Here is a 576,716-nt window from a genome sequence, read left to right as displayed (position 1 = left end):
AAAAACATTTAAAGAAAAAATAATTCCCTGTCTTCTTATGGGATTGCTATAAAAATCATTCCATTCCGATTTGCTTCTCAAGTGAATAGAATGACCAAATGTGAAAGCATCTTATAAACTTTAAAAAAACTTTTAGATATTTAAATTATAATTATCTGCCTTTATATTCTTACAGATTCAAAATAGTATTCATTTGTATTGTGTTTTAGTAGATACACACACACACACACACACACACACACACACACACACACACACGCATGCACATCCTTGGAAAGTTTCTCAAGAGATACATAATATTCTGTCTATGGTGGTTGCCACTGGGGAAGTAGATGTGCTGACCTGACAGGGACTTAACTTTTGTCAAATCCCTTTTAGCGAAATCAAGTAACTTGCAAAAAAAAAAAAAAAAAAAAAAAAAAGAGAGAGAGAGAAAGAAAAAAAAAATACAAAACACATTTTGACCAGAAGGTGGCAATAAAGCATTGATTTGATACTTTCCAAAAATTCCAGCTGTCAGAACTAACCTCTGGTAGGTACTGTATATCCAAGGAGCCAAAATATTCTCTACAGGTTCTGATCATCCACCTCCAATCTGTCCCTGTCCTGGAGGATCTCAGGTGCAGGCAAGAGGCGATGGGGACATAGTGTAACAAGTGCTACCATGGGAAAAGCACAGGCCTCCAGGGGCCTTTATCTGAGGGTCATTTATCTGAAAAATAGGTCCCTATCTTAGAATCTTCATTTAAGTTAACTTTATTGTATAAGTGAAATGTTTTCTGGGATATAATGGTCATTATTTTAACTCTTTAATGGAGTTTTTCCATGTATCAAATTTACTGCCTCTAAGAATGTGCTTTCAGAGTTCCCGCTGCGGCACAGTGGCTTAAGAATCTGACTGTAATGGCTTGGTTTGCTGCAGAAGCTTGAGTTCTACTCCCAGCCTGGTGCAGTGGGTTGAAGGACCCAGTTTTGCCCAAGTTGCAGCTGAGATTGAGTCCCTGGCCTGGCAAATTCCATATACAGCTGCTGAGGCCATTTTAAAAAAGAAAAAAGAAGAAGAAGAAAAGGAATGTGCTTTCTTCCGAGCGTTGGCAAAGATGTACGAGGAGAAATTGGATACCCGTTAATTTGGTCCTCTTATTGCTCACACCAGGCAATCAAGAAGACTGTAGCAAGGTTCCCTTAATTCTGAGAAGTGCACATTAGCGTTCTCTAGATTGAGCCTGGGGTTTGTTAAAGGAAAATTAAGGAAGATTATTCAGAACAATTGCCACACGTGTAGCTGCCAAGGCTATTGTAATAGAGGAAAGAGATTGGACTCAACTCCAAAGAGAAGATCAAGTAAGGATTTATAACCAAGGAATAGGTGTGGGGAGAGGGGAATTAGGGGGTAGATGGAAAACTGTTTCAGGAGCCAGATGAAAAGAGGCAGATGGGTGTGTGGTTTGCATATCAAAGACAACCTCACAGGCAAGTTGCTTGCTATCTTTAGGCATTGGATAACCCTGGAAGGAGCACTGCCTCGCTAGGTCTGCAAGGCCCTAGGATGTCAGAGCATTATAAAATACAGAAAAAAATTTGAAAAATGATTACTACAAAGTGCCTTGCTTCAAGCTTCGAAAATATTATGTCAACCAACCAATTACCTCATCAAATGAGAAAGCACTGAATCAGCAAGATCATCTAATCATCCAACTAATGATCATAAGATAACATTTATTTAGTTCATTCTATAGGCTACCTCTGGGCTAAACACTTTAAATTGTGTAAGTGTATTTAATCCACATATTTGCATCTTGATTATCAGATTATACAAATCTGTACATGTGATAAAACACCATAGAATTATACACAAAGCCCTAATAACAGCAACAAAAGAATGCATGCAAAAACTAGTGAAATTTGAATAAGAATGTCTAGTTAATTGTATTGTGCCAATAAGTCTCCTGGTTTGATAATGCGCTATTTATATACGATGTCACCATTGGGATAAGCTAGGTGATAGATACATGAGACTTCATAGTACTATGCCTGCAACTCCTTGTCAATCTACATTTTTTTTTTCTTTTTCATCCATGCCTGTGAAATATGAAAGTTCCTGGGCCAGGGATCAAATCTGAATCACAACTGTGACCTACGCCACAGCTGTGGCAACAAAAGATTTTTAACCCACTATGTTGGGCTGGGGATTGAAACTGGACTGCTGCAGAGACAACACCAGATCTTTAATCCACTGTGCCACAATGGGAACTCTTCAATCTACAAGTATTTCAATTAAGAAGTTCAAAGTCCCAGAGTTCCTGTTGAGGCTCAGTGGAAACAAACCCAATTAGTATTTATGAGGATATGGCCTTGATCCCTGGCCTTGCTCAGTGGGTTAAGGATCTGGCATTGCTGTGGCTGTAGTGTAGGCCAGCAGCTGCAGCTCCAATTCAACCCCTAGCCTGGGAACTTCCATATGCCACAGGGGCTGTCCTAAAAAAAAAAAAAAAAAAAATTCAGAGCCCTTTGAAGCCTATACTGTTATATACTATTCTTACCAGAATTTGAGGAAACGAGGCTTGGAGAGGTTAAGTAAACTCCCTAAGGTGACAGAGTATGTAATTCTGACCCAGAGCTGATGCACTATCAACCTCCCTTCAACAGAGGTAATCTTTCAGATAAAATAGTGGTTTCCTGCTACTCATAGAATGTTCTGGGTTCCAGTATGGTCTAAAAATATATAAATCAATTCAATTACACTACAGTGCTTGAGAGTTAAACTGTAGCACACTTAAAAGTTAGTATAGGAATTGGGATGGATCTGCACCAAGAAACAATAAAATTATGACATTCCATTTTATGAGCTTCTTTCAGCAAGGATTATAAAATGTCCACACTTTAAAAAAAAAAACAATTATAAAGTATCAAATACTAGATTAGTAGTTACATAAAGACTTTATTCATTTACCAAGAGAAATCTTAGATCTGAGTCATAAATAACAGATAACGCATTTATTTTATACAAATCAGTCCTCTCTAACAGCAAAGGAATTGGCAACATATTTCCAGAATTCTAAATCCATCGTTGGTAGATGAATCATAACATTTTCTATGACACACTTGTTAGAAGTCTTTTCACTTCATTTAGTCTTAATTACAGGGGCAGCACATAGCACTGGATCAATTGAGTGCTCATAGCTGATCTCAAGGTCTATAAAATGTCAGAAACACAAGGTAATCATAGGCTCAGTACTATTTTTTATTATCTGCCTATAGAATTAAATTCATAAAGCATGAGTCAGTGACCTCTACAGTTTCACTAAATGCTTTGTGTCATTTCCTAAATGTTCTCAATTGCATTTTACCTTTGGCGATTTTTTTTTTTAATGGTTTAGTGTCACCTGGTCTTATTGGACTCTAGATAATTGGATATCAAAATCTAGGAGGCCTGGGGCAAACCATGTTCCAGTGTGGTGGGAGGCTGTGCTCTGGGTTAATAGATGGGAAGAGTGGTGATGTTCCTCTCAGTACATGATTGCCTTCAACCCCAATTCCCGACACGAAACTCTCTCTATAGAGCAGGTTTTTCTGTCACAGGGAGGTGGCTGGTGACCGCCATGCATAAGGTCCTGTTGATGACAACCCTCACCAGCTCCTCCCTGGCCTGGCTGCCTACCTGCAGCAAAGAAAACCAGCAGAATTTAATGTTATGACCAACAAGGCGAAATAAGTTTTTTAGAATGTGCTTTCTGGCTTTCTATGTAAAAAGTGACACAGGTCAACTGAAGATCATGTTCAAAGAGGGAGGGAAAAAAGCAAGAAAAGCTGGTATGGAACCATTAACGTTTTTGAGCACTCTAAGGCACTCGCATGTAATAGGTGATCTTCATTTTTTGTCTTCCTCATTGGGACAAATTCCAATTTCATCGGTTTCTTTACCGTTTAGTGTTACTTTACAACTCACCTGGAGTTTGAAGGTACCAAGACACCGCTATAAACAATGAATTCTAGTCAAACATGAAGAGTTAGAGGATGTGCTTGGTCCTTTTAAAGTTTCAAACATATAATGAGATACATTTTCAGCTATACATCTGAAGAATGAAGCAGATTGAGTAAGTATAGTTTTCTTTATCGTATCCCACACAATGTTGTTAAGGATACAAAAAAAGGTTCCATACAATCAGCCACCAGCCAATTGTCCCAGGTCATCATGGAGTTAAGGGTTGCTGCAACAATATAAGACATCATGAGTCCCTTTCTGTGTGGGCCCCAAGCTAATAAGAGTCCAAGAAACAAGATCTTAGCTGGATTTGTGAAGACAAAGACTGGGAAGTTATGTAAATGGAGAACTACAAAGCACAGCCCCATCCTGAAATGCTCTGCAGCTATCAGATGGTCATATAGGGATATACTGATTATATTTAAGTACATGTCGTTTATATATTTTTATTAATTTATTTATTTAGTCTTTTTGCCATTTCTTGGGCCGATCCCACGGCATATGGAGGTTCCCAGGCTAGGGGTCTAATCGGAGCTGTAGCCGCCACCCTACACCAGAGCCACAGCAACGTGGGATCTGAGCCATGTCTGCAACCTACACCACAGCTCAGGGCAACGCCAGGGATCAAACCCACAACCTCATGGTTCCTAGTTGGATTCATTAACCACTGAGCCACGACGAGAACTCCAGTCTTTCTACTATTCACACAGATCATTGTTAATGCCCCAAGGGAGATTTAACTACATATAACTACATCTCTATTGTCAAAGACTTAATCTTAGTAATAGTAGTAGAGGAACACATATAAGCAACTGAAATTAACCCAGAGGCAGAATGAAAGACACAGGAAAAAACAAACAAGGTGCTGTAGAAAGAGAGAGGACACAGTCAATGACTGCTGACAAAACACTGACAACCACAAACTGGAGGACTCAAATGAGAAGGTGACCCATTCACCTGTTAAGAGATGCTTTGGAGGGGGGCCTTCAGCACCACACCTAAACCAAGCTGGGGGTCTCCAATGGCAGGGCTAAGTCCTATCTTCTACTTAAATCAACTGCTAACTTGATGCTCTGACTCCTCAAAAGTTTTGGGTGTAAATTTACCAAAACAAGCAAGAGTTCTTGTATTGGGTATGTCTGATATCATGTTTTCATCAGGAAATATATGCATATGTTGTCTTTTTTTTTTCCTGCAGCATATGGAAGTTCTCGGGCTAGGGATCAAATTGGGGCTGCAGCTGCAGGCCTATGCCACACCCACAGCAACACCAGATACAAACCCCATCTATGGTGCAACTTTCAGCAATGCTGGATCCTTAACTTACTGAGCTAGGCCAGGGATTGAATGTGTATCCTCATGGACACTATGTTGGGTTTTTAATCCACTGAGCCACAGCAGAAACTCCTATGTTGTCATTTAATGGGCCAAATACATTGCCCATCACTTGAACCAATATGCCTAGCAATATGCCCCACTCATGATAAACAGTGAGATGATGGCTAGCAAATGAGCTGGAAAGATGCATAGAAGACTTACACACAGACAAGATAGCCTAGCCACCAAGGCCAGGGGGAAGAAGGAGGATAAATTTTTGTATTTTGGGGACCCCATCTGTGATGAAGTGTTTAGGTGCCCAACAGACTAAGAGAAAGAGGGAGTGACAATGAAAGACCAGTGGCTGTTGATGAGCTATGGATCTTGCCACCAAATCACACTGCTGACATTCCACCAGTGGACTAGCTGTCACTTAGTGGTGAACCCCCTGCTTATCCAAATGTTTCATATGGAGATAAACCTTTTATGCTTAATTTCAGACCCTGCTGCAAATTATCCTCTGTCTTTGGAGCTCAATCGTATTGTTAAAAAGAAGATGCAAATGGAATAGATAATTACCAAAATTATCAGCGTCTAAAGGATTGTGATAATGTTCTCTTACCAATGAACGGCTATAGGGATTAGAAGATGAGTACATCAGAATAAGAACAATGTTATAAGAATATCCAACATCCTTGTCTCACCCCATGCTGGCTTCATCGCTTATTCTACTCTCAATAGAGTATTGAGAGTCTTGAGGCTCAATAACCCTCTTTATTATTTTGCCAGCGATAAACGTATACATATTTTGTGGCAAAACATCAGGACTGGGCTCATTTTCTGATATGCATCATGCTGAGTAGGATGGCAATCATAGCAATCTATTAAAGGTTGAATTTTCCTGTTCCAAGGAATGAAACTCAATGGAATGAAAGTGTGAACCCAAGAGTGGCTAAGAGTTGTGAATGCAGCACACCTAGGGTTTATTTCACAGTGTCGAGTCCTTTTCAATCACTAACAATAAACCTGTCCATTCTACTTAGCAAGTTGGCCAATCTCTTTCCCAAGCTGGTGAGAAAGAGTTATATTGCTATTCATCTGTAGTTAAGTATAACTCTTAAAACTGGAGATGGCTCATCCATTTCTATTACAGCTTAACTCACCACTAAGCTGTAAGATAGGCACAGCTATGTCTTTCTTTCTGGAAGGGTATTTTCTTGGGAAAAGTTACTTGAAAATTGGAATGTTTCCTCACTGAATTGCAGTATCATTTCATCAAAGAGCTTAATGATTATTTTTCAATTGACAATCATTTGGTTTTTAAAATTTTAACTCTGAAATTTTTCCAGCAAACTATTTATTAAGGGCCGATCATACAGGTATAGGGAGATTTTTCATTCCTTGGAAGGACACAAAAAATTTTCACATATGGTTGGAGTTCCCGTTGTGGCGCAGTGGTTAACGAATCCGACTAGGAACCATGAGGTTGCGAGTTCGGTCCCTGCCCTTTCTCAGTAGGTTAAGGATCTGGCGTTGCTGTGAGCTGTGGTGTAGGTTGCAGACGCGGCTCAGATCCCGAGTTGCTGTGGCTCTGGCGTAGGCTGGTGGCTGCAGCTCCGATTTGACCCCTAGCCTGGGAACCTCCATATGCCGTGGGAGCAGCCCAAGAAATGGCAAAAAGACAGGAAAAAAAAATTTCTTTCACATATGTTTCCTGTCCTTCAATAGTCTAAAATCTAATCACAAAAGACACTGAGACTTTCAACAGTTGATAAACCAGGTAGGAAATTAATGATTAAGTTAAGACAATACTTTAAGAGGAAGGGATCAGAATAATCTGAAAGGAATAAGTCTCTAGTTAGACCTGAATGATAGAGAATATTTAAATAAATGAAAGGGACCAGGGAGGGCGTTTTAGACAGTGGGATATCCTGGGAACATACTTGGAGTCACTATTGAACTTGACTTACACTGAATGGTAGGACTGTTTGGCAAATAGAACTACCTTGTAATGTATGCAGTGACTTACCCCATATATTAGGTTTCAATTGCTGTTGTAACAAATCCCAAATGTAACAGCTTAAAATAATACCAATGATATGATCTCACTTACCTGTGAAATCTTAAAAATAATAAAACTAAAAAGCCCAGGCCCATAGATACAGAAAACCTATTGGGTGCCAGAAGCAGAGGGGTGGGGAGAGGGTAGATGACGGTGGGTGAAATGAATGAAGAGAGTCAAATGTTACAAACTTCCAGTTATAAAATAAGTCACAGGGAGGGCTTGTACAGCATGGTGACTATGGTTAATAATACACGACTCCATATTTGAAAGTTGCTAAGAGAAATCTTAAAAGTTCTCATCACAAGAAAAAAAATTCTGTTACCATGTGTGGTGACGGATGTTAACTAGACTTACTGTGGTGATCATTTCACTGTCTATACAAATATCGAATCATTATGTTGTACACCTGAAATGAATATTCTGTATGTCAGTTAGACCTCAATTAAAAAAACGTAACTGTGCTCTCTTACGGTTCTGTAGGTTAGAGATCCAACATGGGTCTCAATGGACAAATCAAGGTATCAACAGGGTTGTGCCTTTCTGGAGATCCACAGGTACAGTCTATTTCCTCACCTTTTCCAGCATTTATTGATTGATTGATTTTTGCCTTTTGGGGGCCACTCCCATGGCACATGGAGGCTCCCAGGCTAAGGACTGAATTGGAGCTGTAGCTGCCAGCCTATGCCACAGCCACAGCAACTCAGGATCTGAGCCACGTCTGTGACCTACACCACAGCTGATGGCAACGCTGGATCCTTAACTCAGTGAGTGAGGCCAGGGATGGAACCTGCATCCTCGTGGATACTAGTCTGGTTCATTAACCTCTGAGCCATGACGGGAACTCCCTTTTTCCAGCTTTTAGACACCTTCTACCTGTCTTGGCTGGTAGCTCCCTTACTCCACCTTGAAAGCCTGCAAGATTTCCTCCACTTGCATCTCTCTGACCATTCTGCTATAGCTATGTCTTTCTCCATCCAGAGCCAAGAAAGCATCTATGTTTTTTTGGACGTGTTGATTACCCTGTGCTCACCTGGATGACCTAGGATACTCTTCCTGTCTCAAAGTGAACCTTAATCACAGCTGCAGAGTCTCTTTTGCCATGCAAAGCACCATTTTTTTTTTCCCTCTAATCTCTGTCTCCATTCCCATGGTTTTAGTCCAGGTTCTTAACCTTTGACTTAGGTTTATGCTCTCCTTATAGGAGTTTTCCCTCCACTTCAATCCATCCCATGTGTCAATTTCATACACATCACCTTAAAGCACTGTTAAAAAGCCAAATTTGATTGAGTAAATTTTAAAGATCCCATTGGATTTATTCAATGATTCATGAATCGGGAAGCATCCAATCTAACAACTAGAAAGGAGCTCCCAGGAGCTGTACAAAATGAAAGACTTTTATAAGCAGAAGGAAGCAGGAACAAGGAAGTTATACTAAGTAAAAAGATCAGGTTGGTTATTTCAAGGTTACTGTCTTAGGAGATGGCAGGGGTCTATCAAGCTCATTAGTGCTGATCAGGCAATTCCTGATTGACTGCTTAAATTTCCATTTCCGGGAGAGACAAGACTGTAATTTTCGAAGCTATTCATATATATTCTGAATACACATAAAACATTTCTGAAAGGATGCCCAAGAAACTGTTAATGGGCTGAGAAATGGATGCTGGAGGGGCGGGGGAGGGAGCACTGAATGACTAGTTGGGTGGGTGGAAGGCAAAATTTAACATTTTCCATTTTATGCTTTCTAATACTGATGGAGTACTGATATATCCATGCATATTGATGCATTCTTTTAAAGTTGAAATAAACTAGCACAATAACTTATTTAAAAGGATACGTATTTGTAGATGTGCAGGGAAAACATCACTATTTTCTCCACCCAAACACAACCACTATGCAGAGAGAGTAAAATTTTACTTGAAAAAAAAAAAAAATCACACTGCCACTCTCCAAAAAAGTCTCTGGAAGTGAAAATGGTTAGATACCCCTGTAACATTGACCTCTAAAGTGCTCTAAGCGCTGGACAAACAATTCCCATTGTGAAGCAGCCAGGAGATGAATACATTGGGGTAATCAATGAGAAAGTGAGCATATAACCCATTAGGTGCCCGTCCTGCCAGGTGCTGGCTAAGAAGCAGAAGCAAAGAGGAGCCAGTCTCTAACTCATGGAATTAACACACTGCTTATTCTTGAGATTAAGCGAATTTAATGATCGGGGGAGGAATGTGACATTGATAACCTAGCTGGCATTTAGAAGTTAAAGTCATAACAAACTAGGGCTTTCTTCTGGAAAAACCATGTGTAGATACAAATGGAGAAAAGTAATGGAAGATTTTAATTAACCTGAAATTAATTAAATCCTGGGATTTCACTCTGGAGTCAGAAAACCAGGATTTAAATCCCAGAGTTCCCATTGTAGCTCAGTGCTAACGAACCCGACTAGCAATCATGAGGATGAGGTTCGATCCCTGACCTCCCTCAGTGGGGTAAGGATCCGAGTTGCCGTGAGCTGTGGTGTAAGTCGCTGATGTGGTTCAGATCTCCCCTTGCTGTGGCTGTGGTGTAGGCCTGCAGCTACAGCTCTGATTTGACCCCTGGCCTGGGAACTTCCGTATGCCATGGGTGTGGCTAAAAAAACAAGTAAATAAAATAAATCCAAAGTTTGCCATCTTCTGGATGCATGGAAAGGTCATTTGACTTTTCTAAGCCTCAGTTTTCTCATTTGTAAAATGGAGACACAAAAAGTACCTGCCTCCTAAGGTGGTTGTGGGGACTGAAGGAGATCAATGAGTGTAAATGATAATGTGTTGAGTGGAGTATTTCAGGGACCCATTAATCTGGCTCCCCAGGAACACCCAGAACTGCGGCTGGCACATAGAGACTTCATGTTTGTTAGCAGATGAATGAGACGATGGATACAACCTGAAACCATTTTTAAAAAAATGTTTCAAGAAAGAACAGATAATTACAAGGGTTTGGAAACAACTCAAATGACCACTGTTACAGCCAAACAACCCATACAGATGGAATGCTCTATAGAAATAATGGGACAGTTGTCTAATTTCATATGGAAGGAGCCCTATGACATATTATTAAAACATAAAAAGGAGAAAACAAAAACATACACATATTTGTACCTTCATAAAAAAATTCTATAATACACTAGATATTAATAAAAGTACTTAGCGGAAGTTCCCTTCGTGGCTCAGTGGTTAATGATCCCTACTAGGATCCATGAGTATGCAGGTTCGATCCCTGGCCTTGCTTGATAGGTTAAGGATCTGGCATTGGTGTGAGCTGTGGTGTAGGTCACAGACGTGGCTTGGATCCCATATGGCTGTGGCTGTGGCTGTGGCCTAGGTTGGCAACTACAGCTCCGATTCAACCCCTAGCCTGGGAACCTCCATATGCTGTGGGTGTGGCCCTAAAAAGCAAAAATAAAAAAAAAATTTTTTTTAATAAAATAAAGTAGTTAGCCACAAGGATGAAGGATGAGAATTCAGTCAAAAGGGTGGCAAGAGTGGGAAGAATGCTTTTTTACTGTAAATGTTTTTATACATTTAAAAAATAGTGAACCAGGAGTTCCTGTCGTGGTGCAGTGGTTAATGAATATGACTAGGAACCATGAGGTTGCGGGTTCGGTCCCTGGCCTCGCTCAGTGGGTTAAGGATCCGGCATTGCCCTGAGCTGTGGTGTAGGTTGCAGACGCGGCTCAGCTCTGGCGTAGGCTGGTGGCTACAGCTCCTATTCGACCCCTAGCCTGGAAACCTCCATATGCTGAGGGAAGCGGCCCTAGAAAAGGCAAAAGACAAAAAAAAAAAAAAAAAAAAATTGAACCAGATGAATGTATTCCGGGTTCCAGAATAAAGAGAAAATGTAAAGAAAAACAAGAAGCTGGATTATTGTTGTTTATGCCTGTCAGTGCTACAGTGCAAGGTTAGAGGGAGATTTCTGTTTTGTTGTTTTTCGAGATGATTTTCTTAAGAGTACATTCATGTTCAGAATTCAAATGGTAAAAAAGTGTCCATGGTGAAAAATCCCCTCCCCACCTTAGCTCTAGAGTTCCCCTTCTCTCAGGCAACCAATGTTTCAAAGATTCTTGAACATAACGGGAGTTTTTAGATATTTAGAATTTTTAAATGCATTTGCTGCTGTAACTTCAGGCAGGATTGTGCAACCCTGGCTTTAGCAAGCCAGTAAAAGCCAACTCTTTCATTAAACCATCTTTTCTGCAAAAGCAGAATGCTTACTGGGAGCACCTGACAACCTCAGGCAACACACACATCATGATATTGGTAAGAGATGGCGAAGGGTGACACCCCCCACCCCCATCTAAAGGATATTCCCAGACAGAAAATGCTCAGACCCCAGCAGCTTTGTGCCATTTCTGCTGGCTTTGCTTGGTTCAAAAATCTTCAGGGGGGTAGCTGTAACAAGAGAGCCATGAAGTCCAGAAGTTGCAGCTGAGTGCATCTTCCAAATACAGTACAACTCCTGACCTCCTGGGCCACAAACAGTCCAACCCCAACCCCTGCAACCCCAGCCCCTTCCTGCCCAGACCTACCTACTGGAGCAGTAAAACGGTTTCCAATGCAAAGGACCCTCACAGAGAAACTGGGTTGTTTAAATCAGTGCTTTTCAAAATGTGGTCCCTGGATGAGCAGCATCAACATCACCTGGAAATTTGCTAGAAGTGCAGGTTCTCAGGCCTCACCTGGTCCTCCCAAATCAGAAACTCTGGAGGGAAGGGGTGTTTTAACAAGCCCTTTGGGGTCATTCTGGCACAGGCTACAGTTTGAGAACTGGTTTCAATCAACATTTTTCTCTTGGACCTACAAATCATTACACTAAGCGAAGTCAGTCAGACAAAGACAGACAAATGGCATATAATATCACTTATATGTGGAATCTAAAATATGATACAGATGAACTTAATCCATGAAACAGAAACAGACTCACATACATAGAGAGCAGACTTGTGGTTGCTAAGGGGGAGAGAGGGAAGGACTGGAGTTTGGAGCAGATTGGAGCAGATGCAAACTACTATATGTAGGACGGATAAACAACAAGGTCCTACTGAATAGCACAGGGAATTATATTCAATATCCCATAATAAACCATAATGGAAAAGAATAGGAAAAGGGACACGTATATGTATAACTGAATCACTTTGCTGCACAGCAACAGTTGATGCAACATTGTAAATCAACTATACTTCAATAAACAAACAAAAAACACTTTCTCTAGTTCTCAGGAGTGGGGGGGGGAAGTTGGTGAAAAATGCATGCTCTCAGATCCCACCACCTAAGCCTTACTGAGTCAAAATATTCCGTGGAGAAGCCTCAGAATCTGCTTCCAAGGACGATTGTGATAGTGGCTTAAATGATTCCTACGACCAGCTTCGTGATGTTAGAAACACAAGCCTGCCTTACTCCCTGAACGTATCAGATGTTGCTCTCAAAAGTAAACACGGAGGCTGGCCTTACAGCTCAATGAAGAGTCATTCAGACTCACTAATAAATAGCTACCTCTTCAGGGACATATTTGGCATCTTGGACCCACAGCTACACAATGGTCTACACCTCAGAAATCTAATTCAACAGTAATCAGAAGAAGGAAGGGCAGGTCCTGTGTTTGCTGGGCTGACACCCATTCCCGGGATAAACTCACAGGTGACCCACCTAATACCCACTCCTCCCTGTTGTCACATACTGGGGACTCTAAGGAATGAGACTCTGAGGCGATGAACTTACATAGAGGTAAAGGAGGGGTTTGAGAATAAGGGCTGCTTGTTGCCTTGGGTAACGGCCCACAGCTCCAAGGAGAGACGCATGGGAGGGACGTATCTCACTTTCCTCCACTGAGTCACTTCCTGCAGGTGGTTGGGCAGTTACATCATTCCTCAGTTGCTTTAAAAGGAAGAGAACGTTCCCATGCCCAACCCTCCAGCCCAAACTCCCTTGTCTCCTGCACTAAGGTCACGAAGGTGTGGGGACAGGCAAAGGAAGTGTTTCTGGGTGCATATTTTCTAGATCTTAGAGCTGGGTGAGCACCACACATTGAGGCTCTTTTCCAGCAAAGCCCAAAGGGCTCTTACTTGTCCAGGAAAACAGCAGGGAGAGGATGAAGCCCCTGAGGGAGTTAAACTCATCACAGTTGGTGGCTGCAGGGAGTCAGCTCCGCCACAAGCTCAGAGGCAGGGGCCAGCCCGTCCAGATGGTCGGGGGATGGCACATTCACAAAAATGGGCGACAGTGATCATTTAACTTAAAGAATAACTATACCTCCTATTCCCTCTGCATACTGCGAAATAAAGGCTTTGGTTTTCGTCCAAGTTCAGCTGTGCTTAAGAAATCAGCCCCCTGGAGTTCCCGTTGTGGCTCAGTGGTTAACAAATCTGACTAGTAACCTTGAGGTTGAGGGTTCGATCCCTGCCCTTGCTCAATGGGTCGAGGATCCAGCATTGCCGTGAGCTGTGGTATAGTTGCAGACGCGGCTCGGATCCCGCATTGCTGTAGATCTGGCGTAGGTTGGTGGCTACAGCTCTGATTAGACCCCTAGCCTGGGAACCTCCATATGCCTTAGGTATGGCCCTAGAAAAGACAAAAAGACAAAAAAAAAAAAAAAAAAAAAAAAAAAGTCGGCCCCCAGCTTGCTAGCCTGGAGTGTGTAACCAGAGAGGTCCCAAGGACAACACCGTAGTCCTTGACAAAGAGAAGCAGTTAAGAGCATCACTGTAGTAGGAGAAGGGTCCACAATGGTTCAAATCAGCCAGTGTTTCTGAACAGCAATTGCCATCTAGTGTTTCCTTTTCATTGCATCGCAGACCATCCCTCTGCAGTCGGGAAGTCTGGAGGGCTCTTTATTCTCTGCACATTCTATCATGGCCAACTCCATTCAGTGGCAGAAAGAGAAAAGACATGCAGTGGAAGACAGGACAGGTAATGGCCCTGAGGAGCCCTGACGGGGAGGGAGGAAGCTGATGTGTGATCACTCCAGAAGGAGAAAAACCAAGAGGAATCTCAGCCTCCATCTGCTGAGGGGAGCTGGTGTTTTGGACTTAAGATATCTTAGACCATTTCCTAAAAAAAAAATCTCATATCTCTTGGCCACTTTGTTTTTTGTGGTTTTGTTTTTGTTTTTTGTGTTTTGCTTTTTTAGGGCCACACCTGTGGCATATGGAGGTTCCCAGACTAGGGGTTAAATCGGAGCTACAGCTGCCGGCCTACACCACAGCCACAACAACGCCAGATCCAAGCCGTGTCTGCAACCTACACCACAGTTCATGGCAACTCCAGATCCTTAACCCACTGAGCGAGGCCAGGGATTGGACCTCAACCTCATGGCTCCCAGTCGGACTCATTTCCACTGCTTCATGACGGGAACTCCTAGGCCACTTTGTTGTAGGAGGAAGAAAGCTCCCAAGTTAAACATGGAGCCACACCACTGCAGAAGTTCACCCATGAGCTGTCTCAGGGCCTCACCTCGGGCCCACCCACCTCTGGTCTCTTCAGTGCTGCTAGATGGCCAGGGAAGTAAGATGACTTTTGGTAATACCTTCATTGCCTCATTCTGTGTGACTTCCCATATTTTACCCCCAAGAGAGAGGAAAATTAAAAAAAGCATCTGAACAAAAAGGACAAAGGGTAGCTCGTTCTAAAATGAATATAGGCAGCTCTCTGGTGGTCTAGTGGTTAGGACTCAGCACTTTCCTTGCTGTGGTCCAGGTTCAGTTTCTGGTCTGGGAACTGAGATCCCACATCAAGCCAATGCATGTTGTGCCCAAAAAAAAAAAAAAAGAAAGAAAAAAGAAAGAAAAAAAAATTAAAAAAAAAAAAAAAAAAAAGAGTTCGGAGTTCCCGTTGTGGAGCAGTGGAAATGAATCCAACTAGGAACCATGAGGTTGCTGGTTAGATCCCTGGCCTTGCTCAGTGGGTTAAGGATCTGGCATTGCTGTGAGCTGTGGTGTAGGTCCCAGACATGGCTCGTATCTGGCATTGCTGTGGCTGTGGCATAGGCTGGCAGCTGTGGCTCTGATTAGAGCCCTAGCCTGGGAACTCCCATATGCCACGGATGTATAGAGGACACAAAAGACAAAATAAATAAATAAATAAATATTTTAAAAAAGAGTCCCCTTGTGGTACAGCAGATTAAGGATCTAACATTGTCACTGCAGCAGCCTGGGTCATGGCTGTGGGGCAGGTTTGATTCCTGGCCCAGGAATTTCCACATGCCACTGGTGTCGCCAAAAGAAAAAAAAAAAGAATGTAAATAGAATGTGAACTGCATGAGGACAAGAATTTCAGTTTTGTTTATTACACTGGTACAGACTGAATATTTGTGTCCCTCCCCAATTCATATACTGAAGTCCTAACCACCAAGGTGACAGTAGTGGAAAGAAAGATCCGTGCCCTTAGGAAAGGGACTCAGAGAGCTAGCTCACCCCTTCCGCCCTGTGAGGTTATAATGACAAAAAGGCCATCTAGGAACCAAGAAGTAGGGCCTCACCAGTCATGGCATCTGCCAGTGTTTTGATTCTGGATATACAAGGATTTCTGTTCTTTATAAGACATTGACATATGTAAGTTTATGATCTTTTTGTTCTCTCAGCCTAAAAGGGCTAAGATATACACAATCTCCATTGCTAGAACAGTTCCTGACATAGTGCTCTACAGGTATTTATTGTGTAGAAAAGGTTGATGCCCTAGTAAAGAGTAGAGCCAGCACTCGTCAAGGTCATCAACAAAGGGCTACAGTGGGCTTTGTCCTATCATGGTTTTTTGGTTTTCCTTTTTTTTTTTTAACAGCCATGCCTGCAGCATGTGCAAGTTCCTGGGGTAAGGGTTGAATTGGAGGTGCAGCTGCACGCCTATGCCACGGCCACAGCAATGCTGGATCTGAGCCACGCCTGCGACCTATACCACCACTTTCAGCAACGCTGGATCCTTAACATACTGAGCGAGCCCAGGGATCAAATGTGTGTCTTCACAGACACTACGTCAGGTTCTTTACCTGCTGAGCCACAATGGGAACTCTGTCCAACATGTTGCTACTTATTTCATCTTTCCTACCAAGGAGGACTAAAAAATGCCTATATCATTCATCTATTTGCTTGGGTTTCATGAAATTTCTTTGCACTATTTTTCATCAATTGTGTCATGCTTTGTCAAAATATATATATGTGTGTATATATATACATATATTGGTTTTTTTTTTTTTTGCTTTATTGGCATTTTTGTCCTTCACACTTGCTTTAAGAGCTGCTCAGATTGCAGATGAATATCATGGAGCCCCGGGGAGTCCGGTGCACGCTCCATCCCCAGGAAACAGGGAAAAGCTGAGGTGGGTGGAATAGGTTTGGAAGGAACATTGCCTATCACAGAGTCCAAAATCCCTGTTACATCGACAGGACCACTGAGATCCAGAAAAGAGAAATCATCTGCCTGGGCACCCACAGAGCATCCTGCTTGTTCAGAAACACCTTGGCCCACGCTAACATCATGGTGATTTAGCATCACCCTTTGGCTTTCCAAAGTCTCAGCTAAACAAAGTGTATTATTTGGGAAAACTAATTGGTACTGGAATCCCTTAAACTCTTTGTTTCCCATGGTAGCTTTAGGGGGGTGTTTTTTGTTTGTTTTGTTTTGTTTTTCCTTTTCTAGGGACGCTTCCTGTGGCACATGGAGGTTCCCAGGCTAGGGGTCAAATCGGAGCTGTAGCCACCGTCCTAGACCAGAGCCACAGCAATGCAGGATCTGAGGCACCTCTGTGACCTACACCATAGCTCACGGCAACACCAGATCCTTAACCCACTGAGCAAGGCCAGGGATCGAACTCGCAACCTCATGGTTCCTAGTCGGATTCGTTAACCACTGCGCCAAGACGGGAACTCCTAGGGGGGTGTTTAATGATAGATTTTGTGAATAAATTTATCCACCGAAGTGGGAATGGGATGCTGGACAAATAAGTTCTAAGTAGGGGTGGGAAAGGTCTTAATTCATTGAATAAAAAAAAGGAAAAATTAACCATCATTTTGGAGAGGCAGCCTAGCACAGAGAGTAACCGTTCTGGAGCCCGAGGGCCTGATTTTCAATCCCTATCCTGCAGCTCACTAGCCTGGGAGAGCTACTCAGTGGTTTCTTGTCGAAGTTTCCTCATCTGTCTTTGTCTGTAAATGGGAGGCAATGATAGTGGAGCTTGTTGCTTATGAAGAATTCAGTACAGCACCTCATGCCTACAAGATCTCAGTAGAGAGAAACTATGGTTTTTTCTCTTCAGGTAAAACTTTGCTTACATTTGTCCCTTATTTCTGGACTAAAACACATCTAGATGTGTGGTACATGATCCACTCACCATATCCAAATTTAGGGTCTTTCTACTTTGACCGGAAGGGGAGGGATGGAGAAAATGGTGCTGGGATGTCATATACGGTGATCAGTCTAGGAGCAGACTTGGTAGGAGTGAAATTTACAGTTTGATAATGTCCCACTTAAATCTATTGGAGGACAGTTTAAAGCATCTGGATTCAGTTTAATGTTTACCATTATTGTTTTAGGTTTTTTGGGATGGTCTTCATCTGGAAACGTAAACATGGGGTCTCACCATACCTTTGAGAAATTCAATCAAACAAATATTTATGGAACTCACATCAAATGCGAGGCAATCATGGCACAAAATTCTGAGGGATGTAAAGTGTAACATAAAATTAATATTTTATGGCAAGAAAAATTTAAACATAAACATTCTCCTCTGCCTTTGGCCTCCCCTCTTCCTTCCCTGTGTACCATGTAACTGCATTATGCATTAACCAAACCTCTCCTATCAGCAGGAATAAATCACTTCAGAACAACATGCTTCTAGCACCAACAAGACAACTCCTTAAAAGATAACATTCCTTCTTGATCTTGTAACGGGTCCCATGACCCATCAGGATGATTTAGATCTGGATGATGTAAACTGTCAGTAATGCATCATTGGTTTGGTTTGGTTTGGTTTGGTTTTTTTTAGGGCCACACCTGCAGCATATGGAGGTTCCCAGGCTAGGGGTCAAATCAGAGCTGCACCTGCTGGTCTACACCACGGCCACAGCAACTTGGGATCCGAGTTGCACCTGCAACCTACACCACAGCTCAGGGCAATGCAGGATCTTTAACCCATTGAGCGAGGCCAGGGATTCATCCTGCAACCTCATGTTGGTGTCGTTACTGCTGAGCCACAATGGGAATTCCAGTAATGCATCATTTGATGTACAGCCCTCTGTCTCAAAAAACTTATGCAGCTGTGCTTTGATTTCTAAAAGGTAGAACAGTCCTCAGAGCTTTCTAGATGCTCTTCCCGGGTTATCATCATCAAACTTGGCTTGAATAAAATTTTCCAATTCTTTCTTAGATCAACTGATTAGTTTTTTGTCAACAAAAACAACCATAAAACAGTTCTCATTTTGGGGTTTAAACAATGAAGCCTATTTGACAGACAGCAGGATGCATCTAATGGCATCCCTATATAAAAACAGAGGAGGAAGCGATCATTTATAAAAGATTTTCACCTTGTCATTAACTCCTTCCAAATGCCTCTTATCCACTTCACCCTTAATGACACAACATTACCCTAAACGTCCATCTCCGAGGTTAGCTTTGCTACAAATATCCTCTGGTGAACTGAGAAGGAAATTACATGATCAGAGATTACTCTAGATGCCATCTAAAAGAAAGAGAGGTTTATTTTCTGATGTGGAAAATAAAGTGATGGTTCCATAAAAGAGAAAATGTTCTCCTTCTGAGCTCACAAGGAGATGTAAAAAGAAAAACTTCAGGAGTTCCTGTGGTGGCTCAGTGGTAATGAACTTGACTAGTATCCGTGAGGACACAGGTTCGATCCCTGGCCTCGTTCAGTGGGTCAAGGATCTGGTGTTGGCGTGAGCTGTGGTGTAGGTCACAGACATGACTCGGATCCTCTGCTGCTGAGGCTGTGGCGTAGGCTGGCAGCTACAGCTCTGATTCGACCCCTAGCCTGGAAACCTCTATATGCCACAGATGTGGCCCTAAAAAAGACTAAATAAATAAATGAATAAATAAATAAATAAAATAAGATAAAAATAAAATGGTTAGTTTATTAAAAAAAAAAAAACACTTCATGTTAGCTTGCTCTGATGAATACCCAGTAAGATTTTAAATTTTATTTCAAGAAATCCTTAACAGTCTGTATCGCCAATATTCACTTGAGAATCTTACTGTAAACATTAATTAGTTAACTCGAAACAAAAGGTAGCAACATATATAACTAGGGGAAAAACCTTTAAATGAAAAAGCTACATTACCTATCATTATACTTTTGTTTTCATGTTCATCCTGCAGAATTCGTATTACACAATGCTGAGTTCTAGACTCAAACCTCCAGTGGTAGGTGGTCAGCCAGTTGTCTAGAAACTTGGGGGTTTTGAGGGCAAATTCTAGTTTCATGTTAACTCACCATCAGTCCTTCCACCAACCTCTCAATCTTGTGTTTGCACATGTGCTAAATGGAGATACCCACATTCTCCTGATTCATAGAGTTGAGCCCTTATACATTGCAGGGCTTAAATAAGGCACATGAGAGTTCCTTATGAAGGGTTAGAAGGAATAAAGAGAGTGTAGTGATTCACTATACCTACTAGAGCATGTGTGCCAAGCAACCTGAATCATACGAATACAGCTTATAACAACATCATGCCACGATGAATAAAATATATCCAGAATATGGTTCTGCCTATATAACAGCACCCAAAGAAAGCCCCGTTGACTCAAACTAGATGACGCATATTATTTAACACATTTAACTGCCTTCAAAAATCAAATCCATAATTCAACATATATCACTGCAAATCTTTCCTGTGATAAGACAGCAAGTCCCTGTTCTTCCAGAGCCTACACCCTGGTGGACAATTCCCTATAGATTCCCTTTCTCAAGTTTGAATGTGCCTATAAATCACCTGAGAATTCAATTTATCTACATTTTTTTAATTATAGTTGATCTACAATGTTCTGTCAATTTGACAATTTGATTTAAATGCAGATTTTGATTCACTGGACTTGGGGTGGGGCCTGAGGGTCTACTGGACCAGAACCCCACTTTGGGTAATAAGGAATTAGCCAATGTATTGATCTTCCAAGCACCATGATGCCTGAGCTAAATGAAGAGCCCTGAAGGACTGACAACAATATTCAGAAGTTTCAGGCAGCTGGTGTTGGCAGTGGACAAGGAGACACGTATGAGCAAAGGGACTTTTTGTAACCTCTCAATCAGGGGGCTGGCTCAGAAGGCCAAGGTCACAGGCAAGGCTCTGCTTCAAGTTCTCCAGGAGGGAATCCCCACCCATGGGAAGCCTACTTTTCTCACAGGATGGATTATATACATCAGAGGTTTCCCATCCTGGTTGCAGTATCTTTGGAGCAATCTTTGGTGGGGGTAGGACCCAGGCATTAGTCCTTCTTTTTTCTTTTTTTTTTTTTTTTTTTCTTTTTAGGGCCACATCTGCGGTACATGGAGTTTCCCAGGCTAGGGTTCCAATCAAAGCTACAGCTGCCGGCCTACGCCAGAGCCACAGCAAGGCCAGATCCAAGCTGTGTCTGCAACCTACACCACAGCTCATGGCAATGCCAGATTCTTAACCCACGAGCGAGGCCTGGAATGGAACCTGCAACCTCATGGTTCCTAGTCGGATTCATTTCTGCTGCCCCAAAATGGGAACTCCTTTCTTTTTTCTTTTTCTTTTTTTGCACTAATAATTTTGAAAGTTCTCTGACTGAGTCTAATGTGCAGCCCAGGAATAAGAGACATTTACCTTATGGGTGGGAGTTTTCTGAAGAGTTCTTATTTTAGGAATTTTTATTACTTTCTTTAAAGACAAATTATTATAATAAACTATAATTTATTTTTATAGATTTTGGTAAATCTTTTCTTTTTTCTTTTTCTGCAGCACTCACAGCATATGGAAGTTCCTGGGCCAAGGACTGAATCTGAGCCAGAGCTTCAACCTATGCCACTGTCGCAGCAACACTGGAGCACCACAGTGGGAACTCCCAGTAAACTTTTTATACACATACATTTGTAAATCAAGTAAACATCCTTTTATATAGCATTTATGCTAATGTTTAGTTGGGAAAACACAACTACATAGAATAATATTTGCAATATAAATGCTGAACACTTAGTGTCCTTGTTATATAAAGAGTCCTTTAAAATCTTTAAGAAAAAGATAATCACTGCAATAGAAAAATGGGCAAAAGAAATTAACAGGCAATTCAAAAAGGAAAAAAAACACGTAACCAATAAGCAGCTTTTAAAGGCTTAACCTCATTAATAATGAAATAGATGCATATCAAAGTAGTGAGACTTAGAGAGCAAAAAGTTTGGAGGAAACAAACTATGGAAGGAGAAGAAAACTAAAAAGGAAAAAAAAAGTATTATTAAAATCCTTAGAGGAGTTCTCCTGTGGTGCAGTGGGTTAAGGATCGGCATTGTCATTGCAGCAGCTTGGGTCGCTGCTGTGGCATGGGTTTGATCCCTGGCCTAGGAACTTCCACTTACTATGGGTGCAGCCCCTCCCCAAGGGGGCCAAATCCTTAGAGAAGGAAGAGATTATATTCTTGGAACAAAATAAGCTAACTAATTAATGCTGTGGCTTATTCACTGGGCTCCTTGCTGTTACAGCCTTCAGCCACCATGGAATGGTCTCACTGCCCAAGCTATCAGGAGGCCCATGCAGAGACAACAATGGGAGAGGCCCTGGGACTACCTGTGACAAGATAGATGCCCAGCCAGCCCCCAGCTGCTCTATCCCCCTGGGGTTCTAGTTCCACCATCATCTAACTGCCACCATAGGAAGATGCCGAGCTGCAACCTGGCAGTTGAATCCCTCCAAAATCCCTTCCACACAGAAACTGCAGGAGATAATACAGTGATTAATGTTGTTTTGAGGTGATATTTAAGCCAGCGACAGACAGAGTATTCAGTGCCTGGAAATTGAATGCCGCCATAACAAAACCCTAAAGCAAGTGGCACTGGCTTTGGGACTGGGTGATAGGTGGAACCAGAAGGGCCTTGAGAAAATCTCTTGCAGAAGTCTAAAAGCAAGAACCAAGGCAGAACCACCCCACCAAGTGCTTCCCAAATGCCCAACCCACAGCCATGAGAGTTAATAATATGATTATTATTGTTTCAGGCTGATAAGCGTTGGGATGTTTTGTTACACAGCAGCAGGGAACAGGGACAGCCCACATCTGGTCCCAAATTCTGGACTAATTACTGTTCAGTAGAAGCAGCAGAACCACACAGAGATTAGACATTAGGCAATTGTGGGAAGAGCCTCCTCACTTTATGGCTGCAGCTTGGGCTTCTGGTATTGGGCTTGAAATTGGCAGACCCAGCACCTGGGAACGAAGGACGGACACAAAGCAGGGACACACTACAACCTGTGAGAAGAAACTGAAACGCAAGGATGAAAACCTGAACACCACATCTGTCTCTCCAGACCTCCAACCTTAATGATGCAGGTAAGCTGCAGGATAACCTCCTGCTCTCCAACACGGAGCTGCACACACAACTACCTCAGGATTCAGAGTCACCAAAGGAGCCAGGGTTGCTGAAGGCCATGTGCCACTCTATCCTAACAAGGGAACCAGCAGATTGGTGACTGTGTGGGAGCTGCAGCAGCGCCTGGCCCCAGATTGCCAAATGGCAGCAGGTACATTTCCACCGTTCGACAAAATATCCACTCACATAAATTTCTCCTGTGACTAATGCTAACCAAGTGCCATAAGGGGAAGGGAATTCTGGGAAATACAGTTCCAGCTCACTGGACACAGGACAGTGTACCATAAGGTCGACCACATCGACATGAAAGCAAATTTATTGACAAGGGAGATACTTACAAAACACAATTTAGGAAGAAAAACAGACTAGAAAACAAAACACAGTGTGATCCCATCTCTTTTTAAATTAAAAAAAAAAATTTTTTTTTTTTTTGCTTTTTCAGGACCCCACCTACAGCATATGGAGATTCACAAGCTAGGGGTTGAATCAGAGATACAGCTGCCAGCCTACATTACAGCCACAGTGACGTGGGATCTGAGCCACATCTTTGACCTACATCACAGGTCACGGCAATGCTGGATCCTTAACCCACTGAGCAAGGCCAGGGATCTAACCTGCATCCTTATGGACACCAGTCAGATTCATTTTTGCTGAGCCACGAGAAGAACTCACCCCTCCCAAATTTTTTTATTAAAGTATAGTTGATTTACAGTGTTGTGCCAATTTCTGTTGAACAGCAAAGTAATAGTCATACACACACACACATATACATATATTCTTTTTTTTTTTTTTTTTTTTTTTTTGTCTTTTCAGGGCTGTGTAGTAGCATGGGGAAGTTCCCAAGCTTGGGGTCGGAAATGTTTCTTTTTTCTTTTTTTTTTTTTTTTTTTTGTCTTTTTGCCATTTCTTTGAGCCGCTCCTGTGGCATATGGAGGCTCCCAGGCTAGGGGTCGAATCGGAGCTGTAGCCACCGGCCTACGCCAGAGCCACAGCAACGCCAGATCCGAGCCGTGTCTGCAACCTACATCACAGCTCACGGCAACGCCGGATCGTTAACCCACTGAGCAAGGGCAGGGACCGAACCCGCACCCTCATGGTTCCTCGTCGGATTCGTTAACCACTGCGCCACGACGGGAACTCCCGGAGCTGTTTCTTATCTATTATCAACCTGCAATATTTATGCTGATAAGGAAAAAGTTTTCAAAGTGGTTTAAGATTAGCACAGCAGAAAGACACACACTCAGGATTTTTTTTTTTTTGAGTCACTTTAATCAATTGAAAACTCTAAAATCTATCAGAATGAATTTTGAGCTCAAACAACATACACAAAAAAAAACCTGATTATAAATTAGGAGAATCAATCTTCCTTAACACCAATGGTAAGTCTTTCTTTCAAAAACTGCTCTTGTCCAAAGCCATTCATTTTTTTCTGAAGCAAGGAAACCCACCCAAGGTGTCAGAGTTCCAGAGAGTGAGCAATGAGGCGTTTGTTAGTGTTTACATGCAATTTCTGCAGCCCAGAGCTCAGGTGTCAACTATTTCTTTCCTTTCTACTCTTTTCTGTTTCTTTCAATGCCTTTGGTTTTCTCTTTTTTTCCCCTATGTTATGATCAGCCAAGATGGTTGCTGGCTTTATTCCTGGTGCCTGAATTCTCCTCTGTTGTGGCTGTTGCTTTGATTGCAAGAAAATGGAAATGTTACGGCTTTAAGAGACAGAGAATGGCCACAGGGATTTTCCGTCCCTTTTTTCCAGTGCCAAGCAATGTGTGGGGAGGAGCACATAGTTATCCTCTGTGTGAAGGTGAAAACTCCCCATTCTTTCCATCTGCACAGCAATAGGAATGTTCTATCATATGAAATTCTAAGCTCACTACAAATCGGGGTAGCTTTGCTAAATATGAAGCAGTTATAAAACTTTCTTTTCTCCTCTGGATTGTATTGTATCTGAGAATGGGTGTTTGTCCTAGGGAGGGGTGATCCCAGAGTTACCTGCTGAAGCCTTAAAAGAATGCAGGGGCAGGTCGGCAGCTTCCACAGGAAGGAGAGCTTGAAAGAGCTGCATGTACCACGGCACATGCTAGCAGTCCTAGTGGAAGCCCTTCCGTTGTAGCATGAGTCTAGGCTGGATAATTCAGAATGAAGAAAAAACAGTGAGGAGTTATGATCATAAATTGTGGGGGAAGGGAAATCAATCCTCAGTGAAACCAGTTCCTAAGGATAGAACAGGAGGTTTCCCAAGAGCCGAATGGGAGGTTTTTGTTTTTGTTTTTGTTTTTTAAGGGCCACACCCATGGCATTTGGAAGTTCCCAGGCGAGGGGTTGAATTGCAGCAGTAGCGGCCAGCCTACACCATGGCCACAGCAACTTGGGATCCAAGGCACGTTCTCATGATTACTAGTCAGGTTCATTACTGCTAAGCCAAGACGGGAACTCCTGAATGGGAGATTTTAACTGTGGTGATTTGGAGAAGATGCCCCCGTAGAAATCACTGACTTAAACCTTGAATAAGGTGGGGAAAAAGTGGTGTCCTACGAAGGGCTTAATTCTCAGATTATTTTACTTTAGACTGTAGAAATGATATCTCCCCACGGTTTTAAGTTCTTTCCAGCATACTTTCCAATTCCTTTAACTTCCCGCACTCATTGTATTAGTTGCCCGAGTGACCCTAACAAAGTACCTGGAACCGGGAGACTTCAAATAATACAAATTTATTCGCTCACAGTTCTGGAGGCTAGAACTCTGAGATCAAGACATTGGCAGGGCCATGCTTTCTCTGAAGGCTCTGGGGTAGAGGAGGCGGGGAGGAATCCTTCTTTCTTCTCCTGGCTTCTGATGGTTTCGAGCCATCTCGGGGATTCTTAGCGTTACAACTGCATCACTCCAATCTCTGCCTCCATCATCCCAGAGGCTTTTGTGCTGTGTGTCTCCTCCGTATCTTTGCTCTTATAAGGACAGGACAATGACTGGATTTAGGACTTGTCCTAACTCAGCGTGACCTTGTCTTCACTAATTACATCTACAAAGATTCTCTTTGCACGTAAGATCCCATTCTGAGGTTCCTGGTAGACATGCATTTGTGGGGGACGCGATCACACCACTACATGCAAGAAAATGTTCAGCTCAGTGTGGTGATGTCGCGAAAGGAAGTTGAAGGGAGAACAGGGAGGGGAAGTGAGAACTGCTCTGCCCTCCTAACACGAATCTCGACAGGTGTCAGATGGGACAGAAGCCCACAAGTCCCCAGGGCCACCACCACAAGTGAAGTGAGCAGGCGTGCGAGGAGGGGGGGGGTCAGGCAGCTGGGATCAAGAAGATGCCTCAGAGAGCCCTCAAGACAACCCTCCTCCCTTCTCCCACGCCCAGGCCTTACCCACAAGCCTAAAACCAGCTGCTAAAAGGGAAACTTGTGTGTCCTTCTTATTTTGCCATCTACAGTCAAAAGTCGCTGAAGCATAATAACGAGGCGTTTCAAACCGTTCAGAAGAGCTAAATGTAGACGCTTTTGTGTGTCACTGGGGTAGGGGCTGCTGTGGAGTAGAGACAACTGAGAAAGTGCCTCTCCCTCTCCGGGCAAGTCTATCAGATGTTTGGTTATAAATGGTCAGAAAGCATCCTTAACAAGACAGGGGTATTGATCAGGAAATAATTGTTTGCTGGTAGCAAGGCAGTCTTTCCCGTGAGTAATTAAGATGGTGTCACTTGATACCTACACCAAGGAGAATCGCTCTTCCTGCACGCAGTGTCATTAACCTGGTATCATGGCAACGGGCTGGTCATGGGTTCTCCCTCTGGAGCTTTCTTTTATTAATGTGTCTGCTGCTCACAAGTTACAGCTTGCTCCTTCTGTTGTGTTTCTCCAAACACCAGTGACAAGGTGGAAAAAGAGTGAGGTAGATTTTATGATTTAGCACAAGCCTTCAACAAAAGCTGGAACAAATATACCAACCACTGGCTGGCTACACTGGCAGGTAATCTTCTAGCAAAGCCAAAGCCAAGCAGAAACAAAGACAAATAAACCAACCATTGGCTAGCTACTTGAAAGGTAATCTCCTTCAAAAGCAAAAGCAAAGCAAAAACAAAAATAAACCAACATCCACTAGCTACATTGAAAGGTAAATCTCTTTTCCCCATACATACAGGTCCTTATACCCTCACGGGTCATGGACCAGTAGCATCAGCATCTCTCAGGGACTGTTAGATATGCAGAGTTTGCAGACCCCACCCCGGAATCAGAATTTGACCCGTGATTCCCAGGAGACTTGTATTCATATTATAGTTTAAGAAGCACTGCCAAATTCAATGTCCCTTTAAATGAGAACAGCGCCAGCAGCTGTGTACCTGGCGTTTCTCTTCTGAGGTAACATTTTTTTTTTCATTAGCCTGGATGGCCTGATAAGATTTCATGAAAAAAGAGGAAAATAGTCACTGTTTTCTGCAGTAAGAGGAAGGCTAGGCAATTGAGGCTAAGATTACCATAAGAAAATATCTCTAGGCTGTGCCAGGCATTTTGTCCCCAGGCTTCTCTTGGTGCCCTGTCTAGTTTAGAACACCCATGCCTCTGATGCTGAGCTCACCCAGTCAGAGCAGAGACCAGTCTGTCATTCAGCTCACCCAGTCAGCGCAGAGACCAGTCTGTCATTCAGATGCCATGTTCCAGCAGCACCAAAGGGAGGAGGCTTTTGGTCTAGAAATACCACCTGGAAACTGCCACAAGAAAAGCTCAAAAGCAAGCTTTGTCTCTTCTAGCCAGGGCACAGCGTCGTGCCGTTGCTTCCAATTCATCACAGCAGTGAATTAATTCCTTGTCTAAACCTTGACCCAAGGATCATTATGAAAATACATGGATAGCCAGAATACCAAGCTTGAAGTATGTTCCTTCATATCTAACAGATATGAAATACAAGCCAGATCTCATACATAGTGAAATGAAAAATGACCTAGTACTTCCATCGAAAGCAAATAATTACAGCAAACCCATTGAATCATCTATATGTCCTTTTTTTCCCAAAATTTGAATGTTTGTATTTGAGAGGGAAGGAGGATGGAACAGGATGGGTTGTAATGGACAAGGTGAGATGAGATTCTGAAAGAGATAGTATTAAAAAATGATTGATAATTAGGAGTAAGATGAGTCATTGCTGCCAGGAATTAATCCTCACCAAGGAATGTGAATTATTTTCCATCATGGTTGAGTAGCTGTATGACCATGGATGTCTTAACCTCTTTCTTCCCCAGTTCCTTAATTTGTAAAATAAAGATAATAATACTACCTTTCTCTTTTGATTGTTGTATCATTAAATAAGATAATAAATGTAAATCATTTTGCTTAGCTGTAGATAACAAACACTAAATAAATGTTAGATTTACTATTGTTGAAAGATGAGGTCACTTCTGAGACTAAAAGAATGTGTTAGCACCAAAACCTGAGTATCAATTAAATGAAAATCTACATGCACCAAGAAGTGAAATGATGAGTTGAGGTACTTTACCAGATTATTTAAGAAAAAACAAGATGAAATAAAATGACTGCAAGAGGAATTAGCAGTTGAATCAGGCCCAGGAGAGTGACTTAGTCTGTTTGGACTGCTATACCACAAATACCACAGACTAGGTGGTTTATAATCAGCAAATATTTATTTCTCACAGTTCTGTAGCCTGGGGAGTTCAGGATCATGGCACTGGTGGACTTGATATCCGGCAAGGTCCCACTTCTGAGATGGGCACAGTTTCTCTGTAACCTTGTGTGGCGGAAAGGGCAAGGGGCTTTCTTGGTCCTCTTTTATGAGAACACTAATCCCAGCAGCTCCCACAGGCCTTGCCTCAAAGTACCATCACACTGGGGATTCATATTTTAACACATGAATTTGGGGGAACACTAATACTCAGTAGCAGGGGGGTTGCCCTGCATTACTAATGTTGTTCACTAATTTCTTTTCAGAGACAGTTTGTATGTTCATTTAATTAACAGAAGTGGGCAGTTATTCATAGCATTTTTTATGGTATCATTCTCTGAAATAGTACTTTTTTCTTTCTAGGGCTGCACTTGCGGCACATGGAGGTTCCCAGGCTAGGGGATGAATTGGAGCTGTAGCCACCGGCCTACAGGGATCCGAGCCGTGTCTGCAACCTACAACACAGCTCATGGCAACGCTGGATCCTTAACCCACTGAGCAAGGCCAGGGATCAAACTTGCGTCCTCATGGATGATAGTCAGATTTGTTAACCACTGAACCACAAAGGGAATTCCTGAAGTAGTCATTTTCAAGAGAACTACTTTAAAAATCTGGAGCGAATCTGAGAATATTTATCTTCTGTAATGAGGAGAAACAAAATGCCTACGTACCCTCCAGGGGCCCTCTCAGAGTGGACATCTAAGCATCTCATTCTCTCCTTACACACTGCCTACTTTCTTTCAGAACTGATCTTCTCACCTTATCCAAGCTGGTGAACCCATCCATTGAGCTTTGTATTTTACTGACTCTTCATTTCTTTAATGTATTATGTTTTTAAAACTGAATCTTCTGAGCTTTGCTCCCCTCTAATGATCTGCTCTTGTCTTGTGACACAGCTACATTCCAGATGTTTCTGCGGCCCCGAATAGAGTGCATTTTATCAATGACTTGTGGAAACGCTTTGTTCATCCATCCCCAAGGGAGGGCTTTCCAATTAAAGACATGGCATCTTCCAAATTGGTTTCATTGAGAAAAAAATGCAGGCGGCTCAAAGCCTTTCACTTGAGATTACACAATAGCCAGACCACTTTTGTTCATCATGAATGTTAAGTGATAAGATTTCATTAGCAATGGTTATAAATAGAATATTGCTTGGAATGTAGGCACGATCTTAAGTTTCTGTGTAACTGTTGGCTGCTCTTTCTACAGCTCCCCCTAAACATGGGACAATGACATCTGAGAGCCATTTTTATTTTGGACTTCCTTTTCAGAGACAGTTTGCTGGGGTGAGAGCTAGGTTTTTTTCCTGGCACTTCTCACCTTCAACACCTGGTTCTCAGGTAAGTGGACCAAGGGGATATGGGGAAGCCTCCCACTCCTTTGCGCCTTTGTGTTCCTGTATCTCAAGTCACCGTGAGTGTGACCAGGAGGTCACACAGGACTATGCAGAGAGAGAAAGGACAAAAGCACCTCAGATCCCTCATTAGCAAACTAAGATTTAGCAACAGCTCTGCTTACAGTACATGGTGGCTGGATATGTGGGAAAGATTTTCAGGGAAAAAGAAAGTAGTATTTAGCATGTTAGTCAGGGTTCTCCAGAAAAACAGAATGAATAGGACGTTTCCTCTTCATCAGGGAACCTCCATCTTTTTCTAAGACCTTCAACTGATGGGATGCGGCTCATCCCTATTATAGATGGTAAGCTTTCCTCAAAGTTGACTGATTTAAATGTGACTTTCATCTCAAAAAATCCTTGGAGTTCCTGTTGTGGCTCAGCAGTAACGAACCTGACTAGTATCCATGAGGATGCAGGTTCAATCCCTGGGCCCTGCTCAGTGGGTTAAGGATCTGGGGTTCCCATGAGCTGTGGTGTAGGTCGCAGACGTGGTTTGGATCCTGTGTTGCTATGGCTGTGGTGTAGCCTGGCAGCTGCAGCTCCAATGAGATCCCTAGCCTGGAACTTCCAAATGCCTCAAGCGCAGCGTTAAAAAACCAAAAAAAAAAAAAAAAAAAATCCATTTAACTAAATCAGGGTACCATGGCCCAGCCAAGTTGACACAAAGAATTAGCTATCACATTCGGCCATTCTGAGAATTGGAATTGGGATCAATGTGTTATAATATCCTCAGATAAAAGCCCTAAAATTACTTTGAATGGTGTGTTTTGATAAAGGACCAAAAAGCTTTCATTGTCACTTCTATGCTCTCAGGACCTCACTGGAAAAGTAGTGGCTCATCCTTTATTCTAGGAACAGGGTGGTACAGTCATAACATGGGCAAGCTCTTATGTCAGATCACCAGAGACTATATTCTGGCTTTATTGCTTTCTGTGTGACTTGATGTACTCACTTTTATTTCTCTCTGCTTCAGTGTCTCCATCTACAAAATGGAGAAAGGTTTAAATGCTGTAAATCTTGGGAAGTCTGTAGAACAGTGCAAGGAACATATTAAATATTCAATAAATATTAGCTTGTATTATCATGTGAACTAAGAATAAAGCCAAGCTTTTTTTTTCTAAATATTTGCCCATCTTAGAGGGCGTTCTGTGGTGTTTTTCGTTTGTTTGTTTATCTGTTTTGTTTTTAAACTTGTAGCCTTATAGAAAGTTGCACCAGCCTCACCCCTTCCTACCTTTCCCTGGGGTTATCATTTCAGTGTCCCTGATGGGACACTCAGTCTAAGCAAGTTGTTTTTCACCAGCAGGGCCAGGAGAGGGAAGAACCGGAGAGGCTCTTGTTAATAAGCCGGCCCATGACACGTGGACGGCTGGCTTTCACTGAGCAGATGGCAGGGTGGTGTTACCATTTTATCAAACTTGCAAAAGGACCACTTCACTTCATTGAGTTGATGAGTAAATACTATAGCAGTAAAGCCATTCTAAGGAAAAAATATGTCACAAGTTTATAATGGCTGCACCTGTGCCATATGGAAGCTTCCAGGCCAGGGATCGAACCTGCACCTCTGCAGCGACTTGAGTCACTGCACTCAGATTCTTAACCCTCTGTGCCACTACAGACACTCCAGTATAGAGCAATTTGATGTTACAGAAACAACCAGCTATTTTCTTTTTACCAAGTCAATTTTCATCACTAAAAAGAGCCACCTCGGAGTGCCTGTCATGACTCAGTGGAAACAAATCTGACTAGTATCTATAAGGATGTAGGTTTGATCCCAGGCCTTGCTCAGTGAGTTAAAGATCCAGCGTTGCTGTGAGCTGGGATGTAGGTCACAGATGTGGCTGGGATCCAGCGTTGCTGTGGCTGTGGCATAGGCTGGCGGCTACAGTTCCCATTCAATCCCTAGCCTGGGAACCTCCCTATGCCGCAGGTATGGTTCTAAAAAGACAAAAAATAAACAAATCAATAAAAATAAAGAGCCACTTCTTAGTTCCTCCAAATAGTACTCTTCTTTATAACATTTAAGGTGAAATTATAGGACCAAAGCCTTGACTAATATGCAACTTTTCCAGGAAAAGGACACTCAGATTTACAGCATCTGCCATGTACCTAGAATGGTTGTTGGCACTTCATGGAAGCTACTAGATTAAAGAGGTAGGTGCTCTTGTTTATACTTTACAGGTGAGGAAGGTGACTGGCTCAAGGGCTCATAGGTGGTTTGTGGTTGAATCAGAACACGACCCCCTGTCTGGTTCCAAAGTCTGGCTTCCTCTCTCTCCATGGGATGCCTGTACTCGTAGGACTGCATCTTGAATCTAAAGCGTCATCTTTCGTCCCATTCATGTGATACAGGCCAGACTGCACCCTGAGCTAGTCTCGGGCAAAACAGAGGAAGCACACAAAAGTCTTTCTGACAACACCTCAGCTCCACACAGCAAGCTTTCTTTTTGCCTCCCCCTGCAAACTCTCAGCCATTGAGGGGTGTCATCAGTTCCTTGCTGGCTTTCCCAATAGCCTGAACGAGGGCATTCACCTGAGCCTGTCGTCTTCTCAACATCTCATACTCTTCATTTCACTCATCGCACTCTCTTTTACTCAAAGCTTACCTCCCAATTCTAGGTCCTGTTGTAATAAGCAGCAAAATCTTACATGGTCAAACTAATTACTGATTGCTAAGTCACTTCATTAACTCGCCTGTGTATAATGTGAATGTTTTAACACGATAAAGTACTCATGAATTACTTGCTTAATTAAAAACACATCTTAAAGGGAAAAAAAGAACAAAACTGAAAGAGTGCAGATTTTGAGGATATCTTTCAGTCAAGTAGGTCTTTCTCTGTCCCTCAAATCACACAGCATAGGCGGCCGTCTACTTTGCTTGGCTTCATCAACTTTATCTCCGAATCATGACTAGCACAGGTCACGCTTTTTATACTTCAGAAACCTGGAGAGGGGAGAGGTGTTGTGGGGGAGATGGTCCTTCTTCTTACTAGGAGACCCCAATATCTGACACCCCATCTAGTTACAAAGGTCATGGTTCTGTCTTACTCACCCAACTATATGTTCGAGGATTGACATTAAGTCTTCTCCTTAAAGCACAAAACACTTCTCATTTTCAACCTTTCAGATTGAAGGGATGGAGGACACTTGTTACCAAGAGCAAAACTCAGAGTCCAATTTGGAGACCTTGATTTTTGTAATGTTTTCAAACCCTCTAATCAAGCTTTTTTTCTCTTACCTATATTTTCTCCCACCTCTCTGATGCTTCTGTCTGGTTTGTCTTATTACATGAAGAAATAACTTTTTTTCCTGCACCTGTAGGCATATGGAAGCTCCTGGGCCAGGGGTAGAATCGGAGCTGCAGCTGAGGCCTGCACCACAGCAACACAGGATCTGAGCCCCGTCTGCAGTCTATGCCACAGCTTGCAGCAATGCCAGATCCGTAACCTACTGAGCAAGGACAGGGATTGAACTCACATCCTCTCAGAGACAACACTGGGTCCTTAACCTGCTGAGCCACAATGGGAACTCCAAGAAAAAACTTTTAAATGCAAAAAGAAAAATGGATGCTAATCATTACAAAGGACCCATTAGGACTGAGGCCATTTCTGCTTATTTGAACATACAAAAGTGTTTCTCTCTTCTGAAATACTCTACTGCAAAGAGAAGAGTGTGTTCAAATATAATATCATGTGATTACCCCATAATAGGAGCTCCAACTCTCTATCAGGGGTTATTAAGCACATAACCAAATTGCCTTCAAGTAAATCCTGTTCACCAGTTCTTTTTCTTTCATGAAGATCCTACTTTGAAGGCAAACTCTGGTAATCCTGCCTCCCTATTAAAATAGCAAGAAAGGAAAAGTTTGAAGTTGGGAGAGATCTGGAAGAATATTTGTCACCAAAATTTGTCCTGGGTCGAATATATTTCCTCCCTGGGGGACAAGGGGAGGACTACAGAGCAGGCCAGAACAACTTGTGTAGTAAAAGGCAAAATAAATAAATATAAAAGAGAAACATTAAGTTACTACTATAGACTTATTTTGCAGCCAAATGAAGCCATGAGTGCTTTAAACTAATACTGAAGAGATGGTAGCCCAGTTTCAGAAGAGCAGTATAAAACTTATTTTTACACATTATTTTCTCCTAGAGCAGGGATTCTTACTCTGAAACCCTGATGGGCTTCAGGGATTTGTGAATTCTCGGAAATTCAGGGATATTCTTGTGTATATGGCCTCCCCCTCCCCACCCCCCGGAGATGATCTGTAGTTACTGTCAGATTCTCAAAGGCATCTAATCTAAGAATCACTATTCTTAGATGATTCTTTAAGACAAATGGAAAAGTTGGACACAATGCTATCAGTAAAAACCTAGTGTTTATGAGATCAAAGATGTGTATCTAAGGTATGTTCTTCTGGAAGACAATCAGATCAGGCCTGTCTGGAGAGTGGCAGCAAAACCAGACAGGGATATTGAAGAATAGCCAGACTTGGATTTAGACAGGCCCATGGTATGAACTATGCTAGCACTCAAGGCTATGCCAAGAGCATCATCATTATCATCATTGTCATCCTCCATAGCTTAACCATAAAAATTTTTTAAAAAATTCACTTCTCACTCACATAAAATCCAATTCCTGGTCAATAGGAAGCCTTCCATGAGGTCATTCAAGGATCCAGGCTCCTTGCATCTTATGGCTCTGTTTTCCTGTATGGCCTTGGAGTCCTTGGTAAGAATATAAATATCTTTCCAGTAGACAGAGGAAGAAAAAGAAAGTATGGAGGATCACATGAGAAGTGGGCATCATTTCTACCCACACTCCTTGAGTCAAAATTCACTCCCAGAACTAAACCTAACTGTAAGTGAGGTTGGAAAAGGTAGTCTAGCTGCATGCTCAGGAGGTAGAGGTAACCTACATACTCAGGTAGGTAACTATATTAATCCAACTTGACAAATTAAAATATAACTTGTGGTAAACACAAAGCATTTCTGCCCTATTCTCTTAAGTGAAAGCATCAGTGCCAGGAAGAGGTTGGAAGTGAAGAAGTCATGACACTTTAGATACTGTGAGAAAGTCCAATATCATAGGCAGCCCAACATATTCATTCTGCACATGAGAGGCTAGAAGACAGAAGAGGCAGGCTTAGAGGAGGTAGAAAAAGGTCCAGAAGATGGGGTGGGCACAGTGACATAAAACCCATGAGCAAAAATACTCAGAATTTCAGGCACGGAGCCATCAGGAATAGGGAGATTCAGTGATGCCATCAGTAGCAGAGACCGAGGTACTCATTTGGTATTTAGGACCTGGGGGGTTCAGAGCAGAGGGTGAGATCAGGGCCGGGTAAGAGCTAGGAGGAAATAACCAAGAGCTCCTAAGATTACAGAGATGGGGCTGGGGCACAAGGGTAGAGTCGAGACAGACCATTTGTGAGATGACTCCTTCAGAACCACCATGGTGGACAAGAGAGATTCAAATCCCTCCTGTCCGAGGTCAGCATTGGTCCTGGAGTGGTTCAGAGCTACAGATTAAGTTTATCTGGAAGGAGAGGCACATGGGAATATGAAAAGACCTAACATGATCTACCCCCAATGTCACCAGTAACCTTACTCTGCTTCTGGTTCCCAGAAAACAACCCTACCTAACCCTAGCTTCTCACAAATGTCCTGGGATGAAAATGGACAATGGAATCCGTGCAAATCCTTCAGAGCACAAAGCAAATGCCCCACTCAGAGAATGGAGGACCTGGGGCAGCCTATGTACTTGGAAGTAAGAGATAATCATAAAAATGACAGCTCACATATACAAGACACAGTTCTTGGGCTTTAAATGCATCTAACCCTTTAATCCTAATAACAATCTTTATTTGAAGGAGGTAACTTTATTATTCCAACTTTACGAATTAAAAACTAAGCAATAGAGACATACAAATGACTTGCTCAAGTAAGTGGCAGATCTGGGATACAAAGAGGTCTGGCTCTAGAGTTGACAACCTTAGCCACTGTGCATACTGCCTTTTACAGAAAGTCAAATCTGGCCACAATTTCATATAACATTTTAATGCTTAACAGAGGTGCCAGTGAAGACACCCCCACCCCCAGAGATCTCATCTACTATTTTGTTTCTAGACACCCATCCCAACTATTTGGAATGAAGATGAAATCATAGATTTCCAAAGAATAAGTCATGGACAGTTCATGGAACTGGCCACCCTCTCAAAAAACATACACTAATATGCAACAACAAGCTCTGAAGTCCAATAGGTCACAGATAAGTCACTGCAGAATGACAAGATTAGAAGAAACCTTAAGAACTAGAGTTCCACCCATATGAGTGCAGAAAGGCTAAGTAGCTTGCAAAAGGTCCCTTAGGAACAAAAGCAAGTTGTCCTAAATTCCATGGTAAAAATATTTGCCTTCATACCTCAGACCACTTGTTTTCTCTTCTTAGCACAAGGGGATCATGAGGTTAAGAGCCAGAAACTTCTGATGGTGATATAAGTGACTGCAGTAATTCTTAGGTTGCTAGAGGGACCGTGAAGAAGATAAAAGGGTTCAACTTCATAGAATTTATTTTCCATGAAATAAGGAATCCAACAACTTATATAACTAATGGGGAATTATGTAGCCATCCACTCAGACATTTATTCATTCCTCCCAGCCTTTATCCCAGCCTTTATCCATCTATCCATTCAAGCATTTATTCATGCATTTGGCTCAAGTATTCACTCATTGCAGAATATCTAGTGAGCCAAAATTTGTGTGCAATCCTGGGTATTTTTAGCACTTTCAGTCACTATTTTTCTTCCTGCTTGGTTTTCAGGTTTTGTTAACAAGCTCAGGGTATGAGATTCTAGGACATTCCATTATGAAATTAGCTTTATATTAATTATGTTTGGGAATCACAATCAAGCCATTAATTATAGGGGAGCTTTCATCATCTAAACATTAACCCAAAATAAAGAGGAGTGTTCACCTAGGAGTATTTCCTCTTTTGTTCAGGACCTCATTTTTGACCCCAAGGTGTCTTTTGCAGACCACACGCTTGGTCTCAAGCCAATTATGGACAAGGCTCAGTCACTGTAAACTGCTTTCAGGACCAAAAATGTGCTCAGATTTCTGCAGATTGTTTCTATGAGAGTTTAAAGTCTTTGCTATCCTTGTTGAAAAGCACACCTACTGTGACAAAGACATGTGTTCTGTTTCCTTGGAGGACAGTGGAAAAGGGATCCCCGCACCCTGCTTCCCTATCAGGACCAATCAGCGCTATTTGTGCAAACACTGTAATTTAACATTCTGCCCTAAATAATTCTACTTCGATGGCCCAGAGTTCTCAGCGCACTAAGAAATCCAAAATTATGTAGGTGAGGGGAATTCACATTGAGGCACAGCAGAAACGAATCTAACTAGTATCCATGAGAATACAGGTTCAATCCCTGGCCTCGCTTAAGCACGGCTCGGATCTGGCGTTGCTGTGGCTGTGGAGTAGGCTGGCGGCTACAGCTCCAATTCGACCCCTAGCCTGGGAACCTCCATATGCCTCAGGTGTGGCCCTTAAAAAAAAAAAAAAAAAAAAAGGCAAAATGACGTAGGTCAGTATTTGGTGCTGTACCACCTGAGAACATTATTTTCTGAAGGTCGTTAGGGAGAGGACTACTCAGGAAAGCAACGCGCGCACTAAGTGGAGGTGCCAACATTCTCAATAGGTTTATTCATATTTGTATTTACCGATGCAACATGTTTTCCATGCCACAAAGTTTTCTTAAAAACAAGTTATTACAAACCAATACATAATACCCAGCTACAGCTACTCTCTCTATGGTAAATGAAGAACAAGCAGAACATAAACAGAGGCAACTTCTTTGGTCTACACTCTTGGTATATACACATGCGTTTTCTGTTATAAAACTGATAAGGACCATTTTTGTTTCTCTGTAGTATTTTTCATTGAGATACAATTTTTTACTGCCCATTTCTTTGTACTCGTCTTACCAGTTCAGGTTTGTAGCATACAAATTACAGAAAACTATTTTTCTACCAAAGGGAGGGGGCTATTTTCTGCCATGTGGTCATTTATATATTACAAATGAAAAAGAAGCAAGGTACAAAAATTAGTGTGTGTGTGTGTGTGTAGTGTGTGTGTGCTGTGTGCTCCAGGTTGGACATACTGACTGGTACGAGAGGCTCTTAACTAGCTGGTCATCACAAGCATATATAAGAGCCATTAAAAACTCCCTTAGCTGGCAGCACAGAATCCATTGACCTGATTATTCAAAGACTAGACAAACAGAATTCCTGGATACTGTTTCCATTTGGGTTTTCCAGTTCGTATGGTTCCAGCTGGCGGTACTCAAAAGTCACACGATTGATATGTTTTCCACTGGAGACCATTCGCACCACCGTGTTGTCACAGCCAATTTTCATTTGGGCTATAATGCATGGAAAAAGTCAAAGTTTCCCAGCAGGTTAGAAAACACACAAACCATTTCTGTCCATGAGATCGTATCAACCCAAAGAAAGGGAGGACATGTATCTTCCTCCCACATATTCAAGGCAAGCATCTAGCATCAGGTGAAATATTTTTGTTTTCATTTTCAGTATAATATACAGCTGACCCTAAATGACATGGGCGTTAGGAGCGAGGACTCTGTTGAAAATCTGCTTATAAGTTATAATCTGCCCTCCAGATCCAAGGTTCCACACCCTCGGGTTCAGCCAGCCCCGGATTGTGTAGTACGGTAATATTCACTATTGAAAAAAATCCACCTCTAAGTGAATCCCCGCAGTTCAAACCCCAGTTGTTCAAGGGTCAACTGTGTATTAACTGTAGAATAGTAAAACTGAACTCCGCCTTTCTCCTCATGTTCAAGAACACTGTCAGTCAAATAAAACTGGCTGCATAGAGGTAAGAAGATATCTCCTCGTGGGTTTTATGTTTTCTTACCTGCAAGGCTTGGGTGGTGAAGGCAAGCTTCTGTCCCTGGGGCACCTTTGCTCTAGTTGTGCTCACAGTGGGGGCAGTGCTGCCCTCTAGGGACAGGCTAGAAATCTGCAGGGGCAGTTATTGGCTACATCTGGGAGTAGCATTTAGCGGGCTGCGCTAACAGATGGATTATATTGCAGGACATTTATATAGACCCCCCCAAAAAATCACCTGTTTATTATTTTCTGAGCCTAGATAATAATTCTGTTTTATATAAAAGCAAAAAATCATTTGCATGGTATAAGCATACAGTAAATATACTCAGTTCTGTCCTACTGTTCACCTGTACCTGTATTTCTTCTATGGAATAGCTTTGATATCTTTATGGATCTTAAATCCAATCTTATTCACTATTTTTATAAGCATGTGGCAACATTTATGTATCTTCTAGTGCACATGTGCCTGTGCAGTTATGTATTGAAACTGTGTATGGTTTTTAGGCACACTTTTAAAAAAATTTCTCAGCTTTGTTGAGGTATCTTTGACAGAAGTGGTACATATTTAAGATGTACAACAGGGTGGTTTTATATAAATATACACTGTGAAATGATCACCCCAGTCAAGCTAATTATCATTCATTACCTCACATAGTTACCTTGCTTTTCTTTTGGTTCCCACGCCCTTCTCTTCTGGCAACCATCTGTTTGTTCTCTGTCCCCATAGGAGCCTGTTTCTGTTTTGTGAAACTCAGGATTTTTGTTAAAAGTTACTGTTATTTGATTTCTCCAGCCTCAGGATAGTTCCTAAGGCAAGATTTATCTGCCCCAAGATAATCCTTTCTGCTGTTTTAATTTTCTCAACCTTTTTTTCCTACTTTGTAAGGCCTTAATTCTGAGCAACACTATTATACTTGTATAGCAGGTACTTGACAAACATGCACCTGGGTTTAAATGAGGCAAAACTGCCAGCTACAGTTACTTAGGCAAAAGTGAATTTGGAGACATAATAAATATAAACCCTATAATTATTTTAATATAAGCACCAGGAAGTCTAGGCAAAGCTTCTGGGAGGAGATCCAAAGTTATTTTTCTCTAAACGATTTGGAAGGTCATTCTCTGAGCTCTATATAACATGCCTTATTTCCTTTAATGTGCATATCATTTATTTATTATTTGACATAATTCCTAATCAAATCCAGTGTAAAGGGCAGGATATCTAATAGCTCTTTATTGTCTAAATGATTTCGGAGGGGCTCATGGAAACATACCAAAGGAAAGAAAAAAAGTGAAGTATAAAATGAATCAATGAGTCAGATAATTCAAGCCTTCAAATTAGCTTAAGACTGGTGTCAATTATCTAGATAATATAGGGAAAAGTATTTTGGCCTTAGTCACACCCTTTTACCTAAATCAAGCATATAATTCATGCACCAAAATCACTATGGCTTCGATTGTCTAAATTTTAAGGCATGCGTGTGCTTCAGGTCTCAATCTTTTTATCCAGCTCAAATGCATCTCCTCATAGGGTGCCCTCCGTGGGCAGGAAAGGACCTCCGTGCCCCTGAGAACACACACAAAGGGAGAGAAGCCACGAGGTTTCAACCAGGGCTCAAGAGTAAATTAGCATAAATGAATCTCCACGTTTTTAGCAAAGTGGGTTTTTAGAAATCTTTTCCCTTTACCTGTACATATTAATTCTATTTCAGAGAGGTTTTGTTGATTACGTTTCCAGCAATAGCTCAGAGAGAGAAAATCCTGGTGGGCAGACTTGGTTTTACTTAAAACAGGTAACAGCTGATCAAAAGGATGTTTGATTTGCAGCTTCATTATTTAGTTGGTTAGTGATGTTGGTTAAAAGAAAGGAAGGGGATTATGGAAAGGGATGTAAGACTGTTCTTCTGTTTGATTTTTGTCTCTTACCAGATAATCTCTGAGTCCTGCATCTGAAGCATAGATAACAGGAGTGATCCTTATAGACATGTTTCCCCCTCCCTGCTTGGACTTCATTAATTAGTTTGGTCGTGAGTCAGTGATTCCCACCCCCCACCCCACCTGAGCAAAATCTAAAGAAAACCTAGGAGTTCCTGTCGTGGCACAGCAGAAACAAATCCGACTAGGAACTATGAGGTTTCGGGTTTGATCCCTGGCCTCGCTCAGTGGGTTAAGGATCCAGCATGGCCATGAGTTGTGGTGTAGGTCGCACACAGCTCTGATCTGGCACTGCTGTGGCTGTGATGTAGGCCTGCAGCTGTAGCTCCAATTAGACCCCTATCCTGAGAACCTCCATATGCCTCGAATGTGGCCCTAAAAAGACAAAAAAAAAAAAAAAAAAAAAAAGGAAAATCTTCGGTGATCCGTAACAAAGAAAATCTGGTTCTGATTGGTATGCCCTGTGCTAAACTGTTCTTTTATTGTTGGTGAACACTTTAGATTTCAGAATTTATCTCTGTTTTTGCAGTGGTCTTTCAGAGGCTGGTTTTATTTTGTTTGTTTTGTTTTTTTCCCTTGTCTTTTTGCCTTTTTTGGGGCAGCTCCTGTGGCATGTGGAGATTTCCAGGCCAGGGGTCTAATCGGAGCTGCAGCCACCGGCCTACGCCAGAGCCACAGCAACGCCAGATCTGAGCTGAGTCTGCAACCTACACCACAGCTCACAGCAACACTGGATCCCTAACCCACTGAGCAAGGTCAGGAATCGAACCCACAATCTCATGGTTCCTAGTCGGATTCGTTGACTACTGCATCATGACAGGAACTCTGAGAGATTGGTTTTGCTCCTAGAAGTTGGAGTCATTCAGAAGTTCTGAGAATTTCTAATAAAGCATATCACTCAATGTATTTCGTATGAGTAACACATACGTATGGTAAAATTAGCTATTTCATTATATTATTACTAAGTGATGATACATCTATTATTGAACTATTGTCTTACGTTAGTAAATAGATCCTTTAGACTCTAGAAAGTGAAAAGGGGGATCTTCGTGAAGATGGAAAGAGCACAGAGCCAACAAGCTTTGTCTTTTTCATAGTTTACCTAGGGCCAACCTGGAACATGCAACCTTGTTACTTTATAGGTGTCTCTCCCAATGTCAGATACTGCAGTCATGGACCCTTGATACCATACTTAGGCTGAAACGTAAAAATTCTCATCTGGCTCAAAACGTAAAATTGAAGTTTTTTGGGTAGAACTTGTCCTCCTGTGTATAAAAAAATCCGAGGTGTTTTATGTAAGGAAATGATCTTAATAGGCACATAAATAATAAGCAAAGAAACATCTCACCTGGGCCGTGAAAGGGATAGCAGAGGTCAGCTAAGGGCATCATCTTGGAAGGGTCCAATCCAGTTCCTCCCAGCAGCTCCACGAAGTCTCCTATTCCTCCACAACTTGCTGACGACTTCTAAGAAAACAAAGCAGCAGAGGAAGATGGATTTAAACCACCTGTGGAAGTCAAACCATTTGACCATTGGCAGACTGGGAAATTTTCTCCATTAGCCATAACCATGCTGGCAGTGCCATTTCATTTCACATCCAGGCCTCTGGAAATTAAGACCTTTTTTTTTTGTCTTTTTAGGGTGATACCTGTGGCATATGCAGGTTCCCAGGCTAGGGGTCAAATTGGAGCTGTACCTGCCAGCCTCCACCACAGCCACAGCAATGCCAGATCCAAGCCGTGTCTGTGACCTACACCACAGCTCATGGCAACATCGGATCCGTTAACCCCTGAGCAAGGCCAGAGATTGAACCTGCATCCTCATGGATACTAGTCAGATTCCTTTCTGCTGAGCCAGGACAGGAACTCTGAAATCAAGACTTTTTTAAAGGAAAAAACAGTCATAGAAGTTGCTCTTCTAAATTGGTTGAATAATCATTTTTCAAAATGTGTGTGCACTAAAAAGTTTTTTTTATAAGCTTAAGGGCTGGAATGATGAAATGGGGAACCTATAAACACCATACAAGATATATGGAAACTGAATCTGAAAATTCCTTGCTTTTTAAATCATTTAGACATACATAATGAATTACGTGAATTTCTTTCTTTCTTTTCTTTTTTTTTTTTTTTTTTTGTCTTTTTGCCTTTTCTAGAGCCGCTCCCATAGCATATGGAGGTTCCCAGGCTAGGGGTCGAATCGGAGCTGTAGACACCGGCCTATGCCAGAGCCACAGCAACTTGGGATCCAAGCTGTGTCTGCAACCTACACCACAGCTCATGGCAACGCTGGATCCTTAACCCACTGAGCAAGGCCAGGGGTCGAACCCTCAACTTCATGGTTCCTAGTCGGATTCGTTAACCACTGCACCACGACGGGAACTCCTATGTGAATTTCTTAATGCATGCAGTCAGAGTTTTTATAAATAGCGCTCTCGCATCAGCTTTCCTTTCAGCTTTCCTCTTTTTGTCTTCTTTATAAAGGACTTTTTCTGCTATTGAGATAATCCTTTTCATTTCTACTGATAAGGATTTAGACTAGTTATAAGAATGCTAAAGAAAGAAGAGAACTCTTTGGGGCTTAAATTAGCGTTACCATCCCCTTTCTCCTTCCAAGTAAAAGAATTTAATTCAAGTTGCTGAAAATAATTTAACCAAAGCCTTTGTGTGATCCACTGTAATCACTTTTTTTGCTTCCCTTCATCCTTCCCCCATTGTCTCGTCCACAGTAATTGCTGTGTTTCACTTTCTCATACAAACAAAGCAGCCTCTCTCAGGCCCAAGTGGTACACAGTAGGCCACCCATCTCCTGTGATCAGGGCTGGCCTGATGGGCCTGCCACTGGTACCCACAGGGCCCACACTTACAAGGCCCAGTGCTTGGCTTAATGCTCTGCTGTCACCATCTTTAAATTCTTAATAATTTTAAAATAAGGCCCCTAACTTTTCATATCGTACTGTTCCCCACAAATTATACAGCCAGTTTTGCCTGTGATCCTCTCCTTCATTGAGGCATACTCAGGAAGAGATCTAGTGGCATATGGCAAAGTGCTTACAAGTTACCAGATGCTGCCACCAAGGGACCAAAATCTCAAATAGAGAATGTTAAACACACACATACATCAACACACACAGTCCCACATTTCGGAAGATGCCGAAATACACCTGGGACTGAAAAACAAACAGAAAATAATATAACAGCAACTTTTTGGCTCGTGAAAGGAAGTGGGTGGGGATGTATACTCTGAAAGCTTCTACTCTGTGTGGGTTCTACGCTCAGGTGCTTTACACATAATTTTACCAAATGATGAAATAGAGGGTTAATGAGCCCCATGGTGCACAGGGCTCATGTTCTTGCATGAAGAGTTGAAGAAACCATTTAGAGGTAAAGGAAAAAAAATTCTAATTGCCTTTCCCTTGAGTAGAGGATGCCCAGGGAGAACATCTCTTAAGACAAGAATTTCCACCAGGTTCTAGAGGCTCCAAATTTCAGCAGAAAGAGATGAAGGGAGAAACTTGCTCTTGGAAGAGAGATATGGGAAATAAGAAAGCTGGGAAGAAGTAAAAGCAAAATGAAGGGAACTAAACAAAGAAACAACGAGGTCAGGTGCACGTACTCCTTGGCATTCAGTGACTTTCCTCTCCCCTTCCCCAAACTCTCAGCTGTTCTTATAAACAATAGCAGCAGTTGAGTTGCATAGGGACCTCTGGGTTCAACTCCGTAACAGTGATCCCCTAGATTCCTTCTGGAGAGTCTATCTTCCTGGACTAAGTGACTATCATCTCCTGCCTAGACTCTGACAATGGCCTTTTTTTTTTTTTTTTTTTTGTCTTTTTGCCTTTTCTAGGGCTGCTCCTGCAGCACATGGAAGTTCCCAGGCTAGGGGTTGAATCAGAGCTACAGCTGCCAGCCTACACCACAGCCACAGCAACGCGGGATCCGAGCCATGTCTGTCACCTACACCACAACTCATGGCAATGCCAGATCCTCAACCCACTGAGTAAGGCCAGGGATTGAACCCGAAACCTCATGGTTCCTAGTCAGATTCATTAATCATTGAGCCACGACGGGAACTCCAACAATGGCCTTTTAAGTTCATTCTTCTGCTGGTCGTGGCAACCCATTCACTGTCATTCATGGAAGCCCAAAGGACCTTTAGGTAATCCTCTCCGACCCGCCTTGGTCATGAGGCCAGCAATTCCCAGCCCTCCTCGCCCTACTCGTGCATAATCAAATGAGTTATGTCACTTTCCTGTCTGGACCCTTCAGTGGTTTCCTTCCCACTGCACTTAGAATAAATTCAAGCTCTTTTTTTTTTTTTTTTTTTTTTTTGTCTTTTTAGGGCCAGAGATAGAGCATATGGAGGTTCCCAGGCTAGGGGTTGAATCAGAGCTATAGCCGCCAGCCTACACCAGAGCCACACCAGATCCAAGCCAAGTCTGTGACCTACACCATAACTCACGGCAATGCTGGATCCTTAACCCACTGAGCAAGGCCAGGCTCAAACCTGCATCTTCATGGATGCTTGTCAGGCTCATTTCCACTGAGCCAGGACGGGAACTCCAAATTCCAACTCTTTAATAGGACCTACCAGGCTCTTCACACCCTGGCCCTGCCCACACCCTTGGTGCTATATTATAACACTTTCTCTTGACCATTCCTTCTTCTCATTTCTAGAACACAGCAAGGCCATTCCTGCCTCCAAGCCTCTGCACTACTGTTCCTCTGTTCCCAGCTCTTCCTGCGGCTGCTGGCTCCTTCTTACCTGTCACTCAAGTCTCACTTCAAATGCCTCCTTCCCAGAAGGTTTCTTTGCTAAGCATCTTCTCTCCAGCAGCTGCCCACCCCTGCTGCTACTCCCTGGAACCCCAGACTCCAGCCCAGGTCATCTTCTGTCGGGCACTCGCCTCTCTTTAAATACATTATACTCCTGCCTGTCTCATTCCCCTGGAATGTAGGTTCCATGTCAGCAGGACCTGTTTTGTTTGTTACTAATTCCCAGCATCTAGAAGAACACTTTGCCCATGGAAAGCACTCAAAAAAAAAAAAAGGTTTTTTTTTGTAAAGCAATAGATACGCAGAACACTGCAGACTTTACATTTTTTTAAACACGAAGCACCAAGATTAGTCCTCACGCCCAAGAATAACAAAAACGCAGCTCTCCCAATCTACCACACTTGCCATTTTCTACATTATACATCAGGAATGACATACAAACAATCTCAAGCCAATAAGGCTTTGCCAAAGACATCTACTTATCCTGGTCTTCATCAAAGGAGTACTTCGTCCACTAAGGTTCATCTGGGAAGAAGAAAAAAAAAAAAAGGCATTGACCTATGAATTTAGGGCTTACAGGAAATTGGATAGACTGCTTTTCTCTGTGCTGGTCCTATTTATTTGGTTTTCACTGAAATCTGTCTGATTAGGAACCATGACTATCTTTGATGCCAGCAAACATGCGAGCTATCTTAACCTAGGCAGATGAGAACGGGACAGGAAATGAGGATGACTCAGTGGAAACCAGCTACCCGTGCAAATAAATGCGGTCAAGCTCAGCATTCATTGTAAAGTCTATAGAGAAGTTCACGGTATGTCGGGGAGGGGGGGAAATGTTGATGAGGAGTCACAGTTAACATTCTGTTGCAAGTGTCCTGCATTAAACATAATGCCTGAAGAACGCTTCCAAACGTTACTGTATTTTGCAATATAAAAATCCAATTTTGTCTTTTATGCTACCCTTAGCATTCCTTCCTAACACAGTTCTGTCAATGAGACACTTCCCTTCGTGTCAAAAGAAAATTCCAATAATCAGAAAAACAGCTGTGTAGATGACTCACACGAGGTTCTGCTAGGCGAGAATTTCTGTAAAAGAGGCGAGTACAAGAGGGTTCAATTGTAATTACATGCCACAACTTTGCCAATTGAAAACGTTTCTTCCCTCCCAAGAAAAGTATGCAAGTAGTCAGACAGGGCACCTGAGTATGCAGCTTGCATCAGGACGGAAATAGAAGAAGAGGAGTTTACTGAAGCAGGCAGGGCAGCCTCTGGGGAGGGTTAACAGTCAAACAGAACATACTGCTCCAATTCGCTTCTGTCCGCCTTGGTCCTGCATGATGATGTGTCCTGTACGATGTGTGATGCATGATATTTGTCCTGTACGATGTGTGGCTCTGGTACAGCTGGGGCCTTGGGAAGTGATGGGGAATCAAGGAAGCAACTCACCTTTAGCTGCAGGCCATTCAAGTGCCCCAGGGTGAGATCAGATATTTTGATGACCACAGGGTAAATTATGGAGAAGCTGCAGTTGCGATGCTGATGGGGAACGACCAGAGTAAACCTTCCATTTGGGGTCTGGGAGATGACATTGCAGGCTTGGTAGAAACACAAAAACACATTTTCACTACGTGGTATGAGGTGCTTTTAGAGAAATGTATCTAATCCTTATTTCAAGCTAGGTCTGGGGGCTTGTGGCCCAGAAGAGGGGACATATCATGAGGGCAACGGAGTGACAGAAAGTAAATGGGGAATAAAAACCACCAGTGATGTATGGACATGGTCAGGAGGTGCTGGGCTGCAAAAGGGCTCCTAATCTGAATCTCAGGGGGTTACCGTCATAAAACTCACAAGGCGTAAATGAATAACCAACCAAACAATATTAGCCGGTACAAGTTTCAGAAGCATTTCATTACCTAGAGTCCAAATTCAAGCTGGAAGTCTGGGAGAATCCAGGCTTAAAGGGGAGGCCAGACCTCACACTCTGTCTGTATGAAAACTTTATTAACTGAACTTGGAGCCATCTATGACTTTTTAGATAATAAAGTAAAGAAATAATAAAAAACCAGTTACAAAACAGGCTGAGAAAAATAGAAGGCAGGCTTATGTCTGATAAATACTTACTGAGTGTGAAGGTGATAAGTTGACTAAAAGGTAAAATTTTGATGTGTGACTTACTCTCAAGACTTTCTGAAATTTTGTTTTGTATCTCAGGTCTAGACCCATAATAAATTTCTTCTTCTAGCCATGGACCTAGAAGCATTAGAGTTTGTACTTTTTTTGCCCGATTATGGGACAAAGGCTTCTGATTGATCAGAATACATCAGAACTCTCGCCTCTTTTCTGTGTTTTTAATTACACTTATTTTCAAAAAGAAATGAAATTCCTTGATGCTTCTAGGTTTTCTGATTTCTAACCAAACGGGATATAGGAAAAATAGCTGATGTTGTACTCTAGGCTTACTCTGCTCCAGGCCTCAAAAAGGGGCTTCTTTCAAAAGGTTTTTAAAAAAAAAAAAAAAAAATTGGATAATCTGTCAGTACATTATTTTTTGGCAGATTAGGCAGGCCTCCTTCTTCAACCACATGAAGTGTTAATATTTATAACACTATACGCAACCAGAAATGAGTAATATGTTTTATTTTCCTGATTTTTTATAAAAACTTTCCTCTTAATGGGGAAAAAATAATAAGCAGATGAATGAACTCATTTGATTAAGATAATATGTTCCAGGTGTAGGCTGTTCAGCTTTATAGTATTTATTAGTATATCCATCAGAAATGAACTAAATTAGAGTAGGGGGTTCAGACTTAAAAGGCAATGCTGAGGTTCATTCTCTGGTCCAACCCTCCGCTTAAGGCACAAAATCCATCTATACAATCCCAGATATGCAGTCTTTTGGTCCTTGCCTAGATATCTCTAAGACTGCAACTTTATAACTGATCCCTCAAGCTTATCCATATCAATGGAATGACTTGGAGGAATTAAAGCTTGTCAATGAATACATCATAGTATATTATTAGATCAAAATAACACTGGAGAAAACATAGAATTCCATCATAAATTAGTATCCTACTTAGCCTGGGAACTAAATTAAAAGCTGATTTGATTTTCATAATAATTAATAGGAAATAATCTCTACATCATTTCTTTTTTTCTTTTTTTCTTTTTTATTTAGGGAGCACCCATGGCATATGGAAGTTTCCAGGTTAGGGTTCGAATCAGAGCTATAGCTGCCAGCCTTATGCCACAACCACAGCAACATGGGATCCAAGCTGTGTCTGCAACCTACACCACAGCTCACAGCAACGCTGGATCCTTAACCCACTGAGAAAGGCCAGGGATTGAACCCACATCCTCATGGATGCTAGTCGGATTCGTTGTCACTGAACCACACATCATTTCTAATTACAAAAATGTTTCCATTCAAATCCTTCTTTACTTCAAACTTCTTAAGTCTGTGCATGGTACTACCTTTGAAAAGCAGATTTGACACTCTCCCCCACACATCCTGCCTTCTGACTGGGAAGACTGGAAGCCACTTACGGAAAAGGTTCGGATCTGTCTGTATGGTTAATGTGAATCCATTTCCTGGTTCATGGACCCGGAAGAAGATCATGGCCACATTCTGGGAGGATCTGATGCTCCTTCTGCTGAGACCACTCTCACAGAAATCTATGTACCGCTCACTCGTGGGGAGAGGATGATCCTGGGAGCTGGGGAACTTCTCTCCCTTGAGAATCCAACCATCAAATACCTTCCAACAAAAAATAGACACAGATGATCACTTCCCATCAACTCCTGAAATCACGGGTGTGTTGAAAAGGGGAAAGAGGTTAATTAGCAATGGGCCTTCAGTTATAAGTGAGGAACTGACAGCCTACAACCCCCTTCCAAAAACTGGCTTTCTACTTGTATAGGGTTGTTTGCAAGTCATATTTGAATTAACTATTGCTCCCCCTCCCCATAAACCCTAATGTTTCTAAAGCAAATAAACTTTCTTATGCTTAATCACTTTAGCAACCTTGGTAAATGAAACTACAGACAATATATATTTTTGCCCTGATTGTATTTTTCCACACATCCCACCTTCTGAAGAATTCCACAGGAGCATAATTTGGGTTTTACTTTCACTCTTTCCTCATTAAAATATGAACAAAATATCTCAAAAATAGACAGCAAGAGGAAAAACTAGAGCAGCAATTTTACCTACCTGCCAATGATTATACGCACCCATTTTCCTCATTTTTCACTCTTATCACATATTAAAATACCAAGAATGACTTCAACACTTAGATAGCAATAGGTGGATTGGAGTTCCCTGGTAGTCTAGTGGTTAAAGACTCGGGGTTGTCACTGATGTCACTGCTGTGGCTCTGGTTAGATCTCTGGCCCAGGAACTTCCATATGCTTCCACTGCCATGGCTAATAATATTGTCATTATCATTATCACTAATAGCTGGTTTGCCAGATACAACTTTTTTCCCTCACTTGTTACAGCTTGCAGTTGATTGGACAGAAGGTCAGAGTCTACTGACTTTACTCTTAAAATCTCCACAGGTCTTTAATCTAATGTGTGCTACCTGGTTCACATTAGTAAAATTACCAGCTACAAGTTACTCCACCAGATCAGTCCTCTTCTGTTGTGTTTGACAGATTCCAAAATAATCCACTTTGGGGTTTTAATCATGTTCACTTTAATGCGACTGGAGAAACTCCCCCAGCCATCCCAGGCGGAGAACTGGGAGTGGGGATGTTGTGAGGCTGAGGACTTATCTTCGCCTCCCACCTTCCTCAGACTAGATTCCTTCTCAGCATCCCTCCCAGCAGGTCACCCAGCTACTGAAGACAGCCTCTGGGAAGCTGGAACAGCTCCACAGAGAGAGGGACCAGCAGGAGCGAGGGGGGCTCGGATCTCAGATGTGTGGGGCCGGCCTTCTAACCCAGACCCGCTGGCTTGGTGGACCCGAGAGCTCGTGCTGGTTGGTTTGCATCACGTTTCATCTGCCCCAGATTGCAACACAGCGGTTCGCACCACAGCGGAGTCTTCGGAAGCGCCCGGAGACGGAGAGCGCAGGAGGGGACTAGAAACCCCTGCAACGTCCCAATCAACTGCCCTTCAGGGGGTGAGACGAGGTTCGCGCTGCATCGAGGTCCCAGAACTCACCTCTCCCACCCTGGCACCAGCAAAGCATCTAATTATGAGGGTCACCGGCTGCACACACTGGGGCACAGCGCCCCGGCCACTGCCCCTCCCTTGCCCCACGGCTGGGGCTACACCCTGTGGGGGCGCCTCACCTTCAGGAAGTCCCCGCTCTGACAGTCGATGGAGACTCGGTCGTAATGGATGGTGATGAACTCCTCGGGCTCTGCTATGAAGAAGGCTGCGCAGTGCAGCTGCGGCCGATCGGCAGTAAAGGTGAACTGGCCCTGGAGGCTCAGCATGTCCAGGCACCCTGAGGGAGGGCAGCGGGGCTGTGGGTCCCGGGCTGCAGCCACTGAAGTACCAGCCCAGGCAGCCCCTCACTGCGCGCCCTAACTCCCAGCCTCTGCTGCGCCTGGCTCCTGCGCCCCGGGGGCGCCACCCCATCTCGCCCCGGCGCACCTCCTGGGACGGACCCTCAGCGATGGGAATGCCCGTCCTGGACAGCGCTTCCTCTCTGGGAGCCGCTTGCCCTCTGCGCGGAGCCCCAGTCTCCCCACCTCCCCGCTGCCCCGCTGCCGGGACTTACGCAGAGCGCGGCGGTACAGCTGCTCCCCCGCCAGCTCCCGCTTCAGATTGGCGCTGAAGAGCAGGAAAGGGTCGTGGTCCACCGCTTCCCGAAGCTGGCCAGGAAAAGGGGTCAGTTTGGAAAAGTTCAAGGGGGGGGAAAGGGGACCAGAAGCAGGCGCCGTCCCTGCCCCGCGGCAAAGGAAATGAAGTGGAGGGGTCCAGAGAAGACGGATTTCCATCAGACCAGGGTATCCCCAGGGGCCAGAGGGAAGGAGGAAGAGGCAGGGGGGAACACCTAGGGGGAATCAGGGGAAAGAGGGGGCAGTGTAAATAGAGAAGAGCGAGCTCACCTCACCATAGTGAGGCAGCCAACGCACCCCCCAAGGCTGGGCACTCACGAAAGAGAGGCGTGATGGGTCAGTCCCGGGGATCGCTCACCTCCAGATACCGGCTCTCCCCTCTTAGAGCCATCAGGCAGATGAGAATGAAGTGACACTGAAGTTTGAAAGTGGGGGCCATGCCGGCCTTGCCTCTGCAGCTGGTCCTTTCTGCTCCGGAGGTCTCAGGCTTTGCTTCCCACACGCTCGCCCAGGCTGAGAGCTAGAAGCTGGTAGGGTCCCTTTGCTGGGTCTCTTTTATAGAGCGGTGAGGAGGGGAGGCTCTCTGCCCCTTAACTCATCTGAGCTCAGTAACCATGGGTTACCCTGTCTCAGTGACAAAGCTTGTGGTGATGACGAGGGTCCAGCTCTCAGCCACACATTTTCAAGAGTGGTCCAGCATTATTCACCAAGAATGATTTCAGACACTTACAACTTAGTGAACTAAAGTGTGGAAGAAAGAATGAGGCAGGGATGGAGAATAAGGGGGAGATTTTATTTGACCTGCCACATGCTGAATGATCCTCTCCCGTGGATATGCAGGGAATTTTTGGTTTTGAAAGCCAAGTGACAATGTTACATGCATGAAATACCCAAACACACACAACCTTATCATACAGGCTTGTCATGTATACCTTGAATGGAATCAGGTTGGAAATTGCCAGAGAATATACTATTCATGCAATTGCTCATGCCTCTCAGGAAGAAACTTGAGGCATTTTCAGCTCCAAAGAGAAACTGAACCAAAGCTGAAGTCTGATTTTGCAGAATATTGCAGACACATAATTCAAGCTTTCTTTCTGTCCCTTGGTCTTTGCTTTATCCTGGTTCAGTTTCCAGTAAGCATGTCCTTAATAGGAAGCTAATTCTGGAGTCCATGCACTTCTGGATTTTAGCTGAGCTCTTTCACATACAGGATAGACACACTCCTGGGCCACCTAACCTCGGCCTTGACCTTAGCATCCACCTGAACCACTGAGAGATGGGAGTCATTCCATTTCATGCCTTCAATACCTGGACTACTTTCATACTCTGATAGGAAGACCTGCTGAGAAGCTTTATTAAAACCACTCATCAGCAAATTTATAGGGCTAAACAAATGACGTAGAGATGCAGAAGTAAGTTAAGTATAAGCTTATCTTTGCTGATTAGATGTGAATAGCTTCTTTCTTATGTCCAAAATTGTAGGAAATATGAAGAGCCTCCCTCTTGGCTTTCTCACCCCTCTCCGATCTCTTTGCAGTGCAAGGCAACCACAAATCCTAAAAACCTCATGGTTTTGCCTTTGCCTAACAGAAAACATGGTTACTGCCCATAACTTTCTTTGCTATTAAAATTACTACAAATAATAAGACCATCATATGGTGTTTTAACTCAAGGAAATGGTTACATATTCAGTATATAAAAATACTCACTATGAGGCAGTAATTTGCCTGGGGGATGTCAGAACTTGCTATGTTCATGTTTAAGACAATTCTGAGCTCTGAAGGAACTGCCTCTTAATTGTGTAACCAGGAGGCTTTCCTATCATAGTCCAGCTTTGTAAATAGTCTTCAGATCACAGACAGGATAAGAGGGAAGGGCACCCAAAGGTCATAAATACTGGCTACCATGTCCTTCTCCCCCTGATGGTTTGAGTTTCAGAGAGGGTATAAAGAAAACGGAGAGGAATTTAAAATGGGGAAAACAAATGGTTTAACCCCAGCTTGCTTGGCCTCACACATGCCAGGGCTGTCTCCACCCTGCTTGTGCCCAGAGAGGGGCTCTAGCACACTCATTCCCCCATGCCATGGGCCCATTCTCCTTTCCCATCATCCAGCCGTAGCCTTGGCCTGCTCCCAGGATGCAGCCTGGCGCTCAGCCTGGAGACCTCTGTTTATCCCACTATGGGTGTCTGGCTTTCTTAGCATTGTCATGGAGATATTCTTCTCCAAACTGCTCCTTCACACACACACACACACACACACACACACACAGAGAAGCACATGGACAACAATGATGTTCCTCATATGCATTCGTGCTCCTCCCTCTTCAGGAAGTGAACACAGGAAGAGCAAGGATGATTGACAGCAAAGGTGATGACAGATGGGTACCATTCTATTTTACATAACAATCCACAAATTATAGTATAAGATGAATTTCATTCCTACCAAATCCCACGTGGGGAAGTGAATGTGTTATTTTCACCAGTTTGATAAATATCTCCTAAGTCAGTGGAAACCATGTTTTGTTTTGGTTTTGTTTAAATAATGAAGGGAGTTCCCGTGTGGCTCAGTGGGTTAAGGATCTGGTGTTGTCACTGCTGTGGCTCTGGTTACAGCTGTGGCTCAGGTTTGAACCCTGGACCAGGAACTTCTGCATGCTACAGGCAAGGCCAAAAAATGAAAAAAGAGTAAAAGGGATGAAAACTAGAATCTATTGGGCAATACCAAGAAGATGAAGCTAGAGGACAAAGAGAAGCCAGATAGCCATTCTCTATAAGCAAGAGTATTAAAAAAAAGGGGAGGGTGAGAGCAATGAAAGTGTCATTTGAATTAGACAATAACTAGGTCTATGTCTGAGGATTAAAGATGAATTAGTTTCATGGACCGATTTAGTCATTCAAACACTTAGCTTAATATTTGTTGAATCCAGTTAACTGGTACTTTTGAAATATGTTCTGGAGTTTCCGTCGTGGCGCAGTGGTTAACAAATCTGACTAGGAGCCATGAGGTTGCGGGTTCAATCCCTGGCCTTGCTCAGGGGGTTAAGGATCCGCAATTGCCGTGAGCTGTGGTGTGGGTTGAAGACGCAGCTCAGATCCCTTATTGTTGTGGCTGTGGCATAGGCCAGTGGCTACAGTTCCAATTAGACCCCTAACCTGGGAACCTCCATATGCCATGGGAGTGGCCCAAGAAATGGCAAAAAAGACAAAAAAAAAAAAAAAAAAAAAAAAAAAAAAAGAAAGAAATATGAGTTAAACTCAGAGTCTACAAGCATACTGGTTGGAAATTCTTTGTATATTCACCCCATTCTCTGTACACATTTTAGCTTCTCTCCATGTTTTTCCAGATAACTTCTCCCATGCTGATGTGAATACAATTTCTGACCAGTGTTTCTGGGATCTTAAACTGTGGTTAGGCAGGGTTAAGTCATCCTTTGTTTTAGGTAAGATTAAGACTTTTTTTTTTTTTTTTTTTGGTCTTTTTGCCTTTTCTAGGGCCACTCCTGCAGCATATGGAGGTTCCCAGGCTGGGGGTCCAATTGGAGCTGTAGCCACTGGCCTACGCCACAGACACAGCAATGCCAGATCCGAGCTGCATCTGCAACCTACACCACAGCTCACGGCAACACCGGATCAAGACACTTTTTTTCTTTCACAAAGCTCCAGAGCAGCCTGTTACTGTGTTAAGCTTGAAGAGCACGGTGGCCACACAGTATAGAGCCATAGTCAATCTATAAACATGGCAGGGGCGGGATTTTTACATTGTGCTAAGACTAAAGGGGTGCATTTAGCCAACTTCTAAGCAGCATGAAGGGGGACTTTGTTGTCACCCACATGGCCTATGATGTGACTGTGACAGCCAAGTGCAAGCTTGTAGAGTCTGCCAAGGCCTACGTGCTATGGTGTCAGAAGCAGCAAAGGGTACATGTAATTCCAAATCTCTTTCTATTCTAGGGTTGGCCCAAGACTCCCTTAAGTATCCCCTACATATAATAGTCAATTTTTTCTTTCGTTAATCGCTTGAACAGAGAACATCACCAATACATGCTCTAGAGGACCTTCCTTTTCTCCTGCCTGAGTAATAATGTAGAAATGTAGGACATTGGACAAAAGATTGAGTTTTTTGAGAAATAAAGATGCCTAGAGAAGTGCAAGTCAAAACTACAATGAAGTATCACTGCACACCAGTCAGAACGGCCATCACCAAAAAGTCTACAAATAATATATGCTAAAGAGGATGTGGAGAAAAGGGAGCCCTCCTACACTGTTGGTGGGAATGTAAATTGGTGCAGCCACTATGGAAAACAGTATGGAGGGTCCTTAAAAAACTAAAAAATAGAATTACCATACAATCCAGCAATCCTACTTCTGAGCATCTTACCAGAGAAAACCATAATTTGAAAAGATACATACACCCCAATGTTCATTGCAGGACAATTAACAAAAGCTAAGACATGGAAGCAACCTAAATGTCCACTGACAGCTGAATGGATAAAGAAGATGTGGTATATATACACAATGGAATACTACTCAGCCATTAAAAAGAACAAAATAATGCCACCTGCAGCAACGTGGAACTAGAGACTCTAATACTATATGAAGTAAGTCAGAGAAAGACAAATATCATATGATATTACTTATATGTGGAATCTAATAGAAACTAATACCAAAAAAACTTATTTATAAATAGAAACATAGTTTCAAAACCAATCTTATGGTTACCATAAGTAAAACCGTTGAGGGTAGGGAAGAATTAAGAGGGTAGAAATGATGCATACACACTACTGTATAAAATGGATGATTAACAAGAACCTACTGTACAACACAGGGAAATCTACTCAATGGTTTCTAATAACCTATATGGGAAAAAAAGAATATATTTAGGGAGTTCCTGTCGTGGTTCAGTGGTTAACGAATCTGACTAGGAACCATGAGGTTGCAGGTTCGATCCCTGGCCTCGCTCAGTGGGTTGAGGATTCGGCGTTGCTGTGAGCTGTGGTGTAGGCCGGTGGCTACAGCACCAATTAGACCCCTAGCCTAGGAACCTCCATACGTCACGGGTGTGGCCCTAGAAATGGCAAAAAGACAAAAAGACAAAAAAAAAAAAAAAGAATGTATTTATGTGTATGACCTGCACTTTGCAGCATACCTGAAACTAATACAACATTGTAAGTTGGAGTTCCTGCTGTGGCACAGTGGGTTAAGATCCAGTGTTGTTTCTGTGGCAGCACCAGTTCAATTCCCAGCCCGGAGCAGTGGGTCAAAGGATCCAGCGTTGCTGCAGCTGCATCATGGGTCACAGCCCTGGCTCAGATTCAATCCCTGGCCTTGGAACTTCCATATGCCACAGGTATGGCCATTAAAAAAAATCATGAGTCAACTATATTCTAATAAAATTAAATTTAAAAAATAAAGACAACTGAATATAGCTCATCGTAATTAGCCAACAACAAAAACCAGTTTTCAGTGTTTTTCAAGATGACTTGTTGTTTGAATGAATTTGGCTATTTTTAACATAGCTATTTTTAATAGATTAGTTTTCTTTTTCAGATGTGCTGGAGATCAGGAAGGAAGAAACTAAACAAATACCCTTGGGGAAGTAGTATAAATTGGCCTTTGAAGGAGACTCTCATATGTCAGTGATTTTTCACCCCAAATCCATTATCTTCCTTTGTGTGGTTAAGATGACCAGCAGTCAATACAGGTTAGGACTTTTGAGGGTTGCAACTGACTGATAGCAAACTGGAACTAAAGGACAGGGAAGTTATTACCAGGACACAGGGACAGCTTGCAGAATGCCCGAGCAAAAAACAGGAGGAAGAGGGCAAATGCTGTTTCCAGGTCTGTCTGTCTCAGGCTGCCTTCTTCCAACATCTGGAGTTTCTGTGGCAGTAAATCAGCCACCAACAATTTAAAAGCTGTACATATTACCATTAGACAAATTAAAATACTCTGAACCAATGGACTCATAATCTTCAGTCCACAAACTGTATAGGAAAAGTCTTAGAGGCCAGGGGATAGGATCTGGTCAAAACAGGACTGTTCTCCTGACAGTCGTCTGGATGGAGAGGGGAGAAGCAGTTTCCAGAAAAAAAGAGATGCTAGATTCACAAAATAATAGGTGTCTTCAAAAGAGAGAAACAAAACAAAAACAAAAATCCAGGTTCAATGACTTCTTTGATCATGAGTTTTCTCGCCTGTAAAATGGTGATCTACACTGGGAAGTATTACAGGCATATCTCGTTTTATTGCTCTTTGCAGATATTGCATTTTTTTTTTTTTTTTTTTACAAATCAAAGGTTTGTAGCAACCTTGTGTTGTCAGACAAGAATTAGAACTTTTGAGCAATAAAGTTTTTTTTTTTTTTTCTTTTTTAGCCACCCCATGGCATATGGTGTTCCTGGGCCAGGGATCAGATCTGAGGCATAGCTGTGGCAATGCTGAATCCTTAACCCACTGTGCTGGGTCAGGCATCGAACCTGTGTCCCAGAGCTCCAGGATGCCACTGATCCCATGGTGCCACATTGGGAACTCTACAATAATGGGGGTTTTTTTAATTAAAAATTTTTTTTTTCTTTTTAGGACTTTTTAGGACAAAGTACTTGCAGCATATGCAAGTTCCCGGGCTAGGATTCGAATCACAACTGCAGCTGCCAGCCTACACTACAGCCATGGCAATGTGGGATCCAAGCCACACCTGTGACCTAAGCTGCAGCTTGCAGCAATGCCAGATCCTTAACTCAATGAGCAAAGCCAGGGATTCAAATCTGCATCCTCATGGATACTAGTGGGATTCTTAACCCAGTGAGCCATGACGGGAACTCTCTAATTTAATTTTTTTTTAATTTTAACATTAAAAAAAATTTTTAAAGTATAGTTGATTTACAATGTTGTGCCAATTTCTGCTGTACCACAAAGTGACCCAGTCATATAAATGTACACAGTCCCTTTCTTATATTATCTTCCATATGGTCTATCCCAAGAGACCGGACGTGCTTGTCCACTCTAAATGTAATTGCTTGCATCTACTAACCCCAAACTCCAAGTCCATCCCACTCCCTCCCCTTCCCCCAGCCACAAGTCTATTTTCTATGTCTGTTTTAGTCTATTTCTGTTTTGAAGATAGATTCATGTGTGCCATATTTTAGATTTAATACAATTTAGTCTATATTGTTTTTTAGACATAGGGGCTATCACTATTATAGACTATAGTATAGTATAAATATGACTTTCATATTCACTGGGAAAAATTTTGTGTGACTCAATTTACCTCAATATTCACCTAATTGCAGTGGTCTGGAACCAAACCTGCAATAACTCCAAGGTATGCCTATATAAGAATTAAATATGGAGTTCCCGTTGTGGCGCAGTGGTTAACGAATCCGACTAGGAACCATGAGGTTGCGGGTTCGATCCCTGCCCTTGCTCAGTGGGTAAACGATCCGGCGTTGCCGTGAGCTGTGGTGTAGGTTGCAGACGCGGCTCGGATCCCGCGTTGCTGTGGCTCTGGTGTAGGCCGGTGGCTGTGGCTCCGATTCGACCCCTAGCCTGGGAACCTCCATATGCCGCAGGGGCGGCCCAAGAAATAGCAAAAAGACAAAAAAAAAAAAAAAAGAAAAAAAAAAGAATTAAATATTACAATGTATGCCCTACATAGAGAATAGCCTTAAATGATAGCTCTTATTAAATTATACCAATAACATTATATGTCTTTATCACTTGGGCTTTCCCTCTAATGATCCTTTTATAAGAGTGCATGTATAGGATATGTTTTTCATATTATTATTATTATACTAAAATGAATAACTTCATATTAGAACATTAACAGATTTTAAAAGCTATAGTTGGTAAAAGAGAGAAGTAAGTTGAAATATATTACAGAATTGCATTTCAAAAGACTAGCTAGGATGGGTCCCATTAAAGATGAGCAAAAATGAATCGTGGCTTAGTTACATGAGAGAGAAAAGTGGAAATATAGAGAGCAGTGAAATTGAGAAGACTGAGGAAAGGGGAAGGTTGACGTTACAAAGTAGAAACAGAAGAGAAGGTAATTAGAAACCACCCAAAGAGAATAATATTTTGATTCCGTATCAGCAATTATTGAATGGCATCATCTGTGAAGCCTTGGGGACACTGGGAATAAGAAAGCAATGATTTGGCAAGCAGGCTTCCAAACAAATAGTGATGATGGAAGAAAAGAAAAGAGATTAAATGATCTGCCCAGATTATCACAGTGAGTCAGAAACCAAGTGGAGGCTAAAAAGATCTCTCTCCATCCAGCCAGGTAATCAATCCTGCCTCAAAGACAAGAACCCTGGCTGTTCACTCCCTTAACTATATGTTCATTTTTTAAATGACTAGCAGCAAAAAGCGAGATGGCACAGGCCAAAGCAAGATGCTGGCAGAGCAACAACTGCAAAGGAGATGGGGGGCTGTTCGTGTTTGTGCAATGGCTTCCTTGACTTTGGAGTGTCATTGCTATCTCAACGCCCTTCGGGCTTACTCTGAAATATGCCATGACTAACATCTAGCCAGTAGATCATAATGAAATGCCATTTAATAATCCCTCACTGCCTGCCTCCAAGGGAAAAGCACAGCCAGGTCCAGAGCTGGCGTGTTTGTCATTAGGTAGTGGTGACGTGTACGGGTGCGTAACATCAGCCTCTTCTCTGACGGAAGAGAAATGAAGTGTAAAGATTATGGCTCATTTCTTAGTGCCTTAGAATAGATCTAAAGGAGAAAAGTCTGCCAGTTACGTGGAGTGACACCAGAGGTTCTAAATAAGGAAAGCAAGAGGGGAAAATGCAAGCTAGGCAGTGGTGAGCCATCCGCCCTGCCTTCTTAGCTCTTTTATCCGACCCCTGCCAGTGGCCAGCCTGCTCCTCTTCTCTGCCCATCCTTCCCTCTGCCTTTCTCCCGCCCTTCTTTTCCTTCCTCCCCTGAGTCCTTTCTTCTACAAACTCTGAGCAACAGATTTAGCTGCTCTAGACTCCTAGCATTTTATACATACGCCTGAAAACCTACATCATATTTTGTCATGACTGTTATTATGTCTGTCTTTGACCCTCAAGGTAAGACTCCTGGGAAGAAAGGTCTGCCTCTGCATCTTGTTCATCTCTATCCTCAGCATCTAGAACCCGCACATGTGCACACACACTCACATCTGGCACTTCCTGCTGGTACCCACAAGCAAATGGAAAAAGGGGCTTCTGCTCCTCCCACCTAGTTACAAATTGAAGAACCGTCACCACTCAAATGTTAGCTGACAGCCTCCAAGGATGTGACATCCGCCAGGTAATGAGAGACAAATGTAAAACCTGAGGAAAGGGAAGGGAGGAGGGGCTGAACAGTTCCTGGAGCCAATTCTAAAGACCAGAGCCAGCTGGATCCGGGGAGCTGGGCGCAGAGCCGGGACTCAAGCAGGGCAATGAGGTCATTTGTCTGGGGCACAAAAACTCCTATCATGGTAAATAGTATAATGCAATGTAACTTTTTTCTTTTTTTTTTTTTTTTTTTGGCTTTTTGCCTTTTTTTGAGCCACTCCTGTGGCATATGGAGCTTCCCAGGCTAGGGGTCCAATCGGAGCTGTAGCCACCGGCCTACGCCAGAGCCACAGCAACTTGGGATCCGAGCCGCGTCTGTGACCCACACCACAGCTCACGGCAACACCAGATCCGCAACCCACTGAGCAAGGGCAGGGATCGAACCTGCAACCTCATGGTTCCTAGTCGGATTCATTAACCACTGCGCCACGACGGGAACTCCAATGAAATGTAACTTAAAAGGAAAATCGATTCCAAAAAAATCCATAATGAACATAATATCAAAGCTTTAGACAAAGACACCAATGGTCTTAGTGATACTTCCTTTCTCCTTAGGCCCCGTTCCAGCTCGCCACAGCGCTATGGAAGCACGCATAAGCAGCACCCTGCGGGACGAATCAAGAACATCAAGGGTTTTATTCTGGCTTCCACGTGCACTGGCTATAGGGTAGAAACCAAAGGGCTCTGGATTAGGTGTCCCAAGCCCCGGATCACTGGCTGGGAGCTCAGACAAATCATTACCTCATCTCGAAGAGGGAGATGGATGTAACTGTCAACATCTCAGCAGGAAACACATGATGCTCTCAAGGGGTGATTTGCAGAGTTTAATAAATACAAGGATGATACAAAGATGTGGGCAGCGTACAGGGAAATCAAGAGGGTGCAGTGTCCCAGGACTAAGAGCAGGGAGACCTAGCTTCCTGGGTCACAGGACTGGAAGAAGAGCATGAGAAAGAACAAGGCGGGGGGGGGGAGTGGGGTGGTCAATGGAAGCGACTCAGCCCCCAGGGCGATCAGGTCGCTAAGGACCTGCACTGGCTTTAAAACGTGTCTGCAATTCTTTGACACTCTTCCCACAAAAAGGTGGCACCTAATCCCTTTGCCCTGGATTATGGTCCGATCTCAGGGACAAGCTTCCAATTAATTGGCAAAGTGACACTGTAATTTCTGAGGCTACCTTAGAAAAAGGCAGCACGCCTTCAGTATGGCACTCTCTCCCTCCCTGGGACATTTGCCTTTGGTGCCCCGAGCTACCATGAAGCTGCTCTGCTGGAGAAACCACACAGAGAGACCACACAGAGACAGAGGGAGGCACCAGGGAGCCCCAGATGTTTTGATCATCTCCGTAGGTCCCAGACATGAGACTGAAGAAGCCCTTGAGGCAACCCCCATTTCTAGCCTCCATCTGACTACAACATCATGAGATGTATTCCCAGAGACCCAACCCAGAGGAACCATGAGAGGTAATAAATGACTGTTGTTTTAGGTCACTAAGTTTGGGAGTGATGGATTGGACAGGAAAAATAACCAACACAGGCCTGTAGAATACAACTGACTGACTGGTTTATACATGACAGTTTATTTCTCCTAGTTCTGGAGGCTGGAAGTCCAAGATCAAGGTGCTGGCAGATACGTGTCTGGTGAGGACCTGTTTCCTGATTCAGACAGCTGTCTTCTCCCTGTGTCCTCTTAAGGCAGAAGGGACAAGGGAGCCAGCTCTCTGCAGTCTCTTTTCCGTAAGGGCACTAATCCCATTTATGAGGGTTCCACCCTTGTGACCTAATCACCTCCCCAAGCCCCCTGCCCCAAATACCATCACACTGAGGATTAGGCTTCAACAAATGAATTTTGGAGAGACCCTAACATTCAGTCTATAGCATGGCCCCATTCCATCTATAATCCACATTCTGTGAAGCTCTGACTTGTGATCCCCAGATGCCCCAGCTCTGTGACAGACTTGGTCTGTTAAGCCCTTGAGCTGAATCACCATCTTCAAGGCATGCCCTTGTGTCCAAACAGTTACTTCTAGACTGAGCCAACATCTGTCAAGTCAAGCTGGCTGGGGCCACGCTCAGCTTGTAGGGCATAGTTAGCGGTGAATACAGCAGAGGCTACTCGGCCCTGGAGAGACTGAACCCTGTGCCTCAGCCCTGAAACCAGCTTGCTCTTAGCAGCTGGCTGTTAGAATTATGTATGAGAGATCAATAAACACTGCTCCCTTTAAAAGGCTGACATTTGCCATTTTGAATCATCATCACTGTGCAAACAGAGCAAGACTCCTCTAAGGCACTTAAAGGGAAGGGGGCTTTTCTACTATTGAAGAAATCAGTTTTTGCCAATATCATCATTGTATTATCGGTCCCATTCCCGCTTTTATATCTCATGGTATACAAACTGAACCGCACACTAAACAGCTTTGGGTTAGAGAGTAAACATGCAGAGTCAAATGGAAGAACTTTTGATGGCTAAAACTGGAAAAATTTGAGTTGCAAAACAAATGAAGTAATATTGGATTATAACCCAGTGTATAAAATAAAGTTCTATGACTGAATTCACTAATAAAGGGGAAGAAGAGACAAATCTCTCATGCAAAAGAATGCCAAAGTTTATGTCAATATGCTGCCATCAGGGGGGGAAACATACTCCCCACTCCTCAAGTGTGGGCTGTGCTTAGTGGCTTCCTTTCACTGTGTAGGAAGGAGATGGATAGAGAGTAACTTTAAAATGGAGAAATCAGACTTCCCGTTGTAGCTCAGTGGTTAACAAACCCAATTAGTATCCATGGGGACAGGGGTTCGACTCCTGGCATCGCTCAGTGAGTTAAGGATCCGGCATTGCCCTGAGCTGTGGTGTAGGTCGCAGATGCGGCTCAAATCTGGCGTTGCTGTGACTGTGGTGTTGGCCAGCGGCTACAGCTCCAATGGAACCTCTAGCCTGGGGACTTCCATATGCTGAGGGTGCGGCTCTAAAAAAAAAAAAAAAAAAAAAAAAAAAAAAAGTAAATAAATAAAAATAAAATAAAACAGAGAAACCTGATAAATACTATCTCAACCAATTCAAGGTCAACATCAAGAATCATTTCATAAGTCACATTGCTAGCACGTACCCTCGATAGGATGGGATGACAATGGCACTCTGCCTCTGCGATCTTCCTCTCATAAACCCATAAACGCAGTCTAGTTGTGAGCAAAACATCAGACAACTTTCAATAGAAGAGCATCCTATGATATACCTGATCAGTACTCCTCACAACTGTCCAGATCATCAAAAACAAGGAAAGTCTGAGAAGCTGTCACAGCCAAGAGGAGCCTGAGGGGAGAGGACAACTACATCTAATGTGGTATTTTGGCTTGGATCCAGGAACTGAAAAAGGATGTTAGCCAAGAGCTAAGGAAATCTGAATAAACAGTGGACTTCAGTTAATAATACTATATCAAAATTGGTTCATTAATTGTAACAAAGGAACCATATTAGTATAAGATGTTAATAATATAAGAAATTAGGGAGTTCCCGTCGTGGCGCAGTGGTTAACGAATCCGACTAGGAACCATGAGGTTGCGGGTTCGGTCCCTGCCCTTGCTCAGTGGGTTAACGATCCGGCGTTGCCGTGAGCTGTTGTGTAGGTTGCAGATGTGGCTCGGATCCTGTGTTGCTGTGGCTCTGGCGTAGGCTGGTGGCTACAGCTCCGATTCAACCCCTAGCCTGGGAACCTCCATATGCCATGGGAGCGGCCCAAGAAATAGCAACAACAACAACAACAAAAGACAAAAAGACAAAAGACAAAAAAAAAAAAAAAAAAAAAAGAAAGAAATTACATGTGGGATATATGGGAACTCTGTACTACCTGCTCAATTTTTCTCTAAATCTAAAACATTTCTTAAAATATAGAACATTTTATTTTATTTATTTATTTTTGCCTTTTCTTTTTAGGACTGCTCCCATAGCATGTGGAGGTTCCTAGGCTCAAATCGGAGCTGCAACTGCCAGCCTACGCCACAGCCACAGCCACACTATCTGAGCCACATCTATGACCTACACTACAGCTCACAGCAACGCTGGATCCCCAGTCAACTGAGTGAGGCCAGGGATCAAACCCTTGTCCTCATGGATACTTAGGTGGGTTCGTTAACTGCTGAGCCATGATGGGATCTCACATTTTATTAATAACAAAATAAAATTTCTTTTAAAATGTAAGCATTCCTATAATGGCTTTCTAGCATCAGAGTGTATTTGATACTTGCCAGGCAAGACCCAAAGAAATTTCATCTCCAAAAGTGATTAGGCCTTCCCTTCTGTCTCTTAAAAAAAAAAAAAAAAGTCTTTTAATTCTATCCATCCTTGCTAAGTCTTGTTTTTTCCCTCAGACTCTCTTGCTTCTCTTGTTTCCACCTCTACCATGCTGCAGTAACGCCCCTCATCTAGGTCACTCCTAAGTTTACATCTAAAAATCACTTCCATTATTCCTTGACTTTGCTGTACTATTTGGCACATTCCCCTTTTCTTCTTTTTGGAATTCTTATTCTTTTGGTTTTAGGTAAACTTGATTTTTTAAGAGTCAGACATATACTGATTTTGAAAACATTGGGGAAAAATGATTTAAATGCCAATGTTATTTCACATTATTTTATCCTTCATATGATAGATATAAACCTGCAGCACCAAACTTAACAGTTGATTTTGTTATATCTTAACCATTGGAGAGGTGGGGTCGAAAAAAAAAACAAACCAAAACTTTTTTCCTTACAAATTCTTTTTTTTAAGTCTACAAAATATGACAACATTTAAAATTTTTTTTAATTTTTTTCTTCAGCTACACCTGCCACACCTGCAGCATATAGAAGCTCCCAGGCCAGAGATCAAATCCAAGCCGGAGCTGCCACCCATGCCACAGCCTCAGCAGTGCTGAATCCTCAACCTACTGCCCTGGGCCAGGGATTGAACTGGTGCCTCCACAGAGACAAGATGGATTTATTAACCCACTGCACCATAGCGAGAACTCCTGCAACATATGACCCTAAAAAAGCAAATCATTTGTAACTGTCTGGGGGATATACTAATTTGCACTTAAAGTTATTGGCTGTGTTTTAAGGTGGCAGCAGGATGTGAGAGACTTAGATGCATCATCCCAAGATTTCAGGTTTTGATTTAGAATGCTTTTTGTGTGGTGAGCAAACAAAGGGATAAGGCACATTCCGTCAGTTTAAAGATATGAGGTGCTGGAACAACTGGATATCTATGTGGGACAAAAAATTACCTTGATCCCTATCTCACACCATACACAAAAACTGACTAGAGATGGATTGCATATGTAGACATGAAAGCTAAAACTATAAAATATATAGAAGAAAACTTGGGGAAATATCCTGGCAACCTTGGGATGGGTAAATATTTCTTAGGGGACGGAAAGCACTAATAATAAAAGAAAAAGCTAACAAATGGAATTTTATTAAAGTTAAACATTTCTGCTCATCGAAAGATACTGTTAGGAAAATGCAAAGACAAGTCACGGAGTGGGATAAAGTATCATTAGCTCAGATATCTGATAAACCAATAATACAAAGAAAATAATTTTATTTTAAAAAATAGTCAGGAGTTCCTGTTGTCACTCAGTGGTAACGAATCAGACTAGTGTCCATGAGGATGTAGGTTTGATCCCTGGCCTTCCTCAGTGGGTTAAGGAGCCAGCATGCCGTGAGCTGTGGTGTAGGTCACAGATGCAGCTTGGATCCTACTCTGTTGTGGCTATGGTGTAGGCCAGCAGTTGCAGCTCTGATTGGACCCCTAGCCTGGGAACCTCCATACGCCATGGGTGTGGCCCTAAAAAAGACAAAAAAAAAAAAAAAAAAGTCAAATGACTTCAGTAGGCACCTCACAAAGGACGTTCTATGTGGCCAATAAATGCAGGGGAAGGTGTTCAACATCAGAGGTCATCAGGAAACACAAACTAAAACCACAATGAGGCACCATGTCACATCCTTTGAAGGGCCAACATTCTTTAAACCTGACAACAACATTTCTTAAAAATGCAAAGGTGAACTGTAGTGTATTTATATAATGGAAAAGTGCTCAGCAATAACAAGAAAAAAATGGATGATCAATGTATCAACATAGATGAATCTAAAAAACATGTGTGGGGGGAAGCCAGACATAATAAAAGTACATGCTATGAAGTTTAAGCAAAATTATTTTATGGTGATAGAAATCAGATTAGCATTTACTTCAAGGGGCAGGGGATTGACTTGGCACAAGGACATTTCTTGGAGAAAAGTCCTATATTTTAGTTGGGATGATGGTTACATGGTATACATAGTTCTCAAAACCCATCAAACTGTACAGTTAAGGTCTGTGTATTTGAACATACATAATTTATTCCTCAATTTAAAAAGTATTAGTAGACTGGAGAGACCCAGAGATTATCATCCTAAATAAAGAAAATCAGAAAGAGAAAGACATATATCATATGATATCACTTATATGCAGAATCTAAAATATGACACAAGTGGAGTTCCCGATGCGGCTCAGGGGTTAACAAATCTGACTAGGAACCATGAGGTTGAGGGTTCGATTTCTGACCTTGCTCAGTGGGTTAAGGATACGGCATTGCGGTGAGCTGTGGCGTAGGTTGCAGACGCAGCTCGGATCCCACGTTGCTGTGGCTGTGGCGTAGGCCGGCGGGTACAGCTCCAATTAGACCCCTAGCCTGGGAACCTCCAAATGCTGCAGGAGCGGCCCCAGAAAAGGCAAAAAATAAATAAATAAATAAACAAAATAAAATAAAATATGACACAAGTGAACATATCTCTGAAACAGGAACAGACTCACAGACCAAGAGAACAGACTTGTGGCTGCCAGGAGGGAGGAGGGGTGGTAGAGGGATGGTTGGGAGTTTGGGAACAGCAGATGCAAACTATTATATATACACTAGATAAACAGCAAGGCCCTACTGCAGAGCACAGGGAACTATACTCAATATCCTGTGATAAACCATAATGGAAAAGAATATGAAAAAGAATATGTGTGTGTGTGTGTGTGTGTGTGTGTCTGTAGATGAATCACTTTGTTGTACAGCAGGGATTAACACAACATTGTCTATCAATTAGGGGATAAAAATTTATGAAGAAAAAATGTGTGATATCTTTTAAATAAAAGTTTCATAAGAAATATCAAAAAAACCTTTGGTCTCCCAAGGAAGGCTGTTGGGGCGTGACTAAGAGATCTAAGGTAGAAGAAGAGGAAATTTAAAAAAGAAAGAGAGAATGAGATGGAACAAAGTAGAAATGAAAAGAAGAAAGGGGAAAATCATAGGTAAGCAAGAGGTTATAGGCTGATCCCTCTCTGTCTTCATCCTAGAACTATCCTCTGGGATAGCACCAACTTTCTGTGAATCGTAAAATATGTAATACATAGAGAAGAGTGTTTAAAATGGACATAGAGAGTCTACATAAGACTAATACCACGTATTACCAACCATATTCCTAGGTTTAAGAAATTGAAAGTACCAGGAGGCATCTCTCTGCCTCCCCATCACAGGGAGCAAGAGTGTTCATTCCTTTACTTCTCTTCTGGTGATATCACCTATATATGTATACCTAAGGGATATACTATTAATTAATTTTGAAATCTTGAGAAGCAAGCATAAATGTAGCCTGGGAAGAAGCCTTTTCCCATCTCTTATCTGGAAGGGTAGGAGTCTGGCTGCTGGTGTTCTGAAGCCTAGTAGAAATACCCAGGAGGGCTGTGGGCCCAGGATTCGGTGAGTATAAGATCACTTCCTGTTCTGTTTTTGGTGTGATGCTCAGACTTTCACCTGTGTTGGGTGCCCATGGTACAGAGACCCTCTCCAAGGAATAAACCCCCAAACGGCTGTGAGGCTGGTGGGTAACAGGCTTAAGGGCTAAGGGATGACAAATGACAGGAATCTGTATTTTGAGACGCAGCTGCTTCTCAAATGGCCTTTACCAGTGGTCTTTATTTTGGTCCCTCACCGCCTACTCCCTCTGCCATCCCCATTAAGCTCAGACCCAGCGGCAACTCCTGGGAGGATTCGGTGGCATAAGGCAGTTGGTCTGTAGCTTTTCCCACTGCTTGCCTTGATTAGGCCTTGTGTCCTTCATTGCTCTTTCTCACTCTCTCTGTCTCTTTTCCCCTCCTCCCCTCATCGAGACTGTGTGTGTGAGTGTGTGTGTGTGTGTATTTGTATGTTTTATAGGAACTTCCATGCAGTTTTGAAAGCCAGTGGAATTGGATGCTAAGTTCAATCTTTCACCTGCACTTTGTAATTATAAAAAACATTAATTTTTTTCTGTACTACACAAAAAATCCATGATCGGGTGTTCCCGTCATGGCTCAGTGGTTGACAAACCCCACTAGTATCCATGAGGATGCAGGTTCGATCCCTGGCCTTTCTTGGTGGGTTAAGGATCCAGCATTGCTGAGAGCTGTGGTATAGGACACAGACGCGGCTTGGATCCCACATTGCTGTGGCTGTGGCCGTGGCTAGCAGCTGTGGCTCCAATTCAACCCCTGGCCTGGGAACCTCCATATCCTGCAGGTACAGCCCTAAAAAGAAAAAAGAAAAAAAAAGACATATGATCATGGTAAAAAATATTTTTAAACATAGACAATAGAAAGGAAAGCCCATAAATCACTTTGAGTCCTACCAGGTAGATATAATCATGATTAACATTTTGGTATTTATCTTTCTAGAAAGATATATATGTAATTTTCCTTTCAAAAATAAAATTATAGGGCATATACTATTCTATGACATGATCTGTTCACGTCATATATCACAAACACATTTTTATCTTATTAAATATACTTTCCCACATCACTTGAATGGTTGTATGCATTCTATTGCCATGACATTTTATTAATCAATAATTTATTGGTCAACATTTCTACTGTTGCCAGAATTTGCTGTTGTGATCAAACCAACGTATAATTTTAAACCCCTTATTTTGGTTCTCTAGACTTAAAGTGAACGACCTAAATGGATCCTCACCACAGTTTCTCAAAGGTGACATCTTTTTAAGTCTGGGATCAAGGATAAATCAATGGATCAGGAAGAAGGCAGTATCATTTACAGTTCTGGAGGAAAACTCAATCAGTTACTTTTCATAGAGTCATGAACACTCAGAATCAGATGCCTTTTATAATATTCCCTCATTACCTTCTTTTCAGCTTAGGGAGTTTGAAAGAAAAGGTGTAGAAGCATGAGGCCAGACCGGGACAAGCGCCTGCTTTATCTCTGAAGCTGGGGTGGTGGATTTCAGGCTGCTCCATATGGCAGCTTATAGCATACCATTCTTGCCTGTAAAGACCTCTGGGTATTCCGAGAGCAAGATAGGTCAAATTAATCTCAATGATGTGTCAAATTGGTAATCATACTAATTCCATATTGTCACCTGCTCTTTGGCAGATTTGATAAACCACATGTTAAATTGATTATGCAAATTATCTTAGGTAAATTAAAACATCTGTTCCACACATCACCAGATTTCAAGGTGAAAGTCTTTCTGAAGGTGAATCTTTAGTCCCACAGTAAACATGATATCTCTTTTGGCGACATTGTGCATTGGTCTGCCAGCATCTCAGCTCACCATCAGTATCTTTCTTTTCTTACGCCACACATCAGATGCTACCTTTTCACATTTGTTTTTCATACATAATACACGTTGACATGATCCGTAGACATGGGAAAGAAAAATGTGGCGTAACTACATGAGACTTATCTTCTCATTTCATGAAAGGCTCAGTCATGAGGCCGTAAAGGAGATATGGGTAGACATACTGGAAATCATTCCGGGAGAGCCCAACAGAATATCCAGGCTTTAAGAACTCCTGGAGTCCTGGTCACGCATTTCTCCCTTTTAGTGAGATCACCTAACCCTGAGTTCATTATTATGCCTTCTTTCTCTCTGCCACCGTCATCTCTCAGTTCTCTTTTCTATAAAGAAGAGGAAGGACTTCTCCAACTTTAGTTTTGCATAAGAATCAACTAGGGAACTTGTTAAAAATACAAAGATGATCATTAGGTAGGACTAGAGGGGGGCCAGAAAGCTACATTTTTTAAGCATGCAAGGTGATGCTGAGAAACACTTGGGTCAAGGAAGGTTAAGAGTGTAGAACTCAGTGCAACACTGAATCTCAACTCTTCCTCTGCCACTTATTCTCCCTAAGGCCCTGGGCAAGTTATGTAATAACTTCCCAGTCTATGAAATGGGTGTACAGCTCAACCCATTGTATAACTTAAATTTATACAATGTTAGGTCAATGATAGCGCAATAAAAAAATAATAAGTTAAAAATAAAATAGGGCAACATGGATGGAACTAGAGAATCTCATACTGAGTGAAATGAGCCAGAAAGACAAAGACAAATACCATATGACATCACATAACTGGAATCTAATATCCAGCACAAATGAACATCTCCACAGAAAAGAAAATCATGGACTTGGAAAACAAACTTGTGGCTGCCTGATGGGAGAGGGAGGGAGTGGGAGGGATCGGGAGCTTGGGCTTATCAGACACAACTTAGAATAGATTTACAAGGAGATCCTGCTGAATAGCATTGAGAACTATGTCTAGATACTCATGTTGCAGCAGAACAAAGGGTGGGGGAAAAAAATGTAAATGTAATGTATACATGTAAGGATAACTTGATCCCCTTGCTGTACAATGGTAAAATAAAATAAAATAAATAAATAAATAAATAAAATAGGAATACTATGGCATAGATGAAACTCGAAAACACTAGACACAAAAAGACAAGTATTTCCTGACTCCCCTTATATGAGGTTCCTAGAAGAAGCATATGATAGAAACAGAAAGTAGAATGGTAGCTGCCAGTGGCTGGCATGGACAGGGGAGAAGTTTTGTTTCACAGAGACAAAGTTTCAGTTTGGGAAGATGAAAAAATTCTGCAAATGGATGGTGGTGATGGTGGCACAACAGTGTGTGAATGTATGTAATACAGCTAAATTGTACCTTTAAAAATGGTTAAAAGTGAAAAAAAAATTCACATTATGTGTATCTTACCACAATGAAGAGAAAGGGGTGGTCATAAGGGAATGAGAATAAATCGACAAGTTGTGTTATCAAAAGATGGGGTGAATCATTCCTGCTCCCTAAGGCTGTTGTGTATCTTGAGAGAGATAATGTGTAAATCATGCTTATTTCACACAGGGCCTGGGCTTGGTGCAAGGGGAGGGATAAATGAGGAGCTTGGATTAACATATATACACTATTATACATAAAATAGGTAAACAACAAGGCCCTACTCTATATCATAGGGAACTATACACAATATCTTATAATAATCCATAATGGAAAAGAATCCGAAAAAGAATATCTATATACACACATGCACGTATATACATAACTGAATCACCTTACTGGACACCAGAAACTAACACAACATTGTAAATCAACTATACTTCAATAAAATTTTATTCATTTATTTTGTCTTTTTAGGGCGGCACCCACAGCATATGGAAGCTCCCAGGCTAGGGGTCGAATGGGAGCTGCAGGCACAGCCTACGCCACAGCCACAGCAATGTGGGATTCGAGTCATGTCTGTGACCTACACCACAGCTCATGGCAACACTGGATCCTTAACCCCTCTGATCAAGGTCAGAGATCGACCCTATGTCCTTATGGATGCCAGTCAGATTCCTTTCCACTGGGCCATGATGAGAACGCCAATAAAAATTTAAAATAAATTTTAAAAATGTCCTCTCTGGTAAAACAAAAAAATAATTAAAAAAAAAATTAAAACCAGGGCCTGGGGAGTTCCCGTTGTGGCGCAACAGAAACAAACTGGACTAGTATCCATGAGGATGTGGGTTCGACCCCTGGCCTGGATCAAGGATCCTGCATTGTGGTGTGCTATAGTATAGGTCGCAGCAGCAGCTTGGATCCCATGTTGCTGTGGTGTAAGCAGGCAGCTACAGCTCCGATTCAACCCCTAGCCTGGGAATTTCTATATGCCTCGGGTGCGGCCCTAAAAAGACCAAAAAAAAAAAAAAAAAAAAAAGATTTAAACAAATAAATAACTACATACAGGGCCTGGCGTGTAGCAAAAGTTTGGCAGAGAGTAGTACCACGTGAATACTTCTTCCTGTACAGGGCAGCACGTCATGGGCGCTGAGCTGGGAGTCCTTATATACCGAGGCTGGTCACAGGCGGGCCAGACTCGATCAGCTCAGCAACGTCTAGGGCTCCAGGGTGCCTTCATCCAGGGGCCACCCCCAGTTCTACAACTGCTTCTACAAGAGGCTGTCTCACACTTCGTCCGATTCTCCCTGCTCCCTGCTCCTGCCAGAGGAAACCAGGGCATCCTTCTCCTCTCCAAGCTGTCCCTGGGGGGAGGTGAGAACGCCACCTTGCCTTGGGGACGCCGCTGACATGGGCTCCTCGCCTGGCTTCTCTGAGTCATCCCACCAGCCACGCAGGTCGTGAGGGGATGCTAGTCACCATATGGCTCCCTGGTTTGTTCTGAAGCCCTCTCTTCCCTCCCTCCCCTTTGAATCACCTCATTTCTATACAAAACTGAGTCAACTGTTGACTTTTTACAGAATACATGCTTAAACCTCCTTAAAAAAAAAACACCCACAGTTGCCAAGAGCACCAACTAAGATTCTTACATGAAATTAAATTTAATGACAAAAGCACCTTTTTGTTTCTCCTTGGATTTATTTTAACACAGACGAAGCAAACATAATTTTGATTTCTAATTAGTTCCCGCTCCCACTGACACTAAGCTGCTTTGTTTAAGTTTTAAATGTTACAAAGAATAATTAACGGCTTTTCTTTTCCTGTTTTTTCATCTTCCTTCCCAAACCCCACTGGCAAAATAAATCAATAAATAAATCTAGCTTCATTTTATTTTTAGGTTAAAACTTGGATGAAAAGTTCCCTGGTGGTCTAGTGATTAGGATTCGGCACTTTCACCACTCCGCCCAGGTTCTGTCCCCTGGTCTGGAAACTGAGATCCCATATCTAGATGCCATATGCCACAACCACTTAAAAAAAAAAAAAAAGCTGATGAATACATAAATGGCTTTTCTTTGAAAAAGGTCACAATGAAGTTATCTACCTGTGGGATGGGAATGAGAGGGAAGTATGGCAGGATTCGTTTTCCTAACTTTATGTTTTCCTTACTTTATATTTTCCTTTGCATAAATGGTCTTCACTTGTATTTTGTCACTACAAGGGCACAAAATTTCATGTTGTCAAATGCCTAGGGGAAAGGTCAGAAAAATACTTATTTTCTAACTTAACGAAATGATATCACTTAGGTTGTGCGTATAGGATGGATTGACACCTAGTCAGTCCTGTGTAAAAACCAAATCACCACCAACGCCAAATCACCTACCAATTGGGGGGGGGGACAAGAATTAACATGAAAGGCTTGAACTTACAACCTAGTATTTTGATCTACGCAGGTGCAGCACAGAGTGACCTTTGAAAAACAAGGGAGACTGTGAAAAGATACATTGGGAGGATGCGGGGTATAAATTACATATATACGCAAATAACAAGCAGGTCATTTTAGAAAAGTAAACACTACAAATAAATGAAAAAAGATGCCATAAGTCACAATTTCACCTTCCAGGATTAACTACTGTTACAGACTCTACTCCTTCTGTTTCCCTCTCCATTGATGTATGTGTGTGACTGTGAGTGTGTACACGCTGGCATCAAGTTTAAGTACTATGATGTAGGTGTCCAAGAAGAAAGGAAGAAGAGAGAGCTTCTTCCCTATAAGGGATCTCATCTTATTCTCAGGACGGTGCCTTGCCTCTGGGTACCAGGCTCTCCCAATCAGTAGCCTCGTAACAGGGACCCCAGTATTCTCAGATTCCCTACCCATCTGGTCCTTTCTGCAGCACTTCTCCAACCCCTGTCAGGGATTGTGAGGGGGCTGGAAGGGAGGACTTCGCCTATTACGGACTGATGTATCCCTGCCAAATGTACATGTTGAAGCCCTAAACCCCCAGTGCGTGGGTATTTGGAGGTGGAGCCTCTGGGAGGTAATCAGGTTCAGATGAGGTCATGAGGATGGGGCCCCGTGATGGGATTAGTGTCCTTATAAGAGGAGGAAGAGAGACCAGAACTCTTTCTCTCTCCCCCAGAAGGCAGCTCTCTAGAAACTGGGAAGTAAGCTCACACCAGGAACCCAATCTGCTGCCACCTTGATCTTGGACTTCCAGCCTCCAGAACTCTGAGCAATAAACGTCTGCTATTGAAGCCACCCAGCCTGTAGTATTTTGTTATAGCAGCCTGAGCTAAGACCCCTCCACATTCTACCTGTGCAACTCCAAGTGAGGCACTCACATCCCTGTGCCTGGGGATCATCTGTGAAGCAGTGACAATCCTACCTTAAGTTGAGCTGTTGAGAGGCTAATTGAGATCATATGCCAAAAACTTTATATCTCTACTAGGTACAAAACAGAATTCAAAAAATGCTAGCTCCTGCCTCCACTTTTTCTCTGCCTGGAAAACTAGACTCATTCTAGTTAAAAACGATGTGTTCCTTCTCCCAGGAGTTAACTGAATTGCCAAGGAGAGGCTCAGTGTTTAGCCATAAAGAGAATGAATCACTTTGTCTGGGTTTAAGGTATCAGTGTACGTTTGGAGGGCTTTTCAACTATCTTATAAATCACTCCTCGTGAAATGCCATTGTCCCGAGAGAAGCAAAAGTGCCATGTACACTGGATGTCTGACGGTCTCTATCACTTTACTCTTCATTGACTACTAGCAAGTCCATAGGTTTCAAACTCACATGTTTTAAAACTCTGACTTGAGGACAACCTTTTGACCCCACCTCAAATCCACAGATGACATGTATCTATGTACAACAATATGTTAACATCAACTGAGTTTTATAAGTTTGGGCATTCTTTTATGACTCTAGGATAAACGCAGAAACCATAGGTTTAAACAACAACAACAAGAAATGAATGTCTCTATCTCAAATTAATATCCTAAGCAGAAAATACATTAAATGAACTGAGTCTACAACTTTTTCTCCATCACAGATGGCAAATGATGCTGGAGTGGACCCAAAGGGGCCCCTTCAAGGCTGGATCAGACTTTCTTTGCTTTTCTGCAAAGATCTATGAGGGTGGAGACCTATTCACCATCCCACTGGCTCCACAACTTGAGTCAAGGAAGCACTTAACTTTGCAGGCCCCATTCTAGCTCTTCTGGGCTTCTCCTGAATTAGCTTATGTGTCAATTTCCACCAAAAGTCTGCGAAGCTGTATTTTTAAAATATCTTCTCCAGTGGACTCCTACACCATCCCCCAGATGGGTAATATACAAGGGAACTGCAGGAATGCAAACAATTTTCTTCTCCTTGGATCCCCCTTTACCTGAAGTGTACTTCAAACTTTATGGTCAATTGCTCAAAAATATCAGTGGTGAGTCAGACCCAGCGATCAATAGAACAGAAGCCTGAGGTCTCAGAGTGATGATCTAAAGGTAAAGTGTGAGTAGTCCCAGCTGACATGTCAAACAGGCATTTTCAGAGCCTGGTGATGGGATCTTTCCTAAAGTGTCAGGAGCTCAGTTAAAGAGCTTCCTACTGCACACTGACCAGGATGGTTGATCCAAATTGCCTCCTGGCCAAAACAACCACGTCTTCAACTCTGTGGCCCTAAAACCTACACTGTGAGAGGTGAGATGACACCACTCTGCCAAGAGTTTAGGCAACACTGGATTTGGAGCTCGCTGGGTCTTTTCTAGCTCTCAGGATTCTGATTCAAAGACATAAAACTACTCTGGGGAGGAATAGAAAGACATCTTTATCAGAAATCCCTTGCCACGTTACAGGAAGAGCTGGCCAGCAGCAGGAATCAGTAGCATCTTAGGATGCTGATGCCCAAGATGGCTTTATTTCCATGCGCCTCTTCACACAAAGGTCCACACACATCTCCATCCCTTTCACCAGTTCCTGGTAGCTCTCACTGATTGTACATCCTTCCTTCCGTGGGAGGGGGTGGGCATCCCTCTTCCTGAATTAATAACAAGGTTTCCAGGTGAGGAGGGCTCGCATACATACATGTCAAAGCCTCACTTGTGAATTTTTTCAGCAAAAAAAAAAAAAAAAAGATATTATGCACCTAGCTTCTCTCTGCCCTGTAAAAATCTGGGATGGATATATAACCCAAACACCAAACGTTGCCAGGTGTTTTTCCATGTATTGGGAACATTGATCAGCTAGAAGCTTTCATTCCACAGCCGATGCCCCATAATTTTCTCTCTGCAGCATCCATCAAAGTAAATTCGTTGTAAATCACCTCCTGTGGCTCAGACTCTAACGGGGAAGGAAACACAAGAGCCAGCCAAATTATGGAGCTCCATCTGGGTGAGAAAAGAACTCTTGTCTGTGACTGAGCCTGAGCTGCTTCCGCCTTCAAGTTATCTTCTATCACTTTGACGGGGAGGTAGAAGCTGTGTGTGGCTTTGACAGTTTGCTACTGTCTGCAGGGTAATTCTGAAAGAAAGCAGTGGATCTAAGTCGCTTCCCCCTCCTGGCTCGCCCTTTGCCCTGAAAGCCTCAGTTATTGCTATGCATAATGTGCCAGGAGGGACAAAAGATTCTCTCTCCCACCTTGAAGATGCATTATCTCATTTTCAAAATGGGCTCAGAAGGCACAAGCATGACAACACTTACATTTAATTCTGCCGAGCAGAAGATGACCTGGGAAACTATCAAGTTCTAAAATCTCAGGCATCTTTTTGCAGCTTATACGTCCACCTCCTCTGCACGGGGGAGATTATTGATGGCCCAGTTACAGGCCCTGGTGCCTTTGCAATTGGAGGGCCAACAAGCTATAATTTACAGAGGTCCCTATTGTGTAAAAATGACAGTAAATTAGACCCTTTGTTTCAAAATAGAGGAGGCAGTTCTGACTGGAGGTGCTTCTAAAGGGTATGTGAAATCAATATAGATGGTGAGCTCCTGGGAGGTATTCTTCAATCCAATTCCCCTGGATCTTCATCTATGTAATGTCACCCCAACCCCGTGTCCTCAGAGCAGAGAGGGCAGGGGTGTGGGTTGGGAAACACATGCACAGGGGCCTGGAGTCAGGCCGACCTAAGCCTGAACCTGGTTTCACCACCTATTAGCTAGATGATGCTAAGAAATTTGTTTGACCTTTTTTTCTGTTTTTAAAATTGAAGTACAAGTGATTCGTAAAGTTTCAGGTGTACAGCATAGTGATTCAGCTACATATACACATATATATTTGCAAATATATTCTTTTTCAGATTCTTTGCCACTATAAGTTATTTCAAGATACTGTGCTATCCAGTAGATCCTTGCTATTTATCGATTTTATACATAGAAGTGTGTGTAAAGGTTAATCCCAAACTTCTCATTTACCCCTCCCCCATTTCCCTTTGATAACCATAAGTTTGTTTTTTTAATGTCTGAATTTGTTTCTGTTTTGCAAATAAGTTCATTTATATCATTTTTTGGATTCCACATATAAGTGAGCTCATATGATATGTCTCTTTCTGTCTGACTTACTACTCTTAATATGATAATCTCCAGGTCCATCCATGGTGCTGCAAATGAGCTTTGCCATTTTGAGCCTTAGTTTCCTCATCTGTAAAATGGGGATACTAATGCTTTCTTCATAAACTTGTTGAGAAGATTCAATGTCACAACATGGGTAGGACGTGGGGACAAGGTCTGACCTCAATGGCGGTCCGTCTTCATTTCCCAATTCCCCTCTTTGTATGCCTCAACATAATTCAACATGTTATTACACATGTTGAAACTCAAATCCTTGTCAACTATTATGCTTTCTGGATTTTTCTTTCATAGTTTCCCAACAGTCTTCCTCAAGAACCTAAGCCACCATTGGGAGGCTGTTAACTTCCTGAGCCTCTGAGGTGACTGATTTTGCAGGCAGCCTGGCTGTGTGTGATAGACGTACCAAGAAGGATGAAAATATAAACAGAATGGTGGAGCAGCCTGACCTTCTGAAACTTGGAAATTTTCACCATTCACAATGGATTCAATTAATAATTTTTGAGTATTTCCTACATTCTGGGCATCAATCTAGACGCTAGAAAAATGGCAGTAAATAAGGTCTACTTAGGTTTGCTCTCCTGGAACTCATAAGCCTGGGAGGACAGACCCCTGTTGTCATTTGGGGCTATAACGAGTCCCAGAGACCGTGAGCTTACACAGCATTTATTTCTCATAGTTCTGGAGGCTGTAACTCTGAGGTCAGGGTGCCACCCTGGTTAGGTTCTGGTGAGGGCTCTCCTTCTGATTTACAGACATCTGCTTTCTTGCTATGGCCTCAGATGGCACAGAAATAGAGAGAGAGAGAGAGAGAGAGAGAGAGAGAGGGAGAGAGAGAGAGATCCATGGTCTGCATTTCTTCTTACAAGAGCACTAATCCCATTCATGAGGGCTCCAACTTCATGACCCCATTACCTCCCAAAGACCCCACCTCCACATACCATCACATGGTATGAGAGTAGGGCTTCAACAAATGAATTTTGAGGGGACACAAACATTTCATCCCTAGCAGACACTTAGTGATCAAACCATAAACCACATTACTTCCAAAACCAGAAGTGCAACAAAGGGGAAATGAGAGAGCCAAGAAGGACTGGGGAGGGTTCCTTTAGATAAGAGATCAGAAGCGCCTCCTTGAGGAGCTCACAACTGAACAGAGATGAGAAAGATGAGAAGGAGTCCACTGCAGGAGGATCTGGGGCAGAGGGAGAGAACAGCTTGGCACCCTTGACTGCATACTTGACTCCCAGAAAGGGGCCAGTGGGCGGGAGCTTGGGAGGATGCCGTGTGAGCTGAGGGGGGAGGGGTAGGGAGGAAGCCAGGTCCTGGATGCTCTGGAGGCCAGGATGAGACACTTGGGCTTTAGAACACATCCCACCCAGAACTTCAGAAAAGACTCGAGGGATTCAAACACCACCTGCTTTAGGGTTTCCTTGAACAAAGATATGGATTTGCACTTTTCATTCTTGTGGGTCGGCATCTTTGCTTTGGGTCTTGATGCCTTGCTCTTACTACGTTAAGAAGGAAGCAGCATGAAAGTCTTAGTGGATGTGCTGGTTGCACAGCCACGGAGTGGTAAAGACGCTGTCCCTACTTCCTAGACAACAATGTCAACAGTAAAACATTTGGAGGAACAACAACAGCAGGAAATTAAAGACAGGAAGCTGGGAGAGAGAAAATCTAATCCTTGTATTGACTATGGAAACGACTAAGGATAGGAAAAGCACAAGTCAGATAGCTTTGAAACTCGAGGGGAAATCTTCTCCTGTTTTGAAAAGCTGACTCTACTTCCTTGAAGGCAATAGTCTGATTTCATCAGCCTATTCTCTCTCCAGAACCCTCTCATCCAGCCCCTCTCTGCTTTCTCGTCTTTCTCTTGCCCTGGGACCTGCTTTGTCCTTTCTCCATCTCTGGCATTTAGTCTGTTTCTCACATCTGGGCATTAGTTTTCTCCAGGGCCTCTCTTCCCAGCTGCTGATCCCCCAACTAGGTCACACAGTGCTTTCTGGTGGGCGCTGCAGCAGCTGACCCATGGACAGTGTGATGGGGCTAAATTTTAGTCCCACTCATTCCTTCCCGGCTCCATTCCTGAACCGCCACTTTCACCTTTCCCCCCAAACCCATCACCTCAATGGTGGGGAAAACCGAGCTGCTTCTGTATTTCCTTATTATAGGCCTTTCCCCAGGACGACCTGGTTTTTGCAACAGAGCAGAAATCGAGAAAGGACTGCTGAGGATTAAAGGGGATTCAAGAGGTTTAACAACCAATTGTAATTCGTGGATCTTGTTTAGTTTCTAATTCAGACAAACCAAGTGCAAGGAGAGATACTTGGAGAGCATCAGGGTAATGGATTTTGAACTTTGCATTAGACGATGCCCGAAATTATCACGGTGATTAGCCCATCACGGTAGTTTTTAAAAGAAAATGTCCATATTTCCCCCCGGACAGTGGACTTTATTACTTTTGGAATAAGAAATGGGAAAAGATTTTTTTTTTCTTACTGTGGAAGTTGTGAGTTTCACCGTAAAATCAGAGACTCCATTCCACACAGCTCATCAGCCACAGCATAGGGGCCGACGCTGCTGGGAATGGGTCCCCACTGCTCTCGACGTGCTTATCAGTGTGAGCTGTTTGCCCCTGAGGCCAGGCGATGCTTGAGGCTGTCATAACTACTCCAGGCAGACCCCCTCCTGAAACTGACACTTTTTAAGGATGCTCTCCGCTTTCTTTAGCCCTAGATGAGCCCTCAGGAGCTTCCTGACATCACGGGCCCACCCCGTCACTGGAAATCCAGCCGATGGCTGTGGAGTGTGTTTCTGGCTGATGAGTATAATGTTTAAATTGGGCACATTTACTGAAAGTTTAGGTACCACCCCAGTTGTGCTCTACATTGAAGAGACTGAGTAGCCTTCCATTACACTCAGAGGCAGAGCCTTTCATGGGAGGTGGGCAGGCATGTTCCTTCTAAATCAGGCAAATTCCAGTGGAGGAAAGTGCTGTTACATCATTATACGGCATGAAGGCCAACATGGGAAGAAGTCTCAGCAGCAGATTCAGCTCCTAATGCCAACTGAAGTCAAAGGTCCATTTCGGAAAAAGAAGCACAAGGGGCCAGCAAGCACATACTCCAGAATATTCAAAAATCTTAAAATGCACATTTTAAACACTATTATATTGGCAAAGTAAATATCCAGTGTTAGTGAAGATGAGGAAAAGCAAGACTCACATAGAGATGCAGGGACTATAAATTTTTATAAGGTTTTGTGATGGTAATTTGATACCATAAATTAAAAATTTTTAACATACATACCTTTGATACAACAAGTCAATTCCCATTTTAGGAATTAATCCTACAGATCTACTTTGCTAGGGAGGACCTCTGTCCTCTCAAAATTCACATGGTGAAGCTCTGATCTCTGCTGTGACTATATTTGGACACTGAGACTTTAGGAGGTAATTAATATTAAGTAAGATCTTAAAACGTAGGGCCCTGATCTGATAAGACTGTGGCCTTTTGGGGCTCCCATCTTGGCGCAGCAGAAACCAATTTGACTAGGAACCATGAGGTTGCAGGTTTAATCCCTGGCCTCGCTCAGTGGGTTAAGGATCTGGTATTGCTGTGGGCTGTGGTGTAGGTCACAGACGTAGCTCAGATCTGGCATTGCTGTGGCTGTGGCCACCATCGGCTACAGCTCTGAAAGGACCCTTAGCCTGGGAAACTCCATATGCCTCAGTTGCAGCCCTAAAAAAAAAAAAAAAAAAAAAAAAAGACTGTGGCCTTTTAAAAAAGAGGAAGGGGGAGTGAAAAAAGAAAGGGAAGAGAAAGAGATGTGAGCTCACAGCAAGAAGGCAGCTGTCTGCAAGATGGGAAGAGAGTTATCACCAGAAATGGAATTGGCTGGCACCTTGATCTTGGACTTCTCAGCCTCTAGAACTGTGAGAAAATAAGTTCCTATTGTTTAAGCCATCCAGTCTATGATATTTTGTTATGGCAGCAAGGGCAGACTAATACACACTCCCTAAAGTTTACACAAATATATGTTGAAGAACTGTCATTGCAACTCTGTAACAGCAAAAAAAAAAAAAAAAAAAAAAGGAAAATCCTAAATGCTCACCAACAGGAAACCAGAACTTTGACACGATGGAAATACTGGGCACTGAGGTGCACTAAGTGTCAATTTTGACCTGATATTTTAGGCCTACGCTTCATACTCTAAATCCTTGATTGTCATTTCAATCACCTTCACAGCATCTTCACCAGGAATTGATTCCATCTCAATAAACCACTTTCTTTGCTCATCCATGAGAAACAACTACTTATCCATTAAATTTTTACCATGAGGTTGCAACAACTCAGTCACATCTTCAGGCTTCACATCTAATTCTAGTTCTCTTGCTATTTCTACCACATCTCCAGTGACTTTCTCCATTGAAGTTTTGAACCCCTCAGCGTCATCCATGAGGGTTGGAATCAACTTCTTCCAAACTGCTGTTAATGTGGATATTTTGACCTCTTTTCTTGAGTCATGAATCTACTGGCATCTAGAATGGTGAGTCCTTTCCAGAAGGTTTTCAGCTGCTATTGCCCAGATCCGTCAGAAGAATCACTATCTATAGCTACAGATGGATGTTGTGTTAGGAGGCATTAAAACAACATGAATCTCATCCTACGTCTCCATCAGAGCTTTTGGGTGACCAGGTGCATTGTCAATGAATAGTAATATTTTGAAAGGAATCTTTTTTTTCTGAGCAGTAGATCTCAACAATGGGCTTAAAATATCAGCAAATCATGATATAGGCAGATATGCGGTTATTCAGGCTTTGTTTCATTTCTAGAGAGCAGGCAAAATAGATTTAGACGAACCCTGGGATTTTAAAAATGGTAAATAAGCACTGGCTTCCATCTAAAGCCACCAGATGCATTGTGTGGTTCCCCAAAGTAATTACAGCAGTAACATTAAAGCTCACTGACCACAGATCATCAAAACAAATTTACTGAGAGAGTGTGAAATATTGTAAGAATTGGAATGGATTAGCAATGAGATCCTGCTGTGTAGCAATGGGAACTATGTCTACTCATTTATGATGGAGCATGACAATGTGCGAAAATAGAATGTGTACATGTATGTGTAACTGGGTCACCATGCTGAACAGTAGAAAAAAACAATTGTATTGGGGAAATAACTATTAAAAAATAATAATAATTTAAAAAATTAATAAAGGCAAAAAAGAAAAAGAAATACTGTAAGAATTACCAAATGTGACAGAGAGTCACAAAATGAGAAAATGTTGCTGGGGAAATGGTCCTGCTGATAGAAATTTTCAACATCGGAGTTCCCGTCGTGGCGCAGTGGTTAACGAATCCGACTAGGAACCATGAGATTGCGGGTTCGATCCCTGCCCTTGCTCAGTGGGTAAACGATCCGGCGTTGCCGTGAGCTGTGGTGTAGGTTGCAGACGCGGCTCGGATCCCGCGTTGCTGTGGCTCTGGCGTAGGCCGGTGGCTATAGCTCCGATTGGACCCCTAGCCTGGGAACCTCCATATGCCGCGGGAGTGGCCCAAGAAATAGCAAAAAGACAAAAAAAAAAAAAAAAAAAAAAAATTTTCAACATAGTTGTCACTAACCTTTAATTTGTCAAAAACATACTTGCGGAGTTCCCGTCATGGCACAGTGGTTAATGAATCCGACTAGGAACCATGAGGTTTCGGGTTCGATCCCTGGCCTCGCTCAGTGGGTTAAGGATCCAGTGTTGCCATGAGCTGTGGTGTAGGTTGCAGACATGGCTCAGATCCCACGTTGCTGTGGCTGTGGCATAGGCCTACAGCTATAGCTCCGATTAGGCCCCCAGCCTGGGAACCTCCGTATGCCGTGGGTGCAGCCCTAGAAAAGGCAAAAAGACAAACAAAAAAACCAAAACATATTTGCAAAGCACAATAAAGTGCAATAAACAAGGTATGACCGTAAGTATATATTTATGTGTATTTTTCATATAATTAACCTTATTTTGAGATAATTACAGATTTATACAAATTGTGAGAAATTGATTAATCTTTTTTTTTGCTTTTTAGGGCTGCACTAGCAGCATATGGATATTCCCAGGCTAGTGGTTGAATCAGAGCTAGAGCTGCCAGCCTACACCACAGCCACAGCAAGGGAGGATCTGAGCCGTGTCTGCGACCTATGCCACAACTCATGTCAACGCCAGATCCTTAACCCACTGAGCAAGGTCAGGGATCGAACCAGCAACCCCCTGGTTCCTAGTCAGATCGTTTCTGCTGTGCCACGATGGGAACTCCATGAGAGAGAGTTCTCTTTTATAATGTCAGGGTTTAGTGCTATAAATTTCTCTTTCAGGACTTCTTTAGCAGTGTCCTATAAATTTAGTATGTTGTGTTTTCATTTTGATTCAGCTCAATGTAGATTTTTAATTTTCTTTAAGCCTTCCTCTTTGACTCACAGATTATTTAGAAGTATATTGATTATTTTCCCAGTATTTGGAGTTTTATGTTATCTTTCTGTGATTGAGTTCTAGCTTGTTTCCATTGTGCTTAGAGAATGCCCTCCTGTGATTTCAGAGTGTTTAAGTTTCTTTAATGGCCCAGGACACAGTCTGTCTTGGTATATGTTCCATGGACACTTGAAAAGAATGCATAGTCTACTCTTTATGAGTAGGGTGTTCTCAAAATGTCAATTAGATCCAGTTGGTTGATGGTAGTATTGATTTCTTCTATATCTTTGCTAATTTTCTTTTTACTTGTTCTGATTGTTGAGAGAGGTGTGTTGAAGTCTTCGACCGTAACTGTGAATTTGTCTCTTTCTCCTTTTAGTTCTATCAGTTTTTACTTCACAGATTTTGTAAGTCTTTTGTTAGTGTGTGTGTGTGTGTGTGTGTGTGTGTGTATTTAGGATTGCTATATGCCCATGATTGCTTGACCTTTCGTCATTATGTAATCTGTCTCTGGTGATTTTGTTTGCCCTGAAGCCTGCTTTATTTAATATTAACATGGTCTATCTTACTTCCTTTTATTAATGTTTTATGATATAACATTTCTGTCCTTTCACTTTTTTTTTTTTTAAATGGGTGCATCCATAGCATATGAAGTTATCAGGCCAGGAATTGAATCTGAGCTGCAGCTGTGACCTACATCACAGCTGCAGCAATGCTGGATCCTTTAACCCACTACACCAGGCCAGGGATCAAACCCATGCCTCCAAAGAGACCCGAACTGCAGTCGAATTCATAAACCACTGTGCCACAACAGGAACTCTCTGTCCTTTTACTTTCAATCTATCTATACCATTACATTTGAAATAAGTTTCTTATAGACAAAACTTAGTAGAGCCATGTTTTTAATCTAGTCTACCAACCTCTATATTTTTGTTGTTGTGTTTAGACCACTTACCTATAATGTAATTATTAACATTAGGGCTTAAGTTTACCATTTTATTTTTTTGTTTTGTTTGGTCTCTGTGTTTTTTATTTCTCTGTTTTCTTCCTCTTACATTTTTTGTCAGTTAATTGAATTTTTTTAGATTTTCCAATTTGATCAATCTATAGTGTTCTGAGTATATCTTTTTGTATAGGTTTTTAATGACTGCTCTCTGTAGTATATTCACTATAGGAGCAAATCAAGCTATGCAGAAATTATTGTCCCTACAGTATAATATCCAATTTGTAAAATATGACTATCAAAACTTTTAATAATAAAAATGTGATAGTAATAATTACATTTTAAAATAAAAGCTTGAATTTTTTTCCTTTTATGCTGGAAGTTCTCTTTCTGTGGTGGTGATACTTAACTTCAGTCTCAGCTTTCACCAAATATTGAATTTAACAGTTGGCCATTTCACAACTCAAATATGAATTCAGTATACCTCTACAAGCTGCCATCAAAAAGAATAAGTGCTGGAGGGGTTGTGAAGAAAAGGGAACCCTCCTGCACTGTTGGTGGGAATGTAAGCTGGTACAGCCACTATGGAGAACAGTTTGGAGATACCTTAGAAATCTATACATAGAACTACCATATCACCCAGCAATCCCACTCTTGGGCATATATCCAGACAAAAGTTTCCTTAAAAAAGCACATGCACCTGCATGTTCATTGCAGCTCTATTCACAATGGCCAAGACATGGAAACAACCAAAATGTCCATCGACAGATGATTGGATTAGGAAGATGTGGTATATATACACAAAGGAATACTACTCAGCCATAAAAAAGAATTACATAATGCCATTTACAGCAACATGGATGGAACTAGAGACTCTCATACTGAGTGAAATAATCAGAAAGACAAAGACAAATACTGTATGATATCACTTATAACTGGAATCTAATATATGGCACAAATGAACATTTCCACAGAAAAGAAAATCATGGTCTTGGAGAATAGACTAGTGGCTACCTGGGGGGAGAAGGAGGGGGTGGTAGGGATCAGGAGCGTGGGGTTATCGGATGCAAACTATTGCTCTTGGAGTGGATTTACAATGTGATCCTTCTGTGTAGCATTGAGAACTATGTCTAGATACTTATATTGCAACAGAACAAAGGAAGGGAAAAAAATGTATACATGTAAGTGTAACTTGGTCCCCATGCTGTACAGTGGAAAAAATAAATTTAAAAAAAAAATAGACGAGCAGAAACAATTTTGAAAAAGAGGTATAAAATTATAAGCTTCAGACTATCTGATTTCAAGTCTTACTATAAAGCAATTTATCAAGACCATATGCTATTAGGGAAAAGATAAACAATAGAGCAACAGAAGAGAGTCCAGAAATAGACCCATGCATTTATAATCAAAGGTAATTCAGTGGCAAAGGATAGTCTTTTCAACAAATGTTATTGAAATAACCAGACATCCATGCCAAAAAATAAAACAGAACTTCAACTCATACCTTCCACCATATACAAAACTTAAGTCATAAACCTACATGCAGAATAGAAAATTGCGAAAATTTCTTAAAAATAAAAAAGAAGTAAAAGAACAAAATTTTGTGACCTTGAGTTAAGCCAAGGTTTCAGCCTTGGCACTGTTTTTGAATTGCTCTTTGTGTGAGGAGCCATGCTGTGCACTGCAGGGTGTTTAACAGCAGATCTGGTCCTACTAGATGCCAGCAGCACCCCCACCCCCAATCAGAACAATCAAAAATGACTTCAGACATGGCCGAATGTTCAAGATAGGTAGACTGTCTCCCATTTGAAAATCACCAGCTTAGGCAAAGCTTCTTTGATACACTAGCAAAAGCGTAATACATTTAAAAAAAAGGATAAATTAAAAATTTATGCTCTGCTAAAGACAATTACAAGAGTACAAAAAAGGAGAGAATATTTACAGAACACATATTTGACAAAGGTCTTGTATTGACAATATATAAATGAATTTTATAAATATATAAATGTTTGGTAAAGGGGGTCAAAAGGTTCAAACTTCCAATTATAAAAAAAAAGTAATGTGACTTTAGTTAATAATACTGTATTGTTTTCTATTAAAGGTACTAAGAGAATAGATCTTAAAAGTTTTCACAAGAAAAAAATTTTGTGTAATTATGTATGATAATGTATGTTAACTAGACTTACTGTGGTGATCATTTTGTAATATATACAACTGTCAAATCATTATGCTGTACTCCTAAAACTAACATGTTATATGTGAATTATACCTCAATTTTAAAAATTACAATAAAAGAGAACTTTTAAAACTTAAAAATAAAAATATAAGCAACCAATATTTTTAATGGCCCAAAGACTTGGAGACATTTCACCAGAGAAGACAGATGACAAATATACATATTAAAAAGTGTTCAACATCATTAGTTATTAGTGAAATGCAAACTAAAACCACATGAGGAACCATTTCACACCTATTAGAAAGGTTAACAGTTTACAATCTCATAATACCCTACTACCTAGCCATCCCATGCTTAGGTACAAGAGAAATGAAAATTTATGTCCATACAAAAGCTTGTTCACCACCCTTTATAGCAGATTTATACAGTCACTCAAAATTGGGAATAACCCAAATGTCCTTCCATTGGTGAATGAGTAAACAAATTACTTACTTACTATATGGATGTACAGTAAGATATTATTCAGCAATAAAAATGAACGAACAGAGTTCCCGTCGTGGCACAGTGGTTAACAAATCCGACTAGGAACCATGAGGTTGCAGGTTCGATACCCGGCCTTGCTCAGTGGGTTAAGGATCCTGCGTTGCTGTGAGCTGTGGCGTAGGCTGCAGACACGGCTCGGATCCCACATTGCTGTAGATCTGGCGTAGGCCGGTGGCTACAGCTCTAATTCGACCCCTAGCCGGGAACCTCCATGTGCTGCGGGAAGCGGCCCTAGAAAAGGCAAAAAGACAAAAAAAAAACAACAACAAAAAAAACGGACAAACTATTGATATATACAAAATCAGGTATGACTCTCAAATGTACTATGCTAAGTGAAAAAGACCAGACTCAAAGGCTGTATACTATAGGATTCTATTTATATGACATGCTGGAAGATGCAAAACTACACAAATAAAAAAACTATTCAGTGGTCTCCAGATGGGAGGGAATGGGGGGAGGGGGCGGTGGGTGTAAGAAGCGACCAGCCTTTTTTTTTTTTCTTCGTTACAGCAAAAACCAGGATTGTTGTTTGTTTTTAATTTTCTTCCCCTGCAAAAAAGTCTTCAATACAACCTAATGAATGAAATATCAGATGCATCCTGTGGCCAGTATCAGCACATTTACATGATTGGCAAAATGTAACATAAGTGTATGTCAATGGTGTATGGAAAAGTTTCCTCTAAAAGTGAAACTGCTTAGGAGGATTTCACGGGTTTGAAAATGGTCTTGGGCCTTAACTTTCAATTGTCCTTTGCTGATACTAGGTAATATTTTGAGGAACTGCTGATAAGGATGTTTGCCAATAACCCCTTTCTAAAAGATCATTTCTTAAAAACAAAAATAACTAAATGGGACCTAATCGAACTTACAAGCTTTTGCACAGCCAAGGAAACCATAAAAAACTGAAATGACAACCTATGGAATTGGGGAAAAGTTTTGCAAACAAGGCTACAAAGGCTTAATTTCCAAAATATACAAGCAGCTCTTACAACTCAACAACAAAAAACCAAACAACCCAACTGAAAAATGGGCAAAAGACCTAAACAGACATTTCTTGAAAGACATATAGTTGGCAGTAGGCACATGAAAACGTGCTCCACATCACTAATTATTAGAGCAATGCAAATCAAAACTACTAGGAGGTACCACCTCACACTGGTCAGAATGGCCATTGTTAAAAAGTCTACCAATAACAAATGCTGGACAGGGTGTGGAAAAAAGGAAACATTCCTACACTGTAGTTGGGAATGTAAGTTGGTGCAACCACTGTGGAGAGCAGTATGTAGGTTCCTTAAAAAACTAAATACAAAGCTACCGTATGATCCAGCAATCCCACTTCTGGGCATATATCTGGAGAAAACCATAATTCAAGAAGATATATGCACCCCAGTGTTCATTGCAGCACTACTAACAATAGCCAAGATATGGAAGCACCTAAATATCCATCAACAGAGAACTGGATAAAGAAGACGTGGTAGTATGTACAATGGAATATTACTCAGCCACAAAAAAGCATGAAATAATGCCATTTGTGGCAACATGGCTCGACCTAGACATTATCATACTAAGTGAAGTTAGAGAATGTCAAACATCATATGAGATCACTAATATGTGGAATCAAATAAAAATGATACAGTAAAACTTAACAAAATAGAAACAGATTCAAAGACTCTGAAATCAAATGGATACGTACCAAAGGGGTGTGGGGTGGGAGGTAAAGCAAGGGGTTGGGATTGATATATACATACTACTTTATATAAAATAGATGGGTAACAAGGACTTACAGCATAGCACAGGGAACTATACTCTGTATCCTGGGATAAACCATAACAGAAAAAGAATATTTTTTAAATGTATGCAGATGTGTATAACTGAGTCACTTTGCTGTACAGCAGAAATTAAGAATTGTAAGTCAACTATAGTTTAAAAATTAATTTAAAAAATAAAAAGATCATTTTTCGCTTATCCCCGTGGAACTGCAGTCTAGCACAGGGGAACTTGGTCTCTCAGTGAAGGGGCACATGGCTATTATTTGGTTGGTGCTCAAACTGTCCAGTGGAAAAGCTTTATAATGGTGATGATGGGAACAAAGGAAATCCTTGGCCTTTTCCAGATAGATTCCCTTTAAATAACAGGGGTTTACCTTCCCTGGGTTATCGATGAGGTGCTAGGTGCTCAGGTTGGCAAGACGAGTAAGACAATGCAAACGAGGACATAGTAAAAGGAAAGTGTGGCTGAGGAAATGGTCTTGGAGAAAAAGACATTTTAGCTGTTACGAGGGGGGTGAGGGAGGAATAAAGGCTTGTAAGGCCAGAGTAGTGGGAATTCTCTAATTAAAATAGATGACATAGGGAGTTCCCATTGTGGCTCAGTGGTTAATGAATCCAACTAGGAACTATTAGGTTGTGGATTCGATCCTTGGCCTCGCTCAGTGGGTTAAGGATCTGGTGTTGCCGTGAGTTGTGGTGTAGGTCGCAGACATGGCTTGGATCCCACATTGCTGTGGCTGTGGTGTAGGGTAGCAGCTGTAGCTCTGATTAGACCCCTAGCCCGGGAACTTCCATATGCCATGGGTGCGGCCCTAGAAAAGACAAAAAAAAAAAAAAAAAAAAAAATGACATAGACTTTCTTCTGGTTATTGTTCATTGCTGAAACATCAGAAATGAGATAAAAGCATAAAAATACAGGGAATATATATATATATATATATGTATATATATATATATATATATCTAACTGAGTCACTTTTCTATACAGCAGGAATTGGTACAACATTGTAAATCAACCGTACTTTAGGAAAAAAAATAAATATAAAGAAAACATTAAAGTCGCCTGTAATGCCACCATCCATGGTGAACATTTAGGTGGGTTTCCTTCCAGGCTCTTTTCTAGATACCTATACCCAGATGTTAGAATTCCAGCTGAGGCCCCAAGATAATAGACGCTATGCCCCAAAGGAAAGTTGGAGAAAACAATGTAAGACTTGCAAAAGGAGGTGGTAGAAACCCAGAGGTCCCTTAGCTGAGCTGACCACCCACGTGCAGTAGGTGAGCTGAAGCCGAGAAGGTGGGGGGATGGGAATCCTAGAAGGGGATTCCAGGGAGAGGTGGTTCAGATACTGAGGCCCCCACACCTCTTGGGACCACAAACCTCTCTCTTTCCTCCAAGAGCTCAGGGGAAATCCTTTCCTCAGGGGTGATTCCCTTTCCCTTGACCTATTCCTTGGAGGCTTCTCACACAATTAGCTTAATGGCTTTGCCTCTTGAAAACCAAAGCTAGAAAAGGAAGTGGTTTCCAGGCACCCTTGGAGTTCCACGCCATCATAGGCATTCCTTTTGAAAGGAAGTCTTTCTCTTCTTGATGGGGATAAAGAAAATGAAACCATGCGAGTAGAAACAAACTAGTATCTTAAAAACTCATGTTACAGCACTTTAAAAAAAACTGGGTCCATAGCAAACATCCTGTTGTTGAAAGTTAGTATTACACAGGAGACACTTTCCATTATAGTAAATGGTCTTTGCAAACGTGTGTAATGACCAGAGCCACTCACGCTGTCAGCATCACCCCCATCTTCACCTGCACACTTACCACTCACTGAGCACTTACTATGTTCCAGGCACTTGCTATTTTACTGTAACCATCAGAGTTCTAGATTTGCAGCTTAAGGTGCTTGATATTCATCTTGAGTGCCTGCCATCAGTGCACTTGCTCACCTACTCTCCTCCTCCTTTCTGGCTCATTTGGGTGGGGATGGGCCTGGGGAGCCCAATGATCAATAAGCCAGAAAAATGAGGCTTAGAGACATTAAATAACTTGTCCAAGACCTTTGATCTGAGGCAGTTCGGGAAGCCACACTGTTCCTTCCCCTTTCCACCCCCAGACCCTAGGGAATGTTCTTTGCTGGTTGTTCCCACTCTCTCTCCAACCCTGGCTGGGTCTAATGCCTTGTGTTGGCTTACATAATTCTTCCAAAAGCAGTATTCCCAGGAGTTCCCGTCGTGGCGCAGTGGTTAACGAATCCGACTAGGAACCATGAGATTGCGGGTTCGATCCCTGGCCTTGCTCAGTAGGTTAAGGATCCGGCGTTGCCGTGAGCTGTGGTGTAGGTTGCAGACGAGGCTCGGATCCTGAGTTGCTGCGGCTGTGGCGTAGGCTGGTGGCTACAGCTCTGATTAGACCTCTAGCCTGGGAACCTCCATATGCTGCAGGAGCAGCCCAAGAAATGGTAAAAAGACAAAAAAAAAAAGTCTACAAATAACAAATGCTGGAGAGAGTGTGTAGAAAATCCTACATTTGCTGGGAATATAAATTGGTTCAACCACTATGGAAAACATTATGAAAGTTCCTCAGAAAACTAAAAATAGGACTACCATATAATACAGCAAGAGTTCCCATCGTGGTACAGCAGAAACAAATCCGACTAAGAAACCATGAGGTTGTGAGTTCTATCCCTGGCCTCGCTCAGTGGGTTAAGGATCCAGCATTGCCGTGAGCTGTGGCGTAGGTTGCAGATGCGGCTCGGATCCAGTGTTGCTGTGGCTCTGGTGTAGGCTGGAGGCTACAGCTCTGATTAGACCCCTAGCCTGGGAACCTCCATATGCCACGGGCGTGGTCCTAAAAAGACAAAAGACAAAAATAGTAATAATAATAATAATACAGCAAATCCCACTCCTGGACATATATCTGCACAAAGCTCTAGTTCAAAAAGATACACGTAACACTGTAAGCCAGTTATAATGGAAAAAAATCATTATATATTAAAAAAAAGATACATACACTCACATGTTCAGAGCAGCACTATACACCATGGCCCAGACATGGAAGCAACCTAAATGTCAACTGACAGATGAATGGATAAAGAAGATGGGGTACCTATATGCCATGGAACACTACTGAGCCATAAAAAATGAATACTCACATTTGCAGCAACATGGATGCAACTAGAGATCATCATACTAAGCAAAGTTAGAAAGAGAAAGACAAATACCGTATACCATTTTTATGTGGAATCTAAAATATGGCACAAATGAACCTATTTACAAAACAGAAACAGACTCACAGACACAGAGAACAGACTTGTGGTTGCCAAGGGGGAAAGGGGGAGAGAGTGGGATGGACTGAGAGTTTGGTGTTAGTAGATACAAACTATTACATTTAGAATGGATAAGCAATGAGGTCCTACTATAGAGCACAGGGAACTATATCCAGTCTCTTGGGAGAGACTATGATGGAAGATAATATAAGAAAGGGAATATACTTATATGTATGTGGGTCCCTTTGCTGTACAGCAGAAATTGCCACACTGTAAATCGACTATACTTTAACTGAAAAAAAAATGTTTTTCTTTTTTTTAGCTTTTAGGGCTGCACCTGTGGCATAAGGTTCCCAGGCTAGGCATCAAATCGGAGCTACAGTTGCCAGCCTACACCACAGCCACAGTAACATGAAATATGAGCCGTGTCTGCGACCTATACCACAGCTCCCAGCAACGCTGGATCTTTAACCCTATGAGCGAGGCCAGGGATCCAACCCATAACCCCAAGGTCCCTAGTCAGATTCATTTCCACTGCGCCACAACGGGAACTCCTGAAAAATTTTTTAGGAGTTCCCCTCATGGCTCAGTGGAACGAATCTGACTAGCATCCATGAGGATGCTGTGTGCTGTGTCATAGTTCACAGACGCGGATCTGATTCCGTGTTGCTGTGGTGTAGGCGGCAGCTGTAGCTCCAAGTGGACCCCTAGCCTGGGAACCTCCATATCCCAGTGCAGCCCTAAAAAAGCAAAATAAATAAATAAAAATTTAAAAACTTAGGAGTTCCCGTCGTGGCTCAGTGGTTGCCGAATCCTACTAGGAACCATGAGGTTGCAGGTCCAATCCCTGGACTTGCTCAGTGGGTTAAGGATCCAGTGTTGTCGTGAGCTGTGGTGTAGGTCGCAGATTAGACCCCTAGCCTGGGAACCTTCATGTGCTGCTGGAGCGGTCCTAGAAAAGGCAAAAAGACAAAAAAACAAAAACAAAAAAATTTAAAGAGATACGGAACCTCAGGACTCTACCCAGACTACTGATGCAGAATCAGATCCCCAGGTGGTTTAAACACATACATAAAGTTGGAGCAGCTGCTGTCCTAGACACTTCTCAGTCAGATGTTGATCTGATTATTCAAGGAAGTCATCATAAAAAGGAGTGATTTTCAACCCTGTTTGCATTTAGAATCACATGATGCTCTTTTAAAAACTGCTGATTCCCGAGTCCTGGTTCTAGACCAAGGGAATCAGAATCTTTGAGAGGATGGATCTTGTGTTTACCTAAATTTTTATGCAATAGCTTGGGTGAGTGTAATGTGAAGTTAGGGTTCAAAACAACAGTTTTAAAGATTCAAATATTTTAGGGGGGATATTTAAAAACATGAAAACTAAGTAAAAAGAAAAAAAATGCATAAAATCCCACAATGGTTTCTCATAACATCAGGATAAATTTCAAATTTCTCACATTAGCACCCAAGGCCCTTTCTGACTCGGAGCCCTGTCTAGCTCTCCAGCTCCATCACCTCTCCCGCACCCCACAACCCAGGGTGCCCCAAAGCACTACATTTTCCCTGACACATCTTACTGCTTCACGCCTCCATGACTTTGCCCAAGTTCTCTCTTTAATACCCTTCACCAATTCTTTGCTTCTGGAAAGCCTTCCTTAACCCCATTATTCTTCGGGGAAAACAAAATCTGTCATTAAAAATTAAGAATTTTAAAGATTAAAAAAAAAATGGAGCTCCTGGTGGCGCAGCAGAAATGAATCTGACTAGGAACCACGAGGTTGCAGGTTCGATCTCTTGCCTCGGTCAGTGGGTTAAGGATCCAACATTGCCGTGAGCTGTGGTGTAGGTTGCAGATGTGGCTCAGATCCTGCATTGCTGAGGCTCTGGCGTAGGACGGCAGCTGTAGCTCCAATTAGACCCCTAGCCTGGGAACCTCCATATGCCACAGGTTTGGCCCTAAAAAGACAAAAGACAAAAAAAAAAAAAAAAATTAAGACTTTTGTTCAATGCTCTCTAGCTGTTTGTATTGTCAGTCAGGTCTCGAACCTAGGACCCCAAGCCTTCCATAAGCCTTGTCTTCCAATAAGCACATTGGAAAAACGCTAAACATCAGAATGTGCTAATTTAGAGATGACCCTGGAGTGTTGCTTAAAGTTGATTTAAGCTCCAGCAAATGCAAAGGCTAGTGCCTCTGGGCAGAAGAAATAATCAATTTTCGCCTCCTACAAACTCATTGCAAGTGCCTAACACATACACACAAAAGAAAACCTCTCCTTTACTAAAAAGAGCTTTTGGCACATCATGTAATTCTTACTCATTTGAAATCTAATTTGACACATAAATTGCTTTTCCTCACTTTTGATTGATTTTTAGAAACACCGTGAAATGAACATTGTTTTTCCATTTATTTCTCTTTGTTGAGAAGTCCTTCCTTGAATAGAACGTGAGGAAATTTTTGGATTTAATTCTCATGATTTAGTGGCCCGTTTCAGAATATATAAACTTTGAACTAAATTAAATGAAAACTTTAAAGGCCCCAGAGAAAGAGTCAGACCTTCTCCTGCATAAGTAATGGCTTTTTTGTAAGAAAATAGCCTAAACGACGGTGAAATCAGCATTCCATTTTTTTCTTCCCATTTTTTCTTCCAACCTTTTGAGAGACAGGAGTAAATAAATCCCCAAGGGCAGATATATTTTCTCGAGAATGCTCTGATCTCTAAATTCTGTCTTATCTGCTCAGAATTGGCTTAAGGGAAATAAAAAATGTTATTCTATTTAAAGAAAAAAAAAAAAAGGACAGGTCTTAGCACTTGAAAATCAACGATTGGCAGGTTCTCTTCATTGTTTATTAAGTATTTACTGAGCACCTATCAACCAGATTGGGAGACAGGCACCCCTATAAGTAAAATTACTCAGGTCAAGGTCATTGATGTTACTGGTGACCTCTATCTTGACAAACCTAAAGGTTGTTTTTCTGTTCTCGACTTATTCCTCCTCTCACTGGATTCTACCCTCTTTCCTTCTCCAAAGATTTTCTTCCCTGGGCTTCTGAAGCACCACACTCACCTGATTTTCCTTCTACTCCCTGACTCTACCCTTGCTATAACATTTGCTGTCACCTCTTTCTCCTAAAAGCCAGCTGTAGGACCTTTCTTCTTCTCTGTCCACATTCTCATCCTAAGTCATCTCCTCTAGTCTGGTGGCTTAATACCATCTAGATGCTAATGACCCCCAAACCTGTATCTCCAGTCCCCTCCTTACCCTGAGCTCAGGACTAGATCATACATCAAACCGTCCATGTGACAGCACCACCTGGATGTCCAATAGAGATTTCAAACAAAGCTATTGTCCCCACACAAAGCTGTTTTCATCCTTTTCTTTCCCATTTAGTAAACTGCATCATTTGCTTGACCAAAAATCTAAACATTAGGGGTTGCATTGGACTGCATGTAAGAGAATCCAACTTAACCAGAGAGCAAGGTTGTGTTTTTTTAAATTTGTTTGTTTTCACATCATGAGAGGAGCCAGAAGCAGGCAGACCAGGGCTGTGCGGTGGTTCCTCTAAGCCAACAAGGTCCTGGCTCCTTCTGTCTTTTTTCTTCACTGCCCTCATGGTTGCAAGATGGTAGTCCCACCTCCAGCCTCACAGCCACATGCCAATGGAAAGAAAAGGAAGGAATTAACAAGGGGGAGGGCATGGAGTCTACAGAGAAATAGCAAAACAGGGAGTTCCCTTCATAGCTGAGCAGTTAATGAACCTGACTAGGACCCAGGAGAATGCAGGTTCGATCCCTGGCAGTGCTCAGTGGATTAAGGATCCAGCATTGCCGTGAGTCGTAGTGTACGTAGCAGACGTGGCTCGGATCCTGGGTTGCTGTGGCTGTGGCTGGCAGCTGTAGCTCGCATTCAACCTCTCCCCTGGGAACTTCCATATGCTGAGGGTGCGGCCTTTTTACGGCAAAAAAACCAAAAATTTTTTAAAAAGAAAATAGCAAAACATTCCCAGAAATGCCTAGTAGACGTCTGCTTATCTCTCATCATCCAGAACTGAATTACCATCTCCACCCAAGATGCAAGAGAGCCTGGGAAATATGGCTTTTTAGCTGAGCACATTGCCACGCTGCCCAAACTAGGGCTCTGATAAATGGAGAAAAGATAGAATGAATACCACATGGACAATAGCAGTGTGGGCTCTATCGTCCTAGTCAGCCCTCTTTTCCTATGCTTCATAGCAATCCCTCTGCAAGTCTGTCACTCCCACCTCCAGAAGACCTGGCAAACTCCACTGCTTCTCTTCATCTCCATTGCTCAGATCCTGGCGGGAGATGCCATCATCTCACACTCAGACCACAGCACACAGCCCCCCACGGGTCACTCTTTTCCTTCTCTGCCCTCTCTCGACCCCCTCCTTTACGTGGTAGCTGGGATAAGCAATTAAAAGCATAAACATATCCACACCATTCTCTTTCTTTTGTCTCCAAAGGATCCACAGCAGACCCTAAAACAAACAGTTTATTTGAGAGGTGCAGGACACAAGGGCAGGACTACACAGGGAGTCCAGGAAGGGGAGTAGCCTGGAGAAGATCCGAAGACCAGGCCCTCCTCCACAGGGGTGATGGAAGCTCAGCCCAGGGGATGCCCTGGAAAATGGTGTAAGATACCTGTGGCACAATTACCTGACTCCAGGGGCCAGGAGGTATTTATACACCAGACCCCAAGGGTTGCTGGTCTCAGTCTCTTGGCTTGGGCACCTGGCCCTGTACCTAACCCTTCCCTGATCTAATTCACTGCAAAAGCCAGCACTTTCTTCTATTTATCAGCCTTTCTGCTTACAGACCCTCACAGGTTCTTCCATGTAAAGCAGAATCGCAAGACGATACAAGAGTCACTTTATTTCTTTTAAAGAGTAAGTTCAAAATGCAATTTAGGGATGATCAATGCCTGCCTGAGAAATTTGCTAAGCTCTAGTCCCATCTGAAAGTAGCTACATTTTTGCGATGCTCCTCTCTTTGACAGACAAAAAAAAAAGCATACAACATCTTTAACTGATATTAACAGATACACACTTCTACGTAGAAAATAAACAAGGACCCACTGCATAGCACAGGGAACTATATTCAATATCTTGTAATAACCTATGATAGAAAAACATCTGACAAATATATATAAAACTGAGTCACTTTGTTGTACACCTGAAACTGACACAACATTGTGAACCAACTATACTGCAAATACATTAGAGTTCTCAGTGGTAACCAACCTGACTAGTATCCATGAGGATGTGGGTTCAATCCCTGGTGTTGCCATGAGCTGTGGTGTAGGTCACAGACCTGGCTCAGATTCCGCATTGCTGTGGCTGTGGCGTAGGCCAGCTGCTGCAGCTCTGATTGGACTCCTAGACTGAGAAACTCCATATGCCATGGGTGTGGACCTAAAAAAAAAAAGATACAAATTTTTATATATATGAAAATTTTAAGTAGGGCATATAAGACTTAGAGTATTTATTTAAAGTCAATGTATTAAGGTATGCCTCATTTAATAATACTAGCAACTAATTATATATATATTACATCCATAAATGGCATTACTATCTATGACCATGGATCTGGAGGGTATAGATAAACAGTAAGTAAATAACTGTGGATTATTTCTGCCTTTAGCTTAGTTTACTACTTGTCTCTACTTTCCTTTCTTCTTCAATTGTTCTACAAAGTAATCGTTACAAGCCACCGTCAGAGCTGCCACCATGACCACGAACTCATTAAAATCCACTTCGTTGTCCTTATTGGCATCCAGGTCCTGCATTATCTTATCAACCAACTCAGGGTCCTTTTGGCACTAAAAGGAAAAAAGAAAATTTCTAACTCTAAGGCTTTGAGGTTCATCACGGCAACTGAAATCACATCTTCCTTTTATCTACATTAAAATGGGGTTTTTTTCCCCATTTTTAGCATCTCTGGCAATTTCCAAGAACCTATTTGCAGGTAGGTTTGAATGAGGCTCGCATTCTAAATGAGCCAAGGCCTCTGTCCCCACCCTGACCTGGCCGTATAGTCCTGACTCAGACCTGAACACGGAGAGGAGCAAACAGCAGCACATCAAAGTGAGCTGTTGATGCTGAAAATGCATTTACCCAACATCACAGGTAGAGGGCCAGGGTCGGGGGAGGCGGGGGGCGGGGTGCGTGAAAAGGAGGAAGCTTTGAAGGGGACAGTGAGTGGCTCTGCCATTTACCAACAGTAGGAAATTGGAGCGAATTACTTAACATTTTAATATGTCCTTATTTATCAAAAAAGGAGAGTGCTCTCACCCCACATATCTGGGGGGGATACAACACACTTTTGTAAGTGCTTAGCACCAGGTTGTCAGATGGAGTGAATAAAAATTTAGGACACCCAAGTGAATGTGGATTTCAGATGAACAAGCATATTTTTTAGTATCATTATGTCCCAAATCCTGCATGGGTCATATACTATTTGGGTCATATACTATTTTATCTGGCAATCTGTTGTGTGTGTCACAAAACAAGAGGAACCCAATAAAGGGTAGATCTTATAAGGATGTCTCCATTTAATGGGTAGAAAGGAAAGCAAGGAGCCCATTGAGGAGATCAGGATTCAGAAAGGGTAGGGGAAATTCCCATCGTGGCTCAGTGGAAATGAACCTGACTAGTATCCATGAGGATTTGGGTTTGATCCCTGGCCTCAACTCAGTGGGTTAAGGATCCGGTGTTGCCGTGAGCTGTGGTGTAGGTTGCAGACATGACTCGGATCTGGCGTGGCTGTGGCTGTGGTGTAGGCTGGTGTAGCTGTAGCTCTGATTGGACCCCTAGGCTGGGAACCTCCATATACTGCAGCGTGGCCCTAAAAAGCAAAATAAATAAATAAATAATAAAATAAAATTACTAAAAAGATATTGGAAAGAATTATGTTAAAATTTTTTACTTTTTTTTATAGAATAAATTTCCTATTTGTCTCAGCATATTTTCCATTCCACTCTCCAGAGGGAGTCACTTAATCTGTTTCTTAAGATCCGTGATATAATCATCTGTGTGAATGTAATTGTGTTTAAATATACGTATTTTATTCTGTAAAAAAAAAATAAAATTTCGAAAAAAAAAAGGAAAAAAAATGTTTTTTCCTTTTTTTCCCAAAGAGGTAGGGGGAAAAGTGTTATAAATTCAATTGCTATCATCTGAACACCAAGTTTGGCCACGATAACATCCTGCCAGTCTACTGCATATGCGAAAATCAATTCAAGGCATCTCGATAAACACCAGAGTAAGCATCTTCCTCAGAGCAGGCTCCAAATACTCCATTGCCAAGTTTCATGTGTGGACTTATTGAACTCCTGGCTGTTTTGAGAAGTAAATCAGCTCACTACCCAACTGGCCACTGGTCAGACCCGCCCTTCCAACTCTCTCCAGGTATTTGTCCTTCACTCGAAAATTTACTAGCACAGCGTAAAGTACCTGAGGTTTCATTTCTTCTCCCAAACATAATATTTATTCATTCTCAGACAGCTGGACAGAGCTCATGTCACTAGTTATAACTCCTGGTGTAACCAGCTGTATCTGTGTTGCACCAGGATGTTGAATGCTTGATGAAAGCCTCAAATACAATGTACAAAACCCAAAAGCCCTAACCCCAGGCTCTGCGGAGAAGGGCACAGAAAACACAGAGCTCTAGCGTTTGCTTCCCTCTATTCTGAATCTCGAAAGAAAGGAAACTGAGCAGGTGGCAGAACACAGGAGGCAGACCCAGAGGTGCCCTGGATGTCCATCTCACCTGGATGGGGAGAAAAGCCGACTCACCGAGAGGAAATCCGTGAGCTCTCGCTGTAGGAGCATTTTCAGTTCCCCCTTGTTGAGCTTGAACCTGTCCCCTTCCTTGCAGGAGTAGCGGGGGAAGGTTCTTATCATGATGTCCATGGCAATCTCCAGCTGGGTAGGCATGTCGGCAGCAAAACGGAGCTCTCCAGGGCAGGCCACCAAAGCCAGGGAGAAGACTTGCTCAGAAGAAGCAGGTGGGGAAACATCAGCATTCTCATTAAAGCGAAGTATCACTTCCCACGCCCCCAGCGATGGTGGTTAAACCACGATCACAATTCCACCAAGCTTTCCACCCACCCAGGGCCAGCCGCAGAGGGGAGCTTTGCAGGTGAGTTTTTCTCCTCCCCAATCCCCACTCCCCCACGATGGAGCCCTTTCAGCGTGTTTGGAAGTTAACAAGCAGACAGCAAATACAAAGTCATGAAAAAACATAGATCAAAAAAAAATTTTTAAGAGTTAAGGAAATACGTAACTTCATACCTGTTCAGCCAACGCAGGGCTCTGTCAACAGGTGTTTACAGTTAAACTGTAAGCGTTTATACCTGGGTCTTCCACCTGTTCCCAAGAAGGTGAAAACTGCCAGTGACGAGAGATTCAAGGAGAAGCGCCTCTGAGTCTATTCCTCATCGAGGAACAGCTGTGAGCTGCTGCCCCAAGGGCCATCAAGGAAGGGCTGGCACCACTGCGTGCCCTGGAGGAGAAGGCGAAGAGGGAAAGGGCAGCCTTCAGTTCCCCTTCATTATCGGGAGTGCAGGTACACCCGCAGTCAGTTGCTAGGAAATTGATGACGGCAGGGAGCACTCTAAAAACAGAGGCACAAAAAGAAACAGCGGTTCAGACCTAGAGTCTCCTCAGCACAGCCAAGAGCAAGGTCAAGGGAATATGCTCAGAGCAGACTCCTTGAACTAAACCAATGGACAGTGAGTTGTGCAGCTGTAAAAAATAAAACAGAGAGAGAATGAGGAGGCTCTCCATGTGCCAATTTAGAAGGGAACAAAGGGAGTTCCCGTTGTGGTTCAGTGGTAACGAACCCTACTAGGATCCATGAGGACGTGGGTTCCATCCCTGGCCCCACTCAGTGGGTTAACGGATCCGGCAGATCCGTGGTGTAGGTCGCAGATGTGGTTCAGATCTTGCATTGCTGTGGCAGTGGCGGTGCCGGTGGCCAGAGGCTGCAGCTCCGATTCAGCCCCTAGCCTGGGAACTTCATGTGCAGCAGGTGTGGCCCTAAAAAGCAAAAATAAATAAATAAATATTAAAAAAAGAAAGGAACAAAGCAGCAACCCTGGGTGGGTAGGAAAGAAATACATATAAGAACATATGTGTGTGTACATAAATTTGAATTTGCCTAAGGAATCACTGAAAGTGGTAGCTCTAAGGGACAACGTGGAAAGGGGATGGAAAGCAGTGGTTTGGGAGTAAGATTTCTCCTTTACTCCTTTTAAACTGATTTTAACTTTTTCAGTTATAGGAATGTATTGCCTAGTTGGAAAAAAAAAATTGAAATCCACAGAATGAAGCCCTAGAAGCCAAGTCTATAGGAATTCACAGCAGGGTTTCCAGCTGAGAGAAACTTAACAAAGAAAATGTCACTGGGAAAGCCAAAGCCAGAAAGTGGCCACTGTGCTTTTAAATGCCGCCTGTGCTCTCAGGGCTGAACTTCCATGGAGAACAAATTAGCGCCCCCTCCCCTGGCCCTCAAAAGAAAGAAAGAAAAACACAACAAAACAAAACACAAACCAACGCCCACACTCCTAAGCAAGGTCTGCCCTGCCTACAAACTGACCAAACGGTTTTCTCATTCTCCCCTTCCTTGGCTGTTTTGGGCCCACTGCCCGGAATGCTAATTCTGTCTGCTTCTTAAGGCTCAGTTCACAGATCTCTTGGAAGCTTTCCCCACATGCTTCCTAACTCACCAACCTCCACGTCCAACAGTTGCCCCCCTCTGTTCTCACTTGTTACCTGGAGTGTCCCTTTTTCTTTTTCTTTTCTTTTTGCTACACCAGAGCCATAGCAGTGGCAATGCCAGGTCCTTAGCCTGCTGAGCCACCAGGGAACTCCTCTTTTCCTTTTTTATCATTGCATTCATCACACATTCCTGTAACCACTTTCTTTTCTTTTTTTTTTTTTTGGTCTGTCCCCACTCTTCAGACTTTGAAAGAGTCCTTTGGTGGCAGAATCGATATCTGGCTCATCCTTGCATTCCACAACATTTAGTTCAAATCAAGCATATGATAGAAATGCTCAGAAATCTTTGCTGATGGATGGATTAACAAGCAAATACCTCAGAGGGGGACAGTAAGCTCTCCAAAAAGTTGTCTTATCTGGTTCTGCCTAAAGAATTATTTGATTGCCTTTTTTCTACATTAAAAATTTTGCTTTATCAAAGGAAGAGAGACAGAAAGACAACAGTCATTTCAAAGACTATAAAGAGTTTAAATCTGGAACTATTTTCAGGTTAAGCTGCTGAAGTTATAAATGGACTAAAATGGGTAAGTCTCCCAGAGTCTAAAATGGGTAAGTACTTCCAGACTGTGGGTCTTGGCAGCATTATATTTAAATCACATTCAACCACAAGTTTACTTGGAGAATTCAGTTAGCAGACAAAACTAGTAGCTATTTAAAATTGTAACGCCACAATTTGCTTTGAGAGATGAGAATGTGGCTGCTGTGAGCTTCGCTCTTGGGGTTTAAAAGCAAGGTGGTTTTTACTTGGATTTCTGCTCGACTTTAGCCGAGCGAGATGTTTCCTTTGGTACATGCTGCCCCTTAGTGTCAGGATGAGGAACTGCACCTGGAAGTCCTCTAATTCCCAGAGGGTACATTAAATTCTAAGTTTGAGGGGTACCCTTTTCCACACGTACTGGGGAGGGAAGCCAGCCCCGGACTGTGCCCTCCAGGAGCCTTTCAGAAACAAAGATAATCTTGAAAGGCTCAACAGGACTCTGTGAGGCTATGGACAGAAATTTCCAGGTGACATGAAATCCCAGGGTTGGCAGGGAGGGAAACAACTCTTTTTATAGCCCAGAGGGGTCCTCCAGTAACACGTTACTTGCTCTATGAATCACTACAGTTTTACTTTTCAGTTTCTGGTGTGAGTCATAACCCTTAGGGCGGAGCGGGACAACTTCACATCCAAGACAGTGCACAAGAATGGGAGCAATGGAAATTGATCAGATTTGGAAAAGTTTAAAAGTAAGAAGCACCTTATAGAAAAGGAGTGTAGATCCATAGGTGGGAAGCCAAAAGGGTAGAGCCGTTGGAAAGCGAGGCTTTGACCGTGGGGCCAGAAAAAAAGGAGATGTGCGAAAAATAAGCCCTCTTATTACTTGGGACATGACTGACATGCTGAGGGCGCCTGAGCCTGCCACAGATTGCGGGGAGGGTTTGCCTCCGGGGCCAGACCAGAATTAAACAGGAGACTAAGCTGCTTCCTTCCAAAGTTTCCGGTTTTGTCTTTTTAAGTAATGTGGTTCCAATGTTATGTCATTTTCATAACAATGAGATGGATGAGTCTAAACCAATTATGTAGGGGAGGTGGGCAGGGGGAGTTCCCTGGTGGCCTAGCAGGTTAAGGACCTGGTTTTGTCACTGCTGTGGCACAGGTCACTGCTGTGGTGCTAGTTCAACCCCTGGCTCACACTGTCCATCCACACTGTAGGCATGGCCAAACCCCCCCACAATTATGTGGGGTAGGAGAGAAGGATTACAAAAGGGCAGGAGAGGGAACTTTTGGGAGTGATGGATATATTCATTATCTTGACAGTGGTAATGGTCTTACAGGTGTACACATGTAAGAACTTAAAGTCTGCATTTTATTTTATTTTAGTATTTTTTTGGCCACACCCACAGCATGTGGAAGTTCCTGGGCCAGGAATCAAACCTGAGCCACAGCAATAACAATGCTGGATCCTTAATCACTAGGCCACCAGGGAACTCCTTAAAGCATGCATTTTAAATACATGCAGTTTATGGCGCATCAGTTATAACTCAATAAAGCTATTTGAAGTAAGAAAGAAAAAACTTCCCCAAAATCACATAACTAGATTATAGCAAGCTGAGACGCAAATCCATGTTTGTCTGACAAAAAAATTAAATCATGCAGCCATTAAGTAGAATTATAACGACTACAGAAATGCAAAAGAAAAAAGGACTACAGAAATGCACAAAATAATTTTTTTATCAAAACAAGTGAAAATTATAAGATACAATTTGTAACTAAGCTGCAATGGAAAATTTGTGTACATTTAGAAAAGAAGGAAAATACTAATAGTTTCAATAGAATTACGGATGATTTTAAAAATTCCTAATGCTACTGTTACTTTTTCAACTAAAACATCAATTGTGTTTTACACAGTGTTTAAAATTATAATCTATCTTCATATTAGGCAAGTCCTTTAAGATCGTGCTGAACTGTAAAACTTAGCATATAAAATTCTAGATTCATAATTATCATGTTATGATTTTATATATCCATAAGATAGAGGAAATATGCAAAAATGTTAATAGGTGGATTTTTAGGTGTGTTTTTTTTTTCTTTCTTCTTGTGTTATTCTTGGTTTCAGTTATTTTAAATCTTTAGTAGTGGCTGTGTTTTACTGTTACAACAAAAAAAAATGAAGTATTTTAAAAATCACAGAGGAGTTCCCATAGTGGCTCAGTGGAAATGAATCTGACTAGTATCCATGAGGACACAGGTTCAATCCCTGGCCCCGCTCATTGAGTTACAGATCCAGCATTGCCGTGAGCTGTCATGTAGATCACAGATGTGGCTTGGATCCTGAATTGCTGTGGCTGTGGCCTAGGCCAGCGGCTTCAGCTCCAATTCAACCTCTAGCCTGGGAACCTCCAAATGCCACCGGTATGGCCCTAGAAAGACAAATAAATAAATAAATAAAAATCACCGAGTTGACGAAGCATGTGAACCACCCAAATACTAACTTGGCTATAACAGTCACAGAGTTTCGTAAGGCACTTTCCAGATTATAAAGCCCCTTTCACCCTCACACTATTAAGCAGCAATTATTTGCCCAGTGCTGGGTAGATACATAATTCAGGACAAATACTCAGAACATTACTGAAAAATACATTACAGGTGATTAATCAATACTAAACTAAACCTAAGGTACATGACCTAAGCGGGCCTCCTTCTGCACAGGAGGGAAATGACAACTTTGGGCTAAATGCCTTTGAAGCTCCTTTTCCATTTATCTATCTATCTATCTATCTATCTATCTATCTATCTATCTACCTATCTATTTATTTAGGCTTTTTAGGGCCACACCTGCGGCATATGGGAGTTCCCAGGCTAGGGGTCAACCCAGAGTTATAGCTGCCGGCCTAGACCACAGCCACAGCAACTCAGCATCCCAGCCAAGTCTGAGACCTACAGCACAGCCCACAGCAATGCTGGATCCTTAACCCACTGAGTAAAGGCCAGGGATCGAACCGACATCCTCAAGGATAGTAGTCAGATTCAGTACTGCTGAGCCACGATGGGAACTCTGCTCCTTTTCCTTTTAAGACATTTTGTATTCCAAAATGACTTCAAGGATCAATGCGTGTGTTCCTGTGTGAGAAGGGAGGCCAGTGCAGGATTTCCATTCTTCAGGACACAACTGGGGAAATGGGGTGAGGGCAGGGGTCCTCAAGGCACCTCAGGGAGAGTCGTGCCACCTGCTTCCTCTCCTCAGCCTGGCCATCCAGAAAAAGAGGTTCAGAGGACTGGCCAGAAAAGTTAGACGTATCTGCTCCAGCCACTTCAGAAAGGAGATTTCCCTTCTCTCTGCTTTCAGGGCTGCCCCTGCATCCCTGCATTCCCAGGTGATGAAACTTATCTGGCCTCTCACCCACAGACTAAAGCTGAGCGTCAAAAAGAAGAGGGGTTCCAAAGGCAAGAATCTGAACGGTCACACCCTTTTCACAAGGCAAGTATCTATTTTCCTGGATGACATGAGATTTCTGCTATTTGCTTCAAAATAATCCAGTAAGTGGGAAACAGCTGCTGGTAGGAAGTGAGGAGAAAAGACATTAAACCAGATCGGCCATGAGTCAGGTCACTGTTGAAGACAAGTGCAAGGTCCATGGGCGCTCTTTAGACTATTATTCCACTTTTCTATTTTCTATATGTTTGAAATTTTGCTTAATAAAAAGTACACACACATACACACTCGCACTCACATCCCTCCTGTCAGCATGAGAAAAAGCTAACCAAATTGGAATTATCCATCTCTCCAGAGGCAGAGAAGTTAATGGCACTGAGTAAATGGAGGGTTTTTGACAGAGAAGCTGCCACTTGTTTTCTGGTCACTGATGCAATCAATTGAAGAAGAGGAACTTAAATGATATTTTTTTAAAAAAAACCAACATTGGAGTTCCCTTTGTGGCTCAGCAGAAACCAATCTGACTAGTATCCATGAGGACACAGGTTCGATCCCTGGCCTCACTCAGTAGGTTAAGGATCCAGTGTTGCCGAGAGCTGTGGTGTCGGTAGAAGACACAGCTTGGATCTGGCATTGCAGTGGCTACGGCGGAGGCTGGCAGCTACAGCTCGCATTCAACCCCTCCCCTGGGAACCTCCATATGTTGTGGGTACGGCACTAAAAAGACAAACAAAACAAAACAAAACAAAAATCCAACATTGGGGCTCAGATCTTCTGACCCCTGGCCTGGGACCTTCACATGCCGCAGGGTAGAAATACAAAAACAAAAACAAACAAAAAACCACCCAAACCCAACAACTCTAATCATGAAGACTGTTGAACATTAAAATAAATTATAGGAGAAGATAGCTGAGGAAATTCTTTCACTGTAACTAGAAAGTGAAAGTGAGTTATTTATGCTGATGGCTAAGAAGGAGAACATGAAAGCTTATTTGTTGCCAAAATTTATTCTTAGGCCCAACAGGGTGTGAGAATCTTGATCTGAACCTGAGGTAGTCACAGTGACAAGACAGAAAGCAAGCAGGTAGAATATATTTGGGCAACTGGCATGTAGCCACAGGCCTGAACCTTAGTGCCTGTGGACTGTCAGGACCAGCTATTAGCAAGTCCCACAATGACACTTCCGTTGTCAGCTAAAACCACACCCATTCCCTGCAAAGTTTCAGTGGCAGCCGATCTCAAAGTGGCCCCCAAGGGTCCTTGTCTTCTGGTCTTCACAGCTCTGTGTCGTCCAGGCCCACAATGAACGCAGCTGACCTGCGTCACCAATAGGATATTGTGTGTGACTGATGAGGGTAAGGCCTAAAAGACATCGTGGGGCCCGCCTGACTTCCTCTTGGATCACAGGCTCTGGGGGAAGCGAGCGGCCATGTTGTGAGGACACTCGAGAAGCCCTGTAGAGACACCTTGTGGCCAAGAAGGGAAGGGGACCCAGCTCTAACCTGTCGGAGAATGATGAGCCCTCTTGGAACTGGGCCCGCCAGCCAAAGGCAAGCCTTCAGAGGACCACAGCGTGACCATTTAGGAAACCTCGAGCCACAGCCACAGCTACATAGCTCCCAAATCCCTGTCCTCCAGAAACTATGCAAGATAATAAATGCTGTTTTAGGCTAAATTGGGGGTGAATTGTTAGGCAATGAGATAACCAGTATAGTTGGTTAGTTACAAGTTTAACCTTTTTTATATGACTTCAGAAACAGTGCAATGTAAATCAATCTGTTCCTTGTACTAGAATTTCTCAGCGGTAATGTGAACGATGGAAGTCCTTATTCGTAGTCTCAGAAAGGCTGCATACACCGTGCTCTCACAGGAGAGGGCACTGTTTCCGATTTTCTACAGCCCCTTTCTCCACTAGGCAGGGATGACAATTTCCGGGAAGGAAAAGGGACCTCTTTAACAATCGTAGCAGAATTAATATAGGACTTTTAAAAATCACAGCTTAGTAATTCCCATCATGGCTCAGCAGTAATGACTCTGACTAGCATACATGAGGATATGGGTTTGATCCCTGGCCCCACTCAGTGGGTCAAGGATCCAGCGTTGCCATGAGCTGTGGTGTAAGTTGAAGACTCAGCTCAGATCCCAATTTGCTGTGGCTGTGGTGTAGGCCAGCAGCTGCAGCTCTGATTTGACACCTAGCCTGGGAACCTCCATAGGCCTCAGGTACGGCCCTAAAAAGACCAAAAAGTCACAACTTAACTAAAAATCAGGTTTTGATTCTGAAAGCAGCACCTCGGTCACAAAGTAGCATTGCTTTGTCACTCAAGCATGATCTGTTTTATTAAAGCTTCTCGGATCATTTCCCTCCACCTCTCATGCAATTCACTGTCAGGTTTCACCTCCTGAGTCCCCCATTCCCTCCCCTCCAACCCTAGCACAGTGGCTCAAGCCCTTGCCATTTCTGGCCTGAATTGCTGTAAGAGACCACAATCACCTCCTGCACCCACCCTGCCTTTCTTCAAACTCAGCCACCACCATGTGCCGGGATCACACCTGAACCCCTCCCTACCTTTGCCTCATGGAGGGTCCCCACCATCTCCAGGTTGAATCTCAGCTCCGTGAAGTGTCCCTGCCCAACTCACCTGCCTCGTCAGCCTTGCATGTAACACCCTGCTTCTGGGGCGCTCAGTAACCCATTTCAGACAGTAGGCCTCCAAGGAAGGCTCCCCAACACCTCTCAGCTCCCCAGAATATTTGAGCCCTCCTAGTGCTCCCGTTTCGCCTCATGCTTTCCTCTGGCCCTGCATAGGAATTGGATGAAAGAAAAATAATAGTAGCTGCACTGTTCTAGGCAGTTCGGAAGTCTTCACTCATTTCACCCTCAAATTGTATGAAGGGGAGTTCCCGTTGTGGCGCAGTGGAAACGAATCCGACTAGGAACCATGAGGCTGCAGGTTCGATCCCTGGCCTCGCTCAGTGGGTTAAGGATTTGGCACTGCTGTGAGCTGTGGTGTAGGTCACAGATGCAGGTCGGATCGCGCATGGCTGTGGCTGTGATGTAGACTGGCAGCTGTAGCGCTGATTCGACCCCTAGCCTGGGAACCTCCACATGCTGCAGGTGTGGCCCTAAAAAGACAAAAAAAAAAAAAATTTGTATGAAGGATTACGAGCCCTATTTTACAGTTCACTAAGCTGAGTCACAGAGCCATTCATTAGTAGCTTTACCGAAGTCAGTGGTGGCAGTGAAATGGATTTGAACCCAGGGCATCTAGCTCCAGAGTACTTGCTCCTGACCACTAGGAGGCACTGCTGGTGACAGTGGGGTTGCGATAAGCAGTTTCTTGGGAGACTCAGAGCCTTCCCATTCTATTTACTCAGAGATTTATGGGCAATAAGTCATTAAGTTACAGCTCATCCTGCCTGCCCTCCTGATAACAAACATACCTGCTACGCCCTGAGTCTGGAGTCCACAGTCACAAAGTCTTCCTCAGAGGAAGCTGGTCATCTCCACCGGCTGAAATCAAGATAAGGGCATTCTCCTTACATCATCTCCCCAGAAGGCAGCTTTAAGGTTAAAATAAAATAAAATTTTAAAAAAGTGTGTGTGGGGGAAGATTCTGGTTTCTAATTCTAGAAGTTGAAGTTTGAGGAAAAAGAGCCTGGGGCCATGTGGTGGGGGCTGGGGACAACAGGCCAGGTCAGAGGGTGGGTGCCATGGGGCTTCCTTGTGCGAAAGGTGTCCTTACCTTGGCCACAAAGGAGAAAGAAAAAGAGGGAGGGAGAGAAGGAGAGGGACAGGGGAGAGAGAGGGAGAGGCTGATAGTAGCTCAGAGCCCTGGGCTTCTCACAGGCCCCTTGCCCAGCACAGTTAGTTTCCTTCTGACTCCTGTGACCATTCTCGCCTCCTGTGTCACTTCCACCTCACCTCGAGAAACTCAGATGTCATGTTCCTGTCCAAGCTGAGAAAGATCCAGAACCTTCAAGGTGTGGCTTGGCCTTCCTAGAGCTGCTGAGAAGATTTTACTTCATTTTGCCCACGTCTTCACAGATGCCAGTTGAAGACCAGGCCCAAGAAGATGAAGACGCCATTTATGCTCCTCCTCAGACCAGCCAGCGCAGGGCATCCTGGACCATTAGCCCTGAGCCTAAGATCACTTGTCGGCCTGGAGAACCGCCACTCAAAAGAGAGAGGGCGGAGTTCCCATCATGGCGCAGCGAAAACGAATCCGATTAGGAATCATGAGGTTGCAGGTTAGATCCCTGGCATTGCTCACTGACTTAAGGATGTGGCATTGCCATGAACTGTGGCGAAGGTCGCAGACGTGGCTCGGATCTGGCATTGCTGTGGTTGTGGTGTAGGCTGGCAGTTGTAGCTCCAATTCGACCCCTAGCCTGGGAACCTCTATATGTTGCAGGTACAGCCCTAAAAAGACAAAAGAAAAAAGAAAAAAACAAAGGGGGGGGGCAGACACGAGTCAGAAAGTGTCCAACACACACAATAGTATCTTGAAAGAAAAAAACTCCAGGATAAAAAAAACAAAAATGAATCCGACTAGGAATCATGAAGTTGTGGGTTTAATCCCTGGCCTTAGTGGGTTGAGGACCCGGCGTTGCCCTGAGCTGTGGTGTAGGTCGATGATGTGGCTCAGATCTGGCGTGACTGTGGCTGTGGCTGTGGCTGTGGTGTAGGCTGGCAGCTGTAGCTCTGATTCGACCCCTAGCCTGGGAATTTTTTCATATGCCACAGATGTGGCCCTAAAAAGCAAAGAAACAAACAAACAAACAAAAAACAAAACAAAACAAAACAAAAAACCTCCAAGATTCTGAAACATCTCTCTTTATAAAATTACTATTCTGGCCCACCTGAAAAAGAAAATGAAAGGAGCCAAACTGTAGATTTACAGAAGGATGGACATTGTGGGGAGACCTGAATGAATGTGTGGGAGCAGGAGGCACATGTGGAATGTCAGCCTGCCAGTTACTGCTGGATCCTGTCAGAGTGCAATGCCCCGTCAGCCAGATCCAGGCGGTGGCCAGGGGTCCTGTTCTTCCCTGTTCGTAGGAGTGTACTTAAGATCACCACACAGAAGAGCATGGTGATAAGGGCTGTCGTAGTCCTAGCTGCTTCCCATAAAGTGCAAAATGAACAGATGGATAATGAGAGTTCTTGAGTCAACAGGCCTTTTATCTCCCATGGCAGGCTTTTAAATTGCCAGGAGAGTGTGGTTAGCAAAATCCAGACCCTGGGAAAGTCTACAAACAAATACCTTGTTTCCTTTAACAAATAAATTACAAGAAGAAAAAAAAAAAAGATAAATTCAGAGGCTTTAAAGATATTAATCAATTGCAATGTATGAGCTTTATTTGGATTCTCTTTTTTAAACTAAAAAAAGAAACCAATATGACATTTGAGACAAGTGGAAATTTGAACACCGATGGGATAGTGGATATTAAAGAATTGCTTATTTTCAAGGTATGATGTAAACATTCCTTTTTGGAGTTCCTGTCGTGGCTCAATGGAAACAAATCTGACTAGCATCCATGAAAATGCAGGTTCAATCCCTGGGCTTGCTTAGTGGGTTAAGGATCAAGCATTGCCGTGAGCTGTGGTGCAGGTTGCAGACAAAGCTCAGATCCCATGTTGCCATGGCTGTGGCATAGGTTGGCAGCAACAGCTCCAATTTGAGCTCTAGCCTGGGAACCTCCATATGCCTCAGGTGCAGCCCTAAAAAGACCCCCAAAAAAAAAATTCCTTTTCTTTTAGAGTCAATGAAACATTTACAAGTAAAATAATATGATTTTTGAAATTTGTTTCAGAACAAATGCGATGGGGAGGTGAATGGGATAGAACTGAAGGATTGATGGTTGTTGGTAGTGAGTGATGGGTACGTGGACCTGGAGCTTCTTATGCAATTCTTTCAACTTCTGTGTGGGTACAAAATTCTCCATCATTATTATGCTTTTAAAAAGTAAAAAATATATATATAGTTTTAATTAACAGAAACTATCACTGGAATAAATACCATCATTTCCCTTTTTGCCTCTGCGATTTTTTTAAACCTTAAATTCTGATAAATCAGTTATAATTTAAACAAAAGAACCCATCTACAAAAATCTTTAGTTGGAGGGAAAATTGGTCTGTCACCGATAAGAACTAGATACAGTCCCAGGTGGCTTCTGAAAGAGCTCAGAACATAAGTTTAGTTTTGGCTAAAACTACTCTCTCGGGATTAGGTCATTAAGTCTAGCCAGTGGTACATAAAGGCGCTAATTAAACCCTTGTATGCACTGAAGTCATTCACCCGAGGCTACATGGTGAAGCTGGCTAAGGCACCCAGACCAAGAGCCAAGACCTGGTGATGCTGAGCATGAAGAACTCATCTGCAGGGGAACTGGCGGGGGCCCAGGGCTTGGACTCCCAGCTCTTAGGTACCCGCTGGAGGGCCTGCCCTCCTATTCTCTACCAAAGAAAGACAGAGGACTTTCTAGACCAGAGGTTTCAAATGGAACACAAGTGTTCTGCAACGCACTCAGAAAAGTAAGTTAGGTTTCCTCTCCGAAGAATACCACACAGAGAGATGGGACCAAATCGCCCAATGCCAGCACCTTTCAAACGGCACTGCTTTAATGGTAAAGAAAAGACTACAGCCAAAGGAACACAGGAAATAAAGGCAGAGAGACAGTTTCATTTCTCCCAAGGTCCTCATAGTTCTGACGATCATTACCCTCAAAATTTGTGACATTTAGACCGGTAAATATTTAAGACTGTGAGAACGCCGTGTTTACAACAGTGTGGCTCAAAGACACGCACACGCTGCTGACCATGTGTAAACGGGGACACCACCCAAGAGGGCAATTAATCATGATCCAAATTACACAAACCGTTTGACCCAGAAAGATCACTTCTACAAGAACAGGGAGTATATCCAATTCAGACTCTCCCACCCTCCCTCTCTCCCTGTCTCTGGGTCACTCCCATCGCCATTTTCCAGAGATAACAGAATCACGTTCACTGCCTCTCGCCCCACATTCCTTGGCTCCCTTTCACGAATCAACTTGCTTTGCCGGATTGTCTATCACTGCATTCCCTCCTTACTCCTCATTCTTCCTTGAACACACCCCATTCTGGCTTCTTTTCACCTTCACACCACGGAGACTCGTGGTCAAGGTCACCAGCGTTCTCCATGGGGTGTGATCCAAGATTCAGGTCTCTGTTCTTATCTGACTTGACCTCGTGATAATATTCCACACGATTGACCCCTCTCTCCTTTATGCCCTTGGCTTCCCTGACAACAGTCTCTGGACTTTGTTCCGGCTCCAGGGGCCCGAGTCTTTTACTGGCTTCCTTTCTGCTCAAAAAGTTTTAAGTGCCAAAGGCCTTTGTCCCAGCCCCCTTCTCTTCCTCTATTCACTTGCCCAGAACAGAGAATAGAACTTGGCTTTAACTAGTAAGGAGTTCCGTTGTGGCGCAGCGGAAACAAACCTGACTAGGAACCATGAGGTTGCAGGTACGATCCCTGGCCTCGTTCAGCGGGTTAAGGATCCAGGGTTGCTGTGGCTGTGGCTTAGGTTGGCAACTGTAGCTCCGATTAGACCCCTAGCCTGGGAATCTCTACATGCTGCATGTGCGGCCCTGAAAGGACAATAAATAAATAAATAAAAATTTAAAAAATTAAATGCTAGTGAGATGGCAAAGACTCAAACTTGTATCTCTGGCTCTGAAAACTCTAACAGAAAATCCAGACTCAGATATTCAAATGTACTACGTGGATGTCTGATAAGCATCTCAAATTCATGATGTCATAGCCAAAACAGAACTCTAGACTTTTTTTTTCTTTCTTGGCCACACCCACGGCATATGGAAGTTCCCCGGCCAGGGATCAAATCCAAGCCACTGCTGCAACCTACCACAGCTATGGCAAAACCAGACACTTAACCCACTGCACCACGGCGGGAACTCCTAGAACTCTATAGACTTTTAACCGCCAAACTTGCTCACTCCTAATTATTTCGCCAGATCCATGGAGAAACACCTAGGTATGCTCTTCAATTCCTGGATTTCTCTTCTCCTGACATCAGCTGACTTTAACTTCAACACACAGCTCACATTAGTTCCCTTCGCTCCATCTCTTATCATCACCCTACTTCAAGCTGACATCATCTCTTGCTTGCATTGTTGGCATTTCCTAACTGTTCTTGCTTCCCTCTTGCCCTTTTATAATCCATATTCTGGAGTAGCCAGTGACTCTTTATCAGTAAAACAACACTCTGGCATCCCACCTAGAATGAAGTTCAAGATCCTTACTCCACTACAGATTCCTTCAGTTACCCAGCACTTGCCTATCTCTCCAATGTACTTGCTCACACACTTCTTCCCCTCACCAGTTCCCATAAAGCCCTTGAGTGCGATCCTCCCATGGCTGGCTTTCTTGTCCTTTAGAGTACAACTTAAATTTCACCTTCTTAGAAACCTTCCCAGATACCCTAATACAAAATACTGTTAGTGTGTACTGTCTCTTAAAATTTACTATTAGATCTTATTTGGGGTCTTTGTCCAATGAGGAAATAAACTTGGAGTTCCCATCATTGCTCAGTGGAAACCATTCTGACTGGTATCCATGAGGACACAGGTTCAATCCCTGGCCTCGCTCAGTGGGTTAAGGATCTGGTGTCGCTGTGAGCTGTGGTGTAGGCCAGCAGCTACAGCTCCAATTTGACCCCTAGCCTAGGAATCTCCATATATTGTGGGTGTGGCCCTAAAAAGACAAAAAAAAAAAAAAAAAAAAGAAAGAAAGAAAAAGAAAAGAAACTCAGTGAGAACAGAGATCCTGTCTATTTTGTTCTCCACACTATTCCTCACTGCCCTAAACACGGCTTGGTCTATAGTACATGGTGGAAGAATATTGAGTGAACAAGTATGCAAAGATAGAGAAAGATACTCATCTGGAGATTGCTTGAATGCTTGAATAGCAATGCAAATATAGCAAAAAACCGGAAACCACCTAAAAGCTAGAGAACTCCTCAAAGTGTATAATGAATTCCCATACAATGGATACAACCATTTAAAATACTGAGGTTAATCTACAAGGCTGAAATGGAAATCACGTCCAAGCTGTTTACACAGTGTGGTAGCCAGCCTCCATCCTGGCCCCCAGAGACCCTCAACGACTGGTATTTATGCTCTATGTAGTCTCTTCCCCAAAGCAAACTGGAGCTGGTTTGTGTTTCCAACAGACTATGGGGGGGTGGCAGTGTGTGACTCCAGGCTAGGTTCCAAAGGATATTACAGGACCCCTTACTCTTGGGGAAACCAACCTTCGTGTTATGAGGTCACTGGAGCAGGCTTGTGGAGATGCCCTTGGGGAGAGACTTCCTGCCAACAGCCAGCACCAACCTGCCAGCCCTCAAAGGGAGCTTCACTCAAGTGGATTCTCCAGCCCCAGTCATGCCTTCAGATGACAGCAGCCTTCTCAGACCCCAAGCCAGAACAACCAAAAGCCTAACCTGCTCCTGAATTCATGACCCAAGGAAATTGTGCCCATTAGTACATGTGTATTGTTTTAAGCCACTAAGTTTTGAGGTAATTGATTATGTATAAGTACACAACATATACCATAACTTCTCTTTTATCTTTAAAAAGAAACATATAGGGTACCTGTACATAGATGCGCATAGAAAATACCTCAAAGAGGGGGTTCCCTGGTGGCTCAGGAGGTTAAGGATCCAGCATTGTCACTGCTGTGGCTTGGATCGCTGCTGTGGTGTGGGTTTGATCCCTGGCCCGGCAACGTCCACATGCTATGGGCACGGCCGAAAAGAAAAGAGAAGAAAGTATCTCAAAGGATACACAAAGGGATGACCGGGTTCTGGCTGGGTAGGGAGGGGATATGTCCACTTTTCATTATATGCTCTTATAATGTCCTCAGATATATTTGTAAGAACCACTTAGTTTTATAATTTTTAACTTTGTAAGATTTAAGCATAACAACATTAAGAAAGAGAAGCTACAATAATAGCCCTGCCTACGCCTCCTTCTCCTCCATGTTTTCCTTGACCTTCTCCCACTCTTGAGACGCAGCTTTAGAACAGGCTCTTCTTTAAAGGCTTTCTAATAGCCCAAATACTGAGGAATTCGTTGGGGTGTTTTGGGGGTTTTGTTTGTTTGTTTGCTTTTTTTAATGCCACACCTGCAGCATATGGAGGTTCCCAGACTAGGGGTCTAATTGGAGCTACAGCTGCCAGCCTGCACCACAGCAACACCAGATCCAAGCCACATCTGTGACTTATACCACAGCTCACAGCAATGCCAGATCCTTAACCCACTGAGCAAGGCCAGGGATCAAACCTGCAACCTTGTGGTTCCTAGTCGGATTCGTTCCCACTGCACTATGACAGGAACTCCTCGTCAGGTTTTTTTTTTTTTTTTAATATTAATTTCACTGAGAACATTAATCTAATAACTAGAATGCTGCTAAAGAGGAATCCTGATTTAATCATTTGTGCTTAATAAGACAAAAATGTGCAAGGCTGTGGGATGAGTGAATGAACCACCTACACTTGCTGGGCGCTGACGGCTTGACGCGAGTTCCTGGAGCCTCTGGGCTCAGGCTGTGGTTTCTGCAGGAGGAGGTGGCCCTAACTCTGGCTGTGCCTGATTTCTCACCAGTAAAGACACACACTGGGAAACAGCCCACAGATTGACTAACAGGTAGAGGCGAAGACAGCTCATACCCAAACCACAGAATGTGTCATATTCGCTCCCAATAAAGACACTTGCAAAATGTGGCCTGAGTGACTCCAATTATTTACATTTAAACAGAAAAACCATCTTGGTGACGTTCCAAGGCTTAGAGAAAATGGAGGACTGGATCTCTCAGGTTTGTTTGTTTGTTTTCAGAATTGGGGTGGGGAGTGGACGAGACACTGCCTCTGACTCATGTGAAAGCAGGAACTTCGCTTTTTAAGACAACATCCACACACTGCAGCACAGACTCATGTTTTTTTTTTTGCTTTTTTTTTTTTTTTTTTTTTTTGCTTTTTAGGGCCATACCTGAGGCACATGGAGGTTCCCAGGCTAGGGGTCAAATCGGAGCTGTAGCCGCTGGCCTACACCACAGCCACAGCAACGCCAGATCTGAGCCGCATCTGCGACCTACACCACAGCTCACGGCAACGTCAGATCCTTAACCCACTGAGTGAGGCCAAGTATTGAACCTGCATCCTTGTGGAAGGATGCTAGTGAGAGTCGCTTCTGATGAGCCACGACAAGAATTCCCAGACTCATGATTTTAATGAATGAGACGAGGGGAGGAGTATACAAATTGTACCTTTGATTGGATAATATATTCCAGTCCTCTCAAGGGCTGCAAAGGGTTAAAGCAACAGGAACAAAGTCGTAGTCACTAAACTATGCATACTGATGAGATGATAGCCTGAGGATTTGGGAAATCTCTATAACCGGGAAATTAATTACCTCTGAAACTCCCACTGCAAACAACAGAAATAACATACAGGGAAACGCCCAGTAAAACAAACTCCCATCAAGCCGGTTTAGGTTTAGCATGTGTCCCAAACCGGGGGGTGCCGATTCCCATTAGCTTTCAGATTAAGGGCGCCCTCGTTGAGTCAGTGGAGCAAGTGGAGTGAAACACATTCAAATTTTCAGATTGTTTTAGAAAAAAATCAGACACCAGGAAGACAGGGAACACAGAGCAAAGACACGCTCCTACAAGGCACGTCCACGCTCAGGGTACCTCCTACCTCCTCATGGGCCTGATTCAGGGAGAACAGGGACTTTGTGAAGAATTTGAAAAGCATTGGCTTCAGCAAACACACACTCTTTTGATTCTCTTTGTCAAGTCAGTCTTACTGTAGATTCACAGACTTGGTGAAAATGAACCAAGGAAAATGCTTCTTCAATAAGGTGATTAAATTATGATCATCCATGCATAGAATATTACCTAGGCACTGCAAATAATAAGCAAGGTCCCTATGAATTGATTTAGAAGTTGACATATACACGCACATATATGTATTTATATACACATACATATTTGTTTGTCCTATAAGAGTATAAAGTCCATCTATTTTCTACAAAGTATTGTAAAAATTAGTTCCCTCTGGGAGATAAGAATGGGCGTGGGTAGCACAGAAGTAAATTTTTTATTTAACATATTTTTATTGTTTTTTTTTGTTTGTTTGTTTGTTTTTTGGCTGTGTTCACAGCATGCAGAAATTCCTGGGCCAGCAGACTTCCCTTGTGGCTTACAACCTAACTACATGGTGTTACTTCTACACTGGCTGTGTCTCAACCCCTAGCTCAGGAATGTCCATATGCTGCAGGTGTGGCCACTTGTTAAAAAAAAAAAAAAGTTTCTGGGCCAGGGAGCGAACCTGTGCCACAGTAGTGACAACCACCGGCATGTATTATATGTATCATAAAAATGACTAATAGGAATTCCCGTCGTGGCACAGCAGAAACGATGTTGCTGTGAGCTGTGGTACAGGTTGCAGACTCGGCTTGGATCCCGTGTTGCTGTGGCCATGGCGTAGGCCAGCAGCTGTAGCTCCAATTTAACAACTAGCCTGGGAACCGCCATATGCCCTGGCTGCAGCCCTAAAAGTAAAATAAATTTAAAAAAATGACTAATAAAGCAATGGCAGGACTTCCCTGGTGGCCTAGAGGGTTAAGGATCCATCATCATTGCTGTGGCTCAGGTCACTATTGTGGCCTGGGGAGAATACTTTCCCTGGCCTGGTAACTTTTGCATGTGCAGGCATGGCAAATGAAATGAAATGAAATAGGAATGGCACAAACCAAAGAAAAATTTTTCCACTGCATCAGCCCATATACCACCTGTGGGACCCCCCTGAGCCATTTGTTTCTGCTGCCTTTTATCCCGTGTCCACCATTTTTCACTTTTCTACTTGTAAGATGGGACCAACCCCAGTAAGAAAGCCTGCTAGGATACCGAAAGCAGAGCCAGAAAGAGAGGCAGCGTGTATCTAGCATGAAGTGAAAGACAGCAGATCTGAAGTGAAATCTTGGAGTTCCCGTTGTGCAGCAGAAATGAATCCGACTAGTATCCGTGAGGATGCAGGTTCAACCCCTGGCCTCACTCAGTGAGTTGGGAATCTGGCATTGCCGTGAGCTATGGTGTAGATCACAGCGCAGCTCAGATCCCAAGTTGCTGTGGCTGTGGTGTAGGCCGGCAGCTGTAGCTCCAACTGGACCCCTAGCCTGGGAACTTCCACATGCAGCGGGTGCAGCCTTAAAAAATAAAAAAGAAAGAAATGAAATGAAATCTCATCAGTAGTCACAGACGAACAGTAATAATGCTACATAAAACTTACAAGCACATACATGTGCCAAACATTTAATCCCACTACTACTATAAGGAAGATACTATTATCCTCATTTTACAAATGAGGAGACTGAGGCACAGCAAAGCACCTTCCCTAAGGTAACCGAAACAAAGAAACGATGGAGTCAGAATTCAACTCTGCCCAACAGCTCAGGACCTGTACTCTTAGCCCCTGGGCTGTGCTGTTTCAGTACCAACTAAAACAACCATGAGATTTTTTTCCAATCAAAATGGTAACATTTCAAAAGACTGATGGATGAGCATTTCAGGAAATAGATGCAAACATACTCTTTTTTTTGTTAGAAGAAGGTAATTGGGCGAGTGTTACCAGAATTTAAAATGGACTTTTGACCTGTCCACTCTACTTTCAGGAATGCATCCTTCAGAAATACTCACAAAGATGTCTGCATACAGATGTTCAATGCAGCACGTCTGCACTGATGTGTGTGTGTGTGTGTGTGTGTGTGTGTGTGTGTGTACCGAACTTCCACATGCTGTGGACGTGATATAAATAAATACATACATACACACATACGGGGTTGGGGGGGGCATGTCCACAGCATGTGTAAGTTCCTGGGCCAGAGACTGAACCCATGCCACAGAAGCAACCCAAGCCCCTGTAGTGCCAAAGCTAGATCCTTAACCCACTGAGCCACAGGGAAACTCCAGCACTGTCTTAATAGGGGAACAAAAAAGGAACCATAGAGAGAAACGACTTCAGGAGCCATTGATAGGGAAATGGCTAAATATATCACAATATTTCTGAAATGTTAAAGAGTCTGTAGCTGTTAGAAATGGAAGTCAATCCTTAAATTGAAGTGGAAAGAATTCTAAAATGGGGATCAATGAAAAACAGTGATCCCAGAGCAATGGGTAGAATACAGCCCAATTCATGTAAAAAGTAAGCTGTGAGAATCACTTTCGTTTCTTCTTAAGAGTGATGTATTTGCTTCCCGTCTCTCCCATCCTCCCTCCACAACAAAAACAAAAGCCCAAACCACACAATTTAGAGATGAATTGTAAAAAATAAGTCATGTTATTTACAAATCAGTCATACAATAAAATAATTATTTTAAAGGTCACAAATACAACAACTGTATAAAGTCAGCCTGGCGTCAAGCAGCTCTTGATATACATTACACATCAGGAGTTCCCATTATGGCACAGCGGAAACAATCCGACTAGGAACCATGAGGTTGCCAGTTCAATCCCTGGCCTCACTCAGTGGGTTAAGGAACCGGGGTTGCCATGAACTGCGGTGTGGATCACAGATGCAGCTCGGATCTGGCGTTGCTGTGGCTGTGGTGTAGACCAGCAGCTCCATATGTTGTGGGTGTGGCCCTTAAAAGCCAAAAAGATCAAAAAAAAAAAAAAAAGTTACACTGCACATCACTTCTATTTTAGTGTTCTTTTCCAAACAGATGTTGTTCAAACCCAGTGATGGTTTTAGAATTTTATATTTGATAACAGGTCAAAAAAAGTGACCATAAATACCCCAATAACAATTTTTTTTAAATATTAAGTGGTAAGTGCTAGTCTTAGCTGTGAAACAGTCTATTGCTCAGACAACCTGAAATTTCACTGAAGTCAGTAAAAATTACACAAAATTTATTTTTCCACATTTAAAATCCTCACTATATTTTCCATGAAGTGACCATGATACATACAAAAACTCAAAGGATTAATGAAGAAATAACCGAAAGTCCTAATAAGACAACAGATTTCATTATTAGCTGATCATGAACGAGACACAAAGCATACCACTTGCTTCTCTTTTCAAAAATTACTATGGCCTCTTGCCAAGTGGAAACAGTACCCGGACCAGTGGTTCCCAAACTTTGCTGTGCATGAGGCGTGTTAAAATGTAGGTTCCCGGTCCATGTCCCCAGACTCTGAGCTCTGATTCCTGCGTCTGATGAATCTGCATTTTTGTTTCTTTTTCGGCCATGCCAGAGGCATGTGGAAGTTCCCGGGCCAGAATCCAAGCTACAGCTGCAACCTGCACCATAGTTGTGGCAGTGCTGGATCCTTAACCCACTGCGCCCCAGCAGGAATTCCTGAATCTGCATTTTTCAACAAGATCCACAATGATTCTGAGGAGATGGTACAAGAACCGCATTGACCATTCAAACTCTAATGTCCAGTACTGACTTGCTGCCATTGCTTGCAAACCTGATTCTGGGCGGCTTCCTCACTTTTGAGTTTTCTCATCTGTAAAGCCAATCCACTTGGACCCATCATCTCTGATCATCCTTACTTCCTAATGTGGCTCTGACTGACCCCAGATATAAGAGAAATGTAGTTTCAGCAAAGAACTTAGTCTTCACGCCAAGGCTAGTTTTTGCAAATCATTGGGGTTCTACCTTCTCTCCACCATCTAAAAATTCCATCAGTCCCATTTCTGGGAGCACCTGAGTAGAGGAATTCTGAAACTGACATCTACGTTAATTTGGGGGACTTTCCTCATGCAAACAGGGACACTTCCAGCAAGCCTAAGAGATGCTGCATATACACAGTAGGGGGTGAGACCGCTTGGTTAGGAAAACAACAGAAACATCCCCATAACGTTAAACAGGCTCCAAATCCTCGTGCATAACCTCCATCGGAAGAGCTGGAAAACTCAATAGGAAGTTTTAACGCTGGTTGAACTTGAAGAGTAAGAGCTGGATTTCCTCGAGAATTTAGTTGATGAGAGGGATACCTGCATCTGCTTCACAGTCCGGACACTCCGACAAAGAAGAGCGTTCTTTGCATGATCCCTGAAGTCTTTTGAAATGAAGTAATAGACAAAGGGGTCAATGCAGCTGTTGAGGGTGGAGAGGCAGAGGGCGACAATGTACAAGGCATAGACGTGGCTCTGGCCCCAGGTTTTAATCAGGAAGTAATGCACCACGAGCAGCAGGTTGCTAGGCGTGAAGCAGATCAGGTACATGGCCAGGACGGTGATGATGAGCTTAATGGCTCGCTGCCTCTTCTTTCCTGAGTTTTCGTCCATGGCAGAAGACCGCAGCGTCCTGATCATCAGCACGTAGGCAGCGGCCGTGAGGAAGGCGGGGAACAGGAAGACTCCGATGGCCAGAGAGAGGAAATAATTGAACATGTCCCCTACCAACACCTCCTCGGGCAAGACGTCATGACAGGTTGTGATGTGAAGGGCTGGGATGTAGAGAGTCTGCTTCACGACATACAGGGGGATGGTCACCAGCAGAATCAGCAGCCATATTCCCAGGGAGACGCCGATGGCAACGTTTGCCTTCTTCCTGGGGTGCACCATGGGATTCACAATGACCCAGTACCTCTGAACGCTGAGGCAGGTCATGAAGAGGATGGAGCAGTACATGTTGCCGTAGAAAAAGCCAATGAGCACCTTGCAAAGAGATTCCCCGTAAACCCAGTTGTTGCCATGTATGTGATAGGCGATCTTCAAAGGGAACCAGATAACAGAGAGGAGGTCCGCCAAGGCCAGATTGGCCATGTAAATCACAGCGGGATGCTTCTTCTTCGTTCGGAAAAGAAAGACCCACAGGGCCATGCCATTGCTTGGCAAACCAACCACAAACACGATCGTGTAGACAACCGGAAGAAAGACAGTAGTCAATTTCCCAGTGAGGACAGAAGCAGAAAATTCATCCACGGAAAAGCCTGGTTCCACGGTTGCTCCTTTCCCAGTGATAGGGGGTGTGTTATCAGCCTTACCAATGAGGCTTCTTCCTTTGGAGGGTCTGCTGGTTCCTGCACAAGAAAGGCAAGACGGACAAGGGTCATTGCAGACATCAATGTTGCCGCAGTAATGCTGGTTTGTTCAAACACACGCACTTTAGATAAAGACAGCAGAGTTGGAGCGAAGGTCACGAAAAAGATGGTGCCACATGCCAATGTTTCATAAAGACTCGAGGAGAAGAGCAAAGGAGACAGCGGCAGAGGAGGAAAAGAAGCAGGATGGACTAAAATGGACTGAGAGTGCACTGGGAGAAGCAGGAGGGGCCAGCATGTTAGCGGGCCTGCCTTTCTCTGGGGCAATGCTGACAAATAAAGCTTTCTGTGTTGTGTGAATGAAGAAAAATAGAAAAGACAGATGGGAGTTCCTGTCATGGCTCAGCAGTTAACAAACCCAACTAGCATCCATGAGGACACAGGTTTGATCCCTGGCCTCGCTCAGTGGGTTAAGGATCCGACGTTGCCGTGAGCTGTGGTGTAGGTCAAAGATGTGGCTTGGATCCCGCGTTGCTGTGGCTCTGGCATAGGCCGGCAGCTACAGCGCCGCCGATTCGACCCCTAGCCATATGGGAATTTCCTTATGCCGCAGGTGCAGCCCTAAAAAGCCAAAAAAAAAAAGACAGAATGAAGAGGACACAAATGCTTACAGGGGCTTTCTCTGAGTGATAGGATTACTGGGATTTCTCTTGTCTTGATTGTTTGCTGCTTTTTTCTTTTTTCTCTTTCTTTCTTTCTTCTTCTTCTTCTTTTTTTTTTTTTTTTTTTTTTTTTCAAATCTTTTCAGGGCCGCTCCCATGGCATATGGAGGTTCCCAGACTAGGGGTCGAATCAGACCTGTAGCCACCAGCCTACGCCAGAGCCACAGCAACAGCAGATCCAAGCTGTGACTGCAACCTACACCACAGCTCATGGCAATGCTGGATCTTTACCCCACCGAGCAAGGCCAGGGATCGAACCCGCAACCTCATGGTTCCTAGTCAAATTTGTTTCCGCTGCACCATGATGGGAACTCCCTTTTTTATTTCTTTCTTTCTTTTCTTTTTTTTAACAACGGTTATTTATTTATTTTTGCGGGGGACAGTTGTGAAGTATGCGTGAAACATAACATTGGTTTCTATGAATCTCAAAAAAACTGACAGTATTTCAATTTATTTTTACAAACTGTTTATACTCATTTGTTCCTAACTGTTCTTATCCATCTCACTCTGGCCTCAAGATAGGAGCCAGCCTGGCCTGTCACTTTCTTGCTCAAAGTCTGACACGGCAGGATTCCTAAGAACACAAGACCTAGTTCCTCTCCAGCCACAAGGACAGCCTCCGCTGTGGGCTGGGGACCCCTGCTTCTGTGTGAGCTTCCTGGAGGTCTTCCCATGGAGGCCAGCAAGCCAGCAAGCCTTCCAGCCTCCAGGTCATTGGGCGGGTGGGTGCATGATTTGTGTTCAGACGAATTTGTATTCTGACTTTTAGGCAGGTAACGCGGCAGGCTCTAACAACTTCTGCTCTAATCCCAATGCTAGGAACTCAACTTTAGAAACCTCAAACGAATGGCACAGCCAGCCGACCTTCTGCTCCAACCAAGGGTTCACGGACCCACAGAAGAGAGTGAGGGACATCAAAGGATCTTACTTTAACTTTGGGGAACAGAATGCCCTTCACCCTGGCACCATATTATGCCAAGGAAGATGTTACGCCTACTCATAAGTTCATCTGCTAACTTGTATGTTTAGGCATCATTTTTTCCTCTTCTACCTTTGCACCCGCGTTCAGCAAGATTATCCACTTCTCTTAAGGTTTTTCTACAAAGAATTAACAGGGGTTAGCATGGGTGGAGGATGAGAGAGTGTAGGGACCAATACTTCACTTTTCATTTAGTGGAGTGGCTAGCCCCCCTCCAAAACAGCATCCCAGTCCTAATGTCTAGAATCTCTAATCATGTACCTTATCTAGGAAAAAAAAAAAAAAAGGTATTTATATATGTAATTAGGACCTTCAGATGAGATCACCCCAGATTATCCAAGAGGCCGCAAATCCAACGATGACAAGTGAATGGCGGAGGGACACCTGAGAGAGAAGGAAGACAGAAAAGGGACAGCAATGCGAAAGTGGAGGCAGAGACTGGAGCATGGCCAAGGAACAAGTCGAGGAATGCCAAGAGCCTCCAGAAACTGGAGAAGGCAGGTTTCAGGTTCTCGCCTAGAGCCATCAGAGGTGCCCACATCTTGACTTCTGACCTCTGACCTCTAGGACTGAGAGAGGATAAATTCCTGCTGTTTGGAGACAACAGCTTGTGGTCATTTGTTATGGCAGCTGCAGAAATTCAGGGCACTTAGGACAGACTAGGTCCATCCCTTGTTCCAATTTATTTTATAATTTTTTTAAAAGCATCAATTCTTTTAAAATTAAAAAATAAAATAACATTCCTACATAGTACAGTATTCTTCAAAACTTGACCATAATCTAAAATAAGACATATATTCTAGGTAGTAACCCAGTTCCAATATACACATACCTATAACGGAATATGTTTCACAAAATGATAATTACCCTTATCACAAAGGGTACACTCTAATACCTCCTGTCGCATTCTATTCTTTGTCTTTTGCCATTTCTTGGGCTGCTGCTGCAGCATCTGGAGATTCCCAGGCTAGGGGTCCAATCGGAGCTGTAGCCGCCAGTCTATGCCAGAGCCACAGCAACACAGGATCCGAGCCACGTCTGCGACCTACACCACAGCTCACGGCAACACGGGATCCTTAACCCCCTGAGCAGGGCCAGGGATCGAACCCGCAACCTCATGGTTCCTAGTCGGATTCGTTAACCACTGAGCCACGGCGGGAACTCCCTATTCTATTCTTATAGAAAGCCAGTCACCACCTGCTACACCGACTTATATGTTTTTCCAAACCAGTTAGCTGAGTAACCCATTGTGAATAGCTCAAAAGAACTATAACATACTTATAGACAGGTAACATTAGTGGAACTCGCCCTGAGAGCCAAAATGGGGAGGTCCCTGTATGACATTATAGGTTTCTTGAGTTCCAGGGTTGTCACAATTCCTTTAGATTCCCCAACTGTCCCTGGCAAAGACAGCCCGGGCCTGGTGCTCAACACACCTGGGACGGCTGGAGCAGCCCAGCTGGCCACACTGACAAAGTAAACAAGGAAGAATCAAGAGGCCCAGCACTCCTTAGAGCTCAAAACATCCTGCCCCAGTTAGTGCCCAGACCACACGCACACACCAGCAGCACATTGGGGGATGACAACCCTAAATAAAACTCCGTTCATACCAACAAGCACTATCGCTTAGTAAGGGCTCATATTGTGTGTCCAGCACTGCATCCAACACTTCACATGTATTCACTCACTCACTCCACTTGCACAGCAACCTTATGAGTAGGTACTAGGATTAGAGCTTCATTTTCTAGATGCATAAATTGGAGGACCAAAAAAAAAAAAAAAATTTGAGTGCATTTCCCAAGGTTGCCCATTTGTTAGGTAGGAGAGCCAGGATTCAATGCCAGGAGGACCATTTCTAGAATCCCTGGTTCTAACTCCTGTCCCATGTGTGCTTCTGAGGCCCTGACCTGAGATTACACGCTGAAGTCCATGGAGATCCACCTAACCTGTGCGGATTCCACACATCTGTTCTCAAACAGAAAATTTTGTTTATTATTATTTTTTAATTTATTTATTTTGTCTTTTTGCCTTTTCTAGGGCCACTCCCGAGGCACACGGAGGTTCCCAGGCTAGGGGTCGAATCGGAGCCGTAGCCACTGGCCTACACCAGAGCCACAGCAACAAGGGGTCCAAGCCATGTCTGCGACCTACACCACAGCTTACGGCAACGCCAGATCCTTAACCCACTGAGCAAGGCCAGGGATCGAACCTGCAACCTCATGGTTCCTAGTCGGATTTGTTAACCACTACGCCATGATGGGAACTCCTCAAACAGAAAATTTTAAATGTAAAATGTTACCATTTGAAACTCCCTCTTTGCATTAATCCGTGCTCCAGTGATTTAATATTTGTATTAATATTAACAGTGTCTGGAGACCTTTCAGAGGTGTAAGAGAATCCTATAAATTCTCCATTGGTCTGAAAAGTATTCGCCAGCTCTCCAAAGAAACAGGAGTGGCAGGGATGGTGGCTGGACTGCAGACCCATGTTCTGAGGACTCGTCCATTCAAAGAGCTGGGACAGAAGTTCCCGCTGTGGCACAGGGGGTTAAGAATCCAACTGCAGTGGTTTGGGTCGCTGCAGAGGCGTTGGTTCAATTCTTGGCCCAGGAAAGCAGATGAAAGGATCCAGTGTTGCCACAGCTGTGGCATAGGTTGGATTCAATCCCTGGGCCATGAACATCCATGTGCTACAGATGTAGCCATAAAAATTAAAAAAGAAAAAAAAAAAGAGAGAGAGCTAGGACATATATCCCAGAGCCACCAAGATTTTCCTATTTATTTATTTATTTTGGGTCTATTTTTAGGGCCACACCCTTGGCATATGGAGGTTCCCAGGCTAGGGTCAAATCGGAGCTGTAGCCACCAGTCTACACCACAGCCATGGCAATGCAGGATATGAGCTGCATCTGTGAACTACACCACAACTCCTGGCAGCGCCAGATCCTTAACCCACTGAGCAAGGCCAGGGATCCAACCCCCGTCCTCATGGATGCTAGTCGGGGGGTTGTTAACCACTGAGGCATGACAGGAATGCCAAGGTTTTCTAATTACCACAAAGAAAACGCCATCGTTTCCCTCAGTACCAAAATAAACAAACAAAAAGCTTACATAATTTGCTCTACAAAAGGGAAGAAAATCTAAGTGTCGGATGTCCATAGCGATTCACATCACAGAATGACCAGACCTTATTTGCCTCCTAAGGAAAAAACCATCCGTGAAGTAACCTTGCGATAAATAAACCAACCAAACCAAATCTGAACAACAACTGGATCCAACAGCCCAAGGAATAGAAATAAAGGTGAAAATAGGACATGTCAAATAACACAAGAATGTAATCAGCAAAAACCAGACTGTGGAAGCTGCTGCAGTAAAAGGATAGTCTTCAAAAAATACAAGGCAAATGATAAAATAAGAAAGAGATGCAGAGGTAGCACTGCTGGACTCAGATTAGAAAATTTAAAGATGACATCAATCTTATGTAATGTGTAGACCCTATCTGGATCCTGACTGAAACCATTAAAGTAGTATTTATGATATTTCTGAGACAATTAAAAATGTGAACACTGGGAGTTCCCTCCAAGACTCAGTGGTTCACGAACCCGACTAGGAGCCATGAGGATGCGGGTTTGATCCCTGGCCTCGCTCAGTGGGTTAAGGATCTGGTGTTTCTGTGAGCTATGGTGTAGGTTGCAGATGCGGCTCAGATCTGGCATTGCTGTGGCTGTGGTATAGGCCGGCAGCTGTAGCTCTGATTTGACCCCTAGCCTGGGAACCTCCATATGCCGCAAGTGCAGCCCTAAAAAGAAAAAAGAAATTTGAACACTGAATAATGGCTATAGTACAGAATTTTTGTCACTGGGTATTACATGGTTATGCTTGAAAAAGAAATTCTCACCTTTTATGAATACATACTGATATATATATATATATATATATATATATATATATATATATATTAATGATTTTTATTTTTTCCATCATAGCTGGTTTACAGTGTTTGGTCAATTTACTAATGCACAGCAAGGTGACCCAGTCACACTTACATATATGCATTCTTTTTCTCACATTATCATGCTCCATCAAAAGTGACTAAATATAGTTCCCAGTGCTATACAGCAGGAATTCATTGCTGATCCATTCCAAAGGCAATCGTTTGCATCTATTAAATCCAAATTCCCAGTCCATCCCACTCCCTCCCCCCATACTGATATATTTTAAGATGAAGTTATATCTGGATTGATTTCAAAATAACACAAGGATTGGAACCCTCCAACACTGCTGGTAGGAATGTGAAGTGATGCAGTCACTGTGGAAAATAATCTGGCAGTTCTTCAAATGGCTCATCAACTTTAGAGTTGCCACCCGACTGGCAATTCTTATTCCTAAGGAAATACTCAGGACAAATGAAAACACATGTCTATACAAAAACTTGTATAGGAATGTTCTAACAGCATTATTCATAAGAGCCCCAAAGAAGAAATTACCAGCTGCTGAACGAGTAAACAAAATGTGGTCCATGCATACAATGGAACATTATTTTGCAATAAAAGGAAATGAAGTAGAAACATGCTACAACAGAGATGAACCTTGAAAAGATTACGCTTTTGAAAGAAGCCAGTCACAAAGGAACATGTACTGTACGATTCCATTTATAATAAATGTCCTGAATAGGCAAATCCATGGACAAAAAGTAATTACCAGTTGCCAGGAGCTGGGGAATGGGGCAACTAGGAGGTGACAGCTAAAGGGTGGGGTAGGTGGGGTGCCCTCCTGGGGTAATAAAAATATTCTAAAATTGATTGGGGTGATGGATAGACAACTCTGAATATTTTTTAAATTATTGAATTGTAGACTTTAAGTAGGTGAATTGCATGGTATGCAAATTATATCTTAATAAAGCTGTTAAAGAATAACATAGGAAGGGCAAGAAACAGGCTAGGGCATAATTATTAAAGCTGAGTGAGGGTACTTGGGAATTCACCATAATATTCTACCTTCAAAGGTCTAAAGTTTGCCATAAGCACAAATACATACCAGGTCAGGAAGGTCCATGTAAAGTGAGGTCAAAATCTGTTTTAAATAATAACACTAGGAGTTACCTTTGGCAGAGCGGGTTCAAGATCTGATGCTGGAGTTCCCGTCGTGGCGCAGTGGTTAATGAATCCGACTAGGAACCATGAGGTTGCGGGTTCGGTCCCTGGCCTTGCTCAGTGGGTTAACGATCCGGCGTTGCCGTGAGCTGTGGTGTAGGTTGCAGACGAGGCTCGGATCCTGCGTTGCTGTGCCTCTGGCGTAGGCCGGTGGCTACAGCTCCGATTCAACCCCTAGCCTGGGAACCTCCATATGCCGCGGGAGCGGCCCAAGAAATAGCAACAACAACAACAAAAGACAAAAAGACAAAAAAAAAAAAAAAAGATCTGATGCTGTTGCTGATGTGGTGTGGTGGGTTCGAACCCTGGCCCAGGAACTTCCTCATGCCACGGGAATGGAAAAAAAAAAAAAAAAACCTAAAATAAAAGATGGGGGGGAGAGCAAGAAACACTAAAAAAAAAAAAAAATAAAGGTAGGGAAGGATTCAAAGAGAAAGAAAAAGTCCTTGAAAATATTCCAATATACAACCTTGAATAGTCTCAATCTAGAACACCATTCATATTAGCCAGGTGCATTGTACCAGTCACAGAGCACCCAAGCAGCATGCTGCTTAGCATAACACGGCCAAGTTATAACACTGGCAAATGTCGAGATGCTGTTCAAAGGGGTCTGAAGCCCTTTCAGCACACTGCATGGACTTTCACCTCAGTGTCCTATCCGGGTCACCAAAACCTCAAAGAACTTGTCTAGAAGTGATCTATCCCAGCTCCCAACTCTATAAACCAGATAAAATCATTTCTGTTTTACAGGGTGAAGACGAAATAAACATACATATGAAATTTAAACACATATCAAGAATCTGGCTGCAAAAGCATCCCCATTTGGGGGCCCTAATCAATACTTGCTCCAGTATACAATACACACCCATGGAGGCTCAAGGCAGCCTCTCGCACCCCAATTACAAACACATCAGAAATAAGCAATGTTCATCAGCCCCCAATTCTAACTTATCATATTCTTAGCACAGTCCCCAGCATTTAGTAGGCAGAGGTCCTATAGGAGTTCTCGCTGTGACGCAATGGGATCCTCAGCATCTCTGTGACACTGGGATGCAGGTTTGATCCCCAGCTCAGCTCAGGGCGTTGAGGATATCACAACTGTACCTGGGATCTGGTCCCTGGCCTGGGAGCTCCATGTGCCACAGGGCAGCCAAAGAAGAAGAAAAAAAAAAGGTAGACACTACACTTCCCACTTTCAAAAGTAAATATTGAAATGTAAAGATAGCCACAATATACTGTCAGTTGAAAAAAGCAACTGGTGGAATAATATGCTTCCATCTATAGAACACAATTATAATTAGTTTACAAATCTGAAGTCTAGAAAAATACCCGCTAAACTATAAGCAACGGCCTGTGGAGTGAATCAGGCCGCGGTTGGGAGGAGAACTTACTTCCTGGGTTGCTTTTTCTCTATATTGTTTGAATTGCTTTCCCAAAGGAGTGTAAATTGGTACAATCTATTTGGAGGGCTATTTGGCAAAAATATATCAAAATTTTAAGAGTGCTTGCCCTATGACCTATACATTTATGGCTAGAAATTTGTCCTGCATGTATACTAGCTAAAAGTCATGAAAATATTGTGTGTCTAAAGATATTCACTAGAATACTGTTTATTGTGCTACAACAAAAGTATCAGTCTAAATGCTCATCAAAAAAAAAACAAAAAATATAAATTCAACAAATTAAGGCATTCATACAATGGATAACATTTCCCCATAAAAGTATGGACAGATATATATATATATATATATATATATATATATATATATATACACTGACCATGAATAGATCTACTAAATTTAAAAAAATTAATTGTAGGACAAAATACATAGTATGGTCCTGCTTTTTTTTTTTTTTTTTTTTTGCTTTGTAGGGCCACTCCTGGGCATATGGAGGTTCCCAGGCTAGAGGTCTAATCAGAGCTTCAGCTGTTGGCCTACACCAGAGCCACAGCAACACAGGATCCGAGCCACATTGGTAACCTACACCACAGCTCACAGCAACATCGGATTCTTAACCCACTGAGCGAGGCCAGGGATCGAACCTACAACCTCATGGTTCCTAGTCAGATTCGTTAACCACTGTACCAGGATGGGAACTCCAGGTCCTGCTATTTTTATATGTAAAACATACATATATTTGTGCATAGAGAAGTCTGTTGAGATTGGAGAGGGGAGAGAACAGGTGATTTTTCACTTTTTTTAACCATTCCCATGTGTACAGTTTGGGAGGAAAATGCATGTAAAACTTTAAAAACACTTTCTGTTCTTTGTTCTATTACACATCCTCCCAAGGCTCATCCTCTCTATCAAAGCAAGTACAGAGCAGCTATTTTGTGTTAACTCTCCTTTTGTGTTCCTTCTCCTATTACCCCCTCACCCCAAATCTTCTTTTGCTCCTGACCTTGGACAGCACGAATCAAAACATAAAAAGCTTTAATTACCAGGTACCCCTCCCTAGGCACCCTTTGGTTAATTTTCATGTGTTCTTTCAGGATGAACTCAACATTGCCCAGCTATTATAACCATAAGAAAGTCAAACACGGATGTCACTAAAACATCAGCCATCAAGGTTAATTAGTAACAACAAGGTCAGCAAGGGGACCAAACACAAACTTAAAGTCCTATCTTCATATTCATTATAGGGTTATCTCTTATTACGAAACACTAGGAGTTCCCCGGTGGCTCAGAGGGTTAAGTATCTGACGGTTGTGACTGCGGTAGCATGGATTCCACCCCTGGCCTGGGAATTTTCATATGCTAAGGGTGCAGCCAAAAATAAAAATTAAAAAAAATTAAAAATAAAAAAGCAAAACACAGGATCTATCCGCATGTGTCTATCAACAGAGGACCAACCGATCAAAAATTATGATACATCCTCCGGTAACATTGTAGAGTCATTAAAAATGTTTTATATTTACTGACACGACGTGATGTTTCTATAAACACATACTTGTACAGAAAGATTTTCCATATTTGCGAATACACACTTTATACATGGATGTATAAAGTATGGGAAAGGTTATAAACCCCAATGTTAGCAGTGGCTACTTTGAGTACTGAGGGTGACTTAATTACCTCCTCCCCTTTTTTGCTCATTTTTTTCCCCCTAGAGTAATCACATATGACTTAAACAATTAAAAACCAATTACAAAGAGAACACAAGTTTCAGTCTCCAAACGAAAAATGGAATATTACAACTGTCTTCTCAGGTTTGTGACACAATGGGAAGAAGTAAGTGCCTGAAAGAAGCTGTCGGAAGAGGCTGAATTGCTATCAACTGCCCTCTGGTCACTCGGGGCAAGTCCCATCACTTCATTCTGCATTCCCTATTTACTGAGGTTCTTTAGGGAATGAAACAGTGCTAGACAGTGACGATGGAGGTGCCACTAGGGATCCCTGGCCTCCTGGGGCATGTGATGCCATGGGGAGACAGATTAAAGATATTTACAAGAAAATAACTACCAATTACCGTGGTGATGGAAGAGAAAGCAGGGACCTGATAGACAGATTTCCTTGCCCGCCCTCCCATTCGCTGGCTCCCCCCATCTGTAAAATGAGAAGGTTGTACTGTTCACGGAGCTCCATTCCATGATGCAGTCTTTTTTTTTTTTTTTTGTCCTTTCTAGGGCCGCTCCTGCAGCATATGGAGGTTCCCAGGCTAGGGGTCTAATGTGAACTGTAGCTGCCGGCCTACGCCAGAGCCACAGCAACGCAGGATCCGAGCCATGTCTGCAACCTACACCACAGCTCACGGCAACGCCGGATCGTTAACCCACTGAGCAAGGCCAGGGACCGAACCCGCAACCACATGGTTCCCAGTCGGATTTGTTAACCACTGAGCCACGACAGGAACTCCCACGAGGCAGTCTTTTGCAGCAAGACATTTAGGGAGAAAAATCAAGCCTAGTATGTGTCCTGAGGGGCAGGTATGAAGGGTCAAACCAAAGGGGGTGAGCCAAAAAAAAGGCGGGTGCTGAGGAGCTGAGGGTCAGTCGTAGAAACACTGGTGATGCCCTATTTCTTAATCAAAGTCAATTTAGTTTCAAGGTGGGAAGAAAGTGTCATCTACAGGTCTCACTCGTACTTAACTGACCCTTTAGGCAAGTCACCCTGCCATGAAGTAAAAGCATGCATAGGGGAAGGGGAAAAAAACAAAGTGCAATATTAATTAGTTCTGGTTAACAAGTAACTTGATTTTGTTGTCGTTGTTGTTAAATCAAGTCTACCTTATACTCCAGGAATCCCCCCGGCCCCAGCTCACTCTGTAAAGGAGAACAATCCAAACACTCAAGCTTCCTATAGAAACCGGCTAAATCATTAAAGAGAGGAATCACCAAGATTGACATATTATTTCTTTAAATGATTGTACATATGAAGCTTTGCTCCCGGATTTAAGTTTATAACTTTAAAAGACAATGGTAAGTGGAGACGCTGTTCACAGTTTCAATACTTCCTGGAAAGAAATACATGTCTTTATTCTGATGCAGACAAAATGTCTACCTATGGTGCAGTTTTCACGTTGCCACCTTCACGCCCTCTCCCGAAACTCCAAACGGAAAGGAATCACATTCCAATCTAATTCCTAAATTCGCCGGGGTTTGCTCTTTTACAGTGTCTTAAAGAACGGGACAAATGTGCGAAACTGCCTTTTATAACAGGTTTGCGAATTTCGTAGGGCAATTAAAGCTTCCCTTTTAAGGCTACCCGGGCGGCCCGAAACAGTGGGGTGTCCGTTAGCATCTCAATAGTGTGACACCAGGCCAAACAGCGCCCACCACGCCCTCAGAAGCCTGCTCGGCCGAGGAGATCCCACCCCCAGCTGGACAAGTTCCAGCACAGCCGGGGCAGCACTCCGGTGGAACCGGGCTGCAGCGCAGTTGGCTCCCAAGCTGTTCCGTTCCCGGAGTGGGAAGCCCCGGGCCTACAGACCTGAGGGGCAGCCAGTGTGGCACCAAAGGGCCGGGAAACTCGGGGCCGGAAGGCCACTGGGTCGAAAATAAGGCAGGATCCAAGAAGTTCCATTCGTTAATCCTCCCAATTGGCTGAAAACTCGGGGTGAGCGCTCGTCACCCCAAGATACCAGCAAGGTTCGGCCCTGACGTCCATACCCTGGGCATCCACCTTGCCCAAGGAGCTGCGGGCCACGGGTGCATCCTGAACGCCATGGTCCAACCCCAAACAGGGGGTTCTAAAAGTTGAGGGAGGATGCAAAAAGCAAGGGAAAGTTCCCAGGCCCTGAGCTCCCGCCCACACCACACCTCTGTGCTGTCAACTAGCTAACTCCACGGGTCCCACAGGACCCGCCGCAAGGAGTCTCAAGGGTGTGCTAAATGCTTCTTAATGACTTTAGTGTTGGCAAAGAAACCCACCGGAGGCGCAAAGCCTAAGCCCTTTGGGTACTCTGTAGGAGCGAGCACTCCGTTCCCTCCCTTTCCCGTCCTCAGACTACAGCCTCTCCGGTTGTCCCAGCTCCCCCTTCAAAGCTGCCAAGAGGCGGCTACAGGATGCGGGCGGTGGTAATGGCTGCGGCGGCTGCAGAACGCCCTTCGCGCACCTGTCCCCGCTCCCAACATCTATGGTGCCCCGGATCCCCTCTCCTTAGCGGCACGAGCCCTCCCTTGGCCAAGTTTCTCACCTAGGACCGTGCGATTGCAGGAGACAGAGGCCGCCAGCAGGATGACGCCCCCCAGCAGCCACCCTGCGCTCAGGCTCCGCATCCTGCCAGCAGCCCCCACGCCGGGCGGGCAGGGAATTCGCTGCCACCAGTTGGAAACTCAGTCTCACTTGCCGCTCGGAGAGAAAGTCAGCCACCGTCTCACCGGCCCCCAGCTGGAGCCTCTGCGAGCGCCTCCCTGGAACTGGGTAAGTTTCAGTGAAACCCAAGCGGCTCGACATACCTGGGCGAGGCCACGCCCCGGGGCCGGAAAGTACAGCTCTGCCCGGCTGTTCGCTGGTTCCGCGCCGGGGCCCCGCCCCCGGCCACCTGGCTGCGCGCTGCGGCCCGGCCTCCGCCGCCCGAGGTTCTCCCGCCGCGCAGTGGTTGTATCGGAACGCACAACCGCGGAGTCCGAGTGGCTCAGCAGAAGCCTGACACTACCTTCAACCTTTAATTACTCCCGAGGAGCCGGCACTGTCCACCCCCCCACCCCCTGCCTTTCCTAAATAGCAAAAAACCAAGACCAGAGCTCGCTGTAGTTACCGTCGGTAATTGACAGACGCTTCCAAGAGTCGTGGGTGCTGTCGGGTGAGGGGTGAGTTCCCAATCTGTACTGGCAGGATGGCCCTGCGGACACCCACGAACGCGATGGGGAGCAGGAAGGGCTCCTGGCCTGCCGGAGGAGTCAGGGTTCTGGGTTTAGATTTCTGCGCTGCTGTTACCTAGCTATGACCGCTAATAAACCTCTCAGCCCCTTCGAGGCCCATTTCCCAGTCTGTGACGTAGAGGGGGAGAGAGCAGTTGAAACGCCTACTCTGAGTGCCGAGGGCAAGTGATTTGGGAACACTTAGATTAATCCTGAAACAACCTACACAATAAGTATGATTATTCCTGTTTTACAGACAAGGAAATACAGCTCAGAAAGGGTAGGTAAATTGTCCACAGTTGCACAGTTGGTAGACAGTTTGTAAATGTTCATCACATGTAAACTTTAGTCTGTGACTTCTGCCTTTTTCTATTAATCGCTGTACTACAGATACTTCCACCAGCGTCTTTTTCCACATTGGGATCCCACAGTCCAAAGAAATATATAAGCAGTATGTCTATACATATATGTGTGCAGAAATATTTTTGTTTTTTATCTGTATTTATCTATTTTTATAATGATTTTTATTTTTTCCATTAGAGCTCGTTTACAGTGTTCTGTCAATTTTCTACTGTACAGCAAGGTCACCCAGTCACACATATGTGTATACAGTCTTTTTTCTCATGTTATCATGCTCCATCCTAATGTAAGCAGAAATACGTAGGAGGCAGTGGGGAAGAAGAAGCATAAGGCTGGGGATGGGTGCACAGGGCCTTCATCATATTGGTAATGTTTCAACTTTTTATTTGCTTTAAAAAAGGTAAAATAGAAGTTCCCATCGTGGCGCAGTGGTTAATAAACCCGACTAGAAACCATGAGGTTGCAGGTTTGATCCCTGGCCTTGCTCAATGGGTTAAGGATCCGGCGTTGCCGTGAGCTGTGGTGTAGGTCAAAGACACGGCTTGGATCCCGCATTGCTGTGACTGTGGTGTAGGCTGGCAGCTACAGCTCCGATTTGACCCCTAGCCTGGGAACCTCCATATGCTGAGGGTGCGGCCCTGGAAAAGACAAAAAAAAAAAAGGTAAAATAAAGTTTACTATTATCCATTTAAAGTCTTGGGTAGCGGAGGAGCACAAAACAGAAACATGAGTGCTGTCTTGAGATATTTGAAGGATTCGCATGTAGGAGAGGATTAGGTGTGTTTTGAGTAGCTCCAGAGTATAGAAATAGGTAGAGGCCATATTGGGGGCTCATTTCGGCTCAGTGCAGAAAAAGATTTCAAACAGGTCTCACTGGTCCCAGTCCTGGGGGCCGCCTGGGAGGTGAGGGGCCCATCACTTAAGGGCTTGCCGCAGAGGACCAGGGTATGTGTCTTGGCCTGTTGGAGAGGGAGCTTCCCCGCCCCCGCCCCCACCAGGATCAGGGGCCAGACCAGGTGAGTCCAGGTTGCCTTTTGAAGGGTTCGAGCCCTGAGAGTCCATGATTCTTCCTAGAAAGTTTGGTGAGTCAGTTGCCAGGGACCATCATTCATTACTGAACAACCATGAACTAAATGGCCGACATCGTGGGCCTGTGAGTTTTGGGATGGAGCTTACATCTGACAAAGACCCTGTGTCCTGTGTGTGACTTCTCACATGGGGCCAGTTAACAGAACTAATGTGGCTTCCAGCTAATTCAGGCAGACAAAACTGTATCAAGTGTCATGTCTGCCGGTATTTCAACCATAGCCCCAATAAGACATTTCCCCAAATTTACATAAGTGGAGGGTTAGCATTCTGCCTCTTCCTTCTGCTCTGATGGAGGCAATAAATGGTTGAAAATGAAAAGAAGATGCCTCTGAACATGCCATGAGAATGGAATAAGTGCTCCCTGAGTAACAGAGACCGACTGCTTCCCAACACACACACACACACACACACACACACACACACACACACACACACACACACACACACACACACAAAGAGAGAGAGAGAGAAGGGACCAGGAAAAGCTGTGCAGTGAATGAGACAGTTCTTTCTAATGGGTGCCTTCCAGTAGCCCCATCTCTTGGGAATCTTTCATTGTGATGTCCGGGGTTCTCTGGGTTATGGGGAAAGAGCTTAGCCTTTGAAATCATATAACCCTGTGGGCAAATTCTGGCTTTTCCCCTTGCTGACCTCTGTGACGTGGGAGAAATGATTACTTCGTGTCTCTAAGCTTTAGGTTTCTTACCTATAAAATGAAGTTACTATTTGTTTAGCTGAAAGATGTCTGTGGATAAAATAAACTGTGACTGTGTTGGATACGTGATAGAAGCTCAACAAATATTCTTTTTGTTTCCTTCCTTTCTCTCAGGAGCGTTCTTTTTTGTTTTTTTGTTTTCTTTTTTGTCTTTTTCCCTGGGGCTGCTCCCGCGGCATATGGAGGTTCCAAGGCTAGGGGTCTTAGCGGAGCTGTAGCCACTAGCCTATGCCAAAGCCACAGCAACGCAGGATCTGAGCCACATCTGCAACCTACACCACAGCTCACGGCAACGCCGGATTCTTAACCCACTGAGCAAGGTCGGGGATCGAACCTGCAACCTCATGGTTCCTGGTCGGATTCGTTAACCACTGAGCCACGACAGGAACTCCCAGGAGCCTTCTTTACACCCCGCCCCACAACCTGTACCTCAGCTCTCAGGATGCTGCCTCCCCAGGTCTGTGTGCCCTCTTTTCCTCCCTGGAAAGGGTGACTTCTAGAAGCAGCACTAGGGCCTTCCTCATCCTGTCCAGGAGATAGTTCTCCTGATGGGGACTAGGTCACTCTCGAGGGCCCTTCACTAGGGAAGGGACTCAATCCTATGATGTCCCCCCAGTCTTTCCAAGCCTGTGGTCTATGAGTGTCATATTTTAACTACTTCATCACCTGTGATACATTACTCTTATATCTATAATCTGGGGATGATAACAGTACCTTTCTTGAAGGGTGGTTGTGAAGATTCAGTTTGCTAAAGGCCCATAAAGTGCTTCACAGCCCAGTTCCTGATAAAGACTAAATCCTGGAGAAATAGAAGCTACCATAGAATAACTGCCCCAAGATTCCCAACGGGGAATCTTCCTCTTGCCAGACAACAATGCCTCAAGGTCCAGATGTTTTCAACTTAACTTTTCATTAGTCTTTTAGGGAACCATGCCTTGAATCATCAAAATTTCCAAGAAAAAAAAAACTGTATTGAACAAGGCCCCGAGTTAATGATCTCAAGAATGTGGTCTCTCTGAGTGGCCTGACTACATTCATTTGAGTCAGTTGGCAGATACTTTCTTGGGACTTTGGGGCTAGGGTATTTGGTTTTTAGATTTTGATGACTCCTTTGCCCTGAAGGGCTTGGGGTGTTTTATGGCTCTGTGGAACAGTTCAGAGAAATAACCACAGGCAATTCCAGATAGCCTGGCTTGCAGAGATGAGGAATTCAATGCAGTTTCCTATCCTATCCTCTACAATTTTTTTTTTTTTTTTGTCTTTTTGCCATTTCTTGGGCCGCTCCCGCAGCATACAGAGGTTCCCAGGGTAGGGGTCTAGTCAGAGCTGTAGCCGCTGGCCTACACCAGAGCCACGGCAATGCGGGATCCGAGCCGCGTCTGCAACCTACACCACAGCTCACGGCAATGCCAGATCTTTAACATAACCCAGTGAGCAAGGGCAGGGACCGAACCTGCAACCTCATGGTTCCTAGTCGGATTCGTTAACCACTGCGCCACGACGGGAACTCCCCAATTTTTTTTTTTAATCCTCTACAATTCTAAGGAAAATCAAGCAGGAACTAGGTTAGGCCAGACCTTGAGGGAAAAGCCATTTTCTTCCATCATGTCTAAAATCATTTCTCAAACTCATCACACTCTTTCTGGACAAAGACTTGGTCCCTGCACTCTGAGGTCCTAGTCACGCAGATGGAGGAAGTGTCACATTTACTCATTTATTCATTGAGCAAACACTCTGGAAAAGGTTAGGCATGACCTTCACATAGTAAGTCCTTTGGTCCATTCTCAGTCTTCATGTTCTTCAACCTGACTCTAGAATTTGGCATAATTGGTCTCTCTCTCCTTGAACGCTACGTTCGCTTGATTTGCCTCCTATCTCACTGGCAACTCAGAAGAAATTGATTCTTTCCTGGTTCTCACTTACTTTCCTCAATTCTATACTCTGGAGTGCCCCTAGGTTTGCGCTTGGACTTCTTTTCCATATCCACTCATTTCCCTTAGTGATCTAACCCAGCCCTGTGGTTTTTAAACACCATCTTTATGCTGGCAACTCCTGCATCTGTATTTTTATCTCAGATTTCTCCACTCCAGGTACAAAACATATCCCTGCAGCTACTCAACATCTCTACATGGATGTGACTGTAGGCACATCAAGCACAAGTTCAATACTAAATTCCTGACCCACCCTGCCCCTCTCATAGCCTTCTCATCTCCTTCAATGGCAACTCTATCCTCCCAGTTGCTCAGATCCAAAATCTTGGCGTGCTCTGTGACTTCTCTTATACTCCTCATCTGATCCGTCAGCAAATCCTACCTTGAAAATACATCCCAAATACCACCCTGGTTCAAAGTACCATGATCTTTTGCCTAGATTATCATAGTAGGCTTGTGACTTGTCTCCCTCCTTTTACCCATAATCCTCTCCACAGCCTTCTCGCAATGTAGTGGTCAGAGCGAACCTGTTAAACTATACATCAGTTAAGATCACTTCCTTATTTTAAATACTGAAATAGCTCCCCACTTCCCTCTGAGTACAAACCAAAGTCCATCAAAGGCTCACACGTCCCACCCCTCCCCCACCCTCCCCATCACCACACACACACACACAACCTCCTTGACTTCATCTCCTCTGTTCCCCTCATTTATTCTGTTCCAGCCACGAATACCCCCTTGCCCTACCTTTGCCTGGAATGCTTTACCCTCAAACACCGACACAGCTTTCGTCGTCACCTCCTTCAGGTATTTGCTAAAATGCTATCCTCTCAGTGGGGCCATCTAAGAACACCTTTAAAATTACACTCCCATCCTATCTTCCCATCCCCCCACCATGCTCTGTTTTCCTCCACGGTGTGGATCGCCAGCATTGATGTTCTACCTGCATTTATTATCTAGTTCCCTCATTGTGATGTAAGCTCCATGAGTACAGAGTTTTGGGTTTTGTTTCTGTTTTTCAGTTTGTGGCATTTTTAAAAGGACTTACAAAGTGTTATCATCCAAAGCTGGCGACCACTCTTACACACTCATCTCTATAATGTCAAGTTATTAAGTCCCAATTGAAGTCATTTTTCTTATAATGCAGCAAGGCAAATGTCTAAAACACTGCGAAAGCCAAACTTTAAAATGTAGAGGACAGAAATATTATCTGTTTCGTCCACTGCTGTATTCCTGGTGCTAGAACAATGCCTAGTACATATAATGAGCTCAACAAATACTTGCGAATGAATGATTTTTTTTTAATAGTATATGGAAGTTCCTAGGCCAGGGACTGAATCCGAGCTGCAGCTGCAACCTACACCTCAGCTGTGGCAATGCTGGATCCTTTAACACACTGCCTTGGGCTGGGGATTGAACCTGTGCCTCTGCAGCGACCTGAGCGGCTGCAGTCAGATTCTTAACCCACTGCGCCACAGCAGGAACTCGTGAATGAATTTTTATAAATTGTATGCCTACCATCTTTCACTCACTCTACTGGAAGCTAGGACTGCAAAAATCTATATCTGTACCTCCATTGCATTGATGGTCAAATGTGACAAGAGATGCACGGGTAAGTCAACACTTGCGGGGAAGGGGTCGGTAGTGATGCCTCTTTGAAGGTCGATGGACAAAAATGGAGAAAGAATGACTCTTGCTTGGGGGAATCAGAAAAGGCTTCCTGAAGGAGGGGGCATCTGCAGAGTGTCTTCAAGGATGAAAAGTTCAGCAGGTGAATTATTTAAGGTGAAGCTAGCTACTCTAACAGATAAAACTCCAAATTTCAGTGGTTCCCTGAAACAGACGTTTCTTTCTTACTCACTTACAGCCAAATTCATGTCTTTGTTTGGTGGAAGGTTCTCCTTCAAGTGGGGATAAATAAGCCAGGCTTCTCCCAGCTTGGGGCTCTGCCATCTTCAACTCATGGCTTCCAAAGGCTTGACAGAGGGAAAAGAGCATAAATATTCCGCATGTACAGTATCCATGGCTCTGGAGTGAAAATGGCACGCAATTATTTCTATAATCCACTGACCAGAACTCAGGCACATGGCCACAGCTCACTGCAAAGGAGGCCAGGTGCCCAGAAGGATGGGGAAAGGAGTTCAGTGGACAGCTAGCCAGTCTGTTATTCCAGCTGTAATGGGGTAGAGACAGGTTCCCCAAGGGGAAGAAGAGAATGAAGGGGTGGTGTGTTTGGGGAACGCTGTGGTGGGATCCCAGAGAGTGTGAGGGAAAGTAGCCAGTGAGAGGTCTAGAAAGGCTGGCAGGACTAGCCTGTGAGAGGCTTGTGTTTACTGTGAAAAAGACCTTGGACTTTAATCATAAGCATGGGGAAGGCTGAACCCCTGTCTTCACATCACTGAGACTGACAGGGTGGCCTTTCTGGGCCCCAAAGAAATGACTAAATCTGGTAGGAGTTGTAGGTGGAAGAAAATGGATGGAGAAGAGTTCTCATCGTGGCTCAGTGGTTAACGAATCCAACTAGGAACCAGGAGGTTTCGGGTTCGATTCCTGGCCTTGCTCAGTGGGTTAAGGATCCAGGGTTGCCAAGAGCTGTGGTGTGGGTCGCAGACGCAGCTCGGATCTGGTGTTGCTGTGGCTCTGGTGCAGGCCGGTGGCTACAGCTTCAATTCGACCCCTAGCCTAGGAACCTCCATATGACACGGGAGTGGCCCTAGAAAAGGCAAAAAGACAAAAAAAAAAAAAAAAAAAGAAAGAAAGAAAATGGATGGAGAAGGATTCACTCCTACCATAAATCCTGCCTACATGAGCATTTCGGCCCCGCTAATCAACTGTACCCATCTTTCTAATCACTATGTGGCATAATCACAGCTCACATGCCTCTCCCACCCCCACGTCATGTGCTTGTTTCATTGCATAATCACTGGCACCGATGCCATCACCTGGCTCTTCATCAGATGCAGGTGGCAGTTCTGCTTCCCCCAGGTTCCCCCTGCATTTCTCTGGGATGTGTTGCCCAAACACACCTCCAGCCTCATCTGAAAGCCTTGTAACCTTTTTCCTTAAAAGTGTATTCCCTAATTGTATGAATGGCAGAAACAAAAAAATTGGAAAGAGTTTTTTAAAAACCCAAACGTAAAAAAAAAAAAAACCGAAACAGATGGAGTTCCCATCGTGGCGCAGTGGTTAACGAATCCGACTAGGAACCATGAGGTTGCGGGTTTGATCCCTGGCCTCGCTCAGAGGGTTAAGGATTTGGCGTTGCTGTGAGCTGTGGTGTAGGTCCCAGACACGGCTCGGATCCTGCGTTGCTGTGGCTCTGGCGTAGGCCGGTGGCTACAGCTCCGATTGGACCCCTAGCCTGGGAATCTCCATATGCAGCGGATGCTCCACTAGAAAAAGGAAAAAAAAAAAAAGTCATAAGCCTAAGTGGTAGTTAGCTGCTAATGCCTGAAATTATTATTTGAAGTTCTTTGAGTCTGGCAGGCCTTCAAGTAGCTGAGGGACCTCCTCCATTACCTTTGCTTCCTATCCAGACCCCTTGGCTCCCCTGCCTAGGAGCTGAGAGATGCTGGATGAGTGGGGCACCCCGAGGGGCCTCCCTTCAGCATGCTGCAGGGCTTCTAAGGGCCCTTCCAGCTCTAATTGATGAGGTGAAATAAAGTAATGCTTCCAAGAGATGGGCAGAGAGTGTGGGGAGCAAGGGAGTCCAGTGTGGGGTGGCTCCAGGCTGACTGTGGGGCCAGGGGGTGGTGTCAAGGACAGACCTGCCACCTTACTCTTCTCCTGAGCTCTCAGTGTCAGAAGGAGCCAGAGCTCCCAGAATCTAACCACCAGGAGTGAAAACTACCAGCTCAATTAAAGTAACTAATTTTAGGGCCACACCTGTAGCATATGGATATTCCCAGGCTAGGGGTCAAATCAGAGCTGCACCTGCTGGTCTACACCACAGCCACAGCAATGGCAGATGCCAGTCACGTCTGCAACCCATGCCACAGTTCATGGCAACGCCAGATCCTTAACCCATTGAGCAAGGCCGGGGATTGAAACTGCATCCGCACCAACACCATGTTGGGTTCTTAACCTGCGGAACCACAAGGGTAACTGCCACCAGCCCACTTTTAAAGGAGACCAACTGCTCATGTCTCTTGTAAAATTTGTCACGACATCCTCTTTAGAAAAATGCCCCTCCCCAAAGAAAAGAGACATTTCAATCCCGGAATAATAGTTGTTCTCCAATTTGGTTGCTCATAGACTAGTTGTTCCCACTGCTATGCTTCCAGTCTCCACCACAAGCTCCACCCACCACTTGCAGTGGCTCCTTCTTACAGTTTCATCTAAAAAGGAAATGTTTCTCTCCTTTAATTACACAGGCAACATGTACTTATTAAGTTTATTGTGAAAAAGATGGGAAAATACAGAAAGAAGGAAGGGAAAGGAGGGAGGAAGGAAGGAAGAGGAAGGAAAGAAGGATAACCGCCTTTTTTTTTTTTTTTTTTGTCTTTTTGTCCTTTTAGGGCATAAAAGGGCTCTTGAGGCATATGGAGGTTCCCAGGCTAGGGGTCCAATTGGAGCTGTAACCACCGGCCTACGCCAGAGCCACAGCAACGTGGGATCCCAGCCTCGTCTTCGACCTACCCCACAGCTCACGGCAACGCCGGATCCTTAACCCACTGAGTGAGGCAAGGGATCAAACCCACAACCTCATGGTTCCTAGTCAGATTATTTCCACTGCACCACAACGGGAACTCCCCGAGATAACTGCTTTTACTAGCAGGACCTACATCTTTCTAAAACCCAGATGGAGGTTACACTCCCTAAACTATTTTGTTACTTCATTTTCCCCACCCACTGAACAACATAGGAACATGTCTTCCCAAAGCCTTAACTTTTCCCCACCCACTGAACAACATAGGAACATGTCTTCCCAAAGCCTTAACTAGTCTTCTGTAGCACAATTTTTAGTCACTGCAGAATATGTCATCTTTTCAGTTGATCTTTAGTTAACCTAACGCAGAATATTCAGAGTACTTCAGGTTTTTGTGGAGGTGTTTTAGATAGCATAGAAATAAACATATCCTGATACATACGTTTTTTTTTCCTGTAGTCTCAGACTATTCCTTCAGGATAAAATAATTTAGAGATGGGAAGATAGGCTACATCCGGAAAAAAAAAAATCTGTTTATTTTCAAAGCTTTTAATGATTATTATCAAATTACCCTTCAGGAACAATATACCAATTTCTGGTCCCATCAGCCTCTCATCTTCACCAGCACTGGGTGTTATTGCTTTTAAGTCTCTAATGGAGTTCCCACTGTGGCACAATGGGATCTGTGGTGTCTCTGCAACACCAGGACACAGGTTCCATCCCCACCCCGGCACAGTGGGTTAAAGGACCCTGCACTGCCACAGCAGGTCGCAACTGCAGCTCACATCTGATCCCTGGCCTGGGAACTCCATATGCCACGGGGTGGCCAAAAAGAAGAAAACATTCCCGACTAGTCTGATCATTCTGTCCTGCTTTTAGTATTTACTTTCTCCAGGAGCAGAGTAGGGGAAAGGATTTTTCATGGAGGTGAGAAGAACCTAAGAGATGGGGGAGCTGTGATTCTAAAGTATAATCTAAGCACATAGCCAGTGAATATCTGTATAAGTTCTATGTAGATCTTTTTTAGCAGTTACTTTAGTATGGTGGGAATATTGCTAGAGTAGGAGACCTGCCTCAGGGTCCTTTGGGTTTATGGGCCACAGGACAGAAAGTAACCAAGTAGTGAGATCTCTAAATCTCAGATGTCTCTCACAGGAAATAGCTATTCAACCCACAGGATGGTTGTGATAATGAGGTCAGAAAACGTACATAAAAGTTCTTTGGAAACCCCGAAAGCACTATACACATGTCAGAGATTCTAGCTGTTGCTATCACTCACCACAGTGAATGATCATATTCTAGCTGATCTTTTTTTTTTTTCTTTTTTTCTTTTTAGGGCCACACCCTCAGCATATGGATGTTCCCAGACTAGGGGTCGAATCAGAGGTACAGCTGCCAGCCTACGCCACTGCCATAGCAACTCAGGATCCAAGCCGCATCTGTGACCTACACCACAGCTCACAGCAATGCTGAATCCCCAGCCCACTGGGCGAGGCCAGGGATCAAACCCGCAACCTCATGGTTCCTAGTCAGATTCATTTCTGCTGCGCCACAATGGGAACTCCTAGCTGATCTTAAATAAATCGTAACCACTAGCCAACTAAAGGTCTTCCCTCTGCAACCTGGCAGGATTTAGACCTTTGTCTTGGGTGTATGTGAGACTCTCTGGGTGAGAGGGAGAGACTTCAGAATTACTTTCTAACAGCCCAGGATCTCACAGCTTCACAAAGTAATCAGGTGCATGAGACAAGTTGCATCAACAAAAACCAGTCGGAGATGTTGGAGAAGGAACTGAGTGGGGCAGGAGCTGCTCTCACTCTGGGGCTATAGAAGTTGCTCATGGTGGTGCCAGGGGCCGAACCCGGCCAAAGACTAAGGGCTAAGGAGCAGCGGCAGCCCTCAACGGGGCCAAGACTGGGGGGTCTCTACACTTGGCAGGGGTTGGCAGGAAGCTGCTGTTTGCCTGGAATCTTTGGCAAAACCGCAGAGATCCGAAAGCCTGTGGGCAGCAGGTAAGGAGAGGAAGGACTGGGAGAGCCGGGGGTGTTTGGATTTGCTGTGAAGGATAACTGGGGGGCACACAGGCCCAGAGAGAAGAGTTATTTCCTGGCAGATGAAGCACAGCTGGTGGGAATGGAGTGGAAGGAGGGCCTGGGAAATCTCCACGGAGGAGGGCAATAATTCTCAGCTGCTCGGGGCAGCAGAAACTCTTTTGGTCCTGCTGCTTAGCCTTTGTGAGCTTCTCATTAGCATTTGAAGGAAGTGCCAGCAGAACACCCGCAGAGCCTTTAGAGCAGAGCCGCTCTGACGCTGACGTCAGCCTGACTTGAGAATCCAGTTATCCACTGGACCCTAAGAAGCGACTGGGTCCGTTTCTATTCCAGCCGAAGCCACAAGTCATTCTACTTATAATACTTCCCAAGTTCTCAGCTACTTTTGTCACTGGTCCAGTATAGAAAGCACAGTCACTTTGGAAAGAAGAAAAAATTACTGTAATAGGAACAAGAAACTCTTTCTCTAATAATGAGTGATGTTGAACATCTTTTCATGTGTTTTTGGCCATCTGTATGTCTTCTTTGGAGAGCTGTCTGTTTAGATCTGCCCATTTTTTGATGGGGTGGTCTGTTGTTTTTGGTATTGAGCTGCAGGAATTGTTCATATATTGGAGCTTAATCCCTTGTCAGTCGCTTCATTTGCAAGTATTTTCTCCCATTCTGTGGGCTCATTTCGTTTTGTTTAGGGTTTCCTTTGCTGCGCAAAAACTTTTCAGTTGAATTAGGTCCCGTTTGTTTATTTTTGTTTTTATTGTCATTACTCTAGGAGGTGAATCTGAGAAGATACTGCTGTGGTAGGAAACTATTTATGAACTCACTTAACCTTCACTCTATCTTATGAAACAGAGACTAGTGTTGTCTTCTTGTTTGAAATAGCATGTTTCAGAAGTGGTTTCAGAAACATACCAAACTCATAACCGGGTAGTGGAGGCGTCCCTAGTAACTCCAAATGTTTGTGTTACCAGAAGTTTCCCTGAACTTTTTGTGCTCCAACTAGACATTAAGTGTTTAATTATTGGGGGGTGGGTATCAGGCCAGTTTTTGGCTTTGGAACCCAAAGATGGCCAGTAAGTGTGTCCAGGCATTCAGGTTTTGGTTCTCTAAGAATCACAACCTGTCACTGCCTGTGTAACTGTTTTGTCCGGCTCCTCTGAGAAGGAGAAAAATGAAGTAAGGAGTTTAAAGCACGAAGAATCCCAGCTCCACCTTGCCAGCTCCACCTCCCCGCTTATTTTGAAATGAAACTCACTTTAGAAATGCCAGTATCTCCCCAAGGAGTTTAGGGTTTTAGCGTCTGACAAGCTCACTGTGGCTTTGAAGACCTTTTGGGAGCTGGCTGTGTGGGGCCAGGAATACCTCCCAGGGTTGCTGATGGAGCCAAAGGAGATCAGGACAGTAAAAGGGCTTTTGGTAAAGTGTGAAGGAACATCCAGTTTCATAGTGAGAGTGTTGAGTCCTGAATACCGCGCCGCCCACTGAACTGGCCGATGGTAGAAGACAAGAGTTTGCAAGGACTCTCTTGCATCAGCCAGGGTAGACAAAGTCTGGGTCTAGAGCTGCTTCTAGTCTTAAAATCTGCTTTCCCGGAGTTCCCGTCGTGGCACAGTGGTTAACGAATCCGACTAGGAAGCATGAGGTTGTGGGTTTGGTCCCTGCCCTTGCTCAGTGGGTTAACAATCCGGGTTGCCGTGAGCTGTGGTGCAGGTTGCAGACGCAGCTCGGATCCTGTGTTGCTGGCTCGTAGATTCTTTAAAGTTTTGTTGTGTTGTGTTTTTTGTTTTTGGCCATGCCCACAGGCTGTGGAAGTTCTGGGGCCAGGGATAGAGCCCGTGCCACAGCAGAGATGATGCCAGGTCCTTAACCCACTGAGCCACCAGGGAACTCCAAAAGTTTTAAAAATAGATGTTATTTTATTAATGCATCTCCCTGATCAGATATACATTCTGAGAGCGAGGGCCAGTGGATTATGTTCACTGTTTAGCAGCGCAGACAGCAAGCACTCAACTCTTTGTTGGGATAAAAAGAAGCCCTCAAACCCTTCCTGACTCCCCAGTACAGAGAAGGTGGTCTGCTGCTCTGGCTCCACCCATGCAGGCAATAAAAGGCAAGCCAGAGTGACCCCAAGAGCTATGCTGTGACACAGTTCCCTGTTCTCAGACCCCCAGACTTCTCCTTATCTTTACCGCACAGGATGTGGGCCCCAGATCTCATTTGCCTGAGGGAAGCACTTGGTCTCTGAGTCAGGAGTGTCTGCCCAGTTTCAGGTGTGGGTCAAGTGTCCTCCGTTTCCCACACTCCCCTGAGGGCGAAGAGTCAGCAGCCCAGACAGCTCTTGTAGGCAGAGGGCCAGCCTCCTTCCCCTCATCCCCAGGCACCTGGGTCCTTCTGGAGAGGCATGGGCTGGATGCATGTGTAACAGACAGCTCCAGCCCAAACTTTCTTGCTGAAAATGTTGACATCTCCCTTTCAGCTCACCAGGCAGACAGCATTTGCAGGAACCTGCACGGCCCTCTTCACTGGAGGACTCTAGTTGGCACCAAAGCAAAATGATGGGTTACTGAATCCAAGTCATCTTCGACACAGTCTTCTCTATTGTATGCAGTGCCAATGAAAGAATAAACACCAAGAGTGAAATACTCCTCTGACTTTAAGATCTACTCTCATTTCATAACACTAAAATATGAAAAACAAAGGCACCTTAGAATTGATGAAAACCCCATGCCATTACTACATACAAACAGCAGGAAGAAAAGAAAAGCGATCAGAAGAGAATGTTCACATGTTTACAGATGAGTCCAACCTGCCAGGCACGCTGCCCTCTCTCTTTAGACAACAAGGGAACTGCCTGTGCCCCCCGCCCACGCCATTCCCTGCACATGCGCAGCAGGTCCCATCCAGCTCGACACCTTGGCCATCCCCACTCATATCCTCTGCCTGATTAAATTTTCCTCTAGGGAGTTCCCAATGTGGCACAGTGGAAACAAATCCGACTAGTATCCATGAGGATGGGGATTCGATCCCTGACCTCGCTCAGTGAGTTGAGGATGCAGTGTTGCCCTGAGGTGTGGTGTAGGTCACAGACGTGGCTCAGATCCCAAGTTGCTGTGGCTGTGGTGTAGGCTGGTAGCTATAGCTCTGATTTAACCCCTAGCCTGGGACCTTCCATATGCCTCAGGTGCTGCCCTAAAAAGAAAAAATTTTTTTTTTCCTCTAGTCATTTTTTTCCATGGTCTGAAACTATGAAATAGTGTCCTTCTTGCCTTTTTTTTTTTTGGCTGCTCCATTGCATGTGGAGTTTCTGGGCCAGGGATTTGATCTGAGCTGCAGCTGTGGCAATGCCGAGTTCTTAACCCACCATGCCAGGCCAGGGGTCGAATCTGCATCCCAGGGCTCCAGAGACACCACTCATCCCATTGGGCCACATCAGGAACTTCAACGTCTGCTTCCTTGATCTCTCTCCAATTCTATTCTTGGCTGCACTTTACACAAAATGCCTTAAAAGAGATGTTTACTCTTGGTACCTTTTCATCCTCTGCTCCCATTTTTCATTGAACCCTGATGGCAACACCAGCCTTCCGTTCCCTGTGCTCCATCTAAACAGGTTTCTGTGAAGGTCCCCAAAGACCTTCCATTGCTAAACCCAAGGGCTATCCCTCATCCTTAGCTTCCTCCCCTCTCAGCAGCAACTGGTTTCTAAGATACTATTCTCTCCTGGTCCCCCTCCCCGCTCCCCAGTCCTCTGTCACCAGCAGGCCCTGAGGACCACACCTGCCCTCGCTGCCCTGGTGATCTCACCCAGTCCTGTGGTTTTAATTACCATTCTCACTTTAATAACTACTGTCCCCAGCTCTGGCCCCTCCCCTGAACTCAGGGCTTCTGTATCCTGATAGGCATCTCGACCAAACTTTTGTATTTCAAAAATATAAATCAAACCAAACTTTTGAATTTTCTCTTTTGTTTTTTTGACTTTTTAGGGTCACACCCATGGCATATGGAAGTTCCCAGGCTGGGGTCAAATCAGAGCTGTAGCTGCCGACCTATGCCAGAGCACCTTGGGATTCGAGCCACATCTGCAGTCTACACCACAGCCACAGCAATGCCAGATCCAAGCTGAGTCTGCCACCTACACCACAGCTCATGGCAACACTGGATCCTTAACCCACTGAGCGAGACCAGGGACTGAACCCACGTCCTCATGGATACTAGTCCGGATCATTACTGCTGAGCCACAACAGGAACTCCCAAACTTTTGAATTGTAACCTCAAGAAGTCTTCTCCCTCTTAAGAACTTTCCCAGTTACTCTGGCCCCAAACCTTAGAACTCCAATCATCCTTAACTACTCATTTTCTCTCACATCCAATTCATCAATAGGTCCCGTGGGATTTCAAAATCTCCACAACTTCCACTTGCTGCCACCCCAGCCCAAAGCCCTGTCCTCTTTTACCTGGGCTATCGCCACAGTCCCCTACTGGTATCCACTCTGTCCCCACAGTCTAACCCTCATGCACAGGTCAGAGTAGTCCTTGAAAAAGACACCAGACCCTGACACATCTCTGCTCGAACTCTCCAAGGCTCCCATCTCAGGCAGAGGAGATGCCCATGACTTTCCACAGGATCCCAGGATTGAGCGCCTGGTCCCTCTGGGCTTTCCCTTCTTTGGTAGGGGGCGGGAGGCTCCAGCCACATGGGCCTCCTTGCTATTTCTAGAATATGCTCAACACTCCCCACTTCAGCTTCTTCTTCCCTGACCCTGAGTGAGTCATACTCACGGCCTCGCCCCCCCTGCAGGTCTTCGCTCCACGGTCACTCCATCAGCGCGGTCGCCCCTGACTGGCCACACACAAGGGCCCTTCCCCAACATCATCCAACCCCTTACCCGGCTTTCTTTTCCTTTCCATGTCGCTCCCTCAAGTACCATACACCTACGTGTTGTTTTCGGCTGTGGCTTTGGCCTCCACTTGCACGGAAGCTCTGTGAAGTCATGGATCTTGGCATTGCTGTATCCTCCGCATCTCAGATGCCACCTGGCACATGGAGGCACTCCAAGAAGGTTTATGGAAGGACCGCTGCTCTTGAAGAAAGTGGTCCTGATGCAAAAGTGCCTGGGGCATGACCATCTGTCCTACTCCTCTCTACACCTACATCACTGGAAGTTGGTATGAGAGTTTCCCGGCAGTTGCCTGACAACACAGGCCTCAGCTTCCTCACCGACGTTACAAAAGGATCGTGTCTGAAGGCATCTGTTCTTGGTCTGCGTGTGCTTGTGCAACTGAGGAGTCTGGCCAGGGTCACTGAAATGACCCAGCAGGTCTCTGTGGCCAAACATCATCTCACCTTCCCTTCCCAGCCCCCCTCTCCTTGCCTTCCTCGTCTCACTGCCCATTAGGGGCCTGACTCCCCCTGCTCAACATCCCTCTCCCTTTGCCTACCAAGTCTCGATCTGTGTACCCTTGGCTCTTTCTCTAGACCCTTCTTAAGCTGTTTTAAGCTCACGTGGCCCTATCTGGGCCTGTCTGTCCCCTCCCGCACAAGCCCTCTCCTCCAACCAAGACCATGAGGCATATGAAGGCAGGGGTTGTGTCCTGCTCATCTTTGTATTCCTAACCCCTACCACAGGGCCTGGTACATCATAGGTGCTCAGGAACTGTTTGCTGATTGACTGAATGCACTCTCCATTGGGGACATGCTGGCTCTTTCACAATCTCCCCGAGACAGGCTGAGCTTATTCTTGGCAAAGCTTTGCTCATGCTATGTCCAGCCAGGATTCCCTACCCACTCATTTCTACACACACACACACACACACGGCTACGCTGGCTTAGCTAACTCTTAGTTAAGCAAAATATTTCAGCTCAAAAAGCATTTACTGTTGGTGTTCCAATCGTGGCCCAGCGGAACTGAATCTGGCTGGCATCCATGAGGATGCAGGTTCCATCCCTGGCCTTGCTTGGTGGGTCAAGGATCCAGCGTTGCCATGAGATGTGGTGTGGGTAACAGACGTGGCTTGGATCCCACGTGGCTGTGGCTGTGGCTGTGGCCAGCAGCTGTAGCTGAGATTTGGCCCCTAGCCTGGGAACTTCCATATGCTGAGGGTGCAGCCGTAAAAAGACCAAAAAATAAAAGCACTTATTGTCTATTTACAACGTTCTAGTACTGTGCTCAGTGGTTGATAAAAGTGAGTTGGTGGTTGAATTATTGATACATTTTATCAAACACTGTTTTCCTCAGGAGGCCTTGCTTTATAATGCTAAGCAATGCACTGCTTGGAGGGCTGGTTTCCGAGAGGGCCTGTAAAGCTCTGCCTGTGGTTGTGATGAGGTATATGAGGGCTGGGGTGAGACTTCCTGATTCAAATCCAGGTTTCCTATTTACTAGCTGCCTGGCCTTGACCCAGTTACTCTCTGTCTGAGCACCTGTTTTCTCATCTATAAAAGAGGAACAATAATGCCCTATTTCCAAGGGCTGTTGGGAAGATTAAAAAGAAGCACACAGACCATGTTCAATAAACAACAGCTGTTATTACTATCGCCCAGCTGAGGCCTTTGACGTGATGAGGTATTGTATTCTTTTTTTCTAATTCTGTCAAATAGGTACATTCCTAAAAAAAAAAAAAAAAGTAAATTCTTTCTTCAAGGACAGTTCAAGTTCCTGGAAGGCCTGGATCATGAACAAATAGGAGGCCTGGAATGATCAGAGAGGAATGAAGTTGTTCCATTGACATGAGTTAATTCCCAAGGTAGTATCTTTTTCACTGCTCTGCAGGTCACTTTCTCAGCCTAGGGTTAGAGAAGAGACCCTGTGGCTGATGGGAGGGGGGGGGAGAGAGAGAGAGAGAGAGAGAGTGTGTGTGTGTGTGTGTGTGTGGCGAGGGACGACTGCGAGGGACTCACTGTGCGCAGAGCTGCCTTCCTTTTCCTAACCAGCTGGAGTGATTCACTGCAAGCATCCCTACACGAGGCAGAAACCTGCGCAAAGCCTGGTTTTCCATGTTGGCGCTGCCTCTGTGCCGCGGTGTTACTTTGGGTAAACTCTTTAACCTCCGTTTCCTCCTTTGCAGAGTGAGGGCGATGACAATAGCCCTACTGCACAAGGTTATGGTAAGAATTAAATGCTACGTGCCAGGCACACGGTTGAGGGCTCACTAAATACATGGTTATTACTTTTATGACAACTTCTTTATTATTCATTTGCTCCACTTCTGGGGCAGGTCTTAGAGTCAGACCACCAGTGCATGTGTATGAACACTGCAGGCCACAGAGTGTCACACAGGTGACAGAAGCTTGTTCCTGCCTTGTGCCAGGAGCCTCCTCTGCCCCGAGGGAGTGTCCAGACACCCCTAACTCCTCCTCCATCAGGGGGTGGCTGAGGTACCAGGAAAAACCAAACTTCTTACTCCTATTATTATATTTGCGTTTCTCAAGCTAACTTGGCATGGGGATCAGAATTTTAGAGCAGCAAGAGCTCGTGAGGCAGGATCTCCGAGAGGTGATAAAGGCACAGGCACTGGGGTCAGTCAGAAGGGGGCCTGGGAACCCAGCACTGACCCTCCCCAGCAGGGTGACCTGGATCAATGGCCCAAGCTCTCTGGCTCCGGGTGCTCGTAGTCAGAGCATGTTAGACAGGCAGATTCTCAGACCTACTGATTCAGGACCTGAGTTTCATTTTAATTTAATTTAATTTGGGGGGCCACACCCAGGGCACACAGAAGTTCCCAGGCCAGGGATCAAACCTGAGCCACTGCAGTGATAACACCAGATCCTTAACCCAGGGAGCCACTAGGGATCTCCAGGACCTGAACTTTACCAAGATCTCCAGGCAGTTCACAGAACTGCACCTGTGGCATATGGAGGTGTCCAGGCTGGGGGGGGGGGGGAGGAAGGGAAGTTTCGGGGGGGGGGGGAGGGAAGTTTCAGGCCGAGGGAAGCAGGAAGCAGGTAGCAAAGAGGAAGAAGACAGGTGAGAATGAAGAAGATGGATCTGAAAGACCAAGTGGGGGAAAATACAGGGAATCGGCGATGAATGCCAAGATATAAAAAGGTATAAAATTATTTGTATACAGTTATTCAACCATGTACAGCATGCATAAAAATTCCATAAGCAGGGAATGCACCTGTAAGATAACCGTGGTTGTGGCAGATTGTCACTCTTGCCTGCTGTGAAATACAGCGCTCCGGGGCAGAGCGGGCAAGATGCCATTCGCTACCCCACCCGTGTCTGCTCAGCCACATGACTTTGTCCAGTGGAATGGGAGTGGTGGTTCCACTGCACTAGTGGCAAGTGAAAACCTCAAGAGGCATCATGTTTTTCTGCTCACCCTCTTGCCTTCATGTGACCTTCCAGCGGGGAAAAAAACCACCAAGTAGGTGCTGGTCTGAGGAAGATGAGCAGACACGTGTAGGTGAGCAGACAAAAACCAACTCAGCCAGAACCCAAGCCCAGGCCAGCCCAGCCCAGCCCCCAGAGCCCAGCAGACCCAGCAAAGGGAAAATCAATGTTTGTTGTTGTTGGCTGCCGAGCTTGTGAAGCTGGATGCTGTGCAGCAAAAATGGATTTGTTGTGATCATCTCTGAACGCTCAAAGAGCTGATGGTTATTTTCTTTCATTTTTTTTCCCCAAGTATATCAGAGTGAGCTTGCTTTCGTTTTAGAGGAAAAGAAAACGTAAAGCCTGAGGGAACAAGCATTTCCTACTAAGTCCCTTACTGTCTGGATACAAGAGCAAACTCATCTGAAATGTACTCACAAAGAACGTAAATTACAAGACTGTTAAGGCAACTTAAAAAGCGCCAGTATCCTCATTCACACGCATTTTCTCCCACACTCCTCTCCCTGCACAGCCAACAATGAGGCTCACATTTCTGTTGCCTTAGCATGGATTCCTAGAGTTTTGAAAGAGCAGCTATTTTGGAGGTTGATCTGATTACATCACACACAAAGGCAAGCTCAGGGGTCTGGGAGATCTTATCCCAGGCTGAGAGAATTAACACAAAGCTAATTCTCTGACAAGAGTTGATTCTCTAGGACCAATCCCTTCCTTTCCATTCAGAATAATTTTTTTTTGGCTTTTTTTTTTTTTTTGCTTTTTAGGGCCACATCCATGGCATATGGATGTTCTCAGGCTAGGGGTCAAGTCGGAGTTACACCACAGCAATGTAGCATCCAAGCCACGTCTGTGACCTATACCACAGCTCACGGCAATACCAAATCCTTAACCCACTGAGGCCAGGGATCAAACCCGCAACCTCAAGGTTACTGGTTGGATTTGTTTCTGCTGCGCCACAATGGGAACTCCTTTTTTGGTTTATTGACTTCTTTTTCTCAATCATTATGGGACAGAGGGAGGTAAGAATAAAATAAAAGAGGCAGGAAAGGAACCTCAAAGCATGCATGGATGGGAAAGAGGAAGGAGACTGATGGGGAATGAAGAAAGTGAATCGGAAAGAGGAAACTGGAGTTTCCTGGTGGCTCAGAGGGTTAAGGATCTGGTGTTGTCACCGCTATGGCCCGGGTCCCTGCTGTGGCTCAGGTTCCATCCCCAGTCTGGGAACTTCTGAATGCTGTGGGCATGGCCAAAATAAATAAATAAATAAATAAGGAAAGAGGAAACTGATGAGGAGAGAAGTGGAGAAATGAGGCAATGGGAACTGGGAGGGGCTGGGGCTGCCAGAGGAGGGGAGGAATAGTCAAAGCGGCTTGAGATACAATGTGGCTTGGGTCCTCACTGTCCCACGCCCTCGCTGTCCCCACCTGCCCTGACTGCCCACACCTATACTCCCTATCTGCATCTGCGCTAAGCCGGGGCCATAAGCCAAAGTCTCCCTGACCTTCCAGCCCTCTGCAGCCTGACCCACCTTTCTTTCCTCCACTAACCCACCTCTCCCACTTCTGCCTCCCCCATCCTGACTCAGTCACTCTGTGTCCTGCCTTCCTGTGTTCTCAGTCACACTGTTCTCCCCACTTCCTCTTGGTCCTTCCAAATTCTGACCAGACCTCAAGGCCCCATGCAAGCCTCTCCTGCTCCCTGAAGCATTCCCAGCTCACACTGAGGTCGCCCTTCTCTGAACTCTGGCCCAGGTCTCTCCCCAAGCTCCAGCCTCGTAATCTCATCTCCCCCTCGGTGTCTAGTCATATCTTAAATGTGCCTGGCTTTTCCAAACCCCGCATTAGAATATAAGCTCTACAAAATGCAAATCAAAACTACTGTGAGGTACCACCTCACACTGGGCAGAATGGCCATCGTTAACAAGTCCACAAATAACAAATGTTGGAAAAGGTATAGAGAAAAGGGTACCCCCTTCACTGTTGGTGGGAATGTGAATTGGTACAACCACTATGGAAAACAGTATGGAAGTACCTCAGAAAACTATACATAGAACTACCATATGACCCAGCAATCCCATTCTTGGGCATATATCCAGATAAAACTTTGCTTGAAAAAGATACATGCACCCATATGTTCATTGCAGCAGTATTCACAATTAACAAGATGTGGAAGCAACCTAAATGTCCACTGACAGATGAATGGATAAAGAAGATGTGGTATATATACACAATGGAATACTGCTTAGCCATAAAAAGAACAAAATAATGCCCATCTGCAGCAACATGGATGGAACTAGAGACTCTCATACCAAGTGAAGTAAGTCAGAAAGAGAAAGCCAAATACCATAGGATATCACTTATATCAGGAATCTAATATATGGCACAAATGAACCTTTCCACAGAAAAGAAAATCATGGACTTGGAGAACAGATTTGTGGTTGTCAAGGGGGAGAGAGAAGGAATGGGATGGACTGGGAGTCTAGGGTTAATAGATGCCAACTATTGCCTTTGGAATGGATAAGCAATGAGATCCTGCTGTATAGCATAGGGAACTATATCTAGTCACTTATTTTTGTTTTTTGGGGTTTTTTCTGTCTTTTTGTCTTTTCTAGGGGCGGCATATGGAGGTTCCCAGGCTAGGGGTCTAATCGGAGCTGTACCCACCAGCCTACACCACAGCCACAGCAATGTGGGATCCGAGCTGAGTCTGTGACCTACACCACAGCTCATAGCAACACCGGATCCTTAACCCACTGAGGGAGGCCAGAGATCAAACCCACAACCTCATGGTTTCTAATCGGATTCATTAACCACTGGGCCACAACAGGAACTCCATATCTAGTCACTTATGATGGAACATGATGGAGGATAATGTGAGAAAAAGAATGTATGTATATATATGTGTGACTGGGTCACTTTGCTGGACAGTAGAAAACTGACAGAACACTGTAAACAAACTACAATGGAAAAATAAAAATCACTAAAATTAAAAAAAAAAGAATATAAGCTCTATGAAGCAGGGATTTGGTTTGGTTTGTTCACTGCTGTGCTGTATCCCATTGCCCAGAAGAGTGCTTGGCATGAAACAGGCACTCAGTAACTACTAGGTGAATGTACCCCAGTGTTCACAGCAGCACTATTTACAACAGCTGAGGTATGGAAGCAACCTAAATGTCCATCGACAGATGAACAGGTAAAGAAAGTGTGGTATGTATACACAATGGAATAATACTCAGCCATAAAAAAGAATGAAATTTTGCCATTTGCAACATGGATTGACTTGGAGGCACGATTATGCTAAGTGAAATAAGTCAGACAGAGAAAGACAAATACAGTATGCTTTTACTTACATGTGGAATCTAAAAAATACAACAAACTAGTGAATAGAACAAAAAAGAAGCCAACTTAGAGATACAGAGAAAAAATGAGTGGTTACCAGCAGGGAGAGAGACATCCTAGGGGTGGGAAATGGGAGGTTCAAACTACTGGATGTAAGATAGCCTCCAGAATGTACTGTACAACATGGAAATACAGCCAATATTTCAGAGTCCCCTTGTGGTGCAGCAGAGTAAGGATCCAGCATTGTCAATGTAGTAGCTTGGATTGCTGCTGCGGGTGGGTTCAACCCCCAGCCCAGGAACCTCCACATGCTGTGGGAATGGCCCAAAAAAGAAAAAAATAGGAGCTCCCACTGTGGCACAATGGGTTTAAGGATTCGGCTACAGCAAAGCCTACAGCTGTGGCTCAAATTCAATCTCTGGCCCGAGAACTTCCATGTGCCACAGGTGCCGTCATTAAATATATATGTATGCGTGCGTGTGTGTGTGTGTGTGTGTGTATGGGCTACATATAGGCTAAATAAATAGCTAATATTTCGTAATAACTATATTATAAATGGGAAATAACCTTTAAAATGTGTATAAAGGGAGATCCCATTGTGGCTCAGTGGATTAAGAACCCAACTGGTATCCATGTGTATGCGGGTTTGATCCCTGGCCTCACTCAATGGGTTAAGGATCTGGTGTTGCTGAGAGCTGCGGTGAGGACACGACTTGCTTCTGTCACATTGCATACCGATGTTGCTGGTTTTCTAATGTTCCCAGCTGGCCTGCAAAAACCCTTTAGGATGAGGGATCCTATGGGTTTGTCTTCCTCTGGGCTTTTAGCCCAAGGCCATGCACATGGGTGATTTATTCACCCATTAAACAGCCGAGTCCCACAGAAGAACAAGGCACTGACTACCACCACCTTTCTCAAAGTCTAGGAACCACATGCTAATTCATGCAAAGAAAATACCGATGCCTACCCATGGATCATTAAGCACGTCGGCTTGAGCCTTGCAGCAGGTCAGTACCACGCTTATTCGTGTGTTTCATTCTCATCATCCTTTCATTGGGTATGTTTTAGCTACAGATCCTGATGGTGAGCAGACACTGAGTATTTACCTACTCCTTCCCCCACTGCAGTGGTCCCCCCGTACCACCTGAGCACACAGAAGGCAAGCAGCCCAGGCTTCTAATCAGGGCAGGCTTCTGACCTTGATTAGAGACAAAGGCCTTGAAGTGCTGGAGCTTTGGCCCTGCAAGACCCTGCAAGCTGGAAGCCGGGGTTCTGATTGGCTGCTAGTGACGTCACGCTTCTGGCAGCCCTTCTACCCAGAGGTAGGTCTGCTCTGTTTATCTTCGTGCCCCATTTCACAACAGCACCAAGACACAACAGGAAGCAAATGTCTAGAGCGCTCCCATTCACACCCACTTCAGGGTTTCTCATTCTCTGACACAAAAGCGGCTCCGCGTCAATGCTGTGGGCTTCATGGGGAACGTTTTCCCACCAGAGTTATTTCTGTGGGTGGAGCAGACTTTCTGTCCCAGCTTATTTGCTCTCTATATGGAATTGCTATCGGAATGACTAACGGTCGCATCATGGCTACATTAGGAAGCAATTATCTGAGAACAAATTCATTTCTTGAGTCATCTAGTTTATTTGTCCTGCTTATCTTCCCCACCCTCTCTCTCTCTCTCTCTCCCTTTTAAATACCTCAGCAGGAAAGAAATCCAAACGTCCTATAGGACCTCCTGCTGTATTTGTCAGGAGATTATATAACCTGTTTTGATGGATTAACAGAGTTATTACTTTTGCCGGTGTTATTCAGTCTGTCCTACTCTAATCCTGGATTTATGTTCAAAAGACAAAGGATTAATTTCTTTGCCTTTCACTCTTTTGTGTGATAGATGACTAATATTGCATTCATCAGCTCACCTGACTTGTTTTTATTCTTCTTTGCTTCCTTCCTTTCTTTTCTCTCTCCTTTCATTTTCTTTTAAAAACAGAAATCTTTGTTTTAGAGATACGAATATTTTCATATCGTCTTTAAATTCTGTATGAGTTTCCTGCGGCTGCTGTCGCAAATTACCACAACCTCGGAGGCTTAAAACAACAGAAACATACATTCTCCCATAGTTCTGGAGGGCAGACGTCTGAAATCAGTACCCCTTGCTGGAAATCAACATGCTGAGGAGCTTCTAGGAGAGACTCTGTTGCTTGCCTCTTCCAGCTTCTGGTGGCTGCTAGCATTCCTTGATCTGTGCCCTTATTAGTCCAATTTCCGCCTCTGTGGTCACATTGCAGCCGCCTTTTCTGTATGAATCTAATCTCTCCTCTCTCTCTGCCTCTCTTGTGTAAGGACACCTGTGCTGGCATTTAGAGCCCACCTGAATCATTCAGGATACCTTCTCCATGGCAAGATCCTTAATCACATCTGCAGAGACTCCTTTTCCTTAGAAGGTAACATGTACAGGCTTCAGAGGTTAGGATCTGCTATCTTGGGGGTCATTACTCAGCCCTCCACACTTTCCATTCCCTGCTCCCCAGAGTGCATGGAATATTTTGTTATATACATGAAAAGGTTGATGGAGGAAGATAAGGGAAGAGAGAGCAAATTTAAGGAAGGAGAAGATGGTTTGGTCTTCTGGTAATTTGATACACGCCTTCCCCCTCGCCCCCTGCCGCCCCTGTGCCATTCCTGCTTCCTAAGGAAACATGAGGCAGTGGGAGATACTGCACTCTGCAACCTGGGAGGGAGGGAAATGGTTTGACCCTCCCACCCCTCTCCCCCGCCTTCCTTGGCAGCCAGTGCACTGAACACGGGACACAGGATCATCCTACCAGATATTCTCACTCAGGGGTTTTGACTTTTGAGCATATGATGCGTGGATGTCCGGAGAATTAGAGATTAATTCCAGGGCAGCAGAGTTAAGGGTCAGGAGCAGCACCTGCCAGGCCAGTGTTCCGTGGCTGCAGGCTCCCTCCTGCAGGAGGCTGGCTGAGTTCTGCCTCTCCTTTTCATGTCCCGAGGTTCTTGCTCACTTCTCCGTCCCGGTTCTCCAACATTCCTATCCATTTTGTGAGCTACTCCTGAATCCTCTGCATTCCTTTTCTGTTGAAGTTAGTCTGAGTTGGTTTCGGTTATTTGTAACCATGCACCTGCCCTGACTTAGAGACTGCCAGCTGCAAAGCTCCCTTTTTACAAAGTGTAGCAGCCCCTTCACTCAAGGGGAGGATCCTCCGTGAGGACAATGTAGGCAACGGAGTAAGGGCCTGTGATGTCCATGGCAGGACCGCTGGGAAACACCCAAATGTTTGTGTGATTAAAAAAAAAAAAAAAAAAAAAAAAAAAAAAAAAAAAAAAAAAAAAAAGTGGCTTCAATATGATCCAGCAATCTCATTCTGGGGCATATATCTGGACGAACTACAATTCTAAAAGATACATGCAGCCCTATGTTCATTGCAGCACAATTCACAAAAGCCAAGACATGGAAACAACCTAAATGCCCATCTAGAGATGAATGGATTAACAAGACGTGGTATCTACACACAATGGACTACTACTCAGCCATGAACTAATGCCACCTGCAGCAACATGGATGCAACTAGAGATTCTCATACTAAGTGAAGTAAGTCAGAAAGAGAAAGACAGGAGTTCCCATCATGGCGCAGTGGTTAACGAATCCTACTAGGAACCATGAGGTTGTGGGTTCGATCCCTGGCCTTGCTCAGTGGGTTAAGGATCTGGCATTGCCGTGAGCTGTGGTGTGGGTTGCAGATGTGGCTCGGATCCCGCGTTGCTGTGGCTCTGGTGTAGGCCGGTGGCTGTAGCTCCAATTAGACCCCTAGCCTGGGAACCTCCATGTGCCGCGGGAGCGGCTCAAGAAAGGGCGAAAAGACAAAAAAAAAAAAGAAAGAAAGAAAGAGAAAGACAAATACAGTATGATTCACTCACATGTGGAGTCTAAAATATGGCACAGGGAATTCCCATTGTGGCTCAGAGGAAATGAATCTGACTACCATCCATGAGGACGCAGGTTTGATCCCTGGCCTCGCTCTGTGGGTTAAGGATCCGGCATTGCCGTGAGCTGTGATATAGGTTGCAGATGTGGCTTGGATCCCATGTTGCTGTGGCTGTGGTATAGGCTGACAGCTGCAGCTCTGATTTCATCCCTAGACTGGGAACCTCCATATGCTGCAGGTGCAGCCCTAAAAAGACAGAAATTTATATATATATATATATATATATATATATATATATATATATATACATATGGCACAAATCAACTTATCTGTGAAACAGAAACAGACTCACAGAGAACAGACTTGTGGCTGCCAAGAGGAGAGAAGGATTGAGAGTTTGGGATTAGCAGATGCCAACTATTATATATAGAATGGATAAACAACAAAGGTCCTACTGTAGAGCACAGGGAAGGATACTTAATATCCCGTGATAAACCATAATGGAGAAGAATATAGATGTATATATATATATGTATAACAGAGCCACTTTGCTATATAGCAGAAATTAACACATTGTAAAACAACCATACTTCAATTAAAAAAAAAAAGTGGCTACAGGTTATGAATCACTGAAGAATTTGAAAAGAAGGGAACTGTACAATTTTCAGCTATGGGAATATGCATCCTTTTTTTTTTGGTCTTTTTTTGCCTTTTCTAGGGCTGCTCCCATGGCATGTGGAGGTTCCCAGGCTAGGGATCTGATCGGAGTTGTAGCTGCCAGCCCACACCACAGCTCACAGCAACGCCAGATCCTTAACCCACTGAGCAAGGCCAGGGATCAAACTCACAATCTCGGATTTGTTAACCACTGGGCCACGATGGGAACTCCTGGGAATATGCATCCTTTAAAAAAAAACTATAATGCTTTTTATTATCTTGAAATGAAATTCATCAATAACTTACCTATTTGTATAATTTTAAAAGGACAAAAGGAAAAAATTTTGTGTATAATTGCGTATAAAAATAATCTAAATCATTAAAGTAAATAATGTGTATATATAAATGTGTACTTTAACACGTAAGAACAGACCTGTAACTACATCAGAGGACCCTGCAAATTTACAACACTGAGAATGACATTCCATTGAATGAAAAATGCGGACGGCAGAGCCAGGCACAGAGCACAGTGAAATGTCTTCCAAAAACAAAAGCAATGGATTCATAACTACCTATGTGTCGATATGTACACAGCAAGGGAACCAAGAAGGACAAACTGCTAGGGGAATGGAGAGGAGGGAAAAGAGGCTTTCACCTTTTGTCCTTTTTGTCCTCTTTCTCCTCTTTTCTTTTTCTTTTAATCCATGCCCATAGCATGTGGAAATTCCCAGGCCAGGGACTGAACCTGTGCCACAGCAGTACCAATGCTAGATCCTTAACTGCTAAGCCACCAGGGAGCTCCATGTCCTCTTTCTGTATCCTTTGTATCTTTAATAAAATTAATGTAACTTTTGTCATTAAAAAGAAATAAAAAGGAAAGAAAGTGACCTGAGTGGCACTGTGGGCCACAAACAGTGTAGGAAAGAGCCAGATTAGAACAAGGGGAGAGGGGAAGGGCTGGGCTGATTTGTGATGAAGACTGCATGCAGTTCCAGGGAGGAGAACACCTTGATTGCTTTCTGTCCAGGTCATTAAAATGAGCTTGACAATTAGTGGCCACGTGATCTTGGGCAAGGTCGCCTGCCAGGTGTCCTATCCTGAAGTCATGGCGCTTCCTTATTTACAGCATCACAGTGTTGTTTGTGTTGCCGTTACTGTACATCTGGGTGGAAACGCCTCACCTGTGTAGCTGGCAGCTGATGCCAAACAGCCAAGCAACCAGGTGGTCCCGCCCCCATCACCCAGCATGCTCTGACTGGAACTCACTTGCGCGGTGGCAATCCTCCAGCCACAAACTTGGAGCTATTTGTTTTTATTCTTTGGTGTCTTCACTGGACACTAAGGGGCTGCAGAGCTACAGAAAACACTTCTTTGTCTGCCAAAATTGCAATGCTTTGGAAACAGCATTGGGTTTAAATTCCTACAACTTAATAGTCTCTGCGCTTTCCATTCCTTGTTGGTGAAATGAGGATAACAGATTTACGTCCTGAGGTTTGCAAGGAGTACCGAATAAGATGGCGTAGGTCCTGCGCAAATTTTAAAAACTGAACAAGAACTGCTGGCCACCATGAGGAAGAGAGAATCTGGAAGCTGCGTTCAGTCAAGTTCACTGCCCACTGAATCAAGTCAGGAATCTTCAGAGGAAAAATAATAGGGATGACAATCTTTGCAATTCACAGTCGTATTGGTCTGGGTTCTCCAGAGATACAGAACCCACAGCATATGTACTAAGGGGATGGCTCCCATGGTTAAGGAGGCTGAGAGGGCCTAAATCTGCAGACAACGAACTGGAGACCCAAGTCCACTGATAGTGCCATTCCAGTCTGAGTCTGAAAGCCTGGAGAATCAGGAGAGCCAATGGTGAAGTTCCAGTCTGACTCGGAGGCCAGAGGAGAAGACTGATGTACCAGCTCTGAGACAATCAGAGAGTGAATTCCACCTTACACTGCCATTTGCTGTATTCACGTGGACAAGGAACTGGATGAGGGGAGGGCAAGCTGCTGGATTCAGTCTAGCAATTTAGACACCCTCACACCCTTAGTAACGTTTAACCAAGTATCTGGCACCCTGTGGCCCAATCAAGCTGACACTATTACCACAAAGTCCAGAAGAAAATCCAGAATCTTACAGCAGATGGGGGAGGTTGGGGGTGGGGGGTCTTACAATAAAGATTCTTGGGCTTCACCTGTGACCTAGTGAATCCAAATCACTGCTCATAGAAATCTGTGTTTTTTTGTTTTGTTTTGTTTTAGGGCCGTACCGCACACGGAGGTTCCCAGGCTAGGGGTCGAATCAGAGCTACAGCTGCCAGTCTACGCCACAGCCACAGCAATGCATCTGTGACCTACACCACAGCTCATGGCAATGCTGGATCCTTAACCCACTGAGCGAGGCCAGATTAAACCCGGAACCTCATGGTTCCTAATCAGATTCGTTTCCACTGCTCCACAAAGGGAATTCCAAGAAATGTGTGTTTTTAAGAAGGTCCTCCGAAAGCTTCTTATTCTTATTCAGAGTCAAAGTCCAGTTGCTGTAGATTCTGACAAGATTTGACAACCTGGACCGGGCACCCAATCTGAAGCATGTTCAAATCACAATAATAATTGGAAATGGTATATGGTCCATTTTCAAGTGTGAAGGGAGAAGTTTATGTGGGATAAAGGGTTGCTCTACCACAGGGCAGAAACCAGTCTGAGTGAGTAATGCTCCAGGGCACACCCCTCACCCACTTCAGAATAATTTCACAGACTTTCGTTCAGAGTCCAGACGACAAAGGACAGTGCTGGCTTGTCAGTGTTCTTAGGTCACTCATACTTTATTGCTTACTAACTCCTCTTCCTCCTCAAACCTGCTTCCTTCCACTCTCCTGAGGGTTGAGGTTTTTTTTTTTTTTTTTTTTTTTTTTAAATCATAAATCACACTCATATTCCACGAATGGGAATCTTTTAATCTATTTTACTACCAAGAGTTCCCTCTCTCCACCCACTAATGTGTACGTGTTTCTGAACTTTGGAAAGCTTTTATAAAGGTCCATACAATGTAATGACCTTTTTTATTTCCCATGGTGAATCCTGCCTTTAAATATATATATACATATATCCATATCTACATATACTTGATTTTTTAGGTGTATGTAAGTTTGTTGAAGTGCTCTTTACCTATAGAAAACACACGTATCATAAGTGTGCAGCATCATGAACTTTAACAAAGTGAGATTACACACATAACCAGAGCCCAAATCAAGAGAACACTAGGGAACCTTGGAATACTCACCAGGCTCTCTTCCAGTCATTGGTCCCCACAAGGATAACAACTATTCTAACTTCTAGGAGGATAGATTCATTTTGTCTGGTTTGGTTTTTCTTTTTTTGGCCCGTGGCATGCAGAAGTTCCTGGGCCAGAGATTGACCCCACGCCACAGGGTGACCCAAGCTGCAGGGTCAATGCCGGGTCCTTAACCTATTGGGCCACCAGGGAACTCCTGTTTTGTCTGTTTTTAACTTCTGGATTTTGTACAATGGGATTCTTCTGGCTTCTTCTGCTCCTGTTTGGTTGGAAGACTCCCCCATGTGGTCGCCTGCACTTACAACTTCCTCCTTCTCACTCCTGCATACCATTCCATTCTGTGGATATACCACCAGTTATTTACCCATCCTTTTTTTTTTTTTTTTGTCTTTTTAGGGCTGTACCTAGAGCATATGGAAGTCCCAGGTAGGGTCTAATCAGAGCTCTAGCCACCAGCCTATACCACAGCCATAGCAATGCGAGATCTGAGCTGTGTCTACAACCTACACAGCTCACAGCAACCCCGGATCCTCTGACCCACTGAGCAAGCCAGGGATCGAACCTACATCCTCATGGATACTAATCAGGTTCCTTACCACTGAGCTACAATGGCAACTCCCTACCTATCCTATTTTTAGTGGGCATTTGAGTTTCCAGTTTTGGTTACTGTAAATGGTGGGAAGCAGAGCTTTAATAACTGAATCCTGGTTTTAAGAGAGACCATTAGACACTCAGTTTAAAAAACAAAGTCTGCTTGTGGCAAATAATAGAAACAATGGAAAATTCCACAGATTCTTCTGCTCACCCTGAAAACTGCTCCCTAGGTTGGAAGTCATGAAGGAAGGGAGGGACAAAGAAAAAGTCCAGTGGAGAAAATGATTTAAGTTCTGCCTGTCACCCCTATTTGCTTCTCCAAGGCAACTCCCTGCCCATCCTGCTAATTTGGCTGAAAGCAGTAGCTTTTCAAACTACCTGCTGGGCATCCAAATTGACCCATCTGGGGGCTCTGTGATGCATTCACTGTTATCTGGCCAAGAGACGGAGAGAGCAGTGGGTCGTCAGCCAGGCTAGTCGAAACCCTACAATGCGCTACTCAACATACTAAACATTCCTCCATAGGTCAGAAAAGATCCATTTCCATAGGATCAGGGAAGGTTTGAGCTGGGAGGGACCTAAGTCCAGCTCATCATTTACAGAGGAGAAGACTGAATCCCAAACAGCTGGAGTGCTCAAGGTCACACGTGGAGTTGGGTGATGATGATTTAGAATCACATCTTCAGCTTCAAGTTTTTATTTGCTTAGGTTGTCAGGCCATATCGTGGCGTTGTTTTCTTTTTTTAATTTTTTTTTTTTTTTTGTCTTTTGTCTTTTGTCTTTTGAGGGCTGCACCAGCGGCATATGGAGTTTCCCAGGCTAAGGGTTGAATCGGAGCTGTAGCTGCCATAGCCACAGCCACAGCAACACCAGATATAAGCCACGTCTGCGACACCATAGCTCATGGCAATGCTGTATCTTTAACTCACTGAGCAAGGCCAGGGGTTGAACCCGCAGCCTCATGGATCCTAGTTGGATTCATTTTCACTGCACCACAATGGAAACTCCGACTTAGGGTACTTCTGACTTTCACTCCCACCAGTAATGATGCACAAATATTCCTGTGTCCTCATGGTTCTGTACGATCAGTTCTCTAGGATATGTACTCAGAAGTGGGTCTCTGGGTCACGGGGCATGTATATACCTAACTCCACGAAGCACAACCAGATTGCTTTACAGAATGTGGTACTGATTTGCACTAATAACAGGGCATCCGGTCTGCAGAGAAGGGAGAGTGTGTCAAGTGCACACCAGCTTCTTAAAGTCCTTGCCACGGGAGTGGCACTGAAATTTCATTGGTGAGAAGACCTTGCTATGGGAGTGGCACCAAATTTCATTGTTCTCATTTAAGTGCAAGGAGTCTGAGAAGTCTAGTCCTGGGCTGAACAGCTACTTTCCAACTACAAATCAATCATTATGAAAGCTAAGAATGAATTTCAGAGGGAAAATGACCTTGTAGGGCTTTGGCTTTAACTGTGAATGCAAGGAAAAGCCATTTGAGAATTGGTTGCAGTCTTATATCTTTTACCCCTAAATACTTAGCACCTATCTCCTAAAATAAGAATACTCTACATAACCACAGTATCATTATTAGAACATTAACAATAATATTCAAATATCATTTAGCATCCAGTCCACATTCAAATTTCCCCCAATTGTTATGTAAATAATTTTGGAAATCACATTTGTAGATTAAAACATGTAAACAAATACACATGGTGATCCAAGTGGAGTCCCATTTCTCCAGCTACAGCCTTCATATAGAGCCTTTAAAAAAAAAAAATTTACTCTGGAGAGTGGCCCAGGAAGATGCAGTTTGCCAGCAGGACAGTAGGGGACCCCACATGCCCATTCTGCTATTTGCCAACTCTGGTGATTTCCCTAGCTGGGACTGGGTGCCCAGGAGTCTGGGTAATCCCCACTGTATCACATGTGCATGGGTGACTTCAGGGTACACTCAGGACCCCACAGTGTCACCAGTTTCATTATGGGAAGTTATAAAGACTTCAAAGCAAAAAAAAAAAATTCTCCATTAAGAAACCAGCACAAGTTATGCATCATTTTTTCTGGGTGATTTTCATAACTGTATTATAAAATCAAATAGGCAGAAAGCTATAATTCATTAAGCCAAACACTTAAAGGCAATGACCATAATAATTTCAAAGACAGATGAACAAGTCAAATTCCCAGTAGTTAGCCATAATTCAACCATTATATACACATTTTTAAAATATCAAAGTAGGGACTGGTATGGCCAAGATGGTGGAGGAGGAAGATGTGAGCTCACCCCTTCCTGGGAGCACACCAAAATCACAACTACTTATAGATCCACCATCTACGAGAATGACCTAAAGATTAGTAGAAATGATTTCCCACAACTAAAGAGATAAGGAAGGAACCACACAAGATGGGTAGGAAGGGTAGAGGCACAGTGTACTCAAGGCCCATACCCCCAGGGTAGTGATCACAAGTAGGAGGAAAATCACAATTGCAGAGGTTCTCCCTGAGAAGCAAGGCATTCAATCCCCACACAGGGCTCCCCAGCCTAGGGATCCTGCACTGAAAAGATGAACCTGTAGAATGCCTAGATTTAAAGCCAGAGGGGGTTATATACACCAGAGTCAGTGGCTATATGAAGCAGAAACTCTGCTCTTAAAGGGCAGTGCAAAATCTCATACGTTCTAAGTTCCAGGGCACAGGCAGTGGTCTGAAAGTATTCTAGGCAAATGCAACAAAAAGAAAGCTGGGGGGTTCCCATTGTGGTGCAGCAGAAATGAATCTGACTAGGAACCATGAAGTTGTAGCCTTGATCCCTGGCCTCGCTCAGTGGGTTAAGGATTCGGTGTTGCCATGAGCTGTGGTGTAGGTCGCAGACATGGCTTGGATCTTGCATTCCTGCGGCTGTGGCATAGGCCAGCAACAACAGCTCCAATTAGACCCCTAGCCTGGGAACCTCCATATGCCATGGATGAAGCCCTCAAAAAGACAAAAAAGAAAAAAAAAGAAACCTGGGGTAGCAATAATTACATTAGACGAAATAGACTGATATAAAACAAAGACTGAAATAAGAGACAAAGGACATTACATAAAGACAAAGGAAAAAAAAAAAGGAGTTCCCATCATAGCTCAGCAGAAATGAATCTGACTAGTATCCATGAGGACACAGGTTCAATTCCTGGCCTTGTTCAGTGGGTTAAGGATCTGGCATTGCCATGAGATGTGGTGTAGGTCACAGATATGGCTCAGATCCTGTGTTCCTGTGGCTGTGGAATAGGCCAGCAGCTACAGCTCCGATCTGACTTCTAGCCTAGGAACCTCCATATGCCATGGGTGCAGCCCTTTAAAAAAACAAAAAAAAAGTTATGACAATGTAAATATCTATGCACCCAACATAGGAACACCTAAACACAAAAAGCAAATACTAACAAACATAAACGGAGAAAATGAGAGTAAGACAATAGAGTAGGGGAATTTAACATGCCATTTATATCAATAGATCATTCAGACAGAAAATCAATCAACTCTGGCTTTAAATGACAAATTAGACCAGATAGACCTTGTGTATGTGTGTTTATACACACACACACACACACACACACACACACACACACACAGAACATTCCATCCCAAAGCAGCAGAATACACATTCATTTCATATGCACATGGGCATTCACCAGGATAGATCATACAATAGGCCACAAAACAAGTCAATAAATTTAAGATTGAAAACATATTAAGCATCTTTTTCAACAATAATATGAGACTAAAAATCAACTATAGTTGATCCTTGAACAATGCAGGTTTGAACTAAACAATCCACATATATGTAGTTATTTTCCAATAGTAAATAGCATAATGTTACACAATTTATAGGTGGTTGAATCTGCAGATGCAGCAAAATTGCAGATATATATATGGGGGACAAACTATAAGTTGCACACAATTTAACCCCTGCATTGTTTAAGGGTCTACTATACAAGAAAAGCACAAAATCCACAAAATAATGGAAGCTAAAATTCTACTAAACTGTTACGAGACATGTTTCTACAATTTTTTCTTAGCCTCTTTGCTAAAAACTCCATCTTGTCCTGCTTTACTTTATCCCATCTTCCTGCTTTACATTATCCCATCTTCCTGCTTTACTTTATCCCATCTTCTTGCTTGAAAAACAGTTGCAGTGCTGGTAAATGACTTAAGCTTAAGAACAAAGACCTAAAGGCATAAGCTATTCATAGGGTCAGCTGAATGGGGACATAATGCATTGGTCTAGGCATGCTGGACCTGTACAGACTGGCACACTATTTGCACAAGCATATGTCCTCTAAGGGATAAGAGAAAGAGGAAACTAATGGCCCAGTGGTTTATGAGCGGTTGTTAGCAGAATGCACATTAGCAGAGAGAACCAAAGTGCAAACCTAGGCACGCCAGGTTGGCAAATAGTCATGCCTTTTGTGGAAGCACTGTGAGGATTCTCTGGAATGCTATGCATGTATAGTTAACTCAAATGCTAATGATTGTTATGTGCCTAAAGGTCAGAGTAAAAGCTTAACCTTCTACCAGCTAAGTGACTTTTAAAATAATGAAAGAACTTATAAAATAATAAACAAACCCTATATCCTCCACCCATAGCCCCCTCCTCACTTGATGTCATCCTAAAGAGCACAATAAAAGCAGTGTGGTTTCTTGAGGCAGTGCTCTTGGTCCCTGAGACCTTGAGTCCCTTGGTTCCCACCTTTATTTAAGATAAATGTCTCTGTGTCTTGTTTTATGCTTTTTTCCTTAAGTTTCATAGCACCCATTCTTCAGCCCCATCCTGCTGAACTGGTCTCGGCACTAAATCAACAATGAGTCAGTCACTGAAGAAATCAGAGAAAATCATATGATAACTGAAGACAAACTGAAATGGAAAAATAATGATCAAAAATCTTTGAGACATAGCAAAGGCAGTTCTAAAAGGGAAGTTTGGGAGTTCCCCTCGTGACACAGTTGTTAACGAATCCGACTAGGAACCATGAGGTTGTGGGTACGATCCCTGCCCTTGCTCAGTGGGTTAAGGATCCGGCGTTGCCGTGAGCTGTGGTGTGGGTTGCAAACGTGGCTCGGATCCCGTATTGCTGTGGCTCTGGCGTAGGCCGGCGGCTACAGCTCCAATTAGACCCCTAGCCTGGGAACCTCCATATGCCGTGGGAGCGGCCCAAGAAATGGCAAAAAGGCAAAAAGGCAAAAAAAAAAAAAAAAAGTAGAGACTTAAAAAAACCACAGTAGAAAAGAACAATGAAACTAAGACCTGATTCTTTTAAAAGATAAACAAAATTGATAAACCTTTAGCTAGATTCATCAAGAAAAAAAGAGAGAGGGCCCAAAGAAATAAAATCAGAAATGAAAGAGAAAGATTTCCCTGGTGGCTTAATGGGTTAAAGATCTGGCAATGTCACTGCCGTGGTGTCAGTAAACTTTATGGCACAGGTCACTGCTATGGACACAAGTTCAATCCCTAGCCTGAGAACTTCAACATGCCACAGATGCAGCCAAAAAAAAAGGGGGGGGAGAAATGAAGAGGAGAAATTACCATGACAGTACAGAAATACAAATGATCACAAGATACACAATTGAACACCAATAAAATGGACAACCCAAAAGAAATGAATAAATTCCCAGAATGATACAATCTCCCAAGATTGAATTAGGAAGAAATAAAAAAATAAACAGACTGAGTACAAGTAATGAAACGGTATTAGTAACAGACAAAAGCCCAGGACCAGATAGCTTCACAAATGAATTCTACCAAACATTTAGAGAATATTTAACACCTATCCTTCTCAAACTCCTCCACAAAATTGCAGAGAAAGGAATGCTTCTGAACTTATTCTACAAAGCCAGCATCACCCTGATACCAAAACCAGACAAAGATATCACACACACACACACACATATAGATTACAGGCCAATATCACTGATGAATATAGATGCAAAAATATTCATCAAAATATTAGCCAACCAAATTCAACAATACACTAAAAGAATCATATGTCATAATCAAGTGAGATTTATACCACAGATGCAAGAATGGTTCAGTATCTGTAAATCAACCAATGTGATACACCACATTAACAAATTGAAGAATAAAAATCACATGATCATCTCAATAGATACAGGAAAAGCTTTTGATAACTCAGCATCCACTTAGGATAAAAATTCTCAATAATGGGGGTATACACTGATCACACCTCAATATAATAAAGGCCATATATGACAAACCTACAGCAAACATCATACTCAATGGTGAAAAGCGGAAAGGCATTTCCCCTAAGATCAGGAATAAGACAAGGATGCTTACTCTTGCCACTTTTATTCATCAGAGTAATGGAAGTCCTAGACATATCAGTCAGATAAGACAAAGAAATAAAAGGAATCCAAATGAAAAAGGAAGAAGTAAAACTGTCACCCTTTCAGATGACATGATACAATATGCAGAAAATTCTAAAGGCCCTACACAAAAACTACTAAAACTAATACATGAATTCAGTAAAGTTGCAAGGTACAAAGTTAATATACGGAAATCTCTTATGTTGCTGTCCAGTAATAATGAACCATCAGAAAGAGAAATTAACAAAACAATCTCATTTATAATTGCACCAAAAAGAATGAAATACCTAGGAATAAATCTAACAAAGGGAAGTAAAAGACTTGTGCTCAGAAAACTATAAGACACTGATGGAAGAAACTGAAGATGACATAAACAAATGGAAAGATATTCTATGCTCATGATTTGGAAGAAATAATATTGTTAAAATAACCATACTCCTCAAGGCAATGAACAGAATCAGTGTAATCACTACCAAAATTCCAATGGTATTTTTCATAGAACAAAAATAAATAATATTAAAATCTGTAGAGAAATATGAAAAACCCTCAATAACCAAACAATCCTGATAAAGAATAAAGCTGGAGATATCATACGCTCTGATTTCAAACTATAATACAAAGCTACAGTCATTAAAACAGTATGGTACTGAAGAACATACTGGCACACACAGACACATTGATCAGAATAGAGAGCACAGAAATAAAATCCACACTTATATGGTCACTTAATCTATGACAAAGGAGGTAAGACTATACAATGGGGAAAAGACAGCATCTTCAATAAATAGTATTTGGAGAACTGGACAACTACATGCCAAAGAATCAAACTGGACTACTTTCTCACACCATATGTAAAAATGAACTCAAAATAGATTAAAGACTTAAATGTAAAATCTAAAACTATAAAACTCCCAGAATAAAACATAGGCAGTATGCTCTTTGACATCAGTCCTAGCAAAAATAAACAAATGGAAATTTATCCAACCAAAAGGCAGCCAACTGATGGGAGCAGATATTTGCAAATGATATATTTGATAAGGGGTTAATATCCAAAACGTACAAAGAATACATACAATTCAACACCAAAAAACAAACAACCTGAGTAAAAAATGGGCAGAGGACTGAATAGACATTTTCCCAAAAGACGTACAGATGGCCCATGGACACAGGAAAAGATATCTAACATCATTAACCATCAGGGAAATGCAAATCAAAACCCACAATGAAATACCACCTCATACCGGTCAGACTGTCTATTATCAAAAAGACTGCAAATAACACATCTTAAGAGAGATGTGAAGAAAAGGGAACCCTTGCGCATTGTTGATAAAATGTAAATTGGTGCAACCGCTATGGAAACAATATGGAGGTTCTTAGAAAAAATAAAAATTGTACTACCATACAATCCACCAATTCCACTTCGAGTTATTTTTCTGAAGAAAACAAAAACACTAATTCAAAAAGATACACTCACTGCTATGTGTGTTCCAGTATTATTTACAGTAGCCAAGGTATGAACATAACCTGAGTATCCATCCATAGGTGAATGGATGAAGAAGTGATACATATACAATGGAATATAAGCCAATAAAAAAGAAGGAAATCTTGCCATTTGCCACAACACAAATGAACCTAGAGGGTGCTATGCTAAGTGAAATAAATCAGACACAGAAAGACAAACACTGGATGATTTCACTTAAACATGTGGAATCTAAAAAACACAATAAAAGTGAAACAGACTCATATATACAGAGAACAAACGGGTGGTTTCCAGATGGGAAGTGGGTGGAGGGATGAGTGAAATAGGTGAGGAGATTATGAAGCACAAATTTCCAGTTATAAAATAAGTCATGAGCATATAATGTACAGCACAGGGAAAATAGTCAATCACATTATGAGAAATCTGTATGGTGACAGAAGGTAACCAGACTTATCATGGTGACCATTTTGAAATGTATAAAAATACCAAATCGTTATGTCTTACACTTGAAACTAATTTAATTTAATCTTAATAGGTCAATTTTACTTCAAAGAAAATCAAAGTATACATGGACATCATTAAAAGGGAAAAAAAACCCAGATACTAGTTAGAAATTTTTTTTTTTTTTTTTTTTTTTTTGTCTTTTTGCCATTTCTTTGACCGCTCCCACAGCATATGGAGGTTCCCAGGCTAGGGGTCGAATTGGAGCTGTAGCCACCGGCCTACGCCAGAGCCACAGCAACACGGGATCCGAGCCGCGTCTGCAGCCTACACCACAGCTCATGGCAATGCCAGATTCTTAACCCACTGAGCAGGCCAGGGATCGAACCCGCAACCTCATGGTTCTTAGATTTGTTAACCACTGAGTCATGACGGGAACTCCAGAAAATGTTTTAAGAAAAAGCAATTATTTTCCCTCTTCCATATCTTTCTTCCTACGTGACAGAGACAATCACTTCTAAACGATATCTGGTCAGCTCTTGGTGTTTCTGGATGCTACCACCAAAAGCTTCTACTTCTATTTCCTGATACTTTTTTTTTTTCTTTTTTCTTTTTAGGGCCACACTTGCAGCATATGGAAGTTCCTAGACTAGGGGTCAAATCAGAGCTACAGCTGCCAGCCTACACCACAACCACAGCAATGCAGGATCCAAGCCACATCTTTGACCTACACGACAGCTCACAGCCATGCCTGATCCTTAACCCAATGAGCGAGGCCAGGGATTGAACCCGCACCCTCACGGATACTAGTCAAATTGGTTTCCGCTGTGCCACAATGGGAACACCTATTTTTTGATTCGTAACTTTAAAAAGTCTCTACTGATTTCTAACAATGAGAGACCATAATTTCATTCACTTAGTCTAATTTCATTCATTTTTCCTCTCCCCATTCTCATAATTCAGTTGATAAGTCACATTATTGTTTCAAGTTATTTTAACTAGTTCTTTTCATGATTCTTAATAGTATACTTCGACTTCTATTTCTCACTCCACCCTTATTTATTTATTTATTTATTTATTTATTTATTTATTTATTTTGCTTTTTAGGGCCACACTCACAGCATATGGAGGTTCCCAGGCTAGGGGTCTCATCGGAGCCACAGCTGCCAGCCTATACCACAGCCACAGCAACACAGGATCCTTAATTCACTGAGTGAGACCAGGGATCAAACCCGCAACCTCATGGTTCCTAGTCGGATTTGTTTCCCCTGCACCGTGACGGGAACCTCCCCCTGCCCATTTTAGATTCAAACCCTGGGCCCTCTACAATGTAAAATGAGAACCTTAGCATCTCACTCTTTCCTTCATTCTTCTACCTCCCCACCTCTACCAGACATACAGGATCAAAGCTGGCAACATTTTCATTCTGTTCTACAGTCATCAAGTTCTCCCTATTGGGTAGCGTTTAAAAATTGAGAATCACTAAAGCAACTATATTATTATGACCATATAAAGGCTGTTCAGAGAAAAGCCAAGTTTCTTTGATTTGAGCAATGATTATTTCCTTCTTCCTAGATGCAAGGTCATATTCTCTATGCCACTCAGAGAATATATCTAGCATTAAGGCATAATGATTCCCATTTTTCCTAATCCATCTATTGCTCAAGATCATGCTATAATTTAATTTGCTTCATATCAGGATTATTAATTTTTTTTTGGCCACACCTGCAAAATGTGGAAATTCCTGGGCTAGGGATCAAACTTGTGTCTCAACTGCGGCCTGTGCCACTGCTTTGGCAACTTGGGACCTTTAAACCACTGTGCCACAAGGGAACTTCCAGGATTATTACTTTCTTGCACAGATATTTTTTTCTTGGAGTTGCTAACTGCATTTCTAAATGAAAGAAAAAAAACATGCTTTTGCTACCATTTCCCCCCCCCTCCACCCAGGTTCTTATTTTATATATTGCCTGGAGTCCAAGTCTTTTCTTCTTGATAGTATCCTTGCAGCCCAAAGACTATCTTTAAGAAATTGCATAGCTCTAATCCTGGCTTTGTTCCTCCACTGCTTACATCTCATATCTATTTTTCCCTTGTGTTTCTCCTCTTTTTACTGGAGAACATCCTCAAGTAACCTCTTAGGAAAGGTTATGTAGCAAGTAAACATTACCTACCTTCTAAAAATGTGTTTATTTGCCTTAATTTTTTTTTTTTTTTTTGCTTTTAAGGGCCTCATCTGCAGCATATGGGAGTTCCCAGGCTAGGGGTCTCATCGGAGCTGCAGCTGCTGCCCTATACCACAGCCATAGCAACTGTGGGATCCGAGCTGTGTCTGCAACCTATACCATAGCTCACAACACCACCACATCCTTAATCCACTGAGTGAGGCCAGGGATGGAACCCACGTCCTCACGGGTACTAGTTGGGTTCCTTACCACTGAGCCACAAAAGGAACTCTCAGCACTGTATTTAACTCTGTTTTGCTAAAGACATAGAAACTAATGATGCCACGTTTATACACCAGCCACTTTTGCAAACTTAACTAGGTCCTTTGGATATTTGGTAATTACTGAAGCATTAACTGATTAGGGCTGAAAAGGAAGCATATAAGGATGGTGTGCCTCCCACAAGCCAGAGGATACAGCCCTAATTATCTCTCAGAACAAGCATTTATTAAGCCACAAGCTTCCTGGAAGGGTACTCTATGGAAAAGCCATTGTTCCCATTCCTGATAAGCTCATAATTTCCAAGAAGAAAACAGATACAAGCATTTACATTCTCCATCAAGTAAAGCACAAAACCAGTGAGGAATAAATAATGCCAATTAGCAAAGTCTTTATGATTCATGGGACCCTTTCATAATCATTTCAAATAATTTGTTCATTTGAACAAAAATCTTTCTTAATAAAGTAATCATGACTGGAAAAGAATGGCAATGTTTAGTCTCCCACAGAGTATTTTATGGACTTACCTTTCTTGCAAGGACTGAAAAATCATTAGCATTTTCATACTATTTAGGCATGGAATCTTACTTGAGATCAATGATAGTTGGCCACCAGGTACACCTACAAATAACTGTAAGAACTACAGATGTCACAAAAGGTACAGAATACTACTACTCTGATCTCTGTGATATTAGCAAGGTCCACAGATGAATTAGCAGGGGTTTGCCAGTTTCCTGTAAGAATACCTGAATAGCAATGTTTTCCCATTGATCATAATCTTTAAAAAATAATACCATATATGCATGTTGTGGATGGCTGGAATGATCACATTTTAACTGAGTTCTGTCCAGAGATGCTGGGCACACATTTCTGTGTTTTGATTTGGGGCTCCAAACTGTTTTTGGAGTCAATGAGAGAGAAGCCAACTAACTATGTAAATGATGCGATTATGCCAAATGATGCCAGGGCAAGCTGCATGAATGAAGGCTTGGACACAGGTCCAATAGAGGGAAAAGGGTGAGAGAACAGAGTCAACACATGGCCCCTGGTGATATGAAGTGCTGAGCTCCACCAAGAACCTGCACCATGGCAGCCAGTACCCAGAACACTATAGTTGGTCAACAGTAGAGGCCCTGGGTCAGGCTCCTTGGGTTTGAGGCTTCACTCTGCCCCCTCCTAGATGAACCTCCTCAGGACATTTATTTTTTAGTCTTTTCTACGACATGTATTTAATCTCTCTGGGCCCATTATCTTTCTCAATAATATGGGAATAACAGTAGTATTTACTGATGGAGCTATTGTGGGGTTAAATGAGTCAAGTCATTTCAAGTACTTTGGCCAGGAACTTACTGAGAATTATCAGCAATTTTTTTTTTTTATATTTTCCCACAGCAATTTTTATAATTACTACTCAAAGTGGAAATTTAGTTTCAGTTAAAGTCTACATCATCTGACAAGTTATATCAATATTGTTAAATTGAATTTGGCTGGGTTTTTGTTTGTTTGTTTAGTTTTGTGTTTAATTTGTGCTTTTGTAGTTAGATAAGCATAGGATATATTTATACTTACTTTTGTGAAAGTCTCATTATAATAAAAATCATTGCAGCCAATATTTTAGGTGCATGCTTTCCTCAAGATTTTCTAGGAACTGGTCTATTTCTATAACATGGGCTTTATAGAAGAGATCTTGTTACTTTTTTCGCACGTGTGTGTTTGTGTGTGTGTGTGTGTGTGTGTGTGTGTGTGTGTGTGTGTATTAGCAGGGCGTTAGTCCTTGTTGGGTAGTTATTCGAGAGAGTGGACTATGAGTTTGCTGAGCGGATGGGGATGTGGAGGGTGGTCCCAGACATTGTGGGCAGCTGATACTTGATGGTGCCCTGATCCTGCCCTTGGGTGCACATAGCTGGGCTGGGGGCAGGGGGGGCAGTGCCCTGGGGAGAAAAACCTTGACCATAACGATTTCCTCCCCAGATCCCTCTCCTGGGCCGGTCCAGGAGGTCCAGGTCCAGGAGTTCCTTCACACTGAGTGGGCACCCCTGAGAATCCTGGACCTATCCAGGAGAAGAATCTGGGGAAGAAAGAGACTTTCTCACTCCAAGTAGGGAGGGGCCATCAGATCATATAAACTTAAGTATTAATACAGTGAAGTTGGACATATACATTTCGCATCCACTTAGTTTTCTGTTGATGACTTCTTTCCTTAGAAAGGTGAGTCGGAGGAGTTTTTGTCATGGCGCAGTGGTAAATGAATCCGACTAGGAACCATGAGGTTGTGGGTTTAATCCCTGGCCTTGCTCAGTGGGTTAAGGATCTGGGGCTGCTGTGAGCTGTGGTATAGGTTGCAGATGCAGTTCGACCCCTAGCCTGGGAACCTCCATATGCCGCGGGAGCAGCCCAAGAAATGGCAAAAAGACAAAAAGACAAAAAAATAAATAAATAAATAAAGGTGAATGAAGTGGAGTTGCCTGGGAGGCTTAGCTGGGCGATCACTCCAACGGCCAGCACCCCTTCTGCACATGATGCTGCCTCGTGGTGATGGAGTGACACGCGTCCTGCCAGTAAGTTCAGAGGTAGTAGTGCAGCCTCAGCCCTGTCCTGATCTGGCTCGGAATCCCACCCTCGGTGACCCTGCTGAGTCAGATCCTTGCAACCCTTAGAAATGTCGCCGTAAGTGAATTGGGACTGACACCCATAAAGAAATTAGGATCAACACCCACAGAGGTTCAGGCGAAACGGTAAAGCTTGTTTAGGACCGTGCACATCACATTGTCAAGGGGGGGGGAGATCGGGCTGAGTGAAGAAGAAATTCTTTGGACTGTCACAGGGAAAGACTCCTCTTTATCAGTGGAAGATACAAGCCCTGTGAGACGCGGGTCAAGGAAGACAGCTGACAGCAGCTTTGCTACACCCTGCAAGGCTCCGTGTGAAAAAAACTGAAAAACTGAAAATGGCCTGTGGTGCCCAGGCTGTAACACCTCTAGGACACATGCGTATCTTTGTCCCTTTGGAGAATTCGACTCTGCTCTGTGAGCAGCAAGCTGATTCTTGAACAGTCAGTCACTCCTGCATTTTGGTCACTTATGTGGCATCTTGGGTACTGCTCAGGTCTCCGTATAAGAATGAGTGGAAATGTTTACAGCCTGGGTTCACTAGGGCAGTCCTCAAGCAGGAACCACCCCTCGGTGCACACTCAGTGTGGCTCCAGACCAACTCTAGAAAGGTCCTTTGGATGAGGAAAGAAAAACAAGGAGGTGACCATCACCCTCGACCCGCAAAACGAACAAACGCAGATCCTGGGTATTTGCCAACCGCGGCAAATTCCATAGTTGGGCTTCTTTTGCGAAGAATTTTGTCTCCTGCCATTTCAAATGTGGGGTGGGGATGCAAGGTACTTGCACACGGGTAGCTTTCCATAGCGGGGTGTGCAGGGAGACAGAGGGCCACCCAGGACTCGGCACCCCTCCCGATAACCCCCTAAGTCCATGTCAGACAGACTGGAGGCCAAGGTCAAACCACCACTGGCCCTCCGGGGAAGCTAGCTCATTCAAATGCTAAGTGAATGTTCCCTAAAAGAAACTGACCCCAGGCATGAGATTCTTTCCTAATACAGGGTATTAGTCAAGTGGTTTAGAGAAAGCCAAGTGGTCTTGAACGTGAACAGATGCCCTTTTGAGTAACTTGCAGTTTGCGGGAAAGGAACTCATGGCTTTAAAAACGAATCTTGGCAGAGCTTATTGTATTAGCACTATCTCCCCTTAGCCTGAGTCTGTCAGATGTGCAACTTGAAACACTGTGTCCTTTTCCCGTCACAAATCAGGTAGAGAGTGACTAAGAGCCCAGGCGATCAGTTTCAACAAAAGCTGCACAATAGCAGGATGCAGAGCTGTTTGTGAATGTCACAAAGTAGAATGGATCTTGGCTCTTTTGAAGCACTGTCATTTGTCTCCCAGAGGAACAGACACCTTGAGAGTTTACCAAGTGCAAAGCGTGTGAAGTATTATATATACAACAAACCCTCCAGACCTAGGCCTCGTCTGCCAGCTTAGTCTCCTCTCCCAAAGGTTACTATCTTCTACTCCTTCTGTCCTTCTTTCTTTCCTGCCCCTCTTCCTTCCTTCCAGGTGTTTTACTGAGTCTCACTGGAAGCAAGATGGACGATGAAATAAATCACATCCTCGAGTGGGTAGTTCTTGATCTGACCCGAAACTCTGCCTCTGAACTGTAGCAATATGCAGCTGACTCCTAGGTCATTCTGAAACCAGATACCTCAATGGCCATAATCGTGGGCCTTTACAGAAATCCTCAAATGGACAGCTAGCTAATTCAGCATACACACACACACACACACACGCACGCACGCACATATGTGGTCCTCTGGTTCTATAGGCAAAGGATTGGTCTACTTAATGGGGTATTAAAAAAAAAAATCAAACTACTCAGCATATCGGAAAACACAAAAACCGTAAGCCCAGGATACTCCATTTGCTGAAATTTTACAGTTTATTTTTTTTCATGTTGAAAGTGTAGTTTTAAAATGTCCCCCCTTTTTTTGGCTTTGTCTGTGACATGTGGAAGTTCCCAGGCCAGGGATTGAACCCGCACCATAGCAGTGGCCCAAACCACTGCAGGGACAAGACCAGATCCTTAACCCACTGTGCCACCAGAGAACTCCTTGAATGCCATTTTAAAAAAGGTTTTGAAGGAGTTCCTGTTGTGGCTCAGCAGCAATGAATCTTGCTAGCTTCCATGAGCATGCAGGTTTGATCCCTGGCTTCGCTCCGTGGGTTAAGGATCCGGCACTGCCATGAGCTATGGTGTAGGTGGCAGACATGGCTCAGATCTGGCATTGTTGTGGCTGTGGCATAGATCAGCAGCTACAGCTCTGATTTGACTCCTAGCCTGAGAACCTGTATATGCTGTGGGTATAGCCCTAAAAAGACAAAAAAAAAAGGGGGGGGGTTGAAAAAGCAATTCTGAAGGAGTTCCTGCTGTCAATGGGAAAGTGGGTTAGCTTCCCTGAACAAGGGCCATGTTTTGTTTAGAGGAGACGCATGGAAAAGAATGAATAATCCTCAACCAAGAGTCCGAGAGCCAACAGAACTCTCACACTGCCATTCTGTCACTGATTGGTAATAGGTGGTTGTGAATTGTTACAACTCCCTGCCAGAAGACCTAAATAGACATTTCTCCAAAGAAGACATAAGGATGGCCAATAGGCACATGAAAAAATGCTCAACATCACTAATTATTAGAGAAATGCAAATCAAAACTACAATAAGGTACCACCTTACTCCGGTAAGAATGGCCATCATCAATAAGTCTACAAATAACAAATGCTGGAGAGGGTGTGGAGAAAAGGGAACCCTCCTCTACTGTTAGTGGTAATGTGAGATGGTAAAACCACTACGGAAAACAGTATGCAGGTGCCTCAGAAAACTAAATATAGAACCACCATATGATCTAGCAATCCCACTCCTGGTCATATAGCTGGACAAAACAATAAATTTAAAAAGATACATGCACCAGCATCTTCATAACAGAATTATTCACACTAGCCAAGACAAGGAAGCAATCTAAATGTCCGTCAATAGAGGAACAGATTAAGAAGATGTGGCACACATATATACAATGGAATACTACTCAGCCATAAAAAAGAATGACATAATGCCATCTGCAACAACATGGATGCAACTACAGCTTCTCATACTAAATGAAATAAGTCAGAAAGAGAAAGACAAATACCATATGATATCACCTATATATGTAATCTAGAATATGGCACAAGTGAAACTATAAAATAGAAACAGACTCACAGACATGGAGAACAGATTTGTGGTTGCCTAGGGGGAGGGAGTGGGATGGACTGGGAGTTTGGGGTTAGTAAATGCAAACGATTACCCTCAGAATGGATAAGCAATGAGGACCTACTGTATAGCACAGGGAACTATATCCAGTCTCTTGGGAGAGACTATGATGGAAGATAATGTAAGAAAGGGAATGTGTATTTATGTATGACTGGGTCATTTTGCTGTGCAGCAGAAATTGGCACCACATTGTAAACTAACTATACCCCAATAAAAATTTTTAAAAAGCCAACACTTTTTGAAAAGGGACTCTGCCCTAGCTAATGTCTAAGGTCAGTCCTCTCTTACTGCAGTGTACACAGCAGGATTCTGGTAGAGGCTGACCACCTGTCACTTGGTGCACACTTGTTAATACTGCAGCTGTGCTCAGTTGCTGCTGGGGAGGGAAGCCCAGGAGCTGCAGAGGAGAAGGAAGAGGGCAGGGGTGGGCGATACTGCTCACCTCCACTCACCCACAAAACTGAATCCACGTCCAACCCTGGCCCTCACCCTGTCCTTTGCTTTTGTTGGAAATGAATGGAAATGCCTGCTTGTGTTATCATTCAACAGAGTTCCTGTCTCTATCCTTGGGTCTGTGGGGCAGCAGAAAATCCTTGGCCTCTTTTTGTGCTTCTTTGAAGCTCTGAGGCTTGAATACAATCATGAGTGGTCAGTCTTGCTTTTTCTTTCTTTCTTTCTTTCTTTTTTTTTTTTTTTTAAGGGCTGCACTCATGGCATATGGAGGTTTCCAGGCTAGGGGTGGAATCGGAGCTGTAGCCGCTGGCCTACACCACAGTCACCATAATGCACGATCCAAGCTGCATCTGCAACCTACACCACAGCTCATGGCAACACTGGATCTTTAACCCACTGAGCGAGGTCAGGGATGGAACCTACATCCTCATGGATGCTAGTCAGACTCGTTAATGGCTGAGCCACCACGGGAACTCCCAGATTCAGTCTTTCGAAGATGAAACTGGAGGAAAACTACCAAAGGACCACCTTTACATGCACTCAATGCAACATCTGGAGGAAGAGAGGAAGTTTCTGGCCTTTTCAAGTCCAGGAAACTTCTTTCCCAGAAGTTTTTAGACTACCTCCCCTGGTGTGTCATTGGCCCCCGTCAAGGCACATGCGCATTCTTGAATAACCCCCAGATTTAGGAATTGGATGGTTTTTAGACTTACCAGGCCCCCTCCAAGGTCTGCAGGTGGGGTCAGCCTTCCTTGAAACACAAGGCTGCAGTGAGCGGATCGAGCTTGATTAAACGTGATAAAAATCAGAGAACTGTTAGGAAGAGAAAAAACAAGAATGCATGTTGGGCTGGTGACCAAAAACATCCACTGTCATCTTTGTATATATCCTTGCAGAAAATTTTACCTGCTGCTTCTTATTCTATTGGACACCACCAGTCCTAACAGCAATATTTACTGTACCTTAGTGCCTGCCTGGGGTTGAGTTGACATCTATCCTCTCATTTCACTCCTTAAGACAGTGTGGTGAGGGTCAGCATTATGTACCCCGTTTTATAAATTAGGATGCCAACGCTCAGTGAACTACAGTGACTTGCCTAAAAACACAGGGGTAGCCAAGATGGAGATGGAACATCAAGATGTGGCTCCTGGGGGTGTGAATGTCTATCCACTGCACGAACTCTCTCCCACATGCATCTGCCACCTGCCCAGCCTCCCAGCATCTTGATTCTTCCCTGCTGTTGGCCTTTGCTTCAATTCCCCTTCCACAACCCCCTCCCGTGGCTACAGTGCCATCCTGCCACATCCCCAAGCAGCTCCACCTCTGGAACTGGGGACTCTTTGTCTTGCTTTCTGTGTTCACACCCTCAGCGCAGGTGTTTGGCTTTTCCTTGCCTGCTCCCCCATCCATCCAGACTCCTCTCTGACCCTGTGTTCCCACCCAAATCCCTTGTCTCCTGCCCATCTTCCCAGCCTGACAGCCCCTCCTGCTTCTTTCCTTCTTCTGACTTGCTTGGACTCTATGGCAACCAGTTCACTTACATGTTTATCAACCCTCCATCTCCTCACACCCAGTCCACTGGGGGCCCCGGGCTCGCTAACCCACACCAGGAGTCCATCCTACCCCAAACTCCCATGCTGGAATTTCTGTCTTTCTTTTGTCTTTTTAGGGCCACACCTGCGGCATATGGAGGTTCCCAGGCTAGGGGTCTAATCAGAGCTGTAGCTGTCAGCCTACGCCAGAGCCACAGCAACGCCAGATCCGGGCCTCATCTGCAAGCTACACCACAGCTCACGGCAATGCCAGATCCTTAACCCACTGAGCGAGGCCAAGGATGGAACCTGCATCCTCATGGTTCCTAGTTGGATTTGTTTCCTTGGAGCCACGACGGGAACACCTCAAGTTTCTTCCATAATGTATTGGGAGAAAAGTCACAATTACTGTTTCCAGCCCCAGCTGGAGGCTTAGGGCTCTTTGTCAACGAAGCCTGGTCCCCAGGCTTCCGCCAGCCCCTCCCCTGCCACTATCCCTCCCACAGATAGGTGACTGCTGAAGGGTCCTCCTGCCTTACTGATGAAGGGGCCCTCATGGGAAAGACACCACCGAGCCACTGTCCTCCAGCCCCACATGCTCGCCAGGTAGGAGCTGGGGGGCAGGCTTGACTGAGGAAAGGCCAGAGGCGGGGATGATGGGGTGCTGCCCACTTAGGAAACTGGCAAGTGGATTCTGCGGTGCCCTGAGGGGTGAGTTTCCAGGAGAGATGATAAAAATAGAAAGCAGGAAAGGAGTTCCCGTCATGCCACAGCGGAAACAAATCCAACTAGAAACCATGAGGTTGCAGGTTCGATCCCTGGCCAAGGATGAAGAGTCCTGGCAGGGGAGTGGGGTGCTAGAGGCCCAGGAATTTCTGGAAGTAGAGCGGGAATACCCTTGGCATCTTGCTGGGCCGTGCCTGTGTGGGCAAGTCCAGACAGACAGCCCTCCCTCCCGTCCCTGCTGTACCTCCCCAGGGTCTATCTTGCCTCCAGCAGTCCTTCTGATTTCCTCAGGCCTTCGTTCCTTTCCTTTTCACACACTTCTTTGGAACTTTTTCATCCTAAAACACATGATAAACTAAATTCAACTCGGCGGCTTTTTCCAGCACCTCCGGTCCTTCCTTTGGGGCAGCCACCTCGTTCTCTCCACCATCGCCTCCCACGCCAACATCACTGCTCTCGCAGGTCCTGGAGACATCTTACTCCATGTCCTTTGGCCCATTTCAGTGACTCTTCCTAGACGGCATCCTGTCTGGGCCCTTGGAGCATGTGATATCCTCTTGGAAATTTGTCTCCCTTAGTTTTTGTGGGGTGTTTTTTGCTTTTTTAGGGCTGTCCTGGCAGCATATGGAGGTTTCCAGGCTAGGGGTCACATCGGAGTTACAGCTGCTGGCCACAGCCACAGCCACGTAACACGAGCCATGAGCCACATCTGCAACCTACTCCACAGCTCATGGCAGCACCAGATCCTTAACCCACTGAGTGAGGCCAGGGATCAAACCCACAACCTCATGGTTCCTAGGTGTATTCATGCACCACATCTGAAACTCCCGTCTCCCTTAGTCTTTATCACATCACCGTCTCATGGTTTGCCAACCTCCTCAATGGCTATTGGTCTCCTTTATGGAGTCTCCTTTTTTTCTTCTGGCCCTTAAGTGCAAATGTTCCCCAACCCCCAGTTCTGGCCCTGATGGTCTCTTTTTGCTCTCCATTCTCCCCCAGGGCCATCTCTTTCACATCCACAGTTTTAACTTGCCTGTATGCTAATGCCTCCTTAAATGTATTACCTTTGGTTGGGATCAGTATGCAAAACTTAAGAGAGCTGACTAATCATGATAAATACTGCATCAGTATAATATTATAAAAACGAAAAAGTTAGGCAGAAAAATTCATGATGAATATCAGAATTTAAATACAGACAAGATCAGTAGTAGCAGTGCTGTATGGAGCCATCGTGGAGCCTGAGACAAAAGGCAAAATCCAAACTACTGATCTCCAAACATGCTAGTCATCCCCTAGATTAGTGGGTCTCGATTATGGTTGTGTGTTAAGATCCCCGCTTTTGTTTTATTTTATTCTATTCTATTTTATTTTTGTCTTTTTTGGCTGCCCTTGAGCATATGGAGTTCCAGGGCCAGGGATCAGACCTGAACTGCAGTCGTGACCTGCACCACAGATCTGTAACCCACTGTGGCAGGCCGGGGATTGAACCTATGTCCCAGTGCTCCAGGAACACCGCCAATCCCACTGCACCATGATGGGAACCCCTGCTTTTTTTTTTTTTTTCCAATTTTCTTTCTATTGAGATAAAATTTACCATTTTCAGGTGTACAAATCAGTGGGTTTCAGTATATACTTAATGCTGTGCCAGCAGCACCACCAATTCCAGTACCAATATTTCCATCATTCCAAAAAGAAATGTCACACCTATCAGCAGTCATTCCCCAGTACTCTCTCCCCCCACAACTAATTTACTTTCTGTCTCTATGGATTTACAGGAAATGCTATTTTGGGCATTTCATGTAAGTGGAATCATAAAATATGTCACTTAGCATAACATGTTCAAGGTTCATCCACGTTGCAGCATGAATCAGCACTTCATTTCTTTTTCTTTTTTGGCAGCACCCATGGCATGCTGAAGTTCCAGGGCCAGGGATGGAACTCATGCCACAGCAGTGACCCAAGCCACTGCAGTGACAATGCCGGGTCCTTAACCTGCTATGCCTCCTGGGGATTCCAGCACTGCATTTCGTTTTATGGCTGAATGAGAGTCTAGTACATGGATATGTTGGGGGAGGTTTTCAAAAATAGCGATGCCTGAGCTCTATACTCAGTGATTTTGATTGCGTTCATCCATGGTAGGAAAATCCACTCCTTCCCCAGGTAGTGGAAATGGGCAGCCAGCAGTGAGGACCCACTGTCCTCAGAACTGCTATGGAAATTGTCACATACCTCTTGACAGTGGCATTTGTCATCTATTGGAAGATGATGTCTGGGTTTTTCTTTCCCCTTAGAAACTGAGCTTTCAAGGGCAGCAGAGATCATGTCTTATCCTTTTCTGTATCTCTCCGAGGCCTTGCTCTGGGCCTGGTCCACAGTTCAGTTTGATGAACAAATAAACTCACTAAATCAAAAGAGCGAATGAATATTGAACTATGTACATCACCACCTGATTAAATGGTACACTGGGCTTTTAAATTTTGTGTATGACTAAGAATCTTTTTTTTTTTTTTTTGGTCTTTTTCTTTTTTTTTAGTGCCACACTTGAGGCATACGGAAATTCCCAGGCTACGGGTCAAATTGGAGCTGCAGTTGCCAGCCTACACAACAGCCACAGCAATGCCAGATCCAAGCTGCATCTGCAACCTACAACACAGCTCAGGGCAATGCCAGATCCTTAACTCACTGAGTGAGGGCAGGGATCGAACCTGTTTCCTCACGGATGCTCATCAGGTTCATTTCCTCTGAGCCACGACGGGAATTCCTGTGATTAAGAATCTTCACAACATATACTGTTGTGTGGGACTGTGACGTGCTAATGCCCCTAAACATCATCAAGGTTAAGGGCACTATCAACTGTCTTCTGCCACCATTATAATCTGCTGGTGGCATCAACTAGGAAGAAGTGAAGGCTTCCAAATAAATGAGATTGAAAAACTTAATCATATGCAATGAACTCTAAGTGAATAGATTGGTCTAAAGACAATTTCTACCTTTCTTCTCAAGTAAACAGCTCTGTAAGAGCTACGGAAGTGATTTGGGTTTGATGGATGGCAGCATTTTTGGGGTACTTTTCTTAGGTTTCATTTTAGAAATCTGATTAGGGAGTAATCCAACTGCCAATCTTTTGATCTTGTACATGTGCCACCACTTCAAAGATGGTGTGACAATGAGGGCTGTGTAGGAAGCTGTGGGTGACAAGATGCATGCTTGCCCATGACTAACCAGGCCTTCCATTCTGTCCTCAGCGCGTGCTAACACTGGGTTGGTGGCTCAGCTGCAGTTTGCAACTATGACTCTTCATCTTCAATCTGACTGATGATTTTGCTCCAAAACAGAAAGACTCCCTGCATTCTGCAGAAGAGCACTGAGTACCCTTATGTCATTATTACGAAACTAAATTCTGCTCTACTCTGTTTCAATGTCTTCTAATAAAATTTGAGCTCATCAGATTTGCTCTTCCTTTGTAAGTTTATCTCATGATATTTTGCAGCCTAAACTTGAACATTTCAAGTCTTCCTAATTAACTGCTAAACCAAAAAAAAAGGGGGGGGGGAGTCTCAGAAAGATAACAATGAGGGAGTTCCCGTTGTGGCGCAGTGGTTAATGAATCCAACTAGGAACCATGAGGATGCGGGTTCGATCCCTGGCCTTGCTCAGTGGGTTAATGATCCGGCGTTGCCGTGAGCTGTGGTGTAGGTTGCAGACGCGGCTCAGATCCTGCGCTGCTATGGCTCTGGTGTAGGCCGGTGGCTACAGCTCCGATTCGATCCCTAGCCTGGGAACCTCCATATGCCGCGGGAGCGGCCCAAGAAATAGCAAAAAGACAAAAAAAGAAAGATAACAATGAGATGATACTGCCTCTACTTCACAGCAATGGAAGAGATACCAATTTGTTATCTTCAAATGAATTCTAAGAACATTATCCAAAATATCTCAATTTGATGACGTTCACAGAAAATCAGTCTTGCTCTCCTGTTCCATGTAGAGAGCAGTGACTATCTGTAACTATTGCCGATTTGAGTTTGGATGCATTATTTGAGCAAGAGAATCTTATGCGATCTCTGACTTGAGAAATGTTTGCCATGGCTTATCAGAGCAATCACTGATCTCTAGAGCTGCCCTGGGAAAAACGATGTAGTTTTTTAAATTAAAGCATAGTTGATTTACAATTTTTTTTTCTTTTTTGGTCATTTTTAGGGCCACTCCTGTGGCATATGGAAGTTTCCAGGCTAGGGGTCAAATCACAGCTGTAGCTGCCAGCCTACGCCACAGCCACAACCACAGCCGTGCCAGATCCAGGCCACATCTGTGACTTTCACCACAGCTCACGGCAACGCCAGATCCTTAACCCACTAAGCGAGGCCAGAGATCAGACCCGAAACCTAACAGTAACTAGTTGGATTCATTTCCACTGAGCCATGATGGGTACTCCGGAAGTATAGTTGATTTACAATGTTATGTTAGTTTCAGGATCACAGCAAAGTGATTTAGTTATGCATACTGAATTTCAGATTCGTCTCCATTATAGGTTATTACAAGATATTGACTACAGTTCCCATTATAGGTTATTACGTCTCCATTATAGGTTATTACAGATATTGACTATGCAGTAGGTTGGGGTTAGCAAGCGTAAGCTATTACACATAGAGGCATCAACAACAAGCTCCTAGGGTGGAGCACAGAGAACTATATTCAATGTCCTATGATAAACCATAATGGAAAAGAATGTCTTTATTTTATTTTATTTTTTCGTATTTTTAGGGCCACACCTGCGGCATATGGAGGTTCCCGAGCTAGGGCTCTAATCGGAGCTGTAGCCACCGGCCTACGCCAGAGCCACAGCAACTTGGGATCCGAGCCGCATCTGCAACCTACACCACAGCTCACAGCAATGCCAGATCCTTAACCCACTGAGCAAGGCCAGGGACTGTACCCGCAACCTTATGGTTCCTAGTCAGATTCGCCTCTGCTGCACCACAACAGAAACTCTGTGGGAAAAAAAATCTTTAAAAAGAATATATATATAAACTGAATCACTTTGCTCTGCACCAGAAATTAACAGATTGTAAATTAACTATACTTCAATAAAAAAGAAATTTTAAAAATTAAAAAAAAAAAAAAAGACCGTTTACTCATCCCAAAGTCACCGGTCCCACAGCACAATGACCAGCCAAGTTACAAAGAAAAAGCAGAAATGGCTTCTGAGGAGCCAGATGACATAAAACCTTTTCAGAAGTCTTACAGGACATCTCCTGGCTGTAGTGCCATCTCTTTCCTTTCTGATCAAAATTCCAACAAGCTTGATTATCCAGCTACTTTCCAGCTCCCAGAAAACTAGAGGCAGCTGTTGGGAAGGAATGCTGCTGCACCCTACCATGCCCTCAGATCAAACGGAAGAGACAGCAGAACTACAAAAAAGGCATGCAAGAGCTCAGAAGTTCCAAGGCTTTGTTGACCCTCATTTTTGTTTTGTTTTGTTTTGTTCTGCTTTTTTAGGGCTGCAGCCCAGACCTATGAAAGTTCCCAGGCTAGGGGTCAAATTAGAGCTACAGCTGCCCACCTTCACTACAGCCACAGCCACATGGGATCTGAGCCACATCTGCGACCTACACCACAGCTCTTGGCAATACCAGATCCTTAACCCACTGAGCAAGGCCAGGGATTGAACCCACATCCTCATGGATCCTAGTCAGGTTCGTTAACCATAGCTAAGCCACAAAGGGAACTCGTACTGACCTTGTTGTTGAAAGCAAATCATTCTATCACCTCACTAACAGCTGTCACAGAGAAGGTTAAAATAACTGATGCTCTTATGATGTCCCTTCATCATGAAGACAGGATGAATTTATGCTGTACATACTGTGCTAAATATTTCGGATGGGGGAGTTCCCGTCGTGGCTCAGTGGTTAACGAATCCAACTAGGAACCATGAGGTTGCAGGTTTGATCCCTAGCCTTGCTCAGTGGGTTAAGGATCCGGCGTTGCCCTGAGCTGTGGTGTAGGTTGCAGACTCAGCTCAGATACCGAGTTGCTGTGGATCTGGCGTAGGCTGGAGGCTATAGCCCCGATTAGACCCCTAGCCTGGGAACCTCCATATGCTGCGGGAACAGCCCAAGAAATGGCAAAAAGACAAAAAAAAATTTTTGGATGGGGTGGATAAATTAGGAGTTTGGGATTAACAGATACAAACTACTACATATAAAATAGGTAAAAAACAAGGACCAATTGCGAAGCACAGGGACTGAACTCAGTATCTTGTAATAATCTATAATGGCAACGAATCTGAAAAAGAATATATATATATAACTGGGTCACTTTTCTGTACACCTGAAACTAACCCAACATTGTAAATCAACTATACTTCCAAAAAATATTGAGGAAAGCTAAAGTGAGTTGTGGGATTAATAAAATGCAGCTGATGCTGTCAGGGCCCCGCTTGCGGTCGCTGAAACCCTCTGACTCATTATTCTCTGATCGACTTTCAACTGTTGACACCTGCACTGAGGATTTTTTTTTTCCCCCGAAACGAGAAGGCCACTTTCCTGAATGTGCTCCTGACCAGAAGTCGAAAGAGTGACAGAGAATGAATAACCACCCCCACCCCAAGAACAGTGCTCAACCAATAACCCTCAGCTGCTGGTGTCTAAGCATGTCAGCTCCCTTGCCCTCCAGTGGGCTCAGTGACACGGTCTCCCCGAGTTTCCCTGCTCCAGGCACCGTGTGTGGGAACCAGGGCTCACAGGCCCACCCTTGGACGGCTGCTGTCTCATCCTCATCATTTCCCTACTTCCCTAGAGGTGTTCCCTGGACTTGCCAAATACACTATTTGTACTCGTGCTCCATCTCAGGATCTGCCTTTGGAAAAATCTACACTAACACTGAAAGGTTAAGCTTTACTTACATGAACATTCATGCGTTTGAAACAAGACTTTTCCTCCCATGATGCTCAAAAATGAGATTTACATTTTAAAAACCCCCACATTTTCCCTGGGTGTTCACATTTTTTTCTCTCCACACGCCCTCCAACACACACATATTTCTTCCTCTTCCCTTCCCGCTTTCTTCCAGAAATTCAGCTCACAGATTACTTAACAATCAGGCATTTCCTTTGAATTCTCTCAGGCCCCAAATCAAACAATATTTAAAAACAAAACAAAAAACAGGAGTTCCCGTTGTGGCACATCAGAAATGAATCTGCCTAGGATCCCTGAGGATGCGGTTCAATCCCTGGCCTTACTCGGGGGATTAAGGCTCGGGCATAAATCGCAGACGTGGCTTGGATCCCGCGTTGCTGCGGCTGTGGTGTAGCCTGGCAGCTGCAGATCTGTTTCGACCCCTAGCCTGGGAACTTCCATATGCTGCGAGTGAGGCCCTAAAAAAGAAAAAGAAAAAAAAAAAAAAAAAGCAGCCAGGTCCACAACATTCAGGTGTCCCTAAGGTTTAGCAAAATGGCCCCAAACCCTCAACCCTCAAGCTCCCTTTTCAGAAAAAAATAAAGCTGAGCAAACCTGCCCTGGCCGAGTATTCTTTCAGCTGTGAAGATCTTGCTTGCAGGGGCTGGCTGGCTGGAGCTCAGAGCCCAGTGGCTCCCGGGCCGAGGTGTGGGTCTCCCAGCCCCCCGGGGAAGCTGGGCAGCAGGAGGCCTGGTGGGGGTGTGAGCGCCCTCTGGGCTGTCTGCGCTACGGAAGCCTGGGTGGGCCGGCTTGTCGCGGCTGGGGGATGCACAGTGGAGTGAATACCGGTGTCACCATCCTGGAACGAGGCCCGGGCATCTGCTGCCGCGAACCTCTCCTTCCTCTCAGGGCGGCAGCGGTGGTTGCCAGCGGAGCGCAGAGTCTGCGCGGCCTTCCCCAGACTTTCCTGGTCCTGAGAATCACCTGAACACTTGCTAAGCGGGCAGCTTCCAGGTGCCTCCTCTGATTCCTAGTTCCGCATCACCGGAGAGAGACCCTGGACTCTCTGCCTTTCACAGCCCCCACCCCCAGACCCCAGGTGATTCTTATGGGCGGGAACACTGGCAAACAGCTTCAAAGCAGACAGAACTTAGCTGGTCAGGAATATTCCATCCGGAATGAGTGGAAGGGCAATCATGACTAGCACCAGGGGCTTGCCAGAGCCTGAGAGGGTTCTGAGAGCCCAAGGAAACTTTAGTACAAACAGCACTTGTCTAAAGTGACCCTCATGGCCCAGGGAAACTTCTAAGTGGCATTTCCTCTTAGGTTTGCCATAGCACAATGATGTCCAGTGGAGTCCAGACTAGGAGTGGACAGGCAGAGAGGGATGGTCTGTCAGAGACTGGAAGGGGCAGGGTTGAATTCTTCATTAGGAATTGCTTTGATTTATTTTTCCTCAAAGAGAATTTATTTTGAAACCTCTGGGATGTTCACAGGGTGTGAGATGTCATGTTTCTCACACTGGCATACAAGTGTAACGTGGTTGCAATTGCCTGGGATAAACCAAGATTCATCCCAGATCAGACTGGCCGAGGTGGCTCTGGAGGAGCAGGACCTCCTGATGCTCAGCTTTCCCGGCCCCTGCTCCTGCTTTGCCCTCTCCAGCCCAGCCCCCCTGTATCATCTTTCTAAACTCAGGTCACTGAAGTCAACATTCTGCTCAGAGTCACTGAAAGGCTCACTGCTGCCCCTTAGAGTTGCAAACAACTCTAAGTATGAGCCTCAGATCCCTCTTTGTCTGGCCCCAGCCTAACAGTCCAACTTTACCTGCTTACTGCTCACCAGGTGCCCTTTGTTCTTGCATCGTCGGACTCCTGGGGTTCTTGGGGCACAGTAGATATGATCCCACCTCTGAACATTTTGCTCCTGCTCTGTCTTTCCTCCGGAGAGCCTCTTCTCACCCTTTAGGTGCCTCTCCATCAAGTCCCTGTCATCTGTCTGGCAGATCACATTGTTTCCAAAATGAGATCCAGCTTGTTGAGTGAGAATTCAGTGCTTGGTCTTGGGGAGAGGGGTCTGAGAGTCAGCTGTAGTTTGGCCCAGTTCTGCCCATGATGGGCACTGTTGGTTGGGCATCTTTATTTTTTTCCTCCCTCCCTATTGAGGTAAAATAAAGAAAACATGGAACTTATCATTTTAAATATAGGGTGCGATTGGCACAAAATACATTCAGATTGTTGTGCCACCATTGCCACCATCCATCCACAGAACTTCCTCATCTTGCAAAACTGAAACTCAATATCCATGAAACAATAACTCCTCAACCCTCCTTCTCCCAAGCCCTGGACAACCCACTGCTCTGCTTTTGTCTCTATGAATTTGACTCTTCTAGGTACCTCATATAAATGGAATCATATGATACTTGTCCTTTATGTTTGGCTTCTTTCTTTTATAATAATGTTTTCAAGATTCATCCATGTTGGAACATGCATCAGAATTTCATTCCTCCTGCATACTTCAAAAAAATATTTAGAGCAGCACAAAACCTTCCCTGAGAGATGACCCACCTGCTGAAATGGAAGAATAGTGTCAAACAATGGATACATTTTAAAAATAACAACTGCGGGAGTTCCCGTTGTGGTGAAGTGGAAACCAATCTGACTAGGAACCTAGGAACCACGAGGTTTCGGGTTCAATCCCTGGCCTCGCTCAGTGGGTTAAGGATCTGGCGTTGCCGTGAGCTGTGGTGTAGGTCATAGACACAGCTTGGGTCTGGTGTTGCTGTGGCTCTGGTGTAGGCTGGCAGCAACAGCTCCGATCAGACCCCTAACCTGGGAACCTCCATATGCCACTAGTGTGGCCCTAAAAGGACAAAAGACAAAAAAATAAAAAATAAATAAAAATAACAATTGTGAAGTGGCAGTCTATTAATTTTAACATAATTGCCTTTAGAAACCAGGAAGTATCTCCTTATTTTTAAAAGGGTACAGCAATAACAGTTGTGATTTGTTTTTAAGGCAAGTTTTAATATCCAACTGAGATTTTATTTAATGTCACACGTGCTCACTGCTTACTACAAGGAAACATGTGAAGCCCTAGGTATGTTTAAGTGTGACGAAATACAGGACCAGAAGAAGTTGGTAGGTATTCATACACGTGTGAAAAAAAGACTACAACTTATGCCTGCTGGATCATATGGTAATTCTATGTTTGATTTTTTGAGGAACCACCATGCTCTTTTCTATAGCCGCTATACCTTCCTACCAACAATGCAGTAGCGTTTCGATATCTCTACATCCTTGCATTTTAATTTTATTTTGTTATTTTAGATAACAATTATTTTCTCTTTTTCAATTATAGCTCTTCTAATGGGTGTGAAATGGTATCTCACTGGGGTTGTGAGTTGAATTTTCCTAGTGACTAGTGATGTCAGGTTTTTCTTTTTGAAATATCCATTTTACTGAGGTATAATTTATGTACAATAGGCAGCACCCATATTAAGTGTACCGTTCAATGGATTTGGACAAAGGTTGCACCCATGTAACCACCACCACCATCAAAATACGTAACATTTCCATCACCCTCTCTTGACCCTTTACAGTCAATCCCCCCCACCCACTTCCAACTTCAGGCCACCTCTGATCTGCTTTCTGCCACTAGAGATTAATTTCATTTTCTAGAGTTCCATATACGTGGAATCATACAATATATGCACTTTCGTATCTGGCTTCTTTTACTCAGCATAGTATGTTTGAGATTCGTCCATACTGGTGAGTACATCCCTAGTCTATTCCCTCTTCTTGCCAAGTAGTATTCCATTGTATGGCTGGCTACATCACAACTTGTTATTCATTCATCTGTGGATAGCCATTTGGGTTGTTTCCAGTTTTAAGGGTGTTATGAAGGAAGCTATTATACACATTCCTTTGTATAGAATATGTTTTCATTTTTCTTGAACAAATGCCTAGGAGCAGGATATATGGTAGGTATATGTTTCACTTTTTAAGAACATACCAAACGTTCCTCCAGAGATGGTGCTGTTTTATATCCATGTGCCACCAGTGATGGAGGAGAATTTCAGCAGCTGCACAGCCCTGTGAGGGCATCTTTCCTTCCATCTGGGAAGCTCTGCGACTCCCTCTGGCTGAGCTCAGGGATGGGTCCTAAACTATGCCTATGGGCACCAGTGACTGACAAATATAAAGGCAAAAGGCAAAGCATCCCTTGTAGCGCAGTGGGTTAAGGATCTGGCATTGTCACTGCAGCAGCCTGCACCACCGCTGGGGCACGGGTTTTATCCCTGACCCGGGAATGTCAACATTTCGCGGGTGTGGCAAATAAATAAACAAATGGAAAGGACAAAGTGGAGAAGAAAAATGGCTATGGCATTATCTGAGTAAGTTTGTATGTCTCCCAGAATCTGGAGAATGATGGGAGCTCCAGCCTGATGTCAGTGGGCAGCAATTTACAAGGAAAAGACCTGTTTCATCAAGTCCTAGTATGTGGCCAAATCTTATCTCCAAATCTATAAAACAGGTTTTAACCTGTTAAGTGCATGTCTAGACTCTGTGAACTATGGCCTGGTCACTAAGTGTCACCATGTCCTACCTCTCACTTCCTATCAAAGAGAAATACTCCATTCTTCTGGTTACTGCCTGCTCATCAATGGGACCATATGCAGTTGGGCCAAAAAATGGTAAATGTCTAAATAATTTCACATGCATGTTAAAGTATTTAAAAATTCTAGCTGAGGCTCTCTGGTCCCCAGGATGGGCTGGGCGAGTACCTCTTCAAAAGGCTCACACTCAAGCACAATTAGGAACCTCTGGAGCCCAGTGGCCTTTGAGGAGCTCCTCTGATGCCTGGGATTCTGCTGGAAGCCCCTTTCTGCAGCCACGAGGCAACATTTTTAACCACCCTGGAGCCCTCTCCCAAGTCTTGGACCAAATGGAAACAATAAAGCTTTTTGCAGCAGCAAAAAAAAAAAAAAAATTCTAGCTGAAATGTTACATGTATTTTCACATCTGGATGAGGCTACTGATAGCATCTGAGGCAGTGTTATCGTAAGGAAAAAAAGTTTATTTATTAAAACAAGCAAAAGAGCAGTTGAAATTAAGTTCAATGAGAAGCAGAAACTAGTATCACCCCTGACATTTGTTTCAACAAACTTTCTCAAGGGTCACTTTGCAAGCGTGACTCTTCTGATTTTAAAAACCCAAAGATTAGAATCAGTACTGAAACACTAAAAATAATCTCGAAAAACATGTTGATACGGAAGGATGAAAACCATACTTACCCTCACTGCTTTGGCCAAAGTAGCTTGTGGAGGAAGTCAGTTATCTAAGAGCAAATCTTTGATGGAAATGCTCTACTTTAGTAGGACCTGAAGTGTTGCATTTCAGGTTTCCTTCAATATTTCCCTGGGGTCGGTACCTACCTTTCCCATATTTGACATCTGACAGAGTAAGGCACAGGCCGACGGAGCTGAGTCTAGGACCCGGGCCTTTGAAATGATTTTATTATCCTTCTGTTGACATTAAAAAGACATTTAAACAGGAGTTCCCAATGTGGTGCAATGGGATTGGTGGTGTCTCCGCAGAGTCAGGACACAGGTTCGATCCCTGGCCTGGCACAGCGGGTTAAAGGATTTGGCATTGCTGCAGCAGCATAGGTTGCACCTGTGGTTCAGATCTGATCCCTAGCCCAGGGACTCCCTATGCCGTGGGGTGGCCAGAAAAAAAAAAAAAAGGAAAAAAAATACATTTAAACAACTGAAAGATCTTCTGAAATCGTGGCTTTGCTGTTACAAAAGTACAACCCTTGGATGCCACACCATTTCCTTGAGATTATGATTATAATGACCATTTGGACACTCAGGGCCATGGATTTCAGTGATGGCTTCTATTTTTCATCACTCCCTGTAGCCATGCTTTGGCCATGGGATGCTGAAATTCCTCTAGGATGGCTTGAGTCTTGTGTCTTGCTTTGAATATGACTCTTGTGTGGATGTGTCAGTTCCAAGCCTCAGCCTCAGGACGTCCTGTGTGTTTCCTCTGCTCTTGCTCCTCGGCCATTGCCACGCGAACGTGCCAGGACCACCATGCTCAAAGGTCAGAGACCAGTGGGGCCCATTAAACCAGAGACCTCCTAGCTGAGGCCTTTCTAAATCCGCTAAGAGATGTCCAGATATGTCAGCAGCACTGCCCGAGGACCCCAGAGCAGGAGCAATGATGCTTATTATTATGTGCCTCTGGGGTTTTATGTGCTTTGTTACACACCCATACCTGACCGATAGCTCCACATCAGTATAGGACTTCATAATTGTTTATTTATTTTTGGCTGTACCCACAGTTCCCAGGACTGGGATGGAACTCAAGCCATAGCCATGACGCCACCAAATCCTCTAACCACTAGGCCTCCTCAACAGGACTTTTTATTTATTTATTTGTTTGTTTGTTTTTTGCCATTTATTGGGCTGCTTGTGGCATATGGAGGTTCACAGGCTAGGGGTCAAATTGGAGCCCTAGCCGCCAGCCTACACCAGAGCCACAGCAACGCCGGATCTGAGCCGCGTCTGCAACCTACACCACAGCTCACGGCAACTCGGGATCCTTAACCCACTGAGCAAGGCCAGGGATTGAACCTGCAACCTCATGGTTCCTAGTCGGATTCGTTAACCACTGCGCCACGACAGTACCTCCTCAACAGGAGTTTTTAAAACTCAAGCACAAGTTTTAAAATAAATGGCCTACTGTCTACTTTCCTTTTGTCCCCTCGAAACAGAGAATGGGTTTCCAGATTGTTTTGTAAACATATCCAACATCATACTTAAGAAGCTGTTCACTGTGGTTACCTCTGAGGAGATAACAGGGGTTCGAGGGGAATTTTCACTGTACTTCCTCTTGTTCTTTGGTAATTTGAACCACACGAGTGTTACCAATTCCCAAAAAATGCATTAAAAGTCCCACATGAATACAAAGCACTGAGTTTTATCTCTAAAGGAGGAGGCACCCATTTCTGTACATGCGAGGCAAAGTCAAAGACAGAGAAAATTTTTGTAAGGCTAAGCCTTTCAATGAAATTTAGAGCTAATGTGTAAGGGGAAAGAGCCAGAGAATCTTGAAACTCCAATAACTTTGCAGATGGACATGCTAATCTACAGTATAATTCTGAAGAACTAGCTTTTTAACAGTTAAATTGTGGTTTCCTGCCTGCTGACCACAAAATACAGGAGGTCAGAGATTTCCTTTAAACATGAGTTCCATGGTTCTCAAAGTTTGAATTACCTCTGCCCCTTGTTTAAAATACAAATGGTCCAGGAGTTCCCATCGTGGCTTAATGGGTTAAGAATCAGGCTAGTTATCCATGAGGAGGCTGGTTCAATCCCTGGCCTTGCTCAGTGGGTTAAGGATCCAGTATTGCCAAAAGCTGCGGCATAGGTCACAGATGCAGCTCAGATCTGGTGTTGCTGTGGCTGTGGCTATGGCTGGTGTAGGCTGGCAGCTGCATCTCAGATTTGACACCTAGCCTGAGGACTTCCATGTGCTATAGGTGTTGCCCTAAAAATAAAAATAAAATTAAAATTAAAAAAAATACAGGTGGTCCAGATCCCATCACAGAGATTCTGATTGTAGGTGGGGGATAGGGCCCCAAATTTGCTTTCTAACCAGCAGTCAAATAATCTGGGGAGACTTCATTTTTAGAAATACTCAGTCTAGTCACTACTGCATGGTTCTCATGCTTTTTTGTTAGAGAAGTCATACAACTGAGTTCTGGGAATCTATCTTTAAGAAATAATTATAGGTGTTCACTTGGTGACTATGCAGTTAACCAACCCGACTAGGATCCATGGGGATGCAGGTTCGATCCCTGGCCTTGCTCAGTGGGTTAAGGATCCGGTGTTGCCATGCGCTGTGGTGTAGGTCACAGACTTGGCTTGGATCTGGCGTTGCTGTGATATAGGCTGGCAGCTGTAGCTCTGATTCTACCCCTACCCTGGGAACCTCCATTTGCCATGAGTGTGGCCCTAAAAAGCAAACAAAAATTTTAAAAAAATAAAATAAAATGATATGCATTGTGTATATAATGGTACTAAGAAGTGCTTATAAATACTTTTTTTTTTTTTGAATGACACTTTTTTTTGGTCTTTTTGACTTCTCAGTGCTGCACTCGCAGCATATGAAAGTTCCCAGGCTGGGGGTCAAATCGGCACTACAATTGCCAGCCTACACCACAGCCACAGCAACACAGGAGCTTTAACCCACTGAGCAAGACTAGGGCTCAAACCCATGTCCTCATGGATCCTAGTCAGGTTCGTTGATCACTGAGCTACAAAAGGAACTCCTATAAATAGTTTTTTTTTTTTTTAAAGTAAGATGCGGAGGAGTTCCCATCATGGTGCAGAGGTTAACGAATCCGACTAGGAACCACGAGGTTGCGGGTTCGATCCCGCCCTTGCTCAGTGGGTTAACAATCCTGCATTGCGGCTAGCTGTGGTGTAGGTTGCAGATGCGGCTCGGATCCCACGTTGCTGTGGCTCTGGTGTAGGTCAGCGGCTACAGCTCCAATCAGACCCCTAGCCTGGGAACCTCCATATGCCACGAGAGTAGCCCAAGAAATGGCAAAAAGACAAAAAAAAAAAAAAAAAAAAAAAAAAGGAAGATGCGGAGTTCCAGTTGTGGATCAGTGGCTAACGAATCTGACTAGGAACCATGATGTTGCAGGTTTGATCCCTGGCCTTGCTCAGTGGGTTAAGGATCCGGCATTGCTGTGAGCTGTGGTGTAGGTTGCAGATTTGGCTCGGATCCTGCGTTGCTGTGGCTGTGGCGTAGGCCGGTGGCTACAGCTCCGATTCAGCCCCTAGCCTGGGAACCTCCATATGCCATGGGAGCGGCCCAAGAAATGGCAAAAAGACAAAAAAAAATTTTAAATTTTTAAAAATAAAAATAAAAAGATGCCATGATGTACATGCAGTATGAAACCAGCCATGTGGGAGGGGAAGAAAACAGATTCACATGGGATCTATTAGCAAAGGCTAATGAGGAGAAAACCAATCAAATCAAATGCCAGCAAGGGTAAGAGAATTCTGGTGGATGTGCTTTGGGAGAGCAATTTGACAAAATGTCATCACCCTTAAAATGCATACAACCTTGGACTTGGTGGTATTTGTATTTTTCCTCTTTCCATCCTTCCTTATATGGCTGTTTATAGCCATTGTAGAAAAAAAAAATTCACTGCTAATTAGATAGGGGCCTGGGCTGTCTTGTTTTAAACCATAGGTATTTGTGGAGTTCCCATCATGGCTCAGAGGGTTAAGAACTTGACAGTATCTCTGAGGATGCAGGTTCAATCCTTGGCCTCACTCAGTGAGTTAAGGACCCATTTGTGGCTGCCGCTGTGGTATAGCCTGGCAGCTGCCACTCCATTTCAACCCCTAGCCCAGGAACTTACATATGCTGCAGGTGCAACCATAGCAATTTTAAAAATAAATAAATAAACTGTAGCTATTTGATTATTGCTGAGATGCAACACTCTCCCCATCCAAATTATAGTTTCTCTTTCACCACTTGTTCAAGTTTTTTTTTTTTTTTTTTTTTTTTTTCTTTTTGCTATTTCTTTGGGCCGCTCCTGCGGCATATGGAGGTTCCCAGGCTAGGGGTCGAATCAGAGCTGTAGCCACTGGCCTACACCAGAGCCACAGCAACGCAGGATCCGAGCCGAGTCTGCAACCTACACCACAGCTCACGGCAACGTCGGATCGTTAACCCACTGAGCAAGGGCAGGGACCGAACCCGCAACCTCATGGTTCCTAGTCGGATTCGTTAACCACTGCGCCATGACGGGAACTCCAAGTTTTTTTTTTTTTAATCAACTTGTGAGAGGGTTTCTGTAATGAAGAATTTATCTCAGGTTTATTGTACGTGTTGCAAATACACATCCTCAGAGTTGACTTCCTAAATCTTGTTTTCTCCCAGTCACGAGCAATCATGACTCCCTCCAGATGACGCATGAGCTGACTCATTTGCCCGAGGATTCCCAAAGCTGCTCATTCCAGCACCATCAAGATTGAAGCTCCCGATGCTGACATGCACCCCCAGCATGTCCCTGAGGTCACCATTTTTCAGCCAGACCTGGAGACAAGAAACATATCCACATCTGCTTGCTGGTAGCCAGGCGCTGCTCCTATAGGCTGGGCACTATCTTTACAAAGGAGAGTCAGGAGTCGCCACTCTAAAGCCCTGGCCCCTTGTGAGACGGTTTTATGTATGAGATTAGACCCTTTTAAGCTATCTTTCCCCTTAGGAAAAAAACCCATGAGGGGCGAAAATATACAGCAAGATAGATACTGCCTAAACCAATTCTGATTAAGCACTTATGCTACTGCTACTTTAAAAAAATTGCCCCAGAAAGTGATTTTAGGGATATGAAAATTGAATTTTCTTTCTTTCTTTCTTTTTTATTTTTAGGGCTGCATGTGTGGCATATGAAAGTTCCCAGGCTCGGGAGTGAATTAGAGTTGCACCTGTCAGCCTACACCACAGCCACAGCAACTCTGGGTCCGAGCCTCATCTGCAACCTGTACCACAGCTCATGGCAATGCTGGATCCTTTAACCCACTGAGTGAGGCCAGGGATTGAACCTGCATCCTCATGGATACTAGTTGGGTTCTTAACCTGCTAAGCCACAACCGGAATGCCAAGAATTGACTTCCCTGAGAGTTTGGACTTCTGAGCTGGCCAAGTTTTGTCTCAGGTCCATCACTTAGGGCTGGCTATTCAAAGTGTGGTGCCAAGACCCGCATTGTCAACATGGCTGGGAACTTAGACTCACAGCCCCACCCCAGACCCACTGCATCAGAGTCTGGAGTCCATCCAGACCCCCAGATAATCTGAATGCATGTTAAATTTGAGAAGAATTCTTAAAGACATGGTGTCAACTCTGGCGTATACCTGAGAATCTCCTGAGAAGCTTGAATACAACAGATGTCCAGGCCCTGCCCCAGACATTCTGATTCAAAGAGCAAGGACTGGGCATTAGAATTGTGTAGAAGCTCTCCAGTGAGTCTGTGTGCAGCCAGAGTTGAAAACGCACCTGAGGTTTCTAAAACTTCCCTTCTAACAGGGTAGAATTGATAAAACTCTAAAACTTGAGGTCTTCAAATTCCTTGCTTTTGGGGGGCACAGGTGGCAGTGGTACCATCAGCATGCAAAACTTCCCAGGCCAGGCATTGAACCAGCACCACAGCAATGACCAGAGCCTCGGCAGGGACAGCATCAGATTCTTAACCTGCTGAGCGACTAGAGAACTGCAAACTCTATGCTTCTTAACAAGTATTCCATATTATGATTAACCCCCCAGATCAGCTCCTGGAGGACAAGGAAACACTGAAAAAAAATTAGGGGTTGTTGCGGGGGACCTTGTATTGGCCAGTTTCGAGAGCAGCTGGGTATCTCGGGATAAGAAACGAAACATCAAGAGTTCCTGTCATGGCTCAGTGGTTAACGAATCCGACTAGGAACCATGAGGCTGCGGGTTTGATCCCAGGCCTTGCTCAGTGGGTTAAGGATCTATCGTTGTCGTGAGCTGTGGTATAGGTTGCAGACACAGCTTGGATCCCACCTTGCTGTGGCTATGGTGTAGGCCGGCGGCTAGCTCCGAATAGACCCCTAGCCCGGGAACCTCCATATGCCGCAGGAGCAGCCCTAGAAAAGGCAAAAAAGACAAAAAGAAAAAGAAAGAAAAAATGAAGCATCAAAATCACACAGAGCAATTGAGGGCTTGCTGTTACATGCATCTCAGTATGGGCAGTCCCCACCTCGGCCATGCTCTCACTCTCTGGCGTGTATCACACGGCAACACACTAACAGGGCCCAACTTTGTGGTTATGAAGATGGCAAAGCAGCCCAACTGGGCTTGCCACTGCTTGATGTCTTCAGGCTACTAAAAATGTGGCTTTCAGCACTAACCTCTCCAGTGTTCATGAGTCATTTCCTGAACTGACAACCAGCCAGCTGGGTAGAAACACACTGGGTTATCTGTATTCCAAGATGCTGCTGAATCTGTCCTCTGGTTTTCAGTTTCCAGGAGACCAGTGTATAGTCCCTGCAATAAGAAGCATGGTGTTTGCTGTTCTCTTTACAGAAATGCCGCCAAAGGCGGGTCACAGCAGTGGGCTGAAAACCAGGCCTCATACGTAACTTTCTAACCGCCAGGCCACACCAGGTCTGCTGCCTTAAATCAGCTTCTACTGCTCCAAGATTCTGATCCCCTCAGCTGCGAGGAAGCCAGAAACCCAATGCGATAGCCTGTAGTCATGAACCAACCATTTACCCCTTTGTGCTTTATAATTATGACCAGTTTCCAAGTCTTCTTGAAGGTGACAAAGCTGGAAAATCTTGCGTAAGAGCTGGGGTCTCAAATTTTCCTCGAGACCAGAATACACTTAAAAGTTATGAGGCTGAGACCTGAATACACTCAAAAACCCCAAAGAGTTTTTGTTTATGTAGGTTATAACCAGTGGTGTGCTGGAGTCAGCTTATACCAGCTCATGAGAATTCAATATTCAGGAACTTTTTAGGCCAGCTGTTAAACCATCAGAGGTTTGAAAGTGGCAACAGACGGAATATTTACACCATGGAACTGGCAGATGTTATATATCAGAGTGTTTTTCTTTTCCTGGAGATTGAGTTTAGCAGCAAAATACTGATTCTGTTTACCATGTTATGCATCAAAACGGAGACCTTTTGAAAATGGTTCTTTCCCTTAAAGATAATAACAAAACCATTACTCTGCCATTAAAAAGAATGAAAGCATGCCATTTGCAGCAACGAGTTCGCAACTAGAGATGATCCCTCTAAATGAAGTCTGACAGAGAAAGACAAACATTATGCGATATCACTTACATGTGGAATCTAAGAAAATGACACAGATAACTTATTTATGAATCAAAAACAAATTCACAGACATAGAAAACAAACTTATGGTTACCAAAAGGGAAAGAGGGTGCAGGAGGGATAAATTAGAAAGGTGGACTTGGCAGATACAAACCATTATAAGTAAAAACAGATAAACAACAAGGACCTACTCTATAGCACAGTGAACTAACTATATGCAGTATCTTGTGATAACCTATAGTGGAAAAGAATCTGAAAAAGAATAAATATATATTCAGTGATTTTATATATAGAGAGGGAGAATATATATATATATTCAGTGACAAATATATGTATATATAACTAGATCACTTTGCCATAGACAGAAACTGACACAAACTGTAAATCAGCTCTACTTCAATAAAAAATAATTTAAAAATAACAAATTCATTACACGATAACATACTGTATTTTTCACACAAAATTTTTTTCTCCCAAAACAATGATTTAATGAGGAGACTAGCCATGGTTTTTTGTTTTTTCAAATCTCTTTAATGACTGGCTTAGTAGGAGAGTCAGCTTTTTGTATCTGCTCCTGCATTCAATCCATGGTGCTATCACCTTCTAGAAAACGCCACTGAATCAGACCAAAAAAGGGCAAACGGTCTTAGTGTTTTAAGATAGTACTGATCTCATACATCTCCTGAAGGCGTCTCAAGGACTCTGAGTATCACTGAATTGCAGCATTTCTCCTTTCTGCTCAGATTGCAGCTTCCTTAACTGAACCTCTGGGCTTATCCTGCGGTTAATTATTCTCCATGCACTGGTGGTTAGTAATTTTAGAAGGCAGCTATGCTTACCACCACACCACCAATGCTGCTGGTTAGTAATTTTGAAAGGAACAGCCACCCAACTATGCCAGTTCTGCCAGCAAACGACTGTTGGTGATTGTTTTCCTGGTTAATTTCATTATGGCACCTAGGGGATGATAAGCTCCTAGTGGAAGGTCGGGGACTCAGAAAAAAAGCTTGTCATAAACACAGCTTAACTTTTCCCATTTGTTCTCAGAGCTCAAGACTTCCTGAAGGATGTGCCAATGTTTCTCTGCATTTCTTCAATTTAGGGGTAGAACCTAAAATTTTCCATGTGTATATTTAACAGTCATGTATTCCATTTCCTCTAAAATCCTATTTTTGACTTGGTGGAAAATCATACATCTTGGGGTTAAGAAAATTCAAAATTTTTTTAAAAATTTCAAACGTATTTTGAAAAATAACAATGGAAGAGCTTCAAGGTCACTTTCTGGTTAGAGTGGGGATAGTGTTTCTGCTGGCCAAGAGCCGGGCTGACCTCATTCAGTGTATTTATTTCTGCAATACCGTGAAGAGTCCAAGCCTCAGAAGCTTAAACTTGTATGTTAAAAATTGTGTGCTAACAGAATTCTTGTTTAGTTGAAATAACTTTTCTGTCCACTCTGATTTAGAAATACATTATCAGAATTTTGGGTTGATTTTCAGCTCTCAGAGGTACTTGCAATTTTGCTTTTATTTATTTATTTATTTTGCTTTTTAGGGCCCCAGCTGTGGCATATGGAGGTTCCCAGGCGAGGGGTCGAACTGGAGCTACAGTTGCCAGCCTACATCACAGCCACAGCGATGCCAGATCTGAGCAATGTCTGCCACCTACACCACAGCCCACAGCAACACCGGATCCCCCCCTGAGCGAGGCCAGGAGTTGAACCCGCAACCTCATGGTTCCCAGTCAGATTCATTTCCGCTGTGCCACGTTGGGAACGCCACAATTTTGCTTTTAATTCCCCCTCCTCCCTCTGCCCCAGGGAGTGTTAGATGGCAAAGGACTGTCACTCAAGGGGAGCCCTGCCTTAAGTGTCAACCTATGTGTCCTCTGATGTTTAAGTGGTTTCCTTCCTCACTAGGAAAGAACTGCAGATTCTATCCCCCATGCATATAACCCAGGAATTGAAACACCTTCTTTTTTTTACTGAAGTATCCTTGATTTACAATGTTGTGTTAGTTTCAAGTGTACACCCAAAGTGATTCAGATACATATATATTCTTTTCCATTATAGGTTATTATAAAATACTGATTATAGTTCTGTTATACAGCAGGTCTTTATTGGTTATCTATTTTATATATACTGGTATGACTATATTCTCAGTGATAGAAGCTTGAATATTCCTAAGAAGGTATTTTTTTAAAAAAAGGCACAGAAAGCTAATCACCCAGTGCCTTTGGCAGAAAGTGTGCATTTTTCTTCCAGTTCCATTCTCCAAGTCCCAAGAAGTTGAGCTTCACGGGCTACCTCACCCAGGTTCCCTTGACCTCTGGGCAAGGGTTAAAATCAGGAGCACCCGCAAGAGATCAGAGAGCGGGGGAGAGGAGTCTGTGTATTCCTTCCTCCCCTGGCTTTGGGCCTGGAGTGGTAACAGCTTCACCCAATTGCTAGTCCCTAGGGTGCTTCACCAGCTCTTGTTGGTTCCCTTGACCCTGGCCATGCCTCTGCAAAGCGCCTCTTCATTAACTGCTGCTCAGCTAATCCTTAGACTGGCCTTCCTGCCAGCTTCTAGAGACACAATAAAATTCTATTCCAAACAGATACAGAGCAAACTTTCAAGTTTATTAATATAGGTTACATACAGCATTTAAAAAGAACATAAAAACAGTGACATAGTATCTTATAAGCATATATTGATAACACAGTAATGATAGTTTTTATTAAGTCAGAGGTATTGTAACACAAACAGAATGAATAAACAATGACAGTGTATCTCCACTAAATTGGATAAAATGAATATAGCAACTAACTTAATAAAAACAATGTTAGCCTCTACTTATCATACATACTTTTTTTTTTCCTTTTTCAGCTGCACTCATGGCATGTGCAAGTTCCCCAGGCCAGGGGTTGTATCTGAGCTGCAGCTGCAGAACGCCAGATCCATAACCCACTGCACTGGGCCAAGGATCAAACCTTCACTGGAGACAACACTGGATCCTTAACCCACTGTACTGCAACAGGAACCCCAAAACATACTTTTACGTAAATTATTCCATGGCATTTGGAGACAGTTTGCTCTTTTAAATAGATAAACACTTGCCTCACAACTTTCTACTCTTTTTGTTTAAAATGCCAACATTTTCTCATAAGGAAAAAAAAAGATACATTTCAACCTAATTTTCAAATTATTTTATCAAATACATGAGGATATTCTGTACTTGGTACTCATCACAGGGTTAAAACATGCTTTTTGGGGGGGAGGCGGCTACACCTGGCATGTGGAAGTTCCCAGGCCAGAGACTGAACCCCTTGCCAAAGCAGTGACCCAAGCCACAGCAATGACAATGTTGGATCCTTAACCACGAGGCTACCAGGGAACTCCAAAAAATGCTTTGAAAATCATCTCATTAACTCCTAAGAAGAGTGAATGGAAAATAGAGACTAATTTCCCAAGATTTCAAAGTCAATTCCATTTTCTTCTGTCATGTCTAATCCAACCGATATAATGATTCTTTTTTAAAAAATCTAATTTGAGGAATTTACTGAACAAAACTTTTGTAAATAAATAAATAGTGGCCAATTAAGACATACCACAGAACTTATTTTCAAAAATGCACTTCCTGTACTGTATATTGTATTCATCTCAAGTTATAACCACAAGAAGCAGTAACCCAAATGTTCAACGTTCTTCACCTGTCAGGCTTGATTATGTGGCACTTACTTGGTGACATCCGGCCAAAAACACTTCTTCACATAATGATGTGTTTCTTTTGCACATATCACACCCTATGTCTCTGTCTCTTTTTTCTTTAGAGCAGGTTTCAGTCTTACTCAACTGTATTCACCCTGCACCCATCAGGGCACCCAGAGTACATGGTGAGTGTCTGAGAATGGTACTGGCAGCAAAACTGCTGGAGGTGAACGTGCCTTCTCTCTCCATTCTAAAAATGGGCAGAGAGGTCTATTCATCATCTCTTCTTCTTCTTCTTTTTTTTTTTTTTAGGGCTGCACCCATGGCATATGGAGGTTCCCAGGTACAGGGCTGAATCAGAGCTATGGTCTCCAGCCTACAGCACAGCCAAAGCAACACAGGATCCTTAACCCACTGATAGAGGCCAGAGATCAAATCTGCGTCCTCATGGATGCGTCAGATTCATTTCCATTCATTGACGAAACTCCTCATCTTCTCTTCTGAGAGCACATGCTACTGGGCCAACTTCTAATGAACACGCTAAGTTCAAAGCCAACCCTTGAGGGGATCCCAGCAGGAGACGGCAAACATGGCGATCCTGATCCCTCTGCTCTGTGGCCAATCCATGTCTGAACCGGCCCTGTCATGTAGTTACTGTTTGGAGTCCACCCTCCAGGGGCAAGTTGCTGTGAAAGCCCACCTGACATCACTGGTGGGCCCTCTGTTTGTTCTTCGCTTACACATCAGGGGTGTCAAAGAGCAAAAATGCTACCTGTGTCATCTTTCATCTGTTTTAATAATTTTAAGAATTCAACCTTTGCTATGGTTAAAATGAAAAACTGCAGGACTCTTTCGACACACAGATAGTACAAAATCTCATCCTTTAATAATTTAAATATTGCTCTCGAACAACTCAAAATACACTTATTTGCAAAAGCCATACAAGTCCAAACAGTAGAATTCTTCACTGCGGATGAACTTCTTTAGATGCTCAGGGCTAACCTCCACCAACCTAAGCTTTACATATTAAATCAGAGAAGCAGAGTAGATTTCCATTATCTCTGGTTAAAAAAAAAAAAAAAAAGAGGGCTTCAAAGCGCCTATTCTATACAGCACTAGAAATGATGCAAGTGTGTTGTATGTGCCTGTGTATGTACACTCATCTATAATAAGTCACCGAGCAATATTCTCTTGGAATAAAATTGTTTTCTATTCCTATTATTTTTTCTCCTGTAACCCACAAATATCTATGCTTCACAGCTCTCATAAGAAGACATGCAAATCGTACTTCTGTTGTTTTAGATGGGAAATACTTTTTTGGCAGGGACTTCATAGAATCCTCAGGTTATTTGCTTTTTGAACCTTTTCTTGTTAGCTCACTGTCAGGCCCTTTCCCTAAGTTAACAGCTTTTTGTATATGCTGCTGTTCAGGTTACTAGAGCAAGTGTCCATTTTACTTGCCATCAACTGACCACTGCTATTATAACTGCTGGGATCCGAACTTTCTTTGCAGCATAAGATACTGTAGAGGTACCTCTGGCACTCAGAGGAGGCATAATAGTAAATCAGGGGGTCAATGCAACAGCTTATGCTGCTGACACAGACACACAGGAGGTAGGCAAAGTAGGCAGCCTCTGTCATCGAATTGTGGGAAAGGAACGCATAATGGAGAATCAGAAGGACGTTTGTAGGTCCAAAGCAGAGGATGAAGATGCAGAAAACTGCAGCCGACAAGAACAAGGCCCGGGATTTCTTGCTCTGGTTGGCCACCGTGGAAGAGCTTAGACATCGGATGATGGACACGTAACAGACGGTGGAAATGATCAAGGGCACAAAAAAGAAGACGGCAGAGAAGGCGGAGAAGTAATATGCGTAGTAGCCTTCGAGCAGCGTTTGGTTGAGCACATCATGGCAGGTGGTGACGTTGAGCCCGGGGACGAGGGTGGTCTGCTCCTTGAGGAGCAGAGGCACCACCCCCGCGATGGCCATGGCCCAGATGGCCAGACAGGTGAAGGAAGCCCTCCCCAGCGTACGCCAGGAGAGCGACTGGATGGGGTACACCACGGCCAGAAACCGGTCAATGCTGATGACCGTCATGAGCATGATGGAGGCATACATGTTACCGTAGAAGGCGGCAGTGACGAAGCGACACATGGCAGACCCGAAGGTCCAGTCGCTTCCGGAAAAATAGTAGCTGATCTTGAATGGAAGCACGGACACAAAGAGCACGTCGGCCGTGGCCAGGTGCAGCATGTACACCACGGCTGGCTTCTTGATCTTCATCTTCAGGACAAACACGATGATGGCCATGACGTTTAGAGGAAGGCTTACGAGAAACACACCAGTGTAGACGGAGGGGATGAAGACAGTCAACCAGGTGCTGGTCAGATATCCCGAGGCTGCCTGTGAGATGAACACAGGAGGTGATCTGGGAAGACCGCTTCTATTGTTGGCACTTAATCGCACATCCACGTCCGGAAATGCACTTTCATCGTTTTGGTCCTCAACGTCCTTCAGGGGGATCGGTTCAAAGTCATCGGTGTATTTCCGGAGAAAAAATGACCGGAGCTCCACAGTAGCATTGATTGTTTCGGACTCTGAAAAATGAAATTAAAACAAAAAAGAATGAAAAAGGTGAACGAGACAGGGTAAGAGTACACTTTACTTTCACTTGTTGTTGTCTTACCAGGAGCAGGGGTGGCAAAGAGAAGGTGCCACACAGGTGGATTACAGACTTTATCAGGGAATTGAACAACTCAAGGTGGCATGTGACATGCTGTTCTGGCTCAAGTGAATGCTCTTCAAACTCTGCTCCTCCAAGAGACGAGGTGAATGACACACTTTCAGAGACCCGCCCTGCAGACGTCAGGAAAAGCTGAATACGTGATAGGAGGGCAAAAAGCTGTGACTTCTCCTCCACTGGCCACTGTCTATATCAACAAATCACTCACAGGCCATGTGACCTCTTTTTCATCCATATGCTTCCATGTATACGTTTTCTCCATTTAGTCTGTGGCCATCCTCTTGAAACCCATCCTTCCAGTGGAAAAATTCAGGTAGAAAGTTGAGGGGACTTCTTAAAGGGAATGGAGCGAGAGGTAAATTCCGTAGGACCCAGGGCACCCATTTCCACGACCATTATCTGTGTGACATTAGCTTTGCTTTTCCAACTTGAGTTTGTTTACACAGCAGAGCTGCAGGTTCCAACCACAGCCTATGTGGGTTCAAACTACAGTCCCTCGGGCTATCTTCTAATATAACCACAAGGTACCTGCTGCTTCAGTCATCTTCCTGTCTCCATCCTTAGCAGGTCAGTGGGGCAGATGTCTGAGGCCGGTGGCCTTTCTCAGCCCAGTTGCAAATTGCTATGTGAACTGAGGCAGATGCCGGGCCAACCAGGCTCTTTTGAGTAGCAACCAGAAGTTAAAATAAAGGCTCCGGGAGTTCCCATCGTAGGCTCAGTGGAAATGAATCTAACTAGTATCCCTGAGGACACAGGTTCAATCCCTGGCCTCGCTCAGTGGGTTAAAGAACTGGTGTTACCATGGGCTATGTTGTAGGGTGCAGATGTTGCCATGAGCTGTGGTGTAGGTCACAGATGCAGCTCAGGTTTGGGGTTGCTGTGGCTCTTGCGCAGGCCGGCAGCTATAGCTCCGATTCGACCCCTAGCCTGGGAACCTACATATGCTGCAGGTGTGGCCCCAAAAGACAAAAAATTAAAATAAAATAAAATAAAATAATAAAATAAAGGCTCAGTAGTTGCAAACTTCATTCTTTTTTTTTTTTTTTTTTTTCTTTTTAGGGCTGCACCTGTGGCATATGGAAGTTCCCAGACTAGGGGGTCAAATCAGACCTGCAGCTGCCGGCCCTCCCCACAGCCACAGCAACACTGGATCTGAGCTACATCTGCAACCTATACTGCAGCTTGCAGCAATGCCAGATCCTTAACCCACTGAGCGAGGCCAGGGATCAAACCTGCACCCCCACTATGTTCTTCACCTGCTGAGCCACAATGGGAACTGCAAACTTCCTTCATTTATCAACCTCCTCCACCCAAAACATCCATTTGAAATGTTCATCACGGAAGCACAACACTTAGCTACTGGAATTCAACCAGCTTTTCCTTTCTAGGAGGCCTGCTAATGTTCTGTCATTGAGGAGTCTAGGACGAAGAGCCTTGGTTGGATGCTGGGAAGCTGAGGAGTGGGGACAGAAACCACAGGGGGAAAAGGCTGAGATTTCTATCACTAGGGGTGTTTATCACAAAAGCTGGACACACAGGTCCCTCCAAAGGGATGGTAGAGGAATGAAAACTGGCTGGAAATTGGGAAAATATAGTGGATTTTCAAGCTTTTGATTTTATTGTTCAGTAGTGGAAACTTCCTGCAAACAAAAACTTACCCTGAGCGGCATCAGGCACTAAAAGGGATAGTTCTGCTCCTAAAAGGTCCTACCCGTCCCAGCCCTCCCCTAGACAAAAATGACAAACTCTAGGTCGCTTTTGTCTCCCAAACCAATGACCTGAAGGCAGTTAGGTTCACAGGGTGGTGTTGGGAAGGGGAGGGAAGGATCTGGAAAGAAAGGATGGCAACCAATGAGTTTCTTGTCTTCAGTGGCTTTTAGCTTGAGGGAAGGCCAAAGTCAGTGCCGCAGAAGATGGCTGGAACTCAGGTAGAAAACCCACAGTCTCTGTGACCTGAAGGACTAGAAGGCAGAGTTCAGGGCAACCACAGTCACTGGAAAGTGAGGAGAGAATCCCAGAAAAGAAAAAGTCAGAGAGGGAGAGAGAGCACTGAATTCCAGCACTCTGTCTGCCCCAGGCTCTGGCGGACTCTGGAACCTGCGCACTTAGTGAAGATGCAAAATAATGCTGTTGCAGTTAAAAGGACGGAAGTGATATCTGAGCTTCTTGCTCAAGAGGGAGAGTTTGCAGTTTGAGTCCATTCAAATTAACTGCTTGCTACAGCAAAAACACCAAAATTCTTTGGAGAAATAAAACAAGATTTGGGGTCTTTACAGTAGGATAATGTCCAGCATACCATTCAAAATCATTCCATGGGAGTTCCCATCATGGCTTAGCAGTTAACGAACCTGACTAGCATCCATGAGGATGCAGGTTCGATCCTCACTCAGTGGGTTAAGGATCAGGCGTTGCCCGTGAGCTGTGGTGGCTCGGATCCCAGATGGCTGTGGCTGTGGTGTAGTCTGGCAGCTACAGCTCTGATTCAGTCCCTAGCCTGGGAACCTCCCTATGCCATGGGTGCGGCCCTAAAAAGACAAAAAAAAATTTTTTTTTAAATTATTCCATATAAAAAGAATCAGGAAAGTGTGACCCAGTCTCAAGAAAAAAGGACAATTAATGGAAACCCGGCCCAAGATGACCTAGATGTTGGAATTAGCAGATCAAGATTTTAAACGATGTGCTGCAACTTGCTCAGTGCAGTGAAGAAAAATATTTCAATGAAATGGGGTGAAAAAAATAGACAATAGCAGTGAAACCAACCAACGGAAATTCTACAACTAGGAAATAAATATAACAAATTGGCATTTATTTGCACAATGAAGAGCAAAGCTAGAGTAACACCAACTGAGAGATGGTAGGACAGGGCCTGCTGGTGAAAAGCTTGAGGTCATGTGACCTCGGCAAGGGCACAAGTCAGTCCCCCAGGGTGAAGGGGTGGCCTGGCAGCTCTGTCACAGGGTAAGAACCAACATCTGCAGGGATGAGCCTCTGAGCACATGCAAATGTCTAGACTGTTCCCCCAGGATAAGAAACTCTTCCTATTTCATATTTGAGTCTCTAGTACCGTACCCTGCATCTGGTAGGTGGTCCTTAAGTTTTTTTTTTTTTTTTTTTTTTGGCCACACCTGTGGCATGGGGAAGTTCCCAGGCCAGAGACTGAACCCTTGTCACAGTAGTGACAATGCCAGATCCTTAGCCTGCTGAGCCTTCAGGGAACTCCTACTCAGTGCCATCTTGATCCAGTCACATCTTGCCATCTTGATCCATCAACACTATAGGCTAAAGAGAAATAGAGAAGAGAGTAATGGACCCTGGTACAAGGTCATGGTGAATGTGTGTGGGAGCCGGAAGAAAAGAATGAATGGGTTCTGGCATTTTAAGACCACAGAGATATGTGCCCTCCAAAATGCTGACCCACAGGAAACTTAAAATAACAAGACTCTCCACTGCAGCTTTGGGAATCTGGCCAGATTCAGAACTCCTGACACACATGGAGGGGAGAAAGGTGGGTGTGACGCCCGTGTGTGCACACACACGTGAGCATTAGGATGCGATCGGGGCAGTGACACTACTTGAATTTGCAGATAACTGAATACTCACAACGAAGCTCTTAGATGCTTTCACGTGGTCTGAAAACAAAACATTAGGCTTGGCTCTGTATCAAGTACTTTGGGATTAAGTATTTGTTTTCAAAAATTTCTTCCTTGGGCCGCATGGTATTTGTGACAGAAACACTATGCCCACTGGAACATGACATTTTTATGGGCTGGAGACCAGGAAGAATGCATAATCCCTTAATGAAACATCACTGCCTAAGGTGTCACCTTTTCTTGCCACCACAGGTTTGATTTTGGCTCTTATGGAATTAAAGAATGTCAGCACATTTTGCTTGATCGATTAAATATATACAAAGAAAAAACAAAACCAATTCCAGGTGACTAGATATATCCAACTAGCTCAGGCCCCTTAGGCTGAAATTTGAGTTTGGGCATCGTGGTTTTCCTTCAGTTCTGGCACAACTCATAGGTCAAGGAGAAAGTGCCTGTCAGCATATGAAAAGCCGTGGTAACCCATCTATGTTTTTTTGTTAAGTTACGGTTAAGAAACCAAAAGGAAAACTAGCTCAAGTCCTAAAACTGGTTCTCATACTTCTTGCTAAGTTTCACTTAATACAGGTTTCTCTCAAAGGCTCTAGAAGTAGTTTCGTTATTGAATACAGCATATTGCTAATGAGCTGAAAGGTGGACTCACCATCTCTGGAGATTTTTAAAAAATTACTAATTCAGGAGCTCCTGCTGCGGAGCAATAGGACCAGCTGCGTCTCTGTAGCACCTGGATGCAGGTTCAATCTCCTGCCCAGCACAGGGGGTTAAAGGATGTGTCATTGCCACAGCTGCAGTGGAGGTTTACAAATGCGGCTTAGATCCGATCCCTGGCCTGGGAACTCCTTATGCTGAGGGGTGGCCACAATTAATCAATCATCAATCAATCAGACAAGTACTTTTTCTTTCTTTTTTTAAAAAAATTTATTTATTGGCCACATCAGTGACATATGGAAGTTCCTGGGCCAGAGATCCTACCTGAGCCACAGCAGCAATCCAGGCCACTGCAGGGACAACACGGGGTCCTTAACCCTCTGTACCATAAGAGACCCCCACACCGTACTTTTTCTGACTTTGATGAGATCTGTCCTGGAAGCAGAGAGGTGACCAGATATTCCTTCAAGGTCCCACTGCAATCCTGGGATTTACCCCATGTCAACCTCCCACAGCTTGTCAGTCCAGGTTCTGACTCAGAGCTCTGGCCACAGGGCTCACGCTTTTTAGGAATTAACACACCAGAAGTCTCAGGACCTTGCCTCTATCCACATACTGAGCAGGATGGCTGCGCCCTGCACGTCTCCACAAATGAATCAACACCATCGAAACGTGATGATCATTGTACAACTATAACTGTAATTGAGTAATTAAAAAATGCTATATATTAAAAAAAAAAAAAAACCCACCATCAACACTATAGGCTAAAGAGAAATAGAGAAGAGAGTAATGGAAAAATAATGGAAACATTTTAGGTCCAACAAGTGGAAAACAGCGACATTCCTGAGATACTCGAAGGCCGAAATGCAAATGCACATCATGAAAAGAACTGCTCCCCGGAGTTCCCATGGTGACTCAGAGGAAACGAATCTGACTAGCATCCAGGAGGACGCAGGTTCGATCCCTGGGCTCGCTCAGTGGGTTAAGGATCCGGCATTGCAGTGTAGGCGGCAGATGCGGCTTGGATCTGGCCTTGCTGTGGCTTGGTGTAGGCTGGCAGCTGTAGCTCTGATTTGACCCCGAGCCTGGGAACCTCCATATGCCGCGAGTGCGGCCCTGAAAAGCACAAAAAAGAGCTGCTCCTTAAAGACATGGTGGAGTTCAGAACTGGAGGAAACACACAAACATAAGCCCTAAATGTCTTCAAAGAACATTAGGGTCAGGTCAGAAAGACTCTGAGTCAATCCAAAGGGGCTCACCATTGGCCAAAGATCATTAAAAGAAGAATGAAGGAAATAAATGGAAGAAATACTGGCAACATATCATATATGTCAGGGTCCACATATTCATAATGATGTTCCAAGGAAAATAAAACCTTTTTTTTGTCAGCTTTGGAAGAAATGAGAGGATCCCGTCTGAAAACTTGTAAAGAAAGGCAAGACTTGAGCATTTATCTTGCCTTTTCTCTATATATAATATTTCAGGGAAACCAGTCAATAATGGCAAGTTTTCCTTTATAAAAGGATTCCGGTTCTCAAATACAGAAACAATAACTGATTTAGAAATGCATCTTCAAAAATTTTTTCTTTTTCTCTTTTGACGGCCACACCTCCCAGTGGCATATGGAAGCATATGGAAGCTAGGGGGTGGCATATGGAAGCTCCTGGGCTAGGGGGGAATTGAAGCAGCAGCTGCAAGCCTACACCACAGCCACAGCCATGCCAGATCCTTAACCCACAGAGCAAGGCCAGGGATCCAACCCACATCCTCACAGAGACAATGTCAGATTCTTAACCCCCTGAGTCACAACAGAAAAGCCCTAAGAAACACATCTTGCAGCTCTTCATGAAATAATGGATTTGGTCCAATGATCATCAGTGGTCACTAAAACCATCAGGTGAAAGGGCAGGTGATGGGAAACTTTCCAAGGGCTGGATCAAGCTGACACCTGAGTCCACTGAGTAACCTGAAGACCTCCAAAAGAGAGACAATTTTGAAGTTCTTGCTGTGGCGCAATGAGTTAAGGATCCAGCACTGGCACAGCTGTGGTGTACGTCGATTCCTGGTGGGAACTTCACGCCACGGGTTCAGCAGAAAAAGAAAAAAAGAGAGAGACGCAATGCCAGATCCTTAATCCACTGAGCGAGGCCAGGGATGGAAGTTGCGTCCTCACGGATGCTAGTCAGATTCATTTCTGCTGAGCCATGATGGGAACTCTAATAGAATTCATTTGAATATCAACCTCTCCAGGGCTTTTCTGGAATACGGAGGTGTTAGTGTATCAAGAAACAACATTTCTTAAGCACCTACTATGTGCCAGGTACTTCACTTACCTCATGAAACTCTAAACATTTTTTTTTTTTGTCTTTTTGCCATTTCTGCGGCCGCTCCCGCAGCATATGGAGGTTCCCAGGCTAGGGGTCTAATTGGAGCTGTTGCCGGCCTACACCACAGCCACAGCAACTCTGGATCTGAGCTGCATCTGCTACCTGCACCACAGCTCACAGCAACGCTGGATCCTTAACCCACTGAGCAAGGCCAGGGATCGAACCTCATGGTTCCTAGTCAGATTCATTAACCACTGAGCCAAGACAGGAACTCCAAAACATTTTTATGATAAGCATGATAACCCCCATTTTACGGACAACATGAAGACACAGAGAGGCTAAGTAACTGATCTTTTTTTTTTTTTTTTTTTGATCTTTGTCTTTTTAGGGTCACATCGTGGCATATGGAGTTTCCCAGGTTAGGGGTCACATTGGAGCTACAGCTGCTGGCCTACGTCAGAGCCACAGCAACACTCCATCCGAGCCCCGTCTGTGACCTACACCACAGCTCATGGCAACGCTGGATCCTTAACCCACTGAGCAAGGCCAGGGATCGAACCCGAAACCTCATGGTTCCTAGTTGGATTTGTTTCCTCTGTGCCACGATGGGAACTCCTAAGGAACCAGTCTAAAGCCACGCAGCTAGAAAGTGGAGGAGCCAGGCTCTGAACCCAGATCAGCCTGGCTCTAAAGCTCATTCCCTTTGAACCATATCACATGATCCCATCTCTAAAAGTAGTGGATTCAGGACCTAAAAGAGTACTGTTTTTGTCCTCTTGGCATTTCACCAGAGGACTCTGTTCCCCCTTTTAAATCAGCAGGTAGTACACGGCCATGGGAATGTCTAACTTCTGTTGATGACTTGCATAGCTGTGGCTTGGGAATCAAGAGTCCTACTGACCCCGGTGACACACCAGCCACATGCCAACAACCCAGTCATCGCAAACAGGACAGACAGATACAGTAGAGAGACATTCAAGGACCAAACAGAGAAACTGGTTTTTAAAATATTTTTCTAGTTGAGGCAGATGCAAGAGCAAGTGAGTGAACAAAAACCTCTGCTGAGGAAAAGCCAGACTTAAAAGTAGAATAAGGTCAATGGTGACTACAGACCTAAGTCGCCTGTATCTGATGCTGTTCCTTCTCCGATCCCACTTCCTGGAGAAGGGACTAGCAGGGAGCAGAGGAAAGCAAATCCGTTGTAGCTCAGCATGTTAAGAACCCGACATGGTGTCTGTGGGTTTTTTGATCCCTGGTCTCACTCAGTGGGTTAAAGATCCGGCCTTGCCATGAGCTGGGGTGTAGGTCGCAGATGCAGTTCAGATCCCAAGTGGCTGTGGCTGTGGCTGGCAGCTGTGACTCTGTTTCGACCCCTAGCCTGGGAACTTCCATATGCTGCAGGTACAGCCATAAAAAGAAAAAAGGAAAAATAGAGCAAATCTTGGGGGGAGCTGAAAGGGGGGCAGTTAACAGAAGTAAAGACCACCAGAAAATGTAAACGAGCTGGCACTAAGAAGAGTGTGGGGCCGCTCCTGAAGGTCAGATCTGACATGTGGAGTCAGGACCCTGGCAGGCCTCGCTGGGCAGGACTCCAATGCCCCGACCTTCCCCATTCTTCCAGGCCCATTCTCCACCCAAAGGGATGGGCCCTGAGCCCAGTGTCCCGGGAACACTGTTCTCGACTCCCCCAGACGACAAGCTGAAAGGAAACTAATTTGCAGAAAAGGATGTTTATAATCAGCAATTCCTCCTGGAACCAAGCTGTCTCCAATCCCAAGCCTGCCCACGTCCTACAGCAGTTTGGAAGCCTGAACTTAAACAAATGAGGTTGCAGACAGAAACCATCATAGACAGTGCTTTCTGGAAAGCAGAATTCTTCTCGTAAAGCCAAATAAGGTCTTCAGTTCTGCTGACGAGGGAACAATGCATTGCACCTGCTGCACTAGGTTTTACAGGACGGTGGAGACACGACAGTGGTTATGAAATCAAGTTACAGGACTGTAGCAAGCATCTAAAAAGACAGAATAGAGTAGAAAATGTTGGGGGGCATAGCATGTGGTAAAGGAGGGTCCTGGTTGGAAAAGCTTTGGTTTACATACACTATACACGGGGACTGTCCAGGAAAATTTACTGCACACACACGCAGCTACAGTGTCATCATGTAAAGTGGATTTCTTACAGTTTTTACTGCTGGTTAGCAAAAAAGAAAATACTGGAAAACACTTATTTGCAATCCCACAATGCCTGACTTCTAATCCACCGTAGGCTTGAACATACAAACACATGACATCTTTTCCTAAAGTTAAACAAATGTGTTTTGAAGTGCAAATGACAGATTAGTCCTCGGATTTCCAGCAGTGGATTCTTTCAACCTTTTGAAGAGCAAAACATCACTGGATACCCAGGGGTGGAGTAAAAGGAGGCATAACTTCATGGGTTTTTCCAGGTACCCTCACAAGGTCAATGAGGGAGAAGGGTTTGGGGGAACTTTAGCCCTGAGAGAGAGGTGGGGCTATATATCTTGGCACTTTTAAGCATCTGCATGAGAGGGTGCCAGGCAGAATGTGGTCAAGTGCCAGTTCCACTTCTAATTGCACCTGTGACTTAACTATTCTGGGCCTCAGTTTCCTGTAGTACAGGGGTGACATCTACCCAAAGGGTGGTTACTAGGAATAAATAAGCTAGTGTAAGAATCATACCTAGGCAGAGTGTTGGCTGTTGCAGGTTCTTCATATAAGGTGGCCAGAGGGAGTGGTGGGGGGACAAAAGTCAGAGGAAGCCTAGCTCCTTGGAGGTAGAACTAGAGGGTGGGGGCTGGATGACATATAGGTAATGTAATAGGGGATGTGACAAGGGAGGTTGGACAAGGCTGGGGACCCATCCTGCAAGGGAAGCGGCACCTCCGTCTATGCCGAGGAATTGGGCTTGACGCTATCAGGAGGAAGGCAGTATATGGCATCTCCCATCCAAGCCACCATCAGCTGTTCTGGTGCCTTTTCAACTGCCAGATCCTTAAAGAATTGATGAATATCAACCTCAGGATGCTGGTGCTCTTTGATGAAGGCAAGTCTTCTCACTTGAATTGCCTGGACAAAAGAATGTCAACTGACTAATAAACTTACAAATTTCTCAAGTAGCCGCCGAAGGAACATCTGTTCTAGACTCTACAGGGATAAATGGACGTTTATAACCTTAGCCTGGAAGACAACATACCCACAAAGTGACAATGCAGGAAATGCCCAAACGAGTGGGGACAAAAAATCCAAGAGGGTTTTGGGAAAGCTGAAACTGGTGGGCAGGGCCACTTCTGGAAGTGCTTCCTAAAGCTGGGGTTGCCCAGCTCCTCCCATCACATAGACCCAGTTACGCCAGATGTTGTTTAGAATTGCTGGTGCACAGTGACAATAAAGAAGACAGCTATCTGTGGTTGACTTTACTAGTGATTTAAAACTCTCCAAGAAAAGGCCCTATCTCTTTTTTGCACCCAGAGCCCCCTTCTCCATTTGAAATTTGGGTACCTCATCTCTGAGACTTAGTTTCTGAATAGGCAAAAGGAGAGAAACATTTGAGAGGGTGAAATGAGAGAATGTGAAGTGAAAATGCCTCCGGGCCCAGAGTTTGACACAGAATATGACACTTAACACACACACATGTTCCTTTTCTTCTCTGTTCCTCCCAAAGTGGTCCCAGAATCTAGCAAAGACAAAGCAGCCAGTGTTACTCAGCTATCTTTTGGTCAATACCAACCCTGTGTATCTTAGCATGCCCCGTCAATGGTGATGAGAAAGTAAGACGTGGTATCGACATCAGCTTGGGAATTCCTGTCGTGGCTCAGTACGAACGAAACTGACTAGCACCCATGAGGACACAGGTTCAATCCCTGGCCTTGCTCAGTGGATTAAGGATCCAGCATTGCTGTGAGCTATGGTGTAGGCTGCAGACGCCACTTGGATCTGGCATTGCTGTGACTGGGGTGTAGGCCAGTGGCTGCAGCTCTGATTGAACCCCTAGCCTGGGAACGTCCATGTGCCGCAGGTGTGGCACTAAAAAGCAAAAAACAAAACAAAAAACCAAGAGTTCCCGTCGTGGCGCAGCGGAAACAAATCCGACTAGGTTTGATCCCTGGCCTTGCTCAGTGGGTTAAGGATCCGGCATTGCTGTGAGCTGTAGTGTAGTTCACAGGTGCAGCTCGGATCCCAAGTTGCTGTGGCTGTGGTGTAGGCCAGCAGCTGTAGCTCCGATTCGACCCCAGCCTGGGAACCTCCATATGCCATGGGTGCGGCCCTAAAAAGACAAAAAAAAACCAAAAAAACACCCCCCCCCAAAATCTATCAGCTTTACTTCACTAACTGAGGCCAAAAATCTTTGGAGGGGGGACTGTAAGGAAAGGTACCCCAGTGGATGCAGCATGGGTGTAAACCTCTTTTCTACCTCACCATCCAAATCTCAAACAAAAACATATGTTCTTAAGAGCTTGTCCCACAATAAAACCACAAAGTGATCTCTGACATCGGTGTCGCCATACAGTTTTTTAGAAGTTCCCTATTAACCCAAACACCCCAAGAGGTAATGCCATAAGCAGCTCAGAAGCTGCTGCAAAATTTCCGGCTCTTATGTGGGGAATCTTAATTTTCCCCAAAGCATCACCTCCAAATTCACCCTGAGCAAAAGTGGAGAGCAGAGAAAATGCTGTCTCATGTCACCTCCACCACCACGTGCCTATATTCCTTCCAGTGTAAAGTCAATACAGAGTACACAATCTTCCAGAGGTAATAAGAAAAACAGCTAAAATTTGTTTCTATGTGACAAAAAGGGGTGGGGGCCTGATGGCTTACAAAGTATGACGGCTCTAAAGAAATAAATATTTACTCTCACTTTCTAAGGTCTTTACAAGCTAAAAACAACTCATTTGCCCTGCTTTTTCAGAGGAAAGAGGTTGGACAATACCTTTATTTTTCAAATAGTCTAATACTTTTAAAAAAATACTACACTATTAGTAATAAATGTATTCTGGGTGAGCAACCTCCTTCTGGCAGCAGATCAGAAACGGAAATGCTATAATCCCACAGTGTCTGAAGGAGCTGAGTTCTGAGGAGGGGGATCTTTTTCTACAACTCACTTGGAAAACTGGGTTCTAGGTATCAAACTCTCCCAACCACCATCACCATCCCCGTGGCTATCCTGTTATCACCCAATATCCCCACCCCATTAGCACCTCCTGCACACAAAGCCATGGCCAGGATCAGCTGGTACTGATATTCTACTCAATGGGCCAAGGAACTAAGCTCTCCTCTACACCGCTTTGCTCGCCACCCCTTTGCTCGCCGCTACTTTCCTCGCCGGCAAAATGTGCCAGAAGAACAATTCCAACAGAACAAAACTTCAGCGGGATTGGTTCTCTACCTCATCTTGAAAACTCCCAAACCTTGATTGGTAGAGCAAACTGCAATCCCTTCTTTTTGGGGTGGTTCGGAGAGAAACATGCCACACGGTGACAACAAATGCAATGAAGGGCCTCAGGCTTCGCCAACAAAATTCGACCCGCTCCTCGTCCATATTCAATACCCTGTCGCAGGCCGGCCGCATCCTCCAAGACCCAACAAAAAAGGGGTATCCGCTGAGACTGCTGGGGGTGGGGGAGTGGGGTGGGACAGGCACTCCACCTGGGCTGTGAGTGGGGGAGATCTGATCTCAGTCCAAAGGTCTGTCCGGCTCCTGGAGGACGCTGTGACCGAAGGTATGGTCTGGGGCGCCCGCTGAGTCCGAACAGCATCCCACCTCCTCCCGCCCGCCCCATTCCCGCGGAGGCCCGGGCTGCGGGACCCGGGGTGGCCAAGGACGGAATGCCGGGGGCAGTGCTCACCTGGCTTGAGGCCTCGGGTGCGGGCCGACAGCAGGGGGCCGCACAGACTGAGCCCCGCGGCGACGAGCAGCAGCCACCGCGGCCCCATTGTCCCGAGGCTCGGCGCGCTCCGCGCGGTGCTGCTCCCAAAGACTGGCCCCGCCGCCCGAAGGCTCGGGCTGCACGCTCTGTCCCTCCTGGCGCGGGGTCCGGCGGGCGACCCGGCGGGCAGGCAGAGCTCTCGCCGCCGCTGGGCTGGAGGAGGTGTCTCGGTGACACCCGGCTGCTTCGTGCGTCTGGCGGCGCGGGGCAGAACAACTGGCGCCGGGCAAGGGCGGGGGCGGGGCGCGCGGGCCGCGGGCCGGAAAGGGCGCCCCCCGGCGCTGACTGTGCGCCTCGACGCGGCCACCGCCCGCCTGTCCCTTTGCATTCGCTGGGCCACCCCCAGGTCTCTGCGATCCAGCCGCCACTCTAACGAGGTGGGCCGCCTGCCCCGCGCCGCGGCTGCGGCTACCGCCTCACGACGGAATCCAAACGAGACGCCGTTTCTTTGGCCTTCGCCTTAGACCTGCGAAACTATCAGAAACTCAGAGTGGTGGGGACTTTGAGTCCCTCTCCTCACCTTTCCTGGGAACAAGGACCTTAGCTGGGAACCTCGGACGGGGAATGCGCCCCAGGGCGCCAGCCCCCTCCCTAGGCGGGAAGGAAATTTCCCTGTCCTCCGGCCAAGGACCGCACTTGAGGTTGAGCACTGCGGTGCATTTGGAAATTCGAGGTTCCACTGCAAGTTTGAACGTGACTTGGTTTTTGTCATTTGGGGATAGTGGCTTAACAAGTTAGTGGATTAAAAAATGTAGAGACAAGAGTTGCCCGCTGATGAAAATGGGCTCTTAGCTATGAACAGAATTCTTGACGTTTCTCATTCACTTTATTTCGCCACTTTGATATTTCATCGGCACGCTGACGACGAGTGAAAATGACCATCCGGTAGCTTTTCCTCCCTCGCGCTCCGTCCGGCAGGGCTGCAACTTGTCCCCTTTAATAAGAGCTCCAAGGCGAGCTGCGCGCTGAAACCACCTGTTCAGCCTTTTCCAAGGGGCTTCTGGAAGGCTGGGCATTCCCCGAGGAGCCCAGGCAGTACTCGGACGCCTCCTGCGAAAGGGATACCCGCAGGGTGTTCACGCTTTCCTAGATGCTGTGACCTGAATTTAATAGAGTTTGGCCAAATTCAAGTCACACGGCCGGGGATAGTCGAGCCTCCTGGCTAAGGGCCCCTGGAGGACTGCGCGGCTGAAGCTCCGCGGCGAAAAGCACGCAGAATTATTTTGTTTAGAGAGCGTATCTGGAGAGCGCGTCTTTGAGACCGCAAAGGGAAATGGGTCCCCTCAAGTGACCATTTCTGGGAAAGTTTACCCTCAGCGCCTTCTTCAGATGTCGGAGTGTGTCTACACTCTAGGGCTGATAAACTGCTATTTAGAGTCCCTGGTCAGGTTTCTAAGCCTTTTCAAAAGGGAATTTTGCATGGACAGTGTCATTGGCCAGAGAGAGCCCTGACACTTAAAACCAGTGGAGAAAATACAGCGGTTACCTTCTGCTGCCTTCCTGCATCCTCCCTCCCTATCCGCCTCAGAGCAGAGCCTTGATGTACATATAAGTTGCTCAATAAATGACTGAATAATGCAATTAAATATGCTATTTTAAAAAATCTCCCTATTCAATTCTCCGAGGAAAACATACCCAAGAGGAGATGTGATCATTAAAGCCATGTGTTTCGGAGTTCCCCTCGTGGCTCAGTGGACTAGTGAGTTCCACGAGTACCAGGTTCCATCCCTGGCCTTGTTCAGTGGGTTAAAGGACCTGGTGTTGCAGATGTGGCTCAGATCTGACATCGCCATGGCTGTGGTGTGGGCCAGCGACTACAGCTCCGAGTTGTAGTAATTTCCAATGTGGTGGTCTGTTGGTGACGTGCTGTTTTCTCTACAGCAGTTCCTATAGTATCTGTGCACTCTTTAGAGCGTCTTGAAAAAGAGATCAATCTATTTCAGTCCATGACACCCATACCTTTTTGTGGCCAGTTTTAGAGCAAATAGGTGCAGGTTCCCCAGAGGAGGAAATCTACCTAGCCAGAAATGGCTACCTAACATGTTAATATTCCTTAGAAATAAAATGTCATCATCACGGTGATACTTGAAAGATGATACCGGATCTGGGTTCTTGTTCGCGGCAGTCGGCAGTCGAAGAATGAACTCCACGAACACACAGGCAGCAAGCAAGCAAAGTCTTTCTTAAAGGAAAGCCAGTAGCTCCTAGGGTTACTGGGAGGGCGGGTAAAGAGCCCCCTTTCTCTATTGTCCTATAGGGGCTTTTATTCCTTAAAGGTGGGGAGGGCACCAACATGGGGTCCAGAGGGGTTTTTTTCCTCCCATTGACCTTGCTCAGTTACCCAAATCAGTCCTTGTCCAGTAGGGCCTTAGGGGTGGAAATGTCCCATAAGTCTCATAGTTTCTTTGTCCTTCTCTTCCCGTAAACTGAGTCACAGGGGGTTAGGGATTCATGTCCTTCAGGGCATAGGTACCCTCCCTACAGTAAACAAGGCCTGTGGGGATGTTACTCCCTGGAGCCCTTAAGCCACAAATGTTAATCAGTGGCCATATCAAAAGAATGTATTGGAGCCCAAGTTCCTACACTGACAACCTGAGTCAATATTCAGTCTCAAGAGCATCCTTCATACTGCAGTCACTTGACACTGGTTCCCAGTTTTCATTTTCTCTGTTTGAATTTGTCTGGCACCAATAATGTGAATCATCGCTATCTTCTCATAGTGTTTCTGGTAGATGTTTTAAAACAAATGTGCTATCCGAATGGTGAAAGTTTTAATCCCAAGATCCTAGGAAAATGGGTTAAACCCATGAGATGATCTGCCTGCTTTAGGTATTCCTGTTACCACTCCTCTATGGGAAAGCCTCCAAGGACAACACTTTATCTCAAGAGACTGCCTTGGCAATTTCCTTTTGGAAGCTAAGAGTGGTGATATCAGGCTTCTATGAAATGAATTCAAGTTGAATTCAAATTACATTTGAATGTGATTCTCCAGATTTGGGGCAGACATCTTCACATTTGTTTTCCAGGGATTTTTTTGGCCACTCCTGGTGTGTGTGGAAATTCCAGGGGCCAGGGATAGAACCTGAGCCACTGCAGTGGCAATGCTGTCTCTTTAACCCTCTGCACCACATGGAACCCTTCCACATCTGTTTTTGAAGCCAACAGTAAGTCTGTAATAAGTTAGGCTAACCAACAGGAGTCTTGTTTCCACCTTTCGCTGATATAAACCGGCATTGGTATTTTGGGTTTAAAAGTAATCTTTTATAATGGGTCAACAATGCATTTCCACTCATTATACCATGGACAGAATGGGAGACTATTGTGGTTGGGGTGCTAAGAAAAGGTCAAATTCAGTCATCAGTTAAAAAGAAAACAGCAAAAACCTGTTCAAGTTATATATGGTAAGTCACTATCTGTCACTTCTCATATCTGTTCATTGCCTTTCTGTATAAGCGAGAGTTCTCTGGAGAAACTGAACCAATAGGACATATAGAGACATATGTAAAGAGAGATCTATTATTGGAATTGGCTCATATGGTTATGGAGGCCAAGAAGTCCCATGATCTTGTCTGCAAACTGGTGACCAGGAAAGCAGTGGTGTCATTCACTGAGTCCAAAGGCCTGAGAACCAGGGGACCTGGCAGTGTAGCTCCCAGTGCAAGATGGAAGACCTGAAAACCAGGGCGCTGCTGGTGTAAATCTCAGAGTGTGAGGGCTTGAGAACCAGGAGCTCTGATGTCCCAGGGCAGGAGAAGACAGATGTTCCAGCTCAGGAAGAGAGAGGGAAGGGTTCTGGCTGTGGTACAGTGGGTTGAAGATCTGGTTTTGCCGAAGCTGCTGCTCAGATTCAATCCATGGCTTGGGAACGTCCACATGTCACAGGTGCAGCCAAAACTGGGTCCTCAGTGGATCGAACAATGCTTATCCACACTGGTAAGGGTGAACTTCTATACTCATTGAGCAGATTCAAAACACTTATCCATTCAAGAAATATGCTCGGATATACACAGAAATATCTGTGAGCTGTATAGGCATCCCTTAGCCAGGTCAAACTGACACCCATAATTAATCATAACACTTTCCAAAATATTTCACCTAAGAAATTCTGTATCTATATCTATAAGGAAACAACGGTGAGGCAATCTAGAACATGTGTATGAGCTATTTTATTTGGCAAGAGCTAACTAAACTGAGATAATCGGTAACAGGCCCATTCATGCAAGGGCCAACCTAAAGACATACTGGAACTCCTGAGAGATAGTGGGGTTCTGTCTCCTTCTCTCCCACTGCAGAACACACTGCTGGGATTCCATCTCCTCACCATTTACAAAGCACTGCCTGGCTTTGGACATACAGTAGTGATTGTAATAATCTCTGTCCTTTGGCGCTCACAGGATGACTTAGAGGGCTCCATCTTATCCGGCTCCATCTTATCCTAAGTTCTGATTTCAGTAACAGAGGAAATAGATTTTTTTTTCTTTCAAAAAGCCGATCAGCTACCCAACACTCACCAGACTCTCTGGAAAAAAAAAAAAGACAATTTGACCATAGGCAGTTCTGAGGTTTGCCTCTTGGCATGTTTGAGGAGTACCACAAATCCCTACTTAACCACAGCCCATGTTATAAAAATTACATCATGAGCAGCACCTCTAATTAGTGTCCAACCACACACACATTCACCAACATACACATCATGGTTCTGGTCTTTCAGTGACAAAAGGGAGATGTATGTTAAAAATCAAAATTCAGCAGAGTCAATTTGAAGATCTAATTGGTTTTATTCAAAGATACAGGCATAGGCAGCATCCCATGGAACAACCAGAAGGGTACCCAGATATAGGGGTTTTTATAAGTAGAAGGGTGTCGCAAGAAGATATTAGCAAAAGAAAAGAAAGGATTGTTTCAAGCCAGGTCCTGGTTTTTTGGGGAAAGGAAATTGCAAGATTCTTTATCATGCAGATTAGCTCTGGAGTGCAGATCCGGAAATTTAAGATTGACTGTTTCAAAGGTCACATTTCTGGGAGGGGTTATAGCTGCAATCAAGTCTTGGTTGGTTGTAGGGGGCAGGGAGTGAAAATGAGTCCATTTTGGGCTTGTAATTAAAATTTTTTTTAACATACGTCATGTCAGAGGATGATCTCACTGAGTCGGTCTCTTTTTTCATCACAAACTTGCAGAATATTAAAGGATGCATAGGCTTTCCCTTTCTTGGAGATCACTTTGAGAGTAACTAACTGAGGTCCTTTATTGCCTTATTTTTTTTCTTCTTACAGCTGCACCTGTGGCATATGGAAGTTCCCAGTCCAGGGACTGAATCGGAACTGCAGCTGAGGCCTGTGCCACCGCAACACCACATCAGTTGCATCTGTGACCTACACTGGAGCTGCAGTGCTGGATCCTTAACCCACTGAGCAAGGCCAGGGATCAAACCCACATCCTCACAGAGACTTAACCTCAGGTTCTCAACTGGCTGAGTCACAACAGGAGGTCCCCTTTTTGGCCTTTCCAAGCTCCAGGTGCTAAAACGTGGCATTCGGGGCAACACAGACTCTCTCAACTTTCCAGACTCAAGTCCATGTTTCTAACAGTGGGAACATGATCAAACATACATCAAAATACAGGAGTCAGCTAGGTAAAAATGAAGTTAACATTTCCATTGCTAAGTATTTTAAAAGCAAAACCATTTATGTTTCTTCTTCCGATAAGTACGAAAAGCGATGAGCCCTGGGGAGGAAGCTGCTGAGGGGGAGCAGATAGGCCACCCTCAGGTCTAGCTCTTTGGCGTTGTCTTATACTGAGAAACTGCAGGCACAGGAGAAGCTCAGGGAAGGGAATCGGAAGTTACCCTTGGTAAGGGGTGATCATGTTAGAAAGAGGGCTTGCCAGTGTTGGGGACATGGCTCAGATCGTCAGTGTCGAAAAATGAAAAATGAGACACATGAACACGGGGAGATCTCGACAAGGCTCTTTACTTCTGCAGAAGGGCTTGGGTGCTCCAAAAGTGCATGCGCTCAACAAAGGACCCTCCCCTATTTATCCCTAACACAGGGGATGTACCTGTCCCCTTCCCATGGGTCAGGTCAGGGTGCACATTCTTCCCGGTTGGCTAATGTGAAACAAACTGTTACCGGGAGAAGAGGGAAAGAGGAGCGGGGGTCGAAGGAAGGCGGAAACTGGAGCAAAATGGAGTAACCATGATTTCCTTTGATGGAAAAGACATTATGTTCCTTCCCACACCAGGAAGAGCGCTATTGCCAGAGATCACTTTTTCCAGGGCGTCTTATCTACATGGCCTTTGTTTCCTCTTCTCATCTTCCTGCGAATTGCTTCACCCCCAACCCCCTCCACATCTTTATCTTTCACTGAAGATCGTATTTAAGGGGGTGACTTGGGCCATTGGGGGCAGTTTTACTCCGTTTTCCTGGGTATCTCTCATGTATACACAAGGCATACATGCTAATCGATTTTTTTTTTTTTTTCCTGCTGTTGATCGTGTATTACAGGGGCTCCCTGCATTTTCCCTCCCCTACACTGATCAAGAGTTCTGGTGGCTCAGGGTGATAAGGAAGTGTCCCCTGGCTTGGGAGATGGTTCAGCCCTCCTGGGGGTGGTGTGGTCCTTGGCTCCAACAATCTCTACACACATGCCTCTGTGGGCTCCCAGTCCTCCTTGCTCCTTGGGCTCCTTACATACTTCCCTCTCTGGGTCACTCATTCATTGTTTCCCTTAAAGATTCACACAAATAGGATTGGTAGTATTTGCAAGAACCACCTTATCTTGTGGGCCAACAGAGAGAAAACAATCGCAGCTTTCCTTGAGGGTGTTGGCAGAATATAAAGATCTTTATCCAGACAAATAACACTCAGGTGTGTCACAAGTTAAGCCAGCTCCCTTCAGAACCTCTGTGAAAGGCTGGCTTTTACTTGCATACATGATTCCCTGATTTGACTCCTCCTGTCCATTTCTTTCCTGGAGCATAAAGAAGGAAGCTAACCTACCTCCTATTGGTTTCTGTTCCTCACCTAATGCTACCTGTAGGGGAGAGGGAGGTTTATTCTCAAGGAGAGGCTTAACCCTATGTATTTATTATAGAAGTCTGTAGTAAGGATAACACATTAAAATAAATACATACAAACTGTTGAGATAATATTGTTCTGTCAGAAATATGTATAGCCTGAAATAATCATCAAAATAACAGATCCTACTTTTCAAAATTTGGATTTTTCCAAATTCCATCGTTCTTACCTTAAAGTTCCTTTGTGCCCAGTGAGCACAAGTTAACCCAGTTTCTCAATATGTGGTAATTCCTGTGGAAAATAAAGCCTGTTGAATGAATGAACAGATAACAAAGTGTTAAGGAGGTTCTAGCCTCAGAGTCTAGGTTACTGCTGTGGTAGACAGCCGATCAGTCCCCAGGAATCACTGCTCCTGCTCTATCCCAGGTTTTAACTGGGCACATGACTGCCTAGTCAGGGACCTTACTTCCCAGACTCTCTTCAAACTAGTGTGGCCACGTGACTAAGTTTTGGCCAATGGCATATAAGCAGAAATGACATATGGAACTTGAAACTAAACAACATGCCCTGGACTTTTCTTTCCCTCTTCCTATTGGCCAGGAATTAGTGATCAGGACAGAGCCAACTGGCCGGTCTGGATCCCTCGATCCTCATGGGAACGTTCACTTACCTTTGAGAAAACAACCTTCTACCTTGTTTCAGCCACAGGGTTTTGGATCTCTGGGTTTTAGCAGCTCACTCTAGAACGGGGTCAGAATTTGTCACCCCTACAACATGCCTCTCTGGTAGAAGGGTTACTTTGAGCTGGTTATTTTTGAAGAACAGCAGATGTAGGAGAAGCTCTGAAAACCAAGTAAAGTTACACTCTTGTAAAAGACATTGACATTTACAAAGGAAAGCTCTGTTTGTTAAGGGTGTTTCCCTCAGTTCCTGGAAGAGAAGGATAACTACCTCTCTAGAAACTCTTATCAATGGAGAAGGCTGAGGTGTAAATCTGCATAACCATACCCTCCTTTGCTGTGTTTTGCCCAATTACCTCCCATAACCATTCTCTTCCCACCCTACCATCCATTGCCATTAGCAGGAGATGGTAGTTAAGGGGGTGGCTTGGGCCGCTTGGGGGAGTTACCCAGTTTTTCCTGTGTCTCCCATATATATAGGAAGTACACATGTTATTAAACCTGTTTTTCTGCTGTTCATCTTTTATTATGGGGGGGGGGGTTCAGCCAAGAACCTAGAAGGGTAGAAGAGAAAATTATTTCTCTTCCCCATAAACGCTATAGTCTAACAAGTACAGCTATAGGTGTATTACAGTTGACCTTGGAACAATTTGGGGTGAGAAGCACCATCGCCGCACCCCCACATAGTCAAAAGTCTGAGTATAACTTCTGACTTTCCTAAAACTTAACAGCCTACTAATATCTACTGTTGATCTAAAGTTTTACCAATAACATAAACACTTGATTAACACACGTTTTGTACATCGTATCCTTACAATAAAGTAAGCTAGAGAAAAGGTTATTAAGAAAATCCTAAGGGGAGTTCCCGTTGTGGCTCAGCCGTTGACAAACCTGACTTCTATCCATGAGGATGTGGCTTCACTCAGTGGGTTAGGGATCCAGCCATGAGCTGCGGGGTAGACTGCAGATGCGACTGGGATCCTGAGTGGCTGTGGCTCTGGTGTAGGCCGATGGTTGCAGCTCCAATTGGACCCCTAGGCTGGGAAACTTCTCTATGCCTCGGGTTCGGCCCTAAAAACAAAGACAAAGAAAATCCTAAGAAAAATACATTTACAATACTGCACTATTGATCAATACTGTAAGTTTATATTGTCTGTTTACCAAATAAATCATCTGTCCATATATCAATATTGTCTTCTATGATACAAGACACTGTAGATATCATATATATTACTAACACTAGATATCAAAAATGAAAAGATTTGAGAAAAATATATATATATTTTACAGTTATTGAAAAAAAATTCATGTGTAAATGGACCCACACAGATCCAACCCCTGTTGTTCAAGGGTCAACTGTCCCTCTTTTCCTCAAAAGCCCCACCAAGAACCCTCTTCTAGCCACTTAATGATGTGGATTTATTCAGACAAAAGTCAAATGAATGTAATTCAGCAACATTTATTTTACATAAAACAATTTTTTCAAAGAATACATTTAAAAACCATCCAGATACTGATTTTATTGCATTACAAAAAATTGAGAGGCACAATTGAAATATTCAAATAAATTGTGAGGGGTGGAGATCCAGGCCTATGATCACTGCTTATGTTGTTCCCTAGTCACTTAAAGGCTCTGGGTCCGAGAGTCTTTACCACGAGGCAGTAGTGCACTTCATTTAGGAGGAATAAATCACATAAAATATATACTTTTATACAGAAAGTGTTCCTGTATTGTCACTTTCAATTACTTATAAAAACTTCATTTTGAATTGCACAAAAGTTCTCTTTTAAAATTGCTAACGCTCAGAAGGCAGGGCTGAGAACTGTCTAAATAATTCATTACAAATAACTCAGTTTCCATTTCTCCACAGATTAAAAAATCTATGAAGAGGTACATTATTCAAATGGGACATTAAAAAATTATTTTTCATAGGAAAATAGGTTTACCCCTTTGTCCCTAGTCAGCTAAAGTTATTTCCCCCCTCCTTTAAAACAAATCACAGAATGTCCAGAGTTGGAAATCAGAGTACCTATACCACAGTACAATGTGGCAGTGTTTGCATTAATTCATTTTGTGTATCATTCTACTGCAGTTTCAGATGATCAAAAAGGCACATGGGTACATTCTTCGGAACAGTTTTGGTCTTTAAAAAAAAAAAAAAAGAATCACGCGTGTATAAGTAGTGATTTCAATCATGTTTAAAAACAAAAATACTAAACAGATTCATTTCCCAATCCAGGTGATAGAGATCCAGGAGGTTTCTGCAGGCACTTCACTTCCCATAGAATTTCTTGTTGAGCAGGTATATGAGAAGGTTTACGTTCACTTTAACCTTATCAAACATTTTCATTACAGCTACTCCTTCATACTGCATCTGAAGTAAATCCTGAAATTGTAAGGAACATCCATCAAATCTCCAGTCAGACATTTCCCACATTTAAAACACATTCTGGAAGAATTTGCTGACAGAAGTAAGATTCAATTAACCCAATGATCTAGGTGGGGTTCTTAAACTGCAAGGTGCACCAGAAACAATTTGGTTTAAAAACACAGGCAAGGATGGAATTCCTGTCGTGGTGCAGCGGAAACTAATCCAACTAGGAACCATGAGATTATGGGTTCGATCCCTGCCCTCCATCAGTGGGTTAAGGATCCGACGTTGCCATGAGCTGTGGTGTAGGTAACAGATGTGGCTTGGATCTGGTGTTGCTGTGGCTCTGGCATAGGCCGGCAGTAACAGCTCTGATTCGACCCTTAGCCTGGGAACCTCCATATGCCACGGGTGCATCCCTAAAAGGACAAAAGACAAAAAAGAGAGACAAAAAAAAGAAAGTGGTTTACACAATGAGATTGATCAGAAGGAGTAGGGGAGTTTGGGGTGAACACACTTAGATGGGGGGAAAAAAAAAACTACAGGCGAGGAGTTCTCTTAGGCAGAATAGGTTAAGGATCTGGCATTGCCACTGCAGTGGCTCAGGTTTGATCCCTGGCCCAGGAGTTTTCATATGCTGTGGGTGTGGCCCAAAAACCCCACAAACAAACAAACAAACAAAAACAAAACAAAACAAAACAAAACAAAAAAGAAAGAAAGAAAAAAAACCCCACAAAAAACAGACTAGTTAAAACAGACTGCTGGGCCCCAACCCCAGGAATCTCAGATTTTATGTTGCAGGGTAGGGCCCAATGATTTGCATTTTATTAACTATTATTATTTCTTTTGTGACCTGAGCCACTGCAGTGAAAACACCAGATCCCTAACTCACTGAGCCACAAAAGAACTCCAAGAATTTGCATTTTAACAAGTTCCTAAGGATGTTGGTTGGTCTGGATGCCATACTTCAAGAATCACTTACCTCGATGAAAGATAATAGATTTATTTATTCATTTTTCTTTTTTTTACAATCCACATCTGTGGCATATCGACATTCTCAGGCTAGGGATCAGATCAGAGCTGCAGCTGAGGGCCTATGCCACAGCCACAGTGACACCGGATCAGAGCCACATCTGTGACCTACACTGCAGTTTGTGACAACAATGGATCCTTAACCCACTGAGTAAGGCCAGGGATCGAACCTGCCTGCTCTCAGAAACAAGGGTGCATCCTTAACCTGCTGAGCCACAAGGGGGACTGCAGAAAACAGATTTTTAGAATTCATAGGGACTGCGTGGAAGAAAACCATTACCATCAAGTTAATATTAGATATATATGTTTAATTTTGAATTGAAACACTCAAAATACAAACCTTACAGCAAGATAGGGTCTATCCTTTAGAAGAGTCAGTGTTTTCTAAAGTGGAGCACAATTCCATCCAGGAGCAAAAAGAGCATTAGAACTCCTATTTCTTTTCTTTTTTTTTTTTTAGAACTACTATTTACTTTTATTTTTGTCCTCATTCCTTAAACATTTCCATCTGGATTGATTTCATAAAGTGCTTTTTGAGGAAAGTGCTAAGAACATGTATGCTTTATAAATAGGTATGTATGAATAGAGAGAAAGATCTGTTTACTAATGAAATTGTGAGATCAGAATTTGGAGACCACTGTACAAAGCAACTCCTTCGGATCTAGACTATTTCTGTTTCTGCTGAGAAAAGCCCTCAATCTCAAGTAAGTTTATCCTTCTGTTTCATGGCCACTGTATAAATGAAGCAAATAAACTTTCTTGTTAAAAGTAATTATTGGGTCGCACTAGCCACATGCATGAGACGAAGCAGTGACACTTTACAGTAACACAGGACAGAAAGTCCTTCCCAAACAGAGAATTTCATTCCTGCACTGCCCTAGACTCACACCCAGGTCTCACTTTCCTGTTTCAAGCTCTGGAAACTTCTTAATGCAGCTTCTTAATGCCTTGTGTCTATAATAGACAAAGGCACCTATAGAAGTTGGTGTTGGAGTTCCCTTCATGGCACAGTGATTAATGAACACGCCTAGGATCCATGAGGATTCGGGCTTGATCCCTGGCCTTGCTCAGTGGGTTGAGAACCCAGCATTGCCATGGGCTGTGGTGTAGGTCGCAGACGAAGCTCAGATCCCTCGTGCTGTGGCTGTGGTGTAGGCCGGCAGCTACAGCTCCGATTTGACCCCTAGCCTAGGAACCTCCACGGGCTGCGAGTGCAGCCCTAAAATAGAAAAAAAACAAAAAACACAAAAGTTGGTGTCATCCTTGAGGGAACTTTGGCAGGTTGTTTGGGAAATGAACATAAATTTCTTGAAACTGGTTTTGGGCAGTATGGATGGATGGATAGTTGAAGGTCTTCCAAAGAACAGGGGAGGAGCTGGCGCCTGGCTGGGTAGGAGGGGTGCCTGACCTCAGATCCCATCCCGGCTTCCTCCTCCACTTCCTCATTAATCTCCAACTGCACTCAACTAAACTCTTCCATTATTTAGACATACTTCTGGGATGGAAATTCCATAGGGAATTTTAAAGTTCCTTCATCAAGAATGCTTTTGCCTATTGAAGTGTAATGGAGACTCCCTTTTCTTTTGGAAACGGGAGCATCTTTTAAAGTCTCTTGGAAAAGAATGAAATCAATATGGCTAAGCTGAGAAGGGATGGTGTATGGAGGAATTAACTGGGGCCCCCAAAGTGGTTAAGTGAGGATCTATGATTGCACTTCTGGTTGAAAGACCAGATTTCAGTCCTTCCCTCACCATTTGCTATCTTATGACCTTGCAAATAGAAACTGAAGTTCTGTTTTCTTATGTGCAAATTGGAGCTAACACTGCCAACGCCATAGGCATGTTATAGGGCATGTGACATCAAGGGATCTGCAAACCCTTTGTAAGCCTTTCTTTTTTTTTTTTGGTCTTTTCTAGGGCCGCACCCACGGCACATGGAGGTTCCCAGGCTAGGGGTCTAATCGGAGCTGTAGCCACCGGCCTACACCAGAGCCACAGCAATGCCAGATCCTTAACCCACTGAGTGAGGTCAGGGATCGGGAGTTGCCATCGTGGCGCAGTGGTTAACGAATCCGACTAGGAACCATGAGGTTGCAGGTTCGGTCCCTGCCCTTGCTCAGTGGGTTAACGATCCGGCGTTGCCGTGAGCTGTGGTGTAGGTTGCAGACGAGGCTCGGATCCTGCGTTGCTGTGGCTCTGGCGTAGGCCGGTGGCTACAGCTCTGATTCAACCCCTAGCCTGGGAACCTCCATATGCCGTGGGAGCGGCCCAAGAAATAGCAACAACAACAACAACAACAACAAAAAAAAAAAGACAAAAGGGATCGATCCTGCAACCTCATGGTTCCTAGTGGGATTCGCTAACCACTGCACCATGATGGGAACTCCAAGCCACTCTTGTTTCGTCATGATCAACAGGAATCCTTTGAGAGGCAGTGGTATAGAGTAATGAAGGGTCTGGACTCTGGCAGCCCCTTCCATAACGTGCTCTCTGAATCCTAGCTCTTTATCTGGGAAAGGAAGAATGCTACCCTGCAAGCCTTCCATAGACACTGGCCCTTATGTATACAGGCAGAATATCTTCATGGAAGTCACATGTCCCTGTTATGTTTATGGCTACAGGGTATAATTTGGATGTTATCTTTAGGAACTGAGGAAAGAGAGGGCTGGAGAAAATAGAAACTTGAAAGTTAGATGGACTCTCCCTTTGTCCTCTTGGAAACAAAATCCTTGACTCTCACTAAACACGTTTCTGGCCATTCATGTTTCTCATTGGTAATTCACCTCATATTAGAATTGCCTGGGGGAGTTCCCATCGTAGCTCACCGATTAACAAATCCTACTAGTATCCGTGAGGACGTGGGTTCGATCCCTGGCCCCACTCAGTGGGTTGAGGATCTGGTGTTGCTGTGGCTGTGGTATAGGCCGGCAGCTACAGCTCCAATTCAATCCCTGGCCTGGGAACTTCCATATGCCATGGGTGTGGCCCTAAAACAAAGACCAAAAAGAAAAAAAAAAAAAAAAAAAAGAATTGCCTGGAAGCCATCTGTAAAAAGAGAAGTCTGACAGCTATTATATGCGCGCCCAGCTCTGTGGGCATTTGACCTGTGCAGGGTCCCTTGATCAGAAGAAAGGCCCTGCACTTGGTATAACGCACTGCTGTCATCACCTTAAAAGTCTCACCCATTTCTGCATTTTCATTTTGCATGGAGTCCTACAAATTATGTGGCTGGTCCTGAAGATATGTTAATGACTTCAAAAATCTGGAGCTTACTAGCTACCTGCATACAGCTAAGGAACAGCCTTTCACAATTGGGTCTCAGTGAATGGTGTGAATAGCTAATCCTACCGTGAATCTTTAACAAAGGAGTAAGTGAAGCTTGGTATTTGCCCCAGTGTTAAAAGGAAGTCCAGCGGAATTCCTGAGGTCTCTCTAAAAAGGTATCTCCTGGTCTCTAGTGATTCATCCGTTCAGCTGTTCAGTTGACTCTGACTGGCCCTGGGTCACGTCCTTCTTGGCAATCACGTGACACATCTTGTCTTTGTGTGAGAACAATCACTAACCAAGGCAGAGCCACCACAGGCACATTCTTTTCTCTTCTTTTCTTTTCCCATATTTACCTAGGCATTACAGAGAGGAACTTGAGACTTTTAAGTTTTTTTTTTTTTTTTTTTTTTCTTTTTAGGGCCACACCTGGAAGTTCCCAGGTTAAGGGTGGAATTGAAGCGGGTGGCTGCTGGCCTACACCACAGCCACACACAGCAACTTAGGATCTGAGACAAGTCTGCCACCTACACCACAGATCATGGCAACTCTGGATCCTTAACCCACTGAGCAAGGCCAGGGACTGAACTCACATTCTCATGGATACTAGTTGGGTTCGTTACCACTGAGCCACAATGGGAAGTTCCTTTTTTTTTTCCCTTCAGGATTTTTTTTTTTTTTTTTAGATGGATACATTTACAGACATTTAAAATAGATCAGAAAACAATTCTGTTTACTTAAGTATATTTTTCGTAATTATATATCTTCAATTTTCTCTCTGAACTCTAATTTACTCCATTATCTCAATGTCTTGATCAAACCCATTTAGCACTCCCTTTGCTTTAGGCTTACAAGGAATGCGAGACAGGAAAGAGCCCTGGTATTTTATATCCCATGGGTTGGGTGGGGTTGGGGGTGTAACTTCATTCATCTCAATCAAAGGCTAGGCAGGCAGTGAGTGTAGAACATACACTGCTCCCAGTGGCTTCTTATGATGATTCACGTAGATACATGCAGAATACCTGGGAACCGTTTCACAAGCAGTTTAGGGCCCAAGTAAATCAATGTTATTTTCATTTAAAAACTCTTATACCAAAACAAAAAACTCAATTTCTTCTCTCAATTGATTCTTTGCTAAGGATTAAGAAGTTGGGAAGACATTGAGAACTATGTCTAGATACTCAAATTGCAACAGAACAAGGGTGGGGGGGGGAAATGTATACATGTAAAGATAACTTGATCCCCTTGCTGTACAGTGGGAAAACAAAACAAAAAATAAATAAATAAATAAATAAAAGCAGTTCCATCTGGGCCCATGTGATATGAAAAAAATAAATAAATAAAATAAAAGACATATACTGTTACCTTCAAAAAAATAAATTAAAAAAATAAAATAAAATAAATTAAAAAAAAAAAGTTGGGAAGAGATAAGCATTTGCTTGACCCTCCTCTCCAAATATATATATATTTTTCGGTGACACATCAACTGTTTTTTCAGTTTCTGTTCAAGTATATTTTTCAGTTTCTGTAAATGTGGTTCTTATGAGAAAAGAGCAAGAATTCAAATGGAAAACACCGTTGTTCTATGTATAGATATCTGTTCTGTACGATGTCTTTCTTGTGATACCAAATATTTAACATATACATTTAAGAAACTGATGTAAAAATAATTCTAGGAAGGGCAAAGGAAAGAAGGAGAAATGAGATGAGGGAAGATCCTGGTCATACGCTATCTTAGAAAGAAAGGCAATTTCCTAATGAAAGGAAACTTTCCAGGCCTTTACTTTGCAAAACTTTATTTTATATTAGAGTATAGCTGATTTACAATGTTATATTAATTTCAGGTGTACAGCAAAGCAATTCAGTTATACATATACATATATCCATCCTTTTTCAGATATTTTTCCCATGCGGGTTATTATGAACAGATTAAAGTTTCCTGTGCTATACAGTAGGTCCTTGTGGATTACTACTATATTTTATATGTAGTGGTGTGTTTATGAAGTTTGTTTTCTGAGTCTGTTTCTGTTCTGTAAATAAGTTCATTTGTACCATTTTTAGATTCCACATATTATATTTGTGATGTGTTACATCTGTGATATCATATTATATTTGTTTTGGTCTGATTTATTTCACTTCTCTATCTACGTCAATCAATATTGCTGCAAATATTTCTAGCCTTAATAGATGTGAATATTTTTACCTAGAGTACTTTTTTCTTTAAGCTTCAAAATGAAAACAAGTTTTAGAAAAACTGACCGCTCTGGTCTTCCACCTGAAAGCAGTTTAAGTTCCAATAATTCAAAAAATCATAGCTTTTAAAAAACTATCAACACTTAAAGTAATATTGACAAGTAAGGCGTGCATTGGTCTTCTGTTAAACTTCATTGTTGTCATGAAAAATGCACGCCAGGGAAGCCAAGAATGACGCCCACTATAAAACTCACCCCAATTTGCAGGAATCCCGGCTTACCTGAATATTGAGCTGCACCTTTTCCATATCAACACCCAGGAATTTCGATCTGACATCGAAGATGCCCACATCTTCAGTAGATGAGATATCAAATGTAACATTTTTAAACCTAATGAAGAAAGGACCATTCACACATGTGGAATTGCAAATATATGCCTAAAGCTGAAACAAAGTAATGGAATCCTAAATTACCACTCTTAGTGAACAGCCTGCTGGGAAAATCCTAGGGAAGTTACCCCAAATCTCCCATCATCTTTCCCATATTTGGCTCACCGGAGCTAGGTATGATGGATGGCTCCTGCTGAGATCTGCAGCCCACAGAGCACTGAAGTGGGTGCTTTATTTCAAAAGAAATGCAAAATATGGCCCTTGCTCTTAAAGGAACATAATATACAGTTGAACATTTATATGAGATTCACAGAATATAAGAATGAAATGTTGACTTATACTGCTGACTGCCCAGCTGAATATTTTAGAGTAACTTCAAAGAGGAAGAAGCGTTTCCTCTGAGGTGGCATAAGTCAAGGGAGGGTTCACAGGATACATGGAAGAGAAGCCAGGCCTCGGAGGAAGCAGGAGTTAAAGCATGGTGAGTCTGGATTTCCCCAAGGCCAAGGGGATGATGAGGCACAGGGTTATGATCTTTTTAAAACCCATTAGTGCCTGGTGTGGGGCACTGGAGGAGGGTTTCTCCTCCAGCTCAAATGCACACAGTAATAGCCCAGCGCTAGAGGGGCACACAGTCTGCGGCTTTCAAATTAGAAAACTACTGTTTTGCCACTGTAAATTACTCTCATCTTGCAAGACCAAAAGCCTTTTCATGCTCACTGCTGTAACTCAGTTCTTTGGGAGGGAGAGGCCAGCCTGGCAAATCCAAACACTCTGGATAAGCTACGGGGAAATGCAATTACGTGATCAGCACTTCACAGGACCAGGAGCACCAGATGCCAGAGGCCCGATGGGAAGATGAGAGATTACAATACGTGTGTTCTCCCTGTCACCTATAATCAAGAGGCAGCCCTGACAGATCAAATGAAGCTTTCTTCAAAGGCCACAGGAAACTGAAGAAGTGTGAGTCAGATTTGATGTGAGCGATTAGAGGGTGTGTCTGTGTGGGTGTGTGTTTAGGCTGCACCCACAACATGCAGAAGTTCCCAGGTCAGGGATTGAACCGGCGCCACAGCAGTGACTTGAGTCACAGCAGTGACAAACCAGATTCTTAACCCACTGAGCCACCGGGAAACTCTGAGCACATATGCTTTGTGCAGATTCCGAGTTCCACTCACTGGTTTGTCTGAAGATCGTCTATGTCCAGAAGGACACCCTTCTCATGCAGCTTTGCGGCCGTGTACCGCACCGGCTTTGCTCGCCTTGCCCCTTTGGGTTCTCCTTTTCCATCGAGTTTAATTGATCTCCGAGAATTTCTGACAAAATAAGAACACACCATCCATGCTAAAGATGGCAAACTCAGATGTGCCTGGCAGGGCAATAACCATACCCAGAGGGCACGCCGCTGTCCACATCTGCCCCCCCCCCCCCGATCCCCGCACAGAGGAGTATAATTTTTATTGTGTGACAGTCGGTGACAACTTCCCCTAGCAGGGAAACATCACTACTGAACTGTTAGTGGTTGCAAAAAATATGTAAAGAAAACCCCTAATGAACCTTATTCCTCCTAAGTATTAGCCTGATCAACTTTTTTCCTTCCAGGAATAGCATAAAAGTAATTTACAGGCTGCAAGCAAATGAATTAAAATTCAGAACTAATGTGGCCCAGATAAATGAAGTTTAAACTTGGTTATATTCCTATATCAAATTTTCTATAATTAATGCAATTGATTTTCCCATACAGTACCATTTCCCAAAGTCAATTTAACTACAAGGATTACATGAAATTGAATTACATATTTAAGTGGGTAATTAAAATTTGATAAGTATTGACCTTAGTCTAGTGATAAGAATAATTACGAGCAAAGGATACTCATTAAAAGTGGCTCTGTTGAATATAAAAAAAATCTATAATGTGTACGCTAATGGGTAATAGAGAACAAATTTTGTCTTTTGTGTCAATAATGATTTTTAAAAACTGCTATGCAATTTAAAATCATTAAGCTGTGCTGTGCAATAGAAAATATCTGGTGTTACCTAGCATTATCAAGTATATAAAATACTGTTTATTGTAAACATCTCCAAGGGTAGCTTAAACATTTTTTTTTTAATAATAGTGTTTAAAAGAAACCTTTGCCAAAAAAAGACAGAAGGAATAATGAAAGTCCTTCCCACAGAGTTCCCGTCGTGGCGCAGTGATTAACGAATCCAACTGGGAACCATGAGGTTGTGGGTTCGATTCCTGGCCTCGCTCAGTGGGTCAAGGATCCAGCGTTGCCAGTGAGCTGTGGTGTAGGTTGCAGACGTGGCTCAGATCCCGTGTTGCTGTGGCTCTGGTGTAGGCCGCTGGCTACAGCTCTGATTGGACCCCTAGCCTGGGAATCTCCATATGCCATGGGAGCAGCCCTAGAAAAGGCAAAAAGACCAAAAAAAAAAAAAAAAAAAAAAAAAAAGGTCCTTCCCCAAATGTTAAAGTTACTTGCTTGAAATCCAACAGGGAAAGCTACTTTATATATATATATATACTATACTATATATACTATACTATACTACACACACACACACACACACATTTTTAATGGCAGGACCTGCGGCATGTGGAAGTTCTAAGACCAGGGAATGAATCCAAGCCGAAGCTGCAAACTATGCCTCAATGCCAGATCCTTTTTAGCCCACTGCACTGGGCCAAGGATTGAACCTGCACCTCCAAAGTGACCTGAGTTGTTGCAGTTGGACTCTTATTAATCCACTGGGCCAAGTATTGAACCTGCACCTCCAAAGTGACCTGAGCTGCTGCAGTTGGATTCTTAATCCACTGGGCCACCGGGGGAACTCCAGGGGTAAACTACTTTAATTCCAATGTAAATAGGAAATTAAAACGTTTCTAAATTCACTCCTTACTTCTTAGGACACAGTAGCAAGTCATAACATTGAGATTCTAATTTTTGGTTATATAATAAAGCAAAAAGTGTGCTATACAATCCAACTTGACAGCCTAGGATTGTGTAAGAATTGATACCCCACATAAACTTTGACATTTCAAAAGAATATATGATTTCAACTTACTTTCTTTTTAAGTTGTCTAAACAAGTCTTTATGTAGGTATCATAATAATTAATTTGCTCTTCAAAGAATGCTGCCTTCTTATTAAGTGCATTCAGGGTCTGCTGAAGTTTTGCCAATTCAGCTTTTCGAAGCTTACGATGGATTCTTTGATTTCGAATATCCTAAAAAAAACAAAACAAAACAAAACAAAACAAAACAAAACAAGGAAAAGCCATGGTGTGAAATTTAAGCAGGAGTTTGCTTTATGATATTGCCCATTTGGGACAAGAAGACTATCTGGCACTAAATCACTATTTATGAGGGTTAATTTAGAGTTTATTTTAGTCACCTTATTTTTATCTCTCAGCCCAAGTGCTCCCTTCCTTTTTCTTCAGTACTGGCAGTATTCATATTTCACTTTAAAAGCAGTGCTAAGGGGAGTTCCTGTCGTGGCGCAGTGGTTAATGAATCCGACTAGGAACCATGAGGTTTTGGGTTTGATCCCTGCCCTTGCTCAGTGGGTGAACGATCTGGCGTTGCTGTGAGCTGTGGTATGGGTCGCAGACCCGGCTCGGATCCCACGTTGCTGTGGATCTGGCGTAGGCCAGCGGCTACAGCTCCAATTTGACCCCTAGCCTGGGAACCTATGACACGAGAGTGGCCCAAGAAATGGCAAAAAGACAAAAAAAAAAAAAGCAGTGCTAAGGTTTTTTGTTTTCTTGATGGAAAAGTGAAGAAGCAATTTTAGAGTAAGCATACAGTTAAATTCAAGGAGAAATAGTGTTTAAATTCTTAAATTTTATTTATTCAATTATTTATTTTTTTGCTTTTAGGGGCTGCACCCACAGCCTATGGAGGTGCCCAGGCTAGGGGTTGAATCAGAGCTGCAGCTGCCAGCCTACACCACAGCCACAGCAATGCCAGATCCAAGCCACATTTGCAACGGACATCATAGCTCACAACACCGGATCCTTAACCCACTGAGTGAGGCCAGGATTCGAACCTGCATCCTCATGGATACTAGTTGGGTTTGTTACCACTGAGCCACAGTGGGAACTCTAGAAAGAGTGTTTTTAAAAGGGCCCAAGGAAAACTATAGCAGGAAACAATTTCTTCAGAATATTTTGAATATCCTACTTTAAGGAATACTTTACTTCCAAAGGTTTACATTTTATCCCTGCATTCATTTTAGAAATAAATAAAAAATAACACAGTTTTTAATCTGAAAAACATTTCTTAAGATTTGCAAAAATAATAACGAGGTCTCAAGACTGAAAAATTCAACACTGATAACTATTACTTGGATTTAAATGGAATTCCGAGAACATAAAGTTGACCAAGCTGCTTACAGCTTAAGAATGATACGCTATATTTAAACTTACAGACATAAAATTTTTTTTTTTGTAATTCTAATTGGTAAATTATGGAAATGTTTCATTTAAGAAAATGATGCCTGTTTAATTTTACTTTTTCTTTGTGGACAAATTTAAAACCATTCTTCTAGCAATCCAAAGACAGACAGACACACCCTTCTTAAGGAAAAGTTCTTCATTAAGTAGAATCTTTTGGGGGATGCCTTCATGATAGTTTTTTTCTTTTTCTAAGACAAAAGCATCCATTTCTCTACTACATATTCCCAAAGAGAAGTATGTTCCACTCTAGAGCTATAGAAAGAACTGTTACTTTCCTGAGTCACTCAGGCTGGGAGGAAGAAGCCTACTGCCTGAACTGACCACAACTTTCCACGGAAGAATGAAGCTGACTGCATTTCCCTCCCAGAAGGTAAGAACATTTTTTTTTCTTTTTTTTTCAGATCATGTAAGTGTCCTTCACCTCCAAACCCATTTTAGTTTGCATGTTTGGAGAAAAAATACAAAATGTTTTTTTTAACCCCAAATATATACTTCCTTATCCTTGACAAACAGATCTAGCCTTTTCCTGTGATGTTTCCTTGCACTAATTTGATATCCTTTTCTCAGGAAGTTTCCCAGCTGTTACAAAAAATAAATAAATAAATAATGGGATGAAAAAACAGAAACTAACTTTTAAGTCTGAACTGCATTAAACTGCTTAGAGGCAAATTCTCAGGGACGCAGAGCAGACCTCAGCAGCAGGTCCTATGGCCACTGGGTTATACGACAACTCACAACTCAAGAGGGAACTCTAAAAGCATCATTTTAAAAACACGTAGGTATTATTTAAAGCAGGAGATGAAACTTGTCTATTACATTTTCTAAGCCTTTATGTCTGGTGTGTTTCGATTCTCCTAATGACTTGGGGGAGTTAGGATTATTTTCTATTAAAAGTCATCAACCTCTTTGAAACCTTAACAAAATCTACACTATTGAGGCTGGGCAGGAACCACACATATAAAACTATGGACCGTCGTGTCATGTCACAGAGTTCCAGGGTGTGACCAACGATTAGCATCGATCTGGTAAGCAAAAGAAGAAAGAATATTCTTTCCTACAACCTTGGCCATTGCATTGAGAATGTCCTGGTATTTGTTTTTGGATGACACATGTCCTGTCTGTTCCAATGTCCGAAGATTCCTCTGGATTTTCCTCTTCTTCTGCTCAAGAGGCAGCTGTGCATCTTCCACCACAGACTGGCTATGCTTCAAGTCCTCAGGGGTCCTGGAATCTAAAATCGCACGGCTCACCATGTCTGCGGCATGATCGGCCTCCTGGAAAGGGAACATCAAGACGTTGGTTTGCCTCTGATGCCCGAACCTCAGAGACTTAGAAGCTGCACGAGGCAAGTTCATGTCAAAAGATGAAAGAAGTCCTGGAGCCAAAGTCCAGAGACCAGAATTACAGTATGTTCTTCATGGGTTTTGAAATAGGTCTTTGGGAAGAAATTATTTTATTGTTCTGAGAAACACAGCAGTGGTGGCAGGCTTATTTTGAGCAGGGTTCCAAATAGCTTATTTTATTGTTAGGCTGTCAAGTCACTTTAGTAACAGACATATTAGAATGGTTAACTGGTATTTTATAATTCCTTGGATGGAAGGATTTCAACTTTTTTTTTTTGCTTTTTTAGGGCCACTTCCTCGGCCTATGGAGGATTCCAGGCTAGTGTCGAATCAGGGCTACAGCTGCCGGTCTACACCACAGCCACAGCAACTCAGGATTTGAACCTCGTCTGTGACCTACACCACAGCTCATGGCAATGCCAGATCCTTAGCCCACTGAGCAAGGCCAGGGATCGAACCCACAACCTCATGGTTCCTAGTTGGATTCATTTCCACCGTGCCATGATGGGAACTCTGGATTCAATTTTGGAAAGGACACTCCAGTTGAGGAAACTAAAACTAGATTATCCATTAAAATATTGCCATGAAAACCCTGAACATCCAGAACCCAATGAAACTCTCACACATTAGCCATATTCATGGAGATTCATAAACCATGAAGCCAATTAGGGACCTTTGTTCTGGTAAGGGAGTCATTCTCAAACTACCAACTCTGAAAAACCTGCAAGGTTTCTTTAAACAAAATGAATAAAGAGTATTCTAGCATGTAATAAGTTTACAAATAAATGATGAGTAAATGAATGAATCAAAAAAAAAAAAAAAAAAAGGAGTTCCCACTGTTGCTCAGTGGTAACAAACCCGACTGGTATCCATGAGGATGCGGGGTCGATCCCTGGCCTCGCTCAGTGGGTTAAGGATCTGGTGGTACTAGAGATTGATGATCTTCCCATTTCACTGTACCAGATAACTGACTGACACAATAGGCAGAGTCTAAGAATACAAACGTCATTAGACATGGTAACAGTTTACCAGGTCAGTAGTAAACAATGAGAGGAATAGTCAATGCTGTTGAGAACTTACTATATATCAGATATTTTTCTACCCACTTACCATGTTTTAACTCAGTTTTAACTCCTGAATTGGGTACTATTATTATTATTCCTATTTTACAGTTGAGGAAACTGAGGTATAGAAATATTGCAAGTGCCTAGAGCTATACGGCTAGGAGGGGCAGAGCTGTACTTTATTCTTGAAGTCTGCTCGCTGAGGGACTATGCTACATTTGGAGGAAAATAAAAAATTCAATAAGGGAGCTCCCATGGTAGCTCAGTGGACGTGAATCTGACTAGCATCCATGAGGATGCAGGTATGATCCCTGGCCTCTCTCAGTGGGTTAAGGATCCGGTGTTGCCATAAATTGTGGTGTACGTCATAGACGAGGCTCAGATCCTGTGCTGCTATAGGTGTGGTGTAGGCCAGCGGCTACAGCTCTGATTGGACCCCTAGCTTGGGAACCTCCATGTGCCTTGGGTGTGGCCCTAAAAGAAAAAAAAAAGTTCAATAAGAACTAAAGTTCTGGAGTTCCCGTCGTGGCGCAGTGGTTAACAAATCCGACTAGGAACCATGAGGTTGAGGGTTCGGTCCCTGCCCTTGCTCAGTGGGTTAATGATCTGGCGTTGCCGTGAGCTGTGGTGTAGGTTGCAGACGAGGCTCGGATCCTGCGTTGCTGTGGCTCTGACGTAGGCCGGTGGCTACAGCTCCGATTGGACCCCTAGCCTGGGAACCTCCATATGCCGCGGGAGCGGCCCAAGAAATAGCAAAAATTCAAAAAAAAAAAAAAAAAAGAACTAAAGTTCTCATACTCAGTACCATATTCTACCCATGCTGTCTAAAAAACATTCACACATATGATTCAACTTGCCATCACATATCTATTTTTTAAAATTAAAACCCATGACAGAATGATTTCTTGGCAACCAATTAAACTAAGAAGGATTCAGGAAAATTATGCGTAGCCCTGTAACCTAACTTAATTAGATACTTTTGTTAGTGTTTCTTTAGGGAGTGGCAGTTATTGAAACTTCAGCAATAACACCGAAATTAATTCAGAACAAACGAAACAGTGATGTATTTTAAAGGATGCTGATAAAAAGGTTCATGCAAGACTGTTATGAAATTTCAGTTCCTTACACTAGGATAAAGGCGTTCTGACTTAATGGATTCGAAATGTTTGCTTCCGAAGCATTTGGAAAACAGTCTTAATGCATGAGATGCTTCTTTGATTCTTCAAGTTAGCAAATACATCAAATATGAAAGGTATTTTTCTACATCCTGTCTACCAGAAGGATCTCTGAAGTGGCTGCCCATCCACTGCAATGCAGACAGTCTTCATCTTTAAGTAGTTCATTCTTTCTTACCTTTGTTTTCTACACTCCCTGCTCAGAGCTCATGATGAATATTCAGAGGCTTCGAAAGACCCAGCACTACCTCCCTAGACTTGGATAAAATTATTCAGCATAAATTCAGTGCTGCATTTTTCTATTTCATTCTCATTGATATGTGATGGACTTTATACATAAAATAGAAAAATATTTTTGTATTTTATATATGTATTCCATGATTTGATATAACTCAGTTGAATTCCTTACTTCCAAATTATGTCGGTTATAGATTCTCTGAGATAAAGGTAAACATCTGTTACAATGTCTTAACAAGATCAACTCCCATCTATTTCATGCTCTAAGGCCGATTACCTGTTTTGTAGTAGCTGGTGTCTCTAAGATCTCTGTCAGTGTGCTCCCTGGTTGGTTCCGAATCACATCAATGATCAGTTTTTTGGTCCTAACAAAACAAAGGAGAGACAGGTTTTCAACAGCAGTCCGGATGCTCAAATATCTGCTTCTCCCAAGGGAGTGTATCAACACATACAAAAATGAAGCTTCAGGAGTTCCCGTCATGGCTCAGTGGTTCACGAATCCGACTAGGAACCATGAAGTTGTGGGTTCGCTCCCTGGCCTCGCTCAGTGGGCTAAGGATCCGGCATTGCTGTGAGCTGTGGCATAGGCTGGCAGCTATAGCTCCGACTGGAACCCTAGCCTGGGAACCTCCATATGCTGTGGGTGCGGCCCTAGAAAAAAAAAAAAAAGAGAGACCAAAAAAAAAAAAAAAAAAAAAAAAAAAAAAAGAAGAAGCTTCAAAGAGAATCCCTTCAAAGAAAACTGTCTTGCAGAACTTCACTATGTCTGCTTTAAGGCTCCTGAAAGTTTGTGAACGCTTAATCATCCAAGTCTGGGTTTTATGCACTTAATGTTCTCGGATTCCATGCTAACATGGGCATGAGTATCTCATCACATTCCTTATCTAAGGACCTTTTCTTCTTTTTAGACGGAGACCACTGTTTTTTTGGTTTTTTTTGTTTTTTTTTTTTTGGTGAAAAATAGAACTTTTCATTTTTTAAAGTTTTATTGTGGTACGGTTGATTGACAATGTCGTGGTAATTTCTGCTGTAAGACTGAGACCTCTCTTTGACGAACAGGAGGAACCATCTGGCCTGTGACTGTGGAGGGCACAGGAAAGACCACATCATGTCTCCCTTTCCTGACTTTAAAATCATTTCAACTCTGAGCCTGTCGAAGACATCATAAGCCTTTAGGAGCCAGACCAGCTGTTACCTCCCCTGCTCTGAGGAAGTTATGATACACTGTGAAGGCAGTGGGAGTACAAGGCCTGTGTGGGTTGTAGAGGCTTGGGCCGTGGCTGACACAGTCGCCAGGGGAATGGGTGTTCCAGAGCCTCATGTCTGCTGGCAGGACTAAGCCATCGGCGTGGGTCCTTGTCCTCAGGTGGGAGAAGGAAAGAGCTCCTTGGGAACAGGAGCTGGAAAACCCCACCGCTAGTGCTAAAACCATCTCTTTGTTTCTTTCTTTCTTTTTTTTATTGGCTGCGGCGTGAAGCAGCGTGATGTGGGATCTCAATTCTCAGACCAGGGACTGAGCCTAGGCTGCAGCGGTGAAAGTGCCAAATCCTAACCACTAGACCACCAGGGAGCTCGTTTTTTTTTTTTTTTTTTTTTTCATATGTGTTCTTTAGGGTAATCAGCCATCATTTCCTAATTAAAGATCAGGTTATGTAACTAGGTAAAAAGATTTTAACACAAAAGGCATAGAGTCAAGCATGCTCACTTTGATAGAAGAGGGAACATGGTTGGACATTGAGTCTCTTCTAGAAAAAGGGAACATAAACAGAGGTTGCCTTAAATTACACACAGGTCTAACCAAGGTCTGAAGTTTCACTCTCGTTGTGTTTAACCTCCATTCTCCCCAAGGTATTACGTGACATCCCCTGGCAATGAATTTCTTCCTTCACTACAGCAGGAAATGTTCACCCAGCATGAAAATTGGAAAATGAAAACAAAACATCATTCATGTTTTGAAACATCAGGGCAACCGCTCCCTGATGACAAGAGGAAACTCTCAAAAATGAACTCCAGATACATTATTTTTGAAAAGAGGATAAAATCCAACAAACCATCTGCAGCCATTCTTTTTTTCTCCTCTCTTATTTATTTCCAGTCTGTCTGAGAAGAATGATGGCAATCATTTCCTCTGGCCCATGACCCTTCACTGCTGGGGATTTACGGGCTGTCTGGGAATGCGCAGAGAAACCGTCCCCTGAGAGTCAAAGGTGGGTGTGCAGCTCATGACAGACAAAGGTGGGAGGTGGCGCTGTCCTGAGGCTCAGGCAGCCAACTAGCATTTCCTCCCCACACAACTCCCTCCTCCAATCACCATTATAAGCGGATTAAATGGGAACATGGAGTTAAAAATAAAAGCTTTGGGCAATTAAAACAAAATGTCAGGAGGAGTTCCTGTTGTGGCGCAGTGGAAACGAATCCGACTAGGAACCAAGAGTTTGTGGGTTCGATCCCTTGCCTCGGTGGGTTTGATCCCTGGCCTTGATCAGTGGGTTAAGGATCTGGTGTTTCCGTGAGCGGTGGTAGAGGTCACAGACACGGCTTGGATCTGGCATTTCTGTGGCTGTGGTGTAGGCTGGTAGCTGTAGCTCCGATTCGACCCCTAGCCTGAGAACCTCCATATGCCATGGGTACAGCCCTAAAAAGACCAAAAAAAAAAAAAAAAAGTCAGAGTTTCCCTTGTGGCTCAGCAATAACAGCCTGACTAGTATCCATGAGGATGCAGGTGAGCCCTGGCCTCACTCAGTGGGTTAAGGATCTGGTGTAGCTGTGGGCTGTGGTGTAGGCCAGCAGCTGCAGCTCCGATTAGACCCCTAGCCTGGGAACTTGCATAGGCCGCAAGCACGGCCCTAAACAAAATAAAAAAATAAATTAAAAAAATGTCAACACAGTGACTGTTTCTTATTTGAAATCATATTCTAGGAATAACTTATTATGCAAGCTTCTAGGAAACTCCCAGCGTGACTCTTTTTTTTATTTTTTATTTTTTTCATTTTTTTTAATTACTCAAATAAATTTATCACATCTGTAGTTGTATAATGATCATAACAATCTAATTTCACAGGACCAGCTTGACTCTTTAGAGAAGCTATCTGATGACCAAAATGACCAGGGTCAAAAGTATGTGCCCTGCCAGCAACCGAGAATGTTCAGGAGCGGCTAGAAGACAAACTGCTCCCACAGCCATTCTCAGGAAACTCTCTGTCAGGCCTCCACCGGAATCCAATGCCAAAGTTCTGCATCATCTTGCACATAAGTAAGATGGGGAACTCACTACCTCGTCCTGCAGTAATTCTAATGGCTAAGGACACTGGGTAAGACAGATCTAAGGTCGAATCAGGGCTTCAGGGGCTTACTAGGCTTACTTGGTGTGTGGACTTGTGCAAATTATGTAGTGCCTATAGGTGTTTTGTTTTTTTCTAAGTATATAATGGGAATCTCTCATAGGAATGAATGAAAGATGTATGTGGAAGCCTCTCACTAGGATCTGACACATGGTCAGCGCTCACCCAGTCACCATACCTGTGCTGCCCAAGATGGCAGCCACTGGGCACAGGTGGCCAGTGGGCACTCAAGACATGGCTGGCTCAAGCTGAGACATGTGCTAAGTGCAAGACACACTGTGTATTTTGAAGGCTTACCCTACATCATCAATAACTTTTTACACTGATTACATATTGAAATGACAAAATTTTGGAGTGAATTTCATCTGTTTCTCTCTCTCTCTCTTTTTTTTTTTTTTGCTTTTTAGGACCGCATTTTCAGCATATGGAGGTTCCCAGGCTAGGGGTCGAATAGGAGCCGTAGCTGCCGGCCTACACCACAGCCACAGTAACACAAGATCCGAGCTGCATCTGCGACCTACATCACAGCTCATGGCAACCCCAGATCCTTAACCCACTGAGCAAGGCCAGGGATCGAACCCACGACCTAATGGCTACTAACTGGATTCGTTTCTACTGCGCCTGTTTCTTTTTAAAAATGTGGAAATTTCTAGAAAACTTACACGGGCTTGCATGGCTCACATTAAATCTCTTTTGGCAAGTGTAGCATTGGAGCAGCCCATTCTTTTTTTTTTTTTATTTAAAGCATAATTGATTTATAATGTTGTACCAATTTCTGCTGTGCAGTAAAGTAACCCAGTCATACTTACATATACATTCTTTTTCTCCTATTATCTTCCATTGTGGTCTATCCCAAGAGACGGGATATAGTCCCCAGTGCTACACAATAGGACCTCATTGCTTATCCATTCTAAATGCAACCGTTTGCATCTACTAACCCCAAACTCCCAGTCCATCCCACTCCCTCCCTCCTCCCCCTTGGCAACCACAAGCCTGTTCTCCATGTCTGTGAGTCAGTTTCTCGAAACAGCCCCTTCTTAAATGGGACGCTCACTCTGAAAGGCCTGCCCTCCAGGCCCATCCACTCACTGGACCTGAGTCACAGGCCCTCCGTACTTTGGGGAACCTTTGGGCAACCGTCCAATCCCTGATTTTACAAATGAGTCAGCTAAGACCTCAGAGGTTCAGTGGTTATACAAGGCCACACTCTATTTTCTAGAGCTGCAGAAAACGAGTTGAATTCCCTTTCCACACCACCAGCCTCTCACATCAACCTGGCCAGAGGGGCCAGAATGATGCCTCTAATCCCCTCTCTCTACCACCTTTCTTTTATTTTCCAAGTGAAACCTCTCAGTTCCTTAAAACTCTTCAGAACAGGATTAAAACAGAGTTTCTAGTTCTGCTCACATTTCAGTTTGCCAACAACTTTAAGACACGTCCCCTCCCCACATCAATACAAACACAGTATTTTATTTTATTTTATTTGTCTTTTTGCCTTTTCTAAGGCCTCTCCTGCAGCATATGGAGGTTCCCAGGCTAGAAGTCTAATCGGAGCCGTAGCCACTGGTCTACGCCACAGCTACAGCAACGCCAGATCCAAGCCGCGTCTGTAACCTACACCACAGCTCATGGCAATGCCAGATCCTTATCCCACTGAGCAAGGCCAGGGATGGAACCCGAAATCTCCTGTTCCCAGTCGGATTCGTTAACCACTGAGCCATGACGGGAACTCCAAACGCAGTATTCTAGATATGGTCTGACCAGCATTAATCGACTGGTTAGAGTTTTGACCCCATGGCTATTTAAACAAAATGTAAAGACAGGCTGATCAAACCAAGGGCTCTGCCAGTCTCCCTGAATGAGGAGAGTTAAGAAAAGAGAAGTCCGCCAGGGAGTTTATTTTATTCAGCATAGCTGTGCTCAAATCCCACGGTCAATAAATGAGACCATACGCTGCTTGTAAATTAGTGCGGCTCCTTAGGTTTGGCCATTTCATTCAAAGGATGTCTGTTACTACACTCTGACCAGGACCGTTCTGAGTCCCCCCGCCCCGTCCTATCATCTCCCTTAAAATGTGCCCAAGGCTGAAATGGAATGAGTGTCTGTGAAAGCTGAAAAAGATCTCCAATTGTTTAGAATTCTAATAACATGATTATACATTTCTATCAACAGACCTCAAATATCCCCTTAGCCGTCTGACGGTCAGGCCAGTCTGGATCCAAAGCAAGGCAATTTTTCAGTTGGGATGATGGATGCCGGAACTGAATTATGTGATAGGAATGACATTCTTTAGGAATGACAACCTAGGCACTCGGGCAGCTAAGTGTGATTAGAAACCACAATTGATGTCTTCTCCTCACACACATGTATTTTTGTAGAAAAAGCTTAATAAAGGCCATAAGAATCACAGACTTTAAGTCAGATCATAAGTCATAATGAGATGTACATCTGTACAGTTCTTTATACCATATAGGGTGTCGTTGTGTCCCTTCTACTCATCGTCATCCTTCCTCTCCTTCATCTGATGGTTGAGCAACTTATGGTGAAGTGATTTACTCAGAGTCCAGTGGCTAATGTGTGAGATGAGGGCTGTTATTCCAGGTGCTTCTAGGACTCTTCAACCAGGCTTTCTGTTTATTCTTGTAATACCATGCTTGGTAGTACTGGCAAAATGGTAAGAGCCCAAACTGAAGCTCCCTATTCCATAAACATATGGCAGGGAAACAGAAATAAGTTTCTTCCTATTCCAGTATGTGCCTTTATTTCCTTACTCTGTTGTTTCTTCTCTGTGGTCTGGGAAGATGCCCCAGCATCCGTTAAACAATAACTGCTCTGCTATCCTTCTCATTGTTCATCCTAAGATCCCTAAGGGGACAAAGAGCAGTTACTTTGCCTTCAAGTTGCAAAACCCTGCGATGAAGAGTGTAGGCCTGGAAAGATTTAAGATTGTCTGGGTTAGAATCTCTGCTCCACTTATTAGCTTTACGACCAGGAAAGGATTTTTGTCTGTTCGGTGCCTAGTTTCCTTATATGTAAAAGAGAGGTAATAACCTCTACTTCTTGGAGCTGCTGAACTTATCACATGACACATCCGTGTTATTATATATGTTGTTATCTATGTTCTTATCTATATCCATAACTAGATCAGACAATCCCTGGTACATAGTAAAATGGTATCATTACCATTTTCTTCTAGTTATTAAGAATTATAATATCAGTGTGGAATCGAATTTACAAGCATAAGGTGCTTCAAATTCTGCTACTTCAGGGACCCTCCTAAAGATGAATTATTCATTATTGGATAAATGGAGTGTGGTACTAGCATAAGGAAAGATACATAGATCAAAGGAATAGAATTTAGAGTCTAGAAAACCATATGTGTATGGTAGACTGGCTTTCAGCAAGAGTGTCTAGACCATTTATTGGAGAAAGAATAGTCTCTGTAAGAAATGGTGATAGAATTGCTCTTCCCTGAAGCCCATTTTGAATGTCCACCCACCCTCACCCCACTCCTGTACTCATCTCAATTACTAAGAGGACATGAGGCGGGCAGGGATGTGCCAACCTAAGACTGGAGTGCACAACTTTTAGGGCTACTTCTGATCTTTTAGGTAGCTTCATGCAATTGGTAATTTGTTTCTCGGTTCTTTATTTTAAAAATTATACAGTGAGAGACAAACATCATATGACAGCACTTATATGTAGAATCTCAAAAAAGGATACAAACGAACTTTTTTGCAGAACAGAAACAGAAAGACTTTGAAAAACTTATGGTTACCAAAGGGGACAGGTGGCGGCGGGGGGGAGCTGGGGAGCTGGGATAGAAATGTTTTAAAATTAAGTTGTGATGATGGTTGTACAACTATAAATATAATAAAATTCACTGAATTATAAAGATAAATGATGATGGAAAACTGGACATCACTGTGCAAAAAAATGACACTGAGCTCCAACCTAATACCATACACAAAAATTAGCTCAAAAGGGATCATAGACCTAAATATAAAAGCTGAAGCTATAGAATACTTAGAAAAAAAAAAAAAAAACCAAAAACAAAATACAGAAGTAAATCCTCATGGTCTTGGTTTGGGCAATGAATTCCTTTTTTTATTTTTTAATTTTATGGCCAAACCCTTGGCATATGGAAGTTCCCAGGCCAGGGATTGACCTACACTGCAGCTGTGGCGACACTGGATCCTTCGCCTCATGTCTCTGGGCCAGGGATTGAAGCTATGTCTCCACAGGGACCCAAGACGCTATAGTCGGATTCTTAACCCACTCTGCCACAGCGGGAACTCCTGGGTAATGAATTCTTACATATGATCTCGAAAGCACAAGAAAATAACAAAAGATAAATTGAACTTCATTAAGTCAAAATTTATCTGCAGAGAAGGATATTATCAAGAGAATAAAAAGACAAACCATAGAAGGGGTGAAAATATTTGTGAATCATATATCTGCTAAGGGTTTATTATCCAGAACATATAAAGAACTCATACAACTCTGCACAAAAAGGCAAACCACCCAAATAAAAAATGGCCAAAAGACTTGAATAGACATTTCTCCGAAGAAGATATACAAATTGCTAACAAGCACAGGGAAAGATGCTCATCATTATTAATCACCAAGGGAATGCAAATCAAACCCACAATGAGATACTACTTCATACCTTCTAGGATGGCTATAACCAAAAAATCCCCAAAAAACAGAAAAAAAATTCTGGAAAAATTGTTGATAGAAATATAAATGGTGTAGCCACTGTGGGAAAATGTTTGGCAGGTCCTCAAAAAGCTAAACATAGAATTACAATACAACCAAGCAATTCTACCCTTAGGTAGAACAGAACCCAAGAGAACAGAAAACAAGGGTTCAATTAAAAAGGTGTATACAGGAGTTCCCGTCATGGCGCAGTGGTTAACGAATCCGACTAGGAACCACAAGGTTGCAGGTTCCATCCCTGTCCTAGCTCAGTGGGCCGAGGATCCAATGTTGCCGTGAGCTGTGGTGTAGGTTGCAGACGCGGCTTGGATCTGGCCTTGCTGTGGCTCTGGCGTAGGCCGGGGGCTACACCTCTGATTCGACCCCTGGCCTGGGAACCTCCATATGCCGTGGGAGCGGCTCAAGAAAAGGCAAAAAGACCAAAAAAAAAAAAAAAAAAAAAAAGGTGTATAGAGAGACAAATGTTTGTAGTAGTACTATTCACTATAGCTAAAAGGGAGCAGCGACCCAAATGTCCATAATAAATGTTGTAGATTCATACAAAGGAATGTTATTCAGGCACAAATTTGCTGAATAAAAGAAGCCAGACACACAAAGCCACATGCTGTCTGATTCCAATGATATGAACCTTCCACAACTGGCAAGTTCAGAGACAGAAAGTAGATTAGTGATGGCCAGGAGTGGGCAGCAGGGCCTGAAAAGATGCCCCAGGGGCACTGGGAAATGACTGCCTCCTGGATGTGGGGTTACTTCTGGAATGGTGAAAATGGTCTGGAGCTTGACAGTAGTGATGGCTGCACAAGATTCTGGATATACTAAAAGCCACTGAATCATACATTTTAAAAGGTTAGAATGTTAAATTTTGTGCTGTGTATATTTTATCACAAAATATAGCAGTAAATAAATAAAACCACTGGCTGGCTCTACTTGGTAGAGCTCATCGTGGCTCAGTGGGTTAAGAACCCGACACAGCGTCTGTGAAGATTCAGGTTTGATCCCTGGCCCTGCTCAGTGGGTTAAGTTAGGATCTGGGATTGCAGCAAACTGCAATATAGGTCGCAGAGGTGGCTTGGATCCGGTGTTGCTGTGGCTGTGGTGTAGGCCGGCAGCTGCAGCTCTGATTCAACCCCTGGCCTGGGAACTTCCATAGACAGCAGGTGCAGCTTTCATAAAAAGGAAAAAAAAAAAAAAAAAAAAAAAAAAGCAGACGGCACTTGTTTTCAGCACACAGTGGGCAAGAAGGGAGAGAGCCACACGAGGGCGGAGGCAAGGAGGACGATGTACCAGGTTGCCCTGGCTGAGATACTCCACTGTCCAACACTCCTGACTTGCATGGTGCTGCTTTTAAATTGTGACTTCCAAAAATTCACAGAACCAAGGAGACGCATATTCAGAAGTCAGTATAAATATGCGTGATGTTCAGACTATTTGATATTTTAGACTACTCGAATCATGACCTTCATTCGTTTATGCTGACATTTGAGTTGAGTACATTTAGAAAATAGCCTTCAAGCAAAAGACAAAACTGTGAAAAGATTTCTGTTACTTCTAAAGGATAAAGCTGGAGTTCCCATCGTGATGCAGTGGAAACGAATCTGACTAAGAACCATGAGGTCGTGGGTTCGATCCCTGGCCTCGCTCAGTGGGTTAAGGATCCAGCAATGCTGTGAGCTGTGGTGTAGGTCGAAGATGCAGCTTGGATCCCGTGTGGCTGTGGCTGTGGCTGTGGTGTGGGCCAGCAGCTACAGCTCCGACTAGACAGACCCCTAGCCTGGGAACATCCATATGCCATGGGTGTGGCCCTAAAAGGACAAAAATAAATAAATAAATAAATAAATAAATAAATAAATAATAAAGCATAAAGTTCAGAGGTCATAGGCTACTCAGCCTAATTTAATTTGCACGGTGGGACCACACAATCTGTTACTTCCCGTTACCTTTGTAACTGGCACATGGTCAGCCAGTGGGGAGTAGCTTCCACAGTTTCCCCCCCTTTTTTCTATGGCCCTTCCAGAGTTGTCTCTCTCCAAGTTCAATCTGACTTGGTCATCAGTAGTCTAAAGAAACTGTCCTCAACTCTTATGAGGCCAAGGTTGTGTAGTGGTCTTTTTTTTTTTTTTTTTTTTTGGTCTTTTTGCCTTTTCTAGAGCCGCTCCTGCAACATATAGAGGTTCCCAGGCTAGGGGTCTAATTGGAGCTGTAGCTGCCCACCTACGCCAGAGCCACAGCAATGCGGGATCCAAGCCTCGTCTGCAACCTACACCACAGCTCACAGCAGTGCCAGATCCTTGACCTCACGAGCAAGGCCAGGGATCGAACCCGCAACCTCATGGTTCCTAGTTAGGTTCATTAACCACTGAGCCACGATGGGAACTCCTGCCTAGCAGTCTTGCAGGGTGTCCTGGGTCCCACAGGTGAGCCGGGTTCTCCATCAGACTCCAGACATCCAGAAGGCAGGGACCCTTAACGGCTCGCTCCCCTTGCTGGAACCCCAGCCTCAAGCCCAGTGCCATGGACACAGAGTAGGTAACTCAAGTATTTGGCTACATGAACAAATGGCGCCTTAGAGATAATGACAGCACACAATAAACAAGTCTAGGAGAAGATGCACATATTGCAACACAGCACACTGAGTAGCTTCTTTCTTTCTCTCTCTCTCCCTCTCTCCTTCCCTCCCTCCCTCTTCCTCTCTCTTTCTCTCTCCCCCTGCCATTTTCATGGGTGATTGAATATCTGGAAAAAAAGCCAACCAGAAACAAGTGCTGTCTCAAGCATGTCAGTGGCAGAACAGAAAGATCCTGTCACAGATGAAAACCTCAGAACTTAGTACATGTACCTTGGAAGTCATGTGTGAGGATTATTTATATACTTATTTCTTTGTGTCCCCATTTCCCACTTCCATTCTCTACCTCATCCCAATATACAACTGTTTTAATGAGCTAATACAAATCCGTCTGTTTATGCTAGTTTTTAAAAACTATATTGCTGGGTGAGCACCTGGTTTTGCTTCTGGTGTTTCGATTGATGGTGATGGATTATACTTTCTTACTCTGTGTAAAGGACGGATGTGGAACGCCCATGAGGCCTTGATGGGAAAAACAGTATTAACTGAAAATGTGAATGCTTTGTTTGAAATCTCTGAGGGCGGGAAGGAGGGTATAAATAAAATCAGTTAGTCAAGATATCCAGGCTTAGTTGAAGAGGAAAGGTGTCTAATAAATCAGATAACAGCATCATGTCTTATCACATGTGCTGTTTATATTGACATTTTGTACCAAAAAATAAATCTGGCTCAAGGTATTTGCCCCATTGTTCTCTGACCAGTCTGAAACTACCGAAGGACTTTCACAGGCTGAGTTAATCACTTCATTTTTTAAAGGAAAGGAATCAAATTACACTAAGGAAAACTAAAAAACAAGACAAACTTTAGGCAGTTTTTATAATATTCAGTTCCCTCTTAAATGATAGCCTGTCTGTTATCCTTTGGTTAGATGTTTGATGGATAAACAGAATGTATTTCGATGTTTAGATATTTTAAAATGAATTATTTGAGGATTTAGCCTTATTTGAATTTGCATGGTTTAAGATACATAATTGGAGACACATGTTCTTGAGGCCCCACACTTACTTGATCATGAGGCTTTGGCCGTCAATAGCTTCACCATCCCCTATGTCGTACTTGCTTGTCAAGGAAAGGGAAATTTCAGTCTTGGAGAGTTGATTCAGTGTGTTTACCCTGTCAGGATCATTGGGGTCAACAGCTCCTTCCCCTGTAGAAGAAAACTGTTATTTTTCCAATTCACTGACTGTGAAGACAGCATTAACAATGCAAGGAAAAGATTCTGCAATCCCACTCCTGGACATCTGACAAAACTTTCATTGACAAAGATACATACACCCCTATGTTAATTTCAGCACTATTTACAATAGCCAAGACATGGAAACAAGTCATTTATCCATCAACAGGTTGATGGATCAAGAAGATGTGGTACATCTATACAATGGAATACTATTCAACCATAAAAAGGGACAAAATAATACCATGTACAACAACATGGATGGAATTAGAAATTCTTATATTAAGTGAAATAAATCAGAAAGACAAATACCATGTGATATCACTTACATCTGGAATCATGTACATATGTGATCTATCTACAAAGCAGAAACAGATCACAGATATGGAGGGCAGACTTATGTTTATCAGTGGAAAGGGGGATGGATGGGGAGTTTGGGGATAGACAGATACATATAGAACAGATAGGTGATGGGGCCCTGCTGTACAGCACAGGGAACTGTGTTTGGTCTCTTGGGTTAGAACATGATAGAAAATGAAAAAAAAAAAAAGAATGTTGTGTATGGGTGGCTGGGTCACTTTGCTGTCACTTTGCAGAAATTGAAGGAACACTGTAAATCAACTATATGTTAATAAAAATTTTTTTCTTTAAAAGAAAAAGGTTCTGTAGGAAACATGGGCTTGGTAGCTGAACAGGAGATCACGGTCTTCAGAAGAAACCACATTCCAATATACTTAAGGTGGCTTAAAAAAAATCTTTGAATTAAACATTAAAATAGCATGAGACAAAGATATTCAAATTTTCAAAAACATCACTAGAAGGGAGAATTGTTAATAAATGACATTATTGGAGAATTCAGTAAGGAACATCTAATACATTTTTTTCTTTTCTTTCTTTATGATTGACAAGTCCTTTTCGGGGTACCTGGAGTTTTAAGAATAGCAAACTCTTTTACAATGTAGGGCACTAAAAATTATAGAATCCTTCAGGTAGAAAGGACTGAGTGTAGCTACTATCCTTTAAATAAACTTAAGTACTGGAGTTCTTGTCATGGCGCAATGGTTAACAAATCCGACTAGGAACCAGGAGGTTTTGGGTTTGATCTCTGGCCTTGCTCAGTGGGTTGAGGATCTGGCATTGCCATGAGATGTGGTGTAGGTCACAGACGTGGCTCGGATCCCATGTTGCTGTGGCTCTGGTGTAGGCCGGTGACTACAGCTCCGATTAGACCCCTAGCCTGGGAACCTCCATATGCCGCAGGAGCAGCCCTAGAAAAGACAAAAAGACAAAATAAATAAATAAACTTAAATATTAAATTAAAAATTAAATCACACCTAAATTAAAATTAATTTGATCTAGGATAGGAAATCCAACCGACCAACCAACCAAATACAAACCAACAACAATATGTAGAAGGAAGATACTCTTACCAAGAAAAGATTCCACATTAGGCACCTCTCCAAGCAATTCTAATAGTTCATTCAGTAAGTCAGTTTTTTCTGGTGCAATTGCATCCTGGTGTTCCAACAGGAGCTTTATATAGAAAACACACACACAAAGACAAAAGTAAATTCTCAACAGCTACCATATTTACATAGTTTCCGTCCACATTTTTCATAATAACTTCCTTCTGATATTGTTTGACTCTTAAATACCAGCCTGACATTAAGATTAGAGACCAAAGAGAGACACAGCTTTTATGTTGTCTTAGAAGGAAGTGCCTGCCCTTCACCAATAAATTATAGTTTGAAAGGCACTCATAAGCCCTCTTTCAGCAAGATTAGCCAAGAGGTAGCCTTTTGCCCTGAGCTCCTTCCACTTTTACAGAGAAAGTGAAAGTTGAGGGATCAATTAGGAGTTTGGGATTAACATATGCACATGACTACCTATAAAACAGATAACCCACAAGGACCTACTATATAGCACATGGAACTATATTCAATATTTTGTAATAACATACATGGGAAAAGAAGCTGAAAGAGAATGTGTGTGTGTTTGTATAACTGAATCAATTTGCTGTACACCTGAAACTAACACAACATTGTAAATCGACTGTACTTCAATTAAAAGAAAAAGTCAAAATTGGGGGGAGTCTAAACCACTGCCTAAGTCTCTTGATTAATATGGTAGCAAATTGCAAAGGCGTTTCCATATCTCTTCAGAGAAAAATTAGGCAGTAATCAAACACTAGAGTTATTTATTTATTTTTTAAATCACCACTATTAGTTATTTTATTCTGTCTGGCATTGATGATCACTCATGGGCAGGGTTGTCAGAAATGCCCATATGATTCCCTGGCCTGAGACCTAGATGGAGCAGCTGGTTGTCCTTTTCAGAATTTCCATGAAAAAGGATTAATGGTAACACTGCTGGGGTGTTTGCCAGGTTTTAGAGGAAACAGCTCTGAGCAGCAGTACTGGAGGACAACACATCTGCCTTTCTTTTCATTTGAAGTAAATTAATACAATGTTTCCAAAGTATGGGGCTGGTACTCCTGGGGATAGGAAATATAATTTTAGTTGTTTTGAGTAACTATCTTACAAAATGCTGAATCATATGATAAAACCAGTCTTTTCCATTACATTCTTTTTTTTTTTTTAAACGTTTGCACCTGTGGCATATGGAAATTCCCAGGCCAGGGATTGTATCTGAGTTGCACCCGTAGCAATGCCGGACCCTTATCCCACTGCACCAGCAGAGGGACTGAACTTGCACCTCTGCAGCAACCCACTGAGTCACCTGGTTCTTAACCCATTGAGCCATAGTAGGAACTCCTGTTTTCAATTTTCTGGAGTCCATACCCAGGAGTAGAATTGCTGCATCACCTGGTAACTCTTACGTTTTAGGGACATTTAGGAATTGCCAAATTGATTTCCAAAGAGGCTGTACCATTTTATATTTCCACCAGCAGCGCATAAGAGTTTCAATTTTTCTACATCCTTGCCAACATTGATTTTTTTATTCTAGCCATCCTAGTGGGCGTGAAGTTGTTATCTCATTGTTGTTTTGATTTACTGTCCCTGATGACTAGTGATGTCTGATTTACTCTGCTTGGCATAACATCATCAAGGTTCATCCATGTTGCAGCTTGAGTCAAAATTTCCTGCCTGTTTAAGGCTGAATAATATTCCCTGGTAGGAGCACTACATTTTGTCTATCCATTCGTCTGCTGATGGACACTCAGTTGCTTCCACCTTTTGGCTACTGTACAATGCTGCAGTGAGCATGAGGGTACAAATGTCTAACTCTGCTTTTTCTTTTCCTCTCTCTCTCTCTCTCTTTTTTTTTTGGTCTTTTTAGGGCCATACCCACAGGATACAGAAATTCCCAGGCTAGGGGTCAAATTGGAGCTGTAGCTGCTGGCTTACATCACAGCCACAGCAATGCAGGATCTGAGCTGAGTTTGCGACCTACACCACAGCTCATGGCAATGCCGGATCCTTAACCCACTGAGCGAGGCCAAGGATTGAACCTGCGTCCTCATGGATGCTAGTCAGATTTGTTTCCCCTGAAGCATGATGGGAACTCCAATTCTGCTTTTGAGTATAAACACAGATTCAGATGTTTTGAATTTTTTTGTGAAACTATCATATTTTTTCCATAGCAGCTATACCAGTTAACATATCCACTAATAATAATATAAGAGCCTTCTGATTTCTCTATATCTTTGCCAGAACTTATTTTCTGGTTTTTCTTTTAATAGTAGTCACCATAAGGTGTGTGAGGTAGTATCACATGGTGTTTTTTTTTTTCCCCTAAATTAAATGGTAGATTTATTGGCTGACTCTGTTATACATTAAGGGAAAACTGTGGTCGGTTTTGACATGGATTTCCCTAGCCATTAGTGATGCTGAGCATCTTGTCATATACTTGTCAGCATTTCTGTACCTTCTTTGAAGAAACGCCTATGTGAGTAACCAGCTCATTTTAAAATTGTTTTTTTTCGTTGTTGTTGAGTTGTTGGGAGTTCTTTACATATTTTGGATATTAACCTCTCATCAGAAATGCGATTTGCAAATATTTCTCCCATTCTGTAGCTTGCCATTTCGCTATGTTGATTATGTCCTTTGATGTACAGTTGCTCATTTTATTTGTTTTGTCTTTTTTTTGTCTTTTTCTACGGCTGCACCCGCGGCATAGGAGGTTCCCAGGCTAGGGGTCTAATCGGAGCTGTAGCCGCTGGCCCACGCCAGAGACACAGCAACGCCAGATCCGAGCCATGTCTGTTGACCTATACCACAGCTCACAGCAATGCTGGATCCTTAACCCACTGAGCAAGGCTAGGGATCGAACCCACAACCTCATGGTTCCTAGTCAGATTCATTAACCACTGGGCCACGACGGGAACTCCCAGTTGCTCATTTAAAATCAGATTACTTATCATTGAGTTGTAGATTTTACTTAAATATTCTGGATACAAGTCCTTTAGCAGATATATTATTTGTGATTATTTTCTCTCATTACCTTGGTTGTCTTTTGAATTTCTTTTTCTTTTTTTTTTTTTTTTTGGCTGCACCTGTGGCATATGTAAGTTCCCAGGCTAGGGTTCGAATTCGAGCTGTAGCTGCCGGCCACCACCACAGCCATAGCAAGGCCAGATTCAAGCTACGTCTGCAAACTACACTACAGCTCACAGTAATGCTGGATCCTTAACCCACTGAGCGAGACCAGGGATCAAACCTGCATCCTCGTGGATATAGCTGGGTTCATTTCTGCTGAGCCACATCAGGAACTCCTTCAATTTCTTTCTTTCTTTTCTTTTTTTTTTTTGGTCTTTTTGCCATTTTTTTGGGCCACTCCCGAGGCATATGGAGGTTCCCAGGCTAGGGGTCGAATCAGAGCTGTAGCTTCTGGCCTATGCCAGAGCCACAGGAAAGCGGGATCTGAGCCGGGTCTGCGACCTACACCACAGCTCATGGCAATGCTGGATCCTCAACCCACTGCGCAAGGCCAGGGATCAAACCTGAAACCTCATTGTTCCTAGTTAGATTCGTTAACCACTGAGCCATGATGGGAACTCCAACTCCTTCGATTTCTTGATGGCAATATTTATCACAAAAGTATTTAATTCTGATGAGGTCCAATTTATCTGTTTCTTTTGCTGCTTGCACATTTGGCACCATATCTAAGAAACTATTGCTTAATCTAAGGACGCAAATATTTACTCCTATGTTTTCTTCTAAGATTTTTTTTACAGTTTTAGCTCTTACATTTAGGTTTCTTTTTTTTTTTTTTGTCTTTTTGCTATTTCTTGGGCCGCTCCCGCGGCATATGGAGGTTCCCAGGCTAGGGGTCGAATCAGAGCTGTAGCCACCGGCCTACACCAGAGCCACAGCAATGCGGGATCCGAGCCGCGTCTGCGACCTAAACCACAGCTCACGGCAACGCCGGACCCTTAACCCACTGAGCAAGGGCAGGGACCGAATCCGCAACCTCATGGTTCCTAGTCGGACTCGTTAACCACTGCACCACGATGGGAACTCCTATTATATTTCTTCACTCTTAAAGTCTCTGTCTATTGCAAGGCATGCTAGTTTTTCCCACCATGGTTAGAGGTATTTTGTTTTAAAGCAAAGATTGTATATTATATATATGTGCGTATGTGTGTGGTTTTTTTGTTTCGGTTTTTGTTTTTGCTTTTTAAGGCGTGCTGTACCTGTGGCATATGGAGGTTCCCAGGCTAGGAGTCGAATCAGAGCTACGCTGCCAGCCTACATCACAGCCACAGCGATGTGGGATCTGAGTCACGTCTGTGACCTACATCACAGCTCTGGGCAACACCGGGTCCTTAACCCACTGAGCAAGGCCAGGGATCGAACCTGCAACCTCACAGTTACGAGTTGGATTTGTTTCCACTGCACCACAACAGGAACTCTTTTGTTTTTAAAGGGAAGTTGATTTAAAGAAAGACATTATATACCTAATAGAGATGCTATTTGGCTGCTATCCCTGGAATGGCTTATATAGGCAGCCAGCTTCTACTCTTTATTCTGATAATTACAGAACATGAAAATTTCCTGAAAATGTCTCCTTAAAGAGCTCATGTGGCCACACGCTTGGTAAGTCATGCTCCTGCCGTGCCATGTCTGCCTGTGGACAGCTCCTCGCTTGAGACAGACAGTAAACAGGACAGTCTTTTCCTGTAATTCCACTTCTCCCACGTTATTACATCTGCTTCCAACATAACACATAAAGGAATTCCAAACTGGCTCATTTTTCCCAGGATTGGAATCTGTTTTCAATTCTTGTTAACAAAAGAAACAGATTATTTCTTTGGAAAGAATAAGGGTCCAAATTAATATAGTAACGCTGTCTGTCTGCTTTCCTTGGGAAAGAATCTCTCACTTTTCCTGCATGAGTTATTCCTCTCAGCACATGTGTGGTCAACATGTGGACATTTTCTTGAGATGGATAATTTACCATAAAAAAATAGATAAATGGGTCATTGCTCAAATCTGAGTAAGTCGACTTGTTCATCAGAAACATATATTTGTAACATTATTGGACATATCTGCTTGGTGATTTGGTCTGTTTATATAGACAGAAAACAAGTACAGCCTCTTTATTTAATCAACCCACTCACTCCCCCCTCAGCTGCCTATGTTTAGGGTCACTGAAAATACTGATGGCAATTTGCTTGTTGCAAATGTCAAGGAGGCTCCCTGCCCCAACTCTGAAGGAGGGAAATCAAAAGTAGAGCCAATCTTTCTGCTAAACTCATATTCAAGCTTTAGTTACTTAACCAAGCTTAATAATGAAGACTGGGGGCAAGGACAGAGCCTTTCAAAGATGTGCATTTGTTATGTTTGCCCCCATTTGTGTGGATAATCGGAAGGTGGGTGTATCCTTATCCAGGGCTTCTAGACCTTGCGTATCTGAGTCGCCTGGGATCTTGTTAGAATGCAGGTTCTGATTTCAGAGCTCTGGAGTAGATTTCTAACAAGTCCTCAGGACTTGGCTTGGGGTAGCCTGGTCTACAACTATTCTTGAAAAGGTTACATTTTAAGAATCTAGATGCTCGAGGAAATAAGCTCCAACTTGTCTTTAACAAAGAATCTCTCAATGCCAAGAAAACTGCCATACCCCCAAAATGCACCCAATACAGGCTAATGGTCGATGGTGCTGATGTTTGCACCTGGACCAGGGCGAGAGATGACGATGTAGCACAGACTGAAATCACCTGCTGCTAAGAAATGGGGCTTTCCAGAACAACAGAAGGGGAGGCTTAGCAGGCAGCTATTGTTGGGTGAGGTGTCTTCTTTTCACTCACCTGGAGCAGCCTGTTTATTCCCTCGCTATGTCCAAACACTAGAACAGAGGAATTACTTGCATTTTCCCAGAAACTTACTGGAAATGCAAAGAGAATTCCTGAAAGGGGGAGAAACAGACTGTGGGGGTGCAGGCGGTGTGGCCTTGGTGGGTGAGGAAAACCCCAGGCTGCTCTTGCTGGGCAGTGAACACACACTCACCATCTGACTGTAAAGGGAACACAGAAGAAGGAAACTTGGCTTGTCTGAGAGAAAGAGTTTTACCAACGCTTAAGAGTCAGGGAATAAACCTACCAGGTAAAAAGCATATTTCTTGGTAGATGCAAACTATTGCATTTGGAGTAGATAAGCAATGAGGTCCTGCTGCATAGCACAGGGAACTATATCCAATCGCTTGTGATGGAACATGATGGAGGATAATATGAGAAAAAGAATGTATATATATATGTGTGTATATATATGTATGTACATAAATGAAACTGGGTCACTTTGCTATACAGCAGAAATTGACAGAACACTGTAAATCACCTATAATAAAAAATTAAAAAATTGTTTTTCTTATATTAAAAAAAGGTGAACTTCTTATTTGGGAAAAGAAGGAGTTATTAATTTATAAGGGTCAGGGAATAAATAACAAAAGGTTTTTTTTTTTAGGATTAAGAATATGAAAAGAGGGAGTTCCCGTCATGGCTTAGTGGTTAACGAATCCAACTAGGAACCTTGAGGTTGCAGGTTCGATCCCTGGCCTTGCTCAGTGGGTTGAGGATCTGGCGTTGCCATGAGCTGTGGTGTAGGTCACAGATGTGGCTCGGATCCCGCGTTGCTGTGGCTCTGGCGTAGGGCGGCGGCTACAGCTCCGCTGATTCGACCCCTAGCTTGGGAACCTCCATATGCCGCAGGAGCGGCCCTGGAAAAGGCAAAAAGACAAAAAAAAAAAAAAAAGAATATGAAAAGAGCACATGCTTGCAGCAACCCCTCCAGAAGCTACACATTTTCCAGGGCAGCCATCTGAGCCCCGGGCCCTGCTGAGACCCTGGCCAACCGCACTTACCGAATGTGTACTAATGATCTCTTCAATTGAAATGTAAATGACTGGTTTGCTGACGGTCACCACATCGGTGTATTTATCCATATTAAACTTTTCTTCGGGTTCAGGGACATTGCATGCTTCTTTGAAATATTTCCTAAAGGGGGAAAAATCAAGTCTTAAGACGGAGTCAAACTGATAAGTTAAACAGCTGTATTACAATAGTGAGGAAGCTCTGTCTCTCTCTCTCTGTGTCCCCCACACCTAAGGCTGCCAGTGCTTTCCCCAAACCGTTCTTCTCTCCTTCCTCGCTTAATAAACACTTTATTCCTCGACAAACAAACAAATAACGACCCCCCCACAAAAAAAACCAAAAAAAAAAAAGAGAGAGAGAGAGTGAATAAATCTTTAAGGATGGCTAGTGCTTTGTTTTCTACCCCACATCTTGGGGGACTTATTCCAGCATCCTCCAGGCTGGTTCCTGACTGCGGAAGCCAAGTCCCTGTTTCCGGATGTTGGACGCAGCTCCTCAGCCAGGAACAGACAGAGCAGGAAGGGCCTCAGATCCCATGACTGACTCAATGGGATAAAATTATGGGCAGGTCGTTAAAAAAAATGTGACTTGAGGAGTTCCCATCGTGGCTCAGTGGTTAATGAACCCGACTAGTAACCATGAGATTGTGGGTTCGATCCCTGGCCTCGCTCAATGAGTTAAGGTTCTGGCGTTGCCATGAGCTGTGGTGTAGGTCGCAGACACGGCTTGGATCGTCTGTGACCCCTAGCCTGGGAACCTCCATACGCCACGAGTGCAGCCCTAAAAAGACAAAAGACCAAAATAAATAAATAAATAAATAAAAATGGTCCCTGAGGAGCTCCCATCGTGGCTCAGTGGAAATGGATCTGACTAGCATCCATGAGGAGACAGGTTCCATCCCTGGCCTTGTTCTGTGGGTTAAGGATCTGGCGTTGCCCTGGGCTGTGGTGTAGGCTGCAGATGCGGCTTAGATCCTGCATTGGTGTGGCTGTGGTGTAGGCTGATGGCTATAGCTCTGATTTGACTCCTATCCTGGGAAGCTCCATGTGCTGTGGATACAGCCCAAAAAAGAAAAAAGAGGTCCCTGAAATTTAAACAAAAACGTCAAGGCTGACATCTAAGAATCAAGTCTTTTTCAAAGAAAACAATCCTAAACGCAATTAATCAAATCTGCAACTTTAACTGGCACCAATTCCTGGGCCTTCCATACCCCTTCAGTGTTTCTGTTACCAATATGACAAACATTCCCACTTAAGCCTACTCTATAGTTGATCCAGACAACACTTGCTGGCTGGAAAGGCTGTTAAGACCAAACGCACAAATACATACAATGCCACCTTCCTCCAGTGCTCAGACTCTTAAAAGTCTGCTATTTTAAGCTACAGTAAATTTCACCAGAGAGATGAAGAAAAGCCAGGTGCTTTACAGTCATGGTTTGGGAGGGATCCCTTGCACAGATAGAACAGATATTTCACTCTCTAAGTCTGTAAACGTTTCATATGCCTGTAATTGTCCTCAGCATATCTCCTAAGGGCACCCAAGGCTTATGCCCAAGACCTCTGCCTTCCCACCCCAAGGTGGGCGGAGAGTAAATGGCAGGCAGCCATGTGCCCATGTGACAGACGGGTCTTACTGCACTTTTTGGGCTACAATTTTTCATGAGTTGCTGAGGAATGTAAAGGATAAATATGAGTGGAAGAGAAAAAAAAAAGAGGAATTTAAGAGAGGAAGGGAGGCTTTTGGTTTTGTTTCTTTTTAAAGGAAGAAGAATTGAAAACATCGGTGTTTGGTAGGAATCATCTGAGGGAGAAGGAAGTAAAAAGAGGTTCTAATAGCACATCAGGACTTTCAAGAAATGGATGTGACTTTTTTTAGTCAGTGAGAAGACCTCAAATGAGCAGCTTGAGAAAATCAAGACTTCCCACAGTAAGAGGATTTGGGAGAAATTTCTCACAAAAGGCTCCAAACTCCAAACAGAGATGAATGATCATGAGCTACCTTGGTCAGGAGATAAATCACTGGTGCAGAGGAAAACGGAGAAAAGGGGAAATTGATCATTTTCCAAGCGGGGCATGAAAGGAGCTACCCTGATGTCATACTTGGATGACTTCCTGACTGAAGGGCAGAAAAAGGACCAGGAACAAGGTGAAAGCGGTCCCTCCAAGAGTCTCACAGGATCATGTCTTCCTGCTACACTCCCCGCTCTCAGGTCCCCATGCAATGATTAGTGAGACAGCGTGGAAAGCTTGCAGCGTCAACAGACTTAAGTCTGACATGGGCATTTAAGAGATGCTCCAGATTAGCACGGAACATATTCACACACCATCCTCAACAAGCACAGAAGCGGGATTTTCCCAACCTTCCACAATCAAAGCCTCAGTTTCCTGCTATTGTTTGATGCAGATAAGGCAAGTTTTCCCTAAATGGACAAAACAAAACCCTCTCTGTAAGTTCAAAAAAAGCACAAGTCAGCTATTTTGATTTTTTTTTTTTTTTTTTGTCTTCTGTCTTTCTAGGGCCGCACCTGCAGCAAATGGAAGTTCCCAGGCTGGGGATCTAATCGGAGCTGATGCTGCCAGCCACACCACAGCCACAGCACCACAGTATCTGAGCCCTGTCTGCGACCTACACCACAGCTCATGGCAACGCCAGATCCTTAACTCACTGAGTGAGGCCAGGGATCGAACCCTCAACCTCATGGTTCCTAGTCGGATTCGTTTCCCCTGAGCCACAATGGGAACTGCTGTTTTGATTTTGTTAATTCTAAGTACTACAAGCCTATAGCATACGAAGAATAAATATTTCGTTTATTTTCTTCTTTTCCTTTTTTTTTTGGCCATGCCCACTATACAGAAGTTCCGGGGACAGGGGTCACACTTGCACCACAGGAGCAACCCAAGCCACAGCAGTGACAACACCGGGTCTTCAACCCTCTGAGCCACTGGGGAACTCCAATACATATTTCATTTTGTCAACAACAGAATCATCCCTATAGGGAGGACTCAATGTAGCGGGGAAACTGGGGCCATGTGTGGGATGGGGAACAGGAGACAGAAGTAACCTGGCCTGCTTGCTCCTCCCTCCACAGAAGAAGAAATGCATGCAGCCCACTGTCCCCCCAGGTTCCCCCCCCCCAATTCCTGCTCTGGGCACAAAACACACATTATTCTTTCCGCAAAGGCAATGACCGCTCTCACCTGAACTCCTGATATGTCTCTGACAAATAATTGTTCATAGATGCGAGATGCTCATTTTCTCCTTCAAAGAGCTTGTTGGAGGCTGCATGCTGAAGAACTTTGGCCACTGATCCCAAGTTTCTCCTCTGGTCGGAATTTATCTGCCCTCCCGCTGTCATGTCGATGATATCAAAGCCGTCTGGAGCTACGATGGCTGGGTTCATGTACCGATAGTACAGGAGGTTCCCAACAATCTGGAGTAATGCAGAAGAAAAGACTAATTTTGAGAGAGAAAAATCATGAGTTTAGAGGGTTTTTAATTTTTCAATTTTTATTTTCTTTGTCTTGTTAGGGCTGCACCCACGGCACATGGAGGTTCCCAAGGCCAGGGGTCAAGGCGGAGCTGTAGACACCAGCCTACACCACAGCCACAGTAATGAAGTATCTGAGCCGTGTCTGTGACCTACACCACAGCTCACGGCAATGCCGGATCCTTAACCTACTGAGCGAGGCCAGGGATCGAACCTGAGTCCTCATAGATGCCAGTCAGGTTCGTTAACCGCTGAGCCATGATGGGAACTCCAACAGTTTGGAGGGGTTTTTTTAAAGTTAATATCAATTGACATTTCCCAAGGAAGTGAATCGTTTTTTGATCTGAATTATAACAGAGTTAAGGTCGTGAACGTCATCACACGTTACTAACAGAGCTGACAAAATTCTTTTTGGTGAAAATAGGCTTTTGCCCCCAAATTCTTTAATATAAAGAATCTCAATAATGTGTAAGAGTTCCAAATGAACCACAGAATAAGCAGTAATTTGTTTTTTTTAGGGCCGCACATGCAGCATATGGAAGTTCCCAGGCGAGGGGTCGAATCGGAGCTGCATATGCAACCTATGTTGTGGCTCACGGCAATACCAAATCCTTAACCCACTGAGCTGGGCCAGGGATCGAACCCACATCCTCATGGATACTAGTTGGTTTCGTAACCCACTAAACCACAACAGGAACTCTGCAGTAATCTTGATCGCCATTAGACATAGAAGAGTTGCTATTTATTATAAATAGTCATATAAGGGGAAAATTTTGACAAAATGGTGTGTTGGTCATTTTGGCTCATACCCCCAAGAGAAGCTACAGTGAGAGGACCCTTGAAAATCTACCTTTAAGAGCTCATCCTCTGTTGCATCAGGAAATTTCTCATGGATCGAATTCTTCAGTACTTTGGCTATATACCTCAATCCATAACTACATGGAAAACAGATGACAAAAGAAAATAATGGAAAAAGGCTAAGTGAGGAAGAAACACAGAGCAGTTGTTCCAGTCCACTAAAGCCCAGCAGTTTTCCTAAAAATTCAACAGAAAATGAGATGGTAACAGAATCACAGGACTGCCAAGGAAGACGGCAACTGAGTACAGTTTTGTATGTCTCCTCTTCGGAGAACAGTTATGATGCAAAAATGCAAATGTTGGCAAACTTTTCAACCAGTAAACACAACATGAGGGCTACCTCCTGTCTTCACGACTGGGGTTTATCTCACAGAGTATTGCAGGAGCCCTCAGCCAAGAGTGTTAAAGTCACTGCATCTACAACTTACGGCAGTAGATCAAGCGAGGAAATGATGGAATTTAGGACTTTGTCGGTGACCCTTCTCAGGTTCTCAATGGAAGCCTCCAGTTTGTTTTTCACCTCGGGGTAGGTCAGAGCTTGTTCTGTGGTCACATCATAAGGCAGGTTGCTGAAAACACAACAAGGGCTTCTGATCACTGGGAGAATTAGTTCCACACATTTGTATCCTTACCAAGCTGGTTCTACGGTCAAGTTTTCTGCCATGTGAACCGGAGTTTGCCCAATGACCCCAGGGATAAAACATTGTTGGGGGGTGGGGAGGGGAACTCCACATGTCTTCATGGAACCCTCTGCCACCAGTGCAGCGGGGTGACTCTAGGCTCTCCATGTGGGCTTTTCCAGCAAAGTAACAGGCAGACCCAGGTAATGTGGACCCAGCTAACTTTCTCTCTCTCTTATTATAAAAAGCAGTATGGAATTCCCTTCATGGCTCAGCAGTTAGCAAACCTGACTAGGATCCATGAGGACGCAGGTTTGATCCCTGGCCTCGCTCAGTGGATTAAGGATCTAGGGTTGCCATGATCTGTGGTGTAGTTTGAAGACACAGCTCAGATCTAGCATGCTGTGACTGTAGTGTAGGCTGGCAGCTGCAGCTTCGATTCGACCCCTAGCCTGGGAACTTCCATATGCCATGGGTGTGGCCATAAAAAGCAAAAAAAAAAAAAAAAAAGGCAGTATGTTCTGGAGTTCCTGCTGTGGCACAGTGGGATGAGAATCTAACTGCAGCAGCTTGGGTTGCTACGGAGGTACGGGCTCCATCCTCAGCCCAGCACAGTGGGTTAAAGGATCAAGCATTGCCACAGCTGCAGTGCAGGTGGCAGCTGCGGCTCGGATTCAATTCCTAGAACTTACATGTGCCACAGGTATGGTCATAAAAAAATAAAAAGAAACATGTTCTTTATAGAAAAAAATTGCATAAAAGCAAACAAGAAAACAATACTGACCCAAAGACAATCACTTTTCATATTTACTGCTTAACTTTCTAGGTCCTTCTCTACACCTGTCTGTATAGGCCTCAGACATTCCTGGATATCAGAAAGTTCACGTATATACACGTCTATACAGATCCTATGTGTGTTTGTATATACATGCCTAATTCTTTTTCAATAGACAATGAGTTAATGGCAGGTCCCACTGTGGCGCAGCAGAAATGAACCCATGAGGACATGGGTTCAATCCCTGGCCTCGTTCAGTGGATTAGAGGTCCAGTGTTGCTGTGGCTATGGTGTAGACTGACAGCTGCTGTTCCAATTAGACCCCTAGCCTCCTAGCCTTGGAACTTCCACATGCTGCAGGTGCGGCCCTAAAAAGAAAAAAAAAAAAAAAAAGAAAGAAAGCAAAATGAGTTACTGTACCAAACATGAACATTTTTCTCAGGCCAACAAACTTATTTCTATGCCACTGTTCCAAACAGTTATTTACTCTTCCATTTTGTACTATACAAACATTTATTTAACAGATTCCCAAAACTAAATATTTTGACTTCCCCCATCTTTTTCTATTGCAAGCAGTGCTGCAATAACCACCCATGTAATTCTCTGTGCATATCTCAATTATTTCACAAGGCATCCTTTTGCAGGAAATAAAAAGCTGAGGTTACTTAGATGTACCCAGAGTAAGCCAATCCCATTGACGTGCTTATGCTCACACACCCACGTTACTTGGTGACTATAAAAAAGTACATATTATCATGGAGTTCCCATCGCGGCGCAGTGGTTAACAAATCCGACTAGGAACCATGAGGTTGTGGGTTCGATCCCTGGCCTTGCTCAGTGGGTTAAGGATCTGGCGTTGCTGTGAGCTGTGGTGTAGGTTGCAGACGAGGCTGTGGCCGTGGTGTAGGCTGGCGGCTACAGCTCCGATTAGACTCCTAGCTGGGGAACCTCCATATGCCACGGGTGCGGCCCTAGAAAAAGGCAAAAAGACCAAAAAAAGAAAAAAAAAAAAGTAGGTATTGTCAGGTGAAGAGAAAGCTTGTGTGCCATTTCTATGCCCAGGTTTAGAAACACATACACAAAAAAAGCCAAGGGAGAGAACTATAGAAGTTGTGGCTTTAAGAATCAATTGGTACTTTCCACTCCTGGGCATCTATCCAGAGAAAACCATGACATGAAAAGAGACATGTACTCTAATGTTCACTGCAGCACTATATGCAATAGCCAAGACATGGAAACAACATAAATGTCCATCGACAGAGGAGTGGATAAAGAAGATGTGGTACATACACACAATGGAATATTACTCAGCTGTTAAAAGGAAAGAAATAACGGCATTTCCAGCAAAATGGATGGACTTAGAAAGAAATTATTATGCTAAGTGAAGTCAGTCAGACCATGAGACACCAACATCAAATGCTATCACTTACATGTGAAATCTAAAAAAAGGACACAATTGGAGTTCCCATCATGGCTCAGTAGTTAACAAATCCTACTAAGAACCATGAGGTTGTGGGTTCGATCCCTGGCCTTGCTTAGTGGGTAAAGGGTCTGGCATTGCCATGAGCTGTGGTATAGGTCACAGACACGGCTCGGATCCCTCGTTGCTGTGGCTGTGGTATAGGCTGGAGGCTACAGCTCCAATTAGACCCCTAGCCTGAGAACCTCTATATGCCACAAGTGCAGGCCTAGAGAAGAAAATAAAAATAAATAAAAATAAATTTAAAAAGGACACAGTGAGCTTCTTTGCAGAACAGATACTGACTCACAGACTTTGAAAAACTTATGGTTTCCAAATGAGACAGGTTCAGGGGTGGGGGAATACACTGAGGGTTTGGGATGGAAATGCTGTAAAATTTGGTTGTGATGATTGTTGTCCACCTATAAATGTAATAAAATTCATTAAGTAATTTAAAAAAAAATCAACGGGTAGGAGAATTTGAAAATACCATGTATTCTCAAGAGGAGCAGGAGTCCCAGAATGTGGCCTGCACAATCCAAGGGAGGTCCTGACCTCTTGGATTGAAAATTGATTTATACTGTACATTTTGTTCGTTAACCGACTGGAAGGGTATGTAGAAATACACATGTTGAAATGATCATGATACACGCTTGAGCAGCAGCAGCGTCCTGGCTTCACTACCTGGCTTCTCCAGTCTGCGTTTCAAGCTGGTTGACCCAGGCCTTGTAGACCTCGACGGGGCTCGTGTTGATCATCAGGGACTTGTCATCAATGATCTCTTTCACCACCGGAGCCAGGAGCTGGCGCAGCGTGTTCTGCCCACGGGCACCTCTGTTGAAGCTGACGACCATCTTGATGACTGTGGGGTTCCCGGTAACTATATCCTGGACCTGGTCCACCTTTGATCTGAAAAAAGCCCAAACCGGACAAAATGGTTTGTCTCTATGGATAGAGGTTTTTAAGCAGAGTATATTCACTTTGGCAGCCAGGGACTTCATGGTAAAAGAGTGTGCAATTTAAAAGGCAACTATCGGGGGTTCTCATTGTGGCTCAGAGGTTAATGATCCTGACTCGTATCCATGAGGATGCAGGTTTGATCCCTGGCCTCGCTCAGTGGGTTATGGATCTGGCATTGCTGTGAGCTATGGTGTGGGTCACAGATGAGGCTTGGATCTGGCATGGCTGTGGCTGTGGCTGGTGGCTACGGCTCTAATTTGACCCCTAGCCTGGGAACTTTGTATGCTGTGGATGCAGCCCTAAAAAGATTAAAATAATAATAATAATGATAATAATGTGACACTGTACAAGCATCATGCTGCCTATCTCCTTCCTGGAGTTAGTCTTGAATTTCCTTTTTTTTTTTTTTTTTTTTTTTTTTTTGCTAGATAGTTTCACCCATATGTTCTGCATGTAAAACTCAAACTCAGGGTGTGGAAAATCTTAAGCTGTACCTTTTTCTTTGCACTCCCCTGTTTACTTGAACTGTGTAGCTCCCATTCATCCTGAGCATACACAGCCAGTAGATCAATCTTCTAGAAACTTAAAGTGGTCATGTCCCTGTGCCCCCCTCTCAAACACCGTACACAGCTTCCCAGAAAGTAAGGGGTCTCAGCACTCAGGCCAGTATTCAGCATCCTTCACGATCTGGCCCAACTGGTATTTCCAGCTTCATTTCCTGGTGGTCACTAATTAACTCAACTCTTGCCTAGACTCATCTGCTTTCTTGCCCCTTGACCCACGCTGTTTCGAATCACCATTGTGCCTTATTTCCCTTTTCCATTGCTTCTTATAAAAACTGTAGATATTCCTCAAGGTTTGGGGTCACTTTCTCCCTCTTGCATAAAACCTTTACCTATTGACCTAATTGGGATTTTTCTTTCTGTCCCTTTGATCTGTTACCCTAAGCATATCATTCATTGAGTAACCTACCTAGTTATACGGTGCAGCATGGATTTCTCATAAATCCTATCTCCTGTGCTGCCTTGAGGACACCCTGAAGGCAGATGTATGTGGTAACAGCTTCAGGGACCCAAAGGATTAGCATCACTTATAGGATCCAGAATTCAGGAAGGCGATTAAGATCCATCTAGTTAGCTAAGGGCATTCCTCATGTTTTTTTTTTCCCCCTCATTAATTATAGGTACCTATACTTTTTTTTTTTTTACATTAACTGAGTCAGAAAATAAATTAGCAAAAAAGTAGCTTAAGTTACAATAAGAAGCAGAGATCATTATCCTCATCTGTTTATGGCTTTATAATTCATGAAGTTTTAATTTAAGATAAATTTTCTCATTGACATTCGAAAAGCTTTGTATATTTGCAAAATCAAAAGTGAAGAATTTAGGAGTTCCCATTGTGGCTCTTTGGTAATGAACCTGACTATTATCCATGAGGACACAGGTTCGATCACTGGCCTTGCTCAGTGGGTTAAGGATCCGGTGTTGCTGTGAGCTGTGGTGTAGGTCAAAGACGAGGCTCAGATCTGGCGTTGCTGTGGCTGTGGTGCAGGCCAGCAGCTGCAGCTCTGATTCCACCCCTAGCCTGGGAACCTCCATATGCCTTGAGTGCGGCTCTAAAAAGACAAAAAAAAAAAAGTGAATTTCGCACCGGAAAAGGTAAAACTGATGGGGAAGGTTGTTCTTTCATCTTTTGGCCATTTCTTGGGCCACTTCTGCAGCATCTGGAGGTTCCCAGGCCAGGGGTCAAATTGGAGCTGTAGCCGCCGGCCTACACCACAGCCACAGCAACGCCAGATCCAAGCTGAGTCTGCAACCTACACCACAGCTCACGGCAATGCTGGATCCTTAACCCACTGAGCAAGGCCAGGGATCGAACCCACAATCCCATGGTTCCTGGTTGGATTCGTTAACCACTGAGCCACGACGGGAACTCCGAGAGAAGGCTGTTCTTGAATATAATTATGATGATGTAGAAATGTCTCCAAAAATTAGGGATATTTGAATATGTATAAGTAACTTAAAAGAATAATGTTTAAATTATTTTCGTAAATCCAAGATAGCTACCATTAACAAAAGGTATTGATATTTTTACATATACGCTTATATACATACTTTATTTCTTCTTCCAGAGCAGTTTTAAAAAGCTTGAGGAGTAGATACTCTTCTCGCTGATTGGAAGCATAGTTGTATAATGTGAAAATAACAGTATCCATAAACTTAGTTGACTTGTTCTGCGGCATCTGGAAAATCAGCTTAGCCAGGTATAAAGGATTGGTCTAAAGAAAAGAGGAAAGAAGAAACCCCCCAACAAAAATTATACATTAAAATATTATTAAAGCAAAGAAGAGCATCCAATTCCTCATTCCTTAAAGGTTGTTCTTCTAGACGTAAAAAGCATACAGAAGTGTATCTGGGAGTTCCCATTGTGGCATAGCGGAAACGAATCCGATGAGGAACCATGATTGTGGGTTTGATCCCTGGCCTCACTCAGCGGGTTAAGGATCTGGCATTGCCGTGAGCTGTGGTATAGGTCACAGATGCAGCTCGGATCCTGCATTGCTGTGGCTGTGGTGCAGGCCATCAGCTGTATCTCTGATTGGGTCCCTAGCCTGGGAACCTCCATATGCCGTGGGTGTGACCCTAAAAAGCAAAAAAAAAAAAAAAAAAAAAAAAAAAAAAAAAAAAAAGTGTATCCTGGCACATATTATTAAGACTTTAGAAGGTAGCAGCTAACAATAATACCATACCAGAGGAAGTTATATAGAAAGCTATGCTAGGATTTATTTTTTTGGCTATACCCACAGCATGCGCAAGTTCCTGGACCAGGGATTGAACCCATGCCACAGCAGGGACAACACCAGATCCTTAACCCACTGGGCCACCAGGGAACTCCAGAAAGTTATGGTAGGATTTAAGTTTTATATACTATGTCATGACATATTTAATAGAATATAATTGTAGTAAGTATGCTTTACACTGTTCACCTTTTGGAGCCACATAGGAATATTTATGGTAGAAACAGAGAAGGGGGGCTAACAGATCTAGTTTCCAAAGAAACTGGCAAGGGCCCAGCTATACAGACTGTTGTAGGAGGATTGATGAGTGAATGGAAGGAAACACATCCCATAATCTGAAACTAGAAAGAAAAAGATAAGGAAAACATGTGGAGACAGTGCCACGGACAAAGAGTGAGAAGGCAGGAAAGAGGTAGGGAGGCTAAGAGAAGGGTGAAAGTCAGGAGAGTTGATGGGGAAATGACAAGGGGAAAAAAAAGACAATTTACAAGAGTGACAAGAATTTTAAAACATTGACAAGGAGCCTTGAAAGCTCAGCTGAGGAGAGCGTTCAAGGCTTGGAGCACGAGTCCTCATGCTAACGTGGTTTTTCTCCAGGAGCTACACCAACCAGACGGAGGAAAAAAATAATACCAACCAGAAGAGAAAAAAAATAATACTTAGGTTTCAGAGAAATTTAAGAGTCCTTCTCTTCATCTTCCTTCCAAAGAAAAAAAAACCTTTTCCTTACGTGGAAACCAGTATTTAATATCCTCAAGCAGTTTGGCTTTAAGGGTTTTTTAAGAAAATCCAAATTCTAGTTTAGTTCACCACTTAGACTTCCTTTCAAGCTTGTAAAGATTGAAATTTTATGAAAAAGCAGCTCAAGACAACTTTTTTTCCTTAGAGTTCTGGGGTGATTCCTCTCCCAAAGCATATGGGATTATAAGGAAGGCTAATGACTCCAAAGCTGAAGAGGCCCACCCCTTATTCCTCTCAGATGACCTCAAAACTTTAAATGCATGCTTATACTGAAGAGACAAGCCCAGAGCAAAACCTGTACCACCTGACCTGCTGCTTTGGCTAAGAAATTCCAAAGGCCAGAATCCCTATCGCTGGTTTGTCTATAGTTTCCTCATTGGTCTTAGGAGAGAGAAGAAAAGGTGGAGAAACACACCTTATATTTTTTTTCTTTTTCTTTTTTTGGGGGGCTCTTTAGGGCTGTACCCTCAGCATATGGAGGTTCCCAGGCTAAGGGTCGAATTGGAGCTGGAGCTGCTGGCCTATATGCCAGAGCCATGGCAATGCCGGATCCTCAACCCAAAGAGCGAGGCCAGGGATCAAACCTGTGTCTTCATGGATACTAGTTATTCGTTTCTGCTGAGCCATGACAGGAACTCCATTATCTTATTTCTTGACACTCCACTCAGAACAACTAAATGGTAGTGTCCTGGTTGCATCAGTTATGAATTGTCCAGGGAATAAAACTTGGTGGAATTATTCTAAACACACTCCGGTGATTTTTCTCCTTTCCACTCAAGAGTTCCCACTAACAGAAGAGGGTAAATAACACAAACCTTAGGCCAATGAAGACATTTTCAATTTTCTAAATGACACAAATTCTATCAATATTCAACAATAGGGGGAGTTCCCATTGTGGCTCAGCGGGTTAAGGACTTGACCTAGTCTCCACGAGGATAGGAGTTTGATCCCTGGCTTTGCTCAGTGGGTTAAGGATATGGCATAGCCACAAGCAGTGGCACAGGTCACAGATGCGGCTTGGATCTGGTGTTGCTGTGGCTGTGGTGTAGGCCTCCAGCTGTAGCTCTGATTTGACTCCTGGTCTGGGAACTTCCATAAGCCACAGGTGTGGCCATAAAAAGGAAAAAAAAAAAAAAAAAAAATCCAACACCTGGAAACTAAATCCTAAAGAAGCTTTATGCACTTTGAAGTTCATGGATGCCAAAAATGATAAATGCCTAAGATTAAATTTCGTACTGGTGGATGGCTATAACCCTAATTTCAGCAATCTAGCATGAGCATAATTTCACCTGTCTAGCATTGAGGGAGTTCCCCTTCTTTCTGGAAAGGTAGTTGTCAAGCCCTGGATTCCTCAGGACAATCCTCTTTTAACATTTTTCCTTCTATGCTGCCACACTGTGGACATTTGGGGCACTACACCTGTTTGCCCATCTAGTCTAAGTAGAGGATTCTCAACTTTACCAAAATGAACCAAACTCAACATTTCTTCTCTCAATGAGTCTAGCCACACCTGGTTTGTGGTTTGGGTAATGTGTTCTCTGTGCACCTAATGCCAACGATGTCCTCAAGTAAAGATTCAATCATCTCCAGACTTTACATAATCACTGCCACCAGCAGTGGCCCCAGGTACACCTGACTTTTAAGGTAGAACTGCTGATTCACCTCTTTTAGCAAAGTTTTTCTGCCTTAGTGCAGGCTTCCTTTTTTCTCTATCATTTATTGTTTCCTTTGGGACTCATCGTATGTGTTGGTCAGGTGGATAGGGTGAATCAGTGTTCAAACAAAACAGAAACTGGTCCACCTAAGTCTAGCTGTAACCAGTTCAACTTAGTTCTCACATTCTGGAAGCAGTGGAAAATTACTGTTCATTTGGATCACAGAGAGGCCATGGAAATAATGCAAACAAGGGCAGGTTAGTTCTAGTACATATCCGGTCTTCATCGTTCCTAAGTTCTTCATGATTGACAGCTTTTGCTTATATAATTAGACTTACACAATTTCTGCAGAGAATTGTAGTATAATGTAGCATGGCTGAAGTCTGAAGTCAAACTGCCTGGGTCGGAGTTCCCGTCGTGGCGCAGTGGTTAACGAATCCGAGTAGGAACCATGAGATTGCGGGTTCGGTCCCTGGCCTTGCTCAGTGGGTTAACGATCTGGCGTTGCCATGAGCTGTGGTGTAGGTTGCAGACGCAGCCCGGATCCCACATTGCTGTGGCTCTGGCGTAGGCCGGTGGCTACAGCTCCGATTTGACCCCTAGCCTGGGAACTTCCATATGCTGCAGGAGCGGTCCAAGAAACAGCAAAAAAAAAAAAGACCAAAAAAAAAAAAAAACAAAAAAAAAAACTGCCTGGGTCTCCATACCATTGCTTTACCGTTTACTGGCTGCATCTCAGTTTTCTTATATGTAACGTGGGAATAACAGTAACAATTATTTTCTGAGGGTTCTCAGGCTTTTACTAAGAAATAAATGAGATAATGTGTGTAAAGTACCTAGAATGGCACTTGGTACTTAGCAGGGGCTCAGCACATGTAAATTCTGACAGCTTTAGCCTGAGAGAGGGTCCGCTGTAAACCACCACCATGGAACAAAGCATTTAACCCAAACTCACAGAGAAAGACATTGTTCTCACCTGTAAAAGATAAAAAAGCTGCTGATATGTTTCCAGTGTTTTCCTCCGCTCTTTACTCAAACTTTTAATTCCCTGGTTGTCAGTGCTATTCAGTATTTCCATTTCTCCGCCTTTTTTCTTATTCAGTTTTGTTCTGTGTGAAATTACATCCTGGGGAAAAAAGTTATAAAATTACTACATTTGCTTCTGGTACTCTTTATCTCTTCCCTTCAGATACACCTGGAGAAGATCAATTTCCCACATTTCTCCCATGAAAAACAAAGGAACAGGGAATGTTAAATTAAGGAAATCTATTTTTCAGGTGAATTTGGCTTTTGTGATATTTTTCTCCAAAGTTGTATGTATTTGCTCTTCAGATGTGATGTTGACTCCCAAGAAATTCAATAGGGAATGAATAGTCTTTTCAACAAATGATGCTGGGACAAACAGATATCCAGTTTCCAGGGGAAGAAAAAAAAAAAGACCCCTAACGCACCCCACAAAAATTAACTCAAAAGAGATCAGAGAACTAAGTGTAAAAGCTAAAACTATGAACTCTTGAAAGAATACCTAGGTATAAATAAATACTTGTCACCCTGGATTAGGCAATGGTTTCTTATTTGTGTTTGTGTGTGTGTGTCAACTTATTTAATGATTTTCCTCTTGATGGACAGTTAGTTTCTTGTACGTGCATCTTTGCGCATGTAGGAAATGGTTTCTTAGCTATGACACCAAATACACTAGTGAAAAAAAAAGATAAATGAGACTTCATGAAAATTAAAAGCTTTGCACTTCAAAGGATGCCCTGTTGATAAAACGAAAGACAATCCATAGAATGGGATAAAATATTTGCAAGTCTTGTCTTGGATAAGGGACTTGTATCTATATTATAAAGAACCTTTACATCTCAAAAATAAAAAGACAGGAGTCGGTGAGAATGTGGAGAAATAGGAAACTTCGTACCCTGCTGGTAGGAATGTAAAATGGTACAGCCATTTAAACTATCTAGGCAGGGAGTTCCCTTTGTGGCTCAGCAGTTAACAAACCCAACTAGGATCCATGAGGATGCGGGTTCGATCCCTGGGCTCACTCAGTGGGCTAAGGATCCGGCATTGCTATGAGCTACGGTGGCTCTGATTCTCTCTAGGCTGGGAACTTCCATATGCCACAGGTGTGGCCCTAAAAAGCAAAAATAATCCAGGCCGTTTCTCCAAAGTTAAACACAGAGTTACCACATGACCCAGCAATTCCACTCTTGGGCATACACCCAAAAGAACCGAAAAACATATGTCCCTACAAAAATGTGTACATGAATGGCCAGAGCAGAATTATTCATAATAGCTGCAGAGGAAACAGCTCAAATGGCCATCAATAGATGAATGGCCAAACAAAATGGGGTATGTCCATTCAACATAATGTTACTTTTTAATAAAGAGGAATATAGTACAAAGTCATGCTACAACATGGGGAACCATAAAAACACTATGCGAAGTAAAAGAAGCTGTTCACAACAGACCACATATTGTGTGATACCAGAATCATGTGAAATAATCCAGAACAGGCAAATCTATTAAGCTGGAAAGGAGATTAAAGGTTGCTCTGGCTGGTGGTTGGAAGGAATAAGTAGTGACGGCTAATGAATATGGGTGTTTTTTTCTTCTGTTTCTTTTTGGAACTGAAATACTATTCACATACTATAAAGTTTATCCCTTTAAAGAGTACAGTTCAGTGCTATTTAGTATTATTCACAAGATTGTGCAACCATCGCCACTAATTCCAGAACATTTGCTTTGGGGTTTCTTTTGGGGGTGATGAGAATGTTCTAGAGTCAGACAGATGTGATGGTTGCACAATTTTGGGAATATATGAAACACCACTAAATTGTAACCTTTAAATGAATGAATTCTATCTTTTCAATACGTAAAAAGCACTGGCCAAAAATAAGCAGCGTAGAAATTAATTAGAGATGGAAGGGAAAAGAAGTCTGTAAATGCCTAACAAAGTTAAGTTTCTCCCCCACCCCCAATCATGCTCTTTTAACCATTTACAGGGATTGTTGGAAAGTGTCACTAAAATCATGTCAAGTGGTTGCCTCAGGCGACTGTGTCCCCTTCAGGGGCTTAAAGGGTAATGAACCAGAGTAGGTTCTTTAGATAAGGGTCTATCAAACATTTTTATGGAGACCCATAGTCAAAAATGCATTTTATATCTTTTATTTGTAAACACACCCATACACACTATATGAAACAATACTTACTCCTACTACTGGGATATACTCTGATATTTTCCATTTGTTTTTGTTCTATTCCATTTGTTAGACAGCAGATATGACCCATTAAATTGATTTCATGGGAGTTCCCACCGTGGCTCAGCGGAAATGAATCTAACTAGTATACATGATGATGGCCTCGCTCCATGGGTCAGGGATCCAGCATTGCCTTGAGCTGTGGTGTAGGTCCAAATTTGGCTCCGATCCTGCGTTGCTGTGGCTGAGATGCAGGCCAGCAGCTGTAGCTCCTTTTTGACCCCTAGCCTGGGAACCTCCATATGCTGTGGGTACAGTGCTAAAAAAAAAAAAAGCAAGGAAAAAAAAGTTGATTTCATGACCCATTAATGACACATGACTTACGTGAAAGCCACAGCTCTAGAATGCCTTCTTGGCCACTTAACATTGGGTCACTGTCCCACAGAGGAGGTGGCAAGGAAGTGGTTTTCCCTAAGACTTCTTCCATCTGTTTCCCTGAGCTCTTAGCCCAACCTCCACATGAGGGGTCTTTTTGCAGCCAGTATGGGGATGGGCCAGCACTGTCCCTTTGTGGTGGCCCTCCAGGGACTTCAGGCACCACAGTGCTTTGCTGTGCATGCACTGCTGGCCATCTAGGATCCCTAGCCCCCGTCTGCTACATGCAGGTAGGGATTCCAAGGCATTTTGACAACAAAAACATGTGCCTGTCCCCACTTGCAATTATCCCAGGCAGGAGAACCACTGTATAGGACAAGCTCTAAATCTGCTTACCTCCTACCTTCCTCTTCTCCCATAGCTGGAGTCAGTTTACAGGGAGACAAAAAAATCTGCCCCCCCCCAACACAACAACAACAAAAACAACATCCTCGGAGCCTTGAGATTAGATAGTTTTACATGGTTCTAATTCGTTGTCTTCCAGGTCATAACGTCATACTTTCTCATTCTCAGAGAGGGGCAACCCTGACCGAGTCCTATATGTCTGTTCCCCCTATGGGGGAAGAGGGGACTAGAGTTGCATTTCTATAAAAATTTTTAAAACCAGTCATAATGGAAAAAAATAAAAATCATTATATAAAAAAATAGTAGAGTTAAAAAAAAAGGTGACAATCCCTTCACTTATTTCACAAATATATAAATTACCTTTGAGATGAAGAAAGGAAGCATAGTTACCACCGGATGGAAGTTAAAGAGGCAGCAGCAGCTTGATAGCCTTAGACATCACTAGGCTAACTGGCTTAGAGCTCCATTTACCCCAGGTTTCCCCTCTTCAAATAACTTGAAATGTGTAGGTCATTCAATTCCCTCAAATATATGCAATAAATTAATTACAGAACCATTATTACTTTGCTTTCTAGGGTTGCACTAGCGGGATATGAAGGTTCCCAGGCTAGGGGTCAAATCAGAGCTGCAGCTGCCGGCCTACCCCCCAGCCACAGCAACGCGGGATCCTAGCAGTGTCTGTGACCTACACCACAGCTCACAGCAACGCTGGATCCTTAACCCACTGAGCAAGGCCAGGGATCGAACCTGCATCCTCATGGACTCTAGTTGGGTTCATTTCTGCTGCACCACAACAGGGACTCCTAAATTGATTATCTTGACTTCTAATATATGGAGGGAAAAAAAATTTTGATACTTATAACCTCTGCACTCTTCCCCCCAATTTCAATGGAGATAGCTCCGGCAACTGGACACTTTTCTTGTGTTTTGTTACAGACCTCATCTTTAGGGTGGCCTTTCCTGACACATAGAGAAGAGAAGAGAGGATGGGGTGGTAAGCCAGCTCTGGGGCAGAACGAAATTCCTTTGCATTATTAATAGACTTGGTGAAGAGAGGACAGGAAGAGCCACGGAAGAAGGGAAATAGCAAAGTCAAATGCTGAGCCCGGGAGGGGAAGTGGCGGGGGCGGGGGTGGCGAGAGCCAGCAGCTGTGCAGAGGGAACGTCTGTGTGCTGGAGACCCAAGGACAGGGCTGCGCACTTGAACGTGATAAGCCCTTCCTCCTTCCTCCCTGTGAAATCACACTTGGCTCCCAGGAGCTCTGGTGTGAATGGAGGTTGGCTTTGGGAAGCCTGAAGGTGGACCAAAGCCAAGCCAGGCAGGGCTTCCAAAGAAATGCACGTCCTTCTTCTTTTTTTTTTGCTTTTCAGGGCTGCATCTGCGGCATATGGAGGTTCCTAGGTTAGGGGTCGAATCAGAGCTACAGCTGCCAGCCCACATCATAGCCACAGTAATGCCAGATCTGAGCCGCGTCTGTGACCTACACCACAGCTCACAGCAACACTGGATCCTTAACCCACTGAGCAAGGCCAGGGATCGAACCTGCAACCTCATGGTTCCTAGTAGGATTGCTTCCGCTGCGCCACGATGGGAACTCTGCATGCTTATTAACAGAAAATTTCATGTCCTCTATTCTTATCGATAAATATCAAACATTTGAGGAATACTGAATTGAAGGAACAAGAGTATTGAACGTGTTCATAACATTCCCACATCTCTGTGTCGCCTCAATTGCCACCATCTTTTCCCTCCCCCTGATAACAGAGTATCTGCCTGCAGGTATGATGTCATAGCGTACGAACTTCTGTAGAAAGTGTGGACTTAGGAGCCATAAACATATGGTATCTGGATATTATAATGAGCTTTGGGATCTTGCTCAGGATAACCGCTCTAAGACTCAGTTTCCTTACATCTATAAAATGGACTCAATGATAGCAATCTTACTGAGTTGCTGTAAAGATGAAAAACAATCCATGTGGGAGTTGTCTGATGGCCAAGTGGTGCAAGGATCTGGTGTTGTCCCTGCTGTGGCGTGGATTTAACTCCTGGTCTAGGAACTTCTGCATGCCCTGGGGTGCAGCCACCCCCCCCCCACAAAAAAAACCCCACACTCAATCCAGATAAAGCATTTAGCACATTTTCCAGTGACAAAAACAAGGCTCAGAGAGGTGAAGGAACATGCCCAAGGAAACGTGCTAATATAAGCAGCCAAGAGGTGTACTTAAGCAATAAAAGAAATTTCAATTCTGGGTTTCAGGTAGCCCTGGCCTGTTAAATCTGCATTCAGGTGATACATCCATGGGCATGTTAGTGATTTGAAATTACTTTCTGTTTCCATGTAGGATTTTTTCCCTTCAAGCTAATTTGAGTCTAGACCTTTCCTCCTCCCTATTCCTGCCAGAAACGTCTACGTTAGTTCTTTTTTCCATTCCCAAACGTTTTCGTCTGCCTAAAACCAGTATTACGCATTTCGCTCGCCCACTGACTTTCTGAGGTTCCTAGAAAAAATGCCAATTTTAAAAGAATTGTAAAATACATGGTGACTAGAGAGAATGGGAGTTGCTCTGTAAGAACTAAGCCACTTCTCTTGAATATCTTTTTTTTCCCTCAAGGCATGGTTCATTATTAAAGGAAAAAAAAAAAGTAAAAAGAAGGTTAATTCTACCAATGCAAAGAAAAATCGTTTAATTTTTTTCTTAAGTGTACATATTTTTTACAATGAATGAAATCATATTGTTTCAGTTACTATTTGCTTCTCCATTATATTGTGACCTTTGCTCCTGTCCTTAAATATTCTTCCGAAACATTTATTTTTAGTGGTTGTGTAACATACCTGTTAGACTGGTTCTATTGTCCTCTGTTGTTTTAGGGTTTGGGTTGTTTCCAATTATTTCACTACTATGAATAAAGCAAAAGCACTATTCTTATCATCTAACCAAAAATGCCACTATCAATACGATGAAAACGTAGAGATTTGATAATCACTAGTTTAACTTCCAGGCAATGTGTGTTAAATATTCATTTGACAACCTAAACTGAGAACTTAGTTTCACAATGCTATCCATTACTAATGCTTTAAGGACAGTTTAAACATTCATAAAGACCCGAAAACCGGCCACATTTGTATTTCCACAAGCTAGATATTTCTACTACTTAGTCTTTTGCAATGAAGCCTTTATTTTAAAAGGCAAGGCATTTCCTGTTTACAACTTTATGGGACTAGGGTAAAACAAGAGTTGAAGGCTATAAAAGGTCCTTCTGGAATATATTATACTTTAAAAGTTTTCATGTGTGTCAAACAATACAAACACATTATTCTTTTTTAAAAGGCCAAAGTACTCTTGTTTTTCCTGGATGAAAAAACAGAGAGTTAAATGCAGAACATTTATTTTTTATTTTTTGGTCTTTTTGTCTTTTAGGGCCGCACCCACAGCATATGGAGGTTCCCAGGCTACAGGTCCAATCAGAGCTACAGTTACTGGCCTGCACCCACAGCCACGGCAACGCAGGATCCGAGCCATGTCTGCGACCCACACCACAGCTCATGGGAACACCGCATCCTTAACCCACTGAGCGAGGCCAGGGATTGAACCTGCATCCTCATGGATGCTAGTCGGCTCCGTTAACCGCTGAGCCACGACGGGAACTCCAATGCAGAACATGTAAATTGCAGTGTTATTCCTTAATCTTTAGAAAAGACAATCGTTTCCTATCTTATACTTGCTCTAGTATTTTCTCAGTGCTATTTCGCTGGTGTCTCTGTGAGGGCTGGAAACCAGAGCAGGGCATTCTCTTCTCCACTTAGCTGGGGGCCTCCTGGGCCTGCTCATCTCGTCTTCCAGACCCACACTGGAAGCTGGCTTTCCACCTCTGAGCCACTGCAGCCTTCTCAGAGCATCCAGAAGGTCAACCTCCTGACCTGTCTGTTTTCCCAAAATTGATGTGGGGCAAGAATAGGGACATGGAGAGAGGTCTTACCCTAGAAAGCTCCTTTCCTTGAATAAAAATGAAACTTCCAGAGTTCCCGTCAGTGGCTCAGTGGTTAACAAATCCGACTAGGAACCATGAGGTTGCGGGTTCGGTCCCTGGCCTTGCTCAGTGGGTTAAGGATCTGATGAGCTGTGGTGTAGATCGCAGACGTGGCTTGGATCCTGAGTTGCTGTGGCTCTGGCGCAGGCCAGCGGCTACAGCTCTGATTTGACCCCTAGCCTGGAACCTTCCATATGCTGCAGAAGCGGCCCTAGAAAAGGCAAAAAGACCAAAAAAAAAAAAAAAAAGAAACTTTTCACATGGGTTTAGGGTGCTCTGACTTTGGCAGGTTTCTCAGACATAAAACCACAGCACTATTTAGCTAGAGGCTATTTTTAGGGAAATGCCTCCTGTAGGGGTCATGTTGGAAATAGGTGTTGGGGGGGTTAACATCCACTGGAGGGCACCACTAGCTCCCAGGGGGTGGGGGCTGGGGAAGGCACATGCCCTCCTGTCCTAGAGTGTGTAGGGTGGTGCTGTGTGAATGACTGCCCACATCTCACGGGCCTGGATTTTTTAATGTCTCACTGGTCAGTCATGCAGGTCACAATTCAGTGTGTAATTGCTTGAGCCTCAAATCTAATTGTTTTATATATATGCACAATATATATCCCCATAATTTGAGAATAAATTTCATTTTCTAAGACTGCAATTGTGGGTCAACTGGGGTTGGGGGAAGACTACATTTTGTATCTTCTAAACTCTCCCAAGAGTTGTTCTCCCTTTTGGAAAACGAACTCATAGACAGAGTCCTTAGCTGACCTGACCAGGCTCATCTGGAGCTCTCAGAATCTGTGGCTATTCTGTGAAGAGGCCCAAGTCTGGAAAGTTTTATCAGATCTCTAATGACATCAGGCTCATGTATTTTCACAGTGAAATACATGCTTTTTAAGAATAAATCCATTTCTTTATTTCTTTTTCTTTTTCTTTTTAGGGCTGTACCTGCAACACATGGAAATTCCCAGGCCAGGAGTTGAATTGAAGCTGCAGCCTATGTCACAGCCATGGCAACACCAAATCTGGGCCTCATCTATGACCTAAGCCACAGCCTGCAGCAAGGTGGGATCCTGAACCCACTGAGCGAGGCCAGGGATCAAACCCGAATCCTCACAGAGACTGTGTGAAGCCCTTAACCCGCTGAGCCACAGTGGGAACTCCAAATCCGTTTCTTTCTATTTTTCTTTTATATTCATAGAAAGGCCTGTAGTTCCTGTTGTGGCTTAGTAGATTAAAAACCCAACTAGCATTCATGAGGGTGTGGGTTCGATCCCTGGCCTCGCTCAGTGAGTTACGGATCTGGCATTTCCACCAGCTGCAGTGTAGGTGGAAGATGCAGCTTGGATCTGGCATTGCTGTGGCTGTGGCAGTTCAGATTTGACCCCTAGTCTGGGAACTTTCGTATGCTGCAAGTGTGGCCCTGAAAAGATGATAAATAAATAATTAAGTAAATAAACAAATTAAATTAAATTAAATTAAATTAAAAATTCATAGACAGGCCCTAGTCTTGTTATGAAGGTATATCTACAAGTAGGTTTATTTCCCATCAACTTCCTTTCAGAATGGTAAAGAAGGAGTTCCCGGCATGGCACAGTGGAAACGAATCTGACTAGGAATCATGAGGTTGTGGGTTCGATCCCTGGCCTCACTCAGTGGATTAAGGATCTGGTGTTGCCGTGAGCTGTGGTGTAGGTCACAGACATGGCTCGGATCTGGCTGTGGTGTAGGCTGGCAGCTGTAGCTCTGATTCAGTCCCTAGCCTGGGAACCTCCATATGCCATGGGTGCAGCCCTAAAAAGACAAAAGACCAAAAAAAAGAAAGAAGAATGGTAAAGAAGCCTTAGCAAATGTTACCAAAGGGAGGCACAGAATTTGGCAGGACTGAGCACCATGAAGTGGTCATAAAAATGGTAAATAAACTTTGGACCACTCCTTCTGGACTCCGAAGGAGCTTCGCTGGATCAAAGGTGTTGTGGGCAAAAACACCAGCGCCTCCTCTCCTCGGGGAGGCAAAAGTCCCACAGACCCCACTGACCTCCAGCGTGATCCTGTTCTTCACCAGGAGCCCAATCTTAATGTCCATCAGGTTCAGGTCTTTCTCGAGCTGTTGATTGCCCCGGATCTTGGTCACCACTTCTTCCCTTAATCGCGCCACCTCCAGCTCCTCCTGGAAATCCAAGTCGCTTTGATCCAACAGGTGTACGAACTTGCGGATGACGGTTAAGGGTGGGTTTTCGGAGCCAACTGCAAGGAAAGGGAAGGCGTGCTTTACCTGGGCATGCTTGATGGGCTCATCAGGAGGAAAGACATCAGGTCGTTTCATAAGGAACTCCCAGAAACAATGGAGCAATGGACGTGCTTGGTCTCTGGGGTCCATTGCTCTGCTTCATGTAACATCTGGACAAGGCAACTGATCAAATAAAGAAACACACACCACTGACAGTGTCTGACCTCACTCTTTCCTTGTTATCTGTACTCATTTATCAGCACTCTCTCAGGCTGCTTCCAGGACTCACACACTGAGGAGATAGCTCTATCTCTGTGTCTTATTGATGGAGAATCAGGGAAAGAATGCCCATGAGAGCTTGGCTCTGAGAACCTGTGGCTGAGCCAGATAAGAGACTTCTGTTTTTGCTGCAGGAAGCAGAAAGCATTCTTTCTCCATCCGAAAGCGCTGGGGGACGGAGCAGGAACTAGGTGAAAGGGGCATCAGGAAAGGTCAGTGAGGGGAGAGCTGGAAGGCCCCCTAGAAGCCAAAAGAATGAAAATGGGAACCCGTGCACTATGTGGCAGAAATGAAAACAATATTAGAAAGTGAAATTGGGGGAGTTCCCACTGTGGTGCAGTGGGTTAAGGATCCGTCATTGTCTCTATAGCAGCTCAGGTTGCTGCTGAGGTTCAGGTCTGATCCCTGGCCTGGGAACTTTACACACACACATGCTGTGGATATGGCCAAAAAAAAAAAAAAAAAGATAGAAAAGAAAAGAAATTGAAATTGGGTCTTTATCCTTTAAGCATGGATCAGGGCGGGCCCTTAGCACCTAGGACACCAGGCTCAGCCGTTGAGAGGGGAATCTGTATAAATTCTACAAAGGCTTTTCTTTGGTGCCTTGACCTTTAATTATGCTTTAATTCCCTGGCAATCTGACTTTTGGGGAAAAAAAATACTTTTTTAAGGTGTTTAGTGAGATCTACTCAGGGTAAACTGTAAGAATACACTACTTGGACCTTCAGTGATGAATGGTTAGACACAGCAAAACAATGACAGCTTGAGAGAACCTAGACCAGTAGGCAGCCTCTAATACCCATCCTCTTGGAGTTCCCATCGTGGCTCAGTGGTTAACGAATCCGACTAGGAACCATGAGGTTGCGGGTTCGATCCCTGGGTTAAGGATCCGGCGTTGCTGTGACCTGTGGTGTAGGTCGCAGACGTGGCTCGGATCCAGCGTTGCTGTGGCTGTGGTGTAGGCCGGTGGCTATGGCTCCAATTTGACCCCTAGCCTGGAAACCTCCATATGCCGAGGGAGCGGCCCTAGAAATGGCAAAAAGACCAAAACAAAAAACAAAAAACAAAAAAAAAAAAACCCACCCTCTCTCCTTCTCATCCAAGGCCCTGCTTGAGTGTCCTTATACTTCCAGCTTGGTTCTGTGGTGCTCTGATACTCAAGGAATAAAGAATGCAACCAACCACGCAAACAATTAACATGAACCCAGCATGAAAAGCCTAAGCTAGAGCCACCTGCATTGTTACTGTACCCCTTCTGGGGGTCTCTATTGGTATTTGTCAAGGAAAAGCCTTAGGAAGCTTGAGGGGTCTGGTTCTGCTTCCAGGCTCAGAATCTACTGGAAAAAAAAAAACAAACAACAACAGCTTATATTCCATTGGATTCCAAGTTGCCTGGGATCATGGACCAGCCACTTCCTGATCATTGAAGCAGATGTGAATTTATTTTCCTTGTATTTCAACAAAGATATTGTTGGTGTCATGGCCATTTCAGAGACAGCCTGAGCCGTGCCCCAGAGCTCACTCATGTAGCTGAGTTGAGAGGACATAAGCCATCTCACTCCCACTGCTCCTAAGGATTGTATGTCTTTTTAGGTGCTCATAGTCCCGAAAGAAACAAATCAATATTTTGGCTTTACTAACTATTATGGCTCAAAATTAATAGCTCTTCTATCAGTAGTTGGCTTTTTGGCATCTTCACACCATTTTGTGGTCTTTTCATTTCAGGAAATCACACAACTATACAGTCAGCACTTAAAAGTGGCCACTTGAGGAGTTCCAGTTATGGCTAGCGGAAATGAAGCCGACTAGCATCCATGAGGACACAAGCTGGATCCATCCCTGGCTTCACTCAGTGGGCTGGGGATCCAGCATTGCTGTGAGCTGAGGTATAGGTCATAGATACAGCTGGGATCTGGCATTGCTGTGACTCTGGCATAGGCCAGCAGCTACAGCTCCAATTGGGCCCCTAGCCTGAGAACCTCCATATGCCGTGGGTGTGGCTCTTAAAAAGATTAAAAAAAAAAAAAAAAAAAAAAAAGAAAGTGGTCACTTTACAATTTCAGTAACTTCCAAACTTGAGTGCATTCAATGCCCTTCTAGTGGGAATGGGTAAAAAAATGTTGATGACAGACTAAGAAAAGTGATCCAGTTCTCAGCTTAGAAAAACAATGCCTTCATTTTATGAAGATGCTGAATAGAGGAAGGAATGAAAATTTGTAGTTCAGTTATCATAAAGCCATGCTATCTGCCAAAGCCCAGAGCAGCTTTGATTGAACTTATTCACCGACATAGTTTCTATCTGCCTTCTATGCTTTTAACAGGAAATTACCTAGATGTTTTAACTGGAATTTCTTTTATCTTTGTATCCAAAAAAAAAAAAAAAAGAAAGAAAAAAAAAGAAAGAAAAAAAGAAAAAAAAGTAAGCAAGTGACAGGCATCACCTTAGCCACCCAAAAAACATGTTCCTTCAAAGGAAATGAAAAGCAACCTGTGTCCATTTGGAAAATTCATCCTTAAATTACCTATTTTAATGTGCTAGAACTCAGGAAAAAAACTCCCTATGCAGTCTTCTTATAAAAATTAAAGATATCTAGAAACAAGGATATACATCTCTTCAATTCCAAAGTGGAAGAATGTGGCCTTGAAAAGACTGGGGATCTTTTCTCATCCAGGTTGCACATTGGATGCTGGAATCTAGTGGGATGAGGGACTATCCAGAAGATTCCACAGGCTTGAGGCAGAACCTGGCTTCTGAGGCTTCCTGAGACTCTTTCCCTTAGCAAGTACCAGGAAAGATCTTTCTTAGGCCACTTTACCCGGTAATTCAGACAGGCTTTTGATAACAAAGGGTATTGGCAACACTTGGCCCCCTCTTGCACTAGGGACATTATGGAAGAATTTTTTTTATTTCTTCCAAAAAATAAAATAAAATAAAAATAAGAAACAAGGCAGTTAGGGAGAATATAACGGCCATTTGCATGCCTAAAATACACAAAGATTTTTTTTCCCCCTCTCAAAACTAAACTTGAATGATCTAAATAGTTGAAGAATTTGGACAGTACAAAGAAACTTATCGCAAGCTCTTCTAGACTTAGTCTAGGATATGCTCTCGGTCTTATGATAATTAGAATGTTGAAAGTTCAACATGTAGAGAATGAGCTTCACTATGAAAAAATAGAATAATAAACATTTTGCAGAGCTGGGACTGAAAAAGAGCATGAAATGTGGATGAGATTTCTAGGTGATGCTTATTTTATTTTGCTGTTTTCAAACATTCCATAAATGGCATACACTAGTATTATACAAAAGACAATATAAAAAACCATAGGTACTGGAGTTCCCGTCGTGGCGCAGTGGTTAACGAATCCGACTAGGAACCATGAGGTTGCGGGTTCGGTCCCTGCCCTTGCTCAGTGGGTTAACGATCCGGCGTTGCCGTGAGCTGTGGTGTAGGTTGCAGACGCGGCTCGGATCCCGAGTTGCTGTGGCTCTGGCGTAGGCCGGTGGCTACAGCTCCGATTCGACCCCTAGCCTGGGAACCTCCATATGCCGCGGGTGCGGCCCAAGAAATAGGAACAACAACAACAACAACAAAAAGACAAAAAGACAAAAAAAAAAAAAACAACAAAAAAAAAACATAGGTACTGCGAGAAGTCTAGAATAAAATTATAGGAAGATGTTTGTAGTTATCTTTGGAAGATGAAACTACGCACTTTCCCCTTCTTATTCATATATCCAAATTTCTTATGTGACTATGTTTTATTCTTTTTGTTTGTTTTTTAGGGCCACACCTGCAATATATGGAGGTTCCCAGGCTAAGGGTCGAATCCGAGCTACAGCTGCAGGCCTACACAACAACGCAGGATCTGGGCCGTGTCTGCAACCTACACCACGGCTCAGGGCAACGTTGGGTCCTTAACCCACTGAATAAGCCAGGGATCGAACCCAAAACCTCACAGGTTACTAGTCAGATTCTTTCCTCTGCGCCACAATGGGAACTCCTGTGTTTTATTCTTAAAATGAGAGAAAAAAAAAATCATAGGCCAGCTAATAAAAGTATTCAAATGTAAGTTAATCTTCTGGCTCTTCTGCATTCCTGCCTCTTGCTCAAATATAAAAGCATTAGCATTTATACTAACTCCATTTTTATTGATTTTTCTTTTTATGGCCACATCTGTGGTATGTGGAAGTTCCTGGGCTAGGGGTCAAATTGGAGCTGCAGCTTCGGCCTACACCACAGCCATGGCAACACCAGATGCAAGCTGAATGTGTGTGCAACCTATGCTGCAGCTTGTGGCAACATTAGATCCTTAAGCCCCTGAACAAGGCCAGGGATGGAACCCGAATCCTTGCAGACAACTACTGAGTCCTTAACCTGCTGAACTACAATGGAAACTCCTCCTTTAATTTTTTAATTTAATTTAATTTTTTGTCTTTTTGCCTTTTCTAGGGCTGCACCCGTGGCATATGGAGGTTCCCAGGCTAGGGGTCTAATCGGAGCTGTTGCGGCCTACGCCAGAGCCACGGCAATGTGGGATACGAGCCGCGCCTGTGACCTACACCACAGCTGACAGCAACACTGGATTCTTAATCCACTGAGTGGGGCCAGGGATCGAACCCACAACCTCATGGTTCCTCATCAGGTTCATTAACCACTGAGCCACGACGGGAACTCCAGAAATTCCTCCTTTAAAAATACATTTTTAAGTTTCGTTGATTTACAATGTTGAGTTAGTTTCAGGTGTACATCAAAGAGATTCAGAGCCTTTCCCATTATAGGTTGTTTACAAGATACTGAGTAGTTTCCTGTGCTATATGTTGTTTATCTACGAATATATAGTAAGTGTGTATCTGTTAATCCCAAACTCCTGATTTATCCCTTCCCCCGCCCAAGCCCATTCTTTCTGAAGAAGAAATCATACCTACTGCACTCACCCCACTCCACTTAGATAGAAAGGCTCTTCTCTTGTCATCACATGTCCCTCTGTGCCCTGGTGCAGAACCTGGGGTTTTGAGATGGGCAAAATCTACTCGAAAATATGGGCATTCTCTATGCCTGGAGAAACCACTGCAGTGACTCAGATGGAAATACCTTGTCCGTGTCTGGTTTATAAGGGATGCTTTGTTTCAGAGAGCTCCCACTTACCCAGGGTTTTGTAGTCATCTCTGGCTTTGTTTGCTCTCAAGAGAGACTGTATTTTCACAATTTCATTGTTCTGCAAAAGAATAAGACCAGTCACGACCTTCCAGAATCCCACCGACTCTACTCTTTTAGAATTTAGAATGATTTAAGAACTAAGAGTATTTTCAAAATGGACACTGCTTAGAACTGAGAGTACCCAGATGTGGCATATCCGACGTTTATTTTTGCATTCTCTTTGAAGGAAGGGTCAGATAACTTAGCTGAAAGTATAAACAAGATTGCAAAGGGACTGTGTAAATAAAGAGATCTAAAAAGGGAAAAGAATTTTACCACCAAACTTAGATGGTCCAATCTACGTTCACATGTCTGTTCTTCAAAGATGCTGAAAAAAATTCTTCCTGTGGGCTTCTATTTTAATGAAGCCATCAGCGGTAAAATTTTTACATGCAGTGTTGGAAAAGCCTTCATTACAAGCTTTTCTCTTTGGCGTTACGAGCCCCGTATCAGTTTTCCCCTCACCCATTTTCTATCCAGTTCTGAATGGTAAAATCTCTCTCTGAATGGGAGTTCTGAATAAAAAGAAACAGAAGAAGCCTCCAAATAGGACCACAGTGAGTTCTAAAATCTGTTTTTTCCTCCTAGTGTTCATTTCCAGCATTTAATAAAAATCATTTGATGCTAACATTCAACCAAGTATTTGTTTTGTTCATTTTCAGCCAGGATAAAAACCCACACACGTCTCTTACATGGTCTTTGAAATACTGCAGTCGTGAAAGGTAATTCTTTCGTGCTCTTCTCATCCGGAACCAGGACTGAATCTAAACACAAGTTACATAAAGAAATCCAGGCAATTACTACACAACCTTTTATATCTTTTTATGCAGTCTTTCAAAAAAGAAATTGAAATTTCATTTGATAAATAAAAAGTAGCAGCCCACCAAATAATAAATATTTCAGGCCTCATCTTCATCTCCTACTCCTTTCATTGCATTTTCTCCTAGGGATTCAGAACATTTTACGCATTTTGCACATTCTACAAGATGGAGCTTTCTGTATTCTTTTGCTTTCTCAATAGACAAAAGCCAAGAGGGCAAGCGATTTTGCTGAGTGTTGCACTGAGCCAGGGGATCCAACTAAACTAGGTTCAGGGTTTCTTCCAAGATCCCTTGAATGCAGCCAATATTCTTTGTCTTTACAGGAAAACATTTCAAGAGGTCTCATGAGGGACCAACTATGACGGTTTTTGCAGCAAATAGCCTTGTGTTTCATGGTGAGCACAGGCCAGTATTTCATTTAAGAGCTAATTATGCACAAGGAGTCGAGAACATACCATTCTCTATCCTCACAGTTTAAAAAGTCTTTTTTAATTTATTTTTTATTGTTATTTCTCCTAACACTTTTTTTTTCCTCCACTGTACAGCATGGGGACCCAGTTACACATACAGGTATACATAATTTTTTCTCCCATTGTCATGCTCTGTTGTAAGTATCTAGACATAGTTCTTAATGTTACAGGATCTCATGACAGCAGGATCTCATTGTTAATCCATTCCAAGAGCAATAGTTTGCATCCGTTAACCCCAAGCTCCCGATCCCTCCTACTCCCTCCCCACTAATCATTTAAAATAGAAGGGGAAATAAAAAATTTCTCCAACAAACAAAAGCCAACGGAGTACAGCAATACAAAACCCATTCTAAAAGAAATACTGAAAGGGCTTCTTTAAATTGAAAAAAAAAAAAAAAGAGTAAAAACTAGGATGGAGGAAACACAATCAGAGAGCAGTCACTGAAATAAGCCAGCATACAGATTTAATCATGAAGATGTTTAAAAAAAAAAAAAAAAAAGACATCTTTTTTCTTTTAGGGCCATACCTGCTGCATATGGAAGTTTCCAGGCTAGGGGTCAAATCCTATGGCACAGCAATGCCAGGTCCAAGCCACATCCGCGACCTACACCACAGCTTGTAGCAATAGCTGGGTCTTTAACCCACTGAGGGAGGCCAGGGATTGAACCTGCATCCTCATGGATACTAGTTGGATACAAAGGGAATTCCTAAAATGTCTTAACTTATTTCCCATCACTCCAGTTCCACTCTTTTGGCTCTTATCTGGATTTATAAGTTCCTACAAGCTCAGGGCCATACATCCCTTTGGTTTTCAGCTCCAGGAGAGTGGGCATCCCACAGCCCTCCGAACAACCAGCCTTGGTGGGAAGCTGGGTTAGACAGGCTCACCACCCAAAGACAGGTCCTAACTTAGCTCTTTCTCCTCTCATCGCTGGTTTTGCATTTGTCTTACAACTAAGGTTCGTACTGCTACCTTTGAGCATTCTAAATACCACTGGCGAAGACAAGAATAAGAACATAAAATAAAGCTGGGTTTCCTCTAGACTTTGAGGATTTGGAACTCAAAGTAACTGATTTGGACTTTTGAGAGGAATAGCGTTTTTTAGAAAGGACCAGAGAGAATATAGCGCTTTGAAGGACCTGCTTGAAGATGATGAGCTACGTGAGTAGCAGAGGTTGGACTCAAACCCACTCCTTGGTTCTGTCATCAAGGCTCATACACAGCCTGTCTTGCAGAAGCAAAACATAAATTAAGGGGAAAGTTTGAGTCCAGCACTACCTAAGGTAGGAAAGGGCGTTTACCTTCACAATTGCTGAAATATTATCAATGAACATTTGTCGCCGCTTCATATATGATGCCCGTTGCTGATGTCCCTTCCAAAAAGCCTGTGGAAAATAATGAGTTACAGAATTACATACATGCAGCAGTTTATTTGAGAAAGTGCAAGGACGGAGTGCATCTGAGCAGACACGGGTTTGGCACAATGTCAAGGACCCTTCCTTCCACATCTCATCTGGACACCCTCTCTGGGGGTGGACATTAATTAAACTGGGCACGAGGTCACAGCTGAAGCTTGTCCCAAGTTCGGGAAAGGAATGATCACGTGAGGACCTACTTTTACCAAGGCCCTGAGGGATAGGAAGTAGTAATGAAATGGAATTGCTCTGAAACACACAAACGGACCAAGTGGGGGCAGGTATTATTTTGTAACCATATGAGATGCTACAAAATAACAACGTGTAAGTATCTTTTCTCCAACACCTTGGACCACCATGATACAGACTGAAAATGAAGATGTCCACCAACTAGGGACACTGGGTCCCTGAGAAGAGAGTGCTCCAGTTGATCTTTTATTTCACTCTTTTTTTTTTTTTTTTCTTTTTAGGGCCACACCCACGGAATATGGAAGTTCTGCTCCTCCACCACCACCACAGCAACATGGGATCCAAGCCGCACCTGCAACCTACACTGCAGCTCATGGCAACACTGGATCGTTGAACCCACTGAGCAAGGTCAGGGATTGAACCCACATCCTCATGGATACTAGTCCGGTTTGTTAACCGCTGAGCCACGAAGGGAACTCCAATTTCATCTAATTTTACATAAAGTTTAGTGAGTTTTTACTTAGTTATCACTGATAAAGAGAACTTTTATAGGAAACACTGGCAAAAAGTGGACACAAACTGCTATCTTTAGAATGGTCAAATTCATAGACATTATAAGTTGATTCCAATTCATTTTTGAGAATCTTTTTATTGAAACATACCAATGAATCTCTAATGCTCTGGTTTTGTTTTTCTCATTAGAAATGAAATGCAAGTTCTGGGTTTTTAAAAAGACAAAAAAAAATCAAGTTATTTCTAAAAATTTCTTTTCACATCTGCCTATATCAATCCACCTCATCCCTTCTTTTTTTTTTTTTTTTTTTTTTTTTTTTTTTTGCTATTTCTTTGGGGCCGCTCCCACGGCATATGGAGGTTCCCAGGCTAGGGGTCTAATCGGAGCTGTAGCCACCGGCCTACGCCAGAGCCACAGCAACTCGGGATCCGAGCCGCGTCTGCAACCTACACCACAGTTCACAGCAATGCCGGATTGTTAACCCACTGAGCAAGGGCAGGGATCGAACCCGCAACTTCATGGTTCCTAGTCAGATTCGTTAACCACTGCGCCACAACGGGAACTCCCATCCCTTCTTTTTAAAAAGGCATATGAGGAGTTCCCGTCATGGCACAATGTGGCATATGGAGGTTCCCTGGCTAGGGGTCTAATCGGAGCTGTAGCCGATGGCCTACGCCAGAACCACAGCAACAGGGGATCTAAACAGTGTCTGCAACCTATACCACAGCTCACGGCAATGCCGGATCGTTAACCCACTGAGCAAGGCCAGGGATTGAACCCGCAACCTCATGGTTCTTAGTTGGATTTGTTAACCACTGAGCCATGATGGGAACTCCGTGGTAACACTGTTTTAAAGTACAGACGTGCAAATCCTATTATACATTCCATTCCTTGGCTCAAACCTAAAGGCAAGCAAGCTATTGGGATTAGCTCAAGTTCTTATCCTGCTTTTTTTGAATTATCTAAACTCCAGAAACATTATCATTATTATTTTGTCTTTTTAGGTCCACACCAAGAGCATATAGAGATTCCCACAGTAGGGGTCAAATCAGAGCTGTAGCTGCCAGCCTACATCACAGCCACAGCCACGCCAGATCTGAGCCACATCTGTGACCTCTACCACAGTTCATGGCAATGCCAGATCCCCAAGCCACTGAGCGAGGCCAGGGATTGAACCTGAGTCCTCATGGATACTAGCGGGTTCGTTAACCACTGAGCCATGATGGGAACTCCTCCAGAAACATTATTAATCTCTATTAGTTCAAATCCACAAAGATTCTAAAAAAGTAATCTAGTGTAGGAACAGAGGTTTAACACTGAAGCATTTCTGCACTGGTTGAATGCAACTATCAGTCCATTTTGTGCTGTTTTTAATGTCCTTAGGTTTCCGTCTTCACCAACAGTACTCTTCTGAAGATTTCATTTTATATTTCATCTCTTTTATCAATTACGTAGATGTTCTGGAATCTGCATTTTAATTTTATTGTTACCTTTCCAAACCAAGGTAACTTGGCTAGGCTTAGAGTTTTTAATCTACAGAAGGAGAATACTATATGCTTCCTATTTTATTTGTCAAAACATAATGTTCTTTTTATAGTTTCAGCTCCAGCAGGAATGGCTTTTCTTATTCTGTGCTAACAGTGGAACTCCTGTGCAAGGCCCAGAGATAACAGGTGCTTCCAACTAGAGGCTCTTTATTAAAAGTAATTATAGGTATAAAGTTAGAAGAAGTTGTTGGTAAAAATGCAAAGGGAAACAAAAATTCTAAAAAAAAAAAAGCCACTCAGAAACAGCTTTTTAGAGACAATTACAGACAGAAGGCATTTATAAAAATATCAGTCTCTCTTAACTGGTATGAGAACTTGTGGGAAAATTTACAATAGCCATCTTTTTGTTTTTATTTTTGTTACCATAAATATACTTTCTAGAGTTCCCACTGCGGCTCAGGGGATGAAGAACCTGACATAGTATCCATGAGGATGTGGGTTTGATCCCTGGCCTTGCTCAGTGGGTTAAGATACAGCATTGCCATAAGTTGAGGCATAGATCGCGGATGTGGCTCGGATCTGGCATTGCTGTGGCTATGGTGTAGGCTGGCAGCTTGCAGCTCAGATTTGACCCTGGTCCAGGAACTTCCATTTGCTGCAATGCAGCCGTAAAAAGAAAAAAAAAAATATATATATATATATATATATATATATTTTTTTTTTTTCTGTGTAATGTAGCTGTAACAAAGGATCTTTCAAGCTCCCTAGACCTCAACTAGGGTGTGGCTGCCCTCAGCTAGGGACCTTCTCTCTGAACTTGTTAAGACTACTGTGTCTGGGGCCAATGCAGTTTGAACTGTTCCACGGAGGGAAATCTTCAGATTTCGCATCATTCCCTTAATTCAGAGTGAATCAGCCACTTTGGCAAAAAAACGAGATCAGCATGACTCCCTTTAGTTTGTGGTCTTTTGTTTTATAGCTTCTGACTGTCCACCTCTAGACGATCTGGCTGGCTAAACTGGTTGCCTTGCTTGATAACTGGGCACCCAGGACAGTAGTAGTTAAATTACCAACTTTTTTTTTTCCCCGCACCCATGGCATGTGGAAGTTCCCCAGCTATGGATCAAACTTGCGGCACAGCAGCGATTCAAGCCACAGCAATGACAATGCAGGATCCGTAACCGGATAGTTCCTCAAATTACCAACTTTGGAAGCACACATTCTCCTGTGCTCTGTGAGCCAAGAAAACCTTAAACGTTTATCTTTTTCTCTTTCTGCTAAAAGACACAATCCTACAAGAGCAGTCAGGACATTTAAACAATGGGATGAAGGCCTGTCCCATCAGGTCACCCCCTTCCTCTGGGCCCCAGACTCCACGCAGATCGTGGCAACCTGCACTGGTATCAAAGAAGCTTATTTTTTCCCCTTTGCCCAGGTATCCTGGCCTAAAGGTCAGTAATGCAGTAACTCCCAGGGCTAAGTTTTGGTGTTTATTATACTATATATTTTTCCCAAGTGGCATTTCAGTTTTCTTCAGTTTAAGAAAAAAAAAAAAAATATATATATATATATATATAGTAGCTAACACTTTTTTCCTGAAATATTTCTGATTTCTTTGCCACACCTACTGCCTCAATGTTGGCTCCCTACTACCTGTCCTCTGTCACTATCTCTGTCACCTGAGCATTTCAAACACTTTGTTTTTGTAGGGCCGCTCCTGCAGCATGTGGAGGTTCCCAGGCTAGGGGTCGAATCGGAACCGTAGTCACTGGCCTACACCACAGCCACAGCCATGCAGGATCCAAGCCTGTCTGTGACCTACACCACAGCTCACGGCAATGCTGGCCCCTTAACCCACTGAGTGAGGCCAGGGATCAAATCTGCATCCTCGTGAATACTAGTCAGATTTGTTCCTGCCATGACGGGAACTCCATTGTTTTTTTTGTTTTTTTTGTTTTTTTTTTAATTTCAAACACTTGTTGAGCACTTTATAGGCACACACCAGGCAAAGTCTCTTCTGTGAATTATCCCATTAAGTCCCCACAGCCCTGCATTAAAATAGGTATTATCATTTTCAAATGAGAAAGTGTATTTTATTTATTTTTTTGGGGGGGCTGCAACCAAGGCACATGTAGGTTCCCAGGCTAGGATTGAATCCGAGCTGCAGCTGCAATCTATGCTGCAGTAACGCCGGATCCTTAACTCACTGAGGCCAGGGAAGGAACTGGCACCTCCACAGTGACCAGCTGGATCATTAACCAACTGTACCACAGTGGGAACTCCCATATGACAAAATGTATTTTATTTATTTATTTTTATTTTATTTTTTGTCTTTTCTAGGGCTGCACCCATGGCATATGGAGGTTCCCAGGCTAGGGGTCTAATTGGAGCTACAGCTGCTAGCCTACACCACAGCCACAGCAATGCAGGATCCGAGCCGTACTGAGAGAGGCCAGGGATTGAACCCGCAACCTCATAATTACTAGTCAGATTTGTTAACCACTGAGCCATGATGGGAACTCCGACAAAATGTATTTTAAATCATCTATTCTTTCCCTAAGCTGTTTTTTGTTTTTGTTTTTGTTTTTTAATCTTTTTAGGGCCACACCCACAGCACATGGAGGTGCCCAGGCTCCTGGTCCACGAAGGGAAATCTTCAGATTTCACATCATTCCCCTACTTCAGAGTGAATGAGCCACTTTGGCAAAAAAGTGAGATTAGCCTGATTCCCTTCGGTTCATGGTCTTCTGTTTTCTGGGTCAGCTCATAGTCATCTCCAGGCTCTAGCCTGCCTGTGCACCTCATGCCTTCCTTATTAGAAAACTATCAGCAGAGGCAGAAAAAAATCATCATGGGGTGACTTCATAGTGTGATGGCTTCTTCAATCCTGCTGCCCCCACTTAAGGAGTCGGGGGGAGGGCTCCAGGTGGCTGTCCTTCCCCCAGCTCTCTCATGACCTTGGCCCCGAGTCCTAATATCAGACGGATTTTATACAGGTGAGCTCTTCAGAATGGCTTCCAACTGCAACACTGCTCCGGGCACACGGGAGAGCCTGAAGCTGGTCCAAGCTGTGTCACAATGGCTGACACTTTTGGGATTTCATGCCAAAGCAGAGCCATAGCATTGTTAGACGATTCTATTTTTAGGACTGTCTTTACTTCCTGGGTGTTTCTCCTGCCATTTGTTTCAAGAAAGAATACACTAGAAAACTTACTGGTTCACCTAAAAAATCCTTTGAATATCAGGTCTGTGGAAGAAATTTCCATTAAAAAATTAACCACTCCTGCCTCCTAATATCTTAAGCTCTGAGCAATTTCAGACGTTTGAGCACCTATCGTATGCAAGACACAGGAATACCAAAGCTTTATTTTATTTTATTTTATTTTATTTTGCTTTTTACAGCTGCACCTGAAGCATATGAGGTTCTCAGGCTAGGGGTCTAATCAGAGCTGTGGCCACCAGCCTAGACCATAGCCGCAGCAACATCAGATCCAAGCCATGTCTTTGACCTACACCACAGCTCACGGCAATGCCAGATCCTTAACCCACTGAGTGAGGCCAGGGATTGAACCCCCAACCTCATGGTTCCTAGTCAGATTCGTTTCCGCTGCACTATGATGGGAACTCCCACGAATACAAAAGCTTTAAAGACGTATTTTCCACCCTGCACAATATCACAGTTATAGGTGGGGAAGCACGTAAGTACACCGATGAGCATAAAAGAGAGGCTCTTCAACTTAAAAACTTTCAATTTAAGACATTTTTAGAGTGACTGGCCAAAGCAAAACCCCACCAAACTCTGCCCATCAACAACAATATCACTTTGGACGCACAAAAAATGGGCACACGCAAGGCCTTTTGGAAACCAGCATGGTGGCTGGTAGAAGGTGTTGGGGAACACAGAGGACAAACAAGTTCCTCTCCTGCCAATCAGAACGTTCGGACAAGTCATGCAAGCTTAAGAACTGCTCACAGCCAAAAAGGCTGGGAATCAGGATGCCCCTTGCAGGCTGGAATGACGAATGAGAGGTCATGTAAGAGAGAAGACCCTCTCAGAGATGCTACATCTATTTCATTAGTTCTTCTGTTCTTTGCATTAGAAGAGCAAAGAAACTCAGATGCCACACAACATCCACGAACTACTAAATATCCAATTCTAAAGCACCCAAGATCAACAGTAGCTGACACAAGGATATCCATCTTTTTAGAGAAACAGGATTTCAACTCTGATCTCACGTATACCACTGACTCCAATGATTCACAGTACCGTGAATATTTTCCAAAAAGACCACAGGTATAAAGTCATTCAACATCCTTCTTATCGCAGAGTCTTTCATCAAAAAGACTCAGGTGCACTGGTTAAGGTCAAAATCTGCAGGCAGATTTGTTTATTCGAATGCTGGTTGCTGACGGTCCTATTATCAAACAAAACATTTCCAGGGAACATGACAGTTTTCTGTAACAAGTGGTAGGTGATTCACATACCTGTATTTTGACCACATGCTCTTCTTGATCGTACAAAAATGCTTTCCTAGCTTCAAACTCTTTCCTAAGACGGGGTCCTGAGCTTGTGGCTTGAAAGCGAAGAAGCATATCTTCAGGAGCAGACCACATCTTCTCACGGATGTAGTCTGCTGTGATTTCCTCAATAATGTCCTGGCAAGAGACATTTCTTATGGTTACACCTCACACATCAGGTGAAAGGAGCATACAGAACAGCTTCTGGAAATGGTATTTTTCAGAAAATGACCTGGAGAGCTCTGTCTGGCTTGGTGTGAAAAGAGATTTGACCAGAGCCAAGGGATGACCTGGCTTAGCTTCTTCCTTAGCGATTCCTGGTTTGGGCATCCTTTAAACTGTTTGTTGAGCTGGTATGAGAATGCAGTTGAAAGGTTTCAGGACGTGGAGGCGGAAATGTATGAATGATGCTGGCAGGGACCAGGTGTGAGGCCTGGGCTCCACGGAAGGCAAAGGGGACCAGGAAGATGACAGTAAGAAGATGCATCGCCTCCTCTGTCTCCTGAGGGAAAGACTGAAGTGCCCAGGTCAGAGGAGGCAGATCCCTGCAATGAGCAGGGGAGAACTCCTAATAACTTTGGTAGAAAATATAAGACTTGGAGCAGAAGAAAAGGGGGTGGGAGAGGGAAAACAAGCACTACTGTGTGCAGACGGAGAAGCTAAGATGGAAGAGAAAAAAAGAAGGGGGCCTGTGAGAAGTCTTCATGTGGGTGATGAACTGGGTTTACTTTGATCTTTAAGAGACATAAGCAAAGCATGGCATGGACTTACATCTATGAAGGATGCCTCTTATCCAGTTGGACTAGTCTCAATGGACTGTTAAATTTAAACAATTAAACGTGAAATCATATAAAAGATGCATAAATACCTTTAAGAGAAGACACGTATGCATTCTTTTTTTAAAAAATTAATTTATTTTGTTTGTTTTTTTGTCTTTTCTAGGGCCACACCCACGGCATATGGAGGTTCCCAGGCTAGGGGTCTAATCGGAGCTGTAGCCACCGGCCTACGGCAGAGGCACAGCAACACGGGATCCGAGCCGCATCTTTGACCTACACCACAGCTCACGGCAACGCCGGATCGTTAACCCACTGAGCAAGGCTAGGGATTGAACCGGCAACCTCATAGTTCCTAGTCGGATTCGTTAACCACTGAGCCACGACGGGAACTCCAGGTATGCATTCTTGAGTCAAATCAGTAATTTTAGATTATCCAGAATATAAATGTTTTTAAGAGCATAGACCCTCCACTTTTTTATTAATCCTGATGCTCCATTTCACAAAGTGGTACCCAGGGCATCTTTGGATGCCACCCGAGCAGTTTTTGGATTTTAATCCTTCAAATGCTGCTTCTTCACAGCTTGATACATCTTTTCGGTCACAGAGTTTGGTCTTTAAATACTGGCCGGGATATCATTTTTCAACAAAGTAGCACTACTAGTTCATGGCCACAATACCATTTTCCTGTAAAGTGTGGGATCTTTAAACACTGGAAGTGAGTTAATAAATAACACTATCTTCACTCTCTTCTTGTCATCCAGGATTTCTGTGGCATTGTCAGCCCCAAGCCCCCAGTTTTTTTCTCTGAGTTTTAGTGAATAATGCACTGGTGATTTTGTCCCCAATTTTTCTATACTGCACTATTTCTGATGCTGGTGACTTGCAACAGTTCTCTAAGATCTAGGTTTGTGGTTTTGTTTTTTATTTTGTCCCCAAACAGAACTCAATTAGTAGAAGTATTTTCTCTTTCAAAATACTCCTATGCCTGGCTCAAATAGCAACGTTCACATCCTCTGGGTCCAACGTTTGGTCTCAAGTCCAAAGCAATCCTGGTGAACATTCCTTCAAGAGTATTTCTCCCTGAGAAGCATTACTCACTTGTAGAGGATCTACTCATCTTTGCTGTAGGCTGAGGTAGGGAGTGGGGGTGGGGAGGCAGGTGGGGAGAAAGAACACATTCTGAATATGGACAACCGAGGAATTAAATAATTGAGGTCTGGTATCAAAGAAAACCTGGAGATTGATTTCTTATGATAATCTGCCATCCTAAATAAGCTGCAAGAGCTTTCTGCCCCCCTGCTCTGTTTGGTGTTGCTACGCATAGGGAGAACATTCTAAAAGCCAATAACCATGCAGCCAAATCCACCTGCAGCTCATGAAGATTTTACTCCAAATCCCGTCTTCAAAGAATTTCGTTCTTCCCATCAATTCCGTGATTCCAAAATAGAAAAGCAGTCACACTTCTCTTTATACAGTACATTTTTGCTTCCTACCTTAATTTCTTTTCCTGTGAGCCATGATTCTTTAGGTAGGAAGGATTCAGGTGGGACCCAGGAACTCTCTTGTGAATCGATGTTGTAGTAGTAATCGTATTTGTCCTGCAGGGTGAGTTTGAGCCATGAACCTTCAGCAGACACTAAAGAGAAAAGGTTTGTTAAAGATCAAAGAGGAACCACGGACCTTTCAACATGAATGTAGTTTCTTCAACAAGGAAAATAATTGAATGATTATGTTTTCCACCAGGCATTCAGAGAGTCTAAGTTAATAGCATCGGACATGACTCATTAGAAAGAAATGAATTCTGTGTATTCAATGGCAGCTCCCTGCCAAGCCAAAGAAAAAAAGGAGGAAAGACTGATGCCTAATGCTAGCTTCGGATCCCAAATTTTTCATGAGGATGATAGGAGTTACAAATGGCCAACAAGGAAGAAAAGCCAATAAGGCATGGACATCCTAGGTAGATGTGAACAGCACCACAAGTAGAGAGGGGAGCCCAATCAGGAAGAATTCTCTTTGTTTAATAAGAGTCTTGGCAGCAACTTCTTTGAAAAGGAATGATCTTCAAGGGCTGTAACATTATTTAAGGCGGGGGGGGGGGGTCAATGATCTGTGCTAAACCAAAGTAGAAGGTCTTTATCAGACAACTTTATCAAAAGCACAAAGTGGCATATGCAACCACCAAGGTCACCAAGGAGGGAGGAGGAAAATTCCTGGTTCCTGACTCATCTTGCTCACCACAACCACAAAATGAGAAAAAAAAAAAATGTAAGAATTCAATTTGTGTGTGTGCATGTGTGTGTGTGGTAAGCAGGGACATACTAAGAAAAATTATGGCAATCATGGCTTAAGTTGGTCAAGAAGGATATCTCCTCCTCACAAATTCACAGGCTACACTTCCTACTTAACAATCCATTAGTTATGTTGACTGGTCGATTCTTTTCCCAGGCCAAAGAGCCAAAAACAACAGTAAAAATCAAAATAAAAACTTCTGACCCAGACCAAGATAAGCTGCCAAGAAGGAGCATTAGACTGATTGCCTTTATAGGCAAATCAAAGGTCAAAGAATATTTCAATGGATTCAAATAACTAAGCAGAGATAACATGAAGGCCTTTTAATGTGTGTTGATCTCTATTTGGTTTTATTTATTTATTTATTTATTTATTTGTCTTTGGTCTTTTTAGGGCCACACCCACAGCATATGGAAGTTCCCAGGCTAGGGGTCAAATTGGACCTGTGGCCGCCAGCCTAAACCACAGCCACAGCACCATCAGATCCGAGCCTAATCTGCGACTTATACCACAGCTCCTGGCATCCTTAACCCACTGAATTCAGGCCAGGGATCAAACCTGCAACCTCATGGTTCCTAGTTGGATTCATTTCTGCTATGCCACAACGGGAACTCCCCTTTACTTGGTTTTAAATGTCCCTCAACTGTTCTGTCAAGGTCCTGGAAGAGAGGTATATCTCTTCGAATGAGCAGTCACACAGCTGTTAGCTGCTGAGAAATACTGGTCTACTAGAAAATATATTGTACAATCAAATCAGGATGACCTCAAGTAATCATTATATTTTCAATCACCAATAGTAGTCAGATTTACAAATACTTTCAGAAGAATGAACACACTTTTTAAAAAATCATAGTTGATTTATAATGTTGTATCAATTTCTGCTGTACAGCCAAGTGGCCCAGTTGTGCGTATATATATATATGTGTGTGTGTATACTCTTTTTCTCACATTATCCTCCATCATGCTTCATCGTAAGTGACTAGATATAGTTCTCTGTGCTATCATTGCTCATCCACTCCAAATCAATAGTTTGCATCTACTTCGACACCCTTTTTGAGGCAACTCTGTCAGTGGGACCAAAAGAAGACAAATAAAGATGGTGAAAATGGTTAGCTTCTTTTATTTTCATAAGAACTGAGAAGTAAAAAAGTTCTTAATTGGTTAAAAGCCAACTGCATTATAAGGCTTTATTTGGGTAGGGATGGCACTGGAAAATAGAAAATAGAAAAAGAGAATTCTATCATTTTCACATTAAGTCTGAGTTTTTAGTCAGATTAGAGGCTGAGGAGGACATCTACAGAATAGGGTCCAAGTATTTTTCCTGAGAATGTAGTTGGGGAGTTTTTGTTGTAGCTCAGTGGTAACAAATCTGACTAGTATCCACGAGGATGTGGGTTCAATCCCTGGCCTCGCTCAGTGGGTTAAGGATCTAGCATTGCCAAGAGCTGTGGTGTAGGTCAGAGATGAGGCTCAGACCTGGCTGTTGGGTAGGCTGGCAGTTGCAGCTCCAATTTGACCCCTAGCTTGGGAACTTCCAATTGCTGCAGGTATGGCCCTATAAAGAAAAAAACAAAAAAGAAAAAAAAAATGTAGCTGCTTTACTACTTAAGGATAAGACTAATTATGGGCCTTTGAGGAGCCATAAAAGCAAAAGATTCCAGCTAGTTAGGAGGTGGTGAGCATCCTATAAGAAGACAGTCTTTCTAGATGCTTTCCAGACAAAACTATCACCATATAAGACCTAAACTGAGTTATGAGGTTGAGTGATCTACTTAAGAGTGAATACTTGTGTTTGGGGGAAAAAAAGCCATCTTAGAATAAGAGATGAAAGAGGCAAGAATAAAGCATTCTGTCGCTGTTCACTCCGCCAAACAACGTGCACAGCTCTATTAGCAATGAAAGCCTTCAACTGCCTAGAAAGCTTCTCTGCCTTCCTTCCAGAACAAGACCTATAGCACACAAGACGGAAAATATTTACAGAGAGGAAAGATTTTTAGTCTTGTGTGCTGTAGGTCTCTCACTCAATACTTGACTGCCACTGTAGCAGGAAAGCAGCCCGAGACAATATATAAGTTAATCAGTGTAGCAGGATTACAATAAAAAAATTATTTATAAAAACAGGTGACAGCCCAAGGAATCCACTAAAAAACTACTAGAATAGATGAGTCCAGCAAGGCTGCAGGATACAAAATCAATATATAAACATCAATATGTCCATACAAAACTTGTACACAAATGTTCACAGAAGTGACAGGCAGGGTAGCCAAAACTGGAGGGAAAAAAATCCAAAATTTACCAACTGATGAATGGATAAACAAAATGTGGCATATTCACACAATGGAATATTATCAGCCATAAAAAGAAAGGAAGAACAGATATCTATTACAACATAGATGAACTGTGAAATGTCCAGAATAGGCAAAACCATAGAGACAGAAAAACATATTAGGAGTTCTCTGGGGCTGAGGGTTGAGAGTAATGGCTAATAGGTAAGGGGCTTTGTTTGGTATAATAAAAATGTTCTGAAATTAACTAGTGGTTCTGCCTATACAAGTTTGTGAGTATTTTTTTTTTTTTTTGGTCTTTTGTCTTTTCTAGTGCCGTACCCGCAGCATATGGAGGTTCCCAGGCGAGGGGTCAAATCAGAGCTACAGCCGCCAGCCTACACCACAGCCACAGCAATGCCAGATCCGAGCAACTCTTGATAAAGGGATGTGAAGGGGCTCAAGGGTAATTAGATGCCAAGCAGAAGAGAATCCCAGTTCACTAACAGAAAATTTGGAGGATGAAATACTGAAGTTAGAAATACATCAGATTAATTTATAAGGGAGGACATAGGGTACTTCTGGACATACCTCCAACTGAGCTAAAAAATTTTTTTTAAATTTCCCTTAAGTTTTGCTTCCAACTACTGTCACAGCAGTTGCCTAAAGACGAAAAGTACAATGAACATGACCCATGAAGTGACAAAGAAACACTAGCCTAGGAATCAGGAGATACCTTGACCTTTGACACTGGGACACAGCAAGGGCTCAATAAAAATCTATTAGAGAGATGATGGATTGTCTCCACCAAAAATTAATGTCTTTGAGCCAGGTATTTTCTCCCTCTGTCCAAAGCTTCATAACTGTGATTCTTCTAAACCTAAAAAATAAGTCTTAAACTCATGACCTAAAAGATACTTTCCAGAGCGAATACTTTATGATCTGCCATTGGATTGAAGAGGCATAAACATTTGCCAAGATTAGAGGAGACCAGTTCATTGCACTTTATCTTGTACTGTCAAGATCACGCTTATACTTCTACTTCCTATTGTACAATTAGGTATCATTTGTTTCAAAAAGGATGGACAGAAATATTAGTAAAAATCAGTTGGTATCACTGGAGCAATGGCTCAAAAGCAAGACCTAGAGAAAGCGAAGTCTCCTTTAATATTCTACTTTCTCAAGTATATGGCGCCCACACAAAGGTACCAAGTTAATCGCAGCTTTCCAAAAGACAACCAAAGAGAAGAATCACCTGAAAAATGTCCTTTGCCAGAGATGACAAACATTTTAGAAAGGGTCATTTGAAAGTGATTACTCGTCTTAAAATTAAGATAACACAGAAACCATTATATTCAAAATGATATTTAGTTTGGGCTAAACAAAGCAGCAGCTTACCACCGTTAGATTTTTGGTCTTTTGCCTTCACCAGGGCATCATAGTACCTGTCGGCACATTCAGGGATGATGTCATTTGTATTAGGAACAGCAGACTTCAAAACAGACAAAATGTCACTTTGCTTCTCCTTCTCCAAAAACTGATTAACGTCAACGACCAGTGTAACCCCTGAGTAATGAAAAAGAAATGTACCAGTTAATGGTTATCGTCCACTCAGCCCAGAGGCACGCAAAGATAGAATTCGACCATTTAGGAATGCATTGCTATTAGCTTGTTTACTTGTTGAGAGCATGTACTACATACGCCCAAGACAGTCCCCAACTGTTTAGGCTGCAAGAGGACTAAAATTCCACAGGAGCACAACTTATCAAAAATCGCAGTATTTTCTGGTTACTCTTGGGTGGTATCAAGGCACTAAGTTTTGCCACTGCAGCAATCTGTGAAATGGGATGAACACAGAGAGATAATAGGCAAGCAGCCTCTATGCAGGTCATTAATCAGTATTTGAAAACTGGCTTAATGAAGACACATGTTTATTTTAGAACATGTGAAGTGCTATCCAGGCTGTGGAAATCCAGATATTCTCTACTTCAAGATTGTCCTTAGCAACCTGAATGAATGTCCTGGAGAGGCAACAGGTACAGCTGATGGATGTGTGCAATGGAATCCAGAACCTCAATTCTGGAACCAACTTAGACCTTGAGAGCATGTTATCCCATTGCAAATTTCTGCCTCTCCCCATAGAATAAAACCACATTGGGCTTCTGGTTGCCTAAAGGAAGTTAACGTGGGAGTTGCCATCATGGCTCAGTGGTTAACAAATCCGACTAGGAACCATGAGGTTGTAGGTTCTATCCCTGGCCTTGCTCAGTGGGTTAAGGATCTGGCATTGCTGTGAGCTGTGGTGTATGTAGGTCACAGATGTGGCTCGGATCCCACGTTGCTGTGGCTCTGGTGTAAGCCAGAGGCTATACCTCTGATTCAACCCCTAGCCTGGGAATCTCCATATGCTGTGGGTGCGGCCCTAGAAAAGACAAAAAAAAAAAGAGAAAGAAAAAAGTTAATGTGATGAATCCTTTCTCATCCACGTTAGTTCCAGGTAAGGATATTCTGGCCCAACCAATGGGCCTAATGTCTTTACAACCTGTAAATATACTGAGTTAGAACGGTAGAACAAGGGGGTTCCATTGTGGCTCAGGGGTCACGAACCTCACTAGGATCCATGAGAACACGGGTTTGATCCCTGGATCTGGCACTGCTATGGCTGTGGTATAGGCCGGCAGCTGTAGCTCTGATTCGACCCCTAGGCTGGGAATCTCCATATGCTATGAGGCCCTAAAAAGACACCCCCCCCCAAAAAAAAAGGTAGAATGAAAAAATGGAAAAAACCAGGTTAAAGTACTTTCTACGTGAAAAAACATTTTGAGACAAAGAGCAAAGAGATGGGTATTTATTTGTTTGCTTGTTTCAAAACAACAGATATACCAAACTCTATCATACCGACACTGAATGGTATATTGTTGTCACAGAACCGTGAAGCCTGACATAAGAAAAACAGAGTCTAACAGCCACAAATCTGAGTCATGCACATCTGGAGGAACGTGAAGGCGAAGACCTTCCTCGGCCTGCCCCAGCGGTTGCTGAAGAAAAGCTACAGTGGGATGTTCTTTTGCATAGAGAAGTTAATAGGAACAGGTGCGTTGCCCCCTTTCCTCGGCTGCAGGAAAGCTTTGCAGGCGAGAAAAATGTAGTCCTGGTGTTTGAAAAGTCTGTGGTCTGAGAGAACTGGAAAGAACAAGGAAATGACAAAGGCTCCTCATGTGAATTACATCCGATGGCCTCACTGAATCCAGTGAATTGCTCTTTTCCTTCAAAGATGGGTATCATAAAGGTGTACATTTCTAGCAGATGTTGGTATTGTTGTGCAAGACATGGGTCCATGGGTTAATTTTCCAGATAACGGAGGTTGACTCCTTCAGAGACCAACTTTCATCTAAACAGAACCGTATGCCATGAAAATCTTGGAATAAGCCCTGGGGAAAGCCCTAACAGAATAGTTTCTATCCTGCTCATATCACTTTACCCACAGTCCCTGCTACATATTAGATGCTTAATGTTTGCTGAGAGCTACTGGAAGAGTCCTTCATGTCATTCCAATTATACTTTGCTATAATACAGTGTGATCATTTCAAGGACTATGGAGGTGTCTGGGGGTACTTTGCTCCTGCACCAAATGGCTTCAAATCTTCTTTTTAGCTTTCCTCTAATGTCACTGTCAGCTGTCACTTCTTGCTCCTGCCTGAGTGCCTGCAAAGCACAGCCCCAACACCTAACGTCTTGGTAAATCATGGCTTCTGACATACCCTGAGTTGGAAAGAAACACAACTAGCAGATGAGCTGTACGCCTAAGCGAAGAATAAACAGGCTCAAAGGTGCTCTCTAAGAGGTCCCCGCTGAGTCGAGAAAATCACTTGCAGTGTACAGGCTTTGAGACATATATTTTGATTGTATTTTTTTTTCTTCATTTCTGGGTTGTGATCAAGTTCCAGGTAGTTGAGAATCGACAGATAAATGCTAACCAGAAAGTCAGGTATGTTTCTGCTAAGGAATAAATGAAAAAACCTCCCCCCAAACTCCCCAGAGATCCAAAAATATGTTTGCTTTACATCTTTTTTTTTTTTTTTTTTTGTCTTTTTGTCTTGTGTTGTTGTTGTTGTTGTTGTTGCTATTTCTTGGGCCGCTTCCGCGGCATATGGAGGTTCCCAGGCTAGGGGTTGAATTGGAGCTGTAGCCACCGGCCTACGCCAGAGGCACAGCAACGCAGGATCCGAGCCACGTCTGCAACCTACACCACAGCTCACGGCAACACCGGATCGTTAACCCACTGAGCAAGGGCAGGGACCGAACCCGCAACCTCATGGTTCCTAGTCGGATTCGTTAACCACTGCGCCACGACGGGAACTCCTGTAAATCCATTCTAAGTTGCAATAATGGAAAAAAGATTGAAAAGTGTTGCTCTAAGGAATCAAACGTGGAAACAAACTTACTTTAAGACAGCAAGATGCTCCAGTGAAAATGGACACTGGGCCAAAATGAAGGAGTCTTGAGTTGCTCTGCCCTTTCAAATATTGCCTGTGGTAAAACATATGGGCCAACACATTTTCTTTTATCATATTATCTAGGAGTGGGTTCGGTAATGGCAACATGTGATGAGACTCTGTTATTCAAGTCTTCATAAAAAAGACGAAGAATGCTTTAAAAAGCAAGATTAAATTCCTTTTTGAAGAAACTGGAAAATTCTCATTCTCGTTGTGAGAATATAGATGATTTTATCTTTGGAACATCTTTTTGTTGTTATGTATCATAGAACACACTATATCTACTCCTTCACAGGATAGGAAAGAAGTAGAAGGGATTTTATATTATTATTATTATTATTATTATTGTTTTTTTGCTTTGTAGGCCGCACCCGTGGCATATGGAGGTTCCCAGGGGAGGGGTGTAATCAGAGCCGCAGCTGCCAGCCTACACCACAGCCACAGCAACGCCAGATCCAAGCCACGTCTGCGACCTACACCACAGCTCATGGCAATGCCGGATCCTTAACCCACTGAGTGAGGCTGGGGATCAAATCCGAAACCCCCTGGTTCCTAGTTAGATTCGTTAGAAGACAGGATTTTAAATGTGCAAGTGTGGAGTACAAAATCGCACATGTTTGAGAAAATCTTTTATATCTGTAGCAAATAGAGCTGAGAGCCTCAACAGGATCAACAAGGATTGCAAGTCAAATATAAGAAGAATACAGAATAGGACTTCCCGACATGGCTCAGAGGAAACAAATCTGATTAGCATACATGAGGACACAGGTTCAACCCCTGGCCTCACTCAGCTCATCAGGTTAAGGATCCAGTGTTGCCATGAGCTGTGGTGTAGGTCGCAGATGCGGCTCACATCTGGTGCGGCTGCGGCTGGCAGCTACAGCTCCCATTTGACCCCTGGCCTGGGAACCTCCGTCTGCCGAGAGCAAGGCCCTAAAAAATACGTACATACATACATAAAATAAAAGACAAAAAAGAAGAAGAAAAATACAGAATAAAAGGAATGAAACAACTCCTAAATCGATTTGATCTCTCAGAGAAAAACCGTAACCTTTTCAAGCTGAGTGCCTAAAGGACAATCTAATTTGTTCAAAGTGTTTCTTCAACCTATGATTGCCTTTGGTCTTGTGTAGAAATTTAAATAAATCTCTTGTGTACACAGCTCAATTTTATTTTATTTTATTCTTAAGGATTAGAGTGCTAGAACAGAAAGATTTCAAAGATCCTAAGGGGTATAACAAAGTTCAGGTTGGAGAAATACACATATTTTTCCAGGCTAAGGAAATAAAAACCAGATGTTCCTCACAGATGCCTGCAATGCTTAAAAGCACATCTTTGGAGCAAGACAAGGCATCGCAACATCATTCTAAGACCTTGTGCAACAGGACAGAGTCTAATTATGCCATGAATGGATAGGTTAATGAACTACACTTTCAGGAACCTTAATTTATGCAGGTTATTTATATCTGTGGAATGTTAAAAGAGCCATCTTAATGCTATTTTAGATTGGCATGTCCATCATCTTCTTATTCCTCTATGAAAATAGATATTCAAAATTAAAAACTATCACGTGAGACTCTGTGAGGGTTCTGCCAATTTATGCATTTTGGATCTGGGGAGATAATCCCAGCGTGGGTTTGAGGACCCACTAGACCCACCGTGGACCAACCTAAGCCACACCCCATTGCTCACCTGACTTTCACAAGCCCCTACACTGAGTGGTGGACCACAGTGCAGTTTTGGGTCTCCTGGAATTAGTGTCAGTTCAGGGCCGGTATCCAAGAAGCTCCAAAAAGTCTGATTACGTCCTCCCAGCCCCACCCCCTGGCCCCCCAGCACAGTCACCACAGTAAAAAGCCATAGGTCTCTTAGGGGGAAACCTGGGAGAAAGATGCTGGTAGTGCAGCAGAGTCCTTCCCTAAGAGGGCCCGGCCCCTCCTTCAGTCAAGGGGTTCTGGGTCTGTACATGCTCAAGTCTGGGAACTAATGGAGGCCCCATGACCTTCTGTTTCTTTATGATTCAAGCTATACTTCTATTCACTTGACTTAGAACTCTTCTTCCACTTGTACAAATCAAGAACAAGTTGAATGGACTATTTGTCTATTTCACGTCTAGGAACACCACGATCAATTAGCAAATTCCATAGGTCTCTGTGCGTCAGATTATTCTAATCACTGCTTTGACTCTGCTGCCCATCATAGCAACCACACCCACCTGACTTTGGTGATGAGCCACTTGGCCTCTGCCAGCCCGCCCTACAGATTTTGGACTCGCCAGCCTCCCCACAACTGCATGAACTACTTCCTTAAAATAAATGTCCCTCTCTCTTTCTCCAATATATGTGTTTATAGATAGTACACATACTATAAATGTCCCTCTTTTTCTTTTCTTTCTTTCTCCATACATATGTGTTTATATATAGTACACATACTATATACTTTCCAGAGAACTGGGGAAAAAAAATATATATATATACATATGTAGTTCTGTTTTTTCCTGAAAAAAATACACATGGACTTCTGCTTCTCTGGAAAACCCTATTACAATCAAAAGCATGGAAGGAAAGATAGGCATTTATTAAGCAGAAGTGGTCCCGTTTTCTAATGATCAAGATAAAATAGGGCTTGAATAAATTTAAGAGTTTCAAAATTGTTTTCCACTTTCTGGATTTTGTTCAGCAACAACCTCGGATTTTGCTGGTGCTAGTACCTAATTGCAAAAAAACAGTGTACCCAACCAACTTTGTTTTTGAATACACATGCACTCAAGAACTAAAATTGGTAGGAGAATCCTTATCTTTTCAGAAATTAAAAACTGCACACATTAAAAAAATCATGCATGAAAATCAAAATTCAACAGCATAACCAGAGACAGGCAAGGCAAGTTGGGCCAGCAAATAGGTGGGGGTCTTACATTGTTTTGCTTTGTCCTTGTCCTTGTTGGCCTCATTGACTGCATGCTGTATCTCATCCAGCCACAGAATTTTGGAAGCGCTGTGAGGGTCCTGGGAAAGTTGTCACAGAAGAAAAGAAAGAACAATGAGTGGTGATGAAATAGAATTAATAACTGCTTTTCAGGAGGCGTTTTATTTTTATTTTTTATTTATTTGTATTTTTATTTTTGTCTTTTGTCTATTTAGGGCCACATCCACAGCGTATGAAGGTTCCCAGGCGAGGGGTCCGATCAGAGCTACAGCTGCCAGCCTACACCACAGCCACAGCAACTCCAGATCCGAGCCGCATCTGCGACCTACACCACAGCTCATGGCAATGCCAGATCCTCAACCCACTGAGTGAAGCCAGGGATCGAACCTGTAACCTCATGGTTCCTAGTCAGATTGGTTTCCACTGTGCCACGATGGGAACTCCTCAGGAGGAATTTTAATATAACTTCCACAAACTCTTACTTAGCAACTACCAAGTACTGACACGTACCGTACAAGCTACTGATGAAACAGATTCCAAATCAGACCAGTTCTCCCTTCCCCCTGGCTGCCCCTTTTGTCCAGCCCACCATCCTCTTTCCCAGGAGAGCTGCATCCATCTCCTATTTGCTTTCACTGCTCCCACGTTTGGCTTTGATGACAGTGGTCCTTTACAGAAAATCAGATGACCCCTTCGAAAGTGAGATCCCATCCCACGACGTCAACTTCTTCAGAGGTTGAGGTTTTCTCCAGCAGTTCAAGGGACACAACACTCTCTTCCCATGGACTTGGGGATCTGGTGATCTGGCCTTGCTGACCCCTCTGGCTTCCCCTCACTCTTCTCCACCCCATTCCAGACCTTCACACCAGCCTCCCTCAGACAACACCATTCGACCCCAGCTGCACAGCTGTTGGTTTCTTCTGATCATTCAGGCCTCAATTCAAATGCCACCTTCTCCCAAAAAAGCCTTCTCCGGCTACCCTAGTCAATCAAATACCCTCTCCTCCAATCACTCAGTAACTGTGGTTCCCAAGGTGACCGAGTGTGCCCTGGGATACTTGTAATTTGTGGGAAACAAGGATAGGTGACATTTATCAAACAAGGGACAAAAATAAGAATGAAAATATTCAAACAGAAACAGTGATTGCCCTCGAGGAGCCAACAGTTTAGTAAATGAGACCGATGCATCTAACAATTATAATACAATGTGATCAGTACACTGTTCACTATAGATACACAATCTAGAAATGGCCATGAAGAAATTAATTTATAGTAGGAGTGTTGAGTTGCCGGGAGAGAAAAGACTAAGTAGTTAAGGAGAGCTTCAGTAAGGAAGTGGGAGCAGCAATGAAAAGGTATTGAGCTATTATTCTTACTTTGGGGTCGATTCTGATGATTTTACTATAAATGTGGTGCGGGCATATATTGTAATTAAACATAACTTCCAGACAGTAACTGCATTTCATAGGCACTTGTCTAAGATTAATGTAAATTTTATTTTCAGTAGAAATTAAATATTTTTAGAGAAGATAAGATATTCCACTTAAAAAAAGAGACAATATTCGCCCATTTGTAGGTATAAGTATTGGGTATGATAGCCTAAAAGCAAGACATGATGGACAGAAGGTAGCGCAATGGAGCCGTGATGAACCAACTACATCATTTAGGACTCAAGATGGACTGGGGTAGGAAGGAGAAATAGCATTGACCAGCTTCTCTGGCAGGCTCCAACCCTATTTCCTTCAGAGTCCACCAGGGGATAATAAATGTGGAAAGGGCTCTGAAAATGAGACAAAATAGCTGTTATTTCATCTTGTAGCCTCCAGGCTAACAAAGTCCATTGAGGAAGGCTTGGTTCCTGCTTCTGAGATCAGATCTGCCATGGCAGCCATGAGCTACTAAGAGTCTCCATTTCTTGGCAGAATGGATGTGGGGGTTTTCAACAGGGAACAAAGATGGGGAGTGGAAAACTTTAGGAGGAATGAAGAGATGGGAGCAGGAAGTATTTTTTCTGTTTCTAACCCAAAGAGAACCCAAACACTTCCCAAAGTTCAGCCTAAAAACTAAGCTCCACGTAAGTTCATTTCTGTCTTTCTCAGTTGTTTTTTTGATTTTTTGGAAAGTTTTTTTGAAATGCCCTCAGCATTTGAAAGTTCCTGGGCCAGGGATCAAACCTACACCACATCAGAGACATGCCAGCTCCTTAACCCCTAGGCCACCAGGGAACTCCTTTCTCTGTTTTTTTTTGGAAGGCTATTTACCAAACTCTGTCATAACTTATCAGTGTAGAAGAAGCGCCATATAAACTTGTACCCAGATGAGAAGGAAGTTAGAATCCCACTCCAAAGCTGAAAGTATTAACTCTGTAAGCCGAACCAAAGAGAGACTTTGTAAACAAAGTAATTTAAGTCAACAGTTGCTGGAGTTAAATGCAAAAACCAAGAGTAAAAACTAAATCCTACCAGCTTAAGGTCTCTCTTTCAACTGCTCACTAGAAGCCTGGAAAATAGGATATTTACAGCATGGCCACAGTTCTACCTCCAATTAAACAGCCAGGTGCAACATAGGAATTGCATATGGATTAACTTAACAGAAAGTAGGCCATCTGTAAATCAAGTAATACAGTCCTAAACTTAGATGATTCCTAGGAAATTATAAATTAACAAAAAAGTACTGTCTCTTGAGTGTTTTGTGGTTTTTTTCGTTATTATTTCTAAAATAAAATAGCATTCTATTCCAGTTTCTGCTACCATGTATTATTTTGTTGATACATTAAACAGTGACTTTTGATTGTAAAACTCACAGAGTGATGTAATTTAATCAAGGAGTGAAAAGTTTACATACATCAATTTCTTCCTGCCTTTTTCCTGCCTTCCCTTAAGTCTCACAAAATGTGCATTTTCTGATTCTTGCTGCATTTTATTTATTTATTTACTTATTTTTTGTCTCTTCCAGGGCCACACCCACGTCATATGGAGGTTCCCAGGCTAGGGGTCTAAGTGGAGCTGTAGCCACCAGCCTATGCCACAGCCACAGCAACACCAGATCTGAGCCATGTCTGTGACTACACCACAGCTCATGGCAACGCCAGATCCTTAACCCACTGAGCAAGGCCATGGATGGAACCTGCAACCTCATGGTTCCTAGTCGGGTTCCTTAACCACTGAGCCACGAAGGGAACTCCCTTGCTGCATTTTATAGTCAACAGGTTATTGGGATGTCTGGCTCAGCATTTAAGATTCATTAATTATAGGAAAAAATTTTATAACTTTTTAAACACCACACATTAAATTATATCCTCCAGAATATATCTACTCATAAAAGCATACATGTTACACAACAATGTGAGTTTACTTAACATGACTGTACATTTAATAATGATTAAGATGGTAAATTTTATATTATGTAAATTTTACTATTAACAAAAAAAGCTTATTGTAAACCTGCTTATCAATACCCACGAGATAAAGGGAGTCCTCTGTGTTTTAATGCCGTATTGTGATTTTAGTTTAAACAAACAGTGTTTTTTGGGGGGGCCCTAGTTATCTGACACTATAGCATTATTAAACAGCTCAGAATATGTTGAGCTATGGTAAAACAAAACATCATGAAACCAAGTGCTGGCCAAGCCCCGACAACAAATTCAGACCAATGTGACACTGATGAAGAATTTTCAAAGTCAACAGGCTCTTACAACAGTCTTAACTTCTTTTTAAAAAGTTGGCTTTCCATGATTCATTTAGTTTACAACGACGTAATGAGTGTAAGGATTAAGATTTGAAATAGTTGGAAGGACAAAAGGAAAGGATAATTTCTGACGGCTCAATTACTAAGTAGAAATTACACTCAGGAACTTCTCAACAGGGAAAAATGAGACACGAGACAGATTTAACTCTAACTGCTGCTCAGATCTATTTCCAGCTTGTGGCTGTAAAGGACTGTAATTATTTGCAGCACTCAGGGCACACATATACACTGGGCGGGAATGACAGCACCTACCCACATGAAGTAGCAGGGGTGGGGAAGAGTTAAATGACCTTCCTTGTCTGGGGATAACGTAACATGCTCCGAGGCTCAGCCTGAGTCATGCACACTGAAACATGAGTGCTGTCACACCCTTTCCCTGCAGAGGACCCGGGCAAGCTTCCTGTCTGTGTAGAGCACAGAACACGCTTCCACAGAGACAACCAGGTTTCCCGTCGGTGCCGACACATGGAACTTGGGTGAAAGCGTCCTACTTTGACACATTTGAGACACGAGACTCAAATCCTCAGGATGAAAGCCGTCATCGTGGCAGCGGTTGGCGCACTGCTTCTGTCGCCCACTTCCTGTCAGAGCGGTAAGCTTTCTTATGGGGTGGAGTGGGGGTGCTGGTTTGTGTCCCAAGAGTCAGGTCCACGAATCTAACCTCCTTTGCACTTCACACAAACTGCATCCCCAAAAGGTGGGGTTTGAGCTTGGTTATTAAAAGGGGGAATCGTGGAAGAAAAAAGCTGTTGTTTGTTCACTCTTCCAATATCGTTGAAGATGATGTGTTCTCTGCGGATATTTAAAAACTGGTGGCATAGTCAAGACTTTAGATCGCTTCAATTAAGTCAAGAATCAATGCTCTTTAAAAGGTTTTGATTTTCTAAGACTTTCCTCTGATTTGGCAAAGATAATATTTTTTAAAAGAGATCTTTAAAAATCCTGTTTATACTTCCTGGCGAGCCACAAATGCAGGAAACAAGAATGCGCCCAGAAAGACTGAGTGGTCTGTTTTCAATAAGCAGCGATGCTAATGAATTAGTTTCCCAAAAGAAATATGCATTTCCTATTTCACTCAATACAGTGTTAGCCCATCATCTCCCATTTGCTCTAAAATTAATTAACTTGTGATGGGGCATTCACAACCCTCTCACTATTGGGGTCCTACTCTAGTCAACATTTTGGGAGTGGGAGAGCTGAAGCAAAGAACTGCCAATGAAAGGGGGAAACCCAAAATTAAACAAAAAACAAGCCTCTATAAAGGAGGGATCTCTGAGATGGCTGAAGGAAAGGGTTAAGAGAACCAGCAGAGAGCAGTAGCTTGTGTGGGATTTATAGACAGGATAAGCGAGTGTTCTTTCTGGGAGTGGACAGACCAAAATGAAGCGTAGTAAAAGAAAAGAGGTTTGCGGAGGCAGTTCTTCAAGGCGCTGGTGGGGGTTTGATGAATGTAAAAGGGGGAATTTAAAAGGGGACTAAGGGAGTTCCCATCATGGCTCAGTGGAAACAAATCTGACTAGGATCCGTGAGGACACAGATTGGATCCCTGGCCTTGTTCAGTGGGTTAAGGATCTGGCGTTGCTATGAGCTGTGGTGTGGGTCACAGACGCGGCTTGGATCCGATGGTGCTGTGGCTGTGGCGTAGGCTGGTAACTGTAGCTCCGATTCAACCCCCCAGCCTAGGAACCTCCATATGCCTCAGGTGCAGCCCTAAAAAGACAAATAAATAAATAATAAAAGGTGACTGAGTCAGGGCATGGCAGGTGAGGGAGATAAACGAGAGGTTTGGAATTAACATATACACACTACTCTGTATAAAAGAGATAAACAACAAGGACCTACTGTATAGCACAGGGAGGCCTACTCAATGTTCCGTAATAACCTAGAATAGAAAAGAATCTGAAAAGCAGTCTATAACGGAGTCACTTCGTTGTATACTTGAAGCTGACGCTGTAAATTAACTATACTTCACTAAAAAAAAATCCTAAGATAAAAAAATAAAAGGTGACAAAGTGAGAGGTAGGGAATTTGCTTTCTTTGATGGGAGTTGGGGAGAAATGTGAAGGACCCGTTATCTGTTATCTAGCGGCTGAAGTCTGTTCCCTTTGGAACAGTCCCTCTCCAAGGCCTTTTCCCAGGTTGAAAACTATTTCAGAAACATCAGGCCAAATGGAAACCCATATAAAAAACTCAAACAAGGAGTTCCCGCTGTGGCACAGCAGGTTAAGGATCTGGCATTGTCTCTGCGGCAGTGTGGGTTGGCTCCCTGCCCCGGTGCCGTGGGGTAAAGAATCTGGTGTTGCCACAGCAGTGGCATAGGTCGATTCGATTCCTGGCCCAGGAAGTTTCATAGGCCGTGGGTGAGGCCATAAACCACAAACAAAAACCCTCAAATACATTAAAAAATATAAATATAATTTGATGAGAATTATTTCTTTGGCAAAACTAAGCCCTAAGGAATAAATAAACTTATTCAAGCTGAACAGAGTCAGAATTCGCACGGAAATGGAATCAAGGCTTGTTCATGGAGTCACAGTGGGGCATGTTTGCAGGCATGACATCTCCCTCAAGCATTGGAATTTTCAGAAAACTGTCAAACACTAGGTTTCAACAGTTCTCTTATCAGATCTTGAAAGGACATAACTCATAACAGCATGTTTGTCAGCTGTGCCATGTTCCAGCTGTTTCTGTCCGTAAAGGCACTTCTCTTTGGGTGATGTCAGAGGCGAGAACATTCCAAAATGCCCAAGTGGGCCGAAGGACTCGAGTGATTGAGCTCAAGGGTCACACACGCCTTCTAGGTTCACCTCTGCACACAGGCACAGGAGAAAGCCACGTCCCGGATTTTTCTTTCCTTTTCTCTAAGCTTCCTTCTTCCCTTAACTGACACCTCAATACCTCCCTGTCCTTGCTTGTTGAGGCAATGCTCTCCCTCTGCATTACAACCTGAATTCGGTTTGTGCAATCTCAAGCATATGAAGGAGGCTGTGATTTCCCCCTCGGGGGCGAAGTGGTAGAGATTAAAGCAGGAAGAAACTGGCTTTGAGTGAGAACCAGGTTACTAAACACTAACCTCAAGTATCTGACACGCAGGAATTCAGAGGTCAAGGGGAAAGGCGTAACTGGCAGAACAATGGCATTTTAAATCGACAAGTATTAAGTTTATATTTGGCATAAAAGCCCATCTTAAGGTATCAGACATTTGAGAGGACCTACTTTCTCTTCTTATCAAGGATTAATTTATGGAAAATTACATAATGATAAGCAGGTGTGTTAAGGTTTGTTTTTGAAATCAACATGCCACGTAGTCCCAAATATTTATAGTATGTAGTTGTGTTTCTATCCCCCCCCCATTTCTAACTCCTGAGATCAGCTTATTAATTTCCTCTTCTGATTTTTCTTTCTTTGCCTCCTTTCCCCTTAAAATCTGGCACTTCCCCTCCGGTCTGCCTTTGGGTTCTTCTCACATCTTTCCCCAGGGCGCTCGGCCATTTCTTCTAAATCAAACCACATTCTCTACACAGACTAGAAAACCCACATCTCTCATTTGGGCTCCTGAAATTTTGGACTCTACATTTAAGTCCTGTGACATTTTACATACTAATATCGCACCAGCAATTCAATTGAGGAAGGCTCAAAACTGAGATCTTAGCTGTGTTTCATGCTCCTCGCCCCCTGCTCCATCCCACAATCCATTGTCTTTTCCTTCAGGTCATCTAGGGTACAAACCTCCAAGTCATTTTTGCTTCCTGCTCCTCCTGCACTGTCTCCAGAGTTAACCAGATGCCAAGTCCCCTTGAGCCCCTGTTAAAGAGTCTCGCGTGTTCATCCCCACCTCTCCACTGCCACTGCTCTAGTTCTGTGACCCACCAATTTGAGTTTAAAGGACTATGGTAGCCTCCAGATCAGGCCCCCTTGCTTCTAATTTTTTACTTTTTTAGTATATTCTCTACTGTCACCAATGCCATCTTAAGCACCCATCAAATCATGGTTATATTAGTTTCCTATTGCTGCTGTAACAAATTTCCACAAACCTAGCTTGAAATACATAGATCTATTATATTTCTGGAGGTCCTAAAATCAGGGTGTTGGCAGGGCTGGGTTCATTCTGCATGCTCCAGGGGAGAATCTGTTTTCTTGCTATTGTCAGCCTGGAGAAGCATGTGCATTCCTTGGCTCAGGGCTCCTTCTTTAACCTTCAAAGCCAGTAGTGCATTTTCCACTGTCTCCAATTTTTTTTGGCCACAGCCACGACATGCAGAAGTTCCGGCAAATCTGCACCACAGCAGTGACCCAAGCCACAGCCGTGACAACGCTGGATCCTTAACCACTTGGTCACCAAAAAACTCCAAAATTATTTTTCCATTGAATTTTTTTGGCCACGCCCATGACATACAAAAGTTCCCAGGCTAGGGATGGAACCAGAGCTACAGCAGTGACAATGCTGAATCCCAAACCACCAGGCCACCAAGGAACTCTTTGTTATCTCTGATTTTGACCCTGTTGCCTTCTCCTTTTAAAAGGAGTCTTACAGTTACACTGGCCCACTGGCCAATCCAGGATACTAATTCAATCTCAGTACCCTGAAGCTCATCTGCAAAATCCCTTCTGCCATATGAGGGAACATATTTACAGGTTCTAGGCATTAGCAGATAGAATCCTTGGGGAGCCATCATGCTTTCTACCCCCAAAGCCATCCTGCTGCTCAGTTCTGTGTACAACCCCAACATCTATGAATAGCCATGTGATTTCTTAGGACAGTTTCAGAGGCACCTTATTTGTATGAGACAATGTGTTTCTGTGTATCGTCTCCATTAGTCTGAGAGGGGAAGACAGGGATGGTTTTTATTTAAAACTATACATCACTGGCATATAAGTATGCAATAAATATTTGTTGAATCAACTGATCTGACAGTCCCAGATCTCATGCCAGCCTACACAATGCTTTTGCCCATCTATCACCTACCAGGATCTTATTGTTTTATTAAATCTCATCTCTTTATGAATTTCACTCAGCTTTGCTCTTTTCATCTTTTCCTTGACATTTTGCTCAGTCATCTAAATCTATTAATTATCATTTAAATGCCTATACAGATTATAGTCAATATGACGTCAGCCGATAATGGTCTGATGTGCTATTTTTGCTTCCTCTTAGAGCGTTATAAACTCTTTACATGCAAGGAGCTGTCATCTAGTCTGTGTTCCTACATGGGCTAATGTGGTACGGGGGCATAAGATATACACTAAATGCATTCTCCTATAATGATTTTTTTTTAAATAAACATGACCCTAAATTCTACTATGACAGAAATTATGTAGCATAAGGCATTTTCATTGTCTCCTGAATCATAGATATGCCTCAGCAACAAATCATATATTAAAACTTCTTTTCCATTACAGGCATGGAATATGATGCAGACAACTTGGAAGAGCCAACCTTACCTATTAAGACCTTCCGTGGAGCTCCTCCAGATTCTTTTGAAGAGTTCCCCTTTTCTGACATAGAAGGCTGGACAGGAACCACCACACCCATAAAAATTAAGTGCCCTGAAGAAAGTGTTTCAAATCTCCATGTGAATAACGCTACCATGGGGTACCTGAGCAGCTCCTTAAGTACCAAGCTGATACCTGCCATCTACATCCTGGTGTTTGCGGTAGGTGTGCCAGCCAATGCAGTAACCCTGTGGATGCTCTTCTTCCGGACCAGATCCATCCGTATGACCATCTTCTACACCAACCTGGCCATCGCAGACTTTCTTTTCTGTGTTACGCTGCCCTTTAGAATAGCTTACCATCTCAATGGGAACAACTGGGTGTTTGGAGAAGTCATGTGTCGGGCCACCACCGTTATCTTCTACGGCAACATGTACTGTTCCATTCTGCTCCTCGCCTGCATCAGTATCAACCGCTACCTGGCCATTGTCCATCCTTTCACTTACCGGGGGCTGCCCAAGCGCACCTATGCCTTGCTAACGTGTGGACTGGTGTGGGTAACAGTGTTCTTATATATGCTGCCATTGTTCATCCTGAAGCAGGAGTACTATCTTGTCCAGCAGGGCATCACCACCTGCCACGATGTCCACAACACCTGCGAGTCCTCCTCTCCCTTCCAACTCTACTACTTCATCTCCTTGGCATTCTTTGGATTCTTAATTCCATTTCTGGTCATTATCTACTGCTACACAGCCATCATTCGGACGCTTAATGCATACGATCGTAGATGGCTGTGGTATGTTAGGGTAAGTCTCCTCGTTCTTGTGATTTTTACCATTTGCTTTGCTCCAAGCAATATCACACTTATTATTCACCATGCAAACTACTACTACAACAACACTGACGGCTTATACTTTATCTATCTCATCGCTTTGTGCCTCGGTAGCTTGAATAGTTGCCTCGATCCATTCCTGTATTTTCTCATGTCAAAAATCACAGATCACTCCACTGCTTACCTTACAATGGTGAAAGCATCGTAGAGAACAAGGAAAGCTGTTTGCGGAAACATACATAGAGGTCATATATGCCGAGTGCAAGGAACTCTATTCTCTAGACCCCTTTTTGAGCCCCCATGAAATAATGCTTCAAAATAAAACCTTACAAAAGCACTAAGTTGGAAAAAAAAAAAAGCACTAGAAGTACTTTAAGAATGTCAATGCAGGAGAAAAGATAACACTACTCTCTTTAGGGCAAGTGACCTAGTTGCTTGACTGGCACTTCGAGTTTTTTAAATCTCCATCTTCCCAACTTCTAAGAGTTTCTGGTCTAGATGATCTGGAGGTGGAAGATGGAACAAAGGGTGAGGGTGCAGCATGGGGAGTAGTTAAGACTTCAGTTTTTAGAAGCTGGTGTCATTTTTAATTCTGCCTCCTTCAACTCTCATGCTGATGCTCCCTCATCGGCTGACTAATGTCTCTTACAAGGGTCTGTTATCCTCGCCCCACCTTTGCTTTCTAATCATTCTCATCACTGCCAGCCCATCGTCCACTTGTCAGGCCACTGCCAGACTAATCTTCCTCAAATACATCACTCAAGGCCCCCAAGATAATACACCTCCACTGACTCTCCATCACCTTGGAATACATTATAAATCTTTAGCTTAGCACTCAGGGCTGACACGACAACTTTATTTCCCAGTAAACCCTGCACATGCTGTAGGCACCGGCTGAGTTCCTTGCTGTGCTGTAATCTAGACTTCTCACTTGGCCCCTGCCTCTAACTGGAAAGTTATTTCGAACATGATTGCTTTAATCCTTTCCATCTCTTGAAGTCCTCAAAGGACTGTTCTTCCTTAACTCAGGCCAGGAGTTCATTTTTCTCATCTGAATTTTCAAGGTACTTTTTGGTATTTGTATTATGGCATTTTAATGTAGTCCATTTATATACACGTTAGCTCCACAAATGCTCACTGAGCACCTTGTGTAGTGGAGAAAGGCTATGTCGTCTCTCTTCTGCAAGCTTCTTGTAGCAATGCCAGGCTCAATTCTTCTGAGGGTCTGAGTGGCCCAGCTCCATGCTTTGCACATGTGGGTGAATGAATGAAAGAATAAAGGTCCAAAGAATCTAAAGAGCATGGAAGCCAATTAGATTCATACTGAGAAAGCAAGATATTCCACAGGACGTGGCATGGCATTACTCTTGGTTGGCCATGTTAAAAAAAAAAAGCTAAGAATATACTCATGAGCTCATTTAGAAGTTTAAAGTAATGGCTCCATTATTTCTGTCCTTATACATAGTTTTTAGTGGGGAAAGGATATTTTGTTATAAATGCCCAGTATATTCCTGTAGGTAAATGACTATACTTCTCTTAGCTTAGAGATTAGACAGGAGGTGGAATATTAGTGGCTAAGGGCATGAGGGCTGTGGGATGAATTTTCAAGTCTGTAGGAATGTGCATTGATCATATACTCTGTAGTGCCCATCAAAACAATAAAAACATTTTAAAATGACTAATTTTGAGTGTGCAGTCCTATTTCATTGGACTTGGGTTAAAAATGCAAAAATACTCACATTTACAGTATCTGTGTCTTTAGGTGAAAAGTAAAAATAAGGTTAAACACTAAAGCAAGCAAGAAAAACGAATCTAAAATTTCAAGATAACAAAAACTTCAGGAGTTCCCGTCGTGGAACAGCAGAAAGGAATCTGACTAGGAACCACGAGGTTGCAGGTTCAATTCCTGGCCTCGCTCAGTGGGTTAAGGATCTGGCACTGCCTTGAGCTGTGGTGTAGGTCACAGATGAGGCTCAGATTTGGTGTTGCTGTGGCTGTGGTGTAGTCCGGCGGCTACAGCTCTGATTAGACTGGGAACCTCCGTATGTCGCAGTGTAGCCCTAAATGGACAAAAGACAAACAAAACAAAACAAAACAAAACTCCAATGGAAGGAATTGGTTTCTGCAAAGTCATCAACTATATAATACAGTTTTAACTACAGAAAAAATCTGACAAATATTCATTTGTTAAAATCACAATTTTTATGCAGTAAGTATGCATTTGAGTGAAAGAGAACCTTGGGTACGATATAATTCATTTCCCCCCTAAAATTATCAAGCAAAGACTTCCATTTAAAAATAGCTCACAAGGGGAGTTTCCCTTGTGGCTCAGTGGATTACAAACCCAACCTGTATCCATGAGGATGCAGGTTTGATCCCTGGCCTCACTCAGTGGGTTAAGGATCTGGCATTGCCGTGAACTGTGGTGGAGGTCACAGAGGTGGTTCGGATGCTGCATTGCTGCGGCTGCAGCACAGGCCAGCAGCAGCTATAGCTCTGATTCAATCCCTAGCCTGGGAACTTCCATATGCCGTGGATGCAGGCCTAAAAAGCAAAAATTTAAAAATAGCTCACAGGGAGTTCCCGCTGTGGCACTGTGGGTTAAGAACCTGACTGCAGTAGCTCAGGTCATTGTGGAGGTGCAGACTGGATCCCTGGCCTGACACAGCACGTTAAAGGATCCAGCGTTGCTGCAGCTATGGTATAGGTCACAGACTCAGATTCAATCCCTAGCCTGGGATCTTCCACATGCTGGCATTGAAAAAAAAAAAAAAAAAGCTGACAGTTCATATGTATGCCTCTATTGAATAGATCTAGAAAGTGTGTTTTCTGGTAAGTATATGCCACCATGCCCACTACTCAGCCTTTTCCCACAAGAGATGGAAGGAATCTGGGGCCTACAGAAGGTTATACTTGTAATACTGTTAATGAAGACCAAGAATTCTTACTAACTTACATGACTGTCCTCAATCTTTGATAAAACTAAGCATTTTATTAAGATGTTATCCACTGTGACTTTGAATCGCTGTATACTTTTTACATTGATAATACCAGGAATGTAACTTACTTCTATTATTCTTGAAGGTCAGACTTTTGGAAAGCAAGGCACAGGAGTAGTCCCATTAAACACGCAACTGAGGGAGTTCCCATCATGGCTCAGTGGTTAATGAATCTGCTTAGGAACCATGAGGTCGCGGGTTCGATCCCTGGCCTTGCTCTAGTGGATTAAGGATCCGGCGTTGCCATGAGCTGTGGTGTAGGTTGCAGACAAGGCTCGGATCCTGCGTTGCCGTGGCTCTGGCATAGGCTGGTGGCTACAGCACCGATTCAACCCCTAGCCTGGGAACCTCCATATGCCGCAGGTGTGGCCCTAGAAAAGGCAAAAAGACAAAAAAAAAAAAAAAAAAAAGACAAAAATAAATAATAAAAAAATTAAAAAATAAAATAAAAATACAACTGAAAATTTCCAGGTATCACAACAGCAGAGGTTAAAAAAAAAGCACGGAGACCCCATCAAATAACAGAGTCAGACTCCCCCGCCCCCCCCACCCCCAGCAAAGAGAAGAGGCTGAGAAAAAACAAAGTCTTAAAATTAATGGGCAGAGAAATAAAATATGTGTTTAAGAATAGCAACTTGGCCACATCAGATTCATTGCTTGGAACTATAGTGTTTTTAATCTCTTAATTATTGTCAAAAGACTTTATAGGCCAAAAGGAGTTTCCTGTTTGAGGTCTAACCCAGATCCCTAGGCTCACATCCAATACTCTAATTACATAATTAAAGCACTGCTTTTGCACTTAGGGATGATGCCTAAGAGCGAGGCGGCAGAGCACTGACACCCTGGCGAGGCTTGGAGTGCCCTGGAGAGCGGCTTGGAGTTCCACCTTGATCTAGAGCCTTTGGATTGGGCTAACAGGAGAGGACCTCCACTGCCTGCCTATGAAAGGTTTGTGGAGTCAGTCTCCCCTCAACAACAAACCCCCAAGTGGCTGTGAGCAGAGAGAAACCCACATCTATCTCCATCCTGCACCCAAAAGATCCCAACATGTGGATGGAGCAGCTGTGTCTAGTACATACCTTGTGACAAGGACATCCCTCGCCACCCACTTACCTGGGTGGCAGCCAGAGGTGTCCACAGTAATACAAGCTACATTACTTAAGCACTTTTTAAATATTTAATTCTTATGGTCGCACCCATGGCAAATGCAAATTTCCAGGCCAGGGCTTGACTCTGAGCCACAGCTGCAGTGACGCCAGATCCTTTAACCTACTGCAGTGGGCGTGGGACTGAACCCGTGCCTGCCTCTGTAGCAACCCAGGCAGCTGCAGTTGGATTCTTAACCCAATGCACTACAGCAGGAACTCTTGAATTTTTATTTATTAATTTTTTTTTGCATAAGTATAGGTGATGCAAAATTTAAAAGATTCAGAAAGATCTTCTTCTGTACAAAAAAGTGACTCAGTTATACCCACACACATATCCGTTCCTTTTCAAATTCTTTTTGCATATAGGTTATCACAGAATGTTGAGTAGGAATATGTATGTATCTTTTTCCCTAGCCATTCAATTATCCTCTCCAGAGACAATCACTTCTGTATATTCTTGGAGACTAGATTATGTTAAAATATTTCTAAGGACTTGAGTTGAAGTTAGCTGCTTTGAAGGGAACACCTGTATTGGAACAGTAGGTTCCTGTTCCAGAAACTAGAGAAGTTACTGGCCTTTTGCGGGTTGTTTACATTGTATTTTGAAAGTTGAACAACATTGAGTATGGAAAATGTGTACTCTGTAAAAAAAAAAAATGAAAGCATCCAAACAGTATAAAAAGAGAGTGAAAAAGAAGTCCCATATACACCAGCCTTCCACTTCACCTGCCAGAAATATTTCATGCACATATAAGCATATATACACATATCCCATTTCTATGTGTGTGGAAGCCTGCTTTTTATATTTAGCAATATCCATATTAAAAATTGTCCAATATAGATCAACTCATTCTTTCTGATGCCCACTCAGTATTTCACCATATGGATACACTGCAAGTTAACTAGCCTCTTCTTGATGGACATTTAGATTGTTTTGGGGTTTTTTCCTATTATAAACAATGCTGTAATAAACATGTTTTTCCACCCGCCTTAATGCACAATAATATATGTTTCTGAATGAGACTAATTCAGAACTAATGACCTTTTTGGCTAGCTTTGGGCAGTTTACTTAGACTTCATTTCATTATCCATAAGAAGACAATGATTCATAGGGCCGTTATGAGTTATTATGAGGATTCTATGAGATAATAGATGTAGAGTACCTAATATTCTGCTTGGCAAATAGTAGGTGCTCAATAAATATTTGCTTGAAACAAAAATGTTTCTCCTGCTCCAGATGAGGCACTTTCTGGGTTCTAAAGACCTGTACAAAGGACATCCCCATCCCTTTCAGGTTGGACTTGCACCTGGGGACACAGCAGCTATAAGTGGCTAGGACCACTTGCTAGCATCAGGTGACAGGTCATAAAGGCCTCTCCACTCAGCTCTTCCAATAGTGGCCAGTATCTGTGGGATGCCTCAAAACAACAGTACGAGTTTTACAACCAGAAAAAACCCTCTGCTCTTCAACGGGACCTGGCCAGGTCAATTTCCTCCCATGCCTAGAACCAAGCTGGTAACCCCCAGCCCTGCCATCATCTGCCTACATCATCCTGCTTCTCACCCACCTAACCAACTCTTCCTTATCCGTCAGGAGCAGTTCCTGTTCTAACGCCATGCCAACTTCTAGGATTCCAGTCCAAGCAATCCCAGGCCACAATGAGCAGTCCTTGTTTGATACATTGTCACATACTCACCTCCACTGCTATTTAACCATTCTACATGAGAATGCCCACTGCCTTAGTAAGTTTCCAAGCATCTTGAGGATAAGGTAAGAACATTCAAATGGTATCACTTGGATCCCCTTTCCTCAGCCAGACGAGATACATGGCATGCAATGAATACATTAAATATCCAGTGATTTGAACTGTGAACAAAAACTCACCCACAATTGAGTTTTTTATGAGAGAGTAGAAACAGTCATCAGCTCTAGAGCTGGTTTCCCCCTCCTGTTGGATACCAGGAAAATAACAGCCCTACTGACTTCTAAACTGATTCATACATAGACAATGAGCTTATGAGCATTAGGAAAAATGGGTTAAAAAAACAAAAAACAAAACCCTCCTCCTCCCCCCCCTCCCCCACATGGTCTGTACATTTAAAAGAAACACACCTACTAAGACTTACCAGGAACTTCTGTGATTTAGCATGGTATAAAACATCCTGGTAGTGCTGGGCAGAGTCTGGGTCTATATCTTTAATCTTTGCAGTAGGTAACAGCAGACTATCTAAGGTTTTCAAAGCATCCCCTTCATCAATGGCTTCATTGATGTACCCTACAGCTACAACTCCTAGAAAATGAAGAAAAAAATTTCCTTTTAAGTCACAGTATATTATAAGCTTTCTAGAGTCACTTTTACTAAAGATTGTGTTAGAGGAGGGGGAAGGAGGAACACACACACACACACACACACACACACACACACACACACACACACACACAAACACAACTGTAAGAACAAGTAAGTAAGGCAGGCCAAGGGCCTCACAGTAAATCAAAGTACAGAAGTCTATTGTAGGAGTTCCCATTGTGGTACAGTGCAAATGAATCTGACTAGGAACCATGAGGTTGTGGGTTCGATCCCTGGCCTCGCTCAGTGGGTTAAGGATTTGGCATTGCCGTGAGCTGTGGTGTAGGTCACAGACATGGCTCGGATCTGGCGTTGCTGTGGCTGTGGTGCAGGCTGGCAGCTGTAGCTCCAATTCGACCCCTAGCCCAGGAACCTCCATATGCCAGCAGTGTGGCCCTAAAAAGCAAAAAAAAAAAAAAGAAGTACACCGTATCTTTATATACTTGCAATGTGCAATCTAAAAATGAAATTAAGGGAAAATTCTGTAATAGATTCCAATTATGAATATATCACAAATACAAAAAGAATAAACACTTAGGAATACATTTAACAAAATGAGAACAAAACATATACACCGAAAATTATGAAACCCCCCTGGAAAAAAAGATGACCTAAATAAAGGGAAAAATCATCCTAAGTTCATGGGTCAAAGGCTTAATATTGTTAAAATGGAAATACTCCTCAAAGTGATCTATAGACTCAGTGTAACTCCTATCAAAATCCCAGCTGCCTTTTTAAAAGAACAAATTGACCAGCTAATTCCAAAATTCATATAGAAGTGCAAGGGATCAAGAAATAACCAATGCTGGGGACATAAATTGGTGTAGCCATTGAGGAAAACAGTATGGAAGTTCCTCAAAATACTAAAAATAGAGTTGTCATATGATTCAGCAATCCCACTCCTGGGCATGTACCTATAAAACTGCAAAACTGTAATTCAAAAAGGTACATGCAGAGTTCCCGTCGTGGCGCAGTGGAAACGAATCCGACTAGGAACCATGAGGTTGCGGGTTCAATCCCTGGCCTCACTCAGTGGGTTAAGGATCCGGCGTTGCTGTGGCTGTGGCATAGGCCAGCGGCTACGGCTCCAATTAGATCCCTAGCCTAGGAATCTCCATATGCCGCAGTTGTGGCCCTCAAAAAGACAAAAAAGACAAAAAAAAAAAAAAAAAAGATAGATGCACCCCTAGGAGCACTATTCACAATAGCCAAGAAATGAAAATAACCTAAACATCCGTTGGCAGATGAATGGATAAAAAAGTGGTGAATACTACTTAGCCACAAAAAAGAATGAAATAATGCCATTTGTAGCAACATGGATGGACCTAGAGATTCTCATACTAAGGGAAGTAAGTTAGAGAAACAAATCATATATGATATCACTTACATATGGAATCTAAAATATGACACAAACGAACACATCTATGAAACAGAAACAGACTCATAGACATAGAGAACACACGTGTGGTTGCCAAGAGGGAGGGGATGTTGGGAAGGGAAGGACTGGGAGTTTGAGGTTAACAGGTGCAAACTAGTATTTATAGGATGGATACAACAGCTACGTCTATATAGCACAGGGAACTATATTCAATATCCTGTGATAAAGCATAATGAAAAAGAATGTGAAAAAGAATATATATATATGAACCACTTTGCCATACGGCAGAAATTAACACAACAATATAAATCAACGTTATTGCAACAATTTTTTTTAAATTAAGAAATAACTAATGCAATGTTGGCAGAAAAAAACAGCAGGAAGATTCTTTCCAATTTCAAACTTACTACAAAGCTATAGTTGACAAAGAATGACATCAACATAAAGACAGACATATATATACATTAATGGAGTAGAATTTAGAGTTTAGAAATAAACCCTTACATTTACGGTCAACTGACTTTTTTTTTTTTCTTTTTTGTCGTCTTTTCTGGGGCCGCTCCCTTGGCATATGGAGGTTCCCAGGCTAGGGGTCTAATCAGAGCTGTAGCCACCAGTCTACGCCAGAGCCACAGCAACACAGGATCCGAGTCATGTCTGCAACCTACACCACAGCTCATGGCAACCCTGGATCCTTAACCCACTGAGCAAGGCCAGGGATCGAACCCGCCGCTTCATGCTTCCCAGTCAGATTCGTTAACCACTGAGCCACGAAGGGAACTCCTATGGTCAACTGATTTTTGACCAAGGTTGACAAGACAAAGCAACAGGAAAAAAACAGTTTTTATAACAAATGGCACAGACAACTGAATGTTCACACACATAAGAATGAAGTTGACAGATGTAAACTATTGCCTTTGGGATGGATAAACAATGAGATCCTGCTGTATAGCACTGGCAACTATATCTAGTCACTTACGATGGAGCATGATAATGTGACAGAAAGAATGTATATATGTCTGTGTAACTGGGTCACTTTGCTGTACAGCAGAAAACTGACCAAACACCATAAATCAACTATAATGGAAAAAATAAAAATCACTTAAAAAAAAAAATGAAGCTGGTCTCCCAACATCACATCCCCAGGAGGTAACTCAAAATGGATCAAAGATCTAGACATAAAAGCTCAAACTATAATTAATCTCTCAGAAGAAAAATAAGAGTAAATCTTTGCGGTCTTATGTTGGGCAATACTTTTTAGCTATGAACACCAAAACCATAAAAAAAGAAATGAATACATGGGATGATTTTAAAATCAAACCTTTAAAAGGTACAAACTATTATGCATAAAAGAAGCTACAAGGACATGCTGTACAACACAGGCAACATAGCCAATCTTTTAAACTAACTCTACACAGAGTATAACTTTTAAAAATTATGAATCACCATGCCACACATCTGTAACTTATATAATATTGTTTATCAACTATGCCTCAATTAATAAATTAAACCTTTTGTTTCCAAGGACATCATCAAAGAAAGTGAAGACCACCTAAAGAATGAAAGAAATACTTGCAAGTCCTGTACCTGATGAAAAAAAAAATGCATATACCTGATACACAGGCATATCAAATTTATAAGGAACTCTTACAACTCAACAATCAAAAAGAAAACCCCAAAGCCAGTTTAAAATGGATAAAGGACCTGATCAGATCTTTCTTTCCTTCTTTCCCTCTTTCTTTTCCTTTCTTTCTGTCTGTCTGTCTCTCTTCTTTCTTTCTTAGGGCCACACCCCCAAGCATATGGGAATGTGAGGTCTAATTGGAGCTGCAGTCTATGCCACGGCCATAGTAACGTGAGATCCGAGCTACTTTCTTAACCTACACCCCAGTACATGCCAACACTGATCCTTAGCCCACTGAGCAAGGCCAGGAATCGAACTGGCATCCTCATGGATACTAGTCAGGTTCATTACCGCTGAACCACGGAGGGAAATCCTCAGATATTTCTTTACAGAAGATATACAAATACCTAACAGGCACATGAACAGATGCTCAATACCTTATTAGAAAAATGCAAATCCAAATCACAAAATACCACTTCATACCCACTAGGATGGCTATATTAAAAAATAACAATAAAATTGTTGTGAGGATGTGGTGAAATTGGAATACTCATACATTGCTGGTGGGAATGGAAAACTCTAGTCACCTTGGCAAATAGGCAGTCTCTTAAAATATTACTATGTTTCGAGGCGCAGCGGAAACGAATCCAACTAGGAACCATGAGGTTGGGGGTTCCATCCCTGGCCTCGCTCAGTGGGTTAAGGATCCAGCGTTGCCAAGCGTTGTGGTGTAGGTCGCAGACAGGGCTCAGATATGGCGTTGCTGTGGCTGTGGTGTAGGCTGGCAGCTACAGTTGCAATTTGACCCCTAGCCTGGGAACCTCCATATGCCGTGGGTGTGGCCCTAGAAAAAAGACAAAAAAAAAAAAAAAAAAAATTAAACAGAGAATTGCCAAGTAATCCAGCAATTCCACTTCTAGATATATACTCAAGGGAAATGAAACCATATGGTCACACAAAAGCTTATACATGAATAATTATAGGAGCAATGTTTATAATAACTAAGAAGTAGAAACCAACCCAAATATTCATCAACTCATAAATGAATAAACAAAATATATATCCACAGAATGGAATATTACCTGACCTAGAAAGGAATATGAAGTATATGCCAATACATGATACAACATGGATGAACCTTGAAAACATTATGCTAAGTAAAAGAAACCAGACATAAAAGGCCCCATATTATATGACTCTATTTATATGATATATCCAGAATAGGAAAATCCATAGAAACAAAGTAGACTAGTGATTGCCAGGGAATAGGAGGAGAGGGAATAGGGAGTGACTGCTCATGGGTATGAAGTTTCTTTCTGGGGTTATGAAAATGTTCTGAATTTAGATAGTAGTGACGGATGCATAACTTTTAAAACATACATAAACCACCATAAAAACATAATAAAAGGGTGAACTTTATGGTATAGGAATTATATGTCAATAAAGCTGTTACGAAAACAGGGAGATAACCTGACATACAAGCAGCCGTAGAGATGCTCATATCTAGTGTAACCCTCATTACCTATTAATGCCGAGGCATTGGATGATGGAACCACAGAACACCAGCGCTGAAAGAATTTAATGTACAAATGTACGGGAAAAAACACTGACGTGCAAAGGAATGGAACATACATTCTATTATTTAGATTATTCCACTTTATCACCCTGTAAAGAATGCCAGAAGAGAGATGGTTCAAAACCAAACAATTCCCTGCAGTGTTTGCAGACTGAAGCTCCAGTCAGTCTAGTCCAACTGGTGTGAGGATGAAAATATTCTCTATCTGAGCTTTCCAATATGGAAGCTATTAGCCACAAAGAGCTACTGAGCATTTAAAATGTACCTAGTATGACTCAAGAATTTTAAATTTTATTTCATTTTTTTTATTATTATCATCATTATTTTTTTGTTTTTTTGCCATTTCTTGAGCCGCTCCCGCGGCATATGGAGGTTCCCAGGCTAGGGGTCTAATCAGAGCTGCAGCCACTGGCCTACACCAGAGCCACAGCAACACAGGATCCGAGCCGCGTCTGCAAACTGCACCACAGCTCATGGCAACGCCAGATCCTCAACCCACTGAGCAAGGCCAGGGATCGAACCCGCAACCTCATGGTTCCTAGTTGGATTCGTTAACCACTGAGCCACGTCGGGAACTCCAATTTTATTTCATTTTAATTAGTTAAAATAGCCACACATGGCTGGGAAATATAGGTAGGCTTCATATAAAGTAGCAGTCTTGCATGTTTAGGGATATTGTTAAGATTCAAGGGTGGCTAATTTAGTATCACAGATTGTTTCTCTAATGCCAGCTGGTAAAATAACATCTGGAATCCGAATTCATGGGCGTACCAAAGGACAAATAAGCATATCCACCCATGTAACGTTTTACCATCTCCACGACAGGATCTTAGGACACAGACCATAAGGTATAGTAATGAAAAGCACAAAAGCTAAGCTATGCAGTTGGGAACTCTTTTGAAACTCTAGCAAAAGGAATCTATTTGGAGGCCACTTCTCAACACTACCTTATTCTTAAAAGTAAACTATCAACTATAGTGTATGTATATGCAGGTGCATTATTCATGACTATACATACCCATATGTACACATATATACACACATACATTCACATACTCCCAAGGTCTTCTGCTTCCCAGGTTCATGCTCATGAATAAGAACTAATAAAGAAACTAAACATTAACAACCAGCAAGCTTAGATAACAAACATTCTTAAAAGCCAAACATTATCTGATTTTGTCAGTGATTTTTCACCAAAACCCATCACAAGCCACTTTACAAATGTGATATGCTATGAAACAGAATACGTACTTCAAATTTTTAAGAAGCATCTTCATCTTGACATTCAAATTAAGGTAAGATACTTAGCTGGGGATCTCCCGAATAAATGTTCCCATTAAGACCATTGCTAAGAATGAGAAGAGTTATCTGTAGGAGAAAAAGGACCACCTACAATGCCTAGAAATTATTCCAGATTATAATACTCAAACACGTTTGAAGAAAGAGCAAGAATACTTCCGTAACATGCAAGTTGGGACACGGCAACACACTGGAAGAACTTGGGGACGGCTAAGTACTGCCTACGTACAAAGTCTTAGCATTTTGCCCTGGAATATTTATAAACTGGAGAGCACGGAACACTTACGTCATCCACTGGACAACCCCTTGGGTGGACTATTCTAAACATTTTTAAACATCCCATCCAAACATGATCTTTCCAGAACTACGTCTGAGAAAGAGAACGTGTCCCCAACCCGCCAATCACCTGGGAACGAGTGCATGCCAGCTGACTTGATTGAAATCACCCGCTTAAGTTTTTGGAGTGTTTCTATGAACACACGCTGCTGATGTCATAGTAAATGACCTCATAGGAGCTGAAAAACCTTCCCAGAACCCCCCTGAGCACATCTGCCTCACTTCCTCTGTTTATAAGTGAAGAGAAAATCCAAGTGAGCAAAGATTGTAAACTTCTCACTCCAGGGCCCACTTATTTTTTTTTTAATAAAAACTGAAAAAAAAAATCTTGTTGAAGTGTGGTTGATTTACAATGTTGTGTTCATTTCTGCTGCTCAGCAAACTTCTTTCAATCATCATGTGATGCCAAACATTCTAGCCTGGTGAGAAAGTGGGTATTCCCTTAGAGGTGGTGTATTTGAGACAGCAGATGAGGTAACTGACAAAGAATGGTGCCTACCAGATTTTAAAAGCAAAAATTCACAGGAAGAAAATCTCCATGTCTAAACTACATGGTGAAAATAATGCCACTCTATGGCTCAAATGGGAAAAGAGAACTTTCCATTAAGAAATCAGCAAAGCGTCCAAGTTGGAGGAAATGCCTCTAGCAGCTTTTCCATTCAATTCTGCTTCCACATTGATTATTTCCCATTAGCCAAATACCTCATCCACACCACAGTTCAGATATAGGATTAGATCGTGGAGTGTGGAGCAGTGATGGGGTGGCAAGAAAAAGTCCATGAACAAGTCTCAGCTCTTTCAAGTGATTTAATTTCTACTGAGCAATTCATGCCTGTTTCACAACAGTATATATATATATTTTACTTGGCTTTTAAAGAAATTACCTAAACATATCCAACTCAACACTTCAAGAACTTTACACAAAAATACCCCATTGTGACAAAACAACAAACCAAAACACAGAGACATGAAATCTTTTGTAGTAAGTCCCCTAAATTCTAGAAAGGAAATATTAGTCTCTCAAATAACTACTCTAGGAGTTCCTGCTATGGCACAATAGCATTGGTAGCATCTCTGGAGAGCTGAGATGCAGGTTCGATCCCCAGCCAGGCACAGTGCTTAAGAATCCAGTGTTGCCACAGCTGCAGCACAGGTCACAACTGTAGCTCGGATCTGATCCCTGATTCCATACGCAGTGGGGCAGCCAAAAAAGAAAAAAACAAACAATAAAAACTATTCTGGTTATGACATATGTCCTTCATGCCAAGATGGTTAGAAGAAATGTGATAATGGCTGTGATATGTCCCATGGAGAATGACTGAGTGGTACGGTTATCTGGATAAATGCCATACAAATCCAAAGAGAATGTTGCTTCAAAATATCTACCTACGAAAGACACCCTTCTGAGTTCCCATTGTGGCTCGGTGGTAATGAACCCAACTAGCATCCATGAGGATGCATGTTTGATTCCCTGGCCCTGCTCAGTAGGATTAAGGATCTGGCATTGCCATGAGCTGTGGTGTAGGTCACAGACTCAGCTCGGATCCCACGTTGCTGAGGGCATGGCGTAGGCTGGCAGCTGCAGCTCAGATTCGACCCCTAGCCTAGGAACTTCCATATGCCTTGGGTGTGGTCCTAAAAAGGCAAAAGACACCTTTCTTTTAAAGTTAAATATATATTATGTATATGTATTAATATTATATAATTGTTTATATTATAATTATAATTGTTATAATATTTAACTATAATTATAATATATATATATTATCTATATATTAATATATATTAAACATATATATTTATATATGCTGCTTTTCTTTTCCTGGTAAAAACAAAAGATCTGATGATCTGGGACAAAAAATGGCACATTCCCCCCCCCCTTTAATCAGTTTGGAGAATGAGAGTAAAACTATGCTTGTTCAGCACCTTCACTTGTATAATCAGGACACACAGAAATCACCAAAGTCAACCTGGGTTGTGCATATGGTCAGAAAGAACCAGGGGTGGATGGAACCGGATTTTGTGTTTTGCCTACCCTGGTTTAGCTTTAGCCAGAGCACCCAAACCACTGCTGCAAGAGGCTGGAAGCGTGGAGCTGGGGTCGGGGGTCAAGAGGAAGAAGGCAGAATGGCAGGAGGCTGGGGACTGCACTTTGTAACAGCACACACACACCCAGCAGTATCGGCTCTCATCCCCACCCCTCCTTTCTTCTCCTAAGATGATGTCGAACATCTGCTTAAATTACTGCTTCCCCCAACTAACATCTGGCAAGAACCACCAGCTCCCAAGCCAACATGTCAGAAAACAGCTAAGTGGGTGGTGTGTCAGCCATCAGATTGCAGGGATCCCAAAACGCCTCATGGAAAGGAAACGCAGAGATGCAGCAGAACGTCGTGTGGTCACGACTGCAGAAATGTAGATCTATACACAACTTGAAAAGGACAGAATAAAAAGAAGTATTCAGGGAGTTTCCTTAGTGGCTCAGTGGTAACGAACCCAACTAGGATCCATGAGGATGGGGGTCTGATCCCTGGCCTTGCTCATTGGGTTAAGGATCTGGGGTTGCCACGAGCTGTGGTGTAGGTTGCAGATGCGGCTCGGATCTGGCGTTTCTGTGGCTGTGGTGTAGGCCGGCAGCTATAGCTCCAATTCAACCCCTAACCTCCACATGCTGTAAACATCCATATGCTGTGGGTGAGGCCCTAAAAAGTAGAAAAAAGAATTGTTTAGGCATCCGTGTAACAGTGGCATCTATGGTACACCATCTCAAGGTCCCACTTCCTATTAGAGGCCTGGAGTGAGAAGACACTGAAAAAAAAGCAAACCCAGCCTTGATGTTGGGCCTAGGGCTTACAAGAACTAGTAAAGAGAAGGAAACTATGCAAACTCAAGTAACTAACAGTCATGTGTTTTTATCTCAGGACTGAATTTAGTGTAACAAAATCAGAGATGGAGCATTAGAAGATCAGATCTAAGACCTGACCAAAACCAGCTACAACAAAATATTGTGAACTATTTTTTTTCTATTTATAGAGAGAAAGCGCAGAGTGTAGCAGTTTCTGTTTTTTACACAATTTAAAAAGGTTACTTTCAAATTACAATTATTACAAAGCATTGGCTATATTCCTCGTGTTGTACAGCACACCCTTGTAGCCCGTCTTACACCTGCAGGTTTGTAGCTTCCACTCCCCCGCCGCCACATTGTCTCTCCCCTCCTCTCCTCACTGGTAACCACTAGTTTGTACTCTATCTGTGAGTCTGCTTCTTTTTTGTTATATTCACTAGCTTCATTTTTTTTAGATTTCACATATAAGTGTTATCACAAAGTATTTGTCTTTCTCGGTCTTAATTTCACTTACCATAATACCTTCCAAGTGGCAAAATTTTGTTCTTTTTACGACTGAGTAGTATTCGTGTGTGTGTGTGTGTGTGTGAGTGTGAGTGAGTGTGTATACACATATCTTCTTTATCCAGTCATCTGTTGATGGACACTTAGGTTATAAGACCTTACCGAAATAAACTAGGACAAAACATCGTAAATTCTGAAGGAAGGACCTGCCTATTCTATCAGCAGACTTGAAGCTAGCGAGTTAGAAAGCCAAGTCAAAGCTGGAGGGTCGTTAGGACATCAGCAATCCTAATCCAATGTCAAACTGCTCAGAGAAAGCCAAAGAAGATGGGGATGGTTGGTTTGTTTTCATGATGGAAAAAGGCAGCCTGAAGCTTAGATTTGGTCATTTATGCTACCAAAAAAACAGCAAATACACTGATTGCCTAAGTTTCATAGCTCCTCATTCTTCACTCTATTTTTATAAGAAAGAGGCAAATGACAAGGAAGCAAGCTGACATTCAAGAAAGCATGTACATCTTTTTGGGACTATCCATTTTCATACGGGAAGCTCATAAGTTCTAGAAACACAGCAAACCCCCATGATTTGAGATCATAAAGCAGCAGGGAGATTATGTTGCAATTTCTTCTCAGGACAGGAACATGTGTTGCACTTTAGAAAAATGCCCAAATGAAAGGTCAAAATAAAACCGAGTGCTTAAAAAGCGGAGTTATTTAGAGCAGTCGTCTCTCAAGTGGTAATACATAAGAAAATCCTAGGACTTATATTTCTACTCTTTTATTCTATCCTTTTATGTCTTTTTGGGGTTGCTCTGTCGTGTTTATAATATGCTGGATGGTAGTGCAGAAAGAACGTTTATATATCAATACATATATCCACACCAGGGGAGTGTGTTCTCATAGGGCTCTGTGGGCAGAAAATCTGTAGCCCTAAACGAGAGAACTGTGATGTCCAGAAACCTTATTCTCCCACTGTCAGTAGAGAAGGAAAGTGTTCCATACTTACGGTCATTTTCTTCTTGAATTTCAGTATTAACCATATCGATACAGTTCTGAATTTCATTCCAGCTTAAGTTCTCTTGCCCTTGGGATAAGGCTTCCAGTTTAATGGAGAGAAGTGCATTTGCGTAACTGGAGAAGAGAAAACAATTATCATCTACTCGGAGAAGTTCATTCTGTGTTCATGATGCATCTTAAATTTGACACACGGGCTCCGTGTGACGAGATGAGGTTAAACAAAGAGCAGAAAGGCAAGTCAAATTGTTTTGTGCCGCCTTGTTAACACCAACCTCACTTAGACTAATGGTTTTTTTTTTTCTTAAAAATACTTTTCATGTACAAATGCTTTTTATTCCTTTCTTTTTCTTTTCTTTTTTTCTTTCTTTCTTTTTTTTTTTTTTTTTTTTTTTTTTGTCTTTTTGCCTTTTCTAGGGCCATTCCCGCGGCATATGGAGGTTCCCAGGTTAGGGGTCGAATCAGAGCTACAGCTGCCGGCCACAGCCACAGCAACACCAGATACAAACCACATCTGTGACCTACACCACAGCCCATGGCAACGCTGGATCCCCAACCCATGGAGCAAGGCCAGGGATCGAACCCGCAACCTCATGGTTCCTTGTTGGATTCGTTAACCACCACGCCAATCAAATTCCAATCTTGTACTCAAACAAACGAACAGAAAAAACCCTCAATGCTTTTAACTCTGTTTTTGGGTAACAATTACTTGGGTTTTTGGGTAACAATTTTCCCTTTCCTTTGTATGGTTGTGTGGTTCCTTTGTATGATTACATGATAAAACTCAGAATGACCATGGTTCCCAATCTTTCCATCAGGAGTCATTTTTTTCTTTCTTGTTCCTTTCCCAAATCCAAACTCTGAGAGACCTTTTTTATAGTAACCCTAAGATAGCTGGGTTACCTTGTGGCCTAATACATGCAAGGACAAATCAAAGAAAATGCAAATGCAGTTTCAGAAACCTTGCTGAGTAACACACATTTTCACTGTTTTCTTGAAGAGGTGGTGCATGAGTAAAACCCAGAATATCCTAGAATTCCTCTTCATCTGTTCATTCTTCCTCAGGCTTCACAGCAGCTACTCCCCACCTCTCTCCTGTGTCACCTCACTGTCATAACACTTACACCTCATTTCTGAACGTGCCCCCCCCCCTTATTCTGCACATTCCTCTGGAAAATAGTGTTTGGTCAACACTCCTGATTATTTTTCTTGTTTTGAGAAATTTCAGAGAAAAAGATGATCCATCTTGACACACTACTAAGAAATGTTCATTTCATCATCGGTCTTCTCATTTGCAGAAATTCCCAAGTTATACATCTGATGTTACAACCCTAGGCCAACATGAATGAGCTAGTCTAACTCAAAGTGTAGAAGCTCCATAGTTGAGTTGCCTTATGCATCTTTTCACATACTGATTCATTACGCAGTCTGACTTGTGAATAGAACCTACGGATTTGCTACCAGTAGAGGTTACAAGAAGTAACCTCTACTGGAAACTATACCTAGTCAATAATGATGGAGCATGGTAATGTGAGAAAAAAGAATGTACACATATATGTGTAACTGGATCACCTTGCTGTATAGTAGAAAACTGACAGAACACTGTCAACCAGCTATAATGGAAAAAAATAAAAATCATTCTATATACACATACATAAAAGAAGTAACCTCATGTTGAGTCTAAACTGTTTTCCTGGTTGTGACAGCTTTCCTTAAAGTTCTGCACACTCCAGGGTGACACTGAGATGTCTTCCACTGAGTGTAGCTTGAGAGAGAAAAACATCATTCTGAACAGCAAGTGATGGTGAGGATTCATTTTCTGTGGGTGAATTAGGCCTCCCCAAACACAGGCCTGAAACTGTCTCAGTGTCCTGTGTGAGATTTTCATCTTATCAAGAGTTATGACCTTAAGAAAATATTCTGCTATACTTACTAGTAGCCACAGAGAACACATAATACCGATCACAACGATAATGGGGTTAAATGACAACCTGCACTAGTTAGCACCCTTCTAAGTGGGGGCCATTCTGTAAGAAAGTACGAAGTCCTTACAGGCCTTTCACGTGCTTGACATCCAAACGATGACTCGATGGGAATAAAATGAAAAAGCTTAAGGGTGAACAAAGGGGAAAAAAAATCTATAATCACTCATCATTTCTTTAGAAGCAAACAAACACTAGCCTAAGGGGAAAAAATTTAGGAATAACATAACAGCGCTCCACAGGCTTTCTGAATGAGTATTAGTCTCCAGCACTAAAGGTATCAGCTTTGGATAATATTCTATAGTTTACCCAATCAGGTTCATGCCCTTTCCCTCCCCATCACTCTCAGAGTTCTCTTCACCATCTACTATGGATAGACTAATAAGGTCTTTCTAACAGACATAGGAAACTCTAAGACTAAAATTCCAACTTCATTCAGCAGATGTTTATTAAGCAGGAACTATGGGAAAAACCTATGGCAGACACGATAGGGAGATTAGGAGGAACAAGATGCAGCCTTTACTCCAAGGAGCTTTCAGTCCATTAGATAGGATGACAAAAACTCAAAAAGGGCACAAAAACCAGAGCATAGGAAAGGATATAAAAGTAGAGACAGTCCCTATGAGAAGAAGTAACGGGGTTGCAAGGGAGATGTGGAGGGAAATCCTTAGGGTTGAATTACCTTGCCTGAGACAGATGCTGAACCAAGCATTTAACCCTCAAAACTTTTCTGCTGGAATTCCCGTTGTGGCTCAGCAGGTTAAGGACCTGACTTTGTCGCTGTGAGGATGTGGGTTTGATCTCTAGCCTGGCTCAGTGGGTTAAAGATTCGGTGTTATACATGGCTCATGGCTCAGATCTGGTGTTGCCATGGCTGCGGCACAGGCCTCAGCTGCCGCTTCGATTTGACCTCTAGCCTGGGAACTTCCATACACCACAGATGTGGCCATAAAAAGGAAAAAAAAAAAAAAACTTTTCTGCAGATGCACAGTATGTGTCTTTGTTGCGTATGTTTGTTTTTGTGTTTTACAGATGAAGAGAAAGAGGCTTGGCTAGAAGAAGTCAAACTTAGCTATTTTTGCCTCCAAGGTTACATTCCTCTAACTGCATCAGGCTAGTCCTCAGAAGAGATGACATGAGCTGACGTGGGAGAAGCATGGACAGAGTTCACGCGCCCATCATCCGTGGCAGGGGGGTGGGGCTTGGAAGCACAATGCTGTGGCAGGCAGAGACGGGCGACAGGCACTGCATTCCTGGTGGTGAGAGGAGCATGCATAGGCGCAGATAAGCCAGAAAGAACAGCGTGTGTTCGATCCAGCTTGGCTGAAGTGCAAACCATGAGGAGGGATGTAGCTGGAGCAAAGGGCAGAACACCACATTGAGTAATTCAGATGAGAACAGGGCACAGTCAAACAGAGGAGCATTATAAACACAGCGACATTTTAGAACAATTAATCTGGGAACAGCATATGCCTAGAGCCAATGCCAGCACTCCATCACTCTCATGAGAACTGGACAAAAAAACCTTTCTGGGAAAAAACAGCCCCAAGGGCAAAAGCCAAGGTAAACTGGTAGAGACTTTGCAGGAATTCATCCAGATGGCCTGTCCAGCCCCCATGTACCGTGAAGAACTTGTACAACCCTAAAGGACAGGCCCAGAGTTTCTCCAACTTGAAAACCTGCCAACTTGGGTTCCCAAGAACTAGAATAAAAGCTCATGTGGCAACTGAAATGCAGAGGCTGTGGAAGATCACTCAGGGCCAATGCAACATTCAATATAAAAACCAAAGGGGGCCCAGAAAGCTCATGTCAATATTAGGTCATCCAGGTGACCCAGAAAATGCTTAAATCAAATTTTTAAAATACTATTTAAACAAGCTGGGAGTTCCCATTGTGGCTCCAAGGGTTAAGAACCGAACTAGTGTCCATGAGGTTGCGGGTTTGATCCCTGGCCTTGCTCAGTGGGTTAAAGGATTCGGTGTTGCCGTGAGCTGTGGTGTAGGCTGAAGAAGCAGCTCATATCCTGAGTTGCTGTGGCTGTGGTACAGGGTGGCAGCTGCAGCCCTGGTTCCACCCCCAGCCTGCATATGCTGCAGGTGTGGCCATAAAAAGAACAAAAAAGAAAAGACGACTCTAAACAAGCACACATTTTAAAAGGTTGTCAAACAGAACACTTGAACTCTGAAGCTGTATCTGTGGCCCCAGTTGAAAATCACAGGTATAAAAGTGGTCCTCAGATGGGGTAGGGGACCATTTCCTTAAAGAGTTATATGTATGCTAAGTGAAGTCAGTCGGACAATGAGACGCCAACATCAAATGCTTTCACTGACATGTGGAATCTGAAAAAAAGGACATAATGAACTTCTTTGCAGAACAGATACTGACTCACAGACTTTGAAAAACTTATGGTTTCCAAAGGAGACAGTGCAGGGGGGATGCGCCGGGGGTGTGGGATGGAAATCCTATAAAATTGGTTTGCTGGAGTTCCCGTCGTGGCGCAGTGGTTAACGAATCCGACTAGGAACCATGAGGTTGCGGGTTCGGTCCCTGCCCTTGCTCAGTGGGTTAACGATCCGGCGTTGCCGTGAGCTGTGGTGTAGGTTGCAGATGTGGCTCGGATCCCGCGTTGCTGTGGCTCTGGCGTAGGCCGGTGGCTACAGCTCCGATTAGACCCCTAGCCTGGGAACCTCCATATGCCTCGGGAGCGGCCCAAAGAAATAGCAAAAAGACAAAAAAAAAAAAAAAAAGTTGGTTTGTGATGATCATTGTACAACTATAAATGTAATAAATTCATTGAGTAATAAAAAGATAAATAAAATAAAAAAGAGTTATGTGTAAATTGGGATGGGAGAAGAGAGGATTATTGGTAACCAAAACAGGCGATTTTAAGATCAAGTGTACTGTCATTTCGAGGGAAGTGGCTGGGGCTCTCAATATGTCTTGATAATTGGCTCATGCACAAGCCCATGTGACTGTGACGCTTCCTAAGCGAGTGACCAACTCTGCTTTCTCTAGCCTGAGAGAACGCAGCAGAGCCTGGTTAGAGAAGAATGAAGGAAGACAGAAAAGACACAGCAAGCCCACTTAGGAGGCTACTTCAGAAGCGAAGGTAAACCGTCTCAGCAAGCTGGTCACCAGGACGCATTCCGCGGAGGTACTGTGCACACAGACTGGCTGCCATCAGGGAGAAAAGTGAGTGGGCTGTTCATGGCACAAGGGTGCCTCACAGAGGGCAGAGGAAGTCTCAGGTTGAGGTTTCTAAGCTTGAAGGAGGAGGAGACGGCACCATTAATATAAACAGTGGAGGCAGAAATAAATTACCTTGGAAATAGCCTCTGAGGAGTTATAGGAATCAGGAACCTCCAGGTGTTGGGGGGGGGGGTCATATTTAAACAGCGTAAGAGCACTGGTTTTTCCAAGATGACTAAAAACAGGGAAAATCCACTGCCGTACTATTTTGGGGCCATTCTCTACATAAAGAAGTGGTTGAAGACTATTTCTTAAAAAAATCTAAGAAGTCATGGAATTCTTGTCGTGGCACAGTGAAAATGAATCTGACTAGGAACTATGAGGTTGGGGGTTCGATCCCTGGCCTTGCTCAGTGGGTTAAGGATCTGGCGTTGCGGTGAGCTGTGGTGTAGGTCGAAGACGTGTCCTGGATCTGGTGTTGCTGTGGCTGTGGTGTAGGCTGGCAGCTACAGCTCCAATTAGACCCCTAGCCTGAGAACCTCCATATGCCGTGGGTGTGGCCCTAAAAGGATGAAAGCCAAAAAAAAAAAAAAAAAATCTAAGAAGTCTTAAATTTTTCCTGTACAACTGTACCTGACCAAGAGAAATATCCAATCGACCTAATTCCAGTGATTATAGAGCCAGTATCTGGAAAGTGCTTTTGCCACGATCTATGCAGACATCTCCCCCTGGTGGTCACAAGATTCCAGGAAGAAAATTTCCTCATTTTAACATGGGTTTTTGACTTACTCAATTTCTAACAGAGCTCCTTATTTTGGCCCCTTAATTTTCTCTCTAGATCTGCTATAGTGTTTCACAATTCTATCAACTATACTGTCTAGTAGCTTATTTCAGGAACGTGAAATGAAAGACACTAAGTTGAGGAGTTCTCAACTTGGCGCAGCGGAAACAAATCTGATTAGGAACCACGAGGTTGCAGGTTCGACCCCTGGCCTAGCTTAGTGGGTTAAGGATCCGGCGTTGCTGAGAACTGTGGTGTAGGTCACAGACGTGGCTCGCATCTGGCGTAGCCAGCAGCAACAGCTCTGATTAGATCCCTAGCCTGGGAACCTCTATATGCCGCGGGTCTGGCCCTATAAAGACAAAAAAGACAAAAAGGACCAAAAAAAAAGAAAAAAAGAAAAAAAGGCCCTAAGTTGAGATTTTGACCTACAGCTATGATCCACTATGGTCTCAGGATTCCTTTGATTTAACCTTTAAAGAATGGGGTTTGGGGCCCAATTACCCAACTTTGGGTCCATAAATCCAGATTTGGTTTCCTTATCAGTAAAATCAGAAAACTGGACTGGACGATTATTAAGGTAGCTTCCAAATCTTCTTCATTCTGTCATCTCCAAGAGAAGCCCAAGGGAAGCTTTCAAGGTTTCTTATTATATTAGCCTATCGAATGACTTTTGCTGATGACACAGTCAGCCGGTAATTGTCACAGGATGATACTCCTTTGTCTCTTTGTTCCCCTAAAAGGAATACTGTGAAGAAGGGGCTCTAATACTAGAAGGACTCTTAGGAGAAGCAAACAAGTTTTCAAGAAAATAACTGTGGATATTTCTTCAGTGAGGAACAATCCTTAATTTGCAAGATCTGCCAAACACACATTTCTGCATTGACAGGAGGTTTGGAAAGGTGCCCTTACCGTTCCACATGCATCTCGTCCAGATTGTTGAAGCCCATTGTTGGGCTTCTGAGTTGATTCTGCACAGACACAAGGTCATTGCTTTCCAAGGCTTGGTTTAGTAAAGCAACAGCAGAGAGCATTTCCACTGCAATTACGAGCTCCTCGTGGGGCAAATAGTTCTGTTGGAAAACATACAGCAATATAAGCTCCCCAAATATGTGATGGGGCTACAGAATGAACATTTCAAATAACAATGAAAAGCCAAAGATTGGGAGAGGCCAGGACAAAGAGGGCTCCCTGGCCACCGTCCTTTCATTGGCTTTAAAGACAGGTAAATGAGTTCATTTAGGGAGTTCCCGTTGTAGCTCAGCAGTAATGAACACGACTAGTGTCCATGAGGATGCAGGTTTGACTCCTGGCCCTGGGTTAAGGATCTGGCATTGCAGTGAGCTTCGATGTAGGTCGCAGATGCAGCTCTGATCTGGCATTGCTGTGGCTGTGGCGTAGGCCAGCAGGTGCAGCTCCAATTTGACCTCTAGCCTGGGAACTTTCACGTGTTGTGGGTGCCGTCCTTAAAAAAGAAAGAAAAAAAAAAAAAGAGTTCATTTGTATCAAGGGTGGGAGAAGGATAAATTAGGAGTTTGGGACTAGCACATACAAATTACTGAATATAAAGTAGATAAACAATAAGGTCTTACTGTAGAGCACAGGGAACTATATAGGCAATACCTTGTAATACTCTATAATGGAAAAGAATCTGAAAAAGAGTATATGAATCACTTTGCTATACATCAGAAACACAACACTGTTAATCACCTATATTTCAATTTAAAAAAAAAAAGAACAGGTAAATGACTTCTGGGTTTTCTGTAGATGATCATTACAAACTTCAGTTATGATGCCACAAACAGCTGCATTGCCATAGCTGATTCCTACTAGTGGCTATATGGGCTGCTTGCCGGCTCAGTCTTACCAATAATTTAGCCAAGGATTAGATAATATTGTTACTGCCTACAAGCTCAAGGTTAGATTTCAGCATAGCTAATGATTTTCAGTTTGAATCAAGGGTGAGGAAAAGAGGGGAGAATTTCCCTTAAAGATTACATCCCTAGAAAAAGCAAATCGAAATCTTTAAGACAAAAATATTAATTCTAATTCCAAAAAAGTGACTTTAAATCACATTTTTATAAATGGGTAGAAATTTCACATATAGTCTAAGACCTATATATTTGAAGAAATGTGATGTAAATCTTTATGGAAAGCAAGTAAGAAGTTGCCTTATTTAAAAAATACATCTCATATTTCAGAACGCCTTCCCCATTCAATGTGCTCTTTCATGTAACCGTTTTATACTGACTTGATCCAACTTCAAAAGGGTTATTTCTTCATCATGTTGAAACAACATAAAAACAAAATTTAAACAACCCTGATATATCTATGTTCATACTTAGGATATTATTTATATATAATATTTTATGTTAAAATGCATTATAGCTTTCTGGATCTCCACAGAAATCTCTCAGCAAATTGAGTTTAGCTTAAAAAGGCATAATCTTACCCTTCAAAGCAAATGGGAAGAAGAGTTTTTATAGGGAACACATAAGTTTTATCCAAATACCTTACATCAACCACAAGTTTAACATATAAGGAAGGTAAAAAATGACAAGTAAGGAGCCAAGTGGAATTATTTGAGCGTCACCGCGAATATCTAAAGTGGTATATAGTCAAAAGGATAAAGACAAATAAAGAAGAAAGGCTGGGCTGAGTCCTGACCATTAGCGGGTGAATGACTGTGACAGAGCCTAAGCAGCCTTGGGCCTCAAAGGCATGGCTATGTTAACAAAAGAACCTTTGTGCAATTTAAGAAAATAACTTATTTTCTTTTGTTAAAAAATACAGTTGACCCCTGAGCAACACTGGGGTTAGCAGCGCTGAACCTCCACGCAGCTCAAAAATCTGTGTATAATTTCATTCTTCACATAAATGGTTCCTCCATGTACTTGTCCCTCAGCATCCCTGGATTCAACCAACTTCGCCTTGTGAAGTACTATAGTATTTCCTACTGAAAAACATCCACATATAAGGGGTATGGGCAGTTCATACCTCTGTTGTTTCAGGGTCAACTGTAGGACCGTTCTATTTCTAAAACATAGTAAGTCTTACAAGTGAGGATAAGAGAAAAAAAAAAAAATCCTCTATCCAACCCCTTTAGCGGTAAACACTTTTATTCATTTTCAACTCACACAGACATTTACAGAGATTTTGATTTTTTTAACTATTTTTTCTTTTCTGACTTTTTTTTTTTTTTTTTGGTCTTTTGTCTTTTTTTAGGGCCGCATCTGAGGCATATGTAGGTTCCCAGGCTAGGGCTATAATCACAGCTGAAGCTGCCAGCCTATGCCAAGCCATAGCAACACAGGATCCGAGCCAATCTGAGCCACATGTACAACCTACACCACAGCTCCCAGCAACGCCCGTCCTTAATCCACTGAGCAAGGCCAGGGATTGAACCCAAGTCCTCATGGATGCTAGTTGGGTTCATTAACCACTGAGCCATGATGGGAACTCCTCTTTTCTTACTGTTAAGAACAAGATAATGCTATATATTTTAATCTCGCTTTTTCTACTTAAATAGTAGAGTGCAATCTGCTGTTAGTTAAATGTATGGCTTGTTGCCTGTTTCTCAGTACTATGGGCAATGCTGTGAAACATCCCTGTGGCTACAACTCTTTGGTTCACAGTCTTTATACCCATTTCCCAGCAACATCACTGTCAGGACAATGGATAATAGCCTTGGAGACACATTACTAGGATCACCCTCCAGAAAGGCTGCCCCATGCACATTCTCCTTGATGTGCAGGAGATGCTCACAGCCCCTAATTTATACCTACACTAGGTTAGCTCTCTCAACTCTACCAGTCTTGATTGCTGAAAATAACTATATTTTGCTTTAATTTACATTTACTTAATTCTGAGTTTGAACACATTGTGTGTGTTTGTCATCTGTATAGTCTTTATTTTGTCAATTGCTTCTTCATGCTTCTGACCTCCCACTTTTTCGTTTTTTGGTGGAAGCAGTACTGTTTTTGATTTTTAGATTCAATATCCCTCAATGTCTCCTTAGAACTTCAATGGGTTTTTTTTTTTTTTTGGCTGTGCCCATGGCATGCAAAAGTTCCCGGGCCAGGGATGGAACCCAAGCCGCAGCAGTGACAATGCCAAATTCTTAACCACTAGGCCATCAGGCAACTCCAGAACTTTAAGTTTTAAATTTTTATTATTATTATCTTGGGCCATGGTGTGCAGCAGCTTGGTAAGGGATTTCAGTCCCTGACCAGGGACTGACCACAGATGCACTGGTGAAAACATCAAGTCCTAACCACTAGACCACCAGGGAATTTCCAGAACTTTTTTTTATTGCTCTTCGGGGCCACACCTGGAGGTTCCCAGCCTAGGGGTTGAATTAGAGCTACAGCTGCTGGCCTCCGCCACAGCCACAGCAACTCGGGATCCGAGCCGCGTCTGCGACCTACACCACAGCTCACGGCAACGCTGGATCCTTAACCCACTGAGCGAGGCCAGAGATCAAACCCGCAACCTCATGGACACTAGTCAGATTTGTTTCCGCTAAGCCACAACAGGAACTCCCCAGAACTTTAATTTTTAAATTATTTTTTACACTTAAGTTTTAATACTGGAAATTTATGCTGTTCTGTGTGGTGAGGTAATGTTTTCTTTCCCAAATGTATAAAAACATCTAAGGATTTCATTTCTTTCCCCATGTTTCTGAAATACTAGCTCTTTCATATATTAAATTCTTGGCTCTACTTTTAGTACATTTCATTCTGTTGCATTGTTCAGCTTAATCCTCTCTTAGTATATATGCTCTTATTTACTGTAACCTTATACGATAATTACTGCTTAATGCTATTTGCCTAATAACGAACACACATGTACAAAAATCAAAGCCATGGTGCTGATGTTCTTGGTTGCAGATTTCTCAATTTAGAGCTTATTTTTGCAGATTTAGAGCTTATTTTTCTATACCCAAAAGTATTACATATTAAAACAAACACTTTGGGGAGTTCCTGTTGTGGCTCAGTGGTAATGAACTCGACCAGCAGCCATGAGGATGGGGGTTCAATCCTTGGCCTTGCTCAGTGGGTTAAGGATCCGGCATTGCCACGAGCTATGGCTTAGGTTGGCAGCTGCAGCTCCGATTCAACCCCTAGCCTGGGAATTTCCATATGCCGCAGGTGCAGCCCTATAAAGAAAAAAAAATTCAGTATAGTTATTAAATTATCCAAAGTTCTTTAAAAATCACACAGAATAAAACAACTAGTTTTCACTGTGTTTTTGAGTAGGGTCCTACCTGCATTTCCTAATGATGGTCTTAAGTTCTTAAAGAAAAACATTAGTTTAAGCAGGAAGGTGGTGGTGGAAGTGATGCAGGGAGGCCAACGAGCCAGGGATCAGTACCAGTGAAAGACTCTACACTCCCCCTCACCTTTCCTGAACAGCGCTCCTCACTGCTTGGACTCAGAATTAACGTCTCCGTAACCGGAGTCTCCTCTGACTTACCATGGCGTTCTGTTTCTGGAGGTTGACTTACCATGGCGTTCTGTTTCTGGAGGTTGAAAAGCTCGTTCTGATACATTGGAGCAGCAAAGGGATAAACAGTGGGCAGCTGGGCCTCTGGTTTCTGCAGGGCAAGCAGCGTGTTCTCAGGGTCACCTTCCCGAAGGACAGTGTTGATGTGGTCCACCGCAGCCAGCCCTGAGGGTGAAGATCACATTCTGTCAGAATGTCTGCTTTTCCCAACCAGTCCATCTTGCCAAAAATTTGAACCTAAGTAGTCACTTCCTATGAACTCTGAAAAGCTGCCGTGGGATGGTAAGCAAAGCCTTGGACAGAGGACCTTGTAATTGGAAGTCAGTCCAATCCTTGAAGCTAGACCCAATGACTTCAACACTGATGGAGCTGGAGTTATGAGGTCATTCCTGTCTAGCATGACTTCCCTACAAAATCCTTCCTTTCAGGACCAGCTCTGGTCCCATCTCTCCCATGAAGCCTTCATATTGTTCCAGATCCTAAGGGTTTCACACCTTGGGAATTGCCACCACATTTAGAGCAAAGTCATAGGCATCCTGCAGGCACTGCTCTTTAATGCTCTTTGTGTGTTAGCACTGCCTCCCCAAGGAGACAAAAGCCTTGCGAAGACCAGAAGCCAGGCTTGCCCTTGAGCTGTAGCCTCCCTCTGAATCAGCTCCCTGGCAAACCTACAGGAGCACTCCGATACCTTGCTGCTTGACACTGAAGGCGATTAGTTCTCCAAATGGTCTTCCTCATTGCCTGTATTTTGTAAAGTATGATTCTTAGGGAAAAATAATTGGATATTTTTAAAAAATATATTACAACCACAATTCATATGATTATGTAATTCTGTGATAGTATGGTACGCCCATGTGTTCATGTGGTTCCAAGAACCCCAGTGGATGCCTGAAATTGTGGATGGTACTGTTTTTTTACTTAACACACATACTGTGATAAAATTTAATTTATAAGTTAGGCACAGTAAGAGATTAACAACAATAAGAATAAGATAATTATTATAACAATACACTATAATAAAAGTGGTCTCAAAATATATTCTTTTTTACTGAGGTATATTTGACTTAAAATATCGTATTATTTTTCTCTCTCATGGATTGATGATTTTGTTTAGTGCTATGTTCTTTTCTCTTCTTTTTTCTGTTCATCTATTGTTAAGTTTTTGGTTTGTGGTTACCATGAAGTTTATATCTATCTATCTATCTATCTACATGTATACATACACACACACACACACACACACACACACACACATATGTAACTGATTTTATGAATTTTCTCTTTACCTTCCTACTAGCTTTTAAAGCAATTGATCTACTGCCTTTACCACATACAATTATTCCATGGGAGAAGGTTTCAGGGTCCACCATGGATCCTAAAACCAACAGACACTCAAGTCCAATAGTCAGTCATCTGAGTCCACAGTTCCACATCTGTGCATTCGATCAACCCCAGTTTATGCAGCACTATATGTACTTAATTTAAAAATTTGCATATAAGTGGACCCACACACTATGGAAAACAGTATGGAGGTTCTTCAGAAAACCACAAACTGAATTACCATATAATCCAGCAATCCGACTCCTGGACATACATCCAGACCAAACTAATTCAAAATGATATCTGCACCTTCAAGTTCATGGCAGCACAATTCAAAACATGGAAACAACCCAAATGTCCATTGAGAGATGAATGGATTAAGAAGATGTGGTATGTATACACAACGGAATACTACCCAGCCATAAAAAAGAACAAAATAATGCCATTAGCAGCAGCATGGATGCAACTAGAGATTATCATACTAAGTGAAGTAAGTCAGACAGAGAAAGACAAAAATCATATGTTATCACTTATATGTGGAGTCCAAAATATGGCACAAAAGAACCTATCTACAGAACAGAAACAGACCTGCAGACATAGAGAACAGACTTATGCTTGCCAAGTGGGTGGGGGGGAGGGAGTGGGATGGACTGGGAGTTTGGGGTTAGTAAATGCAAACTATTACATTTAGAATGGGGTCCTACTGTACAGCACAGGGAACTATAGCCAATCTCTTGGGATAGACCATGACGGAAGATAATATAAGAAAAAGAATGTATCTGTATATGTAGGACTGGATCACTTTGCTATACAGCAGAAACTGGCACAGCATTGCAAATCAACTATTCTTTAATTTAAAAAAAAAATAAGTGGACCCACACAGTTCAATCCTGTATTGTTCAAAGGTCCAATGTATTTGCTGTTACCGGTGTCCCTCTGCAGTCTGCATGTGTCGAAGCTGGCAGGTGGAGGGTACTAGAGGGGATGCTGGTGCAGCAGCCTTGGCAGGCTGGATAGAACACCAGATGCCTTTCAATCTGCTGACTCTGTGCTGGGATTCCGAGCAAGCAAGTGCAAGCATGACCCCTGTAAGAGCAGAGTTTTGGTTCCCAACAGCCATCTAGCTCTCGTGGCAAAGCCGCTGTTTTTCAAACCCAGTTAAGGGGGCTCGGCTGGAGAGCCCAACATGGGGCTGGAACCTCCTGCTCATTAGGGAGGGCCTCCCAGTTTGTGACATCCCCTTCCTCTTGTGGGTCACCTGCCAGGGCCATGGGTGATAACTAGATCACTTCTTTCCCTTCTACTTGTCTTGATGAGGTTTTCCCTTTATATTCTGTTTGAGAATAGATGTTCTGCTCATCTTCTGGCTGTTCTCATAGAGAGCTGTCCTATATGTAGTTGCAGTTTTGCTGTGTCTGCGGGAGGAAGTAAGCTCAGGGTCATCCTGATTTGTCATCTTGATCCTGCCTCCTCAAAATGTTTTTCTATACAGTTTTTTTTTTTCTTTTTAAAGCCACACCCATGGCACAAGGAAGTTCCCAGGCTGGGGGTCGAATCGGAGCTACAGCTGCCAGCCTATACCACAGCCCCAGCAAATGCCAGATCCAAGCCATGTCTGCGACCTACGCCACAGCTCACAGCAATGCCGGATCCTTAACCCACTGAGCAAGGCCAGGGATTGAACCCACATCCTCATGGATCCTAGTTGGGATCGTTAACTGCTGAGCCATGAAGGAAACTCCTATTGTACAAATTTAATGCCTTATCCATCTAAGCACTAAGCACAGAGCCTTAATGTTTCCCGTTTGAGGTGTACCGGCAAAACAAGCACAAATTTATTTTTCTTTCTGCATGATCTCACAGACAGAAGATTTCTTCTTGGTGCAGACCTCAGCAACTTCACCATGTTATTTTTTTTGCTTTTCTTATATTGAGAATTTTCACCTTTTCACTTAAAGAAAGCACTTGCCAGTTTCTCTTTGGCATTTCTGATGTCAGCAGCATCACTACTCTTGAGCTTTGGGGCCATCACTAAGTAAAATCAGGGTGCTGAACAACAGCACCTCAACAGCTGATCTGGTAACTGAGATTGGCTACTAAGTAACTAATGGGTGGATACACTGGACGAAAGGATGATTCACATGCCAGGTAGGATGGAGTAAGATTTCATCATGGGACACACACGGAACTGCATGTCATTTAAAAGTTAGGAATTACTTCTGGAATTTTCCATTTAATTCTTGCAGACGGCACTTGACCGCAGGTAACTGAAACTGCAGAAAACAAAACCAAGGATAAGGGTGGGGGGAGCCTATTGTATCATTTAACCTTAAAAAAGGGCCTGGATCATAATTCCCACTGTGGCGCAGCAGAAAAGACTCCAACTAGGAACCTTGAGGTTGCACGTTTGATCCATGGCCTCGCTCAGTGGGTTAAGGATCTGGTGCTGTTGTGAGCTGTGGTGTAGGCTGCAGACGCGGCTCAGATATGGAGTTGCTGTGGCTGAGGCACAGGCTGGCAGCTATAGCTCCGATTCGACCCCGAGCCTGGGAACCTTCATAAGCTGCAAGTGTGGGCCTGAAAGGACAAAACAAAAGGGGGGTGGGCTGGATCACAGAAATGCCTTTTTTACATTATGTGATTCAACCAGGAGTTTTGTCACATCTCTACCAGTTAGAATGTTCAGATTACAAAGACCTGAATTTTAGGGACCAAACTGAGGGTGCTTGGAACAGAGGATTCAGCACAGCTTCCAGAAAACAGAAATGGAACTGCTGACCAAATGAGGAAGGGAGGAACTCTGCCATGAGGCAACAGGAAACTGGGCAGCACCAGCAGGATTTTGCCCTATAAAGAAGGTTTCAGGCTAGGAGAAATAACACAGAGCCATACGTTTCTAAAGCTTTTGAAGGATTAGTCTGTCTCCCTGATACATGACTAGAAAACAGCTAAGATTATTCTACCCTTTTTTAACAAATGACAAGTTATCTTCTCTAGGTATCCTCACAGGGAGCTATGCTCAACAGCCTTTCAACTGAGACACATCCTTCAACAGCAAGTAATAGAACTAATGTGATCTTTTCGTGCCACGATCCCAGAAAATTTCTACTTTAAGTTAGACTAGGACCCTACGTACCCACTACTTTTTTTCTATTCTTAGAACTAACATGATAAATGAAAGAATTCCAGTAAGGAAGGTCCCTGGTTGTTTGTCATGTTTGCAGTGTCTCTGATACTTTGATTAGGATCTTGCGTCCCCTCTGAAAACTCCATTCTATGAGTTTGTAAAACCTGGCTGGTAACATATTATGAGAAAAATTACACACTTTAAGACACTCTAAATGAACCATTTCTTCTAAAAATAATAATAAACTTAACCACTCTTTTACACTTTGCATTTAACAAAATTTCAAGCCCTAATCTTCACAGACAATATACAATGAATGGAATGCATGTATTAAACCCCAGTTCAAACAAACGTGAAGCCTCTGCAAACAGATTTGGTGGCATTAACACAGAAGTTGCCACTTATGCCATTCCTGTGGCTACCATGAAGGTAGACACCTTAACAGCTTACAATGATAAGCTCTATGGTTGGGGAAAAGCTTGTCAAGTGGTTACACTGCCATATTTTAAAGCATGTCTCATTATCATGTCACTGGCTAAAATATGCCTCAGAGGTTTTTTTTTTTAAGACTACTTTTAGTTTCACTGGACGAAAATTTTCCAATAAGGAGGGATCAGAAACTTTAGAATAACCATGTTCAATGCATTTAAAGCCATCAAACATTGCAATGCCCTTCCTAAGTTCAGCTGGTTATGCATTAGTACAAATCATCTCATGCCTTTTACTTAAAAGTGGAAAAAAGTAGAGCCAATTTGGCATCAAATTTGTGGTCAGGAAATTATGTCATTGAGTAAAGTATTAAAACATTTAAATAAGGCATTTTATTTAATATGAAAAAGAAATCTATTTCAGTGGTTATAAACTTTTCAAAAACAAAGGATGGCAAAAAGCTAGGGAACCATTTCCTTAACTAAGTTTATGAAGCTCAGATGTCACGACGGCAATATTCATGTCTTCCTGTAATTCATTTCTGTCAAGTATAATGAAATTCTCAGCTTTCAAATAGAGCAGAAAGAGAAACTTGAAACTGTGCTTCATGTATCATCACCAACATGTTCAAAATTTAATAAAAGAATAAGAACATGCCTCTCAAAATTTTATGGTGTTCCCTTAAAAAAACAGTTACCCTAAGGCTCTCAGCATTTGAATTTAAATTCTCAAACCTAGAGTTCCCGTCGTGGCGCAGTGGAAACAAATCCGACTAGGAACCATGAGGTGGCGGGTTCAGTCCCTGGCCTTGCTCAGTGGGTTAAGAATCTGGCATTGCCGTGAGCTGTGATATAGGTTGAAGACAAGGCTCAGATCCCATGTGGCTGTGGCTCTGGAGTAGGCCGGCGGCTACAGCTCCTATTCGACCCCTAGCCTGGGAACCTCCATATGCCGTGGTAGCGGCCCAAAGAAATAGCAAAAAAAGACAAAAAATAAATAAAAATAAAAATAAACTGGGAACTTCCATATGCCACACGTGTGGCACTATAAAGCAAAAGCAAAATATTGATAAAAATAAATTCATCTTATATATAAGACAAAAAAAAAAAAAAGACATGTATCTAAACTTGCTTGGGTTTATTTTAATTTTTTGTCCTTATAGCCACATAGCAGAACAAGGGACCAAGAAGAGTTGTCCTGGGTGACTCCGTAGAGTCTCAGGGATGTGGGACTCAAACCTGCCATCATGTGTCATATGCCTGTCATATGTCATAGGCCTGTCATGTCTTATTCACTTGCACCAAAGCTACACAAGCTGCAAGAAAACAATTCTCAGAAACTGCAGACCAATGACTGGATAGTAGCAAAAAGCAGAGGTGTCAATAATAGCTTTTACAATTCTGAGAGAATGCCATCACATGATCATGGGCAAGGAAGGACATCTTTAAGTCTTAATTACTATTAAATAATCTCTAAGATTAGCCCAATAAGGGACAGGTTCAAAATACGACATAACCATACCTGGGATGAAACAGGAAGGTATAGTCAAACTAGCTTCAAGATGCTTTGAAATACTCTGCATGGACTGGGGACAAGATCACCAGAAAAGCTCCATGGGAAACCGTCAGATGATGCACCAGAATTAAGAGTCACATTGACTTGTGATGGATATTTCTTCATAGAAGGCCATTTTACAAAGACACAAGTTGACAGTTTTGCTGAGATGTGGATAAGGAAAATTGGATCTTTGTCTTTAGGTTCCCAGGCTAGGGGTCGAACTGGAGTTGAAGCTGCTGGCCTACACGGCAGCTCACGGCAATGCCAGATCCTTAACCCACTGAAGGAGGCCAAGGATTGAATCCATGTCCTCATGGATACTAGTGGGGTTTGTTAATCATTGAGCCATGACAGGAACTCCAGGAAACTTGTATTTTATACAAGCATCCATTTCCTTCATACCATCCATTACTTACTGTTGACTTTATTAATGTGGCCTTGGATTTCTGCTTGTGTCAGCAATTCTTCATATGCATCTCTTTCTTCTTCTGAAATACAGTTATTCTGCAAAACAAAGGCTTCACTGATTCCTGAGGTTAAATGATTCCAAAGCTTGATACTCAAAAGTAAAAAAAGAGTGCGAAAAATCATTCACTACATCATGTGAACTCAATACAAGCATAACAGAGGGCTGCTCTGTGCAGAGCACTAGAGTTAGCTACGCCGGCAAGGACTGATTACAAAGACACTCCAAAGAGCTAGCGGCTCTCTGAAAAGGCCTAACAGTCTAATGCGGAAAACATCTGTTATTGCCATTTTTATGGATCAAAACTAGTTGAACAGTGGAAATTTCATTTGATTCAGTCTCACAAAATCAAGAACACAAATAACAAATATACAAGTGGAACATAATTTTTTTTCATTTTTAATGTTAATTAGGTTTTTTTGGCTTTTTAGGGCCGTACTCATGGCATACAGAGGTTCCCAGGCTAGGGGTTGAACTGGAGCTACAGCTGCCAGCCTACACCACAGCCACACCAACGCCAGATCTGAATCTCATCTGCGACCTATACCACATTTCGTGGCAATGCCGGATCCCCTATCCACTGAGTGAGGCCAGGGATCAAACCTGCATCCTCATGGATACTACTCAGATTTGTTACTGCTGACCAAATGGTAACTCCCTAAAATTTATTAATTTTTTAACTGAAGTATTACTGATTTACAATGTTGTGTTAATTTCTACTGTAGCACAAAGGGATTAAATTATACGAATATATACACTCTATTTTTTTTACTCTATTTTTTTTTTTTTTTGCAAAAGAGACAGCAATGGAGGAGGTCCTCAAAAAACAGAGTAACATTCCAAGCAAAGAAGAGAGAGTGGAAGGCAGATGACAGGATTTGGTCACCAAGATGGAAAAGCTTGGCATGTCAGGCTACAGCACGGAATGTGTGTCCAGGCTTAGCCGAAAAGATGGATAGGTAGGTTATGAATCTTGGAGGCCTTTTAAGGCCACCTGAAGGACGTGCCCTTAACTCAGGTGGCAGCAGGGAATCAAGGGAGGTTTCTGGTGGGATAGCATTAGATCAGTACCTAAAGATTAATGTTGTAACCTGTAGCTCTGAGGGGGTCGGCTTGGGGGATGATAGGAAGTGGGGGGACCCATGGAGAAGGTGCTGCAGAAGTCTTGGGACAAGGTCAGGAGGGGCAGAAGAACACAGGGAGGGAGGGACAGGACACTGGGGACACAAAGAGAGTTCTCAAACAATGGGGGAGTCATTCCAAAGGGGAAGTCAGCTGTGACAGCAGTCTTCTGACAACTGGGGGCAAAGCCATGGACACAGAGATGAAGGCAGCCGGAAGGGCTTTAGACGGGTCTGCTATCAAGCTTATGGCTGATTTCTTCAACAGGTAGATGAGCTCAATGGGGGAAGACCGATGGGAAAGATTCAATGTAGACTTTGAAGCATACCCATTTTAAGAGGGAGAAGAAGAGACATTAAAAGATACAGAGGATAGGCATTCCCATCGTCACACAGCGGAAATGAATGAGGAACCATGAGGCTGTGGGTTCGATCCCTGGCCTTGCTCAGTGGGTTAAGGATCCGGCGTTGCCGTGAGTTGTGGTGTAGGTCACAGACATGGCTCAGATCTGGCATGGCTGCGGCTGTGGCATAGGTTGGCAGCTGTTGCTCTGATTAGACCCCTAGTCTGGGAACCACCATATGCTGTGGGTATGGCCCTAAAAAGCAAAAAACAAACAAACAAAAAACAAAGGAGTTCCTGTTGTGGCGCAGTGGTTAACGAATCTGACTAGGAACCATGAGGTGGCAGGTTGGATCCCTGCCCTTGCTCAGTGGGTTAAGGATCCAGCATTGCCGTGAGCTGTGGTGTAGGTCGCAGACACGGCTCGGATCCTGCGTTGCTGTGGCTGTGGTGTAGGCCGGCGGCTACAGCTCTGATTAGACCCCTAGCCTGGGAACTTCCATATGCCACAGGAGCGGCTCTAGAAAAGGCAAAAAAAAAAAAAAAAAAAAAAAAAAAAAAACAACAAAAAAACCCACAAAAAACAAAGATGCAGAGAATGATAGCAGGAGAGAAGCACAGAAGGCGGGGGCATTCGATTCAAGGCAGGCGAGGCAGCAGGGGACAAATGTGCCCAGAACTGCCAGAAGCCACCCACTGAGAAAAGACTAAAATCAAGGAGTTACTTGGTAATGGAGTGGAAGCAAGAGTAGAAGGGGAGGAAAGGTGGTGAGGAAGATGCATCTCTGAGTGCAAGGTCTTCAGTAAGACAGGAAGGCAGGAGGTGGGACGTGAGGATCGGGAGCTGATTGCTCAGCTGAGGAGGGAAAGCCTTTTCTCAAGTATGAGGGGAAACCAGGGCAAATACGAGGAGTGTGGATTCAAAAACATCTTCTCTAGGGAGTTCCCACTGTGGCTCAATGGGTTATGAACCTGACTAGTATTCCTGAGGACACAGGTTCAACCCCTGGCCTCGCTCAGTGGGTTAAGGATCTGGCATTGCCGTGAACTGTGGTACAGGTCACAGATGCAGCTCAGGTCTCATGTTGCTGTGGCTCCGATTCAACTCCTAGTCTGGGAACCTCCATATGCCACAGGTGTGGCCCTAAAACAACAAACAAATAAACAAAAACAAAAACATTCTCTCTAAACTTCACCACACCCAATGATTAGCCTCTACCAATAAATCTGAAGGTAAGTCAGCTGATGATGGCCAACAAGGGAAGATCTTTAGCTGCTACTTCTATACCTTCTAGGAGTTTACAGCTTGACCTTCCATCCTTGCAACCTGTAATAGCCGTCGGAACAGGAAATCTAATTTCCTTATAGAGTGCATGGTCTTCCTTCACTCTTACATTTCACCCAAACCAATGGCCTATGGCTAGAGAGACCATAAACAGTCGATCAAAAAATACCCCTTGTAGACTCCTCCTAGACTGATGGTGGGAATGTAAATTGGTGCAACCACTATGGAGAAGAGTATGGAGGTTACTTAAAAAACTGAAAATAGGAGTTCCCATTGTGGCTTAGTGGTCAACGAACCCAACTAGGAGCCATGAGGTTGTGGGTTCGATCCCTGGCCTGGCTCAGTGGGTTAAGGATTCGGCATTGCCATGAGATGTGGTGTAGGTCGCAGAGACGGCTGGGATCCTGCGTTGCTGTGGTTCTGGCGTAGGCTGGCAGCTACAGCTTCTATTCAACCCCTAGCCTGGGAACCTCCATATGCCATAGGAGTGGCTCTAAAATGATGCAAAAAAAACACTAAAAATAGAGCTACCATATGATCCAGCAATCCCACTCTTGGCCATATACCCAGACAAAACTCTAATTCAAAAAGATACATGCATCCGCATGTTCATAGCAGCACTATTTACAATAGCCAAGACATGGAAGCAACCTAAGTGTCCATCAACAGAGGAATGGATAAAGATGTGGTACATATATACAATGGAATATTACTCAGGCACAAAAAAGAATGAAATCATGCCATTTACAGCAACATGGATGGACCTAGAGATTATCATACTAAGTGAAGTAGGTTAGATGGCGAAAGACAAATACCATATGATATCACTTACACGTGGACTTAAAAAAATGATATAAATGAACTTAGTTACAAAACAGAAACAAACTCACGGACATAGAAAACAAACTTATTGTTACCAAAGGGAAAACAGGAGGGGGAAAGGATGAATTAGGAGTGTGGTATTAACATATACACACTACTATATATAAAACAAATAATCAACGAGGATCTATTATAGAGCACAGGGAAGTCTACTCAATATTCTGCAATAACCTACATAGGAAAAGAAGCTGAAAAGGAATATATATGTACATGTGTAACTGAATCACTTTGTTGTACACCTGAAACTAACACAACATTGTAAAGCAACTAGACTCCAATATAAAATAAAAATTAATAAAAAATTCCCTTATGACATTAACACTTTGTCAAACCATCAGTGCATAACCATGTTTATTACTGTATCGCTCACTCAGAATCGATGAAATACCTTCAGCCTTGCATTTTCCTCTTTTCTCTTTTTGGCTTCCCAGAGTTCCTTCTGATATTCCTGTGCAAGGCTGTCATCCACTGAAGTGAGAACTGCATTTGGGTTTCTTAGCGTTACAATGGTCTGCTCTGCTATTCCTTTTTCAATAGCTTCATTAATGGCTATAACTGCAGCATGCACTGCAATGTAAGGAGAAAAAAAGGACTTGATCAGCCAAAGACAACATGGACAGGTGTACTGACCCTGCATAACTTAAGCAGTTTTACTTTCCTCCTTGACGTCCAATAAGCATGTCAAAAAAGAGACTGCAGGAGTTCCCATCGTGGCGCAGTGGTTAACGAATCCGACTAGGAACCATGAGGTTGCGGGTTCGGTCCCTGCCCTTGCTCTGGGTTAACGATCCAGCGTTGCCGTGAGCTGTGGTGTAGGTTGCAGACGCGGTTCAGATCCCGCGTTGCTCTGGCTCTGGCGTAGGCTGGCAGCTACAGCTCCGATTGGACCCCTAGCCTGGGAATCTCTATATGCCGTGGAAGCGGCCCAAGAAATAGCAAAAAGACACACACACACACACACACACACACACACACAAAAAAAAAAAAAAAAAGAGAGAGAGAGAGAGAGACTGCAGACACATCACAGAGCATCCCTCTGACAACCTCCCCATCTGTCCGCTATCTTGGGTCTTATCTCAGCATCTGCTACACAATACCTACTCATTTATTCAACTTGTGCTGAATGTTTAAAATGAACCACTGGGGGTTTGAAGGGTGACATGGACACTTTGAAAGTACCACGTCATTTCCAAGAGATGCCAGCAATTTAACTTGCAACATGGAAAGACTCATAGCAGTGTACTGTGCCACTAAAATCAAAGGACACAGAAAGCAAAGAAATGTTTTGGAGAATGGAGATATTTCTGGAACCTCTTAAATCACATTTTATAAGTGGATGCCTAGAGTCCAAGGTCAATCAATTACTTAGTTATGTTCTGATGTGCTCAAAAATAATCATCCACAATACATGTAATAAAAACTTTCAGGAGTTCCTATTATGGCTTGGCAGGTTAAGAATCTGACTTGTACCCATGAGGACACAGGTTTGATCCCTGGACTCACTCAGTGGGTTAAGGATCTGGCATTGCCCTGAGTTGTGGTATAGGTTGCAGATATGGCTCGGATCTGGTGTTGCTGTGGCTGTGGTGTAGGCTGGCAGCTGTAGCTCAGATTTGACCCCTAGCCTGGGATCTTCCACATGTTGCAGATGCGGACCCAAAAAAAACCTCCAAAACAACAAAAGAAAACTTTTAGAGTGCTTATACTATCTTCTAAATATTCTATTTCTTTTAACCAAAATCTTATAGCCAAAATAAAGAAAAGGTCAAGTCCCCTGTCATTGGCAAATGTTGATTTTAAGGAGACTTACAAGCAGCTTCATCCACAGACAGTTCATTAGCCAGAATACCACCTATTTTGCTGAAAGATGGCATCTGTATTCCATATTTCTCAAGCTCCTTTCTCATATTACTGATTTCCTCCTCTGAAAAAGAACAACAATAAAAATAGCAAAAAATCAATGATAGTCACAGAGATGGAGGCAGGAACAAGTACAATCATGTTAAGAGAAGTCTTGATCAAGCAAGTGGGGTCAATTCCAAATAAGAACCTTAGGAATAAGCTAGGCTCAGTTTCTCATGTCAGAAATGTGGGGAAAGGGAAACCCAGTAGAGAACAAGCAAGATTATAAGGAAGTTTTCTCCTCTGATGAAGATAAAGGATAAAAAGGACATGGATAATATCAGAATCAAGAAAATATTGCTACTTTTTCCTAATAACCACATTGCAAAAGATTATCAACATAAAGAATAGTACCTGTGAAGTCTACTTTGCCCAACAAATCCTGGATCTGGGGGGCGATTCCTAGTTTGAACAGATACAAACTGGAAGAGAAACCAAAACATTATAAGAAACTTAAGTAATGTGTATCTTAGAGCTAGAAGTCACTTAAATCTTAGGAGTGTTTTTAGTTGAGAAACACCAAGACCTCATCTCATCTAATCCATTCATTTCACAGATGAGGAAACTGTGTCCTGAGGTAACACAGTCCCCAGAACTAGAAGCCCAGTCAAAGTCCCAAAGATTGGACCTCTGCAGTACACAGCGCGCCGTGATCGTATAGTGGTTAGTACTCTGTGTTGTGCAGTACACAGCCGTTCACGAGGTCAACTAACCTAATCATCCATTTGCAGGGAGAATAAAGAACACAATGAATACAAAGGAGCAAGTGACAAAAGCAACAAACATTTCTTTGGATACGCCTTACCTGATTTTAGTTTGCTTAAAGAATAGCTCAAACTATATTTTCCTTTCCTTCCTATATATACCTCCATGTACCTTACACCCCTTGAGGAAATATATGTTTTACACAGTTTTTCACATCCTGAACCAATACACAGAGTAGCAAGTCTTTACTCTAGATGGATGGAATGATGCAAAAATCAAGCCACAAAGTGGAATATTCCTAAGGAGAAGATACAAAGTAAAGTGTGTATTTTATATAAAAAAAATCATTAGGAAGCAATGATGGTCCCCATTAACCTTCCCAGAATCTGACAAAAGGAGCTGGAGTCTGATATCTAAATTCCACCAAAGATGAAAATACAAGGATATGTGACATCTCACCATCACCGAGTCATCATTTCTGTTCCCCATTTGTTTTAACCTCCCCAGCCCTCAAGATTAATTCTACATCTCAACTAAGAAATTCTGTAGCCACTAAATATCAGCTCTGATAGACTTATCGTTTGAGATTTTAATTAGAAGTTAGATATTACATATAACACATAAGAGAAACCATGTGAGAATGATAATGACAGCTTGAAGTATTTCATCACTGTCACTTCGGATGTGGATGTGAGACGGATCTAAGTTGTTTATAAAATATAGAATTTCATTAAAAGAGTTCAAGATCAAACCTTAGGAATTAAAAAAAACCTCTTAAAATATATGATTAATCACATCAGCAGCATGGATTGAAAAAAAATAAACATTTTTGATCAGTTCTGTAAAAAATAATCACTTAGAAAAGCAACACACAAAGTTAAAAATTAGTGTTCCATGGTTAAAAAAATACATAGAAAGTGGCCACCCAGAATTAAAAACTAAATGTTTTGATATAAATCCTTTTAATGTTGTTTTAGGAAATATTCCATAAACACACAGTATTCTATAAATCTGAATGGACTGTAATTTACTTAACCAAATGCTGAGTTTTTAGATGGTCACTAATTATCCACTATAATAATGTTGCAGTGTACATGCATATATAGATAAATATCTGTGCATATATCTTATTTGTCACAAAAATCCCAATAAACAAAATTGTCAAATTGAAAGGATGCACACACAAACTTTCAACATGTATTATCAAAGTCTGTATGAAAGGGTATTCTTCCTTTTTCTTTTTTTTTTCTTTTTTTTTTTTTTTCTGGCCATGTTCATGGTATGCAGAAGTTCCTGGGCCAGGAATAGAACTCAAGCCACAGCTGGAACCAGAGCCATAGCAGTGACAATGCTGGATCCTTAACCCACTGAGCCACCAGGGAAATAACTCCTCCAAGTGTGTTCTTAAGAAGAGATTACACTCATAGATTTCTGAGTAAAGGGTTAAAAAAAAACTCCTTTCCCTTCTGCAGTAGAATGTGACCTTTCCAGAAATTAACTTTCTAGCTCAGTTCCCCTAGGAACCTAATAAAGTATCCCATCCATGTTACTGAGCGTCATTACTTAGGAGAAAAACAACCCGTAATAGGTAAACTGCATCTTGACTAGAAGGAATCATAAATACCTAACAGGCATGATATATTTCAGGTGTTCCTGAGCCCAGCGACTCTTCTAACTGGCACACCTCTTGCAAAGAACTAGGAAACCACGCTATGGAGCTGTGACAATAGATGATGGCTCTGGGATGCTGAGGTTCTAGGCAGAGAGCCTTCTACAACTACCAATATGAGTCTCATGCCTGATCACCCAAGTTATCACCTGGGGTACCAAGGAGAACAGCTTCTGGATGGCTGTGTGGACAATAACATGGGGTGTCATGAAGCCTCCCACTGAAGAGCAAACATGTAATGCTGTCCTGCTGGCAGGCTGTGTTTCCTGGGTGGCTCCATCCTGCTGAGCATCTGCCAACCAATGTGGTGTCTGGCAGGCAGTCATGCATCTGAATGTTTAATTGAACGTAAGAACCAAGGGATGGGCATGGCCTCACTCTACCACCAATATATGAAAACGCCATTTGCTTTGTGCCATAAACATCACACAATTCTGTCAACGAAAACCTTACTGCAGTTCCCGTCATGGCTCAGTGGTTAATGAACCCGACTAGCATCCATGAGGACATGGGTTCGATCCCTGGCCTTGCTCAGGGGGTTAAGGATCTGACGTAGCCGTGAGCTGTGGTGTAGCTCACAGATGCAGCTTGGATCATGCGTTGTTGTGGCTGTGGTGTAGGCCGGCGCCTACAGCTCCGACTGGACCCCTAGACTGGGAACCTCCATATGCTGCGGGTACACCCCTAAAAGACAAAAAAAAAAAAAAAAAAAAAAAAAAAAAAACCCAAAAAAACCCTTACCAATCTGATGGACAAAAAACATCATTCAAGTCTACATTTCCTTCTGTTCACGGTGAGGGTAAACATTTTTCATACTTATTGGCCCTTTCCATGTCTTCCAGGTAATGCATGTTAATGAATTTTTGAACTTTAAAGACTGCTTTCTAGAGGGATTTGCCTCTTTCTGGTTTCCCCCTCTTTTCCCTCAAAACCACAACCAAAGGAGAAAGAACAAATGACATTTTAACCACATGGTATTTTTAATTTTACTACCAAATTCCAAATATGATATTCCTATCTACTCACAAAGGGGAAACATATTAGACTTGGAATGTTGTTCCATTTAAAATAGGCATTATGTATTAATAATTCAAAGCTAGAAAGACAGGATACATTCCTTAGTTTAAAGTTCTGGGTCCTGAGAGATTATCACGGATATAAAACCACATATATACCCCTGAAGTCTTTACTGCCAAAGGATCCTACCAAATAAGTCACTATAATTAAAACAAGTATGCTGACATTTCAAAAACCGTAATATTTTATGAACCAATTCTCAATTTATTATTACATGGGAAAAACACTCCAGTTAAAAGGGAACTCCTATCATTTGGGACAAATAAAACATCAACCTGTTGACTTGTTCCTTTCTAGTAACCAGAATGACAAAATTCAACAGAATTAAACCAATGGGTATAGTAAAGCTACAAAAGAATTCTGAAAAATAACGTCAAGCCATACTTGAAAAAGTGAAAATAGACCACAAACGATCAAAAAAAATGTATCACTGGCTTATTTCATAGTACCTGATTTGTGTCTTCTTCCCTTCTCCAACTAAATTAAAAAATCCACTTGACTTGACAAAAAAATTATTAAAATAATTTGATGGAGGGAACTCTGAAAATGTGACCATACAATTTAAGTAGGAGACACCGATAAATTCTAACAAATCTTATGCCTATAATTATTTCAATATTTCATGTATTTATGAAGTGTATGACTTACTCTAATGTTCTGCTAAATTTTAATACACATTAAACTTCTATTCTTGCACGAAAGCCTAAGCTAATGAATACCTATTATCCTTAATATATTTCCACTTTTATTTCCCATCTACATGATGTTGATATAATCTAGAATTTTAGATGCATTTTTATCTTCATATCATGCATCAAAGGTTTAAACAACTAAATTGTATTAGTTTCTTTTCTAATTTAATCTATACCCAATTTCCCTCTTTCTTAGTTTGATCTTTGATCTTGCTATGTATAAGCATATTTGCTAATAGATAAACTGTCTCCCCAAGTGCACATTTTCCACTACTTTCATTTGTTCCTTGGGTGTTGGTTCTGTTTGTTGACTGTAACTCCTCTTTCATAATGTTGGTTTCCCTCAAATGTCTGGCATTTCCTGATTTGGGGCTCATCTCAACATTTGAGACCTACTGTTTGTCACTGCTCAATGTAGGTCCCCTTGACAGTAGCCAGTCTTAGGGAGACAGTAGGGGAACAACCGGGCCGATACCCAGAGGGCACCCCACGTGGTCTTCCTAGACTGGGGCTCCCTGTGCCTTCCTCTAGTCAGCAGCCAGCTCGGGTCCTGGGATGCTGCCCTGCCGTCAGCATCGACACTTGCTACCTTAGGGAAGGACCAGAAGGCTCAGCGGGTCTAAGCCCAATGAGGTTGGCTTAGAGGCTCTCCTTTTCCTGGCTCTGCTTGGAACAAGCTCCATGACAGCTCTGAGCTCTGTTGTATGGCTCAGGGGTTTCTGGGCTGTGGTCTTCTTCTGCCTTGTTTCTCAGCCAATCCAATCCTATCCGTCAAGAGTTATTTAATTTTCTGGTCAAAAGATAACATTCTTACTGCACATCATTAAAAAAAAAAAGACCCTACTACTTTAGTCACTTCATGCCAGTTTTGTAATGAGAAAGACAACTGTGCTCAAAGACCTTGACACAACTGTTATCACTATACCTCCTTTGTTTATCGGGTCATTCATGCAATTACTATGTTTATGGAATATTTTCCATCCAAAAATATTTTTCTCGGCATTCCGGTCATGGCTCAGTGGTTAATGAATCTGACTAGGAACCATGAGGTTGCAGGTTTGATCCCTGGCCTTGCTCAGTGGGTTAAGGATCCGGCGTTGCTGTGAGCTGTGGTGTAGGTCGCAGATGCTGTTTGGATCCCGCGTTGCTGTGGCCCTGGTGTAGGCCAGTGGCTACAGCTCCGATTAGACCCCTAGCCTGGGAACCCCAATAGGCCAAGGGAGCGGCCCTAGAAAAGGCAAAAAGACAAACAAACAAAAAATATTTTTCTCTACCATGCTGTCCATAAAATAAAGGTATTTAGGCTTCTACAAAACATAGGTTTGTTACAAAATATTAACAATAATATTATTAATAATTACTATTATTATTATTATTAACAAAAACAATGATACTAAAAAAAACTGGTTAATTTTCCACTAGGATCCTAAGAAATTCGATAACTACGTCTGATTATACTTTTTACTTTTCTGTTGGAAGTTGTGCCTCTAAATGTAAACCTCACCGTAAGCAAACATCCTGGTTTAACTGACAGTTACCACAAGATGGTGCTGAGAAGTTAGTTACCTAAAGGTTAGAAGGACAGAACAATCCTTTTAAAGAGTAGAATAATCTTCAGATTTACCTCAAGTCAGATTTCCTTAAACTAGTCCGGATCAAGTAGAAATCTCATTTGCACTTAACATCCTTTTGCCAAAAATGTCTTTTAAAATGTCAGTTTATTTGGGTTCAATTCTCAACATTCATTTTATCTCTGAGTTTGAAGTTTAAATGACTAGCTTTGAAAAGCTGACTTTTCATAGTGTGGGAGTTAATATACCGAATCTCCGTGGGGGAGGTGCTTTCAAGCAGATTATTCAAAGGGGCACATGTTTACTAGGAAACTCCACGTATCCAGTATTCCCAGGCTGAGAAGAATCAGCAAGAGCAGCCCACTCCTTCCCAAGCATTTAAATTCAAATGAGGCCATTCATTACCTGAACTGTATAGGAAATCCAGTCTCAGTCGAGAAAAAAAAAAAAAAAAAAAAAAAAGCCTGTCCAATCTCCAGTTTCTTACAGTTCTTCAACACTGAATTTATTAAGCACCTTTAATGCCCAACAGCCAACACAAAGAGCTGAGGGCGTTCCAAAGGAAGCCGAAGAATTCTCATCACCATCGCTACCCATGGATAAGCAAGCCCTTGGTGTGAAATAGCTGGCGTTTTCTCACACCAAAAGGTAGAGTACACTTGGATGGCTGCGAGAGAGACCAGGGACAGAGGGGTTGTCCTAAGGGATCCAACCCTTCTCTGGCCCACATGCTCTCATTTGTACTAACAACACCATTGCTCAGAAGCAATAAAGAAAGCTAAAAAAACCCAAAAAACCAACCATTAGGGTTTGTTCCACTACTTTCAATATATACATTAAGAGATGCTATTGTAATTAAAGGCAAACTTCAAAGACAGAGGCTGAATTTATTTCAACTTTCTGGATCACATCCGCACAGTCTACATCATGCTATAATGTGCAAATCAAAGCCTCACGCCTGATCAGAAAGAAGACAGAACTGGAGTCAGAAACCCTGGATCCTGGTCCCAGACTAGCAGCATCTCGACATGTGACCCTGAGCAAGACAGAGAACCTAATCTTTGAGTCCACTCATGGGCGAAATGAAGGGTCTGCACTCACATAACTTCCCAAGGTCCTTCTAGTTCTGAATTTACATGATTCTGCATTTTAAAATACCCTAAATATAACAGCTTAGAGGCCTGTGCTGAAGTTCTGTTGGATGCCCCGTTCTTTTTCTTTTTTCAGTAGGGCAGAAATATTGGACTCCCTTCTGAGGCCAGGGGCTGGCTGCCTCAGTAACAGTACAGGTTCTGGTGCCACACAGCCTGGTTCTGAATCCCAACTCTGCCCCTTTCTAGCTGTGTTGACCTTGGCCAGCCTCTCTGTGCCTCAACTGCCATGGTTATGAGATGAACAACCGTATAGACAGAATAGGTCTGTTGTGAAGATTAGAAGAGATTATACCTGCACAGTACTTGGAAGACGGCAGGCATATAATCAGAAACTTAGTAAGAGTTAGTCTTTGGTTTATTATTACTAATTACTAGTATTTTAAAAAAATAGTATGATAGTATATTTATTAGAGCAAGAGATGAGATTTGTTAAACATCTGGATTAAAATGGTGAGAAGGGAGTTCCTGTCGTGGCTCAGGGGTTAACAAATCTGACTAGAAACCATGAGGTTGCGGGTTCGATCCCTGGCCTTGCTCACTGGGTTAAGGATCCAGCGTCACTGGGTTAAGGATCCAGCGTTGCCGTGAGCTGTGGTGTAGGTTGCAGACGCGGCTCGGATCCTGCGTTGCTGTGGCTCTGGTGTAGGCCGGCGGCTACAGCTCCGATTCGACCCCTAGCCTGGGAACCTCCATATGCCGTGGGAGCGGTCCTAGAAAAGGAAAAAAGACAAATAAAATAAAATAAAATAAAATGGTGAGAGGGTTTTCTTTCAGTTTTTCGGCACTAATGCACTGTTGGGAATAACAGCAATAGTACTTGAATTTGGGGAAAGATAAATCTCATACATTTTAATGCCTTGATCCATGTGTTAACATTCAAAGGGACTCCACGATTTTAGAAAGATGAATCTAACCTTGAAGAGTCATTTCACTAAATATACCATATGGTCTATTTAAAAATAAATACAGGAGTACCGTTGTGGCTCAGCCATAATGAACCCGACTAACATCCATGAGGATGTGGGTTCAATCCCTGGCCTTGCTCAGTGGGTTAAGGTGTTGCCGTGACCTGTGGTGTAGGTCACAGATACAGCTCAGATCCGGTGTTGCTGTGGCTGTGGTGTAGGGTGGCGGCTGCAGCTCTGATTCGACCCTAGCCTGGGAACTTCTATATGCCACGGGTGTGCTTCTAAAAAGAGAAAAACAAAAATAAAACATAAATACATATATATATAAAATATATATAAATGTATTGTTAAGTAAATCTTCTATACAAACACTCATGAATAACCTACCACAGTGCTTTCCCCACTTTCAACACTAAGAATCTTTCACTCATTCCTCTTACTGACTCCATGATGAAATGGTTTTACCTACGGAACCAAATTATGCTCCCATCTTAATGGTCACATGCATCCCTATCAATAACACATCCAAATCCAATGTTCTCTCCCTAATTTTCAAGAAAAAATCAAGGGCATTCTGAGGCAGTCTTACTCAGGAAATGGGTTCCGTTAAACCAACTGAAAGGTTAAGAATACAAACTCCAGGGACTCCAGGCTGGAATCAGCGATGCATGTGCTCTGTGAGGTGACAAGACATGGCTCACAGCCCCTAAGAGCTGAGAATTTCAGAGAACAGAAAGGTAGAGCCGTAATACTACTGTGGGAAAGGAAGAGGGGGCGAGAGGATGATACGGAGCAGAGAGAATTTTGAAAAGGATGGAAGGTGCAAAAGCTCTCCCTCATCTTATTCCCAAATCCTGCCACCTCTAGATTTCCCTCCCAAGAACACAGGAGTATAGTTTGTCCTTTGGGCTAAGGAACTATCTCTAGGAATTTTGTTTGTTTGTTTTTGCTTTTCAGGGCCGCACTCACAGCATATGGAGGATCCCAGGCTAGGGGTCTTATTGGAGCTGTTTCCCAGGCTAGGGGTCTTATTGGAGCTGTAGCTGCCGGCCTGCAACACAGCCACAGCAACGTCAAATCTGAGCTGAGTCTGTGACCTACACTATGGCTCATGGCAACGCCGGATCCTTAACCCACTGAGCGAGGCCAGGGATCGAACCCGAGTCCTCATGGACAGTAGTTGGATTCACCACAACGGGAACTCCCAGGAAGCTTATTTATAAGTGCAATTATGTTCTCTGTCAGAGATGCGCTCAATCCGCTAGAAGGCATCAATTGGTTGCTTAACAGGAAAAGGGGCCTAAGGGAAAGGAGAATAAGACAAATGCGCTAATAACTTTGAACCTGAGGAACAGGTTCAAAGACAACCTGGTGGGTAAAGCAGCCATCTGACATTATGGTCTGGGAGCCCTTCTTCACAAAGCAGTCAGGGTGCTTGGACCAGCTGGTCAACCAGAAGTGGGGCTGCCACAGCCATTTTCATAAATTGAAGCCACAAACTGATCTGGGCACCATCACTGCATTTGCAAACATGCCTGCTGGACAGAAGCCACATAATCAGCAGCAGGAAGAGTCATCCTTACACAGAGAGGGGCAGACATGTCTTTACCTTGTCACTGTAGTAGAATCTTAATAGTCAAATAAACCTTATTCAGTAAGAAAGGCACAGTCCATGAGTTCCTATTGTGGCTCAGCAGGTAACCAACCTGAACGTGACTAATATCCATAAGGAGGCAGGTTGGCTCCCTGGCCCCGCTCAGTGGGTTGAGGATCTGGTGTTGCTGTGAGCTGTGGTATAGGTCAGAGACGTGGCTCGAATCCTGGGTCACTGTAGCTGTGGTGTAGGCCGGCAGCTCCAGCTCTGATTGGACCCCTAGCCCGGGAACTTCCATTTGCTGCAAGTGAGGCCCTTTAAACCAAAAAAAAAGAAGAGTCTAGAACTTTCATCCATTAAGTCAAAAAAGTTGTTATGAACACACGACTTTTTTTTCTTTTATTTTTGGCTGCCCCACAACATATGGAGTTGCCTGGCCAGAGATCAGATCCAAGCCACAGTTGCAACCTACACCACAGCTGCGGCAATGGTGGATCCTTAACCCAGTGTGCTGGGCCTGAGATCGAACCTGTGTCCCAGTGCTGCAGAGATGCCAATCCCATTGTGCCAAAGCGGGAACTCCTGAACACATGATTTTTTTTTTTAATATAATGATTTTTATTTTTTCCATTATAGCTGGTGTACAGTGTCCTGTCAATTTTCTACTGTACAGCAAGGTGACCCAGTTACACATACTTTTTTCTCACATTATCATGCTCCATCACAAGTGACTAGATATACTTCCCAGTGCTAATATATAGCACAAATGAACTTTTCCACAGAAAAGAAAATCATGGACATGGAGAATACATGATTTTAAAAGGATTCCCTTGGAGGGTAGTTGATTCCAGACCTTAAAGCAGGAATAATCAATATAGGGCTAGAACATCCTGTTGTAACCACAAAGCAAGGGTATTTCAAGGAAATGTCAGGGACAGTTCTTTAAGGACAAAGGAATTGGGCAAAAGGAGCTCCCAGGTCCCCAGTGAAGCAATGTGGCCCATTGACAAAGAAGACACTGATCTTGGTTAGATCTGAGAAAGGCCTGGAGTTCAAAACAGTGTTCAAAGGAGAGAATGGGGTAAAGTACATCAAAAGGAAGTGGTCATAGAGACAAAACAAGACACATGGAATACCTGTAGTGATTTTAACAAGTTGGTAAGTGCCATTAAAATATAGGTGCTCTGCAATGGAATACTACTCAGCCATAAAAAAGAACAAAAGAATACCATTTGCCGCAACACAGAGGGAACTAGAGACTCTCAGACTAAGTGAAGTAAGTCAGAAAGAGAAAGACAAATACCATGTAATATCACTTTTATCTGGAATCTAATATATGGCACAAATGAACCTTTCCACGGAAAAGAAACTCATGGACTTGGAGAATAGACTTGTGGTTGCCAAGGGGGAGGGAATAGGATGAACTGGGAATCTGGGGTTAATAGATGCAAACTATTGCCTTTGGAATGGATAAGCAATGAGATCCTGCTGTACAGTGCTGAGAACCACATCTAGTCACTTATGATGGAGCATGATGGAAGATAATGTAAGAAAAAAGAATGTATATATGTATGTGTGACTGAGTCACTTTGCTGTACAGTAGAAAATTGAAAAAACACTGTAAACCAGCTATAATGGAAAAAATAAAACTCATTGACAAAAAAATATCCGTGCCTTGGTGTTCTCTTGTGACACAATGGGTTAAAGATCCAGCCTTGTCACTGCAGCGGCTTGGATCACTGCTGTGGTGTGGGCTTGATCCCTGGCCTGGGAACTTTCACATGCCATGGGCACAGCCAAAATATAAAAAATACAGGTGCTTTGTATGTCTGATACAGTGTATAAATACATGCTTGTTTTTGTACTATTTATGCTACAAGAAAGACAGTTGAGAAAACCAAGAGAGGATCCCAAGATAAGGAAGAACTGAGAGCACAGGTGGTGACAAAAATATTAGGATGAAAGGAGGGTCCATCATTGATGGTCACACTTAATGGTCAAGCAGAGAGAGGATCCAGACATAGGATCCGAGATGGGATCAGGCAAATGGCATTTAGTAAAGTCCATCCCTCATCTCCTGGGGGAGAAAGCTCCCGAATGCCCAACTAATTGCAAGAAAATATTCAAAGGGCATACATCAGCTTTTAATAATGTTACCAGACGAGGCCAATACATCATGATGACAGGACAATGGGTTATATCACACTGGCCAAGCGAGACATGGAAATAAATCATTTCTGGGTGATGGGGGTGGGGACGGGATGGTAAATAAAAACCTACCTGAAAGCCATCTACAGAAAAACTGCAAGTTCTGGATGACTTCATATACCAAGTGCAGCCTAATGTCTGGTGGCCAAGGTCAGACTCACATTAGGAGAAGAACCCCAACAGGTACCATGTTCTGACTGACAAGTGATTGGCCAGAAACCAGGACTGTAACCTCGGCGGGTCCGAGGAGGTATTCTGTTTCTGGCAATCTTGTGAACTCTGGGTAGGTGTCAAATTATTACAGCCCTAGATGAGTCAACATCAGTGAATAAATAACGAAAAAATGAGTGAAACTCGTAGTGCAGACCTTTTAGAAGAGGGTTACGTGTGCTAAGTCTGTAATAATGTTATCTGGGCATTTTATTTGTGTTTGAAGATATACGAGGTGTTCAAAATATCAGTCTACCAAATTAAGTTACTTAACAGAATGCGGTTTTATAATTAATGTTTAAAACACTTAACAGCTGCTTAATATGTCAAGTAGCAAACAACAGGCAAAAAGTATTTTTCTCTGTGCCTTAAAGATCTCTAGGCAGGACAAAAAATTTAGTAGGGGTAACTTGTTGGCAAGGCCCTCACTCCTTCAAGTGGCTCCTTTTCTTGTACAGGCTTAAATATTCCAAATAAAACCACAAAAGGAAAACATGCCACATGTACATTTTAAGCCTGAAACACCAAATAGGCATAGTCACTGTCACTTGGTGATGAGCTAATAGACACTTTAGCTTTTCCTTTGACGGTCTTTCTGAATTTTTGTGGTTGAACCCAAGCTCATGCGCGTGGCTGATGCACAGTGAGGCCAAACAAAAGGAAATGTCAGCGTCTGGAGCAGAAAAGGGCGCATCACAGGGTCAGGCAATGAGAACGGGTGGCTTGTGCTCAAAAGACTGGACCCCTCCAATGGCTTTCAGACAGGCGTTTTAAAAACAGTGTGAGGGGGAGGTCCTGTTGTGGCTCAAGGGGGTTAAGAGCAAGACTAGTATCCATGAGGATGCGGGTTCCATCCCTAGCCTCGCTCAGTGGGTTAAAGGATCCGGCGTGGCTGTGGCTGTGGGGTAGGGGTCCAATTCGACCCCTAGCCCGGGAACTTCTGCATGCTGTGGGTGCAGCCCTAAAAAGACAATAAATACATAACAATACAGTGTGAGGGGAGAGGGTCCGAGGATGCACAATCAGCTTGGATTGGCTGGGGGCGAGGTAACGAGGTGGGGGATGTTTGGGGAATCTCAGGCTTCTGCTCCTGACCTGCCTGGGAGTAAGTGATTGTGGTCAGGGTGCAGTCACCATCCTCCACTTGGGCCAGGGTTTTAGTTTCTCCAGGACAACTCAAAGATTGTTATCTATGTCCCTTCAGGAGGCGCTCAGAGGCCTCTGAGGACTGTCCTATCATTTACAACTGGAGCCCCTTCTTTGGAACTGGGGCAAGGCCTAAGGAGACCGAAGCCATTTTTTTGTTTCCTACCAACAAGAATGGGGAACACGGAGAAGCTTTTGTATCCAGGAAGTTTGCTCAGGGCCCCGCCCCGTTTCCACCCCCTTTCCTTTGAAACGCCTCAGTCTTGAGGGGGAACAGGTACAGGACAAGAAAGGGAATCCAGTTTTAAACAGAGAGGTTAATCATCAACTTGACAGAGAAATTGCTTTCAGGGGGACTGAGTTTCAAATTTTGCAGTGTTTTCCACCATGAAAATATTTTTATTTTATTTTATTTTGTCTTTCGTCATTTTAGGGCCACTCCCTCGGCATATGGAGGTTCCCAGGCTAGGGGTCTAATCGGAGCTGTAGCCACCAGCCTACGCCAGAGCCACAGCAAAGCGGGATCCGAGCCGCGTCTGTGACCTACACCACAGCTCATGGCAACGCCGGATCCTTAACCCACTGAGCAAGGCCAGGAATCGAACCCACAACCTCATGGTTCCTAGTTAGACTCATTAACCACTGAGCCATGACGGGAACTGCCCCAAAATATTTTTATTTTAAATAAGGAAAAGATACTACAGGTTTCTTTGAAAAAGAGCACAAGACCACCTATTATGAAGTTGAGCCTTTAGTCAGGCAGAATTTACGTCAGGATTCCCTGTGGGGCTGCTGTGTTCACAAAGGCTGGAGTCTGGGCTTAAGAACCAGCAGCTGAAGGGACCCATAGAGTAATGACGGGCAGGCCAGGGGCCTGGAGTCAGAAATCAAGTGAAAGGGCAAGGTGGGCAGGAAAAGGGAAAAAGCAGACACAAGTAGGAAGCAAGGGCGAGAACCCAGGGCATCTGAATGAGGTTGTTAATCCCAAAGCACTAAGAGAGGGGACAGAAGACAAGCTGGCAGGGCCAGGGGTGAACTTTGCAGATGGAGGCAGGCCTGCAGGCTGGGGCAGGAGGATGGCAGTGCCTGGGCACTGGGTAGAATCTTCCTGCCTGGCTCCTGATCTATCATCACAACTTCAGACGGGCTTAATTGCCACTCAGGGAATAACAACTCTGTACCAGTAACGCAGCTGTACCTGTGGCCAGGATGTAAGGGCCGAGGATGCATTTGTTCATGTTCAGCATCCTTTCTAATCATGCAGTGAGGGCAAGCCCACTGTACATATTAAAGGGTTCTCCTACCCAGTTTTCAAATGTGTCAGGCCCCACAGAGCAGAATATCAGCCTGGTGTAAGTGAATGCATTCTAAACCACAGCAGGAAAGATTTTGACAGAAAAACTTTGCTATTATTTTCTTGCCTTTTTCTTTTTTCTTTCTTTTTTTTTTCTTTTTCTTTTTTTTTTTTTTTACTTTTCAGGGCCACATATGCAACTTCCTGGCTAGGGGTTGAATCAAAGCTACAGCTGCTGGCCTACACCACAGCAACAGCAAGGCAGGATCCAAGCCGAATCTGCGACCTACAACACAGCTCATAGCAACGCCTGATCCTTAACCCACTGAGCGAGGCCAGGGGTCGAACGTGCATCCTCATGACCCTAGTTGGGTTTGTTAACCACTGAGCCACGAAGGGAACTCCCGGGGGGAAAACACTTTAGATGAGCCTGAGACTTTTTAGCTCCCTATCAAGGAGCAGCCAGAGAGCAAGTTTAGAACAAAGAAATGTGAAGGCGATTCTCTCAGGGAACACTGTTTCAGTGAAGACTGCTTTTTCAAGATCCTACTTTAAAGATCCTGCTTCAGGTCAGAGCAAGTGAATGACAATTAGTAGCCCTCAAGCCTCTGCGAAATTCTATTGGACATTTTTAGAACAAGACGTCATCAGGAAGGCGTTTAGCGCATCATTTCTTTATAAGCTGTTTAACATTAAGAGCCCAGGTGGCCACTTCAGGAAATCAGCTGAAGCTTATACAGACACTCAGGAGCACAGCCACAGATTTGCAGATTAGCACCTTGATGCATGCATATGATAATCACTAATGGCCTGGTTTAGCAGGTCCCGAAGTGTTAAGTGATCATTCCAAGCACTGGAAAGCATTTGACCAAGTCTGCTGGGCAACACCCTGGATAACAGTCCTCAGAATGAGCACCTGTGCACAAAAAATCTTTTAGAAAACCTGCTGAAATAAGGATACGCTAGCCACACATGAAGCGGTAGCCAGAGAAGCAGGTTTTTTTCCCCAGTTGTTCTAAATTACTAGAGTAAAAAGAAATCACAGAATAGGCACCTCTATTTGGCCTGTATTTCCAGCAACTATCATCTCCCAAAAGAAATCTCCTAAGTACAGATGGGGTAGGGGAATCAAATTATTTGACATAATCAAAACTCTTCTTGAATACGCCAGTAATGCAATGAATTATATAAAAATCGTCTCCTTTGGAGGGAACGAAAGCCAGGAAGAAGTTAATATAAACCTCTAGACGGAAGACTCTGCCAGGAAAATGACTCTAGTGATATAAACACAAGGCAGATGTTCTAAAAGAAATTTAAAATTTAATTAGACATGAAGTCTTCCAGCCATTACCTGTGTGTGTGCAAGACAACAGCCACAAACTGTATTTTTAGAATCATTTTTGTTAACATCTAAAAATCACATTTCTTCCAGGCCAAGAAGGTAAAAAACGATTTGTGAACTGGCAGAAATTAAGACATCAAACAATTGCTTTAAAACATTGAATGTTTCTTGATTAGACTAGTTGAAATCAACTTCTAAGTTTGTTCTTTATCCTAACGGTACAAGTTCTATTGAACAAAAGTTCAAAAGATTTTTTTTTACACTGAATTTTATTAATCTATGCTAAGAATTGAGCCAAACTGATTTTAAGAGGATCAAAATCAAAATTAAGATCATTAAAGCTGCTTATTTGATACATTTTGGCTATATTTTTAAAGCATAGATCATAACTCAAGAATATGGTAGCTCCTTACTATTAGAATCTTAGAAATTTCAATTAAAAATTTCCCCTTAATATATTCACAGGCATTTCATTCATTTTCTGGTTTTCTATTTTGAAATGGATTAAAAAACCATTTTTTTTCAAGTTCAAGGATTTTTTATGTGACAACTAACTTTTCTACCAGCAAATTTAGAACAACTCAACCTTGAAAAGTTCTTCAGATGAGTTAAAAAAACTTGAGATCTCTCCTAAAATTGAAATTGTAGTTTTATTTAAATTTACTTCCTAGACTTGTAATTGTATTTTTCTTCCCACCTTAGTGCGTGAATGCAATATATCATTCTTGGTATGTTTTTCCGGTCATACACATCTGTTGTTTCTGGGTAAAATATCTGGAAAACAAAAAGGAAAAATGCGTTTATTATGAGTTATTTTTCACAATTATTTTACCTCTCTGCAATGACCCTACTTTGTCCTCACTGTTTTGAGTTTATTTAGATGACAAGGAACCTCTCAGTTTGCCTCATTTTGTTCCCCATGTGGACCAATCACTGCATCTGGTCTCTGGGCTGACAGCGCCTCCTAGTGGCGTAGGAGAATGAGGGTACACAAGCAGCTCCAGGCAGGCTTTGTCCACAGGGCTGGGTGTCAGTTTGCTTCACAAGGCGTGAGATTGGACAGGCTTTGCTTTTTGTATCAGAGTCAGACCAGAGGTCTCCTGGCCTGAGAAGAGTATCCTTTATTTTATTTTATTACATTAAGAACTTGATTATACAGTTATGTGAACATTTGTACACACACACATACATATGTATTACTTTAAGTAGAAAAAATATTCATTTTTACTGAATAAAATCTGGAAATTAGATAAGGAATGAAAGAAAAACACCTATAAGCCTACATTCAGATTGTCACTATTAGCATTTTGGTATATTTTCTTTCAGTCTTTTTTTTTATACCTCTGATTTTTTTGTTTAGGTATGTGTTTAAAAACCAAATTTCCGAGTTCCTGTCGTGGCTCAGTGGTTAACGAATCCAACTAGGAACCATGAAGTTGCAGGTTCAATCCCTGGCCTTGCTCAGTGGGTTAAGGATCTGGCATTGCCGTGAGCTATGATATAGGTTGCAGATGTGGCTTGGATCCCATGTTGCTGTGGCTGTGGTGTAGGCTGACAGCTACAGCTCTGATTAGACCCCTAGCCTGGGAACCTCCATGTGTCGCAGGTGCAGCCCTAAAAGGACAAAAAGACAAAAAAAAAAAAAAAAAAAAAAAAACAACCCACAAAAAACAAAAAAGAAAACAAAAAAACCCCCCAAATTTCATGTATCGTAAACCTGTTTAAAATACTTAATAGAACATGACTTTTTTTCATTCCCTTCCTTTGCCTACAGGAACATTCTTTTGGGGAGTTCCCGTTGTGGCACAGTAGTTGACGAATCCGACTAGGAACCATGAAGTTGCAGGCTTGATCCCTGCCCTTGCTCAGTGAGTTAAGGATCTGGCGTTGCCATGAGCTGTGGTGTAGGCTGCAGATGTGGCTCGGATCCCGAGTTGCTGTGGCTCTGGCAGAGGCCGGCGGCTACAGCTCCGATTAGACCCCTAGCCTGGGAACCTCCATATGCTACGGGAGCAGCCCAAGAAATTGAAAAAAAAAAAAAAAAAAAAAAGAAAAAAGAAAAAAAAGAACATTATTTCTAATGGATGCCTAGGATTCTTTCATATTTTTGAACCATAATTTAACCAGTTCTCCACAGTCGAACATGTTTTGCACCCAATTTTGTCCCTATTATAAGTCACTACAAGAAATATGCCCCCATCTTCCAAACACTCGATTACTTCTTCTGGATAATAATCGATGCATGGAGTTAGCAGGCTGCAAAGTCTGAACACTGAAACTTTTAACTATTAAACCTTTATACTCTTCCTGAGCTTGAAACTAAAAGCCTAATAAGAAACAGATTTCAGAGTGGGGCACCAAAAATGAGTAATTAGGATTGAAGCTTCTAAGATTAAGATAAGCATATTAGCATTACTTGTCTTCAGTAAATATTTTATAAAATTTGACATAAAAAGTAAAATTAAATCATGGGCCATATGGTAGTACTTGATACTCAAGCACAAGTTTCTATGGGACACAGAAAAAAGCTAAGAAAAGAGAAAAGCAAAGTTTCTTGAGATACAAATGTATAGTCACTGAGCACGTAAAGAAATAGCTATAGCCCATGAGATTTCAAAGGTCTTTCCAACTTTCCTGTAACATACTTGCTGTTACAGTACCGAGAAAGGGATTCCCAACCCAGAAGAATGTGACCAGGTATAAAGTTCTACCACGTAAGCAGAGGACAAGGATAACATCCCATCTCTTCTTGAAACAAGAAATTGTTACATTGATATTTCTCCTAGACAATCATTATGAATGTGTCCTCTTTTATTGAGGAGATGGGAACAATTTATGGTTCACCAAAATGTTTTCTTCAGCCCTGTAACCCTTGTGTCTAAACTGATGCTGACCAAAGTATCATACTGATAAATGAAGAAATCACCTAATACATCTAAGTCAATTCAGACCATGGTTGGCCTCTCATTCCTGCAAGGTAATGTATCACTGATTTCATAATAAACATCACTATGAAAATAGAATCTGCTGCATGGATCACTTGTTTGGCTTCAAGTCAAAATAAATGTGGCCCAACACACACCCAGTTGAAGAAGGCTGAAATCAAATCTTTCAGAGTTATGAAATTATGTGAATCTATGTTGCCTTATATAGAAAAACTGTATTTGAATTTCTTCATTAATCTGTTCACCACTCAACCCCTCATTAGAACTTGCTAAAGTGCAGTTTAGAAATATGAATCAGGTATTATAACTATTACCCAGAAAGCAACAGCATTCCACGTTCTCAGCATTTTAGGAGAAGGGCAAGTGGTTTGATTACAAATGGCAAAATAAAATAGATCAACACTGACTACCATAAGGTAAACTGAACTGAGTTAAAACACATATAAGCACAACTGTACTAAAAGTAGGCATTCACAATTTACATTAAAGGGTCCTTTGTTTTTGTTGTGGAGGGTGTCTTTAATTGTAAACCTGAAGTAATAATAAGAACAACACAGGTCTAAATACATCAGTAGCCTATCCCCTTGCTGGACCACTCTTAAATAGTTTCTTTAAAGTAGCTGTACATTCTAAGAAATTCAAAAAAGGAAACTATTGCTACAAATAGAAACCTGATGGTTCTCAAGGGCATTTTGGTTTTTTTATTTTTGTGTCTTTTTAGGGCCGCACCCAAGGCATATGGAGGTTCCCAGGCTAGGGGTTGAATCAGAGCTGTAGCTGCCAGCCTACACCATCGCCACAGCCATGCCAGATCCGAGCTGCGTCCGTGACCTACACCACATCTCACAGCAATGTCGGATCCTTAACCCACCAAGCGAGGCCAGGGATTGAACCTGCGTCCTTACAGATGCTAGTCAGATTCATTTCCACTGAGCCACGATGGGAATTCCAAGGGCATTTTGTTTAATGAAAAAAGTCAATCTCAAAAGGTTATCTACTATATGATTCCATTTTTACAACATTCTCAAAATGACAAAACTATAGCGATGGAGAACATGTGAGGGGACAGGGCTGGGGAAGAGATGCCATATAAAGGCCATCCTCTGCAGTATCTGTATCTTGACTGTGGTGGTGAGCACACAAATCTATTCGTGCATAGAATGAACACACACATACACCAGTGAATGCATGTGAAGAGAGCAGACATTGAATAAAGTCTGTAGTCTGGTTAACATTAGCCCATCAACGTCAATTTAATTCTATACTATAGTTTTGAGATGTCACCACTGGGGGAAGTGGAATGAAGTCTGCACAAAGATGTACTATTTTTGCAACTTCCTGTGATTCTAAAATTATTTCAAAATAAGAAGTTTAAGAAATAGCAGTACCATTTCTATCGCATGTAATTATGTCCTCATTTCCTCTACTTGTCTACGTCTCAGAGGCATAAGGGTGCCTGCTCTTTGAATTGAACAAACTCTGACTATTGGCTGAAAGAGTTTTATTTGGGAGATCTATTTCAGGAGTAAGAACTCTAACCTCCTAGCCATTAAAATTGAAAGTGACCCTATGATTTATAGTAATACTTTATCAAAACAAATTTGTAATGATAAGATATAGGGATACACTACATGTGGATGCAAGAAGACTTGGAATCTCAACTATAAGCAGCAACACAAAAAAAGGGAGGCGGCTCTTCTACCAGCGAACGCTTGTTCTGACCTTGTTTCATTTATACATACTTTTACCTGGCTGCTCTCAGTCTGAGTTCTTGCCGCATATAACTTTATATAGGCCTTTCCATCTTTGGGTTGAGTTCTTGAATTTCTCCTTCCTGCGGCATGAACGACATCGGCTGCTTTAGCATACCCCAGTCTGCTACATTACTTTCCACAATAAGGTGTTTGCATGACCCCTTTGTCTCCCCAGTGCAGACTTACCTTGGGTAGACCAATAGACTCCATCGCTCTCAGCCACTGGACGGTGTTATCTGTGTGTCGAAAGTGAAGGCCCGATTTCTAATGTGAGGATGGTGGGGGGGGAGGGAGAGAAGGGAACAAAAAGTGAGTCCAAAAGTCCTAACTTTTGTCATTAGTAGGATGCTTCCCATTGTGTTTCTCCTAGAATGGTGTTAGGAATGCTCACATGAAACAACTAGAGACACAACAAAGGAGACCAGACTATCTCAGCAACACTCTAGCCACTGGGGATGGACCGTTCCAGTTCCCAGAAGGCACATGCTTGAGGTTATTCTGAACTACAATCTCTAGGGCTGTTCACTGTCTAGCACACCTTAGGATGTTTTACGGGATGTGTGCTGTGCATGAGCATAAACACACACACACACACACACACAGACACATACACACTGTCAAAACTGTGGCAACCATGGCTGAGAGAAGCCTAGTAACTCCAGGAAAAAAAAAAAAAAAACAGGATTTTTAGACAGCTCAATGCCTTTTTATGTGGTTTCTAGTTCTGCCAAGCCATTTTTTTTTTCTGATCACGAATGTAGTATGATTTCTGGAAAAAAAAAAAAAAACCCTAGAAAATATAGAAAAATACAAAGATGAAAACAAAAAATCCCTGGGTTTCAGAGCTAATTTTAGTATTTATTCCTTCTATAATCTAATTCTAATATTGGCCTTGTACAAGAAGTAAACCTTCAGTGGAAATATTTAACAAGAACTTTTTCTACCCAGATGATAAAAATAGGCTGTTTTCCATTCCTTACAGCTTTAATCAGCCAGACATTATTTTCTGCACTATCTATCAATACAGTATTTTTGTTGCTATCTCATGAAACTTTATCAGGTAATGAACCACTGAGAGCTTTAAAATGATCTTATATATTTAGTTAAATGTATAACCTAATGTTATGTGTTTTCTATTTCTTTTTTCTTTTCATTTTTTTTTGTCTAGTTCTAGGGCTGCACTCATGGCATATGGAGGTTCCCAGGCTAGGGCTCCAATAGGAGCTGTAGCCACTGGCCTATACCACAGACACGGCATCACCAGATCCGAGCCAAGTCTGCAACTTACACCACAACTCACGTCAATGCCGGATCCTTAACCCACTGAGCGAGGCCAGGGATCGAACCCCCAACCTGGTGGTTCCTAGTCAGATTCTTTAACCACTGAGCCATGACGGGCACTCCCATTTTTCTTTTTCTTTTTTTTTTTGTTTTTTTGTTTTGTCTTTTTGCCTTTTCTAGGGCCGCTTCCACGGCATATGGAGGTTCCCAGGCAAGGAGTCAAATCAGCTGTAGCCGCCGGCCTACACCACAGCCACAGCAACTCAGGATCCTTAACCCACTGAGCAAGGCCAGGGACTGAACCCGCAAACTCATGGTTCCTAGTCAGATTCATTAACCACTGCACCATGATGGGAACTCCCTATTTTTCATTTTTAATAAATGTATAAAAAAGTAACTACAGCAAGTTTTATCAAATAACTAACATCCAATAGTAGAAAGATCATCACATTCAGAAAATCTAGCTCTTCCCACTTTCTATGACTTCTACAATGTGACAGTTGATTTAATAAAAAGTATTTTGTTGCTGTTAGAAATTATAAAATATAGGAGTTCTAGTTGTGGCTCGGGGTAACAAACCCGACTAGAATCCATGAGAATGCCAGTTTAATCCCTTGCCTCGCTCGGTGGGTTAAGGATCCTGCGTCACCCGTGAGCTGTGGTTTAGGTTGCAGATGTGGCCCAATCCCGCATTGCTTCGGCTGTGGTGTAGGCCAGTGGGTACAGCTCCGATTAGACCCGTAGCCTGGGAACCTCCATATGCCACGCTAGCAGCCCTGGAAAAGGCAAAAGACAAAAAACAAAACAAAACACTGTGCAAAGTAATCATGGTTCCCATTTTTTAGCAGTGAAGAAACCTGGGCCAAAAAGATGCAGTAACTTGTCTCAAGTCAAACAGCTGTAAAGGGTTAGGCTGGGATTCAAGCCTCAGTCTCTCTGGATCTGAAAACCTTTGCTCTGTTAACGCTCCCCGGAGAAGAATACGGGACCTAAGGGCCATAGGATTATTCTTCACAAGGAAGAGATTAGCTAATTACTATGAAATAACTGGGGGGCAGGGGAGGGGATGAGACAATCCCCAATCACATCAGGACAAAGAGGACCCTTGACACCACAAAATAACGAAATGTCCCCCTCTTCCGACAAAGATGGGTAACTTGTTTCCTGACTGTGGACAATCTAGTCCCTATTTAATATCCTCACCGCCTAGATAAAAATGACCAAGACACCAAATTGATTCCACTTCCTGACAACGTAAGTGGTCCCTGCTTCCCTAAATCCTTAGTAGAATCATCACCTACTATAAGCTCACATCTCCACTCAGCCCATCTTTCCTCTTCCTCATAGCTCCGTGAATATGTATTTTCTCTTGGCATGTGGACTTTAAATAGGTCTGATTCTGTTTGACCCCAGGTGGGTTTCTGGAGGTCTTGGGCTGGTAGCCTTTAACCATCCAAACTACATAACAAATACATCCCATCCATTTAGCTTCCTTAGCTAGGTAACCTTAGGAAAGTTACATATCTCTTTTTCTTCTTTTTTATAATGATTTTTATTTTTTCCATTATAGCTGGTTTACAGTGTTCTGTCAGTTTTCTCCTGTACAGCAAGGTGACTCAGTTACACATACACGCATACCTTCTTTTTCCTCACATTATCATGCTCCATCATAAGAGACTAGATATAGTTCCCAGTGCTATACAGCAGGATCTCATTGCTGATCTATTCTAAAAGCCAACTTACAGAATGGGAGAAAATAGTTTCAAACAATGCAACAGACAAGGGCTTAATCTCTAAAATATACAAACACCTTATACACCTCAACAGCAAAAAAACCAACCACCCAATGGAAAAATGGGCAAAAGACCTGAATAGACATTTCTCCAAAGAAGATCTACAGATGGCCAATAAGCACATGAAAAAAGGCTCAACATCACTGATTATTAGAGAAATGCAAATCAAAACTACCATGAGATATCACCTCACACCAGAATGGCCGTCATTCATAAGTCCACAAAGACAAATCTCTTTGAACCTCGGTTTCTCAGCCACAAAATGGGAATGGTATGCTCCACCATGTTCCATCATAAAGAATGTATACATATATATATGTATAACTGGATCAGTTTGCTTTACAGCAGAAATTGACAGAACACTGTCAATCAACTATAATAAAAAAATTTAAATGGGAATGGTATGCTTCTTTGGCTTGTTGAGCTTAATGAGAATGTAAACAGAGCACTAAGTGCACTAAGAATGCAATAAATGTGAGGTGTTATAATTATTATGCTCTAAGACCAGGCTTGAAACTTTTAGTCACCTTTAATTTAAGGTCAGAGAAAGGTTTGGCGCTTCAGGTAAGAGGCACTGAAGGAAAGGGTGGTTATCTTGGTCGTATTTCTATAGTGAGTGAAATGACAGGTTTCAAATCCTTCGCCCATTTTAAACACCTGAAGAATCTTTAAAACCCTTTGGTCCATGTCTGCATATTTAAGAAGTAAGCTTCAGTGAGCAAACTACATTAACATCTTCAATCGACCAGGTTTACTTCAATTAGAACAAAATTGGTCTTCTAAAGAGGCTCAAAATAATCTTAGTCCATCATAACCATTTTTAGCTGGTTGACTTTTTTCACTAGGTCTACACTGGCATGAACACATTAGACTACATGGTATGTCTATAGTCGTACTTCAGCCAAGGGCTGTCATTGTCCATCTACTTAACTTCTTTCTGGTATTAGACCAGAGAGTGTATGCTGATTTTTTAGTGCTCAGCTATCACAGCCCCAGCAAAAAAGATTATTGTAATTTAAATTGAATAGTGAGGTATTCTGCATATCTTCTTTGGATGGTGACTTCTTAACTGTTAGGATCAAAGCATTTTAGCGCTATGAGGTAGTTTAAAATCAATAATTATTCTGATCTGGAGTTCCTGTTGTGGCTCAGAGGGTTAAAAGAACCCAATGAGTATCCATGACGATGAGGGTTTGATCCCTAGCCTTGCTCAGTAGGTTAAGGATCTGGCACTGTTGTGAGCTGTGGCATGGTTTGCAGATGCAGCATGGATCTGGTGGTGGTGTGGCTGTGGCATAGGCTGGCAGCTGCAGTTGTGATTCCATCCCTAGCCTGGGAATTTTCATATGCCACCAGTATGGTCATAAAAAAAATTCTAACTTGCTTATTTTATAGATGAGGAACCCCATTTAAATAAGGCCTAAGCATTTAATTCACTAAAGTTGACCTAAGCTGTTGAGCTCAGAGTCAAGACTAGATGGTAGAATTCCTTGATTCCAAGTCTGAATATCCTGGTCTCTTTACTGCTCACAGGGCCTCAGAACAAACACCATCTCTAACTTTTTTTTTTTTTTTTGTCTTTTCTAGGGCTGCACCTGTGGCATATGGAGGTTCCCAGGCTAGGGGTCAAATCAGAGCTGTAGCCACTGGCCTGGCGACCTAGCTGGGACCCTAGCCGCATCTGCGACCTACACCACAGCTCATGGCCACGCCGGATCCTCAACCACTGAGCAAGGCCAGAGATCAAACCCGCAACCTCATGGTTCCTAGTCGGATTCGGTAATCACTGAGCCATGATGGGAACTCTACCATCTCTTACTTTTAGAGTGGCCTTACCTCTATCAGGCCCTAGGCCAAGTGCCTGGCACAGACGATCCCATTGGCTCCTCACATATCATTTTCCCCCTTTACATCCAGGAAACTGACGCTCACAGAGACAAAGTTAGTGGTGAGGCCACATTCTGAAGGGTCTGGTTCTACAGCTCACGCCACTCACATAGTGATGTACATGCTTTCCCTACCCAAGGCCCCCCTAGATGTTGAACAAGCGTTTCGAGTAAGTCTACAGGGCCACTGCACTGTCCGCAATGACAAGTGGTTTTTGTCTTGGATTGAGCCTTTCCAATGAGTCCTCTTCAAGGAACGCCCCTTTCTCTTGGTCATCCTAGTTGGGCTGGGAATGTTCATCCTTTGAGGATCATTCAGCCCGCACCCTGCCATGGAAACCTTCCTGGCTTCTTCACCATCCCAAAGCCCTTTGGAACTGATCACAGTCTCCTTGCTGTCTCCCTGCATCTTTTCATCACTGCCCTCCACCCATTTACAGCCCCTTTCCAGGATGAGCCCTTCATTTTGCCTCTTGAATCCATTCACTTCTTGTCTCTGCAGGCCACTGTCCCCTGGCACCTGGACTGAGGAATTCCCTCGGGCGCTCTGCCTCCGCATCCATCCTCCCTCCAGTGTATTCTCCACATGGCAGCAGAACCATCTTTCTGAAGCAGAAACTGTACTACGATGCCTCTGTCCACACTGCCACAGCTCCCCATTGTGCCTAGAAAGAATTGACCCCCTGGACTTAGGTTCCCCCAGGCGTGACTGAGTCATCTGTCTCTGCTCCCCTCCTGCCTCACTTCTCACCACTGTCCCTTCACCACAGCCTTTCAGCCACTCAGTCTGGCCAAGCTCTTTTCATCGCTGAGCCTCTCACAACCAGGCCCCTTCTCTCTGGACGGTCCTCCCACTCCCTACCCTGAACTCTGCACATGGATGCGTTTCCTCTCATTCTCTCAGCCTCGGAGTACACGTCCCCTCAGAGAAGCCCATGCCCATCTGTCAGTAACACTGGCCTTAGTTTTTTCCTTCATACACTTATCACAATTCATAATAGTCTATTTTACTCAGAGTCTGTTTCTCTAACTACAAGCGCCATGAAATCATGTCTGCTCTGCTCCCTACTCTGCCTTTAGTGCCCAGATCAGTGGCTGCTATGTGGTAGGTACTGATAAAAATTATATGTATAGGAGTTTCTGTCGTGGCGCAATGGTGAATGAATCCAACTAGGAACCATGAGGTTGCGGGTTCAATCCCTGGCCTTGCTCAGTGGCCAGTGGGTTAAGGATCCGGCATTACCGTGACCTGTGGTGTACATCGCAGACGCGGCTCAACTCCCATGTGGCTGTGGCACTGGCGTAGGCTGGCAGCTACAGCTCTGACTACACCCCTAGCCTGGGAACCTCCATATGCTGTAGAAGCGGCCCTAGAAAAGCAAAAAAACCAAAAAAAAAAAAAATGTATATGTATAAATGAGCTCCACCCTTTATGCTTTTCTTTATTTTTATTTCTATTTATGTATTTATTTTTTTGGCTGCCTGTAGCAGGCAGAAGTTCCTGGGTCACGTGTTGAACCTGTGCCACAGCAGCAACCTGAGCTACAACAGGGACAACACCAGATTCTTAACCTGCTGAGCCACTAGGGAACTCCTATGTATTTCTATCTTAGTACAACTTTATCTTCTTTCCCTAAAACTTCATTAAAATTTATTATATAAATGTCTATATGCCTATTAAAGCAGTGGTTCTTGGGGTTCTCATTGTGGCACGGCAGAAACGAACCCGGCTGGTATCCATTAGGATGCAAGTTCCATCCCTGGCCTGGCTCAGTAGGTTAAGGATCTGACGATGCCGTGAGCTGTGGTGTAGGTCACAGACACAGCTTGGAACCCATGCTGCTGTGGCTGTGGCATAGGCTGGCAGCTGTAGCTCTGATTTGACCCCTAGCCTGAGGAACTTCCATATGCTAGAGATGTGGCCCTGAAAAAGCAAAAAAAAAAAAAAAAAAAAAAAAAGAAAAAGAAAAGAAAAAAGAAAAGCAGTAGTTCTCAAATCTTAGCAGTCTATAAGAAAACAATCATTTGGGGGATCATTAAAATGCAGCTTCCTGGGTCCCTGGCTAAGATTCTGCCTGACTCAACAGTCAGGGGTGGGCGTTTTTACACATACCCATCAGGTGGTCCCACGGGAAGGGTGAGCATCACACTTAGTGGAAGAGTCTCAGAAAGTGAAGTCGCTTGAGTTAAGCACTGAATAAACCACAGAAGATAAGAGATGGAGCCCTCAGGCTCACCAGAAACCACTGGCATTCATTCCTTCACCCAACAGCTATTTCCCCGGCACCCACTGTGGGCCAAACCCCCCAGCATTCACTTTGGTGTGGAAGAGGAGACACCCACAGTTCTTGCCTTCATGACAAAATGGTCTTTACAGGACACACAGCTGTGTGTCCACGAGGGACAGGGTCAGGCGCCCCAGTCCCCATGGCAGGATCACGTGACTCAGAGCAGACTGGGGAGGGGAAATGGTCAAGGAAAGAACACTCATGCTTGGAAGGTGGAACACTAATCCCCAGGACAACTTTCTAACCCTAAATTAACGAGGGGCCAAAGCTGTACATAAGACAAAGAGGACAGAGCGGCACGAAAGCTCTCACCTAATTAACTTGAAGCCACGGCTGCCAAAACGAAGGCCTTCAGCTTTGGGACAGAGCTTTCACTTTGGGGACACACTGCCCATCAGGGGGGTCGTATTTCATGGCTGCAGCCAGAGCCCAAGCTCGCTGAACTCATGGTTTCCAGATGGCCCATCAAGGGACAGGGCTAGGTTAGTGAGTGGTCCCTTGTGTGTCAATGTCTTTGCTGCGGTGCCGTGATTTAGGGCTGCTTGGAAAGGACCCGGGACGGGCTTTAGACCTGAGGAACACACGAACAGGAAGCCAAGTCTCCTGCCCATGAATAGTGGTCTGCTTTCATTAGGAGAAAAGAAGTAAAATGACCTTAAAATAAAAGTGTATTGAGATAATAAACTATGAGTTCCTGCTGTATAGCACAGGGAACTCTATCTAGTCCCTTGTGATGGAACATGATGGAAGATAATGTGAGAAAAAGAATGTATGTATAGGAGTTCCTGTTGTGGCGCAGTGGTTAAAGAATCCAACTAGGAACCCTGAGGTTGTGGGTTCGACCCCTGGCCTTGCTCAGTGGGTTAAGGATCCGGCATTGCTGTGAGCTGTGGTGTAGGTCAAAGATGCAGCTCGGATCTGACATTGCTGTGGCTCTGGCGTAGGCCGGTGGCTACAGCTCCAATTAGACCCCTAGCCTGGGAACTTCCATATGCCATGGGAGCGGCCCTACAGAAGGCAAAAAGACCAAAAAAAAAAAAAAAAAAAAAAAAAAGAATGTGTGTGTGTGTGTGTGTGTGTAAATATATATGTATGACCGGGTCACTTTGCTATATATTGATATTGATAGGACATTGTAAATCAACTATAATAAAAAAAAATCCTAAAAAAAAGTTTATGATTACAAGGCCAATCACTAAAAAGTCCCATTTGAGGTCATCAGTCACTCTCAGGGACTTAATTAAAGGAGAGAAAGAGAACCTACTTTTCTCCAGTGAATTAACAGAGGGCTGGTTTCCATTCGTGCCGTGTTTGCTCCCACATCACAGCTGGCATCAACCCCCCTCCATCTGCCACCTCCCTTCTCTCCACTCCTTTCTTCCGTGCACCCCAGTTTGGGTCTGATGGGGCGGGGGACGGCAAAACAGAATACTTCCCTCTCTCACGATGGTTTGCTCAGGGATGTCATCATTCCCTAGGCTCCACAGGTACTTGATTTTGTAACAAAAGATTGGAAATATTTTCCCCTTTCCCATCCCAAAAAGAAGGTGCTAGTTATTCAAATAACAGGATCTCTGATGCTAGGAGGAAGCAGTACCTGTTTAGGTTGCTGTGAGGTGTCCAGAACTGAACTGGAGACCCTTATATTCAAGGTTTATAAGGTACCAGGGTGCGGGGGAGGGAGCATCAGCCCACCCTCCACGAGGGAGGCTCACCATCACTGAAGGTCTCTTTCCAGCCTGATTCTCCCATCCCCAACATCAAAACAAAGTACTCACAGTCTCTATCAAGTTGGGCTTGAGCCAACTGCATTTTCACTCTACTATCATATGTACAGGGCTCTTAGTACTGATAGGCTAAGATCTTGTAACAACCATTACAAAAGTAATGAAAATAAAAGAGAAGTTCTCATTGTGGCTCGGCAGGTTAAGAACCTGACACAGTGTCTATGAGGATGCGGGTTCAATCCCTGGCCTCGCTCAGTGGGTTAAGGATCAGCATTGCTGCAAGTTGCAACATAGATCAGATGCAGCTCAGATCCCAAGTTGCTGTGGCTGTGGTGTAGGCCAGCAGCTGCAGCTCCAATTAGACCCCTAGCCTGGGAACCTCCATATGCCAAGGGCGTGGCCCTAAAACAGACAAAAAAGGAAGGAAGGATGGGAGGAAGGGAAGGAGGAAGGAAGGGAGAAAGAAAGAAGGAAAATAAAAGAAAAATCATGTTCTAAATGTGGGCAAATGTTTTTTTTTTTAAATGGGGATACAAATAAATTTTTTCTGTGCTTTTCTGAACTTGTAAAAATATTTCTCAAAATTAAAAAAACCTTTAATTTTGGCTGGCTAAGTCACTTGTTTCATTAAAGTCTTGCAAAAGGCTGAAAACTCACTCTAGGGAGAAGCATCTAGAATTAACAAACACATGACTTAATGCACTCAAACTTATTTTAACATACGCAAACACTTTTATTCATAACATGATTCAAGGCAGAAACTTCTGCCCAGTTCTCTCTTAGACACGATCATGAAAAGAGACTTGTCAAAAAAGATGCCAATTCATCTAGTCTACTGTTAACCTAAATCATTAGCAAACATGCGCTCTGAATTCAATATATGTATCTGAAAAATAAATTTTGCCATAACAACAACTGGTGTGACTCATGCGATACATAGAAAATCACTCCCTTTTCAACTATACTTAAAGTTATCCTTGAAGTTTTAAGAGAAATAACTTTTAAGGATACTTGAAAATCTGCAGGTTAAAAAATACTGACATAAAAAAACCCAAATACAATAGATTAAGAAAATAAAGAATCAAGTTTCAAAGAAGCTTTAGAAATTCTGATCTGGGAGTTCCTGTCATGGTGCAGTGGTTAACGAATCCGACTAGGAACCATGAGGTTGCGGGTTCGGTCCCTGCACTTGCTCAGTGGGTTAACGATCCGGTATTGCCGTGAGCTGTGGTGTAGGTTGCAGACGTGGCTCGGATCGCGCGTTGCTGTGGCTCTGGCGTAGGCCGGTGGCTACAGCTCCGATTCGACCCCTAGCCCGGGAACCTCCATATGCCGCGGGAGCGGCCCAAGAAATAGCAAAAAAAGACAAAAAAAAAAAAAAAAAAAAAGAAATTCTGATCTGAAATGGTGAAGAGATCACATATTCCTGAAGGAAACAGTACACTGTTTCAAATCCTCTTTTGAAGACACATATAATGAAGGGGCCTTTAGAGTTAGTGTTTACTTTTTTCTCCTTCACTTTTTTTGTTTTTTTTTTTTTTTTTTGCTTTTTAGGTTCTCACCTGTGGCATATAAACATTCCCAGCCTAGGGGTCGAATCGGAGCTGCAGCTGCCGGCTTATGCAACAGCCACAGCCACAGCCACAACCATGCCTGATCCGAGCCGCAGCTACAACCTGCAGCACAGCTCCATGGCAACACTGGAGCCTTAACTCGCTGAGCAGGGCCAGGGATGGAACCCACATCCTCATGGACACTAGCCGGGTTCTTAACCCGCCAAGCCACAACAGGGCTGCATCTCCTTCACTTTTTAATGGACAATTCTGAACATAAAAAAGCAGACAGAATAGTATAATGAACTCATTTGCATCTCTCATCTAATCTCAACAATTATGAACTCATGGCCAGTCTTGAATCATCTGTCTACCCTCCTCCCAATTATGTGAAGCAAATCATGGATGTATCACTTTATCCGTTAATACTTAAACATATCTCGGTAAAATATCAGCATCTTTAAAATTAATGCGAAATTGGTGTTTATTTTGGTTTGGTTTTTTTTTTCCCCTCCTACATGCCTTCCCAAATTAGCCATGAAATAGTTCTTAAAACTAGCCACATACAAAAAGGTTTGTCTTATTTTGTTTTAAAGACCAAATGGAAAGGAGTCCCTGACTATTCACTATTAGTACTTCTTTTTTTTAAAATCACCTTGTCCCTAACCCTTTAGGGCCACAAGTTCAAGTCCCACCTGGGTACCTGATTCTTTGATGAGAACAAGGGTAACAATAAACTGTGTTGGTGGTGAAAAAAGGAGGGGGAGAGAGCCCCCACTTTTGTATTTACTGGTGCTAATAAAATGACCTCCATGAAGCAATAACAGGGGTGGGGGTGGGGAAGCCCCACAAATCCGAGATCTCTCAGCCTCAGTGCAGAAACAGAAAAATGCTTTGCTTTAAAAACTGCTGCTGCCTCAGGAGTGATTAGTAACAGGCTTCAAAGCCCAAGGACACCTCCCCCCTTTACTCCCTACAAAATCCTTATAGAAACACTAAAAGGAAAGGAAAGACCGAACTTTTGCTTTGAGCTGGAGGCCAAAACCCATTAGATCTCTGTTACCTTATAACGTGTTTGCTCCACATCATAGATCTTTTTCTCCGATACCATTTTGGGGGCAAAGAACTTGGCTAACTTTGCAAGGTAAACGCCGTTCCGAAGCCCTTCTTCCAGTTCAGTGGTTGGCGGCAATTCTTCAACTAAGCAGACTTCCATCCACCTAAAGGGATGGGAAAAAAAAAAAAAAACCCTTCAAGTGACTTCAGTTGTTAACTTTGTACAAATGAAGAGACACAGAATTTTACGACCTGGGATAGAGATATTAACAAAGGCAGAAGGATGGGAAAGAGCTTTAGGGGTCCCGGATGGGAACAGAGAATTTTCTGGGTAGGACAAAGGATTCTGAATATGAGCTGAACAAGGGGACCTCAAGCCCAGAGGCACTGAACTCACTGTCACCCCGGAGCTGGCCAATTTCACCTTTAACTGGGTCTCTGCCAATTTTCTCTTGTGCCAAAGAGGAAAAAATCCACATCACATTTTGGATGGGTGGAATGAGTCTGGCTGACATTACAGAGCAGAACAGTCCCCAGTTTATGAGCCTTTCGTGGAGGACATTCTTGTAGGGGTTATGCTGTGGGGAGAGTGTCATCCAAGGCACAGAAAATCTGCAACCTGAAATGACTACCAGGAAATGTAAGAAAGCATGGAACGGGGACATCAAAATTCAGAAAGCGGATGCAGTCTTCTTTATTTTTATTTACTTACTTTTATTACTCAATGAATTTATTACATTTGTAGTTGTACAATGATCATCACAATCCAATTTTATAAGATTTCCATCCCACACCCCCAGCGCATCCCTCTGCCCCCCCCGCCCCCAGAATGCAGTCTTCTTTACATAAGACATATTCCTTCTGCCAGTATCAGGGACTTATTACAACACTCTTACCTTTGGGGGAAGCTATTTACTGCATTCTGAAAAAGTATCTTTTTGGGGGAAAAAAAAAAAGGATCAGATTAAGACTTAGGACACTGGGCCAGCATTGGAGAAAACAAAGCACCAAGGTCAATACTGGCTCAAGGACAGGCAGTGGGATGGGAGCCAGGCCAATTCATATTTCACAATGGTCTGCTGAGAATCTGCCCAGGGCGAAGAGGGTGATGCCATTGCTATCCATTCTTGAGGAACTCGTACCTAGTGTAGGACCCAACGGGTAGGGGTGCGAACTCTCACTAACCCACCACCGAATCCTCAACTATCACTGTGAGCTCCACCCCTATCTAGCCCGTCCCCTTAGAGGATCATTAACACACAACAGCGGCTGATCCTATCAACACTGGGCAGTCCGGGAAGCCCTGAAGTATCAATAACTGATCCTGATCCAAGCCCTGGATGCTGTAAAAGGTCTGAAGTGCTTGTGGCTCTGGACAACATCTTCCAAAAGCTCAAAAAGTCCCTCATCAGCACGGAGTATTTACTGATCACTTATGCAGGCAATGTGAAACACCGAGTATACGAGAAAAACATAAACAGAAGCTCTTCCTTCAAAGAGCATTAAATGTGGAGTTCTCGTCGTGGTGCAGCAGAAACGAATCCGACTAGGAACCGTGAGGTTGAGGGATTGATCCCTGGCTTTACTCAGGGGTTTAAGGATCCAGTGTTGTTGTGAGCTGTGGCATAGGCAGGCAGCTACAGCTCCAATTCAACTCCTAGCCTGGGAGCCTCCATATGCTGTGGGTGCAGCCCTAAAGAGACCAAAAAAAAAAAAAAAAAAAAATTAAATGTAACTGAGAAGGCAACACAGATGCACAGAAAATCCAGAGAGCCGTGTAAGAGAGGCTATTACAGCCAATGCTACGGTTAGGGCGTAAGTAGGAAAAGTTTGGGGAAAAAGGGGGGGGAGGGCACTGGAGTGAAAGGGAAAACAATGAGAAGGCAGTGGAATCTGGATTTGGTTTAAAAAGGGGGAGAAGTATTTGGAAAGCAGGGGAAGCACTAGGAGCCAGGGAGCAGGACAGACTAAACGACATCAAGGAAATGGAGCTGACACATGGGGCAAACCCAGAGGAGACTTTGGCCTTTGGGGTTCATGAGGAGAAAGGAGTAAGGCTGAGCAAAGACATGGACTCAGGCTCTGGAGGACCTGGTGCAAGAGGAGAAGTGATGCTATTTGTTGCCCCGGGAAGCCGGGAGCTCTTGGCAGCTTCACCACAGAGAAGTGACATGTGTGTTCACAGTGGTAATTAGGGAAAATTAATCTTGTGTGATGGATGCTCCCAAGACAAAGCGCTCCGCCAGCCTCTCCTATTGTGAGGAGCTAAGGGACAGACAGGATTAGACAAGAAGAAATGGGAAGAGAGGAAAGCAGGAGACATTTCAAGGAAACCAAACAAGACTTGGTGACAGCTTAGAAGGTGGGGGCAGAGGGGTCAAAGGAAAGGATATTCTCAGCCAGGAGGAGGGGCCGCGTGTGGAGGGAGCTCTCCCCACCAGGACTCAGCTTCCCACCTACTGTGTGACCCCAGGCACGTCCCCTAAGCCCTCTGTGCCTCCGTTTTCTTCTCTGTGAAAGGAGTAGGGGGTGAGCAGGATGGGTGATAAGGTCCCTCCCAGCTTGAACAACCTAGGGGGGCTGGGGGCGGGGGGCGCTGGAGAAACTGGGAGAACAAGGAACTGGTCAAATGAGATAATAAACTTGGCTTTCACATAACAAACACGAGATGAACAAGGGATATGTGGTTTACATGAGGCTTGCTTCAAATGAATACTAGAGGCTGGATACATTTTTACCAATTTAGGAAAGCAATAACAATGAAAATCAACAATAAAAATCTGGCAAAGTTAAAGCCACTGCACTGGACCAAGTTTCTAATCTAAATAAACTACAAATTACAGCATTATGCTAATTCACATTAAAACGCAATTGTTTTCAAGTAATGACCTTAATTACCTAGTCTGTCTTGCTCTCTGGCTCCTAGTGCTCCCTCTGCTTTTTACACAATAATACATAACTGCTTTATAATAACCCTATAATTGGAGGCAGATTTGTGAAGGGTGGGGAGAGGGAAATTGACCATTGGTAGTAGGAGCCCGGGGAGTTAAACTGACATTTGAGACCAAGGGAAGGGAAGCTAAAATAAAAACAGCTCTTTAGGGTATTTTAAATTTGGACTTATTTTTAAAAATATTATCACATTTATTGTTGTCTGCAATAGAGTATCTGTGCAGTTGGCTGAAAATACTGATTATTTCAAAAACGTAGGTTAATTACAGCCTACTTAAAACGTAGCCATTGCGCATACTTATGGCATCATGAAGTGCTCAAAGGCCAAGGCTATCTCTTCTTTCTTTTTATAATTCCTTTGTTCTAGAAATGTATTTAGAGATAATGAGTACCCAACAGATTATTACATGAAAGATTCTGACTGCTTAAGAAAAAAGTTTTCCAAGCATCACAATTACATCATAAAATATTTTAGGACATTGCCAAAGACTTTTAAATGTAACATTTTTGCAACATTAGGCATCAATGTTTCACTATCTCAAAAGTCAAAAGAAGATGCTATTATCATCAATGATAACTAGGGTTTATTAGGCACTATTTTATGCTAGAACCTGCACTTAATACTTTATGGGGGAGTTCCCGTCGTGGCGCAGCAGAATCGAATCTGACTAGGAACCATGAGGTTGCAGGTTGGATCCCTGGCCTCGTTGCTCAGTGGGCTAAGGATCTGGTGCTGCCGTGAGCTGTGGTGTAGGTTGCAGACGTGGCTCGGATCCCGCGTTGCTGTGGCTGTGGTGTAGGCTGGTGACTGTAGCTCCGATTTGACTCCTATCCTGTGAACCTCCATATGCTGTGGGTGCGTCTCTAAAAAAAGAGACTAAAAAATAAATAAATACTTATGGGGATTATCATTTAACCCTCAAGCTCACCCAGTAAGGAAAGATACTATTGGAATCACCATTTGCAGATGTTAGCCAAGGCCACACAATGGAATGGAAAGACATCAAACAGCTTCTCTGGGAATCCTCCTACACCTTTGGGGGAATGTTAACTGGGTGTAGCCACTATAGCCGACAGAGTGGAGGTTCCTCAAAAAACTAAAAATAGATGATCATATGATGCCATATGATCTAGTAATCCCACATCCAGGCATATATCCAGAAAATACTGTAATTCAGAAAAGATACCTGCATCCTTGTGTTCATAGCAGCACTAATTACAATAGCCAAGACATGGAAACAATCTAAATGTCCATGGACAGATGAGCAGATGAAGATATGGTACATATGCATAATGGAATACTATTCAGCCATAAAAAGAATGAAATAATGCCATTTGCAAGAACATGGATGGAACTAGAGATTAAGTCAGTCAGACAAAGACAAATACCGTATGATGGCACTTATACGTGGAAGTTAAAATATGACACAAATGAACCTATCTACAAAACAGAAACATATTCACAGATACAGAGAAGAGACTTGTGGTTGCCAAGGTGGAAGGGGGTTGGGAGTGGGGAAGGAATGGGATTGGGAGTTTGGGGATTAGCAAACAAACTGTTATACACAGAATGGATAAACAAGTCCTACTGCATAACACAGGGAACTATATTCAAGATCCTGTGATAAACCATAATGGAAAAGAACATGAAAAAAGAATAACCGAATCACTTTGCTGTACAGCAGAAATTAACACACTGTAAATCAACTATACTTCAATAAAATTAAAAAAAAAATTCTCAAGAGAGAGGAGAAGAAGTTCCCATTGTGGCTCAGCAGTCATGAAGCTGACTAATATCCATGAAGATTCGGGTTTGATCCCTAGCCTCGCCCACTGGGTTAAGGATCTGGTGTTGCCGTGAGCTGTGGCATAGATCACAGACACAGCTCAGATCCCACGTTGCTGCGGCTCTGGCATAGGCCAGCGACTACAGCTCCTATTCGATCCCTAGCTTGGAAACCTCCATATGCCACAAGTTCAGCCCTAGAAAAGGCAAAAAGACAAAAAAAAAAAAAAAAAAAAAAGAGTAAATATCCTCGGGTTACCTTTATTCCCTTGGAACTTCTTTCTTGTCAGCCATCTACTTCGCAATGATATGTGATGAATGGCCTGGGCTGCGTCTTGTGGATGCTGATGCAAGTGGGCTCCAGGTATGGGGAGCTTAGAGCCTATCTAAATGGAGTTGCCTCCTTGACAGCTCTGGCAAGATCCAAGACAGGATCTCAAAGAGTCTCCTCATAATACACTGCTTAGAAACATGTAAATTATTAGTCCACATATGATTCATAAACATGGACTAATAGCAAGACCATTCTTCCAGAATAGGCAGTAAACTCTGCTGACAGAATAACCAAAAACCAGCTAGGCTGCTCTAACGGTATTAAAAAACCTCACAAGGAAGTGGGAACCATGATATGCCAACTCCTAAACTAGTACACAGTCATCACATGGGCTGAATTCCTCTGCATCTGTCTTTTTGTTTTGCTTTTTAGGTTTTTTCCTGGCTTTTTAGGGCTGCCCCCGCAGAATATGGAGGTTCCCAGGCTAGGGGTCTAATCGGAGCTACAGATACTGGCTCACGCCACAGCCCTAAGCGAGGCAGGATCCCAGCCATGTCTGTGAACTACACCACAGCTCACGGCAACACCAGATCCTTAATCTACTGAGCGAGGCCAGGGATCAAACCTACAACCACATGGGTCATAGTCGGATTCGTTTCCGCTGCACCAAGACAGGAACTCCTGGATCTGTTTTTCAAAAGTGTAAGGGCAGAGAACTGGAGCAAGAAACCAAATGGTTCATCCCTGGGGTAGGAGACAGCTGGGGGTGGCTGCTGGTCAGGGCCTGACTTTCCCAGCCCCTCGGTGTCTGTGTGGAGCTGAGCAGCTGGGACGGGAGCACAGAATGTGAAAGGAAATGGTGAGCACCACGCCTAGACCTGCCCCACGAAGGCTTCCCATGAATGAGCCTCCCTCTCTCCCTCCCTCATACGCTGGCTGGATGCTAAAGCCCTCGGCAACCTTGAAAGAAAAGGTAAAGAACTCCCATCAGCCTGGGTCCCTGAGAAACTGTGTGGTTAAAGACCCACCTGTACCCCTTTATCCTCACCTTATGCTACTGAACCTTACATGAAAAAAGAATTAAACTTCTACTGCCAACCTCAACTTCTGTGGCTTATCTGGTATAAGCTGCTGTGACCCAGCCAAAATTCATTAAGCGTGATTTTTACAGACTGGTGGCGTCAAACTTTCTGTAACAATTATACAACAGAAACAGCTGGCCTGATGTTCAAGAAGCCTGGTTCTCCAAGCACTAACTGGATGCCCTGGAACAGGTCACTGGAAACCCTGAGCTGCATTTGAGTCCATGAGTCTCAAACTATAAATGGAATTCTGCATGACACTGTGTTATGATTTTGTTGTGTTGAGTAAGAGCTTTATTGAGAGAATTCACGCGCTGTTGATGCACCCATTTAAGATGTCCAACACACTGCTAAACAACCAATGGATCACTGAAGAAATCAGAAGAAATTAAAAAATACCTAGCAGCAAATGACAATGAAGATACGACACTCCAAAACCTATGGGATGGAGCAAAAGCCGTTCTAAGAGGAAAGTTTATAGTAATAAAAGCCCACCTCAGGAAACAAGAAAAATCTCAAATAAACAAACTAACTTTACATCTAAAGCAGCTCAAGAGAGAAGAACAGACAAGGAAAGGAAGGAAGGACTAGAAGGAAAGAAATCATAAAGATCAGAGCAAAAATCAATGAAATAGAAACAAAGAACACCATAGCAAAGATCAATGAAACGAAAAGCTGGTTCTTTGAAAAGATCAACAAAATTGATAAACCCCTAGCCAGACTTATCAAGCAAAAAAGAGAGAGAGGACTTAAGACGTCCGACGCAAAGATTTTTAGCAAAGTCACAGGGTTATGAGACCATCACTTGTCAATTTTAGAGCAATTTCATCACTCCAATGAGAAACGCTGTAACTCATTAACAGTAGGGCCAATTTACTCCCAAATTCCCAACCTACCAATCTACTTTCTGTCCTTAGATCTGCTTATTCAGGACATTCCACATAGATGGAGTCATACAACATGTGGTCATCTGTGGCCTTCTACCTTCTTTCTCTTTCTTTTTTTCCTTCCTTCTTTTTTTTCCCATCTTTTTAGGGCCACACCCATGGCATATGGAGGTTCCCAGGCTAGGAGTCAAATCAGAGCTACAGCTGCTGGCCTATGCCACAGCCACAGCCACAGCCACAGCCACAGCCACAGCCACAAAGGATCCGAGCCGTGTCTGTGACCTAGACCACAGCTCACGGCCACACCAGATCCTAAGTGAGACCAGGGATTGAACCTATGTTCATGAACACTAGTCAGATTCGTTTCCGCTGAGCCACGACGGGAACTCCCACTTACCATAATGTTTTCAAGGTTCATCTATGGTGTACAACACCTTAGTGCTGCATTCCTTTTTACTACTGAGGAATACGTATTCCTTGTTCTTGCTGAGTAAATTTATCAGTTTATTGACATCTGGGTTTTTTCCCACCTTTTGGTTATCATGAATAATAATGCTGCCATAAACATTAGGGTACAAGTTTTTGGTTTCTGTTTGCTTTTTACAGCCACACCTGCAGCATATGGATGTTCCCCAGTCAGGGGTGAAATCCAAGCTGCAGCTAGGACCTATGCAGCTTGTGGCAATGCTGGATCCTCAACCCACAGGGATCAAACTCACATCCTCACAGAGACGTCAGCTCCTTAACTTGCTGAGCCCCAAAGGGAACTCCTAGTGTGCAAGTTTTTGCATGGACGTACGTTCTCATTTCTCCTGGGTACATACCTAGAAGTAGAATTGCTGGGCCATAAAGTAACACTACGTTTAATCTTCTTAGGAACTTCCAGACTATTTTCCAAAGCAGCTGCAACATTTTACATTCTCACCAGCAGTGTGTATGGACTCTAATTTCCCCAGCTTCTTGCAAACACTCAGCTGTCTTTTTGATTAAAGCCATCTTCATAGATGCAAAGTAGCATCTCACTATGGTTTTGATTTTCTTTTTTTTTTCTTTTGCCATTTCTTGGGCTGCTCCCTCAGCATGTGGAGGTTCCCAGGCCAGGGGTCTAATCGGAGCTGTAGCTGCCAGCCTATGCCAGAGCCACAGCAACACAGGATCCGAGCCATGTCTGCGACCTACACCACAGCTCATGGCAATGCCGGATCGTCAACCCACTGAGCAAGGCCAGGGATCAAACCCGCAACCTCATGGTTCCTAGTCAGATTCGTTAACCACTGCGCCACGACGGGAACTCCCTGGTTTTGATTTTCATTTCTCTGATGGCTACTGATATTGAGCATCATTTTATATGCTTATTGCCCATTTGTGTATTTTCTTTAGAGAAATGTCTTTCAACCCACTGGTCATGTTTCAGTTGTCTTTTTTTAAATAATCCAGTTACAACAGTTTTTAATATTTGGTATACAAATCTCTTATCAGATGTATGATTTGAAAATATTTCATTCTATATACTGTCTTTTCACTTTCTTGACAGTGTCTCTGGAAGTATACAAAGTTTTTAACTTTGACAAATTCCCATTTCTCTATTCTTTTCTTGCTTTTACTTTGGTGTTATGTTTAAGAAAATATGCTTCACTGATGTTCACAAATATTTACCTAAGTTTTCTTCTAATATCCTTATGTTTTAACTCTTACATTTAGATCTTTTATCCATTTTGAGTTATTTCATGTATATGGTGAGAGGTAAGGGTCCAAATTCTCTTCAATGTGGATATATAGTTGTCTCAGGACCATTTGTTGAAAAGACTATACTTGACCCCATTAAGTTGCCATGGTACCCTTGTTGAAAATCAACTGACTGTAACCATGAAAAATTACTTCTAGACTTTCAATTCTAATCCACAGATCTATACATCTAAGATTTATGGGCAGATAGTACAAAAAGTATGTACACATGAAATAAAGCTAGAAAGACCTCATGTTATCAAAAGCCCACCTCTGGAGTTCCCTGGTGGCTCAGTGGGTTAAGGACTGCTGTGGCTTGGGTTGCTGCTGTGGCGAGAATCTGATCCCTGACCTAAGAGCTTTTATATGCTGCAGATGTGGCAAAAAACAAAACACAACAAACAAACATAAAACCCTCTCAAATATGGTCTAAAACCCCACAGAAACAAAAAGCACAGTTGACCTGTGTCTCTTCCTGGGGTTAGGGTTAGGGTTAGGGTTAGGGTTAGGGTCGCATTTACTGTTTCTCCCCCATTTCTCCTACTGAATCGCAACACCAAGCAATACCAACACGTGAACGTCTCATCCCAAACCAAAGGTGAAGCTATCTCGTATGACCGTCTTTCTTCAAGGTTGCTGGAAAACTTCATCTTCTTCCGTCATTTTCCTCCTTCCTATTATTACTGCTTTCCCTTCTCTCTGCAGGAAAAATCTGTATCACTCAACAGGCACAGAGAAACAAAATGGAGGTAAAAGGAATTCTCTATCATTCAAGCTGTCTCTTTTCAGTTTTTGTTTTGTTTTGTTTTTGTTTTTTTGTGTTATGATGGTTTCCATAAGTACCTCTGTGTGTAAATGCACAAGGTCCGATCCAAGGGGGAAGGAGGGAGAGGAGACTGGGAAAAGGATGAAGTGGAGAGAAAGGTGAAATTTTTCTAATTTTAGGTTCAAGCCAAAAAGAAAAATAATTAATGTCATTTTGTCTTGCAAGAGACCAAACGCAGTAAACAAATCAAAAAAAAACAAAAAAACAAACAAACAAAAAAAAAAAAAAAACAAAAAACCAAAACCACCACCTCATAGCAATTTGCAGACAAAAGGACCATGCCATTGTGTTACTTTGTGTCTTACAGAGCATATGAAAGTTGTTTCGCTGAGGCATTTGCTATCTGGGTTGTTATTCAGGAAATCGCCAGCTATAAATCTTGGTCTCTATCATCCAGGGCTGTATGGAATAAATGTCCCGAAAGTAGAACTGCGGGCCAAAAGTGTGTTTTTTCTGCACAGACCCTGTTTGAATGGAGTGCCCTGATCCATGAACTTTCAAGTGTTAGAAGTCAATTTCTCTCCCTCGATGTTTAGAAAATCACCATATGAAATATTTCACAAAAGAATAAAAACAAAGACGTTTTACACGTACAGTTTAACGGATCACCTTCTGTGCCAACAGGAAGTAAGGAAAACATCAGACGTTCAGACAAGATTAAGTTCTCTTGGTAAATCTTTTCCTTTACTGGAGGCTGAGGTAAAGCTGTCGCCACAAGCTTGGGGAGGGTAATAAATTAGGACTATGAGATTCCCAGATACACACTACTGTGTATAAAGGGGATAAACAAGGACCTACTGTATAGCACAGGAACTGTGTTCACTATCTTTCAATAACCTAGAATGGAAAAGAACCTGAAAAGCATATATACATATATATTCAATATATATATATATAATATTGAATCACTTTGTTATACACCCAAAACACTGTAAATCAACTCTACTCTAACTGAAAAAACAAACACCCCAAAGAGCTATCACCACGATTCTATCAGCCTTACTAGCTCAGGGGAACAGGGAGGTCCTTCTATTGAGCTTTGTGCCCAGTCATTAAAGATAAGTACATGTACCTGTCACCATGTTAACAGCATGACTCTATGGCTTGGAAAGTCAAGGAGAAACCATCATTAATGAATACACAAAATAAATTAACACATTAACACATCTGGAGTTCAGCCTGGATCACCCATGCTGTTGACAGTAAAATATACAAGTTGAGAGAAAAACTGACGAAGAAGTTGTCAAGCAAGAGGGAACCAGAACTTGAAGATGTGGATAATTTACAGCCTGTCAATATTTCAAAAAATGAGAAACCACGTTCTGGGGAGAACACATAGGGTGTAGCTGAACAAACACTGCCTGAAGCCTGTGACTCATGGATTTCATCATCCATCTCAGCAAAAGCCAGGAATAGAGATAGGGTTATCCCAGCAGAAACACTGCCCATTTAGACAAAAGGGGACAAAGACAGGACAATAATGAAGGAAGGCTGTCAGACCTCTGGGACTCTAGGGGATGGACAATAGAGCTACCCAGTTATCCATCAAGACAAGGCAGGAATCTGGAGTTCCTGTCGTGGCTCAGTGGTTAATGAATCCCACCAGGAACCATGAGGTTGCAGGTTCGATCCCTGGCCTTGCTCAGTGGGTTAAGGATCCTGTGTTGCCATAAGCTGTGGTGTAGGTTGCAGACACTGCTCGGATCCCACATTGCTACAGCTCTGGCGTAGGCCATAGGCCAGCGGCTACAGCTCCCACTGGACCCCTAGCCTGGAAATCTCTTGTGCCATGGGAGTGGCCCTAGAAAAGGCAAAAAGACCAAAAAAAAAAAAAGATAAGGCAAGAATGACCTCAAAGGTGACTCAGAGATTGAGAGGGCTGCTACTCCCACCAGAATCCCAAGACTCTGTCTCCTCCTTGGTTTCAAAGGGCAAGGCTGTCTCTTCGGGTTTTAGTGAGCCAGGCTGCAGCCCCTGTGGGTCCAGAAGGCAGGGCCACCACCCTGGTAGGCCCAAAGGACAGAGCACCAAGCAGGTTAAAATTGAGTGGAATTTGCCCTAATATGTTTAGACCCATGACCTCTGTCTTTGTTCCAATTTCTCGTGTGTAGAATGAGAACGTCTATTGTCTGGCGGTCCCTCTATTGCAATTTGGAAGCATCTAACTTGCCTGGCTTTACGGGTTCACAACTGGAGAAGAATTTTTGCCTCAGGATCAAGCGTATCTCACCCCTGACGTAGGGGATGTTTGGTGAGATTTGTGATTTAGAGGTGATGCTAGAATGGGTTGAGAGTTGGGGGCTTCTGGGATGTAGATGAAAGCATTGTGTATATGAGAAGGACAGACATTTGGGGGCATCCTGGAGCAGATAATCAGAATTGTGTTCGCTTCATTTTTTTTTTTTTTTTTTGCTTTTTACGGCTACACCATAGCATATGGACGTTCCCAGGCTAGGGGTCAAATCAGAGCTACAGCTGCTGGCCTACACCACAGCCACAGAAATGCCGGATCCTTAACCCACTGAGCAAGGCCAGGGATGGAACCTGCATCCTCATGGTTTCTACTTGGGTTCATTAACCACTGAGCCACGAAGGGAAATTCCTCCCCTTCCAATTCTTACACTGAGTTCTAACTCCCAGTACATGAAAGTCTGACTGTATTCAGAGAAGAGGCCTTTAAGAGGAGATTAAGTTTAAATGAGGCCATAGGGTTTGGCCCTAATCCAATGGCTAGTATACTTAGAAGAAGAGGAGATTAGGAGAGAGAGAGAGACCCCAGGGCTGTGCACACACAGAGGGGAAGGCGGCCACTGGCAAGTCAGGGAGGGAGGCCTCAGAAGAAACCAAATCCACACATACCTTGGTCTTAGACCTTCAGCCTCCAAAGCCATGAGAAAAAACAATTGTTGTTTAAGCTACTTCATCTCTGGTATTTTGTTACAGCAGTCCAAGCAATGAATACACTAGCTAAAACATCACTCCCTACTAGCCCCTAAAATCCCCTCCTGCATTTTATTTCTCTTCATTGCATTTATTACTGTCTGGCAGATTATATCGTATTTATGTGTTTGACAGACTCGCCTGCTTAGAAGGTCAACTCGGTAAGAGCACGGACCTGGTCTGTCTTTTGAGAGGCATACCTTGCGACGGTTCAAGGCACAAACTCTGGAGGCAGATGCCTGAGGTTGAACCTGAGCTCTGCCACTTACCAGCTGTGTGCCTTGGGGAGCTGACGTCACTCATCCGTGGCTCAGTCACCTCATCTGTATACTGGGGATGATAACAGTACCGCCTCAGAAGGCTGTGGTGCCTCAATGAAAGCACGACAACAGTGCCTGGCCCAAAATAAATACCCTCCGAGGTAGATGTCACAGCTGTTATTGCTCGGTGCTCTGTCCCAGGACCACTCTGCCCAATCGACAACCAAAGTCACTGTGGGCATCTCCAGCACTATTTGTTTGCTGTGCACACTTCCAAGGGGCAGAAACTAAGCCAGCATTATGCTATGTCAAACATGCCTTCTCTTCTCATGACAGCAGGTAGCCTCCCCTTAGCCTCCCCAAGCCATCCCCACCCCTCTGGGCCCTGTCAATACACACACTCTATTACTGCTTTAAACAAGTTGTGGGCTTAACTGGTATTTGATAGGGACTCTCCAAATATTTGTATATGTTCCTGAGCCAGGTTTCTATTATAATGGGGCTCCCACGGTACCGATAACCACAAAGGATGACAGCTCACATTAGGTTACCAGCTTGCTTGGCACCCCGCAGGTACATGGCACTTGTTTGAATGTAATCATTCTCATGCAAACCTGATGAGATCAGTATTATTCCTCATTAACAAGGAAAGAAAGAGGCTCAGAGAGTTAAGTAAACTTGCTCCCTGTAACAAAGCTAATAAGCTGAGATTTCAATCCAGATCGTTACCTTCATAGCACGTGCCCAGCACCGTCCACTCGGCTCTGACCAACTGTCTAAGAAGAATGTGGTGAACTGGGCTTAAGCTCACTCCCTAGGAATGTCCCCTTCTTTTCTCTTTTTTGGGCTGTGCCCATGGCATGGGGAAGTTCCAAGGCCAGGGATCAAACCTGCACCACAGAAGCGGTGACCACACTGGATCCTTAACCAATGAGCCACCAGGGAACTCCAAAAGGTTCCACTCTTAAGTAGAAACTCTCAGTGAAGCCTTCTCTGAAACTCAAGCAAGCTAATTCATATCATCATAGATTGGCCTCCCAAAGCAGGGTGCTTTCATATAAGAAGAAGGGAAATACCCTCGTTGGGACTGGCTGAAGAGGCTGCTGTCACTTTCGGAGCTGTCTTTGGGATGCAGCTGTGCACTGGACTTTGGGGTCCCAAAAATCCAGCTTCAAACTTGGTTCTGCAAGTCATTATTTGTGATGACCTTGGTGTGCGACCGTCTCCCTCAGCCTCAGTTTCCCTCTTCAGAAAAGTGGGTACAGCACTGGCTCCCTCACAGAGCTGTCACGAGAACTCAAACAGGTACCCACTGTGGAGTTACCTGGCAGAAAAGTACTCAGCATGCAACAGATGTTGAAGAAAAAAACCACTGACAAAGCACAAGAAAAAGGAGGTAAGCAGGTGAGCATCAGTTTATTTTATTTTATTTTTTAGGGCCATACCCACAGCCTATGGAAGTTCCCAGGCTAGGGGTCGAATTGGAGCTGTAACTGCCAGCCTACACCCCAGCCACAGCAACACAGGATCTGAGCTGTGTCTGCGACCTACAGGCAACACCTGATCTTTAACCCACTGAGCGAGGCCAGGGATTGAACCAGCGTCCTCATGGATACTAGTTGGGTTCATTACCACTGAGCCACAATGGGAACTCCAAAGAGCATCAGTTTAATGTTTGATGTTTCAAAGGCTCTATGAGATGCCATGTGCTCTCCAAGGAGCATCTTTCCTGGCCATGCTGACTTAAACATGTAAGATGCAAAGTCCTCTGGATGGAGACTGCCAGTGCCTATGACACCTTGAAGCAAAACCAGCAGACCACAGGGCCTCGGAGAACTGAACTCCAAAACTGGACTATCTCCCTGGCTTCCTTAGAACTCGCTATATAGGTGAGCTAAGGCTGCAATGGGCATCTGCAGGGCAAAGTACTTTCCATTTTGACCATGACCTGGGAGCAGAGGAAAAGCAAAGAAAGAACCAGAAGTACTCGGCAGCAATTTCCCGGCAAATCAACACTCCGAGGCTTCCACACAAATATTAGCCTAAGTAACAACTGAAGACGTGCTGAAGCAGATTCTCTTTCCTGGGTTTGGTTGCATTGTACACATGATCTAACCACAAAATAATCACTGTTGCACTTTTAGGCATTTATTTGCCTCAACATAGGCAGGAAAATGAAAGCTGCAAGCCTAATAAGATCATTGTCAGCTTAGCTCATGTGCCACGCTCCTTCCTACCCCCAACTCTCCTTTTCACAGCTTTTCCTACTTAAGCAGATGTGCAATAAAGGATCATTAAATAATAGACATTGTAGAACACCAAGAGAATGACACAGCTACACTCAGGCCAAATTTCAAAGTACAAAACAAATGTAACAGCATGGTCCTACTGTATAGCACAGACAACTATATTTAATATCCTATGATAAACCATATTGGTAAAGAATATTTAAATGTATATATAGGTACAAATGAATATATATAATGGTACAAATGAATCATTCTGCTGCACAGCAGAAAACTAACATTGTAAATCAACTATATTTCAATACAAAAAATTTAAAAAAAATTTAAAAACCTATCACAACCAGAAAAGAAAAAAAAGAACTAATTGGCCAAAACTGTATCTAGTATGATTTCTTTCCTTATTTCCTTTAAACTAGAGATATCTTTTTTTTTTTTTTTGTCTTTTCTAGGGCTGCACCCATGGCATATGCAGGTTCCCACGCTAGGGGTCTAATCGGAGCTGTAGCCACCAGCCTACACCACAGCCACAGTAACGTGGGATCCGAGCCACGTCTGTGACCTGCACCACAGCTCACGGCAACACCAGATCCTTAACCCACTGAGCAAGGCCAGGGATCGAACCTGCAACCTCAGGGTTCCTAGTCAGATTCGTTAACCACTGAGCCGCAATGGGAACTCCTAAACTATAGGTATCTTATATCCAAAGTTAATCCTTTTCGACGATGTAGAAGAAGACAGATATGAAGACTGGCTCTTCTAGAGACTAAAAGATCAAAAAAGAGTGGCTTTCACAGTAGCCTAGTACAGCATGAGAAGACACTACTGACTGTAAGAGATGTCATTTCAGTATCATTATCAGGAACTCCTTCCTCCCCTGGCCGCATCCTTTGCCCAGCCCTTGATTTCCCCCACCCTCCACTAGCAGCTGTACCAAGGAAGTGACAAACGGGAACTCACTAGATGCCATCAATCATTGTCATGAAGAAGAGAAGGAAAGGAATCCAACATATGTTTTCACAAATGCCTGCGTCCCTCCACTCCCACTCCTCCTCGTCACTGGCACACGGATCTTTTTAAGCAGCCAGCCACTTTTTCAGAGTCCTTCCATGGAAATGGATGGATGTTAGTAGAAGCATCCCAAGTACCATCCTTTTTCCTGTGTACACCTGTATTTACAGGTCACAGTTCACACGCTCTGCAGGCGAGGCTGAGGCAGGGCTTCACACCAACTGGCTACAGTCGATCCCCACTACAAAGAGCAGAAGGACCGATGATGAAAGCCGCAGAGCGCTCCTGCCAGGAGGGATGGAGGATGAGACAGGATGCGTAATACAGGTAGCAGATGGCTCTCCCCAATGTTCTCAAGTCAGAGAACCTGGAGTTCCTTATTTCTCTGCTGACCACCATGACACTTGATAAATCAATTCCTATGGCAACAGCTCTAAGAATAACACTCTAAAAATAAAAGGATGTTTTAAACAGAGGACAGACACTTGCATGCATTCCTGGGAACCGAGAGGCAGAATGCGGCAACCTGCATCACAAGCCAAAGAACAATTTTTTTTCTTTCACTCTATAATCCCCTACTATTCTGGCTCAACAGTAGAAAAGAACAAAAGTTATAATCAAAGACCAACTGTATGCATGAGAATAGTAATTGCAGTGATGCTAAAAACTAAGCAACTAAAAAGTTGTTTCACAAAAGAGATTGTGAAGTTATGGAACATAATATAGATGAAACACAAATTTACGATGACAATTTAGCAAAAGGGAAGGATGTTGACCCAGTAAAGTGAATAAACAATGATACAAAATGCATATGCTTTTTGTTATGTCAGGTATGTCTGCATATGAAATATTTAGAAAGCTGATATACTAGGTTGGTGCAATTCTATGGTTCTCTAATTTTTTTGAAATGTTTGTGCTCAAAAAAAATTAAGACAAAAGAAAAATTGGGGTAAACGTCACTGCAACTGCTTCCACTGTTTTCCAAATCTCAGTTCTGTCACATAAGAATAGGTAGCAACAAAGCAAACGCACATCCAGCAATAAGGATGGAACATGCAGAGCTTAAGGCGGAAAACTAAGAAACAGAGGTAGACACACAATGTGCACAAATTAAACACACATACACACAAGAGATATATTACAAGAATACATGCAGGCTTAAATGATACACTTTATACATATCCCACTGGTCGCCTATGAGAGGGAGGGGACTAGGGAAAAAAGGAAGTAAGTTTTAGGGGGCCAGCATAAACCACGGGCTACCCTGTGACCAGTGAGACTGTGTCCCATAACCTGAAAAGTGTGATTGCTCAACCCCTGTACCCGAGGCCCTCAAAGCTGGACCAGTCATGGTGTGAAGAGTGTAAACTGATACAATTTCAGGCCTTAAGACATTTCCTCTCTAGAACACATCCCACCTCCCAAACAGTAGTTGCTTTATTTGACAGCCATTCTTTCCCATCCCAGGTTCTAATTTTCCTTCTGTTTTCCAAAAGATTAAAAGACTGCAGGAGGAGTTCCCTGGTGGCCTCGCGGTTAAGGATCCAGTGTTGTCACTGCTGTGGCTCGGGTTCACTCCTGGCTCGGGAACTTCTGCATGTCTCTGCTGTGGCCAAAATAAAAGACTGCAGGAAATCATTATTACTGAAAGAAGATTTAATCATATTGCTAGCTGTATGCACAATTTTGTTACACAATTGTATAACAATGGTAATGTGTGTGTATAATTATAAACATAGTAAAATAACCATATGTAACTACTCGGAAATGGTCTCTTATAAGCTACAAAATAAACCAGCAAGAGTGGCTCCATCTGGGAGTGGAACTGAGTGAGAAAAAGACCTAATTTCCACCATGTATTCTCCTTCTGGGACCTCGAAAATTTTGTCCTGTTTGTGTCTTTTCCTCATTTATCTAATAGTTTATTCATTTGGCCCCTCAGGTTTTAGGAGTTTTTTGTATATTAGAGATGTTGGCCCTTTGCGATATAAATTTTCTAGCAGTTTTTTTGTTTTTTATTTGCTAGCTTTGCCTTTGATATGACCAAATAAAAAATTCAAAGCACCTACTTGAGCAGACATTCATTCTGTAGCTATAACATGACAAAAGAAGCTTAAGGAGAAAACGCTGCAACTATACCAGAACCAGCAAGCCAACCCAGTCCTCCTCTCTCACCTGAGTTTCCTACTGGTTTCCTTTCCACCCAGATCCTGTTGACCCGGCTAAACCAGGAGCAGCTCACCAGATGGCAGCATCAGCTGCGGTGCTGGCTGGACTTTCCTGAATGTGTATGTAGGTTAGTAATGTATCAGGGCCCTGCCACCCAGAACATGTTCCCAGGACCAAAGGCAGCTGGTGACTGCTGTCTCTGTCAAACTGGCCCCATCCTTGAGTCTCTACACTTCTTGGCTCTGAGAAGTAGAGATACCCTGGTGATCTAAAGGCAGGGAGACCCTGGGGACTTCAGAACCCTTACACCTTATCAAACAAGGTGTTGTTCAGGAGTTTTTTCAACTAAGGTTCTTTTCTTACAAGTCAGTTCCTGTACTGTCTGTTAGACCAGCTAGAAAGCAGTGCCTGTGGCACCAACCCCGACAGCATGTTCGGGCACTGGGCACCATACATACCATCCACAGTGACTTCTCACTAAGAAAGCCTTTGTGATGTGTAAGAGTTTCCAGCCAGATAATTAAGTACCATTTCACTAGTCTAACAATTTCATCATTGTTCTGTACTGAAACTGACATCTGAAATAGAGACCACTTTTTTCTGTGGCAAACGCTTACAGAGCAGGGCGGGGATGCAGGTCCACAGAGATAATGAGCAATCTTGTCCCATCTACCTGGGGTGGGGGTGGGGTGGGGGTGGGAGTGGGGGTGGGGAGCGACAGACAAGTGGAGCTTTTAGGGGGAAAGGACAAGAAGCAGCCGGAGAATAAACCTCAGTGAAGTAAGAAAGTCAAAATTCAAACTCTATAGCTGAATATGATGTCCAGGTAGGAAAAAGTAGACAGACTGGGAAAGAGTGATGGACATGAAAAGAAACCTTCTGAAAAGGAGGAGATACACGCCAGGGTTCCCCTCTCTGGTAGGAAGCACAAATCATCCTGACTAACTGAGCGACCAACAACAAGGATTCCAGCTGCACGGCCTGGACAAATGGCCTAGAGTGTGTCAGAGAAGGAACCTAGAGAGTGGAGGCAGGGAGGCAAGGCAGCTTAAACCACCTCGATGCATCTTCAGATTCTTCTACCACCACCATCAAGTTCACTTAAATGTTTCACCTCCGTGCAGTCATCAGTGACCACACAGACAGAGAGACAGGCTGCAAACCACAAGGAGTCACACGAAGGTTTTAGGCAATAGGAGCTGGCTATAAGAGAACACTATTACACCCTGGCATTCTTAGGTTTCAGGAAACACGGCTTGACGGACAGTATAAGCCAGCTCTGTGCAATAACAAATCATGCAGCGAGGGTGTTCTGGGGCTGGCTTGGGTTTCACACCACCTTCTTTTCATGGCAGCAAGACAGCCTCATCTAGCACCTTCCAGTACTGATTATCTGTGAGAAGCCCATCACAGGATCTGAAGCCGACTGGTTATCATCTTTACAATCTAATGGCTACAGACTTCGCTAGCTGTATTTCTAGACCACGACATCAACTGTCTTGAGCCCTGATTCTAGCATATCTCAGAATATAACACACAAATATAAATCGAGCCCCTGTGGAGGTGAAAAGCCAATTTTCTGATATGATCACGACGAGGCAAGAGCAACAAGCTGCGACTCAGAATTAGAGGAAAACATATGCAAGAAAGGCGGGTACTTTATGCATATCTAGAAACATAATTTCAAAGAGTTGCAGACAAGAAGAAACACTCTCAGGTAAAGGGACAGTTAACCAGCAGGGACCAATCCATTGGCAGGACCTATCCCCAAGGGGCTTGAGGCATGCAAGGATAGATAACGGAGATTGCAGAATTCACTGGAGGGCGGTGTGCGGGGGTGGGGAGGCATCCTTGGAGATATTAAGTAGCTAGGTAGAGCAGAAGCATTAGTCACTTCTAATCATGTAAATTATTAACATAAACTGGAAGACATCCAGCCTAACTTTAGCCTCAGGAAGTCCACTCTAGCAGGGCTTGTGAACAGATGCCTGCAGGAATGAGGCAGGTAAGGCCAAGGGCCAAGGCTGGCTGAGGGGTGCTGTGAGCCATTTGCTGCTCTGTGGGAACACAGACCGTGGGGACCCTACCTGCAAGATTTCCTCTAGATTGTGGACTTCCCTTGCATGTGTATGTTTATTCTTCTATGCATATTTATAATCATATACCACAATTCTATATTGTTTGGCTTATTATATAAGCATTTCTTGGATAATTAAAAATTATTTGCAAATATCATTGTTCATGGATGTAAAATACCTCATCATGCAACCATACTATAATTTTAACTATCCCTCCATTATTGAATATTCAGTTTGTTTCCAAATTTTCTCCATTATGAATAATACTTCAATGAATATCTTTGCGCCTAGAGATTTTTTATCTACATTTAGGATTATTTCCTTCACATGTAATCTCAGGAATTTAATTATTGGGCAAAATGGAAGAACATTTTAAATGTCCATGATAAAATGTGACGAATTTATTTCTTTTTTCTTTTTTTTTTCGTCTTTTTGCCTTTTCTAGGGCCACTCCCGAGGCATATGGAGGTTCCCAGGCTAGAGCTCTAATCGGAGCTGTAGCCACCGGCCTATGCCAGAGTCACAGCAATGCAGGATCTGAGCCACGTCTGCGATCTACACCTCAGCTCATGGCAATGCCGGATCCTTAACCCACTGAGCAAGGCCAGGGACCAAACCTGCAACCTCATGGTTCCTAGTCGTATTCGTTAACCACTGCGCCATGAAGGGAACTCCGACAAATTTATTTCTAAAGAGTTGTATAATTAATAACCTCAGCAAAATCATATAAAGATGCCAAATAATTCATGTCTCCACATCCACATTAAATATTACCACTTAAAACAATTTCTATTAGCTGTATAGTTGAACATGATATGGCATAACTTTGTTGTTTTAATTTGTAGTTATTAGGGAGAAAATGCACATAATTCCTTTAAAAAAAAAAGATTTCCTCTAGAAGTGGGAAATCCAGATTTCTACAACCTCTTCTGATTTTTAAGGCTCAGAACTACTTAAAAAATAAACATTGCATGTCTAATGAAACACATCTTCAACTTCTGTAACATTTCAAGGGGCAGTGAAAATACGCTTGTGAGAATGTTTCCAGATGGGTAAGGATTGGCCATGAATTTACAGAGTTAACAGCTGCTCTTCCTCAGCATATTCTTTAAAAGTAGACCTTAAAAAAAAAAAAAAAAAAAAGCAAGGCACTCTATTTACATAATGATTAAATCTATGATAAAAAACACATTTGAAGAAGCACCTAAAAGTAACATAGGGACATTAGGGAAATGCAAAGCAAAATCACAATATAACCTCCCACCCATCAGGGTGGCTGTTTAAAAAAACAAAACAAAACAAAATAATGAATGTTGGTTAAGATGTAGATAAACTGAAACCCTCAAGTATTACTGGTGGGAATGTAAAACGGTGCAGCCACTGTGAAAATCTGTTTTGTGGTTTCTTCAAAAGTTAAACAGAAGTACATATGATCCAACAATTTCACTTTCGGATATTTACCCCAAAGAATGGAAAACAGGGACTCAAACAGATACCTGTCTCCCAATGTTCATAGAAGCATTATTCACAACAGCCAAAAGGTAGAAACAACTCAAGCGTCCAACCACGGATATGTAAACAAAATGTGGCGTATCCCCACAATGGATTATTATCAGCTTTACAAGTACAATTCCCATTTACGCCGCCACATGGATGAACCCTGAAGACACGATGCTACATGAAATAAGCCAGACGTAAAAGGACAAATACTGTCTCACTCCACTTACAGGAGGTGCCTAGAATACTCGATTCATAGTGAAAGAGAGTAGAATGGTGGTGGCAAGGGGCTGGGCGGAGCAGGAATGGGAAGTTCATGTTTAATGCGTAGAGTTTCCTTATTGCAAAAGAATACAGTTCTGGAGGTGGAGGGGGTGATGGCTGCACAACGCTGTAAAAGGGCTTACTGCCACCGAATTGTCCATGTAAATATGATTAAAATGGTAAATTTTCTGTTATGTGGTTTTCTTTGGTTTTTTGTTTTTGTTTTTTTTGGCTTTGGTCTTTTGTCTTTTTAGGGCCGCACCCATGGCATACGGAGGTTCCCAGGCTAGGGGTCCAATCGGTACAGCTGCTGGCCACATCCACAGCCACAGCAACTCAGGATCCGAGCCGCGTCTGCGACCTACACCACAGCTCATGGCAACACAGGATCCTTAACCCACTGAGCGAGGTCAGGAATCGAACCTGCAACCTCAGGGTTCCTAGTCGGATTTACTTCCGCTGCACCACCACAGGAACTCCTGTTATGTGTATTTTACCACACACAAAAAAGTATGGGGAGTATACACAGAGAAGATAGACAAGAGGAGGCTCTTTCTTATCTGCTGGCTTTCTCAGCAATCACTACAGGAACAAGGATCTCCCCCCCTCTCCCCACCACTGCCCTGAGACCTCACAGCCTGGCTGTGGCCCTGAGGACCAGCTGTGACTCAGGATCCTGATGCTCCTCGGCGCCATGGTGTCCAGTTATATAGGTGGGACACTACACACAGAATCCTGGCCCAGGGGACCAGCCTCTGCTCCACCGGCCAGGCCGTGAGTCTGGAGGAGGGGAGGCCTCTTCCTTCTCACAGGGCACTATAGGCAAATGGTGGTCCTGATCTTCCCTAACCCTCAAATCAGTCTTTCCTTCACTATTTCCGTGCACGATACCTTCTCTTATTGACCCCAGACTGAAACTGCACCATCTCCTTCTGATCAGCTGTGAGCTCCCATCAGCTCTGCCTGTGTCTCTCTCCATCTCTCCTATCCACTGCCGCTGACGCAGTTCAGGACCTCTGACCTCTGACCTAGGGCTCCATACCTCCAGCACCCCCTCCCCAGATGATGCAGTGTACATGCTTCTGTCTGATTGATTTTCCCCAAATAGGGCTCATCATTTCACCCGCATATGGCCAGCGGTTTCCCTCTCTCCTGGACGTGTTGAATAAATGAAAAGGGAGGAGCTTACAAACCCCAGCCATCAGCTGTACTGTTTAAAGTAAGACTCTCAGTTTACGGTGACTATCCCTTTGTCACGTGAGTGTGAAGCAACAGCTGTGACTCAATCTACCCAGCAGAACACACCTCTAGTCCATCAACAGATGAATGGATTAAGAAGAGGTGGTATAGGAGTTCCCATCGTGGCACATTGGAAACGAATCCAACTAGGAACCATGAGGTTGCAGGTTCGATCCCTGGTATTGCTCATTGGGTTAAGGATGCGGCATTGCCATAAGCTGTGGTATAGGTCACAGACACGGCTCGGATCTGGTGTTGCTGTGGCTGTTTCATAGGCTAGCAGCCATAGCTCCTATTAGACCCCTAGCCTGGGAATTCCTATATGCCACTGGTGTGGTCCCAAAATGAAAAAAAAAAAAAAATCACCTCCCCAATTCACCTCCAAATGTTATCACCTCGGGCATTAGGATTTCAACATGTACATTTTGGGAGGACACAAATTTTCACATGGCAGCCATGTCCAAGGCGACCCCTACAGCAGCTTCCTTGAGTGAGATAATTTAAAGCCTCCAACTCAAATCCTCCACAAGCACCACCAAGTATTCACCTGGTCCTGAAGGAGAGGATGCATGGGAAGAAGGGCCCAGACAGTGGATGACAACTATTTACAGAGAGAGAACATTACTAACATAAACATAGAGATGAGTGGACTTTCCCCCTTATTCTTAGAATTAGAGCCAAAGCCACAGCTGAGGACAATGGGATCAAGTACCTCCTTAGAAAGCCATGCACGTGTATGTACAGACCCTGCCCCCTACTGCTTACCAAGAGGTCACTGGACGGGTCCTACTAGCTGACCACAGTCCTGCCCTCCACCCAGCCCCCAAGGAAAAGATACCTGATGGCAAAGGCAAGTTTCTATCTGCTTCTTCAACAAGTTAGGAGGATGGAAGGGGTTCGAAGAGAATCTCTAACAGAGATGGAGATACCTGCAAGAAGGGGAAGCAGGCACCCTGTCCCTTGTCTGGCTGCTGGCTGGGCTGAAGAACCCACAGGCTCACCCTGGGCTGGCACCACAGCAGAATGGAGCATGCTGGGGAGGTGAGAGAGCTTGGCATCCGTCACCTGACTGCGGGGACACCCATAAACACAGAGACTGGCACCCATTACTGTGCTAGAGATTTGAAAGATGGGAAACCCACTGGAGGAGCCCCATGCAAGCAGAGCATAAAGGGGTCCAGGTGCAGAACGCTGGGAAAGAAGATGAGAGTACATCTACTCCACGAGACCTGTGGACAGAGTGGCGGGGACTCTCATAGTTTAAATAGTCCCTTCAGAAGAAGGGTTAAGGTTAGCGGGCGGTTGGGGGGAGCCTCAGGGCTGTCACGCAGCCTCTGGCCCAGGCAGTAGGACACTTGACTCCAAGGAAGAGTTGGGAGTGTGAAGGGGGCATGGGCATCTAGCAGTGACCAGGGGAGAGCCTGTGCCCCTCTGAACAGCCCTGTGCAGAGGAGGCTGGGGGTGAACTAAGCACAGACCCAGCTGAGCCACGCATGCTGTCCACACAGATTCCCCGCAACAGAATGAGCCAGATGGGCACACCTCCTCGACATGGGATCCAACTCCTGCGTCCCTGCTCCCAATTTCCTGCCACCAAGGGAGGAGCTAGAGCTCAGAAGAGAGCAGGGAGCTTGAGTTGGAGAGGAGATTAGGAGGTTTAGAAAGATTAAGGGGGTTACCGAATAAACCCAACATAAGCTCTGGATGCAGACACTGGAAAGGGGGCTTTGACAGAGAAGAGGTGTAAGCAGTGGCCGGAGAAAATTAAAGTCATTTCATGCTCTTAACCCCATCAAATCGAGGGAGGCTCCTCAAGAAGCCAATCATACTAATAGCAGGGTTTAATACACACAAATGATAAGCACCCCCTAAATATACTGTGCGCAGCTGTAACACAGCAGGATTGCACTCTAGCTAGAGACAGGCAGAGGTCAGCGGTGGGCTCTTTGCCGGCACCCTCCAAGCAGTGGGGCTTCTGCCAAGCGCCACTGCCCTGGGAAGAGAAGGCCAGGGAACTGCACTCAAACCTTAGCCCTTTCCCTAGGTGCTGGCCCCGGGGGAGTGAATGTGTATGTACCAACCACTATGTGGCAGGCAATACACCAGGTACTTTCCCCAGCAGCTCCGCCAGGCAGAGGTGGAACCCTGGTATTACAAAGGTTACTTAATCTGAGTGTTACATCCATGATCCAAATGATGGGACCAGGACTCCAACTAAGCCTGATGTTAAACAGACTCACGCAGGGAGTTCCCCTCATGGCTCAGTGGCAACAAATCCGACTAGCATCCATGAGGATGCCAGTTCGATCCCTAGCCTTGCCCAGTGGGTTAAGGATCTGGCATTGCCATGAGCTGTGGTGTAGGACACAGATGTGGCTCAGATCTGGCATTGCTTTGTCTGTGGCACAGGCCAGCAGCTGCAGCTCCAATCTGATCCCTAGCCTGGGAACTTCCATGTGCCTCGGGTACGGCCCTAAAAAGACCAAAACAAAAAACAAAAAACAAAAAAACCCCAAAACAGACTCATTCCGGTTCTGCCGCTGCTACACCAAAGGGCAAAGAGGCATGAAAAGAACCAACCACCAAGAGGAGAAAGAACTACAAATGCCCCATGGGCAGCAGTTCATCAGCAGTTTAAAAATACAAGCATCTTAATTTACATTTTCAAATCTATAAAATCTGATGTTGTGACACGATATTATAAATATAAAAATGGAGTCAGTATGTCCCCCCTCTTCCCTATTAAGGCTCACAAAGGAACACCAGTACTGGACAAGGGCAGTCTGACCTTTAGCAGAAAGACAAAAGCACTATTGACAAAAAAAAAAAAAAAACAAAAAAAAAAAAACCTCGTTCTGAACAGAATGCACCAGAACTCAAACTTGCCAAGCTGTCTGCACTTTGGAATTTTGCAGTGTTTAATATCAACTGTCTGGAATTGGCCTTGTGGGTCTCTGAGAGAACGCTTTAATGCCATTGTTAATATCCACCTCTACAGGTAGCATTTTAGATCATCAAAATCCTTGCAAACCACTGCACTATACGCTTCTCAGGAAAGGCCTTTATTAACACGTTTTCAAAGCATTGAGCAGAGGATTTATCAGAACCAAAGTATCTCAGTAGCCAATCTGCTTGCTGGTAGAATCACTATGCAAATATCAGGGCTCTGAGTCATTGAAAATCACTGAAAGGGACTTGGTTTAGTCAGCACAAGATCTTTTTCCTAGAAATGTTAAGTTATGCTTTAAAGGTGTTCTCAGACTTTGCCCTCACGGTATCTCAAGGACAGAGCTCACCAAGTAAACTTACTTCAAACAGAAATGTTAGCACCCGACATCAGAATATCTCAAATCATCAAATTCCAAGCCACCATTCTTCCATTTGCGGTATTAGCAGGTTAAAAAAAAATTAGCAGGTGTATCTGAGTGTATGTATGAGTTATGCTTTCATTTTTCACAGTTGAAGAACTTAAAAAATTTGATAGGTCTAATGAAAACCTTATCTAGTTTTCTAAACCATTTTCTAGAGGTACAGAATAAATGAAGAAGGATCTTAACTTTTAAAATTGATATGAGAAGCTACATCACACCAATTCCTAATAGTAAAATATTTAAAAAAAAAGAAAACCTAATTCAACACCACTTGACAGGAAACTTATTCGCCCAAACTAGTGGTCTCCAAAACTACTGAAGAGAAAGCCAGTTAAATGGGTACCGATTGGTAAAAGTTAGCATTTTTTAGTTAATGTCTTCATCAAACCACAGCCAATAAAAATAAAACAATGCCTCTCCATTTCTACCATCTTTCCTATTTACCTCGTCTCAACATAATACTTATCATCCATCTGTCTTCCAACCCTCTGGTTAATTTATCCATCATCACTAGTAAGGTTAATAAGGGCTTTGAGCTACTCAAGCTGGCCCCTTGGCCTCAACCACAGGAGCCACCAGCCTTTTACTGGAACAGGCTGAGAGGAGCTTCTTGGGGACAGACTCAAGCCTTCTATCTCACAGACCCAGGGCAATCAAAAGGCAAGGGCCCCATGTTTGGTTTAAGGCTCTGCTGTCACCCTCTGCAATTCTTTTTTTTTTTTTTTTTTTTTTGCCTTCTCCCACGGCATATGGAGGTTCCCAGGCTAGAGGTCTAATTGAAGCTGTAGCCACAGGCCTACGCTAGAGCCACAGCAACTTGGGATCCGAGCTGTGTCTTCAACCTATACCACAGCTCACGGCAATGCCGGGTCCTTAACCCACTTAGCAAGGCCAGGGATCAAACCCGCAACCTCGTGGTTCCTAGTCGGATTCATTAACCACTGCGCCACGATGGGAACTCCCTGCAATTCTTATTTTTTTTGAACAAGCAGTCTGTCTTTTCATTCTGCAGTGGGCCCTGCTAACCAAGGAACTCATCCTGTGCAGATCTGATTTTTTTGCTTGTTTGTTTCCCTTTTTAGGGCTGCACGCGTGGCAATATGGAGGCTCCCAGGCTAGGGGTCCAATGAGAGCTATAGCCACCAGTCTACACCACAGCCACAGCAACACAGGATCTGAGCCTCGTCTGTGACCTACACCACAGCTCACAGCAATATCATATCTTCCCACTGAGCAAGGCCAGGGATTGAACCCACACCCTCATGTTAACCACTGAGCCATGATAGGAACTCTTGTTTTTGTTTTGTTTTTTTAATGGCACAGGGATTTGAACAACGATAACAAAAAAATGTTTTATTTTATACCATACTTGAGGCTTACGGGGCTTTTATTCTACTTTATAAAACAAAAATGCCAATATTTTTATACTTAAAAATCCAGTGAAGGTATTCAAGTGTCCTACACCTGGATCATTGCAAAAACTTCCTCAACTCTTTTTTGGGGTCCTTTCTCGCCTACCAGTACTCTGTCCCCACACAGCCAGTTTTTGTCTGTACAAGCCTGATCTTGCCACTTAAGCTTAAAACTCTTCAGTGGCATCCACTACCTTGAGCTCCAGGCCCAAAGCCTTCATGTGGCCACCAGGCCCAGAGTTCTAGCCCCTGACTGCTGCTTGGCCTCATCCTACCCCTTGCCTCTCTGGCCTTCTTTCAGCTTCTAGCATGTTCCATTCTCCATTCCTGCTCCTAACCTTTGCACCTGCTGTCCTCTCTGCCTTAGGGACAGATATTTCAATCTTTGTCCAAGGATTTAGATAAAGTCAGGCAGAAATTCTAGATGCAAACCAACAATCATTACTGGCTTTGATATTATGAAAGAATATAAGAGATGTTTACAAAGGCTTACAATTCTTAGTAATTATGCTTTTTATTTCTTTGAGCTACTTTCTCAATGTTGAAGATGATGAGCTTAGTCTAACTATGAAACCTGAGACAAGAGAGCCCTACCCAATATTCTGTGATAATCCGTATGGGAAAACACTCTGAAAAAAAAAAAAAGAAATGAATGGGTGCGTATGCATAACTGAATCCTTTATTGTACAGCAGAAATTATCATAACATTGTAAATTAACTACACTTCAATAATAAATCTTAAAAAATGAAAAAATTAAAACCCCAAAACTTAAAAATAAAAAACAGTGCCATACAATAACACCCAAATAAAACAAACCAAAAATAACCAAATAAAACTAATACTTAACAGTCAAAAAAAAAAAAATCCAGGACAAAAATAGGGAGATCTAGAGAAGGTCTGTTTTAAAGTTCTTCCCATCAGGTTAATTGGGTTTGAAAAGTATCTCTCCATCATCCCTGACCTCTTAAATGACACATGTTCACAAACAACTTGCAAGAGTTTTGGGAAAACAAACGGAGAAGTATTAATGGGACCCCCCGAAAGAAGACATATAGATGGCAAATAAGCCCATGAAAAGATGCTCCACAAGAGAGGTCACCACAGAAATGCTAATTAAACCAACAGCATGCCCTGTTACCCGGGTTTTACAGCATGGCCAAATCTAAGAACATGGGCAACAATAAGTGCTAGCAAAGGTGTGGACCAAGGAACTCTCATTCTTTCCTGGTAGGAAGGTGAAAGGATACAGGCTCTTTGGGAGACAATTTGGTGGTTTCTTAACAAAACTAAATGCACTCTTACCATACAATCAGCAAGTGTAGCCCTTTGGTATGGACCCAAAGTTGCGGAAAACTTATGTCCACACAAAAACCTACACATAGGAGTTCCTATCGTGGCGCAGTAGAAACGAATCCGACCAGTATCCATGAGATTGCTGGTTCAATTCCTGGCCTCGTTCCGTGGGTTAAGGATCCAGCGTTGCCATGAGCTTTGCTGTAGGTCACAGACATGGCTTGGATCCTGCAATGCTGTGGATGCGCCATAGGCCAGCAGCCATAGCTTTGATGCAACCCCTAGCCCGGGAATTTCCATATGCCGCATGTGTGGCCATAAAAAGCTAAAAAAAACAACAACCAAAAACCAAAAAACCTATACATAGATATTTATAACAGCTTTATCTATAATTGCCGAAACTTCGACACAACTAAGATGTCATAAAGAGTCTATGATAAATCCAGACAACGGATTTTCATTCAGGGCTAAAAAGACATGAACTCTCAAGGCATGAAAAGCCAACCTTAAATTCACACATTACAGGGTGATCAGAAGCCAATCTGAAAAGACAGCACATTTCCAATTGTATGATATTCGGGAAAAGGCAAAACAAATGAAGACAGTGAAAAGACTGGGGTTGCCATGGCTGGGGTGGGAGTGAGGGAAGGCATGAATGGGTCGGGCACAGAGGATTTTTCAAGGCAGTGAGATCGCTCTGTATGATGCTCTGATATAAATACTCTGTCGTTGTAACAATGGACATGCCATTATATCCTTGTCCAAACCAATATGATGTGTGGCATCAAGAACCATGGACCGAAGGTGATTGCGATGAGCTAGTGGGTGTTCACGAACTGGGAACAGAGGTGCCATCCTGCTGGGGGCGGGGTGTATCTGTTGGGGGCGGGGTGTATCTGTCGGGGGCAGGGCACATGGGAAATCTCTGCCTTCTGCTCAATTTTCCTGTGAACCTTAAACTGCTCTAGAGAAATAAAATCATAGGGTTTTTTTTTTTTTTCTTTCTTTCTTTTTTGCTTTTTAGGGCCACACGTGTGGCATATGGAGGTTCCCAGGCAAGGGGTCGAATGGGAGCCGCATCTTCGACCTACACCACAGCTCATGGCAACACCAGATCCTTAACCCACGCAGAGAGGCCAGAGATTGAACCTGCAACCCCATGGTTCCTAGTTGGATTCATTTCCACTGCACCACAACGGGAACTCCATGGGTTTTTTTTTTTTTTTTTTTTTTGCTTTTTTGTTTTTTTGAGTGTTTTTTAGGACCACACCGCACACACTTGTGGCATATGGAGATTGAGTTGGGGTTGAATCCGAGCTGCAGCTGCTGGCCTATACCACAGCCCCAGCGATGCTGGACCTGAGCCGCATCTGCAACCTACATTGCAGTTCACGGAAATGCCAGATCCTTAATCCACTGAGCGAGGCCAGGGACACTGTCATGTTCTTAACCTGCTGAGTCACAATGTGAACTACTAAAGTCCTAATTTTTTTAGAAGTATTAATGGGAATGAATTAAGGGCTCACTTTATTTTTAAAATTTTTATATTTTAAAAATTTTTATATTTTTATTTTTTGCTTTTTAGGGCTGCACCCGCAGCATATGGAGGTTCCCTGGCTAGGGGTCTAGCCAGAGTTACAGCTGCCGCCCTATGCCACAACCACAGCAACGCCAGATCCTCAACCCACTGAGCGAGGCCAGGGATCAAACCCGCATCCTCATGGTTCCTAGTTGGATTTGCTTCCACTGCACCAGGACGGGAACTCCAAGGGCTCACTTTAAAAAAATATCTAATATATATTCTTTGAAGAAATATAATAATTAGAGCTGACCAAAGATTCATACAAGAAATGCTTAGGTGAAAATTTCCCTTGCTTAGAAAGAAGTGGATAATTATGAATAAGTTGCCTGTAATGGTGTTCTCATGAGCTATAAATGTCCAGCGACTCAGATTTTAGTTCTGCCTTTATTTAAATGCTCTGACAGTACACTAGTCACCAGATCTAGGTGTCCACTGCTACAAGGAGCTTCTCCAAAAGAGTATCTTCAGCAGTGAGAAGTTAGCTAATCTTGACCTTGAGGATCCTTAGCAAGAACCTGTCATTCTCCCCCATCCTGTCATTAACTGGCTTTTTGAATACTCTTAATTCCAGTGGCCACAGAATATGCTGCTGGCTTTTCACAAGAATGTTGAGGGAACTGGCTGTCCGTTGAAAAAAAAAAAACTAAGTTAGAGTCCTACTGTTCACAAAAATATTCCAGATGGATTAAGGCTCTAACATAAAAAAATTTCAACTATGAAAGCATCAGAAGAATATAGAGGGGACTATGTTTATAACCTTGGAGAAGGAAGGCCTTTTTAAGCCAGACACAACAAAAAAGTCTTACAGAGGAAAATTATTTATGGTGCCTTTGATGTAGTCCAATTTCCAGAGTTAAAAGACATGGCCAGGCTTAGAGAAAATATGTGCCATATAACAAAGGATTAGTACTCAGAAAATAAAAAGAACTACCAATTTTTAAAAAGTCGTGTTTTTAAATGAGCAAAGGATCTTAAGAGGCAATTCCTAGAAAAGAATAAAAAAAATGCCTAATAAGCATAAGAAGAGCTGCCTCGTAGAGACAGAAAAAAATGAAAATAGTGACATAGGATTTTTCTTTATTAGATCGTTAAAAGCCAAGAAAACAAATTTAGGGTTACCAAAGGGGGAAAGGAGAGGTAGAAGGAGGGATAAATTGAGAGTTTGGGATTAACGTACATATACTCCTAGACATAAAACAGATAAACAACAAGGACCTACTGCATAGCACAGGGAGCTATATTCAATATCTTATTATAACCTATAATGGAAGAAAATCTGAAAAGAATATAAATATTAGGAATGTGTTACCTGCAAATGTATTCTCATGAGCTATAAATGTCCAGAGGCTCTCAGATTTTATATATATGTGTGTGTGTGTATATATATATGTATATATATTTATTTATACATATGTAAAATGGAATCACTTTGCTATACAGCTATAATACAACACTATAAATCAACTCTACTTCAATTTTTTAAAAAGTAAAACACTAGATTGTCAAAAATTTAGGAGTTCCCATTGTGTGGCCCAGTGGGTTTTGAAGCTGACTAGTATCCATGAGGATGCTGGTTCGATCCCTGCCCTCGACAGTGGGTTAAGGATCCAGTGTTGCTATGAGCTATGGCATATGCTGCAGACAGGTTTGGATCTGGCATGGCTGTGGCTGTAGTGTAGGCCGGCAGCTGTAGCTCTGATTTGACCCCTAACCTGGGAACTTCCATAGTCCACAGGTATGGCCCCAAAAAGACCAAAAAAAAAAAAAAAAATTTAAAGATCAACTTAATAAAGTGTTGACAAGTGTGTGGCGTGTACCCGAGATCCAGTGTGACAGTCTCCTACCACATAAATGTCTCATCTCTGTCTCTACGGAAGAGACGGATCCATGTAGTTGGGATGCTACACGGCAAGTTTTCACTACAACACAAGACACTAGCCGTATCAGATATCAAAGTGAGTTACAAAACAGTCTACCCTGGAAAATGCGAGGGGCAGGGCCCCATCCCCCCATTAGCTGAAGGGTGGGAGCATCACCTTATGGGCCCACAGGAGGGTTTTCAATGAGACCAGCTGGGAAGTTCACAGGCATCGTCCAGCATTAAGGGAGTATGTGGACCTGGTGTCTGATGCCTGCCTTGGGCACCTAGAACCTGAGAAGCAGGAGGGCTGGCCATCCTGGTGACCAGGGAGTGAAGGAAAGGGGTGCCTGCACTGAGACTGGCTCATCCTCTCACAGGCTGCAGGAGCAAAGAGTGGTAGATGTTTACATGGGCTTGGGAAGTACAGGGAGATGGGGGTCCACAGGCAAGAATGAACCAGGTTGGGGCATGGGTATCCGGGGGGCAATGTGACCTCAGAAAGCACGACTGGTTGGGGGACCACTGGACTCCCAGGGGCTGAGAGGGAAAGGGAGGGGACCCTTGAAGAGCACCCTACAAGAGAGTCAGCTTTAACCCTCTAGCAGGCATAGGGAATGGAGGCCAGCTCACCACAGTATCAGTTATACAAAGATGGTCCTGTCTCCTCAACCATCTTCCCACCCCCATCCTCAGGAAAGCATGGCAGAAGAAAGATGCTGAACTGTGTTCTCCAAGATGCATTAAGTTTTTTTTTTTTTTTTTTTTTTTTTTAAAAAGGAATTTGGGGGAATTCCCTTCATGGCTCAGGGGTTAACAAACCCAACTAGTATCCATGAGGATGCAGGTTCAATCTCTGGCCTCACTCAGTGGGTTAAAGACCTGGCATGGCCGTGAGCTGTGGTGTAGGTCACAGACGCGGCTTAGATCCTGGGTTGCTATGGCTGTGGTGTAGGCCGGCAGCTGCAGCTCCAATTTGACCCCTAGCCTCGGAACTTCCATATACTGCAGGTGAGGCCTTAAAAAAAAAAATTGTTTTCTCAATACAATCCACATGAATTTAGTGCAGTAGGAAACAAACTTTAGGGGAGTTTTCCACTGTGATGTAGTGGGTTAAGGATCTAATGTTGCTGCAGCTATGGCATAGGTCACAGCTGGGGCTCAGATTCAGTCTCTGGCCTGGGAACTTCGGTGCGTGGGTGTGGCAGCAAGAAAGGAAAGAAGGAAGACACTTTAAGAGCTCCCTGGTGGCCTAGTGGTTAAGGATTTGACACAAGTTTGATCCCTGGCCCAGGAAATTCCACATGCTGTGGCCATGGTCAAAAAGCCCCACACTTTATGAGAGCTTATGTATATAAACACATACGAAAGAGTTTTGAAAGACACAAAAACAGATAATAATAGTTGTCTCTGGGGAGAGAAGTAGGATGGGGGGCCGTGTCAGATGGGAAATTCAATTCATCCATATGATCTTAAAAGACAAGCACATTTTCACATATTCCTTGAATAATTTAATGCACGAAAAACCAAACCAAACCAAAGGACACGGTTCCTAGGAACAGTTCATCTGTCAGTCTTAATCTACTACCCCTTGATCAGTAATAGTTTTAGTCATCAGGGCAAAAGTACAGCTTTGGGCTTTTTGGTAAATGTCCGGATGTTGTGTTTTGGCTTTCGCTACAACATGCTCCCATTCCAGTGAGTGCTGCACTTGGGGCTTACATGTCAACCATGGGCCTCAAACACTGACTCTTCTCAAAGCAGACAGGATTCCCAGCCAACGTTACATTGTTTTCTTAGTTTTATTTTAAGAAATCCTTTCTGTGGTTTCCTCTGTCAGTGAGACTAGGAAGAAACAGGATTTTTAACAGAAGAACTAAGAAAAATAGGATGTACGTGCAGAAATAAACTCTACCTGGAAAATGAAGAACCCCAGAACAGTGCAAGAAAAAGGAGATTCATGGAGTTCCCGTCGTGGCGCAGTGGTTAACGAATCCGACTAGGAACCATGAGGTTTCGGGTTTGGTCCCTGCCCTTGCTCAGTGGGTTAACGATCCAGCGTTGCCATGAGCTGTGGTGTAGGTTGCAGACGCGGCTTGGATCCAGCGTTGCTGTGGCTCTGGTGTAGGCCGGCAGCTACAGCTCTGATCCGACTCCTAGACTGGGAACCTCCATATGCCGAGGGAGCGGCCCAAGAAATAGCACAAAGACAAAAAAAAAAAAGAAAAGAAAGAAAAAGGAGATTCAAAGAACTTGAAGTTGTTAAGGTAAGAAGCCCTCCCACGGCATGTGTGTGCACGCACGCAAATTCACACATTTACAATTTGTTTTGAAGCAGGAGAGACCTCGTCCTAAATCACAGCCTGTAATATACTCTGACAAAAAACACTACTTTGTTTATAGACCAAATAAATACCTTAGCGAAACTGATCATCAGTTTGAAGAAACCAGCTAAGAAAATCATGGATTTTGAAAATGACTTTTGAAAATGAATGGTCTAAGACATATCAGTTGCCAAGAAAAGGGTGGACGATGTCCCCTTCCACTCTATCATAAACCTATAGCAGCCTGTATTTTGTACCATTTGTCTCTCAAACCCACATTCCATGTTATACACTGGAAAGTGGTACATTATATCCTGTGGGTAAAGGATATTTTTTATATTTTCAAATGGTTGGAAAACTTTGAATAAAGAACAGTATTTCATGATACATAGTTAGTATGACAATCAAATTTTGGTGTCCACAGATAAAGTTTGAGGAGAACCTGCCACATGCATTTATTTTCCTATTATATACGGTTGTTTTCATGCTACAGGGAAGAGTTGAGTCATTTCAATAGATACTCAGCGGCCCTCAAATCCATCTACCCTTTACAGAAAAGGCAATGCCAGCAGCCTCCGCTCTAAGCCAATTGAACTCCTGGAGTTCCCAACATGGTTCAATGGTTAGTGAACCCAAACAGCATCCATGAGGACGTGGGTTCAATTCCTGGCCTCACTCATTGGGTTAAGAATCTGGCGTTGCTGTGAGCTATGGTGTAGGTCACAGACTCGGCTCGGATCCCACATTGCTGTGGTTCTGGCATAGGCTGGTGGCTACAGCTCTGATTGGACCCCTAGCCTGGGAACTTCCATATGGCAGGGGTGCGGCCCTTAAAAAAAACAAAAAAAGACAATTGAACCCCCTATATTCCCATTTGCAGTAAGCAAACATCGTCACTGATAGTTGCAAAAAGCTAAAAAGCTACCATTCAGCTTCTTTGCTATGCTGGAGATGGCAAAATCTTCTATACCAACCCATCAATTAGTGTTTCTTCAACCAGATTTGCTAGACTCATGCCACGTCAAAACACCCTTAACCCTATTCATGGGCCAAAGAAGCTCTAAATAAATACAGAGCTCTAAGCTGGTAAAAATACTTATCAATGTTAAAAGGACAATGAGTGGTATCCTGGAAGAATTAATCCCCCACTGCTTCTGGTTTAGAGTATGATGAATTTCTTTTTTTTTTTTTTCAAGGGCTGCACCCATGGCATATGGAGGTTCCCAGGCTCGGGGTCCAATTGGAGCCATAGTTGCCAGCCTATGCCAATTGGAGCCGTAGTTGCCAGCCTATGCCACAGGCACAGCAATGCCAGATCTGAGCCAAGTCTGCGACCTACACCACAGCTCACAGCAACGCCAGATCTTTAACCCACCGAGCAAGGCCAGGGATCCAACCGCAACCTCACGGTTCCTAGTCAGACTTGTTTCCGCTGCATCATGACAGGAACTTCAAATATGATGAGTTTCATATCAAATCATACTTTAAATATAAACATTTTATATATATACATATATTTATATATGTGTAAAATTATATCTATACCTATATTTATATATAGGTATAAAATTCTGTACACCATACAGTTCCACGTAAAAACTATTCTTTTAATTTAGGTTGAAGGTTACTTATTCACCACCACCCTTGTTCATTTGTAAATTATCAGTCACATCAGCTTTAGGAAAAACAAAATAAAGAAATGACTAGACATCCGTCACACATCCCTTTCAACATCCTGCCCTCCCTTCAGCATTGGCCCACACTCCCACCTGCTCCCTGCAAAGGCCCTCCCCGCTCTGAAATACCCTTTACCATTCGCCACATCCATGGACCTCATCCAGTCACATCCCCAGGAACATCCTGGGCAATTCTAGCCTAAAGCCTCTGGACTATATCTTTGCTCAAGCCTAAATTACCTTCCCTTTGCTTCCTCAGCAACTCAAATCTGGCCTTTATTATGTCACTGCCCAGGTTTTACTCCCAAGTCTATAGATCAGCCTTTCAACTCCTCAAAGCAAAGGGTCTTCCAAGATAGGAAAGCAAAGAGCAAGAACACGGCCCAGTGCCCCTAGGGTTTAGAGAGCACACCCCAGGGCCTGGGAGCTGCTTCAAATGCCTAATCCCGGCCACCCGTGGCCTTACAGCAGCCTTCTGGAAATGTTGCCACAAGGAAACAGATGCGCTGAAGAGCTGACACAGATATTGTACTTGCCTAGAAATTAGATTTCTCATTGTGAATAAATGGGCAATCACTAACTCGAGCTTGGTTTTTATGAATAAGTTCCCTGAGCCTGGATCAATGCTGAATTAAGTGGAGGAAAAGGGAGTTTGTGGTTCTGTAAAACAGACACCCTTAACGCTGGTAACCACCTCAAGGCTCCATTGCCTCCTACAAAATATCTAACTTGCGGTAGGTACCTTTTGTCTGTTTCTAAATATTTAATGCAAAACATCATGCACTGGTCATTTGCTAGCAATTGTAATAGATTAAATAAATAGAGCCAAGTCTACTCTATTGAGCAACTTTAACTTGTTGAGGAAAGAAGGCATAGGTGAAAAAACATAAGGCTGATGTTTTTTTTGTAAAATCAAAGCTACCAAATAACCAAAATGCGTGGGAGAGGCAAGGCTAGAAAGGGGCTAGACTGCAAGGGATGGGCAGGGTGGGCCAGGATCTCATGGCTCCAAGAAGAAAGAAAAAAAAACAGAATTGAGTCTGGGGGACTGGGCAGAATTGGGCTGAGAGAAAAATCCCACAAGTGAAAGGACAGAAAGGAACAAGGGGTATCTGACAATAAAAAACCACCTTCAGGAGGCCAGTGATCCACACCGGTGACCAGAGAACAAGGTGACTGAGATAGAACGACATCACCTGAGGGCATGAGGGAAGCTGAGACCTGATAGGGAAGCAAAGGGAAGATTCTAAAACAAGAGGATGACATCATGAAACCTTTGCAGAACACACCATCTTCCTTCTGATTGGACAGACGGAGCAGAAGAAAGTTTAAAACCATGAGACGAGGAGTTCCTGTTGTGGCTCAGAGGTTAACTAATGCGACTGGGATCCATGAGGATGCAGGTTCAATCCCTGGCCCTGCTCAGTGGGTCAGCAATCCGGCACTGTCGTGGTGCAGGTTGCACAGATCCAGCTTGGATCCTGCGTTGCTGTGGCTGTGGTGTAGGCTGGCAGCTACAACTCCGATTGGAGCCCTAGCCTGGGAACCTCCATATGCCACGGGTGTGGCCCTAAAATGGCAATAAATAAATAAATAAATAAAACCATGACAAAAGGTGAGTTATCAAGTTACCACATGATAAAACATGAGCTTAACTGCTTTGAAATTTAGAATAATGGAAGAGAAGAGTATAAAAATTGCAAGCAGCCAAGATATGGCTTGTGGTGAATACAGATAAGCTGTTTCCTCCCATGCCTTGCCTAGAAAGCTCACCATTCATACAGTCTGGAAACTGGTTAGTAACAATAAGTGATTACCATGATGGCCAATACTCAGGGCCTTCCCAGGGTCCTATTTATACTTTCAGAGATTAATAGGACAATGAGGGTCCTCATCTTGGTGATTTAATAAAATTCGTTTGGAAGCACAAAAGACCCAGAATAGCCAGACATCCTGAAAAAGAAAAATGGAGCTGGAGGCATCAGGCTCCTGGACTTCAGACTATACTACAAAGTAACAGTCATCAAAACCATATGGTACTGGCACAAAGACAGACATATGGATCAGCAGAAAAGGATAGGAAGCCAGGAATTAAACCCATACACCTACAGCCAAATAATCTATGACCAAGGAGGCAGGAAAATACAATGGTGAAAAGACAGCTCCTTCAATAAATGGTGCTGGGAAAACTGGACAGCCACATGGAAAAAAATGAATTAGAACACTCCCTAACACCACACACAAAAATAAACTCAAAATGGATTAAAGACCTAGACATAAGACCAGATACTATAGAGAAAAACACAGGCCAAATACTCCCTGACATAAACGAAAGCAACATCTTCTCAGATCCACCTCTTAGAGTAACGATGGTAAAAACAAAAATAAACAAATGGGACTTAATTAAACTTAAAAGTTGCTGCACAGCAAAGGAAATCCTAAACAAAACGAAAAGACATGGGCATTCCCGTCGTGGCTCAGTGGTTAACGAATCCGACTAGGAACCAAGAGGTTGCATTTCCATCCTTGGCCTCACTCAGTGAGTTAAGGATCCAGCGTTGCCGTGAGCTGTGGTGTAGGCCAGCGGCTACAGCTTCGATTAGACCCCTAGCCTGGGAACCTCCATATGCTGCGGGAGTGGCCCTAGAAAAGGCAAAAAGACAAAATAAATAAATAAATAAATAAACAAACAAACAAACTGAAAAGACAACCCACAGCATGGGAGAAAATCTTTGCAAATGAATCCACTGACAAGGGATTAATCTCCAAAATTTATAAACACCTCCCACAGCTCAATACCAAAAAAACAAACAACCCCATCAAAAAATGGGCAGAAGATCTAAACAGACAATTCTTCAAAGAAGACATACAGATGATCAAAATACACATGAAAAGATGTTCAACATCACTCATCATTAGAGAAATGCAAATCAAAACCACGATGAGGTACCACCTTACACCAGCCAGAATGGCCATCATCAAAAAGTCTACAAACAAGAAGTACTGGAGAGGCTGTGGAGAAAAAGGAACCCTAATACACTGTTGGTGGAATTGTAAATTGGTGCAACCACTGTGGAAAACAGTATGGAGATTTTTCAGAAAATGAAAAATAGAACTACCATTTGATCCAGCAATCCCACTCCTGGGCATCTATCCAGAGAAAACCACGACTCGCAAAGACACATGTACTCCGATGTTCATTGCAGCACTCTTCAATAGCCAAGACATGGAAACAACCTAAATGTCCATTGACAGAGTTAATAAAGAAGATATGGTACATAAACCCAATTGAATATTACTCAGCCATTAAAATGAACAAAATAACAGCATTTTTAGCAACATGGATGGACCTAGAAATTATCTGCTAAGTGAAGTCAGTCAGACATCGAGACACCAACATCAAACACTATCACTTACACATGGAATCTGAAAAAAGGACACAATGAACTTCTTTGCAGAACAGATACTGACTCACAGACTTTGAAAAACTTACGGTTTCCAAAAGAGACAGGTTGGGGGATGGGGGGATGCGCTGGGGGTTTGGAATGGAAATGCTATAAAATTGGGTTGTGATGATCATTGTACAACTATAAATGTAAAATAGAAAAATTCATTGAGTAACATTAAAAAACCCATCAAAACCCAAAATAAATAAATAAATAAATTTCAGTCCTTAAGTAATCAAAAAAAAAAATGTTGAAAGTCAGTCATCTCTGCAGTCTATTTGCCAATTCTCTATAAACTGCAACATCTTGTTTCTCTCATCATCCCAGGTAACAGCTTGCTCTTTATATCTCTCTCCTGCTTCGGGATAAGGAAAGCCACAGAGAAGCAGGAGAGGCTGACTGTGGGCATCAAGGGTCAGAAGGCAGTCCCTATTAGCTCAGTGGATTAAGAACCCACTGTAGTCTCTATGGGGATGCAGGTTCAATCCCTGGCCTCGCTCAGCAGCCTAAGGATCCAGCATCACCATAAGCTGTGGTCAGTTGCTGTGGCTGTGCTGTAGGCTGGCAGCTGCAGCTGCGATTCAAACCCCAGCCTGGGAACATTCAGATGCCAGAGGTGCGGCCCTAAAAAGAAAGAAAGAAAAAAAAAAGTGGTCAGAAAGGCTGGACCCATACAGGGTCCCTGAGGGGGTGGGGCTGGCCTCAGGTCACTGCAGTTCTCCTGATTCCAACAGCTCTCGGGAGGCAGGAAGTGCCCCCAAGACAAGCCAGCACACACCTTCTCAAAGCTGTTTAGACACTGTCTCCATCTGTTCCCGTTAACAGCTTCCTTCTGCCCAGGCGAAGCTCTCCCCTCTTATCTGGCTTGAGTTACTGCCAGTTTGTTTTCATAAAGATCCCTATCTTGGCCAGACACTGGGAAATAAGTGAGACGACAAATCTGGTTTTGATGAAAAGGAGGCATTAAATGGGGTGTTAGTATTACCCAGGGGACAGGGAAACTCAACCAGACTTACCTCGAAGACCTCAGGACCTGGCCGAAGGCAGGAGTCAAACACTATGGTCTCCTGCCTTTAAAGCCATTAGGGAAAAAGAAGGCTTGCTGGGTACTGTGCAAGGAACAGCTCGAGGGCTGCCAGAAAAAGAACTCGCCCTGGTGCCCTGGAGGTACATCTGCTTAAGGCAATAGTCACGCAAAACCAAGGTTTCCACTCTTCTGAGTTTCCCCTAACAGCAAGTAATCAAGGCAGACCTTCACATGTGAAACCAGAATCTGATAGTGTAACCAGACTTTGGGGGGCTCCGCAGGTACAGAAGGTGTGATCCAAGAAGGTAGCAGACTCTCCCCACCATCCCCTTCCAGAAGCAGCCAAGACATGCTCATTCCCTTAGCCAAGCAATCATCAGGGGAACAAATGGGCTGAGGGGCAAGGCTACTTCTAATCAAAATCTGTACAACCAGCAAAAAGCTCTCTACAAGCCAAGGCTTCGGATCACAAGGCAAGAGGGTCATTCCCTGAAGAGTGTCCTTCTCAAATGTGATAACGCTTTCTCCCCTTCATATTATACCCAAATCCACCCCTTAAGGGCCAATCACTTTTAAGAACATCTAAAGGTGAAAGGAATTCTCTGCTGTCAATATAATCTGTGTTTCTAGCTTCCTTCCTTAGTGAAAAGTCCACCCGAGCCTATTAGCAGGTGTACCAAGTTCATTTTATAATAGAACTGCCAAGGAGGGCCTGGTGGCTCAGCATTAACAAACCCAACTAGTATCCATGAGGATGCAGGTTTGATCCCTGGCCTCACTCAGTGAGTTAAGGCTCTGGCATTGCCGTGAGCTGCGCTGTAGGTCGAAGACACAGCTCATATCCCAAGTTGCTGTGGCTGTGTCGTAGGCTGGCAGCTGCAGTTCTGATTCAACCCCTTGCCTGGGAACTTCCATATGCTGGGGGTTCGGCCCTAAAAAAAAAAAAAAAAAAAGACCAAAAAAATGTTAAAAATAAAAATATAATAGAGCTGGTAAAAAGAAAGCCAGTTAGAGGAACCAGCATGGGTCAAGTGACCATCTTTCCATGCTCTTCTGAAGCTTTCCAATCACTCCACAAAGTAGCTACCACCCATTCCTTTACAGCTGACGAAACAGTGAGTGTGGTTAATTTGGCCAAGGTCACACAGCCAGTAAATGGCCAAACTGATATTCGAGCCAAGTTCCTCTAACCAGTGGCGATCTTATGGGCTTCTGATCTGGGGACTGGCGCAGGAAAAGAATTACGTTTTACTTTTCATTTACCTCTACCTGAAATTCAGTATTTTTCTTCAATTCTGAATGCAAGCAACCAACCACCATAGTTACTGGCAGAATCTGACTTCCTCAATATATTTTCACATCACTTTATGGCTGCTGTCAATTTCAAAATATCATTTATGCTGATCACAACTTAAAAGTTAGAGTTGTCATAAGATCCACCACAAGAACTGTGTATTTGTAAAGAAGAACATACTACTCTATCACACAGTTTTTTTCTGAAGTATTTTGATAATTGTATTTTCTTTTCTTTTCTTTTGGTTTTTTGTCGTTTTAGGGCCACACCCGCAGCATATGGAGGTTCCCAGGCTAGGGGTCTAATCGGAGCTGCAGCCGCCAGCCTACACCACAGACACAGCAACACGGGATGCAAGCCACGTCTGTGACCTACACCACAGCTGACGGCAACAATGAATCCTTAACCCACTGAGCGAGGCCAGGGATGGAACCCGCAACCTCATGGTTCCTAGTCAGATTCGCTAACCACTGAGCCATGACAGGAACTCCTGGTAACTGTATTTTCAATACAATTGGTTTCCTTTGTAATCCTATTCATCTTATGTAAAACGTAATTCTGAGAGGACTTCTATAGGCTTCTCAGACTGCTAAAGAAGCCCCTGGCATACATAAAACTAAGAACCCCTGCTCTGATCCCAAAGCCTACCTCTTTCTTTATTTCCCCACCCAGCCTGCTTCACACTCTTTTCTTCTGTGGTTCTCTCTTCCCAGACTATCTTAAAAAGGCTGCCCACACAGAACTCTTTTTTAAAGCCATCAGGGAAGAATCAACAACTAAATCAGCTAATGCACTGTCTGCCATCAAGTACTACTTATATTTATGTTTGCACGACTCCAGATTTTTAGTATCAAATTAGCTTTAAGTATGATGGGCCAACACCCAGCTTGTCATTTTGCTGACATGAAGAATGACACAGGTGCTCCATTTATCAGAAAGCCTCGAAGTGGCTCGCATTTGCCTGCCAGCATGAAAAAATTTCCACCAGCAAACAGTGAAACCACTGGTTAAATCAAAAAAGCAGTATTATAAAACAACAGTAAACTAACCCAGAGATGGCTGTTAGCCGCCAAGATTCTCTGAGTATCAGGTAACATCTCTCTCCTACTTGAAAATGCAAAGACAGACTCCGCTCGCCCCCAGATCCGGATTTTCCGGCAGTCTCACGGGGGTGCATTTGAACACCACGCCAGGCTGACATGCAGAATGGAGAGGCGTGGGATTCTTCAATGACAACAAGGCAGAGCAAAAGAGAGCTTCCTCGCTGACTCTGCTGGCACAAGGCATGCACTGGTGATAAGTTATATACACAGTTTCATTGGGTCACACAGACATAAAGTAGATTAGTAGGGAAGAATAACACATTTCAACTCTTCCTTCCTTCTTCTTTGGCCACACCTGCAGTATCTGGAAGCTCCTCCGCCAGGGGTCAAATCAGAGCTGCGGATGCCAGCCTATACCACAGCCACGGCAGCTCCAGACCCTAACACCACAACTCATGGCAATGTCAGATCCTTAACCCACTGAGCAAGGCCAGGGATCAAACCCACATCCTCACGGACATTATGTGGGGTTCTTATTCCACTGAGCTACAATGGAACTCCTATTTCAGTTTTTTAATAGTGAGTCTGACATTGCAAAACTTCCCCCTAAATCTTTAATGACGCCATTTCTGTTAACTTTCTTTTCAAATCTTCCATTCAATACACACAAGAATGTGAGCACTGCAGTTATAAGGGTAAAGGATTTCTTTAATATAAAAATGTTTCTTAGTTGATTCAACTGGGCCATGATATCACTTCTTCCTTTGGCTTATTTAACTGATTCTTAACAAAGAAATTCTTTGTGGTTCTGGCGTGAAAAGCAGCGTGAGAAATCGTGGCCTCTGTGATGCCCAGACCCGTGGGCCTGACTGGTCAACACTGCCTTCAGTTCTGCTTTTCCAGAGTCACAGTCTGGATGTCACTGGATCGGTATTAGCCAGTTCCCAGCAATGGAGTGCCTCTGGTGAAGGGCACCAACAGAAGCCCTTGTGGGGGTCTCTAGATCTGTCATGAAAAGATTGTCAAATGGCTTTAGTATGCTACACCAATCGGCTCAACCTTTGTGAGTTTTACAGCACAAATAATAAAATCACAGCACACAGAAAGTCTGGGTATGGGCTGGGAGTCAGGCCTTCAGCTAAGGTTTTGTGTTTGATCCAGCTCCAAAGGCTGTTTGATTCCCTACATTATCAAGACCAGAATTCAGCTGGACTCCAAGGCCAATCTGAGAGTGGGCTGTCCTGGGCCTTATGGAGAAGGGGCCACCTCACAGCGAGTGACCTAGTGAGGCTCACACCCACCTTGAACAGGTGCCCCCAATTTAAAACTCCTAAAGAGATGGTGTGGTGGTGTGCAGCTTTCTGCTTGAGTATAAGATTTCTTATACCCACTGATTTATTTGTTGGTTTTGCTTTTTAGGGCTGCAGCTGTGGCATATGGAAATTCTCAGGTTAGGGGTGGAATCGGAGCTATAGCCACTGGCCTAGGTCACAGCCACAGCAACATGAGATCCAAGCCTCGTCTGTGACCGACACCACAGCTCATAGCAATGCCAGATCCTTAACCCACTGAATGAGGGCTGGGATCAAACCCGTAACCTCATGGTTACTCGTCAGATTTGTTTCTGCTGAGCCATTGACAGGAACTCCCTAAGCCCACCGATTTTTTAAAAAAAGAAACCACTGGGCAAAGGGCACTTGGGATCTATTTAACCTTGTCTGTCTCAAAAAGCAGGTAAATAGGGAGTTCCTGTCATGGCTCAGTGGTAGTGAATCCAACTAGCATCCATGAGGATGCTAGTACAATCCTTGGCCTTGCTCAGTGGATTAAGGATCCAATGTTGCTGTGAGCTGTGGTGCAGGTGGCAAATGTGGCTGGGATCTGGCATTGCTGTGGCTGTGGTGTAGGCTGGCAGCTGTAGCTCCCGTTTGACCCCTATCCTGGGAACTTCCATATGCTGCGGGTTCGGCCCTAAAGAGACCAAAAAAAAAAGCAGGTATAGAGGCCCACCTTAGGTATAACCACCTGAACCATGATGTATTTAACAAGTCTTTAAAATCCTGAATCTTTGCCCCATCTCTGTTTCCTCCTAATCACCCCAATTTAAACCAATTAAAAGAAATGCAATTACCAATCAGGAGCTCTTCACTACTTACTAGCTGGAAATTTTTCTCTTCAAAGCACTTTACAAAAGTAGGTTCTAGAATAGACTGCTGATGATTCTCCCATTCTATTCAGGGATGGATGATGAAAGCTGAGCTATTATTGCCGAGCTGATTGGACAGAAAGTGATTAGAACCACCCCCTGTGTTTTATACTTGCGAGAAGCTACCGTTTCATCTCTTATTCAGCTGTGCCTTGTCTATGTGACATCTGCAGACAAAAGTGGATGCTTTTCACAAAGATGGGCAAATTCTCTATATTCAGCACAGGTAGCAAGAATTTGATATGGTAAGATCTCTAATGAACAGAGCATGGACTATGGTTCCAACATCTCTTCCTTTGAAAATTAATACCAAAAGGAAATTCAGGAGTTTGCTCATTACAATTCCTCTCTTTTTGATGTCAGCGTCTCAGTTCTCAGAAAAGCATTCAATTTATAATGGGGATGGAAGGTGGTGAGAGAAAAAAAAAGGTATCATTTATTGGTTGAAAGTAAAGAGATACATTAAAAGATAAAATCTGAAGGCCAGAAGGGAACTTAAAAGATCATTTATTCCCCAAAACTCCTGTTTCCGGACCAAAGACTCAAAGAAATTAAATGACTTATCCACGACCAGTGTGTTGATGTCCAAGGCACATAACAACACAGATTTCCTGGAGTTCCCGTCGTGGCGCAGTGGTTAATGAATCCGACTATGAACCATGAGGTTGTGGGTTCGATCCCTGGCCTTGCTCAGCGGGTTAAGGATCCAGTGTTGCCGTGAGCTGTGGTGTAGGTCGCAGACGTGGCTCAGATCCCTCGTTGCTGTGGCTGTGGTGTAGGCCAGTGGCTACAGCTGCGATTCGACCCCTAGCCTGGGAACCTCCATATACCACAGGAGTAGCCCAAGAAATGGCAAAATGACAAAAAAAAACAAAAAACAAAAAACAAAAAAAAAACCCCAAAAAACATACAAAACAACCCCCACAGATTTCCTGGGTTAACGAGCGACCTTTTCACTCAGTCTTACTATCAATGCTCTATCAAGGCATGTACTAGTCAACCTTTCAGTCAAAGGTAAACATTTCAGAATGAATCGCAGGGTTACCTTGCAAATTCCTTTTGAATACTGCTGCATTCTTTGCCCTACATCCAAACCCAGTCTGCTTCCAACCTACAAAATTTAGCATACAATTCTTTGACTAAGTCAAAGAAACAAATTCAAACACCTTATACTTCCTACAGGCAAGATCACCTGAGACCCAATCTTAAGGTATTACGCTGTTCAATTTCTAGGGCCCTGTGCCATCCTGGTTTGATAAGAGGAGAGAACAGAAAGCAACAGGACACAGCTCTCCTCCCTTGAAACTCCTGAGTGGAGGAGGTCCTGTTCTTATTCAATAACCCAGGCTGCCTGAGAACAGATTCATGCCATAACCCAGGAAGATGACTTCATTGCAAATATGGAAGGTCTTAGGAAGATTAGTTGGCTGTATTTTTTTTTTAATTTTTAATTTTTTTGCTTTTGAGGGCTGCACCTGTGGCACATGGAGGGTTCCAGGCTAGGTGTCAAATCAGAGCTACAGCTGCCAGCCTACACCACAGCCACACCAGATCCAAACTGCGTCTGCGACCTACACCACAGCTCTCGGCAATGCCAGATCCTTAACTCAATGAATGAGGCCAGGTATCGAACCCACAACCTCATAGTTCCTAGTGAGATTCATTTCCACTGCGCCACAATGGGAACTCCTAAAATTGTCCATTTCTTTTAGTGAATCACCCGGATAAACCAGAGGAATGGATCTGGAACTTGTTAACAGATGTAAATTCTCAAGTCCATCTCAGACCTACTGAATCAGAAACTCTCAGGGGTAGGACACAACAATCTCAGCCTTTTTTTTTTTTTTTTTTCTTTTCCTTTTCATGGCCGCACCTGCAGCATACGGAAATTCCAGGATAGGGGTCGCTTGGGAGCTGCAATTGCCAGCCTCCGCCACAGCCACAGCAACTCAGGATCCAAGCCGCGTCTGTGACCTACACCACAGCTCAGGGCAACGCTGGATCCTTAACCCACTGAGGCCAAGGACAGACCCACATCCTCACAGACGCCATGTCAGGTTCTTAACCTACTGAACCACAACAGGCACTCCAACAATCTGTTTTAATAGGCTCTTCAGGTGACATTGAAGCAAGCTAATGTTTGAAAAAAAACTGAACTAAAACCTTGCAAACGCTCCAATGACTTGTGCTGCTGGGCTGATCACCCTGGCACACAGACACGCATGCGATGGTCTCTAGTTCTTAATGCTTTCTCTACAGGGGCCCTGTAACTTGTACAAAGCATCAAACTTATCCAAGTTAGATCACTTTCTGGCAGCTATCTATGGCAGACGCTGCCTAAAAATGAGTCATTTTCCAAAAGTATGGAGGAGTTTTATGAAGACAGAATTTATGACTCAGTTTTCTATTGTTTAAGTGGACAACTAGTCCTAACCATTACAAATTAGATTTTGCCTGCTTTCCCCCAAAGATAGAAACTGTAACTCTAAATGAAGAGGCGAGAAACAGGAAACAGTGACACAAGGACACTGATTTGTTGTAACATATGAGAAGCTGGTTCGATCGACGCTATGGGTACACATGGTCTCTGCCCTTTCAGGGGGGGCATTCTATCATTAAGGGTCCAGATCCAGCACTAAGTAAGATGGAAATCTGGAGTAATGATTGAGTTCCCTGGTGTTCCTATTACAGTAAAGGAAAATCAGATTTTAGAAAACTTTTATTAGTAGGAAAGAAAAAAAAAAAAACCTGAAAAAACGGCATCAGAATCAACAAATGCTTCCACTTTAAAAAAAATAGGTAAGAACTATAAAACACTGATGAAAGAAGCTGGGAGTTCTCGTGTGGTGCAGCAGGTTAAGGACCTGGCGTTGACACGGCAGTGGCTTGGGCTGCTGCTGCGGCACAGGTTCAATCCCTGGCTTGGGAACTCCCACATGCCACAGGCACAGCCAAAAACAAACAAACAAAAACACAGATGAAAGAACCCAAAGATGACCTAGATAAATGGAGAGAGACCTATCATGTTCATAAACTGGAAGACAATATATATAGGATGTCAGTTCTCAAAATGATCTATAGATCTAACATGATCCCAATCAAAATTCCACAATTTTTATGAATATAGACAAGCTAATAATAAACTCTATATGGAAAGGCAGAGGGGTTCACTTAGCTAATACAATTTTGAAAAAAAAAAGTTACAGGATTCAGGGTACCTTATGTGAAGACTTACTTTAGTTTTGGCAAAAGGAAAGACAAACACATCAATGGCACGGAGCATAGTCCAGAAGTAAAGGTGTGCAAATATCATCAACTGAGTTCTGACAAAAGTACAAAGGCACACAGTGCAAAAAGGGTAAACTATTCAAAAAGTGGTGCTGGAAATATTGGAAATCCATAAGCAAACAAGTGAACCTCAAAATGTATGTTACATGTTATACAAAAATTAACTCAAAATGTATCACAGACTGGAGTTCCTGTCATGGTACAGCGGAAACAAATCCAACTAGAAACCATGAGGTTGTAGGTTCAATCCCTGAGCTCACTCAGTGGATTAAGGATCTGGTGTTGCCATGAACTGTGGTGTAGGATGCAGATGCGGCTCAGATCTGACATGGCCGTGGCTGTGGTGTAGACCAGTGGCTACAGCTCCGATAGCCTGGGAACCTCCATGTGCCGCGGTGGGTGCAGCATTAAAAAAAATGTATCACAGTCCTAAATGAAAACATCAAAATATAAAACTATTAGGGAAAAAACACAGAATCTTTGTGACCTTGGGTTAGGCAAAGAGTTTTTAGGTAGGAAACCAAAAACACAAACCATAAAAAGAAAAATATTGAAAATCGACACTTCCTTAAAATTAAAAACTTTTATTCTATGAATGACTCTGTTAAAAGAGAGAGAATAGATAAGTTTCTGACTCAAAAAATTATTAATTTCATGTTCCAGAAAGGCCAGGTATCAAAATGTATAAAGAAGTCACAAAACTCAATAATAAGAAGCCTAATTTTTAATACGGGCAAAAGGTTTGAGCAGATACTTAACAAAAGAGCACATGACAAAATTAGCCATTAGGAAAATGCAAAACAATAAACCATACTAATACACTACCATTCACCTATTAGAATGGTTAAAACAAAAGCACCACTGGAGTTCCCATTGTGGCTCAGCGGTTAACGAATCCAACTAGGAACCATGAGGTTGCTTGCTCAGTGGGTTGAGGATCCGGTGTTGCCATGAGCTGTGGTGTAGGTCGCAGATGCGGCTTGGATCCTGAGTTGCTGTGGCTCTGGCGTAGGCTGGCGGCTACAGCTCCAATTAGACCCCTAGCCTGGGAACTTTCATATGCCTCGGAAGCAGCCCAAGAAATGGCAAAAAGGTAAAAAAAAAAAAAAAAAAAAAAAAGGAATGAACTACCATTACACACAACATGAATGAATCTCAAATACACTATGCCAAGTAAAAAAAAGTAGAAGCCAGTCTGCAGAGTTTACTATTCCGTGATTCCACTGACGATAGCTCGGAAAAAGCAAAACTATGAATCAGTGGTTGCCAGTGGTTAGGAGGAGGGGAAGGGTTTGATTACAAAGGAGCAGCACAAGGGAGATTTGGAGGGTAATGTAACTGGTGTGTATCCTTACTGTGGTGATGCTTACATGAATATATACATAGGTTAAAACTTGTAAAAGCTGAAACCAAAAAGAGTGAATGTTAATGTATATAAATTTAAGATACAATAAAAATGGGATTCTTAAGAGAGAAGACTCATCATCTGATGACTTCTGGTATATGAGTAGATCCTATATACACGTGTGTGTGTGTGTGCATGCATGCACGTATTTTTCTTTTTTTCTTTTTTTTGTCTTTTTTGCTATTTCTTTGGGCCGCTCCCGCAGCATATGGAGGTTTCCAGGCTAGGGGTCGAATTGGAGCTGTAGCCACCAGTCTATGCCAGAGCCACAGCAACTCAGGATCCGAGCCGCATCTTCAACCTACACCACAGCTCAAGGCAACGCCGGATCCTTAACCCACTGAGCAAGGCCAGGGACCGAATCCGCAACCTCATGGTTCCTAGTCGGATTCCTTAACCACTGCGCCACAACGGGAACTCCTTTTTTTTTTTTCCCCCGCTTTTTAGGGCCGCACCTGTGGCACATGCAGGTTCCCAGGCAAGGGGCTGTTATCAGAGCTGCAGCTGCCAGCCTACACCACAGCCACAGCAATGCAGGATCTGAGCCACGTCTGCAAGCTATACCACAGTTCACAGCAACAAGGGATTCTTAACCCACTGAGTGAGGCCATGGATCGAACCTATGTCCTCATGGATACCAGTCAGGTTCATTAACTGCCAAGCCATGGAAGGAGCTCTGAGTAGGTCTTAATTTTAAATAATAAACTTCTACTCACAATTTCCTGCTTCACAAAGTTGAAAACATGTATAAACCAAAAACCTGAAACTCAATCCTTTGAATCTATTAAAATTCACACTGTATTCAAATGTCATTTTTGGTTAACTAAATTCAAATGTAAAATTTAAAAAACTCTCCCGAAGACCTTTTATTATGCTCCTCAAAATTGAGAAATAGATGAAAATATTCTAAATGGATCTTTTCTGTGGTTCCACTAACTCCAGCAATAGTTTTTGGTTGGCAGCTGACAAGTTCAAGGTGAGTCTGGGCAAATAACTTCTGTCCAATTCCTACTAAGCATCAGAAGGCAGAATCACCACATGTGAATGTATGTCCAAGTTGAAATGCCAAACTCTCCCTATGATATCCTTTCTCCCACTTGTGCAGAACTACAGTTTAGTAAGTTCCTACTACAAACTAGCAGCTTTGGAAAGGTTTTCAATTGAACCCTTGTAACTGTTCATTTTCCAGGTGAGGGACAACTGTGCAATCATACAAGTTGGTAAACAACAGATCTCACTTGTGGTTATTGCAACCCTAGTCTCTTCCCCAATCCTCAACTCCTCCAGCGCAGTACAAAGAAATGAACGTCTCCCCTTCAAGCTGTCCTCCTTATCACAGATTATGTAAAACTGAGGAAACACATCACTGTCATTAGCAAGTTTTATCTTCTAATTACGAAATGAAGAGGTAACTCCAGGTAGAGGGGATTAAATCTGGGGCCACAGTGAGCAAGTTCAAGAGGGACATGTGAGGGTGTGTTTGCCTCTCTGAAATCACGTCTCGTGTATGATGCCTATTTGTGTACGCATCCAAGGATATATGAAGTCAAAAAATACTCTGATGTGATCTGGAAATCCCACACCTGGGTATATATTTGGACCAAACTATAATTTAAAAAGACGCATGGACCCCTATGTTTGTAGTAGCACTATCGACAATAACCAAGACATAGAAATAACCTAAATGCCCATTGACAGATGAATGGAAAAAGAAGATGTGAACAGATACATATACACAACGGAATACTACTCAGCCATAAAAAAGAATGAAATGATGTCATGTGCAGCAACAGGATGGACCTAGAGATTAACATACGAAGTGAAATAAATCAGAGGAAGACAAATACCATATGATATCACTTACATGTAGAATCTAATATATGATACAAATGAACTTTTTTACAAAGCAGAAACAGACTCAGAGACATAGAGAAGACTTGTGGTTGCCAAGGGGGTGGGGAGGGTGAGGAAAGGGACTGAACGGGAGTGTAGGATTAGCAGATGTAAACTATTATCTATAGGATGGATAAACAGCAAGGTCCTACTGAATAGCACAGGGAACTATATATTGAATACCCTGTGATAAACCACAACAGGAAAGAATATGAAAAAGAATGTCCATGTATATATAACTGAATCGCTTTGCTGTAGAGTAGAAATTAACACAACACTGTAAATCAATGATATGTTAATAAAACAAATTTTAAAAAATATTCTGGGAGTTCCCGTCGTGGCGCAGTGGTTAACGAATCCGACTAGGAACCATGAGGTTGCGGGTTCGGTCCCTGCCCTTGCTCAGTGGGTTAAGGATCCGGCGTTGCCGTGAGCTGTGGTGTAGGTTGCAGGCGCGGCTCGGATCCCGCGTTGCTGTGGCTCTGGCGTAGGCTGATGGCTACAGCTCCGATTCGACCCCTAGCCTGGGAACCTCCACATGCCGTGGGAGCGGCCCAAGAAATAGCAACAACAACAACAACAACAACAAAAAAAAGACAAAAGACAAAAAAAAAAAAAAAAATTCTGGAATAAAGGCATATGAGCTCTCTAATGTCTAGCTGTACCCTTTAAGTATTAACCTGCCTCAGGGGAAAAAACTTTATCTTCCTTAGGAGATTAAAGAGACCACTGAAATTATGACTGACCTCGTTTCTTGGTCTTTGGTTGCCATTTCCTTTACCAACTGTCTTACCAACTGCTCCCTCTACATCCAGCTGCTTAGGAATCCCACACTCACAAAGAAGGCAGCCACTAAGTTGCCTTCTATATGTATTCTAAAACCAAACAAAACTAAAGAGCATTTACAAATGGAAGCATCTTTGCCTATTTTAAAAATACAATGTTTCCTGGTACTGAAGACAAAATTTCAGTGTGAAGACACCAACTCTTCTCAGGAAAGCAACCAGACAAACAAAAGTGACCACAGCATTTTTTTCTCTATAGAGCGCTACCACTTGCAAAGGAAGTCTATTTGCAGATGTTCAAAGATCTAATGCACAGATGTCAAACACTCATTTAACATCTTCTACAGCAATTTTCTGCTCTATTTTATATATTTTTATTTATTTATTTATTTTTAGGTGGCACCCAAGGCATATGGAGATTCCCAGGCTAGGGGTCCAATCGGACCAGCTGCCAGCCTACACCACAGCCACAGCAACACAGGATCCAACCCGTGTCTACACTACAGCTCACGGCAGTGCTCTACGACCTACACTACAGCTCATGGCAGTGCCAGATCCTTAACCCACTGAGTGATCCAGGGATCGAACCCACAACCTCATAGCTCCTGGTCAGATTCGCTTCCGCTGCGCTACAATGGGAACTCCTTTCTGCTCTATTTTATTTTATTTATTTTATTTTTTTGTCTTTTTGCCTTTTCTTGGGCTGCTCCCGCAGCATACAGAGGTTCCTAGGCTAGGGGTCTAATCGGAGCTGTAGCCACTGGCCTACACTAGAGCTACAGCAAAGGGGGATCCAAGCCATGTCTGCAACCTGCACCATAGCTCAGGGCAACGCCAGATCCTTAACCCACTGAACAAGGCCAGGGATCGAACCCGAAACCTCATGATTCCTAGTCAGATTCGTTACCCACTGCGCCATGACGGGAACTCCCTTTCTGCTCTATTTTAAAGTGCTAAGAATTCTTTGGACAACTTTCTGTCTCCCAATGTTCTCCCTCCCTCCAACACCGTTTCTACAATTAATGTTTCTCTACCATCGTAGAGAATTAAGAAATAACTTTTAATCCAACTATAATGCAATATGAACCTGAAATGTGATGAGACAATCAAATTTGATGGGAGACAAATATCTTATTTCTTTTGTTATGATTTTTTTTGAGTCAAAAAATACAAAAGCCTAACAAAATATGTAGCTCCTGAAAACCTAACAAGAAGTTTCTCTTTCCTCAAAGCTGTAAAACATGTATTAAGACAATCGAATATTTTAGTAACTTTTCTGACAAAACCATATTGTTAATTTATACCGTTTACAGTCAACTAAAATCTAAGCCCATTTTCTACATGCTATGATTAAACTGTATCTTTTTTTGAAAAGATTTACCCCTTTGCTCCTCAGTGGGAGAATTTCTGTCTCTAAATCCACTTCTGTTCTGACTTTCCTGCTGATATCTCTCTTGACCTTTATTTTTGAAGAAACAAAAGAAAACAAAACAAAAAAAAGACTGTTTTTCTAAAAGCACAGCACATTCACTCTTTGGAGTCCTGCCATTTAACATCTGGACATCTCTCAAGTTGAAATTCAACTTGGTGAAATGTGCTTTGCTTAAACAATTTTGAAAGCAAATAAGAAACACATCTGGCCCTATAGATGCCTGGTTCTTTATCTCCTTCTCGGCTCTGCCCTCAAGCTATATTCTTTCAAGTCAAGTATTGTTCGTCAAGCTGAACTCTTTTTTAAATTAAATTATAGTTGATCTACAATGCTGTGCCAATTTCTGTCATACAGCAAAGTGACTCAGATATATATATAGATAGATAGATAGATATATCTATCTATCTATATATATATACACACACACACACATATATCTCCCAGGAGATGGGATATAGTTTCCTGTGCTATACAGTAGGACCTTGTTGTTTATCCATTCTAAATATAACAGTTTGCATCTACTAACCCCAAACTGCCAGTCCATCCCATTCCTTCCTCTCTCTGCCTTGTTCTCTATGTCTGTGAATCTGTGTCTGCTTTGCTGATAGGTTCATTTGTGTTATATTTTAGATTACATTTACAAGTGATATCACATGGAATTTGTCTTTCTCTTTCTGACTTAACGTCACTTAGTATGATCACTTAGTACATCTATCCATGTTGCTTCAAATGGCATTATTTCATTCTTTTTTATGGCTGGGTAATATTCCATTTATACATGTACCACATCTTCTTAAACCATTCATCTATCAGTGTGCATTTAGGTTGTTTCCATGGCTTAGCTATTGTGAATAGTGATGTGATGAACACAGGAGTGCATGTATCTTTTTGAATCATAGTTTTGTCTGGATATATAACCAGAAGTGGGATTTCTGGATCATAATGGTAATTCTGTTTCTAATTTTCTGAGGAACCTCCATACTGTTTTCCATAGTGGCTGTACCGATTTACATTCCCACCAACAGCATAGGAGGGTTCTCTTTTCTCCACATCCTCTCCAGCCTTTTACTTGTAATGATGGCCATTTTGATGAGTGTGAGGTGGTACCTCATTGTAGTTTTGATTTGCATTTCTCTATTAATTAGTGATATTGAGCATGTTTTCATGCACTTACTGGCCATCTGTATGTCTTCTTCCGAGAAATGTCTATTTAGGTCTTCTGCCCATTTTTCAACGGCTTGTTTGCTTTTCGGTGTTGAGCTGTACAGTTGTTTGTATATTTTAAATGTTGAAGGCAATAACCGAGGTGCTAAGTGTTTCTAGCTCACCCCACCTTTTACCTGAGATTAAAAAAAAAAGATCTAGGAGATACATAAAATTCATTTTTACTCTATTGAACATCTTTTACTGGACTGAAACCACAAAAGGTTCAAAAAAAGTTTTAATTTAGAAGAATTACTGGCAAGTAGTCACAAGACTCCTCAATTCTCAAAGAGTGCAAACAGTAATCAAAGCATTATTTAAATATCATTTTCAATCTTCTAATAAGAAAGACAGCAAAGGCACTCACTTATTATGCAACAAGGATTTCTTTTGGAAAGGCATGCGGATGGATGTTTAGTTCAAAATGTACTGGTTAAAAATTGCTTATGCCCATCTAAATTCCTCATTCAAGACACAGCAGGGCAGCCAAAGAAGTGACTATAAACCCCAGATACATGTGCCAGTGATCTAATACATTGCAACACCTCTCATGTCAGAAACATCTCAGCTATTGTACGGTATCACAGTGCCTGCCACGTGGGCAATGGGGTTCTCTTTCATTTCACCTAACAGCAGGGCTCCGGATAAGGCACTGGGACAGATACACTCAATTCAGTTGAATGCATTCTTCCAGGACCTACTACATTCAAAGCACTCCAGTGACTCCCCAACAGTGGTGGAGGGACAATATCGTCTTCACCATCACATCATGTGGTCCCACTGGGTGTAGAGAGAGGCAACCACAACAAGATGTTTCATGCCAGACCGTCAGAACAGATGTCAACAAAAAGTTATCGACAATGTGCTAACAAGAGATAACTTTTCATTTCAAGAAATAATGGCTTGTAACAAGATTTCACGAAGTACAAGCCACCAGAGGCAGATGATGGAGAAACTGGGGTAGAAGAGGGACATAGGCAAAGGTTTGGGGCCAGAGAAGGGCTGCACTGAGGGCAAGAATGCAGGAAGAGTCATCTGAAGGCAGCATGTAGGACAGGCTGAGAGTGGGTAGACCAAAGGTAAGCAGCAAGCACAGACAGCTGGACAGAAGACAGAGAACACATACACGGAAAAGTTCACCCACAGAGCCAGCAAAAGCTCAGGTGTGGAGAGAAGGACGATGGGATTTTAAATATGACTGCTGTTTCAGGACTGGGGTCAGTCATTTTAAAAAATGAAGGAAATCCTGGAATTGGAGGGAAAGGCTTGAGAATTGGCTCTACACACACACACATACACGCACACACACACACATGCAACTCTCTGGAGGAGCTGTTTTGGGTTTGCTGAAAAATTAAGAGAACAGTACAGAGATTTTCTACCTCACCTCCTAGTTTCCCTTATTATCAACATTTTGCATCACAGTGGCACATTTATTAACATCTGATGAGCCAACATTGAGACACTGTTATTAACTCAAGTCCCTAGTTTCATTAGGGTTCAGGCTTGATGTTGGTATACTGTATGAGTTTTGATAAATGCATAATAACACATATCCTCTGGTAACAGTATCACACAGAATCATTTCACTGCCCTAAAAATCCCCTCTCCTTCCCCTGAGCCCCTGGCAACACTGATCATTTTCCGGTCTCCATAATTTTTGCCTTTTCCAGAATGCCGTGTAGCTGGAACATGTAGCCTTTTCAGGCTTAGCTTTTCTTGGTGCCAACTGGCCCCACAGCTTTCACTATCTTCCACTAGGCACATTATACTAATATGGCTAATTTGAAAGATGGGAAGTTAGTGACATTCAGTGTCACAAATGCATTTTATAAGGAATTCCTAGAATTCCCACAGTACACATACCCATGAGTTTAAGTGTTTCAGTGTGCTCGATTTTACCTCTGTTCCAGATCATCATCCTTATTACGAGTGATGCTTTGTGAGCAAACAGACCCAGGCAGTAGAGCTTACCTTCTCTGCTCTGATCTTAAGCCAGGTGATCTCTGGAAAATCGGAAGTTCTCAAACATGTATTTGGGGGACTAGACCATGGTTCTCAAGGGAGTGAGATAAGGACTGAGAACATATACCGGAAATACTGAACATGGTGCCTAGTACAGAAGAAGAACTCTAGGAGCTCCCATCATGGCTCAGCAGTTAACAAACCTGACTAGCATCCATGAGGACTTGGGTTCGATCCCTGGCCTTGCTCAGTGGGTTAAGGATCCCGGGTTGCCGTAAGCCGTGGTATAGGTCGCAGATGCAGCTCGGATCTCGCATTGCTGTGACTGTGGTGTAGGCTAGCGGCTACAACTCTGATTGGACCTCTAGCCAGGGAACCTCCATATGCCGAGGGTGTGGCTCTAAAAAGACCAAAAAAAAAAAAAAAAAAAAAAAAAGAACTTGGTAAACTGTAACTATGGATTGTCTAATGATTGCGCTAAATTTTCCACCAATGAGAAGCATTCAAACTAGTCAAGAGTATGGGAGTTCAAAGGTAAAATTTTATAAAACTCATACATAGTTAATAGGTATTAGAAGCAAAACACTGCAATCATTAGAAAAAAAAATTTCTTTAAGGAAAATTATGATTGACAGACTCTTTCTAAGTCTAAAAATGAGTGACTAACCACACCCTTAGTTCAGGCTCTAACAGTTGAGAAGCACCCAATCTCACTGCAGTTCTTTTTTACATTTTTTTTGTTTTTTAAGGCTGCATCTGTGGCATATGGAAATTCCCAGGCTAGGAGTCAAATCAGAGCTACAGTTGCTGGCCACAGCTACAGCCACGGCAACAAGGGACCCAGCTGCGTCTGCGACCTACACCACAGCTCCCAGCAATGCCGGATCCTCGACCCACTGAGCAAGGCCAGGGATTGAACCTGCATCCTTATGGACACTAGTCAGATTTATTTCCACTGTGCCACAACAGCAACTCCCTGACTGTAGTTCTAATTAGCTTTTTCCCTGCCTAATTCAATAGATGATATCACACACCTTAGGGTTTGGTTTCTTTACAGACTAACACCAAGAAACCCAGGTTATCTGTTAAAGGTCACCAATAAAGAAAGTATTTAAAAGCTTTTGATTTCCTGGAATGGAAAGCCAGCTGCTACAGGAGAAAGGTGAGCCTATGTCTGCCTCATGGAGGAGAGACAGGGGACATTCAAAGCCCCAGGGCTGCCTAGGGGTTGTCAAGTTTTCCTTCCATGACACAAAAGCCTTGCACAAAGGGCGAGGTGCATACTTTGCACCTGTCTTAGACACTGTGTTGTGGCCGTCCTAGCAGCTATCTCAGGTCAGGATTAATGACCCTCTGCTTTAACAGCAAATTTTATCTTTTGACTAATGGTCAAGTTCCACTAAAATGTGCCTGCAAATAAATAGTTGGTCGTTGTAACTCTAACAACAGGAATGAGAATTAGAAGAATGTATTCCCAAGGCACACTAGAGATTATCTGAAATGTATCATGCTCTGGCCCTAAGCATTTCTATAAAAGAACCATATGCTAATCATGTCTATCCATCCTTTAAGGCAGACACTTTATTGCAGTTACCAATACCACACTGTTTTATCGATTTCATTGAATATTCAATCAGGTAAAGATACAGAATTAATCATTTACGTCTATTCAATGTAAAAGACGAGTTCTCTGAGGAGTTCCCAGGGTGGCACAGTGGTTAACAAATCCAACTAGGAACCATGAGGTTGCAGATTCGATCCCTGGCCTTGCTCAGGAGGTTAAGGATCCCGCGTTGCTGTGGCTCTGGTGTAGGCCGGCGGCTATAGCTCTAATTTGACGCTTAGCCTGGGAACCTCCATATGCTGCGGGAGCAGCCCTAGAAAAGGCAAAAAGACAAAAAAAAATAAATAAAAGAGGAGTTCTCTAAACATTGTTTCCCATCATTTTAAGATAGGAAAAATTTCCAATAGCTCTTAGAGGGGAGAAAGATATTATTTATTCTGCCCTGAGTCTACCATGGGCAGAGCACAATGAATACAGTTCTCAGATATTGTAGTACAAATTAGCCCATCTCTGCCTTCAGCATCCCCAAGTCCAGGCAGAAGGACAGTCAAGTAAGGACAAGGAATTTCAAAGCCAGGTGACAAGCACTATAATAGAGGTAGTCTATAAGGTGCAATTGTGTCTTGTTTTTCTCACTCAACATTATAATCATAAACATTGTCTGGTGTTATTATACAGTCTTTCTAACCATCATTTGTAATGTCTGCCTGGCTAGACTAAATAAGGTCAACATTTGTGTCATTTTCAAATCTTCACTGTACTAAGTGATTATATGATGCTATGACAACCATGTGGCATTTACGGAATCTGAGGTTGTTTTCTATAAAAGAGTATAAAGAGAGTTTTAAGGGAAACATTAAGGCATTATATATGTGTGTGTATATATATCTTATATACATTTAAAAATACTTGTGTATGTACACACATACACACATATAACTGTTTGCCAAGAGTTCCCCACAATTTCAAGGGTATCAGAATAACGAATGCAGAGGCACAGGTAGGGGCTTTCTGCTTGTGTGTTTGTGCTTTGTTTCATTAAATTAACAGGCACAAAAGGCATCTTACTGGTTTGATGTCATCTTGTAGAACTGAGCATGTTAGAAGCTTATTAATTTTCTATGAACTGACCTGTTCTTGGCCATGTAACTATTAAACTCTTGTTTTTTTTTTCCCCCTTTGAATTTGCATGCATCCTACTTGCTCTGTCTTCAGTTCCAGGACCTGGCCTGCAGCTGTTGGAGAGGCTCTGAAGCCCACCCCTGGATGATCACACCATGCAATCTTTCCTTTCTCCAATTCCTGCCATATTTCCATCCTGGTACAAACTAGTGCTGAGGGTATGTATACCTCCCCGTGTGCTCTGCCATCCTGCCCTCATTCCCTCTCCAGGTCAGTTTGGACCTTTGTGTAATTTCTCAAAAATCAGATATATCCAAGATTCATTTTGATAATATCATACATGTATAATTGAATCTGTTTTTTTCCCCCTCCATCCTCCCCCCAAATAACCCAGTAACAATTAAGACTCTTCCTCTAAAAAAGAAGAGCTGATCTTTTCCCCAATTTCTTTTCAAAGGCAAACTCCACTGTTTGACAATGCTTGTCAGCAGCAGTGAAGAAAGGTCACTATCCATTCTGCATCGGACCTTCCCAAACAAGGGTCTCTAAACTTGCCTGATCATACACTCCTATTATAAAAGTATTCTTAGTACACGTACATTTGTTTTCAAATTATATTTGTACACGACAGTTTAGCAGAGTGAGTTACAGCATAGCTCTGGCCCCAGGCGCCCTGGGTTTGACAGCCTACTGTTTAACAATTCCCTTAGCAACTTACTAAATATCTCTCTGCCTGTTTCCATGTCTGTAAAATGGGGATCATAAGGTTTTTATTAGGATTAATTAATATATGTAAAAAACTCAGAACAGAGCCTGACACAAAGAAAGAGCAACATAAGAGTTTGCCATGGCTGCTCTATACTAATATTGCTATTTAAAAAAAAAAAAAAAGACAACTTTTTACAGCAGTATTAGCCTCAGAGAGGGGCACAGAGATTTCCTATATAACCCCTTTCCCAATACATGCAGTTTGCTCCATTACCAGTATTATCCTACAAGAGTGGTATGTTTGTTATAATCAATAACCCTCGGGAGTTCCCTTGTGGCTCAGTGGATTAAGAATCTGACTAGGAACCATGAGGTTGTGGGTTCGGTCCCTGCCCTTGCTCAGTGGGTTAAGGATCCAGCGTTGCCGTGAGCTGTGGTGTAGGTCGCAGATGTGGCTTGGATCTGGCATTGCTGCAGCTGTGGTGGAGGCTGGCAGCTGCAGCTCCGACTCAACTCCTAGCCTGGGAATCTCCATAACCCTCGGGTATGGCCATAAAAAAGAAAAAAAAAAATCAATAACCCTCTTTTGATACATCATTATCACTAAAGAGCCACATTCACATGAGAATTCACTCTTGGTGTTGTACTTTTTTTTTTTTTTTTTTTTTTTTTGGTCTTTTTGCCTTTTCTAGGGCTGCTCCTGGGGCATATGGAAATTCTCAGGCTAGGGGTCCAATTGGAGCTGTAGCTGCTGGCCTACACCAGAGCCACAGCAACGCAGGATCCGAGCAGCATCTGCAACCTACACCACAGCTCACGGCAACACTGGATCCTCGACCCACTGAGCATGACCAGGGATCAAACCCGCAACCTCATGGTTCTTAGTCAGATTCGTTAACCACTGTGCCACGATGGGAACTCCAGTGTTGTACATTTTAAGGGTTTGGATAAATGTACAATGACAGGTATCCACCTGTACGGTATCAAAAAGTATTTTCACTGCCCTAAAAACCCTCTGTGCTCCATCTATTCATCTGTCTTTCCCTACCCAACCCCCTTGGGACCGCTTATCTTTTTACTGCCTCCAGAGTTTTGCCTTCACCGGAATGTTAAATCATACAGTATGTAACCTTTTCAGATGGGTTTCTTTCACCTAGTAATGTGTAAAATTTCTTCCATGCCTTTTCATGGTTTGATCGCTCATTTCCTTTTAACAGTAAAAAACAGTCCATTGTTTGGAAAGACCACACTTTATTAATACATTCACCTACTGAAGGACACCTCGGTTGCTTCTGAGTTTTGGTCATTATGAGTAAACCTCTGTGAATATCTGCACACAAGCTTTTGTGTAGACGTAAACTGTTAACTTCTTTAGGTAAATACCAAGGAATAGCTATGGCAAAAGTACATGTAGTTTTTGAAGAAACTGCCAACTGTCTTCCAAAGTGTGTGAACCGTTCTGACCTCCCAAGATCCATGAATGAGAGTTCCTGTTGCTCCACATCTTTGGCAGCATTTGGCACTGTCAGTGTCCTCGATTTTGACCATTCTCATAAGTATGTAGTGGTTCTCTCCTTGCTTTAATGTATAATTCCCTGACGACATATAATGTGGAGTATCTGTTCTTAACATTTATTTGCTATCTATACATCTGCTTTGATGAAGTGTCTGTTAAGGTTATTTAGCCTATTTATGGGATTCTTCTCTTTTCTTTTTTTTTGGCTGTGCTCATGGCATACAAAAGGTCTCAAGCCAAGCATGGAACCTGAGCCACAGCAATGCCAACGCTGGATCCTTAACCAGCTGATGCACCAGGGAACTCTGAGATTATTTTCTTATTGTTGGATTTTAAGAGTTTTTGTCTATGTTGGATGAGTCCTTTATCAGTTGTGTCTTTTGTGAATATTCTCTACCAGTCATGGCTTGTTCTCTCACTTTCTTGCCACAGTCTTTTGCAGAATAGACACTTTAAATTGTGATGAAATCCAGCTTATCTATTATTAAATAAATATTAGTATTTTTTCATGTATCATGCCTTTGGTGTTGTATCTAAAACATCCTCACTAAACTCCAGGTCATTTAGACTTTCTCCTGTTATCTTCTAAAGAGTTTTATAATTTTACACTTTCCATGTAAAGTGTGATTCACTGGAGTTCATTTTAGTGAGGGGGCAATGTCTAGATTCATGTTTTGGCATGTGGATGTCCAACTGTTCCAGCACCACTTGTTGGAAAGATCATCTTTGCTCCACTGTACTGCATGGCTCTTCTTTCAGAGGCCAGCTGGCTTATATTCATAAAAGTCTGTTTGTGGGCTCTCTGTTCTGGTTCCAGTGATCCAGTTGTCTATTCTTTTACCAATGTCGCACTGTCTTCAGTACTAGAGCTTTGTGGTAAGTGTGAAGTTGGGGAGTGTTAGTCTTCCAACTTTGTTCTCCTTCAATATTATGTTGGCTATTCTAGGTTGCTTGCTTTTTCCATAGAGACTTTAGAATTCAGTTGACCATACCCTCAAAATGACTTTCTTGGATTGAGATTTGGATTGAACTGACTTCTCTGGAGATCAGGTTCAGAAGCACTGACCTCTTGACAATATGGAGTCTTCCTGTCCATGAACATGAACTACCTCTCCATTTACTCAGTTCTTTGATTCGGTTCATCAGAGTTCTGTAGTTTTCTACATATAGCTCTTGGACTTATTGCTAGAGTTATACCTAAGTACTTCATTTGGGGGATGCTAATGTAAACGGTATTGTGTTTTTAATTTCAAATTCCATGTGTTCATTGCTGGTACATAAGAAAAGCAATTGACTTTTATATATTAACCTTGACTGCTACAGCCTTGTTACAATGATTGATCGGTTCCGAAATACTGTCTACATTTTTATCTAAAACAAAAGGAAATTTTAAGAGGCAATCAATTTTAAAAAGATATTCTGATATTTTCTTTTCACATTCCATTCTGGAGACCACTGTTTTTGTCTGTTATAGAGTCCAGCAGTCTTAACTATTGGATCAAAGCCAAATAGGGCAGATAGATGAGGGCTCGATGGTTAATATTTTTTCTTAATTTCATGCTTGCGATAAATACATGCCACTATTTTCTGGGGAAAGATAGTAGCAAATTATAAATCATTAAGTGCTAAATGCTTTCCCATGTTGGGAACAAGAAATTTATTGGCAGTGAATTAGATGTACTTAGATATGGGGTAGGGAAGAGAGTGATTGAGAAAGAGGAAATAAACCAGTCCTTTCTCCTGGCCCAAAACTAGGTCTCTTGGGTTCCTTTCTGTAGGGCCAAGAATGGATGACAACTTCAGGGGTGTTAGGAACTTGAAAACCTGTAGCACTTTGGTAGCTCACAGAAAACTCTGGGCACTTCTTGACTTTACACTAGCTTATCTGCCACTCCTGCCTGGTTGCTGGTAGTATAAACAGACCAAAAGCTGCTGAACTTCCCAGCCTAGCACAGTGCCTGGTACACAGCCAGTGCTTACTTTATGTTTAACTAAATCGTAAGGCTCTGCACATGGGTACAGTCAGGACTTCTTTATATAAGTAATGGCAGGTCCTATTAAAAAAGGTGAGGGGTGCTGAGCAGAGGGGCAACGGCAAGGAAATGTTTAAAGAGATGGGAATGAAGCTGGGTCCCAGAATAACACAGGGAACATAGCAGGTGGTCTTTAACTACTGAGAGAATAAATAGGGTCTGAAAAGCTAAAAAGTAAAATGGTAGCAAGCAAAGAATTGAAAGCAGGTTGATTAAAAGCTACAAGCCTGGGATCAGGAGTAAACCCTTGTGGCTCTAGAGCACAGACCATGTCAGGAAGTGGGGAAGGTGGACTTGGAAGGTTTGACAGCAAAATATGCTAATCCCATTCTCCAGTTTCACGAGCTTATTACATAAGAGAAATTTTTTTTTTCTTTTCAGGGTCGAACCCGCGGCATATGGAGGTTCCCAGGCTAGGGGTCAAGTTGGAGCCACCAGCCTACACCACAGCCACAGCCACGACAGATTCTACACCACAGCTCATGGCAACGCCGGATTCTTAACCTACTGAGTGAGCCCAGGGATCGAACCCGCACCCTCATGGATACTAGTCAGGTTCGTTAACCACTGAGCCATGACAGGAACACGACAACTGAGGGCTTTAAAGCGCAGAAGGGTCCACCCGAGGGACACAGAGAGGACCAGCGGCTGGTGGAAGGTTGTGCTGGAGATGAGTGAGGGAGACAAGCACCAGACAGGTCTGTAAAACCAGATGAAGGATACAGACTTAAGAGTTAGGGAGCTCCCTGGTGGCTCAGCAGGTTAAGGATCCAGCATTACCATTTCTGTGGCTCAGGCGCTATTGTGGTGAGGCTTTGGCCCCTGGGCCCAGACCTTCCACATGCCACGGGCATGGCCAAAAGAAGAGTAGGAAGTGAGAGAAGGTGGGCATTACTAAATACAGAGGGTGAGGGAGAGACGGTGGTGGGGACGCCCAGCCTGTGAAGTTGAGAGGGTGATGCTGCTTTTCGTGGGAAGATGACATGATGGAGACGAAACCCGTGATATGGTTGTTGGAGTAAAGGTTTTAGTTGGGAGGAGTTACAGAGTCATGAGCTTAGCTCTGAGCTTTTTGAAATAGTACCCAGAATTGAGGATCCGGCATTGCCATGAGCTGTGGTGTAGGTTGAAGATGCAGCTCGGATCCCGCATTGCTGTGGCTCTGGTGTAGGGAGCGGCCCGAGAAATGGAAAAAAAGACAAAAAAAAAAAAAAAGAAAGAAAGAAAGAAAGAAAGAAATAGTACCTAGAAGTATTGTGGGCTGACTGTTCAGTGACAGATCTAGAGCCAAGAAGTGGCCTGAGCTGGAGATTTACATGTGACAATCACCAGGAACTCTCAGCCAGGTCCATTTATATTAACAAGAGACTGAGAGGAGAAGCAAGCAGAGCACGAAGTCTTGAGAGATTTAACATTTAAACACCGATTACACATGGTAGCACACGAATAGCGAGAAAGTGGCAGTAGAAATGTAGTCAGAGCAAGAATGAGGAAGGCAACGAGGACCTTCGGAGGGGGGTCACTAAGCAGGGCAGAGAGAGAGTAACTAGTGTCCTTGCCCTTGCTCACTTTGAAGGCCACTCAGCTGAGCCTGCCCCCCTGCCCCCATCACCAGGATGAGGCTTGTCAAAGGAAAGTGGCTGAGGGACGACCAGGGTGGGAAGGACGGGGTGGGAGAAATGCACTCATAGCCTGACGCCTGAACAATATCCTGACATCATTTCGGTGAGGCAAGCTCCTCTGTCAGCATACAAGGCTCTAAAAGTCAAGGCCATGGCCAAAGTCAGGGCCCGTTCTGACGGTTCAGGGATTCAGCAGCAAGAGGAGGGCATTCAGAAAGAACCTGGCAATTAAAATCATGCCTTGTGGCATGCAGGATTCTAGGCAGAGCTCTCCAAAAGGCATCCATCAATAGGAGAATGCCTACCCTCCCCTGCAACAACAACAACAAAAAAAAACACCAGCCTCACTGGAAAGAAAAGCAAGCCCTGAGACTTCCTTGCTAAGACTCCACGACAACAAAAAGACGGTGTGGCATCAAAAGTCAATCTGGGGAATTCCCATCATGGCGCAGCAGAAATGAATCCGATTAGTAACCATGAGGTTGTGAGTTCGATCCCTGGCCTCGCTCTGCAGGTCAAGGATCCGGTGTTGCCGTGAGCTGTGCTGTAGGTCGCAGATGTGGCTCAGATCCCGAGTTGCTGTGGCTCTGGTGAAGGCTGGAGGTTACAGCTCCGATTAGATCCCTAGCCTGGGAACCTCCATATGCAGCGGGTATGGCTCTACAAAGACAAAAAAAAAAAAAAAAAAAAAAGAAAAAAGAAAAAGTCTATCTGTGCCACAATAAAATTAACGAAAAAGTTTAATAAACTTAAAAATATAATAATAAATAAAAGCCAATCTGACCTTCACATCAGGTTTATCCTCTTTGAGTAACCTCTCCTAAGAAAATGTTCCAAAATTCTCCAACTTTTGGAAAGAAAACAAATTATTGCCTACCTTCAAACACAGTCAGGACACAGCCAACTGTTTTCCTGTTGCATTATTCCCACCATCAAAGTGTTTGAAAACCTATTTCATTCAAGCATGATTAACTGAACTAAAACTGATTACAGCATCACTTAGGCTGGACAAACATATATATTCAAACATATAGACAAGCGGTGACCACCTTCCTCCATTGCTTTTATTGTCCACAGAAAGCGGTGGTGGCTGTTGACATTTAACCACCATGTGAAAAAAATCCTAATCTTGTTTTGCTTTTCACTGGTCCTAGGCAGTGCATTTCCATACCTCAAAAAGACACTGTAGCGATGTTTATGTAAATGACCACCTTGTTGAGCTGAAGCAAGTTGCCTTACTAAACATAGTGGGAGTTAGGCAGCAACCTCTAAGAACAAAAATTTTTTTGTGAGAAAAATGCTTTTCTACCTACACATGCAGCCTTTTATGCACGTCCTATTTTTATACACATCTTAGAGTTCCCAGCATATAACCAAGGATTGGCCCAGTGACTGTACCTGCAGAATATAATGAGTAACTGTAACGCCGCCAAACTGAGCCTCTGCTCTTTGTACACAGAAGCAGCACGGCTCTCCAGTCACCTTTGAGCTCGCCATTGTCGCTGCCGCAGCAACCATAGCAACCACTTCATTCTTCTAGACTCCACAGGGCAACGTCTCCATGGGCGAAGCAAAGGGAGAGAGCAGCTCCTTCCCAGGTTGCACCATAATTACTGACGCCCAACTGGAGAAAACGCAGCATGAGAGCTCGCAGAACACAAAAACCCAGACTTCACTCCACTGCAGCCTGGGGGTGGCCTGGGGGAGGGGTGCAGACAGCCCAACATGACAGGCACCTCCAAAGACAAGCAGACCTTTTACATCTAATACCATCAAGATTATTGCGGAGTTCCCATTGTGGCTCAGCAGTTAACAAATCCGACTAGCACCCATGAGGACACTGGTTCAATCCCTGGCCTCGCTTAGTGGGTTAAGGATCCCACGTTACTGTGAGCTGTGGTGTAGGTAGCAGACGTGACTTGGATCCCGAGTTGCTGTAGCTCTGGCCTAGGCTGGTGGCTACTGCTCCAAGTGGACCCCTAGCCTGGGAACCTCCATATGCCACGGGTGTGGCCCTAAAAAGAAAAGATTATCAAAAAAAGGAAAACTCTCCTCTTTTTTACACATTTCTTGTTGAAGTTTGCCCTGGTTTGGATTTTTTTCTGGCACCAGCACCACCTAAAAACGAGTGTCTAGTCAATCATCTGTCATTCTCGCTTTGAATGAGGCAGAAATACTACATTTAATGACCAATTCCTTAAATGGGCATTGCACTTCCAATATATAGAGCCCATGAGGCAGCCTGGCAGGGGTGGAAATGGCAAGGAACTTGGAACTAGACTAGGGCTCCAATTTCAGTCCTGTTGATTCAATTACCTTAGGATTTACTCAAATGTTCTGCAACTCAGTTTCCCCATCAGTACAATGAGGAACGACTGCAGCTCACAGGGTGCTCCAAAATTAAATAAGACGAATTAAGGCAGGGTGCCTGGCATCTATTAGGTTACCAATAGAAACTGTCATTAGGATAGGGCCAGTCCATGATCTGCGATTACTTTCAGCTCCAAAGAGAAGAAAGCAACCTAAAATGATAACGATATAGGACAATGCTTATGATCAAGTAAGAACAAGAACACAATATGAACTTATTTGGGAGTCCCCATCGTGCCGCAGTGGAAACAAATCCAACTAAGAACCATGAGGTTGCGGATTCGATCCCTGGCCTTGCTCAGTGGGTTAAGGATCTGGCGTTGCTGTGAGCTGTGTTGTACGTTGCAGATGTGGCTCAGATCTGGCATTGCTGTGGCTGGGCTATGGCCGGCAGCAACAAGTGTGATCAGACCCCTAGCCTAGGTACCTCCATATGCTGCTAGTGTGGCCTTAAAAAGGACAAAAGAAAAAAAAAAAAAAAAAAAAAAAGAACTTATTTGATTTTAGAAAATGAAGTCAGTGAAGAGTCAGACAGACATTCAGGGGTTCACAGATACTGGCAATGTTCTAGCTTCTCAATTGGGTGCTGGATGTCCACATATTTAAAGTTGTTTAATCTGTGCATGTATATCTATGAAGTTCTGTAGGTGAGATACGTTTCATATACAAAAACATTTAGTTCAAAACAAGAAAGGTGGTAATTCCTGCTGTGGTGCAGCAGGTTAAGAGCCCAGCATTGTCTCTGTGGTGGCTCTGGTTCCATCTCTAGCCTGGTGCATCAGATTAAAGATCTGGTGTTGCTACGGCTGTGGTATAGGTTGCAGCTATGGCTCAGATTTGATCACTGGCCCAGGAACCTCCACATGCTGCAGGTGCAGCCAAAAAAAGAAAAAAGAGAGGCAGCAAAGACATCAAAATATCTTACTATTTCTATAAGGTAAGTTTCTAAATAAAATTCATATTTTATTGTAGGCATTTCTACTTTTTCTTTTTTTTTTTTTCCTTTTTAGGGCTGCACTTGTGGCATATGGAAGTTCCCAGGCTAGGGGCTGAATCAGAACAGTAGCTGCTGGCCTATACCACAGCCACAGCAATGCAGGATCCAAGCTACACCTATGACCTACACCACAGCTCACGGCAACATTAGACTCCTTAACCCACTGAGCAAGGCCAGGGATCGAATCCACATCCTCATGGATACTAGTTGCTGAGCCACAATGGGAACTCCCCATTTCTACATTTTCTAAGCTTTCTATGATGAGAAAAAAAAAAAAAAGTTTTGTTAGGACAATGCTACACTGACAAGTCCTTAGCTTGGACACAGTCTAGCTAAGGGAAAAAGGCACCTCATTTCTCAGGCCACCTTCTCTATCAGCAAGTGAGTGCAGCCACTCCAATGGGCAGCTGCAGTCAAGGTGAAGTAATTAGGAGCTGTCGGAGTTCCCTTCATGGCTCAGTGGTTAACGAACCCGACTAGGATCCATGAGGATGCGGGTTCGATCCCTGGCCTTGCTCATTGGGTTAAGGATCCAGCTTTGCCGTGGGCTGTGGTGTAGATCGCAGATGCGGCTCGGATCCCAAGTTGCTGTGGCTGTGGTGGAGGTTGGAGGTTGCAGCTCCGATTTGATCCCTAGCCTGGGAACTTCCATATGCTGTGCGTGTGGCCCTACCGAAAAAAAAAAAAAAAAAAAAAATTAATTAGGAGCTGTCCACACCTCGAAAGAGGAGCATGCAACAGAAAAAAATTTAAAAAGGCCTCCTAGGCCTTAAAAATGTAAAAAAAAAGAACGAAAGAAAGAAAAAAGAAATTAACTTTTTAGTTGTTACTATGAGCTAATAGTCTCAGTAACAATTCTTACCTCCAGGGGTAATTTAGAAAGTTTAAACAACTTGTCCAGAGTTCCATTAAGTTAGAAAGCAGACTAACTTTTTGTTTATCTTGATACTGTCTTATCTTGAAACTGTAGCCTTTCATCAAATGCCAGGGGGCATGTATGCTGTGTGTTATGCTATGCTTTTAAAAGACTGCACAGATAACATGCTATGGGATTAAAATTTAAAGGAGCTCAGAGAATTTTATTTTCTGCAATGTGTCTGAGATCTCTTGCAGGAAGGGAGAGGATTCCTCCTCTTAAAGGGGTTATTTTATTTCTGAATGAGGAAAAGAAGAGAATATCCAGATACAGAGCCATGTGGTTTAAGACTACATCTGCTGAGAAGTCAAGGGGGAAAACTTCTCTCTGGTTCAAAGAGAGCCAGGGGAAGTGCCTAGATGTCTAAGTTCCAAAAGAAACCTTCCTTTGCATACACAGAAAAGGCTGCGCCTTCATCACAGCAGGCTGTTTGTCGGTGTCAACACAGGAGATGGATTGTGAGAGTAAGAAAAGAAGGCTTCTTGTGTTAGCACAGTCATAACTGTGCCATCCATCCTAGCGGCAAAAGAGAATTGAAATCTGCTGCCACACGATCCAAATTCACGTCTTTTTTTTTTTTTTTTATGTCAAACTAAAACCCCTCCCTACTCCATTTTTCTTTAAACAAACTGTAGTATATCTAAAGAGCAAATCCAAGAGTCTTCCCCAAAGCCAGACTCCTAAATACAAACTATTATGTATAAAAGAGATAAGCAACAAGGATGCAATATACAGCACAGGGAAATACAGCTATTATTTTGTGGTAACTTCAGATGGAGTACAATCTATAAAAATACACTTGAAGCTAATATATTTGTATAAGTCAACTATATTTCAATTTAATAAAAAAATTCAGCCTCCTCTTTTCTACTATCCTCTGCCCATCCTTTTGTCTCAGACTTTCTTATCCCACCCATATCACGGCAACTCTCTTGTCTGGGAGTATTACCTAGGGCCTCAGGGATCAAGTGACTCCCCATGTAACCTTCAGAATGCACCTGCATTCTCTCTTCCACTGATTCTAGATTACAGGCCAGAATTTCAAATACCCAGATCCAGTGGGCTTGAAGGAGATATATCAGGTAAGCTCAACAAACATCAAAGTTGTGAGAATAAGAAGAATGTATTAGAGCCAACATAAATTATAGCAACTGCTGCCACTTACCTAGTGCTTACCAGGTTTAGGGACTATGCATAAACTGTCATTTAACCCCAACAAACCTACGAGAATGTAGTCTCCTTTCTTCCTGAGAGAACCGAGGCTTTGAAGTTCTGGAATAGCCCAAGGTCACAAAGCCAGAATGTGGAAGAGCTGGGATTCAAACTGACTCTCTGCTCTCTATCATGGTTCCTTAATAAGAGGCGTCTAAGGTTTGGAGCCAGAAGGCCAGGCCAGGGCTCTATTTCCGTCTCTGTGTAACAACATCCCGGCAAGTCAAGTCCTTGAGCCTTGTTTCCTTATCTGACAAATGGATCTAATGCTCTCTGCTTTGTCTCCACAATGTGGATGCATCCATTCAATCACGAAGATATATGCAGAGTTCCCTGGTGGCCTAGTGGTTAAGGGCTCAGCATGGTCACTGCTGTGGCTCAAGTTCGATCCCCAGCCCAGGATCTTTTGTAGGCACGGGGGGAGGGGGGGAGAAGAAGAAGAGGAAGCAGAGATGAAAATACTCCAAAAAGTTATTAAGTACTACATAAATGTGTGAAATAATGGGCATGTGTAACTACTTGTTTATCCAATCCAGTGTTCCAGTAAATTGGCTCAAGAGAATACTGAAGCACCTCTCCATTCTGAACTCAAATATGTATGCCTTGCACAATTAACAAGTGTGGCAAGTTCTACATGGTCTCTTTGCTAAGAGTTGAGAGATTTGGTTTTTCCTCAGAAGGGAAAGCCACACTGCCAGATGGCCCATGACTAACAATGCCTTGCCAAGTTTGGTCAGCCAGCCACTCAGGCTATGCAGAGTAAGTAGAAGTTATAAAATATTCCATAGTTGGAGTTCTGGCTATGGCACAATGGGTTGATGATCTGGCTTGTCTCTGTGCAGGCACCAGTTCAAACCCTGGTCCAGCACAGTGGGTTAAGGATCTGGCATTGCTGCTCCAGTCATAGCTCTAACTTGGATTCAAGCCCAGGAACTTCCACATGCCGTGGGGGTGGCCGAAAAAGGAAAATAATTAAAAACAAAACAGATTATAATATTCCAGAGGCTCCAACCTGCAACCACTAGAAGTCCTGTAATGTGGTGGCTGGCACATCTTCACAGCAAGAAAAAGTTCCAGGACTCATCAGGGCTTCTTATCCCTTGGTCAAGGGTGTGATCCATCCATTACCCTTCCTCGACTTCTGGATTGCAAATGTACCCTCAAAACATTACAAGTTTGGAGTTCCTGTCGTGGCACAGTGGTTAACGAATCTGACTAGGAACCATGAGGTTGCGGGTTCGATCCTAGGCCTTGCTCAGTGGGTTGAGGAGCCGGCGTTGCTGTGAGCTGTGGTGTAGGTTGCAGGGGCGGCTCGGATCCTGTGTTGCTATGGCTCTGCCATAGGCCAGAGGCTACAGCTCCGATTAGACCCCTAGCCTGGGAACCTCCATATGCCGCAGGTGCAGCCCTAGAAAAGGCAACAAAAACAAAAACAAAACAAAACAAAAAAAATTACAAGTTTGCATTTGAGTATATTTATCTCAAATAAAAATCTCATCAAGGCTTTCATGATACCCACAAAACTCTCAGCATTATTCATCAACATTTCCCTACACTGAGAATGGACCAGTCAGGGGGGCTCAGCAGACTGCCACACTTCTCATTTGAGAATGCCATATTAAAAGCAAAGCAGGGAGTTCCTGTCCTTGGAAACAAATGTGACCACTATCCATGAGGATGCAGGTTCAACCCCTGGCCTCACTCAGTGTGTTACGGATCTAGCATTGCCATGAACCGTGGTGTAGGTCGCAGCTGAGGCTTGGATCCTGTGAAGCTGTGGCTGTGGCATAGGCTGGTAGCTGTAGTTCCAATTCGACCCCTAGCCTGGGAATGTCCATATGCCACAGACGTGGCCCTTAAAAAAAAAAAAAAAAGCAAAACAAACAGCTTTTTTCAATCTAGAGAACAAATGAAAGCTGAAAGCGCAACAACGAATCTGGGTGAGACAAAGCAGTTTATTTTTACTGAAAGGAGTACTTACAAAGATTGCACAAGTAATAAAAGAAAGAAGTACTACATTTTAGCAAAGAAGAAAAAAAAATGACCTTTGACATGACCTTTCCATTAACCATTGCTTAGAAAACAATGAGTCTTGAGTCCGCCCAAAGCTCCCCAGGTTGGAAGATCTCAGATAACCAGGTACACAAGGAAGAGAACTGTGTCCTCAAGCTTCAAACCACAGAAAGCAACACACGTGGCCTCTAACAGTTAATATTAAACAGGCACCATGTGGCCTCAACTTGCTTTCCGTTCAATGTTATTAAGATATAAGCCAATATTTTTCTCAACCAAATCATTTCTTGAAATAGTCCATGCGCTTCTGAGCTTGAAACACAACACATGGGACTGTGAAGAGCATCTGAAGCAAAGAGACCCCCTCCTCATGGTTCCCCCTCACGGTCTTCATACCTCCATGTAATCCCCTCTCTGAGCACAAGCAGAATGGGGATTTGCTTCTAACCAACAGGATATGGCAAAGGCGACAGACTGTCATTCTGTGATTATACTCCATTATATAAGACTGTGTCTCGCTAGCAGATTTGTGTTTATTTTTCTCTCTCCCCACTTGTTGGCCCTAAAGAAACCAGCTACCACGACACTCACAACCCCAGGAAACCAAAGACTGCCAACCACATGAGTGGGGAAGGAGATGCTACCCTAGTTGAGCCTTCAGGTGAGAACCCAGCCCCAGCCAGGATCTTGACGGCAGCCTCCAGGGTCCCTAAGTGGAGGACGCACTAAGTTGTGGCCAGACGTGGGACCCGCAGAAATGGTTAGATGATAAATGAGTGTTATTTTAAGCTGTTATGTTTAGATAATAGAAAACTAATATACAGTTTTGAGAGTCATTATTTCTACAATGAGTAAGCACTTCCTAATTAATGGCTTTCATATTTGGTTCTCTTGCAGGAAGTGCTTTCCTGTTCCTGAGAGATTGCTCCTCCTGAGAAGAGCCACCGACCCAGTGAGTCACACACTGTGCTAAGAGCTTCACTGTTCCCCACCACAGTCCCACGATGACAGGGATGGTTAATACACTCATTTCACAGGTGAGAACACCCAGGGTCCCACAGCTACAGCATGATCCCAACCCACAACCGTCTACCTGGGAGGTCCTTGCTCCTTCCACTGTTCCACGCTGCCTCTACCTGTTTCTCTTTTCATGAGCTCTAAAATAGTATATGTTAATGTAAAGGCCATTTTATCAAACTGCTTTTCCTTGTTTTTTTTTTTTTCTTTAATTAATTAATTTATTTTGTTTGTTTGTTTTTTGTCTTTTTGCCATTTTTTGGGCCGCTCCCGCGGCATATGGGAGGTTCCCAGGCTAGGGGTCAAATCGGAGCTGTAACCACCAGCCTATGCCAGGGCCACAGCAACTCGGGATCCGAGCCGCGTCTGCGACCTACACCGCAGCTCACGGCAATGCCGGATCCTTAACCCACTGAGCAAGGCCAGGGATCGAACCCGCAACCTCATGGTTCCTAGTCGGATTTGTTAACCACTGCGCCACGACAGGAACTCCCTGCTTTTCCTTGTTTAATCACTGGGAGGGACCTTTAAAAGTCAAGTCATCATTAAGGCATTACGGAGATGGGTATTCTATTAAGTAACTAAGAACTTGCTCTCACGTCCATCTGCCAAGCTTTGTATTATTACCTATTTCTTCCTGATTATGGAACTGCTATTAGGCTACTACAAAAATTCAAGAAATTTTGGGTGTTCCTGTAATGGCGCAGCAGAAACGAATTCGACTAGGAGGTTGCAGGTTCGATCCCTGACCTTGCTCAGTGGGTTAAGAATACGGCATTGCCGTGAGCTGTGGTGTAAGTCACAGACATGGCTCGCTCAGATCTGGCATTGCTGTGGCTGTGGTGTAGACCGGCAGCAACAGCTCTGATTAGACCCCTAGCCTGGGAACCTCCACATGCCACAGGTGGGACCCTAAAAAGACAAAAGGCCAAAAAAAAAAAAAAAAAATTCAAGAAATTTTGAAGAGTATCAAGAATTGTGTTTCAGCAATAAATATAATTAAGAATATTCAAGAGTTTCCACTGTGGTCCAATGGGATTGGTGGCATCTCTGGAGCGCTGGGATGCAGGTTAAGGACCAGTGTTGCCACAGCTACAGTGCAGGTTGCAACTCTGGCTTGGATCTGATCCCTTGCCTGGGAACTCCATATGCCATGGGGTGGCCAAAAAAGAAAAAAATAATAATATTCAAACGTTTCCCTGAATACAACATATATGCTGAAGATATTATTTGATGATTCTATTTCAGTTACATAATATCATAAAACTTCACAAACTGAATTTTCAAGGCCATCATTTGTCTTCACAACATTTAATTAAACAGTCATTTATTCCTAGGCATGCAGGACGCTTATAACCTCTCACTTATAATGTGGCCATAAGTATTCCTGTGGAGGAATCTGCTGAGTCATAAAAATAACTGTTGTCTAAATAGCCTCCCAAAAGATTATATATTACTTATACTCCCACTTAAGACTTATAAATGCCTGTTTCCCTTAACCCTAGCAGAGGTGATCATATTTTAATCTTTGTCAATCTGATAAGTAATATGAGATGCTTGTGTTGATTATTGAGCTTGAAAATGTTTCATATGCTGAATTTTTTAGAATGTGAATTATCTATGAAAGCAGACCCCAAAGAACACTCCAACCAAATGCTCTTTCCTTATTTAAAAAGGCTCTTTCTCTATTAAGGAGATTAATTTGTCTTACATGCTGCAATTTTCACTCCACTCTATCTTTCCTTTCCTAATTGATACCCAAAAATTTTTTTTAATTTTTTTCTAAAATTTTGCTTTCTTAAAAAAACAACCTGATAAACATAAGGTGCAGAACTAAGGTCAGAGACTCTCCTGACGTGAGATAAAAAACCGTTTATAGCATCTGCCCTTTGTTCGATTTTCAGATTTACTAATCATCTCCCTTGCATGCAAGACTTCTTGTCAGGTCACAAAATTTACTGGAAAATTCTCACGTGTCAGACACTGTACGAAGTGCTGAAAAAACAGAGATGAAGCCAATGGCCTTAACGCTCTAACAATCATCAATGTCATGAGAGAGACCATTTGAGCTGTCAGTGCCATCTCAGAGACTCAACGCCTAGGCAAATTTTTCCTCCCTGATGTTAAGCTACTAGGCAAACTTTAATAAGACAAGCTTTATTGGAGTTCCCGTCATGGCGCAATGGTTAACAAATCCGACTAGGAACCATGAGGTTGTGGGTTCCATCCCTGGCCTTGCTCAGTGGGTTAAGGATCCGGTGTTGCCATGAGCTGTGGGGTAGGTCGCAGATGCGGCTTGGATCCAGCGTAGCTGTGGCTGTACCATAGGCTGGCAGCTACAGCTCTGATTAGACCCGTAGCCTGGGAATCTCCACATGCCGCGGGAACGGCCCTAGAAAAAGGCAAAAAGACAATAAAATAAAATAAAGTAAAGACAAGCTTTATTTATTTACTTTTTTTGGCCACGCCCATGGCACATGGACGTTCCCAGGCCAGGGATCGAACCTGTGCCACAGCAGTGACCACACCAGATACTTAACCACTAGGCCACTGGGGAACTCCAGAAGACACGCTGTAAAAGTCTTTCTCCACGTAGATGCTGAAAGGAAGCCCAGTGGGAAACCTTCAGGGACGACCACCCGTATCAAACACACCAATGACCTTGACACCGACTGGCCAAGTGAAGCCTCAGGACACCTTCCTCACCCTCAAGAAGCTGTGTTCCCAGGGAGTTCTGACCACAGCCCTCAGGGAAGTGACCTCAAGAAATTCCTCAGGCATGGGCAGCAATGTTGGAACCTTGTGTAAGACCCCCTGGTCCCTAATGAGGGCTCACACTGCAGCTGACTCAGGGCTGCATATTTATATGCTCAGAGGTCTGTCCCACCAGGAGGTACATTTGGTTCTGCTCAAGTGAGGATGTGACTTGGCGCCAAGATTCTCTCCCAGGACTCTGACATGGAAACGGGGACAATACTGGTAGGTACTGAAGATATTATTTGATGATTCTCTTTCAATTACACAAAATCATAAAACTTCAAGGAAAAAAAAAAAAAAAAGGAGTTCCTGTCGTGGCGCAGTGGTTAACGAATCCGACTAGGAACCATGAGGTTGCGGGTTCGGTCCCTGCCCTTGCTCAGTGGGTTAACAATCCGGCGTTGCCGTGAGCTGTGGTGTAGGTTGCAGACACGGCTCGGATCCTGCGTTGCTGTGGCTCTGGCGTAGGCCGGTGGCTACAGCTCCGATTCGACCCCTAGCCTGGGAACCTCCATATGCTTCGGGAGCGGCCCAAGAAATAGCAAAAAGACAAAAAAAAAAAAAAAAACCTTCAAGGGACGTGAAATTAAAAGAAGGGACTTGGAGTCCCCTTCGTGGCTCAGCGGTAATGAACCCAACTAGGAACCATGAGGATGCGGGTTCGATCCCTGGCCTCGCTCAGTGGGTTAAGGATCCAGCATTGGTGTGAGCTGTGGTGTACATCGCAGACACAGCTCAGATCCTGTGTTGCTGTGGCTCTGGCCTAGGCTGGCGGCTACAGCACTGATGCCCCCTAGCCTGGGGACTTCTACATGCTGTGAGTGTGGCCCTAAAAAGACGAAACAAAAAACACCAACAAAAAAGAACACGGAAAAATAAAAAATAAAAGAAGGAACTAAAGTAGGAAGAACCACAAGAGAGTAAAGGAAGCATGTGAATGGTGGTGGCTTAAAGCACGAAGTAAAGACCCTGCTGCTTTCAGGGGAGGTAACTTACGCTGCACATTCCCAGCACTTTTCACATTCCGACATTCCTCTCCAGCCTGCTAGTGCCCGGGACCTCAGCAAAACCCTCCCTCGGCCCTCCAGGATCCAAGGTAACCTGTACAATTCTGTCCCTTCAACCATAAAGCACCTGAGAGATCAGATGTGTCTGGGTGTGCTCTGCCTGAGACTCAGGCCCGGGGACACAGCTCACTACTCAACCATCAAAATAACTTTTTTCTCTCCACGCAGCAGCACAAAATCCAGAACAGACCATTCGTGCCCTTGGCTGGTGCCTCTGAGGATAGGTTAGACCCGTGTAACACAACCATATTTTCGTGACTGCACCTACCCCTGACCCAGGAGTTTTTTTATATTTTTCCTCCTCATTGTCCCCCCTGAAAATTTAATACCATAGCTCTATTGTATATCTATTTATGGACTGCAGGTGTATCTGTCCTTTGTCATAAAGATTTTTTTGACCTCCCAAGAGCCAATATTTGCCCCCTGGATATATATAATCCCATTGAGAAAAGAGTTATACAATAAAAAGATATACAAACAGCCCTTAGAAAAAGGAATGTTCCCATTTGTAGAGAAAAAAACCACTTTTACCATCTTCAGGAAATCTTTCATGGAAGGTTCATGGAAGCTGGAAATCTACATAAGTCTCAATTCACCTTTAAAGTTCATTGTAAGATGGCAGGTTATGGAATTAAAAGTTATCCAAAGTTTTGCACACTTCAAATTTTCTATAGTGATTTCTTGAATTTTCTTCAACAGTGTTTCCTTGATGGAAGAGGAGGGTCAGCGTGTACGAGTGTGTCAGTATGTGTGTGCATAAAGTAAAAACAGGCTAGGTGACCTGACCCCCACCCCCAAAAAAACCCTAAAACTCTTGTGGTTCTTCTATGCAATTATTCTTTCCCCATCTTGTATTCTATCGTATATTTGTTTTTTATTTGTATGGGTAGGTAGGAGAGGAGTGTGTGTGTGTTTAGTTCCAGAATGAAGACGTAATGAAACGAACGGGAAGAGACATACACAATTGTGGGGTAACTGAAATATTCCCTAAGACATTATGTTGGAGAACTCATCTCTGTTCTCAAGAATAACTGAAATGCAACCAGGGAAGATAAGCCAGAGGAATACAGGAGCTGAATGGCTGGCACTGCCAGATTTTTATAGTCCAGTTCATCTCAGCCTTGCTGATTGCAAATCCTCTACAGCACGATGTCATTAGACCTTTCTGCCAAGGAAATTTCTCATTTGCAAAGATGCCTTCACATTTTCTGCTCTAATTGTTGTACCTATTTCACACAACTTTGCTCTAAACCTTTCAGAGATAATGGGCTATTTGAAGTAAAACAAAAACGGGATAAAACATCTCAAGAATTTGGACTGTCACAGCATCCACCATTCTTCCCCAAGGCCCAACTCCATTTAACAGGAAAAAGAAAGGTGGCAGGGCCTTATGAGTAACAGCAGATAAATCACAATGTGTTCAACAAATATTGACCAGCTTCTACTTTATACCAGGCACTGTTCTAAGCATTTGTGAGATATCAAGAACCTATTAACAGAACAAATGAAGATTCCTGCTTTTAAAGGGGGACAGTGGGAGAAGAGTGTGGAAGGGTCTGACAAGAAACAATTAATAATAATAATAATAAATGATGTATCGTGTTTGAAGGTAATTAGTGTCATGGAAAGAGGAGGGTCGAGGGGGTGGAGAGAACCGGTGGTGCAGTTTGGGGATAGGCTGCATTTTCAGTCGGGTGTGGTCAGGGGACCTGTAAGCAGACCTCAAGGAAGTCGGAGGTTGGCCTTGGAGACGTGCAGGGGCAAGGCCTCAAAAGGCGCATCTGGGCGGTTCTGAGGAACAACCAGGAAACCAGGGTGGCCAGAGAGGAATGTGCAACGTAGGAGATGAGAGCAGAGATGTAATGGCTGGGGCGCCTTGTGGTCCATGGTGAGGACCCTGGCTTTTATCTGAGGGCGATGAGAGCTACCATGCGTTTGAGGGAAGAGAAGAACATGATCTGACTTGTGATTGAAAAGGATCACACTGGCTGCCAGGCTGAGAACACAGTGTATTGTGGCCAAGAGAGGAAGCAGAGAGGCCAGCTAAAAGGGACCAGAGTTTGGCACCACGAGGAAGTCTTCTGGCAGAAGCTACCAGGGCAGCCCATGGGGTGGCACCATTCATGGCACAGTGAACCAAGGCCAGATCTGCAATCTGTGAGCTTAGCATCCTGCAGCCTGGCTGCAGCTCCTCTCAGTCAACTCCTACCCTAGGGCCCGTGATGCCTTTTCCTTCAGGTTGTCAACAACATGACAACCAAGATGGGCTGGTTTTCATACCCATTCTTGTGAAGGGACCCTACTTTACTTAGCTCTGATTCTCCACTGCCCCCCACCCCCACCCCTATGCACAGCAGGATAACACGGAAACATCTCAGCCTCACATTTAAGGCTCTCCAGAAAGGGCTTCTCGCAACCCTTGTCACCTTCCATCCCAAGACTAATTCCAGAACAGGAAATCTCTGCTTCAACCTTTTGCCCAAATGCCTTGCCCTTTCTCAATGCTAATCTTTTCCGTGTGCCCCTCCCCCTCACCCCCCACAGCTTTAAAAAAAAAAAAAATCCTATTCATCCAAGGCTGTATCCCAGTGCCACCTTTTCAGACTCTACCACCCAGGTGATGGCTCCACCCTGCCCTACTGGGAAGGGGAAGCAGAAGCCACTCCCAGGTCTCACACTCAGGGGAGCACAAGCCTGGACACAGGCCCCCAGGTCACGCGACTCTGACTCACAGCCCCACGGCTCACCCGCATGGCAACTCCCCCCTCCCCCGCCCCCCCCCCGAGTAAAGATCGGGGCCAAAGGCATTTCAAACTTCTCAGAGTCCCTTTTCACAGTCTCAGCAGAGTCCCATGGTGGGTCTTTATCGAGGACCTGCTCTCGCGAGATTATGAGCGAGGTCGTGACTGGGGCTGTCTTACCGCCGCCTCTGCGCGTTTTCGAGGGGCCAGAGGAGTGGGGAAGGATGCTGGGGACCAAGCCGACCGTGACTGCCCAGGGCAGGAAGGGGAAGGAAAAGAGCTCTGGGTGTTCGAAGAGTCAAAGAGGAGGCGGGAAGTGAAAGCCGGAGTGAACTTCTGGAGCCGAGGACTCCACTCAAATGTCCTAAGGGACTGGTCGGGGTTAGGGCTGCCAGAAGGATGAGGAGAGACATTCCAAGCTGAGGGAACAGTGTGTTCAGAGGCATACGGTTCGGCAGAGAACACCAGGCACTCACTTCGCCTGAACGTAGGAGGCATGGGGGGAGGGGGAGGAAAGGTCTGCACTGGACTGGAGTCCTATTTATTGATGCCAGTCACAAGGCGTCCAGTCGGGAAGGACAAGCAACACTCTATAAGACAGGACGCACATCCTCTCAAAGGGATGAGAAGCTCTAGAAAACTAACACTGTGACACGCTCTATTTCACACCACTCACAGGAACTGTATTGTTTCCAATTTTTTCACAAAGGAAATATGAGAAGAAGAAAAAAAGTATCTTCCCCAGTCTCTCCCATTATATTCCATCTAACAAGGCTTTTCAAGGTTTAGGAAGCAACTGAAACACACATACAGGAGTTCCCATCGTGGCTCAGTGGAAACGAATCTGACTAGCATCCATGAGGACGCAGGTTTGATCCCTGGCTTAGCTCAGTGGGTTAAGGATCCGGCATAGCCGTGAGCTGTGGGGTAGGTCGCAGATGAGGCTCGAATCTGACATTGCTTTGGTTGTGGTATAGGCAGGCAGCTACAGCTCTGATTAGACCTCTAGCCTGCGAACCTTCATATGCTGCAGGCGCGGCCCTTAAAAAAAAAAGACAAAACACCCCCCCCCCAAAAAAAAAACTCTTACATACAGGATACAGGTTCAGTGCTAACTGGTTGGGGAAGCAGCAAAAGAATGTGAATGGTTTCCTCATATCTTTACAAACAAGACATGAATGAGGCAAGAAGCACACACAACAAGAGAGAGAGTGAACTTTGCATAAGTATAGGAGGTGAGACCATTTTAAAACACATACTAATCACACCACACACACTACTATATAAATATGTGATTATGCCATCAAAAGTTTGTAACTGAAAAACCCACCCAAGGCCTTAAAAAATAAAAGATAAAAAATCTCAAATACAAGGTACTCTAAATGTCATATTCATCTTGCTATATTTCTTCCTTTTCAGGGGGTGAGAGGAATATAATCTTTTTTTAATTTCTTTTTCTTTTTTTTTTTTTGGCTATGTCCACAGCATGCGGAAGTTCCCTAGCCAGGGATCAAACCCCAGCCACAGCAGTGACAATGCCAGATCCCTTAACCCACTAGGCCACCAGGGAACTCCCAAGGAATACACTTTTAAGTTTACGTAGTAAAGAAAAATGCTCAAGGCTGTACAGCCCTTTGGTTCCAAAGCTTTCTTGATGGAATCCATGCATCTTAAATAGGTTTCTGCCACACAGATTCCATACTATTTTTAAAATGGAATGGCCTGGTTGAAAGTCAAAATAGGAACAAAGTAGTATTCAGGAGGAAAGTTTTAAAAGTACCTAAAATATATACAGTGCCCGTTGGGTACTATAACAATAACAATGAAACTGCTTTTATCTTACAGCCTCCTTTATGCTTGAGGCCAGATTTTTGGCCCTTTGCATGGTACTCTGAGGTTTTATGCCATTATTACTGAATCTTTTATTCGCTCCATGTCCACCTCACTGCTTAGAAACCCTAATGCTCTCTAAAAGCACTCCAAACACAGGACATTAAGTCCCACAGCATTTTATTTTCAGATTTAAATCACTATTTGATACCTGTTTTAATGTAATTCACAGGTGGGTGCTGAAAAGAAAATTGGCATTCCAGGGGGGTGGCAGCTTATAAACTCAGGAATTGAAGCCAGATACAAAGTCACCCATTCTCCCTCAAATGATTAACAATCCCATAATGGTAAAATGTCTGACAATATTTTATACTGTTGTGAAAGATACACAACTCTCTAGTGGACTCAGAGGTGCCTCCATCAATCACCACCCATCTTGTCACGTGTTTCAAAAGAGAGAAGTACAGAGAAAAATGTTTCTCTTCAATGCTGGGAACAGAAGACCTGTTTTCTTCCTGCGAATTCTACAAGACAATGGGTACAGGGAATTTACATTTCAACGAATGACATTTTTTCTAAGCAGCAAGCTCAGGTTTGAGGTTCAAGTAGAATTGCAAGACCCTCACAGTAGGCTGCCAACAGAGCTGCCTTCACAGGATATGAGGAGTTAGAAATGTCCTTGAAGTCTGGTTAACCAAGGTTCAATTTAGAGTGACTCATCTTGAAGGTGGGTGGGGCGAGTGTGTGCAGTGGAGTATGTGTGTGGATGGGGATGATAAGAGCTGTGAGATATAGGACTCAGAAGAAATAATCTTGGAGTTCCCGTTGTGGTATCTGACTAGGAACTATGAGGTTGCAGGTTCAATCCCTGGCATTGCTCAGTGGGTTAAGGATGCAGCATTGCCGTGAGCTGTGGTGTGGGTCGCAGACGCTGCTCGGATCCCGTGTTGCTGTGGCTCTGGCGTAGGCTGGCAGCTACAGTTCTGATTAGACCCCTACCCTGGGAACCTCCATATGCCGTGGGAGTGGCCCTAGAAAAGACACACACACACAAAAAAAAAAAAAAAAAAAAAAAAAAGAAAGAAAGAAATAATCTTCCTGGAAACAACAGCTTAATTCAATCTCTAAGGGGTCCAATCAGATTTCTTCAAGGTACAGTATTATTTTCAAATACTGTATGTAGAAGAGGCTAGAGGGAAAGGTGAAAGGGAAAAAGACATCTTAACTGGCAAGAGATGTTTTCCTTCTACAAGTTACTTCTTGACCCGGGAAGTGGCAGGTCTAGTAGAGTGAGGTCTAGTAGACAATACTGTGTGGTTTAAACCAGGAAACATGGAAGCAGATGCCACTCCTGGCAAGGACTGTGTGTGGTATTTGAAAGGAAGGGGCCTTTCTGCTCCCATGTGGCCTTTTTCTCCAGAACAGTTTATCCAGGGGTCAGACTGTTCCGATGCAGGTTTCGTGCAAGTCTGCCACTAAGAGGCAAAGACGGAGACTGGATGAAGCTGCATCAGTCAGGTCCCAGCTGGAAAGGAGCTTAGGACACCACGGAAGGGCTAGGAGAGGGAAGTCAGGTCTCACATCTTGGGGTCATTCTTGTCCAGTCATGTGGCCTTGAATGATTACAGAATCTCTTATCATCGACTCCTAACTCAAGCACCAATGACGCCAACGTTATCGGATTGCTATGGGACTGGATGTGACAATGGATGTCAAAACCTAGCTGGGTGCCTGGCCTTGCAAGGATTGTGGTATTTATTGGTTCCTGTCTGTCCTTCACACACACACACACACACACACACACACACTAGGAGAATCTGAAGCAGAGACTTTTGCCTCTGGCTCCAAAACTAACAGATGGCTAATCTTCCTAATATAGGCGGATGGATTAGCCTGGCATTACTGGGACAGCACAAAACTGCAACTCCTCTTCCTCTGAGGCAACATGGACCTTATACCTTCACGCCTCTCTTAATGAGGCAGAACCTCAGCCAACTGTTCCCCAAAGTGACTTTTATACAGTGAAGATGGATGCCAGAAAGATGAATTACTAGAATCTGTTTCGGTCCCCTTTCCTTAGACTGGAATGTTTTCAGACCAGCAAAATTTTCTTTCAGAAAGCTGACCTTTTAGTTTACTGTTACTCAGAACCAGAGACTGATTTGTAGGGCAGTTATTAAGTTAGATCCTCCCTTACAACTTTAGAATAATCTTAAGAGATAGGGGAGCCTTTAGATTCCCCACTCCCACCCTGCTCCACAGTTATCAGTCATTAATTCTTAAAAAGACAATACTCAGTCTATAAAAAAGTAAAGATTTGATCATAGCTGTGATTAAGAGACACAAGCAACCCATATCGTGGACAGTTTGATACTGGAGTGTAAACCAATTACTCACTAACAAGAATTTCTCCTTCCTTTCACCTGAGATTTATAATAATTTAAATGGGATTAGGAATGGACATGCATTAGACACCAAGTCCCTGAGGTCACCGTGTAGACACTGCTGGAACAGTTTTTATATCCACCATTGCTTCCAGCCCTCACCCTGGCCCCTTGACAGAGGTGTTATCCCCCGTCTCAGGAAACTGGTAAGAGGTTTGGTCACCATTCAAGGCCACGCGGTAGAAAAGGGTGACCCCAGATGTGAGGCCAGGCTCCTGCTCCCCTTGTAACTCCACTGAGCCCTGGATTCCTCATACAGCTTCCTCCCCTCTTGCTACAGCCGTCGCAAGACGGCTCCATCATTTTGAACTGTGAGAGCACTAGACACGTTCCATGCGTCTGAGTGTTTGAACATGTTTTCTAAGCCACTGCTGCAGTTCAGCTTCGGGTTTTCTGTTCCTGTGGAAGTGGCCCTATACCGCCTCCTCGACAGAGTCGACAGACTCACCCAGTGACTGGCAAATGCGCCCCACCCCATCCCAACCCAGCCATTTCCCATTCCCAGGCCTCACACACAAGGAATAATCCTGAACTTTCTGAGAGCTGCAAGTCAATACATTTCATTCCTGAAAAGAAGGGAACTAAGAACGAAGATTCTTGTGACCATATCCTTCTTCCTGGCATGGCAGCTGCCGCCTATTTGTCTCCCTCTTATAGGGTACTTGTGATGGCACTTAGGGCCGACCCAAATAATCCAGGAAAATCTATCTCAACATCCTTAATTTAATCACATCAGTCAAAAACCCTTTTGCTGCATAGCATACCATGTATAGGTTCCAGGAATCAGGACCTGATAGTTGTGGGAGCCATTATTCAGCCTACTTTGCACCCAAACTGATCAATGATTTAGAATGCTCTTCAAAAAAAAAACGTTTAACAGTTAAAAGTAAAATTCACCCAAAAGATAGTGTGAGTTAAGACCTGGTTGTAAACTAGTCTCATATCTAGCACACAAATTCTCATCTCTAGCATACACATTCTCTTTATTTTCTGAACATCTCTAGGAAGGCACATTTTATGTTTCCTTCACAGATCAGTAACCAGGTAAATGTTGAAGACTCAGGGAGAGCATGGGACACTCTACATCTGTACATCTAGCTGACAAGTGTTCGCTGACATCTTTGACTGAAACATGAGAAGGCTGGATTGGTAATACTTTAACAGGGAACAAAGTCAGGCACATAAACCCTGTTGGGGATCTATATGACCTCTCTTTTATTATTTCTGACACTACAGAAGGGAGAAATCCCACCCTCTACGCTAAAACTCCACTGTACAGAAGGGGCATCCGCTTGCCCGGTGGCCAGAGCTATGTGGCGCCACGGATTCCAGCGTGGAGGGTGGGGTCGAGCGTGGGGGTGGAGTCAAGCATGGAGGGTGGGGTCGAGCGTGGGGGTGGAGTCAAGCGTGGAGGGTGGGGTCGAGCGTGGGGGTGGAGTCAAGCGTGGGGTGGAGTCAAGGGTGGAGAAGTCGGAAGTGGAAAACTGACTCGTGATGGGGTCTAGCAATTCTAATCCTTCCACAGCCCGTTTACATCATTAACACCACGGGATTCACAGTGCCTTGAACCATGGGGTTAGGCATGGAGTACGCGCTCAGTTAAGATAAAAGGCACATTTTATGCTTCCTTCACAGATCACTAACCAAAGAATGTTGAAAACCTGGGGAGAGCATAACACACTCTTTATGTCTGTACATCCAGCTGATGATGGTTCAGTTGACGCATCTTGACTGAAATATGAGAAGGCTGGTTGGTCATACTTTAACAGAGAACAAAGTCAGGCATCTAAACCAATGTTAGGGAGCTCCACGACCTCTCTTTTGTTGGAAGCACATAAACTAACTGAAGAACAACTTCAATTACCTCACAGGGTTCTCTGAGGACTGAATGAACCATAAAGCTCTTTACAACTAGCAGTTATGACATCCGAGTGACCCCGGCCTGCCCCGTTTTTCCATTATAAGGAAGCCAGCTGTGAGGGTGACTGGAACGAGGAAAGCCAGTTGGTTAACAAGTATCTCACTGGTTTGTCTCTTTTTCAGTTATATGAAGGTGCTTACACTTACCAATCATTAACATAATATTTTTTTTTTCTTTTTAGGACCGCACCTACATAGCGAAGTTCCCAGGCTACGGGTCCAATCGGGGCTACAGCTGCCGGCCTACACCACAGCCACACGGGATCCGAGCCGCATCCGCAACCTTCACCACAGCTTTCAGCAACCCTGGATCTTTAACCCACTGACTGGAGCCAGGGATCAAACCCGCTTCCTCGTGGATACTACTCAGCTTCCTTAGTGCTGAGCCACCATGGGAACTCCTCCGATATTAACTTTTAAACTATAAGTACTAGTAAGATTTCAAACACACACTGTAGTTGATGAAAGCACGCTGTTCTGTTGGTCTTCAGACTAGTTTAGGTCTCCTTTTACAAGCTAATTTAGCCCCTTCAACATTTCTTCATTGAATTAATCTGGTCAGTTGTTTACAGTGAGATCCTGAGGGTGGGCTGAGTGTGCTGTGCACAGCAGAACATCCAGCATCTGCCCTGGTGCCTAGTGGCACAGGGCAGTCAGGCAGAGCTAAATGTCTTCCTAATATCTATTTTGTCCTCTTGTTCAGTAACAATACTGGATTTTTTAGATGAACATGATGTTATTCAGAATAAAGACTACATTTTCCAGTCAAGAGAACTGTTAGGTTTTCACAGGAACATACTACATATAATCACATAATTTCATTACTATGAAAATATCCTCACTGACCAGTCCATTTTAAGTTGCTCCGTTATCTCTTGGCTTTACCTCAACAAAACTCGTAAAAGAGAGGCAATTAGGATTTTCACCTAATTTTCTTTCAACTAGGTTGCAGTCTTAAAGAGAGTCCACTTTAAGAAAAACAGATTATTTCTCCCATTATAGAAAGAGATATCGGAGTTCCTGTCGTGGCTCAGTGGTTAACGAATCCGACGAGGAACCATGAGGTTGCGGGTTTGATCCCTGGCCTTGCTCAGTGGGTTAACGATCCGGGGTTGCCGTGAGCTGTGGTGTAGGTCGCAGACGCGGCTCGGATCCCGAGTTGCTGTGGTTCTGGCGTAGGCTGGCAGCTACAGCTCCGATTGGACCCCTAGCCTGGGAACCTCCCTTCTTGCTGCGGGAGCGGCCCAAGAAAATGGCAAAAAGACAAAAAAAAAAAGAAGAGAGATATCCTGCCCACCACATTCTAACCCCACTTCATAGAAAGTGCACCCACATGCCGGTGCCATATGCAGCCAGTGCGTGGAGGGGTGGAGTCAAGCATGGAGGGGGTGGAGTCAAGCGTGGAGAAGTGGCACATGGGAAACGTCCACGAGATAAGAGTCTAGCAATTCTAAACTTTTGACAGCCCTGTTTGCAACATTATCAGGTTCAGATGGAATAAAAATACCACCACTGTACTCAGGGTACCTAGAACCATGGCGTTTGGCATGGAGTAGGCATTCAGTTAAGATAAAAGCTGGTGACTAATTTAAAAAAATTAAACATCTTATATTCTAGATAGTTTCCAGGTTAAATGAATACTAACCTGATAGAAGGTGTGCTTATGACAGGCAAGAGAAGGTAAAACAATGAACAAAAAGCACCAACTCACTTATCACTTACAACCGAATTTATAATGGTGGTTCTGGCAGCAAAAGAGTAAATTGCTTTGGAGGAAGTTTAAATTCAGTCATATTTTATATGCTATTCAAATATATCATCAGCTTCTTTTAAATGGATATCTGTCACTTTTAAGGGTATGATAACATTTGTACTAAGGGAACACCTGTTTTTAAAAAACCACTAAATTGTAATACTCTGTGCTGTCACGATCAGTAATACATCAAAATTACAGATAACTGGCAAGATATTCAATTAGGAAACTTCCACCTAATCATTTGATAGGTGTTCATCAATTCTTAATCAAAGATAATTGAGCCATAGGGACTGAAATTGATGTTTCAGCAGCAGAAATGAGTTTATTTCAACATGAAACAGTATATTGATATAAGCGTGAAATATAACTAACACAAACGAATCTTTTATGCAGGGAGGGAGATAAATTGAGCCGAATTGTAAATTCATGTTTTATTTGACCTGAGTAGAATCTAAGCTGATACAATCCTTGTAGAGGATAATCATGTTGTAACCTCATCAGATTTATTTTAAAAAGATGGTTAAAATCTCCCATGATGAGGTATTCAAGCTATAGATCTTTTGTATTTTTAGTCTTTGTCAACTTTTTCTTATGAAGATGCAGCTGAATACCTTTATTCCAAAACTAATTCTTCCTCCACATTTAAAAGCAATCTATCCTTCAAGCATACTGGTCTTTGCATCAGCATGTGTGTTCTCAACTTCTCCAAAGTTACCATAGCAACTCTTGCTAATTTGGCCTTGGTTGGATTTTTTAGAGGAGAAAAAGGTGAGTCTAAACATTTAGGACCCAATTTTCACAAAGATTAAAACCAGAAAAAAAAAAAAAAAAAAAAAAAGTGCGTATCTTGGGAGATTGACAATATTCCGGCTAGGCTATGAGTCAAAATTAGATTCAAGGTTAAAATGTACTTTAAATATGGCTTTATTTTAAAATGTACTTTAAAAATGTATCTAAAATACAATTGTAGGGAGTTCCTGTCATGGCTCAGTGGTTAACGAATCCGACTAGGAACCATGAGGTTGCGGGTTCGATCCCAGGCCTTGCTCAGCGGGTCAAGGATCCGGCGTTGCCGTGAGCTGTGGTGTAGGTTGTAGACATGGCTCGGATCCCATGTTGCTGTGGCTTTGGTGTAGGCCGGCAGCTACAGCTCCGATTGAACCCCTAGCCTGGGAACCCCCATATGCCACAGGAGCAGCCCTAGAAAAAGCCAAAAATAAATAAATAAAATAAAATAAAAATAAAATAAAATTGTAAAAGATCAGCCTCCCACCCCCCCACAATCCAGACCCTACAGCGAACAGGAGGTGCCTGATAGTGTACATCTGCTGTCTCTATGGAGTCAGGTCCAGGGCTGAGCAGGAGTGCCTGGCCAAGGAGAACCTGGAGGCACGTAGGGCTAAAGAATCTCCAGAGCTGTTCTAACACCCAATTCGGGCTATTTCTCCTATTACCACAAAGACAGCCAACCCCCAACAGGCACTTGTACTACACAGAGAAGTGATTTCTATACGCATCCCAAACTCTAGTACCTCCCCACCTGGCAAGGGCTTTAAGAACTAACCCAGGCAAATGCAAATACTAGGTCGTTTTCACTAAAAGACAAAGTTTGTTTACTCCCTAATGCAATTAAAATGTAGCAAAAGAAGTATTCTTTCCTTACCATATCACAGGGAAGCAGAATCTACCACTAATATAAAAGCATTTCAAAGCTATTATGGACAGGGCTTTGTTGCAAGTGTCTGTGAGACTTAATAAATCTTTACACATCAAAAGGGTTTGAAATAGTCCCAACGAAGTTACTTATGCAGGAAGCATCATCATCTGAAGAACTGGGTCCTGGACTGGGCTCTGAAAATTAGTTTTCTTGCCCCTTTTACCATCAGCAGCCTGCCGTAGCGTGTTAAAGGGAAAGAGGAGATGAACTACAATTCTGAAAAATTAAGAGCACTTTATAAGGCTGATGCATTGAGCCCCTGCTTCACAGGGCAGAGCAGAAGTGAATTCCCTCCACGTTCGGAGCCTTGCCAATGGAGCTGGGAATACTCTGGAAAGAAACGAATGTGCAGAGCTCAGGGGTGGGAAGGAAAGCATCAAGCAGATGGAGAGAGACCAGTTAGCGCTCTAGTCACCACCACCCCTTCCCTCACCTGAGGGACTTCTCAGAGGCCCCTTCACCCTGCCTCTCTCACATCTGTAATGGCAGCTGGACTGGGTTACCTGAGAAACCAAGGACCATGTTGGCACCTGGATGAAGCAACTGCCTTAAGCCTTTAGAGTCCATTGAATTACACGCTCCATTTTGGGTTCTTTGAAGTTTTAGATTGCTCTTTCCCTTGGGCGTAGCTTAAATTTAGGTTGCAAACCAATGAAACATCTGGAGTCCGAGCTGCAAGTCATTTTAACCCGTGCACCTTTGCCAGGAACCTGCTAGAAACCAGACATCCAATGGAGTGACAGGAGAAGTAACTGTGACCAGTGAAGACAGTGTGCCCGCAAAGAACTTGCACTCCTGACACCCCAGAGTAGACAGGCGTCTCCCTTTGCCCATCCTGGGCTCCCCACCGTGGGTCTCCGAGGGGCTAAGGACTAGACTCTTTGCAGTCTTCTCAATACCTCCCTCCCCCTCCTGCTTGGCTGCGATGGGGGTGGGGGTGGTGGTGGAAAGGAAAGGCACTGGGACAAGCATAACAGAACATGATTTTAAGACTGGAGCTTAGGGGAGTTCCTGTTGTGGTGCAGCAGCCATGAACCCAACTAGCATTCATGAGGATGTGGGTTCTATCCCTGGCCTTACTCGGTGGGTCGGGGATCCAGTGTTGCTGTGGCTGGCACCTGCAACTCTGATTCGACTTCCATATGCCATGGGTGCAGTCCTAAAAAGCAAAAAAAAAAGACTGGAGCTTGAGAAGAGAGGTACACAACACATTTATCATTGATCTACGGGGGAGTGGGGGAGCTGAGCTCCATTTAAGAAAAGGTACCACCCTGACACAGTGCTCCAGGAGAAATTATGCAGCCTCTCATAGACACCTGACTTCAAGAAGCCCAGCTGCCCTACTGCCCAAGTCACCTATAAGAGATGGTGACTAACTCCCAGCCCTGCCCAAAGTGGCAGGTCAAAGGCTCAACATTTTTGAGCCACCTTATCTTTCTAGCTGAAGAAGATGTTTCTGATAAAAATGATATTTAAAAACTGGATGTGGAGTTCCCATCGTGGCGCAGTGGTTAACGAATCCGACTAGGAACCATGAGGTTGCAGGGTTTGATCCCTGGCCTCGCTCAGTGGGCTAAGGATCCAGCGTTGCCGTGAGCTGTGGTGTAGGTCACAGACGAGGCTCAGATCTGGCGCTGCTCAGATCTGGCTACTGTAGGCCAGCAGCAACAGGTCCAATTAGACCCCTAGCCTGGGAACCTCCATATGCCACGAGAGCAGCCCAAGAAATGGCAAAAAGACAAAAAAAAAAAAAAAAAAAAGAAAGAAAGAAAGAAAAAACTGGATGTGCTCTGCCAATACTAGTCCGAGTATTTCCTCAATGGATGCTTTACTGCAAAAAGGCACAATTCACCACATGTGTACTTCCAGGTTTAAAAAACAATTTCCTAGTCTTAGGCTATAAAAAGGGGGCCTGTATCTGCTATTGAAAATTCTGTTTACAGAAGGAAGATTCCACTGCCAGGCTGTCCAGATATATTCATCCTGCCCCACATAAACCTACTCCACCTCTATTTATGCGAGACGGGAAGTCAATGTGCAAACAGTGTCAATAAAAAGCAGCTGAAGGCACACATTCTTTGACTAATTAAGTTGGGAGGCCCGATTCACAGCTGTTCCTACTCCTGAAAATGTTTTTGTAATAAACAATGGTGTTGAAGACGTATTTTGCTCCGTGTTTCACCACTTTATAATTTATACCAATAGAGTGCTTGACTCTCAGCCTGCTTTTCCCATTCTGACACTATGATGTAGGTGTGAACTGTATCCTGGAGCCATTTCACAAATAAGGAGGCTGAGAAGTTGAGACTGTGCTTTGCTCAAGGTCATTCCAATGCTATGAGAACTGGACTAGGGAAAAGCAATCCGCTCTGGTTCCTACACTGATGGAGAAGAGCAAAGTCAGCCTGTCACCTCCACACCTGACTTTCCGTTGAAGCTAAATCACAGCACTAAGCCTGCTAATTTTTTCGTTATATAACGCTGCTCTGATAATCAAGAGACTGCATTTTCTATTGCTTCTGCAGCTGGACACAATGAATCTTGTTAAAAAAAAAAAGAAAAACTAACTAGGGAGTTCCCATCATGGCTCAGTGGAAACTGAATCTGACTAGTATCCATAAGGACTCAGGTTCGATCCCTGGCCTCGCTCAGTGGTTAAGGATCTGGTGTTGCCGTGAGCTGTGGTATAGGTTGCAAGCATGGTGTGGATCCTGCATTGCTGTGGCTGTGGCGTAGGCCAGCGGCTACAGCTCCAATTTGACCCCTAGCCTGGGAACCTTCGTATATTGTAGGTGCAGTCTTAAAAAGACAAAAAAAAAAAAAGAAAGAAAGAAAGAAAGAAAAATAGAAAATCTTTGCCTGGCTAGAAAGAGAGCATCCGTCCTGGTCTTTGTAACAGGAGAGACTTTGCTTCTAGTCCCAGGTATTAAAATGTCAGGGTTGGGCCCACTTCCTTCATCTGCACATTTGGTGTGCCCTCCATGTCCTCCCTCTATCACCACCCTTGGGATATTAAGCACTGTGGACAGGTCTTAATTTAGCTCTTCAGTGTAAATAAAAGGCAGCCAATTTGTTAGAGTCCATCACTGAGTCCTTTATTAAGTCATAGACAAGGACAAAAGTGCCATGGACTTGCTGCCCACAGAGAGGTCTGCTGACTTACTCGTCACCACCTAATCAGTATCTGTCTTGGTGACTTAATGTCCTGGACAAAGCAAGAGACCATCAGAGGCAGAGGATGAAGAGGCTGCCATCAGTCCGCCTCCTCCACAATGTCTGCCCCCACAGGTGCCATGGTATCATCCACTCACCCTGGGAAGAGATGAGGCAGATGCATTTGGGCTAAAAACACAAGAAAAGGACAATTCACCCCATGCCACCTAGTGTTCCTATGAAGTATCTGGGCAAGTTCATGTCTGTTCTAAGTGTGAATATGGGTTTGCAGCAACATAGAGGGACTTGAAGGGCATTATGCGAAGTGAAACAAGTCAGAGACAGACAAATACTGGATGAGATCACTCATATGGGAAATAGAAAAAAATACAACCAACTAGTGCATATCACAAAAAAGAAGCAAACTCAAGAGATGAAGAGAACTAGTCATTACCAGTGGGGAGAGGGATGGGGGGAGGAGCAAGTTAAGAGGAAGGAATTACAAAATACAAGCTATTACCTATAAAATAAACTACAAGAATACATGGTAAAAGATAGGGAATAGAGCCAATATTTTCTAATAGCTATAAATGAAGTATAACCTTTAGGAATTGTGAATCACTTTGTTGTCTACGTGTCACTTAGATAACAGTGTACAGCAACTACACTTGAACAAAAAAAGTACATGTGAATACAGGAAGGAAATCAAGGGAGAAAAAAAGTCAAAAAAAGTCACAAAGTCATCAGTGAATTCCCCATTTGTACTCTTACAACTTTCCTTTGCTTCCAGTGTGCATGAAACACTTCTGTGCACCCTTGCTCGTCTCCACTTGGCATAGTCAGAGGTTCCTTCAGAGCCCCCCCGCCCCCCCAGGGACCAAAGCACTAGGCACATGGAGCCTGTCCTGTTCACTGTGGAGCCCAGTCCCGCTGTCCACTGAACATGTGACGTGCAGCTAGTCTGAATTGCCATGTGGCGAAAAAAGACAGTGATTTATCTCACTGATCGCTTGCACACTGAGACCCATGTATCCTGAAATGATATTTTGGATATACTGGGTTAAATAAAAAACCTGAAAGTGACGGTCACCCTTTTCCATTAAATTCTGGGGGGGGTCAAGGAGAAAAAGGTAGGTAGCTTTATTGCTTGGCCAGGCAAAGGGGGTCACGGCAGGCTAATGCCTTTAAGACTGTGCCCCCCCCCATCCATTTTTTAATGTGGCAATAAGAAACCCTGTCACTCTGGCTCACCAACTGAGCCTGCGTCCCCTTTGTTCCATCTATATCCAGCCTGGGAGGCACAGGAGGAACAAGAAAATAACACTCTATCTACCCCTTGCTTCATCTGTCGGTTTCTCAACATCAACACACACAGCTCTACGCCACATAAATGAATTTCTTTTATTGTCTGACGTAGTTGCTGGATTTCCAAGCATCTCCATTTATGTTCACTGAACCTCTGCTAATTCATCCTCGAATCTGTCTTGTTGGTGTATTTTAGACTATGCGCAGTGCTGATCCACAAAAAGCCTATTTGAATCTATCTGTGCAGAATGCATTATCAGGAGTGGGGCGCTCCCTCTGCAGAGAGGGCCTTTAAAACTTCTATTCTATTATGTTACAAACGCAGCAGCTGCTAGACAAATTGCCCCATGGGAATGGAAGGGTGAGCAGCACCCAATCCTACAAAATCCAGAACTGCGAGAGACGTGGCATGTGTACCCCTGAACATCTATGGGCCTCATAGCATATATCGAATATGAGTGCCACTGTTTGGTGATCAGCATTTCCACATAAAATGCCCAAGCACAGTCAGTTGGTCTGTGTTCCCCCAAAGGGACCCATACAATTCAGTAGTGAAAAAATCATCAGTTATCAGCAAGAGCTTTTTTTTTTTTTTTTTTTTTTTTTTTAACAGCTGAACTTGCAGCATATGAAGTTCTTGGGTTGGGTGGAATTGGAGCTGCGGCTGTGGCCTATGCACCAGATACAAGCCTCATCTGTGACCTATGCCACAGCTTACAGCAACTGGATCCTTAAACCACTGAGCGAAATCAGGGACGGAACCTGCATTCTCACAGAGACAGTGTGAGGTCCTAATTCGATGAGCCACAATGGGAACTCCTTGAAGTCATTTCTTAAATGAATTACCATCAAATTAGTAACAGAAGATCTCTCTCTCTCTCTTTTTTTTTTTTTTTTTTTTTTTTTTGTCTTTCTAGGGCTGCACCCACAGCATCTGGAGGTTCCCAGGCTAGGGGTCTAATTGGAGCTCTAATCGCAAGCTCATGGTTCCTAGTCAGATTCGTTAACCACTGAGCCACGACAGGAACTCCATAACAGAAGATCTCTAATAGGCCCCTACCACAGTTAAATGAATCTGAGCTTGTTTTGCATTGGTTTCAGTCTCCTACTTAATTCTAACAGAAGTGCCAACCCACTTTCAGGAAAGTCATCTGTCTCACTGAGTCCTACTAAGCAGTCCTCTTTATACACACCCCAAATCTCTAATTCCTTTGGATGTGCCTCTGGAACACATGTAATTCTCCTATATTCCCAACTTTTCTGTTTCTACTTTCCTCACCTACTTGTCTTAACAGCAATCTGGCTTTTCCTTTATACTGTCACATCTCATAACCACAGATACTGGTTCCCCAAACTTCCTTAAAAGACAAGACCAGAGAGTTCCTATTGTGGCTCAGCAGTTAAGGAACCTGCAGTCTGTGAGGATGTGAGGACATGAGGAGTGAGTTCACGTGGTGGCACAGTGGTTAACAAATCTGACTAGGAACCATGAGGTTGCAGGTTCCATCCCTGGCCTTGCTCGGTAGGATAAGGATCTGGTGTTGCCGTGAGCTATGGTGTAGGTCGCAGATGCAGCTCGGATCCTGTGTTCTGTGGCTGTGGTATAGGCCAGCAGCTACAGCTCCAATTTGACCCTAGTCTGGGGACCTCCATAAGCCACAGGTGCAGCCCTGAAAAGCAAAAAAATAAAATAAAATAAAATAATAAAAAATAGGCAAGACCAAAGAAAGGAGAGTCATTTATCACCTTTCCTGTTGAACTTTCTTCCAGGCCATGTCCTATCACCTCTGTTCCAAGACCTCTTTCCCTACCGCACTCCTATGTCACTCTTCTCCTTTTTTTTTTTTTTTGGTCTTTTTTTTTTTTTTTTGCCTTTTCTAGGGCCGCAGCATATGGAGGTTCCCAGGCTAGGGGTCGAATTGGAGCTGCAGCTGTCGGCATACACCAGAACCACAGCAACGTGGGATCCGAGCTGCCTCTGCGACCTACACCACAGCTCACAGCAACGCCAGATCCTTAACCCACTGAGCAAGGCCAGGGATTGGACCCGCAACCTCCTGATTCCTAGTCGGATTCGTTAACCACTGCACAACCACGGGAACTCACTCTTCTCCTTCTTGACCCAGGCCTTCCCTTTCTTGCCACCATCACTGTGTACGTCCCGCACCCATATGTGTTTGGAGGTTTCAAGAAGGGGGCTAATCTTGGGAACACCCAAAGGTACAGCTCAGAGACTTCCTCCTCTACCTCAAGGTGTTACCTCCATTCTACTTACACTAAACACAAGCCCCACCACACCTTGGAGCTTATCACTGCCCAGAAATACTCCACCTTTAAGATCCAGGCTTCCAGATCTCTGGTTGTAGCTTTCCGTTTACCTATGTCTCCACTTCCTTATTCTTTGAGGTCCTGCCCTTCATCCTCATTAGAGGTTCTTGCTACCGCCCTCGACCTTACCCATCCTGGCTCCACGAGCCTCCTTGTTGAGATGGGACCTCCAAGCTATCCAATGTCAGTGATGTCCACATTAACATTTATTTTTATGACTTTCTCAGCGTCCATGTGCCAATCCATGAACCTCATTACCCCATTCATTTTCTCTCATCTCGGAAAAAAATCACAGTAACGTGTCCATTGGTTCTAGGAAGGAAACTGAGACCTTTAGCTGCCTCTTTAAAACTGCCCAGGCTTTCTACTCAACTCTGGCTGGTGTAGGATCACTTTCTCTGCAGCAACTGTTTTCATCCTTCCATTCTCCCATCCTTCTCATTTCAGATGATAACACTCAATGCCCTTCCTCTCCCCACTGCATCACAGAGGAAGAGATGTCCACATTCTTTTGATCAGAGCTGGGGTGGGAGAGCTAGAGCTGCTGAGACAGCAGCAGTCAGAGAGGCTGGTCTCTTCTGCGAACCTCAGCATGCATCAATCTACACCTGAATGATGTGGGTTTTGTTTTTTTATTTTCTTTTTCTGTGGCACACCCTTTTCCTTAATTGTTTTTATTGAAGTATAGTTGATTTAAAATGTTTCAGGTGTATAGCAAAGTCACTCCTTTATATGTATATTCTTTTTTTTTTTTTTTGTCACAATGTGCCTTTATGGTGAGCTGCAGATGGGACATTTCCAGCAATAGTTAAAAATTTAATTTATAGGAGTTCCCATTGTAGTTCAGTGGGTGAAGGACCCAACTAGTATCCACGAGGATGCTGGCTGGATCCTTGGCCTCACTCAATAGGTTAAGGATCTGGCATTGCTGCCAGCTGTGGTATAGGTTGCAGACAGAGCTCAGACCTGGCATTTCTGTGGCTGTGGTGTAAGCTGGCAGCTGCAGCTCCGATTCAACGCCTAGGCTGAGAACTTCCACATGCCACAGGTGTGGCCATAAAAAATAATGACAATAATAATAATTGTCAGGGATTCCATGAAGCCATGTGGATGGAACCCTTGGGAGCTTATATAGAGATGCTGACCCAGAACAGTAGGAAGAAGACTAAAGCCCATGAAGAGTGAGGCCATCGAAGAGATGGGGAGCTCTTTATAGATATCCCGCATGTATTTGGAGGTGACCTCCCAGAGGAAAAACCAGGCAGTGAAGAACATGCCAATGGCCAACAGCACCACAGTCAGATGAGGATAGACAGCCAGCTTCCCTGGGCTGATGTATCTGTTCATGGCCTCAAGCTTCATTTTGCCAGGCATGGTGGGGTAATCGGATATATATATGTATATATATTCTTTTTCAGATTTTTTTCTAAGGCACCCCCTCCCTTGAGATAGATTTGCAGGACCCACAGAAAACCTGCCTTTACGTGAGCACCCCTGTGACCCTGAGGCAGGTGCTAACTCAATTTGAGAATCAAGGTCCAAAGGCATTCTCTCACTCAGACATTGTAGCTGCCTGCTTCTTTGCTCTGTGAATGACCAGAGGCAGGAACAGCTGTATAATACAAATTACATGAAGAAGAAAAAAAAATAACGAAAAAAAAAAAAACCTCAATGAAATTTTAAGCCAAGCGAGACTGAATGACAAGAGTATAGAAATGACAAGATCTATGAAATCTTGAATTCTTATTCGAGCACCTAAAATGGGGTCAAGTTTCTCAGCAAAAATAAAAGGTATATGGCAAAAACGTACAAATGGCTAAGAACTCGGTATTTCGCTGAAAGCAAACTTAATTTATCAAAAACTTTTTTTTTGTCTTTTCTAGGGTTGCACCCGAGACATATGGAGGTTCCCAGGCTAGGGGGCTAATCAGAGCTGTAGCCACCGGCCTACGCCAGAGCCACAGCAACACGGATCTGAGCCGCATCTGCAACTTACACCACAGCTCACGGCAACACCAGATCCTTAACCCGCTGAGCAAGGCCAGGGATAGAACCCGCAACCTCATGGTTCCTAGTCGGATTCTTTAACACTGCACCACAACGGGAACTTCCTCAAAAACTATTTTAAAAGTTTAATATTCATTTATATTTTTCTTTATTTTCACTATTAACACCTTTTTTTTAAAATTGAGGTACAGTCTGCCAGTCTATTTCTGTTTTGTAAATAAATTCATTTATATCGTTTTTTAAATTTCCACAAATAAGTCACATCATATGATACTTGTCTTTGACTTATTTCACTTAGTATGATGACTTCTAGGCCCATCCATGTTGCTGTAAATTTCATTAATGCATTCTTTTTTTAGGGTTAACATTTTAAAAAATCAACATGACTTAGACTCATGGAATGGAAAAATAGTTATCAACAGTCAGGAGACATTTATCGTGTCCCCAAATCTACAACTGGCTCCACCACGGGTTAGCTGATAAATTTCTCTTCACCTCAGTGCCTCCATATATGAAATGGGGGTTTTACACTCTTAGAGGAAAACGAAAATGTTCAGACCAATAGAGCAATGGAAGGCCATTCTACAAGGGGAAGCCGGGGCAAAAAATCATTCTGGAACAAGCTTTTACCAATATTTTTCCCCACTGGTCTTCCTTGGAGTCCCCCTACGCCTTGAATAATGACATTGTTTTATGACATTTAAGCATCACAGCATGAGGCAGCATCTGGTGGGGAGGTTCATACATGCAGGAAGAGACCTCAGCGGTGTTTGCTATTCATATCTTTTGATGTTTCAACAACAACAACAAAAAAAAACAAGGCATTCTTTCAAACCAGTCGTCACAGTGGCAGAACCAAAAAGACAACTGATAAGCTGAATATAGAACCCAGATGTAACCAACAAGAGAAGACGCACCAAAACTACCTCGGGTGAAAAGAGAAGGAAATCTACATCACTGACAAGTGCAAATTCCTACTAAAACTTTAAGATGATGAGTAGAAAAGACAAAGAAAAGAAAGGGAGGAAGGAAGGGAGAACACTGGGTAGATTCTTCTCCAAACTAACTACTAGTAGTAGTTCCAGTTACAACAAAAACAAGCAAGCAACAGAAAAAGGGAAGAAAAAAAAAAAAAAAGAAAGAAAATAGATGGCTATATTTTGCTAATTCCATCAAAACTCAAGAAGTGATCAAGAACTCAGACAAAGCTAGCCCACAAAGAACTTGAAACCAAGGCCCCGGAAAACCAAAGTTTTGAACCTAACAATAATGATGTCATCAAAATGCATGAAGAAATAAAAACATGAGATAGTGTTAGTTTCTAAGTACATAGATTCTGAAGTCAGACAGACCTGAATTGGAATACAGTTTCTGTGGCCTGTGTTGTTGTTGTTGATGATGTTGTTGTTGTTGTCTTTTTTTTTGTATTTTCTAGGGCCCCACCCATGGCACATGGAAGTTCCCAGGCTAGGAGTCGAATCAAAGCTATAGCCGCCAGCCTACCACAGCCACAGCCATGCCAGATCCGAGCTGCATCTGTGACCTACACCACAGCTCACAGCAACCCCAGATCCTTTTCCCACTGAGCAAGGCCAGGGATCAAACCCGCAACCTCCTGGTTCCTAGTCGGATTCATTAACCACTGCGCCACGATGGGAACTCCCAGTTTCTGTTGCCTGTAGACTGTGACCTTTGACAAATTACTTAAGTTTTTCCAGGACTCAATTTCTCCATCTATAAAATGGGGATAATCTCGCATCAGTTGAGTGCTCCGGGCACCAGGACTGGACACTCCGTGTGATAACTGCTGTAGTAGAGAATGTGTGAGACCATGGAAAATTCCAAACACCTCCCAGCTCTTCAACTTCAAAGAGCCTGAGCAATGAATGTGAACTTTGGGATCAAATCGCAGTTGCTCAATACTTCTTTGGCTGGAGACGATTCATACTGATTATTTGTATTGAAAAATACCAGTGCTCTGAGAGGTTATGCTTTCATCTGTAAGATCATACCTGATTGGCACCTGACCAATATACATGCAAGGCTTGAACACAAAATATTGTGAAATGAAAAACAAAAAAGTCTCCCAACTACATGTCCTAACCCCAGGCGTGGCTGATGGGGACCATGCAATGCATCCTGTTGAGTCAGATAAGCAATGCCTAGATGTGCCCCAAGGCATTTGACCTCCCAGTGTCCTCCATTCCCTAAACCCGGTCCCCATGCAAATGCTGAGATGTCTCCTTTTCCAACCTTATGTCTATCCCTTCTACTCCAGCTCCACAATCCCTGGTCACTGCCCAGATGGACTCGAGCACCCCAGGCTCCAGCCCTAAGCACCGCCCCCTGCAGGCAGGGCTGGCTGGTACCCTGTCTCTGGTTCCATGGAGACACCTTATTGAGTCTCACTCTCTCCCAGGATTCCCCTGATGACCCCATTCTCCTCCCAAGTTACTCCCTCTCCTTATTATTGCGACACACCTTGGAGGGACAAGCCCTGGCCTGCCAAAAAGGTCCTGATACTCCCAAGGCCATCAGACTAGAAAGCAGCCCAAATGGGTCAATCCTCAGAGGCAGGTCCTCCCCTCCCAGAGTGAGACCCTGAGAAGGGCCCCTGCTCTCAATTCAGCTGCACCCCTGCCCACCTGCTGGCCCGCCCTGCACAGAGCAACCCCACACTTCACCTTGACCCTCTGCAGGCAGAGGTGAGGGCAGAGCCAGGCAGGGAACAGGAAAGAAAGGAGAGATGATGAATAACCATAGGAACACAAAAGCTATTTATGGTTTGAAAATGCAGTTAAGAAGTTCCCATCGTGGCTCAGTGGTTAACGAATCCATCTAAGAACCATGAGGTTGTGGGTTCGATCCCTGCCCTTGCTCAGTGGGTTAAGGATCCGGCGTTGCCATGAGCTGTGGTGTAGGTTGCAGACGCGGCTCGGATTCTGCGTGGCTGTGGCTGTGGCGTAGGCCAGTGGCTACAGCTTCAATTAGACCCCTAGCCTGGGAACCTCCATGTGCCGCAGGAGCAGCCCTAGAAAAGGCAAAAAGACCAAAAAAAAAAAAAAATGCAATTAAGAATTCCTTAAAATTTCATTAACGTTTTGCGGAGAGCAACATGTTTCTTAATAAGCTGATTACCAAGAAAGATTATTTCCCTCCATCGTCCAAATTTCTATTAGCATTCTTATGAGCATGGCCATGGGCTGCATCCTGAATAAAGACAGGTGAGGTCCAAACGTGCAGGAAAGACAGCAGAATCTCTAAAGCATTCCCCAGTCCAAAGATTCTTTTTCTTCAAGTACCTAATCACAAACAGCGTTAAGCAATCCCACTTTTGAGGCTCTTGCTTAAACATTTGCAACGCTTCTCCTTTCAAACCTGATTCCCTAACTCAATACAAGGCAAGGCCAGAGCTTGATTCTTGATCTAATCCATGAGCAGTCCTTTTGGTAGCTGAGTTGTAAGCACTGACACAAAAGGAATCACACCCGTGTTTTGTTTCCTTTCAGGGCACGTACAAAACCGTCCCAGACTGGCTAATACAAAGAGTAGCTTGGCTCACATAAAGAGCTCTTTGAAGATAATATTTCTAAACAAGCCCATCACCAAGGGAAGGCTTTTTTTTTTTTTTTTTTTTTTTTTTAATGCTTTATTTCAGAGGTAAGACAGAAAGAGGAAAAGACTTGTATGCATTTTTCTCTTTCCTTAAAAAAAGGAATATATTTCTGGAACTTTCCTTGGGAAACACAATAGCAGCCCCATTCATAACTCCTTGCTCAGTGGCAATCTGCAGACTCCCTCTCCATTTCTTGCTAAGGATCCCTCTCTCATCCCTGACCTGCATCACAGCTCCAGGTGGATTTCCTTCCTCAAGTCCCAGAGAACCCGCCATCTTAAATGGGGCACAGTTGTCCTAAAAAACTGAAGCAGTGAGCTGCTTCCAATAGACTCTATGAAGTCTACTCAGCAGTATCAATTCGTTTGGAAAAGTAATGCCTTTAATTTCAACAGTGAGACTTCTGACATCACAGAGAAACTTTCAAAGTCTCTTGGAGTAGCAGACTTGTCTGCACAGCCCTGTTCCAGCAAAATTCACCCACCAAGACGAGAACAAATTAGTTTTCAGGGCCTACCTAGAAAGAAACTTAAAAGTCCATTCAGGGAGTTCCCGTCGTGGCACAGTGGTTAACAAATCCAACTAGGAACCATGAGGTTGCGGGTTTGATCCCCAGCCTTGCTCAAGGGGTTAAGGATCTGGCGTTGCCGTGAGCTGTGGTATAGGTCGTAGACGTGGCTCAGATCTGGCATTGCTGTGGCTGTGGCATAGGCCGGTGGCTATAGCTCTGATTAGACTCCTAGCCTGGAAACCTCCATATGCCAAGGTAGAGGCCCAAGAAATGGCAAAAATACAAAAAAAAAAAAAAAAAAAAAAAAGTCCATTCGGTATTATTTCATATGACAGAAGAATTGAAAAACTTAGTGCAAAATGGCTAACAATTCAAAGAGATCAAGCATAATAAATACCCACAGTACCATAATCATTTAGACCAAGACATCATCCAATTCCTGATTTAGTTTCTGACAGGAATAAAGTCTATTTTCCCCCTCGAAGGCCACTTCCTGGGGTCCATTTTAAAAGGATATGTACGGGAAGTTCCCGTCATGGCGCAATGGTTAACGAATCCAACTAGGAACCATGAGGTTGCGGGTTTGATCCCTGGCCTTGCTCAGTGGGTTAAGGATCCCACGTTTCAGTGAGCTGTGGTGTAGGCCACAGACTCAGCTCAGATCCCGAGTTGCTATGGCTGGGTGTAGGCCAGCAGCTACAGCTCCCATTAGACCCCTAGCCTGGGAACCTCCATATGTCGTGGGTGCAGCCCTGAAAAGACAAAAGACACCCCCCCCAAAAGTGTTGTTTTAAGTCCCTAAGTCTGAGAATAATTTTTACACAGTCACAGATAACTAATATTATGCCAGACATTCTCTGCCTCCCCAAAAATGACGACCAGCCCTCCATGACATCATCTGAACCCTTTAGCCTGAAGAGCCACTTTGTAAAGCCATTACCTCTCTTTTTTGGCCCAAAAAATATGCACTTTTTGAGGAGTTCCCATTATGGCTCAGCAGAAACGAATCTGACTAGCATCCATGAGGACGCAGGTTCGACCCATGGCCTTGCTCAGTGGGTTAAGGATCAGGCATTGCCATGAGCTGTAGTATAGGTTGCAGATGTGGCTCGGATCCGGCATGGCTGTGGCTCTGGTATAGGCCAGTGGCTACAGCTCCAATTCGACCCCTAGCCTGGGAACCTCTATATGCTGCGTGTGTCACCCTAAAAAGACAAAAGAAAAATGCACTTTTCACTTTCCCTTCATTGCCATTAACATCATACTTATGAGACTTAAGAATTCTTGTCTATGTGAGAGACTTCATAATTTCATAAACTATGAGCAGGAATTTCAGCCATAAGGTCATCTGAATACACAAGCTACCTCTTCTCTTCAATGATTTCTTGAAAAATACTTTCTGCCCTTTCCTGGCTATCTCTAGTTTACAGTGGTGTCATTAAGTTATCTAGAATTGCAAGCTTCATAACTCACTGCGGCACGTATATGGCAGGAAGAATTTGTACCATCTTATTGTAACATAAAATTTTCCACTGAGACAACTACCAAATTTTTCCTCCAGGCTGGCAGTCCAGCCAAATCATCTGCCTACCTACTTGTTAGCTCCAGGAGAACCCAAAAATACAGGAAATAGAATACCATCAAGAATCCTGAGTAACAAATGACACTAACTCAGTGCAGGGCCTTCAGTAATTCATTCAAATATGGGAGAGACGGAATGTCACTGAGACCTTATAACGGACAATTGGGGTATCTGACCTAGATGGCCATGTCAGAGAAGGACACCCTGAAAAAGTGACCTGCCATCTGAAGACAGAGCAGAGTCTCGTTGGACAAAGAAGAGGAAAAGGGAACAGCATGTGCAAAAGTGCCGTGTAGGAGGGAACGTGGAAATGCAAAGAGGTCAAAGTGGCTGGAATACACAGCAATAGGGATAAGTGCGCTCCATGAAACTGGGAGGCTGTAAGGACTGGATTATGTATAGCCTAAGGGTCCCCAGGGGACTTTGGTTTTTATCCAAGGGCAACAAGAAACCATTGGAAGGTTTAAAACATGTGTGTTTTAAAAAAAAACCCACAGCCCAGGAGGCAAAAACATAGACCACCAAGTGTACAACAGGAGGAAGTTTCCATCAACACTCCCTAAACTTGTGCATGGAAAGCATGTTTATTTCTTTTTTCTTTTTTTTTTTTGTCTTTTTAGGGCCGCACTCGTTGCACACGGAGGTTCCCAGGCTAGGGGTCGAATCAGAGCTGTTGCCACTGACCTGCGCCACAGCCACACCAATCCTTAACGCACTGAGTGAGGCCAGGGATTGAACCTGCATCCTCATGGATACTAGTCAGATTCGTTTCCCCTGAGCCACGATGGGAACTCCCCTGATAGCACGTTTAATGTGAATGTATATGAATCCCTCTCCATATTTAACTTTAACACAATTTGACTAAAAGTATGTTTTTAATCATCTTTGACTGACAGTGAGTCTCCAGGGACCTGCAGCCTGTCAACCTCATGGACATGTTAAATAACCCCAAAAACTTAAGTCTGTAGAGCTTAGAGCGACAAAACCCTGTTCAAACATTCGACACTCCTGGAAAACCCCTTGGCAGCATTTTTGAGGCCAAACTAGTGTATGTGCCCCTGAACGTTCATCTACAAAACCCTGATGGGAACCCTCATTCTTCTGGATCTGTAAGCAGCTATTTATCAGTGGTCAGAGGTCATGAACACCAACGACCATTAACCAAGTGTTTATTTTCTAGAGAGATAAGAGAGCTGAAACGTATCTGTCCCTGGAACAATACTGTTGCTTGATCCCAGCCCAGAGCATTAAATCAGAATCTAACCCATGGCGAATGGGCACTGCAGTATCCACCCAGCAAAGGACAAGGTTCTGAGTTCCCTGATACAGAGGCCTAAGTGCAAATGTTTCCTTATCTTCACTTTCTCCTGAGACAACCCAACATTGACTTGTAATCTAAAAAGTCACAAAGAGTCAATGTGATTTTAGAGACAATATATCTTAGGTAGTTACACACCGCTGGGTTCAAAAGAAGACTGTTGCCATAAACCTACTCCAGCTGAGTTATCAATGGACTTCGGTTCGAAATGCTATGTTTTCTACTGGTCATGTAGAAATATATCATCGTAGGTTACTTAATAATAATAGCAATGATCATCAGCATTGGAGTAGGGTTGGGAGAAAGATATGAGGAAGGTCTGGAGGAAAAGAAAGTCGATTTAAGTCTCTGCTGCTCCCCCACATCCAAGCCAGTGAAAGGAGAAATTGTGACATAACCTGCAATATGCCTAGAGGTTTCCTGCGAGGCTCTGAAGAAGAAAAAAGAAGAGTTGCCTCCCTAATGCCTTGACCTCGGCTGAGGCAGCATCCTTTTCTCAATTCTTCCATTAACAAAAGGCAGGTGGTTCCGCTCCCATTTCTTGTCTATCAAGACTGCAAATGAGTTATTAAAAATAGGGCTCATTTCCAAGAGAAGGTGCACCAATGGACTAAGTCTCAATCTTACCTCTTGGCTTCCTCCAGGTGGCACAAATATTCATAAGCGATATTCTGCCGCCTCCTCTCATCCATCTCCTCTGCGGAGAGTCTTTCATCGTCCACGATAGCTAGAAATAAAGGATAACATCACATGACTCAAAAGCGCCGCGTTCATCAAATAGCGATGAGACAATCAACTAGAAAAAAACTCAAATGCAGCTCAACACTGAGCACGGGGAGACAGGGGTCGTGAAACATCCAACACAGAAAGAGCTTGGCCTTTGGGTCTGACAATATTATTTCTAGCAAAAAATGCCATACGGAAGTTGACATTAAATAATAGAAAGCAGAGAGCATCAGATGTCATGGTCACGATGCCACAGGATGTATACGGCCTCAAACCAACTAAGAGTGTGGTCTATTGGCAACAGGGGTACTCAACAAGCTTGCAGAACTGGTCCAACAGCTCAGCTTAGCCCATCCTAGCAATTCTGGGCCTTAACAAAGACTCTCCAAGGACCTGTGTTTTTCTCACTTCTACAGGGAATTAAGGCTTCTCATCCAACACAAATCCTTTTTTACAGCTGAGAAAGTCTCTAAAATTCCTCCCTCACTTATCTCTTGGCCTTTGGGAGACAGCCAGTGAACAGTGTCTTCAAGCCCACACCCTTTATGCCAATATAAATGTGGTTTATAAACTGCTACGCTTCAGCCTTGCTTTTCTGCAGAAAACCGGCCTCCCCATTTCCTGACTGCACTTCCTCTGCCTGTAGCCTCAACAGGCCCCACAGCCACCAACGGTCACATCGGCCAGCTCTTAGCTGTCTATCTGCACGACAGCATTCCTTTTACATCAAAATGACCCCTCCCCTTTGCTCTCCTCAGTCCAGAACTTTCATTCTGATGGTTGTAAAATGAATGTGGTTTCTCGTTTGTGAGGTTACTCATCGGATGAAGACAATGTGTGTAGGCAGCAAGGCTGCGGTCACCTGGGGCGAGCACGTCAGTGTTTTGCTTTTTTGTCCCCCCAGCCACCAGCTCCAGTCAGCTGTCTCATAAATGGGACCCCTGGTCCCAAACAGAGGAGATAAGGATGCCAGGGTCACCCCTCCATCCCTGGAAAGGCCAATACCCCGCCCTACTCATGAGGAACCCAAAATATCAACGTGGCAAAGAAAAGGAACCCAGATCATTTATAAACAGCAAGACTGTTTTTCAAAATAAAGGAAAAATTAAAACAAAAAATAAAACAAAGCAAAGAGAGGAACCCAGGTCAAATTCTGAACTCTTACTGGGCAAGTATAAGGCTCAACACTTAAGATCTAAAAATAATAGCAAACTCTCAAAGAACTCAAGAGAAAGGGGACTTGTGGTTGACAAGGGGTTGGGGGGGGGAGTGGGAGGGAAGGAAGGATCAGGAATTTGGGATTAGCAGATGCAAACTATTATATATAGAATGAATAAACAGCAAGGCCCTACTGGCTAGCACAGGGAACTATATTCAACACGCGTGTGAAAAACCATCAAGGAAAAGAATACGAAAAAGAATACAAATCTATACATACATATATATAAAACTGAATCGATTTGCTGTACAGCAAAAACTGACACAACATTGTAAATCAACTATACGTCAATGAAATAAAATGTTTTAAAAGAGGGAGATTAGGGAGTTCCCATCATGACTCAGGGGTAACAAACCGGATTAGAATCCACGAGGATGCGGATTCAATCCCTGGCCTCGCTCAGTGGATTAAGGATCTGGCATTGCTGTGAGCTGTGGTGTAGGCTGGCAGCTGTAGCTCCAATTCAACCCCTAGCCTGGAAACTTCCATATACCATGGGTGTGGCCCTAAAAAGCCAAAAAAAAAAAAAAAAGAGGGAGATTACATTTGCATTGACATAAAAATGGCACAATACTATAAGCATGGATATATGTCCCAGATGCTTATTTTTCTGAGCACTTACTTTTCAAGGCCTTAGGATTTTCTATGCAACATTTTATTTCAGTTTCAGGACACTCTATGAGGCAGGTACTTAATCTAACTCACTTTACCTTTGAGCAAACAGGCGGAGAGTAAAGAGCAGAAACACTAGAGCCAGAAATATTTAGACAGGATGAAACAAGCAAGTTCAGGAGTTCCCTGGTGGCTCAGTGGGTTAAGGGTTTGGCATTGTCACACTGTGGCTCAGGTTCGATCCCTAGCCTCTGGAACTTCCATATGCCACAGACCTGACCCCAAAACAAAACAAAACAACAAGGAAAGAACAAGACAAAGTACAGAACATTGGGAAATGTCTTTGTTTATGGGTGAGGAGGAAAAAGGACCAGCAGGAGAGGCTGGGCAAGGGCTAGGACAGGTGGTACCCAACAAACGCAGGGCCAGCAGAGCAGGAGTTTCCATAAGTATCACCGTCTTTTTTCCCCATTCCCCTTCAAGGACTCCCAAGGTTCCCGTGTGGCTCTACTCCTCAAAATAAGGAGACCTCAAACCATACTAATGATATCAACAGGGGTCAACGAAGAGTTGTATTTGTGAAAAGTGAGGGTTTTTTGTTGTTGTTTTTTTTTTTAAACAAATGGAGTCTGACCTCATCTTCAGAAGACAGCTCTCAGATTTAAGAAAAGTATCAAAGCTCTCAAACAACCCTCCTCTGCACCCCGACTCCAAGATCCCAGGCCTTCGACATCTGCCCCTGGACTCTTGCAACAGCCCTCACACAGCCAGCCCGCCACCACCCCTCTTCATTCCACTCTCCTCAGGGTCACCAGAAGCATCTTCCTAACACGTGGTCCTACTGATACCGGAAAGATGATACCGGAATCTGGGTTCTTGTTGACGGCAGTCGAAGAATGAACTCTGAGAACACAAAGGCAGCAAGCAAGCAAAGTCTTTATTAAAGGAAAGCAGAGAGCTCCCAGGGTTGCTGGGAGGCGGGAGAAGAGCCCCCTTTCTCTATTGTCCTATAGGGGTTTCTAATCCCTTAAAGATGGAGGGGTGCCAACGTGGGGTCCAGAAAGATGTGGTTGTCTCCCATTGGCCTCGCCCAATTATCTATAGCAGTCCTTGTCCAAGAGGGGTCTTAGGGGTGGAAATGTCCCTTAAGTCTCTTGGTTTCTTTGCCCTTCTCTTCCTGTAAACTGAGTCACAGGGGGTTAGGGATTCATGTCCATCTGGGCGTAGGGACCCTCCCTATAGTAAACAAGGCCTATGGGGATGTTACTCCCTGGAGCCCTTAAGCCACAAATGTTAATCAGTGGCCACATCAAAGAATGCATGGAAGCCCCGGCTCCTGCACTGATAACCTGAGTTAGTCTTCTGCCTCACTACTGATTTATTTTTCCTCTCAGTGGATCCCCATCTCCTACAGAACCAAGGTCCTAGAAGAGAACGCTTCCCTCTCCTCTCCAACATGCTCCAGCAGCATCATGTTCCAGGCCCGCACCGCTTCCTTTCAGTTTGAGTTCTTCTGCTCTCTCCACTATCCCTCTGCCAACAGAGCCCTGTTCCCACTTGTGTGGGACATCTTTGCATCTTCCTGAGCAAAATCCTGCGGATCTCAGAGTCAAAATCCATCCCCTCTCCTCAGCACTTGGGTCCACATTTTTATTACATCAGCCTTCATGGAAGCTCCTGCTGTAACTGGGTCACATCTCCCTCTCCCAACTGGGAATTCTTTATTTTGTTAATTTTCTTATTTTTTCACTTTTTAAATTTATGTTCACTTTAAAAATTTTTTTATCCAAGTATAGTTCAAAAATTTATTTTTTTTTAACAGTAACCTTTCTTCATTTATTTTTTTAATTTGCTCTGTAGGACCAACCTACAGCATATGGACGTTCGCAGGCTAGGGGTCTAATCAGAGCTGCAAGCCTACACCACAGCCACAGCCACGCCAGATCAAAGCCACATCTGCAACCTACACCACAGCTCACGTCAATGTCAGATCCCTAACCCACTTCGTGGGGCCAGGGATGGAATCCGCAATTTCATGATTCCTAATCAGATTCGTTTCTGCTGCATCACAACAGGAACTCCTGAAAAGTTATTTTTATTTTTTAAATTTTTGATTAACAATGTTGTGTCAATTTCTGCCACAGAACAAAGTGGCCCAGTCATATATATGTGTATATGTGTGTGTGTGTGTGTGTGTGTGTGTGTGTGTATATGTATATATGTGTGTGTATATATATATATATGTGTGTGTGTGTGTGTATATATATATGTATTCTTTTTTTCCCCCTATTATCTTCCATCATAGTCTGTACCAGGAGATTGGATATTGTTCCCTGTGCTATACAGCAGAATCTCATTGCTTATCCCTTCTAAATGTAGTAGTTTGTATCTACGAACACCAAACTCTCAGTCCATCCCACTCTCTCCCCGCTCCCCCTCAGCAACGAGAAGTCTCAAACTGGGGGTTCTTTAGAGGAAAGGACTCTTTGGCTTCACATGTAGGTCTCCTTCACATCCATCACAGGTCCCTGCACACAGAGGGCACCCAAACATTTGTTGAACAATTACCTTCCCGTTTAACCTTACTAAGTGAGCTAACCAGCATCCCATAATGAACATACTTTGAAAATTATGATTTCCTCATCCTGGGTTTGCTTAGAAGAGAGCCGACATGCCCACAGAGCATCACCTAATCCTCTGTCTCCACTGTTCCTAACAGTTAAGCCCCATGACTATCAATTTGTCACTTTAATTTCAGTCTCAAGACTGCCTCCCATTTCTGACAGAATATTTTCCTTTTATGGTGCCTTCAGACATAAAGCTTGAAAGCCACATACAACGAATGCCTGGTTGGAGTCCATGGGCTCATTCCAGCCTCCCCAACTTGTACATGAGAAGACTGGGTCACATTCAAAAGGAGGCACTCTCCTTGCCACCTCCCCTCTTGGCTGGTGCTTCCTTCCAGCCCCAGCCAGTCCACCCAGGAGGAAGCAGAAGCACCAGCAATATTGGTCCCCAGGCCTCTGCCCCTCCCAACTGCCTCCACAAGCCACATAAAATCCCACCAGCCCGAGCCACTGAGGGGCTCTCAGACTCTGACATCACCTGTCCAAAGAGAAGCCTGAATTAAAATGCACACTCCCTTGTGGAATGGAAATCCTGTGAAATTGGATTGTTATGATCATTATACAACTACAGATGTGATACATTCGAGTAATTTAAAAAAAAAGAAAAAAAATCAGCCTAATTGGGCTGGTTTTGCAAAACGGAAAATAAAATAAAATAAAATAAAACACGCACTCTGCACAAAGCTTGAAACTGGAATTGTAAGTTTCTCATGGCTTATAGGGTTAAGGATTTGGCATTGTCACTGCCCATGTTCAGGTTGCTGCTATGGCACGGGGTTTGATCTCTGGCCCAGGAAATTCTGCATTTCACAGGCACAGCCAAAATAATAATAACAATAACAACAATAATAATAATTGCAACATCCTGGCCAGAACTGATGAAATTCCTCCTATCTTTAAGGGCTCATCTCAAAGGTCATTTCCTTCCCAACGTCGCCCCTGACTATTCCTGTTCAGTGTCCTCTCTCCTGGTACTGAAACCAAGCAGGACCCTGTGGGGACAGCATGGGTACAAATCCTTTCTATGTCCCTGTTTCTTAGTTTGTAGGAAAAAGGTTTCAGCCTCCTTAGACCTTCCTTGAGTACCAAAGGGCAGAGTCAGTTACTAATCAATGAAGTGAGGGAATGAGAAACACAGGAGGAGCACTCAAGTCAAGAAACAAGAGCGCAGTGATTAAAGCAGAGCCCTGGTTCCTCCTCCAGGAATACCTGCATCCCTGAGCTCTGCGGAATTAAGGCTCCACCCCCCGCCGGATGGAAGAAGGTAACTTCAGGCAGAGCATCAGATTCCTAGAGCACCGCCCTGTTAGTGCCCCACCAAGCCATCACAGGAAAGTCACATACCCGCAGCTCTCCTATTTTGCCTATAAAACCTTCTCCCTGAAAACCATTGGAGAGTTTGGAGGTTCTGAGCATGAGCCACGCATTCTCCTTGCTTGCCCTACAATAAACCTTTCTCCCACTCCCAACTCTGTTTCAGTTTGCTTGGCCTCACTGTGCACTGGGCACACAAAATTGCATTCAGTACCTCCTTCATTTCAATAATAAATGCCTCAAAAAGACACACGTTCCATCCAGGTGTCCAACACACTTGCCTGCACAGGCTGCATGCTCCATAAAAACATGCAGCGAACAAATAATCTTTTATCAGGAAAGACTAAGACATGGGCTTTAAAATATCTACGTGGGGTAGTTTCATGTGTTTACACTGAATGAAAAAAGATGTGGCCTTTTGCTTTTTAGGGCCCTGCACACGGCATATGGAGGTCCCCAGGCTAGGAGTCTAATCAAAGCTACAGCTGCTGGCCTACACCACAGCCACAGCAACTCAGGATCCAAGTCACGTATGACCTACACCACAGATCATGGCAATGCCAGATCCTTAACCCACTGAGTGAGACCAGGGATCGTACTGGAAACCTCATGGTTCCTAGTTGGATTCGTTTCCACTGCGCCAAGCTGGGAGCTCCCACAAAGATGTCGTCTTTGAGGGAGCAAATAAAGCACCATTCTATAGATTTCACTCAACTCGTGTTCAATTCATAGAGTCTATGGGCCAGGCACAAGTCAATGCAGCAGGGCCAGGGCCCTGAACAGAACAAAAAACGTTTGCCCTCATGGGGCTTCTTTTGTTGTTGTTGTTGGCGGCTTTTTAAGGCCACACCTAAGGCATATGGAAGTTCCCCGGCTAGGGGTCTAATCACAGAGTTGTAGCTGCCAGCCTACACCACAGCCACAGCAACGCCAGATCCGAGCTGTGTCTGCGACCTACACCACAGCTCACGGCAATGCCGGATCCTTAACCCACTGAGCAAGGCCAGGGAATGAACCCAAGTCCTCATGGATACTAGTCAGGTTCATTACTACTAAGCCAAGATGGAAACTCCTTTTTTGGGGCCAGGGGCGGGGGGGGGAGTGCTTCTTTTTACACATTCCCTCCTTTCCTCCTGACCCAGCCCACTACACCACACACCTTGCCACTGCCCTTCCAAGGACACACACTGCAGTTTCAGCTTCCTTCCTGCATGAGCTATTGTCAAAGCCTATGCCAAGGTTACCAGTGTGGGAATGTCTTAATCACAGCAAAAGCAGATCCCTCTGGACCACAGAGGTTGCCTACAAATATTTCTGCATTAGTCAGCATTGACTAAGTAGCAACTTCTGATAAGAGCCACAGACACAGATAATAACCCTGCCATTTAATGAGCCATCATGGAGCTGATAGAAGAATACACTTAAGCATGACTTGACTGCCTATAAAGCACTTTTCCATGTTATTGTGTGGTTTTCATAATCTCTCTGAAAGACAGGCATTATCTCTTTCTGGCAGTTAAGGAGACCGGGGTCATGCAAGGTTAAAGAACCACCTATGGTGACCTCTGGGTCAATGGCAGAGCCAGGGCTGGAACGGAGGTCCCTCAGCACCGCCAATTCTGCTCTTTACCCAGGGCTGCCCGGCTCCTGAAACTGAGTGAGCTGGAGGCTCCCAGTCATTGCCAACCCCAAGGGCAGGTCCCTGAAGTGCCTTCAGAATTGTTTTATTTTAAAGCAAACTGATTAGCTGAGACTTCCTCTGAAGTTCATCTTTGCTTACTGCCTTGAACCCTAAGAAACGGGAGGAGGTGCTGAAGAACAATTTCCTGAAGTTTGAGCAACTCACAAAATGTCCTTTGTCATGTGAGCTGCCATTGGCTAAAAGACGGTAAAGCAGTCACATTCTATGGAAATCACATGAGAGGGCGTATTCAGAGGTTTAAGGAATAGAATGAGTCAGTAGAAAAGGTTTTGAAATAGATCTACAAAGTTAGAGACAGAAGGACACTTCAGAGGTTCACTGTTTTCAAGAACATGCCTCAAATTCATTGTAAAAATAGCCCAAGATCTGCCTTGTGCATTGAGAAGCTGGTCACCTGCAATGAGGTCATCGCCTGCTCGCTTCAGCTACCCTACTTGCTCCCTTCATGCAGGGTCAGCAAGGCCACCACCTCCCCTGTATTAAAATGTACTCATCTAGGAGCTCCTGCTGTAGTTCAGTAGCAACAAACCCAACCAGCATCCATGAGGTTTCGGGCTTCCATCCCTGGCCTCACTTGGATTAAGGATCGACATTGTGGTGTAGGTCACAGATGCGGCTCGGATCCCATGTGGCTATGGCTGTGGCCAGCAGCTGTAGCTCCGATTTGACCCCTAGCTTGGGAACTTTCCATATGCTGTGGTGTAGGTCACAGATGTGGCTCAGATCCCATGTGGCTGTGGCCAGCAGCTGTAGCTCCGATTCGACCCCTAGCCTGGGAACTTCCATATGCTGTGGTGTGGCCTTAAAAAGCAAATAAATAAATAAATAAATAATTTGTTTAACAAATATTAGAGTGGCTGCTCTGTGCCAGCGTGTTCTAGGGACTGGACACAAGTGACAAGTATGATATACAGTCCCTCAGGTTTTTATTAGAGTCAAACAACAGAAACTTTGCCGTAATTACAGGATGCTTAGATAACTGGAGGGAGGGTTGGGAAGAATTAAAGGCAACACTCTGGCAAGAAGAGGAGCCTTCGTTGTTTAAAAAGGCATTATTTAAGGAAAAGCAGGTTAAGCATATGACATGAATCATCAATTCATAGAAACATGCCAGAGTTTAGCATTTTATGGACACACTGCTATGTTGTGTGACCTGAAATTTCTGTAAGGAACCCTGAATATCCTCAGGGATATCATTCAAACAGGTACTGAACCATCTTCTTCAGACTGGCTTTTACCTAGAAGAATTCACCTAAATGGGTATCTTTTCGGTCTCATACCTTAAAGGATGGTTGGCAGGGATGTATACCCCAAGGAAGAGAACTGATCCTGAAGCCCTAAAACTGGGGCAGGGTGTGAGGATAGGATCTAAAAAATGAAAGCACTCCTAGTCCAGAAAGCTGATACACAGGAAACCGACCTGTGACATTCTCTGGCTTCTTACCAGCTTCCTGAAACAGTTCATAGCTACTTAATCTTAAGCTTTAAAGGACCACATGATTAAACTTCCCTAAACTGAATTTTCTTTTGAAAAACAGGCAAACTTGCGGCTGAAGTTGTTAGCAACCTGATACATATTCCCAGGCACCCTAAAGAATCTGAAAAGACAAGAGAGACTGCCATCCTCCCATCAAAAACACTGAAGGCTTGGAGTTTCCACTGCATCACAATGGCGACATCTTGGGAGCACTGGGACCCAGATTCGATCCCTGGCTCAGCACAGTGGGTTAAGGATCTAGGGTTGATGCTCAGGTCTCAACTGTGGCTTGGATCTGACCCCTGGCCTGGGAGCTTCATCTGCTGAGGGGTGGCCAAAAATGAAAAAGCACAAAAACAAATAAATAAAACCAACACTGAAGGTTCCATCAAGCCATGAACACCATGAGACACGGAGGGCCTGGCTCACACCCTGTCCATCTCCACATCCCTACCAAGGTGCTCAGAAGGCAGAGATGCTATGTCCTTCACAAGCTTAGTCCCACCTAAGTCAAAGACCTGAGAGTAACACAGCCATACCGTCCAGGTCCCAGGGAAGGTGAACTGAATTTCAAGGCTGCCTCCACACCTCTCCTGGAGCTTCTCTCCCATCATACACTCCTAAGACCTCTCCAAAGTTCTACACCAGCACAAAGCTTCAGAGGATGTTCAGGTGACACATGGCTGGAAGGGACTGCGGCCACCTCCTCTGACCAGACAAAGCCCTGAATCTTCAAGTGCAGCAATAGAAGGAAAATTTACTAAGTGGGGGAAGAAGGGTAACCAGCAAACTACATAGTTTCCTTATAAGAGTGAGGATCTCTGATTGGCTACCCTTGTCCTTTTTCCAGGGAGGTTACAAAGGCCCAGTAGAGTTAGGTAGCTTCTCTGCCATAATTACTCAGAAAAATGACAAACATTTCAGGCTTTGTGAAAAGTTGATCCCTTTCTGCAAATATGCTTTCACAGTGTACACAGCTTTAAAACCAACATATGAAAAACAAGTTTTGTTTATTTGTTTAATGAGAGTTGCAACATTTATTTCAGGTTCTCTCTTGGGTTTGTTGTTTGTTTTGTTTCTTTTTTTCTTTTTTGCCACACAGGCAGTATGTAAAAATTCCTAGGCCAGGGATTGAATCTACACCACACCACAGCCACCAGAGCCATAGGGGTGAGAATGCAGGAGCCTCAACCCACAGGGTTGAGAACTTCCTAAAAAAGAGTTCACCGATCCCACTTTGATACAAAAGGTGCCAAACTATGTTCCTCCAAGACCATGAACACACTTGAGCATCTAAGAAAGCCTTGATCTCAAAACCCGGGACAGATTTTCAGAAAAGAACCTCATTTCTACATCGCACACGTGGAGTATCATTAATTTTGGTCTATTGTGCAAATCTGAACAAGAATGTCTTCCTCCCTTCTTTCTTTTCTTTCCTTCTTTCCTCCTTCCTTCCTTTCTTAAATAATCTAGAAACTCAAAGAAAACCAGGAAGATCTTCAAATCCACATAAAGAGGTGGGCTAACCTGCAGTCTGAAATAAAACGCAGGGTCTATCTAGGACTTTGCTCAATTTGGGAGAGCAATTAAAAGCAGTTGATTCTTGGATTTGGGATTTCTTAGTCAATGATAATGGCAATAAATATTTTTGGAACAAAAACCACCTCTTTTACTACCAAGTAGGTAGAGAAAAAATTCCATTTGCTCACTGCCTGCTCCTACACCCTTCATCATGCCCCCCAGAGACCTGAGGAAGGAAGCACAGAGTGTCATGTTTCCAAGGCCAGCTCAAGAATTTTTAATCCCAACATTAAAACCTACAGAAAGATGGAGTTCCCTGGTGGCCTAGCAGGTTAAGAATATGGTGTTGTCACTGCTGTAGCATGGGTTTGATCCCTGGTCCAGGAACTTCCAAGTGCAGGAGTGCGGCCCAAAAAATAAATAATATAAAATAAAATTTTATTGTTTTTTTTTTTTCTTTTTCTTTCTTTCTTTCTTTTTTTTTTTTTTTGTCTTTTTAGAGCTGCACTTGTGGCATGCGGGGGTTCCCAGGCTAGGGGTGGAATCGGAGCTGTTGCTGCCGGCCTACACCACAGCCACAGCAATGCAGGATCCAAGCCATGTCTGTGACCTACACCACAGGTCACGGCAACGCCGGATCCTTAGCCCACTGAGCGAGGCCAGGGATCAAACCCACAACCTCATGGTTCCTAGTCGGATTCATTTCTGCTGCACCATGATGGGAACTCCAGAATTGTACAGTGTTTAGTCTGGATGAGCTTCTACTATTTTTTGTTGTTGTCTTTTTTGCATTTTTAGGTCCGCACCCAAGACACATGAAGGTTCTCAGGCTAGGGGATGAATCAGAGCTGTAGCTGCCAGCCTACACCACAGCCACAGCCACACCAGATCCAAGCTTCGTCCGTGACCTACACCACAGCTCACACCAATGCCGGATCCTTAACCCAGTGAGTGAGGCCAGAGATCAAACCCGAAACCTCATGGTTCCTAGTCGGATTCGTCTCTGCTGAGCCACATCGGGAACTCCAATTTGAAGCATTTTTACGCTGACCCTCATAAGCATAAAAAGTTCACATCCAAGGGAGATGAGCTGAATTCCTTTTCCTTCCTTTAAAAAATAGTAGGGGAGTTCCCATCGTGGCACAGCTGAAACGAATCTGCCTAGGAACCATGAAGTTGCAGGTTCGATCCCTGGCCTCGCTCAGTGGGTTAAGGATTTGGCATGGCCATGAGCTGTGGTGTAGGTCGTAGACACAGCTCAGATCCCGAGTTGCTGTGGCTGTGGTGTAGGCTGGCAGTAACAGCTCTGATTAGACCCCTAGCCTGGGAACCTTCATATGCCACAGGTGTGGCCCTAAAAAGACAAAAAAAAAAAAAAAAAAGCTCCAATTTAGAACCAGTCCTAAAATGATTCTCCCTGTTGTCTATAGATAACAAATATTTTAAGTACATAAATGTTTACCTAATCTTTCATAGTTCACAGGAATGATGATTTTTTACAACCGTTAAACAGACTTGACAGGTTATGAAATGACAGCTTCCTGCGCTGTTCTCTAGGAGCAGCAAGTCCCTGCCAGTAGCCTGTCCTATGCTCTCAAACCACTCCAAAGAACCCAGAATATCAGAGGATACTTCCACGGAGCTGGAAGTCTTAGAACATGACAGGATAGGGAGGATTGGGCTGATTTTTCCTTGACTATTAGGAGAAAAGAAATAATAACTCACAAATAGTTCACAGGTGAGTGAAAGAAAACAAAACAGCCTCTCAGTTGTGTGTAGGGCTTTCTCCACGTTCCAAGCACTTCTATCATATTTCCCTCATCCATGTGAGCTCTCCGTGATTTGTGCATGAAAGGTAGCAGACAGAAGGGATTAACAGGTAATGAGCACTTACTATGTGCCAGATACTTTACATATATTATTGTTTACCCCTCTTCAAGATGGGAATGGGAATCTCCACTTTTCTGATGGGAAACAAATTCAGAGAGGTTGGGTCATTTAGGGTTTGGGTAATTCTAAGATCATAACAATGGTTCAGCAGCAACATTGGGATCTGAAACTGATTTAGAGTTCTGATTTTTTTTTTCTTTTGGCCACAGTGTGCAGTAGCTTGAAGAGGGATCTCAGTTCCCAGACCAAGGACTGAACCTGGGTCGCAGCAGTGAAAGCACCAAATCCTAACCACTAGCCCACCAGGGAACTCCCTAATCTTTCTACTATCCCTCCCTGCATGTAAATGCTGGAAGACTGGCCCAGTGGCCATTAGGCCTTTCTGAGGCTATTATTAATGATATCACTAATATCTCATTAATCAATAGATAGAACCTATGTGACTTTATTTTTCCTGTTGGAAACCATATAAATTACTGCTACAATCTTGAGAAAGTACAGACAGTAAAATTATAGGTTTATTTCTCAGAGACGGAAAAACCTCAAATGTAATCCAACAAAGGAAAAATATATGAAGATAATATTTACTATTGCCAGGTTAGACTGGCAATTTCATCAGGAATGAAAGCCTTGTAACAAGACCAAACAGAAAAACAAAAAAAACTCAATGATGCCACTACATGATACATCACGTCATAAGCAAAATCACCCAGTAAGTAAATGCTGAGAAGACCTTTGAGAAAAGTTACCATTTTTTATATGAGGCACCCTCCACCATACAACTCCTCTTTTTTCCCCCAAAAATGGATTTCTGCCTAAACTAACAGGTATCCGGTTTTAAAAAGAGGGGGGAGTGGTTGGCTGAGAGTAAAGAGCGTTGGCACTAGGTGCCTGCAACATAGTCATATTACATTATGAAAGAATTAACTAGACACTCAGTTTCCTCATCTGTAAAATGGGAATAATGCCCTACCCCATGAAGTGTTTTAAAAAATATTTTAGGAATTCCCGTCGTGGTGCAGCGGAAATGATTCCAATGAGGAACCACGAGGTTGCTGGTTCGATCCCTGGCCTTGCTCAGTGGGTGAAGGATCCGGCTTTGCTGTGAGCTGTGGTTCAGGTCAAAGATGTGGCTTAGATTCCATGTTGCTATGGCTGTGGTGTAGGCCAGCAGCTTATAGCTCCAATTAAACCCATAGCCTGGGAACCTCCATATACCGCGGGTCTGGCCCTAAAAAGCAAAAAAATAAAATAAAATTTAAAATCATACATATTGTAAATTATTTAATTTTTAATATAATCAATTATTAATAAGTTATAAGACATAAAATGTATAAACATGCATAATAAAGACAATATATCATCAGCTAGTTTTTCCAAGGATAATTGCTGAAACTTGATTTCCCCTCATTTAGTGTTTTTAGTGCCTACCTCCCATATAACTTGCAAACTGAATTTATCTGAAGTTGTATAAAATTGCTGAAGCACCACAATTTGAATTTCCCATAATACACATATAGGTATGCATGTGTTGCTATAATAATTATATAAGATTATGTTATTATGTGCACTGTAATCAAAGGGGGGGAAAACCTAAAAGGAAATGCCAAAATGTTAAAACATTTGTTTCCCAAAGGAGGGCTCTGGGTTTCTTCCTTAACTTTCTTCCTTAACTCTATTTTCCAAACACTCTATACCACTGATGTGTATTACTTTAATTATCTATTTCAGAAATAAGAAAGGATTACAGTGGTTTTAATGTTCAGTTACAGAAAAAAAATTTAAATATAAGGAATAAACTTTCATGCCAGTTCCATTGAGAAAAATAACTTTTCTGCACCCAATTGACCTCTTTGAATTTCTAGAAAAAAGGAACCCAAATATTAAAATGTATGATGAATTTCTAGTCAACTTTATTGTGTAACACAGAAAGTTCAAAGACACCAGAGAGGAAGATGACTGATGGCACGAAGGCAGTCGGTGCCTCTATGCCTTGGATGTGGTGCACGAGTGAGAGAGAAGAGGTAGGGAAAGAGGTAAGAAAAAGGGAATGAAGGAGTTCCTGTCGTGGCTCAGTAGTTAACAAATCCGACTAGGAACCATGAGGTTGCGGGTTCGATCCCTGCCCTTGCTCAGTGGGTTAAGGATCCGGCATTGCCGTGAGCTGTGGTGTAGGTCGCAGACGCGGCTCGGATCCTGCGTTGCTGTGGCTCTGGCGTAGGCCGGGGGCTGCAGCTCCGATTCGACCCCTAGCCTGGGACCCTCCATATGCCGTGGGAGCGGCCCAAGAAATGGCAAAAAGACAAAAAAGAAAAAAGAAAAAGGGAATGAACAGAAGAGGACCTCATCTGGGGAATGAAGCGCAGGCAGTGGCAAGCCTATGTAACGTGAAGGCTTCCAAGTCTGAACTAAAAGAAAACCATGGGTATGCTTTGCAAGAGCACAATTTGGCGACAGAGCCAACAGGAGGAAGAAGAGCCATGGTAGGGGGAAGAAAAAGGAAGCCAACCAAGAGCAGCCAACTCATTCTGTGACTTCAGATGGTGGAGGTGGAAGCGGCACATGGCTCAGCACCAGAGAGTCACCGCCCTGTGCCAACCCCCATCAAGACACGTTTGTGTGACTGAGGAGGAAACAACACGGCAGCATCCCGCTGCTGCAGGGATATACGAGGCGCGGACTGTCAATCTCAATGTATATTTGCAAGTTTAATCAAACAGCCTCAGTTGGAAGGTGAGGCTGTAGAACAGAAGGGTACTCTTAATGCAAGCATATGCTGTTTGTGAGTGAGTGTGAATTAACGCATGAGTCAGGACAGTCAATTTTTAAAGTCTGCCAAAAATTCAGCTCTCCAATGGATCCTCCTCTGCAAATGGAGACATGCTGGCAGTCCAATCATGGCCAGAGAATCCCACTCAACTGGACTTTGGACTAAAGCAGTGTCGGCTCGTTTTAACCAACAAGAAGCTTCTCTGGCTTCTAAGCAGGACACGAAAATCAGCATCAGCTTACACACTGAGGGTTCATAGGAGACTGGACTTGTGAGAAACCATAAAACACTGCAGATGATGCCAACAGCAGAGGGCAGGGCCTCAACAAAATACACTGGGCTCTTTGGTTTCATAGAAGACATCTACATTTACCAAGTGCTACCATGTCAAATTAGCTCATATGACTGTCACAGCCCCATCAGGTAGATGGACAAGCATTATTACCTCCACTTGATGAAGGCTAAAAGGGGGTAGGCGTGTGGCTCAAGGTCCCAGAGCTAGGAGATTACAAGCTGGTTTGTATTTAAATCCAACTCTTGGCTTCTGGGCTTAGTTTGTACTGAGCTTTTGGAGGTATCCTATCATATTAGAGTAAACATATTTTTACTCTTTTAGGTCAACAATTCAGGGAGCAGTAGGAGGAAATGGAATGACTGATGTGGGAAGGGAGTTGAGTTGGCAAGAATGGGGGAAGCAAACGTCGAGTCTGCAGGCTGAGGAGGATGTACACAAACCCTGATTTTGTAAACTACTTGGAGCGCGGATAAAACACCCTGGGAACCGCTCTCTTGTGGGAAAGAATTTACCCCTCTTGGGCAACAAAGCTGAAAACATTTCGGTTTTGGCTTGTTGTGTGCTTTTTGTTCTAATATGCAGAACTCCTGCTCTGAGAAAGTACAAGGTCCCAGGTTTAGAGAAATGGATGCACTTATAACCACTGAGAAAGCTTTCAAAGTTTTCAGAAATTAGAATTCTTTAGACCAAAGCTTGAAATACTTTACACAGCAGCCAGGACAGCAAGCATCTTACACATAGTAATTCCCGTTCTGCTTCAGACAAATGAATAATTGGTCTCCCCTGGCATTTCTTTTCTGGCTGGAAGACTGGGACACGGATCAACATCTAAATCCCCTCACAGGACTGGTCTACTGCAGATCAGAGGAGGTAGCCAAACTGTGTATCAGCACCAGCTCCTTAGAGGATTTGAATACAATTTCAGAATTAAGTCATTGTTTCTACTCCAGACAGGAGAGCTCTGCTAGCATTTGTGCAGCTGAAGCATCCCCATTTATGAAGCCAAGTGAGGATGGAAATGTATTCTTACGATCGGTCCACTAGGTACAAAATGCTGGCAGAGAACTGCAGAAATGCAGGGTCCTAAAATGCCTTCCAAGTGGCTTATAATTACGACCAACAAATACAACAACAACAGAATGTGTTTCTTTCGCTAAGTGGCAGTCTCTAACTAGTGGTTAAATAGTTACAGTGCACATCAGGGGGTGGAGAGAGGGGATGGGATGAGGTGGGAGAAGACTCTGAGCCGCCAAGGGTTTACAATGTAACAGAAAACACATTTAACACTGGAGAAAAGTTTGGAAAAACCTTTGGGGAAAGGGCAGACTAATGACAAGACAAAGAATAGAAAAACCAAGGGGTTAGAGAAAAGAGTATTTGATAATAGGATTCATCAGAGCCAGTTTTCTAGACGAAGAGAGGCTGAAGTCAGGTTTTCAAGGAGGGGAGAGAACGCTGGGTGGGAAACGCAGCTAGAGAAGAAGGATGGAAGTTCCATGTGCCCTTTTCAAGGTGCACCTTTGTGTTTGGTCTCCCATCCTGTTTCTCAGCCCTCAAAGTCGCCCCCCTGATAGGGATGGAGTAGGCACAGGTAGTTGTAGGAGTCCCAGTAAAAGGGACCATAGATAGAAAGGAAAACCTAGGGGACGAGGGGAGATCACTCTAATTGCTCAAGAAAGCCATCAGAACAAGGCAGGCTTGCTGGACTAGTGGAGGTGCAAGATTTGCCTCAGGTTGTTGGGTAGGGAATGGGATGAGGCCTGCATTCAGGTTCAGACCAAGGGCAGGAATTTAAGGACCACCCTTCTGCTGATCTGAATACCAGATACCAAGGAGGAGCTACCACTCCCAGAAAGGAAGAGGCTGTCTTTCCCCCCACCCCACCCCCCGCTCCCCTTGGAGGATAAAACTGTAGCCCACTGGATCCTTGGGGCAGAGCCTTCTTGCCTGCACACTTGCATCTCTCACAAGCATCCTACCTTAATTAATCTATTTCTTGCCTATCACTTTTTCTCTTGTTGAATTCCTTCTGCACAGAGGTATGAAGAATCTGAACCTCAGTAAGTCCAGACACCAGGTTAGTGATTCAAATTTCCAACTCTGGGTTTCAGTCCCAATCTGGGTTTAGGCTGAGTTCGAGTCAAGGCACATGGATGCCAGTCCCAGTCTGGGTTCTGACTAGATTCAGGCCACTCGTGCTATCAGTTTCACCCCCATTTTCCAAGTCCTGAACTTCTGAAGGAGACGAACAGGGAGATGGTCCAAGACGTTGTACATTTGCCTGTGGGAAGGCCAGATGATCGCCCTCATCAGGGAGCTGGGCAGAGTTTCACTTTATCCAAAAAGTTCTCTCAACAAAGTTAACATGGGCCATCTGTATGATAACACACACAACTGCATATTTAGTTCCATATAAAGTTCATTGGGCATCAGTTGTCAAATCAGTGACATCAACTACTATAGCTACTATTCATTTAAATATTCAAATCAAGTTCCTCATTTTCCCATTCATCGGGATTCAGAGTTAACAAGGATTTGCTTTTTCTGGGAACACGCACAGGGCTGTATCCATGAGAAGTCTGGCTGGAGATTCAAGAAATAGCCCTACACATGCACCTGCATTTTCACTGCAACTCTATTCACAATAGCCAAGACACGGAAAAAACCCAAATGTCCATCGACAGACGACTGGATTAGGAAGATGTGGTATATATACACAATGGAATACAACTCAGCCATAAAAAAGAACGAAATAATGCCATTTGTAGCAACATGGATGGAACTAGAGACTCTCAACCTTGAGTGAAGTAAGTCAGAAAGAGAAAGTCAAATACCATATGATATCACATATCTGGAATCTAATATAAAGCACAAATGAACATTTCCACAGAAAAGAAAATCATGGACTTGGAGAATAGACTTGTGGTTGCAAAGGGGGAGGGGAAGGGGGAGGGAGTGGGGTGGCTGGGGAGCTCGAGGTTAAAAGATACAAACTATTGCCTTTGGAATGGATTAGCAATGAGATCCTGCTGTGTAGCACTGGGAACTATGTCTAGTCTTTTATGATGGAGCATGATAATGTGCGAAAATAGAATGTATACATGTATGTGTAACTGGGTCACCATGCTGAACAGCAGAAAAAACAATTGTATTGGGGAAATAACTATTTAAAATAATAATAATAATAATAAAAGAAAAAATAAAAAATAAAGCAAAAATAGATAAAATAGTAAAAAAAGAAAGAAAGAAAGAAAAAAGAAATAGCCCTTGGAGTTCCCGTCGTGGCGCAGTGGTAGACGAATCCCACTAGGAACCATGAGGTTGAGGGTTCGGTCCCTGCCCTTGCTCAGTGGGTTAAGGATCCGGTGTTGCCGTGAGCTGTGGTGTAGGTGGCAGACGCGGCTCGGATCCCGTGTTGCTGTGGCTCTGGCGTAGGCCGGCGGCTATAGCTCCGATTCGACCCCTAGCCTGGGAACCTCCATATGCCACAGGAGCGGCCCAAGGAATAGCAAAAAGACAAAAAAAAAAAAAAAAAAAAAAAAAAGAAATAGCCCTAGATCTGCTCTTCAAAACCCTTGCTTTCCTCCTCCCTCTTCTAGTGCTTCTCTCTGATGCCTGCACTTGTCAGAGCCTTGGTCAGCACACCAAGTGGTTGTTCGCCCTCTGACGTGGGCCCCTTTGGAATAGTCTTGGGCAGCTGCAGACCCTCCCCTAACCCAGCCTTCCCTCCCTCTAGATACCAGGTTGGGAAGAAAAAGAGGCATCTGGGGGAGGGGGGAAGGATGCAGGACAGAGAGAAGAGGTCCAGAAAGAAGAGAAAGAAGCCTAAGAGTCACAGCATGTAAAAGCCTGGCTACACTGAGGAGCTGGACTAGTAGAGGACCTGATAGAAGGAGCTGGTGAGGCTTTAGCTTCCAAATGTCCACACTTGCAAAGACCCCAAGAGGATGTGCATGGCACAGTTTTTCCCCAGCAGTAGCATTACCGCATTTAACCCACAATAATCCTGTGACACTGGTGTTATTCCCATCTTACTGATGTGGAAATGGAGACTTGAGATGGCTGAGACTTGAGATGGCTAAACCATTTGTCCAAGACTACAGCTGCCAGGTGGAGAACACCATCTTACAGTAATCCCATCTTTTCTTCATTTCTTTCTTTCTTTCTTTCTTGACCACCCCAAGGCATATGGAAAGTTCCTGGGCCATCAGATCCGAGCTACAGTTGTGACCTTTGCTACAGCTGGATCCTTAGCCCACTGTGCCGGACCAGGAATTGAACCGATGACACCCCAGAGACTCAAGAGATTCTGTTGTGCCACAGTGGGAATTCCCAGTAATCTGACCTTAACCACACACTGCCTTCAGAAGAGGTAGGCTTTCTAAACCCTCTTGATCTACACACAGACCTAGGTTTCACACTGCATATTAATGAAGAAAAATAATCCTAAATGCAGGAGAGGATAAACACCCAGGCAAAAGTGGGGGTGACAAGAAGTACAGAGGGGCACAGCTCGTAGCCCAATAAACATGAATTGTCTAATTTCAGTCTCATTCCTAAGAACATCATCCATTTTGCACTCTATTCCCCAAGTGATCTGTGGTTCAGTATTTAAAATTATAAGAAGTTCCCACCTCCAAGCACAGTAAAATTGACATTCCGGGCAGAGGTGCCATGTGTACCCAGCAAGGGCCAGTGTCACAGCACAGAGAATGCAGGCAGCTTCCCTGGTACCCGGTGCCGATGCCAGCTCGGCTCACGCTTGGCTGCACGTGCACAGGCAGCTTAGAGAACCAGCTGGGAAGGGTCACTTTCAGGAAGCATCTTGGCCGAGGCACTCTACCCACTGTTCCCGCAGCGCTAGAGTCTGGCTCTGCCCCGTATCACCACCCCTCACTGTGACCCACAATCCATGACCTCCTTAACGCCTCGATGCCTACAGCACCCACAGACCCTTCGCTCACCAAGCAGGGGAGCACGTCCAGAGAAAAAATGCAGGGCAACGAGACATCAGAACTTTCTCATGCCATCTGGTTTCCCACATCTTTTTTCAGGGATGGGCTTAGGGTTCAGCTGGATGCACCAAGTCGGCTCTACATTCAAGTACAGGGCTCTTGGAAGGTAAGGTGACACCAATTTGCTAGATAAAAACTGAGCAAACCCGTTCTGCACACATTCCAGCACGTAAACCCCCGAAGTTCTTTGGCTCTAAATAAGTACTTGGCATGAGCCAAGGTATGTGGAGTCACCAAAAATCGGAGACACTGAATGTAGAACCATGGTTGTCAGGGGACGAAGAGATGGGAGAAAGCAGGTTTAGTGCTAAATGGGGCCAGTGTCGGTTTGGGAGGCTGGAAAAAAAGTTCTGGAGATGGATGATGGCAATGGCCGCACAACAACACGAATGTCATGAATAACTCAGAACTGTACATTTAAAAATGGTTACAATGGTAGATTTATGTTATGTATATTTTACCACAATTGAAAAAAAAAAAAAAAAAAAAAAGCTTACATAGCACTTTCTCCAGGCACTGTTCTAACTTTTCTGCAAACGTTAACTTATTTAATATTTACAACCCTATGAGGCAGTTCTGTTATTATTATTATCATCTTCATCATTATCCTTGTCCAGCGTCCACAGCTGCTAAGAGACAGAGCAGAGATACACATGCTGGCATTCCAGCTCCAGCACCTCATCCTTGACCCCCATTCAGCTTCTTCTCAGCAAGTCAGACAGCTGGACTGGGAGAACCTACCCAACAATTCGCACAGTCACACAGCGCAGACCTCACTGCTCACACAGCATCAGGAAAGTTCTAAAGACATGGGACCCCGTAAGCCTCACGGTGATGGATTCTCGAATACCCATAATGCTCATCACAAATAGATCTCCAATCAAATTTAGGGTCTTTTAACCACTTTCAAAGAACCAAAGAATTAAATTAAAAATGGCTTCCCTCTGGTCTGATTTTCTTTCTTTTCCTTTTTTTTTTTTTTTTTTTTTTTGCTTTTTAAGGCTATAGGTACGGCATATAGAAGTTCCCAGGCTAAGGGTCAAATCAGAGCTACAGCTGCCAGCCACAGCCACAGCAACACAGGATCCAAGCCATGTGTGTGACCTAGACCACAGCTCATGGCAATGCCAGATCCTCAACCCAAAGAGGGAGGCCAGGTATTGAACCCACATCCTCTTGGATACTAGTTGGGTTCATTTCCGCCGAGCCACTACAGGAACTCCTGATCTGATTTTTCAAGACAAGAACTACCAGGAGTCCCCGCTGTGGCTCAGGGGGAAACGAAACCGAATGGCATCCATGAGGACGCAGGTTCGGTCCCTGGCCTTGCTCACTGGGCTAGGGATCTGGTATTACCGTGAGCTGTGGTATAGGTCACAGACATGGCCTGGGAACCTCCATGTGCCTTGAGTGGGGCCCTAAAAAGCGAAAAAAAAAAAAAGAAAAGAGGGAAAGACAAGAACTGCTTTTAAACAATAGTCCAGAAAAGACGTTTTCCTTATTTTATGTTTATATTTTTAGTTTCAGAAAGTACATAGAATTGATGTCTATGAAAAAGCTCAATTCCAGGAGGCTCCACAAATGAGGGGTTCAAGGTTTAGGAGACACTGCCAAAGCAAGTCAATTCTCTCTAGGTTTTACTTCCTCATCTGCCCAGTGGGAGTTCTTTTAAATCTATCTTCTCCTTAGTAATATTTAGTAATATTAAAGGCTTAAAATTAGCTTAATTTATAGAAAAATTATTTTTAAAATGTCACAATTCCATCCACTTGGAGCTTATGTTAAAAAATTTATCTAGGGAGTTCCCATTCTGTCACAGCGGAAACACATCCAACTAGGAACCATGAGATTGCAGGTTTGATTCCTGGCCTTGTTCAGTGGGTTAAAGATCCAGTGTTGCTGTGGCTGTGGTGTAGGCCAGCAGCTGTAGCTCCGACTGGACCTCTAGCCTGGGAACCTCCATACGCCACAGGGGGGCCCTAAAAAGACCAAAAAAAAAGATCTAAATAAAATATTCATAGGTCAGTAGTGATCACATCCACATCTCAAACTGCTCCTAGAGTTCTCTCCAGTTCTTCACATTGTTACTCATCCATCCAAAAGGTGATGAGGAGACATTCACAATTCACGTAGTATTTCACCTTTGCTCAAAGAAAATGCCTTTCCCTGACTGTCAGCATTCTGCACCTCTCCTGGCATCACAGTGGGACAAGAGTGAAGCAGACCAGATAGCTGAGGACATAATGACAACTGTGAACTCCTCTGGCCTGGGGCCACAGTTTCTCTATCCTTCTCCTCAGTATCTTTTATTTGTGTGTATTTCTTAAGAACCAGAGCTTTTTTTTTTTTTGGTCTTCTTAGGGCCACACCTGCGGCATTTGGACATACCCAGGCTAAGGGTCAAATCAGAGCTATAGCTGCTGGCCTACACCATAGGCACAGCAACTCGGGATCGAAGAGGCGTCTGAAACCTACAACAGCTCACGGCAACGCCAGATCCCCAGCCCACTGAGCAAGGCCAGTGATCAAACCCACATCCTTATGGATGCTAGTTGGATTCATTTCCACTGCACCACAATGGAACTTCCTAGGTTGTGCATTTCTGCACTTAGACACATAACAGAACTCAAGTTGCCTGCTTTTCATGGACTCCAATCAGGAGGCACATGACGTTGGTTTGTCCTCAATATGGGTGAGGTGAACTTTAATCACTTGAGGTTGGTGGATACGGGTTTCTCCACTAAACACCATTTTTCTCTTTGTAATCACTAAGTGACTGCGGGGCAAGGAGACACTTTCTGACTGTGTAAGTATCCTTTTCCTCATAAAACTTTCTCCACCAACATTAGCACCTATTGAGGACTTGGATTCCTTCTCTTTTGAAGCCATCGACTGCGAGGGAAGAGCCCCCTTTCCCATCTGTTTACATCTGCTTGTGGATTTTATATTCAATTCTGCACTTATATTTGAAAAATTGGACATATAAGGAAAAAAGCACCAAAGAGACCTTGAATTTTTTTTTGAAATATCAGGAAAAAATTAACACTGTACACAAATATCCCATAACGCTAGAGTTTGCCCAATAAATGTGCAACAACTTCAGCCATGAAGTCTATAGCTGATTACCTGCTCTATGGCAAAGCCCTGGGTGCATTTCAGACAGGGGATGCTGTGTCCTGCAGTGGCAGCCACTTAATTTACCAGGCTTAGTGCTAGTGACCTGACCTGCAGTTTCTGATCTTCCTGACAACCCTGCTTGCCAGATGACCTAATTTACATGGGAGACAAACAAGGCTCAGGGAGCTAGGGACGTGTCCAAGTCCCCAGGGCCAGGGAGGCAGGATTTAGAAGTGCAGGTTCTAGAACCCATGTTCTTCTGCCTACGGTTCTGTCCCCATATGTGTATATGTGTGTGTGTGTGTGTGTGTGTGTGTATACACAATGAGACAGAGTTGAACTTTAAAGTCCCTTTACCATAAAAACCTTTGCCTCCAGTCATGTAACTGTGATACTGAAATGAGGTTTTATAATGAGCAGGTGATTTAAAACTCTGGAAATTATTAACTTACATATATTTTCTCACTATAAATGGTGGCACTCCCATTGCACAGCCCCTTCCAGAAATAAAAAAAAAAAAAAATGTTCAACCAGGACATGGTTTATTTAAGCTTCCATTGCATGTCTCTTTAGATTCAAGAAGAATGAATTTGGTCTCTATTCCTGTTATCATATTGTTGGACCATTTTAAGTTTAGGAGAAAGAAGAAAGAGGGGCTACAGGTGAGTGGTGACTCGGGGAGGGAGATGTTTACACACAACATTAAAACGCCTCATCCTGGAGTTCCCACTGTGGCTCAGCGAATGAAGGACCCCACGTAGTCTCGGTGAGGATGTGGGTCCAATCCCTGGCCTTGCTCCATGGGTTAAAGATCTGGCGTTGCCAAGAGCTGTGATGTGGGTTGCAGACATGGCTTGCAGACATGGCTTGGATCTGGCCTGGCTATGGCTGTGGCGTAGGCTGGCGGCTGTGGCTCTAATTCCGGGAACTTCCATATGCTGCAGATGCAGCCCTAAAAAGAAAAAAGCAACCTCTTCATCCCAAGTGAAGGTAGTCTGAGTGGCCAAGTGTGTCCTAAGACCCGCCCTGGGCTCTACGACGGCACCATGCCATCAGCTCACTTTGTATGAGAACAGATTTGTCTTCCTTGCCCTCTCCGTCACACACACAGCAGGCAGACAGCTTACCTATTCATCACGAGACCTCTTCAGTGGGTTAAGTCATGTTTATATTATGACACGGAGGACAAATGTTACAGCCCAGTTTTACGGTTTTACCATTTCCATTCAAGGAAATGAGATCAGATAGTTGGAAGTTGAGAAAGATTTCTTCCAATACATAATACCGTAGGTTTTTAAGTGGAAGGATGGGGGAAAGACAATTACAACAGCCCCTATAGAAAATTCAAGAAATAGAACAGATACATCATCAAGGAAGACCATAGAGCCCCAATCCCTTTTTATGGCTCCCTTCATCTTCTCCACTGGCTTTAAGACAACTTTGTGTTCATGTCTCAGCTGGAGAGGCTCAGATCACACAGATAAGAATTCAACAAGCTCATCTAGTAGAAATGCAGGCTGTGGAGGCCAGTTTTTCGCCAGTTCCTTTCCCTCCTCACATGCCATCCCCAGCCAATGGGTAGGGTTTTTCTACTCATTTTGTGGATAGAATAGCTTTTCCTGATCCCTGGGAGATCCAGGGAAAGCTGGGTACCATTTCCCTACTCCTCCTAGGCCTGAACTTCATTCCACATGTACCATCCTGAGGCATCGCTTACTCAACACTCAAGTTTTAAACCTCTGCCTTCTTTACCACACACAGGAAATTCTCATTCTTGTTTTCTTTCTTTTTCTTTTTTTTTTTTTTTTTTTTTTTTTTTGTCTTTTGTCCTTTTAGGACTGCAGCATAGGGATGTTCCCAGGCTAGGGCCAGAGCCACAGCAACGCAGGATCCGAGCCACATCTGTGACCTACACCACAGCTCACAGCAATGCCAGATCCTTAAGCCACTGAGCAAGGCCAGAGATCAAACCTGCAACCTCATGGCTCCTAGTCGGATTCGTTAACCACTGCGCCACGATGGGAACTCTGTCATTCTTGTTTTCTTTAGTGAGATGCAAGAGGGATGCTTGTCTCAAATGGTCTGATCTACCAAGTTAACCAGAAGGTAGGGAAATACAGCAAGTATTAACAACACTTTGCGGGAGTTCCCTTCATAGCTCAGTGGTTAACAAACCCAACTAGTATCCATGAGGATGTGGGTTTGATCCCTGGCTTTGCTCAGTGGGTTAAGGATCCAGCGTTGCTATAAGCTGTGATGTAGATAATGGATGCAGCTGAGATCTGGTGTTGCTGTGGCTGTGGCATAGCCCGGGGGCTACAGCTCTGATGAGATGCCTAGCCTGGGAACCTCCATATGCTGCAGGTTCAGTCCTAAAAAGACAAACAAACAAAAAGAACCCACTTAGCAAGTGAAGGCACAGAGGCACAAAAGGAAACAACTGAAAGGCCAAGAGTACCTGACTAGTCATCAACAGAACCAGTAGAAACCAGCACAAACAGGTGTCTGAGACCCATCAGATCCCAACTGCTGGCTTTTAAGGAACAGGACTCTTAGAGTGGTACCTTCTCTTCCCTGCATGCTCTTTCTCACCAGGTTTTTTGTCTGTTTTGTTTTTTATTTCTTTTCCTTTTTGGCCATCCCATGGCATATGGAGTTCCTGGGCCAGGGACCGGATCCAAGCCACCGCTGTCATCTACGCCACAGCTACAGCAACAATGGATCCTTAACCCACTGTACCGGGCTGGGGACTGAACCCATGTCCCAGTGCTGCAGAGACACTGCAGATCCTGCTGTGCAACGGCAGGAACTCTATCCCTTTCCCACCAGGTTTTTAATCTCTTCTTCCTCCTTTGGGGTTTTTTTCCTCATATTCCATGACTTAGACCAAAACTTGTCAAAAGTAAGTACTTCAGGCAATTAATTTCTTTTTTTTTTCCCCTGCCTTTTTTTTTAAGGGCCACACCCGCGGCATATGGAAGTTATAGGTTCGCCACGGCCACGGCCAAGCCATGTCAAATCCAAGCCGAATCTATGACCTACACCACAGCTCACGGCAACACCAGATCCTTAACCCACTGAGCAAGGCCAGGGATCGAACCCATGTCTTCCTGGATACTAGTCGGATTCATTTCCACTGCACCACAATGGGAACTCCCGGAATTAATTTCTATATTCTTTTCAGGAAAGAACAAGTTTACTGAAATGTGATGGGCAAGACCCACAGAGGAATGATTCCACAAAGGGAGGAAGAATCAGTGAGATGCCCAGACTGTGAAGATGATGACGATCCCACTAACCAGGGCTGATCACCTGTGTGCCAGACATGCTCCTAAGCCCTTTACAGATAAAATTCCATCCATCTTTGTGTGAGAGGTGGGTATTATCACTCCTGAAACCCATGGTGATTCCACTTATCAGTGAGAAAACCAAGACACAGAGGAGCCCCGGGATTGGCACCAATGCCATCTGGCTCGAGGACCCAGATCTTAAGCATTGGGCCGCATTGCTTCAAAGACAGCTCTGGTTGTAGGGCAATAAAGGGGGGCGTGCCTTCCAGCAGCAGCAGCCTCATCAGCCTCCAGGTCCTCTGCAGGTCAAGGGAATGAATACAGAGTTATTAGCATGCACTGGGATGGAACTCAGGTAACACGATTAAGTTCTGGTCTTTGTAAGTCAAGAGATCACACACAGAGAATACTCTATCCTTCAAAAGAGCCAACCTAAGAAGCTCGATGTTCATTCCAACTTGGCTGCCATTACTGAATACGTTTTACCTGACTCCTTTGGAATGTCCTTCAACTCAATTATATATTTCTTTGATATCCTGAAATTTGGTCCTCAAAGCTGTTTGCAAACAACTGGTAGTCAACTTGAGCCAAGCCAAGGAAAAAAGATGGAAAATTGAAGGTTTTATCACTTCCATTCATTATTTTTCCTACCTGGGTAATAAAATGATGCTGATGGCAATTCCAAAGGAAAGTAATGAAAAACTGTGAATTAAAGATTTCACTGATTTAAATGTGTAAGAGTTCGATTTTTTTTTTTTTTTTTTTTTGTCTTTTTGCCTTTTCTAGGGCCGCTCCCACAGCATATGGAGGTTCCCAGGCTAGGGGTCCAACAGCAGCTGTAGCCGCCGGCCTACACCAGAGCCACGGCAACGCAGGATCCGAGCCGTGTCTGCAACCTACACCACAGCTCACGGCAACGCCGGATCCTTAAGCCACTGAGCAAGGCCAGGGATCGAACCCACAACCTCACGCCACGATGGGAACTCCTAAGAGCTCGATTTTTAACCTCATTAATGCCATAGTTTTATCTCACAAGCTTTTCTCCCCTTGGGTTTCTCCTCAATTTGAGGATGACAGTGAGAATCTCCTGGTCCCTGGAGGCAAAGAGTAAAGCACTGAGCTTCAGAATCAGGCTTTGACATAAAATAGCCTGGATTCTGACCCCAGTTCTTGTACTCATTGATCTCTAAGCTCCAACTTCTGCATTTGTAAAGCGGGATGTTATCTAGTTAGTCAGGGGACAGGAAGGAAGACATGGTACTCAAACAAGCAGCTGAAAAGAGTTTAGTAAAAAGCACTATTAGCAAAGGCATGAACACTTATGGGAAGGACTGTGGAGGACTTGGGATCTAGGACTAGCAGAGAGAGATCACCTCCCCTACCTCTCTTGAAGGGTCAAGAGAAAAGAATAGTTACAGCAAGAATTTGGCTGCAACAACAGCAGTGGGAGAGGGCCACCCAACAGGAACTGTGGCTCTCAGCAGAGGAACCCAGCATCGCCTCCAAGCCACAGCCCGGGGATGGAGACAGTGCAAGACAAATAAACACTTTATCTCCCTCAAGCCAGAGGGCCCGGGAGCCCCTATGGTTTCCATAATGGTGTGCCTCCTGGGGCACTGAGCATGATGGATCAAAGGGGTAAATGCAACACCCAGTCCAGTGTCTCCCACCAAGGTGTTGTAAGCTGACCCTCTCCCAATCACGTTGTTGATATCTCTATCAGCCGGACATAAGGGCAAGAAATACCTGCCTAATGCACAGCCAGGCAAGGGCACAGCTCAGTCACTGGCACAAGTCAGTCACTCTTAGCTGCTCTCATTATGATACTATTTGAAATAGTATCACTGCTGAAGTACGACTGGATTGCTGTACAACACGGGAGATAAGCAGAGGGCTTATACCTTTAAAATACAGACTGGATCTCCATTCTGGCTTCTACCCTGTTCTATTAGCTGGAGAGGGACATGATGCTCCAAAAATACCCACTCCAGAATATCAGCCCAGATAGACCAGTTTAAATTTTATTGAATCCAGCAATCTTTTCTAATGCTACTAAATTGCCCCAATTTGATTATACGAAGACCGTTAATTTCATTTGGAAGATAATGGATGCTTACATGTTTTCAGCCCAACATGAGTATGTCTGCTCTTAAATTTCTACTAAAGCCATTATACAAAGGTCACTTGGAATCACCACGCATTTCAGGAACTGCACTCTCCCCAAGAAGGAGGCTTCTCAGTCCAGAGAAGAGAAACAAGGCACAACAAATCAACAACAGAAAGACTGATTTTTCTCAAACCTCTCCGGTAATTGCAGTGCATGCCAAACAGACTAGTGCCCACTTGTCTGGGGGGAAAAAAAAAGACTAGTGCCCACACTTGGGGAAAAAAAAAAAAAAAAAAGTACCACACTTGATGCAGCTGTTCAAATAGTAAAATATAAGGTGTAATAACAGACACAGGAAGAAAGCAACTCCCTCTCCTGGCTTAAAGATGTTTACCAAATTCTCATATGGTTTAAAAGTTAAAATCTCACTTAACAACTTCTGAGAGCCATGTAAAATTATTTATTTAAAAAGGTAAACAGCGTATGAGTTCCTATCATAGCTCAGCAGTCAACGAATCTGACTATCCATGAGGTTGCAGGTTCGATCCCAGGCCTTGCTCAGTGGGTTAAGGATCCGGTGTTGCCATGAGCTGTGGTGTAGGTCACAGATGCAGCTCAGATACTGTGTTGCTAAGGCTGTGGTGTAAGCCAACAGCTGTAGCTCTGATTTGAACCCTAGCCTGGGAACCTCCATATGCTGTCGGAATGGCCCTAAAAAAAAAATGAAATAGAGTAACAACTAAGATCTCCTTCATACTAACACCCACCCAAGTCCTACTGTTATCCCCATCAGAAAACCCCATCAACAGTCTGGTGCAATTCTATCAGGTTATTTCTCAGGAGTTCCCACTGTGGTACAGCAGAAATGAATCCAACTAGTATCATGAGGATTCAGGTTCAATCCCTGGCCTCACCCATGGCATATGGAGGTTCCCAGGCTAGCTGTCTAATCAGAGCTGTAGCCACCAGCCTACTCCATAGCCACAGCAACATCAGATCCAAGCTGCATCTGCAACCTACACCACAGCTCACAGCAATGCCGGAGCCTTAACCCACTGAGCAAGGCCAGGGACTGAACCCACAACCTCATGGTTCCTAGTCAGATTCGTTAACCACTGAGCCATGATGGGAACTCCAATGTACAACTTTTTTTTTTTTTTTTTTGTCTTTTTTTTGCCATTTCTTGGGCCGCTCCTGTGGCATATGGAGGTTCCCAGGCTAGGGGTCGAATTGGAATTGTAGCCACTGGCCTATGCCAGAGCCACAGCAATTTGGGATCCAGGCCGCATCTGCAACCTACACCACAGCTCACGGCAATGATGGAACCTTAACCCACTGAGCAAGGCCAGGGATCAAACCCACAACCTCATGGTTCCTAGACAGATTCGTTAACCACTGAGCCACGACGGGAACCCCAATGTACAACTTTTTTCACTCAAGCTAATTTTCTATTAAATAAGAGTCATGGTGTAGTGGTGTAGCCACATAAAAGTCATTTATGTGGCTTTTTAAAATTGTCTATGCTATGCAGATGGCCAACAAACACATGAAAAAATGCTCGACATCACTGATTATTAGAGAAATGCAAATCAAAACTACCATTGAGATACCACCTCACACCAGTCAGAATGGCCATGATTAGTAAGTCCACAAGTAACAAATGCTGGAGAGGGTGTGGAGAAAAGGGAACCCTTCTGTGGTGTTGGTGGGAATGTAAATTGGTACAACCACAATGGAAAACAGAATGGAGGTAGCCTAGAAAATTATACAGAGAACTACCATATGACCCAGCAACCCCACTCTTGGGCATATATCTGGACAAAACTTTCCTTGAAAAAGACACATGCACCCACATGTTCACTGCAGCACTGTTCACAGTAGCCAAGACATGGAAGCAACCTAAATGTCCATCGACAGATGAATGGATTAAGAAGATGTGGTATATATACACAATGGAACACCACTCGGCCATAAAAAGAACAAAATAATTCCATTTGTAGCAACATGGATGCAACTAGATACTTTCAGACTAAATGAAGTCAGAAAGAGAAAGACAAATACTACATGATATCACTTATATCTGGAATCTAATATACGGCACAAATGAACCTTTCCACAGAAAATAAAATCGTGCCCTTGGAGAACACACTTGTGGTTGCCAGGGAGGAGGGGGAGGGAGTGGGATGGACTGAGAATTTGGGATTAATAGATGCAAACTATTGCCTTTGGAATGGATAAGCAATGAGATATTGCTGTATAGCACTGGGAACTCTGTCTAGCCACTTACGATGGAGCATGATAATATGAGAAAAAAGAATGTATGTGTGACTGGGTTACAATGCTGTATGTAGAAAACTGACAGAGCACTGTAAACCAGGTATAATGGGAAAAAAATTAAAATCATTGAAAATAAAAAATAAGTAAATAAAAATAAAATTGTCTATGCATTCTGATTCCTTCCATTAAGAGGTGGGGTCTATGTCCTGTCCTGTTGAATCTGGGCAGACTTGCAATGGCTTTGACCAATAAGGGGGGCAGAAGTGACGCTGTCTGACTTCTGAAGCTAGGTTACACATACCCACACAGTTTCCTCCCAGTCTCATGGAACCCTCCCTCTTGGAAGCCAGTCACCAGGCTGGGAGAAGCTCAAGCCACATGGAGCCACCTCTACCTTTAGGTGCCGAGTCCAGCCTTGGAGTCAGCCCAGCCACCATGGATGTGAATGAAGAAACTTCCAGATGAGTCTGGCCCCCAAGAAGGTTGAGTCTTTCATTGAGGCTCATTAACTGAGTCATGGAGCCGAGATAAGACATCCACACTGTTCCCTGCCTGAATTCCCAACTCAGAGACTCTGTAAGCATAAGATATAACAGCAGTTTTCCTCTACAAAGTTTGGAGGTCATCTGTTACTTAGCACTATATAAATAAATCAGTGTACATAGGTCTGCCTGCCTAACTCAGGCGGGTGAACTTTCTCTCATCCCAGATCTTATTACTTCTGTTACTTCTTGCTGTAAAGACAAATCCAACAGCTCTGAGGTCTAAACTTGGACCTTGAATTAGCCTTTAAATCACTGTTAATGTTCCTGTCCTCACCTGTAAACTGGAGACACTTAATCTCTTTTCCTTGAGGGATGCTATGAAAGAACAACAACAACAAAAAGTGTCAAAACCCTATACAATCAAAATCATCTGTAAATGTGTGTGTGTATGTGTGCACGCGCACGCGTGCATGCATGTGAGTGCATTTGTGTGTCTATTCATTCAGCTGGAGCAAAAATATTCAGATGCAAATCCCCAGGAAACTTGGCATTTAAGATTTAGGCAGGATCTCTGCATTTCCAGAGCATATAAGAACTCATTTAATTCAACTCTCCCACAAAGACTTTCACCGACTGGCGTTCTTTGGTTTTGCCAAATTATGAAGAGCGCAAATTTACTTTAACACCTTTCATTAGAAATGTTAACTAATTTGGAGTTCCCATTGTAGCGCGGTGGTTAACAAATTCGACTAGGAACCATGAGGTTGTAGGTTTGATCCCCGGCCTTGCTCAGTGGGTTAAGGATCTGGCATTGCCATGAGCTGTGGTGTAGGTCACAGACATGGCTCAGATCCCACCATTGCTGGGGCTCTGGTGTAGGCCAGTGGCTACAGCTCCAATTAGATCCCTAGCCTGGAAACCTCCATATGCCGCAGGAGTGGTCCTAGAAAAGACAAAAAAAAAAAGAAAGAAAGAAAGAAATGCTAATTTGAACCACACGTCAAATAACATATTTTTCAACCAATAACAAATAAATTAAATACAGATAAAGGAATCAAAACTAGAAAGAAAGATGCCTAAATGTTCTCACAATGGTTCTATCTGGGTAATGAGATTAAAGATTATTTTGCATTTTTCCTAACATTTCAGGGTTTTTTTTTTTTTGCTAGTATGATAATTAGTTCTATCATTTGAAGTTCGTTTAACAAGCAATGTAAGGACAGTGCTGTACTTGCAGACTGATAGCCAAATCCCACTGCTGACACTGAGCAGCGGGTGGCCTGGAATCCGTCCCTTCCTTGGCATCGAATCACCAGTTTGAACTGCTTTATTCACTTCCCACACTGCCCAATACCACCTCCCACTCCCTCTACCTTCCCTGGTACCAGCAGACCTGCAGAAACATTGCTGCAAGATAAGGAGAAACCAGCACCACCTGCTCTCGCACTTCTCGTCAACTAGTATCGCAGGAGAGCCTCCCATGCTGGTAGACACGTGCCTGGCTGCCCCTCCTCGCTGGAGAGCTGAGCACCCGGAAAGTTAAGCCAAAGCCTTTCCGAGGGGCCAGTCTCCTGTGCAACTGTCTCTGCTCAATCCAAACCCAGGGAGCCAGCAAAGAGCCCAGAGTCTACCGTGGCCCCACCTGCTGCCTTTCTGGAGCTGCCCAGCCCCTTCGGTGACGATTTGGGGGGTGCGGCCATCTGTCTCGGGCTGTCCTGTTAAACTGCTCCTCACGGCCCCAGGTAAGTGGCTGCCAGCACTGGTCCTCCTGCTGCCTGACAGCCTGCAAGGCCACAGACGAGCTCAGGCAATCACATCCCTCGCACAGAGAGGTCTGTGGGCAGTCCCTTGACAACAGATTGCCGGAAGCCTTATCCGGCCCCCACTCAGTGTTCTGTCATCCTCCTAGACTGATCTGCCGATTTCAACTGTCAGGAGCTGGTGCTTATTACCGCCTGACTCTTCAAAGTGTGGTCGGCAGGACAGCCACGGGGACATCACCTGGGAGCTCCTCAGACTGCAGAATCTCAGGCCCCGCCCACACGAATCTCCAGTTTACCCGGATCCTCAGATGATACATATGCACTGCGAAGTGTGAGAGGTGATGCAGTGGAGAACCCACGTTTAGAACTCAATATTTTTTGTCAGTATAAAAACCTGTTACACTAGTCATGGTAGAAATTCTGAAAAAAAAAATAGTTTTAAGTGGTGGGAATGATCATAATCCCATTTCCAGCAGAAAGACCTCATTATTCATCAATGCTGCACAGGGAAGGGGTACAGCTCAGCTCACTTTATTTCAGAGACAAATCCAGGAGTGTGGAAGTGAGGTTATTTCATCTTAAATCACCACCCACTGTCACAAATGCTAATTGAGCCAGTAAATGGTATTATAAATGCTTAAGGTGGGAGACTGGCCAGAACACTGCACAGTAACACAAAAATAAACAGCTAAATAATGGTTTAGTTTCTTCACCTATAAGCAGTGATTCTTAACAGGGGACATCTGGGGTTGTCACAAGTGATGGGGGACACTCCTGGCATCTAGTTTTCTGGGGATGGCACTAAACAACCTACAATGCACAGAACAGTTCCCCACAACTAAGAATCGTTCAGTCAAAAGTACTGGAAGGGAGGTCCCTTGCTGGAGGAGTGGTAACAAACCCCACTAGTATCCATGAGGACGAAGGATCAGTCCCTGGCCTTGCTCAGTGGGTTAAGGATCCAGCGTTACCATGAGCTGCGGATGTAGGTCACAGATGCAGCTCAGAGCCTGCGTTGCGTGGTGAAGGCCTGCAGCTGTAGCTCCAATTTGACCCCTAGCCTGGGAATTTCCACATGCCAGGGGTGTGACTCTAAAAAGACCAAAAAAAAAACAAAAAAAAAAAAAACAAAAAAAAAAAAACAAAAAAAAAAAGCATTGAGGCTGAGAAACCCTGACCTACAGAATTAACGAGAGTATTGCTTCCTCTTTGCTCCCAGGGCCCCCATCAGCTACTGATCACCCCACCAAGAACCCCATCTCCAGTCAAAGACCTGCACTCCCCTTGCTCAGTGGTTTTTCCACCCTTGGCTCCAAAAGGAGCTGGCCATTCAGTGTGTGACAGCCAGGGATGACAAGGAGCCAGCCCTGCACTTGCAGAGGGAAGGGCCCCTGCTTGTCCCCTGCTCATTACCTATGCAGCACAGGCCTGAAATGACTGATTATAAAATCATGGGCTGTGAGAGCAGAAAGGAGCTTTGGTGATCTTCTGGTCCAGCTCCTCAGTGTGTTAAAGACGCTGCATCCTCGACTGCCAGCACCCAGACAGCTGGGTTCCTTTATAACACAAAGGAAAAGAGATTGGACTCACGAAGAATGAGGGGAAAGGAAACAATGGCACAGACCCCAGCGGTGGAAGCGCCCGAGCCACTAGTGAGTGGCAGGCCTCTATTTTTAGCTCAACTTTCCTGAAAAGGCATCCTGCTTCCCCTTTTCTCAAATGCCCCGGCATCCTCTCCAACAGCTTTGGCTTCCCCTCTCCTCTGAAAGCTGCTGTGAAGACTCTGTCTAGGAAAAAGAAGCTCATTTCACAGCACAGGGGAAAAAAGCCATCCTCCTGGGCAGGGGACCATACACCGCAGCGTGCCCAGAAATGGCCCACTTGAGCACTGCCCTGGCATAATTACTAGAACCACCCCTCTTTCCCCCAAAGGTGTCTAGGTTTGGACGATGAATTATACTGTAACCTTTCTTCTGGGGCACGTTATTCCCAGGGAGAACCAAGCCGCGGGGCTGGCATGCTTCTCAGAGCACAGTAAGCCGCAGACCTGAAAGTTAAGCTCATGTGCAATTATGTCTAATTTGGCCCTTGCTGGTGACGCGCCAGCTGACCGAAATCCTGCCCACTGGGAACAACTGGACGCCAATGAAGGGATTCCCAGAACTGGGCGCCCGCGCTCCCGGCTTGTGACTCGAGGGTCTCGAGAGTGAGGTTACTGGCACGGACCCTGGGAAAACCTGCTCTCCATCTGCCCCGTGACGTGAGTTACACAACAATTTCCAATTCAAAGTCAGTCTACCTTCCAACTCCCGAGGCCAGCGCACGCAGAAAAACTCCCATTTCCATGTCGCACACAAGCCCACAAGGCCTCGGGGGTTGGATGGAGCCCACTGGCTCCGGAAAAAAGGCAGCAGAAAAGCCAGGCCGGCACGATGCCTCACTGGCAGGTCACTGTATCACACTAACCATTTCTACCCCAGATGCTATTATTCCACATCAGCCACGTCCAGATGGGGCAGAACATCTGAAATCACAATTAGAAGGACTGCTATGAACACCCATGTGGGTAGGGTACTCCCCAGCCCCCCCCCCCACTCTTAATGATTATGAGTCTCTCTAGAAAAAATGCAAACTACAGAGCAGGAAACATAGTTCTACCTAAAACCACTGTTAACAATGTGATATATTTCTTTCCAGCCTTTTCCACCAGAGGAATTAAACTCTAACCCCCCCACAGTGTCTCTTGCCTCCTCAGTTGAGTGTATAAGCATCTTTCCACATCATTTGAAACCAGTTTCAGTTGCGACTGTGATTCATCAATGGCACCATTAACAGCTGACTGCTTTTCAGACTTCAAAAGTTTATGTGGGAGTTCCTGTTGTGGCTCAGCAGTAACAAACCTGACCAGTATCCATGAGGACGCAGGTTTGACCCCCTGGCCTCGAGCAGTGGGTTAAGGATCCAGCATTGCCCTGAGCTGCAGTGTAGGTGCCAGATGAGGCTTGGATCCTGCGTTGCTGTGGCTGTGGTGTAGGCTGGTAGCTGTAGCTCTGATTCGACCCCTAGCCTGGGAACCTCCACATGCCTCAGGTATGGCCCTAAAAAAGAAAAGAAAGACAAAAGTTTCTGTGGAACAGAAGGGAGTAAATAAAGAGAATGGAGAAGAAAAAGGAAACTAAAGCAATCAAAATTTTAATGAGGAATCCATCTCCCCAAAGAGTCTTAGTCACTAGGGTTAGGAGTTTCAAATCTCTCCTTGAATTCGGCTGGAAGCAGTCAAAAGGGCAAGCCACCCTGACCAAGCGGAGCTAGAACGCACTCTGGATGGATCAAATACAGGAGATGAAAGAGCAAGGCAGGCATGGGCCTGCAGTCACTGCAGATGAGAAGGAACGCCAAGGAGGAAGGAGCAGAAATGGTCCATGGATGCCTGTTCAGTGTCTAAGAACCCTTGGCGTCATGGCCCCCGAGACCCTCCATCCACCCTGCTTTCCTTCCCCTCGAGTCCCCCATGTGCTTGGGACTGACACACACCAATCCCCAGCTTCTGTTCACACTGCGTCCTCTGGTGGGATACCTCTAAATCCACCCACCGAGCCCTCTCCACATGCCAGGGACTGTGCCAAGGCTTCTACACTCGCCATCCCATTTTGCCCTCAAGATGCTCTCAATGGGTACCACTGCTTCATCACTTCACTCTGCAGGAGAGCAAGCCAGAGCTGGAGGGTAGTAAGCAACACAGCCAGGGCTCTGAGATGCTGAGCCATCTTCCCAGTCAGAAGGTGAGCTCTCTCTAGGGTGGGGGAGGGAAGGATAAGGAGCTTGGGATTAGCAGATGCAAACTCTGATACACAGGATGGATAAACAACAGGGTCCTTCCTACCATGCAGCACAGGGAACTAACCCAATATCCTGTCATAAACCATCATGGGAAGGAATATGAAAAAGAATATATGAATATATATACATACATGTGTGTGTAACGGAATCACTTTACTGCAGAGCAGAAATTAAAACATTGTAAATCAACTATGCTTCGATGAAATTAAAAACAAAAAAATAGGTGAGCTCTCTGAGGGCAGCGATCCAGCCCAAGGGGCTCATTTGTCGAATGTGATTTATCTCTCACTTCCTTCCTTAAAGTATTTAAGCAGGTTAAGAAAGACAGTTATGCTAGGTGAAAATAAAAGTATAAATACAAAGAAATGAAACTGCGTAAAGGAAAAATAAAAGCAGACAAGAACGATGAAGGCAGAGAGATATAACGACACCAAAAACAATGCATAAACCCTTCACGAATGCTACAGGTAAGTTCCAAATTTGTACTTCTGTACTTTCTATCAGCCAAAGCAAAAAAAAAAAAAGTGGATATTCATAAACATGTTGTGGATTTATGATAGAAAGTCCTGTTGCCGTAGAAATTACATTGGGAACAAATGCATGTTTCAGCCATCAAAGGACTTCTAAATGAGCCTATTTTCTGCGTAGCTGTTGGCACTGCAAAGGAAACTTGACAGAAGCATCTCTAAAAAGAACCACACACTTCTGGGTTCTCTTATTCAACACGCACTGAGCAGATTTTAAGTCACTGAGAGGGGATTGAACTGACCGGGACGAGGCGCTGGCTCCTCAGCAGCTCCGCCATTGCGGTTCTCTTTCACTGGGTCAGAGTCTATCCCGGCATCAGTGCCTTTGGATGCTTCCAGGTCCTCTCTTTGATCTCTGCTGCTCCTGCACTGTTCCTTCTTCCATCTGCTTTCGTGATGATGTCTCAGCTTTGGGGGTGATCAAGCACTGACTTAACACCAGACACTAGACAACCCAACAAACTCACTACCCGACCTGACGGTGCCTCTCACCAGTCACGACTAGCCAAAGTCACTGTGCTCACCAATTCAGAGGTCCCAAATTCTTCCTTTTCCCGAATGGCTAGACTGGGTTCCCCAGCATCCCTCCCAAATTGACATGGGCCCAGACTGTCAACAGTGTGAACTTATTTGGAAAAAGGGTTTTTGCAGAGGCAATGAATCAAAATGAAGCCACAGTGGATTAGGGCAGGCCCCAAACCAATGACTGGTGTCTTATAAGAAGGAAAAGCACCCAGGGAGAACGCCGTGTGACCACAGAGGCAGACTGGAGTGATGCACCTAGAAGCCAAGTCTATGTCTAAGGACTGTTGGCAACAACCAGAAGCCAACAAGGGGGGGAGGGGGACCCTCCAGTAGAGCCTCCAAGAGTGTAGCCCACCCACACCTTGATTTTAGACTTCTAGCCTTGAGAAGGGTGAAAGAATACACAAGTCTGTTGCATTTTAAGCCACACAGTTAAATTTGTTACAAAAGGAAATTAATACAACTGCTAAAATGCTTTACCCAAAAGACACAGTATTGGAGTTCCCTGGTGGCCTAACCATTAAGAATTTGGCATTGTCACTGTTGTGGCTCAGCTTACAGCTGTGGCACAGGTTCAATTCCCAGCCCAGGAGTTTCCATGTGCTGTGGGCATGGCCAAAAAGAAACACACCATACACAGAGTATCAAGTATGCAAAAGTGACTTTTTTTTTTTTTTTTTTTTTGTCTTTTTGCCATTTCTTGGGCCACTCCCACAGCATATGGAGGTTCCCAGGCTAGGGGTCCAATCAGAGCTGTAGCCGCCGGCCTACACCAGAGCCACAGCAACGTGGGATCCGAGCCGGCTGTAGCCGCCGGCCTACACCAGAGCCACAGCAACGTGGGATCCGAGCCGCGTCTGTGACCTACACCACAGCTCACAGTAATGCCGGATCCTTAACCCACTGAGCAAGGCCAAGGATCGAACCTGCAACCCCATGGCTCCTAGACGGATTCGTTACCCACTGAGCCACAACGGGAACTCCAAAAGTGACTTTTTAATATGTTTTCAACAGGTACAGTAGGTGCAAAACCCAGGGTCACACTGCCCAAGTTCAAATCTTAATTCTGTCACTTACTAGCTGCGGGCCCTTAGGCAAGTCATTTAACCTCTTTGTGCCTCAGTTTTCCTACCTATAAAATGGGGACAATATGACCAACCTCAGGAAACTGTCATGAGGATTAAATTGGGTGATTCGCAAAAAGTGCTTAGAGTCATGCCTGGAACCTATACACACTGTATGTATTTGTTAGTATCAGCATTATTAGTGGTGACACTAACAGAAAAAGTTAGAAACCCAGTCCCCTTGTCTTAGAATTATATACACAATGCCCACCTCTTGTCATCCTAACCCCTCACAGAAGGCACCAAAAACCCATGGGGGAGTTCCCATCGTGGCTCAGCTGTGACAAACCCGACTAGTACCCACAAGGACTCAGGTTCGATCCCTGGTTAAGGATCTGGCGGTGCTGTGAGCTGTCATGCAGGTCGCAGACACAGCTCAGATCCTGCATTGCTGTGAGCTGTGGTGTAGGTCACAGACGCTGCTCGGATCTGGTGTGGCTGTGGCTGTGGTGTAGGCCGGCAGCTGTAGCTCTGATTCGACTCCTAGCCTGGGACTTACATATGCCGCAGGTGTGGCCCTAAAAAGTAAAAACACACAAAAAACAAACAAAAGATGATGGGATGTCTCTCCCAGGGCTGGACATGGCAACCACAGACCAGGGTGAAGATCAGGATCTTCCACTGAAACAGGATTGACTGAGTTTCAATCCTTCCAGGCTATTCTGCAGAGCCAACATTTTCTCTTGTTAAATAATCCTAGGAACTGCACAAACGATACTCAGCACACATTCCAAACTAATCGTTAGGAGACAACAATCTGTTACACGGAACTAGACTGGTGACCTTGTAACACTCAGCTCATTTCCAACCAGGGAGCAGAAGGACAACCAGCATCCAAAGAAGGAGAATGCCTGGTCGTGGTCCACTGAACCTGGACACAATGAAGCTGGAGTCCTCCCAACACGTTTTCTGACGCTGGACTCCACGGCCCCCGCAGTGTATAAAAATGACCGACACTCACCCTTAGGAAACAGCTGCCCCTGGCATTCAGTCCACATTTGTTCTAGGGCCTTGTTCTTACAGGCTCCTGCTAGCTTTCTCTCTGATTAAAAAAATCACCATGTAGGAAGCCACTGTCTGTCACAAGACAGCCAAACAGAGACACCAAGTCTTGTACAAGAGTCATAACGCATTTAAAAACATCAGCATTCCAAATATACTTCCAAGGATGACTAGGATTATCTAGGTAACATCACCGAAATTGATGAGAACTATCACATAATAGCTTGCACTGAAATGTCTGGCGCCTTCTCGGTACAAGACATGAAGGATTTTTACCTTGATTAAGGCATGCAATTCCGACCGATGTGATTACCCTCATTTTCCAGTTGAACAGCATGAATCAGAGAAGTGAAGACTTCGCCCCAGGTCACACAGCTAATACAGTTGCTCCTTGAACAACATGGGGGTTGGGGGACAGTCAAAACTCCAAATGTAACTTACAGTTGGTCCCTCTGTATCCATGGATTCAATCAACCACAGATAGTATGGTACTGTCACATTTACTCTCAAAAAACGTACACACGTAAGTAGGCCCGAGCAGTTCATACACTTGTTGAGAGTTAACTGCATTTGGAGGAACCAGGTTAACAAACTAAAACAATATTCTGTTTAAAAAATCCTATACAGGGAGTTCCCATTGCGGCTCAGCAGTTAATGAACCCAACTAGCATCCATGAGGATGCGGGTTGGTTTGATCCCTCGCCTCGCTCAGTGGGTTAAGGATCCAGCATTGCCATGAACAGTGGTGAAGGTCGCAGCTGCGGCTCAGATCCCACATTGCTGTGGTGTAGGCCGTGGCTACAGCTCCAACTGGACCCGTAGCCTGGGAACCTCCATGTGCCGTTGGTGCGGCCCTAAAAAGACAAAAAAAAAACAAAACAAAAAAAAAAAATCCTATACACCCCAAAGAGGCAACCAGTGGCTGCCCTTTGCCCTATTTATGGAACCCAAAGCAACTCCCTGTCTATGATGATTTAAAAACCAATCACCAGAGAAAACCATGACTCGAAAACATACATATACTCCAATGTTCACTGCAGTACTATATATAATAGCCAAGACATGGTAACAGCCTAAATGTCCATTGACAGAGGAAAGGATAAAGAAGATGTGGTACATAATATACAACAGAGTATTACTCAGCCATTAAAGGAAATAACAGCTTTTGCAGCAACATGGATGGACCTAGAAATTATCATGCTAAGTGAAATCAGTCAGACAGCAAAACACCAACATCAAATGCTATCACTTACAAGTGGAATCTAAAAAAAGGACACAATGAACTTCTTTGCAGAACAGATACTGACTCACAGACTTCAAAAAACTTACAGTTTCCAAATGAGACAGGCTGGGGGGTGGGGGGATGCGCTGGGGGTTTGAGAAGGAAATGCTATAAAATTTGGTCGTGATGATTGTTGTACAACTATAAATGTAACTGAGTAATTTAAAAAAAAAAGGAGAAAAAAAATAAATAAATGACCAACCAAAAACTGAACTCTCTTAAAAGTTAGGCATAGTGTAGGAGTTCCTGTTGTGACTCAGCAAGTGCGGGTCTAAAAAAAAAGACAAAAAAAAAAGTTATGCTTAGTGTAAATAAAGTATGACACGCCAACCCTTGTCCTGCAAACCACCTGAGGTTGCCAAGGAGTAAATCTTGCCATAGCTGGACACTGGTCTTTATCCCCCATGAAGAAAGAGATGGATCTACAGATGCCCTTGGAAAGGTAATCTCAACAGGAGCCTAGAGGCCAGCATTCTGAATTCTCCCTTGAATTCAAAGATATTTTGACCCTTCCAAGGCAATTGAAGTGGTAGAGGTGTGTGGCAGTTCCTGCACAAATAAACACAGAATTACCATATGACCCAGCCATCCCAATTCTGGGAACATACGCAAAAGAAGTGAAAGCAGGGAATCTGATACTTGTACACCTGTGTTCGTAGCAGCATTATTCACAATGGCCCAAAGGTGCAAACCATCCACAGGTCCATCAACAGATGAACAAGACATGGCATATACATCAATGGAATATTATTCAGCCTTAAAAAAGAAGACAATTCTAACACAGGGTACAACGCAGATGAATCTTGAGGACATGGAGCTAAGTGAAACAAACCTGTCACAAAGGACAGATGCTGTATGATTTCACACATACGGGGTACCTAGGGCAGTCAAAATCAGAGTGAGAGAAAGATGAGTGGGTTCCAGGCAAGGGGAAGAGAGGGAAGTGGGGGAGTCATTATTTAATGGGTGCAGAGTGTCCATTTAAGAAGGATGAAAAAATTCTGGAGATGGATGGTGGTGGTGATAGTTGCACAAAAAATGTGAATGAGGAGTTTCCCCGGTGGAGAAGTAGGTTAAGGATCCAGCGTGCAGTCCTTGGCCTGGGAACTTCTGCTTGCTGCAGGTACAGCCAAAAAGAAAAAAAAAAAAAAAAAGATGTGAATGAATGAATGCCACTGAGCTTACACTTAAAAATGGCTAAGACAGTAAATTTTATGTTGTGTATCTTATGATAAACATATGCACAGAGAATGATGGGTTTTAATTAATTCAGTGAATTTCAAATCTTGGCTGCACTCTGGAATCTCCTATGGCGAATTTTTAAAATATCTATTCATTCCTGGAGTTCCCGTCATGGCTCAGCAATGAACGAACCCAACCAGGATCCACGAGGATTCGGGTTCGATCCCTGGCCTTGCTCAGTCAGTTGAGAATCCAGTGTTGCCATGAGCTACGGTGTAGGTCACAGATGTGGCTCTGATCTGGCGTTGCTATGGCTGTGGCTGTGGTGTAGGCCGGCAGCTGTAGGTCCAATTGGACCCCTAGCTGGGAACCTTCATATGCTGTGTGTGCAGCCCAAAAAAGCAAAAAAAAAAAAAACAAAAAAATTTTAGTAAAATAAATAAAAAGTAAAATATTGACTCATTCCTAGTAGCAAGAGGCTGGACATAGCAGGCCCCCGATGTGATGCACTAAGAGGAAACAGCCTCACTCTTAAGGCTTCAACATGACTGAAGTGTCAGGGATGTGGCAGCACTGCTCCAGCCTGGGCAAGACCAAGGGGGCGGGTCACAGCCGAAAGGCATACAAGGAACTTGACTGGACCTTGGGTCCAAAAAACTGACGATCAAGTACAGCTGAGGAAAATCTTAATGTAGAATTTAAAAATGATAGAGTTCTCATTGTGGCTCAGTGGGTTAAGAACCTGACTAGTATCTATGAGGTTGCAGGTTCACTCCCAGCCTCGCTCAGTGGGTTAAGGATCCGGCGATGCCATGAGCTGCGGTATAGGTCGTAGATGCGGCTTGGTGGAGGCCAGCAGCTCTGAGTCAGGCCCTAGCCTGGGAACTTCCATATGCTTCAGGTGTAGCCCTAAAAAAAGAGGAGGGAATGGTGGATGTGAATGCACAGTATGCATGGTACTGAGGCTGGGGCTGTGGTGGAGAATGTCCCTGTCACTGGCCTGTGAGACAGGTGCTGAAGTATTTAGGCATAAGACATCACAGTGCCTGCAGATGCAATGGTGTGGCACGATGTTAGCAGTTGGTGAGGCTACATAAAAGGGATGCATGTTCAAAGCACCATTCTTTTTGGGTTTGAGGATTCAAAAACATTTTAATTAAAAAATATATATATGGCGTTCCGGTCATGGCGCGGCAGAAAAGAATCTGACTAGGAACCATGAGGTTCCAGGTTCGATCTAGGGCCTCGCTCAGTGGGTTTAGGATCTGGTGTTGCTGTGAGCTGTGGTGTAGGTCACAGACATGGCTCGGATCCCATGTTGCTGTGGCTGTGGCGTAGGCACCGCTGTAGCTCTGATTCGACCCCTAGCCTGGGAACCTCCATGTGCCACAGTGCGGCCCTACAAAAAATAAAAATAAAAATACCTATGACAGAGCTTTACCCCCCAAACAAACAGAACATCTAGAGGTTGGGACCCAGGGAAACTGTGTTTTCTTTGTGAAGCTCCCCTGGAGATTATAATGGGCAGTCAGGTTGACAGCTATGAATTAAGAACAGCTCTAAACCGAGAGGTGGTATTACCACGTGTATAAAAGTCAAAGATGTGCAATTACCTTAAGAGGGTGGCCCGATCTTGGTACCCAGCAACGCTGGGAAATCTTCTGAAGTCCCAAATGATCCCGGCTGCCCTGACTGCCACTCTTCCTTTACTTTTCTTAAAAATAAGTCACCACATCTCAACTCTGCAAAGAAATGAGCTCGATCCACAGCCTAGGAAACAGCTGACTTCCCAAGCGGCAGCCCCAACCCTACTGTAAAAACTCAGATGTCCTGCATCTCATAAGATGAAGTTTCCCATCGTGAAAACCTTCTCCTATCACAGGGGTCTCAGACACACTACTCTTGAAAAGTCTGTTCAATTATGAGGCACCTACGATTTACTTGCGTGTTCATGATATTTACTTCCTAGCAAGGCACACGCTCAGAAAGACAGGGAAGATTCTGGCCAAAGATTATACAGGAAGTATGTCCACACTGAAATAAAGGCAATTGACATTAAAGTAAGAAATTTGACATCTTGAAGATATTGCTATTAAAAGCCAAAATTTTGCCTTTCAAGCTGGAGGAAAAAGGGGGGAAAAAAAAAAAAAACCCCAACCCTCATTTCAAACATCAGTCCAAAACCAGCCTACGTCACACAGCTGAAGTGGCACTGTTTTGAGACAGGTGATGAAGAGATAAGGCTTTTTCAACATTAGTAAGACTCCCCCACGCCATAGCCAGTGAAATAAGCAGCTAAGTTACCCCACACCATACATGTAATACATGAATAGTTTTCAAAGCAATCTTCCGTGCCCCCTTTGAGGCAAACATAAAGCCATTTCTCAGATGTAGACAGAAGCTCAGAGAGGTCATACCCCATGTCACACAGTAAGTAGTGCCTCCATCTAAGCCCTCAGGTGTTAGAGGCTGCCCTGGCCATCACAGTGGCCCTGACACCTTTCCAGGGTGACAAGACTTCCATCACAGCTGCCTCAGTTTTACAACATAATGCAGGGGACAGTGGCAGCTTCCAAAGGCCCAATAAGCTCACAGAACAATATTTTCCACCCATTTTGAGGTGCTAGAGGAGCAAGTGCAATCTCCAGCTGAGGGACACATCCAAGCTGCTTCTCCATTTTGATCACAACTTGACCCATACAGGCAACCGATCTGCAAGCCCTGGGTCACTTCCACCATACACACAGCATCCAGCAGCCCTTGCTGAATAAAAAGACAATGAGTGGTTTACTTCTGCCAGGCTCCTGAGAGTTCTCTCTCTGAGCTAAGAGAAGAACCCCCCTACTTTAATGTCAATTGCCTTTATTTCAGTGTGGACATACTTCTTGATCCACTGCCTTTTACAAGTCAGCCTCACACCTACTTTCCCTTCATAAATTTTGAAAACTCTGATTCGCTCCTGCCCACCTAGGCTTGTTTCTTAGCTCTGCTCCTACAGCACCTCGCTTATCCTTAGGGTTTTCATCCACTCTCTCATTATCTCTATCCAAATGACAACAGCTTACCACCTAAATAGAGCGTCCTAAAGCTCCTTCACTCTTTGTCTCTCTCTCTCTCTTTTTTTTTTTTTTTGTCCTTTTTTAGGGCCACACTGGTGGCATATGGAGGTTCCCAGGCTAGGGGTTGAATCAGAGCTGCAACTGCTGGCCCACACCACAGCTACAGCCACACCAGATCCAAGCCGTGCCTGTGACCCACACCACAACTCATGGTGACACAGGATCCTTAACCCACTGAGTGAGACCAGGGATCGAACCCGAATCCTCATGGATGCTAGTCTGACTCATTAACTACTGGGCCACGACAGGAACACCTCAGTCTCTGTCTCTTAACCTCTCACACAAGTACGTATGTGCATACACACACACACACCAGGAAAATTAAATCTCCACTAAATTCTTCCAATAACAGTCTTTGTTTTTCAGAATCTAATTTTTGCAAGGCAAAGTTCATAGATAATGATGACTTTGCATCTTGAGCAGCAAAGGTAACTGCTACAACTTTTCTAACTATAAAAATATTTTTTATGGAGTTCTCGTTGTGGCGCAGTGGTTAATGAATCCGACTAGGAACCATGAGATTGCAGGTTCGATCCCTGGCCTTGCTCAGTGGGTTAACGATCCGGCGTTGCTGTGAGCTGTGGTGTGGGTCGCAGACGCGGATCAGATCCCATGTTGCTGTAGCTCTGGTGTAGGCTGGCTGTTCAGCTCCGATTAGACCCCTAGCCTGGGAACCTCCATATGCTTCGGGAGCGGCCCAAGAAATGGCAAAAGACAAAAATATATATATATATATATTTTTTATAGTACAAAATGTGGAGAAGAAAAACTTTTTTTTTTTCAAAGTTCACCCAGTATCTCATTACCTAGAAAGAACTACTGTTGATGTGGTGAATGACTCTATATGCTGGGGATACAGCAGTGACCAAAAGACACATATGCCACCTTCGTGGATATGGCGGCTCTTCTATTTTGTCCATGTTGTTCTCTGTAATTTTTTTTTCTTTTTAGGGCCACATTTGTTGCATACGGAGGTTCCCAGGCTAGGAGTCAAACTGGAGCTGGAGCTGCCAGCCTACCACACAGCCACAGTCACACCAGATCTGAGCTGCATCTGTGACCTACCCCATAGCTCTCAGAAACACCAGATCCTTAACCCACTGATCGAGGTCAGGGGTTGAATCTGCATCCTCATGGATGCTAGTCAGATTCATTAACCACTGAGCCCTGATGGGAACTCCTGCCCATGTCATTCTCAAATTCATCAGTGTAGTGTTTTGCAAAATCCATCGGCTTTTGTTTTTTGAAAGATAATACACGATAAAAACAATTTCAAGTAATATTCCCACCCTTGCCCTCAGTCTCCCCAAAGGCAACCTCTGGAAAGAGGTTTATATAATCCTCTAGATAAATCCACAGGTACACAGGTTAAGTCCATCTTCCCTGTTTGGTGGCTGCATCTTGTTTGCCCTACTCAACAGATCAAAGTACACATTTTCAGAGATTTCAAAACTACCACATGGAAGCACAGTCTAAGTTCCATTTCTTTCTCAGAGCTCACCTAATCCAATGTGGAAAAGATATGCCCAGAACCTACTTTGAAGAGTAATATGAAAGCACCATCCTCCCAACTGTTGATCAATTCACACTGACAGGAGCAAACATTCTATCAGAGAACTGAAGAAGACACTCTGAAACTGTCCCCAGAGTCAGGGCCAAACCAAGGAAAGGACTCCTGTGTCCCTGGTTCCCACGGACAGGGAGCGCTCTCTTTATATGAATATTTATTCTCTTTAAATGAATATTTATTCCTTTGGAAATTAAAACTCATTAGTAAATATAGAATGAAAAGGAGAATCTAATTGAATTAGCTGTGAAATGACCATTTTCAGGGAAAACTTTCTAACAGTTCAATCTGGGCAAGGCCTTGGGAAACCACCTTTCTCAATCTGATACTGAAGAGCGGGGTTTAGAGGGTGGGTGAATGAGAACTCATATTCCGTGAGGCTGACCATGTGACAGACTTCTTGCCAGGCTCCTTGCCCCAGCCCTGCAAAGCCTGCCTGGTCAGCCCAGGGCCAGGCAAAGAACGGGAAAGTGACAGACATACCCAAGGAGCCAGGTGGGCACCGAGTGTGGCTGATTCCAATGATGCCTTTTGGGGGAGGTGAGGAGTAGAGAGGTGAGGGGAAACATTTGTATGAAACTTGCTGGAATTGGCACTTTTCACAATAGCCAAGACAGGGAAACAACCCAAATGCCCATTGACAGATGAATGGATTAAGAAGATGTGGTATATATACACAATGGAATACTACTCAGCCATAAACAAGAAAAAATTAATGCCATTTGCAGCAACATGGATCCAACTAGAGATTCTCAAACTCATTGAAGTAAGCCAGAAAGAGAAAGACAAATACCATATGATATCACTTATGTGTGGAATCTAAAATATGGCACAAATTAACTTATCTACAGAACAGAAACAGACTCACAGACATGGAGAACAGATTTGAGGTTACCAGGGTGGTGGGAGAGGCAGGGAGGAATGGATGGCCTGTGAGTTTGAGGTTGGTAGACACCCTTACATTTAGGATGGATAAGCAATGAGGTCCTGCTATATAGGACTTATGATAGAACACAACAGAAGATAATATGAGAAAAGCAATGTTTAAATGTGTGACTGGGTCACTTTGCTGTAGAGAAGAAAGTGACAGAACACTGTAAATCATCAATTATAATAAAAAAAATTTTTTAATGAAACTTGCTGGAATTAAAAAAGCCCAGCAGAAAGTGGGGAGGCAGGATGAATGAATAACCTGAATGTGGGGACATGAGAAGCAGCTGAGACTGTTTATTTCCAAGCCTCCAACATCCCAGTTATTACTGTAAGTTGAGCTTCCCTGGCCCATGAACCTAGTCTCACTCTTTCTAGAGGCAGTAAGGTCTGAGGGACGTCGAATGAACCCAGCAGATGTTCTCTGCTTCCTAACCCTCCTTCTCAAGCCCCATACCACGAGGTTGACCAGAAGGCTGGAGGAAACTAGCATCCAAGACACACTCCACAATTTGAACCAGGCACAAAGACTAACGCTTATTTCAAGTAGCTCCTTCCCATCTCAATAGTGTCATGAGCCCTTGGGCTTCAAACCAGCAGCAACAGCAGTGATCAACTTAACTGTGAATGAGACAACAAGCTGCTTAGTAACCGCAGAGTGGCAGTTCAGTCACTCAGGTATGCTGGTGGCAACTCCACAACCACTTTGGTTTTTTTTTTTTTTTTTTCTTTCTGGCTGCACCTATAGCATGCCCAAGTTCCCTGGCTAGGGATCAAACCTGCACCACAGCAGTGACCTGAGACACTGCAGTGACAATGCCGGATCCTTGACTTGCTGCACCACAAGAGAACTCTGGCACAACCCTTTTTTTTTTTTGCTTTTTAGGGCCACACTTGTGGCATACAGAAGTTCTCCCTCCGGGAGTTCCCGTCGTGGCGCAGTGGTTAACGAATCCGACTAGGAACCATGAGGTTGCGGGTTCAGTCCCTGCCCTTGCTCAGTGGGTTAACGATCCAGCGTTGCCGTGAGCTGTGGTGTAGGTTGCAGATGCGGCTCGGATCCCACGTTGCTGTGGCTCTGGCGTAGGCCGGTGGCTACAGCTCCGATTCAACCCCTAGCCTGGGAACCTCCATATGCCTCGGAAGCGGCCCAAGAGATAGCAACAACAACAACAACAAACAACAACAACAAAAGACAAAAAGACAAAAAAAAAAAAAAAAAAAAAAAGTTCTCCCGCTAGGGGTTGAATTGGAGCTGTAGTTGCTAGCCTATGCCACAGCCACAGCCACACCAGATCTGAGCCTCATCTACAATCTACACTGCAGCATGTGCAAACATTGGCTCCTTAACCAGGGAGGCCAGGGATCAAACCCACATCCTCACAGAGACAGCATCAGGTTCTTAACCTGCTGAGCCACATTAGGAATTCCCACAACCCCTTTTAAGATGACAAAAAAAAAAAAAAAATGCAGCGCAGAAATCCAACCCACCATCAAACTGATGCCGGAAAGATGTTACTGGAATCTGGGTTCTTGTTCACGCAGCTGAAGAATGAACTTCACCAACACACAGGCAGCAAACAAGCAAAGTCTTTATTACAGGAAAGCAAATACCTCCCAGGGTTGCTGGGAGGCGGGAGAAGAGCCCCACCACCACCACCACCATTGTCCTATAGGGGTTTCTAATCCCTTAAAGATGTGGGGGGTGCCAACATGGGGTCCAGAAAGATGTGGTTGTCTCCCATTGGCCTCGCCCAATTATCTATATCAGTCCTTGTCCAGTAGGGTCTTAGGGGTAGAAATGTCCCTTAAGTCTCATGGTTTCTTTGCCCTTCTCTTCCGGTAAACTGAGTCACAGGGGGTTAGGGATTCATGTCCATCTGGGGGTAGGTACACTCCCTATAGTAAACAAGGCCTGTGGGGATGTTACTCCCTGGAGCCCTTAAGCCACAAATGTTAATCAATAGCCATATCAGAGAATGCATGGAAGCCTGCACTGCCTGCCTGAGTTAGTCTTCTGCCTCAAAACATTATTTTTTTAACAGTCAGCAATAAAATGTTTTAAGTACACATGCAAAAGAATGAATCTGAGTTCCACCCAAATTGACAGACTGACTCCACTTCCATATAGTCATTATTTTCCCATGAGTCTATGTGTTCAAGAAAGCATGGGATGTTTATGTCAGTTGCATACCAATTTAAAAAAAAAAAAATGTGTACGGGAACAAGATTTTAAATCCACTTTCTGTTAAAGTGAGAAAAAAGCGAGGACCTGGGGGGAGAGAGGCAAGCGGCAGCAGTGATAAGGGCAATACTACTGCTACCCCTTCTCCATCATTCAAGAAGGGGCTCTATGGAGACACACTCTGCATGTGCACTGAGTCGGTTCACCCTCTGAACATGCACATTCCCATCTGCCCTTTACAGCAGAGAAACGGAGGCATCAAGAAATTAAAATCAGGAGTTCCCGTCGTGGCGCAGTGGTTAACGAATCCCACTAGGAACCATGAGGTCTCGGGTTCGGTCCCTGCCCTTGCTCAGTGGGTCAAGGTTCCGGTGTTGCCCTGAGCTGTGGTGTAGGTCGCAGACGCGGCTCGGATCCTACGTTGCTGAGGCTCTGGCGTAGGCCGGCGGCTAGAGCTCCGATTTGACCCCTAGCCTGGGAACCTCCATATGCCGCAGGAGTGGCCCAAGAAATGGCAAAAAGACAATAAAAAAAAAAAAAAAAAGAAAGAAAGAAATTAAAATCACTTACGTAGGTTCCACAGAGGCTGAAAGGAAAGCTCAGCTCAACGTTAAACACTTATCTGGCCGTCAAACTCTTGAGATTAACAAACAGTATCATGCAAAACCTCTAATAATGACAAATATTTATTGGGTGTCTTCTAAGTTGTACCAAGGTTCCAGGTTACTAGCTAGGTCCTGAACCTAAGCAATACCTAAGTATTTCAAACAGATGTTGCTTCAGCCACATGCAAATTAAGCCCATTTACATGGAGATGAGTAAGGAACTGCATCCACCAGCATCCACAGACTGAGTTCATCTGGGCAACAACATAAAAGATGTGAGACAACATTATCAGGAACTAACTTGCCTTCATTTGCAAAAAATGATATAAAAATGTCTTCTGAGATTCAGCGGTAACGGAGAAAGGAGAACAGTTAAAAGTTGTCCTCTTTGGGGATCTTAGCCAAAAAAATTTCATCAAAGCAAAACAAATAGATCTGTCCTTTCCCGTAATATGGGGATGAGCTGGATGCGCTTACTCCTATCAAATGATATCTCTGCTAACATATTCAACCGTTCTCAAAACTGCAGGAATGAAAGGCACTTAAGCTGTCCTGGGGGTTGGGGGGCGGGGGGGGGCGTGCAGGAAGAAGACATCTTTCAACCCCTGGTGTCCAGGAAAGGATTAGAGTCCAGAGTGACCGAGACTGGAACCTTCCCTATCACACAGACAGGTTCCCCAGCGCCTTTAGCCTTCCCATTGGCTCCCAAGAGCACCACCTCCCCCTACAAGTCCGTGGGGAGTTGACATCACTTAGTCCTTAGCGGAGAAGTGGGGCTTTATCTTCTAAATCATATTTATTTCCCAGAAGGGAGAAAAGCAGACTTAAAGCCATATCATAATTGTTAGTTCCTATAAAATAAACACAAAACTGTACCGAAATCAATGCTGGGATTTGCATGAGGCACATGTGTGCGCTCCAATCAAGCACACAAGGAATAGTGTAAATAAAGCATTCGGTAACATGCTCATGTGTTTTCACTTATTTGAAAAAAACTGCAATCACCATGGAGCAGGTAATCGCGTATTCAGAACGTGGTTTTTTGGTTTTTTTTTGTTTTGTTTTTGGTCTTTTTAGGACTATACCCACAGCATATGGAGGTTCCCAGGCTAGGGGTCCAATTGGAGCTGCAGCTGGCAGTCTACACTACAGTCATAGAAACACAGGATCCAAGCCACGTCTGCGACCTAAACCACAGGTCATGGCACCAACGGATCCTTAACCCATGGAGCGAGGTCAGGGATCGAACCCTCATCCTCATGGATGCTAGTCAGGTTAACCACTGAGCCATGACGGGAACTCCCGGAACGTCTTTTTCTGCTTGCACTAGGGTATGCATCACAAGTTCCTGGAGGGCTTGTAGAAACACACCCCGACCCCCAAGTTTCTGATTCAGAAGAGTTGGTCAGAGCAAGGAATTTGCCTTTCCACCAAGTCCTCAGGTAATGCCCTGTGGCCCTTGATGCTCTGGAAAAACCACTGTAATGACTGAAGAAACAGCTGTCAGCGCCCCTCGTGACCTCGGCAAGAAGGGCCGAGCACAGCCCGTGACTGTAAAAATAAGGGGAGAGTCCAGTGGGATCGGGGTCCCATCCAAGGGCCGCTCAGGAACTGGAAGCATGGGCATTAGCCACTTTCAACAAAACGGGGATGTCTGTCATGTGAATGCAGTAAATCTCCAGCGACATGTGAGGAGGAAAAATAGCCATTAAGGAATGGAGAATATGAGGAAAAAAGAGGTAGAAGAAATCCTACCCTCTCCCCAGGATGACTCAGTTGTCAGGATCTTTGTCCTGCTGTAACTACACTTTTTTTTTCTTACCTGCTCTCAGAGAATTTACCTTCTGAAATGGCTCCAAGTTAGTTGCCCATCCCCCTGGCTGGAATGTGGGAGGCTCCAGGGAGGGTCCAGACCTACCTCTCTTTGTTTTCCTCGGATGCCACCAGTTCCAGAAGCCTAAGCATGACTTCCTTCTAGCCTTCCTTGTTATCCTCAGCAAAACTATCTGACAAACCTGCCCATTAAAAATAGCTCCCCAGGAGTTCCGCTGTGGCTCAGCATAACGAACCTGACTAGAATCCATGAGGATGTGGTTTCGATCCCTGGCCTTGCTCAGTGGGTTAAGGATCCGGTGTTGCTGTGAGCTGTGGTGTAAGTCACAGATGCGGCTCTGATCCTGCATTGCTGTGGCTGTGGCTCCGATTGGACCCCTAGCCTGGGAACTTCTATATGCCCGAAGTGCAACCCTAAAAAAAGCTCCCCAACCTAGAATCGTGGGGAAGGGGCCTCTGAGCAGCAGAGGGCAACACACACACACACACACACACACACACACACACATCTTACCCACTGTCCTGCTGTTTCCCGCCCCACACATTCCAACCACACCCACTGTTCCCACCATCCCCCACCTCAATGGGCCACTTGAGATAAAATCTAAAGAAAAGTTTAAAAAAAGGAGAGGGGCCCTCTGAAAGAGCAAGATAACTTTCGAAAGAAACTAGATTATACCACCCTCCTCAAGACAGCTCTAAAGGCATTTTGTTGCCTACAAATACAGAATTCCATGATGAATTCTCCTCTGGCTACACCCTCCCTCCAAGGCACCTATTCACACATCCTAGGCATCAACTGCACCAAAACAGCCACACAACAATACACTGGAATGCCTTTTGGGTTTTCCTCTGACCTCCCTCAGGGTCATGGTCACAACCTTCCCACTTTCCTCTCCAAATCCGAACCCATCACTTGTGTGTCTTCACTTCCACAGAATCTGAAAGCGCATTAATAGAACTATAAGCGATATTCTTCATCTTCCAGATTCTTTTTCTTGGCCCTATTCACACCATGTGTAAGTTCCCGGGCCAGGGATCAAACCTGTTCCCACAGCAGGAAAGTGCCAGGTTCTTAACCACTAGGCCACCAGGAAACTCCGAGACTCTCTTATAAGCTGTAACCATCTTAGTCATTCTTCCTTCATCCACAAGGGTGCTGCACATGTTAGGTGCTCAATTAATTGAAACTCCTATAATGTGTTTACCAACATGTCCCAGGAACCACACTGGCCACTGCTACAAGAATATAAGCACCACTCCTCAAGTTATAGGAGAAAACGCCAAGCCGATTCGGGCATTTAATGGCCAAGTCAGGATTTAAACCCACATCTACTCAACACCAAAGCTTCTGCCACCTCACTGACACCATTCTGCCTTTCAAGGGAGAAAAATAAAAGGGAAGAGTAAAGTGAAAAAGCATCAGCTCCCTGGTCAGCCAACCCACTACACACTCCTGTCTGAATTCCCATCAACCCCAAACTTTAAGGCTTAGCCAGTATACGTAATAAAGTGTGTTTTATAAATCATCCTATTTGGAATCATTTGAGCGTGCTGCTGTATTATGGAAAAGCCTTTCTTTCATTTCAGGGCCTCACAGCAATATGGGATGTCTTTCCATGTACCTAAAAGGTTTTGATGAAGCCTGGATACACTCTATAAAAAGCCCACATATTCTTCAATGTTTTTCCTTGGGGGTCAAAAAAGCAAAATCAGCTCTTGAGAATACCACCCGTGCATTTTTTTTTTTTTTTTCTTTTTATGGCCTACCTGCTTCACATGGAAACTCCTGGGCTAGGGGTCTAATCGGAGCTGCAGCTGCGGGCCCTCAGTCAGAGTAACACCAGATCTGAGCCACACCTGTGACCTACACTGAGGCTTGTGGCAATACCGGATCCTTAACCCACTGAGCAAGGCCAGGGATCAAACTTGCATCCTCATGGATACTAGTCAGGTTCTTAACCCACTGAGCCACAGTGGGAACTCCCCACTCGTGTACTTTTAAAACAGCACCGTATCCAAATGGCTACAGGTTCTGCTGTTTGATAATATCATGACAAACCCCTGAAACAGGCAGAAAGGCGGGGAGAAACCCCCTCTGATGTATCAGTGGAGGCAAAATGCCAACAGCCTATGAGAAACTGCTTCAGGATCTGAGAGCCGTGGCTTCCACAGCCCCTGTTACCAACCAACTAACTGTGTGGTTTTAAGACATCCTGGCTTTGAGCTTCTGTGTGACAAGGGAAAACCACTGGCCCTTTCGGAAGCCATGAGCAGATGATAAGAATGGCACCTAAAACCCTCCCAGTACTTGGTAAATTCACCAACTAAAATTCCACACCCCATGCTGAAGTGCCTGCCCTGTAGCACTTACCTAGCAGATGGGAAGCTGAGTAGCCTTTGTTTCTCGTGTTTGGTACCATGAAGATATGGCAAGCATTAGATCTGCTTGTATACTAGCCTTTGGCTGTTGTTACTGGGTTTTTTTTTGTTGTTGTTGTTTTTTTTTTTTTTTTTTGCCACTCCGTGTGGTTGGCAGTTTGATATGGGATCTCTGTTCCTAGACCAGGAGTCGAATCCAGGCCGCAGAGGTTAAAGTGCTGAGTTCTAACCACTAGAGCACCAGGGAACTCCCTATAGCCTATCCTTTTAAATATAATGAAGTGTTAGAAAGCTTACAGAATGGGGAAGTGAGGGGCAAAAGCAAACCCATGGTTCCCTAGAGAAAAGGGGATTTGCCAAAACCTCAAACAACATGAAGTTCTGCAACAAGCTTGGTACTAGATGCTTAAACTCTCCCCAACAAGTCATATGTCATTCAAGTTAAAAGCCTACTAACAGAACACTTGAGCTGTTGACCTGAAAGATCCTTTTGAAAAGCTCAAGCAAAACACTAGCGCTGAAAGGAGGGTCTTGACTTTTTGTCTATTTCAGACAGCATGGCAGGGCCACGCTGCCTGCAGCCCTCTGCCTTCAAAGGAAAGCACTGGCAGATAGACCTTTAGAGCCAGGTTGCCCATCCTGCCTTACATACCCGAGCTGAACGAGTTCAGAACTGAAGTGTCTGGTACTGGGGAAGGGGTGAGAGGTGTAGTTGTGCTGATCACCCCAACAGGTCATTCCCAGATGATGTGGGAATCTCACCATTCAGACAAGAGCATCGGTCAGGAGTTCCCGTCGTGGCACAGTGGTTAACGAATCCGACTAGGAACCAGGAGGTTGCGAGTTCGATCCCTGGCCTTGCTCAGTGGGTTAACAATCCGGCCCAGGAGCTGTGGTATAGGTTGCAGACGCGGCTCGAATCCCGCATTGCTGTGGCTGTGGTGTAGGCCAGTAGCTACAGCTCCGATTCGACCCCTAGCCTGGGAATCTCCATATGCCACGGGAGTGGCCCTAGAAAAGGCAAAAAGACAAAAAAAAAAAAAAAAAAAGAGCATCAGTCAAAAGCTCACAGCATCTGCCAGAACCTTCCCCCTCCCCGCTCCACCCACAGCCATGCGGGGTTTATGTCAGCCGTCTTAAGAGAAGCAGTGTTAGCGTGGATCCCTTACAACAATCCTCATGAAAGGAAAGCTTTGCAGAGAGTAGCAAACCATCGTTCCTGCCAGACACATTGATTACTGACCCCCCGGAGGCACTTAAACGTTGATTGGATCCTCCGAGATGCAATGAGTGAAATCACCTAGGTCTAGTCGCAAAGCCCCTCTCTGCTAGCGCTGGTCTTTTTAACTCTCAAGTAACTGGAACAAAACTTTAGACAGATCATGACAGCAATGTGTTTTCAGAATTCCTTTGGCAAATACACCACACTTCGTTACAACGGCACAAAAGTTCCTGGCAAATCATACCTAAGCATAAGTTTCATTTAAATTTAGTTTATTTTTTAAATTTGTTATTAGTTGATTGATAATGTTCTGTCAATGTCTGCTATACAGAAAAGTGACCCAGTCACACATATACATACATTCTTTTCCTCACATTATTATGTTCTATCACAAGTGATTGGATATAATTCCCTGTGCTATACGGCAGGATAAATTTACTTTTTTTTTTTTTTCTTTTTAGGGCTGCACCCTCAGCATATGACGGTTCCCAGGCTAGGGATCCAATCAAAGCCATAGCTGCCCGCCTACGCCACAGCCACAGCAATGCCAGATCCGAGCCATGTCTGCAACCTACGCCACAGCTCATGGCAACACCGGATCCTCAACCCACTGAGGGTGGCCAGGGATCAAACCTGCAACGTCATGGTTCCCAGTCGGATTCACCCCAGCCGTGCCACGACAGGAACTCTTAAATTTATTTTTGATTGTAGAAAGATACCTTGCGTATAATATAATACTCTACTCATGTCTAAGTGCTTTAGTGAGCTAACCTGTCAGCTTTGTTCTGTAGTAACATCTCACAAAATAACTTCATGGGTTGCTGGAGGATATGGCCAACGTGGGAGAAACAAGGATCAAACAGAAATGGTCTATTTAATTTTAATTCAGCACTCCAGTGTGCAAGTCAGGGAGACGTGACAATCTCTCACGTCAGAAATCTGAGAAGGGAGCCTTCATGGAGAACTCATTGAGAAATCCCTCAAGGGCAACTTGCTATGTGGCATTTGACAAACCAACACCCATTAGCTCTGTGCAAAGGAGAGACACCTTCACAGCCTGAGTTAATTTGCTCTGTACAAGAATTACTGAAATACATGACAGTGTAAGGGGAGAAGAGATGACAGAACAACTGACCAGACCTCAAGCAAGTGCAACGGCTCTAAGGCAAAGTACCAAAAAGTTGTTTTACAAGCCCAGCGAATACGTTTTACTCAGAATGTGGGCCCCTAGAACTGAAATGACAACAATATATAGGGGATGTATCAGGACTTTGCTTATTTTTAAATGTCAGGGATAAAGCCTGCTTGGTATAGTTTGAGGTTTTACTGAATCTATACTTACCAAAGCCACAAACAAGAAAAAGCACAGCCCATGATGCAACAGAGCAAGTACAATCCTGCGTTCCCTTTCCCTGGCCTTCTTGTGAAGAGCTCAAAGCACTACTTTCGATCTCATGTTGACACAAGATTCAGGAAACCAACACCCATCAGAAGTTATATATTCTAATACATCACACCGCCCACTTTTGCAGGAATAGTCAATGTTAGGTAGTATCTTTGAGCACTAAAGCCCATGCCACTAGATTTTTTAAAAATACACTATGAACATACACCATCCATGAACCTGGTATCAAAGTCATAGAAATGAGAGTTCCCATCATGGCTCAGCGGAAACGAATCTGACTAGTACCCATGAGGACACAGGTTCGATCCCTGGCTTTGCTCAGTGGGTTAAGGATCCGGCATTGCCCTAAGCTATGGTGTAGGCTGGCAGCTATGGCTCTGATTAGACCCCTAGCCTGGGAACCTCCCATATGCCTCACGTGCTAAAATGACCAAAAAAAAAAAAAAAAAGTCATAGAAATGTTAATTGTAAAGACCTAACAGGTTATTGTATTAAAGCCTCAATATTTCAGGGTGGCCATCAAGTCTGGAAGTTGGCAAATATTGCCCATTTTTTCCCTATGTTGAGTGACCAACATAGCACTTGATGAAGTCAGAAAGGGTAAATGGGACTGATTGCTACAAGAGGGCACACCCCCATTACGCAAGACTCCTAAGAAAAGCTGGGTGATTATTTCCAAAGAAAATGGCCACGTGGAGTGCGCTTCCTGTTTGCCGGACCTGAACCTCATTGAGTGCTGCTCCTACAGCGCTCAAAAACCAAAGGTGTGTTCCATGAAAACTGAGCACCATCACAGAAGCCCATGCAGAGACGGATGGAAATTCTGCATCAATGCATTGCATTCACTCCAACTTTGCCCAGCACAGTGAATCAGTGAGCAACTACACACTGAACAGATCATGGTTTAAAATGTGCTACCAAAACCCGTTTTGTTAGGCATACTCACCTAGGTTCCACACTTTGTGGCCATCGTATAACCTGACACAGTGAAGCTACCATGTATTCTGGGAACTTGACACGTAAAGGACATTCACCAACCCAAGGACGCTTGACACCATTCTGGATGAACACATCCCAACCCAAGAAGCTCTGCTGTCTGTGGTTTAGCAACAGGCAAACTAAGGCTGCAAAGAGCTGGGCTGGATTAACTGTAAAATGCATTTCCCTAGAGGAGAGGCTGCAGCTGACTCCCCAGGCAGCCTCACTGCCTGACACAGTAAAGGTCACAGGGGAAAACTAACTTCCCATCTCTGATTGGGTCCATTCCAAGATTGGCGGGGAGAAAGAGGGTGCACAAGCTGACTACTCCCCTTTATTAGGCACGCCGGTGTCCCTCACCACCAGCCAGAACTACAAAACAAAACGCTGCAGTAAGTATCACCACCTTAACCCAAGCTTGTTACCCTTGCCACCAAGGCCAGCCTGGGCAAAAGATTAACCTGTGATCCATCCGTGGCCATGGGTTCACTGACAGGTCCAACCCTGTTGAGAGAGCGCGCCAACTTTCTGTTTGTTTTAAAGGAAATACTTCCTGGCACATGTTTGGTAAAGCTCTGAACTCTGCACATGAAGCCACGTGGTTGGTGCTAACCTGGCTCTATCCACTCACGATCCGCCAAAGCAACCTCTTTCCGAGGGCAGCCCCTGGCTGGGTAACAGACACCACCTCGTTCAAGTCACGCGGGCTGCATCCGGATCCCGAGGAGCCCAGCACCGCGTCCTGTCCCCGCCACAATCCTCCTGCGCGCCACACAGTCTCGGCAGAGCCAGGGGCGGGGTGACGGGGTAGGGTTGGAGAGGGGGTGGGGCGCCAGAGGTGACCCTTTCAGCTGCACCAGGAAAGGGCTCCCACCTGTGGGGCCCAAGAGGTCTTGCGGCCCAGGTGAAGTCAGAGGCAGACGGGTAGGAGGAGACGCCAGCCCTTCCAGGAAAGCCAACCTTACCACTAGCGCGGGCACGTAACTTAGGGAGCCCACCTGTAGCCACTGCAAACAAACTTTCCTCCCCTTCAGAGTCGGAAGAATCGGGTCCCTTACGCCACCCCCTGGCCCGAACCAGCAACCTGCCGGGAGCTCCGCGGGTTCCTCACCTGACACCCCTAAACCCCCAGCCTGGCGTGTACCAGGGAGCAGACCAAGCGCTGCCTCGAGCCACCGTGGGGTGTGCGGATAGAGGATTGAGGTGCCAGCTGGGGATTAGGAATTTGCGGGGAGAGCGGGAGGACGCCGCTCAACAGCCCTTGCAACTCCAGCTCCTAACTTTGCAAGCCACCCAACCGCTGCCCTCCGGTTCCCTCCGCTTCTCCAACTCCGGCCTTGCGGAGGGGGCTCCCCAAGGCCGGCGCAGCCCGACGAGCCCAGCGCACTTACAGCCATAGCGGGGTCTCTGCAGGGACGCCTGCTCCTCGTGGGGCATCCTACGCAGCTCCGGGGGCCCGCCCGGGGCGCGCCCCCCGCGGCTCCCCTCGCTAGCCAGGCTCGCCGCTCCGCGCCCCGCCGGCGCGCTCGTATCCGGCTTCTCGCTGGCCGCCCCGAGTTGGGCGCCCCGCTCTCTCGGTGTTCCCTCGTCAGCGCCCGCTGCGGCCGCCGCGCGCTGACACCCGAGCAAAAGTGAACTCTCCTCCCTCGCTTGCTCCCGGCTGCCGCCGCCGCCGCCTCCCGGACAGGTTTCCTTTCTCCTCCAGCCCGGCCCCGTTATCCACCGCGGTGGGAGCGCGCGCCGCGGCGCAGCGACCTCTACCGCGCGCGGGGCGCAGCGCCGGCCTCCTGGACCCGCCCCTACCCGGCCCGGGGGCTGCGCGGGCCCTGGGCCGGGATCCCCTGCAGCTGGGGCCGCGGGCGCCCCGCCTGATTTTTCACTTGTGGAGAGTTTAGAGGGTGGAAGTGAACCTCCGCGGAGAAGAGCAAGAAAAACCGCAGAAGACCCAGGCAGCCCCAGCCGCCCAGGGTGTTGCTCAGTTACAGGACAAACAGTGCGGTTCCTTTTCCTCCGGGGAGATTAAGCCTTGACCTTTTTTTTTCTTTTTTCGTTTTTTCCTTCACACGTTGCTTCTGACTCCTTGTCCACAAAATACAGGGTTCCCCTTTCATGACAAGAAACTGAGAGTGTGTGCTTGCTGGAGGGACAAGATAAACACTCCCCGAGCAACCACTCAAAACGCAACTGCCTGCCAGTCATCCTCTGCTCACCTTCGGCCTGCTCCCCTCCCCCAAGTACAGAACTATGGCCCAGCCCTGCTAGCTGGGGTCTCACACCACAGAAACCTTTTCTGGTCATGCTTTTAAGGAAATTAAACTGCATGTGGTAATTTTAAAATTTTTGTTTTTTTTTTTTTCGTGCAGTCACCTGGAGCTGTTTTTCTCTTTGTGCCTCAGAGTGATAAGATCTGGAGGAATGTGGGACACTTCTATACCCGTGTCCTCACCCGTTTGTCAAATGTGGAATGTGTGGGTGACCAGATGGCTGGCCAAATAAAATATCTGAGGTGGGGTTATGAGATGAGTTCATTGGAGAGAAGGTGGCATGGGGACACCAACCGGTTCTCAGTCTGCAAAGATGCAGAGCGGCCAGATGTTTTCTGTTTCGCGTGGGAGCTGCAGTTCCCAAACTTGTTGAAACTCAGATTCTGGGGCCCCACCCTCAGAGTTCTCAATTCAGTTGGTCTGGTCTGGGGCCTACGAACCTGCATTTCTAACAAGCTGCCCTGTGATGCTGACATTGCAGATGTTGGAAAATGTCTAACACAAGGCACAAGAGATCTCTGCTGGACTCAGAGGGAATGTCTTCCCATGGGAGAGCAAGGGGATTCTATCCTGCTCCTCTCTCTTTATTTTCTAGAGGCATTAGATTCTCATCTGGTTGGAGGGGTGAGTGGGGTTTTTTCCTCCCTTAAAAAAAGAAGACATCTCTTATAAGAGTAATTCAAAGGTGAATTGGCCACACTCTGAGGCACAGCAGGCTGTCAGTCAGTGTTCACCCAGATATAGGCATATAACAGAAGAATTTCCTGTGATTCCAGACATGCCAAATTGGATAGCTCAAGTTCATCTCAGTGATCCCATATATTGCATCCTGATAATTAAGCCCTTACACCTATAAATTGTCAGTATGAGGGTATGACTTAGGATTCAAATAAGTGGATAGCCTATGCACTTTGAAGTGGGAGGAAAATCACTATAAACCAAATGGTCAAGGAAGATGACAGCGTTTGAATGCATGGTTTAAGGTGGACCTTGAAAAAATGGGTAAGAGAATTAAAAAAAAAAGAAAAAGAAAGAAAAATGGGTAAGAGTTGAATGGAGAATGTCTGCTCTTGGAGGGCAGGCAAGAACAAGGGACAATAGCACGGGGCATGAGGTTGGGTGAGGGTAGGAACTTGGAAGCTGATATCAGATCACGGAGGACAATGACATCAGGCAAAGGGACTGGATGGATATATCATAGAAGCATCTGAGCGCTCTTCAAGCTTTGGGGCATGGGAGCTGCACGATGCAAGGGAGTTTAGGGAAGGGGACTCTTGCAGGTTATAGGATGGAGTGCGGCAGCTAGGAGATGCTGACACGTGGTGGAAGGGCTGTGGCAAAGGTGCAAGAGGGAAGTAAGGAGCGCTTCAGTGAGGTTGATGCCAGTGAGAATGATGAAGGGGAAGTTTTAATACAGACAAGTTGGTGCCATCAACACTTGTATAGATGTCGCCAAGTGTAGTCAGTAAAGTACATATCTGTTAATGGGACAAAGTGAAGGTTAAAGCATAAAGTGGTGGTCTCAGCTGGTCAGCTCTTCTCTGAAGGCTCTGAAGAGGTTTCAACACTCTAGCTTGGCTAAAGTTTCTATAGAGAACTTAATGCTAAGAAGAAATGATAAAAGCAAATTCTCCTTTTTTTTTTTTTTTTTTGGCAAGTGTTGAAATTAACCTTTGGGAGTTCAGTCTGCATTCCCTGGGAAAAATTATCTCACACATCAGTGCTCTGCAGAATCTCAGAAAAGAAATTTGTCTGCAGAATTCTGGGCTATTTTCTCTTAGGGTTTGACATTGGAGAGAGATTCAAATAAATACAAGGCCACGTGCCAGCTTACTTTGCCATCTGAC

At 43.5% G+C, this 576,716-nt stretch overlaps 7 protein-coding genes, 3 long non-coding RNA genes and 1 pseudogene across 21 annotated transcripts; 2 read left to right on the top strand and 9 right to left on the bottom strand.

The window, feature by feature from the left end:
• Positions 1–37,680: 37,680 nt before the first annotated feature.
• On the bottom strand, positions 37,681–51,850 carry CRHBP (corticotropin releasing hormone binding protein). 2 transcript variants are annotated; one of them, NM_001195332.1, is given in 7 exon segments: positions 38,270–38,427; positions 42,198–42,315; positions 47,068–47,216; positions 49,165–49,375; positions 50,917–51,074; positions 51,351–51,444; positions 51,770–51,850. In NM_001195332.1, coding segments are annotated over 7 exon segments (969 nt in total).
• A 45,045-nt stretch (positions 51,851–96,895) lies between these two features.
• S100Z (S100 calcium binding protein Z) lies at positions 96,896–112,847 on the bottom strand. Of its 2 annotated transcripts, XM_003123714.6 has the most exons (4): positions 110,589–112,847; positions 101,743–102,064; positions 101,245–101,438; positions 96,896–99,269 (listed from the first exon to the last, which is right to left on the bottom strand). In XM_003123714.6, the coding sequence occupies exons 3-4, from the start codon at positions 101,383–101,385 to the stop codon at positions 99,111–99,113; spliced, it is 300 nt and encodes a 99-aa protein (XP_003123762.3). In that variant the 5' UTR covers positions 101,386–101,438; positions 101,743–102,064; positions 110,589–112,847; the 3' UTR covers positions 96,896–99,110. The 2 variants fall into 2 exon arrangements, with proteins under 2 accessions (XP_003123762.3, XP_084870030.1); XM_085013904.1 differs by lacking the exons at positions 101,743–102,064; positions 110,589–112,847 and having other exon boundaries at positions 101,245–101,502.
• An 8,666-nt stretch (positions 112,848–121,513) lies between these two features.
• Positions 121,514–195,479, bottom strand: F2RL1 (F2R like trypsin receptor 1). Of its 8 annotated transcripts, none has more exons than XM_085013895.1 (5): positions 195,113–195,479; positions 189,834–190,005; positions 187,849–187,942; positions 186,060–186,159; positions 121,514–124,240 (listed from the first exon to the last, which is right to left on the bottom strand). In XM_085013895.1, the coding sequence occupies exon 5, from the start codon at positions 124,038–124,040 to the stop codon at positions 123,129–123,131; it is 912 nt and encodes a 303-aa protein (XP_084870021.1). In that variant the 5' UTR covers positions 124,041–124,240; positions 186,060–186,159; positions 187,849–187,942; positions 189,834–190,005; positions 195,113–195,479; the 3' UTR covers positions 121,514–123,128. The 8 variants fall into 8 exon arrangements, with proteins under 8 accessions (XP_084870021.1, XP_084870022.1, XP_084870025.1 ...); XM_085013896.1 differs by having other exon boundaries at positions 187,869–187,942; XM_085013899.1 differs by lacking the exon at positions 187,849–187,942.
• Positions 195,480–209,986: 14,507 nt separating this feature from the next.
• On the bottom strand, positions 209,987–226,371 carry F2R (coagulation factor II thrombin receptor). Its single transcript, NM_001244372.2, is given in 2 exon segments — positions 209,987–213,673; positions 226,266–226,371. Coding segments are annotated over 2 exon segments (1,290 nt in total). The 5' UTR covers positions 226,354–226,371; the 3' UTR covers positions 209,987–212,471.
• LOC146405592 (uncharacterized) lies at positions 220,755–226,542 on the bottom strand. Its single transcript, XM_085013903.1, has 2 exons — positions 224,583–226,542; positions 220,755–220,910 (listed from the first exon to the last, which is right to left on the bottom strand). Exon 1 carries the CDS (start codon positions 226,197–226,199, stop codon positions 225,807–225,809), a length of 393 nt encoding a protein of 130 aa, XP_084870029.1. The 5' UTR covers positions 226,200–226,542; the 3' UTR covers positions 220,755–220,910; positions 224,583–225,806.
• An 8,943-nt stretch (positions 226,543–235,485) lies between these two features.
• IQGAP2 (IQ motif containing GTPase activating protein 2) lies at positions 235,486–574,297 on the bottom strand. Of its 3 annotated transcripts, XM_021084462.2 has the most exons (36): positions 573,997–574,297; positions 513,318–513,417; positions 405,819–405,975; positions 394,414–394,491; positions 390,226–390,302; positions 374,313–374,380; positions 373,867–373,980; positions 372,445–372,623; positions 368,376–368,463; positions 361,528–361,691; positions 356,934–357,094; positions 350,062–350,186; positions 339,270–339,433; positions 322,973–323,063; positions 316,961–317,128; positions 312,503–312,645; positions 310,198–310,368; positions 303,409–303,492; positions 301,507–301,578; positions 300,764–300,833; positions 295,147–295,355; positions 286,081–286,230; positions 282,026–282,189; positions 279,636–279,860; positions 276,526–276,666; positions 276,090–276,174; positions 274,950–275,182; positions 271,743–271,875; positions 264,854–264,956; positions 263,255–263,396; positions 251,844–251,931; positions 248,809–249,021; positions 246,357–246,517; positions 244,469–244,606; positions 243,183–243,291; positions 235,486–236,429 (listed from the first exon to the last, which is right to left on the bottom strand). In XM_021084462.2, exons 1-36 carry the CDS (start codon positions 574,040–574,042, stop codon positions 236,316–236,318), a joined length of 4,728 nt encoding a protein of 1,575 aa, XP_020940121.2. In that variant the 5' UTR covers positions 574,043–574,297; the 3' UTR covers positions 235,486–236,315. The 3 variants fall into 3 exon arrangements, with proteins under 3 accessions (XP_020940121.2, XP_084870001.1, XP_084870002.1); XM_085013875.1 differs by lacking the exons at positions 513,318–513,417; positions 573,997–574,297 and adding an exon at positions 487,384–490,114; XM_085013876.1 differs by lacking the exons at positions 350,062–350,186; positions 356,934–357,094; positions 361,528–361,691; ... (7 more) ...; positions 513,318–513,417; positions 573,997–574,297 and adding an exon at positions 345,777–345,873.
• Positions 327,139–334,677, top strand: F2RL2 (coagulation factor II thrombin receptor like 2). The gene is made up of 2 exons (XM_003123711.5): positions 327,139–327,322; positions 332,131–334,677. Exons 1-2 carry the CDS (start codon positions 327,259–327,261, stop codon positions 333,201–333,203), a joined length of 1,137 nt encoding a protein of 378 aa, XP_003123759.1. The 5' UTR covers positions 327,139–327,258; the 3' UTR covers positions 333,204–334,677.
• Positions 350,810–355,774, bottom strand: LOC146405591 (uncharacterized). Its single transcript, XR_014838103.1, has 2 exons — positions 355,611–355,774; positions 350,810–354,568 (listed from the first exon to the last, which is right to left on the bottom strand). It is a non-coding gene; the product is annotated as an uncharacterized LOC146405591 (long non-coding RNA).
• On the bottom strand, positions 468,649–472,598 carry LOC146405590 (uncharacterized). Its single transcript, XR_014838102.1, has 2 exons — positions 471,576–472,598; positions 468,649–470,959 (listed from the first exon to the last, which is right to left on the bottom strand). It is a non-coding gene; the product is annotated as an uncharacterized LOC146405590 (long non-coding RNA).
• Positions 476,965–480,950, top strand: LOC146405589 (uncharacterized). The gene is made up of 2 exons (XR_014838101.1): positions 476,965–479,008; positions 479,456–480,950. It is a non-coding gene; the product is annotated as an uncharacterized LOC146405589 (long non-coding RNA).
• Positions 504,784–505,334, bottom strand: LOC146405588 (dolichyl-diphosphooligosaccharide--protein glycosyltransferase subunit TMEM258 pseudogene; annotated as a pseudogene).
• Positions 574,298–576,716: the final 2,419 nt, after the last annotated feature.

Source organism: Sus scrofa, chromosome 2 (assembly GCF_054392235.1).
Source record: "Sus scrofa isolate SSC_HxYL_T2T_F1_AM1 chromosome 2, Sscrofa_HxYL_maternal_Yorkshire_Landrace_v2.0, whole genome shotgun sequence".
NCBI classification, from domain to species: domain Eukaryota; kingdom Metazoa; phylum Chordata; class Mammalia; order Artiodactyla; family Suidae; genus Sus; species Sus scrofa.
This window is presented reverse-complemented; position numbering and strand designations above follow the sequence as displayed.

Bases quoted from the DNA above. Each gene is read 5' to 3' on its own strand.
- CRHBP (XM_085008555.1), bottom strand. From the start codon at position 51,570: ATGGAAATCCGTCTTCTCTGGACCCCTCCACTTCATTTCCTTTGCCGC. The intron at 51,075-51,350 runs GTAAGTCCCGGC...GCCCTCCCTCAG, and splicing joins GCTGTACCGCCGCGCTCTGC to GGTGCCTGGACATGCTGAGC. The intron at 42,316-47,067 runs GTGAGTTGCTTC...TTGTTTTCTTAG, and splicing joins TGAATGGCCTGCAGCTAAAG to AAGTCGTCAGCAAGTTGTGG.
- S100Z (XM_003123714.6), bottom strand. From the start codon at position 101,385: ATGCCTACCCAGCTGGAGATTGCCATGGACATCATGATAAGAACCTTC. The intron at 99,270-101,244 runs GTGAGTCGGCTT...TTTTCCTTTTAG, and splicing joins AGCTCACGGATTTCCTCTCG to TGCCAAAAGGACCCTGAGTT.
- F2RL1 (XM_003123713.5), bottom strand. From the start codon at position 136,773: ATGCGGAGCCTGAGCGCAGGGTGGCTGCTGGGGGGCGTCATCCTGCTG. The intron at 124,241-136,691 runs GTGAGAAACTTG...TTTCTTGTGCAG, and splicing joins CTGCAATCGCACGGTCCTAG to GAACCAGCAGACCCTCCAAA.
- LOC146405592 (XM_085013903.1), bottom strand. From the start codon at position 226,199: ATGGGGCGGGCGGGAGGAGGTGGGATGCTGTTCGGACTCAGCGGGCGC.
- F2RL2 (XM_003123711.5), top strand. From the start codon at position 327,259: ATGAAAGCCGTCATCGTGGCAGCGGTTGGCGCACTGCTTCTGTCGCCC. The intron at 327,323-332,130 runs GTAAGCTTTCTT...TTTCCATTACAG, and splicing joins GCCCACTTCCTGTCAGAGCG to GCATGGAATATGATGCAGAC.
- IQGAP2 (XM_085013875.1), bottom strand. From the start codon at position 487,649: ATGCCTCTGAACACACTGTTCCCTCAGCTTGGAATGTCTCTCCTCATC. The intron at 394,492-405,818 runs GTAACAGAGATC...TCCTCACATTAG, and splicing joins TGGAGCAAACACGTTATAAG to AAATCGGGCCTTCACTTTCG. The intron at 243,292-244,468 runs GTGAGTGGAACT...TTTCTTCATTAG, and splicing joins GACGATCTTCAGACAAACCA to GTTTAAAAATGTTACATTTG.